The sequence below is a fragment of the Phodopus roborovskii genome, unplaced genomic scaffold, assembly GCF_943737965.1.
Source record: "Phodopus roborovskii unplaced genomic scaffold, PHOROB, whole genome shotgun sequence".
Classification (NCBI taxonomy): domain Eukaryota; kingdom Metazoa; phylum Chordata; class Mammalia; order Rodentia; family Cricetidae; genus Phodopus; species Phodopus roborovskii.
This window is the reverse complement of record NW_026126459.1, coordinates 9,574,319-10,083,105: the sequence shown is the minus strand read 5'-3', so window position 1 is coordinate 10,083,105 and position 508,787 is coordinate 9,574,319. Positions and strand designations below refer to the sequence as shown.

Genomic DNA, 508,787 nt, shown 5'->3' with positions numbered 1-508,787 from the left:
AGACATGATTTCTTTCCTACAGATACATCCTTGTTCAATACATCCAGTACAGTCTACCTGAGGGCAAACAGGGACCACAGAGACAAAGAAATGGGGCCCTCCAGAAGCAAAAAGGAAGTGGGAAGACAGACAGATCTCCAGGATAAGAGTCTCTTGTCTGTTGGAGACGACAAAGGAAATGAACTACAGCAGGGGTGGGGATAGAGGGAGTGGATAGCCATGGCCACCAAAGCCTCCCTTGTCTCTGTGATCCCTGAGAACAGAGGATGTAGAAATGAACTGTAGCTGGGCAGTGATGCACACCTTTAATCCCAGCACTTGGGAAGCAGAGACAGGCAGATCTCTGTGATTTCAACACCAGCCTGGTCTATAGAGAGAGTTCCAGGACAGTCAGTGCTGTTACATAGAGAAACCCTGTTTCAAAAAACAAAGAAAGAAGGCTGGTTGGTGGTGGTGCACACCTTTAATCCCAGCATTTGGGAGACAGAGGCAGGAGGACTACAATGAGTTTGAGGCCAGCCTGGTCTACAGAGTGAGAGTTCCAGGACAGCCAGGATTGTTACACAGAGAACCCCTGTCTCAAAAAACCAAAGCAAGCAAGCAAACAAACAAACAAATGACTTATAGACAGGATGGTAGTCAGACCCCATCTAAAGTCCTTTGTGAGGGAAGTGTTAGGATTCTAGTTCCAGGAAAGGGAACTTGCAATTGTATTTCAGCTTACCAGATTCAGATGCACAACAGTGCGTATGGGTAGTAGAGGGAGCAAGCTGCCTGCCAGCCTGGACGAGGAGCAGAACAGAAACACAGGCCACCCCGCAGTGGAAACTGGGGCCTGGGAAACCTTGAAAGTGATGAGGCTGTGAAAGGACAGCATGATTTGGTGGGAGAAAACAAATGAGCCAGTTAGAGGAAAACTGTACACTGGAAGAACAGAGAAATAATTAGAAATAAAGAGGGAAATAATTCTATAATGAGAAAATGAAAACAGAACTAAAGGGACACAAATGAATAAACACATTACATTGTACCTTGAGATAGATGAAGTCAAAAGGAAGAACTTTCAAAAAAGAGATTTATTTTTTAAAGATTTTATTTATTTATTTATTTTCATGTGTATGAGTGGTCTATATGTATATACTACTTTATTCCAGAAGGGTAACATCAGATCCCACCACGGATGGTTGTGAGTCACCCTGTGGTTGCTGGGAATTGAACTCAGGACCTCTGGAAGAATAGCCTGTGCTTTTAACTGCTGAGACATCTCTTCAAAACTAAAAAGGAGAATTTATTTTATTTTAAAATTATGTGCTTGTAGGTGGGGGGGGGGGGTGTGTGCACGTGAAGGAGTTGCCTGAGGAAGCCAGAAGAGGACATCAGATCCCCTGGAGACAGAGTTCCAGGCAATTGTGAGCCACTGACATAGGTGTCAGGAGCCAAACTTCGGTCCTCTGCAAGAGCAGTAAGTGCTCTTACTGCTGGACCATCGCTCCAGTCCCAAGTTTGGAGGTTCTTTTTTATTTCGTCTTTTGATTTCTTTATTTTTATTTTGTGAGTGCTTTGCCCATGTGTAGGTATGTGCACTGCCCTCACAGGTCAGAAAAAGGCATCTGGTCTCTTGAAGCTAGAGCTAAGCATGGTTGTGAGCCGCCATGTGGGCACTGAGAACCAAACCCAGGTTCTCTGCAAAAGCAACAAGTACTCTTAGCCACTGAGTCATCCCTCCAGTTCCTTATAGCTCTTGAGCCCCAAAGATTCTTAAGATGCTTTTCAGAAGTTGGCTAGAGAACTCATCTGGAATTTCAGGACCAGTGAGATTGTAGAGCATAGCTATTGGTGTGCTCCAGGAGGCTGGCAAAGTATACCTGACGTAGCATCCATGTGCCAGCACACCAGGAGTCACCAGAATGCCTAAAGACATGAAGTCACCTTCCCAGATACACAGAGAGTAGAAATGAAGGTTTTTGTTGTTTGTTTGTTTGTTGTTTATTTTTGTTTCATTTTATATTTAATGAAGGTAGTTTCTAATGGCATTTTGTAATTTGTTCTGTAATGTTCTTTTATTAAATTTGTAATGTTTTCTATAAGAAACTGCTTATAATAGGCTGCCTTGTTCAAGTCATTCTGGATGAGTGGCATGACCACTGGGGCTCAGCAGGAATGAGTAACTGCTATGCAGAAGAGAAGGTGGCATTTCTTCTTTCTGGTGATGCCTGTTTCTCTATGTTAATGACTTGTAGGGGAGCCATTAAAGACTGTAATTGATAAATAAATGTGTACAGGCTGCTTTTCTGTAATTAGTTATGATTTGGTTCTGATGTATAACAATTGGGAGTGTTTAAGTCTGACCATAAAAATGCAAACTTGGAAGCTACAGAATACATCCTGTGCGTTTATAATAGCTACTTTGTATACACATTGGAAACATTTTAAATTAAATGTTTTACATTCCCAAGTGGTGGGGAACCTTGTCACTAGCTGTGTAATTTGGAGTATGGTTGCTTTTTTTCTTAACTGGACTGCACTTGTTTTCACAGTGGTAAGATACTATGTGTAGTGTGTTTTGCATAAATCCTTATTCTACCAGTTACTAGCTGACAGTGCAAACGATAATTGGAGGTTCTATTTATAGGGAGTCTAGAATAAATATGAAGATCTTCAGTCAGCTTACTTCGGGCAGTGTTTCCTTGTGCTATGGTTGTTCTCATATCTAGCTTGTTCCTTCTCCAAGGAGAAACTGGTGCGAGTCAAACTGAATGGCTTCGTGTAGAAGAATGAATCTGGATCTTTATCTCTCACCCTGGGCAAAACTTAACTCCAAATGGATCGAAGACCACAAGACCTGAGGCCCTGCTTCTGAGAGAGGAGAAAGTAGAGAATAGGCTTGAACTCACTGGAACAATAAAAGGATCTTCTGAACAGGACCCCAGGAGTGCAGGGACCAAGACCAACAATTAATAAACAGGACTTCATAAAACTAAAAAAAAAAAATCTGCACAGAAAAGAACACCCTCACTCCAGTAAAGTGGCAGCCTACAGAATGGAAAAACAAATATAAAACTTTATCAGCTAGGTGCCTGATAGAGGGTTATTATCTAGAATTTATGAAGATCTCAAAATCTTAAACAAGAAAACAAGCAAATAATTTGAACAGACATAGAATTAAACAGAGTTCTCAAAAAAAAAAAGAGTTATAAATTGCTAAGAAGCCCTTTTTAAAATGTCCTTAGCCATTGATTCTCAACCTATGGGTCTTGACCCCTTTGCACGAATGCCGGTGGGGGGCAGGGGGGCACAAAGGACCCTTTCACAGGAGTCACATATGACACATTCACATTGTGACTCATAACAGTGGCAATATTACAGTTATGAAGCAGCAACAAAAATAGTTTTATGGTTGGGGGAGGTCACCACAACATGAGAAATTGTCACAGCATTAGGAAGGCTGAGAGCCACTGCTTGAGCCATCAGGGAAAGCCACACAAGGCTTCTTTGAGATTTCATCTCACCCAGGCCAGAAACACTAAGGTTAAAACAATGATGACAAATACTAGCATAGATGTGGGGAAAGGGAAATGACAATGCTAGCATAGATGTGAGAAAGGGAAAACTTACTTGCTGTCGGCGGGAAAGCAAAATGGTGCAGCCTCCATAAAAATCAGTGTGGAAGTTCCTCAAAAAGCTAAAAATAGATTTACCATATGATTCAGCCATCTATTCTTGGGTATATACCCACATCCTACTACAGAGATACCTACTCACACATGCTCACTGCTGTTCTACTTATAATAGCCAGCAAATGGAAACAGCCTAGATATCGGTGGTGATAAATGGATATAGGAAATGTGGTATGTTCATATGGTAGACTATCATTCAGTTATGAAGAAAAATGCAGTTATGAAATTTGCAGTTAAATGGATGGAGCTGGAGACAGCCATTCTGAGTGAGGGAATCCAAACCCAGAAAGACAAGCACCATATGTTTTATCTGTCAGTGTTAGCTTTACATCTTTAGGTGTATGTGTGTGTTTCATTTAGAGTATCCATAGAGGCCAGGAACTTACTAAAAAGTCATGGAGATGGATATGTAAGGGAGGGGCAATGGATAGTATAAAGGGTTAAAAGGGACTAATGGAATGGGAAGTGTTATATTGGGCAGGGGAGTGGAGGGTAGGTTAAAAGAGAGAGTATGGGGAGGGAGAAATAATATTAAAGGCCTTTCAAAAATACACATGGAAACCTACCACTGTGTCAGCTTCCTAAAAATGCAGACACAAACACACTATATATTATGTATATACATATCTAGAGGATAAAATTACCCTACATTTTTTAATTTTAAAAATTTTTAAAGACTTACTTTATGTTTACTTATGTATACGTGTGTTTACACGTTTGCCACATGTGTAGGGATGTCTGTGGAGGCCAGAAGAGGGACGGCATCAGATTGCCTTGTAGCTAGAGTTACTCTGTTCAGCCTCCAGCTCCTGTCATGGCCTGAGGTCACCAGAATCTAATTGCTGCTGAGGGCTGAGCTGGGAGTCTCACACTGCCCAGGCAGAGACTAGTCCTGGAGTCAGGATGTTACAATGGTTCTCTGGAAGTCAACTGGGACCTGTGAAGGATTGCCAGGCATACTCTTACTTCCAGCTCACTGTGACATTAGGCAAGAGCAGCCTTGCTGGTCCCTTCCATGGGGAAGCCTTCCTGACTCCCAGGAGGCCATGATCTTCCTGGGAGCCCCCAGCCCTGGAACCTTCCAGTGCTTCATGGTGGACTAAGAAAGTGTAGATGGGGCTGGAGAGTTGGCTCAGTGGTTAAGAGCACTGACTGATTTTCCAGAGAAACTGGGTTCAATTCCCAACACCCACAGCACAGCTCACAACTGTCTATACCTCCAGTCCCAGGAGATTCCAACACCCTCCTCTGGACTCCATGTACACCTGGTACACACATGGTGCATAGACATGCATGCAGGCAAACACACCCTTACACATAAAAGTAATTTTTAAAAGAGAAGGAAATTATAGATTCAGCAGTTCACACTGACTCCATCTGAAACCAATCCATCTATCTATCATCTATCTATATCTGTTTATTTTGGGGTTATAGTCTTACTATGTTGAAACCCTATCCAGCTCTGGCTGTCCTGGAACTCACTATGTAGACCAGGTTAGCCTTAAATTCAGAGAGATCTGCCTGCCTTTGACTCTCAATTGCTGGGATTAAAGGCATGTGCCACCAACCACCTGGCAACAAAATTACTAATTCATGAAACTGCTAAGCCCAAAGTGTACCTTGGGGACAGTTGGAATCAAGCAAGTCCCAAGGGCCTCAGGCCTCTTTGCTTTGGCTTTGGGTCTATTCAGAATAACCTTCTCCTGCTTACAGAACTAATAAATGCAGAGATTTTTGTCCTCCCAACAATTTAATCAATTTAGTAATGAGCTTCGCTGACTTAAGGTCAATCTCCTGAGGTCATGTGTATTGTGGAATATTATTTTAACAGGACAAAGATGTGTTACATTTGTTTATGCTGCAGAATATTACTTTAATTGTGCAAGGGTGCGCTACATTGATTTCTGATGCCTTTGTTAACAATGTAAAGGTGTGTTACATTTGTTTATGTTGCATTTGTTTAATGACAAGAGGATGTGTGTGCAAAGATGTGTTACATTTGTTTCACCTTGCCTGCCTAAGGCACCTGGTTGGTCTCATAAAGAGTAGAATGGCCAATAATTAGGCAGAGAAAGGATAGGCGGGGCTGGCAGGCAGAGAGAGTAAGTAGTAGCAAAAATCTAGAAAAGAGAGAAAGAAGAGAGAAGAGAACAAGGGAGAAAGAGGGACAGGCCTGGGGCAAGAAGCCAAGTACCCTCCAGCCAAATAGACACAGAAGCAGTGAACGTAAGATATACCGAAAGAAAAAGAAAAAAAGGTCAAACAAACAAAACACCCTGAGTCAAAACGTAAATGAAGAGAAAGAGGTTACCTTCTAAGAGCTAGCAAGAAACAAGCATAAGATAAAGCACAGCATTAAAACCTACTATTAAGTCTCAGTGAGCTGATTGGTGGCTCAAAAGAAAAAGCCTGGTACACATGTGCCTACTGCAAAAGCATGAAGGTTCCTGGACTGGGGTCTGAGAGTCGGGGAGGAGAAGATGTGCATTGAGCAGAATTGACCACACAGCAAACAGCTGCCCACCTTGTGTAGCTGGCTCCTCCCAAGCCCGACTGCTCCTCAGGCAGGGATGGTACATAGAGAATGTGTCCTGCAGATGCCAGCACAAACAAGGACTACAGAACACGGGTTTGGCTGGTGTCTCAGGGTCTTAGCACACTCTGTTCCCTCTGTTTGGAATAGCCTTTGCATTCCTTCCTCACCCCTTAATATTGACTCATTTTGTAAGTCTGTAATCCTACTTAGATACATCCAAGCTCTCTCAAAGGACCCTCCCTCCCTCCTCTCCTCTCCTCACTCTTATCCTCTACCCATGATTTACATTAGGCAAGTTCTCCAAATCCATCTTCCAAGTTACTAACTCTCTTTTTGGCTGTTTCCATGGTTTCAACATGTATATGAATACTCAGTTGTAAAGACTCTATGGTTCTCTTTAAAATGTAGTCTTTCTCAAATACTTTCCTTTTTAAAAATCCATTCCTACTTCATCTTTTATAACTTCATCTATTTCAAGTGTATGAGGATCCCTACTTCCACTGATTTTCTTCTGTGGGTGGTTTGTTTTTGTGTTTGTTGTTGATTTTATTGTATTTTTTTGTTTTTTAAAACATTATTTATTTTTAAATATTTATTTTAATTTCAATTAATTAATTATCTTCAACACGGGATGTTTCTATGTAGCTATGACTGGTCTAGAACTCACTCTGTGGACCAGGCTGCTCTCAGATTCAGAGATCTGCCTGCTTTCACTTTCTGAATACTGGGATTAAAGGTGTACACCATATTTGGAACTATTTTATTTTATTTTATTTTATTTGAATTAGGGTCTTTCTATGTAGTCCTGACTGTCTTGGTACTTACTATATACACCAGGCTGATTTCAAATTTAACAGAGATCCACCTGCCTCTGCCTCCTGAGTACTGAATTTAAAGGTGTGTGCCATTATTGGTCTATTTTATTTTATTTGTATGTGTGTGCTTACATGTATGTATGTGTGTCACATATTTGCAGGTACCTGTAGGGGCCAGAAGAGGATGTTGAATCCCCTGAAACTGGAATTACAGAAAGTTATGCATTACTACAGGGGTGCTGGGAACCAAATCCAGGTCCTCTGTAAGAGCAGCAAGCACCCTTAACTGCCACACCATCTCTCCAGCTGGTTTCCTTGTGTTTGGATTCATATGGACTGAACTTTGTTGGGAGATGTTGAGGCCTCACTGGGATCTTTCCATGAAGTGTTCATGTTTAGTTCTTCCAGTTATAAGGCAGTGTTTTTAATCTGGAACATTTTAGTTTAATTTCTTGAGTTAGGCTTTCCCTGTCTCTGAGCAGTGAATTTTGACTTTAACACTGGAAGAACAGAGAGCTGGCCTATAATCACATATTCCCAAGGGAAATTACTATCATCTTGAAGTACCTTTACCCAGGATTTGGGAGCAGATGCCCACTTTTCCTGGAGGGCTCTCTCTATTGACAGGCAGTTTTGGGAACCACCGGGTCCCTAAGAGATGCCCCCCAGCCACTTTGAAGTTTCCAGTTTGACATAGGGGTTTTGTGTCCTCTCCCTGCCCCCCCCCCAGTTCTCACCACTTTCCTTTGACCAAAGAACTGTTTGTCACTTATCTCTGGCTCCAGCTGTTTCTCTGGTTGGGTCTTTCTAGAAGGCAGACTTTTGTCTGGCAATGCTACCTGAATAGACATTTGTTTGGGGAGAGAGTACTGTCAGGGGGAGAGAGCACTGAGGATTCTTCTCACCACTCACATGCTATCAAGCATCAGTCAACTCAAGGCTCACTCTGGGCGTAGTCAAGGTGTTCTTGGCATCTCTCACCTTCCTTGGAACAGATTTGTTTTATTACATTTATTCATTTGTTTTGTTTATAAGCGAGTACTTGTGTGTGCGCAAGTGCATACAATAATACATGTGTGAACCTCAGAGGCCAGCTTGCTAGAGTCAGCTCTCTCCTTTGCCATGTGTGTCCTGGGAGTTTAACTCAAATTGTCAGGCTTAGTGCCTGACACCTTTACCTGCTGAGCCATCTTGCTAGTCCTGGAGCAGGTATTTAAAGTGAACTCAGGACGAGAGTGTTTGTAGGTGGCCCTAAAGCTTGGCTGCCTGAAAGCTCTGGGTTCCAGGTTGAGCCATGGCAACAGAGAAGTTCACACCAGCTGTGGTGCTTGGCACATCTTGACTCCATCTTGTCCCTGAGCCTCTTACAACTAACTGATCAGGTTACCTTGATACTCTCTGTTTGAATGGCATATGTTCAGAAGATTCCAATGGATGCAGCCTTGCCTACCTTCCAGCCTCTGCCTCACTGCCAGGAGCATAGCTCCTTTACCTTCCACACCTGGCCAGGGCTTTGTTCCATTAACATTGTGGTAGCCTGCGAGTGCCCCCATTACAGAGATAGATCTGTATGTGGCCAGTGTCCCACCTCCTCCCTCCACCCTGTTTAGGGTTTGCACATAACATATACTACCGAGTGCCTCTAGGTGGTGTCCATGCCTCAGTGTCTGAAACCTGAGCTGGAATAAAGCCCTCACAGGGGACTCTTGTTCAGGGTGCATTTGGATTGCTCAACAGCTGACTGTGAGACAGGAGAGTACCCTGTGCTGTCTAGCTGGGCCCAGTGTCCAGAAGGATCTTGCTTGGTGAAGGAGGGAGGCAGGGGCTAACTTTAGAAAGACAAAATATAAAGGAGAGTCAACTGGCCATGGCTGGTTTTGAAAATGAAGGGAGGTGGGCTGGAGAGAGATGGCTCAGTGATTAAGAGCACTGACTGCTCTTCCAGAGGACTGGGGTTCAGTTCCCAGTACCACCATGGCAGCTCACAACTGTCTGTAACTCCAGTTCCAGGGGACTGGACATCCTCACATAGACATATATGCTGGCAAAACACCAATGCACATAAAAATAAAAATAAAAAAAATTTAAAAAAAGAAAAGAAAGTGGAGGGAGTGGCAAAGAGCCAAGGTATGCACGTGGTTTCAGAAAGTTGGACAAGAAAAGGTGTTCTCTCTCAGGCTCCAGAAAGGCACATAGCAGTCCCGACATCTGACTTCTGCATTGGCTAAGACCCACTGCAGAATCCAGGACTGTGCTGTTAAATGCCTGGGAGCATGACATGTGGTGAAGCTGCAAGATGGACATGGAGGCTCAGAGAGAGGAGAGGCTTGCTTGAACCCACCATGAGAACTGTCATACAAATTATAGTCGGGCAGTGGTGGCGCACACCTTTAATCCCAGCACTCGGGAGGCAGAGACAGGCAGATCTCTGTGAGTTTAAGGCCAGTTTGGTCTACAGAGTGAGATCCAGGACAGCTAGGGCTACACAGACAAAAAAAAAAAAAAAAAAAAAAAAAAAAAAACCCAGATCCTTTATAAGAGCAACAAGTGCTTTTAACTGCTAAGTCATCTCTTCAGCCCTACAGCCAGGCCTTTTGATTGATACCAGTGCCACTCTTCCCAGAGGACAGAAACATAGGCTCCACAAACAAGAGGCCAGAGGATGGATTTTGAGTGGTTTTTGTAGACAAAGAAGCCAATCAAAGGTCCGAAGAGATGGCTCAGTGGTTAAGAACACTGACTGCTCTTCTAGAGGACCTGGGTTCAGTTCCTAGCACCCACATGACAGCTCACAACTGTCTAATTCCAGTTCCATGGAACCTGACACCCTTGGCAAAGCATCAATGCACACAAATAAAAATAAGCAATTTTTTAAAAAGCCAATCAGCCAATTGCAGCAGAAGTCAGAATTTGACTGAACCAATCACTCCACCAATAGCTTCTTGGGCTCCCCTCAGCCTCACAATATAGGTGGTAGCTTCCACAGTCATCAGCTTGGATGTGCAGCTCTGGCTCCTCAAGCACTTGGAACATGTACCTTTTGGCCCCCAAAGGCTGGCTGGGGGCCCTAGCCTATTTGTAGTATCCTAATCCATCTTCTTCTCTTTTGATCAGCACCTCTTCCAAGCTGCAGATCGCAGCATGCTCAATGGCATTCCATCTCAGCCTGACTCACTGTTTGTGCCCCGTGGGACCATAGCCTCTGCCAGCAGTGCTGATGGGGCCCCAGGGCTCCCCCACTGCCCAAGTTTGAGCAAACTTTGCAGACTCTGTGAGATAGAGTCTTTGTGATAAGAGGGCCTCCTTCACCTACCTCTTCTCCCTGGGGAGATCTGCATCATGGAGACTCTGAACACTGATGGTCCCTCTAGGCTAGTATTTCTTGCTGGGAAACCATGCATAGCCAACCCACACCCCCAGTTCTTTTCTAACCCGGTGCTCTCTTTTCCAAGAGATTCTATTCTTGCTGACAGCCAAGCAGCCTATTGGACTTGATCACATGTTCTGTCTCAGCATTTGAAGAGGATGGCCTTTGCCTATACTCAGCAAATGTCCTCTACCCTCTTCCTATGATCAAAGCCAGGAGGCCTGTGCTCTGTCTCTAACACATCCCTATAGGGTGACTGGACTCTGGCACTAAGAGCTGTGAAAATGTCAGTGGAGAGATGTGGAGAGGGCATTCCATTGTAACCGAGATACAAACAGCCAGACATTTTCAGTCACTGTTCACTGGAGGTGACCTGTCACAGTACTTGTCCTCCCCCACAGTGCTTTGGTTGGCTGGATATGGCCATAGTATCCCAGGAAGGGGACTCACAGAGAGGCAGCATCAACAGGAGTGGTTCTCAGCTTTGGGACCAGATCACTATGGTTTTCTTTATATATTTTTATTTGTATTTAGCACAACGGCCTCTCACATGCCCCCCCTCTCTCTGTGTGTTTGTGTGTGTGTGTAATTGTGTCAGGGCATCAGGGCAGTGTCTGAGTAGTCTAGAAGAGGGCATGGGATCCCATAGAGCTGGTTTTATAGGCAGGTGTGAGCCACTGGAAGTGAATTTGGTTCTTCTTGGAAGAGCAGCAATTGCTCTTAACTGCTGAGTTATCTCGGCAGCCCTCATTTTTATTATTTACTATTAATTTATTTATTTTTAAAGACATTTAATTTGTTATGTAAAGTGTCTGCATGTTTGCCTTCATGCCAGATCATGGCATCAGACCTTATTATAGATGGTTGTGAGCCATCATGTGGTTGCTGGGAATTGAACTCAGGACCTCTGGAGAGCAGGCAGTGCTCTTAACCTCTGAGCCACCTTTCAAGCTCCTCATTCTATTTGTTTAAGCTTCTGTAATTAGGGGGTTGGGGATATAGCTCAGTCAAGGGAGTGTTTGCCTAGCATGCACGGTTATATGTCCAGTATAAACCAAATGTGGTGGTAAGTGGCTGTAATCCCAGGACTTTTTATAAGCAGGCATATCAGAAGTTCAAGTTCATCCTTAGTTACAAAGTGAGTGTGCAACCAGCCTGGGTTACATGAGTCCTTAATACACACACACACACACACACACACACACACACACACACACACACACACTATAATTCAGATATAATTGTCAACTTTACTTTTTTATACTTTACCTATCCTCTGTAGAACCACTGAGAACATTATTCTTGCCCACATCACCTATACTCCAAAAGTTTTACAAGTTGAACCAAAAAAAATCAACAGGAAAGGACCACCATATTAGCCATGTCTTCCCTCCAGAAGCAAATAGCTGTAGCCGAATTTTCTTTGGACCACCAGCTCCCAAATGACAGAGACTTCTTATTAATTATAAAAGTTTGGCCTTAGCTTAGGCTTGTTTCCAACTAGTTCTCATCACTTAAATTAACCCATTTATATTCTTTTTTTCCATGTGGATCATTACGTCTTCTCAGTACCATACATGCCATTTCCTCTGTGTTTGGCTGATGAATCTCCCTCTCTTTTCCCAGAGTTCCTATCTCTGCCCAGAAGTCCCACTTATCCTCTCCTGCCAAGCTTTTGGCCATTCAGCTCTTTATTAAATCAATCAGAAGGTGCCTTAGCAGAGACACATCTTCACAGTGTACAAGAAAATTTATCCTACAACATATCCCACTTTGGGTCTAAATAAAAAGAAAAGGTTTTAACTCTAACACAGAAAAACTATATACAATAAGAAAAACTATCAGGTAAGAATTATCTTCACAATGTTCAGTTCATTTATATTTGGCAAATTTGGAGAAACTACTTTATTATCTATCTTATTTTGGTGAGTCCAAAGTTTTATACCTAAAACACTTTCTATCATTACTTGTATTACCAGCCTAAAAATATCTTTTTAGACCTTAAAACATATTCTTAGATAAATAACCCAAGTTTTTATATCCCTTAACCTTATACACTCTCCATCTCTTTTGCAAGTTTCTTTTTGTTAAATTTGGTAACAAGGAAAACTGTAACTATAACTATCTAGTCTTAACCCCATTAGAGACCCAAGAAGGATACAATGTTACCTGAGTGAACAGTAAGTGCAGAGCAAGAAAGTTCCAAAACTATAGAGATGACAAAAACATCTTTCTGCCTGGACAGTCACCCAAGTTTCCTCTCCAACTTTGGGACATCTATATTTTGCCTACAGGCCTAGATGGACTTTTCTGTGAAGCAGCAATTTTGAAGGGCTGTCTAACCTTATCTTGGCAAAGTTCAGCAGCTGACTTCCATTGTGTCCTGCTTGTCTAGCATACTGTTAACAGTGGAGGCAAGGGAAATTTCAACCAAGGTTCCTCTGCAACTTTGGAACATTTACCTTTTGCCTACAGGCCTAGACAGACTTTTCTGTGAAGCAGCAATTTTGATGGACTGTCTAAACAAAGTTCAGCAGCTGACTTCTGTTGTGTCCTGCTTGTCTAGCAAACTGCAAACTGTTTGCAATGGAGGCAAGGGAAGTTTCTTGCCTAGTGGCTAACTTTGCCACAGTGAAAGCAAACTCCATATGGAGATAATCTTCTCTGAAGTAGATTGGTGCTTCCAGGAGCAGACATGTCTCATTATCATGAAAAGCCTTATGTTATTAAAACATCTTAAATACAATATTATGTAGATCTCTGAAGTGTTTGAAGACCACCCATCTATCTAAAATACATGAAGCTAAATAAAGCCTCTTTCTGTCTACATCTAAACCCTTACCACAAATTTTATTGTTATCTTAATTATCCTAAACAGTTTACAATAGTAGTTTCAAGGACTAGAATTTTACATTATAATTTTAAAGGAGTTGCATAGGTACAATACCTTGAAATATGTTTAACAAAAATAAGATTAAATTTGTATCAGTATACAAAATTCCATGCCAATGTAAGATGTTTAAGACTAATAGTTGCTTTTTAGTCTAAAAGTAGATTTAATAATCTACCCTTTTATCCTATTGTTCCTATATCTCCCCTTTTTAATTTTAGAAAGAGATCCCTGAATCTAACTTCCTTTGCTTAGTTTCCTCCCTGACCATGACCAATAAAACCTTGCAATAACCTCAATAAACAATGACAAACATCTATAACCCAATGAACAACAACAACAACAAAAACCAAAACAAACAAACAAACAAACAAAAAACACCCACTCCACCTATTGGGAATGTGGGCATTATGTTCTTAAAATTATTTCCTGTTGTCTGTGGGTGACAAGATCTTTAGAGGACCCTGAGAAAATTGGGACAATGCTCAAGTCCTGGGAGAGAAAGCTGTGTCACTTTTTTGTTCAGTCTCTGTGTGATGGGAAAGTGCAGAGCTTATCTGAAGTCCTGGCTAAAGTAGTCTGTGAGGCTGGACCATCTCAGCTATCAACTTTGAAGTTGTTCTAGATGCAGACTTTTGAGGAAATTGCAACAGAGGCAATCTGAGAAGCTGGATCACCTGGGTTACTTGTCTTCATTGATGTCTGGTCCTTTTCTGAAAACCCACAGACTTTTAAAGATAACATATATATCTGCATTAACACAAAAATGAAATGTGCGGTGTGCACAAATCTGCTAAAGATGATTCTCTACTCTATGGTTGAACAGGTAAAAGGAATCTGTCAACTTTACAAGTCTGTTTGGGCTGCATAACCAAACTGTAATATAAATCTCCATCCATGCCATATGAAAGGATGGCATGCAAAATGAGTCATGAGGACTCTGTGCCAACAAGATTTATCATGTTTCCATCTAGTCTCAGAGCTGTTTCCATGTAGAAGGGTCAGCATATACATCACCTGTCTTGTCATTTTTCTTGGTTTTCTTCCTTTATGTGTGCAGCTAAGATCTCAGGAGGTTTACCCCAGTCAAATCTGATCTTTATTAATTTTGAGGAAAGCCATAGCTTTTTGTTTCCTTTGGAAACAAAGGCATAACCTCTCCCCCAACACAACACATGCCTTGGCTTGTATTCTGAAGTTAAGATATCCTTAAAATATATAAGATGATTTAATTTGGTAGTTTTCCCACAATCCAGTGTCTCTCAGTAGCTGTTGTTTTTAGTTCATTAGCATTTAAAAATTTTAAATTAATAAAGCACTATATAGGATCCAGGCATCCTGTGTTATAGTAGCTCCCATTCTTATATGGCTCATTCTTTTCATATTACTTTATTCTCTTTATTTTATTATTTTTAAACTATTTATTGTTTTTCTATGTTTCTGTGTTTACCCATTTTTCTTTTCTTTCTTCAGCATTTAAATACATTTTCAAGCATACTGTAGCTGTTCAGAAATTTTCTTTGTTTGGACCTGGCTTTTTATGTGGCTCTCTGCCTGTGTGAGCCAAGCCTTAAAGGGCCAGGCTACCCTCTGTGGGACTCTGCTTAGTACGTGGTGCTGGTGGCTGGATCTGCCCCCACAGATTGGTTCATCAGGCTACCCCACTGCGTGGCAGCCACCATCTGCTTTTCCATGAGAGCCTAGCCTCATGCCCATGGGTACCTGCTGGGAGCTGTATTTATTCACCTCAGCTCTGGGAAGTTGCTAGGCTGAACTGTGGGAGGAATTTCTACCTAGTCTCCCCTGGAGTATCAAATCAGCTGCTCATAGCTGATTTATGGACCTCTGTGTGGGACACCAAATGTAGACAGATTTTCTTTGGACCACCAGCTTCCAAATAATGACACAGAGACTTTTTATTAATTATGGAAGCTTGGCTTTAGCTTAGGCTTCCAAATTAGCTCCTATAACCTTATTTTCTTTCTTTTTTTATTTGTTTGTTTGTTTGTTTTTGTTTTTTGTAGCTTTGGAGTCTGTCCTGGAACTCTCTCTGTAGACCAGGCTGGCCTTGAACTCACAGAGATTTCCCTGCTTCTGCCTCCCAAGTGCTGGGATTAAAGGCAAGGGCCACCACCACCCAGCCTAGCTCTTATAACTTAAGTTAACCCCTTTATGTTAATCTATATTCTGCCACTTCTGCTCAGTACTGTGCATCCCACTTCCTGCATGTCTGGAGTCCAAATCCCCCTCTCTTCTTCCCAAAGTCCTATCTCTGCACGGAAGTCCCACCTATCCTCTCCTGCCTAGCTATTGGCCATTTAGCTCTTCGTTAAACCAATCAGAAGGTGCCTTGGCAGAGACACAATTATCCACACCAAGTAGGCCATCAGAGAACCCAGGCAGGAGACCCTTGGGGCCACTCCACCATTCTGCATCAGTGGGTAGGGTGCTTGAGTGAATTGTCACCTGACACCTGCAGGGCTTCTGCAGAGACACAGCTTCAGGTTAGGGTTAGGGTTAGGGCTAGCTTCCCCACTGAAGCACCAGTGTGTGCTGGTTACAGGGTTAGAGAGATGGGGGAAGGGCTATAACATCTGACTTAGTTATCTGGACACTCACTGCCCTGTCCCTATCCCAGACGGTGAGGGACCCTTGATGTCTCTTTCATTTCCTCACTTCTACCCCACAAGCAAGACCCACTGAGTCATTCTAAAACTCCTGCCCAAATGTGACCATTTTTATGTTTTCTAGGGTCCCTTAAGTGCACCCGCAAGTATCAAGGACAATTAGTTGATACTGTGGGGCAGGAAGAAGTAAAGCAGATGCAGCTGGCTCACCTCAGACCCCACCAGCCTGCCTTAGGTCAGCTTTAGCATTCTTCTGTGTGCTCATCAGGGACAAAGGAAAGTCCCCAAGGAAAGTCCCTAGTAAAAAAAAAATGGGAAAATAAAGAAGAAATTTAAAGAATTTTTATGAGCAATTTTGCACAGAGAATAGTGTCTATTTTGTTTGTTTGTTTTGTTGTTGTTTCTGTACTCAAAAGCAAGGGAGATTTAGATGTGCCATCCTAGCCCTTCAAATCTGAGGCAGGAGGATTGTGAATGTGAAGCCAGCATGGAAGGAAGAATAGGAAGGGTGGAGGGAGGGAAAAGGGCAAGAGGGAAGGGAGAGAGGAAAGAAGAAGAGGGAAGAAGGAGGGAGGAAGAAAAAAGGAAGGGAAAGATAACTCGAAATGGTTAACATTAATTAATTACTCAATTAGAATAGAATCACACCTTGGTCCATTGATGACTGGCTAATTGGACTGTGAACACCCACACCACAGAGACTACGCCTTCAGGGAAGGACTTAAGAACCCATGGTGCTCCGAGGGACAAAGGCCTGGCACACAGGCAAGCATTGAGAGCCTGTTACAAAGCTTCTAGAACAGACGGATGCAGACAGGAGGTAGGCAGGTCTGAGGCTGGAAGGGGTTTAGGGTGTGGAAGATTGGACTTGATTTGAGCTGGCCTGGGGTGCTGAACATGTGGAGGAACTGATGGTACAAGTGGCTCAAGTTGGTGAATGAGCTCACACTCACCCAGTCATAGACTCCAAGAAAGGTCAAGTTCTGACCACACGAAGGTCTTTTATTTTTAAAGTTTTCAGATAAGAATCATCATGTAATTTGTAGTTGGAGATGTCACCTCACCCATCATAAGCTACCTGGCTACAGCAAGTCTTAAACTTACCTTCACCAAGTGGGAAGTTCATAAGGAAGGAATGCTGTCAAGCAAGATGGTGCTGCCTTTGCCATGTCAACCTCATGAGTGTGTATTTGATGGGGGTCAGGACATAATAACAGCTGTAACACCAGTGACAGGAACATGGGGACATTCGGTTCTGTGACATAAGCAGGGTGGGTGATGCTCTGCTTGCATACCGCCATCTTCCTTCTGCAATCCCCAGTCCATCCCAGGTGACCTCCTCTTTGCCTTTTCCCTCTGGTGCAGCTGCTGTCCCTTCCAGGTGCTCTGGCACATTCCTTCCCTAGACAAGCAGCCAGCTCAGACCCCCTGCAGGACACTCAGAGCCTCAGTTTGCCACAGTTCACAGTAGAGTTGGGCACCCTTGGGCAGCAGACCTTGAGAGTCTCAAGACTCCCCAAAGCAGGGGCTGCATGTTCAAGGGATGCTTGAGGTGCAGATATGTGCCCCTTGGAGTGCACACTCCATCGAGAGTGTGGGTCTCAGTGCAGCAGCCTGGAGCTCAGAGACTATTGTTTTTGCTGTCTCCATGCACTTGTATGGAATATTCTGAGGGGTTGAGACAAGGCTTGACCACTAGGGGCCAGTGCAGCCCAGAGAAGGGTCCTGTGCCCAGGCCTCATGGGTCATATTTATCCATGAGTACTGGGCACCTAAGGAGGCAAATGCAAGGGAAGGTGGGTGCTGTAGAGGTGAGGAACACATTGTCTTCCCTCCCCACTCAGAAGGTTACAAGGAGGTTGTGGACATAGATAAGTTGCCCTGTATTCAGCCCATTTGCCGTCAGTGGGGAGACTGCATTTCTGCTTACGTGCCCAGATGCGATATGATGAATCCTTCCAGACCTTTTATTTTTTTGAGCCTGGGCTTCCCTAAAAGTTAGTTATACAGGTTGATCAGAGGCTGGCATATCAGGGGACACGGGAGTGATTCAGTCCAATCTGCCCTGTTCAGGGGTCCAAGGTAACCAGACCTGTGCTGAGGTAGACATGGTGGTGCTCGTGTTTGGGCTGGCTCTGGTGCGGCACCACAGGAAAATATTGTTCCTTTCTTGTCATGAGTTATCCCAGTCTCTCAGAGAAACCAGACCAGAAGACATTGGTGATTAGGATCTAAATCCCTTCATTCTCCTGCCTCCATTAGAATCCTAATTAATTCAGGGCTCAGTTTTTGTTGCATGTTTCAACTCTGACAATTTTCCATACATCGGATCCCACCAAACTTGAGAGTGCTGGTGTCAGGTGGGTGGGTGGCCCCAACTCTGCTCTCCAGAGGTCTTTTTCTCTGAATTCCAAAAGCAGAGAAGTAGATCACACTGCACCTGGATGCTCTCTGCAGGTTGGTTTCATGGGGGCTGCTTGCTGTTCAAAAGCTGGCAAAGGAAGGCACCATGTAAGGAATTGAGTCCAGAGTTCATGTGGGTCTCAATTCAAGCCCCCCACAGATAGCACTTTGAACACATATTCAGCTCTACAAAATTCATAGCTTCTGCTTACTTTTTTTTTGTTGTTTCTAGTTTTAAAAACACTTGAGTTCATATGAAATACTTTGAAGTGCTTTGCAAAATAGAAACCTTAGTTATAGCCCCCTGTTGCCCTGAGAATAGTAGCAGCAATCCCACACACTTCAACCATCATGAACAGGATGGCCTCATGTAGTCATCTCAAGGGGTCAGCTCAAGAATGACATGAACCGCTCCAAGGCTTCTCTTCAGCCTTGACCCCAATACAAGGAGACCCTGAAAGTCAAAGGTTGGTGGTCCCTGGGTCTCAGAGACCAAGGACTTGCACTGTAAAGGAGAGCACCTTGCTCAGAGCCACCTTGCAGATGAAAGACATTTGAACAAGATGGTGGCCATCTAGAAATCCAAGCTAGGGGACATCCTTCTGGCAGTGTCAGGTGAGGCCACATCCCACTCTATTCCACATCCCTCTACAAGGTCTCAGGTATATGCTTTCTTTTCCAGAAGTACCTGGTGGACCAGATCACTGCCTAGCACAGACTCAGTGGGAAATGGGATGAAAACTGAAAGTCACAAGCCCCCTTCTCTCGGAGACCATGGACACATGGCAAAGTGTGTACTCTAGCATAGAGCTATATACCCAGGCCCTGATAGATGACATTGGTTTTCACAAAGAATCTGCAAATTAGTAGTAGTAGTAATAGTAGTTGTGCTGGAACTAGAAACTAGGGCCTGGAGCATTCAAGCAAGCACTCAGCTCCTCCACTGAACCACACCCCATTTCTGTCCCTTGGATGCTACCGGGCCACCCTGCAACCCCATTACAAGCCACAGCCTGTCTTTATGCTTTACCTTTAAAACTGTGGACCTGAGTGTGCAAAGGGAAAGAATGAACAGCGTGTGCAGTTAGTGGCACCATAACAAATTCTGCCAGGACCTACAGATTCAGTTCTGTCCCACCCGCTGGCCTGGGGTTTGTTCCTGGCCTGTCCATTGGATTTGCCCTTGTGGTCTGGCCTGGTTGCTGGGACCAGGAAATGTTAACTTGCAGCTTGCAGGTGTCTGATTCCAGGAAAAACACCCACACCCAACTTTCTCCATGCATTTGAATTATGTTTATTTAAACCCAGCCCACCCTATTTAAAGCCCTATTGCAACAGGCACTGTGGGGGGGCAGTGGGGAGTAGGTTCTCCAGTTTTCTCCCTCCATTGTCAGGGACCCCCTCTTCCCTAGGCTTCAAAATCTTGGCTTTCTTACTAGGGAAGTGCAAGTGCATACCCAAGAGTAGTCTGGGGTAGAGGGGTCCTGGCCCAGACTTTTTCTCCTTCCCTACTCTCCTCGCATACAGTTCTAGAACAGGGCTCCCAAGCTTTATGAGGGTTCAAAACAACTCTTGTCTTTTTAGATCAGTATTATGTCCTCAATTGTTGCCAGGTGGAAGAAAAGACCATTTTCAGCAACTGGGGAAAACTGGAGGCACATCTATAATACATACATGCTATAGACGCTGAAAGGAGATCCCTTGACTCGTTTCTAAGGCCTCCCTGTCCTCTGTTGCTACCCTGCTGGGCCCTGACTGCATAGAAACACCAACACTGATGCTGACCAAGCAGCCTTCAGAGCCCTACAACTGCTTTCAGGAGAAATCTTTCAAACGCTAGAAGCTCGCCAGGTGCGTCCAGGACTGGGGCTGCCGTGGGCTTGAACCCCATTCAAGGGGGGTGGGGAAAATGTTGCAAAGTTCCGCCTCTCCCCTCCCAGTTCCGAGGCACCACCTCCAAGGTGTGTTTCTTAGGAGTCTGGGCGTTGTCTTGAATATCTAAAGCCACGCCCCCTCTCTCGGAGGGCCTGAGTGAACGTCTCAGCTCCGCAGGTTCTCAGGCTACATCCCCTTATTCTCCCCAAGCCCTTGTAAATATTGTCCCCACAGTGGTTGCCTGTCACCTGATGGGCAGTAACTAGTGGTTTGGTGACAGGTGACGGCCTCCACCAATGTTTAGGCCCCACGGCACGCTCTGGGGAACAAGGTTCCTCCCACGGTCACCTGCAAATTAGATTCCTTTTCTTTCCATTTAAAAGTTGAACTTTAAATAAAGTGGGACCCGAATCCGGTTAGCGGCCCATTAGATTTCAAAATCTAAGGAACTTTGCGTTGGAGTCAAGCATTTTAGCCACCATGCGGCTCGAGTTTAACAGTTCTCAGTTTCCTGCTACTGCAAATACTACCGAAGTTCTCTCGCACCTCTGTGTCCAAAAACCCTGGGTCTATTCCTCAGGACTCCAGGGACGGCTATCTCGTAGATCAATCCTGCATAGTGCAGTGAGAGGCTTTGGACTGCACCGGGCCCCGGGACGAACTGTGCCAGGGTCTCAGTGGCAGCCGCGGCCCGGGACCCTAGGCAGTAGTTGATAGTCGGTCTCCTAGGGCCCCGCCTCCCGCGGAGTTTGGGTGGGGAGGCTGCAGTGGAGGGGGCCGGACTCCAGCCGCCCCCCCCCCGTACGGGCCTCGCCCCCAAGTCTCCATGGAGATCATTCGGGCGCGCACCTCCGGGCTGGCTCCCTCCCCCCCCATCCACGGCCCAGGGCTGAACAATGAGAGACTGGGAGGGGGTGGGGCGGGGCCGGGGGCGGGGAGAGCGCTGGTGGCAGGGGCGCAGGCGAAGCACACTACCCAGCCAGCAATCCACCGCCTGGGTCTGCTGGTCGTGTGGTGATCGCAGCCCCCGCCCCGCCCCGGGCCCGCCCAGCTTCCCACGCCCGCCCCGCAGAGTCGGTGCTGGGGCCACCTGGAGCCGCCTGGAGCCAGCGCTGCTGCAGGTTGATGCGCGGCGCCCTCCCGGGACGCGCGGAGGAGCCATCTTGAAACCAACTTGGCAAACTTTCGCAAAGTGCTCTGGAAGTGGAAGCTGCGCGGGAGGCCGGGCGCGCGGTCCCCCGTGTCCGTGCCAGGGTCCCCGGGGAGGCAGAGCGCGGGCGGCCCCGAGGGCCCGGCGCCGGGCGCGCGGGAGCCGCCCCCCGGCTGTGCCGGGTGGATGCAGAGGTGCGCCGGGTGCATGGATTGTGCGCCGGCGCCCGGCTCGGGCTGCGGCTCCGGGCCATGGCGCCGTCACCGCCGCGCGTGCTGCCCGCGCTGGTATTGCTGGCCGCCGCCGCCCTGCCTGCTCTGGGGCTGGGAGCAGCCGCCTGGGAGCTGCGGGTGCCCGGCGGGGTCCGCGCCTTCGCCCTCGGACCGGGCTGGATCTACAGGTTGGACACCACGCGCACGTCTCGGGAACTGCTGGACGTGAGCAATGAGGGACTGGTAGCAGGGCGGCGGCGTGGGCCAAGTGCGGGAACCCGAGGCTGTGCGCGCTTGACGGGGAGGTTGCTGCCGCTTCAGGTTCGATTGGTCGCCCGCGACTCCCCAACGGTCCCGAGCTTGGTACTGAGGGCGCACGCCTACGGTGCCCGATGTGGGGTCCGGCTGCGGCGCCGCTCGGTCCGCGGTGCAGAGCTGCGCTCTCGGGCCGTCCGCTCTGTACCCGTGCTCGGTGATGCGCTCTGCTTCCCGGCCCCAGGCGGCGGGGCAGCATCGCTGTCTTCGGTGCTCGAGGCCATCACCTCTTTCCCCGTCTGCAGCTGCCCGCCGCTCGCCGGGACCCGCTGCAGGCGAGGACCCATTTGTCTGCCGCCGGGAGGCTCAGCGGGCCTGCGCCTGGTGTGCGCCCTGGGACGCGCGGCCGGCGCCGTCTGGGTAGAACTGGTAATAGAGGCGACCTCTGGGACGCCCTCAGAGTCGCCCTCGATGTCGCCATCGTCGCCTAGCCTGCCCCAGGCCCGGGCGGGGGCGGTGCGACGGTCCAGGCGGGGCGCGGGCAGCAGCACGAGCCCGCAGTTCCCGCTGCCCAGCTACCAGGTGTCAGTGCCTGAGAACGAGCCCGCGGGCACTGCGGTCATAGAACTGCGCGCGCACGACCCAGACGAAGGCGAAGCCGGACGCCTTAGTTACCAGATGGAGGCGCTGTTCGATGAGCGCTCCAATGGCTACTTTCTCATCGACGCGGCCACTGGCGCAGTGACCACAGCCCGCGCACTGGACCGCGAGACCAAGGACACTCATGTACTCAAAGTTAGTGCTGTGGATCACGGCTCCCCACGGCGCTCAGCTGCCACCTACCTCACCGTAACTGTGAGTGACACTAATGACCACAGCCCAGTCTTTGAGCAGTCTGAGTATCGAGAGAGAATTCGAGAGAACCTCGAGGTGGGCTATGAGGTGCTGACCATCCGAGCCACCGACGGGGATGCGCCTTCCAACGCCAATATGCGCTACCGTCTGTTGGAGGGCGCAGGTGGTGTCTTTGAGATAGACGCACGATCAGGTGTGGTGCGCACCCGGGCTGTGGTGGACCGGGAGGAGGCGGCTGAGTACCAGCTGCTGGTGGAGGCCAATGACCAGGGTCGAAATCCAGGCCCACTCAGTGCCTCAGCCACCGTCCACATAGTGGTAGAAGATGAGAATGACAACTACCCCCAGTTCAGTGAGAAGCGATATGTGGTTCAAGTCCCAGAAGATGTAGCTGTCAACACAGCTGTGCTCCGAGTCCAGGCCACTGACCGGGACCAGGGGCAGAATGCAGCCATACATTACAGCATCGTCAGTGGCAACCTGAAGGGCCAGTTCTACCTGCATTCTCTTAGTGGGAGCCTGGATGTCATCAATCCCCTGGACTTTGAGGCCATACGCGAGTATACCCTGCGAATCAAGGCACAGGATGGGGGCCGGCCTCCTCTCATTAATTCCTCAGGGCTAGTCTCAGTGCAGGTGTTAGATGTGAATGACAATGCACCCATCTTTGTGAGTAGCCCTTTCCAGGCTGCAGTGCTGGAGAATGTGCCCCTGGGCCACTCAGTACTGCACATCCAAGCAGTGGATGCAGATGCAGGAGAGAATGCCAGGCTGCAGTATCGCCTGGTGGACACAGCCTCGCCTATCTTGGGGGGCAGCAGTGCTGACCCTGAGAACCCCGCCTCTGCTTCAGACTTCCCCTTCCAGATCCATAACAGCTCTGGTTGGATTACTGTGTGTGCGGAGTTGGACCGTGAGGAAATAGAACACTATAGTTTTGGGGTGGAAGCTGTGGACCATGGCTCACCACCCATGAGCTCCTCTGCCAGTGTGTCCATCACGGTGCTGGATGTAAATGATAATGACCCGATGTTCACACAGCCTGTGTATGAACTGCGTTTGAATGAGGATGCAGCTGTGGGGAGCAGCGTGCTGACCCTTAGAGCCCGAGACCGTGATGCCAACAGTGTGATCACCTACCAGCTGACAGGCGGCAACACCCGGAACCGCTTTGCACTCAGCAGCCAGAGTGGTGGTGGCCTCATCACCTTGGCCCTGCCCCTGGACTATAAACAGGAACGGCAGTATGTGCTGGCTGTGACTGCATCTGATGGCACACGTTCACACACTGCACAGGTCTTTATCAATGTCACTGATGCTAATACCCACAGGCCGGTCTTCCAGAGCTCCCACTACACAGTCAGTGTTAGTGAAGACCGGCCCGTGGGCACGTCCATTGCCACCATCAGTGCCACAGATGAGGATACAGGTGAGAATGCCCGCATCACCTATGTGCTAGAGGATCCAGTACCACAGTTCCGCATTGACCCTGACACTGGCACCATCTATACCATGACAGAGCTTGACTATGAGGACCAGGCTGCCTACACATTGGCCATCACAGCTCAGGACAATGGCATTCCTCAGAAATCAGACACCACCTCTCTGGAGATCCTTATCCTCGATGCCAATGACAATGTGCCCAGGTTCCTGAGGGATTTTTACCAGGGTTCTGTTTTTGAGGATGCTCCCCCATCTACCAGTGTCCTTCAAGTCTCTGCTACTGACAGGGACTCAGGCCCTAATGGCCGCCTCCTATACACATTCCAGGGTGGGGATGATGGTGATGGAGACTTCTATATTGAGCCCACATCTGGTGTGATCCGTACCCAGCGCCGGCTGGACAGAGAGAATGTGGCTGTGTACAACCTTCATGCTCTAGCTGTAGATCGAGGGCACCCCAATCCTCTTAGTGCTTCAGTGGAGATCCAGGTGACTGTCTTGGACATTAATGACAATCCCCCAGTATTTGAGAAGGATGAGCTGGAGCTGTTTGTGGAGGAGAACAGTCCTGTGGGTTCGGTGGTGGCAAGAATAAAGGCCAATGACCCTGACGAAGGTCCGAACGCCCAGATTATGTATCAGATTGTGGAGGGCAATGTGCCTGAGGTCTTCCAGCTGGATCTATTGAGTGGTGATCTCCGTGCTCTGGTTGAGCTGGACTTTGAGGTCCGGAGGGACTATATGTTGGTGGTGCAGGCCACATCTGCTCCTCTAGTAAGCCGGGCTACTGTGCACATCCGTCTCCTGGACCAGAATGATAATCCACCAGAGCTGCCTGACTTCCAGATCCTCTTCAACAACTACGTCACCAATAAATCCAATAGCTTCCCTAGTGGTGTGATCGGCCGCATCCCAGCCCATGACCCTGACCTGTCAGACAGCCTCAACTATACCTTTCTGCAAGGTAATGAGTTGAGCCTGCTGCTGCTGGATCCCACCACAGGAGAGCTGCAGCTAAGCAGAGACCTGGACAACAACCGGCCACTGGAGGCGCTCATGGAGGTGTCTGTGTCAGGTGAGTGGCCTGTGGGGAGGAGCTGCTCCCTTGGGCCTCCTCAGAGAGCAGCAGGGATCCGCCAATGGCTGCTGGGGCATGCCTAGACACATTTGGGCAGGGCCTGGGCAACCATCCTGGCATTTGCTGCTATGATTAGTTGCATGCTGGGGGTATGCTCCCCACCCAAGCCCATGGAGGAGGAGGCCCCTCACTGCTTCCCTCAGCAGTTTTGTGGAGAGCAGGCCTGGGCTGCTTTAAGCTCAAGTGCAGGGCTTTTCTGTGCTTCTCCCAAACCGTGCAGTTAAAACCTGGCCTCGGGGTTATCCAGTGATACTCTTTAGTAAGCCTGCTGCATGCATGGCTGTCTGGAAGGATCAAAGGTCACTCCCTGCTCCATGTGCCAATTAGTTCCCGGGTGGGACCGTAGGAAATTGCTGGATGGTCCCTGAGTCACCCTGTAATATGGCTGGTGTTCCCTTGGTCTAGCTTTTCTGTCTCCTCTAGATAATAACAATCAGCTCATGTATGCTGTCTTTGGGGTGACCTTTGAAAAGCACAGCCCTGTTTGATCTCGGCTCCTGTCCCTGGACCGAGGCTTATAATTTGGGAGTTTGTTCATAGGCTGTTCAACTTAGTGTGAGAACCAGTGAGCCTGCTTTTGGACTGTGGGGGGAGGGGCAGGAGGATGGGCAGAGAAGAGAGGAAATGTCAGCTCAACCATCACAGGCTTGGCAGCAAACCTGCTGTGTAACAGGGCCTGGGTGCTGGGAGATCCAGTGGAGTGACGGTTGAGCAGGAACTAAGGGACAATGGAAGGGCCACAGTGACTCTGGGAGGCATTCAGGCTGCTTGGGGTTCATGGTGTAGATTTGATGAACTGGTTAAGGTAATTGACCACTATACCTGGAAGGATGGCTCAGGTGTGGACTCCTGAATGCATGTTTCATGTGGGCAGTAAGTTATGGGATATGTTGTCTCCATGGGAATGGGGAAGAACTGAAGGTCAGTTTTCTACTTGTACAAGGGGGCTGAAGATGACTAGCTTCCCTTCCAGTGGTCTCTTACTACCATCTGGGACATCAGGGCTTGATTTTGAAGCAGTGTGTTAACCCAGGATGGCTTTGGTCACAATCTATCTGTTGGGGAGAAAGTGTAGATGCCTACAAACACACTTGTAGGTTATTAACCAGGGTTGTGGCTATTCCTGGCAGACTCCATTTCCTATGCAGTTATCCAGGTCTTCTAGATAAAGCAGAGTAGAAAATTTGGAAAAATGGTCAGGATTAGATTTGGGGGGAATACAGAGTGTGAATGGGGAGCAGGTCCATGCTGAGAACAGAGGCAGTGTCCCTGATGTGGGCATCTGTGAGACTCCAGGACAGGCTCCCATGCATCCACTCTCAAGAGGCTGTGGGTTCCTAGTGCATGTGTAGGTACACAGTCTGACCACAGCTGTGGTTCAGGGCTCCTACTTCATGGTGATTGTCAGTGATTCTTTCCTGAGGTTGTGTTCTCCTATATACCTGGAGCCTGTGTGCCTCTCTATACCATGCATGATAAAGATTACATCTGGCTGTGGCTCCCAACAGCTTTCTAAGTCCCTTACTTCTGGCGACTGGAAGTTTTACACACAAAGACACTGAGGCTCAAGTTGTGAAGCCACAGCTGGTAGGGCAGGGGCTCTGTGATCAGCATGAAACCTCCTCATCCTTCCCACTTCCCTTTCTCACCTGAGCTGCTAAACTGACTTTATTCCACTGTCATTTGGGTGCTCTGTTGGGATATGCATACTGCCATGACTGTTTCTTCAAAGAAAAACTCACTGTGACCGCAAGGCCTGCAGGTCTCAACAGCAGGCCTGTGAAGAGACCAAGCCAGGCCTCGGTTCCCGGAGGCGACTCTTACGTTTTATTAAGGAACGGTGTGGGAAAGCTGTTGATTCAGACTCACTCAGCACAGTTTTCAGTGCCTAGTAATTGGCTGCACAGGATTTACAGCCATGCCCTAAAGCCTTTGAAGCCGCTATTACCTATTACCGCCCTGGAGTGCTAAATGTGAGGCCTGGCAGTGATTGGGTCTTGTGGGAGCCCTTCCTGGAAGGGCTGTGAGCCCTCAGCCAGGAGAGGAGACCCATGGTTTGGGGAGGAGTGTCTTGGGGCAGGACCCAGCGGGTGTGCAGGATGTTCAGGGATGTGCAGGGGAAGGAGGTAGTTCAGTCTGGTCTTGGGTCCTGCATGGTCTTTTTGGCTGGAAAAAGATTGTTGATGGTCTGTGGTGCTCCTCAAAGACAAAACAGTTTTTAAAAAATATTTGAGTCTCTATGTGATAATTGAAACAGCTGGCACTTTTGCATGCTGGTCTTTCTAGATGTTTATTTTCTTTGTGGGGTGTCTGGATGCCATTTGCTATTCTGTGATGGGGACTTTTTCTTATTGACACTGGGAAGTCTATGTTGACCTATCTCTAATAACTAGTCGAGAAGCTTGAGTGCTGAGGACTTTGCCCTCATTGGTCTTTTAGTGATGTGACATCCCATCCCATTATTTATATATGTAGTTAGTGGGTGAATGTATATGGGTGTAGTGTGCCATGGTGCACATATAGAAAAACACAGGACCACTCCAGGAAGTTGGTTCTCCTCTTCCACCATGTGAGTTCCAGGAATTGAACTCTGGTTGTCAGGCTTGGTGGCAAGAACCTTCACCTGCTGAGCCTTCCCATAAGCCCCCAAAACTGACATTTTTTTTTAACACACCTGGAACATGTAGGTGCCTGTAGGTTCAGGGACTCAACCTTGCCTTGGAGAACATGGCTGCTGGCAGGAAGGCACAGTTCCTGCTACTGCTATTAATGTATGTCACACATTCGTGGATGTGGGGAAAGTAGCATTTGTAGGGTAAAAATGAGTGGCTGATGAGTCATGCAGACATGTCAGAAAACAGAACTCAGCCAAATAACGAGGTTGGGTAACCTCGCTATTTGCCCTGTTGGGGAGTACACGGGGCAGAACCGTCTAGGCTTGATCAGCTTTCGAGAATGTTTGCCCAGTTAAACACAGGATATCACAGTGACTTTTCAATAGGAGATTACAAACAAGGAAATGAGTAGATGGCTGTACCAGGCATGGTCTGGACGAGCCATGTTGTATTTCCCCTAAAACTCAACGGTTAACAAAGAATCAGAGGAGCTTAAAAAACTACCCCCATGGCAGAGCTGGCCTCATCAGGTAACACAAACCACAGAGAAGAGTAAGGTACTTTGTGCAACCAGTTAACTGTTTGAGGGCTTGTATAACTTGGAACATCTGTCTGTCTATTTATCTATCCATCCAACTATCTATCTATCTGGGACTGGGTCTGTCTATTTATCTATCCATCCAACTATCTATCTATCTGGGATTGGGTTTCTCTATGTAGTCCTGGCAGTCCTGGAACTCATTATATAGACCAGGCTGGCCTTGAACTCACAGGGATCCACCTGCCTCTGCTAGTGTTTATTATTGAATAACTTCTGTGTGCAAAATCTTGATGAATCAGTGTAGCCCCAGGCCTTCTAGAGATGGATGGAGATAGATAGATAGATAGATAGATAGATAGATAGATAGATAGATAGGCACAGAGCTAAGTTCAAGGAGGGCAGGTAAGACTGGAGGAAAAATGGAGGAGAGAGACTGTCCGGTGTGGACTGGTCAGCAGGTGCTTGGCAGGGAAACCTGGAGTGTCAGGCTTCCTTGTATCTGGAGAGGGCAGACCGTAGGCTCCATAAGCTTTGTCAAAGGCATTTGGAGCAATGGCTGTGTCATGTCCCACCTGCTGGTGCTGGAGGTATGAAGGAAAATAGAGGAAGCTCGGGAGGCTGGTCTTGCCCCCTTGAGGGTGTGCCTGAGGAATGTGATTGACAGGGCAGGGATGTGCCAGGCTAGTATATCAGATGCCAGAAGATGAGGATGTCAATGGCAGTTGGCTCCTCTCCCCGGGCCTGTCAGGGCATATTCGATTCTGGAGCTGCTGCTTCATGATACAGGCAATAGTGTCATCATTCCACCCCAGAGATAAGCAAGGGTAAGATGCACAGGGCACTTAGCCTGTGGCAGCACACAGGCTCAGGCCTTCTTAGGGAACCACAGCCTGAGTGACCTGGCAGCTGGAAAGGGCTGTGTGAGTTGAACCAGGAAGGGACACACAGAAGAATGGAGGGGGTAACCAATGGCACATGGGGTCAAGAAGCTGAGGGTAGTGGTATGACTAAGGTGAGTTCAGTGCAGGTCCCTGTATCTCCATAGACCTGATGAATATGTGACTCCATTGCTGGGAGTAAGGTATATAGAGAGAGCTAAGTCTTGGCTGGGGGGCAGGGAGTGGACAATATCAAGATAAGATCAAGAAAGAATGACAGCATGTGCAAGCAGCCATGCAGATGTTTACCTGTTGGGGATCCTGGCAGCACCTTCAGGGGTATTGGGAGTTAGGTGCCTATCACTGCTGGGTAGTAGTGCTGTCTCTTCGGGTTATTGCATGAAAAAGAAGGAACTGGGATGTGGCCCAGCCATCAGCCACAGGGTATCTGCATACATCTGGACACTTAACCTCAGAACCAGGTATAGCTGTAGGCAGATGGAACTCAGTGGTGTATAACCTTATGGCCCTTGACAGCAGTCAGGGAAGGATACTGATGACATGCCTTAAAAGTGGTCCATGTCCCTGGTGACATCAGAATTCATTTGGGACCTGCTGTCACCATTGAGAAGACCACTTGGGTTTGGGCTGATGCACTTCTCTTAGAAGTGGATGGCTGGAAGATGGGGGCTCCTAGTAGCAATGTGTGTGCCTGGGGCATGGTGTGTGGCTCTGTGCCATGGGCCTCTGTCCCTGCCAGCACTGGGATTCAAACAGGTAGATCTTATCGTGTGAGGCAGAGCGTGTGGAAAATACTCGTAAGTTTGGCATGACTCTTAGCTTGTAGCCTTGGGGGAAATAATTTACTAAGGTTTTTTTTTTTTCCCCTGTAACTTGAACACATATTTGCATAAATGTTCAGAATTAAATTTTTGGTTTAGGGGTGTGTGTGTGTGTGTGTGTGTGTGTGTGTGCGTGTGTGTGTGCGCGTGCGCGCCTTCATGCACATGTACAGTGAAAGGCCTTGGCTTCCTGCTGTCTCCCAACATGGAGATCTGTGCTTGAATGGGTAAGAGACCATACCAGCCTCTTTTCTCTGTCCCTGCATTGGGTTTTCCTGGCTTCCTGTCAGCTGTGCGTGCGGTTGCTCTGTTGGGGTGTTTGGATGTTGCTGGTCCCCACCTAACAAAGGAAGCAATGGTTTGGGGATTAGTTGCTGAGGTCTCAGGAGAGGGCAGCTCCCTTGGGTGGGAGTACGACCTTTCTTGGACTCTGTCCCTTTCACGTCCAATGTCCTACCAAACCATTTTACCTCCAGCCTAGATTCTGGAGCCAGGAGGGTGCTGCTGATGGAGGGAAACAGGTAGCAACTGTCATCTCCACCCGGACCTGGGCACAGGGAGCTGCTAGCCTTGGGGAGGTGGGTGGAGTTTAGGAAGCGGCTCAGAGATTGGTATGTGACAGCCTCTGCTTTGGGCCTTTGGGTCCGCTTTGCCCCCTGGGTGACACATGGAGATCAAGGTCTATTTTCCTGAGGTGGCTAGATCTCTGTACCTGTTTCCTCAGTGGAACAGGACCAACAGGCACCATCTGCAGGGGTATGGTGAGGGCTGCTAGATGTGCTGCCTAAGATGTGATGGTATCTGGGACTGCGGGTGGGTGCTACACTAACTGGACTGGATGGGAGGGGCTAAGCACCCCCTTCCTCTGATAGGCTGGTGAGCAGTCTGTGGGGACTGCTCACCCTTGCCACTCCACTCTCCTGTCTTGTGTCTGTCTGTCCTTCTCTCTGCTTCCAGCATGCCAGGACATCAGGGATGTCAGTCAGCAGAGACCTTGGGCAGCTAGAATGTCCCTTGAGCAGAGGTAGTGGCCACAGTACTAGGAAAATCTGCCTGGCCGCACAGTTTTGAAGAAGAGTTGGTTCTGGGACCTCTATGTATCTGCATTAATTTCATCTGAAGAGTGTGGTCCAGCTGAGGACGGCTTTGCATAGCTGTCTGCTATTGCTAGTCCAAAATGCATGGAATAAGACCCCGTGTCCCAGCCCCTGGCCTTACATTGTCTGTCAGCTCTCCCTTCACTGGGCTGACATGGAGAGCGGTGGAGAGAGGGAGAGTCTGTGTCTATGTCTCTGTGTGTGTCGTTTTGCCCCTTTGTGTGTGGTGGATGCCATCCGATCAGTACTGGAATTTAACTTCTCCTTTCACTCTCAGGTATGGCCCCAGGTACTGGAGTGATTGTGTCTTCTGCCCAGGTGCCTCTGCTTTCTCCGCTCTGCACCCCTTTGGCTTGGTCTTGCCCTTGGCACAGTGCCACTCTCCTGCCCCACCCCCAACTTGTGTGGGAACTTTCCCTGCTCCCTGTACTGCCCCCCCTTCCCTGAGGTCTCCTGGTTATGTGGTCAGTGCCTGTCTTTTGTGGAGAGGGTGGTCTTGGAAGGGTCACAATGGGGGAGGCCGCAGAGCTGGGTAGCTGCATAGATGTAACCCCAGGGAATGAATGACAGAGCTGAGGGGCTAACACTGGAGAAGGGGGTCTTAGGGAGCTAACTCTGTGACTCTGTGGGCTCTTGTGTGAGGGACAGTGGTAGGAAGCTGTGGACTTCTGGGAGGAGGCGCCAGGTAGAGGGGTACAAGTTTCTTAGTGTGGGGTGGCATTTAGACCAGTGAGGTTCCCTTTGAGGTTTGGGGAAGCATACATAAGGAGCTCATGCTAAACTGTGCATCCTCCCTCTGAGGCCGTCTACCTCTGGACTGCGAGCCCCTCCTTTTCATATTTATTTATTTATTTATTTACTTATTTATTTATTTATTTCAGAGTGCAGTGCCTGCCATGGCATGTGCAGGTCAGTCAGAGGGTAACTTGTGGGAGTCAGTTCTCTCTTACCATGTGGGTTCCAAGAATTAAACTCAGATTAGATCATCAGATTTGGTGGCAAGTGCCTTTACCTGCTGTCATCCCCCACCTTCTTCCCTTTCCCCCTAAAATCCCCCTCTCCCTCTCCCCCTCCATTCCTTCTTTCCTTGAGTTGTCCAAGCTGGCTCAGAACTGACTATCAACTGTCCAAGCTGGTTCAGACTGACTTCAAACACCCAGCCATTCTGCCTCAGCTGCCCAGTTGCTGGATCAGAGGTGTGAACTATTATACCTAGCTTATCTTTCTTTTTTAATAGTCTTTCCTCTGCTGGTTCTGTGTTTTGATTTAGAAACAGTTTCAGGATGTGATTCATATCTTATCTAAATGATGCTTGGTTAAGGTAAACTAACAGCAGCTAACTCAAATAAACCTATACACGGTGTTAGCATAGGCGATAAGAGTGCAGAGCAGTGACCAAGAGCAGTGATCTGGAGGTGGCCCAAGAGGGAGAGTACTGTGCCAGTCATATTCTGGGCATTCCTCTGTGAAGCCCTGTGTGTGGGGTCAGAAGCAGGACACTGCAGGCTCCTTGAGAAAGTGTCTCCTGTTGGAAGGAGATGTAGGTGGGCCTTCAGGAGGGGATGCCTGGCCTGTACCTTCTCTCTGCCACTTGCTGATACCTCTGGTTTTCATAGGGGCTGATGCGTCTCCTCTCCTTCCCTGCCTCTCTAGGGTAAGAATTAGCAAAAGAGAAGTCTGCAGGTGGCCAGCTGTGATTTGGGGGACTGTCTTATTAGTCATGTATATTACAGGTGTGGAGAACTTGTCTCCTTCCAAAACTGTTACAAGTGCTAGAGAGATAGCTCAATAGTTAGGAATGCTTCTTGCTCTTCCAGAGGAGCCCAGTTCAATTCCTACGACCCTCATTGGGTAGTTCTCTGTGCCTATAACTCCAGTTCCAGGGGTATTCCATGCCTTTGACCCCCAAGAACACCTGTGCTCATGTGCAAATACCCCCTCTCCACACACACACACACACATTTATAATTAAAAATTATAAAGACAAATCTTGAAAACCGCTATGAAACACTTGCAAACTGTTAGATGGTATGGGATTAGCATGCAGAGTGTGTAGGGAATGGCAACTCAACCAGAAAGTAACTTGATTTTTAAAATGGATAGAAAATGAGCCAGGTGTTGGTGGCACTTGACTTTTATCTCAGCACTTGGGAGACAGAGGCAGGTGTATCTCTGTGAGTCAGCCTGGTCTCCAGAGCTAGTTCGAGGACAGGCTCCAAAGCAATACAGAGAAACCCTGCCTTGAAAAAACAAAACACACACACACACACACACACACACACACACACACACACACACACACACACACACATGCGCGCATGCGCGCGCACACACACACACCAAAAGAAAAAAAGATGGAAATTGTAATATACACTTTTCTTAACGGTTCAGAGATCGCCCTGTGCAGCCCTTTGCTGTTACCTGCTTTCCTCCACCTTGAGACCAAATCCTAGGTTCCAAACCCCTGGGAATGCATTCTAATTGGTATTTAAATATTAAAATGTTTAGCAGTTTGGCTCAGTGTTCCTGGAGCCTGAAGACCAAGCAGTATTCCTGGGACACAGAGGGACTTGTAAGCTTGATGCCTGAATCTTCCACCTTTGTGTCCCTGAGTGTCACACAGCATGAGGTCCCCATTGATAGTGTCTCCACAGACTTTCCATTCCCTAAATAACTCAGGAAGTAATGGTGCTCTGTGTTCTGAGGGAATATTGTGCCTCCAGGTGTCCTTTAGGCCAGGGATGATACTGGTCACATGGTAGAGAGCATGGAATGGTGCAGGAACATTTAGGACAATAGTGTGCCCTCCCTCTGTGTCCTGAAGCCAAGCAAGGCTGGAAGAGTCAGTCTTCTCTCCTAAGCATGGAAAATTCTAATGTGTAAGTGAAAGCGCCTCATACCTTCAAAGAAGAGCGAATGGAAAATATGAAGGTTTATTGTTCTGAGAAATTTCCTGTCTCTCTGGCTTACAGTCATCAGAGGTCAGGGGTGCATGCATGTGTACAGGGCAGGAAATCCAGGGGGAGAGTATGGTGTGCTGCATGTACTTCCCAGTGTGAGCGCATGTGCATGGAAAGATGGGACCAGGAGCCAGGCCCGGGCAGTGACCAGTTTTGCCCTCTGGAAACAACCTTGTGCTAAAGGGAAAATGACCAGTGCTGGATGGAGTTGTGGGGGACAGCAAGCCAAGGTGGCCTCTCAGACAGGAAGCTGGTGGCTTTAGGGTTGGCATAGCCATCTGGATCCCGGGTTTGGTCTGGTCTGGTGGTCTGGGAGATCTATGTGTTTGTAGCAGGAATTTTTTTTTTTTTTTTTTTTTTTTTTGCCTTCCTGTTTTTCTTTTTTTCTTTTTTTTTTTCTTCTTCCCTCATGGGCTTGGTCTCTTTGGAGCCAGAAGCACATAGAATAGTGTGAGAATCAGGCTAAACTTTTCCATGGCCAGGCTTGTATCTGGTAGAGCCCTTTCTGTCCTCTGCAGCCAGGGAACTGAGGCACCAAGGCTGGGAAGGGTATCCTTGGGTGGGGACTGCCACTCTGGGATCTGTGGATAGCATGATGAGGGCAGCCCAGTGGCCCATTGTTTGGGTAAGCACAGTCTGGGGGCACTGACATTGAACTTTTGCTTTCTTCTCTCTCTAAGGCATTCTTATTTATGTGTGTGTGTGTACACTTATGTTTGTGTGTACACCATGTATATGCCAGGACCCACGGAGACTAGAAGAGGGCATCAGATCCCCTACAGTTAGAGTTAGAGGTGGTTGTAAAAGACTGATGTGGGTGCCGGGAGTGGAACCTGGGTCCTCTGAAAGAGCAGCAAGTTGTCATAACTGCTGAGCCATCTCTCCAGCACCCTGAATCTCTTGATTGCTGAGGCAATCCAGCTTATCTCTAATTTAAAAAATGTTTACTTGTGTATTGTATATGGATGTTTGGCACATTTTTATGTCTGTGTATCGTGGGAGGTTCAGAAAGAGGCATCAGATCTCCTGGAACTGGAGTTACAGATGGCTTTGACCCTCCAGGTGGGTACTGGGAACAGAAAGTGCTCTTAACTGCTGACACAGCTCTCTGACCCTACCTCTCTGGTTTGGGGTATTTTTTCTCTTATTCTTCCTTCCTTCCTTCCTTCCTTCCTTCCTTCCTTCCTTCCTTCCTTCCTTCCTTCCTTTCTTCTTTTTTTTTTCTTCCTTCCTTTCTTTTTTTTTTTTTTTTTTTTTTTTTTTTTTGCTTGCCTTTTTTTTTGGGGGGGGGTGTTTCAAGACAGGGTTTCTCTGTATAGCCCCAGCTGTCCTGGAACTAGCTCTTGTAGATCAGGCTGGCCTCGAACTCACAAAGATCCATCTGCTTCTGCCTCCTGAGTGCTAGGATTAGAGGTGTACACCACCACCTCTCACTTGTCTTTTTTTTTATTTTAAAAAATTATTTTTCATTTTACATACTAACTCCAATTTCCCCTCCCTCCCTTTCTCCTGCTCCCCTCACCTCTCCCCTTTCCACCTCATCCACTCCTCAGACAGGGTAAGGCCTTCCATGGGGAGTCAACAGTCTGGCATACCAAGTTGAGGCAGGACCAAGTCCCTACCCCCTGTATCAAGGCTGAGCAAGGTATCCCAATATAGGGAGTGGGCTCCAAAAAGCCAGTTCATGCACCTGGGAAAGGTCCTGGTGCCACTTTCAGCACCCCCCCCAACAGATCAAGCCACATAACTGTCACCCACATTCAGAGGGTCTAGTTCAGTTCTATGCAGGTCGAGCTGTCAGTCTGTGAGATTCCACTCTCTTGGGTCAGCTGTCTCTGTGGTTTTCCCCAACACTTGACTCCCCTTGTTCATAAGAACTTGCTCTTGACTCTCCTTGTTCATAAGAACTCAAGAAACTAGACACCAAAATACCAAAATTATTGGTATTTAAAAAAATGGGATACAGATCTAAACAGAATTCCCAGCAGAAGAAATTCAAATGGCCAAAAGACATTTAAGGAATTGCTTAACATCCTTAGCCATGCAAATCAAACGACTCTGAGATAACATATTACACCTATCAGAATGGCTAAAATAAAAAATCACTGATAACAGCTTATGCTGGAGAGGGTGTAGAGTAAGGGGAACATTCTACCAATGCTCGTGGGAGTGCAAACTTCTACAGCCACATTGGAAATCAGTATGACAGTTTCTCAGAAAATTGGGAATCAATCTACCTCAAGACCCAGCAATACCACTTTGGGAAAATATCTAAAGGATGTACAATCATACCAAGGACATTTGCTCAACTATGTTCATAGCAGCATTATTTGTAACTACCTGTTTTTTTATGTGGTGCATGTTTTTAATGGTGTTTTAATGGTGGCTCGGCTCACAGCTCACAGAGCCATCCAAAGTGGACCGTGTGGTAGCATCTAGTACATTCACATGTTGTGGAGCCCCAGCTCTGATGGAATAACTGGGTGTTGTGTTTTCCCACTGCAGATCCCTGAGCTCAGGTCCATTTCTATCATCTGGGCCCCACTTGTCTCTGGGATACATGTTGTCTTGTTATGAAGTAGAATCCTGGGCCAACATAACATCCCTGTTCCCTCTTGTGTGTTTTATGGGCATCCTGCTGAATCACCTCTCCCATCCACCCAAACTTTCCCAGCCATCTATCTAAGGACATGGCATTTCTGGGACTCCTGGAAGCTATCACCTCCCTAGAGTTGGGCACTCGTGTCTGCTACTCACTGTGTCTATGCTCTCTGGAAGTGCTGGGATCGAGTTATACCATGGGAACGTGTGCTTTCAGAGAGCCTCTGGCTGAATGCTAGTCAGAGGAAACCCCCATTCTGCAATGTCTTTCACACTTCTGCCCTGCAGAAGGCAACAGACCCTAGGAGTCTGTTCCAGCCACTGAACTATAGCCACAGCCACAGCAGTATGGCTTCACTGTTCCTGAAGGGTAGCAACATCCAGATGGGGCCTTCAGGCCTACAACCTGGCAGCTTGCAGACCCTTAGATCGCTGCTCTACAGAGAAGCACGAGGCAGGCCTAGCATCCAGGCCCAACTGGCATCAGTAATAGTCCATTAACTTTTCTGCAGCTAGCACAGTAGTGTAGGAAGGAAGAACCACCCAGTAGTGATGATTATGAACATTGTTAACAGATATTTTTCTAGGTACTTATTCATATGGGTGTGCATGTATGTTTTATTTTTTTAAGTCACCTTATGTAAACTGTTTTGTGACTGACTCTTTTCACTACAAGTCTACCGTGAGATTTCAGTGACTAAGTCTCCGCCATTCCCCGCTCCTTCCCTCCTTTTTTTTTTTGGTTTTGCAAGACATGGTTTCTCTATGATATAACTGCCCAGGCTGTCCTGGAACTAGCTCTGTAGATCAGGTTGGTCTCAAACTCACAGAGATCCACCTGCCTCTGCCTCCCGAGTACTGGGATTAAAGGTGTGCACCACCATCTTCTGGCTCTGCCATTCCCTTTCAAATAGTGGGATGGTATCTCTCTGGGCCAGTTTTTAACTATTGGCTAGGACACATGTCCTCTGTGATGGTCTAGGGTTTCTGCCTTTCCCCTCCAATTAACTTCGTAGGAGTGGATCTGGGGGGGGGGGCCTGCTGATCATTTCCATTCCTGTTTTCTTTTCCTGCCCTTCCTTCCTCCTCCCCTCCCTACACCTCTCTCCTTTTTGAATCAGGGTCTCATGTAGCCCAGGCTGGTGTCAAATTCACTAAGTAACTGAAGATGGGTTTGAACTTCTGATACTCCTGCCTCTACCCATGTAGTGCTAGAATTATAGGTATGTGCCATCATGCCTGTTTTATGTGGTGCTGGGGATTGAACCAGGGCTTGGAGCATGCCTGAGCACATTGTCTGTCAACCAAGCCACCCAGCTCTCCAGTCCTGCTATCTTAACCCATTGACTATGCCATGGGAAGTAGTTGATGTTGGGGACCTTTAGAATGGGGTGACTGTTCTAGTCAGTCCTATCACAAGGGCTAGCCAGCCCATACTGGCTAAGAGCTTAGAAATTACATAGTAAATGCCTGCCTCATGGAGGAAGTCCAGTAGGATGTACAAAGCCTGGCCAACATCTGTGCCCTGAGTCCTTACTCTCCTTAAAGACTGTATGTAGATGGAGCCCTTCCCCATTGTCTTGTACTGCTTAGCTTCCACCCTGGGCCCAGGGCTCAGCCCTTCCAGACCCATTGCCATCAGGAACCATAGACTGCCTAGCTTTCCTGTGTTCTGTCTAAAGATGTAACTGAGTAATGAAGTTTGTGCTTGAGATGAACCTGTTTCTTATCTTAATGACCCACCCAGGACCGATCCTATGGTCTGGGAATATCTGCCAGTCAACCATTTAATTTCATAAACTCTGGGACCAGCAACATGTGGGCCTCGCTGCTTAGCCCCATCCTGGGGTCCAGGTGAACCCCAAGAGAGACCTGAGGTTTTACTGTCTGGCCAGAGGACTGACTGACAAATGAAATAGTTCTCTGTCCATCTTGTGTGCCAGGAAATGTCCTTGGATCTGCCCTAGCGTCAGCCAGAGCTACAGCTAAGAGGATGCTGTCTGGAAGGGGCTACCTAAGCTGTTAGAGTAGGGCTTAGGACAGAACCAACACACTGGGCAGATGTGGAATTTGGAGGAGATGCCAGGAGGCTCAGAGTAGGTCTGGGGTGCCCACCCCAGATTCAGAGGGTGGAATTGTTAGGGTACAGGCAACACCCCCTGGATGAGGGGGAGCCTCAGGGTTTTCTTGCTGTAACTTGTGTGGGAATGACTCATCAAGGTGGGTGAGGTGGGAAGTTCTTTCAGAAACATCTCTTGCTGCAATGCTGAGGTATGAGCTGAGCACTGGGGTATAGCTGACCTGGAATAGAGATTCCTCTAGAGGGTTGGCTGATCTTTGACACAGGGAGGATGGACGACCATGGAGCCAGTCTGGCCCGAGGAGCTGGAACCACCATTGTTTCTATGTTCTTGCAGGCACTGTGTGATGATACACAGACACTGTTATATCATCAGGCCATGTCCTTTGTCACTGTGTTCCCCTCCCACCCCCACCATTCTAGGTAAGACTTACTGGCAGCCAGAGAGGCACAGCCTTGGCCTCCCCCGGGCCTCACTGCTTACCCTATGGTAGAGGTGCAGTCTAGAAGCCCAGGCCTCAGGAGCTTTCTGTGCCTTCATCCTGAGCCCTTGGGGGACTCCCACTAGATGCTTGCCTACACTTCCATCTGTCTAGATCTTGGGTGGGCACCTTAGACATTCACTCCCCATAGTCAAGGTTGTGCATGATCCCAGCCTTGACATTTTCCCATAAGAGCCTGGAGTACTAGGAGAGGGATGTGGACAAATGAGGAAAGGAGCTGTGGTAAATTACAAGTTACAAGCGGTAGCTCACAGTTTACAGAGTCACTGTTATCCCAAGTGGGCATTAATGAGCCTTTCCACTGGGTCACAGTGCAGCCAGGGTTCACTGGGAAGTTCTTTGTGCAGGGGAAGCTGGAATGCCCATGTGATGCAGACACCGTGGGTCTGGCCCCTCAGCGGGGTAGAGAATGATGCTGCTTACAACCGCCCATGGGAAATAACAAGTGGGTCTTGCCTCACAGATTCTGTGGCAGAGAGTATTGTTCACATTCTCCAGCTGTAGCTCGAAGGGTGCCGGCTCACTCTGCTTTGCTATATGTTCATGATTTCTGTTGCCATGTTTCACTAGACACCTTGGTGTGGATAAGGACCTGTAAGACTCAGGCCCCTAGGTGGGGTTGGTTTTGAACCTGGGTTTATTGTATTTGTCTGTTTGTTTGTTATTTATTTTTGGCTTTTTCAAGACAGGGTTTCTCTGTGTAGTCCTGGCTGCCCTGGAACTCCCAAGAGATCTTGCCTGTCTCTGCCTCCTGAGTGCTGCAATTAAAGGCATGTGCCACTACCACCAAGCAAGACTTATATTTTAAGTCTCTGTGCAGTCACATATGTTCCTCCTGTTGGATGTCTGCTATCTAAAGGGATAACTGTTATTTCCCTCAAGGGACTCACTCTTATATTCCCTGTCCCTGTTGCAGTGCTGAGTCCCAGGTTACTTCCAGGCTTGTTGGCCTGAGTGGTGTGATTTTTGAGACATCAGTTTGGATGTAGCTCCAGGGGTATTCAGTGCCCCCCCACTTTTGAAGTTTATTTCTTTTTATTTTATGTCTGTATATGTTTGCCTGCATTTATATATATATATATATATATATATATATATATATATATATATATATATGCACCATGTGTGTGCAGTGCCCACAAAAGCCAGATGAGGGCTAGAATAGGGGCTTGTGGCTTTGAGGTCCCTCTAAGAATTGGCAGAACATAAGGAGAAAGTTAGAAGTGATTGTCTTAACATTTATGTGGCCCTGGCAAAGGACACTCCTGTTTGTGCTGGGCTAAACAGTAAACAGAGAAACCAATAATTGTCTGAGAATGGCTCTTAGCGATGGCACATGTATTGGGCATGATACCTCATCCTGGAGCCACCATACCTAGGAGGTTCCCCTGCAGCCTTTGACCCTACCTATCTGCTCTCAGCACCTCTTCCCATAAGGTCATCATACCTGAGGCCTTCTAAGGGGCCCTGTGCAGTCAACCTCACTGCTTACCCTGGGCTTCTTGTGGCCTGACTTCCTGTGGTTCTCCATGCTTTAGAGCCCAAGTTTAAAGTGCAAGAAAAAAAGTAATGGTGTCATCATCACAAGAGGATAGATTTGCTCACATCATGCTATATGATTTTATGCTTTCCATCAGCACCCCCCCCCAACCAGTTTTCTCTCCAACTACTGGGTCCCTGTAGCTGCTTATAAGATAAACACTCAGAGACTTAATATATATTTATAATTGTTTGGCCAATGGCTTAGGGTTATTACTAGCTAGCTCTCTCTCTTATAAATTAATCCATTTCTGCTAATCTGTGTATCACCATGTGGCTATGGCTTACTGTGATGCCCTGGAATCTTACCTCCCAGGCTGCTACATGGCATCTCCTTGACTCGCCTACTCTCTATATATATCTCTGTTTGGATTTCTTACCTGGCTTTACTCTGCTAAGCCATTGGCTGAAACAGCTTTATTCATCAACCAGTAAAAGAAATGCATATTTGCAGCATACAGAAGGACATCCACATCATCATGCTGTTTGGGAGAGCTAGGATACCTGGATAACCCTGATGGTTCCAGCTGTGATTTAAGAGCCTTGGGGATGAGTGAGGTGTGGTCCTGGGCTGCTGGGAAGCTTGCTAGATGGTCTTTGGCACTCTACTGAGTGGACTGCAGGGCTTGTAGGTTCATTGGCCACTGCTTTGTCCCATGACCTTCGGGCTCTTCCTGCCCCTCATCACTCTATCCTACTGCACTGTACACACCTGGGTGGAAACATGACGGGGGCTGCTGCAGGGCAGGAACATGGTGGAAAGGCCAACACTTCTTGTTTGTCTTTTTTTTTTTTTTTTTTTTTTAAGGGATTTATTATGACCCTGAAAGTTGTTCTTTGGAATACAGATAGATTTGTTCTGCCCTGTTCATAAAGATAAGCATGCTCACGTTAGAAACCCCCCACCCCAGCACTGGAAATAGGAAAGCAAGAAGTTCCCCAACCAGGCTCCAGGCCCAGAGACAGATTTTGTAGCTATTGATTTGTCTTAAGCATCAACTCCCCCAACATCTTCATACCAGCTCCCATGATGAAGGAGGCTTTCCTGGCTTCTGCTTCTGGGGTGAATAGTAACCAGGGGTGCATATAATGTTGGCAACTCCTCTGTTGCTCTGGAACTCAGCCTCCTCCAGATCCTGGCAGCAACAGGAGTTGCCATGGTGATGGGCCTCTCTGAGCCCATGGGAGGCACCTGGGCGGGGGGTTCACATTGAAGAGCTGGTCCTTTGTCCAGAAACAGTGGGGCCCTGAAAGGCCATTTGTATGTGGAGCTCACTTTAACTACCTCCAAGGGGCAGCCTGGGAAAGGGGTGTTCTACCTTCAGGAATGAGCCTGGTGGGTGTTTTAGAGTGTTCAAGTTGGAGCCCTGGTCTTAAATCATGACCTCACATTGAAGTCTTTAATATTAGTTTGTAATAGACTCTAGGGTGCTACCTGCAGCTCCTCATCCACTGGGTCCAGAGGACAGAGCCGGCCTTCTGTACCTGTCATCTGTCCCCACCTGCTGTGGAAAGGAACATATCCTCCTACCTCTGTCTCTCTCCTTTGCCTGTACCATGGTCATCAGAGCACTGACTGCCAGATGGGAAGGTGATTTTGCACTGGGAGGTGTGAGCACTCTCAACCTGGGTACCTGAGTGGATGTTGGGCTAAAGGAAGGAGTGTCCTTGGTCCCTTACCAAACAAGTCAGGATGTGTTCAATAGATGACCTACTGACTGCAGGTCACTGGACCAAGTCCTGTCTTGTGGAATATGCGACGCAGCACCTTCCCTTGTTAGGCCTCTCTTGCCAGTTCCCTGAGAACAGTTCCCCATGTGACTACAGGGCCACTTCCCACCCCTCTCTCACTGCTCTGTCTGGTCCCATAGCAGGTGTCTCCCTCAGCACTGTTGATGCCAGCACGGTTGTTCTCTGGGGCAAGTGTTGTGGGCACTGTAGAATGCTGAACGGTGTCCCTAGCTTAGCCTGTGTGTAGTAGATGCCAGTATCACCTGCTATTTAGCCATGATAACTCCATATGTTCCCAAAGGCCCACTTCCTCCCTACCCCTACCCTGAGATGATTATCAGAGAACTGAACTGGCACTCTGAAACAGAGCCCACTCTCATGCTTGGTATAGCCCTCGGCATCTCCAGGGTACCCCAAGACCAACTAAGGTCTGGCACAGATGGCCAGTGGTTTGAGTTGGGGCTGAGAATAGCCTGGAGTGGGTGGAGTTACCAGACAGTGTTGTATGTGGGTCCTGGGCAGAGGGAGGCTGGCTTGGTCTAGCTCCACCTGGCTGTGGAGAAGAATGTGGTAAGTGCCACCTAGCAGGTGCCTAGACACACAGGGTTATTGGAGCCTCCACTGCAGGTCTGCAGCCCTACCCAAAGGGCCAAAGCTGGCCAAAGGGCCAGCTTGGGTCCCCATCTGGAACTTGACTAGGGGGGATAGTGGGGTGTCTTTACTACCCAGGCCTTCCCCCATAACAGTCTTTGCTACCCACACCATTGGACAGACTCATTTCTAAGCAGACATTTCTAAATTCACGAAAACCGAGCATCCCGCAGTCTTAGAGGGAAGCTATGGGAGGCCACAGATAGACCTACCTTTGCTGCTCAGAGGGGTGGCCTCCTAGGAGGCCCGTGCGAGTGAGGGTGAAGATGTGGGAGGTTACCCGGAAAGGCTTATAGGATAGCTGGGGTGTGATGAGAAAGTAAGGTTATCTCCTTGGGGGAGGGGCTGAGCTTGTGAGAAATTCCACACGTGAGAAGACTCCTGCAGGAGGCAGGGCACTGGGCAGATAAAGTGTGAGCAAAGAGAGCACAGCCACCAGTATGGGCTAGTGTCCACTTGCATGCTGACCTGCTCTCCCGGAAGCATTAACTGGTCAATATCCAAGGTCAGTTTGCTGTTATGGCTGTGGGGCAGTTGCAGTTAGGAGCAAAAACAGGGTGATAAAGTTTGATTGTGCTGGTCAAAACTGTCACTTTTTTAAGTGCCCATGGACCTCCTGTGAGTGCCCCCTGTGTGTGCTGCTGTAAGGCAGAGGATAGAGGACTCTGTTCTAAGCCATGCCCTGCACACTGCCTTCCCTGGGGACTAGGAGATGGACCCCTGGTGGAGAGAACATGGGTGACTGAACCCCACTTGTTGATGCTCCTCAGTCTGCTAAGGCAGAAAGGGACCACCCAGACTGGAGCCTCATCATAGACCCTGTACATCCCATACCAGGCAACCACTTTATAGGCCTCATTAACGTCCAGGTCAACTGTGCTGACTAGTATGGTCTCTCTTTGCAGTTGGTAGGTCCTATGTGTGAATTTTTGTTTGTTGTTGGTTTTTTGTTTGTTTTGTTTTGTTTTTGTTTGTCTTTTTTGTTTTGTTTTGTTTTTGAGACAGGGTTTCTCTATGGAGCAGCCCTGACTGTCCTGGGACTCTCTTTGTAGATCAGGCTGGCCTTGAACTCACAGAGATCTACCTGCCTCTGCCTCTGCCTCCCCAGTGCTGGGATTAAAGGTGTGCACCACCACCACCCATCCCCATGTGTGATTTTAAGTGAATTGTGGAAGGACACCAGGGGCATGCCCCAGCAGCCTATGAGAGACCCTGGTGGCAACCAGAACCCCTGCTACTCAGGTGTCTGGTGGGGCTCTGGTTGTAGGATCTCCACTTGGCTCCATTTTGCACACTGATAGGGAGCTGTTAACTGTGGCCTTTTGGGCAGTATTATGGTGCCTAGTTTCCATAAACTTCAGCAGACAATGAAAGAAACTTGCCTATGGCTCTTTCCCAGTGTCCTCTGTGGCTCCCTCTGAGCTCTCAGCCACAGCTTTTGAGTTTGGAAAACATGCTTCCAGTACACAGGTGGTGCATTGGTACATGGCAGTAAGGAGCCCCGATCTTGTAGCCTGCTCTCTGCCAGGCGGTTAATCTTCCCTGGAGAATCGCAGCACCCACTTCTGATCCTCTTAGCTGCTGTGCTTCCCTAGGGAACAGAGCCTGGAGTCAGTTTCAGAAATTAAATGTGAGATGGTCTATAAGCATCCTTCAGATGTGGTATTAGCAGTAAATGGGTAGGAAGGTATGTATGGCAGGTGCTAGGAAAGGAGAGACCTGGGGACCTGGTAGGTGGGACACTAGATGGTGCCTGTTATGCTTCCACCTGGGGCCTGGATCAATGATGAGGCTGAGGGAGTGGGTCTGAAAAATCAAGGGACCTCTCAGTGCATTCGTGGAGGCACCATGTTGGATGCCTGTCAGAGCCGCCCAGATCCCAGAAGTTGTCAATGATAGTTCCTGGGGGGGTGGGGGCGGGTAAGCATGGGTAGAATAGTGGTTTATGTTTAGAAATCCACAAAGTTCTTATTATTGCAAAAAACCAAAGCCACCCTGCAGGCACCCAAAGGAGTATAGGTGCACAGAAGAAAACTCAGCATCTCTCTGGGCATCCTCATACTTCCCATGACATCCTAGGACTCACATGGTGGAGGCAGCAAGCCTACTCTTACAAGCTGTCCTCTGATCCCCACACACATACTGTGGTATACACGCACACCAGTGCATGTGCGCGCACGCACACACACACACACACACACACACACACACACACACACCACACTACTTCAACAGCCGTGGAGTAGATTTTCGGTCTTAGTGCGCTAACACGGCTGGTCTGTGTATCACAGTTCCACTTCCCATCACACACGAGTATGATGCCATCCTCAGCCAGTGCTCACCTACTGTACACTGGCTTCCACATATCATTTAGTGAACATATGTGTGGTGTGGGCACATGTGTAACCTTGGAGGTCATTCTGAATAACAGCTTCCTAGAAGGGAAATGATGGGTGAGGTTTTGAACACTTCAAAATGAGGTAATGTTGGTCGAGTGGCCTTGGGAAGATTTGCATGATTTGTTCAGAGCCAGCAGTTCTTGGAACCCTCCAGATCTCCTTTACAGAGAGAAGAGGCTCCCTTGTCTTTTTCACCCCTCTGGGGTAAGTGTCCTCCCTGTTTGATTTGCATGTCCCTCTTGAGAGACCATAAATAGCTTTTATTGGCTCTCACCCTCTTACACTGCTGTGAATTGCCTGTCTCTTTTCAGCTAGACACTTATCTTTTATTAGTTTACATTTCTCTTTGTAAGGTCTTGCTGTGTAACTCATTACATTTTTTTTTTTTTAAACAACAGTGTTTTCCTTTAAGTAGACATTTTCTTTTGACATGTAGATCTAATACAGGCTTTACTATGGAAGCTCCTGGGGATCCCACACCCTTCATAGGTACCTGCCCTCATGTACATATAACATTCCATACACATACTTAAAATAACAAATCTAAATAAAAAAGAAGGGAGGGAGGGAGGAAAGGAAGGAATGAAGGAAAGAAAAAAAGAGAAGGAAGGAAGGAAGGGAGGGAGGGAGGGAGGGAGGGAGGAAGGGAGGGAGGGAGGGAGGAATACAGGAAGGAAGGCAAGGCAAGGCAAGGAGAAGCAGTGACTCCCATCCTGAAAACTGTGTGTGGCTTCTACTAAAGGGAAAGCTGGAAGCAAGGCACAAAAGGCCAAAGCCAGGAATCCCAGGCACTGGCTCTCAGTACTCAATGGCTGCTCAGACAGTGAAAGTGTCCAGTAACTTGACACCCATGACAGGTTGGATTCCTGAGTGCCTGCTGTTCCCATGGAGGCAGGCTACAAGCCTGCCAGTTCTTAGATCCTATCTCACGGCTATGCTGAGACCTCTCGAGCCAAAGCCACCAGAAAAGAGCCCCCTCCTTGCAGCTGAGGGACAGAGGCTCTGGAGCTGAAGGGGCAGAACTGAGGGCAGGTAGCACATTGGAAGTGAGACTTCTGGGACAGTCTTCAAGATGGTGAGAGAGTGCAATAGGACTCAAGTCCCCAGTGGGGGACAACTCCTCAGGTGTAGCCATTTATCGCCAATGAGTTTGAGGTTCCCTTATTTAAAGTGTTTCTGACTTCAGAATTTTCCAGATTCGGGTGTATTTGTGCCTTTGAACATCTCAGTGTCTGAAATTCAAACTGCTCCACAATCTGGTGGGGTACTGACATTCACAATCTGAAACTTTTGGGGTACTGACACTGCATTCTGATGTTCAGGCTTTGGAACATTCTGGACTTTGGATGTTTTGATTAGGAATGTCCAACTTATACTGCCTCTTTGGGAGCATACATTCTTTAAAAAGTGACTTGTTTGTGACTTAAAGGTAGCTGAACAAAAGTCAGAAAGGCTGGACATGATGAAGCTGGGATCTGTCACTCCCTGGGACCCTCTGGTGATAATGAGGTAGTGTGTTTTGTAAGTGTTTGCAAAACACTGTAAAATTAGGTCACTGTCTTTGACGAGTGGCCTTATCACTTACTCTCTGATTAACTGTTCTATTTTTTGTTTGTTTGTTTGGTTGGTTTTTGAAAAGTTGACAAGAATATAATGGTTGGGGCTGGAGAGATGGCCAAAAGCACTGACTGCTCTTCCAGAGGACCCAGGTTTGATTGTCAGCACCCTCTTGGCAGCTCACAGCTGTCTGTAACTCCAGTTCCAGGAGATCTGGCACCCTCATACCAATGCACAGAAAATAAAATTTAAAAAATTAAAAAAGAGTGTAATGGTCTTCTTCCACTCCTTCAGAGTAAAGGAGCCATGAATTTCCCTGACCACACAGACCCCCCTCTCTTCAAGCCCAGGAAGCTCAGGACTAGGGGTGAGTCAAGACATCTAAACTTCCTTACCCTGGGAGCTGGGAAAGATGTCATCAGTGATTGTTCCTCTGAGATGCTCAGTATTTGGGGCTGGAGAGATGTCTCAGCAGTTAAGAATAGTGATTGCTCTTCCAGATGACCAAGGTTCTGTTTCAATAATCCACATGATGGCACAGACATGCATGTAGGCAAAACACCCATAGACTTAAAAGAAAATACATAAAAAAATATCAAGCCCAAACTAACATTTGTCAGGTGTGGTGGCACACACCTTTAACTCCACTCCTCAAGAGGTAGAGGCAAGTAATCTCTATGAGTTCAGGGCCAGCCTGGTCTACATAGTGAGTTCTAGTCCAGCCAGGGCTACATAAGACCTTTCTCAGAAAAAAAAATCAAAAATAAATAACAAAGAGCTATTATTTTTAGGTCAGCCATTTGTCTCAGCAGGAAAAGGTACTTGCCACCCAGCCTGACAAACTGAGTTTGATTCCCTGCCATAATGGAAGGAGGGGACTGACTCCCATAAGTTGTCTTCTGACCTCCATATATGTGCAGTGATAGACACACACACACACACACACACACACACACACACACACACACACGAGAGAGAGAGAGAGAGAGAGAGAGAGAGAGAGAGAGAGAGAGAAATGATAGGTAGATGGAAGATGGATGGATGGAATGGAAACTAACATATTAGTTCCACCACTAGAACTTGACTGGAGCTGTGTTGCATGTAGACAAACTGGCCAATTCCCAGCAACTGCTGGCCAGCATAGTTTGGGGCCTACGGGGCTGGTCTTCCTCTAGAATGTGAAACTGTGTGTGCAGTAGGTAGATCAGAGAAACCCAGACTGGGGAGACATGGTGACTTGCATTCTGAGCTGCTGCTGAAGGGAGACCAGATAGCTGTTATAAAGGACACTGACACAAAAAATGGCAACTGACAGAGGCCTGCTGAGTCATTGTTGTAAATTCTCTAGAAGATCAAAAAACACAGGTGTGGGCTTCTGCACTGGCCTGTGTTCTTTTGTGACAAGTTATGGGTGTCATTTACGCCCCCTTTGGAAGCTTCCAGAGCCCCTGTCATTTTGCCACTGGCCTTTGTGCTGGCTCCCATTCAGAACTCAGGTCATCTGAATAAGCACAGAGGCACTGTCATTGTCCTGGTGGTTACCCATCAACCATTTATCGCCTGCACAGGCTGCCTGTTTCCATGGTTACCGCCACTGCTGTCAATGGAATCTGAGGCTTGGGGCGGGACAGGGGGTGGGCATCAGCAGCTACATGTGAAAGGTCATTTGAAGCAGGCGGTAGAGCAGCACTAGGCTTTGCTGGGTCCCCGGCCTGTGAGCCCTTCTTCTCAGAGACCACTCAGGTTGTGAAGGCCCTGTGTGGGCTGCTAGGAGAGATGCCCATGCCTTGACTATGAGTGGGTGGGTGTTCAGGGGCAGAGGGAGACCATGGGGTGATTATAATCCCCCAGAGGCTGGTGGGTTTGGAGAAGAAGAGGCATAGTTCAGGAGGGTTTTGCTTGCTTGCTTGTTTGTTTGTTTGTTTTAGGGATGTTGATTTTTGAGAGGTTTTATGTCCTATTTGTCTGAAGGATCCAGAGGGAGCTGGTTGAGCCAGCAGCTGCCAAGATGGTTGCTACCTGGTGCTTGCAATCTTAGAAGTGAAGTCAGGGGATGCTGGGAGTGACCTGGAGTTAGAGGGCGTGGGGGTGAGGGTGGGGATGGGGGCTCCCTTTGTACTCTACATCAGCAATCACTGCCAGGTACCTGGCTCAGGGTTGAGGTCGAAGGAGGTTTAGACTGTGTTCTTTCTATCTTTGTTTCTTTGTGTTACAACAAAGTGACTGTCCTTGGTTCGAAGGCCTCTGTACATATGCCAAGGTTTCTTGATGATGCATGTGAAGACATTCACTCACTGCTCCATGGGTACATCATGTTTAGATTTGGATCAAACCACTGAATTGTCTCCTGAAAAGGCTTCGCTAACTGACGTCCTTGTTGCTGCCAGCTAAGCGAATCCATGCGTACCCTCTCCAATTTGCTCTTCCCTTGTCTGATGGCAAACAGTACTGCTCTTACTACTTTACTTGTCTGTGCTTGCCTCAGGTGGGGCTGCTTTTCAGTCCTGTTTCCTCTGAGGTCAGTTGGCTCCAGCCCGCCTCACTTTTCCTAGGTGGTTTGGGTTTGGGGGGTTAACTACTGAACCCGCGGGTGTCACCTTCTCCCGTGCCCTGTGTTGTTCTTAAGATCTGTTGGCACCTTGCAGACCCCTTCCCTTGTGGAGTTAACTGAGAGTGGTGATGGAAAGTGACACCTCAGTTCTGTAAGTTCTGTGTGAAGCCCCCACCTCCAACTCTTCCTAAAATGCCACCTTTATCACAGACTGCATTCCACAGGCACTGAAGACATCTCATGGAGGTGTTTATTTCTAGCCTGCAGTGCCATGATGCCATAGCTGCTGGTCACATTCCAGCAGGTTTGGGGAGCACTGCGACATTTCCCCAGGCTTGCCGCCATGTTCTGCTGTTTTCTCAGGCTAGTCCTGTGGCTGCTTTCTGATAGCACTTATAAAAGTCTGTTGGATTCAGAAAGCAACCCCTACTCCCACCCCCAGACCTGTGAGAATAGCATTGGATTTAGGAATTACTCTGGGTAGTGTGTTGAAGAGGGAGTGCCCAGCCCGAGCCAGCTCAGAAGTTAAATTAGACATTATTTGGAAAAGGGATCTTGGCAGATATGTTTAAGATGAAGATCTGGGGGGATAGTCATACTTAGGGTGGACCCTAAGTCCAGTGGCCTCTTTGTTTGTTTTTCAAGATGGGGTTTCTCTGTAGCTCTGTTGGGGGTCCGAAACCACTGGTTCTTTGACTGGTGGGTTTGTACTCAGCCTTCGTTCCATCAAGCTCTTATTAATTACAATAATTCCCCAATTGATTTATTCATGGCAGCTGCCAAAACAACTCAAAATGATGTAGGTTTTATTCCTTTCCTTTGGTTATTCTCTTTCATTTTCTTTTCTTACTTTGTGGTCAAATGTTTTATTTTATTTTTTATCTTTTAGATCATGTATGGCCCATACTTATTTGCTTATAAGCAGGGTAGGATTCAATGGTATAAATTCCAAGACTCCAAGCGGCTCCCTCCCCGTGTCCCCCTGTCCTCCCCACTGTTTCTCTGAGATAAGGTTTTACTATGTAGCTCAGATTGGCCTGGAACTCTGGAACCTCTACCATAGCCTTCCTAGTGCTAGGATCATAAGCATGTGCTATTATACAGCCTTGTAAGCAGGCTTTCTTGAACCACGTCCCCAAATCATGACATGGAGACTTATTATTATGAATGCTCAACCTTAGCTTAGGCTTGTTTCTAGCTAGCTTTTTATCCTTAAATTAATCCATTTCTATTAATCTATGTGCTGCCCCAAGGCTTGTTTACCTCATCTAGGTACTGTCCATTCTGCCTTCCTGCCTGTCTCTGTCTGTCTGGCCCCTGGCTGGCTGGCTGGCTGGCTCCCCTTTCCTCTGCCCACCAGCCCCACATACCTATATCCCCTCTGCTTAGCTACTGGCTATTCAGTGTTTTATTAGACCAATCAGGTGCTTTAGGCAAACAAGGTAAAATAGCAACACATCTAGTTAAACAAATGTAGCATAAATAAATGCAATACATCTTTACATAGTTAAACAAATATTCTGTAACACAAACAGCTATAACACATCTTTACATAGTTAAACAAATACTTTATTCCACAACACAGCCTAAGAGCTAACTCCTGACCAGAGACTCTCCTGATAATAATTGTCAGGAATGAGTAAAATGAGCAGTTATTTCCTCAGACAATATTTCTTTAGCTTTTACTGTTTGCCAGACTTCTTATTGAATCTCATGCTCACTGTGGTCATATTGGAAGTTGTAGCTAATGCAGTAAGACAAGAAAAAAAAATAGATGTAACTGTTGGAAAGAGGAATGAACAATACTCTTTTTTTTTTTCTTCCCCAGACAGGGTTTCTTGATGCAGTCCTGACTGTCCTGGAACATATTCTGTAGACTAGGCTAGTTATGAACTAGATCCACCTGCCTCTGCTTCCCAAGTGCTGGAATTAACGTTGTGTACCACTACATCCAGGTGGAATGGACATTACTCTTATTCACAGATGATGAAATGTGTCATTAGTAGTTGGGTCTGAGCTGGGTGTTCCCAGGTTCTTCATGTCTTATTCCAGAATAAAATAAGGGCTCATACAGAGTGCAAAGTTTTGAGCATTCTAGAAGCCCCAAGTGAGTGAAGTCCTGTGTGAATGTGTGTTGTTGACACGGGCACAATCTTGTGAAGGGCCCTAAAGCTTCAGACCCTTGGGAACATGGTAAAGCCTTCTTTTATCCTATAGGTTAAGGCCCAGAGGGATGGCAAAGTCTTGCTTTGGTCCATATGCGGATGTTGACCATGTGTGTAGAATGTGTCCACCACAGGTTTATCCCTCACTAGATGTTTATGGCCTGAAGACTGCTCCCCTAAAGAGATTCCTTAGACTTAGAGTAGCTAAACCTGCCTCCTTGATCCAGTTATATATGCAACTCTTGCCTCCTCATTCATCTGTCTGCACTATCTCCCTGTTCAACTCTATATAGTGAACTCCCTGAGCTTCTTGGGCACTGCTGTTTTTCATCAGAGCCTGTCCACCCAATGTCATCTTCTCTGTGTATGTCTGTCTTTATTCCTATACCTGCTCAGGTCAACTCCCAGGAGTCATGCAAGGACTCAGTAGAGGATCCTTTACAAGGAAAGCAGTGCTACAGGTCAGAAATCCACTGTCAAGATTAACAGTAGGCTACATTATTGATGGCATTCCTGGGTTATTGCCTGGGGCTTTTTCTTATGGGGAGTTAGTCTCCTAGGAATATAGTTCAGGGGGTTATCTATTTGATTGACTAAGTCTCTTGTCTGGTCCTATAGTTCATCTGAGTTTAAACATATGCATACCTAGTCATGAATAGCCATAGATGATAACTAAGAGATCCTCTCCAAAAATTCACTTTGAGGACACAGTTTGCCTGATTGTGCCTCACCCCAAACCAGTGTAGGCCAGATCAACTTTCTAACTCTAATTCCAGAAGTAAGTTGAGTAAGATAGAATAGAATCCAAGTTGGATAGTCATGAAGGGGAGAAGAACTTATTCCATTGTTCAGAGTGGAGTGTTCTGTGCGTGCCTAATGTGTGGAGGTGAGGGCCTGAGCTGCCAAGGGCATTATTACAAGAGCCCTGTGTGGATACCCGGAACAAAGCAGAGTCCATGATTCCCCATGCTTGTCTGCCTCCACTACATACAAAGACAAGCCGAAAGAATAAGCTAATAACCAATGCAAATAGGATAGAAGGATACTTAGCTACTGTCTAAAATGAGTTATGAGGGCTGGAGAGATGGCTCAATGGTTACAAGCATGCACTGTTCTTGCAGACAAACTGGGGTTGTTTCTCAGTCTCTAAGACAGGTGGCTCACAACTGCCTGTAACTCTAGCTCCAGGGGGATCCAACTCCTCTGGCCTCTGAGGGTACCTTACACATACCATATATACTTCACCAAAAATAATAAAAGTAAATCTTAAACACAAAAAATGAAATGTTTCTCTGAATGGGAAATGAAATAATTTATAATCACAATAAGGTCAAACATATAAGAGTAAATCTAGTAAAATATTTGTCAAAAGATAATGAAAACGTTACTGAAAGAATCAAGATGGGCTGAGTAAGTATGCTGGGGGTGGGCAGATCAGGTTCCACATTTCTTCATTAGAAGATGCAGTCATGAAAATATGGTATTTCTCCCCAGATCAGTATATATATATATCCAGTGCAGTGCTAATCAAACCCTATAGCTTTTTAAAGAAGGAATTGAACAAACTGATAAACTGATTCTAAGGTTTATCTACGTTAATAAAATTGTCTGACAATAGGCAGGGCAGCCAAGAACAATGAGTGGGAATGGGAATGCATGGTTGGATGGATGTCACTTTTGTTAAGAAAACATTGCAGGTGTTGGAGCAGTTAAGAGCAATCTCTGCTCTTCCAGAGGACCCAGGTTCTGTTCCCAGCACCCACATAGACTCCCCCCCCCCCCAGCCATCTGTAACTCCAGTTTCAGGAGATCTAATGCCCTCTTTTGGTCTCTGTAGACACTGCATGCATGAGATGCACAGGCATACATACAGACAAAACACCATACATATAAAATAAAAATTAAAGAAAATAAAATTGTCAGGCAGTGGTGAACTAAGCCTTTAATCCCAGCACTCCAGAGGCAGAGGCAGAGGCAGAGGCAGAGGCAGAGGCCGAGGCCGAGGCCGAGGCCAGAGGCCAGAGGCCAGAGGCCAGAGGCCAGAGGCCAGAGGCCAGAGGGCAGAGGGCAGAGGGCAGAGGGCAGAGGGCAGAGGCAGATGGATCTGGATCTCTATGAGTTAGAGGCCAGCCTGGTCTACAGAGCTTAGTTCTAGGACAGCCAGGGCTACATAGAGAAACCCTGTCTCAAAAACAAACAAAAGAAAAGAAAACCATTGTGATCATGAGAGGAGCCAAGGATGGTTAGAGAGATGAGTGGGATGGGAAAAATGCCTAGAGGCAGGCTGAGCATATTTAATGCAACAAAGTAACAAAGTAATGTAATAACTAACAAAGAGAAACTCACTCTATCACTGGGTCACCCCTCACACCAGTAGATTCTGAGTTGGCTTTCTTTTCTTTTTCTTTCTTTTTTCCAGCGAGCTTCATTATGAATATTCTCTTTTGGCATTTTCCTTCCTTTTCAGTTTACTTAATTTCTTGTCACCGAATCTAATCTATTCCTAAATTCTCTTGTTGAGTTCTCAGTTTTGATTGTTGTTTATTCAGTCCTGGGTTTTCCTTTTGGTGGGTTTCTGATCTGTGTTCTTTTCTGTGGTCACCTGAGATGAGAAGTCCCACCTTTTACTTCCTTGCACTTTAGACATAACCATTCTTTTTTTCTTCTTTTGGTTTTTCAAGACAAGGTTTCTGTGTGTGTCTTTGGCTGTCCTAGAACTCACTTTGTAGACCAGGCTGGCCTTGAATTCACAGAGATCTGCCTGCCTCTACCTCCCCAGTTCTGGGACTAAAGGCATGCACCACTGTGCCCAGGTTGGCATAACCATTTTTAGGGTGGCTGTGCTTTGACTCTTCTGTGGTTTGTTTCCTGTTGTTCTGGTGTGCCTGTTGATTATCATTTGTATTGTTTTGTCTGGTTGTGTGTTAGAGCAGTTTTCCCACAAGCCTGGTCCCAGAGCCGCGTAAGCCTCAAGCAACACACAGAGAAGCTGTGTTAGATATAAAGCTGTTGGCCTGTTACTAGTATTTCTTATTGGCTAGCTCTGCCTTAAATATTAACCCATTTCTATTAATCTGTTTCCATGTGGTCTTATCGTACCGGAGAAAGGGTCTGGACCTCTTCTCTCAAGTCTCTACATCTTGACTCTTCTCCACCTCACCTCCCAGACTCCTTGTCTCCTAGTCCCACCTATCTTGTCTTCCTATTTGCCAATAGTGCTTCATTTATTAATCAATAAGAGAAACATGTTTACAGAATGACATCTCTCATCAGTTGTGTTACTTTATTTCTATTTTTTTTTTTTGTGTGTAAGCTCATACCTGTGAAGGCCACATATTGATGTTTGGTGTCTTCTGAAATTGTTCTTCACCCTATTTTTTGAGACAGGGTCTCTAACTAAACCTGGAGCTCATACACTTAGCTAATCCAGCTGGCTAGCAGACTCCAGGGCCCCCTTTGTCTCCACATCCTTAGTGCTGGGATTGTGAATATGCACTGCAACACCAGGCTTTTTAAAAGTGGGTTTAGGAATTTGAATTCAGGTCCTCATGATTACATGGCAATCATTTCCTGACTGAGCATTTCCCCAGCTCCCTGGTTGTTTTCTATGTGTTGTGTTTTTATAATTGTGGAGATCAACGGTGCCCAGGATGCTGTTGTCTTCCATCAGAGAGAGTGCCAGATATTCTAGCTAGTCAGGGTCATTGACATCTGTAGGAATCGACTGCTTGCCGTCATTACATCTTTTTAAAAATAGTTTATTTTCATTTTATGTGCATTGGTGCTTTGCCTGCATGTTTGTCTGTACGAGGGCATCAAATACTCTGGGACAGGAATTACAGATAGTTGTGAGCTGCAATGTGGGTGCTGGGAATTGAACCCAGGTCCTCTGGAAGAGCAGCTAGTGCTCTTAACTGCCAAGCCATCTCTCCAGCCCTACTTTTTGCTACTCAATGAAGACCTAGATACACCTTGAAAGAGGGACTCTCATTTGAGGAATTAACTCCACCAGATTGGTCTGTGCCCCCCCCCCATTTTTTGATTGCTGATTGATTGATGTAGGTAGGCCCAGCCCACTGCAGGCAGTACTATCTCTGGGCAAGTGGTCCTGGGATATATAAGAAAGGTAGCTAGTTTGGCACAGCAACACACACCTTTAATCCCAGCATGTAGGAGGCAAAGATAGGTGGATCTCTGTGAGTTCAGGGTCAGTCTGTTCTACATAGAGAATACCAGGACAGTCAGCTCTGTCTTTTAAAAAAGAAAAGGAGAGAGAGAGAGAGAGAGAGAGAGAGAAGAAAGAAATAAGGAAAGATAAAGAAAGGAAGGAAGGATGAATGAACAAAAGGCAGGTAGGTAGCTGGGATTAAAGACTCTTAACTTCTGAGTCATCTCTTCAGCCCCATGGTGACACATGTCTTTAATCCCAGCACTCAGGAGGCAGAGGCAGGTGGATCTCTGTCAGTTCAAGGCCAGCCTGGGGTAGTGAGATATCCACCCCACCTGTACCTATTGCCTTGACCACACCCATTTGGAGTTGATGAGATAGGGCTGGTCTGGGCTCCCCACCCCAGCTCACCTGGGTGTGGATCCTTGGAGTGGGTCATTGGTTTCTCCTGTAAGTGACTTCTCCCAAGATAAAAAATATAACCCTTATTTTATCCTCGGCCTGTGTATCTTAATCTGTGTATCATTATCTGGTGTCAGAACTGGGATTAAGGATTTCCAGGGGACCTGGGGAATTAGGTTTTAACCAGGCAGCGGGGCATCTGCTTCCCCCTCCCCCCAGCTACAAGGACGAGTTCCAGGACGGCTAGGTCTACCCAAAGAAACCCTGTCTCAAAAAACAAAAGCAAGCAAGCAAGCAAACAAACAAACAAACAAAACAAGTATTAGCATGGTCTCAGATCAGGATGTGTTTTTTTTTTTTTTTTTTGTTTTGTTTTTTTAGTGCATAGCTCTAAGTGTATACCACCATCTAAGTCCCTCTGTCTACCTCTTCCCTTTCCTCACAAGCCATAGTGGACATCAGTGGCAGATGTAACCATCTCCAGTCATGACTTCTACACAAATATGGTCTGATTCCTAGAAATTTCCAACCTGCTTTTGAATAGAGGCTTCCTACAGTCATGTTCTGAGGATTGGAATGCGGTAGCTTTGTTGACTTGCTCTTATGGACAGCCTGAGCCAGTGGAATGGTCAGGGGCCTGAGTGTTTTCCTTCTGCTCCCTTAGGCTTATCTGCTGCTATTACTGCTGCCATAGCTGTTCAGGATTGCTGGGGAGGTCAGAACCCCAGCTCTGTGCAGCCTCAGGAAACCCAGCTAATCACTGGGCTGTGAACAGTCACTCATTTTTAACATGCTCAAATTAAGGGTGCCGAGATCCAAAGAGTCAAAGTTACAGCTCTGGTCTTGCCTGATCTCAGAGAGCTGTGTAGCTGCAACAGATGTCTGCACACTCACCACGGGGCACAAGGCACCAGGAGAGATGCTGTCTCCTCTGCTTTGGGTTGCTATGGCAGCAAGTATGGCATGGCTGCTTTGCCTAGTATTCTCATGACTTGGCTGCTGAGCAGAAATGTCCCGCGTTGAGATTAGTAACTAATTATCCTTCTGCTCGAGAGACCTCATGGCAGATTGGCCTGCCTCAGGCACACTGTGCTGAAGCAGAGCTAGATCTTTCTGCAGCGTCCCCCTAGGTGACATCTTACTGAAAATATGAAAGAACTCTATACCAGGGTATTCTAGAGTGGTTCCCAAGGCTAAGCCCCCCTCCTGGATGGAGCCTGAAGTCTCCCTGAAATGTCAGCAGCAGACTCAGGAACAGGGGCTGTGCCTATTGCCACTCTTCTTCCTCATATCTGAGACAGGCTAGGAAAGAGATGAGTCACTCAAGGAAGACTGTGAGCATGGTCTCCTCAGAGTGCAGCCCCTACCTAGACTGGCAGACCCTGCCCCTGCAATGAAGTATCCAGTGGTAATTACTTTTGGAGTTTCATATACCTGGGTAATCATGCCAGGAGATGATACCTGTTCCCTGTGATCAGTTTGTCATACTGTGTCTGAACAGGTGTCGGTAGCCTGCAGACTGTTTATCTGAAGGAGCCTCTGTATTTCCCACATGTGCATAGTGGGAGGGTGGTGCCTAGTGACCTTGCCTGGTAGGAAAAGAGATTTGTTTTAGACCTGTGGGTTTCAACCTGTGGGTCCAGACCTCTTTGACAAACTTGTCTCCAAAAATATTTATATTATGATTCATAACTAGCAAAATCACAGTTATGGGTAGTGATGAAAATGATTGTATGGTTGGGGTGACCATGACACGAGGAGCTCTATTAAAAGGTCACAGCATTAGGAAGGTTGAAAACCACTATGATGGTCAATTTTTGTCAACTTGGCACAAACGAGGGTCACCTGGGAAGAGGGAGCCTCAGCTGAAGAATTACCTACATTAAATTTGCCTGTGGGCCTGTTTGTGGGGCATATTCTTAATTCTTCATGTGGGAGGGCCCAGCCCACCGTGGGCAGTGCCATCCCTAGGCAGGTGGACCTGGGCTTCAGAAGAAAGCAGGCTGAGCAAGCCAGGGGGATGAAGCCAGTAAGTAGCCGTGCTCCATGGTTTCTGCTTCAGCTTCATGCTCTTAGAACCCTGCTTGCGTTCCTGATCTGACTTGCTTTGATGATGGACTGTGCCTTCATGCCTTCGAAGGGGCATGTAAGCCAGATAATTCTTTTTCTCTCCCATATTGGTTTTGATCAATGTTTTATAGCAACAGCAAAAAGCAAACTAAGACAGATTCTCTCAGTCTGGAGATTGAACCCACAGCCTTGTGCATGCTGGGCAAGCACTGTACCCATGAGCTCCCAGCTCTGGACTTCATTTCCTGCCCAGAGAAAAGGTGAATGTTCCCAGTGTCCATCTCATCTGCTTTTAAATCCTTTGTTCGAGGACCAGGCACCCCTTTCTAATCTGGATAAAGATGTACTCAAGTGGGAACAGCACAGGCTGTTGGTTTAAAACAAAGGGCCAAGTTTCTAAGGAAAATAATGGGTAACTTTTGTCCATGGTGGGAGTGAAGGCAGGCAGACCCGGGAAGGAAATGGAATCTGGCCTCTACTGCTGAGGTAAAACCACACAGGTTTCTCTTTTACTTCTTTGTGTAAATATTGCCCAGGTGCAGCCAAGACCAAGCATGGCTGACCAGTTTCAAAGGCTCATTTTCTAATGAGATTGTAACTTCTGTTTGGAAACAGGGTTGGTAGGTGAACATGGGGAGCTGCTTCGTTCCTGGGACTGCTGGTGTATGGGGGAGTGGGGGGACCTGAGGACTCATCTGTCTGGAGCCAGGGGAGCACCCTGAGATGGAAGCTGGGCTTTGGTTGTCACTGGTCATAGCATCCTCACTGTCCGCTGCATCACTGGTCATATGCATCACTGGTCATAGCATCCTCACTGCCCGCTGCATCACTGGTCATATGCATCACTGGTCATAGCATCCTCACTGCCCGCTGCATCACTGGTCATAACACCCTCACTGTCCGCTGCATCACTGGTCATAGCATCCTCACTGTCCGCTGCATCACTGGTCATATGCATCACTGGTCATAGCACCCTCACTGTCCGCTGCATCACTGGTCATAGCATCCTCACTGCCCGCTGCTGCCATTCTGCCTCCAAAGTATTCAGACTGCTGTCCTGACAGCTTGTCCCCATGTGTATTTTAGTTCAGTCTTGGCACCCATTGTAGGACATCTGGCAGGAAAGGGGAAGCCCAGAGAGCCTCTTTACCTATGAATATTAAAAACAGAAGGACTTTCATTTCTTTTCCATTTTGATAGCTTACAAGAAATTAAAATACACTTTTTTTTTGGGGGGGGGTCTAGGTATCTGTAGCATTGCGGTATTTTTTAATTTTAAATTTATTTTCAGTTAGCATACAAAGTGTGACATACCTACTGTGTGTGTGTGTGTGTGTGTGTGTGTGTGTGTGTGTGTTGGTTGGTTGGTCCTCTTTCCCTGTCCACTGTCCTCTTCCACTTGTACCTTTCCATCCCAGTAATACTCTTTTACATTTTCATGCCTTAGCTTGTCTGCTATCCTCCACCCTCCCACTTCCTTAAAGCTCTGCCCCATGGTTTCCTTTTTATTTTACAGCCTGTATCTGTATCACATAAACACATTAAAAAATTACAAGCTAGGATCCACACATGAACGAGAATGTGCAGTAATGTCATTTATTATAATTCCCAGATCCACCCATATTCCTGAAAAAAAATATTCATAATTTCCTTTTTTCCTTATGGCTGAACAAATTTCTCTTGTGTATATGTACCACATTTTACCACACTTTCATTATCCATTCATCTGTTGATGGGCATTGAGGCTGGTCCCATTTCTTTCTGTAATGGTTTTTAAGTGGGAGTGACTTTTGTTGCCAGGAGATAGTTGCCAGTGGCTAGAGACAGTCTGCTGTTATCATGGGGAGGGTGTATTTCTGGCATTTCATGTGTGAAAGCATGGGACACAGCTTAACGTCCTCTGATGCCCAGGTCAGATGCATGCATGAAGAGATTGGCCAATCTGAAATGTCCCTGGTGCTGAGGCTGGGAAGATGCTGGGATTCCTGTGTTGCTGGCGAGTGTGTCCCCTGTCTGTGGTGCTGGTGAGGAGTGTGTCCCCTGACTGTGGTGCTGGTGAGGAGTGTGTCCCCTGACTGCGGTGCTGGTGAGGAGCGTGTCCCCTGACTGTGGTGTTGGTGATTGAGTGTGTCCCCTGACTGTGGTGTTGGTGATTGAGTGTGTCCCCTGACTGCGGTGCTGGTGAGGAGTGTGTCCCCTGACTGCGGTGCTGAAGCACTTACTGGGGGATAAAAATTCTCTGTGTGCAAGAGTCAGTGGGTTTGGTAACTGCCAGAGTCCTGGCAGGTCATTAGCCAACCAAATGACAATGGACAAGTTATATGACCTCCTGACCCTCTGGGGCCTAGTCTGTGACCAAAGGGAATTGAAGCCTGTGTCTGGAGGGTCATGACAGTTCCTAGAGCAGGTGGCTGGCTGTTCCCTGAAACAGCAGTGACACCAGAAGGTAGTGCTGTGCCTGGCACAGTGGCTGCTGGAGGCAAGTTTGTAGGATCTGAAAAGTGCAATACTCTTAAGTGTAATGCAGTCTCGCAGCTTTTTACTAGAGTGCACAAGTGACTGTCTTTTTCCTACTTTTGTCTTCTGCAACACAGAACATTGTGTACAGCTGTGTTAGGCAGGTGGCCCTAGGTGTGCTCCTTGACCCGTTTCCCGCAATCTGACTCAAGCTCCTCCTGTGACCCTGGAGGACCCTGTGCTCTATCATGTCAGATCTAGATGGGGCACAGGGCCCAGTGAGTCAAAGGCTATGTTAGTTTTGTTGTTGTTGTTTTTGCTACTTGACATAAACTAGAGCCATTAGGGAAGAGAACCTCATTGAGAAAATGCCTCCATCAGACTGGCCTGTAGGCAAGTCTGCAGGGCATTTTCATGACTGGTGATTGATGTGGGAGGGCCCTGCCTCACCCTCTATGGGCCATGCCACCCTGAGCAAGTGCCCTGGGTTGTATAAAATACAAGCTAAGAAAGCCTTGGAGAACAAGCCAGTAGGCAGCATACCTCCATGGCCTCTGCTTCAGGTCCTGTCCTGACTTCCCTCATTCATGGACTGTGACTTGGGATGTGTAAACCACATAGACCCTTTCTTCTCCAAGTTGCTTTTGGTGATGGACTTTATAAAGCAATAGAAAGAAGAAAAAGAATAAGAATGGGGAGGAGAGGGAGAAGGGGAAGAAAACCTAGAATAGCACCTCTGGCTAGAGACTAAGGCCTTGAGCCATTCTCTGAGGGGCCATGCTGAGGGCTTATGTAACTCTTGGCAGGGTCTTGCATGGGGATGCTTACTTGATTTGTAGCCCTGTATGGTGGGTACCATTGCAGAGTGAGGCAGCTCAGACTCTGGGACATGAGCTGGGCTGGGCAGCACTTTGGGCCATGGAGCCCACAGAAAGGAATGAAATGGATTTCCTGGCAGAGTCAAGACCGACCCAGTGTTGGCCCTGTCTCATCTCGGAGTCGAGGACAGTCTTGGGCCCCTGTGCTCTTTAGGGGCCAAGCAATTGGAAGGTGTACCTGTACAAATCTGGGTGCTCAAGTCTTCTCCTCTGATTTTTAGCAAATGCTTGGCAGTGCTGTTAGACTCCCTCCACTTGGAGCAGAGGGTGGGAAAGTCTCGCTTCAGTTAATAGGTAAACATACTGTGGTCAACAGACACGGTGCCCCTCATGCCACTGAGCTGGGAAGAAACAGTCTGAGTAATTACCAGCCAGTTTATTTGGCTGTGAAGACTGGAGGAACTGGAGACAGCAGCCGTTTATTGGTTTAAGATAAAGAGCAATGAAAAAGCACCTACACAGTCCCAAAATGGCACAAACTGAAAGTGAGTACATGTTTTGGAAGAACAAAGGGGCTGATTGACACTGCCCACCCACCCCATCAGTTTATAACCAGCAGTGAAGTGGCTGGTCCGCTGTGGGTACTGGTGCTGTGACCCTGACTAACCTATTCCTTCTTGCCCCTTGGCCCTGGGTGATGTTTACTAAATGGATGTTCTGATGGATGCTCTAGAAGGTTTGCAGAGTGGAGCTGGGATGGGATGTTGTTTCTCCTGTGACCCACGGCCCAGTCCCACCTGGTATTGCCTGGTTTCTCCGGCCTGGGCAGATTACCGATTCCAGTGTGAAGGATCCAAGCACCTTCCATGAAAGTCTCAGGCCTGTAACAGGTACATACACACATTTCATTGGCACCTGGGCCTGTGGGTGCACATGTATGGGGACTACAAGGCAGATTGCACAGGCTTCTGAGTGGTGCCGTCATTCCCATATTGTCCCTGTGTCCCCGGAAGGCTGAGTAGGGAAGGCAGAGGTTTGCTGTGTATCTCTGGGTACTATCTAGAAGACACAGTATGTGTTGTCTGTCACTAGTTCCTGCTGTCCTCATGGACTTCCAGTCCCATCAGGAATTGGCTAAGGTTTGTTTTCATCTTCAAGCAGCTGCTACCCACACCCTGCTGCCCTCTCATGCAACTAAAGGCAAACCAAGAGCAGACATCTTCCACACCTCCCACAGTGCACACTGGGCGTCCTGCCCCACACCCCACCAGCTTCCCTAGCCTCCCCACCTCCCACTAGCACCCAGCTCCTCTCTCTCCCCCACCCCCACCCTCTCCCCCTCCCCCATGGGCACTTCCTACCAGGTAATTGTGGCTCATCCGCCCCCAGCAGGCTAAGGCCATCTTGAGGGCACCACTGTTAGGCCTCCTCTTGGCATCCTGACACCTTACCTGGCCCACATAGTGCTGCAGATATTTGTTGAATTAATGAGTGATGACATTTTTAATTAGAGTTCCTTTGAGTTTAGGTTGCAGATTAGAATCTTTAAACACTTTATGCCAGGTAGTTTTTAATTGTGAATGAGGGTACCTGGAGTCAGCTGCAGTAATTATGGATAAACTTACCCACTGTTTTCAAGACCCTGGGGGCAGGGGGGTGTTCTGAGAGGGGAATCCAATTTGTTTCTGCTAAATCTTCCTTTAACCTCTTAGTAAGAGGATATTGGATATTAATCTCTTCTATCTGTTCAAATTCGGGGGCGGGGGGAGTACTGCTGGAGGGGTTTGCAGCTGGCGATGCCCTTGGGTCCCTTAGATTGGTGTGAGTAGGTGCATGTCTGGGTGTGAAGGCTAGATGCCATGTGCACAAGGTTCACTGAAGGAGCCCATGGTTGGAGGGACCTCCCAGACCTAGACAGGACAGAGGTAGGGACAGTAAGACCTGTCAGACCTCCCAGAGCAGAAGCAGGCAGATAAGGGTGAGGGACATGGGCCTCTCAGAGACCTTCTCCACAGACCACCTTCTGGTATGCGACTGTAGATAGTGTTAGAGCCCTGGAGCAATTAAGAGTTGATTACACAGTGCCACTCAAGCTTATTAATGTCATAGCAAAACAAAACAAGCAAAAAATGCTGCCCAGAGTTGGCTCTCAGAAGCAGCAGATGGCTCCCTCTGTCCCCTCCTGTATGCTCCTCACCTCAAAGGTTGGTGCTGTAGCCATGAGCAGCCCATAGCGGGGATCACAGAGGGACCCTAGGCCAATGCCACCTGTACCAGCACACATGGGTCAGCATAGAAGAGGAGGCTGTATTTGAGCCACATGTGCTCTCTGTAGCAGGAGCAGCGTGGAGGCACTCAGTTAAGGTGAACTGTGGAAGGGGGATGCCCTGGCTGCCAGACTGTGCTTATGCCTTCCTTGCAATGCTCCCTCAGCTTCTCAGTTCCTGCTAATGAGCTGGGTGAAGCTGCTGAGTGGTGTGGGCACTCTGCCCACCCCAGCCGCCAGCCCACACAGGGGGGTCCAAGTCCATGCTTGGATCTTTGAGCTGGCTGACCTCAAAATAGGCCCATCTCATTAGTTTCACGAGGAAGGAGCCGGGTGCAACAAAGACCAGGGAGAGGACCCAGAAACTGCTGTGACATGGAGCTCGTCTACAGGCAGGACCAGTGTGAGGTGGGAAAGGGCCTTTGTTCCCATCTTTGAATACCAGAGACTAATTCCACCATCTGGAGGAGGGAAAAGAGGCCTGGAAGACGTATGTTAAAATACTCAGCCATAGAAAGCTGGTCATGCCTCCCTAAAGACATAGTATGTTAGAACTCACATTTTCCCTTTCGCTTGAAGAGCCCTATTCACCAAGTGGGGGTGGGTGTGAGGCACCAACCTCTTATTTCTCCCACCATCTGCAGTTAACAATTTAAAACTACTTGGGTACCACTCTTCAAATGCCATGCTGAATCAGTCTTTTGAAATTTAGGCCTGGAATTTTGTTAACAAATATTTAACTAGGGGGAGAAAAGAAAAAAGGAAAGAAAAGAAAAACCTGCAGGAGCAGGTTCTAAGTCAGACTCTGAGACCAGCTTTCTATCTGGGCCCCTCCTTCACCAGGTTGAAGGAAGCTGTTTCTGGGAATCATGAAGGTGGCCTCCATGCCCTTAGTGATGGAGGAGGCTGTGTGGGTACTTGATTGTCCCAGCATCTGATGATGTGACTATGGGTGCCCACTCCTGGACCTCTCACAGCCATAATGACTCTGGTGTAGCAGTGAAAACATAGACCGAGAGTTTTGAGGTGTCCTGGGTGCTGGCTTGGGGAGCTGGCCTCAGGGGCTTTAAAAAAAACAAAACAACAACAAACAAACAAAAAACAGCCTCTCAGGGGTACTCGCATTTCAAAACAGAGCTCAGTAAAATTATTCTGGAAGTCACTTGAGGGGTCCCTGAATGGCCAAGAGCTTGGGGCCAGGAGGGATGGTGGCTCCCAGTCCCCTTTCCTGTCCCCATCCCTGCAGGATGATGGGGCCTGCCATGGCTGGGCAGAGCTCTAGAGACAGCCTCTCTCTCCTCTGCAGATCTTACAGACTAGTCTGGGCTGCTGGGCTGTGGGTAAGCTGTGGTTGTTAGCACCTCATCCTTACTTGGAAGCTGGTTCCTGGCAACTTCTTCTTGCCTCTACCTTTTGGTCTCTTGGGTGAGGGGTGTGAACAGTGCCTGTGTAGGTGGGTCTAGGAGCCAGGATGCTGTGTGTTGGTGTTACTGATAGTTGTACTCACCTGGCTGTGGTACCTGATGCTGTGGGTGCTGGTCACCTTTGTCATAGCGCTTTCACTTGTAGATAGGTACAAGGTTGGTAGAGTAAAGCCTGCAGCTCCCTGCACTTGTTATAGTTGTACAATGATGATTTTGTTTTCTCTAGAAAATGTTATGGTAACATAGCTAAAGAGCTACCTGGAGCTGGGTGGTGGTGGCATATGCCTTTAATCCCAGCACTCAGGAGGCAGAGGCAGGTAGATCTCTGAGTTCGAGGACAGCCTGGTCTATAGAGGGGGTTCAAGAACAGCTAGGGCTACACAAAAAAAAAAAAAAAACAAAAAAAACCCTGTTTTGAGAAACAAACAAACGAACAAACTAACAAAAAAACCACCTGAGCCTGACAGGTCTCACTGCACATGGCACGTGTATTCTGAACAACCGCATTTCCTAAGTCCCTGAGCCTCTCTGTGTCCCATGTCCTCATCCTCAAGGTAACAGATCTGCTTTATGCACTTCACTGGACTGTTGGAGGATCAAACACAGCTGCAGAAACATGGCATTCCTCATGGAAGGGCGGAAAGGCCAAGCCTCTAGGTTTGACTGGAGAGGAAACAGACAAGACAGGCTTCCTCCAGGATGTGGGTGGTGCGGTAGCATTGCAAACTGACATCCCTTAAGCAGCTGTTGGACATCTCATGGTTGTCCTGATGGCTATTGGTTATTATCCCTTGACACAGAGTTCTGAAAACCAAAATCAAGTTTTGAAAAAGAATTCATTCGGCAGCAAAACATGAGCCAGACCAGATGAGACCAGATTTCCTGTCTGTATAACATTCACTCTTGTTAAGACTGTGCCATCTGCTGTCGTGGTAGGCAGAGCATGTTTTTGAGGTACTGGTTGCTTTAACAGATACCTGGGAGAAAAAGCATAAGAAGAGATGCATGGTTTCAGAGGTTTCGGCTCAGAGTCATCTGGGTCCATCGTCCTGAGCCTGAGGTGAAGCAGAAATAGGGCAGTGGCAGCATGTAGATGAAGACGTCTCTTACCTCATGGTGGCCAGGAAGTACAAAGATAGAAGTGAAAGCTGGGTCATAACAATACATTCTTCAAAAGCACACCCAGGGATCGCCTTCCTCTGGTCAGGTCCCACCTCCCGTGGCTTCTCCAGCCTCCCGTGGCTCCTCCAGCCTCCCGTGGCTCCTCCTGCCTTCCAGTAGTTCATTCAGAATGAATTAATCCATCAGTGGGTTATTGTATTGATGAGGTCAGACCCCTCATGAACCAGCCGCCTCATCACTGGCTGAGCACCAAGCCTTCAGCACATGAACCGTGGACTTCACAGATGTGGCTATATCCATGATGGCAGGCTCAGGGGTGGCGATGCCAGCTCCATGCCACTGCTGTATACAGCAGCTTGAGGAGTTCTCCTAATTTTGGGGGGCCCTGAACTCAGGCCATACCAGGATATGTGGTTTTGAGGTAGAGAAGAGGATGGTTTCAGGACTAGATTGTAGGAGGCAGAGTTGAGGGTTTAACAAAGATGTTTTAATACAGACTTTACACAGGAGGCTAAGAGAAATGAGTTTAGAAATAAGACACAGGGCTGAAGAGATGGCTCAGTGGTTAAGAGCACTGACTGAGCTTCTAGAACTGTCTGTTACCCTCACACAGACACATATGCAGGAGAACCACCAATATACATTAAATAAGAATAAATAAATTATTTTTTTAAAAAAGAAAGTGAGATATATTCAAGAGTATGGGTGTAGGCTTTTTCAAGAGAGAGCCAGTTTACTAAAAGACATTTTTAATACCGAGAGATACACTCAGGACAAGAGTAAGACATCCCCAGGTGTGGGTATGGACTCCTCAAGAGTTGCAATTAAGTGTCTTAGCATTAGCCATCTCTACCATTTGGGTGACTCTCAAGTTACAGTTCCTTTTACTTTTTGATAAGTGTGATTATAGGGTGGCTCTAGAAGTGCCCTGGAAGGAGTTATAATTCGATGAGATAGAACCAGGAGCCACTAAGGCTGCACAAGGGGTTTCCGTGAGAAAATTGCAGGTTGACAGCTGGGAGGGGGCAGTCATTAATTGTACTGGCTTTCTACCTTGCCATGTCTCCAGGTGTGAAGGGCTCATCTCTCAAGTCTTTCTCTCCTTCATCAATTGGACGAGGAGCCTAGCTGGGTTAGTTAGAAGCCGGGACTGTTCTAAAATCTCTCAAAGCAACAGGTCAGCGCAAGCTGCTTCCCTATAGGAAAGAACCTGGCAAAGCTGTGGAGTGCAGCTTGCATGGGTGGGGTGGGGGGTTTGGCTGAAAGCTCTCCTCCTTGTTGTTCATTGCCCTCTTGGGCTGGTGGCATGTCTGGGGCTGGAGAACATATGGCTGTCCGTTGGCAAGTGCTCAGGGCACCTTGTTATGCTGGATGGCGTCATCTGGCTTAGAACCAGGCACTCACTTAAGCCCTCATTGTTGGTTAATCTTTGCCTGGGGGAGCTTCACCCATTTTACTAGGAGTAGGTAGAAAGGTGGCTTTCTGGCTGTGGCAGGGCAGAGTGAAGCTGGATGGCTCCCCGCTGGCCCAGCCAGTGTCACCTTTGGGGCCCATCTGGCAGAGAGGGAGCCCTAGACAGTGCTGTCAGGAGATGTGGAGGGCTGGCCTGGCGGCATCTGGGGCACTGAGCCAGGAGCCGCCAGCCCAGCTGCTTCCTAGGCTCTGGGTGCTTGAGAGCCTTTAGCTAGAAAAGTCTGGCTTGTGTTGTTTCCCAGAGCAGAGTGGTTGCTGGGTACAGTTCTGCCCCCACAGACATTGGACAATGAGATGGTTTTGGTTGTGACAACGAAGTGGGGAGGCGTGGGTACGCTTTGCAATGTCCCACAGTGAGCCACCACATGCAGTTACCAGGTTCCCAGTGTCAGCCCTGCCCTTTGAAACTGTCATTTGATGCCCCCCAGAAAGGAGGTTAGAGGATTCCTACTTTGGGTCCTGTTCAGCAGAAGCAATTGTACACATTCTTCATGAGCACCAGAGATAAAACAAGCGGGGACAATATAAGGTCACCAACCAACTCAACATGGGATTCTAACTGAGGCTTTGGCAAAGCTTCCTTCCCTGTGGGCTCTGAATGCACCTGCCTATGGGTTTCTTGCACAATGTTTAGTGAACTATATAAACAGACTGTGGTGGCTTTGGCTCTGTGTGAGCAGTAACTCAGCATTCCTACAGCCAGTGTGTTTGGTAACCCCATGGTTAGCAGGCGGCTACCCAGCTCTTGAAAGAGAAGGTAGTTTTGTCATGTACAATAAGTCTCTTTATCTCCCTTGACTTCATTCTCCACCTGGGTTTTAAGGAAGTCATTTAAGGAAACTTTCTGCTTTTGGATAATCTCATGTTAAAATAAAACAATTTGTATTAAGGATCATAATCGTAACTCCTTTTAAAAAGAGCTTTTCAAAAATCGATATGAAGGGGCTGGGGGGGGGTGCAAAAGTTAAGGTTGAGTGCATATGGCTCTTGCAGAAGACTCAAGGCACCTGTTAATTCAGGTCCAGAGGATAGGATCTGACGCCCTCTTCTAGCCTCTGTGCACCTATATTCAGATTACATATGCATTTACATATATATATGTATACATATATATATATACACACACAAACACACACACATATATATGCAATTCTAAAAACATACAAGAAAAAATAGATATGAAGCTGAGCATGGCAGTACATTTTTTTTCCATAATCTTTCTTCTTCCCTTTCTTTTTGAGAAAGGGTTTTTCTGTATATCTCTAGCTGTCCTAGAACTCCCTCTGTAGACTAGGCTGGACTTTAGAACTCAGAGATCCACCTGCCTCTACCTCCCAGTGCAAGGATTTAAGGTGTGGGTCACCATGCCCAGCTGGGTGCTACATTTTTATAATCTAGTACTTATGAGTTGGAAACAGGCGAATCTAAAGTCTACAAAGCAAGTTCAAAACCATGAAAACAAACAGGAACTGGAAAGATGGCCCAGTGGTCAAGGGCACTGGCTGCTCTTGTACAGGACCCAGGTTCTGTTCCCAGCATGCACATAGTGACTTACAGTGATCTATAACTCCAGTTTCAAGGGATCCAGTGCTATTTTCTGGCCTCTATGGGCACTACATGCATGTGATACAAGGTATACATGTAGGCAAAATGCCTATATACATAAAATAAAAATAACCTAAAAAAATCAGTAACATTTTTTTAATTTAAAAAAAAAAACTGAGTTGTATAAATTCACATGAGATTAAACAAAGTATTTAAAGCATATGACACCTCTAGTGTTCACCTCTGTCCAGACCCACAATGTTTTTCTTATCAGAGACCTGTAGGTTTAGTCACCCTGTCTCCCTTGTCTTGCCTCTGTGGCATTGTCTATTTGGGTATTTCATGTGACCGTATGTGTCTGGCACCTTCCATTTAGAAGGTCTTGAGCTACCTGTCCCTTGTCAGAAGACAAGGACTTTGCCCTCTTTCACACTGGAGTCCTGCTTCTCTACCAGACTTCTCCCAGCTTCCTGTGAGGCCGGTGCCATCACAATTAACAGCTGATCTGGTTCTCTGTGGAGTGAACCAGAGGTCAAGGATGGGTGACTGCTTGTCAGCTCCCTAGCCTGGGACCAGATTGTCTGCACATCATTTAATCTCTGGCACTAAAAATCTCTGGCACTAACATTCAGATTGCCCCATAAAGAATGTGCTGGCTTTTATTTTGTGACCTACATGTTCCCAGTAGAGAGGTTCAGGCATGTGAGGCCCATGCTAACTGTGTGGGGTCGCCATGTGCTCAGCCCATGTGCTCAGCCCATGTGCTCAGCCCTTCCAGAACTTTGGGCTTTGGCTGTCCAGGCTGCAGCAAGAGGTGGACCCTCATGGTGAAAGACAGAATGCAGAAGATGTACTGTGAGTTGGCAGGTGGCGGTTTTGCCTCTTGAACTCCGTAGCCAGTACTTTGGGGTACTGTGCCAACAAGCCTAGTATTCTCATGTTTCTGGGTGGCCAAACTCATCACTAACCCTGAATTCTCAGGAATGGGACAGCCTACAGGGGTTCCTGTACTGCCACATCTGGAGAATGTGCATAAGACTAGACAGGCCATCCTGGATGTTCAGGAGTTGCCTCTGTCCCATGCAGGTCATTGTCCTTTCAGAAACTAGGTAGAGTCTATTAATAAAACCAGCAGTAGGAGTAACTTGGGGGCTGCCCTATCCTGTTACTCAGAGTGTGTGTTCTCACAATTAAACAGGACAAAATGTCTCTGTGGGTGTTCTGGAGGTAGGAGTTAGGGTTAGGAAGGAGGGGCAGCAGCCATACTAGTGGGCAAGCAGATGTTTGCTGACCAGCTGCCTGGCAGGTGCTGGGAGGAAGGCTTTCAGGGAGGTCACTCACAGCAGGGAGATGCCAGATGGTCTGAGGGATACTATGTGCTGAGGCCTGGTTGCCTCCTCTCAGGGGCATAGGTCATTGGGGACCCAGGACTAGGGTGGGGGTGGGGCTTGAAGGCATTTTAAGTTAAAAAAGAGTGTGGAGGGACTCCAGTGTTAGAGTGGGGATGCTTATCATGCATGACCAGGGGTCTAAGGCTGGAATGCAAACTTATCGGAAGTGTGATCCAAAACAGGTGTAAAAATCCTAGCCTGATAAGTGTGTGTGGCAATGGGGGGAGGTATCAGGCATTAGTAGGGGTAGATTCGCTTCTGGCTGCCTAGGTTTTGCTGCAAAGATTCAGTGGGACCAGTAGAAGAGAGCCTGAGTGAAGACTCCTTCTCCAGCTCCAGGGGACAGCCATGGAGAAATAGGAAGAGACCCTAAGTGTGAGTGAATGGGAGGGGGCGAGTCAGGAGAGACCAATGAGGACAGGGCCTGGTAGGGGATGGGAGGAAGGGCCACTGGCTCTGTTTTCTGGACTCCTGGCAACAGAGGTCATGCAGTGACAGACCCCTGTGGTACCCTGTGGGTTGGCTGTAAGGTAAACACAGGTCTCTCGAGAGTAGGCACAGGTGGCCTGCTTTGTCATGGCACGAGTATGTGGAACCATTCCTGCTGGCCAGTGTTTCCATCCTGAGGCTGGGGGTGTGGGGCACTGTTGCTCTTCACAAATGAAACAGAAGCAATACTGTCACCACTAGCATTACCATGCCCATCCATACCCCACCACTTCAGCATTGACTCTTCCCTGAGAGCTCCTTGTCCCTTGGCATTCAGCTTGTTTCCCAGGGAGAAGAAAAAAACTAAGATGCCCAAGGGTGGGAGCCAAGTAGCACCTACTATCTAGTCTCAATCTGGACTCAAAAGGCCTCCCCCATCTTGACTCTGAGAGCCTGGTTCCAGGGCCTGGTGCCTGTAGAGTCTAAGAGAATAAGAGTTGGGGACAAGAGCAGAGCATCTGGCTGTCCCCTGCTGATGGCTGCAGTGGAGCATCCTGAATGTCAAGGCCATCACAGTTTAGAGAAAGGAAAAGGGATGGGGTCCACATATAGTGGGGAGATGGTACTGGCTTCCGCTCAAGCTGCCTGTGCTTCTGTGTCATTGTCCCCAAGGCTCTGCTGTCCAGCAGTCCAGAAACTGGCCTTTCCTACTCCTAGTTTTCAGCTGTGCCAGCTAGTAATTGTCTGTCTTTTACTCTTTACTCTTTTCTCTTTTGGGGGCCTGCCACCCAGCTCCCAAATAAATCACACATTGAGTCTTACTATTACTTACAAATACCCAGCTTTAGCTTGACCGATTTCTTGCCAGGTTTTCTTAAATTATCCCAACTACCTTTTGCCTCTGGGCCTTTTCCTTTCCTTGCTCCTGTTTATCTTACTTTCACCCTTGCACCTTGGGTGGCTGCCCCTGAACTCCTCCTCTCCTTGTTCTCTTGTTCCTTCTTCTACTCTGTTCTCCTTCTATTTATACTCTCTGCCCCGCCTATCCTTTCTCCTGCTCCTCTATTGGCCATTCATCTCTTTATTAGACCATCAGGTGTTTTAGACAGGCAAAGAATCACAGCTTCGCCGAGTTAAACAAATGCAGCATAAGCAATAGCAACACATCTTTACATCGTTAAACAACTGTTCCAGAGCATAAATAAATGTAACACATCTTATTATTCTGCAACAGCAGCTCTTCCATCCACCCTATCCACCACTGGTGGGGCCTTTAAGTCTGGCAGGAGGACCCCACTGGGCATACTCCGCTGTTTGTGCTGTACTGTGCTCACCTGTAGAGGCCAGTGAGGAGCCCTTTGTGGTCCTGTCCACACTGGTGAGGACTTGTCCTTATGGTTACTTCCTTCTGCCTTGCATGAAAGTCCCACAAGGTCAGCAGCAGCCAGGGGACTTCCATCTCCTGCCTCAGTGGTCATGTTTCCCTGTGACTCCCTATTTTTTTTAACTTCCTTTTTATTTGTTGTGTCTTGAACTCATTCATCTTAATTCCACTCGTTTCCCTTTCCCTTTGTATCCACCCACTGCCCTTGCAACCTTCTCCCCCAAATAAAATAAAATTTAAGAGAAAAAAAGGAAAAAAAAAATCTCATCATGGAAGCTGTAGTATGACACCTGAGTCATTCAGTAAACCCTTTTGTCCATGTATCTTTACTTGCATGTGTTCATTGCAAAGAGTCATTGGTCTGGTTCGAGGCCTCCGGTTTCTACTTATACTATAGACTGTAGACTATAGCCCTCGCTGGGACTCCTCTTGGATATCCTATTGTTGCCTGTGTCGTGGAGATCCCACAGCTTTGGGACGGAAGGAGCGGCCCCTTCATGTGCTCCCATAGATGATGGAAGGGGTGGATGTTGGGGTGGGGCAACTCATAACCCTGGTTTGGAGCCTGGGTACTTGCAAGGTTGATAGCCCATCAGAACCCCCATCCCACACCTGTCCTCACCACCAGGGTGAGCTCTCCAGCATTGCCCCTGCTAGTTCACCCCTTGCAGTGACGAGCAAGGGGCGGGGCCAGTTCTCCTGCTTTCACACCATCAGGGGCAGCTCTACAGTGTTGCCCAAGAGACGTGCAGGGGCCACAGTGCTAAGTGCTGAGTGCTACAGCTGGTAAGGAGCAGGGACAGCTCTCTTATTCTTATGCTCTTATGACCTTAGGGTCATCTCTCCCACCTGCCACAGGCAGTGTGTGTGTGGGGGGGGGGTGGCCCCATGATCTTATGTGTTCTATGCTAAATAATGCTTCCCTAACTCGTGTCAGTCTGAGCCCCAGATTGGGGTGTTAGCTGAAAACAACCTGCCTTATGTGGGACTCAGAGTGACTGGTATCCCTGAATGAGGTCTTATGCTGTATCCTGAGATGGTACCTTGTACCTTCAAACATGATAATCTCACTGCCTCAGTCTCCCAAGTAATTGTGCTGTTGTAAGCCGCTTGGTCACAGTTGTGTCATGGCACTTTGAGGGCAGGGACGCCGTCCTCCCTCTCACGTGCCAGGTTTGCCTGTCACCTTTTCTCCTTTGCATGTACACTTCTGTGAAGCAAGATTCGTCCCTCCAGGGGGTGGTGGTGATGGCAACACACTCTGCCTCTCACCCTCATTGGAGTCACCTGCAGTGGGTTTCAAAGTAATAGCTCTGACCCTTGCTCCCATCCCACACTGGGAGGGCTTTAGCTTCCAAAGAGGTAGCCCTGCCATCCTCTTTGCCTTCCATCCTCTTGCCACTGCCCCTCACCCATGTCGGAGGATCAGGCAACAGGCTCTACCCATAACTATGGAGACCTAGAAAGTTCTTCCAAGCATGAGAACCCCTGCTGGTGGACATACCACAGCCTAGCGTTCTGCCTGCCGCCTGCTCTGCCTCCTTCCTGTTGTCTGGGGAGTGTAGTGGCTTCTGAAGTTATATTGGGCTGCTTGAGGGTGCTGCAAAGCCAGTGGCAGCTGTCATTGGTCTCTGCACCATTCTCACAGCTGTGGAAGAAACTTCTCAGCCCTGGTCTGGGGAGTTGTATACGCCCAAAGCTTTCCAAAGCTGAGCATCCTGACCCTGCACACCCAAACTGGCCACAGAAAAGCAAACAGGAGAAAATTAGCTCTCTGTACCCATGCATTCAAAGGCTTGAGCAATGTCAGTCACTCAAAACCGCCAGGGCCTGGGGCACAGAGCCTGAGGCACTGCCACAGCCCAGAGGTTCTGTGTCATCTGGTGTTCTTGGTGGGAACCTGGATAGGAAAAGAACAGCTGGTAAAAATGAAGGGAACCTACGGCCAGTGTATGTGTGGTTGGTAGGCACTGATACAGCCTGTAAATGATGACAGTTGTCCCACACTATTGTAGTGATGTGGTGAGTGTTGTTGACAACCTCTCTCTCTAGACATTTTAAGCTGCTCTAGAATAGAGTTTATTTAAAGTCAGTGGCATAGACAGAACCAGTGACAGATTGAGTTTTCTGGGCTCATAAGCAATGGGATCTTGTTTTATTTACATTGTGTAAAAGTGGTTGTTTCCTCCCTTCTAACATCATGTTATCTAGATCTTCCCTGTTGACTGGTATTTGTCCCAGTCTTGTTTTTCACTGTGTGGTTGGCTTGCCCTTCATTTCAGTGATGCCTTGGTGATAAGTGTTTGGGTTTGTGTCACAAAGGGTTGCAGGTTGGCTCAGAAACCGAACCCAGACCACTGAAGCTACACACACCTCTGGGCTCAACCTTGGAAGAAACCAGGGGTAGTGGTTTGGCACACCAGCTATGCTTCTAACACATCAGTACCAAAAGCTGTTTCTCTGGTTGTGTGTTTGCTTTGTTCCTGTATGAAGATAGGTGTCCCCTAGGCTGTGGCTCCTTGTTCTGGAGTGTTTCTCTGTGCTGTGCCTTTTTGGACTGCTCCTTTAAGGGCTGAGGCTTGAGTTCCCACTCCACCCTGGATCCAAATAACACAATGCACTATGAGAAAGAGGGTCTGGGCTTTTAGCTTAAAATCATAATGATCTTTAACATCCTAGGCCAGGACAAACAAATCTCTGTGTGGTTAAGAAATGTTTTGTAACAGCTGCCATCAGGAAGCACTGTCCTACTCAAAATACTATGACAAAACCAAATCAAACAGCTATGAAAATATGGCTGGGTGTTGTTTGTGCATTTGTCAGTGCTGGAGTGGAGGAACCTGCAGGTTCCCACTCTCTGCCCTTCCCCTTCTTCCACACCAGTTTATCCAGAAGCATCAGAGTACAGGGAATGTTCTAGAAGTACCAGTGCTCACAGCACTTATAGAAGACAACCTGAAAGTTCTTGGTCTAAGGACTCTGAGAGACAAACAGTAGGAATAAGTGAGACTGGGCCACTCCTGAACAAGAGCAAGAGTGGGGATGTGGGGATTCAGAGGGGTGTCCGGCATGGAGACCCTGGGAGGATGCCTAGCAGGGGGACAGGTGTGGCAGGAGTCTGCTCAGAGTGGAGGTTCCTCAGTGGGGTGCAGGTAGCTGAGACCTAGGCGGCGAGGAGGCAGCCAGTGGGTGATGAGGAATGCAGCATGCCAGGTAAAAAGTCAGGACATACACCAAGTCCCTGAGGCAGATTGAGAGATCACACACAAGATGACTGGAGGTGTCACTGTGGTGATGAAAGGCCATGGGCACAGATTGTGAAGTACCATGGGTGGGGTTTTGGGCATGGATTTTATTCCAGGTGTCACTAGCAGTCTCGGAGAAATGGGGTGATGTGGCTGCATTTGAAGACACCCACTGTGACGGGTGAAGATGATGGTGGAGAGAAACTGAGGCAGGCAGACCTGGAGATGTGTGAACCCTACAGGTAGCCTAGTGATATGCCTGGGTTATGAGCAGGCTTTAAAAGTTTTAAAATTCTGTTAAATACATGTAAATCATAATCTTAACCATTTAAAGAACACATCTTAGTGTCATTTTTATTTTCCGTGTATGGATATTTTACCTGCATGTACATATGTGCACCACATATGTGCCTGGTGTTCACAGGGCCAGATAGAGGTGTAGATTCCCCAAAAAGTGCAGTTATAGATGATTGTGAGCTACTATGTGGGTGCTGAGAACCGAGTTCAGGTCCTCTGCAAGAGCAGCCAGTGCTTTTAAACATTTTAAAAACAGATGTCTTAGCATAATTGTCAGCATAGAACCTCCATCCAGTGACTGATGGAAGCAGATGCAGAGATCCACAGCTAAGTTTCCCCAAGTCCAGTGGAAGAGAGGGAGGAGCTATAATATGAACAAGGGATCAAGACCATGATGGGGAAACCCCCAGAAACAGCTCACTGACTCTGGACTGATAACTGGGGAACCTGCCTAGGACTAAACTAGGGCCCCTAAATGCAGGTGACAATGGATGGTTTGGGCATGGGCAGTTTGTGGAGCCACTGGCAGTGTGTCCTAGTGCATGAACTGGCTTTTTGGAGCCCATTTCCTATGGAGAGATACCTTGCTCAGCCTAGACACAGTGGGAAGGGCCTTGGACCTGCCTCAACATGGTGATGGGACAGACTTTATTGACTCCCTAAGGGAGGCCTTACCCTCTCTGAAGAGCAGATTGGGGGGGGGGGAGTTGAAGGAGGGGAAACTGGGATTGATACGTAAAATTAAAAAACAAAAACAGATGCCTCACATCTGTCTAGCCCATCACAATTTTTCTTTTATTAAAAATGTTTTGAGAGAGAATATAAATGGTAATATGCGAGTATACGGGTTTACTACAGCTTGCATGTGGAGGTCAGGTCAACTTCAGTCCATGCTCTGTATGCTGTATGGACCCTGGGGATCAAAGTCAGGACACCAGGCTTCATGTCTTCCAGTCTTGTGGGGTGTCCCAAATCTCCATCTTCAGAAAGTCTGTCTTCCCTAAAGGAAACCCTGCTCCTGTCAAATGGCACTCTCCACTGCAGCCTCCCCCAGCCTGGTGAAGCACCTGTCCTGTGGTCTATCTGCAGATTTCACTCATCTGCGACCTCCTGAGGGGCTCACTCTGCAGATGTTAGTGTGGAAGGTGGCATGCCCTCCTTGGGTTGAGAGACACCCGTGCAACTTCCACATTCCAGGTTTAGCTTCAGGTTCTCCTGAGGACCAAATGGAGCCTTGAGCCTGGCTGTGGCCCACTAAGTTTGTGACTTGGGGTATTGCTTGGGGAAGCTGGCCTCCCTCCATCACAGCTGTGCTCTTGAAACATAGACTTGATATCTCTCTATTTCATTTTCCTCATCTGGGTAATGGGGACAAGGCCAGTGCTGTTGAACCCCAGGCTCCCTGTGGTAACCAAAGTACCTAGATTCAGTTGTGACTTGAGAATAGTGATGTTTCTTCCCTATGAGAACAAGTCATATGACTAAAGGTCCCTGTCAGAAATAGGTGGCTCCTGGTGCCAAGAGAAGCAGCTGTGGGTGTTCCCTTCTACCACAATGGCTCCCTGTTGTTGTTGTGCCTTGTCAGGACAAGGTGGCTTCTGGGATTTGTCACTTGATGGCTTCCTCTCAATGACCTCCAGGCTATCTCACCACTTTCCAGAACCAAGTGGGAAGAGGGTCCAGTTCCATGCCTGGCTTCTGCCTTCTGGATGGGGCTCCTGTCAATGCTGAGTACTCTTAGGGAGAAAAAAGGGTCTTTCACAGAAAGGGGCCTATGCCCAGGAGAACCAATGCAGGTCTTACGGTGGGGCTACAGGGAGCCATGTGGGAGGATGGGTGGGGGTCCCTATGCTTCAGGCAGCTAAGAGTCTAAGGTGTGCCAGGAAATATTGCACTTTGCAGGTGTTTCTCAGGTTTGAGGTATACCTAGGAGGCAAGGAGGAACCCACTAGGATAGAGTACTTTATTGTTGTTCTGTGTCTGGAGCCACCAGTTTCCACGGGTGTCCTGGGGACCCCAGTGGCCAGTCCCTTGTATACTTGACTCCTGATTCTTTTTCATTTTTCCAGACAGGGTTTCTCTGTGTAACAGTCCTGGCTGTCTTGGAACTCACTTCGTAGACCAGGCTGGCCTTTAATTCACTGAGATCAGCCTGCCTCTGCTTCCCAAGTGCTGGCATTAAAGGCTCATGCTACCACCCAGCTTTGTCCCCTGATTCTTGGCTAGAAGCTGATGTGCTTAAGTGTCACACCTGGCATCATCTTTTCATTTGGTTTCAGAATCCCAAGTACCTGTCACCATTGTGTATTTCCCATGCTGGCTGAGATTCAGTGTCTGTCATCTTTTGATCTTCTGTTTCCTAAGGGAGGAGGAGTTCACTGTGGCTCACAGTTAGAGGGAGCATGAGTCCATTACAGTGGGAAAGGCATGTTGGCAGGATGCACCAGTGTTGGCCAGTGAGCAGGAGGTGGCTAGTCACCCAGTCACATAGCATCTGTACTCAGCAAGTAGAGATGAAAGCTGGTGTTCAGCTTGCTCCTCCCTTTTCATGCCTCCTGTTTTAGGGTGACCCTTCCCTCCTGAGTTAATCTAATCTAGGTAATTCTTCACACACATACATGACTCTCATGATTTTAGATACTGTCAAGTTGATGACATTAACTATCACACCCAAAAACATATCACTTTAAAGCCATAACCTTCCACTTCTGTCCCCCACAGACTCATGACCATCCCATCATGTAAAGATGCATTCAGCCCAGCTTCAAAAGTCCCCATAGTCTTGGACAACCCCAGCACAGTTCAAAAGTGGAAGTGAGGACTCTCTTGAGACTCACATAATCCCTTAACTCTGACCTCCTGAACAAGTTAATTACTTCTAATATACAATGGCACAGCATAACATTTCATTTCAAAAGGGAGGAATGAGGTAGAGGCAGGCCTGGTCTACAGAGTTCCAGGACAACATCCAAAGCAATATAGAAAAACCCTGTCCCCAGGGAGGGAGGGAGGGAGGGAAATAGGGAGAGAGGGAGGGAGGGAGGAGGAGTGGAGGCACAGCAGGGAATGATCTGACCAAAGCAACACAGATTCCAGCAGGGAAAACACCAACTCCTGCAACTCCATGTCAAGTTTACAGGGCTTATGATAGAATGATCTGGGCTCCAAAGGGCTAAGGTAGAGGAGTTTCCAACTCATCATCTCCATAGCACATATGACCTCTCTCTTGGGCCGGCTCCACTCCATGCCTATAACTCTTCCCAGTGGACATCCTGTGGTTCTGTCATTTCTTACATCTTAGGGTCTCCATTGCAACTTAGGCTTCATCCTCATAATTCCCTGCATGGCATCCTGGAACCCCCTTGTGGGGATTCCAGCTCTGCCACATGTTCCACTTTCTGCAGCCTTGGCTCAAGTCTTGTGACCACACTTATCTTGCCCGTCATACCTGCAAAACCAGTACTTGCAGACGATGCTGCAGAGTTCTACTTCCAGTGTGGGATTGACTTTGGCTCCCTTGATCATAGTTGCATTGGCCTTTGTATGCTGACCAGTTCAAAGGGATATAGTCCATCAGTGAGGATGGGGGAAGATATAGCAGTGGTTGGTGAATGTGGTGGGGCACAGATGGTCCTATTGTGTTTGAAGTTATGAAGTGGACACTTATGAAGCTCTTAGTGCTCTTGAAAGGCAGTATTTACCCAGCATTCCTGCATGCTGGCCCTGTAAAGATACAAGTGAATAAAGCTAAGCTAAAATAAGCCATGATATGGCACATTGGGTAGAGCTATTCCCTGGTGGCACCACTGTTGACCTACTGATGTGATTTGAGCTGAAATGGGGGATAACAGGAAGAATTGTAGTGGGTAGAGGGTGGGTCAGGGTGAGATGTTCAGGTTGTTTGGGGTGGAATTGAGTGGATACAGTCAGGATCCCAGGTCTCATGTGGCTGGAGTGAATATGGGGAGTCCTGGGTGTGAAGGGGCTGAATCATGGTCTCTGAAGTATCCTGTTCTGTGGTTTGAGAGTTTCTACAAAAAAAGAGCTGTGATTTGAGATGGTGGGTGTGGGCAGTAGTGTCAACAAGAGAATGGGGCTGACCAAGGAGAGGGTCAAGGTGGGGAACTAGAATGGAGGTACTCAGGCTGGCTTCTCGTTTGCTGAGTACATCCAGTGCTGTTCTTGGGGTGGGGTTGTAGGAGCTTTTGGGTATCCTAATGATTCCAGGTCTCCTTGTGTCCCATAGATGGCATCCACAGTGTCACGGCTCTCTGCACTTTGCGTGTAACCATCATTACAGATGACATGTTGACCAACAGCATCACTGTCCGTCTGGAGAACATGTCACAGGAGAAGTTCCTGTCCCCACTGCTATCTCTCTTTGTAGAAGGGGTGGCCACAGTACTGTCCACTACCAAGGATGACATCTTCGTCTTCAACATCCAGAATGACACAGATGTCAGCTCCAATATCCTGAACGTGACCTTCTCGGCACTGCTCCCTGGTGGTGCCCGTGGCCGCTTCTTCCCATCAGAGGACCTGCAGGAACAGATCTACTTGAACCGGACCCTGTTGACCACTATCTCTGCCCAGCGTGTGCTGCCCTTTGATGACAACATCTGCTTGAGGGAGCCCTGTGAGAACTATATGAAGTGCGTGTCCGTGCTCAGGTTTGACAGCTCGGCACCCTTTATCAGCTCCACCACTGTGCTCTTCCGACCCATCCATCCCATCACTGGCCTGCGCTGCCGCTGCCCACCAGGCTTCACTGGGGACTACTGTGAGACTGAAATTGACCTTTGCTACTCCAGCCCGTGTGGAGCCAATGGCCGGTGCCGGAGCCGTGAGGGTGGCTACACTTGTGAGTGCTTTGAAGACTTCACTGGTAAGTGTCTATAGTGCATGGGGATGGGCTGGCTGGGGCTGACCTCTACCTCGTACAGAGGCTCACAGTGCACAGAGGCTCACAGTGCACATGTAAGGTGTGAGGGTTTCCTATTGTTCCAAGAGGCATGATGTTAGAAGCCAGGTCCTGGTCACAAGTGGCAGCTCTACACATTTTAAGGTGGCCTCAGGTGGCAGTTTCCTTAGCTAGCAAGGGAAACTGTGTGCTGCAAGCCTCATCTTCCCTGGGGAGTTGTGTCACCCTCTTTATGAGGACTTTAGGAAGGAGGTTCTAGGTGAGACTTTTGATTTCCAGATGCATCAGACACTATGTATGCATCTAAGTGGGTTCTGTTGTTTTGAGACATGATCTGGCTCCAAAGCCTAGCCTGACTTGAAATTATGGCAATCCACCTGCCTCAGCTAGTTGTGAGTGGATTTAAAGTTAAAGCCCTTTTTATCCCAGGTTTCCAGTTTAACCGATTAGTGCCAAACCATGCAGTGAGGATAGAACTTTTAACCCCCTGGGTCCTGAAAGAAGTTGTCAGTGTTAGTCCTGCCTTGTTGCAGTGAAGACTAATTCAGCTTCCTCTACCTCTGAAGATACTCTGAGCTCAGCTTGTCCTGACCAGTCTTGCAGACCAGCTTTCTGAATGTAGCCAATGGTTGCTTTCAAATGAAAACTCAGCTGCTGAGAGTGGTATAAAATGCCACTGTGCACCCACAGGTCTCATTCTGGTAGTTGGTTCTGCTATGTACAGTTACAGCCCATTTGGAAAGCCAGTTCCCAGTAGGTTTAGTGGTGAACAGATCATCTTTCTGGAAGGTTCTCTGGGGATTAGATGGGACTTGATTTGTACTGGGGGTGACCTGGAGATCCTCCTATCTGTGATTAAGGACTTTAGTATGAACACCCTAGGGCTCTCTGTCCTCTAGTGTGGAAATCTTATCTGTATATAGGGCATATTTGTTGCACTTGTCTTGAGGCCTGTAGGTGTTACAGGTGTGTGTGGAGCAGGAAGAGAGAGAAGATCTAGGCAGTGAGCACAGAGCGAGGAAAAGTGTGTGTCTGTGGCTCTATGTACCCACAAAGGCAGGGGATGCCACTTGAAGAGCTTCACAACCCATGAGTTGAGCTGCCAGGTTGACCCATCAGCATCTCAAGTTGGTTATTGTCTGGAAACGTGGAGGAGGGAGAAGGACATTTGGCTGCTCACCCCTGTTCTGTTCCCCTCCCTGTCTGTGGCTGACTGCCAACAGGATGTGGGCAGTTCTTCCTGCTGTCTGGCATGTGTTGATCCCAAATTCCTGCCTCTCAGGTACCTGGTGGTGAACAGGAAGGAAGGCAGAGGCCTAGGAGGAGTCTCTAATTGTTGGTGTGCACCTGAAGTGCTGGGTAAAGCATGTGAGCATGGTGTGTGCGTGTGCATGTGTGCCCCCCCCCTTCTCCCTGCTCTGAATTTAGCCAAGCCTATTTATTCTATGCTGCCATCAGGACATGGGGTGGTCATACGTTCCCTTCCCTTCCTATCCCTGACCCCAGGCTTCAGCGGACATCTCTTTGGAGGTGTCTTATGAGACGAGCTAGCTGCATTGTTGGCTCCCTCCTGACAGAGAAGCGCTAGGATGAGCTGGCCCATTCCCCAATCCCTACCTGTCATGTGGCCCTAGGTGGAATGATTTGTAGACTCTCCCTGCATACAGAGAAGCTGAGGCCACCGTTGTAGGGAGGATTGGTGCCCTCCAGGGAGTGAACAACGCCCTTCTTCCTCATGCCGATTCATGCCACAGACATTTACTGCACTGAGCACCTGCTGCAGACATTTATAGGGTGCTTGCTGTATGCCAGACCAGTGTTCAGCCAAACTTCACCCTGCCTGTGGGTGAGTGCTCTGTCGCTTGATGCATTCTTTTTCATTGGCCCTTCCCGCCTGTCCTCATCTGCAGGGTGGCATGTAGCAGCTTCGGCACCAGGCTCATCCCTGGGGCTGCCATAGTTGACTTGCTAGAGATACTTAGGGAATGATGTGACCATGCAGGGGCAGGTAAATAAGGCCACTGTGGAACTATGAACCCTCGGCTCTCCTGCAATGAAGGTTAGGACATTGGATGCAGCCAACTGACTTCAGAAGCTCTCATATTTCCACTTCATCAGCAAAGTCATTTCTAGAAGGATGATAAAGGGACAGTAGCCACATCTATCATCTAATGAGATGTGGTGATTGGCATGAGGCTAATTTGATTCTCTTTGGGTCCTGGAAAGAATCTTGCTATTTCCCTTGAGATAAAACTAATTAAGAGCGATTACTTCTTCTCGATTCTCTTCCTTCCCTCTCCTCCATTTTGCCTTTGAAGCACTCTCTTTTCTGCGTGGAGGTAATTGTGTTCATTTATTCACGATGAAAGCAAGGCTGTCGTCACACGACTTTAATTTCTTGCTTCCCGGTAAGCTGAGCTGGAGCTCTAGGCCTCCTCATGGCGAGTTTGGAATTGACCCAATTCTGCTGGGAGCCCTTGGCTTCCTGTGTTGCAGGGCAGGAGCCTGCAGAAGGAAGGCATCAATTAATTTCAGGAAAAGCTCACTGAATTTACCAGGGAACATATTCCAGATAGCTATTCTGAATTTCTGAATCCATCCTGGCTTTAGAGGTGTGCCCAGCTCAGGACACCTGCATGCCATGGTGTTTGTAAGGGGAAGGGAGCTGCTGGCCCTTATGGTGTGTCCTTGCAGATACCTCTCTGCATTGGGACCATGGACCATGGTTGGGTCCAGGAACTATCACATAGTTGGAAAGGAATGAGACAAGAAGACTTCAGATGTGGGCACTGGATGCATACTGGGAAATGTCATAATTTCTCAGCCACAACTGGTGAGATGGCCCAGTGGGTAAAGGTACTTTTCCCTCTGACCTCCACAATGTCCCCCAGTAAATAAAGAAAAATAATTTCTCAAGCCCATAAACAAAAACAATCTGTTTCCCTCCATGCTTGGCCTCTCAATCCTTATTTGGAGGACATTGTGTTTTGGTTTTTGCTAAATAGTTTTGTATATGGCCATGAACTCCCATGTTGCCCCTCTTGATTCGGTTTGTTGGCCCCCACATCCCAGCTTCCTCATCCACAGTCTTCTGTCTGATTGTACTCCCCCCTGTCCATCTATATGCACTTTTCCTGAATCCTCTGTCCCTGATCTACGAAGGTTCTGGAAGGATTTTTTGCACTTCCCATGTACCCTCTTTATTCACTGCTCCATTCTCCCACAGTGTGGACTCCCTCATCATCATGGCTGCCCTCAGCCAGCAGTGACTTGGAGCTCATTCATAGCGAACACTTCAGGTTCTTTGGTACACAGTTGTTTCCCACCAGAGGGCTGCCACCCTACATCTCCTTTTCCTTGCTTTGCACTCAGGTTGTGCTGGCCTTCCACTGCATACTGGCCCCTCTCACCACAGACTCTTGTATCTCAAGTGGAAGTCCCCGCTTCCCTAAATCTCCCTTCCCACCCTGTGTCTCTCTGCCTAACCCCCCAATCCCCGCTGTGTATGGTCTGTGGGAGTGGAGACTCATGCGGATGGGATCCTGTAGAGAGCTAGCTCTCCTCCACATGGCTGTAGACACCATGTCCTTACACCTGCTATTTGCCATATGCTGTGGTCAGAGTGACATCTTTGTTGATTTGGTCCTTAGTGGGAAGAGACAGGATCCTGTCTGTCCAGTGTCCCTTCCTGGTCACTAAGGCTCTTCCATCTTTGGGTTTCAGGCCTATGACCAAACTCAATTGTGTTGGGACCCACCACTGCAGGCTCCCGGGTATTTCTAGGATAGCTCCTCCTCTCATCCCTCCCCTCCTCTCTCTCCCTCCACCCCCCTCTGTCTCTCTGTCTCCCCCCCCCCCTTTAGGGAGACCTGAGAAGAGCTACCTAATCATCACAGATCAACATCTCCCCTGGGGTACATTCCTGAATGACAGCTTTGATGTCAGCAGAAGGGGGTAGTTCAACTGCATCCAGCTCTGGGAGGGGCAGGGTGGTCACTATCACAGCCAAAGCTAGCCTTGGGTCCTTCCTAGAGGTGTTCGTGGGTGGACGTCTTTGTTAGTATCAAGTTCATCCTTGACCCCTAATTTGATCCCTGCTCTCAGGGTGTCCCCCACCCCCACCCCTTGCTGCTTGTCCTCATTCAGCATGTTTCAGCAAATCCAAGCAAATGGTGCTTGCACAGCCACAGCTGCAGCCTCACCCCCTGGGCCATGAGCTCTCCTCTGCCCCATTTCTTGGAGTACTGATCTGTGCTCTCTAGGAGGTGGAGGGGCTTGGGAAACCTTCAGTGGTATTCACTTTGAACTTTGTAACAACTCCCCCAGCACCCTCCTACTTGCTTTAAGAGCACCCCCATATTCCCCAAGGCCTCCTGAAGCTGTGTAGTTTCAGGGCCAGAGAAAGACTTGATGCAAGAATCCAGTCACCTGTCTGCTTGTGGGAGCGACTTTAAAGAAAGTGCTGGCCCTCCTCTGCCCCTGTTGTAAATATAGACATTATCCAGCTCCATTACTGTTTGAGATAGGGGACTGGTGTCCCTGTCACCATGGAGGACACTAACATGCCAGGTGCCACCATCGAAAAATTCCTTGCTGTGTATTGCATTGCTTCCAAGCTGTACCTGGGTCCTGCAGGGCCACCTCCCCGAGTGCAGGGAAGAGTGCACAGTGTGCTGAAGTCTGCCGGGTACAGCTCATCTGTACTGGGAGTGGTTCCTAGCACTCTGACATTAGGCCTTAATGTGGGGAATAATTGTCAGTTACAGTGAGAATCATTTCATTGCCTGTAATTAAAATCTCAGCTAGAGCAGTGAACTCTTCCAGACTTTGGGGAGAAGACATTATGTTTTCTTGTTTCCTTCTCATCATTGTGCACTTAACCTGCTACTCTGGCTCTTTCCACAGAGTGGGTTGCAACACACAAAGTTTTCCCTGTGCTGTCCTGAAGCTGGCTGTTACTGTACTGTACTTCTGGATGATCTTGTTTTTCACTAAGTCTTATCCTTAGGGACCCAGGTACAGATAGATCCAGCCTGGAAACTCCTGAGAATTTTAACTCTCAAAGTCAGGGCCACAACGGAAGGACAACATAAGATCTTCCCTGAAGTCTGAAAGTGTTCACTGCTCTAGTTGAGATTTTAATTACAGACAGTGTAATGATTCCCACTTTAACTGATAATTACCCCCCCCCCCCATCATGGACCAGTCTCAGTACAGCTGACTGGCCACTGGGATGATCTCTCCCCATATCCTCTTGTGGATGGTATTAACAAAACTCAGGTTGAGCATCCCTAACCCAAAGTTTGAAGTTCAGAATGTTCCCAAATCCAAAACTTTGCATGTACCAACATGATGTCTAAGTAGAAAATTCCACATTGGACCTCACGTGATGGGTTGCAGTCAGAATGCAGGTGTGTTTAAAAATTTGTATAAAATGACCTGGAGGCTACATGTAAAAGGCATATGTGAACCATAAATGAGTTTTGTGTTTTGACTTGGTACACACCCCCAAGATCTCGTTAAGTATATGCAGATGTTCCAATATTAAAAAAAAAGGATCTGAAATCTAAACGTGGATCCCAGGCATGCTTTCTTCCCTTTTTTGAGTCAAGACTCTGGGGAGTAGGGGTTGATGCTTGAACTCATAATCCTCCTGCCTAGGTCTCCTGAGTTCTGGGATTTCAGGCTTATGCTACCGTATTTGGCCTCCCAGGTATTTTGGATGATGGTGAGTTAAGACAGTTGAGCCATATTGCTTTATTGTTCTGAGGTCATTGTCAAGGTATGCCCAAAGAAATGCACCATCTGAAGACTTCAGGGGGCTGTGCTTTTGCCTCTTCTCAGCTTCTTAGATACTTGGCTTACAGCTGCATCCTGCAGTGTCTGCCTCTTCATAGTCCATACTTCCCTGCCTTGGTCTAAATTTTTCTCTTGCACAGACATCAGCCACTGGAATAATGCATCCCCAGTCCAACTTGACTACCTCTGAACCTGGCTATACCTGCAAGAGCCTATATTTAAATAAGGTCCTACACACTGGTGCCAGACTTAGGCAGCACTAGGCTGTGATTTGGGGGAATATTAACTCCCCTTGCCCCAGAATTCCCCAATACTTCTTTCTCACCTGCTTGTCAAGGATCTGTCTGGGTCAGGGGTACTCATGCTAGGAGGCAGTTTCCTGAGCATGGCTTTCCTCTGGGGTAGGGAGTGGGGGGCCCTAACCAGAAGCAAGAGTGAACTGAGGGCTGGCAAGTAGCTTGCAGATGGTCAAGGCAAGAGTGAGTGAGTAAGGAGAGTTAATAGAGAAGTGACTGGCCAGTCAGTACTGAGACTTTAGTGGGTCCTGTCCACTACCATTGATGAGATGGGGCCTAGCTTCCCTCACCTTGGTTATGGGTATCTCTTTGCCACTCAGTATTTGTAACAGAGGGCTGCAGGTCATCACAGATGGCCTCACTTGAGAATGGGGAGGGCACCAGGCTCAAACACTGAAGGTTTGGGCCAGTCTGCCTACTCTTGGAGGCTCCGGTGGAGAGCCTGCTTTTCTTCCAACGCCTGTGGTCACCTGTGTTGCCCCTGTCCTTACATCCCACACTCTGACCTCCTAACCTGCCTCCCCTGGGATCCTATGATGGCTCTGTTAATCCAGATGACCTCCCTCTCATGGCCTTCAATGTGTTCAATCTGCAGAGTGTCTTTGCAGTGTAGAACCTGGTTCTCAGATGTTGGGTGCAAGTTTTAGGTCTATAATTTTGTGATTACTACTTCTGCCTCCACTAGCACCTGGCACCCACTAGGCTGTTAGTAAAAGCTTGCTAAGGGGGCTGGAGAGATGGCTCAAAGGTTAAGAGCACTGGTTGCTCTTCCAGAGGTCACAGCTATCTGGAATGCAGATAGAACACTGTATACATAATAAATACATCTTAAGACAAAAACAAAAACTTGCTAAGGGCATAAGAGAACTAGCAGAACTGTGACTTCAGCTTGGTTGCCGTGCCCTCCCCTCCCCATTTTAATGCCGCTGTGGAGCTCTGACCATCAAGCTTCACTGGAGAAATTGAGCCTCTGACCTGGGTGGTGACCCCAAAGGACTTTAGGGAATGCATCCCTCTGCCAGTCTCCGCCCCATCCATTTTCCCCATAGCACCAGACAAAGCTCCTCTGTCTTGCCTGGGACCACAGGGCCAGAGCAAGAGCTATGAAGGCATTGACTCCATGCAAGAAGTTTGTATAAAACCTGTTCAAGGGGGAGTCTCCTGGGCACACCACTGTGTGAGGAGGCATGCCATGCTAATGGAAGTCTTCAGCATCCCTGCTGAGGACTGACACACCAGGGTGGGTGTCCTCCTCAGGCTGAGAGAGAGAGAGAGAGAGAGAGAGAGAGAGAGAGAGAGAGAGAGAGAGAGAGAGAGAGAATCTTCGTATCCATATGCCTCTGTGTCCTGGGTAGTTCTGTAGAGGCCTTAGTTTCCAGTTGGCTTCTGTGCCTACCCTGTATAATTCAGACTTCCAGCCAGACCCCCCCCCCACAACTACAGCACAAAGCCTTCCCACCCCCACCCCTCCCCTTCTCAAGGTCTTCCATCCCTGCCCGTCCTTTCCTCCTATCTCTATTTCTGGCTGTCCCTCCTTTTCTGTCTGTCTCCTTCTCTCTCCTTCCCTCCCATCCCCCTTCCTTCTGTTCCCATATCTCCATAGCACCCTAACTGGTAACAACGTTAAAGATTGTGTTAAAGGGCCAGCCAGATGGCTCAGTTGGGTAAAGGTGTTTATTCTGGATTTCCAGCTCCAGAACTATGTAAAGGTGGAAGACTAGAACCAACTCCATAGAGTTTCCTGTGACACCTAACAGATAGAAGCATGCTCTCATGCTCTCTCTCACTCTCTCTCTCTCCCTCTCTCCCTCCCTCTCTCACAAACACACACACACACATACACACACACTATTTTTTTTTTTTAAATTAATGATTGTTCTTAACCTTCCTAATGCTGAGACCCTTTAATGCAGTTCCTCAGGTTGTGGTGACCAACAACTATAAGATTATTTTATCATAGTTACTTCATAACTATAATTTTGCTACTGTTATGAGTCATATTGTAAATATCTGATCATCAACTCCAAAAAGGGTGGTGCCCCACTGGTTGAAAACTGCTGTGTTAAAAAGTTTATTTAGCCAGGCAGTGGTGGCACATGCCTTTAGTCCTAGCACTTAGGAGGCAGAGGCAGGTGGATATCTGTGAGTTCAAGGCCAGCCTGGTCTACAAAGCAAGTTCCAGGACAATCAGAACTATTACACAAAGAAACCCTGTCTCAAACAAACCAAAAAGTTCATTTAAGAGGCAGAAGCAGGCAGATTAACAGGTTCAAGGCCAGCCTGGTGTACATAGTGAGCTGAGTTCCAGAACAGACAGCCAGGGCTACACAGAGAAAATCTGTTTATTCAAAATTCATCTAAATCTACAAAAAGCCCATTGCTTGTGGTCATTTGGGTCATTCCCCTCTGGGTCACAACGTTTTCTGATCTCAGTGTCTTTACTCTGAGCTCCTCTTGCTAGCTGAGGACAGTCCCAGTTCTAGGGATCAGGCTGTGGGCATGTCCTCTGGCAGCCATCCTGAGTACCACATAGGGTAGATTATCTTCTGGCCTCCCCAGCCCACAGTGGCTTCAAGGCCATTGAGGTGGCTTTGTTCTAAGAGGCGTGTTCCAAATGTCACTGCAGTACAGGACCCCTTTGGAGCTGCTCTGAACACAGAGGCTTGGTGTGGCACCCCATCCCCCTCAGGTTCTGCAGGCTTCAACCCTTAGCCAGGCAGGTGGCTTCTTGGGGCAGGGAATAGTGTGGGTGGGTGGAGATCTGGTTCTTTGCCACCGGAATGCACTTTTTATTTATATTTTTTAAAAAATGGGTGTGACTGGAGTTCTGAGAATTTGCTTCAAAGACAATGAAGTCATCAGAAAGAGACAGACCCTGGACAAGCCCCAGCATTGTGGCTTCCCCTGCCCTCAGGGCTTCCTGCTCTCCTCACCCCCCCCCCAACAGGAGCCATGGGGAGGGGCAGCAGGTGTCAGGGCCCTCTGCTGAGACCTTCTGGGTCGGTACCTGGCCAGCAGGGAGGGGCTGAGCCACCTGAGCTTGTAGCTCCTAGAGACTGGGCTTCAATCCCCAAGAGGTGAGAAAGTCAAACAAAGCTGGAAACTCCCTGGGGGGGAGGGGAGGAGGGACTAGAACCTGGCAGTCTGCCTGGAGTTGGGAAGAAGAGAGGGCCTGGGGCAGGGCGGGTGAGGAGTGGGGGCCTGGAATGACAGTTGCCTGAAGGAGGAGTCAGGGCCTGGAGTGACAGGGGCAGTCCAGGACCTTTGCCAAATGAGTTCTGTTCCCTCACCCAACCTCTCAAGTGCTAGAGATGGCTCCCTGACACGGGTGACCAGACTCCCTATTCCCAGGATGGACATACAGCCTAGCAAAGTAAGAGTCATTTGACTGGCTTTTGGTCAGGGAACCTCTCTGTTGTTGGCAGTGCTGCTTTGGATTTGATGGAAGACCTGCGGGTCATCTCCAACACCCTCCCACAGTGCATTTTGAATGTGGTCATAGCATTTTTCAGCCCTCGATGTGCCTCTGGTACCAGCCAAAGAGGAAACATTAGGCTAGCCCTGTCTATCTGCTGGTCTCTGTGGTCTCCCTTGCAAAGCAGACCTGCAGGATGCCCTCTCTCACCTCTGCTGCTGGGCTGAGGACTTCTGTGCTGGAGCCTCATGTCACAGGCATGAGTTGTTCTGTGTGAGCACCGTGTGACCCAAGTGTGGACTGGGGCTTTGCTGGTGTGACCTTCTTTTCCACTTCATCTCTCCAGAAGTATGAGAAGGGACACTGCTGGGTGGCACCAGGAAAGGGCCTCAACTGGTCTGTGCATATGTGTGGGTACCCTGTGTGCCTCCAGGTGGGGTATTCTGGGGGCTGGAGGTTCTTCCTCGGGTCTACTTAGACTCTGTGGGCTTGGCATGGATCCAAGGTCCAAATGCAGCCTCATGACCCACCTTCTGTGGTGCTGAGGGTTTGCTCTGCCTGAGCCCTATAGTCTGATCACACACACTCTCTCTACCTCACCCCTCATCATTCCTATTTTGTATCTGCTTTAAAACTCTTAGCACAACGTTTCTGTTTCCCTAAGCATTTGGTCTGTTTAACTAAGAGACTCCACCGCTGCAGATGGTGGTTGTGTTCATTTTTGTAACCCCGGAGCCTCAAAGCATCCTGTGCCGGACAATTCATTGCATGAACTCATGGATGACAGGTGTGTGGATGGTTAGAAGTTTGTATAGAGGGATGCATAGATAGATGGCAGATGAATAGATGGCCAAAGGGAGAGATAGATCAATGGATAGAGGAAGGACAGGTAGATGATAGGTAGATGGAAGGATATAGGTTGATGGATGGAGAAAAGATGGGTAGATGGAGATAGATGTGTGGTGATTGGGTAGAAAAAAGGTGAGTGAGTGGAAAGATGGATGGTGTATGATGAATGACTGAGTAGAAACATGGAAGGGTGGGCCATTGTGCTTAGTCCTCAATGACTTCTGATGGACCCCTGCCTTTCAGTGACCCGGATGCCACCACTGGTCACAGCACTTCTGTGGTAGAGGAGCTTCTGAACCAAGCTGCACCGTGGCTTGCATCTTCTTTGCTAGGACACAAGGTTCCTTTCTGGGCCTGAGTTCTGGTGGAACTTCAGGCTACTCTGGGACTCTGTGTGTTTAAGACCTGACTTTGAATGATCCTAGCTCAGATTCCAGCATCCTCCCCATCCAGCCCCCTTTCCTTCCTTGCTGTGTTTTCCACTTGTCCTGCTGATCCTCAGTTCTGCAAGGACCTCCAGCTTCCAAGTGTGCCTTTTGTGCATTAGGTCTGAGCTTTACTCTTGGTGCCTCTGGAAATTCTAGTTTTTCAAGTTTCAAGCCCTTGAGTCTTTATTGAGGGAGAAAGGATTGTCTTTTTATTTAGTTAAAAACTTAAGTTGGCAAACCTTTACCTGCCCTTCCCTTCCAGGGGGTACATCCCTGCCCTCTTCAAAGTCTTGAGGGTCTGAGCACTGTGTTTCTCTGAAGCTGACCCAGGCCTTCTGCATTGCTAGTCCCTGTTCCCGTTCATGGTACACTGGAGTGGGTTTCTTGGCCAGGAGCTCCCTGGCTCAGACCCCCATCCCTTCCCCTAAACTGAGCATGGCTGCCCTTTGTGCTGTGATTTCTCTAAGCCTGCATCCTTTCATTTCCTAGAGCCTCTATTCTGAGCCAAAGCCTTCTGACTTTTCCACCTATCACCTGACTCCTACCTGTGACAGGCAGCCCATTTCCTGAAGTCTTAAGACACTGGGGCTTTTGCTTAGGCTGAGGGTCAGTGTCTCTGGCAGTACCAACTTGAATCTCTGGCAGACAGGACATTACTCACCCACATCTGGGTAGAGCATTAGTTCAGTGATGGGGCATGCATGAGATTCAGGGCTAGTTCTCTGCAGAACTCTCTCCAGTCTTTTCCATGTGAGTTTGTGCCTTCAGCCATAACCAGGCTGAGGCCAGTGTCCTTCATGGGCAGAGACCTTGTGGTAAGCTTCATGAATTATGGAGCTCAGCAATCAGGTTGCCCAAGCTAACCTTACCCTACTGTGGATGGGGGGGCTGACTATGAAATGGGGATGCGGAGCACAGGTGGGGAGGTGTGTGCTCCAGGGTTGAGAATGACTCAGCAGCATTTGACTCCAAGCAGAACACGTGGGATATCCAGAGAATGCCAGATCTGAACCCTGAAATCTTAGAAAGGGACAAAGCTAAATCATGACAGTAAGCCCTGAGAAGATTTATTTCATTGAAATGGCATTCCTTGGTAGGTGTGGTGGAAAGTTAAGGATGGACTGCTCTCGGCCATAGAGTGACTCTGTTTCAGAAAGCAAAACTGATAGATCAGGGAGGGCTCACCTGCAGCCAACCAAGCCAAGTGACCTAGAAAAATAGAGGAAGGAAAGAAGGGTGGGCTGGAGATGACTTGGTGATTACTGCTCTTCCAGTTTCATTCCTAACACCAGGGTCAGTGGCTCACAAGCTCCACACAAGCTAACACCCTCTTCTGGCCTCTGCAGGTGCGTGTACACACACACACACACACACACACACACACACACACACACACACACACCACACACACACACACACACCATGCACGAACTCACTCACATATACAGTCTCTCCCTCTCTCCCTCTTTCCTTTTCTCCCTTTCTTCCTCTCTCCCTCTCCTCTTCTCCCACCCTCAGAAATCTAAGACCAAAGGAAGCAAGTCTCTTACAGTGGCTCTATGAGATAATTAAAGATGCAAGACTCACAAACTTCGACCTGCATCCTTCTCCTGGGCTAAGATGACTTGCAGAATTAGAAACTATCACAGCACAGGTCTCAAGAGTGCACACTGCGTGGTAAAGTTGGCTGCTCCAGGTTAGCAGTGCTAGGATCATGCATACACTGTAAACTGAACATCCCCATCCCCCCACAGGGCAGAACACTAACCACATGCAGAGAAGCCATGTGGAAGGTGGTAAGTGCAAGGTAATGCCTTCATGGGCCAAGATGCCACTTTGATACATTGGTTGGAGTAGCAGCTGTGACAAGTGTTCTCAAAGGTACATCAAAGCAGACCCTGTGTTGGCTCCCAGGTACCTAGAGTTGATTAAAAGGAAAGTACTGGAACCCAGAGATGAGGCTCCATCCTCCCAGGCTGGTGTAGTTCACCTGAAGCCCAGTAGCCACAGCTCACAATGCCTTATATAAAAGTGGTATGTTTAACCCTACAGTTAATTCTTCTTTGTACAGATATCCACCCACACTGCTTGGATGAGTGGATGAATGATGTTGGCTTTGTAACCTCATGGATTAAACTCAAATGTGAATCATTGCCTTGGATCTGGGAGCCCTGGTGTTGTATGATTTCATCCCACAAGCACTCACCAGTACCTGTTGTATACCCAGCTCTCCTCAGACACCCCCTCACTGTGGGCACCAGTCCAGCACCCTAATATGCAAGGCATGCACTGGGTACCAGATGTTTCAGATTTGGACCTAAAACAGCCTGTGGCTGCACCCCCACCCCATCCTCCCATATACGGATGCCGTAAGTGGGAGCTGGGAGAGACTCTGGGTCCTGGACCTGTTTAGAAAACAGTGAAACTTCCTATGGGGTGAGCCACAGTCAGGGGCAAGCTTGGGGAGGGGACACAGTGTGGCTTCTAGAAACCGAGGGAGAGAAACCTCAGATCAGCCATCACTGGGCTTCATCAACAGTGATAGGACCCCTGTAGTAGTGCTCTGGGACCCTGGCGGAGGAGTGGTGTGGCAGTGTTAGCCCTAAGAATGTGGGGCAGATGAGCTAGGTCTGTGCTTAAGGGCCAAGGGCATGGTGGGTGACCTCTTTGTGGAGTAGTGGGGTACTAAACCACTGGGACCAGTGTGATCAGAGACCAGCACTGTGGAAAACTATCTTTGGTGTCACAGACAGAGTAAGTGGCTTTGCGAGTCAATGGAACTGGTAAAAGTTACAGTTGGGGGTGCTTGGTTGAAGATAAAGGTGCAGTTGGATGAGGCACCCAGAACGGTAAGAGAACGGTAAGAGGGGTGTTGAGGGAGGTGAGGACCAATGGAGTGTTGGTGGCTTCAAGACTCAAAATCTACCTCCCTGGGCAGATGGTGGAACTCCTATCCTAGATGGATAGACCCAGAGAGAAACAGGCTGGAGTGGGAAGATCTGAGCTGCAGGTGCCAGGAGAGGTGGGAGGAAGTTAGTGCTGGGTGGGGTGTGCTTGATGGGCAGGCCAAAATTGGGTGGGCTGTTGCCTGAGTGCTGAGATGTAGTACCTTCTGCTTGGGAGGGGAAAGGTCAGGAGGACCATCCCTTGAGCCTTGAAACACAGCCTGGGAATCCCCCCCCCCCCCCCCCGCCACAGTCTCAGGGCCCTGCTCTTATGGAGGTCACGCTGGACAGACAGCAGTTTTTGGAGAAACAGAACCAATGTGTAGACTGACAGCTCCCCACATCCTATCTTCACAGAGCCCAGAATGTGGTCTCACTGGGAAAGCAGGTCTTTCTAGATGGAGCCAGATACTTGATGTGATGACACACAGGACTTAGGGTGGACCCTCTTCCATTTCAAGGGTCTTAAGAAGATAAAGGGGGCACTAGATACCCCTGGGGCCTCTTCTGGGTCCTGGGCTCAAGTGACAGGACTGGCTGTCACGTTGCAATCCCATGGCAGGTGGGACTGGAGATCAGAGGGTCTTACAGGGCAAATCTGGCTTTCTTTTCTGCTGGGAAAATGTAGATACTTCCTGGAGCCTGGAACCTCCGAGGTCTGCTACTCCCAGGCCCTGACTGTGGGCAGGGTGACAGCAGGGCCCTTTGTCTTCACGGTTTAGTGAGCACAATGTCAGAATGTCTCTTGGGTAGCTTTGTTCACAGAAAGTGCTGGGCTTGACTGCTCAGGAGCTAACCTGGAATATAGTAAGGCAACATTCCTGAGGGAGAGAATTTCAAGTGTCTGAAGGAAGAGAGAGATATCTTAAGCTGAAAGTGCACATCAACGATGGGCACTCACAAGGGCTGCATAGAAGGCTATGAGTACTGACTGACGTGTGTGTGTGTGTGTGTGTGTGTGTGTGTGTGTGTGTGTGTGATACATATGTATATGATCTGTGAGGAGAATGTGCAGCTACAGGTGTGAGCATGTGCCTGTGAGGTTGAGACTGAGTCTGAGACCATGGGTGTAAGGATGTATGTAATTGTATGTTTACAAACGTGCACATGAACATAGTTGTGAAGATATAATGGTTTGAGTGTACCACGCAGAGTATATGATGGTGTGAATGTGCAGATATGCATATAAACACATGACCTCAAAGCTTTCTGCAGAGAAGCCAAGCCCAGAGCCATGAGAGACAGGGCCCCAGGATCCAGAAGTCACCGGAGAAAAAGTGTCGCTGTGATGGACCTGAGATGAACAAACACCAAATTGGCTGTCACTTACTTCTGTACTGGCATCCTCTTTCTGTCCCTGTTTCCCTGGGCCCATCTCAGCCAGTGTAGAACCGGTGGGTGGATGCGAACACACCCTCCTGGCCTAAACCTGGCCTGGCACCAGAAGCACTTCGGATCTTTCCATGGCCTGCGTGGTTGTGAAGGTGTATAGTGAATTAGTGATTCTAGCCACCTTCTTTCTTGGCAGATTTGTTCTCTGGGCTACAGAGGAAGCAGCTTGGGACTCAGTGAGACTCAGCCACAACACATTCAGTAGAGAACTCCCAGGGGAATATTTTAGCCCTATCACCCACCATCCTTGGGTCACCTATAGAGCAGGGTGTTTCTGGTATTTTGAGAGCAGTACATGGGGATCTGCAAGGTGACAGCAAGCTATGCCAACAGTCCAGGTGTCACTATGGCATCTAAGCCTCTGAGCCTGAGCCCTCTCTCATCAGCGGTCAGCTGTGTGTCTCAGGGGATATCCACAGTCCACTGGCTCTCCCTTAACCTCTGGGTTGGCTAGGTTTTGTCAACTTGAGACAAACTAGAGTCATCTGGAAATTGAGGACTTCAACTGAGGAACTACCTCCATTAGGTTGGCCTGGCAGGGGCATTTTCATGGTTAATGATTGATGTGGGAGGCCCAGCTCACTGTGGGTAGAGCTGCCCCTAGGTTGTATAAGAAATCAAACTGAGAGAGCCCTGGAGAGCAAGCCAGTAAGTGCCACTCTTCCGTGGCCTCTGCTGCAGCTACTGTGTCTGAGTTCCTGCTCTGACTTCTCTCCTTGGTAGACAATAGCTGAAATAAACCATTTCCTCCCCAAGTTGCTTTTGGTCAGTGATCCCAGCACAAAAAGCAAACCAGGACAGACTTTGTGTGACCTCTGCTCTTTTCTTCAGGGGAACATTGCCAGGTGAATGTTCGCTCAGGCCGCTGTGCCAGCGGAGTATGCAAAAACGGGGGCACCTGCGTGAACCTGCTCATTGGAGGCTTCCACTGTGTGTGCCCGCCCGGCGAGTACGAGCATCCCTACTGTGAAGTCAGCACCAGGAGCTTCCCACCCCAGTCCTTTGTCACCTTTCGAGGCTTGCGGCAGCGGTTCCACTTCACTGTCTCCCTTTCGTAAGTGTGTGCCTGTCCTTTGGGAAGGTGTCATGGGATCAACTTTCCAGGCTCTGGATGCTTGAGGAGGCTTGTTTGGTGCTAGCTGCTGGGCCAGCTGCTCAAGGGTAGGACCATTGCTGTGTTGATGACAGATGATGTGTTATTTCTGCACAGTGACAGCAGAGCATCAGTACCAGTGCTTTTGAGAGGGAACAGACCAAATCCCAGGCCTGGAAACTAACCTGGCTACTCAGGTCCTGCCCACAGCCAACATATGGGCATTGCTGGCATCTCAGTAGCCAGCAGGGCAGGGCCTGGAATTAGATCTCCCAAGTGTGTCACAAGGCAGGCAGTTTAGACCCCAACTCCTCACCCTGGTCCTGATCTGTGACGGGCTGATTGCTATTTATACCTTCTCCCCCAGAAGAATTTAGATGTAACCTAAAAATATTTAAATCTATTATTTGGAGAGATAGTTTATTTGTTAAAGTGCTTGCCATGTAAGCATGAGAACCCAGGTTCAAATCCCTGCAAAAGGCTGGGCACAGTGGTACATACATGTGCTCCCACAGCTGGGGAAGCAGCGACAGGAGGGCTCCAGGGACTCCGTGAGTCTAGCTGAATCAGTGAGCTCTAGGTTCAGTAAGAGACCTTTTCTCAAAATATTATGTATGGAGGGCGATCAAAGACACCCAGTTTCAGCCTCTGGCCTCCACACACATGCGCACATGCTCCTACATACACATGTACAAACATACACAGAGAATACCAAATGAACTCACGGGATTCTATGCAGCATGAGCCCGTGGCCATTCCTCAGTTAAAAGAAAATCTAGAATTTCCATTTGAGATTTCTACTAAGTTAGTTGAATAGGGTGAGGTTTCTGCTGGGTGCTTTTGTGGGTGTCTGCTGTGGCTGTCTGCAGCCAAGCTTTCCAGATAGCAGTGTGGTATTCTTTGTCCTCTCTGTGTGGGTCACTCCTGCTGAGGACCAGACCTCTCAGAGGAACAGATCAGGGGCCTGTCTCTAGGTTCTCACCACAGACAAGTGACTTCTCCTTGTGCCACATCTCCTGCACAACGTCCCTCACATTGGTGTGTGGCAGGGAGGCCTGAGGATGTGAGGTGGTGCTGGCAATTTGAACTTGCTTTTGTCCCCGCTCCATTCTCCACTTGCCTAATAAAATGCACAGTGTCTGCCCATTGGCACAGCACATACTGAACCCTGTTCAGCCAAGCTGGGGTAATTGTTCTGTTTGCCCCTTTGTGCCTAGACTCTGCTCTGCATCTAGAAGGCCCGTTATGGCACAAGCCTGCAAAGCAAGGGCCCTGCTGTGGGATTCCTTGTGGCATGGTATCTGCAACAGAGGACTCCTAGGAATAGCCACCGTCCTCATCAGAGGAGTCTTGTGTCTCCTGGTGAATATCACAGTGTGTGATAACTCTGGGGTTATCCCGTATGCCCAGCAGCTCACAGTCACATGCATTGTATCGCAAGAAAGATAATACAAAGTCCCCCCAGAGTGCTCACAGGAGCTGGTGAACCTCCAGTCACATAGTTTCCTGAGCACAAATCCTGGAAACTGCTGAGACTGAGGCCCCTCTTACCACAGAGAGCTGCCCAGCCCGGCTGAGTTGCCTTTGTCTCAGGTGGCTTCTGTCATGGCCTGTCTCCTCTTTCTAGTTTCTATTTGCCAAGTGCTGGGGCTCCCAAGTGGGCCCCACTCCCAGCCGCCTTTCATGCCCCTTTGTTCTTAGCTCCTTCTCCTCTGGCCTTGGTTTCTATTTCTGTCTTTCCTCATTTTACTTGCATTGTCCCACCCTCCCCTCAGCCCTGAGCCCTGTCGTCTCTATTTCTCTGTGTTTAGCAATGGATGGTGCTTGCCAGGAGGACACCATGTCAGAGGGATTAACCCGGACATAGAGAGTTCAGGATCAGATGGTCCCATAGGTACAAGAGACTTGGGACATGGCACCTGCTCATGCAGTGACATTGATGCAGAGACCTTGGGGGGGGGTCTCATCTGATCCACAGCAGAAGATAAACTACGTGTGTTCTGCCTCCAGACACACTTCTAGTTGGTAAATGAAGGGTTGTGTGTCATCCTTTTGAACATGTAGTGTCTCCCCCCTACCCTCCCCCTTTCTCTCTCCCTCTCTCTCTCCCTCTCTCTCTCTGTTTACATGCATGTGTGCATTTGGAGGTCCAAACTTGATGTTGTGTGACTTCTTCGGTCACTCTGCACTGTATTTATTGAAGCAGGGTCTCTCACTAAACCCAGTGCTCCTCAACTCTAGATATCGCTGATCCTGAGGGTTCTCCATCTCTGCCTCCTCTGAGTGCTGGGATTACAGGTGGCTACCATACCTGTCTGGCATTTGTACGTGGGTATGGGGCACTCTAAACTCTGATCTTCACATGTGCACTGCCAGCCTTGATCCACTCCGTCCTTTTTCCCAGGCCATATGGAGTCTTTTCACACTCTTCAGGCCATCACCACCGTGTTCTCCAAGGCTCCAGTTCATGAATCAGACTTAGTAGACCATCAGCATCTCATGTGATAAGAGTGTGTGTGGGGGGATGCAGATCCTTTCCTGAACCATGGTGCTCAGTGCCTTGACTGGCATGTCACCCCTGTGTATCTTCATGGCCCTGGGGTCCTTCACTTGTATGACATGCTGCTCACCCACAGGTTTGCCACCCAAGACAGGAACGCCCTGCTGCTTTACAATGGCCGCTTCAATGAGAAGCATGACTTCATCGCCCTGGAGATTGTGGATGAGCAGCTACAACTCACGTTCTCGGCAGGTGGGGGCCTCCTGCAGTCACGGAGTATCTCCTAGGCATTTTATGGATTAAGTTTATCATTGTCCTCACAGCAGCTCCCAGCTGCTCACCCTTCCGACCCTAATTCTGTGTCTGGGAATCTGACCTCTGGAAGAAATCAGTGCAGAAAGATGACATCATTGCAGTGTTACTTGTAAGGCTAACACCAGACAAAGCCTATTTCCTAATTGGAATCAGTAAATGAAGCACAGTGATGAGGTTGGAGAGATAGATAGCTCAGAAGTTAAGGGTACTTGCTGTTCCTGCAGTAGACCTAGGTTCAGTTTCCAGCACCCATGTGGCAGCTCACAACTGTTCTAACTCCAGTTCCAAGGAATCCAGTGCCCTCTTCTGTCTTCTGCATGTACCTGGCACACATAATATAAATGGAAGGAAAACTCATATGCATAAAAATCAAATAATCTAAAAATAAAGTTCAATGCACCCCAGCACGTGAGGGCCAGGCAGGCACAGATATGAGGAATAGGGAGTGGGGGTTGAGAGGGGCAGATTTTTTTGACTCCGGGCTCCTCTCTTTTACTTTTCTTTTGGGGATCTTGCCAACTTTCAGGTTGAAGCCCTCGATGTAAGGGTTAGGATGGGGGTTGGCTTCCAGGGTAGCTGTGCCAAAGAAAAGGCCCACAGCCAGTCTCTCTGAGCAGCATGTCTTCCTTGCAGCCTGGAAGACTGATTGGAGACCCCCTAACCTGTTTCTCTCTGGTTCTTCCTCTCGCTGTGCAGGTGAGACCACAACCACAGTAACACCGCAAGTTCCTGGAGGTGTGAGTGACGGGCGGTGGCATTCGGTGCTGGTGCAGTACTACAACAAGGTAGGAAGGTACCTCGGGGCCACCGCACCTCCCACTCTGGCCAGCCAGTGGTGGACAGTGGCTTTTCCTCTTAAGATGATGTTTGTACTCTGTAGGGTAAAAGCATGCACTGTTGGAAGAGAATGGGGGATGATGTCAGTGGAGGGCTCTGTGCCTTGAGCTGGAGCTGTGGGGACAGGCAGTCTTGGATACAGTAAGGCAGGCCACAGAGAATTGCTTAGTCTGTGGCTTCCTTTGGTTCTAGGCTGGTCAGACATAGCCCATATGCAGCGCTGCCCTGGGCTATGACAGGAAGGTACCTTCCAGGATCTGAAGGCAGGTGTCTTGGGTATGTTTTGCCATTTATTGGCTGTAAGGAAACAATCACTTCTGTGTTACAAGGTCATATGCTTTCCTGGGCTGTGATTTTGTGTATGTGCGCTCACACACACACACACACACACACACACACACAGCCTAGGTCTCACCATGAGTCCACCATGTTGGTCTTTCCTGCCCCTCACTGAGCTTGGCCACAGCCCTTCCCAGAGTTTCTAAGATTCAAGTCTAGGTTAGGCTAGCAGATGAGAGATGAGGTGCATCCCTTCTGTACAACTTGTATGGTAGCAAAAGTATTTTCTGAATTTCCTGTCCATGGCACTTTGGTACCTATGATGGCATCTGCCCACTCTTGGGGCCTTAGAGCACGGGGCTATTCTTGCCTCTCATTCTTCCCTCGATGTAGTGAGATAGTCCTTCTGTGGCACTGACCACGCCCATTGGGGGGTGGAGCCATGGGCGGAAGTGACCTGTGGAAGGAGGTCAGAGGAAGAGCTGGGAAAAGCTCTCTTGCTGGCAGGACTCGAACAGGAGAGCATCCGATGGAAATTGCTGGTGTTCATCTGTCTAGGCTGTAAGTTATTTCTCCCTGAATAAACATCTATTTGGCCTATTTGTTTATCCTGATCCTTATTTAACCGCAATATCTGGTGTCCTTCTTTCTCTAAAATCACTCCTTAAATTTGCCCTGGGGCATCTTTTCATTTCTAAAGCCCCCCTACCCATGAACTCCAAGAGTAGTCTTTGGTCCTCATTCTGGGTAGGAGCTGTCTCTCATGGGGTAAGTGTTGGCCCAGTGGAGCCTCTGCAGCCTTAATGGTGATGAAGATAGAGGGAAGAGTTGCCAGGGCCTGGGGCCAAAGTCTCCCTGGGGACCTTGAGGGATGCTGTATCTAGTCAGCAGTACTTGGATTAGGGTTTGGACTTCCCCAGGCCTATCCCCAGTGGGGTTTATGGTGTTGCACAGGGCATGATTGCCAGAGAGAAAAACGAGTCTCCGCTCACCACACTGTCCTATTTCAGAGACTTTGATTTGATCCTGAAGTGCTTGCACAGCCCTGATTGGCCCCCAGTAGCCCCATGAGAAGCAGTAGGATGTCCCCTCCACTCTCTCCTCCCAGAGCTCACAGTTGGACTGGGTTTGTTTTCCTTTTTGTGATGTCTAATCCCTCATTGTTCTCAGCTATTTCTTTGGGGGTGTCACCTCCATGTTCTCCCATGCCCCCCTCACCACATTCTGCATTATAAATCAGTGATTCGCACCCTAGAGAAAGGGTATCCTGCAGCCATCCACCCATATTGTTGCTAAAGGATAGTTGTGACCTCTGGGCACACAGGTGAGGGCTGAACTCCCATGACTAGGGCACTAGAAGCCTCTGGAGTGTGTGTCTGCTTTTTCATGTCCCTGTGGAAAAGGGGGTGATCCCCGAGATGCTCAGGCACTTTGATTGTGGTCCATGCTCTCTGGATAGCTGGCCAGGTGATGACTGATATAGGCACAGCTTGCAGGAAGTGGAACACATTTAGCTCAAAGACAGTGTCTATGGCTTTTGTGCTTTTCGTTGGGTCCTGATAGTTCATATACTTTTTTGTTGTTGTTTTATTGTTTTTTCTTTCTTTTTCTTTCTTCCTTCCTTCTTTCCATCTTGTTCACCTGTCCTTTTTCTTTTCCCTTTCTTCCTTTCTTCTTCCTCTTTCTCTCCTTCCTTCTTGTTTGTTTCTTGTGTTTTGTTTTTTGAGACAGGGTTTCTCTGTGTAACCTTCCCACATTCAGTAGACCAGGCTGTCCTCAAACTCAAAGAAATCTACCTGTCTCTGTCTCCAAAGTGCTGGGATTAAAGGTGTGAGTTTTGAGTGAAAAAAGAAAAGAAAAAAAAAAAGATAATCCCTCAGAGGGATGCCCTTGTAATCCTGCAAAGGGATGATGGCCTTGCTGGTCTCTGCTCCCAGAATGAACATCCAGGAACATTTGCCCTTTGACCTTGCTGCACTTTCTTGATCCTGTAGCTTCTGTTTTGTGTTCTTCCTGCCTCCTAGACCTTCATACCCTAGGTGGACACTTCCAGTGGCTTGTGCTTCCAGAATGTACAGGCCTGTCGGAATGAACCATAGGAATCCCTGAGATATCAGAGAAGCATGGTGTATATTTCCTTTCTTGCTTTAGTCAGAGACATACCTCTAGACTGCAAGCTTGCTGCTGGAGGGTGGGTGGGTGTAGGTGGGTATAGGAGGCTGCACCAGCCTTGGTTTCCCCATTAGAAACCTGTATATCTGTCTGCTGTGGTTGATTGGGACCCAGGTCAGCATTTAGTATTGACCTCTCAGCTCCATCATGAATTCTCTGTTAGTATTCAGGCATGTGTACTGGCCTGTCCTTGGGGTTCGACAGGATACACCCTCAGCTGCAGTCACTAAGAGCATCACCTGGGCCCATTCACTATTCTCTCTCTCTCTCTCTCTCTCTCTCTCTCTCTCTCTCTCTCTCTCTCTCTTTCTCTTTCTCTCTCTCTTTCTCTTTCTCTCTCTCTGCTTCTTTCTTCTCTCTTCTCTCCCACTGTTTCCCAGAGGCCAGTCTCCCCTCCCCCCTCCCCACTTTTTCCATTCATTTTCCCCCAATTAAAAAAAAACCTTCCACTCAAGCTCTGTTGCATGGCATCTTTCTCTTGAGTACCGCTTTTTTTTTTTTTTTCCAATTACAACACTCTGCCCCATGAGCCAGCTCAGAGAAGCACATCTTTACAGAAGGCTACCACAAATGACCGAGAAGAAAGAGGGCCCCCATGCCAGAGGATCAGCAGATAGAGGTGGATTACTGGAATCTATGCTTCCCTTTCCAGGGCTGGGCCCTTTCAACAGTTCCCTCCACCTCCCAGTGAACAAACAGAGCCCTGAGCACAGGATTAGGCCTTTGCTGGGCTGTTTCCTTCTCTTGCCAGAGGGTATTTTAGGGAGGAAACCAACCAGTCTCCATATCCTTAAGCCTCTGTGTGTGTGGGTTGAGTGGGCCACACAACAGGGAATATTAGCAGAGATTACAGCATCTGTCTGTGATGGCCGTGATGTTTCTATGTGGTTCTGCCTCCAAGGTGCAGGGACAGACATGCTTTGAATCTGTGGGGGCCTAAGAAGACCCGTCAGGCTGGGAATAATTTACAGACTGATCGGAGGCAGCAGCCTGAGATCACAGTACTTCAGTCTATAAGGAACAAAGGGGACTCTGAAAGTGACCTGTCAAGGCAAGTCACTCTCTCTGTATCATCTTTGTAGTCATGGTCGCCATCAGTGGCCTCTCTATTCCTAGCCTCTGGCAATAGAATTGGAGTGACCTCAGGATACTGACGATGGCTGTGAGAAGGTGGCCTGAGGAGAGGTGTATGATGATGAGGGAGGATGTGCCACACTGTGAGAGACTCAAGCGGTACCCTGATAGTGACCTTAAGTTCAGTGAGTCCACCTAGGTTTGGTCATGTTTTGGTTATGAAGAAAATGTGCTTGGAGACCTGAGCATCTATCTGACTCTGTGATGGGGGCATGGAATTGACTTCTGGCTGTGACTGTCATATCTTTCCTGTGTTCCCTGAGTGACCCCTTCCTTCAGGCACATCTTTGCTTTGCTTTGTTTCTATCTTGGAAGTGTCAGATCAGCCTGACAAAGAATCTCTGCACAGAAACCACAGCACTGACAACCTTGTGGGACCTGTCTCAGGTCTGCTGGCCTGTGGGGGGACTTCAGAGCTGCCAGGCTGGCTTCTTGTCAGGGGCTCCAGAGGAAACAGTTGGAACACACAAACAGGCTGATCAAGGAGGGACAAAGGGCAAGCCAGGGTGGGCAGCAGGGAGGCAGACAGGCCTCGGGAAGGTGGTAATGGAGCTGTGTGGCCTTCAACCTGGAGGAACAAGCGCTGTTGAGAAGCTTGAGGAGGACAGTATCTGTCTGTGGCCCCAGGGAACCCTCTGCAGACATTCACGGCGAGGGCCAGGCAAAGGCCATTTGCTCGTTCTTTCTGGTTAGTGACATTCTCAGTGAGAAGGTCTGTAGCATGAATAATAAAACCCAGAGACAAATATTGGGGTTCAAGCTGAAGATCAGAAAAGCAAAGCAGCCAGCCACTAGCTCTTACTTCTACCAAGGCCAAAATGGAGATTCTGTCTTCCCTGTGACTGGAAACTGAATCTTGCAGGAGACCCTTTTCTTCTTCCTTATATAGTGTATATAGTTTTCTTATGTTAGTTGTAGTCTTCCTTTTTTTATTAGACAAAAAAGGGTAATTGTAGTGATATGATTTATTAAAGCTTGTCTGGGCATCAGAATGCAAAGCCAGCCACACTACTTAGCCATAGACCACAGGTAGTGGTGGCACACACCTTTAATCCCAGTACTCAGGAGACAAAGGCAGATGGATCTCTGTGAGTTCAAGGACACCCAGGGCTACACCCAGGGCTACACAAGAGTAATCAGTCTAAAAGAGAAGCAGAGCTCATGCTTTTAATCCCAGCACTAGAGAGGAATATAAGACAGCTCAGTGTTTCATACTAGATTCACTCAGCAGTTAGTCTCCAGGCACATCAAGGTCAGGATCTTCCCAGCCTTGGTAGAGGTAAGAGCTCTCTGGCAGTTTGGGTGCTTTGCTTCTCTGATCTTCAGTGGCTTTATTAGTTAAATAAACAATATGTCACTACAACAGTCTTGTTGGTTAAGTTCATCTTCAGGGGAACAGAGGGGCATGTTGGAGTTCATGGTGATTGTTGTAAGGAGGTCTTTTCAGAGGCAGCATTACTTGGTCCCTTGAGCTTTACCCAGCCCTTCTCCAGAAACACCAGGGAGGTTTGATTGGGTGGGGTTTGTGGTCGTGGTTCTGCTGTAGAGTTTTTTTACCTGAGGCTTTTGTAAAAAGAAGTTAAGTATTTCTACTTCCAGCACATGATGGCTGGCTTCAGCACAGAGCACTTGAAAACATTTCTTTGCACTTGAAACTCAGGTTTCAATGCTGGGTTTCTTTTAAGTCACCCTTCAGCTCCCAGGGGTGTTTGCGGGATTGAGAGAGGCAAGCTACCCATATCCCAGCTCACAGCAGCATGTGGCTGCTTCTAAAAGAGGGTGTTGTTTGGAGGAGAAGGAACCTGTGTGTAGCCACTGGGTACTTGGTCCTCTTGTGCACCTCTTTGTATCATGAAGGATTCTGGCAATACCTTCTTTTGATCAGGGAGCCCCAGGGGGGACTGGGGCACAGCCATACCACGAGTCCCACCCTCTTGCATTTTTCGGGGATTTACCTGATTGGGGTAGACACAGACAAGTATACAGAAAAGCTGAGAGCAGGCAAGCTGTGCTTGCTCTGATGGAGGGCACCAGCTGTGACCTAGAACCAGTGTGTGTGTGTGTGTGTGTGTGTGTGTGTGTGTGTGTGTGTGTGTGGTGTGTGCACATGTGTGTTGCTTTTGGTTTTTTGAGAGGGGTCTCTATTAACGTAGCTCTGGCTGTCCTGGTTCTTGTTATGTAGACCAGAATGGCCTAGAATTCAGCTGCCTCTACCTCCCAAGTGCTGAGATAAAAGATGTGAACCAACACCCAGCCCAGCATGTGTGTCTCATCCGTCTGAATCAAGGCAGGTTTATGGTGTACAGCTGCACAAGGAAGCAGGTTTAGCTAATAGAAAAGCTGTCTCAGGCTGCAGTCATCCCTGAGGAGGAAGCCATGGTTGAGGGGCTGTTCTGTGTGTTGCTACCCCATCACTAATCATGAGATGCCACAGGATCTGTGCCCTAGTGAAGACTCACATGTCTCTAGTTAATGCTAAATGTCCTCAAAGAATTGTCTTTCTGGGCACTCGGCCCAGAATATAGGGGTTAGCTGGGAGGGACTTGCAGTGATTAAGGTGGGGACAGGAGCAGCTGAAGCCAGCACAGGAGACAGGTGGGTGGCAGCAGCAGGCAGCTTGTCTTCAAGGACACTCAGCCTTCAGCATCTTGCACAGAGGCATCACTATGGTGACTGTCTTTGTCACACTGGCCTCCTGCAGATGACAGGGCTTGTGAAGTTCCTTCTGGTCAGGCTGGCTATTGGGTGCTTGGGCCCTTCTTGTTCAAGGGGTGACTGGAATGGTGTTTCTCCTCCTCTTCTTCCTCTTCATCCTCTTTCTCCTCTTCCTCCTGCTCCTCATCATCCATGGAAGTACTTTTTCATTTTTTTCCATCAATTCCATAGTAACCCAGTAAGTCCTCAGTGGCAAGTTATGGCATCTAGTCAGGTTTCCTTGCATCTTCCTTTTGAAACGTGGACTAAATCACTATCTCTTTCCCAACTTGCCATGCATAGGGTCTGCTTCCGAACACCCCATAATTAGGGAGCAAATGTGTGATCAGGCAGACTGTTAGCGTGAGAGGGGTGGTGCTGTGTAGATGTTCTGTGATGTCAGGAAAAAAAGAAAACACGACAGTGCACATGAACTGAGAAGTACTGGGGCTGGAGAGGCGGCTTAGGGTGGATAGCACTGGCTGCCATGGTTTGCTTCCCAGCGTGCACGTGGCAGCCCACAAGCATCGGTAATTCCAGTTCCAGGGGATTCGTCATCTGCTTGTTCTTCCAGATGCTACATGTCCAGTGGTGCACCTACACGTGCAGGCAAAACACCCATACACATAACAAAAAACTAACACTATTGCAAAATAGTGTTTTCAAATGATAAATAATAAATCAGATTGACATGATTAATGTCAGTTAGGGTTTCTGTGTTTTCCTTGTCTGCATTTATCTGCTGAGAAGTGGGGTGAGAGAAAGGGTTGCTATGTGTGTTCCGGCTGACTATTGCTGGTACAAGACTAAAGTCACTATTGTGAGAAAAGGGCGTTCTGTTAGAAATGCACCACCCTTCTCAGAACTGACACCTCTCTCTCTCTAACTGGGGTGGGGCCGACCTTTGGATATGGATTTTCTTAGGAATTGCCTGGCCCTGGCTGGGTTCACTCTGGCTAGTTTGCATGGTTCAAAACTTCTTGTCTATGTTGCATGTGAAACCCCAAGATCCAGAAGAGATGGGTTGTGACCCCCCCCCACTTCCACTCCCTCAAGATAGGGGAGTGTTTCTAGAACTCCAGAAAACCCAAGGGCCCTTGCTCAGACACTTGGGCAAGTCTCCTCCCAGGACAATCCTTTTCCTGCTACTGCTGCTTCTCCTCCTCCTCCTTCCCTTTTCCTCCCTCCCTTCTCCTTTCTCTCTCTTTCTCTCTCTCTCTCTCTCTCTCTCTCTCTCTCTCTCTCTCTTCTTCTTCTTCTTTATTTATTTATTTATTTATTTATTTATTTATTTATTTATTTTTGTGAGTCAGTGTCTTCTTGGCTATCCTGGAACTCACTATGTAGAGCAGGCTGTTCTCAAACTCACAGCCTGCCTCTGCTTCCCAAGTGTTTGGATTAAAGGTGTGCACCACCACACCCAGCAAGGGACCTCCAGTTCCTTAGAGGCGGCATTGAGGACATGTGTTGCCAGGGGCACTGTAGTGGCTCTTTTTGCAAACAGGAAGCACAGTAGATATGTTTGTGAACAAGGATGTGAGTTCAGGTAGATCTGTGATCCTTTGAAGTCCTTCTGTGTGTCTTTTTGCACATACCTGAGTTACAGGTCAGTGGCAAATTAACCAGCTTTGCTCTTTTTCGTTTATATATTTTTTCTCAACAACTCTGCAGATCTGAAGACTATGCAAGATGAAGAAGCCACATTTTTATGAAGTTAATTGAGTTTTGCAAAAACTTAAAACTGTTCTGACCAAGGGCATAGCAAAGTGAACTCACTTTATTTTCCCACTGTACAAGGTCCTCTTGCCAACAAAGGGGAGAGTGTGGGGTTTCATATGAGCCTATAGGAGTGCACCTCAGGGGTTCGGTTACCATGAAAGCTCTCATTGTCTGCAAGCCTGAGCCTGGAGTGTGAATCGGTTGTTTCTTTCCGGCTGTGTTTCCTGCCAGTGCAGTGAGCTCCTGTCTGGCCTACATGGATATTCCACAAATATCGAGTAGCAACACTTCCATATAGGCACATTCCACCAGCACTTGGTGGGTCACTGGGTGATGTCTGAGACCCTGGTTATCTGTCCTCCATCTCTGCCTTTGGAATGTTAAATGCTTCCCTTGAAGCCAAGCTTAGTAGGTAACAGAAGCCAGCCCAAGGGGTCTGGAGTGGCCAATGAGCCCTGTGGGAGAGGTGGCTAGGGTGCCCCTCTCTAGAGCTGCAGTGGTAGTAATGGGACATGCATCGGGTACAGGGACACACCCTGTCTTATGACAGATGGCAGAGCTGGGAGATAAGGTACCTGGCTTCCTTTCCTAAACACAGGCTGGTCAGATGGTGGAGAGCCGCCTGCATGGAAACTCCACAGCTCCCAGTCTCACCCTGGGGCTTTGTGTTCTATTATTACTCTGTTATGGAAAGTCCTCTTGAAGTGAGGCAGCTTGTCATAGGGTGTGTCCTGTCCTGTCCTGTCCAGTGGCTTGGCTGCCTTTTCCTGTACCCCCCATCTGTCTCATCCTCTTCCAGTCTACTCTTATGCTCACTCCATGCAACTTGAGGTGTAATTTGCTGGGGCAAGCCTGCTCCCCTCTTCTCCGCCCTAGCACTGGGACCATGTACATATTGCCTGGTGCTAGAGTGTATACATCTACAATGGTCCTCATGGTTCTGGGAGGAGATGGGGAAACTGAGGTACACAGCTACAAGGGGGCGGGGCTGAGCCGTATCCTGTGTCTTTCATTTATTGATGTATCAGTATCTCTCAAATGTGTCATCCTCAGCCTACTACCTGCCTTCCTGCTGTGACTGCCCCTTTCCTCCACAGTCTCTCTGTTTTTCCTAGCAAGCTCATGCTTCCTCCCACCAGTCCAGCACCAGTCTTCATCATGAAGGTTTGAGCTCATTGTCTTCAGGATCTGTCAGTGAGGAAGATGGTGGTACCCTGAGGGGAGGTCAAAGATAAGGAGCTGGAATGTAGGGTCTCTGTTGTGTCCCAGATTGGGGGTGGGTGAGGGTCAGGCCCTTGCTAGGCTTTGTAACAATGACTTGTAAGAATGTGTAAGATTCTGTTCGTGGTAACCAGAGTTGTAAGATCTGCTCATGATTGTGTGCATGTGGGCATGTATGCGTTAATACTGCTCACCTGTGTGAGCATGCATGTATCCATCCATGAATATGAGTGACTGTGAGTGTGCTGGGCAGATGAGCCTGGTTGAGGGTGAGTTCAGAATGCTGTGTGTGCTCAGCTGTGCGTGTGCAAGTACACATATCCTGTAAGCACTGGCCTGTGCTTGCTCTCCTCTCCAGAGCACTTCCTGGTCACCCAGGCTCCCGCATTGTGTAGTCTCAGCCTAGTGGGTCTTGACATGCGCTGGTAAAGGAGACCCAGGGGATTCTTCCCAGGTGCACACTTGCCCTACCTCCCAGGTCTCTATGACCAGGACAACTAGACTTACGCCTTTGTTTTTAATGTGAAACACAAGAGAAGCAAACACAACTTTGTTCCTGGGAGATCCTAACACATGCTAAGGACCTCTATGGCTGGAGATGGCAGGCTGAAGTGTTCAGTAAGTGAGTGTGCAAAGCCCGTGCATGGCAGACACATTAGGGTGGACTCAGGGCTGCTGGTGGAGAAATGACGGCACAACACTTCAGCTCCTGTGTACATTCCCAGGCTCCAGTCATCTGTGAATTCTTTTATATGAATGTTGGTTGGTCATTTCTGACACCGAGTGTGAATCCATTCACTCCAGAGCCTTACCCTGCTGCATCTGGTTTCATAGGCACCCCACTCTGCCCGCCCCCACATTGAAACCAAACCCCCATCAGCCTCCCAAAGAGGAATTGTCTGTAGCAGGTTAAAAGACTGCAGAAACGTGAGCGCTTTGGAGGACCAAAGGCTTTTGTGTGTGTACAATAGCTCCCTGCAGATACTTTAGGCATCTAAGTGGAAGCCATCAGGGAGGGGCCATACACTGGGAAGAAAATACGATGGGGGGAAATGACAAGGGGCAGGCCCAGTGATGCTCTGGCATCAGCAATCCCGATTTGCACGGATTGGTAGAGCTGGCCTTTTGGGGCCTCACTTTGAAGTTCGCTGTGTAGCCCTTGGGTTTCTTGAGTGGAACAGGGATTACTGTGGGCTCCACCCACTATACATTACCACCTGCACTGGGAGTGGGGGCATGGGGGTGGAGTTTCCTACTCAGAGTAGCATGTGTGGCCGAGGTGGGCCACTGAAGCTGTAGATTCCAAAGGGTGTAGATATGTGTAGATACTAATGATGATAGAGACATGGCTACAGGCATCATGCATTGCTCTGCAATGTGGGTGTCGGGTGTCACCTCTGGCCAATGTGCACTGCATCACTTTGCCCAAGTGTCCTAACCTGGCCACTGCTAAGCTTTCCATCCCGAAGACGATACCTAAAGTTCAGGGGGCCTGAAGGAGATACCTCAGACATGGGAGTCTTCCTGTATTGACTGTTCCCCAAGACACAGTTAGCCCTGGGAAGGCTAATTATCACATGCCATAGCATCCCACACAAGAACAGAGGAAAACTCAGAACTTGCCACTTTCCCCTTTAATCACATGCTTCTTTTTTGTGTAAATGTGTAGCAAATTTTTAAAAGTTCACTTTAACATGTTGGAAGGTGACTCATTTTGTCCTGTTCTTTGTCCCTCCTCACCTGAGCTGAGGCCCAGGAAACCCAGTTTCAAAGCAAGCTGCTAAAGATGACCTTGGCTTCCCAAAGCCTGGAATTACAGATGTGCATCACCATGCCTGGATGGATGGTGTGCTAGGGATTGTACCCAGGCTTTATGTACACTGGATAAGCACTGTATCAACTGAGCTACACCCCCAGCCTCCAAATTACATTTTTATTTGTGTATATATATGGAGCAAGCCATGGTGTGTGTGTGGTTAGAGGACAACGGTGAAAAATTCATTCTCTCTTTCCTCCATGTGGGCTCAGGGATCAAACTCATGTCCTTGATTGATGGCAGATGCCTTTACCCACTGAGTATAGCCAAATTCCCCTTTTCAAAAGAATATTTCTTTTTGCTGTGTCAAGGCTTGGGAGGGAACCTAGATGCTCTTTCATGCTAGGTAGGGCTCTGCCACGGAGACTAACCCCCATGTCTCTCTTTGACCAGAGCAGCCAGCCAACCAACATCTCCATCATGTACCTGCTGCTGTCCCCATGTGCCTTCCCCATCCTGATTCAAGCCATCTGTGTAGCTCCTAAGCCCTTACTAACAGCTGCCATCTTCCTTGCTGTGTTTTGCCACCCACCACAGCAGCCCTGCCTGGCTCTAGTGATGAAAGCAGGCAGACCCCTTCCAGGTGGACCTGAGAGAGCACAGTGGACAGCAGTGAGCACAGGGTGAAATTTACATGGCCCAAAGAAATAACTTTCAGGACATATACAGTGTAGTACAGCAACATGCTGTCTAGCCTAGAATGTTCTAATCTGGCAATGATACTCTGTTGCTCTCAGCACTCACTCCCAGCCTCCACAGCCACCAGTCAGCATCTTTGTGGTGTGTGTGCTGGTATCTGGACTGCATGGTATCATATAGTATAAATTCCCAGTCCCTCATATCATGTAATGGGCCAGCGTTTACCCGGTCCCTTGAGGGACATTTGGGTTGCTCCTGTTGTCATTTGGGAATTGTGAGGAGTACTATCATGGACATGTAGGAACCTGCTGTTTTTTTGTTTTCTTTTTGGTCTTGAGTCTCTGTATTCCCTTAGGCATGTCCCTGGGCATGGCATGTCAACTCCTGTAGTGGCTAGTATTTGGCTCTGATAAAATCCCTGCATGTGTCCTGGTCACTTCTTATATTATTTTTCTCCCCACCCCCTTTATGTGAGACAGGGTCTCTACAGAGTCCCGGCAGTCCTGGAACTCATTGTGTAGACCGGGTCATCCTTTAACTCACAGAGATCTGCTTCCTGAGTGCTAGGACTAAAGGTGTGTGCTACCATGCCTGGTTTTTCTCAATTTCTTTAACCTTGTCCTTGAGCTCCCCTCCTGCAGTAGGTGGTGAGCTCATCGCTGAGCAGCTAGGAACCAAGCCTGCACATTGAGGTGGCTGGCTTCTGGGGGCTCCAGCCCCAACCCCTGCAGGCGCTCCCTGCCCCTGCCTCCTGTCTCTCCTCCTGATCCCACAAGTGCTTGGCCCTCTGTCTGCAAACTCCTTTGATTTCATCTGCAAGGCCAGGGCACCTATTTGGGAATGATGACTAGCAGCAGTCACCCCAGGGTCTTGCTACCAGTTCTGATCCCTCAGAATGAAGCCAGGTGTCAGCCTGTCCGCAGCCTTGTTCCTTATCACCAGGAGCCACTCTGGATGTACACCTGGGCATTTCCTCCCCAGTTTTCCACACAGTGCTCTCTTCCTCCCTGTCTGTGCTTGAATCCCATGGTGCTGAGTTGTCTGTTACAAACCGTAGTGTGTACAGCAATCACAATTTTGTAAATAGCAGCTTAGTTTCATTAAAGCCTCCGAGTGTAAAGGCTGTTTACATCCACCCTCTGAAAGCCTCACACCCATTCCCAAAAATGTAAATTACACACTATGGAGATGATATGGGGTTCGAACAGCCTGGGGATGGTCCTTCTTTCTCAGCATGGTACCTAATACTTAAGCACCCCTAATGGGCACCTCACCAATCTCCCAAAGCAGACTGCTGCTCCCGAGTGAGAAAACAGATGATTTTCCATAACTGTCTAACTACTACTTAACACAGAGGTGGACTTCCTAAGAAAATAGATAACCAGAGATTGACCTCAGATAATTGACTCCCCTCAAAGTTCCCAAAGAAAGGTTTGTGGGTGACTCATGTATAGTTGACATTACAATTCCTCTAATACCAACAGGATAGATGGGAATGCATTCGTGTGTGCGTGTTCATGCCCTTGTGTTTTGAGGGCTCATGTATGTATTCAGGCACACTAGCATTTCGTAGAGGTCGGAGGTCATCAATGGATATCTTCTTCAGTTGCTCCTCACCTTATTTATTTACTTGCACTTGGAACCTACAGATCTGCTAGGCTGAATTATAGGCACACACCACCCACAGGTGCTGAGTTCTGAAGCCAGGTCCTCATGCTTGCAAACACAATACCCAGGAGGTATTTTAATCTTATATTCTACCTTATATTATAATTCAGAAAAGTGGTGTTTGAGACAAAGACACCATGTGACAGAGCTTGAGTGGAGGTGTTTTTATTGGGGGGAAGTGAATAAGAAAAAGGGGAAGGGGAGGGGAGAGACTGGCCTCTTGGGACAAGAGTGGCAGAAGAGGGGAGGGAAGGAAGGAGGGAGGGAGGGAGGGGGGGAGAGAGAGAGAGAGAGAGAGAGAGAGAGAGAGAGAGAGAGAGAGAGAGAGAGAGAGAAGAGGATGGGAAGAGGGCAGGGCCCTTTAAAAAGGGGAGGTAGTGAATGTGCACAGGTGATGCTCTTAGTGGCTGCAGCTGAGGGCATATCCTGTCAGAACCCCAAGGATAGACCAGTACAGATGCCTGAATACTAACACCTTATACCCAGAGAAACTACTGCCAATAACTTGTTCAGAGCAGCTGGTTGGAAGCGGTAGAGTGGAGGGCTCACATCAGGTGGCTGTGGCAAGTCATCTGCTGTATGAATCCAGGGTATGTGGCCTAAGCGGATGGACCCTGGGTCACACACCTCAGACACTTGGTTAAGGGCCTGTGGCCAGCAGTTCCATGTCCCACCATCCAGCCTGTGGACCCATGAATCAGGTGCCTGCTTCCTGTGAGAATATGAGGTTTCCTTTTGAATGTACAATCATTCTCTGTTAAAAGGCATTAAAGATGACTTAATTATAGTCTTGGTGTTTACAGCTATTTCCAGTAATATAAAGTAACATAAGGTTGCCATGTTAATGCAACCAGGGGCAGCACTTTTACAGTAAGAGGCAGCCCTGGGCCCATGGATTTTTCTTTCTTCCTCCCTCCCTTTCTTCCTTCCTCCCTTTCTTCCTTCCTTCCTTCCTTCCTTCCTCCCTCCCTCCCTCCCTCCCTCCCTCCCTCCCTCCCTCCCTCCCTCCCTTCCTTCCTTTCTTTGAGATATGGTCTTGCTATGTTGTCCAGGCTAGCCTTGAATTCCCAAACTTAAGTGATTTTCCTGTCTCATCCTCTTGAGTTATGAGACTGTAGGTATGCCAACATACCTGTCTGGGCCTATCGTTTCAGGGGATTGAGAAGGGCTGTTGGCCAGGCTGTCTGTGGGGGGGAAGGAGGAGGAGTCTTGTGTATGTGCCAACTGGAAGATCTGGTGACATCACCCTGGGGTTATTCTCACAGCACCTTAGGACACAGGCTTTGGTACCCAATGTGCAGTTCAGAAAGGAAATCCAGTTGCCCATCAGCCTGCTAGCCCTCTGGCTGTTTGCCTGTGTCTAAAACTCTGAGGCCTTCATACCTTTTGTCTAGCATGGACAGTGCAATTGGCTCCTCTTCTACTCCTGGAGGGATTTCAGAGGTTATATAGTGGACACTTGGTGTCCTGAAAGGGCCCATCAAGAGCCCAAGACTATGAAGGCTTCCAGGAAAAGAAGCCATCCCTGGGTGGCAGCTGCAGCCTCTCCAACAGGGAGAGACTTTACAGTAATCCCTGGGCAGGAACCATAGCTTGAGGGTGGAAATCCAGGCTGTTACATGAAGTCAGTAGAGGAGCTAAGGCCAAGAGGCTCCAGATATGACCTGGAAGCTTAGAAGAGGCAACTTCAGGCTAGTGAAGGGTTGAAGATAATTAGAGGGTGAGGCCAGCTGGGAAACAGGTCTACATATTTGGGCCAGGAAGCTGTAACCTGAACACAGGGTCATGGTGGCCAGGAGCTAGTAAGGAACAAAATGAGGGTCATATATACATACATACATACATATATATATGTATGTATGTATGTATATATATATGCACATAGACACACATGTGCATGCACACACATATAATATATATATATTATGGATATATATATATATATATATATATATATATATATATATATCCATCCTAGGGAAGGTCCTGCATGCCCCTTTCTGGGTACTGGCACCACTGTGGACCCAGTCATCTGGTCTCAGGCCCCATATTCTACTTTGGATTTGCCTTAACTCATGCTATAGTGCTATTTTCAACCAGTTCTCGTTCTGAGGTCTCGAGAAGGACCTCTGTATTCTAGGAAGATTCCTCACCCTTCATGCACATTCCACCCCTGCAGGTTGTGTGCAGAGCTGCCCAGGACATGCTGACAGACAGAGCTGACAAATTGTATTCTTTCTGCCCCTACAGCCCAACATCGGCCACCTGGGCCTGCCCCATGGGCCATCTGGAGAGAAGGTAGCTGTGGTAACTGTGGATGACTGTGATGCAGCTGTGGCTGTGCATTTTGGAAGTTACGTTGGGAACTACAGCTGTGCTGCCCAGGGCACTCAGAGCGGTTCCAAGAAGTGAGACACTTGGAGGGGAAACACGGGGCATCCACAAGGACCCAGGACCTCCTCTAAACACAAGTCACCCTTGTCAGGCCAATCCCAACTACCTTGGTATCCTCTGTTTACACTGGTGTCAGACTGTCTTCCCCGTGGATAGCATCTTATCTCTCAGACCATAGACCTTGCAAGATTAAGTCCCTAGATGCACCTGTCAAGCCAGGTTGGCAGGGCATACCAATAATCCTAGCACTTGGGAGGCTGAGCCACATGAATAGCCTGGTCTGCTTATGAATTCAAGGCCAGCCTAGGCTAAGCAGTGAGCATCATTCAGAAGGGAAGTCAGTCGAAACCACTTGCCATCCTTGCCTTGTCTCCTTGGGTTGCTGGTCCCTGAACTCAGGAATTACGTGAGGTGGAAGGGCCTGGATGTCCTTGCTGGTTTGGGGTCTTTCGGGGGTTCTTTAAACTCAAGACAAAGAAATTCTAACACCCATATGCAGAGCCAACCTTGCTTTATTTTCTTTTGATAATACCAACCTTCAAAAGGTGAGAATCTGCTCCTGCTGGTTCCAGCTGATAGTTTGTGGGTTGAATATAGAACATTGGATTTTAGGGCTGGAGAGATGGCTCAGCAGTTAAGAGCATTAGCTGCTCTTTCAGTGGTCCTGAGTTCAGTTCCCAGCACACAACTGTCTATAACTCACAACTGTCTGTAACTGTAGTCCCCAAGGATCTTGGACCCTCTTTTGGTGTGCAAATGTACAAGCAAACAAAATACATAAATGAATTAAAAAAAAAAAGAACATTAGGGTTTGATTTTTGTTTTGAGACAGTGCCTCCCTATAGCCCAGGCTGGCCTCTAACTTCCAATTGCCCAGCCTCTGTATCCTTAAGACCCGAAGTACAGGCTTCTACCAGTATCCTTGGCCCTGAGACTTTTTTCCCTTTGAAGGTAATGTTCAGGTGGACACAGTGAGAGTCACCCATCCTGTCCTCACTTAGCTTTCTTTTCTGTCTTGGTGAAGTGTGCCTTGGGTTAGAGCCCTGCCTGGGACTTCAGCTGCCCCCTGCTGGAACCAGAGTTCTGCTCTAAATATACTTTCTCCCTAGAGAGCCCAAGAACTATGGGGTGCTTCTCTCTACTGCAGAGTGGAACTCAGTAGGTGGTCCTTAGTTACCCCCCAAACACCCATTTATCAGGAGGTGATGCAAATGTAAGGAAGCTGAGGCCCAGAGAAGCTGTGAGGAGCCATTAGTGACCCTGAAGCAGGGTCACTTCTGTCCTGACCCCCACTCATCTGCCTTGGACTTGCACCTGCTCTGTGATGGAAGTCTAAGCAGTAGAGTCTCAGCAATGTTACAGCAACACCAGGCCCAACGTCACAGAAGATGGCTTTGCCTTCCCAGGTCACTGGATCTGACTGGACCTCTGCTCCTGGGTGGTGTCCCAAACCTGCCAGAAGACTTCCCTGTGCATAGCCGGCAGTTTGTTGGATGCATGCGAAACCTGTCTGTTGATGGCAGGATTGTGGACATGGCTGCATTCATTGCCAACAATGGTACCAGGGCAGGTATGCACAGCCCCCTGGATATGTAGGACTAGCATGGTGCACACTGGGCATTTGTGACCATACCAGGGACAGAAGGGCAACTTCTACCTCCCAGAGCGTTCTTGAGTGTTCTTGAAACATACCTACCTGTGAAAATAAGTGTTGTGCTCGGCTTGGTAGGCATTACCAGAGCCTGCAGTTTGCTGTGTTCCTAATGTGGGGATGCTGTTCGCTCATCTGGACACACAATCCTAAAATTGTCACCAGGTTGTCGGATCAGACTCTGGGATGGCATGGAAACTCCAGGTCTCAGATGTGGGTGGAGCAGAGAATTCTACATACCCCAGTCTAGGGTTCTCATCATGGCCAGTAGATTCCAGGCTGGTTGCATTCATGCGTGGGACAGTACAGGGAATGACACAGCTCCTTAAGAGAAACCACTTTGTGGTCTTCAACTCAAGACCAGACTATATGCTCTGCCCTACAGGCTGTGCGTCTCAGAGGAACTTCTGTGATGGAACCTCATGCCAGAATGGGGGTACCTGTGTGAACAAGTGGAACACGTATCTGTGTGAATGCCCACTCCGCTTCGGTGGAAAGAACTGTGAACAAGGTAAGAATATGTCCCTTCCCCCAAACCACAGTGGTTTATCTGGGAAGGGGACACAGGCAATAAATAGTCTGAGGAAGGCTAGGATAGAAGTCTAGGGCCAGGAGCCAGCTCTATAGGATGTAAAGGCAGGTGACCATGAGGGTTGGAAGAGCAAGGTAGCTGTGGGGACACACCTGAGCCTCATGGAGTTCTTGAATACCTCTCCTGACAACTGCTGTTGATTGGTCCTGGTGATTGGTCCTGATGATGAACGTGAAAGACAACCTCCCACACATCTTCCAGAGAGGCTGCAGGGCTCAAGGGGTGTCTTAGTGTCTTTCTTGTTGCTGTCATAAAACACCCTGACAAGAGCAACTTAAGGGGTAAAGGTTTTATTTGGCTCACAGTTCCAGACCATAATAAGCCTATCATGATGGGGATGTCACAGCAGCAGAGATTGGGAAAGAACTAGTGACATCACACAGTCACCATAGTCAAGAACAGAGAGCAATGCATGTATGCAAGCCATGATCTTCTGCCCAGGGATTGGTGCTACCTACCCAACCAAAACCTGAACCTGCTCCATGTCCCAAGCACCACAGGATCACCCCTTGACTGTCATATATCCATCTGGGGGCTCCTTGCCTCACTTTGGATGTGTCTGGCAACCCTCAGGGCTTCTTTGCCCAGTGAGCAGTATAGAAGCTATGGTGGACAGTACTGAGCACAGATACAAGTCCCCTTCCTCACCTGGCTGGCAGCTGAGAAGGTGCTCTCTGCCTGATTTCGGGAGGTGCCTGAGGTCCTGGTCTGTATCTGCAGTTATGCCACACCCACAGCGCTTCAGTGGTGAGAGCGTTGTGTCATGGAGTGACCTAGACATCACCATCTCTGTGCCTTGGTACCTGGGGCTCATGTTCCGGACCCGGAAGGAGGATGGCATGCTGATGGAGGCCACAGCTGGCACATCTTCCAGGCTCCACCTGCAGGTGAGTGTGTCTGTGAGCCACATAGGCTCCCACTCACAGAGCAGACAGGTGCCTCACAGAAAACCAGGATGCCTGTAAAGGGTACCTGCCGCTCACCTATCTCCTCCTATGCCTGTCCTATGGTGGACAGAGAGAACACAGAAGGGAAATGTGGTGACTCGGGCAGCAGTGCCATTGTGCCATTCAGGATGGTGACTATGCAGAAGTTGTGTTCAGCTAATGGCTCTGGTGGGGTTACTTTCCAGCACCCACTTCCCTTCACTGTAGCCAGAGTGGAGTATAAAACCATGAAACTGCTGGCTCTGTGTAACTTGCCCTAGACGGTAGCTCTGGTCTGGTCTACCCTGCCTGGAATTTGGCCTTTTTTTTTTTTTTTTTTTTTTTTTTTTTCTGGCTAGACTCACAGCTTTTCAGAGCTGAGGGCAAAGGGCTGCATCTGATGCGGTGAGCGAGCCCCCATCAGTTCAAACTGCAGCCCCTTACCTCCATATGAAACCTGAATGCTACCATATGCCAGGTCCCTGCCCAGAGGGCTCTCGAGGTTCCATCACATCATGCCATGTGTATGTTTTCTTCCGTTTTCCTCTTTACTATTTGGATTGTTTAAAATCTTAGATCAGAGGACTTGAATGCTTTTGGAAGTGATCTTAATGCAGTCCATTCACACATTTGCACACCTCTTGCATCACAGATGGTTTCTGATAGGTTATTGGAGCCAGAGATACCAAGGAGTGATGAGTTACTGCCTTTGTGGGGATCACCCAATGCTTCACTGGGCCACCCTCACCTCTCCACCGGCAGTGCTCTTATCCTATGCATCCTGAGGTTCCGAGGTGTTTAGGATGAGCCCACAGTCTGGGGATCAAGCTTGGCCAGGGGATCTCACCAAGCCCTTGTATCTCTGACAGTTCCCATTCACACTGATGGGACATTCTCTTGTATGAACAATGACCCATGATTCCTGGGCAGGGTCAGAATTCTCCACCTTTGGCTCTCCTTGAACTTCATGATGTGTAAAATCCCAGGGGGTCAGTCATGTAGGGGAATCATGCCCAAGCAGGGACTTGGTCTCAAATGTGAAGAAATTAATACCTGGGTGTTTTTCTTTCTTTCTTCCAGGCTTTTCCAAAGTGTGTATATGTAAGCACATGCATGTGTGCCTATGTCTCTTTGTGTGCTTGTGACTGCCTAGGTATGTGAATGTATCTGAGCATGTATGTATGTGTGCATCTATGTGTACATGTGTGCATGTCATTATGCACATGTCTGTGCTGGCATGTATTCATGACTGTGTATATGTTTGTATGCACATTTGTATACATGTCTATGAGTGAGTGCATTGTGGTCATATGTGTATATATGTTTGTGCATATGTGCCCATATGTGTATGCTTATTTATGCATGAGTGCATGCCTGTCTCTGTATGTATTCATATGTGAGTGCATTTAATGGGCCATAGTGCCTGTGGACTTCCTTCCTGTAGGCCATCCTCTGTTTCCTTCTCCCTCCTTCCCTTCAGCACAGTCTCTGCTACATATCAGTTTCTTCTCTTCCGGAGGAGTCTGGCCACACCAACATGTGAAACACATAGCACTTCTGTCCCAAGATTACATCCTGGAACTGGTGTTCATGGCCCCTGCTGCCCCCATGCCCTCATAGAGCCATGGCTTGTTTCTTCCACTTCCTGGGCTCTGGATCCTTGTGCTTCATTCCCAGTCAGGCAGTTGGGGTAGGTTGGAGATGGTCAGGGAGAGGTGGACTTTAGGAGTGTCTGCATCAAGCTCCCTTTCTGCATGAGGAAAACTGAGGCTAGAGGCTGTGTATTCAAGGCCCTATGGGTCCTGGATCAGCCAGAGAACCCCTCCGCCTCCCTGGAGCAGGGCTCAGCTCAGAGAGTGGGAAGACAGAGACACCCAGAGCCGTCCCTCTCCCAGATCTCTGCCAGAGGTCACAGGGCCATTTGGTAGATTCCCTTGCACTGGTAGGAGAGTGGGACTGGGGTTATGGATCCAGTGCCCTGCTTGGGTCGGCGGCGTTGGCAGGCGTGTCAAGGGTGATTGTAACTGTCATTATTCTTCTCTCATTAGCTGTAATTCCTTTCACAAGTTTACCAGCCGCCCCAGAAGCTCACTTTGGGCTGAACTTGGAAGCACCATTCTGCCTGGGGATGGCATTTCTCTGTGGGCGTTTCTCTGTCGGAACACATTAAATTGGCTGTTTCGATCCAGGGTGATGATGGGCACTCATAGGCTGTTGTTAGGATCCCTGTAGGAAAAAAGGCTGTGTTCAGCAGGGTTAGTCCTGACTGAGTCATTAACTTTGGTAGCTCATCCACAAACTCAGGGACTGCAGCCAGGAAGACTGGGTGCACCAAAGATGGCCTTGAGGGCCACCCGAGACCACCTCAGTGTGACTCCCAGAAGCTGGTCTACCAGACATCACAGGAATTTTCTGGTTGTGTTTTGTGTGACATGTTCAGCCTGTGGCCTCCTCACCACCAGTGGAGCATTGTAGTGCAGCTGTTTGAGTGTCCAAAGCCCAGACAATGTGGATAATTGCTGTCAGGTACCCCCAATCCAGCTGCATTGTCAAGTGGAATACTCACGCCTTTGTTGGCACCTGTCTTACATTAGGTAACAGTCCAAGATGGGTGACAGCTCCTGCCTCTGTTCTGGGGTTTATTCACAGCCTTCCCTTTTGCTGTAGATACATGACATTTTCATTTTCATTGTTGATTTATCACTTCAGGGTTTAGGCAGTAAGGCCAGTGAGAGAGAGAACAGCTCAGGAGACCTGAGCCAAAAGAAGAGATATATAAAAAGATGAAAATTACCTTCTCAAATCAACTATTGGTGTAGAGTAAAGTCAAAAGGCATCAGTCCTGACCTTAGTCCTTCCCATCAGGGCTTCCTCCAGAGCCTGTGGAGTAGGCTGAGTTAGCCAGCATGAGGCACTGTATACTAAAACCTTTTGATATTGTTTCTAACATGGTTGGAGGCCACACAAACTTGGGCCCAGTGAGTTCAGTCCTTGGAAACATGCTGAGACTTGCTTTCAAGCCTGGATGCAGCCAGGCTTTGTCAACATTCTGTGTGTACTTGAAAAGAATGTGTACTCTGCGGTTGTCAAGAAAGGAGATGCAAGGAGGAGATCCACAAATGTTAAGACAGTGGCATTAATTGTGGTTAAACAGACTATGTCAGGGACTGGCAGTGTATCTCACTGGGTAGATTACCTGCCTGGTGTATACAAGGCCCTTGGTTAGATTCCTAGCTCTGTGTAAACAAGGTGTAGGGTCACACACCTATAATCCCAGCACTTAGGAAGTGGAGGCCAAAGGATCAGAAACTAAAGGCCATCTTGGGCTACCATAGGAAGTTGGAGGCCAATATGGACTGTGTGAGACCCTGTCTCAGAAAACCAAATACAAACCTCTAAAGATACTATGCCATTTCCAAGTGTTTGTTATTGTGGCAATCTGTGTCTGGACTTGAGTGCTCGGCTGTTTTCATTCCTGGCAGACTGGCTCTGGTGTCATTATGAACGTCTTTTTCTCTCTAGTGATGATGCTTGCCTTAAAGTGCTCTGTCTACTAATACAGCCACACCAGCCCTCCTGTCGATAGTGTCTCTGTCCATCCTTTTGTTTTTGTTTTTCGAGACAGGGTTTCTTTGTGAGGCCCTGGCTGTCCTGGAACCTGTTTCTGCCTCCCAAGTGCTGGAATTAAAGGTGTGCACCACCGTCCTGCTGTGTCCATCCTTTTACTTTCTACATTTTCAACATCTTTCAGATGTGTCATGGTCAGTGGATTTTAAATCTAAGCCTCATTTTGGTGGGCATTATCTGTAACTGTGAACATCTTATGTAAGCCACAGCCTTGCTTTCTGTTTTTTTTTTTTGTTTGTTTGTTTGTTTTTGTTTTTGTTTTTTCTCTCATGTATTGAAATATGATGGCTTGGTCCTTCTGGAATATTACAGAACCAACAGAAACAAGAGTCTGTTTGTCCTCAGGTCTATCTGTGGCTCTCATGACTGCTCACAAGCCTGGTTCTGACTATTCTGCCATCCCTATGGGTCTGTTCTATTCTTCTCTGAGATTTTAAACACACTACTATGTCCTGATACTTTGGGATATTTTTATTGAGTGCTAGGCATAGTACTGAAAATCTAGATAGGACAGGTGTCATTGTCATCTTGTTTGTTGTTGGCAGCAGCCAGGGGAATTGGTTGACCAGAACATGTTAGTGCCATCACAGAGAGGCAAAGCCAGGTTTCTGTTCCTGCAAGATCTGCTCTGTTTCTTGCTTACTCGGAGTGTCTGGCCCTTCAGCATCCCAGCACTAAGCCTTGAAGATGCCTGCCTATCCAGCTTTGTTGGGGTTGGAATCCTTGTCATTTTCCCATGGGCCTTCACACCCTCTTCAGCTCTGCTGCAAATGAGTCTTTAGAACCAGCTGGAAGCCTTGGGGAAAACAGCCCCAAACAGAGCTGCATCTTCCTTCTCCCTGGCCTCAGCCTTGCAGCTCAGCTATGTTGCTCAGAGCTTCATACATGTGTCCTAACTCACAAAAGAAGGCTGTTCCAACTCACCTAGTTCTTTGTCAAGTCAAAACAAACAAACAAAAACAAAACAAAACAAAACAAAAAAACTCTGGGCATTGCCCCAGCTGCATTAATTAAAAATTTTTACATTTATTTACTTCTTTATTTAATTATATGTGTGCATGTATGTGCCATAGTGTGCATATGGGGCCCAGAGGACAACTCTCTTTCTACCTTGTGGGTCTCAGGAATCTAACTCAGGTCATTAGGCTTGGCAGCAAGCACCTTTATCCCCTGAGCCATCTTGTCAGCCCCCCAGCTGCCTGCCTGCCTGCCTTCCTTTCTTTCTTCTTTCCTTCTTCCCTCCCTCCCTCCTTCCTTCCTTTTAATTCTTCCCTGCCTCTCTCTTTCCTTCCTTCCATTTTCTCTTTTGGGGGATTGTTTGTGTCTTGGCTGGCCTAGAACTCACTGTGTTGACCGGGCTGGCCTCAAATACATGAAGATCCACTGGCCTCTGAGTCCCTACCTTTGTTTCTGCCTCCAAAGTGCTGGGATTAAAAGCATGCTCCACTGCATATGGCCTTTAGTGCATTAATTTAAAACACTGCTCTAGGCTAGGTGCAGTACTCTTGATTTTCATACGTGTCTTTAAACACGATTAGATCTTGACAAACTAAAATTGTGTGTGTGTGTGTGTGTGTGTGTGTGTGTGTGTGTGTGTGTGTGTGTGTGTGTGTGTTCGAGGTGTTAGGTAGCAAAGCCTGGGCCTTACATGACCAGGTAAGTGCTCTACCACTGAGCTACATCCCCAGCCAAATTTGTGTCTTTGTTTTCTTTTTCCTTTCTCTTTTGAAATAGTCTTACTATGTAGCCCAGGCTGGCCTGAAATTTGCTCTTTAGAATAAGCTGTCTCAAAACTCAGGATCTTTCTTGCTGTTCTGCCAAGTCCTGGGATTACAGGTGGGCACCATCATACCTGGTTCCTAATTTTTAAACCCATTTTTTTTATCCATTCTGGTGCCATGTCTAAGTCTATCTACATGACTACTATGTTATTAGATGTCTGCAGAATGCTTTCCACGTAACTGCACCAGTCAGTTGGTGTGGCTCTCTGCCCTACAGATTCTCAACAGCTACATCCAATTTGAGGTCTCCCATGGCCCCTCTGACATAGCATCCATGAAGCTGTCCAAGTCTCGAATAACTGATGGAGAATGGCATCACGTGCTAATAGAACTGAGGAGTGCCAAGGAGGGCAAAGACATCAAATACCTGGCAGTCATGACCTTGGACTATGGGATGGACCAGGTGAGTACGCATCTGTATTCTCCTGGAAACAGTTCCTTCATCAGCCAATGAGAAAGCACAATGATGTTCAGTATGCCGGCACCTGCAGGGACCTTGCAGGTTTGGAGAAGTACTGGTTGGCATTCCTGACTGTCTTCCATTCCATGTATGCTGAGGATACTTCTGTAGTCTGGAGTTGGGCTCTGCCCACCTGGGTCTACCATCATGGTGCTTCTGGTGCCTTTGCAGAGCTACGTCTTGGTGAAGTTGCTTTGAGTAGCATCTCATTGTAGCATCTCATTGTCCAGCCCTAACCTTCTGCCCAATCACAGATACCAGTGCACCTTTCCCAGAAAGGGGAATAGTGAATGAAACTAGAAAAGACCAGGGCCCTCGAGGGGCTGGAATATACAGATGTACATCTGTCCCAGCTGCTGGCAGCTGTCTCCAGACAATACCCCCAGAGTGCTTACTGAGCCAGACTGGTTCCTTCAGTCCCCAGAGAACACAGCACATGTCAGAAGATACCCACATACTGAGAGAATGCCTAGTGATTCATGAAGGCCTCAGAGTCTCAGCTTGCCTTGCATCACATTCTAAGAGGGCATCACTGTTGAGTTTAGGCCTAGCTGGGGCTGGGAGACAGCTGAGACCCAGATTCCCATGGGATACATGGTCCCCACTTCCTGCCTGCCTCCTGTTTACCTAATTCATTCTCTGAGCATGGCTTTTTTGCTTCTGTGCCCATATCTTCCCCACTGATCACCTGGATCCCATGCCCTGTTTGCCACATGCAGTCAGCCTGCTTTCCTCCAGATGGCCAAGAGTTCCTTTGGAGGCTCAAGGGAGGTGGTTCATACCCCTCTGCCTTAGTCTTCAGCGCATTCCTCCTGTTGGGAAAGTGTGCCCAGAGACCCCTGTTCTTTCCATGTAGAGCACGGTGCAGATTGGGAACCAGCTACCTGGGTTGAAGATGCGGACTATTGTCATCGGAGGTGTGTCTGAGGACAAGTTGTCTGTGCGCCATGGTTTCCGAGGCTGTATGCAGGTATGGCAGGCAAGGCCCTGCATCTTTGCTGGCTGGCTCAGGCCTCCATCACTGCAGCTGGTAGGGCTCTTCAGTTAGTTTTTAATCCATCTAATAAGTGCCCTAAACTTTAAGTCATGTTTCCTGCTCACTCCCTCCTTCTCCCATAGCTCCCCTTATGCCAGGGATCCAGTCCTCACATCCCCAGCCTTCATCTTTTCGCTTCTGCCATGGCTACGTGATTCAGCTTCACATCCACATCTGTGTCCCACAACTGCCTAGGGAGCAGCTAAGCCATGTCCCACTCACAGCCCCCTACAATGGACACAGACCACACATTCTTTTGCTGCGGTGTGACCCAGCCCTGCCCATGTCTCTGGGCTCCAGGCTGTGGGGATAAGAACTGACTGTTCAGACTGGGAGAGAATTTGAGGCTCTCTTAACTTCTCTTTACCCTCTGGGGTTCCTCCAGTTTTACCACTCTGGGACTGAGTCCAGCTGCCCTACTTTTTAAATGCAGGGCGTGAGGATGGGGGAGACATCCACCAACATTGCCACCCTGAACATGAATGATGCCCTCAAGGTCAGGGTAAAGGACGGCTGTGATGTGGAGGACCCATGTGCCTCAAGCCCCTGCCCTCCGCACAGCCACTGCCGTGACACCTGGGATAGCTACACCTGCGTCTGTGACAGAGGTGGGGCCCTCACTTTATATTATAGAGCATCAGGGGAAACTGATTTTGAATGTGAGCTTCCCTGGTCAAATCAGTGAGAACATCGGGCCCTGAGCTGTTGTATGGGAAGCAGCCTCTATGCCCCGTATGGTAACTCACACCTATACTATCAGCACTTGGGAGGAAACATCAGCCATGGCAGGAGAAATTGTTGTAAGTTTGAGGCTGCATAGTGAGTCCTGGGCCAGCCTGGGCTGCATGGTGCGTTCCTGGGGGCTAGCCTGGGTTACAGAGGTAGCCCTTCTTTCAGCCTCCCTACTCCCCTCCGAAAGCAGAGGACTTTTTTTTTTTTTTTTTTTTTTCCATTTGGGACTTTAATGTCAAAAAGTGCAGTTAGCCAGCAGTGTAAAGTGACACATTTTAAAAGGCACACATTCACTGGTCACCTTTGGATTTGGTGAATGGAGAAGCACTGAAGGTATTCATTGGTCGCTCTCATTCCCCATGCATCTGGGATAGCCAAGACCTACACCCCTGCATTCTGCCCTCCCCTGGCCTGGGCTGGTTGCCTTCCAGTCTTGTCTCCTGTGACCTGGAGGGGAGGCTGCTGTTCCTTTCTGCTGAGTGGCAGGAACTGTCAGCTTTGGGAAGCATGAGTGCAGGAGAAGCCTTGATGTAGAGCTTATGCTGGCCTTGTCCCCACAGGGTACTATGGAAGAAAGTGTGTGGACGCATGTCTCCTGAACCCCTGCAAGCATGTATCAGCCTGTGTGCGCTCCCCCAACAGTCCTCGAGGCTACTCATGTGAATGCGGGCCCGGCCACTACGGGCAGTACTGCGAGAACAAGTAAGGGAGTCTGGGGCACTGCCTTGTGGCCCTCTAGGCTTCCGTCCCCATCTTCCCTGCCTCCTCTCTGATGGAGAGACACAAACAGTTGCTATCCACCCCCATCCCCCACTCCCACCCCCACCCCCATCTGTGCCACAGTAGCCTGCGGCTCTCACTGGGCTTCTCATGTGTGTTTTAAGATATATGAAAGCATGGAGAAAAACATCATTTTAACAGTATTTTTGTAGGCAGAGCCTGTCTGGGTATGTGACCCCTGAAGGTTGGAATAAGGGCACAAAACTCTTAAGTGTCCTTCATCTGTCACCTTATTTTTTTCCATCAGAGTCGACCTTCCATGCCCCAAAGGCTGGTGGGGGAACCCAGTGTGTGGCCCCTGTCACTGTGCCGTCAGTCAAGGCTTTGATCCAGACTGCAACAAGACCAATGGCCAATGCCAGTGCAAGGTGAGGAGCCACCAGCCTGTCCCCACCTCCCTTAGACTTGAGCCCAGCAAGCTGGCCATGCATGAACAGTATGGCCTACGTACAAACGTGAGTTTGCACACATGAACAGATGCATGCATGCATGCATTACACACACACACATATGTATAAAATATACTTTTCATATATACACATTCACCTGTATTCACATGCAGCCTCATATAAGCACAAATATCTGCAATCTATTTGTACCTGTACCTGTATATTGAACCATGCATGCATATACTTGATGGGTTGCGCCAGGCAGTGGTGGTGCACACTTTTAATCCTGGTACTCATGAGGCAGAGGCAAGTGGATCTCTGAGCTCAAGGCCATCCTGGTCTACAAAGTGAGTTCCAAGACAGCCAGGGCTACACAGAAAAACCAGATCTTGAAAACCAAACAAGCAAACATATATTGGGTTGCTCACCTGTGCTCTGGGAACACTCCAGGGCTCTTACATTTAAAGTGGTTCAGACTGTTCCACTATGGGACCTAGAAGCCATTGTAGTCTTTCTTCAGCCTCACATCCTGTGAGTAACCACAGATCAAGGCATTTCTGTGCAGATTGCTGCATCTTTGGCATCAGCCTCGGTTTTTCTAGCCTGCTGCTATCCTGCCCTTTTACCAAGCTGGCATTTAGTGATGACAACTTTTAAAATCTGGAGGACAAGGGGCTATTTCTCAGGAGGTAGGGCTCATACACTCAGCCTTGCACAGACCCTGGATTTGATCCCCAGCACCTCCTCAGGCACATACATACACAATCCATACCCTGTCTTGGTATCCAGACCTAATGTGTGTGCAGCTTGTTACACCTGATCTCACAGCTGCTGAATATGCTCTGTGTGCTTAGCCACAGTTGGAGGAAACCCTGTTCCCTACTACAGGAGCCTTCAGAGTTGCCACCAGAAGATTACCATTGGGTTTGAGGGTAGCAGTGGTCACTCAGTAAGGGACAAGCTGTCAAGGAGGTAGGGTGAGAACCAGGGAAGTAAACTGTCACCATGGGCTCCTTGTGATGCTTCTCCAGTGTCAACCTTGCCCTGGATGCTCCACAGTGATCCCAATAGTGGTACAGGCCTTGTGCCTGGAAACACTCTAAGTGCCAAGTTGAAATGAATGTGGATGAGTGTGGCTCAGGTCTGGCTTTGCATGCTTAGATGGGTGGGCAGTTGCATCTGTGGGGGCAGGAGGAAGGAAGAGGCATGTGTACAGCATTATGGAGGGAAAATGCCTACAGCTTTTTCTCATTAGAACTTAAGAAGACAGACAAGATGGCTCGGCTTTAGAGTTCCTTGCACACTAGTCTGGCTTCAGTCCCTAGATTCCACAAGACAGCAAGCATGAACAGCCCTAGAGTGGTCCTCTGACCTCCCAACATGCCACTGTACTCACACATACACATGCATGCACAAAATAAACATTTTTTAAGTTGGAGAAAGTGTTTAGTTAAGTGTGGTACTAGATACCTATAATTCCAGCTCACAGGAGTCTAGAGCAGAAGGGTCATAAGTTCAAAGCCAGGCTGGGCTATGAAGGGAGTCCCTGTCTCGGGGGTAGAAAAAAAAAATTGTCTTTGGAATAGTTTTGAGTAGAGAACTTGTCAAATATACACAAAGCCCTGAGCTATATCCTAGTACTTACAAGAAGTGTAAGAAAAGAGTTTTATTACATTTATTTAGTGTACATGTGTCGTGGCACACATGGGGAGGTCAGAGGACAACTTTGTGGAGATAGTTTTCTCCCTCTACTTTTATGTAGGTTCTGGGAATCGAACTCAGTTGGCCAGACTTGTGCAGCAAGCACCTTTACCCACTGAGCCGTCTCACTGGCCCCACCTTTGGTTTTTACAGGAGAATTACTACAAGCCCCCAGCCCAGGATGCCTGCCTTCCCTGTGACTGCTTCCCCCATGGTTCCCACAGCCGTGCCTGTGACATGGACACTGGGCAGTGTGCCTGCAAGCCTGGTGTTATCGGCCGCCAATGCAACCGCTGTGATAACCCCTTTGCTGAGGTCACCTCACTCGGCTGTGAAGGTCTATCATTGTCCCTTGATACCCTTTCTGGCTGCACTGAAGAACAGACTGCCATGTTTAACATGTATACACTAGCATGTACATGCCTGCATATCCCTTGGGCTCAGAGAATCCAGGAAGCCTTTATACTGAGTTCTCTTGGTCTTCTAGAAACTTGGGCTTTGTGAGGCCCTAGGCCAGCACCTGCTGTAATGTGCACGGTGACTGGAAGGAAGGTGCTGGGGTCACTCGTGTTGGGAGCCTTTTGTGGGTGGAACGTAAGACTGGTTGGTGCCTTTTGTGTAAACAGCTGAGTGGGCTGAATGACTTTTCCCCCTGTCCTCAGTGATCTACAATGGGTGTCCCAGAGCATTTGAAGCTGGCATCTGGTGGCCACAGACGAAATTTGGCCAGCCAGCAGCGGTGCCATGTCCCAAAGGATCAGTGGGTGAGTCCAGTGCCTGGGTTGTCCTCAGGACAGGAAGCCAGTCTGAGGCAGGCTTCTCTCTGGGCAGGTGGCCTGGGCATCTGAGCTTTTGAATGTCCACGTTGAAAGAATGCCATGGGCTAGAGTGATAGCTCCTTGGTTAAGAACACTGACTTGTCTTTTAGAGGACTTGGGTTCAATTCCCAGAACCCACATGGTGGTTCATAACCACCTGTCACTCCAGCTCCAGGGGATCCAAAGCTCTCATCTGGCCTCCCTGACACTGGGCATGCATGTGGTGGTAATGTGCAGACATACATGCAGACCAAACACCCAATGATTTTAAACTATGTCATTAAGGAGTGTGTTGGGAGAAGAGACATAGGTTTTCCCTCAGTAGCAAGATGCAGAACATGAAAGGGGCATAATGGATGAAAATGGCCTGTGACTTACCTCCTTCCACCTGGGGGCTAGGCTTTGCCACTCTCTGCCTAGGGCCTTGACAAGTCACCTTGTTGTTTATGGCATTTGTTCTCTGTAAAATGACGAGTAATGGTGTCTGTGGTGTTTCCAATACAACCTGTGTAGGGATCTTCAGCACTGGCTCGTTGTCTCACAGACTTTCCCATACCCACATGATGGCTTTGATTGCTTGTATTGCTGGGAACCCAGAGGGTCTGGCTTTGGCTGCCAGGACAGCTTAGAGGTTTTGGCATGAAAGATGAGAGCATGTGTGGGCCCTGTCCTGTGGCTGTGAACTTAACTGGCATAGCCCCCAACCTAGATCCCCATGAGTTTAAGGGTTGGCCAAGTACATCAGTTTAGGTGTCACTAGTTGTCCACCCACAGTATGACCATGCTTCTATTCCCAAGGCAACGCAATCCGCCACTGCAGCGGGGAGAAGGGCTGGCTTCCCCCAGAGCTCTTCAACTGCACCTCGGGCTCCTTTGTGGACCTCAAGGCCATGGTAAGTCGCAGCCTTGGGGAGGTGCGTCTTGGGTGTGTGGTGTAGGGCTTGCATTTGTGTCAGATATGACTCCCAAGAGGCCATGCATCTGGAAGCAAATGGAGAACGGGCAACCCTGGGGCGTCAGAGGCCAGAGAACAGGGGCCAGGGACCAGACACACTTCCTTTATTCCGGTGAGTCAGGCTAGCATCAAGTGGGTCTTCTGTCCTCTGGTTCAAGGTCTGTAGACACAGAGTCCTCACTGTCACCAAACTCAGGCATTGCTTCCACACACTCTTGCCCAGGAGACCTGCCCTTGTCTTGCTATCATTGCCAACTCAGGATCTGTGTTTGGGATCTTTGGAGGACCATCAAGGAGTCTAAACAGTAGAGAATTTCTGAATGGTGGGAAGGGCCAAAACAAATGAAATCTAGTTGCAAAACATTGCCATTTCCTTTTTGTTCCAGAATGAGAAGCTGAGCCGCAATGAGACAAGGATGGATGGAGACAGATCCCTGAGGCTGGCAAAGGCGCTGAGGAATGTCACACAGCACAATGGCACACTCTTTGGCAATGATGTGCGCACAGCCTATCAGCTGTTGGCCCGCATCCTGCAGCATGAGAGCCACCAACAGGGCTTTGACTTGGCAGCCACTCGGGAAGCTAATTTCCATGAGGTAAGAGGAGAGTGAACCATGTGCAGCAGGAGTTTTGGGGGTCAGGAGCTAGCCTCAGCTGGGGAAGCGTAGTATGGGGTCCTGTCAAGGCATCCCTTCATTCCAGGTGAGAGAAAGTCTCGTCAGTGCTAGGCAAGGGCAGACCACAACCTCGATGACAGCAGCAATGCTAACAGTTAGGGGCTACTCTGTAGGCCTAGTGTTCTAAGCAGTGTGTTTTTTAGCTATGCATATTTTCCTACCGTTTGACAGAAAAGGAAACTGAGGCACATGGAGCTTAGGGTTTGCCTAAGGGCACAGTTTGAGAATGGCAGAGCCTAGGGATACGCTCTTCAGCTACCTACTGATGCCTCCTGCAAAAGCTCTCTGTTCAATGTCATTTGAGCCCCATATCCCATACTATGCTGAATTCTGTCTCATATAAACATGAGATGTAGTGTGTGGATGTAGACGTGTGGTATGGTGGACGTAGATGTGGGGCATCACCCCATAATTATGTCCGCAGCTCCGCAGCTGGCCTCACCACACTTCCATCCTTAGCACAGTACACTGTGGTTCTCTTCCCTGGTATACCTGTGTGGTCCAGGGTCTAAAATGAAGGGGCATCCCTGCCTGTCTTCCTCCTCAGTGTGTGGGGATGTCTAGGTGAGACCCCAGCAGGTGTGCCCCTGGCAGTCTCTGGCCTCTGGTGTTGACTTGCAGCCCTGCTCTCCTAGCCCAGCTCAGTCCTGGTCAGCTCATGGCTGCCTGGAAGATTGTTTGCTCCATCTCAGGACCAGGCGTCTGAGGATAGAAGACTGAATACCATCTGTCTGTCTATCTAGGATGTTGTCCACACGGGAAGTGCCCTCCTGGCCCCAGCTACACAGGCAGCATGGGAGCAGATCCAGCGAAGTGAGGGCGGTGCCGCCCAGCTGCTGAGACGCTTCGAGGCATACTTCAGCAACGTGGCACGGAATGTGAAAAGGACCTATCTGAGGCCCTTCGTCATCATCACCGCCAACATGAGTATGGACTGATCGCTGACACGGAACTGGGTGGGGGCACAGCCTCAGCCCGGGCACTCTGTAGAACAGTGAACCCGCAGTTCTAGCCTCTAGCTTCTTGCCTGTAAAATGGGAGAAGTTGCCCAACTCAAGACATCGACAACTGCCTGTGTCATTCCTGGGGCCAGATACTTCTGTGGAGGTGACACCCTGATGTCTTTAGAGTCCAGCTGGCCTTTCAGATGCCCAGGTTTGGGATTCCCTACAGTGCAGCCTACCTGGGGACAGTATGCTCCTCTCCTCATTCACTGCAAATGAAAGTCCATGCTGGAGGGACATGTGGGTGGGGAATGGAGGTGGGGTCTCTCCCACCCTGGGCCAGTCCCTTAGCAATCTGCTAGCAGCACACCAAGGCCCATGTTACCTCAAATGCTAGTACACACTGCCCTGGGGTTGGGAGTGTGGCAGTCCTGATTCCTTCAGGCAGAGAAAGCCCACGGTTGGTAAAATGAGTTCCAAACCTGTCCAGACAGAGCTGGCAAGAAGTGCTCAAGTCCCTGGGGATCTCCATTCTACACATAGAGTTCCTCTAACTAGGTGTGGGGCTGGCCACATTGCTGATATTGACCCTCAGAGATCTCCTACCCCGCACTGTTAGGATTTTCTTCCTGCCTGTCTAGCAGGTGGCTAAGGGGCACTGTCCTAGCAGTGAGTCTTTTCTTGAAGTGTTCTTTTGTTCTTTTGAGACAGGGTCTCACTACACATCTCAGGCCATCCCAGAACTCACTCTGAAGGCCAGGCTATCCTGGAACTCACAAATCTACCTGCCTTTGCCTCCTGTGTGTTGGGATTAAAAGCATACACCACTATGCTCAGCTTTTAGCAGGAAGTCTTAAACAGAGCAGGCCATGACTCTACATCTTTGTCAGGGTGGTGGTGGCCAGCACCCACTGTGGGATTGCTTAACTGTGTTCCACTGGGACCTGTAAGTGTTTCTACAAGGCAGAGAGCAGACAGTGTACGTCCACGCTGCAGAGCTTGTTCAGTCACGGTGTCTATTTCACCGACTCTGCCTCTGTCTCCACCACCTGGAAAGGCTGTGGGGATGGCACGGCCTGCGGAACAAAGTGGGGCAGCCCTCTCGCAGCCGTGTCGTGGCTGGCCTTGCCCCTCCTATTCCATCCCATCAGAGTCATGTGAGACAGTGCCAGATGCCACCGTGAAGAGCCAGATTGCCACATCTGCCTTGTGTCGCCCTCAGGTGTCCTGTTGAGACTTTCAGTAGGTTCCCTAGAGGCAATGGCTGCGGTTGAAACAACAGTTGTCATTTCAAAACTGGGAGTTCAAGAACGCTTGAACATTTGGGAGTGAGTAAAGGAATTGTCTCAGTTCTTGCAGTTGACATCTTCGACAAGTTTAACTTCACCGGTGCCCAGGTGCCAAGGTTCGAAGACATTCAGGAAGAGTTCCCAAGGGAGTTGGAGTCTTCAGTGTCCTTCCCAGCTGACACCTTCAAACCACCAGAGAAAAAAGGTATAGAAGTCCCTTGTTGCCTTGGGTGTCTCCATCCCTCTAGAGTGACCCTCTAAGAGTACTCGGTGCACCCCGACCAAGTCTGGAGCAAGCAGGCCTGAGTGATGTTCAAGTATCTAAAGTAAATACTGTGAGAGGTTACCCTGGTTGTAGGTCCGAGCTCAGAACAGGCTCCAACTTCCAAGCTGTTCAGCTGAAGCTTCCACAAGCGTGTGGTTACATGTTTGTTCACAGCTGACCACAAAAGTGATTGTGTTGTGTGTGTGTGAGCTTAAGAGCATTAGCTACAAGTGTTCCTTGCATGCAAGTGTACATATATTCTATCTATGCATGTGTGTGTGTTTCTGATGTGCATATGTGTGGTATTCTGTGTGTATACATGTGTATGTTGTTTATATATTCAGTGTGTATATGTGTATGATAATGCACATGTGTGTATATCCACCTATATATGTTCCTATATGTGTATGTTCAAATTGTTTATATTTGTATATACTAATGTGTGGGTATATATTCAGTGTATACATGTTAGCATGTGTATATATATGCATATATATGTGTGCATGTTTATATTCCATGTATGCATGCATGCATGTGTATATTCTGTGTTATGTGTTTATAGACTGTTTGTACACATATTCCATGTGCATGCACACTTACATACATGTTTTGCCTACACTGTGCACAGGTATACTATTCTTATGTGTGTGTGGATGTGTCTTTCCCTTAGCACTGTTACCTGGAAGAGGACTCTGCCTCTGTGACACCATCACTTATCTGCTTCTGAGGCATGGCTCAGGGAAACCCAGTTTGCCATGTAACACTCCCATGGAAGGAATCCCATACTGTCCAATCCCTAGTTCCCCATAGCCCTGCAGGTAGCATTGTATTCATTGTGCCAAATCTGAAAGCTGCTAAAACTCTAGGGTTGGCTAGCATAGTACCACCCTTCCTGGTTGTCAGGCAGCATAGTGTCTGATAGGTTGGCTGTTAGGAAGAAGCCCCACTCATGCAGGAAGTAGTACATCACTTCCACATCCTGATCCAGGGAACATGACAACATCTCTCTCGGGGTCTTCCTCCCCCTCTGAGCCCAGGCACTGGGACAGCCAGACCCACACCAAAGTCTCCCCCCATCATGGCTGCTTCAAAGAGTTGCAAGACACTGTAGGTGTGGGCACCCCACATATGTACTTACGTGTGGGATATATACATGACATCTCTCATGCATAGTTGAAAACATGGCCACATTTAGCATGAAGTTCAAAAGCACAGGGCACAGAACCCATGTGTGCAGAAGGCCCCTGTCTCCTCTTGCAGTTCGCAGCACTGCTCTGAGTAGATCCAAAGAGTATGGGAGGGATGCTAATAAAACCCCAGCCACCCACCACATGACATCATTTCCACTTTAAAACCCCATCCCGAAGAATCTACTGCATTCCCAGTGTCTCTCATCCTCCTCAGCCCTCCCTCTGTTGCTATGAAACTAGCCACTGGTCACTAACAACTCTAACCCCAGTGGCCACTGTGCTATTTTCTCTCTGTGAATTTGAGCTGTCTGTGGACACATCTTCAAATCTGTTTACAGTTCTTCTAACTCATACACAAAGGTTGAACTGCTGGGCCACAAGCTGTTAATGCTTGAGGGGAATCCATGTTAGTTTCTAGCTGCCAATTTTAAGAGTGTGGAAACCGTTTGGTGGCACAGGTGCCTGCCCTGAGTCCTCACACCCTGTTCTCACATTGCAGAAGGTCTCATGGTGAGGCTGGCCAACCGGAGGGCTGTACCACAGACACCACAAGCAGAATCCAGGGCCGAGAGAGAAAACTCATTCAGCAGACAGAGGAGACACCCTGATGAACCCGGCCAGTTTGCTGTTGCCCTGGTCATCATTTACCGGACCCTGGGTCAGCTGCTGCCTGAACACTATGACCCCGACCACCGCAGCCTCCGGTGAGACCTGGTGCAGCGACCTTGAGGGGACCCATTCCCCCAGCACCCTGAGTCCTCTATGAATCTAAGTTCTAATCACCCATTGTCACCCACAGTAACATAATGTCATGGCCCACCAAGGAGAGGTTCTGTGTCTGCCATGGTGCTCTGTCCTGAGATGGTACATGCCCTTTGCCTTGGTTTATCCTCACACTTATGCCCACTTATTCCTTTGTTTGCACCAACATGTGCCTCTGGGGGCTCTATCCTGTCCCCCACACCATACCCAGAGACTGTCATAGGTGATACCCATAGGTGGCCAGTACCAGGGCCACTCAGCCAGTATGCTGCACAGTACACAGTCCATGCCTCTCAGCTACTGTGTCTTGTGGGTGCTTCTTTGTCCCTCAGCCCTTGTTTTTAAAGGACTCAGAGATGGGTGACTGGGTTCCAGCTTTGGCTACTTAACCAGATCTCCTGTGTGGGCTGTGCTACTACTCCAATGTTACCGCCATATGCCATGGCCTCTGACACCTTGCAGAGACACACCTGCTCCTTAAAGTTCATAAGGTCCCTTTCTCTGGAGGTAACAAGTCTCCCTGTACCCTTTTTGTTGTCGTTGTTTGATTTTGTTTTTTTGGGACAGGGTTTCTCTGTGTAACCATTCTATCTTTCCTGGAATTTGCTTTGTAGACCAGGCTGGCTTTGTACTCACAGAGATCCACCTGATCTGTCTCCTAAGTGCAGCCCAGACCCTCCTGAGGGCAATGCTGCAATCTGTGTCCGTGGCCTGTGTTTTAGTTGCTCAATTAACCATTTCTGCATAGTGTCTGCACTCAGGTTCTCCCAAAACATGAATTAACATGCTTATACCTATAAATCGTCCCTCTCTGCCACAGATTGCCTAACCGGCCCATCATCAATACCCCAGTTGTGAGCACTATGGTGTACAGTGAGGGGACCCCACTCCCCAGCTCTCTGCAGAGGCCTGTCCTGGTGGAGTTTGCCCTGTTGGAGACCGAGGAGCGAAGCAAGCCTGTCTGTGTATTCTGGAACCATTCCCTTGAGTAAGTGGGTTCTCAAGAGCCTACAAGCAAACTCTTCTGTGGGAGCCCTGTGTTTGTACAGGAGGGTCTTGCTGAAGTTAGAATGAAGGCTGGGTTTTCCTCTTCCAGGACTTAACAACATAGGAAGCATCCCTCATTTTGCCTCTAGGAGTGTCAGTGTGGGCCCACATGTACATACACACTCGCGCACATGCGTGCGTGCATAAACTCATGCTCACCATGAGGAATTATTCATATTCTCATGGGAAATTGTAGACCTACACACCCCCACAAAAATATACACAAAGATGTGCACACATAATATAGACATAATCCATGTGCAATAATGCATAGATCCATGCATGCATTCACATGCAGGAATACTTAGGGCATGTACACAGGTGCACACAAAATAACTCATACAGAAACAAGAAGCCGTGGCAAAGATGGGCTCTGATATGGCAGTCAACACAAGCACCTATTTCTCTGCCAGGCAAGGGTATTTGCAGGGTATGGGAACACATGCAGAGAAGTGACAGGGTTGGTCCCAGGCAATCCTCCACAGCAAGGTATGTTTGACCTATTTCTAGAGATAACTCCAAGAATGACCAGATACATGATGTATTGCACAGGTGTACGCCTGCAATCAAGGAAGGGAGGAGGTTGATTTTAAAAGATGTAAGATGCTATTTCCCTGTACCTGTGTGACACTGGATACCAAGGCCAGTAGCCTACCTATGGCTAATGCCAATGGGGTTTTTACATTTGTCTTTTCAGCTGCAGGAGTCATGGGAAATGCGAGGCCTTTACCTCCTTGCCTTGCTCTTTGGTCTCAGTTTGGTTGCCCTTACATAGAGGGACACAGGGTGGGATGAAGACATTCTAGTCACCAGGTTTGGCACATGGTCTAAGAGGAAAAGCATCAGTGCTTTTCCTCATCATGAGGAGCCTGGGATCCATGAGATCAGAACCCAAACCCTCTCTGCATGCTTAAAGCTGGGTCTGGGTGGTGCACATCTGTAAGCTCCTACCACAGGGACATTTCCCATGTCATGGTCCCCCAGGATCGAAAGGAAAACTACCACAGGAGTCTGTGCTGGGTGCCCAGGCACATGCTCAGGCAGGCACATTCATCTTCTCCTGTCTCTGTACTCCAAATGCCAGTTTACAAGTGAGCTCATTGAGTCGGGGGCATAATAGATCTTTAGCTCACAAAGGGGTGTGAAGGGAGGCGTTGGTGTCTGATGTGTGGGCCCCATGGCTGCCAGGCATGGCTGTCTGTCCCTGGCTATTTGTTTGAATAATGGCAATTAGCAGTGGCTCTACTGATCTGCCCCCTGCTTTGTGTTGCTGCCATTATCCCCTGAACTGAGCGCTCCTGGCAAAGCGAGTCAACCGTCACACCCCATTTTACAGCTGAGTAAACTGAGGATCAGAGGGATTATAGGACTTTCCCAGAGCCACAGAGGGCAGGGCCCTCGTAACAGCTTGTTATTTGGGGCTTTCCGTCAGTGAAAGACAGCACTAATTGGACCCTGGCTTCCAGGCGGCTGCTGCAAAACATTGTGCAACGTGAACATGAAAGTGGACAATGGAGAGATGCTTATTGCTGAGGCCACTGAGGCTCCCAGTATGGCTGCTGAACAAAGTGGCTGCCTCAGCCTTGGTTGCTGCCTCCAGCCATAGGCTCTGCTCTCTTTGGAGTTTTCTGTATCTGGCACATAACCTTTGAACTTGAGAAGCGCTCATGAGAGCCTAGGCCAGCTATGAAAGGGAAAGGAAAGCTTTTACCCAGTCCCAAAAGCCTGTGAGGGTTGTGTCCTTGGTGACAGTGGCCATGGCTCTCATCTTTAGTGTGGTGAGGAAGGTGAAAGGTGCAGGCTAGGAGATGACAGCAAGACTGTGATACTCGGCACCCATGGCTGGCTGTTCTCTGAACTTGGCCATTCTTTCCCAACCAGATCCATTGATGTCAGGATGGCCTCAGAGACCCTGGGCCTGGGTGAAGGCAGTTCCTGGGCTATCTCAGTGGTAGACAGAACAGGCTCACCCCTTTCTTTCTCCTCCACAGCATCGGTGGGACTGGAGGGTGGTCAGCCAAAGGCTGTGAGCTACTGTCAAGGAACCGGACCCACGTCATATGCCAGTGTAGCCACTTGGCTAGCTGCGCGGTGCTCATGGACATTTCCAGACGTGAGGTAGGCATTTTACCACTACCCATCCCCTTGGTGAGCCTGGGGACTATTCCCTGTGGCAACTGGAAATCTAGTCCCCAACCCATCTTCCCAAGGCCCCCATATTCCTTGTGTGTTGAACAAACCAAATTTGCCCATTGAAAGCTGTATCCTACCAATGTTGGAAGAGGTCTATGAGAAAAGCTTGAAGAGGTTTTAGGGGCCAGTGATGGCTCATAGGGGCCTGATGCCCTGAGTTCCACCCCTAGGGCTCACATTGTGGAAAGAGAGAATCAACTCCTGCAAATTGTCCTCTGACCTCCACACATGTACTGTGGCCTGCATTTGTGCACATGCACACAAACACAAACTAACATAAATAAATGCAATTTTTTAAAAGGGAAGGTTGGAACTGGATATGGCTCCTGTAAACCCAACACCTAGGAGGCTAGGCAGAGGATCACTACAAGTTCAAGGTCAACCAGCTACAGAGTGAGACCCTGTCTAAACAAATAATTAAAAAAAGTTTTCAAAGAGCCCAGGTTATAGAGGTACTAGCCCTAAAGGTGTTAGATGGTGTCTTAGGGTTTCTGTGATGAAACAGCACAATCAAATGCACTTGGGGAGGTAAGGATTTATTTGGCCTATACTCCCATATCATAGTCTTATCATCAAATGAAGTCAGGACAGTTATTCAAGGCAGGAACCTGGAGGCAGGAACTAAAGCTGACATAGAGGAGTGCTACTTACCGGCCTGCTCAGCCTGATTTCTTATAGAGCTCAGGACCACCAGCCCAGGGGTGGCACCACCCACAGTGAGCTGGGCCATTTCACATAAATCATTAATCAAGAAAATGCCCCCACAGACTTTCCTTCAGGCCAATCTCCTGGAGGCATTTATTGAATTAAGAGTTTTGCTTCTAAGATTTGTCTAGGTTTTTGTCAGCTTGATAAAAAATCAACTAGCATAGTGGTAAAACCTAGCTTCAGGCTCAGAAGTTTCTAGAACATTACCTCCTCTCAGGGCAGGGTCCCCTAGCCATGCTGGACCGTGTTACATCTACTTTGAATGTCTCCCAGGCCACACACTGCCCCCAAGGACAAAGGTGTGAGGAGAGGAAGCCAGTAACAGGGAAATGATACTTCAGTCTCATTGAGAATGTGACCTGGACATTGCGGTGTGATTGATGCCTGCCGGAGTAGGCTCTGAGCAGCCATGGCACACAACTCTGTTGCTGCCTTTTGGAAGGTACTGGATAACCTGTACCCAAAATGCCCAAACTGCCCAGAACTTTATAGTCACACTAAGCATTTGCCTGGAGACTCACAACGGCCAATCACATATATATTTTACCTGGAGTTTTAAAGCTAATTAGTCACCCTCGTTTGCAAGAGGCTGTATGCAGAGGATTCTGCTGCCAAAGAAGACTCTATGTGGCTCTATGTGACCAGAGCTGAAATTCCAACCTGTCTAGTCAGGACACTAAGGGGAGCTTAGACTCTCACAGTTTCATTCATCTGTACCTACCTTGTACCCACTCTCCTCGTGGGCTCTGTCTGATGGACCGCATGAAATAACACAGTCATGGATAGGTGAAGAGCCCCTCACATGTACTAAACAGCAGCAAGTGGTGCTGTGTCATAAGTTACTCTGTTTCCTTGTAGAGTGTCTGCTGTGACTGCTGGCTGAGTAGGGAGGCAGCGCTACTGGAGACATGGGGTTTGTGTGAACTGAGTCCCCTTGGCAGGTCTTCAGCTTAGGATTTGGAATGACTGTCTCAGTCACTCCTGACAGCAGGTTTTATGTAGGAGGTTTGTTTTTGTTTTTGTTTGTTTTTTTTTTTTTTTAATGTTTTTGAGGAAGGGTCTTGTTATGTAGACTAGATTAGCCTCTCCAGGACTGAGATTAAATGTGTATGTCACACTGGCTAAAATACAGCACATAGGCTGTTAGCATCACTACCTGTTGGGCAGCTTTTGCTTACTATCCCAAACTGGTCCCCTGGTCCCCAGCCAGCCTTTGCTGTCTAATGCCCATCACAGTGTTTTGTCTGTGTTGTTCGAACATCCATCAGAGCCCACTTCTCGCTTCTCTTTTACCAACCCACCTGCAGCATGGAGAGGTTCTGCCCCTGAAGATCATCACCTATGCTGCCCTGTCCTTGTCCCTGGTGGCCCTCCTGGTGGCCTTCGTCCTGCTCTCCCTTGTCCGCACACTGCGCTCCAATCTGCACAGCATCCACAAGAACCTTATCGTGGCGCTCTTCTTCTCCCAGCTCATCTTCATGGTTGGGATCAACCAGACTGAGAACCCGGTGAGACCACTCCCCTGAGCCTGCCACAGGCTTCCCTAAGTGATGTCACGTGGGCATGCTCTCAGTCATCCTGGAGCAGTGGAAGAGTCTTGCCTGCCTTGTAAGGGCTGGGTCAGGGAGTCTCTGAGGAAGCCTGGGCTTTATGACCCATGGAGACCTCCTTCCCAGGGCACCTGTAGGGTCCTCCAAAGGCGACATATACAGTGAGTCTCACCCTCTTGACATAGGCATTAGTGATTTCATAGGTGCTGTTCTGGTTCTGTTTCTTGCTTTAAGAAAACACCCTGACCAAAAGCAACTTAAGGGAGATGAGGTTTATTTGGTTCATGATTCCAGGCCATAGTCAGTCATTATGAGGAAGCCAAGGGAGGAACTCAAAGCTGCTAGACACTTCATATGCAAGCATATCTAGTGCTCAGCTATCTTTCTCCACTCTTCTACAATCCAAGGCCCCCTGCCTAGAGAAAGATGCCACCCACTGTGGGCTAGGTTTCCTCCCATCTATTAACAGTCAAGATAATTCCTTCCCGAGACATACCCAGGGTTCTACCTGACCTTAACAGTCCCTCGTTGAGACTGTTTTCCTAGGTGAGTCTAGCTTGTGTTAAGTTGACAGTTAGAATTAACCATCAAGGCTTTGTAGTCATGTGCTCAATTCCAGAGTCCGGTAGCTTTAGTGCATAGTGGTGCACAGGTTTCCCCCACCCCTGTTTTCTCCATGCCCATGACAGCCCTGGACTTTGCTCAAGGAGCAACAATTGCATACAGCAAGGAAGTGGTTTCTAGGGGATGTATAGGATCAAGGAAGAGAAAGGAACCAGCTGAGAGAGCAGTAGGGGAAGAGGAGAGGAGAGGAAAGTTGGGGAACCTCCAGTGATAGAATTAAATGCATGGATATTGAGTGTCGGGGTAGGTTTGTTGAATGTTGCATTGGTTCCTGGTGAATTGTATGAGCCTGAGAGATGTTGCAGAACCTCACAGGGGTCCTAGCTGCTCCTGGAGATCATGCACTTTGTTCTAGAGGTCAGCAGGGTAGAGTAGTGTCCAGACAGGAGAGCCTCCTGGTGTTCGCGTGCAGAAGCTAAGTGTTATAGAAGAATGATGTGGGAAGCAATGAGAATCTGTCCCTGCACCTACATAGCTGGATCTGTGACCAGCAAGCTCCCAGGGTTCATCAGCAAGGCCTGTCCAGGCACAACTACCTGACACATATTCATCTCTGACATAAGTGAGTGGTGGAATTTGCCATTGATGTAAAGAGAGCCCACAGGAGGGACACAAAGGGGCACAAAGATCGAGTCATGAGATGTGACAGACAGTGCCAGCCTAGACAAATCCAAGGATCTCTGATTATAAGGCTGAAGACAAATGTTTGTATCAGAGACAGAGGGCAACTATGCAGTGATCACAGGGTCCACACACCAGGACAGTAGATGCCTTAGCTTGAGAAAGATTTCTAGGAATCTTAATGAAGGAAAAATGTTAGTGGAAATATCATGTCTGACCTTGCAAACTAGGCAAGGTGGTGTAGTGGGTGCCAAGCCTGATGACCTGAGTTCAGTCCTCAGGATCCACATGGTAGAAGGAGAGAGCATACTCCCATCAGTTGTCCTTTGACTTCAACACATGTACCAGTGGCACACATGTTCTACACATATATACACACCCAAAATAAATAACTGTAATTAAGAATAATAATGCACAGGGTATAGTAAAATCAAAATAAAGAGTTGAAATCACATTGATGATGGTAGAAAAAAGGTTGTGGGGGCTGGAGAGATGGCTCAGAGGTTAAGAGCTCTTCCAGAGGACCTGGGTTCCATTCTCACCATCCACTGGCGCCTCACAACCATCTGTACCTCTAGGGATCCAGCACCCTCTTCTGGCCTTCATTGGCACTGCACACATGGTGCACATACATGCAGACAAAACACCCACATACATAAAAATAAACTTTTTTTTTTTTTTTTTAAAGGAAGCCAGTGAGCTAAGGGGCTTTAGCAAAAGAACACTGGGACCTTGGGGATTTTTGTAAAGGGAAGAACAAGGCAGAAACCAAGTGGAAAGGAAGGGGGTAAGAAGATAAATAGCCAGAAGATGTTATTTGAAAAGAAAAATCTCTAATGTGAAAAAAAAAAGCACAAGTAACAAACGCTGGCACCGAGAAAGGAAGCAAGATGGCAGCTTGAACAGTCTGGGGCAACACTGTTCAATTCAACCATGGCGAGCGGTGGCACTGGGAAGGCGTCAGTACCTGTATATACATAATAGAACCCAGCTGTCGTTCATGAAGGTGAGGTTTGTCTTAGGTCAGTCATGAAGGTGACTTAGCACGTAAACCTATAAATGCCATTCTCATCACCACATATGAGGAATGATCCAAGTTTCCTTTCACTGTTCGGACACAGGGGCTAGCCCCTGTGGGCCTGAGTCAGCCGAGGCCTAGTGTGAACTTGAAGTCCAGACTCTCTGGATTCCACCTCTGGAGTGTTTGGAATCATAGACCCACATACCTGCACTACCTGATTTTGGCAGTGTTAGGGGGTTGAACAAACCTAGGACCTCTGGTATGAGGTTTTCTAATCACTACATTTAAGTATAAAATATTTTTCTTAATGCAGAAAAAAATTGATAATTTTTATACTCTTTCATGATTAGAAAGAAGGGGGCAGAACAAACTAGAAAAGGGAACTAACTCCTTAACCCAGGACAAGGACCAGCACACAAACACACTAGCATAGCAGGGGAGGGAAGAGTAGACAATCTGGGCTGTGGTCCCTAATGGCGGGAACCTCGGTGGGGCCACATGTAGAAAGAACATGCATGATTGGCATGTTGGAGTCAATAGAAAATTCTTAAACAACATATAGATAAAACCTGCGCACAGTTCATGAAGTTCAGCAGCCTGGGTGTAAAGACAGCTGCACTCTGTGCACATCCCATAGCATCCTCTGTAAGGAGCAGAGGAGAGGACTGGTGAGGGCATCCCATTGAGAGCATATTAAATCTAGCTGCGAACCAATGGAGAGTCAGCTATGACTGGGCTACATGAAGTAGGGCTGGGAAGCCTTTATAGTCCATTGGTGATTGTGGCATTTGTCCTCCAGGTGATAGGGGTTCTAGGAGGTGGTGTCTAAAGACGATGTCTCAAGAAAAAAAGGAGCAGCCCTGAGGAGGCAGCACAGGTCCATACTGCTGCTGACAGTGTCAAAGTCTTTGATAGCTTGATGGAAGCCAAAATTGTGGGACACGATGGGGTTGTGACTTTGGGTGGTCCCAGCTAGTCAGCTGCGGTTTCCCATATTTCCACAAGAAAATTTCAAAACAAAACAAACAAAAAAAAAAAAAAAAAAAAAAAAAAAAAGTGAGGTCCAGCCCATTTGTTGGGAATTTGGGAGGGAAGGTGATTACAGGTCAGCTCTGCTCCTATGAGGGCTATGATGGAAGCTCACTTACAGGGTTAACCCATTAACCTCCTGGAGCCAAGGAAAGACTGTCTTGACAAATGGAGTCAGCCACAGGACCACTCAGGTGGAGGTGGTAGAATTGGAACAGGTACTTAGCTCTTGGTGCCATCTTTCTGTAGACCAGAAGGAGGCCTTTACTATGTAGACTTTTAACTACCAGAGGTGAGGGATGCCATTCTCCCATTCCTTCTAAGTTTGTTGCCAGCCCTGAACTTGCTATAGGGCACACTGTGTGTGTGTGTGCTGTTTCACACCTGTGACTGAACAGTGGCTGACCGCCTAGAGTGTTACAAGGTTAGTGGACCTTCACTTGTTGTGCGTGCAGGGACCCAGATGTTCAGGGGCTACCCTGACCTAGACATGATCAGGCTTGCAACAGCTTCTGTCTGGTGCAGGATGGTGCCCTATGCAACACTGTTGCTATGGTCAACTCTTCCTTCTGCCTCGTCCTGGTCTCCCAGGGGTGGGTATTATAGCTGTATCCCATTTCCACATGGACTTATCTCAAGTCCCATGGATACCAACCCAAAAGATGTGTCAGATGAGGTCGAGTCTGCACATGGCACCTCCTCCTGCATATGTTGCAGCATCCCTGGGTTGTGTGATAGCAACCTGAGGCAACTGCTGTTGGGCTGTATTGTTTAGAGAAGGGGGAACAATGCACACTTAGTACAGGTGTGATTCTTTTTACTTTACCCTAAATGTTTGCCATCCTAACATGCAGAGTCCTTGGGTATAAAAATGCAACTATAATTCAACCTTCCATGATTCAGAAATACCTCCCACCCCCTACCTGTTGGCTGGTGGGGGACTGGATCAGGGAGTTGTATCATGCCCTGAAGTGCCATGGCAGCCAGCCAGAGCGCTGTGCTCCAGCACAGGCCTGGTAGTTGGGGCCCAGGACAGAGGCTAGGGCAGGAAGGAGGAAGGGCTGGTAGTTTTAAGGGCTCTGGGGTAGAGGAGGGTATTTGAAGCTGCTGGAAATGGGACAATGTCAGCTGGACACAGCTACCCAGGTCGCAAAGCACAGAGCCCAGGAATGGAGACTTGATCTCCAAGTCAGGCTCTGGGATAGTAGGGGGAAGATGGCTGCCAAGCTGGAGTCCCTCAGCAAACATACAGAGACCCTTCCTGTGGCCAGACCCCCTCAGGAAAGAAAGCAGAGCCTGCTGCCTCTAGGTACAGTTTTCAGGGTCCTTGACCCAGTCCCATGGATGAACTTGATGGTTTTTGTGCAGTTGCAGAAGCACAGGGTTGGATCATGGATGCGTTCCAAACCTTCCCGCCACTTCCTGAGCCAGGCTTTGTTCCTCCCAGGCATGGACACAGGAGGCCTAAACTCTTCCACAGGCATAGCCTGGGTAAAGGCTCAGTAAGCTGGGATTCATTTGGGTCCTGTAGGTGTGCTTCTCCAAGGTCTAGATAGACAAATGCAGTCTACAGTGTCAGGCCACCTCCCTGAAACTAAGTATGGCCTTCGGAGCACTGAGAGACCACCACTCATGTCCGACTCGGCACCTGCCTGGGATAAAAGCTTCCTGAGCACCAGTGAGCACAGACCAGGCAAATGCATTCTGGGAGGAAGGTGTGCAGTGGCAGGGGTTTGGCAGTGTGCCTGGATTTTATCTAAATTCACAGTCCTATCTCTGGGCGAGGCTGTTTATCTCCCAGAAGCCTGACAAGCTGAAGTGATTTAGTGTGTGTTTGCTCTGTTCTGGAAAATCGAGTATGGTTAGTGTAGATGTGTGAACACACAACCCCGCCAGATCCTACTGTCAATTTCTAGCCCTTCTTTCAAACAGTGATTTGTTTTGTTTTGAGGGTTTACTTTTACACCATTTAAAGGAAAAGCAGCCAACCTTCTCACCCCCACCCTCCAACTGAACCCACTGCAATTCCCACTCGGGAAATGGCATATGGTGTGGGTTAACCCAGCTCAGGCTTGCCCCTTGAGGCTGGCACTCTGATGCCAGCAGCAGGCATGGCCCAGCTGTAGCACTGTTTTGTCTTCAGCAGTGTAGATGACAAGTGTTCATGTTCGCATAATTCCATCGTACTGTCTCAATGTCATTTCTGGAGAGCACCTGGCCTTTGGAGGTTGATCTGGCAGCAGATGATCCAGTTTGTGTTCTGTTGACCTCCCTCAGAGTGCAGTGGCCTGGTATTGGAATATAGCCACATCTAGAAGGTTGAGTGGTAACTCTCCTCCTCCTCTTCCCAGAGAAGACACTGAAGCCGGCTGATAGTCAGGACAGAGTATAGGACTGTACCTGCCCTTGTGGGACCCCTCTGTGGGTGTGGTCAGCAGTGGGCTTTAATGAGGGTGTGGCTGGCTGTGGGGCTACATGGTATTTGTTGAGTTTGGCCCAGCTGGGGGAAGGTGAGTTGTGGCTGTGGTTAGGGGTGTGGCTCCAGGTAGGGCTAGCTTGTCTAAGTGGCCAACTTGAATAGAGCCGGATTCTTCCCCTTCCCCCTCATTTTCACCCTGTCTGCCTTAACTTCCTGTTGGGAACCTGCTGTCACCTTCCAGCCACCTGGCCTGGAAGCCCATTCTAGGGCAGGTCCTCCAGAAAGGCCTGGAGCAGCTGGCTGCCCGGACTGCATCTTCAGGTCCCATTGTGGACCACCTGAATCTGGGTGTATACTGAAGCCTCCTACACTGAACTCTGGGAGCCCAGAATCCCTGGCCCCTCCTCCCACTGTCTTTTCCCGGCACTACTGGGTCTTCTGTACCCAGGTGGGAAGAGCTGGCTTCCACATCAGACTCACTACTGAAGGCATGCCATCCTTCAGCCAGCCAATATGTTGAATTTTCATTTGTAGCACTTGGCCTTTGGCCTGACACACAGCCCTATCCAGGTAAAAGCACACAGGCAGGACAGTCCCCTTCTTCCCTGGTTTTAGATCTGCAGGGAAAAAAAAAAAAAAACAAAACAAGACATCAAGATATTGTCCCTATTGGACAGAGAGGGCCCTGGAGGAAATGGCCCCCAGCCCCTGGCTATACCCATTGGCTGTAGAAACCACATGGTGACAGTTCTGGGAGCACAGGCCGAGGTCCCAGCCTGGGAGTTTTCAGCCTGAGTGAATACAACTCCATAGTGTTTTCATAAAGCCTGGAGTCAGAATTTACAGTTTAGGATTAGCTGGCAAAAATACATTATTTCCAGACTCTCAGAAAGACTAGTGCTTGTGTCTTGTTCCTGAATTACACCCACTCTTGATAGTGACTGAGGAGGGGTCCTTGGGTGGATCCCCCATGCCTTCTTCTGCCATCTACATCAGGAGAGATGCAGTGGCCATTATGCTTAGCCACTCCTGATGAATCACACAGGACAGGAGCTCCACTGCCCTTCGCAGACTCTAGTGACCCCGCCATTGCAGAATAGCCTGCTTCGGTCACTCCTGAAAAATTTGGCTTCTGCCTCAGGAGGGGATCACCCCTAGGTTTGGCCCTTGTCTGCAGTTTCCTAGGGTGCTTGCCAGCCTGTTCCTTAGCAGTCCCAGGGCCTTGGAACTGCCTGCTGAGCTTACTCTTCTCCACCCAGTTTCTCTGCACAGTGGTTGCCATCCTCCTGCACTATGTCTCCATGAGCACCTTTGCCTGGACCCTGGTGGAGAACTTGCATGTCTACCGCATGCTGACAGAAGTACGCAACATCGACACGGGGCCCATGAGGTTCTACCATGTGGTAGGCTGGGGCATCCCTGCCATTGTCACAGGTAAGGACACAGGGCAGCTCTACCAGGGTGACCTGTGTTAAAATACAGATTTCCCCTGAGCCATCTGTCCTCTGTTTTTCCTGGCCCACAAGGAGATGGGTCTCTCTGGCCAGGTGTGAGCTGCCAGGCCAGGGGACTTGGGGTTCTTTGTGCAGTGCTCAGTTGGTCACAGGATAAGTAGGCGTGAGTGAAGAGGTGGGAGATGAATAGATTAGTAAGGGTGGGCCAGTGGGGACACAGATGGATGGGGGGACATGACTGTGTGATCAATTAATCAGTGTAACAACCGAGTGACTTCCAGCTGAAGGCTGTTTTACACACACCTTCTCAGCAGACCTTTTCTCTCCCTTCCTCTCTCCGTCCCTCCCTCCCTCCATCCCTCCCTCCCTTCCTTCCTTCCTTCCTTTGGTTTTTTGAGACAGGGGTTCTCTGTGTAGCCCTGGCTATCCAAGAACTTGCTCTGTAGACCAGGCTAACCTTGAACTCAGATACCTGCCTGTCCTTACCTTTCCAGTCGTGAGATTGAAGGCATGTGCCATCATGCCTGGCCTTCACTTTTCAATAACTGTAGAAAGCAAACATTTGCCTCCTGTTGAAGATCCACACTTCCATTCTCAACAGAATGCATGAACCCTCTTCCTGGCAGACCCTGGAGGACATTCCAGGGATCTTGACACAGTCTTCCAAGGCCCCTAGGGTTCTAATGTAACTCATCCCTACTCCAAAGGACTCTGAGTGACTTTAGTACTTTCAGACATGTATGTGGTAGAAGGAGGGTGGCAGATGCCTCTCGTTGCTTGGCCAACATGTTCTATCTTTCAAGGTCAGATGTCATTATGAGAATGCTGACATGGGGAATGCCTAGAAAATGATGTTTGTGCCTCAGTTACAAGCCATCTTGAGGTGTCAGTGGGAGGCCTTCCCAGGGGCCTGTAGAGTTCTGAATGGGAAATGCCACCGCTTCCTGAGGGCTTTGCTATCTAGATCCAGGCAGTTCACAGTTCCAACTTTTCAAAGTTTATTTTTTTAAAAACTTACATCTTTTAAAAGATCCTAAGATCGTGCTCAAGGGCCTTCAGGCACATGAAATTATTAGGTACAGGCAGTGGCGCCCTCCTGCAGAGCCCCAGACTGTGTTTCCCTCTGGCTCCTTCATCTCTGATGAGGTGGTCTGGGGTCTCTGGGTGGTTCCGCCTGTCTGGTTTCAGCTCTCCTCTCGGGCAGGTGGGTGACCAGTCAGGTCTGTGACCCCCACTCTTCTCTGTGTCTCCAATATGCACAGGACTGGCTGTTGGCTTGGACCCTCAGGGCTATGGGAACCCTGACTTCTGCTGGCTGTCCCTTCAGGACAGCCTGATCTGGAGCTTCGCTGGGCCTGTAGGAATGGTTATAATCGTGAGTGTTAAGAGTTCCCAGGCATGCCACTCAGGACACAAGAGCCCATGTGCTCCAGGGTGGGCTGGCTATGGTCAGTAGTTCCTTAGGGTGGCCGGGATTGGCAGGAAGAATGTACCTCAGAGTAACAGTCAGCAGAGTTCCCAGGCTACTCTGGGATCCCATTGTAAGACCCAAGTTCCGGGGCCCATTTCATGCCCATTGGAAGACCTTCATGTGCAGGCAGCCTAGAGTGGCAGTCTGAAGCCTAGCCATAGCATGGCCCGTCTTAACTTGCCTGGGGTCAAGGCCTCTAGTCCCACCATACCTCCAGGTAGAGATGACAACATGCATAAGTGTTTGGCTGGTGAGGCTTATGCTAGAGGCATCAGAAGAGCCCACTACCTGAAGCTGCTAATCTTCTTTCCTAGATCAACACGGTCATCTTTGTCCTGTCTGCAAAGGTTGCCTGCCAAAGAAAGCGCCATTATTATGAGAGAAAGGGGGTCGTGTAAGTTGCAGCTGGATCCGGCTTGTGGGTGGGATGTAACACTGGGCCAACCCCACCAGGCCTTTCAGCTGGGCTCTGAGAACCCCCAAAGATAGAGAGTACATGTTGGGGCAAGTTCCATATGAAAGTGCCCATCGCCCAGCTGCCTGGGCTGTTAGTCACATACCTACCCCAGGGAGTCAGCCTGAGGATGAGGGTAAGCACTGAACCTCCAGGGGTATGGCTAGCATGGATATAGGAGACACATGGTGATTAGCCCAGCAGGGAGGCCCAGATAGTGGATTCAGGCCCTGAGAGAGTCTAGGCCATAGGAACTGGAGGAAGAGGAGGGATGTGGGTAAAAGAGGATCCTGAATTCAGAATTAGACTCCTGTTCAGTGCTGGATGGCATCCGGCAGGTGGGCTGGGGATGGAGCTTTATGTTTGGTTGTGGTGGTGATGCTGGGGACTCAGGAGTGTAGGAAACCCCCTGATGTGTAGCCTAGGAGGGGACATGCTGAGTTTTTGTCGGGGGTATGTTGGGGAGTAGGGGTAGGGATGACCAACATACTATGTAGAATTAGCATAGTATTCAAGAAGCAGGGTGAGAAGAGAGTGACCATAAGGGACACGGGAGGGTACCAGCCCCCCCCCCCCAGCCTGAAGAGGGAGTTGAGTCTGCCATGGAGAGGGAGTGAACAGAGTCCTGGCCCAGAGACTGCAGCTTATCCTGAGTCACTGCATCTCTAGGTCTCACTCTGACCCTAAGTCACAGGGCCGCAACACTCTCCCACAACTCTCCGAAGGGGATGTGCAGTGGTCATCTGCTTTGACTAATGGGGTGACAGAGTGGGGAAGGTGCCGGCCTGAGTCACATGGTAGTAGAGGCCGGCATATGACTCCTGTCTCTGGCCTTAGCCACTTGGCACTGCACCACTTTTGGGTACTCACATTTCACAGAAGCTAGCATGGCCTTGCGCAGCAGCCATGGGACCTGAGTCACCTTAAGCGATGATGCAGGCAATGGCTCGTTTTGGTGGTTGAGGCTCATCCTTTCTGTTTAACTGTGTTATCTTCTTACACCAACAACTGTACCAACATAACCTCTGTCTGCCTTGTCCCTGGTGGAAACTAGGATGGGGTTGTGGGTGGACAGACAGACAGACACACACGTGGTGATGGTCCGAATGAACCCGAGGGAGGTTGGGAAGGACCTGTTCTCACCCTGCCCTCCCACAGCTCCCTGCTGAGGACAGCCTTCCTCTTGCTGCTGCTCGTCAGCGCCACCTGGCTGCTGGGCCTGCTGGCTGTAAACAGTGACACTCTGAGTTTCCACTACCTCTTTGCTGCCTTCAGCTGCTTGCAGGTAGGTGTGAGCAGTTACCCGCTGGGGCCACTCTGTGACCTCTGTTCTGGGTCAGCTGCAGTGAGGAGAAGACTGGAAAGCCCTTAGTACTTGCACTTTCAGAGAGGAGGGAGCCTGTGTTCTCTACTTGCCCCAGCCTTTCCCTGCCCTGCCTCTGGGCCCTCAGTCTATCAGGACATTGCCATGGCTTGGCCAGGACAAAGTTTGTTCCCACCTCACTGCTGCAGGCTGGCCCAAAGCCTCTTGTGTCCTCAGGAAATAGGGGTAACCCTTTGTTTCACACCAAGTACTGCCTGGTAAGTTTGCAGCATAATGTCGGGGGCCCCTGATGTCTCATAAGGCTGTGGACTGTGTCGTCCCGTCCAGGTATCTTAGCTGCTGAGGCTCCCCTGTGAAGAAAGTGGTAGCTCCACCTGGAGGGGAGGCCTTAGTTGGCCTTGGGGCATCTTCTGGGTCGTGTTGGCCAAGCTGCTGTGAACTAGGCTTTCCTCCGTGCCAGATGCCTGATGCAGCAGCATCAGGACCCTGAGAGTCACACTGACATGATGTCCATCTTCCTCCAGGGCATCTTTGTCCTCCTGTTCCACTGTGTGACACACAGGGAGGTGCGGAAGCACCTAAGGGCAGGGCTTGCTGGAAAGAAGCTGCACCTGGATGACTCCGCCACCACAAGGGCCACCCTGCTAACGGTAGGAGGTGCCAGAGACCTCTCCAGGCCTGGGAGCTGGTGGCACTGTTTATGGAGGGTTGGGAACTGTGAAGACCAAACAGACTGTGCTCTGGTCTATAGGCTTCATATACTGGAGCTGTCCACACCCCACAGGGCAGAACTGTCCTGGCAGTTTCTCTGTCCAACTGTAGCCCTACTTGCAAAGTCTTTGGAAGATATGGCCAGGACAGATATCGATAAGACAACCAGAAGCAATGAACAATGTCCATAGGACGTGAGATGTTCCCACTGTGTGGGCCAGGGAATATTCTCCCCTTTACCAGGAGGTTCCAGTTTCCTCTCCACCCCCCCCCCCCATGCTGGCAGGGACAGTCAGAGTGCTGTCATGGGGGCTGCTTGAGGGAAGTACCAATCTCTGTGGCCTCTGCTCACCAATGGCCTCCCTCCCACCCTTCCCCTTAGCGATCCCTCAACTGCAACAACACATACAGTGAAGGACCAGACATGCTCCGTACGGCCCTGGGCGAGTCCACAGCCTCTCTGGACAGTACCACCAGGTCAGCACTCTTTTCTCAGAGTAAACAACAACCTGGCTGCGAGCCCTGTTGTTCTAGATGCCCTGTCTGCCTGCCACCCACCCCCACCCCCAATACTAGCAAGGCTGTTGTATCAGTTACTGCTGTTGATAGAGCACAAATGGGATGGTTTTAGAGAAACTTTAGAGCCTCCTGTGGCCTTCCATAGTACTGCTGTGACATTGATTGACCGCCCATTGCTATCACTCAGTGCTGAGCCTACCTCACTTCTACCCTGTCTAGGGACGAAGGGGTCCAGAAGCTCAGTGTGTCCTCTGGCCCAGCACGTGGTAACCATGGAGAACCAGATACAACTTTCATCCCTAGGAACTCCAAGAAACCTCATGGTATGGCGTCCCCTGCAGGCCACAGAGCCCCTGCTGCTTTCTTTCCTCCTTCTCCTTTCTTGACCCATCGCCGAGGTACTGGACTGCCTTAGATTCCAGGGCTTTGTAAGGGTGGGGGCCACCAGCTTTCCCCATCCCAAAAGCACATTGGTGGCCTGATGCTAGGCTGGAGTCAGGGCCTGAGCTCCATACTGTACACTGTACCTGCAGGCCCTGACTCTGACTCTGACAGTGAACTGTCCCTGGATGAGCACAGTAGTTCCTACGCCTCTTCACACTCGTCAGACAGTGAGGATGATGGTGGAGATGATGAGGACAAGTGGAATCCAGCTGGGGGCCCCGTGCACAGCACCCCAAAAGGTGAGCAGTGGAGTCAGAGCAGGCCAAAGTGAACTGTCAACAGTGGATGATGGGCATGCCTCAAGCTCAGACTGGAACAGAAACCCCAGAAGTTGCCCACACCATGTGCTGGGCAGAGGCAGGAATTTGGAGGGCTGGACAAGGCATGCAAAGAGCAGCCAGCACGTGGCTCCCAGTGTTGGGTGCAGCGGTGGGGATCACATACCAGGGTCTGAAACATCAAGATGTGGTATCAGGGTCTCTCCATTGTTAGCATATGACCCTGCTAGCCCAGCAAGCCAGAATGAGGTCAATGCATCTCTCAGGGTCTCCCAGGTGTGGCTGTAAGTCTAACCTAGTGTCTTTATCTCAGCAGAGGCTCTACCTAACCATGTCCCAGCTGGCTGGCCTGATGAAAGCCTGGCTGGGAGTGACAGTGAGGAGCTGGACACTGAGCCCCAGCTGAAGGTGGAGACCAAGGTCAGCGTGGAGCTACACCGACAGACACAGGGCAATCACTGTGGCGACCGGCCCCCTGACCTGGAAAGTGGGGTCCTTGCCAAGCCAGTGGCTGTGCTTAGCAGCCAGCCCCAGGAGCAACGGAAAGGTACCTCAGGAAGGCCCTGCTGTGTCCCTGGAGCAAACCCTCTTGCAGCACATAGGACAGGGGCAGGAGTTCACTAGGTTGAGGAGGGTCCTGTGGAAAATCTGGGGTGGGCCTGGGTAAGTTGGTAAGAACCAGGCTAGGTGCATTCACTTGCTCAACACCATCCATCCCCAACTGAGTTGCTGCATCTGTGTCTGATGGGACTGACTTAGTTATATCCTTCCTCCCAGGAATCCTGAAAAATAAAGTCACCTACCCGCCACCACTGCCAGAGCAGCCATTGAAGAGCCGGCTTCGAGAGAAGCTGGCCGACTGTGAGCAAAGCCCCTCGTCCTCCCGCACATCCTCCCTTGGTTCTGGTGATGGTGTCCGTGCCACTGACTGTGTTATCACCATCAAAACTCCGAGGAGGGAGCCAGGCCGTGAACATCTCAATGGGGTGGCCATGAATGTATGCACAGGGAGTGCTCAGGCCAACGGCTCTGACTCCGAGTAAGTAGCGTCCTCGGAATCTAGGGCTTTGAAAGGGTGGGGGCCATCAGCTTTCCCCATCCAGAACCCCTAAAGCCCCTAGGCTTCCCCTCACACCTGACTGGGAGTGTCTGCCCCTAAATGACTGTGGATTCCATCACTGCCACCGTCACTGACCCTCCACACGCCTGGCAATTCTTCCCACACACAGAGGCAGTAACGAAACTTCAATTTGAATCATCAGGAAACCATGAGGCCCGGTCAATCCTACAGACTGCCAGTCAAGTCTCCGACCTTGAAGCCTGGGACTTTGCTGCCTATGGGGCAGACGGGCCCTTGGTGTGAGGGTTCCTGCAACAGCAGCTGGCTCTACAACGAATGTCCAGATAGGAAGTCCTTGGCCCTCTCAGGAGCTCAGGGCCCGTTAGACTCTGTAACAAGTGCCAAAGCCACAGGCAAGTCTCAAGAGGGAGATAAGGACTTCAGGCTAGCATGGCTCCATCCTCAGACTGCAGTCAGAACCCAAACTATGCTGCTGACCTGGCTACAAGAGGCCTAGGCAGAAGCCATAGAGCTTGAGCTGGACTTGGTGAATTACTATGCTAGGCCCTTTGGCTTGAGAGGGTTCAGATACCAGATACAGGCCAAGACCCGGTTGTCCCTGCAGACATCTCCTTGCAGAACAAGCCCATAGTCACCAGTCTCAGTCTCTGCAAAGTACTGTGTCTTAAATTGCTGTTTAAAATTGTAAATACGGATAAATCTGTCCTGGACTTGGAGAAGATAAAAACCTGTGTATATTTTACAATGTCCTGACTTTGCTGACGCTGGAGAGCCATGAAATGGCCCAAGGAAGCTTGTACAGCTGTACTTGCACCAGTAATCAATCAACACAGCTGGTCCCACAGTGCCCAGGTAGGGAAGACATGAGCTCTGAAGTTAATACAGCCATCACAAACTCCGGCAGCTGCTTCCAGTCAGCAAGCTAGGGAGTATGGGTGTTCTGCTGGTCTTCGGAGCACACAGTTGTGCACACTCAGCTCTAGATACGGGATGGGGCTGGCCTGTGAAGTGTGACTGCCACAGCTGACTTCACACGGGGTGAAATCCTGACCGCTTGGTCACTCCCACAGCCTTGTGCCAGGTTCTCCCCTGATCCTGTGGGGCTTCTTTGGAGCTTTCCAGTCAGCTCAGTGCTGCAGGGGGAGAATTTCTTTGTTCCTGCTCCTGTTTCCCGTAGGATCTCATGTTCCTGATTCAGAGGGACCCCTGAGGCCTTCCAGGATGTCACACTCCTTCCTGCCAATCAATGGTCTACTCTTTCAAACTCGAGCTCTCTGGGCAGGCAGGGGCTCCAACCCTGAGATCTGACCAATTACATCATTTTGCTTTAAGTGGGCCACTGTGCAGAGAAACAAAGCCACAGTCCCACTTTTCAATGGTTACCAAATTCTTTTTGGAAACTCACACCAAGGACTGCTGTGACCAGCCCACCACAAGCCACCATTCGGCCAAGCCCAAGGGACTGGGGCCCAGAGTTACTGAGACATGCTTCCTTCAGCCTTTACTGTTGCTTGACTCAGGTGTACATGGGGTGTGCAGCTGCTCTCAAATGGGAGAAACTAAACAAGGACATCAAATGCAAGAACTCTCGCATTGCACTGCACTCTGAGAGTGCACAGGACTGCTAATGTGTGAGAGGGAAGTCTACCTGACATGGTTTGAGGTCGCTCACTGCCGTGAGGCTGAAGGGAGGTGCCCCAAGTGACCTCTGAGGTGGCAATGATACAAAAAATGACCTAACACAAGGGAGCTTCAGTCTCCAGGACTTGGAGCACTGTGTTCGCTCACAATGCCACAACCCCATGCTTTGATCATGATTGTTAACCAAAACAAAACAAGCCGTCAGTTTTAAACTGTTTTTATGACCTAAGACATTAGAGGTTCAACACTGGAGGTTTTTTAACAGATGTATTTATTACTGTTCAGCACTGGATGACAACACAGGTGAGACACATCTATAATAAATTAAAATTTTTGGATTTGTACCCATGCGTGCTGGGTGTTTCCTGTCCCCACTGACCCTGCTCCCTAAGGTGGCATGGGAGGAACTACTGAAGACAGCCTCTAGTGCCATTTAGACGCAGACAGGCCCACAGAGCATTGTCATTTCCTATTCATGTGCAGGCCTGCCATGACATGGATGGACTTGCCCAAATTTTCTAATTCTTCAGTCTGTCTCTAACAAATTTGAGAATTTAAGATTTATCCTGTGTGTATGGATGTCTCTGCCAGTACTCTTAATCACTGAGCTGTTGTCTTCCCAACCAGAGACCAGAAAAGGACATCAAGTGTCTGCTGTCACTTGCCACCCATGAGGCAGGGTCTCTTCTGAACCTGACGTTTGTGGGGTTTTTTTGTTTTGTTTCATTTTTTCAGCTAAACTGGAAGCCAGCAAGCCCCACTAGCCCTGTCTCCTTTCAGAGATGGGGCAGGCCACACTGCTTATGTGGGTGCCGGGTCCTAGCGCTGGTCCTCATGACTGCCCAGCAAGCACTCGTAACCACTGAGCCATCTTGTTGCGTCTCCAAATCTGGGAACTTCGTCACTATGCTTTCAGTTGTTTCCTGACACTGTAGTGACACATTAGACCCTTTGGTGCTGCTCTGATGTCCCACTGGTCCCCAACCTCTTGTTCTGCAGATCTGACACTCATGATAGTCATGATGCTCACTCATTCTGTACTGTGACCTATACTGCTACTGGACTCATCTGGTGAGCTTCTTACATTTCCACTATGCTTTTCAGTTTTACAATCTGGTCCCTCACCATACCTACTGCTATGTACTCACCTGCATCTCCTAGGCATAGCAGATTGGTGTTCTACCCTCTCTGGTGTTGCACACATCTAATGACCTTAGGGTTCCACCTGTCATCTTTCTCTTGGCTTTGAGAACTCCGGTGGCATCTTGAATTCTTTTGAGCCTGGCCTGGTTTGAACCCTCATCCTAACTTAGCAACTTGGTGAGGCTCCAGGCATTACTTCCTGGCACTGCTGTATCCAGCCCTCATCTCTCGGGACCTTATCTTGATTCCTGTCAAAAATGGTGAATTCCCCAGACTTTTGGCCCCTCTATTGTCTCACACATCTGCCCAATGGTGGTACCTGTCGGGAAAATTGGGAGCAGAGAAGTAGTGGGCACCCTTCCCTTTGGCCCATGGGTCCCCTGCCCCAGGGTCTGCACCTGGTGTTGCCGCCACCTCCCCACTAAAGGTCATCTCCCAATGTGTTTTTTCCTCACACGTGCTTGGGTACGTCTAGCGTGACATATGTGTCCACTTCAAACCAATGCCAAGCTGACAGGAAAATACTGACTCCCTTTACTTGGCAGTGCACACACCAAGTAGGTTATCTCACACTCATCAGATTACCAGACAAGGAGAGGCCTAATTCAGAAAACTCTCCCTTCCTTTTGGAGGGAGCTCAGGCCCTAGAGAGCGGGGACAGGGCTGCTGCTGTCCCCATGCCTGCCATGCCACATGGAGGCTCAGTGGAAGGAGCACAGCCACAGTGGTCAGACTATTGGACAGTTTTATTTAATGCTGTTCCTGCGCAGCCTCCGTGCACTGCACTGTGGAAGAGCAGCTCCATCAGGGCCCTTGAGGCAGACCCACCGGCCAGCTTCTGGTGTACTGGCGCACCAGCGCAGATGCGCTCCTTCCTCAGGCTGCCCTGGCTCTGCAGCCAGCCAGCCCACTGACTCTGGCAGCACCAAGCCCATCACTGACTAACGTTCCCCAGACTGCTCTAATGCTTCCTCCCATTGGCTTGGCCTTTGTCAGGGTGTGGGTTGCAGGCCTGGACTGTCACTGGAGACCTCGGGAGCCACTCTGGTTCTTTTCTTGCCCTTCTGGAGTGTGTAGGCAGATGGCCCTAACCGTAGGATTTTCCCACTGCCAAGACACTCATCACTCTTGTAAAAGACAGCAAACTGGAAAGAAAGAAGGGTAGGGGGAGGCTCACTGTGTATGTGTCTCAGACTCCAGGGCAGACCAGGCACCTGGCCTATCGAGGACAGCAATGTTCTACCTCCCACTGCCCCACTCACCTGTCCCAGGGCAAGGCCCCGCACAGCCTTCACAGCTGTCACCCATACAGTGCCATCCTGGTTGAGTGTCAGCACACAGGGCACTGTGGGGAGAGTTATGAGTGTGAGTCTGCTTTCACTGCCAACCACAGCCCTAGGGAGAAACAGCAGCTTGTGAGTGTAGGGTTGCCCAACATCCTTCCTGCTGGAAGGACAGGACAGGAAAGTGCCCAAAAGGGCTCAAAGCTGCCCTCGCTATGGACATGACACCTCAGAATGATATATACTATAACTCAGTTCCTCATACTAGGACCCAACTTCCAGCAATTCTGGCAAAATGACATTCCTGTTCCTTAGACCCCTTTCTGTGGCAGGCAGAGGATAAGGTGTTTTGAAATACAGTATCAATGACGGGAACTTCCTGGTGTGCTCAAGGGTGTACTGCCCAAGCAGTCTCTCTGATTTAGATTAATCTGAGACAGGTAACTTAGCAACAAGGGCCCCTTCCATCCAGTCACCTAGTGCCATCTGGTGGCGGAATCGGAAATGGCACTCCATCATCTTGTCTCTGACCAAGGCAGCAGGTGGTTCCTCGGCAATCCAGTGTACACGGTTGGTCCTCAGCAGGTCTCTATACAGAGCTGGGTGGTCTACCTGGGGAGCCTGCAGAGCAGAATGCAGACATTGTGATCTTTGAAGGGAGCAGCCCTTACCCATAAGCCCTCAGCAGGTATCATAAGAACAACCCTAACAGCACATCCACAGCTAATAATAAGCCAACCCCGCTCAGCTGCATGTGTCAGTCCACATGTAGCATCCCTTTCATCAGCCTAAAGGCTTGTTCACCCTGGTTCTCAGATGAGCAAGGAACAAGAGAGTACAGTCAGCCATGGGGCGGAAGTAGAGGGCATGAGTGAGATTCCTCCACATCTCGTCACCCCCAGCCTGTTATACTCTGACAGCTGTTTTCTCTTCCTAGAGATATAGGTCAGCCACAAAATTGGCCTCCTGGAAGGGCCACGGATCCCACCAGCAACAGCTGGCTGTGAGAAGCAGGGTCTGAAGGATGCAGGCCCCCAACCACCTGGGTGGTTGCAGGATCGTGAGGCTGGCCCTGGCCTGAGTAGTTCTCACTCAAAGGACTAGTACTGCAGTACCTCTTCCCATCACCACTAGTTTACACATACACAGAAGAACCCTGGTGCTGTCTAGGGTGGCCAAGGCTCCTCTGGGGAAGAAGCAGGAACACTAACTCCTGAGACTCTGGGTGCTAAGACACTGAGATGGCCTGGGCCCCTGACCCATGATTGATCTGTCTTTTCTCAGTAGGTCCATCTGAGAGCTTAAGCTAAAGATGCCTTAATTTAAGCCTGAGTAGGCATTTCCCATGCTGCTCTACTAGAAGACATCTGTGAAGTTTGCAGCCTGGGGCCCTGTGGGTCCTCCAGCAACTCTGACCACACCAGCTGGCAGATTAGCCTGCCCCAAGCAGGGTTCCCACCCTTGCCCTGCCGAGAGCAGGATTCATTGAAGATTGGGGGCTGCCATGTATGCACAGGCAGTCTGCCAAGCAACACCTACTCCTACATCCCCATCCAATTCTTGATACTGTCAATCTCCTCAAAGCTTGCCCTCTTGGAGAATTTCTGTTCCAGAGTTTAGGACAGACAAGAATGGTTCAGGGTCCCATTGGTTTCAGTTAACTACCTCTGTCCTCCCACAGAGGGTGGGTTTACTAGCCGCTATGATGGCCAACCTCTATGAGAGGCCTTTGCAGGTTATCCGAGTTTCATCCTCCTTTGCAAAACAGGACAGTTTTTCTACAAATAGTTGTAATGAGTGGCACATGGCCAGCACACAACAGAGCCTGGCGATACTTTATATGAAGACCTTCTGTTACTTTACACCTGTCCCAGGAGCTATGGAGGGCAGGTCTGCAGCTCCAGGCTCTGGGACACTCCAGTACTGCCTGTTTTACTGGCATACTAGATAGTGAAGGCTAGTCTCACTCACCACAAGCACGTCCCCCTTGATGCCATCTTTGTCCACCACGTACCAGGGCTCTCTCAAGCCACTGATCTTAGCTCTCTGTCCCAAAGTATACAGGAACCAACCTATGAAACAGTGTTCAGAGGGCACATCTCATTCCTCATAAATGGGAGGTTATGGATTGCTATGAGGCATCCTGAATTTAAAATGTGGTTCTATGGGCTTGAAGGGCTCTTAGCCCTAATCACACACCTGGGTACATCCCACCTAAGGTCAGGACTTGAGGGATAGCTAGGATAGTACTGAGCATGGTACAAAAGCCAGCTCCTTCATTGGTGGCTATGACCTCTGTGGGGATACTGCTCTCAAAGTAGGTCTCATGCCTGCTGAGCATGTTCCTTGCATCTGCACTCTACACCCACCTCATGCATGGGGCAGGACCACCTAGTCACCAGCTTTACCTCTTCGTGGATGCATGTACCCGGCAGAGGCAATCTGGCAGGACAGCAACACTGTCTCCTGCAAAGCCGCTGTCTTCTCCAGTATGACAACCAGGTCAGCTGGGTCTCGCCCTCCTCTCAGGGAGCGCTGCTCTCTCCACAGGGGCCATACATGGCAAAGAAGTACACCCTGACTGTCTAGCCAGTCTCACAGATTGGGTCCAGACATCAAGTCTCAGGAGGCATGTCCCTTCTAGCCCAAACTGCCTGTCCTCACACACAGCACAGCACTGGTCATGGTGGTCCTCATCTGGATTATGTGAATAGCACCCATATGGTCCTCACTCGCCTGGCTATGAGGTCAGCTACATTCTTTCTCCAATGGGATTTCTGCAGTCTTCCCTGTACTCCCATAGCAATCAACAACATACTTTTAGGAATGTGAAACACACACACAGAGTCCAGCTCTGAATCTAGGGACTAAATACAAGACAAAGCACCACAGCACACACTAAGTTCCTGTCAGAGTGACTGTTCATGCCACATGTACCCACCCCAGCCTGCCCCTCAAGTCCTCCCTGAGCCCTTCATGGGATGGACAGGAGCTAGTGCTGGCCTTTAGTTCCCAAAGCTGGCAGGACTCACCTTTATGTGTTCCCAGAACTTTATTATCCTCGATAGAAATAAACTTTCCAGGCCGAGGTTGCAAATACTGGAAGACAAGTTTCATTACTACTGGAGATCCAGGCCCAGCACAGACAGCCACTCATGTCAGAGGACAGACACTCACCTGAAGAATGAAATGCTCAAAGTTTCTTTTACCAATGAAGCAGATGCCCATGCTCTGGAATGAGAAGAAGGCCAACAGGATGTGAGCAGAAGGCAAAGCCAGAAGGCAAATAGAGAGCCAGGCTGGGCTAGGAGGACAGCACTAATGCCAGGCAGAGAGCAGGCTGTGCTGCAGGAAGCCCCAGAATTCAGCACAAACACAAACAGAACTTGGGGGCCTAGAGAATGTTGGATTTCCGAGTTTGACTCTAACGTGGATGCTATCATGTAAACACACTGCATCATTTGCAACTAGACTGTGCTGAGAAACCCATACAAGCAAACAAGGAGAGCAAACTAGACTGCTCACTGCTGGAGAGCCAGAGCCCAAGGCAGGGGCAGGGAGCAGGGGGTCAGGAAGGAGAAGGCTGCAGCTCTGTCATTACTCCTCAGTTTGTGTCTGTCTCTAACACAGGGCATTAGACAAGGGGTCTATCCCATTTATTACAGTGACTGCTAGTTCCTACCATGGAGAAATGCTGTCAAATGAACAATAGAGAAGACAATAGAACAGGCAAGGGACATTCACTTGGCAATGTGGACTTGCTGATAAAAGGAACAGCCATGCGAGGCTATAGGTAAAGCTATACTAACCTCTAACCAAACCTGGACTACTGGGGCTTCTCCCAGGATTCCAGCTCTCCCCCACAGGGGTTAGTCTGGTTTCCAAGATGCAGTGTATGAGTGTCCCTCCCTTCTACAGGGAGCTCCGAGACGGTGGAGAGGAACTGTCTGCTTGTTACTGTCTCCTTGGATAGGTAGCACTGTGTACAGATGACTGCAATCTCCTGTCTCATGGAATGGGCCAGCATGGCTGCTCCTCGATCACACTCAACTGGCTGGCTAAGCCAGTTACCATGTATGCTGAGAAAGCAGTTGGCCACAACAGGCACAAGAAGGGGGAGGAGGAGGCCGGCCTCAGCTGCTCCTCACCTGCAACCGTGCTCTGTGGCTTGGCCCGATGGGGTCCTAGCAAAGGCCCCACAGAGCCCAGCCCTGTCTGTGCCATGACAACATGAGTGGAAACATTCATGAATTAATGGCAAGCTGCTCACTCCTACCTCTTTCTTCTGAAGCACATGATGGAGTCTATTCTCTGCAGCTATTTTCTTTACAAAATCTTTTGTTAATTCCCCCAGGGGGAAGATGGTTCTTCTCAGGGCATCCTGGGAAACCTGGCTGAGAAAGAAGGTCTGGTCTTTAAAGCTGTCAGCTGCTTGGAGAAGTTTTACGGCTGCCAAGAGTAAAGAACAAAAGTCATTGCAGGAACACAGATAATAACTCTTTGCTTTCCATGCCCTTCTGTGTGAGCAGTTACCCCACCCCCACCCCCAGACTGCCAGAAGCAAACCCATCTCAAAAGACTGGGAAAAAAATACCAGCATGGCTAATGTACATGGCCCCTTGTTGAGCTATCTATAAGGAACAACACGGGGAAGGTAGATTTTGCATACAGAAACTTATCCCTGCTTGTAATTTTGATTGTAAGATTTTCAAACATGAGACACTGTATGAAAAAAAAAGAGTGAGAAGCTTCGGTCCTAAAATAAATCTAGTCACATATGGGAGACTGGGCAAGACAGCTCATCCAGAATTATGCTGAAATAGGGTCAGCAGTGAATTTGCCTATCAACTGCAGGCATGTAAAGTGTGCAAAGAAACACACAGGGCTCTGGCCTTCAGCCCAGCCATGGCGTGAAAACAGCTTTGCTACAGAGTCCAAACTGACATCTGTTGCCCACCCTGCTTGTTCTCCATGTAATTATAAGGAACACTTATTGGATGTATACAGCTGTGAGTGACGATGGCCCTGGTGACTTTAGACTGAGAAGGTGCCAGGCAAATTTCCCCAAGAAGACAGTTCTTACTCAGGTCTGTGGGCTGGTGAGGCTGATGGGTGGATTTGCTTCTTCCACCCTTTCTCACACACAGTGCTAGGAGATAACCCAGAGGGAAATGTGGAGCACCCCCCACACACAGCTCAGTGTTATGTGTACATGCATTTGAGGGCTTGTCTATGTCAGTACACGAGTGTAGAAATCAGGTGACAACCTCAACTGCTGCTCCTCAGGAGTCACCACTTTCTTTTCTGAGATGGTCTCTCAATGACCCAGAACTCACCAATCTCTGCATCCCCAGTGCTGGGATTATACGGATATATCATCATGCCTGCTGTTTTTACATAGGTTCTGGGAATTGAACTGAGGTCATTGCCTTTACTGATGAAGCCATTTCTCCAGGTCTACAGTTTAAATACCAATGCACACTTCACACACCAGGCAGCAGTAAGCATCATATTACTTGTAGGTTTCCACCTGACTCTCACATCTCCTTATAAAGGAACATTTCCCCCATCTTTACAGCCAGGACTAAGGTCTGGCCTGTGATGATGCAGGTGCTAAAAGGCTGTTCTACAGACTTAGCTGCCTCCCATTTCTGACCTGTTACTTGTCAAAAACAATGCAACTGGCTGAAAATAAGGCTAGAATTCAATCTCTGTCCAAACCAAATTCTCCCAAATAGTGTTTGTGAGTTATTTTGTCCTGGATTCTTTTTGACTGATTGTTTTGAGTATCCCAAGTGCTGGGATTACAGGTGTGTTCCCACATCTACCTTCTGAGTTATTGTAAAACACATGAAAACCAATGGCTTTCAAATAGGAAGCTGTAATACTAACAAAAATGCCACAGAGCAGGACAGAGCTAACATTTGATGAAGCCTACTAGAGTTCAGAGCTTATGTTTCCAGGATCCTGCCCTCCTATTTGTCCTGCCAGGCATGGCACCATGTTCAGAAGAAAACCAGCTGGTTACAATGTCAGGTCCACAACTACAGCCATCCCCTGGGCCCAAGACCTCTTCGGCCTCCACTTGGATGATCCCCTAGGACTCAGACCAAAGCCACAGAACAGCTTTGGTTTGTCTAAAATACACCCTGGAAACCAAGGCATCATTAAACTATCACAGGGTATCACTCAACACAGTGCTTAACTATCTTAGGAGGGTCAGAACAAGTATGAACTAGACAAAGGAGAACATGTCCTTGACATGAGCAGGTTTATCTACTCAAGATGGGAAGTGACTCTACATCTGCTTGGAACCTTGTTAAAACTGTTCCAATTATTACTGTCAAATATTTCTGGAAGTTCAACTTATGAATATGTAATAACCTAGATAAGTTTCTGACCACCTTCCTCAGCTCGCACCCTGGCTCCTGGCCAAGGCATCACAATGCTCACCCATGGGCCTGGGGAAGGTGACCCTGCTGCTACCTGTGCCTTTGCAACTCTGAACCTAAATGAAGCAGCTAATCAGCCAGGAGCACACAGGATTGGGGGAGGGGCTGCATGCTCAGCCCCTGCTCCTGCCATCCTTCTAAGTGCTCCTGTGCTCAGAGAGATTAGTGCTCGGGCCACACACATGTACTTACGATTTCTGACTTCAAATCGATTTCTGAACAGCCCATCTGGTCTCTTAGTGTGCTTCTGCTCAAAGACTTCCTCATCCTCCAGGGAGGTCCTTGCATAGTGGCCAGTGGCAACAGCATCTGCTCCTGGAGGGTTTTCAAAACACAAGACTCCAATGTGAGGCTGAATTTGCTGTATAGTTTTTGTCAACTACACATAAACTACAGTCACTTGGGAAGAGAAACCCTTAATGAAGAAAATGTCTCCATCAGACTGGACTTTCTCCATCAGACATCAGACTTTGCTTTCTTTCAAGTCAAGATCTTTCTACATAGTGCAGGCTGTCCTGGAACTCACTATATAGACTAGCTAGTCCTGAATGCCAGGACCAATGGTGTGTGCCACCATACCTGGCTTGTGGGCATTTTCTCTATAAATGACTGATTTGGGCAGAACTACTCGAGGCAGGAAGGTGGTCCTGTGTTGTAGAAGAAAGCAGGTTGAGCAGGAGCAGCAGCCAGTAGACAGCATTCTTCCATGGTCCCTGCTTGACTTCCTGCTTTGGCTTCCTGATGATGGACTGGGACATGAAAGCCAAATGAACCTTCCCTTCTCTAGGTTGCTTTGGGTCATATTTTTTATCACTGCAATAGAAAGTAAACTAGGGTATCAGCCTAGATAAAGCAGCACACAGAACCAGCCTTACCCTGAAATCTGCACAGCCAATGACCCACCCCGCCTAGAGAGGGCATGGAGGCCTATGTAATAGCTGGATAAGCAGGCTCCCTTCAACTCCTAATGTGAGCTACGAACCTCACACCTTTAAAGATTCTTTCAAAAGTTAGAATTGATCTGCTCACTCACTCTAGCTTACACACACAATTTGAAAGCTTACCGTTTTTTTCCAACACTAAGAAAAAACTGAAAGCCAAAACATTCAACAGCACAAGGCATGAATTCTGATGCTGTAGTCTGATGGGAATGGCACCTACAAAGCACTGGCTGATGAATTCACACCTCAGCAGTGCTAAGCAGAGGAAAGTGATGTTATATTGTACACACAACTTTTAATGTACAGGAAAAAGTGAACAACCTTAGTCTAATTCCTCTGATTCTAGTATAAAATCGTAGATAAGCTACCCCTGTTTTTTCACTGCCAGTAATTTTTGGTAAGTGTATACACATACATACTCTACCTTTCCACTGACACAAGTTCAGGGGTCTACTGTGGGAGACTGGCCTGGATGGCACAGCAAAGCATTAAGACCTGAGCAGCTCAATGCTGGACTAACACAGGAAGCCTCAAGAGAATTAGCACTGCATGCAAACCAGCCAACTAGGACCTTCCAGGACACAGCATAACATCTTATTTTCTCACAGGTCACTTCCTGAAGGACAGTAACCTACACAGTAAGAAGTGTGGAGCTCTTCTAAGAGAAGCCCCACTTCCTCAGAAGCCTAGATTTCAGGTGTGTGGGCTTCAAACAGAGAGGCAGGGAGACAATGCAAAAGAGAACCAAGTAAGATGCAGCACAGATTTCATGGAGGGCCAACACACTAGGTCATAGATTGAATCTCAACGCAAACTCATCAAAAGGCTGGGTGTCTTCTAGGCTCCTGTGGGCCACATTCTGGGCAGCAATGACTCCCAGTTTAAACACACAAGGCCTTAAGTGCTGGCCTGCTGCTCTGTGAGTGGTCTGCTTACTCCCATTTTGTGCAATTCTGGCTACAGCCAGGTTGGCCTCCTGGCCTGTACATGTGCCCTCCCTTCCTCCCTCCCTCCCTCCCTCCTTCCCCCCTTCCTTCCTTCTCCCATCGCTCCCTCCCTCCCTCATCCCTTCCTTCCCTCCCTCTCTCATCTCCTCCTCTCCCTCCCTCCCTCCCTCCCTCCCTCCCTCCCTCCCTTCCTTCCCTGAAACAGGGTTTCACTATATAGGTCAGGAGGGCTTAGAATTTGCTATGAAGCTTGGCTGACCTCCCCAGTATTAAGATTACATTCGTGTGCTATCACTTTCTGCTTGGCAGACACTTGTGAGTTCTGATGTCTCAGGCATTCCCACATTCCAGCTGATCCGGATGGCCTGCAGGTTCCCACGCCTGCTGTTTCTGTTCTTGTCACTGATACATTTTCCTGACTCACTACTGATTCAGATCTGAATCCTACTTTCTGAGTCCTCTATTTAAGAGTACTGCCACTTTTTAGTCTTTAGGTCAACGGCCAAGCACACCTGCTCTCAGATATGAGAAGCCAGCTGCCAGCCCTAGATGGAGGGCACCCCCTCCTACGGGCCATACTGAACTAGAAAGTTCTTTCTTATTCAGTGAGCACATTCTTCTGCAAGCCAAAACTGTCTACACAGTTCTGGCTTCTGACTATATCTGGAAAGCTATGATTTTAACAAGCAGATGAAGCGATTCCAATTCCTTACCAAGATTGTCCACGGCGTAATGATAAAAGCAACTGAACTTGATGTGCTTATTGCACATGATGTCAGGGTTGGGAGTCCTTCCTTTCTCATACTCATTCAAAAAGTCACTGGAATAAAGGAAAACACCCTCAGATCTAAGTGATACATTCTTTAAAAAAAAATTAGTTAAGTTGCTTGTTTAATGTGGAACTTCTATTTATTGTCCCAAAACTGTACTTTCTTCCCTCATGAGAGCTTTATTATCAAATCATTTTCCTACTATGTCAAGCGGCTCCTCAGAACTCACAGGTGTGAGTGAGAATGACTCCCATTGGCTCAGATGTTTGAAAATTGACCCCCAGTGGGTGGTGCTACTTGGGCAGGCTTAGGAGGTGTCCCTGATGAAGGAAATGCCACTGGGGGAGAGTTTTGATGTTTTAAAAGCCATGTGCCATTCCCAGTTCACCCTCTCTGCTGCTGTTCCTGCTGCCATGGTAGACTTTCATCCATCTGAAACTGTCAGCACAAATAAACTCTTGTATTAGTTGGCTTGGCCATAGTGTTTTGTCACAGCAACAGAAAATACCCAAAACATGTGTAAATGGACCAGGCACTGTTCTAAAACTTTGTATGACTTAAGCTCATTCCTACAATGTTCCTGGTGGGTATGAACATTATCCTTGATTTAAATATAAGAAAACTGAGACTTAATCTGGGCATTGGTGACACATGGCTTTAATCACAGCACTGGGTAGGCAGAGTCAGGCAGATCTCTGTGAGTTCTAGGCCAGCCTGGTCTTCAGAGCTAGTTCCAAGACAGGGTCCAAAGCAATACAGAGAAATCCTGTCTCGAAAAACAAAACAAAACAAAACAAAAAAAAAAAAAAAAAAAAAAAAAAAAAAAGAAAGAAAGAAAGAAAGAAAGAAAAGTAAAGAAAACTGAGACTTAGAAAAATCAAATAAATTGTCAAAGGTCCTCTAAGTGGCAAAGTTGAGATAGGCCTATTTAGGCAAGGGCAACCCACAGTGAACATGGCCTGTTATCTGTGACAAGCAAGAGCTTCCAGGCATTGAACATTGTGACGGTTCACCAGAGACTAGCCTGGGTGTCTTTCTCTGCAGGAGTAAGTGGCTAGCCAAACCTCACACATTCCTGAGATAGATGAGGGACATGATCCTCCCCCTCCTTACTGCTGCTCTTGTAACCCATGTAACAGCCTCTATTTAAGCCTTCCTTGAAGTGGCTGAAGCCCTTCCTCTTTCATGAGGCTGCTAGACCATACTCTATGCCATACCATTCTCCCTCCTCTCAAACCAGGGAATTTCCTACAGGATGCTCACCACCATCAGCACCTCTGGTAAAGATACTAACGTCCAAGTAGATAGACAATTCCTACAAAATAGGGCCATGATGTATATACTTTGTGTTCTTAGATGTAGCATAGTGCTGAGCATATAGTAAACAGTAATAATTACTGTGTGTTGTGCTGGGCTGTGTTGGCACACACCTTTAATCCCAGCACTCTGGAGGCAGAGGCAAGTGGATCTCTGTGAGTTCAAGGTCAGTCTAGTGACAGAGTAAGTTCCAGGACAGCAAAGGCTACATACAGAAACACTGTTTTGAAATACCAATAAATAAACAAACAAACAAATAAATATTACTATGTTTGATTTGATTAAAGTTTTGCTTGCTGTTTGTTTTCAATAGGCCAGGGCAATACTTCACAAAGCTCCCTCCACCCAACCTCTTGTCTTACTTTGCTTCCTATTACTATGATAAAGACCATGGCCAAAAGCAATTTGGGAAGGGAATTTGGCTTAGACGTCCTGATCACAGTCTACCTTTCAGGAAAGTCATGGCAAGAATCTGGAGGCAGGAACTGATGCAGAGGCCAGGGAGGGATGCTGCTTATTGGCTTGCTCCCCATGGTTTTCTCAGCCTGCTTTCTTCTACAGCCCAGAGCCACCAGCCCTTTAATGGGCTGTATCCACCCACATCTATCATTAATCAAGGAAATGCCCCACAGACTTACCTATATTTTCTCAGTTGAAGTGCCCTCTTCTTATGTGACCCTGGCTTTTGTCATGTTGATTAAAACAAACAAACAAACCTAACCAAAACACTCCCATAACCACTTATGCACAGTACATAGGTATTGACACTTATCTCCCAGCATCTTCTGGGGAGATTTCAGCCTTCACTCCTCATGCCATGGTTCAGAAATGCATTAAAGAAACCACTGGCAGGTGGGAAATACCCCGAGTGTGAGGGTGCTGTGGGTCAGACCTCAGGTGCTCCAACTTCAGCAGTCTTGGCCACCTCTGTGGAGAAGCATCGGCTGTTTTCACCCTGCCTTGGAAAAGGTCCACAGTACAATAAACCCCACGTGTGAAGCAGCCTGCACTCACCTGAACACGTCGTTCCAGTATTCCTTCACATAGGACACCTGATGGAAAGGGATGTCTAAAAGCTGACAAACTTTATAAGCATCTTCACAGTCCTTGTCAGCAGCACAAACACCTTGCTCATCCAGTGAGTCCCAGTTCTTCATAAACACCCCTGTTACCTGGTAACCTAGAGAGAGATGATAGGGTGGGAATGGGGGCCTTCCACACTTTGAGCAGTTTGGATACACCCTACCCCTCCAGCACTGATGCCCTGTATATTCTGAATGACAGCCCAAGCCTGTCCATGTGGCCTAGGGCCTGGCTTACACTGTAGCATAATCCCTGTAGGCTCTTCTTTCCTCTAGAGCTCATTGCACTGTAGTACACTGTGCATTGAAATGCCATGCTCATTAGGTCATACACATCCAAAAATGGCATAGGCCATCTTTTGCATCTGGAAGCACCTGACTCTGCTTTACCACAGAGACTAACCATGCTGAGCTCAGCTCTTGAACTAGTCTTGCACTTAACTTATTAAAGCAGAGGACTCCTCAAGGGCAGAGATAGCATAATCCAACCTTAGCTCCCCAGAGCTAGTAAAATGCCCAGCAAGTGCATAAGGAGAGCTAAAAACCAACAAATTTGTAGAATGAGCAAATTCTACACAGAGCTTTAGAACCTCACTATTCCCATGCCACATCTGCTTGATCAACTATCTCATAGAGAGACATGACCCACATACGGGGGACAGGCACTCTAGGGTGGGTCAGCCTAGGGAGTGCCTGATAGGACATCAACTCCAAGAGCCCTCGATGCCAGAATGAGAGGATAATGCTTTCCCCTGATATGTCCATCAGTTTCTCCCATGGGAAAAAAAAAAAAAAATCCAAGGAAAGATAGAAATAAGAGATGGTGCAGCTTGGTGGAGGCAGAGAGCCTATGTTTTGGCTAGATTTCTATTGTTGTAATAAATAGCATGATCAAAAGCAACTTGGAGGAATAAAAGGGAAGGTTTATTTTGCCCTAAAGGTCACAGTCCATTATCAAGGGAAACCAAGGCTGGAACTCAGGTTGGGAAACTGGAGGCAGAAACAGGCCATGAAAGAACACTACTTATTGGTTAGTTCCCCATGGCTTACCCAGCCTGCTTTCTTACATAAGCCAGGACCACTTGCCCAGGGGTAGCATTATTCATAATGGAATGAACCCTCCTACATCAATCATTAGTCAAGAAAATGCCTCACAGACTAGCCTACAGACCAATGCAATGGAGACATTTTCTGAGTTCCCTCTTCCCTTAGGACCCCAGCATGTGACAAGTTGACATAAAAACTAGCCAGCAGGGCTTGTCTTTCATAAGTAATAAAATGATAATTCTGGGAGAACAGTCAACCTACTGCATCCTCCAAAGCATCTAGTCACAGTCCTCATTGGAAACCTTCACAGGCTCACAGCTGCCTACTCAACATTATCCCAAACTCCCTAATACTATGTCAGCTTCAATACCTAGAGATTAACCCTCTACATACTACCCTGGTCAGACTGTGTCAGCACTCTCTCCTCTGACTCCTGCCTGTGTTGCTGACTCTGCCTCCACAGCCAGCCCTTTGTAGAGAACTCCTACAGAGCTTCTGCCTCTGGGCTTAGCTTTTGTCCCTTCCTCACACAGTACACATGTGTATGCTTTGCCTACCTTCCTTGGCACTTCTTATATATCGAATGTCAGCTATGATTATAATACGAAAGAATTGCTCCTGCTTTCCGAACTATATCTAATATTGCATGGCTAACCCTTTCGACACATACTATGTCATTTCCAGCCACGCCAAATTTGGGGTCATCACACTTGACGGAGGGGTGCTTAACTAACTTATTCAAATTCAGGCTCTTTGCCCGCGCCTCGGGAAAGGTGATCTAGGGCTGAGGCTCCATAAACACTACCACGTGAATTCGGACGAAATGAGATGGGACCACCACACAGGGGGAGGAATTTAGAAGGGTAGTTGGTATCAGATCCTGACACGAAGGTCCTGTGGGGATATTAGAAATCAGGAAGATATGGTAGCCGTAGGAGGAAAGTTGTCATCCAACGAAGGGGAAACACATGAGTGATTCAATCAGCAGCAGCTGGCCGTCCTCAAGGGGAGGTCCGCGGAGTGTGCAGAGGCCAAGCCTGGATGAGCCCAGTTCCTGTCCCCAGTGAGGAACCCTGGCCTCACCTCTCCGCCGCAACAGCAGCGCAGCCACCGCGCTGTCCACGCCGCCAGACAGGGCGCACACGACGTGCCGCAGTGCCGACATCTGCCTACACCGCAACTCCTACCATCAGCCTTCTGGCCGCGACTACGCTACGCCGGAAGTCCCGACCTCCGGGGCGTCCTTACTCTTCCTCCGACTGGAAACGTGCTCCACCAACCAAGCGTTCTGCCGGCCTTCTGGTTCCGGACAGCAGGTTGGCTGAGGTGCTTGGCTGGTCGTGTTCCGGAGAGGTCAATGACGAACTGAGCGAGTCGGGCTTCCCAACTCCTACCCTTTGCTCTTATTCCACCTTTTCTTAAGTGCCCAACTATGCTCCCGGGTCAGCTGCACCAGGAACAGCCTCTGCTCTGGCTTGAGTTCCCAAAGGCGTCCTGGGTGCACAAGGGCGAGGCATCGTGTTGTGTCTGCAGCTGGCTCCTCACCGTTACTGGCTAGAGGGCCTGGACTGTCACCAAGTTTCCACTGACTTCTAGACAGACTAGCGGGTCCCCTGATGCAAATGCCTGGAGCTGCTGCAGGCACCGAGGATGTGGAGGACAGAGCGAAGTGGATGGTTACTTAGTAAGGCTTTCCTAGCTGCTCGGTCAGTGTGTTGGAGTAGGAGATGGGACCATAGTCAGGAGGCTCAGTGAGCTGGGAAGGATGGGCCCCAGCGGATAGGGGGCGTTTGGAATTGAACCTGGTGCTATGGCATGGAGATACCACGACTTAAGAGTGCACTCGGGAGGCAGAGACAGGCGGATCTCTTAGTTCGAGGCCAGCCTAGTTTACAGCGCTAGTTCCAGGACAACCAAGGCTACGCAGAAAAAAACCTGTCTCTAAAAGCTTCAAAAAAAAAAAAAAAAAAAAAAAAAAAAAAAGAAAGAAAGAAAGAAAGAAAGAAAGAAAAAAAGAAACAAATGTGTGCTTCATAGGCCATTCTTGGAGAATGAACACTCTGATGACCTCAGGCTGGAACTGTGGCTCTTTCTGAATTCATTGTGGGGAGCCTGGCACCTGACAGGTGGTGGGTGGCTGCTGGAAGAAGCTAGTAGATGTGCTGGGCCTAAAAATTAAAGAGGGGGGACGGCATGAGCAAAGAAAGCCAAGTAGGAGACTTGGGTGGGTAAGAGGGCAAGGGAGTGTCCCAGCCAAGGATAACATGTCAGCCTAGGGGACCAGGACCACCCTTCTTCGGGTGGTCTCACTTTCTCTGCCAGAGCCTGTGATAGGGCCAACTACAAAGTAGCAGAAACTTATGTTGTCCTAGTTAGAATTTTCTGTCAACTTGACCCAAACTAGGAGGGAACAATTGATAAAATGTTTCCATTAGATTGGCCCTTAGGCAAGTCTGTGGGATTTTCTTATAATTTTGGTTGTGAATCTAGCCTTTAACAGCTGAGCCATCTCTGTTCTTAATTTTATGTACATGAATGCTATCTGCATGTATGCCTTTATACCAGAAAGAAGAGGACATCAGATCCCACTATAGATGGCTGCAAGCCACCACATAGTTGCTGGGATTTTAACTCAAGATCTCTCTGGATGAGCAGCCAGTGCTCATAGCTGCTAAACCATCTCTCCTACCCCCTCTCCCTCCCCCCCCCCCGGGGGGGGCAGGTGGTGGTGGTGTATTTCTTGATTAATGACTGGTGTGTAGGGGTAGACTACTGTGAGTAGGGCCACCCCTGTGCAGGTGATCTTGGGTTGTAAAAGAATGACATTTAAGCAAGCTATGGGGAACAATCCAGTAAGCAGCATTCCTCTGTGGCCCTTGCTTCAGCTCCTGTTTTGAGTTCCTACTCTAACTTTCCTTCCCGTTGGACTGTGTTAAAATTTGCAAACCAAATTAAAAAAAAAAAAAAAAAAAAAAAAAACCTTCCCTCCCAAAACTGCTTTTGGTCAATTTTACAGAAAACAAACTAGCATGTCTTTTTTTTTTTTTTTTTTTTTTAATTAAACATGTGATATTTAACTAACCTATACCTCTAAAAGTCTGCAGTGTGACACACCACAGACCAGTTGTGGCAAAGGTGACATGGTAAAGTACTATGTGGCAACAACACAAAAGGCATGTGGATCTCAGAAACACTTTCATAAAAAATGGTAAAAGATTCTCAGTGAGGCTTCTGCCATCTGGGATGGTGAAGGTTTAAGTTATCAGCCTGTATACCTCATGCCAGCCCCTCAGCCAAAGTCTCTAACTAGTGTCACAAAGCTGACCCTTTGGACAGCCAGCTTAGGACACTGAAGAGCAAGGACTTAGGGGAAAGCTGCCTCTGAGCATCATCAGAGGGGAAAGCAGAGGGATTGTAACACAGGCTGCCAAACATCAGCTGCCCTGGAGAGCAGAGCTCTATGACATAAGGGAAGGACACACATGGGCTGAGCCAGAGCTAAGGGCTAAGGACAGACACTGAGTGCACACCACCAAGGTAGCCTGGTTATTATCATGGGTTAATGTCTTTTCCCCACCAAACAACCCACTGCAGCCTAAGGGAAATGCAGCTTAGCCCCAACTGCAAACCCAATACTTGCTTAATGTGTTCAATACCACATCTCCTCTTCCCATGTGGAAGGAAGATTAGATCTGGGAAGGTGAGGGCACTTTAAAGTGCTAATGCTCAGGATTCCAGAACTTACTGCCCACTGGGGAAGAATCTGCCATCCCTCAGGGAATGCAGCATGCCAGACCTATGTTAGATGGACAGACAGAAGCCTTAAGTATAGACACAGCAGTGCTATGTGATACCTTCATTTTGCCACTGTTGATGCCATAACCATATTCCAGCTAGCAGCTTTGAGTTCACCACATAGCCAAAATTGAGAAACCCATCCAGACTTTTCTCACAACTGTGGATGAGAGGCCCCAGCCTGAAGCAGAGATGTGAGTGGCATTCACATAGTGCTTTCTGCTGTCATGTATAGGTCAGTGGCTTCCAGGCAGCTAGTCTTTCTTTAGCAAGTAAGGCTTCAAGCATGGAACTGGCTTCCCAGTGAGTTTCTCACATAATCTAGTTGGTGAGTCCTCAGAACCCCTATCACACTGAAGCAGATCCTCCCCATCCCTTTATTCTCTGTACTCTTTATCCCCAGAGCTGCCTGTGAAAGGTGTGGTCCTTAGACCACTGCATCAGAATTAACAATGCAGGTTATTAGGTCAGCCCAGATGACAGGCGGTGTACATGGGGTGGGCCAGAGACCGATATTTATACTAGTTTTATCAGCTTACATTTTACAAAATTAAAGTTGTATAATGAGACTCTCCTATAATGTCTGGAAAAATGGAAACTGCGCTCCATGTCCAAACAAAACCAGCACACTTTAATATACTGCACTTTATAATTTAATTTAACTCTAGAATATTTAACTTTTCAAACAAATTTAAGTTTACAAACAATCATTTGCTATTTTACATACAAAAGAACAAAAACAAAGTTTTTAGAGAGGTGTGTTGAGGTCTAAAGAAAAGACAGGGAGCAGGGCAACTATAAAGGTGGATTGCTTAGATCCACAGTGGAGAACTCAACCTGGGCACCGCTCCAGGCACAAATACAATTCCTTCCAAAACGTGCTTCTCGGGCCTAAAGCCACACCAGAAATAAACAGAGTAAAGGGCAGAGAGCTGTGCTTTGCTCAGAACTTGAGAAGTGGTGAGTCCACATTTTCTTTGTCAGCCTCAGGGCTCAGGTGGATCAGCGGGGAGCCCAGGTCCATCAGCTGGAAGAGAACAGATATCCAGGTAAACACAGTTGCCTGGACAGCCATCACAGACAGGCAGGTGCATTGGCTGAGCCAGTCCCACCTGGAGCCCAGGGACAGAAAAGCAACTCAGCACAGTAGTGACGCCAAGGAAACTGTGTCTAGACTCTTAGAGAACCCTCAAACCCATAAACAAACGGTGTCTAGACTCTTAGAGAACCCTCAAACCCATAAACACTGTGGGTAGGAACCTGTGGTGTTGGGGACATAACTGTTGCCCTGAGAGCTCCTCCAGGTCCAGCAAGATGCCTGATGGCAATGGGTGACTATAGAGAAGCCAAACCTGCCCAACATGAGTTCAAGACACAAATGCTGTGAGCCGCAGGGCACCACGCAGGGCCCAGGTCTGATAGCACCTGGCTGGTCAGCTTGAATCCCCTGCCGCTTCTCACCTGCCCAAGCTCAGCCTTTGGAGGTTTCCCCACATTGTTTCTACCCATGTCTGGGGTGTTCATTACAAGGTCGATCAGAGGCCAGCTGCTGGGTCCCAAAGCCATGTTTGACTCAGGGGTGTTGCTGAAGTCGATGAGAGGGCAGTCAGCTAGGTCTCTGCCTCCTGCTTCAGGAGTGATGGTGAGCTGGTCCAGATTGATGTCTAGGAGAAGACCCTAGGCAGGACATGGAGAGAGGGAAAGTCTAGTACCATGTTGGTTCCCAGCCACCACCCTGACTTGGGACTCACAGCCTGGGGCCCAAGGGCAAGGCTGGAGTGGGCCCTGAGTGGGAGTAAGTTCCCCTCTGGGCAGTGCAACCCTCCCCACAGCTAGTAGGAGCTTCACCCTTCTCCTGTTCCTGCCCTCTGATCCCCCACCAACTCCTTTGTCAAACATTTCTTTAATCCCTAGTCCTGAGCCCCACTGAGACTGCTGGAACCATAGGCCCAGCCACAGGGTGAAGGAGGAAGGGAACTGTGAGTCCCTGTCTGTGACTCTCCAAGCACCTCAGATGGCATGTAACTGCAGCCAGCTCCATGTACCTCACTGGGGCTGGTGTTGTCTTCATGAGGCTCTGCTTCACCCTGAGCTGCCCCTGTGGTGGAGCCATGAGAAGGAGGAATGTCAGTCTTCTCGGGAGAAAAGGCAAGCGCTTGAGGCACGGAGGATGGAGGGGAAGAGCTCTCATCTGAGGCCAGGCCTTGGCCCTGCCCACCATTGGCATTGCTGCTGCTCTCCTGTGACGGCTCCACTCTGGGGGTGGCGGGGGGGGGGGGAGTGGAGGGGGAATGCGGGGAGAGCTGTAAGATCTTTCTAACACACCTTTCTCATCAGCTATGGCGTGAAAGCAATCTCTGAAGCAGCACCTGACCAGGGCCAGAGGCCTGTGCCAGTGACCTGACTCTGAGGACAACATCAATGATCAGACCCTGATCTCTGTGCAAGAGGCTCAGAGATTTCTAATTCAGTCTAGCTTCACCTTGTGCCGTCAGTCCTTTTCTTTAGAGACACTAAAATTACATAGGAGGGTCTCCACCTCTGCCCACAGGCTGTGGCTAGTCTAGGTGAGCCAAGTGCCTGCTGCCAGAGTGCTCTCCCCAATGCTCCCTCAGGAGGACTGGTCCTGCACTCTGGTCTACCCATGCCCTGCACTAACAGGACAGCTTGTTTACTGAGCTGCCCTCTAACCCAGACCTAGCATGGCCCTGAGCACCTGATGAGGCAAAGCTGAATGAACTGTGGAAACTGAACAGCAGCAATATCCACAAGCTAGAAAAGAGTACCTTATTTGTCATAGTTAATGCAATTCACAACACATGTGCATACGTGCACATGCACACATGTGCGCACAGGACCCCTACCTACCCCCTCACACACACACCTCGGCCTATTTGCAAGCCTAGCCTTGTGCTTCACAGAGCTTCTTTTCCTATTTCTTCTATTTGCTGCCTGCACCTTACCAGCACAGGGACCCCTGAGATCTGGGGAACTAGAAACAAAAGCTCACTCAACCCTTGTTTTTACCTGACTGTGGATCTTCTCCTGGGCTCAGAAGAAAGTCGCCGGGCAGGCACACAGAGTGGAGATGCCAGAGCCCTGGGCATGGACTGAGGTGCCATTAATGGAAGGCCAGAGAGGCGCCGACTGGCAGGTGTGGGCAATGCTGACATCCGCCTTGTGCTCACAGGAGTCCTCATACTGCTGGGCAGCCCTTGTGGAGTGGGCCCCGATGAGCGTCTCACAGGGGTGCTGCTGAGGACCCTGGTAAGGACATGGAAATCTTAGACACTGAAGTTGAATGGGCAGTCGGTAGCCTGAGTGGGCTGTTATTGGGAAGGGATTCCAGCATGGGCAGGACTCAAGGCACTGGCAGCCCCCATGAGACCTTGGTTGAGTTTCAGGTTCCTCTGCAAGCAATGCCTCCACCCTGTCCCGACAGGTAACTATAATATCTGAACATGGCTGCATTCATGGTGCCATCCATGAAAGAGTCAGAAGGGACTTAAGGAGATATTCCTGCCAGGAGACTTTCTCTATAAAGACATCTGGGCTCCCATTGGACTCTGGCTAAGAGATGAATTAATTGATGGTCGTTTTCATCACTTGCTCAGTCATACCCAGGTTTAAGATCCCCGTCAAAGGTGAGAACTGAGTGCCTTAAGCTTCATCTGTCCCAAATGTTACCTTGTTCTTAAACCAGAGGCTGAGTCAGGTCAATTGTTACCAGCTATGGACTAAATGAATGTATTCCCCAAATTCATATGTTGAAAGCCTGGCCCCAGGATGATGACATAGGAGACAGGTCCTCTGGGAGGTGATTAGGTCAGAAGGCAGAGCCCCAATCAACAGGATTAGTGCCATCATAAAGAAGGCTCCTGACACCATGTGAAGCAATGGACCCACAGACAACATCTGTAGATGCCCTGAAATGGATGACCAGGCTTCAGAATTGCCACATACCTGTTTAAAGCCCCAGTTGTCCAGCATGGTGGCACAAGCCAATAACAGCAGGGAAGGAGGCAGGAAAATTGAGTCTGAGGTAAGCCCAGTCTACACAGAGAGCTCCTACCTGACTCACAACTAAACAAAAGCCAGGTGTTGGTATGCTTGTTACAATAGCCCCAGAGTTTAAGATGTTGTGATAAAGCAGCTCTAGGACCTACTTTCTACTACTAACATAGAGCCCTGGCAGGCACAGTAAGTCACCTACCAACTCTACCGTCCATCGGAAATACGTGGATGCTGGACTCTGCCCCTTTGTCCCTACCATCCCTGACCCGCTCAGTCAGAAGCCTTGTGGGTTCTGGGCATAGCACCTAAAGCAGTACTGAAGAAGTTTCTGTGATTTGGCCTGGCCTGCCCTGAGCTGGGATTTTCAGCATCATATACATAGTGAGTATGACAGAAAGCCTTCACCTCAGAAGCTTGACCTGCAGCTAGGTGGCACTCCACAGAGCCTGCAGACACATCAGCAGTAAGAAAGGAGGCAAACGTCTGTCAGCTACCTGCTAGCTGGTGTCCAGGGCTGCAGCCGATGTGTCCGCAAGAGCTTTGGGGTCACACCACCAGCTGACTCACCTAAGAACAAAGGAGAAAGCTGGTCAGAAGAGAGCCATGTGGAAAGCCTGGCATGTGCCCTTACCACCTGGGCACTCACCTTTAAATGCCTCCACTTTCCCAACCAGTCATGTAAAGTACATACATAAGGAAGACACACAAGGAGCCCCACTGAGGCCCAGGCTGGGTCTAATGCTGAGAGCCCTCTGTACCATTATGTCAGCTGACCCAGGCTTGAGTTAGGTGGCAGGCTTATCCCAAGTCTCCTTGAGAGTGTCAGACTGCTCCCTGCACTCCCATGCACATGGGTATCAGGTGGATTGAGTCCCAGGCAAGCCAGCAAAGCACACTGTACATCCACATCCCTGAGCTGTGTCATCCCTAGCTCACAGACACATCACATACACCTTCTCCACAAGTGACAAGTGTCTCCAAGCTACTATTTGACAGGTATCAAGCAGAGTCAGAATTCAGTATGGCCTCACTGGCCACTAAGTAAAGTCTAGCACAACCCGGATGGCCTGTCACACCACGGTCTGTCTACCAATGATTCCAGATGAAACACAAACTTGCCTCTTATAATCCTTACAGTCAATCTGGAGCCCCAAAGCATCAGGAGCCAGGACCTCTATGTATTACCTGGCTGTCTCAGAAGCCATAGACAAAGTGGTCATAACCAGAATACTCGCCCCTAGCCACAAAAGGGACCCTTTGACAGAATGTCATAGCTAAAGTGAAAACAGCACTAGCCAAAATTTTAGACCACCCAACATATCTAGCACTTACCAACTGAAAATTGGGGGACTTTAAATGGGTCTGTAGTGGTAGGCACAGCCTCTGTCTTGCAGTTTAAATAGGAGTCCCGCCGTTTTATGCTGCCAGTTTTATTCAACTGAGAAGATGTCAGGGTGTCAGGGTCCAGCCTCGGTCTTCTTTGTTCTGGAGTCTGGGGTTGTTGGCTAAGAGGAGTCAGGATAGAGGCCTTGGGCTGCTCTGCCATTGTCTGGGCAGCACCAGCCCTTCTGGTTTGTCTGCAAGATGCCCTGGCAGTGGCTGTTGGCAAAGCCTGATGCAAAGTGGCAGGGCCTATTTTGCCCAGTTTGCTGGTGTTTGACAGAGGCCGAGAGCCGCTAGTGGGAATATTTGAAAGATCACTGGACTTTGCTGAAAAAGAAAATAATAACGGCTGGTCATTCAAGCACCATACTGTTTCCAAACACTTTACACACCAACACACACACAGAATGATGCCTCTAAACTATCTACCTAACATCAGACAAAGACAACATGTGGATGCCCATTAGGTGATCATCAAAGTCAGGGCCAGCAGGACACCTAAACCTGAGCTGAGTGCCAGCTGATACTCAGCAGTTACTAAAAATGTGTGTGTGCATTTGCAAGGTTAAGCTCTCCTTTCTTCACTTCCTTGTTGAGCATAGGAAGTGGACAGTCTAGTCACATGTCCTGCCCCACCCTCACAGTTGTCAGGAACTCCAGGAGGGAAACTTATGACAGAGCAGTGGATAGCAAGGGTGACATCGGCTTAACTAGGAATGGACCCACACTGTTAACACAGTGAAGGCTCAAAATGAACCTTTAGGGAACTATGATGTAGCCATGTCCATACCATGTGTTAGCCCTACCAGGTCCCCTCCCACAATCTCATCTGACCCTATTACTCTACATATACAGCACATGGTGTCAAAGGCCTAAGTCAGTGGCACAAGACCTGGGCAGCAGCAGGTGCTTTCCTGACCATAGACTTGTGGGCCCATGAATACTTCCAGACTCATAGGAACCTTGCAAGGACTTGATTTAAAGGCAAGGACACAGACTTCTGGTAACCATCAAGTAGCAGTCAGGACTCTATATCAGACTGATTCTAGAGCTCAGATTTCTCACATTGGTGACTCTCACCACACTGGCAACAATGGACAACGCCAGAATCTACAGGCAAATTCCAGAGACAGATGCATTCCCTGGCCCCTTCACCACTTCATCACTAGATGGCAGCCTTGTCTAGGCAGGTTGAACCCTATGGCACATGCCCCAGATGGCCCAGGTTGGGCTGGCCTGACTATGCTAACACCTGTCCTCTGGATACAAGGCTAGTTAAGAATCCATCTCTTCTTGGCACTTCATGAGTTTGTGTGCCTCCAAATGAAACCAACATCTCCTTACTGAAGGACATATTCAGGAGCAGAGGGATAACTAATCTCTCTTCCTGCCCAGTCTTCAGCCCTGAACTATATAATTCCACAGCATCCTGGGGGGCCAAAACATATGGTACTCCAGTGTTCACCTGACTTATTGATCTTCTCACCTTTGCCTGTTGCTGGAGACACACATGTACCAGACATGAAGTTTGAAGCAGACCCTGAGGCAGAGGCTTTCCTTGTGAGACTGCCAGTATAGCCAGGTGGCTTCAACAGGGTCTTCTTCCGCCCCAACTGAGAGAAAAGTTAAAAAAAAAAAAAAAAAAATTAGCAAGGATTTTGTTACCTACATACATATTCTTCACTCTGCATAAATAATCTTTAGTGAGACTAGAGCGACAATGGCTCAGCGGGTGAGCGAACTTGTTGCTGATGCATGCAGAGGACCTGGATTTATTCTCAGCACCCACATGGTGGCTCACAACCATCCATTACTCCAGTTTCAGGGGATTTGAGAACCTCTTCTGATCTCTTTGGGAACACACGTGATACATAGACATACATTAAAGTAAAACACTCATGCACATAAAATAAAATTTTAAAATCTTACAAAGTAGTAATCTTCAGTAATAATTACCTCTAAAGAAAAAAGTTAAATAACAGTTATCCCTCAGTCTCCATCGAGCATTGCTTTGTGGACCCTGTGGATAGTAAGCTACATGGGTCCTCCAATCCTAATAGTGTGACAGTTACATGAAACCTACACACACCAACCATCTAAAGGACTGATTTTAATGCAAGACTGTGGAAGCCATCACACTCAAACACTAACAAGGAAAAGCAATAAGTGCTCAGGACAAAGGCAACTTCTCTTTTGAATAGTTTCATTCTGACTGGATGAATCCACAGATAAGGAGCCCATGGACCTGGAAAGCTGACTGTGTCTAGAACGTAATGTCCAAGCCTCTGTTAGAGGAATGAGCAGGAGAGCTAGCAGCAGTCAAGATTGTGGGGCTCAACCTAGACCCCAAATTAGCAGCTGTAGGAGCAGCTTTTGGCAACTTTAATAAATGACTTCTAGTAAGTAGCTCAGAGTGCCAGAAAGGTGACAACCTCTATGTGAGCCCAGACTACAAAACACAACAACTCATGTCTCCCACAAAAGCTATGAGGGATCAGCGAGATCCAGTTGCTGGTAACCAATCACTAGGCTCTTATCAACCCATACAGCCCAGTGACAAGGCAAGTTCAGAGCACATTGCCAAGCCTCTCTTCTTTGCAACCAAGCTACCTCCTGTGGGCTGTTTCCAACTTTAACTGGTGTGTGTGTGTGTGTGTGTGTGTGTATGTGCACGCGCGCGCGCGCATATGCACATGTAGACTAGATGACAACTCCACTCTTATTTATTTTGGATTCAGGGTCTCTCTGAGTAGCCCTAGTTGGCCTAGACCCCACTCTGCAGATCAGCTACAGAAATCCACTTGCCTCTGCCTCCAAGTGCTAGGATTAAAGGCATGCAGCACTGCTAGGCCCAGGCACTATTTTCTTTTAAAGCCAGGACCTCTCGCTAGCCTGGCACTCACCAAGTAGGCTAAGCTGGCTGACCAGCAAGTGAGCCCCAGGTCTCCATCTGTCTCTGCCTCCCCGGTGCTGAGATTACAAGAGCACATCATTACACAAGGCTTTTTAAATGTGAGTCCTAGGGTTCTAACTTCTGTCCGAACAAGCAAACCTCAAATAAATTATCACCCCACCAACTTAATTCTAATCAAAATATACAAAATTTGCACCTTGTTCCTATAAAGGACAAGTGGCAGCCCTGTGACCCCAGCCCACTCACCTTGTTGGGAACAGGGAGGGATCGCTTGCCTGGACAGCTCCCTCTACCGTCAGCATCTGGAACAGTGCTGGATTTGTCCAGGGGCACATCACTCTGTGAAACCTTTTCATTCACTGGTTTCGTCCTCTGAAGACTAGCTGGTGCCTCTTTTTTGAGCTGAAAATGTTAATTTGAAAGGTGAGGCTCAGAGCTGGTGCCTCTTCTCCCAATCCCTGCCACTCAACTCTTCCACTAGCGTGAGGTAAACAGCACAGAATGACAGACGGCTTCCCCATTAAAGCCATGTCAGATGGGGACAGGAGGCTAAGACTTCTCTGTCAGGCCCTTAAAGAGTGTCAGTAAGGGAGCCCAGTACGGTGGCACATGCCTTTAATCCCAGCACTCAGAGGCTGAGACAAGTGGATCTCTGAGTTCAACAAGGCCACCCACAGTTACATAGTGAGACACCGTGTCCAAAACATACAAGAGCCCCAGTGAGGAAGATGGCTCAGTCACACACATTCTACATGCTATGTAAAAAGGTTTTTCACTGTATGGTCACCCTCCACAGTAATGGCTCGGTCACAGTGGAGCTTTCTGGCTAAGTGCTGAAAGCCAGACTCTGACCTGCAAGTCACAGAGCAAATTCCTGACAGATCAGGGACAAGGGCATCAGGGAGCTGTTCTAAATGCACATAAGCAGCCAGGGTATCAGGAAGGCACAAGCAGCAGCTTCACTGTGACAGTAATGCCTTCCCTTTAGCACTTCATGAGCATAAAACTCACTTATGCCTTGAAGACATACTATGATTCCCCTCTTTTTACTAAAAAACTATCTCATTATTTGGATTGCCACCATTTTATTTATCTGTTCATCAGTTAGTAGGCATCTGGTTGGCTCAATCAGATGGCAATCATGAATCCTGCTGCTGTGAATATCTGTGTTGAGCTGATGTGGGCCATATCCACAACCCTGCCTGGTGTCCTGCCCACTGCCCTGCCCCACTGCCATGTATCGACCACACACAAATCCTGTTTCATGTCCATGTGTGCTGCTAGTAGATCCCGCCCACCCAGAGTATCCTGATCTCCAGGGAGGGGAGCAGATATGGTCAGGGGAGGACTTTTATTGCATCCCTACATACAATGGAGCTGGCACAGGGCATCATGACAAATGCCACCCTAGCACACCTTGGCCTCGCCCATGTCTCTTCTCTGGGGCCTCCTCTCCTGGGAAAGAGCAGAGCAGACAAACCTGGAAACACACTGTCTGCCATCTGCCCTTCTGCCTGCCCCCACCCACCAAGCCTCCAGGACCCTGAATTTGCCACAGCTGGTCAGCTGCAAACCTGTCAAGTGCCACTTCCCTGAAAGCTCACTCACTCAATGCCTGGAGAAAAAAGAGGCACAAAATCGCAGCCCCAGAGAACAGCTAGAGCCCAACTTGGCAGAGAGTGCTCAGCAAAGGGGCCCACACTGGACAGCCGCCCCCTTCATTCTTCCTTCACTGTCCACATCCAAGCTGTCCAATCCTTAGAGCAGTAGGCTCTCTCATGAGGCTTCCATGGCAGGGCATGAGCTGAGGAGAGGCAGGAGGACTGTGTTTTATTTACCTTCTCTGTGGCCAGGTGAAGATGTCTTCCTCTCACTGGCAAAGCTCGGGGTGGTTGTAGCTTGCTGGTGATCCTCTTCTGTGGCCCAGCCTGACTTGGAGGTTGGAAGGTCCTGGACTCCCCTGGCATTGTCTGAGAGGAGCAGGGCAGAGCCTGGTTGCTCTGGGTCTGAATGGGGCCAGTTGGGACAGGGGAACTGAGCATGGCTGGAGAAGCCAGCAGCTGGGACTCCCCCAAGAAAGGCTGTACCCCTGAAGATGGCAGGCAGAATGTATCTCTTTTAAGTGACATGGGGCTTTTCCCCCTCTTCTGTTCTTTTTCAAAGAGGCTGACTTTTAACTGTGAGTCCTGCACAAATCTTTCCATGTCCTGGTTCATAGGATTTTGGGGTTTGGCAGCCTGGGCCACCTCTCTTCGGCTGTGGCTTTCTATCTGTAAGGCCAATAAGTGGGCTTCTTTGTACACCTCTACAAACTTCTCCCCAGTGAGAGGACTCCAGGCACAAGGGCTGCCAGAGGCTGCTGTAAGAGTCTGCCCGGGAACCGGACCGCTTAAGTCCAAGCTGGCAGCAATGCATCTTTCTTTATGTCCAACAGGCCCAAAAAAGACTTCATCATCTTCATTTGCACTATGATTAAAGAAAAAGATTATCAGTTATGAGTCACACTGGCACCCAGATGAATGGCTTTAATGAATGTGTCTGTCTGAAGAAGGGAAGAAAATGCATTTGTTTACCTTGAAAAAGACAAGGAGAGATCGAAGTCAAATTTTTCATCTTCCAAAAGAAGAATGTCTAAGGGTGGGAGGGAAAAGTCCACTGTTATTTTAGGGCTATGACACAACAGGGAAGCATTACCAGTGTCTGTTGGTTTCATAGCTGCTATAGTTTCACTCTGAGAAAAGAAATAAATTATTGCTTTAACTCAATCAATTTTCATGGGGGAACTCAAGTTCATCTTAGTTTCCATTTTCTCTCTTAAGCTCCAGGAGCCATTCTGAGTACTGACCCAACCCAAAAGCACAGAACCTTACTTTTGTGATAGAATCTATACATATCCACAGGTATAAGGGTTTCCAAGAGGCCTACAAGGGTAAGTCAAATTCACAGTAGAGACTCAGTAAACAGCTGCCCCTTGGGTCCCTTCCCAGGTCACACTACTTTCCATCTAGTCTATATTCCTAGCATAGCCTTGGTTGGCCCAGCTATTTATTTGTATGGCTCCCTCCAATTGACCAGCAACTTCCCAAGGTCTGCTCCTCTACAGGGAACCTATGTGTGGTATTGTAACTCAAAACAAAAACTTATGGCTGAGAGCCATCATAGGCTCCAGTGGGGACTCAGCTATTGTTTTGCTAAATGGACATGATGGGCCAGGTAAATTGTTGCCTAAACATTTATGTTTATGGCCATAGATTACTGTGCTGCCAGTCTTGGTCAGGGAAGTTTCTTGTAGTGGGTGTCAGTTATTCTATGAAGCAGTCTCATAAGGGGTCACAGGGAAGAGAGTATAAAACCTGACAGGATACAGAGGCTCAGTGCTCAGCCCTAAAAAGAACACAAATGTAAACCTGCATCAGCCCTACAAGATTCAGGGAGCAAAATTACTGTCCACCAAGTCTGAGGGCTTGAGTTCAAAGCCCTGGGACCCACAAGACAAAAGGAGAATTCTTTCCTGCAAGTTGTTTTTTGAACCTCCACAGGGGCATATGCACTATATGGTAATACGGTACCCTCCTCCAAAATTAATAAATGGGAAGAATTTTTCTCGTTTCTCTTCTCTTTTTTTTCTTTTCTTTTTCTTCTTTCTTTCTTTCTGTTTTCTTTTTCTTTTTCTTTTCTTTTTTTTTTTTTTGAGATAGTGTTTCTCTGTGTAGCCCTGGCTGTCCTGGAATTCAAACTCAAAGATCCACCTGCCTCCGCACCTCCCGAGTGCTGGGATTAAAGGCGTGCACCACCACCACCACCACCACCACCACCACCACCACCACCACCACCACCACCACCACCCAGCAAGAATTCCTTTTCAAAGAAAGAATCTGCCAGCACTCGTGCAGCAGAAGAGGGTGGATCTTTGTGCTTTCAAAACCAGCTGGTCTACATAGTGAGTTCCAGGCAACCAAGTGAGATCCTGTCTCCAAAAAAAAAAAAAAAAAAAAAGAAAAGAAAAGAAAAAAAAAAAAAAAAAAAGAAATGAAGGTGGAAGGGGTGGAGTCTTCTGTGCATAAGGAAGCTGTTGCTATTTTGATATCGTAACAACTGTGATTACCCACAGAAGACTCTCACAAGATTGAGCCCAGGAATGCCCTTCTGGAAGTGAGGGGAGGGCCCACGGACTAAAGAGGCACAGGAGAGCCCTCTGGAGATATGTAAATGGTAGTGAGCCTCTTTTTTGGTGGTGTAGCTGCAAGTTGCTAATGTCCTTGTTAAATTTATTAGCTTACCCAGCCAGACTTGTGTACTCTATTCTATTTGGGGGAACTAGGAATACACTCCTGGAGCAGTCGCACGAACAGAAAGCACCTACCTTCCTTCTTACTACCAATATCCATCTTCACCTCTCTCGCCTGGCTGGATGAAGGCACGTCGCCGCCGTCTCCTCCTTCCATAAAGTTCGCTGCAGGAAGCAGGGGAACGAGAGGGTGAGGACATGTCAGAGGCAAGCCCCAGCTTGCTCCCTGTCTCCCAGAGATAGTGCGCCCCGAGGCGGGGTAACGGATTCCTGGCTCTGAGCTGCAGAGCAGGCCCGGGAGCCCATCCCCCTCGGTCTCTGGGGCACGAGGCCGGATTCCCCACTCTGTCCCACCACAGGAGCGCTCCTTACCCCTCGGAGTAAGAACCCTTTCACTCGGAGGGCCGAAAACCCAGCTGGTACTCAGCCACAGATTTAAATACGGCGCCGGCCTTCGCCGGCCGCCGATTGGCCGGTTTGAACAGGAGATACTTTCGATGCACCTTGGGAATTGTAGTCAGAGTGTTGATGTTCAAGACTAATGCGCACGCACATGGACTCCACGCCACGGATTGGCTCTGCTCAGCGCCCGAAACTCCCACCGGAAGTGCCCGTGAGTCTCCTCCCCAGCACACACCGGAAGGATACTTGCGCCTGTGGCTATGCTAGCCGCAGGCCTGGCGGGGAAGATCGGGTGTGGAGGTTGGTCAGGCAGGTAGGAAGGTGTTCGTCCTGACTGCTACTCTCTTCGGCTTGTCTTGGTATCCCTGATAGTTCCCTTGCATTCCTGTCTTGGTATCCCTGATAGTTCCCTTGCATTCCGGAACTCTGCAGCCTGAGGCCTCGCTGCTGTGCTCTGATAGTGCTGGCCCTTCCCTTCCCCCCAATCGTCTGATCTTGGGCTCTGGGTTTCTTTAAACTGGAGAAGAGGAACGCTGTCAGAGCCAGCCACAGCACTTCTTAGCGGCCAGTTCCTTTGGATAGCTACTAACAGAAAGCTGGTTGCAAGTCTATTGGCTAAAGGAAGTCTAGGGGTGGCCAGGATAGAGGCTCAAGGAGCCCATCAAGTTTAGTTGTCTTCTCTGCAGGTTTTGCTCACCAATTGGCAAGCTGGTTTTGTTGGGCCCAAGCATTCCCACCTGCCAGGGATGGTGACCAGTTCAATGTGTCCTGCACTATATCTGCAATTGTAAGAGACAGGCTTTCCTGACTCACACCCAAGAGGAGGGACTGACCACCGTGACAATTGCATCTTTGGCCTAAGCCTCAAGAGCTCTTGGCCTCACTCCTTCCGTGCCTGCTAATGTGCATCTGCAATTTCACAACACTTCTCTTTGTATCACATCAGTTCATAGTAGATGTCCAGTAAAGCATACCCCTAAATTAATAATTCACTATTTACATTTTTCTCTTGGCTTTTAAAATATATTTTTCCCTTTTTTTTTTTTTTTTTTTTTTTTTTTTTGTCAGTGTGTGAATATGTACATGTATGCAGGTGCCTACAGAGGTCAGATCCCCTGAGGCTAGAGTTACAAGCAGTTGTGAGCTGCCACTTGGGTGCTGGGAACTGAACTCTGGTCCCCTAGAAGAGCAGCAAGTGCTCTCAGCCATAAAGCCACCTCTGAAAGACCCCCACTATGCATATTGCCTGTTTGAACTGCTCTTGCCAATTTGCCAAGGTCAAGTTATAGGAAAAGTACAAGAGGGTGCTGCTCTCATCCAGTGCCAACCAGATATCTGTGGTCTGCAGCTTGGACCAAAGCAAGGTCAGCAGGATGGTATCTGGGATGCTGAGATAGTCATAACTGAAATCTTTGTATTCTTTGTGCCCAACGCGAATAACCAACTATCCTTGGTTAACTACAATCACTACATTTAGATGAAACAATGAAATCCCTGTAACCATGCTTCTGCTTCTATAAGACTGCTTCTTGCCACCCCGTCCCTATATAAACTGCATATGCTTTAACCATGCACACTCTCTCAGTCTCCCGAAAGCGCCCACAGGTAGCTGTGTGTAAACATTAAACAGCCTCTTGCACTTGTATCCAGTGGTCTGGTCTCGTCTCTTGGGGCAAGGGCCTTCCCCTGACAGGCTCCGAACTCTTGGGGTCTTTCACTCTACACACACACACACACACACACACACACACACACACACACACTTTCTCTTTAAATCAGTGGTCTGTCCCTGGTAGATTCGTCGTGCCCTCCTTCATTAAAGCCTAGACACCAGCTTTTACAGGCAGGTATTCAGTGAAAGCCACTGAGTGGCTTACATTTCTGACCAGAAAGAACTCTTAGCAGAAAGTGGTGTAATAGCAAAGGCAGGTGTCGAGGGCTGTGGGGCAAAGAGAAGGTGCTGTCACCAGCCCACAGGGAGGGTAGAAAGCTTCCTGAAAGAGGGAGCAAGGCTCCTGCTTCCTGGGTAAATCATGTATCGTTTGGAATAAGGTTTAAAAAAAAAATCAAGAGGAGGCAACCCCCTTGGCACCTGTCCCAGGCTCCTGGGTAGAGAGACAGTACTTAAAAGCCTACGGCAATTATACAGTTTCTTGACTTGCTGCGCCATCCACTGAAAATTAAAGGAGAAACCCACCTCCCTAGGACCCAACCCAAATCTGGGACCTAGGAGATGCTCAGAGGAGCCTACAGGAGTGAATGGTCAAAGGAACTGATTAAATTATTTTAATGCCAAGAATCTGTCCAGGCTTGAACCGACTGAGCAAAGCTGGGGAGACTTGCAGACCTCTGTGCCCCCCCCCCCCCCCCGGGAGACCTGCCCATTAGTCCACACTTAAGTGGGAACTGAAAGAGCCTGAGGGACACCTTTGCATTTGCACCTCCCCTTCTAGAGGACAGCAAAAAGACTGCACCTGCACTCCCAGGAGGGATGTCCTGTCATGGAAGTAGGAGAGTCATTTAAATCTTGTGGCAGCCATGTCAGCGTTGTGGTTATTTTCCACAGCAGAGCAGCTCTGGGCTCAGGTCTCAGACCCACTCAGAAGAGCAGAATCAGAGCCCCATCCCTCAAGCTTCACTCCCATAAGCAGCTTCCAGAGAAGCTCCAGTTGGCACTACCAAATTCCCCACAAACCATCCTTCCCCATATCTTTGGAGATGGTGACAGGTACTGCAGTCTAGGGCTGATAGCCAAAGCCAATGAAGCAGAATCCCCTCCTTTAAAAGGAAAAGCCTCTGCTGGCTGGGACCCCAGGCAGCTCACTGGAATCCTTCCTAGGGAGACCCGTGTAGAATATAAGAAGAACTAAATGAAAAGGTTTCACTAATGCCAGGGGTGTACATGAGGCACTTGTACACCTTCCAGCTGAGCTAGCCACACCTGTACCCTGCCTGCTAGCAGTGGAACAAGAAAATACAATGTTCAAGGCATCTGCAAATAATAGCACTGCTTTGGTTCTGGAGGCTTGAAAATGCAAGTTGGCCCTGAGAAGAATTCTGAATATCACTCAAAATTAACTTGTGTCCCCTATTTCTACCAAACTACTGATTTGGAGAATTCCACTTTATACTCTGACAAGCAGGCCCAGCTGTTTCCTAACCCTAACCCAACCAGACAGTCAACCTAATCCCAGGAGGTCAGTGCTGAGCTGTAGGCCAACAACCTGGCCTGGGTCACTGCATAACATGGACAGCAGCTGCCTTGCGGATGAGCCGCTCAGTCAGGGGTGAGTTGGGTTTCAAGGCATCACGCTCCATCAGAAGGCTCCTGTGGAAACACACGAAGTTTTTGTTATAGAACCTTCTAGAAGGACGTGGGAGCATGACTGGCAGGAACAAATGGATACAGCCAGCTAGACAGTACTTTGATTCTTCCTTAGAGACAAATGCTAGAGATAAGGATTCCAGTATAGAGCTGTCACTGTGGCTTTGCCTGTCTCAGGAAAAGCCATGGCTCAAGACCTCATAGCTCATGCTATTGTCACAGTCTAATGCTGAAGACCAGAAGAACAAGAGACATGGTGTGTGGCAGGAAGCCACATGTGAGATGGGTCCAGGGAAAGTAAGTGAACGAATAGGTAAGTATAGGGAAGCCTTCGTTTAAAGAAATCAAGTACAGACTCCTTCAGCGGTAGAGCCCCTGCTGTAGCTAACTCTTGACACCCTTTGTGCCCTTGTCATCAGCATGACTTAGGAGGTAGGGCCTTTGGGTAGGACCCTTACAGTGGGATTTGTGTCCCTATAACAAACACAAGGTTTTCCGAAGCCAGGACCCTTACTGGGTCCCAATGCAGGGCATTTCAGAGAACTACAAGACAAGATGAGTCTGGTGTGTGAGAATGAACCACCATGTTTGTGTTTGGTTTGCTTTGGTAACACCCTGAGGGCATAAATATAGAGTTAGATTAACAATGATGGGTCTATGGGGAGTGAGTGAGGTTAAGGGGATAGGCTTGGTACACAGGTAAGGGACAATACCACAGCTAGGGTAGAAATTTATCAGCCTACTTTCTGCTGCTTTAACAAAATATCCAAGGCTGGGTACTTTGTAAAATTAAAGGTTTGTTTTGTTTTGTTTTGAGACAGGGTTTCTCTATATTGCTTTGGAGCCAGTCCTGGAACTTGCTTTTTAGAACAGGCTAGCCTTGAACTCACAGGGATCTGCCTGCCTGCCTCTGCTTCCTGAGTGCTGGGATTAAAGATGTGCACCACCAACACCCCAGCAAAATTAAGTTTTATTTTTAGTTTTCAGACTGGAAGTCCAAGACAGAGGCCCTATCTGGCTCCAGATGAGGCTGCTTGGCTGGGTGAACAAGGAAGAGAGACAGGAAGGCAAATGGCTGCATGCACAAGAAGTCTAGCAAACTGAGTGACTTCGCTCTATAACATTCTCCTTGGAGATTACTAACTAGGGTCCCTTGAGGGGTGAGGCCCCAGGACTCCATTCCAAGAGTTCTCTTAACTCTCTTCCCCTTCTCAACAATTCCAAACTGGGGAACGCACCCGAGGGGGCCATACGCAAAAAAGGAAAAGGGTTTCCCAGGCAGAGGGCATAGCACATACAAGACCTGAGAGCAGGTGTACTAGCTATCTATGTAATTCAGCATGGCTAAAATGGGAAGTAGGCTGGGGAGGCAGGAGGCTAGGCAAAAAACTGTCCCCCTTTGTCAAGTTGAGCCTGCTAATGAAAGAGAACCAAGTGCCCTGTTTGCCTCCTGCTTTCTAAACCCCAAAAGCAGAAGCACACATGTCAAGGCAGGTGCATGCATAGGGAGATCATGTATAGGGGACTAGCCCATGCCTGGCTGTAGGAAGGGCCAAGTGCTCACCGGGCCACATTCTTATGGACACTGGAGGTGCAGTTGATGGCCGCATGAATCAGCAGCTGGTTGAAGATGTCTCTCTGTGAAGTCAACTAGGCAAGTTAGGCACCTGCAATGCGGATCAGGGATGGACTCCCAACCCAAAGCAACCACTGAGACAAACCCCCTCATTGCATCCCCTCGTGTCAGCGTGAACCCAGAGTATTCATACCCCGTGAGTGCTCTCCAGCTCCCTGGATCCCTGTGTGTAGCTGGCTCACCTGGGCATTGCTGCCTCCAATCTGGACAATTCGGTAGCGGATTGGCAAGAGAAGTTCCAGGACTCGGTCAGGATTCCCATTCTCAGCCTCCACAAGAGCCTGGCACAGGGGCAGCCCCACATCTTGTGCCAACTGGTGCTGGCAGTTCTCCCCTGGGGACCTGTCACCAAGACCAAAGCTCAGCACTCACTTCTACAAAGTTCTACCCTGGCAAGGGACACAAAGTTAGGGCTTTCACAGCTGTCTGATGGCACTCTGATGGGAACAGGAGCCATAAACATCTGTCCACTGCAGGGAGAGGACATGGCTCCCTGTCCTCATCCTCAGTTTGCCTATCTGGAAAGCAGCATAACAGCACAGCAGAGAAATCAGGACTGCAGACATTGCAGGCAAATCCTGGGTACCAACAGTGAGCACTACCATGGTTACCAAAGAATGTGTCCCCAGTAACCTGTCTTCCCAGGGCACCCTTGTCAGCCCAGAAGGCACCATTCCCAACAGATAAAGAAACTGAGGCTCAGAGCAAGGAAGACAGCAACTGGACCCTTGGAAGTCAGATGCTTATGAAACATATGCCTGCATGGGCACCCACCTGGGGGACACCCACTTAGAAGCTGTGTTCACCAGCAGGACCTTACTCTAAGGTTTCCCCAAGAAGACAGGGTGACCCCTAGCAGGCCTTGGTTCGGCCCTTGTACTCCTTCACCCTCTCAGTGGGCAGGCTTCATGGTCTGGGATCTCACATACTCGCTGGCCTCCTGCAGAGTAGTCAGCAGCTCCTGTGTGGTCTGGAGGTCCCTTGCACCCAGGGAGGCCATCAGGAAGTGAGCATCATTGAACAAAAGGATGTGGTCTCGGGTATGCTTCTTAGTCACAGGTAGGACAGCCTGCCACCGCTGGCCAAGGGACACTCCTAGGGACAAAAAGAATGCCAAGGGCTTGGTGTGAGACAGCAGTGTGTCTTACACACGGCTATGCACCCACATCCCTCAGAAGCCCATCTGATCTTGTCCTGATGAGAGGCAGGGAGGTGAGTGGGGCCTCCAAGGCCTGTGCTCTCCTTGTTATCCTAGAAAAGCAACAAACCCATGAGGCAAAAGCAAATCTGAAAAATTGTCACAGGTTATCAAACTTTTCCTAACCTCCTTAGAGACCCCCCAAAAAAACATGTTTTAAATTTTCCCTATGTAATCACAAGTCTAGTACCTGTGGAGAGATGGCTCAGCAGTTAAGAGCTCTAGCTGCCCTTCCAGAGAACATGGGTTCGGTTCCCAGCACCTGCATGGTGGCTCACAGCCTTTTCTAACTCCATTTCTAGGGATCCTGATGCCCCCTTCTGACCCCCATAAGCACCATGTACACAGATACATGCAGACAAAATACAAACACACACACACAATGTTTAAGTCTAGTACCTGATACACAACGGGCGTTCAATAAAAGTCAGTGGTATAAATAATTAACACTCTTCTTAAGTTTGAATTTTCTGGCTGTGGATAATCCCCACCTCTGCCCCAGACTCCAGCCTCCCACCTCCTTTTCTTCCTTCTTAGTCCTGGAAGGACTCCATTCACCCAGAAGGCCCTGGTCATCTATTTCTCTGCCTATCAAACTGAACAGTGAGTGCCAGGCAGTAGTGGTGCTTCCCTTTAATCCCAGCACTCAGGGACAGACGTAGATGGATCTCTGTGAGTTTGAGGTCAGCCTGGTCTACAGTGTGAGTTCCTGGACAGCCAGGGCTACACAGAGAAACCCTGTCTCAAACCCCTCCCCTTTTCAAATAAACAAACAAACAAACAAACAAACAGTGATCCTTGCCTCACAACAGTGAGGAAATGAGAGGCCTTTCCCAGCCTGCCAGACACTCAGTACTGCACATCACTGAGATTCTGGAGCTCCAGCCTTCTTTAGCATCTCTCTCTCTCTGTGGGGCATCATCTGGCCCTCCAGCCCATAGGCAGGAAGCCAGCCCTGTCAGAACAACTGTGAAGCCTAAGGTGACAAGCTGAGAAGCCTCTGCAATGTCAGAGTTGGGAAATTATCACCTCCAGTGATCTGGGAAAAGAGGCATCAGCCAGTAGCCAGGTGCCACCTGTGCCCTGGAAGGCCTGCCAGGCAGGATACTGGAATGGTAAGGTTCAGAGCCTAAGGGTATTGCACCAAGGAGAGGTGGAGAATGGGATAAAGAGCAGCTGAGGCTAGGTCAGTTGCTTTGGACTGGCACAGAGAGAGCAGCATAAGCTCAAATGCAAAGCTATAGTCAGGCCCATTCATCCCGAGGCCTGTGGTTCTGGCACCTACCCTGAAGACCACCAATCACATTTTCTCTCATTGTATAGGAAGAAAGAAGAGATGCAGCTACCTTCCATCTGAAGACGATAGAGCATCGAGCAGCTGTCCACCACATCCAGCATTGCACCACTGGCCTGCAGGCTGGGGAGGATCTGGAAGACAAGGGCCATGGGAAGCCAGGCTCAGAGGGCCAGATAATGACAGGGACATGGGTAAGCCAGAGTCCCCAGAGTCCCCATCTGAGCCACAAGTGTGACCTGCTCTCAGCAAACAAAAGCTATAAGCGTCCCAACCACCAGGAATAACATCCTCATCACTTCTCATCCTTCATGCTAAGATCAAGTGCAGAAGCACAGTCTCCACTAGGGGATTATGCAGCTGTGGATGCCAGAATGTGTTTGGCCTATAAAGGCCCAGATGCAAGGCCTAGTGGAACTTCCTGCACCTGGCTAGAGTTTGGCGACCTGTCTTTGGCCTATCACTTCCACACAGGAGTGACTCAGCAAAACTGCCTCTGCCCAGTTACTGCTAACATGGTGAAATATTATTGGCCTTTACATCTCACCCCATCCAGAGGTCCCCACCCTCTTTCTCAACGCTATATAAGTGCATGCCTGATGCAATGAAATGAACTCTCTATAGGGACAAGGCTCCCTATTCAGTGTGGTTCTCTCTGGTGACTAGGAGGGGAGGTCTGGGTCGTTATCCTGCTCAGCCCCAGGAAGAGACAGGCAGGATCAGAGACAGGCTGGACCAGCCCTTCCACAGCCCTACTTGCCAGAGGATCCAGCAAGAATGTATGAGGGACGCACGTGCGCACAAGTATATCTGTGCATCGAATATGTGTATGATGCCCACAGAGGCCAGAAGTGGGCATCTTGTTTCCTGCAACAGGAGTTACAGACAGTTGTGAGCTACCATGTGGTTGCTGGGAATTGAACCTGTGTCCTCTAGAACAGCAGTTGATACTCTTAAACTTTGTCCCAATTCTCAAGGCCTACAACATCTCTTTTCTTCTTTTTTTTTTTTTAATGTAACACTGGGGTTGAACCTAGGATCCCAAGCATGCTCTGCAATGCTCTAACACTGATATCCCCAGGCCTTTTTTTTTTTTTTTTTTAACTTTTGATTCTGAGACAGTCTCACTAAGTTATCCAGGCTAGCCCAGATATACCTGAGCTTTCAATCCTCCTGCCCCAGCCTCTTAAGTAGCTAGGATTTCAGATCTGTGGCACCATGGCTTGATTAATGTTTGTAGCACCGATTATTTAAAACAGTAAAAACAGGAGTCTGGAGAGATGACTGAATGGTTAAGAGTACTGGCTGCTCTTCCAAATGATCAAGGTTCAATTCCCAGTGTGGTGTTTTGAATAGGTAGCTTCCAAACTTATCTATAACTCCAGTTTTAGGGGATCTGGCTCCCTCTTCTGACCTTTGCAGACATCAGGAATGTATGCGGTGCACATACATGCATGTAGGCAAAACACTTGTGAGGCCAAGCTTGATTCAATGCCTGGAATTCACATCGTAGAAGGAAAGAACTGACTCCTGCAAGTTGTTCTCTGATTTTCATATTATGTCATGGTATACATACACATACAAAATAAATATGATTTTTTTTTTGAGACAGGGCCTTACTATGTAGCTCTGACTAGCCTAGAACTCACTATATAGACCAGGCTGGCCTCAAACTCAGAGAGATCCGTCTGCCTCTGCCTCCTGGGTGCTGGGATCAAGGAGTATACTACTAGGCCTGGCTCTGATTTTTTTTTTTTAAGTTAAAAATAAGTGAACAATCCTGGCAGTAGTGAGTGGCATACACCTTTACTTCTAGTACTCAGGAGGCAGAGGCAGAGATCTCTGTGAGCTCAAGGCCAGCCTGGTCTACAGAGAGAGTTCTAAGACAGCCAGGGCTATGCAAAGAAATTCTGTCTTGAAAAAATGAACAACAACAACAACAACAAAAAAGAAACAAAGGAAAAAAGAAAATGAACAAAACCAAACTTCCTATGAACAGATGAATTACCTCACTAAGAATACCCATCTGAAAAGACAGTGACAGTCAGAGTCTGCCTTAGCCATGTCCACCTCCAAACACCATGAGTGAACAGTAAGCAGACTCCATGGTACACAGAGTCAGAACATGGCTTTTGACAACAGCCAATTCCATGAAGTCTGAAGGCCTCCTCCCACCATTTGCTCTGGCTGGGACAATGCCAACAGGCCCAGAGGCTGTGAGAGACAAAAGCTGACTGCAGCAACAAACCATAAACGATGTGAGTTGCACTTACATGGCTGTCATAGATGGTTAGCGCAGCCTCATAGTCTCCCTGCAAAGATGAAATTGCTATGGTTAATATCTGGAGAAGTCAAAAGGAAATATACTAGGAATAGATGACCAAGGCCCCCACTAAGGGAGATGAGCAGGGCCCAGTGTGGAGAAAGGAGGTGAGCCCAACCTTTGTGCCATGGGGGGTCTCACCTTGAATATATTTTTATCTTTGAACTTCTTAGAGGCCTCCATGTCTTTCTCTATTGGTCACAGTGCTGCAAGAAGCACCCTGACAAATGGGTCCTGCCCATCCCCGCCACCTGTACCCACTCCCTCTTGTCCTAGGATTATTTCTGGTGCTGAAGACCCAATCTAGGACCCTCCTTGTATCCCAAGCAGTAAAGAGGCACTTGGTTCCAAAACCACCTGTAGTAGTGTGACAGTATCCACTATGAGCTCAGATGTTTGAATATTTGGTCCCCGGTTGGTAGCACTGTTTGTACAGGCTTAGGAGGTGTGGCCTTGCTGGAGGAAGCCTGTCACTGAGAGCATAATGCCTCACTTCACTCTCAGTCCATGTTGCTTTGTGCCTGGAAGATACTGAGCTCTCAGTGTTCAGCTCCTGCAGCCATATTTGCAGCTAGCTGCCAGGCTTCCCTACCGTGATGGAGGCTCTTGGAATGTAAATGCTATATTGCTTCAGACACCATCTGTGCTGGACAGTTGTATGTCACCTTGACACAAACTAGAGTCATCTGAGAGGAGGGAGCCTCAATGAAGAAAACGCCTTAAATGTAAGCAAGCCTGTAGGGCATTTTCTTAATCAGTGATTGGTGGGGGAGGGCCCAGCTCTCTGTGGGTGGGGCCACCCCTGGGGTGGTGGTCCTAGGTTCTATAAGAAAGCAGACTGAGCAAGCCATGATGAGCAAGCCATTAAGCAACACCCCTCCATGGCTTCTGCATCAGCTCCTGTCTCCAGGTTCCTTCCTGCCCTGGCTTCCTTCAATGTTTGACTACAATGTGGAAATGTAAGCCAAATAAATCTGTTCCCTCCCCAACTTGCTTTTGGTCATGGTGTTTCATCACAGCAATAGAAATCCTAAGACACCATCTTTTGTACCAACACACAAAGGTGCTGCATAGAATTCAGACACAGGGTGGGTTAGGCCTGTTTTCTGGACATCTGCCCTGAGTGAGACAAGCCAAAGAGACAAACATCCTACCTTCTCAATCAAGTATAGGGCCCAGTGCCAATAATTATGACAAGCAAGCATATCAGAGTCCTGCAGGAAGAATGAGAGAAAACTGGCATCATGCACGAACCCTGGGGTTCAATCTCCAACACTGAATAAAGTGGGTATGGTGGGCCACACCTATGATCCCAGTACACACTGTGATCGCAGTGGGGTAGAAATAGAGGATCAGAAGTTCAAGTTAGGGCTGGGGAGATGCTCAGTTGGTACAATGCTTGCTGTGTAAGCATTGAAGAGTTGAGTCTGACTCCCACACCTACATAAAAGCTGGAAATGATGACGTATGCCTGTAATCCAGGGGAGTCTAGAGGTTTTCTAGCCAGTCAGTCTTGCCTAATCCATAAACTCCAGGTGCTAGGAAAGTGACTCTGCTCAAAAAACAAGGTAGATGGCAACTGAGAAATGACAATGTGGCTTCTACAAGCACACATATACATTTGTACTTACACCAACATACATGTTGGAACACATAGGTATACACACACACACACACACACACACACACACACACACACACACACACGGGTCTGGGAGAGTGTGTGTGTCCTGAGGGAGGAATATGGAGGAAGGGAGCCAGGCCAACTGGTGGACAGGGCTAACTAGTGCTTACCACCCTACCTACAAAACTTTGCAGTATCTGCCTGGGGAACCCCAGGAAAAAGTAGCCCCTCTGGCTTTAAGTTCCTGGTGGATCCTAGAATTTTCCAGACCTTGAGCATCTTTAAAATGGGCTGCATGTTCATAAACTTCCCAGTAAGCCAGCTGCACCTAGAACCACACCTGGGAATGCTGGAAATCGGCTTGGCTGTCAGTCGCAGTACTAGCCCAGGGAATTTGCTCAAGAGGGATGTTAGTAGTTACTGATCCTGCCTGGTCTCTGAAGCACTGAGCATCTATTACTCAGTGGCAGGCTCTGGGAAGGACTTGCTTCCCTAGCCAGTGGTGAGCTTAGAGCCTGCTGTGGCACAGAAGGACAAGGCAGCAAGGACACCTGGATGGGTGGCCAGGTCATGTGCCAGGGACAAGTCCAGCTAAAACAGGCACATATGGAGAAAGAAGGACCACCACAGTTAGTGGGCAAGGAGGAAATGGCCCGAGAGGGGGCACCAGCCAGTCAGGAGCAAGGAAGAGGAAAGTTGGGAATAGGGAATAGAGACAATGAGGCCACAGAGTGTTCAGACCTTGGAAAGGGTCAGGCTAAACAGGAGAAGGGTCTGAATCACCCTAATCCCCATATGCTACCCCTACATCAGTGGACAATCACCCCATTGGCCTGCCTCTCTTCCACCTACTGCATCATGTGGACCAGAAGGATATTCCATCATCCCATGTAGAGCCTGCTGGCAGCAGCAGAAGCAAATGCAACTTAGGGCCCTAAGCATGCCCACACTTGCAGGGCTCTTATTTCCCCATTACTCTTTGGATCCATTCTTTCACAGCAAAATACCCCAAGCAGACCCCAATTGTACACTTATAAAATGCTGGCAGATGTTGAAGTGCTGAAGAGCTCCAAGAAGACACTTGGCTGTCAAGGATGCCTCTAAGCTGTTCCTAAGTTCCCAGGGAACTAAGCCACATCTATAAGACCCACCCAGCAAGCCTTGGTGGAATTCCATGGATCATCCAGCAGATGACCACCACCAAGACTCAACTCATACCTTCCAGTGGCCTTCGGTGTGCTGCATGAATTCCAGCCCATCTTTGACCTCTGCTCTCATCTCGTGTATATGGGCAATAGTGTGTACTGACCATGCATCTGTTGGCTCAATAGATAAGGCCTGCATGAGGTAGGAGATGGGAGGACAAAGAAAATGGGGGTTAGCTTGGCTGCCTGGCCCAATAAAAGCAAGCGTGGGAGTGCGCTCTAACTCAGAATAATTACAATCCCAACACCAGCCCCATTTCCTATGTGCCTGGGGGTACCAATATATGCCTTACCCACCTCATCTGGCTACAGCTACTGGCTTGACAGATGAGGAAACTGGAGCTCAAGGAGGCTAGGACTTCCTCCTGGGTACACCCCAGTCATCTGCAATATGCTACCCAGGAGCTCTGTGCCTTAGTTTCCCATCATGGCTTCTAGGGCTGCCTTCCTTTTAGGGCTATGATAACAGTGTTGACTTTGACATCCTTTTGTGGTAAATGACAAGAGGCCACCCCTCCCACTTATACTCAGGATATGGACACAGGTGGCTTCCTGAGTTAGAAGCAACTGGTTCTAGCAATACTGTTGTTAATGACAAAATCTACATGAACCCTGAGTTCTAGGGTGAGGCAGAGGGACATGTGAACTGACTCTTACTTCCTTGTCCATCTATTAAGTAGGTCAGTTCATGTTTATGAAGCATCTCCTAGTGCTGGACATGAAGTAGTGAACTGGGGTTTGCCGCAACCCATCACCGGCTTGTATTCAGAGTCCCACACCAAATCATGGGTCCCTCAGGCCTGCTTTCTGCAGTGTCTAGAACTGCACGTGCTTCCACACTGGCTTGGCACCTGCAGCAAGGGTTTTGGCAACATGTCCCCATCAGTCTCTGGCCCCTGCTCCTGCCCCTCAGCTTTCACAGTCTTGTCTACTCCATGTGGGAAGACAGGGGTCACACAGTATGTTTAGAATACTTGGGGCAGAGAGTCTGAGTACCAGGATAGCTGGGGATATGGTAGGATGCATGGCTGAACATCCCTCTAAGCAACACCTCTAAGCATTTGCTTTCACACAGGATGGTTGAGAAATATGATTCAGCCCTGTTCTTTTTCACTCAGCTGGAGACCTTGCATGGTTCCCTGGGATTCTCCAACTCTCTGCCTGCTCTCATGTCTGAGGTTGACCTGCTGGGCTTGCTGTCATCTTGTGAGGTCATTGTAGTTCAGTGGAGCCTAGTGCTGTCTACATGGGGGACACGGCTATAGCCTTATCTTCATATCTAGCAACTGTCTGTGGGCGCTGGGGCTAAGGTCAGTGTGAGCTGGAACAAAGGGCAGGAAAGCAATGGGTGGGGCGCTATTCTGCCAATCTTGTTTCTTAGAAGACTTGAGTATGCATCCTTGGCCATCTCTCTTTGGAATCGGCATGTCACAGTGACACTCAGAGATCTTTCAAGTGCTCTGCTGTCCTCCTGATGCCTAGGTGGGCCCTCCAAACAGAGGGGCCTTCCTGTGGCTTAGCTACAGATAGGGTATCTGGCTATTCTGATCATAGAGCTTAGATGGCCAAAAAGCTACCTGGAGCCCTCAGGGCTGACTCAGAGCTAAAGAAAACAAAACCAAAATCAAATGAAAACCCTTTACTGGATCCCTGAATCTGGATTGCGTTTGATTCAGGTAACCATCAGACACCCTGAGGATGCTATCCTGAGGGGACACTTCAGGCCAAATGAAGCAATGCCTGGGTTGGGAGCCACAGCAGGGATGTAGGGAAAGCTAAGGTCTAGTCCAGGCTGTTTAAAAGACAGTCATCTTGTCAGATGGCCTAGGTGATAATCTGACCCCCGAGCTTTATCACCATGGGAGGGCTCTGCCTAGCCTCTCTCTGAGCTGCAGCTCTCTTCTCTGGGCACCAAGATGTTTAACAGTATGGGCAGAGACCATTGGTAGGAGCAGAAGTGCACAATTGCTAGTTGTGAACCTGGACCAAGAGAATATGTCATCTTATATGCATGGCAATGCCCCCTTGCACCTTAGTTTCTACTCTTGCAAGGACAAGAGTGGCAGAGAAGGACTCCCAGAGCCTGAGCTATATCGCACCCAGAGCTGTCACTTGACCCTGGTTTCAGGTCCACAGGGGAGTCCTCAAAACTCCAGATCAGCCAGCACAGAATACAGAACACAGGACCTGAGGCTGAAGCATCTAGCAGGATCCATGCTGGCTCCATCCCTCCCACTGATAAGCACCAAGAGTGATAAGTGATAGTTAAGAGACAAGCTTGTGGGCAGGACAAAGACATCCCTACACACACACACACACACACACACACACACACACACACACACACGAAGGAAGGAAGAACATAACAAGATCAGACCCTGACCTTTGAAATCTCTACCCACCTGAAGCTGCATGCCGCACAGCTAGATCAGGTGGAAAGGTAAAACTCAAGGAGGGAGAACTGTGGGAGCCCACAAGTGACTCAGTTTCCATCTGGAGTCTATGCTGACTAATAAGACATTAGAGGTCAAGCTTGCTTGTTTCAGTCTCCTTGAGAGCCGTGAGAAGGGTCTGATGAAGCCCATGGAAAAGAGCATATTATCTCACTAACAAGCTTCTGATGCCAGCCAAAAGGCACATAGAGATAGGGAATGAAGCTGCTTGCTGCTAGCAGGACTCATGTGATAGTGAACCTGGCTGCTCCTTGATTCAAGGACAGTGTGGGGAGTTGGTTAATTGGCTATACTGCTCTTTGTTCTGCTTTGCCTCTAGTCTAAATATAAGCAAGATCTAAATTAAACTTGGGGCTGTCCAATGTGCTGAAAGGCATGGACTGGGCAGTTCTCCCGAATCTATCCTGTGTTTCTGTTTCTTTTCAATCCTCACACCTCTACGCAGGTAACCCAAGTGACTCATTGGAGCAGGCTCTGACAAAGAACCAAAGGTTTGCATGGCTCTCCTATAGTATTCCAGTTCCAACTGGCTCTAGAGCCAACTGGGATTCACAGAAGCACAGAGCCACCACTCTGGTAACCTCTGAGTTAAGAGCCACCATCTCCTGAGTCTCACAGCCTCATCTGTTCCAGGGACCTTGGGAGGCTTAGAGGAGTGATGGACAGGTAACAACAGCCCCTCCCAAGAGGACACTGCAAGGTGGAGAGGTGGTTGCTTGACCCTCACATGAGGCGCCATACCCTTAAGGGCTTCACAGCTTGAGAAGGACCCACTCACCTCTTTGGCAAGCTTTTGTGCCTGTTCATAGAAGTTGGTTTCCATCAGTCCAAAAGAATAGATGCCTTTCACATAGCTGAAAACACAGAAAAGGCTTCAGTACCCAGAGACCTCAGGGGCAAGTGGAATGGATTCCCCCAGCAAGATCTGCTGGAGTCCACACACCCAGGGCTTGTATGTGACTGTGTCTGGACACAGGGACTTCACAGATGGAACCAAGCTAAGATGCAGTGAGTGGCAATTGGATCACTGTTGTAAGAAGGCAGAGCAGAGCTGGTATCAAAGAAAAAGGATTTGCTGACACCCTGATTCTACTCAGGTCTTAGGCAAGAGTCAGCAATGAAAGTCTGACTCATGTCCCCAACCCAGAGGAGCTGAGCTCAGCAGAATTCCTTTTGAATTTCCTTTAGTTCAAAGATCTGCTTTCTCAGACATCAATGCAGGGTCTCTCCATGGAGGATGACACAATCTAGACACATCTTCCTGGGAATCCTGGCACTATGGATAGCTCCTCTCAGGCTTCTGTTCATACAGGATATAGCCCCTGGGTCACCTGTGAGCAACTGTCTTAGGACGTATTGCCTGGGTGACTGATGAGAAATGCAAGTATGTGGTCATCCAGAGTATGTGGGCCAGAATGGAGGGTGAGCTGGACAAACAGGGTCGTGGAATCAGTTCTGTGGAGTGACAGGCTGGCTAGTGGGTGCTCCCAGGTTAGGTGAAAAATAGTGCACAGAAGCCTTGGCCTTGTACAGATGAACAAGGAACAGTCAGGCATGGTGGCTCATTACCTGTAATCCCAATACCCAAGATGATGAGGCATAAGACTGCCATGAATTTAAGGCCAACCTGGGTTACAGAATCAGATCCTATCATAAAAAAGTAAAACTAATGACAGACATGAAGTATGGGTATTAAGCTTTGCAGAATATAATCTTGGGAATGTTTGTTACTACAACAACAAAAATCTGTTTTTGTTACACAATGGTACCATCTCATTCACACAATGAGATGAAGATCAAATGAAAAAAAAGAAGCCTTTTAGATTAGCAGCAGGAGTCTCTGTTATCTTTAGGCTGGGGCCAACAGCATTCCCATGCCTTTAGGGTATAGGAGAGAAACTGAAGAATGCGATGATGTGGCTTCTTGCTGGCATGTACCTGTTAAGGGGGATGTCAGGTGTCCAAAATGGGTAAATTCGAGCCACAGAATCCCGCATCTGCTCCTGGGAGCCCAGGTAGAAGTAGGCATCGTGGGAAAACTTCAGGGCCAACATGTCTGTTGGGTGGTCCTGGAGGATTTGTTCCCAGAGATCACAGGCTTTTGGGAAGTTTCTGCAAGTCAAGAACACACTGAGTATGAAGTCCACATCTACCTGGGGTGGAAATATGTCACTGCCTGCCTGAGTTTCTTTAAGCAATTATATCTGGGATTAGGGAGATGGCACAGTGGGTAAGAGTACTTGCTGCACAGCAGGACAGAATCCCCAGCATGGCCATGCACCTGTAACCCCAGTGGTGGAGAAAGAGTTTCTGGAGCTTGCTGGCCACCAGTCTGTCTGAAAGGCTCTAGGTTCAGTAAGAGACCCTGTATTAAGGGACTAAGATGGAGAGCGATAGCATGGGACACTTGATGATATCCTCCTCTGGCCTCTGAGCACAAGGGCACATGCATATCTCACCCACACACATACTACAACACACTCCTGCATATGTATATATAATTTATTTTTGTATATGTAGCTGTGATTATATACATACATATATATACACACAAATTATAGTTATGTGTCGTGCATGTGTCACGAAACTCATAAGGAGTGCAATCTGAAGGGAGGAGGAAATAGGAAAGGTAATGGAGTATGTGTGACATGAAAGTAGAGGGACATTCTTGGGGAAGGAAGAAAATAAGTCAGTGTGGGGCTGGGGCTTGAGGACAGACAGTAGGGGTGGTGGTGAGGGAGAACAAGGTCTGATAACACCCACTGCCTTGTGTACTAATAGTTCATAAACAGAGAAACTGCTTCCATCTGAAAAAAAGAAATCTCATCAAGAGCTAGGAATGTAGTTGGAATGTGCATAGCAGGCAGGGCTCTGGAGTCCATACCCAACACTGCACAGTTAAAAAATGTTATAGACATATATAGGTACACATTTCCTACTCTAGGTTATACCTCATAAAATTCAAAATCCGGTGGGAAATTTTACCTTCTCACTCAGCTTCAAGAAGAAAACAGGGAGCTGAACAGTGGTTAACAGCACTTGCTCCTTTTACAGAGGTCCCAGACTCAGTTCCCAGCACCCCTAGTAAAACTTGAACCCATCTATAATGCCAATGGCGGGAGTTCTGGTGCCTTCTCCAGGTTTCCTTGGGCACCAGGCACACATGTGATACACAGACATACTTATAAGGAAAACTTAAGACACATAATATAAACAAATCTTTAAGAGGAGAAGAAAAACAGGGTGTGTATGTGTGTGTGTATGTGTGTGTGTGTGTGTGCGCCCGCGCACGCACACACATGTGGAGGTCAGAGGTCAACATCAGGTGTCCCCATCAATTGATCTCCCCCTTATTTCCATAGTCACTCATTGAACCTGGGCCTTACCAATGTGTGCCAGGGATCTGCCTGTCTCTGCCTACCTCTGGCTTTTTGCCTGGGTGCTGGGCATCTGGACTCAGATCCCTAACCCTGTGTAGCATGCATCCTATCAATCCTATCAGCTAAGTCTCTTCAGGACAGCTCGCCTATTCAAGCAGACAGAGGGACTGCCCTGGAGGACTGTGGGAATGGAGGCAGAGAACCATCTGGAAGGTAGAGAGCTGATGCACATAGTGTTGGAATCCTGAACATACCCTAAAGACCTGTATGTTGAAGGTTGGGTGTCTCAGCCTGTGGTACTGTTGACAAGTGGTGTAACCTTCCAGACTTTGGGCCTGGTGATATTCTATTAGGTTACTGGAAGCATGCAAGTGAGGGGAACATTAGGACCTTGGTCCTATCTTGACTTTCCTGGCTGCTATGAGGTGAGCAGCCTCCTCTACTACTTATTACGGCCATGAAGCACAAGCAATAGAATTTAAGTGCCTAAGGACTGAAGCCTTTGAAAGCATATTCCAAAATAAACCTTTCTTCCTTATAAAATGCATTGTCTTGGGTATTTCCTTACAACAGCAGAAAGCTGATAAATACAGACTTCAGGGCAAGAAGCAAAAAGGTCAATTGTTTCCTTCTCTCTCCTAGATGCTGTGATTAAAATGGTAACCATGTGAACGAACCATAGCTATTCTGAACCCCAAACCAGAAACCCTTGCTAAATACTTCTTCATTCAGCATTCAATTTGGGGCATAGCAGGCTCGTGAGATTCTTAACCTCTGAGGCATCACCTTGTGCAAGCTCAGAGTCCCAACCCCCAGCCCAGGGAGGCCCCTCACCCCTTGGCAAACATCTCCACCGCAGATATATGCAGCTGCTCCCGAGGTGTCAGAGTCTGGGTTTGGGAAACCTCCATCATCGTCTTCACAGCCAGGTCTAGGTCTTTGTCCAGCTTCACGGAGCTTCCCGTGCCAATGAGCACAAGGCCGTTAGAGATGGCATGACCCATGGCTGACAGAAGATTGGAAAACAGCTGGTCACTCAGCCTAGCCCAGCCCCACATTCCTGAGGTCTGAGCCATGCTTGGTACAGGTTCACTGTGTGTGAGGCCCTTATCAAAAACCTGGATCTCAGCCGGGTGGTGGTGGAGCATGCCTTTACTCCCAGCATTCCAGAGGCAGAGGCAGAGGCAGAGGCAGAGGCAGGCAGATCTCTGTGAGTGCCAGACCAGCCACCCAAGGCTACAGAGAAATCCTGTTCCACAAAAACAAAACAAAACCTTGGATCTCAGCTCTGGTTTTCAGCAAGCAATGGATGAAACAGCACCTTCTAAGTAATTGAGGTTATTTTTTTTTTTCTTTTTTGGATTTTCTGTTGAACTCCAAGGTCTGAAGTGTTACCCTCTGCATTGGCTGGTATTAATGCTATAACCAGCATAGACCTCCTGGGATGCTCAGGGGATGCCATTCAGGGCATCTTGGATTAACAAGGCCAGGCCTGGAGCACAGACAATGTTTCCATTTCACTGCCCTCACACATGATGGGGAAGATGTTGGTCCTTAGTGAAGGTGAGTCCCAGGTCCTACCCATGTTTCCCAGCCCCATCTCCAGAAAAGAAGGACGTCCCCTCATATGCAGAACTTAGTCACTGCCACTGGCCTAGAAAAAAAGAACCACAATACTAGGATACTCCCTAGTCCAGCTAGTGGACCCTACTTACAGAGTGAGTCCACTCTGACCACTAGCTGTCCCTGTGGCTACATTTGGCTTGTCCTGCTTTTCTCTTGTATCTCCTCATCATATCCTTGTCAGGTTAATAAAGCCCTTGGCTTTAGCTAGGCTAGGCTGCTGCATGTGTTAAGAATGTCCCTAATATCCATCACCATTTTAGAGGTCTTCTCAAATGCCAGGAACCTTACCCCAGCCTTGGGCCACCCATCTTGGATCCTGAAATGTACTGGACTGACCTCCCCCAGCCTGTTGCACACAAGGCTTGCCCATGAGCCACACTCAGTCCTCCATCTCCATCCAGTTCTGGAGATGTCCCAAGTACTGAGACCCTTGACAAAGGTTTCAGAAGCCATCCCTTGTGAGCTAGGATTCTGGGCTTTAGAGCCAGCTAGACTCAGGTATGTGTCTCACTTTCACTGAGCCCCAGTTTCCTTATCTAAGAAGTAGATTTGATGCCTTTATGAAATTGATGATAGAAGAAAAAATCTAGAACCTTCTAAAGGAATGGCATCCTCATGGGAGCAGCCATTGTTCCTAACACAAAAATAGCTGTCATCATCTTCCCTCTGTGCAAATGTCAGCTCAGTCACTGTCCCCAATGTGTCCCATACCCCCACCACTACCACCAAGTGAGTCCCTAGTATCAGGCCATGTGAACGGTGCTCCTTTACCTAGGGAGAGCTTTACTCACCAAAGGCTGGATCTGCTGCCTTGAGCTTTGACAGGCAGCCCTCGATCCCACCAAGACTCTTGTCATTGGTCCACTTGACATACTGGAATGGGAAATGGAAAACTACTCTGTTCCCGTGGATCCTTTAGACTGTATCAATGCAAGCATATATCTAAACTTGGATTTTTAAATTTTTTTGGTCAGGGCGGTGCTGGAGTTCAAACTCGGGGTCTCACACATGTCCCACTGCGGAGGGAGTCCCAGATCTTTTTCTTTCGAGAACACTGACTCTAGTTCACTGGACTCTAGAACAAATGGACTCTATCTAATTCAAAGAAGGTATAACTCAATTGGTCTTCTAGGACGAGATTAAATGAACATGGTTGGGTGACAACTCCTAGGGCTAGGGATGCCCACTGCCAGAAAAGAACTGTGGAAAAGCAGGTCTTTCCCAAGAGATGAGATGCAGCATGTCCCCTTCTTCAACACCAAGAGGAGCTCTGGAATCACACAATTCCTGTTTCATTTCTTTTGAAAATAACCATAGTGAGCCAGGTAGGGAGGTTCACATCCATAATCCCATCAATTGGGGGATGGAGTCAGGAAGCTTACTGTAGGTTCCAGGCCAATCTAGACTACAGTGTGAGACCCAAACAAACAAGAAGACCATGGCCTGTGTTCATTGCCATTAGAGACACAAAGGCTGGAAGATGGAAAGACCAGCTTTTGCTTTCTATCTGTATTTTCAGACTCAGGGGCACCTTGGCTTGGCCTCTGATGTATTGGATGACACTTGACCCAAGTCATTTCAATACTCTGAGCTCCCCATTATCCCACCTGGCAAAAAAGCTACTTGGACCTTCCTTCTGAGACCCTGTCCCCTCTCCTGTAAGCCCCCAAGTCCCTGAACTATAGGATCCTTCACTGGTATGGAAATGCCTGGGAATGGATAAAGGTTTTGGTCCTGCTAACATGAGCTGAGCCTCAGGACAGGACCCCATGTCTACATGGCAGACCTCAGCAAGCCACAGTGGGGGACACTGTGATGGCTCAGCATAATCTATTTTGTCCACTCTTGAACTGGGGACCTTGGGAATAGGGCTAGTGGGGCTGGCAGAGACACTTCCCATGTTGTTGGACCTCTGTGGCCAAGTGCATATTTTTACTGCAATGGGATTGATAGACCATCAACCAATCTAAAGCCCTCCTCAGAACCCTTCAAGAAAGACAAGAGTCTCTTGGCAGGCATACCTGGGTCAAGGTGGCATCAAACAGCTTGCAGGCTTCATTGCTTGTGGTTGAGAGTGGGAGCCCAGCATCCTTCCACGCCTACATAACAGGGAAGGAATACCACGGGTTTACTGAGCTGAACCTCCAAACCCTTGGTTCCCCTTCCCCACCCCTGTAAAATATCTACGAGGGCCCAGTGAGGTGAGTTCAAGTGTCAGCCAGTAAATGGGAGACAGTAAATGGGAGTCCCATTAGCAGGAGTGATGGGAAGCCTGGCCCTGGGTGTATATCTTGAAGGATATCTGGTTTGTCACCTGCCTAGCAAGGTGTATACTCCCTGCCAACACTGTGTGGGAGGAGTTGGACCAGTTGGAAATCCTTCAGATTATAATAGTTGCCCTCAGTGACCTGACCCTCCGGGTGCACAATACCAGTGTCTCTCTAGGTCGTGAGACATGACCTTTAGTCCCAGACAGCAAAGGTCTACACTTCTCAATATTTGGAAATTAGGCAGCAGTGCTGCTCCTACCTTCATCTTCCTTCTCTGAAAGTTTGGCTCAAGGTCCTGTCCCGGGATAGCTTCATATGAAAGGCTTCCTGGAGCCAAGCCCAGTGCACGAGCTTTTTTGGAGCCAAGCCCAGTGCATGAGCTTTCGCCGGTGGTGCCCCCTGACTGGGAACCACTAGGTAGTCCCCTCCACCCTCAGCTGCAAAGTCACAAAGCGCTCAGGACAAGGTCCCCTGCCTGACTGGGTGAACTGCATGTTTGCTCCTGACTGCTCAGTGTTGGGCCAACTCCCGGACTCAGGAGGACCAGCCGAGCGGGTGTGCATACCTGGCAGTCTCGCAGTGACATGATTGTGGTTTTGGTCTGCAGAGTGAGGGCCAGCAGGTTAAGGCTCTTGGAAGTCCCCCCGAAGCCTTCCAGGGAAGTGAGGGTGTTGTTGATTGCGGAAGGGGGCGGGGCGAGGGCGGAAGAGCTCCCTGATCGCTCACTGGTGGCTTTGGACACACGTGTCTAGCTCAGGGCCCAAGCCTGCCCGCCCCTGAAACCAGGGGTGGGTGTGGGAGGTGTGGGTGTGGGCGTGGGTAGGGAAGGGGAAAGAGATGGGGGGATGGGAGGGCACACCTGGGCACCCTGGCCATGTTCCCCAGCGAGGATGCTCAGAACTAGCTGGTCGCTCCAGACCGTGCTACCAAGCTCCACCTAGCTAGAGTGCCCAGGTCAGATTAGAGCTTCAGAGTCCTCCTTGTCCTCTGAAGAATGACATGGGTCCAGCCTCTCTCTCCCAGCCCGCCTCCTTCATGAGACCAGAAGCTGTCGGGAGGCTTGGGAGCCCTGGGCCAGTGCCTGGAGCCTCGTATACCTTAGTCAAGAGCTGTACTACTGATCTACATTCCCCCCATCTCCCCCCCCCCACCCCGCCTTGTTTTGAGTTAGGATCTCACTAAATTGCCCAAGCTGGTCTTAGATTAGCTTTGTAGGTGGGCTTTGAACTTGGGATCCTCTTCCCTAGAATTGTTTCATTACTTGTCTATAATGCCTGACAGCATTACAGATCAGTCCCACCAGGCCTGGCTGTCACATGCAAGTTCTAGGTAGCCCACCTGTACCTGTCAGCTTCCAGCACTTACAACTCAGTGTTTGGACACTTCTTCACTCACAAGCTTCACCTATGGGACAGTACCCCTCCTTTCCTTGGGGCTTGGAGAATAACACAGTTCTCCTTGCTTCCTACAGAAAGTTTCTAGACAGTGTGTGGGAGTCAGGCAAGCAGGGAGGATGCAGAGACAGATCCTGTCTTTGTTTAAAATGTTAGTATTTTGTCATAGATTTTCTGTATTACTGTTCAATTTCAGAAATAAATTAAAGTACTGTTTTATATAAGTGTTGAAGAGACACTTCTTAAAGGCAATAGCCTCACCGTGTAGATCAGCCCGGTCTTGAACTCATAGAGATCTACTTGCCTCTGCATTCAGAGTGCTGGGATTAAAGTTATAAGTCTCCCCAGTTGGCATAAATAGCATTTTAACAGCAAACATGGTTGGAGGTAACTCTAATGTCTTTGGATTAGACAGTGGACTAGTAGACACAGCACACTGAAACATCCACCACTAACAAAATGGATCAGTTGAACTTCACTAAATTAGCATATTTTCTGATCCAAAGGACACTTGCCAGAGCCAAAGTTACATTTTAAATTTTAATTAATATGCCTTAGACACCCATGAAACAAACATGTCTCTTATCTGCAAGCCACTTGCTCAAGAACAGATGGATAGTTCCTGAAATGCTGGAGGCTATTGTTTATGGGAGATAACAAATCACATGTTTTCACTCCCCTCAACAAGTTTGTTTGACCCATCAGCTAGGGTTGTACTTGAACACATGTGGGCGGGAGGTTCACAGGCAGAAAATATGTCAGGTTGTATGCTTGTCCCTGATTGGATATAGGCTCCAGGTACATCAGGATGATGCTTGCCTCTGATTGGACCTGATGGGAAATGCAATGAATTATGGGTTTTCCTTCTTAAGCTGCTGCAAATCATAACTCAGGGCCATTTCCCAGGAATTTGGGTATGGACCTGGCCAGTATTTCATTAAAGTTTGCTTCAAATTTGGCTTTAAACTGTGGTAGTGGTCTTACTCTCAATTGGTGAGATTAATACACTATCAGAAAAAGAAAGGGAATATGGAATAGGAGAAAATACTTGCAAATCATATATTAGATAAGGGCCTAATATCCAGAATCTATAAGAAATCTTGGGACCGATGAGATGGCTCAACAGTTAGCAGCACTTGCTGTTCTTGCAAAGGACCCAGTTTTGGTTCCCAGCACCTGCACCAAGTGCTCAAATCTATTTGTAACTTTAACCTAGAGATCAGATGTTGTTTGGCCTCTGTGGGCACCTGCACGCATATGGTGCCCATAAACTCATTCAGTACATACTTCAGGTACATACACATATACACAAATAATAATAAATATATTTTTAAAAACTCTTACAACTCAACAGGAAAATGTTAAACAGTCAAGTTAGGAGTTGGCAAAGGAAGGAAAAAGAAGAAGAAGAAGAAGAAGAAGAAGAAGAAGAAGAAGAAGAAGAAGAAGAAGAAGACAAGAAGAAACCAGAGGATATCTCCCCAAAGAAGACACACACTTGGCTACTGGAGAGGTTGGAAGGTTCACAGTGCTGTAGCTAAGTGAAAGAAGTCAAGCACACATCATCATCATCACCATCATCATCCCCGTCATTATCATCAGGTATATGTTAAATGTCCATAATAGCATATTGGTAGAAACAGAAGGCAGATTGCTGGAGGTCAGGGCAAGGGATGGTATGAGACCACTGCCAGTGGTAGTGGGATTTTATTTGGGGGTGGCAAACTGTTTGGCTGAAAAACCTTAATATGTACTCAATACCACCTAGCTTTACCCTTCTGAATAGGTGACATCATGTGATTATATCTTCAATAACGTCTTGATGAATGAGGTTTTGTGCCACATTCCTTTTGAATCTTGCACCTGAGTTGGGTTCCCTGTTTCCTCCTCATTCTCCACAGACCGGTGTCAACTGGATCATCACTTTAGAGAAGAATCTGGAGACTTCTGGCCTCCAGAGAAGTTGTAGTGTCCCAGAATCCAAATCACCAACATCCCATTCCTGCACAACCAAAAGGCCCCCAAATACCATGAACGAACCAATGGGGTGAAGGAGGGGGCCCAGTGGGTAGGGTGCTTGCTGTCAAGCCACATAAACTTAATTTAATTCTTAGAATTCAACTCTGGCAAGCTATCCTCTGATCTCCATATAGGTATGTATTACCTGTTCCCCACCAAACAAACAAAGAAGCACATATATGTAAAAATAAATAAATAAAGGTGTTTTAAACTACATCTTAATCATTCAATTTTACCAATAAAGACTTGGGAGCCAGATGCTGGGGTGAAAGCCTGCTAGCTCAGAAAGGCAGAGAAAGCACCCAGCTGACCCTCCTCCTCAGCCAATGTTCCCACTCCCCACAAAAACTCCTTCTGACATCTCAAACAAAAAACCTCAAACTGAATGCCCCTCCCTTCTACTACCTGTATGTCTCTCTGTCCTCCTGTCTCCCTCTTACTCTCTATTTTTTTTTTTTTCTTGTTCACTTCCTGTCAACTGGTTTCTTGCTGCACTCTGGACCTATGGTTGACTTTACTTAATGCTGTTTATACCAAGCAGAAAGCTCTTGGGTTAAAGGTGTGTGCTATCATTGAGCCATACCACAACTAGAAACAGGTTTTTCTAGTAAATAATGCAATCTCGGGTTTACGGTGTAATCAAATATCCTGCATATAAGAGTACATGAAGAAGGCCTATACAGAGGTCAGTGAGGCCTGGGTCTCCTTGCTTGCTTCAGGCACAGAGGCTGAAGAGGCAGCAGAGGGTGTCTTTGAGGCCACTGGAGATGCCGGCATGGCGTGGTTTCCCCCACTGAATAGCAGGAGCTTCCTGAAGCCCTCTGGCCTGTGGATGCAGCAGCAGCTCTAAGGCATGAGCAGGAGCAGGGCTGTGGTGGGAAGGGCACACTTTCCAAGTAGGGCAGAGTATAAAGGGTGTTCATGTTTACTCTGGCTTTGATATAGCCTTGACCAAGGAGCAGGGCTGTGGTGGGAAAGGCACTCTCCAAGTAGGGCAGAATATAAAGGGTGTTCATGTTTATCCTAGCCTTGATATAGCCTTGTGCATGAGAGTAGGGTAGACAAAACTGTGCAAACCCAGGGCTAAAGAATATCAAGGGAAGCCCTGATTAATTGAGGGACCCCAGGTGATGAGACTCTTGGAAAGACCAAAATCCAAGTCATCAGGGAAGAACCAGGTTCAACAGAAAGACACAATGGAATCCTGAAAATCACAGGGAAATGGATGGAACTAGAAGAAACCATCTGATTGAGGTAACCCAGTCACAAAAAGACAAACACAGTATGTACTCACTCATATATGGATTTTAGACACAGAGCAAAGTATTACCAGCCTACAATTCACACTGCCAGAAAAGCTAGGAAACAAGGAGGACCCTAAGAGAGACTTACATGGTCCCCCAGAGAAGGGGAAAGGGACAAGACCTGAGAAAATTGGGAGCATGGGGGGAGGGGAAAAGGAGTTAGGAGGGGAGAAGAGGACATGAGGGAGTAGAAAGATTAATGGGAAGAATAGAGGAAAGTAAGAAAAGAAATACTATAATAGAGAGAGCCATTATAGAGTTGAGAAAGCTGGCACTAGGAAATGTCCAGAGAACTACAAGGATGAATCCAATTAACTAACTAAGCAATAGTGGAGAGACTACCTTTAATGCCCTTCCATAGTAATGAGATTAGAGCCTTCATCTAGTAGCTGGTGGAAGCAGAAGCGGACACCCACAGCTAAACACTGAGCCGAACTCCTGGAATCCAGTTACAGAGAGGGAGGAGTGATGAGCAAAGGCTGGAGAAATCCACAGAATCAGCTGACCTGAACAAGGGGGAGCTCATGCACCTCAGTCTGATAGCTGGGAAACCAGCATAGGACTGACTCAGACCTCCTGAATGTGGGTGTTAGTTAGGAGGACTGGGTAGTCTATGGGGCCTCTAGTAATGGATCACTATTTATCCCTAATATAGGAATGGACTTTGGGAGCCCATCCCACATAGAGAAATACTTTCTCAGCCTAGAGACATGGGGGAGGGCCTAGGCCCTGCCCCAAATGATATATATGACAGACTTTGAAGACTCCCCATGGAAGGCTTCACCCTCCCTGGGGAGCAAAAAGGGGATGGGCTGGGGTTTGGTGGGGGTGATAGGGGAGGATGGGAGGGTGAGAGAACTGGGATTGAAACTTTGTTTCAAATTTAAGAAAAAAAATATTCCCCAATGGTGGAGGGTCTGGGGAGCATGAATGAGGTTCTAGATTCAATGCTAACAACAACATAGACATTCATGCTTAAGTTCACATGGAACATATACCAACTGGGACACCAGAGCCAGGTGGTGATGGCACGTGTCTTTAATCCCAGCACTCGGGAGGCAGAGGCAGGTGGATCTCTGTGAGTTTGAGGCCAGCCTGGTCTACAAAGCTACACAGAGAAACCCTGTCTCAACAAAACAAAACAAACAAAACACCCACACAAAACAAAAACCAAGTGTGACCCCAGAGTGGCCATTAAGGCAAGTCCTAAATTTAAAAGACAAAAAAAAAAAAAAAATCATTCTGAATCTATTTTCTAATTAAAGCAGAGTTAATTAGAAATTAATAAGCACACATTTTCTGCAGAAATCCCCAATGTTTGCAACTAACAACACCATTTGGAATAATTCATGGGTACAAAAACACTAGGGAAATTAGAAATATTTTAACAGAAAGGTGACAAATATACAGTAAGTAGGATGTACTTATATTGTATAGTAGGGAATTTGTAGTTTTAAACGCCTTTGAAGAATAGGAGAAGAGGGAGTGGGAGGAGGAGAAAGAAAAGAAAGGAGGAGGAAGAGGGAGAAGAGAAGGAATAATAATATAATGATAATGATAATAATGAGAAGGAGGAGAAAGAAGAAGGAGGAGGAGGAGGAAGAGAAGGAGGAGGAGGAGGAGAAGAAATGTGCCAAATTAGTGGCCTATGGTTTCATGTAAGGACTCAGGGGTATAGCCTTGATTACCATTCCCGGGGACCCTAGGTTTTAACTGCAGTACCCTTCTCCCTCCTAAAACATATAGTTACATTTAGGTAGGTTTGATTACACTCCTATGATCCTAGCAATGAGGAGGCTAAGCCAGGAGGATCTTCAGTTGGTTCCTGGGAAGACACTAAAACAAACGAGCAAATAAGTAAATAGATAAATAAAATGCATTTAAAAGTGGAGGGAAGAAAAACAAAAACAAGTGTCAAATGTCCCCAGACTGAGCTGAGGCACTAGCAAGGCCCTCCTGATTATATTATTTTGGAGCTGGTTTTCCCGTGGGAGCGGAATTTCTGCTAAGAAGCTTTTTTGGCACGTCCAGTTTTAAAAAGAAGAAAAGAGCCAGGGGCGGGGAGTGGGATTAACCTCATTTAGCAAACCCTGATCCTAGCTAGAGTCTACACACCAGTGTGAGAAGAGGCAGCAGGAAGCAGTCTTGAGTCAGGCTGCTGCCCCGCCCATGATGACCTATCTTGCCTCTTCCTTTCTAGAGATACCACTGTCCTTAATGCCCCAGTGCCCTGTGGTCGCCCTGGTCCCAGCTGCTCTATGATCCTCCTTGGTCCTGAGACTCCCGGAGACCCACTTCCCCTGGAAACCGGCTGCCTGTACTTCCCATGCCACTGCAGTGTTCTGTGGTTCTCCTTGGTCCTGAGACCTTTGATGACCTTGTGACCCCACTGTTCCTGGGAACCCACTGCCCTTTGGGACTCACCGACCCTGGGAACACACTCTCTCTGGAACTCACTAAGTCCTGGAAATCCGCAGTTCCTGAAAACCCACTCCCCCCCTGGTAACTCATTGCCCTGTGGCGTTTGAGCCCCAGATGCTCCCTGGACCGCTGCCCCGCGGCCAGCTGCGCGCCCAGCCCCTCCCGGTGCGCTCGTGGCCCAGCCCAGCGTCACGGCCGTTGTGCCCCGCGGTCCCGCAGCTCCTGGGGGGGGAGCCATGTGGCCCGGCCCCGCGCTGCTGCTCTTGGGTCTGGGCCTGGGCCTGGGTCGCCTGCCGCCATCCCCCGGCCCTCGCGGGCTGCCGGGCGTGCTCAGGGGCGCCCCGGGGCTGGGGCAGGGCGAGGAGAGCAGCGTCCGGGGCGGTGGCACCGGTGGCCTGTCCCCGCGCACAGCCCCGCGCCGTGCTGGCCTTATGGTGCCCCATAGGTGTCCCTCGGGCGCAGCTGCGCGCGTCCTCCTGAAAGTCAACTCGTCGAACCCTGCAGCCGCCAAGGCTACTGTGTCCTGCCAGACGACCACCTGTACCGTGCAGTCGGTGAAGATCAACGGGAAAAACCAGCATGCTCCCCTTATCCTGAGCAGGAAAGAGGAAGTCACCCTAAATGTCACCATGCTCTGGGACTGCCCTGAGGCCATGGTCATTCGCAAGAGCTGGCTGTACTATTTGGTGGCCTCTGTAAACGACACGCCTGACTGGAACCGACCTGTGAAACTGCCACAGGTGCAGGTGATGAAGTTTTCCTCCGTCCACATCCCCAAATCAGCCTTGCCTTATGGGGTGTATGTTTTTAACTTCACACTGTCCATCATTAGGTGGGACCCCACCTTGTCCCCTCTGACAGACTCGGATAATATCTACATTTGGGTTAAAAAACGTCCCCTAAATGCTGTTCTTCCTGGAGCCACCAACATGGCTATGAATTTCTCTGATGGACTGATTCTGAATGGAAACGCTTCCTCTGACCCAGAGGCGGACATCCCCACAGAGGGGCTCCGTTTCTTTTGGTACTGTACCACAAATCCTACATACTATGGTGGCAACTATGTACCAGTGACCCACCGGCATGTATGTCACCCAGAACAGGATACGTTGAACTGGCCTTGGGCAGTGGGCCCTATACTAACAATTCCACCAGAAACTCTTAGGGGCAACAGTGTATATTACTTCAGAATGGTAGTACGGAAACAAAACAGAACTGCATTTGCTGATAAAACTGTACAGGTACTCAAAGGACTGCCACCTAAGGCACGCATTTCATGCATTGAAAATTGTGGCCCCACTTTAGTCGTATCAGATAGGTTCTCTCTGTTTCTAAATTGCACAGGTTGTTTGAGCCAGGATTTCTATAGCTGGTCCATTTTGTCTAGATTGGGTCATGAAGTGATGTTTGATTGGGCAGGGCAAGCTGCCACCAGGAGAAATGGGGCTTACTTATCTATAAAAGCGTTTGCCTTTAGGAATTTTTTGGAAAAGGGGTTTTGGGTTTCTCTGCATCTAATATCTTGGAGTGGTACAACCTTGAATTTGAGATATCCTTTTGTTGTTAACCATGGCCCCCAAGATGGCAAGTGCAAGATCAATCCAGCTAAAGGGATTTCGATGGTTACTAAATTTGTTGTTGAATGTAGTGACTTTAAGGACAAGCACCTCCCCCTTAAGTATAAAATAATAGTAGCTGAGATGGACAGCATTGGTGAAATCAGTTCAGTAGAAGAGAATACACTAGGTATCATAGCGTATTCAGGGACACAGTCCACGACGCCTGCCTTCTTTCTCCCTGTCGGTGTGATGGCAAACCACTACAGTTTGAAGCTGTATGCTCAGATCTATGACTCACTAGGGACATTTTCTCAGGTGACTTTGCAAGCCACTGTACAGGTGCCTACTGTCAGGGACTCCTCAAAGACTGTTTTAAAACAGCTGCTCGATTTCACCACGGAAACAACATCACCACTGGCTACTTCACTTCAAAAGCAGGACTGGCTACCTGCAGGCTACTTAATATATGTGGTGGCTTCTGTCTTGAACAACATAAAAAAGGAGTTGGCACTTCAAAATGATAGAGCCCATCTCCTGGAACACCTTGTCAATCAGTCCTTTGTGCCTGACATGGGCACCCTGGACCAGATCTGCCAGGTGGTGATGGTGATCACCAAATTAACCCAGGAAGCCTCTGACTCCAGTCAAGTGGTTTCAGTGGGCGCCACATTACGGCTGTGGCAAGCGAACCAAGCCCTGCAAGCATACCAACGCAAGAACAAACACCTTCACTCGCGGCACATTGAAATTGTGGGCACTGGCATCCTAACCAGTCTGTCTAATATTCTTAAGTGGATCAACCCCCACTACGAGTTTCAAGACCCTTTCTTCGTAGTTGAATCACTATCAGACACAATATTGGCTAACAAGGTACCAGGGAGTGAAACCACTGTAATGAGGACTAGCAGCTTTAACATGTATGTGGAGAAAGCTGAAAATTCGAATGTTTCTAAGGTCTTCAGAAATGAGACACTCTGTCCGAATTGCCTCCATGCGACACTGAATGCAAGCAGGGTTCCTGTTCTACCTTCGAAGGCTCCAGTTTCGGTGATGTTTTGTGAGTTCACCAATGACCCCTTTCCTTGGATAACTTACCCAGAAAACATTTCTGCAGGTGTGGTAGGGTTCAGAATGACAGAAGCCACAGATAACACTAGTGTCATAGGGATCACACCCGATGTAGCCGAAGTGTATATAGTCAGAAAAGACTTGACCTTTGCGAGTTTTAACCTCATGGTGGGACCAGGTATTGAGGGTTCTGGGTTCTCAAAGATGACAACAGGTGGAATTAGCTTTGAGGTGGACAGCAGAGGAACTGGGCAGGTACTGATCCACATTGTCACAAAAGTGACAGTGTTGTTCAAGGCCTTGGTATATGCAGGCAGTCAGGTCGCCCCCACCAATCTGGTTGCCACTTTCCTTGTACCTCATGACATCCCTCCTACTGCCAAGTGGAGTGGCCTGTTTGACCAAACCTGTCCAGTCAAGGAGGCCCGTGTGATTTGTCTACCATCATCCTTGCTTCGAATCATAGCTCAACATAGCCATTCATTCAAATATAACATATCCATGCTCCTGCAGGCACCTCGTTTTGTCTTTAAGCCCACTAACAAGCTAGTGAGAATTGCTCTCTTCATGGTTCACTGTTTGGACATGTATGGGATACAGAGTGATTGGCAGGAAGGTACCTGTGTGTTGGGTGAGAAGACCACATGGAAAAAAGTACACTGTATCTGCAGGAATGTGGGGCGGAGGCGGCGCCAGCTGGCCTCTATGAAGTTTACCTACCTTCGTCTACAAACCCACTTTGTGACTGCTAAGGTAATCGTGGTCCCTAACCCTGTGGACCTGCAGCTAAAGGTCATTAGGAACCTTAACCAAAACCCTGTGACCTTCCTGGCTGTGCTTTTCATTATGATCTTGTATGTTATTCTGGCTTTCTGGGCCTTGCACAGGGATGTAATGGATCAGTATCTTCGGGACCACGTGGTAGTACTGCCTGACAATGATCCTTTTGATAACATATGCTACCTGGTTACCATCTTCACTGGGAGTCGCTTGGGGTCTGGAACCAGAGCCAATGTCTTTATCCAGCTTATGGGAACAGAGAGTACCAGTGATGTGCATTGTTTAAGCCATCCATATTTTAGAACTCTCTACCGAGGAAGCATCAACACTTTCCTCCTAACGACAAAAAATGATTTGGGGGACATCCATTCTATCCGAGTGTGGCACGACAATGAAGGTAAGGCACCTAGCTGGTACCTGAGTCGAATCAAAGTTGAAAACCTCTTCAGCAGACACATTTGGCTGTTTGTGTGCCGAACATGGCTCTCTGTGGACACCACTTTGGATGCAACATTTTCTGTCACTAACCTGGATGAGCCTCTGAGAAGGACAGACTTCTTCCTGATTGATCTGAACCATAAGCTCAGTAAAAACCACACGTGGTTCTCCATTTTCACTGATGTTGTGCCCAAACCGTACAACAGGCTCCAGAGGCTGTCCTGCTGCTTGGCTATGTTGCTAAGCTCTCTTGTTTGTAATATCATGTTTTTTAATCTGAACAGAAAAGAACAAACTGAATCCAAAGAGAGGCGTATCATCAGGTCAATGATGATAGGGATCGAAAGTGTCTTAATCACAATCCCTGTGCAATTATTGATAACTTTTTTCTTCACCTATTCCCAGAAGAAACCTCCAGTGAATCTAGACAAGGTGGTACCTCAGAAGCACCCACTGATGTCAGAGGAAGGTCTGTTCTGGAAAGAGCGACTGGACAAATGGCATGAGTATGAAATGAAGGCTCTCTCCAAAAAAGCTGCCAAGTCCACTTCTGCTCCCAAGGGAAAGCCTTTAAAGCGGGCCTTTAACACTTCCCAGAAGAGTAAGAAAGAAGACAGCAAGGCTCCAGATATCCAAAAGTCCAATAAGAACTTCAGTAACAATAATGTAGAAGGCAGTGAAAATGACTCTTCAAAGGCCTCTTCTACCCGGCTGGATAAAACTCAGCCTGTTAAAACTAAGACCCAGATTATTCTGCCTAGGTGGTGTGTTTATATAGCCTGGTTTTTGGTGTTTGCCACTTCTGGCATATCATCATTCCTTATTGTATTTTATGGCCTGACTTATGGCTATGACAAGTCACTAGAGTGGCTTTTTGCATCTTTATGCTCTTTCTGTCAGTCTGTGTTCCTTGTACAACCATGCAAGATTCTATTGTGGTCAGGAACCAGGATAAGAAACCCGAAGTACTGTAAAAATCTCTCATGGTCCAGCAAGTACCATTATACAGAAATCAGGCTGCAGGAGGCGAGGATGTCGACAGAGGAGATGCAGCAGCTCCATGAGGACATGGACTACCTCCGAGGCTCTAGCATATACCAGCCCATCACTGAGGACAAAATCCAAATACTCAGGAGGAAGAAGAGGATCAGAAGGAGGTCCCTCTTATTCCTGAGCTACCTTGTGACCCACTTCATATTCCTAACCCTTCTCCTACTGCTTATTGTCTCACTGCGCCATAATGATAGCTTCTACTATAACCAGTTCATTCGACATCAGTTCTCCATAGATCTTGCCACTGTGATGAAGCTGGGAGATATCTATACATGGCTCAACAGTGTGCTCCTGCCATTGTTACACAATGACCTGAACCCAACATTCCTTCCAGACAGCTCATCCAAAATCCTTGGCCTTCCACTCATGAGGCAAGTGAGGGCCAAACCTAGCAACAAAACATGTCTGTTGGCCAAGAAGTTTGTGCAGAGTAGCATTGCAGGAGAAATCCGTTGTCACCCACAGTATGGCATTGACCCAGAAGACAGAAAAAACTATATCAGTGTTTGGAATAAGGCTGCCAAGCAATCTGCAGACAAACCCAGTGATGGGTTTACTTATAAGTTTCCCAGGAAGAAATGGGTGTATCATTCCTATGGAGTGTTAAACACCTATGGATCTGGAGGGTATGCATTCTATTTCTTTCCAAAACAGCAGATCTTTAATTCCACACTAAGGCTCAAGGAACTTGAGGGAAAGAATTGGCTTGATGACATGACATGGGCTGTGATTGTAGAATTAACCACCCTGAATCCAGACACCAGTCTCATGTGTAGCATTTCAGTTGTATTTGAAGTCTCTCCCTTAGGGATTGTCAACTCCAGCCTCTCTGTATACTCATTCTCACTTGCTGATTTCAACAGAGAAACATGGGCAGAAATCTACCTCTATGCAGCTATTCTCATTTTCTTTTGTGCCTATGTTGTGGATGAGGGCTATATCATCATGCAAGAAAGAGCTTCCTACTTGAGAAGTGTGTACAACCTGCTCAACTTGTCTCTGAAGTGCATGTTTACACTGCTGATAGTGCTGTTCTTCCAGAAGTACCTCCTGGCCACCAGCATGGTTCAGCTTTACCTGACTGACCCAGAAGCCTTCATCCCCTTCCACGCCATTTCTCGGGTTGATCACTTCATGAGGATCACTTTGGCTTTCTTGTTATTTTTGACTATACTGAAGACACTCAGGTATTCCAGATTCTTCTATGATGTGCGCCTGGCTCAGAAGGCCATCCAGGCTGCCCTTCCCGGCATCTGCCACATGGCCTTGGTGGTATCTATGTATTCCTTCATGTATGTAGCTTTTGGGTACCTGGTGTTTGGTCAGCATGAATGGAATTACAGCAACATGATTCATGCCACCCAAACCATCTTCTCCTACTGTGTGTCAGCCTTTCAGAACACAGAATTCTCCAGCAACAAGGTTCTTGGGGTCCTGTTTCTCTCATCGTTTATGCTGGTGATGATTTGTATCTTCATCAACTTGTTCCAGGCAGTGATTCTGTCTGCCTACGATGAGATGAAGCAGCCTGTGTATGAGGAGCCATCAGATGAGGCAGAGGCAATAACCTATCTATGTGATAATCTACGGTCTGGCTTTGACTTTCTCACCTCCCGATCTAGGGACAAAGACCAATCTGAATTCTTTGTTGACATGATGTATGGGCAGCCAGAGAAAAACAATCGCCGGTTCCTGGGGCTGAAGACCAGAAACATCAATGGGAAGAAAATGGTTTACCTTGTTGTCTGACAGGTTGGAAGGGCCACAAGCAAGAATGTCCCCAAACATTAAGTATGTTTGTCAAGGGGACTAAAGAATGTTTGATGGCTTAGTCATGCACATCTCCACATGTGAAGTATCCCCACTCTGGGTCCTGCTCTTGGAAATAAGAACACATGAACAGAGGGGAATATTGAGGGAGAGAAGAGGATGGCAAGGTAAGATTCCCTCCGGATGGGATTCATTGACTCCTTTCGTGGGAGCCTGCAGCAGTGTGGAGGAGTGACAACTATGGATTTTGAGACCCAGCTTCAAAGGAAAGAGCTGGCCAGGTCCCATTGTGGATTCAGCTTCAGGCCAGCAGCCTCTAAGCAGAAGCAAACTGGCCAGCCTCCCTGGGAGTCTCCTTTGCAGACCATGCCTGGGAAGCCTCTCTCCTCCAGCCTTTCTGCAGGCCAGGGCTAGAGTGGTCCTATGGGAGAGTTCCAGGACTGGCTTTAGAGTTTGAGAATGCAGAGGTGAGAGCAGGGGACAGGGATCTGAGGTTTCCCACTTAATTCCCTCAGCATTTCAACTGCATTTCAACTGCACCTGGTAACATTCTCTGACCAAGAGACATAGCTCTTGCCAACAAAGATGCACAAAGGTTCTTGTGGAAATATGGTACATGTTTTATGTACTGAATATAGCAATATGTGTCTGATGACTTGGGTGATTGGTTATATTTATGACTTGGTGGATGATTTAGGAGTAAGGAAATGAGGTTTACTGTTCAAGAAGAACAAGGGCTAACAGCTGTTACATTGTTACTCAGAAGCATGTGACTTTGTTGACACCACTTTAAGTTTTACATGAATTAAACTTGAGATTTCTTCCATGACCTGTGCAGTGATTTCTGTGTAAGGGATCCAGACATATCTGTGGCTACCTTCAGAAGTGAGGGCCAGAAAAGGTAAACACACAAATGAGGCTATGGCCACACTACACTCACATCAGCATCCTGTGACTCTGAAGATTTTTCCTGTATGGCACTCTACTTTTTTTGGAGACAGGACATAGCATTGGCTGTCCTGGAACTCATTAAATAGTGAACTCACAGAGATCTGCCTGCCTCTGCTCCCCCAGTGCTGGGATTAAAGGCATATATCACCATATTCAGCTTTATTTTAAAATTCATTCTTGAACATTGTAATACCTTCAATCTATCCACTCCTACCACTATTTTTGTATTCATCCAACAGGTCCTCTTCCCACTTCATGCTAATGCCATCACCATCATCATTATCCAGAATCCTCCCTATCAGTGCACACCCCCCAAAGAAACATGACACCTCTGTCCCCAATAGCCATCAGTTGCCAATTACTCCCCAGACAGGGTGGAGCCACATGAGTCCCACCCCTATCCACACTGTAATGTTAACTGGCTGGGTTATCACAGCTGCTGTGAACTCATTAGGCTGACAGCCATGTTATGCCCAAAAGATAGCATTTCACAATGTCCTTCCCTATCCTCCCTCTGCTCTTATGCTCTTTTTGGTCTCTTGTTGGGGTTGGGGGTTGGGAATGACATAGACATCCTGTTTAGGGCTGAATACTCAATAGTCCAGTTGTTTTGGTTGTTACTGTACTGGAGGCACAGGATGTACATGAATCAGAAAGCTCACCAGACTTTTAATTTAAGAATATCCATGCCAATTATGATGGCAACACCCTTAATCCCAGCACTCGAGAAGCAGAGATAGGCGGATCTCTGTGAGTTTAAGGCCAGTCGGTCTACAAGGAGGGTTCTAGGAGAGTCAGGACTGTTATTCAGAGAAATCATCTCTCTCTCTCCATCCCCCCCCCCCGCCTCTAAAAAAAGAATATCCACAACAATCCACAACAAAGCTCCTTCCCAAAGTTAGAGAAGCACTTAGCAATTGCTGATTTCTGCGAGAGACAGGTGAACTACTTCTAAGTCTTGCAGTCTTACAGGCAAGTCATCACCCCCAATGGGTAGGGTTTTCAATGTTTCCCTTAGCCCTGTAAATAATCCCAATAAATTCACTGGTTTACCAAGCAAAATTTAGAGAGAACTGGCTTTTTTTTTTTTTTTTTTTTTTTTTTTTTTTTTTTTTTTTTGTCTGTCATCAGTAAGCTTCGTCCTGAAAGAAGCCCAGACAACCTTCAAGCAAAAATCCATAACTTCTAGACATCAGCAGCGGAAACGGAAGCGGCCGGTGAAGCTCAACCCTGACAAGGACACTCCTTAGATTAATCTTGCCTTCGGAGGCGGGACCGGGTGGGGTCCGGTAGACGCCGTGAGGCGAGCCCCCGGCCTAGGGTAGTGCGGGGGTGGGGCCTCAGCAGGCTCAACCCGCTCCGTGGGGCGGGATTGCGCAGACGCTATGTACAGAAGGCGGGACCTAGGCGGACTTAGGGCGGGGCCGCACAGGCGCAATGGGGGCGGAGCTTTGTTGTGGGCCGGCCACGCAGGCGCCGTGGAACTTTCAGCCGGGATGTGGTGAGTGCTCTCGGCAGTTTGTTGCCGGGACCCGCGTGTTAAGCGGAACCGTTCCTTCTTCACGGCCAGGCTTGCTGGGTCTAGCCTCGGCGCTTCTGGAAGCCGAGAGGGAGGCGTTAGACTTAACACCCGGCTCAGGTCGCGGGCAGAGTTGCGCGTCGGTGGCTTGTTGGGTGATCCGAGCCTTAGGTGTCTTTGGTCGCCAGGTGGAGCCCTGCTGACCGGGGGAACGGGAGGCGGAGGATCTGGCGGAGTCGCGCAATCCTGGGACTGTCTCCTGACTGTCACCTGCTACAAGGGCAGCATGCCCAGCAGCCTCGGCGAGGGCCTGGGACGTGCGAGTTAAGATACCAAGCAGAACTAGTTAGACTCGCGCACACTCAAAATAGGATTTTCATTTATAGACATCGTCCGGAACCCCTGCAGTTTCCAACGCTTGTTCCTTCTGGCTACAGATCTCGTTCTGCAGGACACAAAGGGTTAGAGGAGGGCACAACTGGGGCCCGGGCTGCGCTGCTGAATTGTGTGGAAACTTTGAAAGACAAGGCAAGAATTCCAATATAGCGCTGTAAAATCTCTGCGGTTGCCGGCAGACCGTTTAGCCAGCAATCTACAGAGAGGCAGGGCCTCCAAAACCTTAGTTAGATACACTTGAGTGTAGGAGTGCCATCCAAACAGATAAGAATGCAGCCACACCAAGTAGACCAGGATTCGACCCCTGGGGAACCACGGAAACAAGGGACTTCGCACTCACCCTGGGCTTTTCACTAGCATACACCGGGTGCTGGTGGGAAATACTGAAGGCAGAGCAAACAATCTTGAAGAGCTCTCCTGTAAGCTGACCTGGGGAAGGCTCTGGTCGCTGCAAATTTATCTGCCTGGATCTTCCAAGGGAACAAAACTTTCAGGCTACTTGGGTAAGGCAGGAAGGTATGCTCTAGGGCAAGTGAAGATTCTTGTATCCAGTGCAAGAGGCACAGGTGCAGGAAGCACAGAAATCTGCTCATAAATAATCTCACACCTAAGCACAAGTAATGCTAGAGAAATTGAAAGCCAGTACAGAAGAACAACCAGGAAAGACAAACCCACCTCAGTTACCCACTGGATTAATTCAGCATCAAACACACAGGCCTGGCATACATGGCCACTCTGGGTCCTAAATACTGTTTTACCTCTACCACCTTACAGACAAGTCTTCTGGCTTTAACCCAGATTGAGACAGAAGAAAGAGCAAGGAAACAGCCTTGCTGCCAAGGAGCAAAATAATAGGTGCAGAACCAGACATGGCTCAGATGTTGAGGTGAACTATCAGATGAGAGGTTTAAAACAAGCATGGTTAACATATCACAGGTGCCAGGGGGAAAGATATATAACATGCACACACAGATGGGGATTTCAGCAGAGGAGTTGGTAGTGAAAAAAAACCACAAAGAGGAAGAATGCCTTCCAGGGGCCTATTGGTGGATGTGAATAAAGCCAGAGGACTTGAAAGGAGTCTAGAAGTTATCCAGAGTGGGGCTGGTGAGATAGCTCGGCAGATTAAGGTGCCTTACTGCCAAGATTGACCTGAAATTGATCTCCAGATGGCACATGGTGAAAGGTGAGAACTGACTCCCCATTGGTTCTGTGGCACATTGTGGTAGCCATTCTCGGTTGTCCGCTTGACTGTGTCTGGAATGAACTACAGTCCAGAAACAGAGGGTACACTTTCGATCCAGATCTTAAGTCAAGAAGACACACATCTTTAATCCAGATCTGGAGGCTGGAAGGCACACCTTTAATCTGGGCCACCCCTTCTGCCGGAAGCCTGTATAAGGACACAGAAGAAGGAAGTGCTCATTCCTTCTTCACCCGCTTGCCTTGTCCATCCCTTCACTGGCATTGGAACCTGCTTCATGATTCTAGAAAATACAGAAGACTGCCTGAGACACCCAGCCTTGTGGGACTGAGCAACTACTAGATTCTTGGACTTTCTATTCACAGCTAGCCATTGTTGCACTACAGCCTGTAAGTCATTCCAATAATTAATGCACACACACACTTACTTAGAGAGAGGGAGAGAAATTCATTCCATAAATTTTGTGACTCTAGAGAACCCTGACTAATACACACATGCATACATATACAAAATCAGTCAATAAAAATATAATTAAAAATTATGGCTGGTGAGATAGCTCAGGGGTTAAAGACATTTGCTGCCAAGGCTGGAGAGATGGCTCAGCAGTTAAAAGCACTGTCTCTGCTCTTCCAGAGGACCTGGGTTGAATTCCAAGCACCCACATGGCAGCTCACAACTGTCTGTAACTCCAGTTTGTAACTCAAATGTCTATAACATTTGCTGCCAAGGCTGATGACCTGAAATCAATCCCCAGGACCTATACTGTAGAAGGAGAGAATTTCTGCAAGTTGTCCTCTGACCTCTTCATGAAATCCATGGATGCATAACCACCTCCCCAAATAAGCAAATGTAAATTAAATAAGTAAATTATTCAGTGTAAGGATGTGGGGATGGAAACAGTGCTCTTGATGTCACTTCGTTTTGTAGCCCAGGCTAGGCACAGTCAATATTGCACACTTGATAATCCTGGGTGCCATTGAACAGGTGTTGCTTGCTCTGAGTTTGAGCTTATCAAGGAGACTTGCATTTTGTGGATATGATATGGACAGCAGGCAGAGCAGATTTGAAGTGTGGTGGTTCTCAGTTCCAATGCCCCTATCTCTTGGTCTTACAGATGGCATCTGAGGCAGAGCCCAGCCCCCTGGGCATGTTTGAGTGCCAGCTCTGTGCCTTGACAGCTCCTTACAGTTACGTGGGACAGAAGCCCCCAGACACCCAGGCTGTTGTGTGAGTATGCACTCTGGGCCAGTGCTCAAGAGGCTCTGTCCAGTATTGCTTGGCAGGCGCTGTGTGGAGTGTGACACCTGGGTTGGGCATTGTACTTAGGTCAGTCCTTGCCCTTGTTCTGAATGTTCTAGGCATAGCCTAAGGAAACTCCAGGAAGACTGGAAAGTTTTTGTTTTTGTTTTTTTAAAACTCGTCCAGGACTCTCTGCCCTTCCTGTAGGTGCAGCTGACAGATAGGCACTTGTTCTGTCTATAAGGCAGATGCCTTGTGGCCCAGGGCAAACAGCAATGGAGGAGTATGGTGGCTTTTTCACGAGGTGCTGTGCCCTATGCCATCCTAGTGGTTCCTAAGGACCAGCTTCCTGAAGGTTTGCTTCATGCCAGTTGGGAGCAGAGGTGGTTCTAGGCTTATTTGTTGGGTTGTGTGGCTCATCCTTCATCAAACGTCATGTGAGAAAGCTGGCTAGTGCTGGACTCACATGACAAAGTGTCAGGGAACCAGGCTCAATTCTTTTGCTTCCCTGGATTACCATGCCACTAAGTTGCTCTCATTCTGATGTATGTGGGACAGAGAAGAGTGTGCCCCACCCTGACCTCATGAACCCACCTAGTGAATCATGCTTGCTCATGCTTGCTCTGGTGTGCATTGAGAGGCTTCCTACTTCACCTTGCAGAGCTGGGGCTGGGTCCCATTTCATTTCCTACCTGTCCTCCAGCTGCCAGCCTTTCTGTCCAACTTGACAAGTTCCTGCCTGCTGAGGCTCCTGCTGCTGCTGTGCAGCTCTGCCATGGCTCACAGCTGAGTGTCCCTTCTCCCTGCAGCCTCCTGGAGGAGAGCTACATCATGAAGGATCCCTTTTCTTCAGACAAGGCCAGGTTTCTGGTCCTGGGCGCACGGTGCAGTGTGTGCGGCAAGCTGGTGTGTGTGGGCCCGGTAAGTATACCTGGGGACCTCCTGATCACCAGGTGGAGAGAGGGTGGGGGTCCTTAGATGACAGCCGACATCCTTTGGGACACAAGGGCACAGGGAAGGGGCCAGTGTGGGCAGACAGAATCTCAGCCTGGGGTTGGGCCTTACAGTAGTCCTGGGTCTGAGTCCTGGTTACCTGCCACAGGTTCAGTGCACACAAGGAGCCTTGCCACAGGTCATAGCCAACAACTGTCTCCTGTCTTTGCTGTCTGGTTGGTGTATGGGATGGTGGCAGGAGCCTCAGGTCCCACCACCTGGAGGGAAGACTGTAGAGGGAGTGTTTGAGGTCACCTAGAAACTAGAAACATGGGCTGGGGGCAGCCTCTAAGGAGCCTCAAGTGTCACTCCTTGGAATCGGGCTGTACTTGCAAGCAAAAAAGGGAGGCTGCCCCCAAGAATGTCAGGCATCATCCCCTCTCTTGGAGTAAACAATACATTATTAGTAAGGTGATCTCCATTGCAAGGGATTGTTCCTCAGCACTTCAGACCGGATGGCCACCCTGCCAGCCCTTGGTGCTTCTTTTTGTTGCTCAGGTTGCTGCCTTTCCCTGTGCCTCTTGGAGTGGGGGTTGCCTGGGAGAGGTAGCGCTGTATCCCCAGTGTTCTAGCCCTGTTCCCTCTCATAGGACTGCAGCCTATTCTACTCCAAGAGGATCTGCCTCCCCTGTGTTCAGGAGAATATCAGTGCTTTCCCTCAAGAAATACAGCAGGATGTGGAGAAGAGAAAAGGGGCCTCCAAGAGGCCCTCCAGCCATCCCTGACTGACAGGCACACAGCCTCCTGTGCAGCATGGGCTGACTCGGCCAGGGTTCCAGCTGGGAGATGTGTATCTGGCCTCCTCTGAACTGTGGAGTACCTGCAGCCCAAGGAGCTGGCCAAGCCTGAGGACAGACAGCAGGAGTGAATCCAGCTGCAGCTCTGGTGGAGGCCAGGAGTGAGGGACAGGGAACCTTCTTCAGTGGACAGTTGGTAGAACTTCCTGTACATGTACCTGTGGGAGACACCTGGCTTCTCTCCAGGACTTCCAAGTAACATGATGTCATCTGCCTATAGGGAAATCAGCCTCTGAGGGCCAGTGGCAAGACCAGAGGGCATGCAAGGGTTATGTCACATCCTGTGCAATGCCTAGGAAGTGATTTAAACCCTGACTTTGTGTCATGTTTATAATTAAAAACCTGAAAAATAAGCTAATGGTTTAAGTAACCCTTCACTGGCCTACTTGGATGCTCAGTGCATCCTGTGGGGGCCAGTCTGTGCAAACCAGCCATGTTCCAGCATCATTCAAAATGAACCAACTAATTTTTAAAAATAGTTTATTTTAAACCATTAAGGCAAAACTGTACCCTGAAATTAACTCTTTACATTCATCAGTCTTACAGTAGGACATTCCAAACATACAGGTTCCCATAAATTCAGGATATAAATCAATGTATACAGTCAGTTCAATCTCCTATGGAGAAAAAGAAGAAGACTCAATTTTTTTTTTAATTAAGGTTAAATTGTAGCCATTTTCTAATTGCCTGGAACCATTCAGTTCATGTGACTAGAAAATTTTATTTGCCCTCTGTGTTCACCCTGGATTCCTGATGTCCTGGGTAGCCCTCTATCCACAAAGAGCTGGGAGGTGGGCGAGGATGCTGACACTGGCTCAACAATCCCTATTCATCCCTATTCAGGACTGTTCTTATCACAGGTGAAGGGCTGAAAGCCCCCAGGTCTGAGAGAATGGCACCAAGGACAGTAGTGAGCAGGTGGCAGAAAGCCAGGCTCAGACCTTGCTTTGGAAAAGAGCATGCCCTCTTGTGTCCATCAGACCCCTCCCCAAGGGCTCTAGTGTTATGACATTGTGGATCTTAGAGGGCGTTACAAAGACTCACCAAAAAGAAATGTGGCCAGGACACTGGAAGTGACATGGAGATGCAGTGGGACAGCTCAGATTGCCACAGTTCTTTGGTAATTTATAGGTAACAATTCCCTGAATAGTGGACAGCTGTTACCCCAACAAGCCTACTCAGTGGTCCTGATAGAAACACTGGTGTAAGGCTGTTGACTTCCAGCCAGGGTTCAGGAAGGCCCAGCTGGCAGAAATGGATACAAACAAATTGGCTTGCATTTGTTTCAAGGGAGGAAAAAAAAAAAAAAAAAAAAAAAAAAAAAAAAAAGGAACATTGGGAAGAGATGGTGCACAGCTCAGGTGTGGGGTATGCACTCATGGGCAGTGGTGCTATTGTTTTTTCTTGGGCTTCCTGTGTCCAGTAGGTTCAAGAGCCAGGCTTTAAGCATAAACCACACTGAACCTTGACTCAGAAGATTCCAGGTGTTGGCGATTAGACACTCGATCACAAGCTAGTCATCTACTTGTGTCAGAGTGTTTAAAAAACAAAAATAGAAATCACAGTATTTAAGACATAGCTATAAAGAGAATTCTTTTTCATTCAGTGCAGAAAATATAGTGACACTTAGCATGGATAATACTGACATCTTCCTAGAAAGGTGCCAAGTGGCATTCATCTGTTGTGAGGTACACTTAATTTCAGACCTAACAATAGAGTCGGCTATGCCTTTTCTCTAAGTGAATTTTCCCACAGATATAACTTCACCACTCGCAGGTCTTCAGGTCCTGAATCAGGCTCTATGTGACTTGACACTACTGAGTCCCAGGGGCCTAGGAAAGATGTCCAAGTGTCCCTTGCAGGCCAGGGAGCCCAGAGATCCACGTGCCTCTGCTCTGGCCTCACCGCTGTCCAACCTGTGCCCCAGGGATGAGGCATGTTTCACTGAATAAATGAATTTGAGGCTGAGCAAGGGGGAAAGAGATGTGAAGAGGAGACCATTATTTCCCCTCTCTACCGACAACTCCAGGGTTTTCATATTTGCCCCCAACTGGTGAACTTTTAAATAAAAAGAAAATGAAACTGAGCCTCGTCACTGTCTATGATATAAAACTGATGTTTCTCATTTCCTTTTGCCACTAAGGTGCTGCCAGCTGCTTGGTCAGGCATGACACTAACCATGGATGCAGGTTGGTCTGTTCTGGCTGGCACAGGACTCCCCGAAAGGTGAACCTCACTATGCAACCACTCTCCCTGACGAGCAAAGCAACAGGCTCTATTTCTCATGTCTCAGATTGAGATTCTGAGAAGTGGATGCGACAGTTGTTGGCTGGGGACTGATGCTGAAAAAATGTTCTCAGGGTCCCAGGCTGGTGACAGCAGCCTCTCTGTTCTGATAAGGGGGCCACATATCTTTTCCTGATGAGCCTGAAGCCCACTCCATTGAGGTAAAACCAGAGACTCCAACACATTCCTCAGAGGAGGCTCAGTGAGGAACGTGGTCCACTTATTTAAACCCAAATCTGTCTTGATACAGATGTTAGTGTGTGCTGTGTTTTTAGAGAAAGGCAATAGTCATCTCTGTTCTGAGTCAGGCTGTTGCTCCAATAGTCTTATCCTACTCTGTTCACAGGTATCTGCCATACATATGTGGACTAGGGACAGAGTAGTGCCTGGTGGGCTACTAGGAAACCAGGCTGGCCCTCCAGTGTCTACTTTAAAATGGATTTAGATTCCTGCTCTCACCCCTCCAGTGGGGAACTGCGCCCTACTCTGCATGCAGGGTGAGCAGTTGTAGGAAGTTGCTGCATCTTCCTAGTGGAATCTTCATCTCGAAAGACCACACAGGTTAAAGAGATTCTGTGAAGGTGGTAGGCTTTCTGGCTGTAGGAGGTCCTGGGCCAAAGGATAGTCTGTCTCAAGCGACACCAGAAAAACTAAAAGGAAGTTCAGCAAAATCCTTTACTACCATGCATCAAGCTGCTGTGTGTCAAACATGCCCCGTGTGGTGTGCTGGTTAAAGGTTCTAGTGAGATTTGTTTGGAATTAGACAGATGCAAACTGAGTGTAGAGGAGCCCAAGGACCATGTTTTCCTGAAGGTCTACTTTAAGGAATCTTTTCTGGGGAAGGGCCTATAAGACTATTGGAAAGAGGCGGTATGGAGGGAGGGGCTGGTGGACTGGCCCCTGCTGACAGGCTCATAGAGGAAGTCACACTAGGCTCTAGAGAATCAAACCTTCATGAACACTGCTGAGCATCAGCTCAGATGCAAACTGACACAGAACTTGTCAGTCAGTTCTGTGGGCCATGCTGAAGGCATAACAGCAAGAGGCTACTTTTCATAAGTTTTATGAAAGTTCAAATAGAATGCATGGCCACTCTAAAAACCCATGACTCAAAACTCACTTTCCAAGGTCACCAACACTGGAGTGGCATTTGTTTAAGGCCTATCAGAACAGGAGACCACCCTGGTATGGTCTGCACTAAAGATACTTGGAACTGGAATCCAACCTTTGACCTAGGACCAGTTCTAGCCCTGCAGGAAGGATCAAGGATTGGATATGACATGTGCCACAAAGGCTAACTTCTCCTGAATGAGTTCAATTCTCACTGGGATCATATATGGGAATGATTTGCTCTGTCTCTGGTTCTTAAGAGCCTGGGTAGACTGCCTGCAACAACAGAGCCATTGACTGAAAGCAAGCAAGGAAGGAAGGAAGGGAGGGAGGGAAAGTGGGAATGAGGATGGAAGAGAGGCAAGAAGACAGGGAGGAAGGGGAGAAAGAGAGGGGAATGTGGGATATTTGTACTCTGTGTAAAGGTGTATTGCTGTGATTGGTGTAATAAAAAGCTGAATAGCCAATAGCTAGGCAGGAGGTATAAATGAGATTTCTGGGGAGAGAAAGAAAGATGGGGAGGAATCTAAGCAAGCAGGAGATTCCAAGATGGAAGAGAGGTAATGTCAAGTGATAGAACATAAATTAATATAAATGGGCTAATTTATGTTATAAAAGCTAGTTAGGAACAAGCCTAATTAATAAGTCTCTGTGTCATTATTTGGGAGCTGGCTAATGGGACAGAAGAAAATTTGTTACAGGGGGAGGAAGGGAAGAAGCTGGTAAGTGTGTAAATCTTAGTGGTTTAGCTTGTTTTTTAAGACAAGCTGTTGCCTTGGCTGTCCTAGAACTAGCTCTATAAACCAGGCTGGACCTAAACCCACAGAGGTCCACCTGCCTCTGCCTCCTGAGTGCTGGGATTAAAGGTGTACATGACAACCACCAGGCCATAAGTGTGCAAATCTTAAAGCATGCCTTGATCCTAATTTTCCATTTTTCCTACTTGAAATGTCATGGCCATATTATTTCTATGATTTTCAGTGCTGATCATGAACATTTTTAACCATATCAGTGTTCCATTTTTGTGTTGCAGTACAGACTGGCATCAGACTTAATTATGTATCTGAAGGCCACCTTAAATATCTGCTGAGGTTACAGACACATACCACCATGCCCAACATAAAGTGGCCCTCTATATGAGCTATATCCTCAACTCCTTGGCAGTATCCATCTTGATCTTTCTTTAATAACAAATAACGATGACTAGAGAAGAGCCAAAATTTTCTAACACTAGGGCAGGGGCATAAAAGATACAAGCTGCTCTAAAACATGCAGTCACCCTCTTGGAGGGCAGGTTCTAGCAGGTCAGTGAGGTCTGAGAATTTTCTGTGCAGAGTGTTTCTCTTAAAGGTAGTCAGTACTGTTTTCCCAGTGGGACGGAGGAAAAGGGACTTCACCATCTTATTCTTTGAAAGCAACAACAAAACCAACCAAGTGTTGTGAGATCTTCAACTGGGTAAAATTAGAAGGGGGAAGGACATCACAACCTTGCCACTTGCTCTCCAGAGTGACCAGATACTCCCAGCCTGGGTAGTAAAGTCACTTTTGCCTTCTCCACTACAGGGAGCATCTCCCCACCAAAATTAAAAAAAAAAAAAGTCATAAAGTGTCATATTACAGGAGCTGCCAGAGGGGGGCTGGAGGAGCATTTACAAGTCTTCTGTGACTCCATCTCTGGAATTGCTGCAGGCTTAACAGGATTGCAGAATTAGTTGCTCGGGGCTCATCCTGTCTGTATCAGACATTAGTGCAAGTCTCCTGAGGTTTCTTGAGATTGTAGCTTTTGGGGATTTTCTACACAAACCCGGAAAAATTTTCCATGTATTAGTTATGCCCTCCAAAGCAGTGAATCAACAAAGAAAATGACGAGGCTGCATTCTAAACATTCTTGAATGTTCTCAGAAGCCAGCTCTCTTTCTTAGAACCAGGAAACAGAAGTGACATCTTCCCAATAAACATTGTTGCCATGTTTAAATGGCTCACCTTGGGCCACATGGTGACTTGTAGGTTTTAAAGGTTAAAAAGTGCAGATTAGTGTTTGGGATTTACATGGGCGCACACAGCCATAAGAATGGTAAGCAGAGAAGAGAAACTTGGACTTTGAGGTTACATGTTAATTAAGGGAAAATTATAAATGTGATGTAGAGAAATGTACATTGATTAACATTGGACCAGTTAAGATCAGACTGAGGACTGCCATTCTCTGTGATTGTCTGAATCCTATTAGCCTCTGATCACCTGCATTTGAATAGCAGGCATTCTTAGAAGTGCACATCCAGAAAGGAAAGAAGTGGAAAGAGCCTGCATTACCTAGGCTCAGCCCTCTTCACCTCCAAGGGTAAGGTGGTGGTCTGTGCAAATCCCCGCTCTCATGTGTGGGGCTGCAGACCTCAGAGGTCCCTGGATAGTGGCAATGGCCGTCATCTCAGGATTAATCAGTACATGTCCCTGTAGATCTCCTGCAGTAACGGGTGCAGCGCTGCATCAGACTCTGTCTTCTTGATGACCTGCACCAGCTGTGCATGCTCCGTGACCAGCTGCCGAAGGTCCACCATTTTTTGAAGAAGTTTCGGGAAGAGAAAGGTATCATCCGGATGGTTGCTCTGCAGGTGGAGTTTGAGCACATGCACGATACCCTCCTGCATCTTCTCAATGTATCCTATGTTTAGAAGGCCAGGCCGATCTATGCTCAAAAGAAGAAAGAGACGTCTGAGTGTGACCAGTGAGTCACTGGTCAGTTGGAGGAGCCAAGTGTCGCTGCTTCATGTGGCCCTGTGGAGAAGGCGCTGGGTGACCTTCACATGGCAGCTGACCAGAGGTCAGATGGACTTTTCCAGTCACTGGCTCTGATGGGGACAGACACAACTGACACGTCTAGCTGTGTACAGGGCTAGCACATAGTGCTACCCCTATTCCCCTTCTGGTGCAGCCCCTACTTTTGGATTTGCCTGGCAAGCCCCAAACCATGCTGTGTCTTTGTGTAATGTGGGAGATGAAGTACTTCTTCCTAGAGAAAAGCAGGAGCGTGGCAGGGCCAAGCTCTGCCTTAAAGTGACATTACTGATACCTCTGCTGAGGTGGGGGTGGGGGCGCAGACTGAGAAGTGACCAGGGCTGGGGAAGATTGTGACTGGGCAGTATGCCAAGGAACCCTGGAGTTAGGTAGGGGACAAGCAGGAAGTGCCACTGCTCACACCAGGTGGCCTTCCTGGTACAGTCTCAGGTCCTAGCCCAGCCAGACAGCAGCGCCTCTTAAGCCTCATCCATCCATGACTAGGGCTTAAAAGCTGCTAATGACGAAGTGTTTATTTATGGGTTTGTTTTTGGCATAAATATATGGGAACAGAAGACAACATTTTATTTACAATATAGAATTATTTATTTCATAATTCATATTTGCTGTTGGGAGCTGGTTTTCTTTCTACCATTATGTGGTTCCAGAGATCAAACACAAGCAGTCAGGCTTTTAAGGGCTTTACCCACTGGCCTTATTTATGTTTGGAACACCTTCCTGATAACATGTGCTTATTTTACCTATTTTGTTTCCTGTTTCCAGAGTGTAGTGACATCTCTAAGTCATATTATCAAATATTATGTCATTTGTATCTGCTTTTCATTTGCAGAAAGTTCAGAAATTTAATCTTAATATTTAAAAGTGAAGCAGACACCACAGTTACCAAACTGTGGCATATATACAATTATGATATTTTAGTTCGATAATCTAATTGAAACTTAAAATGTATCTTTTAATAAATTTATATTGTTTTTTAAAATGGTTTTATTTTTATTTATTTATTATTTTAATTATGTATCTGTGTGTGTTTGGAGGGTCGGGATACCTGTGAGTACAGCTCTCCAGAAGGACAGAAGTGAGCATTAGATCACCTGGAGCTGCAGTTATAGGGAATTGTGAGCTGTCTGACATGGATTCTGGGACGTGAACTCAGGTTTCCTGCAAGAGTAGCACATACTCTTAACTGATGAGCCATTTCTCCAGTATTTGATGCCAGTTTTAATCTTCATTGTTTTAGTAGTAAAATAAATATAATAACTAAGGTGTTTGTGTATGTATGTATTTGAGGGAGGCATGTGTGTGGAGATCAGAAGTCAACCTTAGATGGCATTCCTCAGGTGCCACCCACCTTATTTTTTGAGACAGGGTCTCTCACTGGCTTGAAACTCTTCATCAAGCACACTAGTCTGGCTGTCCAGCCAGCCCCAAGGATCTGTGCATCTCTGCCTTCATAGCACCGGGATTACAAGAGCAGGCCTGCACACCCAGCAGCTTTTAAAAAACAATGTGGGTTCTGAGTTCAAACATAGGTCCTCATGCTTGTGTCATAAGCACTTTACTGACTGAGCCATTTTCCCAACTCCATGACTAAGTTTTACAATGGTAGAAGGATCCACTCTTTATATTTATAACTTCACATGGCAAGTTTACGATTTTCCACATGGAGCAGTTTTCATATCCACAGGATTGGTGCAGGGCTGCAGCCACGAAAGGCTGGGTATGTGTTCCTCTGCATTGACTTGCTACCCACCCTGCCACACTGAATCACACAAAGGTCCCTGGTAAACTCTACAGATCTGTGATGTTTTTATGCTTTGCATGCATAACGGCGCTTCTTCCATCCAACTAGACACCAGCCAGACAGTGACTGTGAAGGGCAGTATGGCTTCTGGCAGTTGGGAAGAATTGTCACCCATAGGGCTATGCCAAGGCCAGGCAAGGTTAGCTGGGCTTACAGTAGGTGAATGACCTTCCTAGACTAGAGACAAGGCTATTTAAAGAAGTGCAATGCTGAGCCAAATATCAGGGACCACAGGGCCAACTTCCCCAGAGAGGCCCAGATCTCCCTTCACTGGATCATTCCTTCTGGGAAAGCAGTCTTTGCAGCTGCTTCTGGTTAGCATGATAGTTTTTGTCATGGATGGATTAACATCAATTAACAGTAACAGCACGGTACCTCCACCTGCACTGTACTTTCTGACTATTATCTACTACAATAATTATAATATCAATAGTACAAATTACCACCATATATTATGTGTATCTAAGACACTTGATTTGATATAATTGTATTATCAGTAGGGTCATATATTTAATTTAGGCATAGAAGATGCCAATATGCAGTAATGGATACTATAATAAGAATGCAATCACAACACATAATAGGTATATTCTCAATTCTACTCGGCAGTAACACCGGCTCAGACACCATCCCACCCTCCCACTGCCCACTTCACTGTGTCAGAGCCCATGCTGGCACTGTATCGACAGTCATTGAGCTCCTCCAAAGGGGAAGCCTATCAGAACTCAACGGTGGCATATCAACTTACCTCCACAGCAAATTATAGCAGCCACAAAAAGGGAAATGTCACTGTCATCCAGTTCTAGGGCATTGAACTTCATAGCAAAATCAAATTTTGGTTCCAGGATGTCACAGAATGGCTTCCTCAGGTTCTTTAGGAACTCTCTAGTTATGAAGCCATTGCCATACGCTATCAGCATCCCGTCTTTGTTCATCAAGGAGGACAGCATTGTGAATATGGCTTCATACACACCGTACTTTAGCAAGGTAACTTGGTCATTCAAGTCCAAGTTTGCGAAGCCTGGGATGGCCTTGGCAAATTCTGTGAGCTCGGTGACAGTCTCCACAGACATGCACTGGCAGCAGTGGAAGATTCGGACTTCTGCCTCCTTGTTTTGGATGCCATTGGCCACCATCTTGGCCACAAGTGTCTTCTCAGCCATACACAAGGTCTCCATGTCATGTATAACGAAAGGCTACAAAGGAAGATGCTAAAGTCAATCAAGTGGCTAGTCTGTGACAAACTGTGCAGTCCCCTTAAACATCAGTGAATGCATGGGAAGCTACTGTGTCTAAATCTCCAAGTTTGGTGCTGGGTTGAATCCAAATAGATGTGCAGTGCAGTCCTGTAATTGGGCACCTTCAAAACCAGACAATAGAAGACTTTTCAGAAAACTAACAAAATAAGTCAGTAAGATAACAGTTGTCAGGGCTGGAAAGGTGACTCAGTGGTTAAGAGCACTCGCTGTTCTTGCAGAAGACATCGGTTTGATTTCCAGTTCACAACTGTTCCTAACTCCAGTCTCAGAGAATTGAACGCCTTCTTCTGACCTCTGCAGCACCAGGCAGGAAGGAGATGCACAGAGATAAATGCAACCATGTAAATATATGCTAAATATGACTTGATTTGTGTAGAAATAAAGAAACAGGCCTTGTTCAGCTTGGTAGAGTGGAAGTGGGACCGCCTCCCAGTGTGCCTTGCAATGCAAAAGACACAGGCCTCATGTCAGTGGCCTGTCCTGGAACAAGGGCCGGGTCCCAGCCTCGCCCGCTCTATGCTGCAGCACCATGGTATCCGCAATTACAGGTCCTGCCGCTTTATAAAGTGTGTGAACAGTCCATCTTTGTCACTACTGTGTGAGCACGTGATGGTCATTCTGGACTGTCACATTGGTGAGATTCAGAATCACCTATGAGACAAACTGTAAGGACATTATTTCTAGAGGTTTATCTGAGGCGGGTGATACACCCTGAATGTGGGCAACACCATTCCCTTGGCTGGAGTACCAGATTGAATTTAAGGTAGTCAGCACCATTCATCTCTGCTTCCTGACTGCGGCCATAATGTGGCCAGCTGCTTCATGCTCCATCATGACTTCCCTATCACAATGAACTAGAGCTAAAATAAACCCAACATTAATTTATGTTTGCCAGGTGTTTTGTCACAGCAACTGGACAAATAACAAATAAAATGACCAAAGGAGACTAGCTGAATCTTTACAGCTACTGCCACACCATTCCCAAGAGACAAATGTGGAATCAACAAGGATGCTCACTGACAGACGGATATGCCAATAGATATTATTCAGCCATAAAAAGACATCCCGGTATATCATGTATTGTTGCTCATGTGGGTGCTGAAAACATCAGCCTCACAGGAACAGAGTAAGGAAGAGATTCTGGCGAGAAGAGAGAGGGGATAGGGAGGAGTCTGGTAATGCCATTGGCCCCAGAATATTACATATTTCACAAGGAATTTAAAAGGAGTTTGAACTTTCTGGACACATGATGATAATAAATATTTAAGGAGGCAGACATACTGCTCTGGTTTTATCAGCACACATTTTGTACTTGCATCTAATTTTCAAAATATAGTTCACAAATGTGCACAATTTAAAAACAAACTGTTTAAAAATCACTTGTTGCTGGAACAAACAATTGTTTGCTAGATGATGAGAAGAGCCATCATTTACCCACTGCTAGCCAGAATTCTTAATTTGCCAAGCAGAAGTGACAGCATTGAGGGATCTGAATTTCGGGACCATCTGTAACACACACCAAACACTCGATATAATTCTATACCGAGTAAGCTCAGGTCTCTAATGAGGTCACTAGGCATTGCTATCTAATCGTAAAGCAGAAACATTCCAGCTACCAAGGAGGTGCCTGACACCCCCAACCCCATGCTAGGCTGTCAAGAGCATCTTCAGGAACCACAGAGTAGATGCACAATTAAGGTACCTGGGATGCACCCTGATACAGAGACAGGAGGATGTGTGGAGAAGAAGTAATTGTCTGTGAGGTGTTTAAGCAGATTCTGAACTTGCAGTATAGTGCTGGACCAAAACAATGTGATTCTATGCTGATGAAAGGAAGTGTATTAAAAATGACTCACTGTGGGGCTGGAGAGATGGCTCAGAGATTAAGTGCACTGTTTGCTTTCCAGAGTATCCAGTTCTGGCAAGCATCCACATAGTGACTTATGACAATCTTTAACTCTAGTCCCAGGGGACCTGAACCCCTCTTCTACCTCCAAGGGCACTGCATACATGTGGTGCAAAGAGGTAGATGCAGGCAAAAATATTCATACACATAAAATAATTTAAAAAATGACTCACGGACATTCTATGGGCAAAACTTAGAGCCAAATCACTGAGTATCTCAAGTCAGAACAAGACCCCCCCCAAAAAAAAGTTTCTCTAAAAGTCTTAACAACTGGCCTGATAACCACTTTTGGAGTTATGCTTCAGAAAAAGAAAAAAAAAAAAAAACAACAACAACAACATAAAAAGTCAGCTTTAGCCAGGCAGTGATGGTGTATGTCTTTAATCCCAGTAATCAGGAAGGAGAGGCAGGCAAATCTCTGTGAGTTTAAGGCTAGCCAGGTCTACAGATCAAGTTCCAGGAGAAATCCTGTCTCAAAATACAAACAAAATAAAAATCTGATTTAAAGGGACTACAAAAATACAGTTGGTCCACATTTTTAGGGCAGGTGTGATAGCTTGGCAGGTGAAAGTGTTGTTTGTTTCCAAGCCTGAAAACCTGAGTTTGATCCCTGGGTCCCACATCATAGATGAAGCCTGATTCTGTGGGTTGTCCTCTGACATCCACACACATCACACATGCCTACACATACACAGACTAAATTTAATATAATTTTTTCATAATTAGAAGTAAATGTCCATGTTGACTGAGTTCTGATTTTAAAGAGTATTTATAGTTCTAGAGATTGCATATGCTGGGAACACTTCTCTACCACAGAGCCAGACTCTTGGCCCTGGGACTTTTTTCTCTTGTCATTATTGCTCAAACCCTCCAGCACAATGACCATTTCCATAGCATTCACATTACATCAGGAGTCACAAGGCATCAGAGTGAGCTAAGAGTTTAGAGGATGTGTGTGTGATTCTCTGTGATTGCTGTGGTATCTTAAAAAAGGGTCTCGAGGGCTGGAGAGATGGCTCAGTGATTAAGAATACTCACTGCTCTTTCAGAAGTCCTGAGATAAATTCCCAGCAACCACATGGTGGCTCACAACCATGTATAGTGGGATCTGGTACCCTCTTCTGAAATGAAGGAATGGAGGGGGAGCATTCATTTACATAAAATAAATACATAAAATATTTTTTAAAGGGTCTTGAGCATGAATCTGTAAGCAAGATACTTGGCAGCTTGGCTCTGAGTTTTGCCCATAGAATGTCCATGAGTCATTTTTTAAAATTATGGGATGTGTATGGGTATTTTCACCTGTGAGTACATCTTTGCACCATGTGTGTACAGTGCCCTTGAAGGTAGAAGAGGGATTTGGGTTCCCTGGGACTAGAGTCAAGTGTTTTCCTTCATAAGAGTTGCCATGGTCACAGAGTCTCTCCACCGCCACAGAACACCAACTGAGACAGTATAATGAACACTGTCCTTTCCTAACATGCACTCAGCAGAAATTAAAGTGGAAAGCAACCAAATACATAGTCAAGATTTAGATAAATACAGTCAGTAGAGCTGGGACCTCCCAGAGTCTTTGACATGACAAACATACACTGAGACTCTTCCAGAAAGGGGCTGTGGGGAGTGCTAGGTTCCAGGGGACTTGATGATTATCATAGAGGGCATCTCCAAGGACTAGGGCAGCCTCAGCTACACAGCTCACAGGGTGAAGCAAAACAAACAGGTGGCCCCTTGCTAAAAGACAATGAAGAATTCTGTGTGTGTGTGTGTTGTGTGTGTGTGTGTGTGTGTTGTGTGTGTGTGTATGTGTGTGTGTGTGTGTGTGTGTGTGTGTGAGAGAGAGAGAGAGAGAGAGAGAGAGAGAGAGAGAGAGAGAGAGAGAGATGGAGGGAGGGAAGGAGGGAGAGAGAGTTTATGTGAACCGTTTGCATGCAGGTACCCAAGTAGGCTGGAGGAGGCTAGCACACACTCTGTAACTGGGGTTATAGGCAGTTATGAGCTACTGAGCCATCTCTCTGGCCATAATGTCTAGACATCTAAGAAGCTGTTGAAAGGCCTCTTTGGAAGCCAGGTTCAAGGAGAACAACAGGTTCCAATTCTGTCACTTTAAAATCAAGCAGGTACACATCCCAAGGAGTGTTTAGCCCCACCACTGGGGTTCCTGGCCATGTTTTGGCTCATGCTTCTGAAATCCTAGGAGCTCAAATCAGACCCAGAGTCCAGAAGGAAACCAATGGTCTCATCTGTCTCCTCAGTCCTTCCCTCAACTAAACTCACCTTCCCCCACAGTTGCCTTCAGATCTTAGCACAGTCCTGCCTCCTGGTCCCCAGGCCTGACCAGTTCTAGGATGGCTCTGGGCCTCCACTTCTTCTGATTTGTCTTTTATAAGGAGGGATCTGATCACTCCTTTTAGAAAACTAGAGACTGTGTGACCATACCATCAGACAAGCTGTCCTGTCCCCCAGTGGGTGTGTGGAGTCTGGGACCACTCCTGCCCTAGTCAGCCTACACAACAACAAAACTGCTGTGCACTGTTGGCATGAATGTCCAGGCTCCCCACATGACAAGTCCATGTTCTCAACATCAATGCACTTTAAACTGTTTACCAGCTGAAACACAGTGTTTGTGCCTCACTGATGTTCTGCTGGGGCTGTCATCCCAGCCTAGGACCTGACTGTCACTGAGTATTGTGCCATGGGACACAAGTCAAGTTGAGTGCACCAGGACTACAACCTGGTACCCTAAAGGGACTCCAAACTTTAAAGGTGACTGCCTTCTAAATGTCATAAAAACCTGGGGCTAGGAAGATGGCTCAGAGTTTTACTCACTGCTCTTGAAGACTGGGGTTCAGTTCCCAGCACCCACACAGTGTTTCACAACCAATCTGTAACTCCTGTTCCAGGAGATCCAATGACTTCCATAGGCCTCTGTATATATGTATGTGGTTCAGACATACAATGAAGCATGCACACACACACTTACATGTGAACACACACACACACAATAAATATTTAAAATCTTGTAAAACACACATCCTATAGTCTCTTGACTATGCCACTGTAGCAACAAGACCAGAGTTCTGCAGAAGTGCCAGGACAGGGAAGCTGGTGGCAGGCACACTCTGCCACCTGGACACTTCCCAGGCTGGACACAGATGGAAGAGGAAAGATGGGGTCTCACACTGGACCAGCAAGTTCTGGGAAGCTGGCCAGCAGGTTGGGCAGGAAGAGAAGGCCCAGCCTCTGAAATTATGTGAGATCTGGAGGTGGTCAACAGTGTGGTCAAAAGCAGCAAGACATTGTAGCTAAAGTTGGTCCCTGCATAGAGGTTTGTGGCTAAAGCAGGCAGTTAGCTGCCACAGGCCATTGATTTGGGTGTGTGTGTAATGTGCGATGTATGTGTGTGTCCATGTTTGTATGGTGCATGAGGGTACAGGCGAGGGCCAAAGGTGGATGCTGGCTATCTTTCTGAGCCAGTCTCTAAGTTTTTGAAAGAAGGTCTCTCACTGAACCTGGAGCTCACTGATGTAGCTCAGTCCATTGTCCAGAAAGCTCCAGGATACTCGTTTGCCTCTACAGTGCTGGAATTACAGATATGCATGACCACATCTGCCTTTTATGTATGAGCTAGGGATCCAAAATCAGGTCCAAGGCAATGAACTCTCTGAGCTAGCTCCCAACCCCTCCTCCCATTCTGTCTTTCTAATGTAGCAGCCCCCAGCCCTGACCCTTCATCTATCATTTGTTTCCACACAAGTCTTGATTTTCTCAAGACAGGATAATGGGACCCTCCCAGGAACCTTATAGATCCTGGTGAAGAAAAAACAGGAACTCAGTAGGGATCAAATCAGCATTCAAGCAGAGTATTTGGATATGAATAAAGTTGACTCTTAAGTTTGCTCTAAATACCAAAGTTTGAGGGAGAAATAGAAGGTCTGAAATGGAAATTCTGATTTCCCTCATTTGGGGTCATCTTCACAGAAATGTAACCTTTACCCTGTGATCCAGAAAGGCTGTGACCCCCTTCAGGGTCATGTATCAGATTTCCTGCATCAGATACTCACATTACAATTCATAACAGTAGCAAAATTACAGTTATGAAGTAGTAGCAAAATAATGTTATGGTTGGGGTCACAACAACAAGAATTGTATTAAAGGGTCGCAGCATTAGGAAGGGTGACAACCACTGCTCTAGTTGGAAAGGGCCTCTGGGGCCACCTGGTATGGAGTTTGCTGGAGCCTTCTAAAATGTCTCAGCTCATTTCTTCCTTGGAGAATTCACCGTGGAATTAAAAGACTCAGTAAAAAGAGGTTGGGCTTGTTCATTGAAGTATGTAGCTTGTGAAATCCTTCATTTTCCTGTGACTAAAAATTCTAGCTTGTAATTCCCAATGAGGAAGGCGCCAAGCTATTCATTAGCACAAATTAAACCTGCTGTACCAGGCACACAGGGAAAGGCAAGAGCCCTTATGTGCCCAGTGAGGGCTGTTCCCTCTGTAGAAATGGCTCTTGACACCCTTCTTCAACGCACACAGGCTTATCCATCTGTGGGAACAGTGGGTCACGAGCCAGGAAAGTGATAGAGGAGTTGCAGACACAGGGGCAAGCTGAAATATACGAGGTGAGTCCTGTGCAACCCTTCCCAAACCCTGAGCCATCACAGTGAAGGAAAAGCAAGAAGGTGACAAGGAGGTGACAAGGAAGGCAGTTGCAGCTTCAGCAGAAAGAATGAGAATGCTCTGAGTGGGGGAAGGAATAGGTTTCATTTCTGGCCTTAAAATCGGGATTAAATCACAGCTAAGAAACACCCCGATACTAGGTAAAGTATTAACTACAGTATTTTTCGTGTATCAATTACACAGCCTGTATAATGCCTCGGTTGCTAGGAGCTGAGGCGAGCCCAGGCAGGAAGGCAGCTGTTGGTGTCAAACTACATCTTAAAGCCTCAGAGTGACCTGGAGTATTTCCATGACCCTTCCGTGGACTTTGGGATAAATTCTGTTTTCTACATTGACAATGCTCTCAGTCATTCCCTGTGACTCCTACCGGGAGCACCTACCGGGTTATTGCTGGTCTTTCCTGCGAGGATGACCCGGGCCTTGACCTTGTTCATGTTGAAGTTCTTCAGGTAGGCCTCATGGATTCTCTTGGCCAGAGATTTGAGGTCTGCAGTCTCTGAATCTTCCAGATCGTGTTCACACGTAAGAATTTCTGCTTTCAGTTTTGCTTTCTCAGATCTTGGCATGCGTCCAAAACGAATTGCTGGAGTTGGGGTGGGGATGAGACAAGGGGAGATGTAGAACTGATCAAGGCACTTAATGACCAAGGCAGAGGTGAACAGTAGAATGGAAAGCTCACACCAAGAATGGTGAGTTAAACCCATCCCTTGTTATGACTGAACTTTCTACCAGGCATGCTGAAAGACAACCACACAGCTTAACTGTGGGGTGTCTTACTGTTCTCAGGTAGACCATTGGCCAAGGTGAAGGGGATGAAAGTGAACTATCACCTATCTACCATACCATCTGTCATCTATCACCTGCCTATTAATAACCTATATAGCTATCTATGTACTTATCTATCATCTATCTACCTATCACCTATCTATCCATCATCCATATCTATTTATCTATCTATCATCTTCTCTCTCTCTCATCTATCTATCTATATCTATGTTCTTTCTGAGATAGGGTCTCATACAGTGCCTCATACTGGTCTCCAATTAACTATATAACTGAGAGTGATCTTGAGCTCCTAAGATTCTTGCCTCTGCCTCTCAAGCCCATGCTGGCCATGAAGTTACAAAACTCTTCTTGCAACAGCCTTCTGAGTGCTGGAATTATAGGCTAATACCACTATGTTTGTGATCCTAGTACTTCTTGGAGGCAGAAGCAGGTGGATCTCTGTGAGTTCAACACCAGCCTGGCTTACACAGAATTCATACCAGCCAAGGCTGTGTAGTGAGACCTCCCCACCTCAAAAACAAACAAACAAACAGATTGATTGATTTACATTCATTGGGAACCATGTTCTAAATTAGATTATGGCTAAGAAAATGAAACCCATATTGTGGTACAATGTTTGAACCAAAACACATTTAACAGAAGCAATGTGACATCTTGCCACTCCAGTGACCCCCAAGTCGACAGCAAAGTCTTACCGCAATACTTTCAAGTGCTCTGCTAAATACCAGCTGTTGGGGATATTTACATGTTACTGCACACCCATTCAAAATATAGCCATTCTTATTAGGAGGATAAATGGAGGCATGAGCTGACACAGTGTGCCCAGCAGCCTTACCTACCGTTGTGTGACATCCCAACGGACAGGCACTTGTGGAAGCGGCAGTACTGGCACTTATTCCTGTTCTTTTTCTGAATCTTACAGCTTCGATCACATTTGTCATACACCAGCTTTAGCCGAATAGTTCGCCGAAAGAAGCCCTATTACATCAATATAAAATTTACTTAAAGAACGTGGGCTCTATGTAAGGCACCCGACTGGTGCCTCTCAACTTTCTTGTGTATTTGTTTGAGTCATTTGTTTTGAGACAGGATCTCATGTAGCCCAGCCTGGTGCAGATCTTGCTCTGTGGCCAAGGGTAACCTTGAACTGTTGATCTTTCTGCTTCCACCCAAGTGCTGGAACCACATGGCTGAGCACCGTCTTGCCTGGCTTTATGGGATGCCGGGGGATCCAACCTGGTGTTCCATGCATGCTAGGCAAGTGTACTACCGGCTAAGCTACACCCCAGCCTCACTGTCTCTTTCCAAAGAAACTACATGTTGAAATTTTAGAAAGTCTCTCATCACTGGGGTAACTAAAAAATGGGCATCTCACTGCATTAAAAATGGAAAATAATGCATTAAGTTCAAAGTGATCTTAGAAAGAACCTACCTCACAGGGGAAGAGGGAATAGTAGTTTCTTGGGTCACAAAACCAACTTCTGAAGAGCAGACATTATATAGCAAGAGAGGACCAGTTGTATGAAGGCAACACTCTTACTTTACAGAAACACTGAGGCTTCTCCCATGAAGAAAACAACTTGAACCCATAAAAGCCAAGACTAAACAAATGCAATTGTACATAACCTTGACAGAAAGCACCGGCACAAGTCCAACTTTTAAAGGGATGTGGAGGGAGGCTCTGGAAGGGATTTATTTTGGCTTTTGGTCCTTTGCTTTTGTGCACCCCCTCCATTTTTTGCCTGACACAGTGGATTTTCATGCCCAAGCAGAAGGGACCAGGCCTTCACTGGAGACTGAGGGATTGGAAGGGGTCAGTTCCTCATCTGGGCCTGTGAGGCAGAAGGATGTGTGGGATGGAGAGAAAGGGTGAGAAGCAAGGACTGTGACTGCCAGGGACCACCAGGCCCTGGATCTGGGTTCACTGTTCCCATACACCAGGCCTATAAGACCAGGCCAACCTGAAGAGACAGATGTCAGTGCTTCAAGAATAATGATATATGAAGGTCTGTGATATTCCCTCAGGGCCTGGATTCTTCCAGAAGGTATTAGGAATGGAGCCTTTGGATTTTAAGCAAACATGTGCATCTCTCAATTTTCCATGTATGGTGTCTATTAAGTGGCAAACTTGAGAATGTATATGCAGCAGGAGGGGACTCACTTCAGGTATGTGGGGCCTGGGTCATTCCTGTCTAGAGGTCAAATTGACTCTCAAGAAGACAGAGTTCCTCAGGAGGGTGCAGTGGCTAGGAGGATAGGAGCATGTGCCAGAAGTGACCAGTGGGAGTAAGTTACAATAGCAGGGGAGCCAGAGACTGTGGACTCTGAGCAAGGGGCAGAACACATCTGATAGGCAGCCCCTTGCTCAATGCATGGTAACCTCTGCCCTAGCTGTCCCCTGGAGAGGTACTGAGGTAGCAGGTAAACACACTCCTCTGCATGGTCACCTCTGCTCTAGCTGGCTTCTGGGGTGGTCCCAAGGTGAAGTACATAGTCTACACTTTGTGTCATGGGGAGAGTTATTTATATAGCAACTGTGTTTTGTTTCCTTATTTGTTTTGTTTTAAAGGATGTGCTCCTCTAGAGTATTTACAAAGTACAGCAAATCAACCTGCCCTCGATTCTCAAAAGAGGTCTCAGAGTGGTGGACATCTTGTACAGGAGAAAAGTAATCAAGCCATGTGACCACCTCACCCTCCACCCAGTACCCCTGTACCTTGCAGCCTTCACATGCATGGACTCCGTAGTGGTAGCCTGAGGCCTTGTCCCCACATATTCGACACTCAATGTTCAGTGCACTGCCAGGGGGCTCATCTGCACTGGCAGGGATCACAGGGCAGCTGACTGAAGAGGGGCTGGACGCTGGAGAGAGGGTGTCTACAAAGAAGAGCAAAGTGTGTGAAACTTGAGGTGCTACCGCCTGTATCAAAACCAGAGCCGTGCAAAGATGACTTGGCATAGTAGGGGGATCTGGGCTGTGAGCAGGTGCTCCTCTTGAGTCAGCCCTGTCCCTGGTCATACTCTGCCCATAGTCAGTTACCATGGTGCCCCCACTCTTGAAGCTCATGTGCACTAGCCTGCCTCCTGACTTGCAGCCTACCTCTAGCTGCTCTTCACAACCCACCTCCATGTGGGCTCTAGCCTCCCTTCTCTCATGCCCAACATAGAGCCAGCTGCCTTCCAGTTTTGTTGTCACTGTTATTTGGTGGCATCAGAATATGGCCTGATTATTCATAAAGGTCAGGTAGTGAAACACAGTTCTAACCCTAAAATTCAGAAGCAAAGGCAAGAGGATTTTGAGTTCAACACCTGCTTGGGCCACATAGTGAAATGGAGACAAAAGAGGGGAGAGAAAATGTAGAAAGGCAGAGGAGGGGAAGTGAAAGAGACCTGAGTGGGAGAAGAGAAAAGAGTGTGTTGAGAATAAGGCAGAGACAGAGAACTGAGAGAGAAGAGAGGGGACAACAGAGAGAAAGAACAGGAATGAAAAGGCAAATCAGAACCCGGGAAAAATACTCCTAAAGACCCACTCAGTAAACGTCTTGCATCCAAAAGATTCAAAGAAGTCTTAAAACTAAACAACAGAAAACAACACATATAAAAAGCATTAATACACCCGAATGAACACTTCACCCAAAAAGACAGACAGAAGGGGGTCTGAGCTTATGGAAACACGCTCAGTGTCACTGTCATTAGTAGACTGTGAGTTAAAACCACAGCGACTATCACTGAACACCTATTAAACTAACTTCTTCAAAACCAGCAACAGAAGTGCTGGGAGGGTTGTGGAGTGGCCACTGTCACCCATGGCCAGTGCACATGTAGAAAGGACAGTCACTTTTTAAAGCAAAACAGTTGTAGGTGAGAAAAATCGCATCTCTGGTTCCTTAGCCAACCAACTTGGGAACAGGTCCACACAAAAACCATGTATGTATGATGTGTATTCATGTGTGTATTGTTATATGTGTAAGTGCTGTCATGTGCACGCTATAGCATGCATGTGGAGGTCACAGGACAACTTGAGTGTCAGCCATCACCTTCTACCTTGTTTGAGACAGGGCCTCTTTTCTGTTGTTCGCCTCTTTGTACACCAGTGTAGCCTCTGGGGGAGGTTCTAGTTTCTGTCCAGCTTTTCTCCATGCAGTACTAAAATTGTGGACCCAAACTACTGCATTGGGCTTCTTTTGTTTCAAACATATGTTTTTAGGTTTTGAACTCAGGTCCTCATGCTTATCTAGCAAACACTTTTACCTATAGAACCATCTCCCAGCTCCAGTAGCTTCAGATTTAATTGCTAAGAACTGGAAGTAGCTAAGATTAATGTGTGAGAGGTTGAGGTTAGCCTGAACTATACAGTGAGTTCCAGGCCAGCCTGAGCTACAGCTAAGACCTGAGATCACGAAACAAACTGAAAACAGGGTTGGTGATGTGGCTCAGTGCCATGAAAGCCTGACATCCTGCATTCCATCTCAGGAGCCTACAGTGGAAGGTGAGAACTAACACATGAAGGTTGTCCTCTGTCCTTCCACACATATCACACACATACATATATGCTCCTACACATACACATGCATACACAAATAAATCAAATTAAAACAAAACAAAAAACCCACAACAAAACAACTATAAAAAGACACCCTGGCAGCAGCTAGTCACAGACAGGGCCAGGCACATACATTTCTGTTGTTACCCTTCATAGTGGATGCTCCCGACTGTGTGGGGCATTAAGTGCAGCACTAGGAGGGTACTTACTGCTTTGACAGGGAAATCACTTGTCAGAGTAAAAGCTATATGGTTCCATCTAACAAAGCTAGAAGTAAGACCCAAAAGGATCAAACATTTTACAGCCACTTAACTGCATCTCTGAACAAAGCCTGGGCATGCTTAGCGGAAAACAAACTCTACCACACAACAGAGTTTGCAGTGTGTGCCACTCAATTAAAAAATTACAAGGCATACAAGCAGAAATCTTGGCTCATGATGAGAAGAGAAATGAAGGAAAGAAACCCAGAAGTGACACAGATGATAGCATTTGCAGCCAAGACATGAACAAGTTATTTTGACCATACCCTAAAAAAGCAATATAGAGAGGCAAGATCCTTGACCCCCAAATCCGGGCCCCTGCCAAAGAACGAGGTCTCAGCTTGGAGAGCGCCAGTTTCCAGTGAGATCCCACTACCCTGCAAAACCTTCTCAAGTTCCAGCCCAGCCCTCGTCCTCTTCTGCCGGCTATTGGCCAGAGGTGAGTCTGGGCCCAATTGGGGCTGCCTGTCCCCTTCAACCTCTTTTCCCCCCCCCCCGCCTGAACTCCCTGGATTGGCCCCTGATCCTGCTGCTCCTGTCTCCGGTCCCCTTTGAGAGCACCCTTGGAGCTCTGATACACCCCCACCCATCCCAACCTCCAGCCTACCCCCCCCCCCCACCCTGTGCCCTACCCCACCTACGGTCCTGCCGCTCTGGTTGAGCACTGGGACAGAGGGTGGAGCCAACAGTCCACCCTACTTCAGAGACCTCTCGGAGCAACTCCGAACAAAGGAGACCTGACTATCCACGTGGGACCACCTGTAATTTCCACCGGCTTGGTCCCTGACCCCGCCTCCAGTCCTCTGCTGGAGTCCCAGGCCCCTCCCAGAGATCCGCCTATCTCTGCGGGTCCACTTGGAGTTCCTGCAGGCAAGATCCTTGACCCACAAATCCGGGCCCCTGCCAAAGAACGAGGTCTCAGCTGGAGAGCGCCAGTTTCCAGTGAGATCCCACTACCCTGCAAAACCTTCTCAAGTTCCAGTCCAGCCCTCGTCCTCTTCTGCCGGCTATTGGCCAGAGAGAAGCCTCCTAGAGAGCTTGGACCACACAGAGATACAGACATTGAATCTTTGATCCACATAAGCCCATCTAGGAAGGACCATAGAGAGAGGGAAGAGACACCACCAACACCTACAGGAAGAAACTATGGGAAGAAGGCAATACAAGAGAACACCTAACAACAGAAAGACAAACATGACACCACCAGAATCTAGGGAATCTACACCAACTAGAATGGAACACAACAACAAAGCAGAGGAAGCAGAAGGGTACGACTTAAAAATCACCATCATAAAAATGATAGAGGCCCTCAAAGAAGATATGAGAAAATCCCTTAAAGAAATAGAGGAAAAAACAAACAAAAAAGTGGAAGAAATGAACAAATTCCTTAAGGAAAGTACAGAAAGCCAAGAAAAAACAATTAACCAGGTGAAGGAAACGGTTCAAGATTTGAAAACCGAAATTGAGAAAATAAAGGCAACACAAATGGAAGGAAAGCTGGAAATTGAAAAGCTGGGCAAAAAATCGGAAACCACGGACACAAGCATAACCAATAGAATTCAAGAGATGGAAGAGAGAATCTCAGGCGCAGAAGATAAACTAGAAGAAATAGATTCATCGACCAAAGAAAACCATAAATCCAACAAATCCTTAACACACAATATCCAGGAAACGTGGGACACCATGAAAAGGCCAAACCTAAGAATAATAGGCATAGAGGAAGGTGAGGAAGCCCAGCTCAAAGGGGCTGAAAACATATTCAACAAAATCATCGAGGAAAACTTTCCAAATCTGAAGAAGGACATGCCCATGAAAGTACAAGAAGCATACCGAACCCCAAATAGGCTGGACCAAAGAAAAAAGACCCCTCGACATATAATAATCAAAACACCTAGCATACAGAATAAAGAAAGAATATTAAGAGCAGCGAAGGAAAAAGGACAGGTAACATATAAAGGCAGACCTATCAAAATTACACCTGACTTCTCCATGGAAACCCTCAAGGCCAGAAGGTCCTGGATAGATGTTCTAAAAGTATTAAGAGAACACGGATGCCAGCCTAGGCTACTATATCCAGCAAAACTCTCAGTCAATATAGATGGAGAGAACAAGATATTCAATGACAAAACCAGATTTTCCCAATATGTATCTACAAATCCAGCCCTACAGAAAGTATTGGAAGGAAAATTCCAACCCAAGGAAGGTAACTACGCCCACAAAAATGTAGGCAACAGATAATCCAACTACACCAGAAACTTAGGGTGAAGCAGAACAAATATATTCACAATACCACTGCCAACAACAAACCTAAATCAAACAACCATCAACAATCAATGGTCCTTACTCACCCTCAACATTAATGGTCTTAACTCACCTATAAAAAGACACAGATTAACAGAATGGATACGAAGACAGAATCCATCCTTCTGCTGCATACAAGAAACACATCTTAGCTCCAAAGATAGACATTACCTCAGGGTAAAGGGTTGGGAAAAGATTTTCCAATCAAATGGAAATAAGAAGCAAGCAGGCGTAGCTATCCTAATATCTAACAAGCTAGACTTCAAACCAAAACTAGTCAAAAGAGATGAAGACGGTCATTTCATATTCATCTCAGGAGAAATCCATCAACACAAAGTCTCAATTCTGAACATCTATGCCCCTAATACAAAGCCACCCACATTCGTAAAAGAAACACTACTAAAACTCAAAGCTCATATAAAACCTCACACACTTATAGTGGGAGACTTCAATACACCACTCTCAACACTAGACAGGACCACAAATCAGAAACTCAACAAAGAAACAAAAGAATTAACAGAAGTTATGTCTCAACTGGGGCTAACAGACATCTATAGAACATTCCATCCAAAGACAAAAGAATATACCTTCTTCTCTGCTCCACATGGAACCTTCTCTAAAATCGACCACATACTAGGAGACATAACAAACCTCAACAGATACAAGAGAATAGAAATAGTCCCCTGTATCTTATCGGACCACCATGCTTTAAAATTGGAATTCAACAACAATACAAATAGCAGAAAACCTGCAAACTCATGGAAACTTAACAATGTGCAATTGCACCACTCCTGGGTCAAAGAAGAAATAAAGAAAGAAATTAAAGACTTTCTAATATTCAACGAGAATGAGGATACAACATACCCGAACTTATGGGACACCTTGAAAGCAGTGCTACGAGGGAAGTTCATTGCACTAAGTGCCCATATGAAGAAAACAGAGGATAGTCACATAAATGAATTAACAGCGCAACTGAAAACCTTAGAACAGAGAGAAGCGAATTCACCCCGCAGGAGCAGACGCCAGGAAATAATCAACTTGAGGGCTGAAATCAACAAAATAGAAACCAGGAAAACAATACAAAAAATCAATGCAACAAAGAGTTGGTTTTTTGAGAAAATCAACAAGATTGATAAACCTTTATCCAAATTAACGAAAAAGCAGAGACAGAACATGCAAATTAACAAAATCAGAAACGAAATGGGGAACATAACAACAGACACAGAGGAAATCCAGACAATTTTCAGGTCATACTTCGAAAATCTGTATTCCACAAAAATTGAAAATTCAAAGGAAATGGACAAGTTTCTGGATAACTATCACTTACCAAAATTAAATCAAGAACAGACAAACAACTTAAATAGACCTATAACCCTAAATGAAATAGAAGCAGTCATCGAAAGCCTTCCAACGAAAAAAAGTCCAGGGCCAGATGGATTCAGTGCAGAATTCTACCAGACATTCAAGGAAGAACTAATACCACTACTCCTCAAACTGTTCCACAAGATAGAAACAGAAGGTTTATTGCCAATCTCTTTTTATGAGGCCACAATAACTTTGGTACCCAAACCTCACAAAGACACAACTAAGAAAGAAAACTACAGACCAATATCCCTGATGAACATCGATGCAAAAATACTCAATAAAATAATGGCAAACCGAATTCAAAAATACATCAGAGAAATCATCCACCATGATCAAGTAGGCTTCATACCTGGATTGCAGGGATGGTTTAACATACGAAAATCTATCAACGTGATCCACCATATAAACAAACGGAAAAAGAAAAACCATATGATTATCTCCCTAGATGCAGAAAAAGCCTTCGATAAAATTCAACACCCTTTCATGATAAAGGTATTAGAGAGGTCAGGGATAACAGGAACATGCCTAAACATAATAAGAGCAATATACAGCAAACCAACTGCCAACATCAAACTGAATGGAGAGAAACTTAAGCCAATTCCTCTAAAATCAGGAACAAGACAAGGCTGTCCTCTCTCTCCATATCTCTTCAATATCGTACTAGAAGTTCTAGCTAATGCTATAAGACAACAAAAGGAGATCAAGGGCATCCAAATTGGAAAGGAAGAAGTCAAACTGTCTCTATTTGCAGATGATATGATAGTTTACATAAGCGACCCAATAAACTCTACCAGGGAACTCCTACAGCTGATAAACACCTTCAACAAACTAGCAGGATACAAGATAAACTCAAAAAAATCAGTAGCCCTATTTTTTTCAGACGACAAAGAGGCAGAGAAAGAAATCAGAGAAACAACACCCTTTACAATAGCCACAAGCAACATAAAGTATCTTGGTGTAACGCTTACCAAACAAGTAAAAGATCTATATAATAAGAACTTTGTGACTCTAAAGAAAGAAATTAAAGAAGATACCAGAAAATGGAAAGACCTCCCATGCTCTTGGATAGGTAGGATAAACATAGTAAAAATGGCAATCTTACCAAAAGCAATCTACAGATTCAATGCAATCCCCATTAAAATCCCACCACAATTCTTCACCGACCTTGAAAGGATAATAATCAACTTTATATGGAAAAACAAAAGACCCAGGATAGCCAAAACAACCCTATACAATAAAAGAACATCAGGAGGCATCACCATTCCTGACTTTAAGCTCTACTACAGAGCTATAGTTCTGAAAACAGCCTGGTATTGGCATAAAAATAGACAGGTAGACCAATGGAATCGAATTGAAAATCCTGATATTAATCCACGCACCTATGAACACCTGATTTTTGACAAAACAGCTAAAATTATACAATGGGGCAAAGACAGCATCTTCAACAAATGGTGCTGGCACAATTGGATGAGGGTGTGTAGAAGACTGCAGATAGACCCATGTCTGTCGCCATGCACAAAACTCAAGTCCAAATGGATCAAAGACCTCAACATCAATCCAGCCACATTGAACCTCTTAGAAGAGAAAGTAGGAGGTACCCTTGAACAAATTGGTATAGGAGACCGCTTCTTGAACATAACTCCAGGGGCACAGACACTGAAAGAAACAATTAATAAATGGGACCTCTTCAAACGTAGAAGCTTCTGTAAGGCAAAGGACACAGTTGACAAGACCAAACGGCAGCCCACTGACTGGGAAAAGATTTTCACTAATCCTATATCCGACAAAGGGCTGATCTCCAAAATATACAAAGAACTCAAGAAACTAGTCAACAAAACACCAAATAACCCTATTAAAAAATGGGGTACAGAACTGAAGAAAGAATTCTCAATGGAGGAAATCAAAAAGGCTGAAAGACACTTAAGAAAATGCTCCACATCCTTAGCTATCAGGGAAATGCAAATCAAAACAACTTTGAGATACCATCTTACCCCTGCCAGAATGGCTAAAATTAGAAACACCAGTGATGACTTATGTTGGAGAGGATGTGGAGAAAGTGGAACACTCCTCCACTGCTGGTGGGAGTGCAAACTCATACAGCCACTTTGGAGATCAGTATGGCGGTTCCTCAGGAAAATGGGAATTAGTTTACCACAGTACCCGGCAATCCCCCTCTTAGGCATATACCCAAAGGATTCACATCCATGCAACAAAGACATCTGTTCAACTATGTTCATAGCAGCACTATTTGTAATAGCAAGAACCTGGAAGCAACCTAGATGCCCTTCAATTGAAGAATGGTTAATGAAGATGTGGCACATCTACACAATGGAATACTACTCTGCAGAAAAAAATAATGGTATCTTGAAATTCGCAGGCAAGTGGATGGCACTTGAAGAAACCATCCTGAATGAGGTAACCCAGTCACAAAAAGAGGAACACAGTATGTACTCACTCATATATGGATTTTAGACCTAGATCAAATGATCACCAGCCTATAATTCACATCACCAGAGGAACCAGGATACAAGTTGTATTCTAAGAGATTCATATAAAGTCCCTCACAGAACTGGGAAGGGACAAGTCCCCCAGACCTCAGGTATAGTGGGGGAGGACAGCTAATGGAGAGAGAAGTAGGAGAAAATGAGAGGGAGGAGAGGAAGGCATGTGCGACCAGGAGGATTGAGCCTGGTTAGGAATGGAAAATAGGAAAGAGAGAGAGAGACAGAGACAGAGAGAGAGAACATAAAAGAGGGAGCCAATATTGGTTTGAAGATAAAGTTGAACACAAAGAAAGGTCGTGGGAACTACAAGACTGCTCCCAACTAACAATCTCAGCTTCCGTGGAAAGGCTATCATAAATGCCCTTCCCGGAGAGTGAGATCAACAACTAACTTCTCCATGGAGTCCTCAACTAATGCCTGTTGAAAACAGGAGCAAACACCCATACATAAACACTGAGTCAAACTAGAACCCAGAAGCAGATGGAGAGGACAAGACTAAGTTTAAATACAAAGCCACCCTCAACCAGAAGGAGGGGGGGGCCACGGCCCACAAAACCAGGAGCCGGGCAGCCCACCGGCGCCCCCCCCCCCCCCCCGATTTCCGGCCCACCCCCCAGAGCGCAGCCCACCCAACCCCCCCCGAGGCGGGCGCCGGGTCTCCCCCCGCCACCAAAAAAACTTCCTTATCCCAACCCCCCCCACGAGGGACGTCCCCCTCCTTTTAGAGAGGGGAGGGCGCCCCCCCCCACCCCCACCCCCCGCACCCTCTCACCCCCCCCCCCCCCCAGCCCGCCCCCCCCCCCATATTTTTGGGTGGGGGGGGGGGGGGGGGGGTGTGTGTTGGGGGGGCGGGGGGGGGGGGGGGGGGAAAAAGGGGGGGGGGGGGGGGGGGAACGGGCTTGGGGGGAGGGAGGGGAGGGAGGGAGAGGGAACTGGGATCGACATGTAAAATAATTAAAAAAAAAAAAAAAAAAAAAAAAAAACTTTGACTCCAAAATTTAAGTTGAAGAACAAGTTACTGGGGAAAAGTATTTCTATTTTTGTTTCCACAGAAAATGAAAAGATGTGGATTCCTTCCAGACTAATGTGGTTTGATCACACCAGACCGCCTGAAACAGAGTACAAGCTGATCCTACATTCCAAACAGCTGGACAAAACAGCCCTACAGACTACAGCTAGGATATCTGAATCTTCTTCGAATCCCCCAAGACAGCGCCCCTTACCAGCAGGAAGTAGTTTGGAAAGAACGACGCCCAAATTCCCAAATATTGTGTATAAATGTTTGTTTTCATTTAATTGGACTTTGTTATATAAAATTAAATAAAAAATACTCTATATGCAAAAAAAAAAAAAGCAATATAGAAGACTGGATGTGTTGGATAGAAATGACGGTGCAACAAATGGATCCTGGTGCTGCTTATGAAAACTACAATATCTGATGTGCACAATAAATCAGGCAGATTAGGCACTGCCAAAGGGGGGGGGGAAGATTGGCAGATGGGAAAACACAGCAATAGAAATTTATCCACAGTGAAACACACACATGCGCGCGCGCACACACACACACACACACACACACGCATGAAAGAGACACACACACACACACAGAGAAACAGACACAGAGAGAATACATAACAACTTCACACGAACTAAAGAGCAAAGCTGTTAGTTAAGAAGACTCCAGGCCCAGATGATCTCATCTATGAAATCTACCAAGCATTCAAAGAGAACTCAATTATCAATTCTCCAGGAAATCCAAGAAGAGAGAACATTTCCTCATTTTACAAGGTAAGAATCAATCTAAGATCAAAGCCAGATAGGGATATTAAAAAAGAAACACCCCCTTAATAAGATTTTAGACAATTAAACTATATACCAAGAGGATAGACATTAGCACAAACTAACATTTTTCAATGGGATGCAAAATAGCATAACCTTCGACATGTGCAATTCACCGTATTAATAAACTAAAATGGGCTGGGTGGTAGTGGTGCACACCTTTAGTCCCAGCACTTGAAAGGCAGAAGCAGGCAGATCTCTGTGAGTTCAAGGCCAGTCTGGTCTACAGAGTGAGTTCTAGTACATCCAGGGCTACACAGAGAAATCCTGTCTCAAAATAAATAGATAGACAGATAGATAGATAGATAACTCAAAAAGTAATAAACAAACTAAAAGGAAGCTTTTTGATCATCATCCTAGTGCATACAAATAATTTTCCCACACCTAACATCAATGCCTAATAAAAATTCACAGCAAACTAGGTCAAGAAGGTCACTTCTCAGCCCCATAGGAATGAAGTTAGAAAGCATCTAAGAGAACCTGTATCCAGTACACTCTGTGGCAAAAAAAAAAAAAAAAAAAAAAAAAAAAAAAAACAAAAAACTAGGTGATTTTTCCAGGGGATCAGTAATAAGAGGAGACATCACTATTCCTATCTAGCATTGTACTAAGAATTAATAGGGCCCCATCTTGAAAAGAAAGAAGTGAAACTATCTTTGTGGTGGAGGACATCTTAGAGAATCTATTTTAAAAAAGTCACCAGAAGTAATCAAGTTTAGCAATTAGCATTCAAAAACTGATTATACCTTTATATAGGTAGCACTGAGTAGCCAGAAATTTAAATACAAAATAATCAATACCATTTATAATCATGCCGAAAGTACAAAATGCTTCCATATAAATCTGACACAAAATGTGAAAAGCCTGCACACAAGACAGAATAACACATGCTTGAAGAACCTGAAGTGGACCCAGATTTGGAAGTAACATGATTGTCAGGGATCGACTGGGAAACTCAGATCAGGAAGATGTCAATTTTGCCCCAAACTGACTATATATATAAAACTCCAATCAAAATCTCAACTGCATTTTTTCTTTTTTTGAAATTAACCAACTAGAATAATTAGGGCTAGAGAGATGGCTCAGTGAGTAAGAGCACTTGCTGTTCTTCCAGGGGACCTGAGTTTGGTTCCCAGAATATATTTCAGATAGCTCACATCTATCTCTAATTCCAGCTCCAAGGGAATACAATGCCTCTGGCTTCCACAAGCACCTGCACTCACATGTACATCACACATACAAAGTGAATAAAGTAGGAAAGACCTAGGCTATCCAAAAGAATATAACCAGAGAACTTATCTAGGGGACACCAGGGCTATTGCACATAGACCTACTGTGAACAGTTGCACATAAGGCCATGTCCAGACATCTGCATTCTTCTCTTGGAGTGGATACAGAGGAGTGGAAGGGCTGGAGCATGAAGCAGATGTTTGTGTGAGTTTTCAGGAAATGCCAATGCCATGGGATTGGTATTCAATGAAAGAAACAGATGGAGCTGAGCAGAAGCCTAGATAGAGACCTTCAATGTCCACTGATTTCAGAGACACAAAGACAACGGAGTGGTCTCACCACTGAGCTGTGCCGAAACAACCACAAATCAACAGAAAGAAACTTTGATTTGTATGCAAAAGTTAAGTCAGGGAATGCTGGACTCCACTGTAAAATGTACAACTTCTCAAAGATATTCAAACAAGGTCTCTTAAATATGACACAAAAAATGGTCTACCAAAGAAAGGACACTGGTAAGCTGGACTTTGCTGATGAGGAATTGGTTTTTATTGAATGACACAGCTAAGACAAACCACATATGGGAGGAAGCATTTTTAGATCATTTATCTGATGAAGTCCTTGTATCCACAATGCACAGAGAAGTTTCTATCATCAGTGGTAAGAAAACACACTAACCAAGTAAAAAGTGGCTAGATGATTTCAACAGAAGCTTAACTGAAACAAGTTACAGGGCAAATTATCACACAAGAAGATTCAGCATCAGAGATGTGCAAACTAAAATTGCTCTACAGAGCACCATGGTTCACCCACAAGAATGACTAAGGTATCAAATAGCCATACCTTCTGTGGATGAGATTTTGAGGAGCTGAGTTCCCTCACTGAAGGTGGAGACAGCACTTTGGAAAAGGATTTGGCATTTCCTGAAAACTCACACAAGCCCAGCCCTTCCTCTGAATTTACCCAAGAGAAGAACATAGATGTCTGGTATGAATAGTACTACTATTCATAGTAGTTCTATAAGCAATTGCTGGGAACTGTCCACAGCTCCAGTATTTACCAGCATGGGGACAGAAACAGCAGTATGCCAGGCAGTGCACAGTAGAGCAGAAATACAGACATACACCGCCAAGCAGAGGCCTCATAAACGATCCCAAGGAATGTGGACATCTGTCTAGAAAGAACCAGATCATTTAGAGAAAGTTCCAGGAAACACAAACAAGCCTACAATGCTGGAAAGCACAGAAGTCATGTGGTAAAGGATGGAAGGCATTGCAGGGGCACACCAAGCTGACTTTGATGGGTGTGATCATTATTTTGATTGTAATGATGATAACTTCAGACAGAAAGAGAGAGACACAAAGATAGAGACAGCGATATTCTTTTTTTAAAGTCTTATATCCTCTGAGGAAAATACACATCTGGGAAGATTTTTCTAGAAAACAGCACTTACCTGTGATGACTGAGCTCTCAGAGCCTGGACAGCTTCCTAAGTACTGGTAGTCCGTGAAACTAAAGCTTCCGGAACTCTCCTCCTCAAGGGACTGAGAAATCTCTTGAATGTTTCCCATTTCTTGTAAGAATTCTTCTGACAAGGGACTCTCCAGGTCATCTGCCTCAAGTGGGGAGAGAGGACAGATGGGGCTCTCTGTGTCCACCATGTTTTCTGGAAGTGGCCAGGCAGGCCACAGAGTGCCAATCTGTGGGATGAAAACAAGCCAGAAGAGTGTTCACTTTCTCCTCTGAAATGAAAACACCACTTATCCTTGAAGAGCGATCTAAGTTCAAATCTCAACAGTGGCAGCACTGACTCTCCACTCTTGACTCTTGAAAACACAGTAATCAAATTCTCTAAACAGGGTCTGAGCAGATGGCTTAGCAGTTGTTGCTTTTGCAGGGGATCTGGGTTCAATTCCCAGCACCCACGTGGCAGCTCACAACCATCTGTAAACTCTGGTTCTAGGGAACTCTGACGTCTATGGGCATCAGGCACGTGTTTGCTGCACATATATCTATATATCTATCTATATTTAAGATGTAGATATAGATAGATCCAGGCTAAATTCTCAAACACATAAAATAAAGATGTATGTTAAAATCTATAAATAATAGACTCAGAAGGAGCCAAACTGTGTGCAGTGGGCAACCTTTCATTGCTTCCCAAATGTTCACTACACATGAGCTCAGCTTTCTAGCTATGGACAAAAACACAGTCTACGTCCCTAGAACATGCCTTCCAATGGGGGCACAAGTGGGGGCTAACTGAATGGGATGTTTGGTGGGGGTGAGAGACACAGCAAGAGCAGATGGAGAACAGATGCCTTGCATGGGGAAGCCCCAGAAGGATGGGCTGTTTTGGAGAAGAATGTTCCAGCCAAAAGAACAGCAAGTGCTGGTGCATGCCAGCACATTCTAAGACCAGCAGGGAGGCCACCAGGCTTGGTTAAGGGGCCCCAGGAGGGAAGGCGGGAGCAGTCAGCAAGAGTGTTGTGTGGTATTCATTCTTGTGTTTTCTTCTGTATACACCAAGGCCAGTCTATTGCAGACAGTATTAGAAAAGTTACATAGTAACAAGTGCTTTGTGGAGTTTTAAAAATATCTAAAGTAGGTAAGTCCCAGCAACGCCAAACTCCACTTTCCTGCAAGCAAAAACCAGTGTCCACATAGGAAAGTACATTCTCCATAATCTTAAATGACTTCCTATGATCTCCAGGCCAAAGTCCAATCCCCTTAGTGCATCAGTGCAGCCCATGGGAATATATCACACTAGGCCTCTTTGCTACTTCACCTGGGCAGCTTTCCCTGGACTGTCCCACTGTGGCCTTCAGGAGGCCCTGCTCCCAGCCCACCTCCTGGAGCCCGACAGACAGGGTCACCAACCACCCGGCCAGACTGATTAGATGACATTTAACTTCCTGAATTGTTTTCCCATCTTTCTCCCACAGAGAAAGCCACAGCTCACATCACAGAGAAGGCCAGAGGTGCTATGTACTAGCTGGGCTGTGGGTTCCAAACAGAGGCGCCCATGTCACATGGTGGCCATGCCAGTGCTGTGGGTTCCAAACAGAGCAGCCCCTGTCATGTGGTGACCAGCCAGTGTCTTCTAAAGAACATTTTCCAGAGCACCAAATGAACACAGGTACACTGACATTGTCACATTTTCCCATTTTCAAGTGCAATGAGGAAGGGGTGTTTTGGCTTCCTGGAGAAACGAACAATGGGTGCAACTACATGTTTTTGTGAACAATTCACATCTCAGGCTTGTAATCCTGACAGGTTATCAAAGGTGATCATTACAGACAGGGAGAAACAGCAAAGAATGATCACCATCCATCTGGGAGATGACATGGCTGGTAAAGTGCTTGCTATGAGGGAGTGAGGACCTGGGCTCATTCCCCATCACTGACATACAAAGCCTGGCAGTGTGCACCTACAATCCCAGCACTTAATAGGCCAGCTAATCCTAGCTGAATCCAAGTTCTGTGAGACTCCCTCTCAAAAGATAAGATGGAGAACCATGTCAGGAAGACAACTGATGTTGGCTTACACACACACACACACACACACACATACACACACACACACACACACACCATACACACACACATACCACACACATGCTATACACACACACATTCCCCCCACAACACCTTTATAGGATAAAGACAACCTTCTATTTTGTTTGTGTATGCTATACCACAAATCTGTGCCTACTTTTTATTTAGAGGGGCAGTGCTGGGAATGGAATCTAGGGTCTCACGCATGCTCAGCATACTCTACCACTGAGCTACCAACCCAACCCATCAATACACTTTATTCTGCATTGTATTGAAAGGACTACATAGTGGAATAAGCATAACACAAGTTATTTTTCACCATGAAGAAAGTTCAAAAGCCGCAATCATGAGATCAGACATAAAGTTCATCCCCATAAAAAGGCCAGAGCAGGGCAAAGTCTGTGCTAAGGAAGAGCTGTGTCTTCTCCTTTTTCTGTCCCTGCCATCAACAGCAGCCTTTATTCCCACAAACCAGGAGCACTGGGCTAAGGCCATGAGCTGGTTTCCTTGTCATGACCTTAGGGAGCTCCAGTGTCTTTAGAATCATGTCATCTGACTCTTTGGTTGCTTTTAAAGAATAACTGGATTTACCTAGAGAAACATTGCTCTTGCCATTCACGAGATAGATGGGATAATACCTCTTCATGAGTGGAGCAATCCTGAAATCCTGATGTGAACTCTGACCGCTGGGCCTGGCACCACAGAGAACACATCAGTCCTTCTTGATTCCAACCAGGGCAGATAAGAGCCTTTCCCTTTCAATGAGTCCCCCAGATAGATAACAGAGGTCACATGGGCATACCCCAACATGCTTGCCCTGAGGTTCCTGGCATGCCCTGGCATCACTGTAGACTGTTAGCAGCAAAAACATCCGGGCAGTCCTACCACAGTGTCCCACACCCACAGCTTACTGCCATTGATGGTTTACTAAGAAGAGCAGCCAGGCCAGCTAGTGACTGTGCCCTGTGTCCCAGATGTCCCAGAAGGATAGAAGAACGAGAAACAACCCCCCATCTAAACAGTGCCCACATGGCTCAGGGAATTATCTATCTTGCTTTCTTTGGACTAGTAATTGAATTACATAACAAAAATATTTCACTGGAAATTAGGAGGTTGACTATTTGAAAACTAGAGAACATTCAATAAAAAGGAAACAAAAGAAAGAGATACACAGTTTCATGCTGAAAGAGGACAAAGCACATGAGAATTTGGGTATTTTCCATTGACAACCTTTGATGCCAAAACATCCACTCTAGAATACTGGATGTTTAGGCTAACATGACTTGCCAATCACACAGTTAGCACTTACTGTGTGATGCCTCCAAGGTCCTAATTCTAGCATGCCCTGTTTACATATGGTTGTGTAACTTCTCATGTCTGTCTTTCCTACTAGATTGTATGTCTTGATAAAGCAAGGGGTATATTTGCCTGAGTTTTGCATGCTTCCATCCAAAACAATCTCTCACATGGAGCAGGTGTTCAGAAGCCATTTCTTCCACTTGGCACAGAACAATGTCATTACCTATGCCAGGTAGGCTCTGTGAGGTGAACAGCTACTACAGGTGTCACTCAGAAAGTGATGCAGCATTCAAAGACATCATCTGTGCAGTGAATATGGAGAACAGAAGCCAAGGGGAATTCTGCACTGGATATGTGACCAGCAGTTTCCAGAGGGAAGTATAATTTCAGGGACTGAAAAAGTTTATGAGAAGGGAAAAAGAAAATAAAAATCTCAGCAGAGTAATGAACAGAGAGGTTCCCAGTCTTAAAGCAAGAGCTGTGGGGAATAGGGATGCTGAGCATCAACCCCTCAGATGAAAGCAAAGGACTTGGCCAGGATGCTTCAGCAATCTGGTTTTGGGGTGAGAACCACCAGGAGCAGACAATGAACATGAAGAGGCATTCTGACTTTCCCCTTAGAACCACAAATGGCGAACTCTGGTTATGTTCTGTGACAAAGTGTGCCAAGGGAGAGTCCAGAAGTTCATTCCCCAGCAAAGGAGCCCGGTGTGGTGAAGCACACCTTTAATTTCAAAACTTGGAAGGTAGAGGCAGGTGGATCTCTATGGATTTGAAACCAGCCTGGTCTACACAGTGAGCTCCAGGACAGCCAGAGTTGCATGGTAAGACCCTGTCTCAAAAAAAAAAAAAAAAAAAAAAAAAAAAAAAAAAACCCTTAAACCAACAAAGTGACATTCACATGAAATCCTGACATGAAATCCTGGCTACTTGGAAGGCTGAGGCAGGAGGATTGTGACTTCTAGGCTAGTCTGAGCCACATAGAAATACCTTGTTAAGGAAGGAAGGGGGAAAGGAGAAGAGGAAGGGCTGGAGGGAGGGATGGAGGAGGGAGAGAATGGAGTAATTTTATCCTTTGGATGGAATAAAAGACTGGAGTTAGGATGTGGTTCAGTGTGGCCTAGCTTGGTTTAACACTGTCAGAGCTACTGAAACAGTTGAAGCCCTCTAAGAACAAAAGAACCTGGATCGTAACATTTGTCACAAAAAGCACCCAGATAGCCACAGGCTCTGACTTCCCCACTATGCCTTCTCTATTTGTTCCCTAGTTTACTGTATCATAGGATACCCTCAGCTCAGTGCCTCCCAGTGCTCAACACCAAAACCTAGAGAACCCGGTTTAACCCTTCCACTCCTAGAGGAAGCATGGTTAGGCTGAAGGGAGTGGTTGAAAGACCAAAGAGGAAGTCTTATCAGAGGACCATTGGTGCTGCAGGCAGCTCCCAGGTGGAGTTTTTTTCCCTCACCAAATCTAGATCACAAGCTAGTCATAGTTTGTGGATTCCTTTTGCATAATATAGTCATATTTACAAATCTTTGGGTTCAGTTTGTTGAGCAAAGGCCTTTAAATAACATTTCAGAATAAACAAACAAAAAGCTGCAGAAGCCCTCTGTGTACCTTCACCTATGACCCAGGTGCTCAACAAAATCGGTTAATCATTACCAACCATCCAGAGATCAACTCACCAATGGTCAGCGTAGACAATGCCCACAAAACATACGGGAAACCCGAGGCCAAGGTTAGCACGTAGCAATGGTAAAGAAACATGGGGCGTGTTTTAACAAATCAAATCCAACACAGTCCCAGTCATTTCCTCATCACCTAGATCTTGCCAAATGATGCTGAAGGCATAACATGAAACCCTGTGATCTCAAGTAACGGTTGGCACCAGTAACAGGACAGCAAGTCCAATGTAGCACAAGACAGTAACTTTGAGCCTTCACAGCCTTTCTTTGACAACATAAGATGAATGTTCCCAGCAGATTCTAAGGTCCACACTACATGATGGGGGTTATTACTTTCAATTGAAATCCAATGTGCCTTTTTAATTTTTTAAAGGAAAAAAAAATGGATGCAATCCTACCTTTGTGAATAATGATGTCAAAATAACGAAAGAAAAGCTACAAGCTTGAACACATTCTGTCTCTGATGCAATCAAGGGTGGGCAAGCCCAGAAGTTTGTCCTAAGAACCAAAAGTCAACTAACATGGCATTTGTATTTGTCACTCAGAAGCTTCAATCCTGTACAGACAGAATGGACAGCTATGGGGACAATGTTGTGATGTTCTATAGCCAGGTGACAGAAGTCAGGGATCGATAACCCTGCCACGTGTAAAGAGGACTTTGCAGCAGAGCAATGCCAGCACTCCAGAATGAGGAAAGGCCATAGGCAGCTGGCACAAAGCCCTGATCAGTGAAGACTCTGAAGGAGGACCCTGCTTCTAGACTTAACCTGATGGTCCCTTTGGGAAGAGAGAGCATATTTTATGAATTCCATAAGGTACAAACAAGTATCCCCTGAAGTTAATGCTTGTGTTCAACACTAGAAACCAGAGCCTTGAAGGAACCCACCAGCCAGGGCTCTGGAATGAGGAGTGGGGATTAGGGTCCCCACTAGGAGGGACAAGGGAAAATTATTACTTTTGTGTCAAGCCCTCAATAAAAATGACTTTAGTTTTCCCAGTACACAGACAGGGTAGGAGTTATGGGTCCCACTCACAGAACAGAAAAGGGTCATTTGCCCAACAAGTCCATAAGAGGCACATATCAGCAAATGGTTGGAGATGCAAGTTGCTGTGTGGGAATCATGGCAGATAGGGAACACCAGACATGAAGCCTAAAAGATGACCAGAAGTTCAACAGAAAGGGACAAAGGGCATCTCACAAAGAAGGGATCAGTGCACCTACAAGAATGACCCGAGGCATTACTGAAAATATAACCAACGAAGGCCAGATAAGCTATGCCAAGAGTTGTATCAGCTACATGAGACAAATGGCTCTAAACATAATGGATTCTAAGCACCACTACTTTGTTCCCGATTCTGAGTTAGCAAATAGAGCTGTACTCAGCAAGGCAGGTTTTCTGCTGGTCAGAAAGACTGTCCTTGAGCCATAGCTCTTGGAAGTCTCACAGCTGGTAGGTTCAACATAGCTTCAATCACTTGCCCAGCAATTGGTTCTAGCTTCTGATTGGTCCCTTCCCATCAGTTCTTCCATCTCCACCAGGGTTTGGCTCTGCTGGGCTTCCTCAGAGAGCCACATCATCTTAAGAGGGTGAGGCCTCTTGAGTTAGACCAGCTCTCCCTTCTAAACTGTGAGGCATCTCTCCAGTTATGTTCCGTGTCCAGATGAAATTGCAAGGCCAACCACAATTCAAGGTGGAGAAATAGGCCCTACCTTTGGAGGGAAGAAGCCATTTCTCCCACCTACTCATCTCCACGCCCCAGCTTTTAGCTATGATTTCCTCCCTGCCTAGAGGGTCTTCCCCAAGCACACCATCTGCCAAGGTAGGACCCAACCTTATTGAAACCACAACACAATATGTTCTTGAATGAAACATGTCTATGCATACTGAGCTGATGGAGGGAAAGGAGGTGTACATTGGAATCTACAGGAGACCAAGGTCAACCATGAGAGACATAGAAGCACTTCAGGAGGCTGGCAGTATGTAGCCCATGGAGGTGAGTTGCACAGAGTAGGGTGCAATGCATACCATGGAGGAAAATTAAAAACCTTTTGTTTGTGTCCAGGGACCAATGCAGTGGAAGACCAACTTTTCTCAAGACCAAACTAACTGACTGTATAGACCAGTGGTTCTCAGCCTTTCTAATGCTGGGGCACTTTAATATGTTGTGGTGTTGCTACTTCATAACTGTAATTTTGCTACTATTATGAATTGTAATGTAAATATTTAACATGCAGGATTATCTGATATGTGACCCCATGAAAGTTTTTTTGGATACCTGGTATCTCAGATGTTGAGTATTTAAGACTCAATGCGTGGCTCATGATAAGAACTCAGGAGTGTTAGTGCTACCGCCATGGCCATCACCACCAATTTACAGCAACGTTGTGTCACAACCCACAGGTTGGAAACTACTGGTATAGAAAGACAATTACTTTGGGGAACAGTCCTAGATTCTAAATGGTTACTTTAATTCTGTGGTTTATGGAAGTGGACAAAAAGATAGGTCTACTTGTAACACATCTCTCTGAACTTTACCTTCAGTTTTTTGTTTGTTTTTGACACCAAGCCAGTGGAATTGACATTTTCTAGGACAGATGTGCTCTGAAGGTACAGGAGGAGAGGCCCACAGTTGAGTCCTAAGGTGAAACTCGCAGGTCTATGAGGACACCAGAAGGCTCTGAAAGTGGCAGCCCAGAGATAACCATTCAGGACAAAAAGGCTTCTGGACAATAAAATCATTCTTGAAAACTTAACACCAGGCTTGGAAGACAAAGGCTGCGAGCTGCTCACTGAGAACACAGGGGACACATGTGAAGAATGAGAGAAGCACTGGGAAACACAGCAGGTCAAGTGTTTGATTCGCAAGCATGAGGACCTGTGTTTGAGTCCCCAGAACCCATATGAAAACCAACATGGTGACAGGTGTCTGTAGCTTCAGTGCTGGGAGCAGAGATGAGAGGATCCCAGAGGCTGGCTAACCATCCAGTCTAGCTGCTCCTCGGTGAGTGCTAGGTTCAGTGAGAGATGGACCAGCAGCTAAAACCCGCCAACAGCCACAGAAGGATGCTGGAAACAGAGCAGAGGAAAATCCTCCCCATGCATTCAAGAAAATCCTCAGAAAGGAAAGTCATGAATGGCATCCAGATAGAATGAGGACAGATACACAGTAAGTCCAGTTGCTGGAAAGTTCCAGAGCATAATGGTGACCAAGTGACATTCTCCAGAAGGCAGAAGAGGCAGATGACATCACTTGCATGACATCATCACTTGCATGACATCATCACTTGCAAGGAGTCAAGTGTGAGTAAGCCTTTGAGTTTCTCAACAGCAACCATGGGAAGGGAAAAAAGCAGTTAGTTGATACCATCAAAATGCTGAAGGGAAATAATTTCTGGCCAGTAACCACAAGTTCAGAAAGCCATCCACAGGGTGCGAGGGGTGCAGAGCTCCTGCTCACTCTGGTCACTATCTCTCCAAGGTTCCAGAATGCCTTCTTCACCAATCCTTGCTACCCACCTCTTCTTGGTGAATAGGGTTTTCATGGACGGGACATAACAGCACCCTTTTCTAGATCTCCAACTTGCAGTGGAATGCTAAGTTCCTATAGCTCCTCTGCTTGATGCATTTTTTATAGCCTTATGGACTTTTATGCCCATCATTGAGGAAGTAGTCATCATTAAGTGTCTCTCAGTCAGACACAACACTGCTATAAATGGGTGGTGATGAGGATGGTGGCAGCACTAACACTCCTGAGCTCTTATCATGAGCCATGCATTAAGTCCTAAGTACCTAACATCTAAGACACCAGTTCCTGTCATCCTTGCCCAGCCCTGTGAGATAGGTGCTGTTATCACATTCACTTTATAGATAAGGAAACTAAAGTACAGAGAGTCTCAGTAACATGCCCAGAGTCACAACCCATGTGATTCCCAGTCAGTGCTTACATTTTCCTTCCTGGATTGTATACCCCAAGGATACAGAGTCTGGGGAGACAGTTCAGTAAGTAAATATTGGCCTTGCAAACACAAGAAACTGAGTTTGATCCCCAGAAAGTACTTAAAGAGCTGTGTGTGGTGGCGTGTGCTTGCAGTCCCAGCACTGGAAATGTAGACAGATCCCTGGAGCTTGCTGGCTGGCTAGCTTAGCCAAGTTGAAGAACTCCAAGGCCGGTGAGAGAACATGTCTCAAAAACGAGGTGAAGAGCAGCTGAGGAATGATACCTGAGGGTGACCCCTGGCATCCACATCCACTCCTGTTCATGAAGATATGTGTGCATGCACACATATAAAGCACATACAACAGTGCATGCTCCATTGAGTAGTATAGCTCTCTCTCTCTCTCTCTCTCTCTCTCTCTGTGTGTGTGTATATGTGTGTGTGTGTGTGTGTGTGTGTGTGTGTGTGTGTGTTGGGGAAACAGGGTATCACTATGAAGCCAGGGCTAGCCTGGAACTTGCTATGTAGACCCCACTGGCCTCAAACTCATAGAGATCCACTTGCCCTGCCTCCTGAGTGCTGGGATTGAAGGCGTTGAAGGATTATACCACTCAGGGTATAATTCTGTGTTGGTGTCCTTGATAGACTTTGGTGAAGACTGTGGGGTCACTTGACTCTCGAAGGCTCATGCTGTTGAATGCTGTGTGGTTACACACATCTATTCGTCTAATCACTTAGCAAATGGAGCCATTGTAGGCATCACTACCTAGGGCAACTTGAGTCTGGGTCTCAGATGAGCCTTCAGCCAAGGCCTCAGTTCTAGCCTATATTGAAGTCCCAACCATTTTTCCTTTTCACTTAAAAAGCAGCTTCAGGGACTGGAGAGATGGGTCAGCTTAAGAGCATGTACTGCTCTTCTAGAGGACCCGGGTTTTGTTCCCAGCATCCTTGTCAGACGTATCAGAACTTCCTATGACTCCAGCAGCTCCAGGGGAGCTGACACCTCTGGCTTCCTTAGACAACTGCATCCACGAGCCCACACATATACACAGACATACACATATACACACACTCAGAAATAAAAAATAAATCTTATGGAAAAGGAACTTTCACTGACATGTAGCAGTCTACACATACATAGTGTGCAAAGGTATCAGGCTATGGTGCCACACATACCTATGACATCTAGTCACCTAGCTGACAGCATGCCCATCATCTCTGAGAGGTCCCTCACGCCCTCATGCCAAGCAAGCTGCCATCTCTACCTATCAGCATTTGTTGCTACAGAACTGTGCACAAAAAAATCATGCTAGATATGATTTGGCCTCTTTCATTCAGCATCATTTAGAGATTCATCCCTGTCATGGGCTGTATTATTCATCCAGTTCACCCCTGCTTCAAAGTCACAGCTATGGTGTGGGTAACCAACCTGCCTACAGATGTTGACTAGTTTCCATTCTCTTCCTACTACAAATAAAGCAGTGAGAGGCATTTGGGAGCCAGGGCATACATGAACACATGTGAATTTCTTTTCTCTTGGCTGAAAATCCCAGGGCTGGGAATGCTGGATGGTGGTATGTATTTGTTCAATATTTTTTTTAAAAAAAAATTTACTTAGGTATGTATTTACATGTATGCATGAGTACCTGCATACGTGTATGTACACTGTGTACATGCTTGGTGTCTATGGAGGCTAGAGGATGGTATTTAATCCCCTAGACCTGGACTTACAGGCAGCTGTGATCTGCACTGTAGGTGCTGGGAACTGAACCCAGGTCCTCTGCGAGAGCAGCCAGTGCTTTGCTGAGCCATCTCTCCAGATCCTTGTTGAGCTTCTAAAGAAACCACTAACTTGTTTTCCAAAGTGCTTGCCTTGTTTTCCCTTCCCACCAGCAATGCATGTGAGGCCTGGTTCGGTGTTTGGTGTGGTTGGCTCTCTGAATCTGGACACTCTACAGGCATGCAGTGTCACATTGAGACTGCAGACGCCCTAGCATGCGAGCACCCACCCCCGCCACACACACACAGGTCATTTACTACACATATATCTTCTTTGGTGTACTGTGGTTCAAATTCTTTGCCAGTTTTAAAGCTTAGCTCTTCATTCTCCAGGTGATTTTGAGAGTTCTTTTTGTAGAATGGATATACTCCTCTACCAAGCTTTGTCTAAGATCCGCCTACCCCACAACTTGTGTCTATATTCTCCTAGGATTCTCTTTTGAAGAGTGAGTGATTCTTGGTTTTGGCAAACTCCATTTTTTTTTTATTTTATGAATAAGGTAGCGGCTTTCCTCCCATTATTTCTTCTAAAGTTCGACTGTTTTGGACTTTGCATTTGAACCTACAATCTATTTTGGGTTACTTTTGGTTATCTGGTGTGAGGTACAGACTGATGGTCATCTATATAGAAATGAGGAACACAAACATGGGACCATGTGTTGAAAGGAGTTCTCTTTCTTCATCTTTGTCAAGAAACGGTTATTTTTTTAATGCTTTTTCTGTGGCTGTTGATATGACCACACGGCATCCTGCATCCTGTTGATATGGTGATCATATTTTGGTTTTTTTTGTTTGTTTGTTTTCAAGTTGTCAAGCCATCCCTGCATCCCTGAGACAAACTCCACTAGTTATCATGTTCTTTTTTTTTTTTTTGTAGACTCTTGAATTCTACATTAAAATTTTTAGTAGAATTTTTGCTTCCATGTTCACCAGGGACATTGTTTTTAGTTTTATTTGCTTGTAATTTTTTGTCTGATTTTATTATTAGACTAAAGTTGAATTGACAGAATGAACGGGGAACTGTTTCTACCTCTGATTTTCAGAAAGGATATATAAAGCCAGTATTATTTCTTCCTGGATACTTGGTCAAATCTTCTGGTGGGATCACTTGATCTTGAAATTCTCCGAGAGAAAGCTTTTAGCAAAAATCTTTATTTAATACACTTGGGGCTAGTTGGTTGATTTCTTCTGGAAATGGGTTTTGAAAGGTCATATAGTTCAAGTAATTTGTCCTTTTCATCTGTGCTTTCAAATTTATTGCTGTAAATGTGCTCCCAATACTCCTTTACTGACTGTTTATGTCTGTAGAACTCGTGACATCTCCACTCATGCCAGATGTTAGTACCTTGTTCCCCCAACCCCCAACCAGTCAGGCTAGAGGTTGCTCAGTTTTACTTACCTTCTCCAAGAATAAACTTAATCATTCTTTGATTTTTCTCTTTCTCTACACCTGCTATTCTAACAATTCTCTTTCCACTGATTCCTCTTTTCCATTGCTTTACATTAGAATGAATTTGCTGTATCCTTTTCTAGTTTCTTTATTATAATTTTGTGTGTTTGTACACTGTGTATGTGCAAATGAGTGTGCACACGGAGGCCAGAGGTTGATGTCAGGTGGTGTCCTCGTTTTTTTTAAACAAATATTTTTAACTAGTTGAGAATTTCATATGCTGTATTTTGATCATATGCACCCTAACTTCTCCATTTAACTATTCCCAAATCTACTCCATCTCATTACCCCTGTAACTTTATCTCCCCCCCCACCCCATTCAACAATCCATTAACTCCAATTTGTGTTGCCCATATACTCCTGGGTGTGTGGCCATTAGACAGAGCATGATCAACCTACCAGCGGCCACTTAAAGAAAATTAACTCCCCTTCTCCTAGAAGCCATTGACTGTCTTTAGCTCATCTTTGCTGGAATGTTGACCCACTTGATCTGCACAGGCAACCACAGTCTCTGTGAGTTCATGACAGTGGCCCTGTCATGTCCAAACACACTGGCTCCAGCCCTCCTCAACCGCTGGCCTTACAAACTTTCCAACCACCACCTCCTCCTTCACTGTGGTCCTGGAGCCAGCTTATACTTTGAGACTGGGTCTCTCACTGGATCTAGAACTCACTGATTAGCTAGACCAAGTGGCTAACATGTACTTTACCAACTGAGCATTCTTCCAAGACCTTTATTCTAGTTTAAGGTCACTTATTTGAGTTCTCTTTCTTTCCCCCTAATCTAAGGTTTTAGTGCTACAAATGTCCACATAAGCTGTGGCAGCATCCCACAAGCTTTTAACATGTGGTTTTAAGTTTTCATGTGAGCCTAACACATCATACTTTCCTTTGGCATTTCCTTATTGGTTTAGTTTGTCATTTAGTTTCCAAATGTTTGATGATTTTTCAGTCATGTTTTATGTGACTGATTTCTAAATTTAATTCCATGATGACCAGAGAACTTACTTTATATGACTTTAATCTCTTCAAATTTATTGAGAATTGTTGTACAACCAAGACATGGATTGTTTTAGTGAATTAGGCAATTTAACAAGTACTGTATGTCCTGCTGCTGGTAGGGAAGTATTTTACATAAATGTCAGTTAGATCAAGTTGGGCTTTGCTGGTGTCTGTATTTGTCTTATGCATCTGATTATTATTGTGTTCTAGATATTTCGCCTTACAGTGATATCATTCTTTGCTTTGTGTGATTTGTTTTGTCTGTTTGTTTTGGTTTTGGTTTTCTGAGACAGTGATTCTCTGTGTAGTCCTGACTGTCCTGGAACTCACTCTGTAGACTAGGCTGGCTTCGAATTTGTAGAGATCTGCCTGCCTCTGACTCTCAAAGGCTGGGATTAAAGGCATGAGCCACCACCTCCTGAAGCTTTGCTATTAGATGAAAAAAACAAAAATAAAAACGAAAAAAACTTTTAGGATAATTACCTCTTCCCAATAAATCAACTCTATCATTTCCTTAAAACCCCCTTTTTTTTTCCCTGTCTGACCTAGTTGCTTTACTTGTCTACCTGACACAGCACAGAGCTACCTGAGAAGGGAGTCTTAGTTGAAGAATTGCCTGGATCAGATTGGCCTGTGGGCATGTCTGGGGTGTCTTGATTGCTAATTGATACAGGAGGGCTCAGACCACTGTGGGCAATATCATTTCCTGGGCAGGTGGTCCTAGGTTGTAGAAGAAAGCTGCCTGAGCATGAGCCTGCAAGGCAGCCAGAGAGGAACATTCCCTCATGGCCTTTGCTCCAGTCTCCTGGAGTTCCTGCCCTGAGTTCCCACAGTGATGGATTGTGACCTGGAAGTGAAAGCCAGATAAATCTTCTCTTCCCCTAAGCTGTGTTTGGTCATAGTGTTGATCACAGCAAGTAGAAAGGGAATTAGAATCCTGTTCCTCTTTTATTCCCTGGGTTTCCAATTATTCACACATTAGATCACTGATGCCATTTTCATTTTTTTAAAAATGGCATCTTTTCCCATGTATTTCATTTTAAATGGCTCTTTCAACTAGGCTCAACATCACCAGTTTTTCTTCTGCAGTGTCTAATCTGCCACCAACCCCACTCAGTGGGTTTTATATGTCGGCTCTTGTGATCTCTACTGAAGAACTTCCCCCCCCTTTTTTTTTCTATAATATCATCCATGTCTCCACTTGGCTCTCTGAACGTCTGAAATTCAGTCATAATGACTTTAGTGTACTTGGCTGCTAAATATATCCATGGCCATTGCTGCTACATTTCAAAGCATTGAATTTTTATCTTCATTATAGGCCCTCTCTTCCTGTGTCTTCCCATGTGTACCAACATTTAGTTAGATGCCTGACTTATGATCTTTGCTTGCTGTGGGACAGCTTTGTATTCCTAGGAATATTTTTGACCTTTTTTTTTTTTTTCGGGAATGCAGCTAAACTCCCGGGACAGTTCTGGTCCTTCACATGTGGTCCTTGCAGTTTGCTAGGCAGGAGCACAGCAATGCCCTGTGCCAGATAATTGGTCCTTCCTACTGAAAGGGATCACCTGTCAGGTTCCCCCTGAAGCACAAAGGTTTCCAGGTTGGTAGTGGGAGTTCTTGGTCCTGTGTGAATGCTGGCCCAGTGTGAGTGCTGAGCCCTGTGCTCTCTAAACTTCTCCAGTGATTTTTTTCAAGCAGTTCTGCTCACAGACATGTACCTCAAAGTTCATTGGCACATGTCTGGGAACCAGAGATATTTCTTCTCTCATCACCTGCCTAGGGGCTGTGAACACTACCCCTTTCCTCTACCAGTTCCTCAATGTAAGGAGTTTGCAAGCTCTGCCTCAGTCTCCTCCCTGTGTGGCGGCCTGGCCACTCTCAGGGCAGTATGTCTCACGTACTTGCTATTGTCTCAGAACCACTTGCACTGCACTACCTGACCCCCAGCATCTCTGAAAACAGAGTTCAGTTTGTTTGTCTGTTTTCCATTTTTTAAAATAAGCTGGCTATTATCTAGACAAGGGGCCAATCATTTTCACACATATAAAATAAGCAAGCTATAATAAGGCCATTTGGTTGGGATTTCTCAATACTTTAAAAATGTTTTTTTAAAAACTGTGTGTGTGTTTATGTGTATGTATGAGTGAGTGTCCATGTTCATGTGTTCATATTTGGACGACACTGGTGTCTTCCTCTATCACTTCCCACCTTATTTTTTTTTTGAGACAATCTCTCAATGAGCCAGAAGCTCACTGTTTGAGCTAAGCTGGCTGACCAGCAAGCGTCCAGAATCCTCCTGTCTACCCACCAATGCTGGTGTTCCCAACCCTGGTCTACCGCTAGAGACACAAGTGCTCTTAACCATGGAACAATCTCTCTGGCTCCTGCACCTAAGTTTTTATATAGCTCTTTAGGATGAACTTGGTATCCCAAGAATTGAATAATTGCTTTCTTCATACTTAATCAAAATGTTGCTTAAACTCAACAACTGATCCATCCCCAAATATGCACTTAGATTTCATTTTGAGTCTTAGAAAATATGATACTATAAAATCATCAGATAACATATCATTGTTCGTTCCTGACACATTAGGAATTCTCAATAAAATGGGAGAAAAAGATTGCTAGGCTATCACGGGGCTTCTTTTTAAACGTGTGAAACTGCAGGGATGAATCTGTAAAGAAATTCACCTACCAGGAAGAAGTGATAAGTAAATAGAAGGCATCCAAACACATGAAGCCAAACTGTCAAAGCCAAAGGGAGAACAGGACAAGTCCACAGTCATGGCTGAAGACTTCAGCATCATTCTCTTAGGGCCCAATACAGTTAGCAGGGCAGAAGAGAGTCATCTTGGTTATGGAAGACCTGGGGAACATAATTAATCAAGTGGTTCTAATCAAAACAAGCAGAACACTCCACCTGTGGTAGTTCAGTAGCTCAATGGATTGTGTTCCTCCAACAGCTCACATGTGGAAATGCTTACTCTCTAGGCAATGGTATAAGGAAATGGGTCCTTTGTGAGGTGTTTAGCTCAAAAGGGTGGATGGGAAGCACTTAGGGCGAGCCCAGTGAGCTACCTCTTCTCTCTTCCAGGTAAAGACTAAGCAAAGAGATGTCTCTGCAACAGGAAACAGCTCATCGGCCACAGAGCTTAAGCCTGGGATCCCAGAATTCCAGCATATGAGAAATAAACTCACACTGTTTATATATGACTCAGCTGGTGATAACATTTTTCTTTTTGCATTTTGTATGTGTGTGTGTACAGGTGCATACTGTGAAGGTGTGCAAGTATACAAGCATGTATAGGTGCATATATATAGGTGTGCATATATATAGGTGTGTACATGCCTGTATAGGTACATATGTATGTGTAAATGCATGTACATGTGCATATATATGTGGGCGTGTGTGTACAGGCACATATGTGTGAGGGCATGTGTGTGTACAAGTGTGCACATGTGCATGTGTGTATATACATGTGTGTACAAGTGCATATGTATGAGAGTGTTGTGTACATGTGTGTAGAGGTGCTTATGTGTGAGATTATGTGCATATACAAGCATTTACAGGTACATGTATGTACGTGTTTGCATAGGTACATATGTGTACATGTGTATACATGTGTATGTACATGCATGTGCATGTGCATATGTGTGAGGGTATTTGTGTACTTGTGTGTACAGGTTTATATGTGTGAGGGTGTGTGTGCGATTCTGTGTGTGCATGGGTGTACAGATACATATATGTGCTTGTGTGTACAAGGGCATATGTGTGAGGGTGTGCATGCAGGCTGGAGGCTGACATGAGGAATCAACCTCAATTCCTTTTCTGTCTTATTCATTGAGGAAGGCTCTCTCAAAGAGTTTGCTGATATGTGTATTCATTCTTGCCAGCCATTAAACTCTAGGAATTCCCTGTTTCCATAGAGTCTGGAATTACAGGAAGATTGCAGGACCCACCCAACATATAACTGGGTTCTGCAGATTCAAATGCTGGTCCCCAGGCTCACACAGCATATGCTTTAGCGCTGAACTCTCTTGCTGGCCACAGTTTACTATAACTTTGCCACAGAAGGTCAACAGGACCAAGACATCATCCAGTAGTTTTCATCTACCCTGAGAACCTGCAGAAAATTTACCAAGACATGTATCCTGGGCCATTAAGAAAATGTCAATAATTTAAAAATAACCAAAACCATGATAACTGTGTTTTCTGATAGCAATAGAATCATATCAGAAACTAATAAGAGAAAGATAACATAAATATTTCTAAATGTTTGAAAATTAACCTGCCTTACACCTTAAAAACAATCCACAAATCAAGAGGAAGTCTCAAAACGAATGTGGAATATACAGAACTAAATGAAATCACAATAGAAACGGAATCATGAGAAGCTGCAGGAATAAGGCTGAAAGAAATTCCTAGCCCTAAAATACCAATGGCAGGGGAAAGAGGAGAGGAGAGGGCTCAAAACAATAGTCTAAGAGTCTTCCTCAGGAAACCAACAAAATAGTAACAAAGAACATGCAAGGCAAGTGGAGGATGAAAATACAAAAACAGAAACAACCATCAATGAAATTGAAAGAAAAAAAGCAATAACGAAAATTAATGAAACACAAAGTTGGATCTTCAAGGGAAATAATCAAATTGACAAACCTCAGTTAGACTGATAAATATAAGACACAGGCTCCAGTTCTAGGAAATGAAACAGATGAGAAGAAATGGGCAAATTCCCCAAAAGTTACTGTCAGAGTGCCATCAATAGCTTGGTGGCTACAAAATTTAATTTATGACTTAAAATATCCCAACAAAGAAACTCCTGCTTCAGCTGGCTTTATTGGAGGATTCCACCAAATATATAAAGAAGAATCCATAAAAATCTTATATAATCTCTTTTTTTTTTTAAAAAATGAAGTATTCCTGTCTCATTTCTGTTGCTATGATAATACAATATGGCCAAAGGCAACATGGGGAGGAAAAACTTAATCACTTCCAGGTCATAATCCATCACTGAGGGAAGTCAGGGCAAGAACTCAAGCAGGAACTCAAAGCAGAAAGTGCAGAAGAACACTACTTGCTGCTCACAGACCCATGCACAGATAGCTTTCTTACACAGCCCAGGACCACCTGGGCTGCCCACAGTCAAGACAGACTCACACAGATATGGCCATGATTCTAAGCTACGTCAAGTCCTCAGTTAAGTCTAACTAGGACAAGAAGGGAAGGCTTCACAATGCATTTTCCTACAGCTATTACCACTCAAAAACCAGCAAAGCCAGTCAAAGGAAGGGAAGCTACAGAGGCAGTTCACTCATGAGTTTCAACATAAAGGCCTTCGGCAAAATATTAGCAAATCAAATCCTGAACTACATAAACAGGAAAAAAAAAAAAAAAAAAAAAAAAGCGACCAATATGCCACAGCCATGTGAGATTGATTCCAGGCATGCAGTTTAACACTGGGAAATGTTATATCAATGTCATATCAACAGCTAAAAAGAGACAGTGGGCAAAATATGACAAGACCTTAATGAGTTCAGATTAGGGAAGATCAAACCAACTCCATAATGAACATCTATCAAATGAACACTACAGTTAATGATGAGATTAAGGGTCTCTGCCATGGCCGGCAGCAAGGCCAAGGATGCCCTCAATTACTGCCTACTTAACAGTGCTGGGGTTCCAGTTATTCTCATAAGTGATAAAGGGATAGAGGAAAGGGGAGGGGTAAATGTCATCCAAATGCATTGTATATGCATATGAAATTCCAAATGAATAAATAAAAATTATACTTTAAAAAAAGAAATGTTAAAAAAGCAATGGAAGGCCATGTATTAAAAAAAATTAAGAAATAAATGAAAAAATGCAATGTAAGTGACAAGTTTAGGATTAATTCAAATGAAGGAATTCATGTATTTGTTGAATAAAGTTGAAGCATTAATGAATAGGAATTTATGATTGTACATTCTTTTTTTTTTTTTTTCATTTTTTGAAACAGGGTCTCAACTACATAACCTTGGTTGCCCTGAAACTTGTTGTGAAGACCAGGCTGGCCTTGATTCATAGAGATCTGCCTGCCTCTGCCTCCTTAATGCTGAGTCTAAAGACGTGAGCTCTTTATTCCTGCCTTCCAGCTACTTCTTTATAAAAGAATTAAAATAACTAAACATTTAAAAGGCATACAGATAAAAGAAAGAAAGCTATTTGCAGTCTGGACATGGTGGCACATGTGTATAATCCCAGCATTAGGAAAACAGAGGCAGGCAGATCTCTGAGTTTGAGGCCAGCCTGGTCAACAGAGTGAGTTCCAGGACAGCCAGGGCTACACAGAGAGACCCTGTCTTGAACAATCAGAAAAAATAAGTTACCATGAAAACACTAGGACCTGAGTTTGATCCCTAGCAGATCTGTAACCCTAGCACAGGGGCAAGACCTGAGACATGTGGATTCCTGGAGTCCTTAGGCCAGGAATCAAGCTGAATTAATGAGCTCCTGATTAAGTGAGAGCCTGTCTCAACAAATAAGGTAGAAAGAGACCTGATAGTGTCTTCTGGCCTCCACATGCATGTGCTTACTCAAACACCATATGCACAAAAAAGAAAAAAAGAAAAAGAAAAAAGAAAGTGCGCAAAACACATCCATGCCATTTTCCCAAAGAAGACAGCCACATGGCCTGCAGGCACATGGCAAGGTAGAAGAGGAATGCAAATCAAAACCAAGGGGAGATGCTACTTCACATCCACTAGGCTATGATAGCAAAGAGGCCAGTGAGACAGCTCAGTAGTAGGTAAGAGCATATGCTATGCAAGCCTGATGGCCTGAATTCAATCCCTAGGATTCAGTGAATGAGAGAACAGATCGCCAAATGTTGTCTTCTGACCTCCATATTTGAGTTGTGGCATATGCATGGCCACACATACATCATATGCAAAGACATGCATAATCTTTTTAAAAAGACACATAGATAGTCATAGAAACCCTACTCACAGTAGCAAAAACTCATAAACCAAATGTCTGCTAAACCACAAATAGTTAAATAAAATTCAGTCTATCCACACAACAGGATATTTTGGCAATAAGACAAATGGGCATATGTTCCAGCAGACTTCCTATGGAGGAAAAGTTATCACAGAGACCAGATTGTGTCTGATTCCAGAAGAGGTCAATATAGGATGCAGATTAGTAGCTGTCAAGGGAGGAGCTGGGATGCCTGGAGACGATGGATATTGACTGCTAATTGTACTGAGTGAGTCAAATCAGCATCTTGGAATGGACACACTGTGATCCAGTACAAACAGCATCTAAATAAAAAAGAGCCTTTAAATAAAAAAGAAAAGGAGGAGCTGGAGAGATAGCTCAGCAGTTAACAGCATGACTGCTCCCAACATCCACACTGGGCAGCTCACAATGCCTGTAACTCTAGTTTTAGGGGATCTGATAACCTCTGTTGGCCTTTATAGGCACCGCACACATGTAGCACACATAAACGCATGCAGGCACACATATAACACACAAAAATAAATACATCTTTAAAAAGGGGGTGGGGAGTGGCACACAAATGTACAAAGCATCTCTACCAATAGCAATCCAAAGCTAGAAGCAGCCTAGATGTGTTTTTGTGGGTGAATAGCTTTGCATGCTGTGATTTACCCACAATGCAATGCAGACTGGGACTCAGCAACAAACAGTAGGGATCTACTAAGGAACTCAACAATGCAGATGCCCCTCAACGAATCACACTGAGTAAAAAAAAAAAAAAAAAAAAAAAAAAAAAAAAAAAGCCATGCCTAAGAGGACACACAGTTATCAGGTCCACAGTAAATCCTTTCCCAGTGTAATTATCATTTGTTCCTGTGGGCATGCATGTGAACACAGGTGGTGTGTGTGTGTGTGTGTGTGTGTGTGTGTGTGCATATGATTGGAGGGTGAGTCATGGCCCCAAGTACTAAACTGAATGTTTGCTATGAACAATGGTGTTCTCCACACACCAGGACATACTTACTGCTTTCAGCAAATTTTAACAGAGACACAAGATTCACATTCACCTCTTGTGAGGTAATCTATCTCTCTCTAGTACAGGACTCCATTTAGGGTAAGGCATTGCATTTAGTTGCCATGTCTCCCTGCATCTGAAACCCGCCTGCGGCTTTTCTTTGCCGACTGTGTTGATGACACTTTCAAGGAGTACTGCTGGCAGCTCTCCTCTTTTTAAACAGAATGTAGGAACTGTTTTAGTACCTCTGCTTCTGGGAGCTGTCTGCACAGCTGGGCCTGCACAGACTGAGAATTTCTAGCCCAAGTGATCTTGTGTCTCATTCTCAAGCTCCAGGCCTCTCTCCACTTGTGTGCCCTCAGTCCTGTCCCTCTGCCAGCTGGAAGTGTGGACAAGGCTGTCCTGTTTGGAACTAGAGGTCCCCAGAGCTACATAGCTACCATTCTTGTTCAGCACAACCAATAAAAGAAACCTGGAAGCATAATTATTCTGTCCACCTCGTAGTAAGAGTGTAGAAGGCCCCAGTGTCCACCCCATGACACCAATTTCAGTCTATTTCAGGGATTTACATGCTTAATACTCATGAAGACTCATGAAGGGAAATAAGGACAAATATGATTTAAAGTGGCACAAACACTAAGGGATCAGAAGGCAATCCATTCCAGAGTGGAATGGAATTTTCTGCCTTAAAATTCTGAATAAAATTGTGTGTGGTGGCATGCACCTATAATTCCCAACACTTGGGAGACAGAGCTAGGAGGATCCTGGGCTTGCAGGCCTAACAGAATTAGTGAGGCCCAAGCTCTGAGAGACCCTGTCTCAAAACAAAAGAGTAATAAAGGAAGACAACAGACAGTGACCTCTAGCCTTTGCACGCATGTGCACACATGTCCATGCACACCCACATATATGCATACACAAACATGTATAACATACATATGAACACACAACAACAAGAAACCCACTATGGGTTATTCATGAGACCTCAAGGGGACAGAGGTGTGTCTGGGATAGGTAACCATGGGATTGTCCAGGGCCCAAGTCATAATGCTCCTACAGAATTCTGTGCAACTACCTACCAGCAAGAGGGCATACCTGAGGCTGGGCACAGCTGCCCACAAGCCTTGAACCCAGCATACCCCTATGTGACCTTGTTTATTTGTGCACAAAATTACAGCCAGTGCCCTTTGAACTGTCTGCTTTCCTTTCATGCTGGTTGTTTGGAAAGACTGTTCCCTGTCAATTGGTTTTCATCCAACCCCTCATCCCCATCCTGCTTGGTAACATCCTCTCCCCCTCCAAACTCTGGCCATCGTGCTCTGTCAACTCAACACCACAAGGGTCACATGCAGTGGGGCCGGGTTCATGGTCCTGGGGATGACTCCTGATCATTGTACTCCTGCTGAGGACATCATGGCTCCTAAGTACCTGGGTTCATAGCTGGTGAGCCAGGCCCTCTGTAATCACTCTTAGCCACCTTCAGCTCTTCCCTCAGCCTGATACCAGCTGAATCAGAGCATATCCCAGCCTCACTCAGAAGCCCCATGCCACTCACACAGAGCTTCAGACAGGCCTCATGATGGCCACTATGGTGACCTGCTGCCACCTCTCTCCTGGGATATCACCTCCTCCTCTCTGGGACATTCCAATTACACTGCCTTGCTGTTCCTTGCATGAGCCTAACTGGCTGCCTAAACAGCCAGGACAAACCCTGATCCAGTCTGCTTAACAGGTTATCACCTGCGTTCAGTCTCCCCCATTGTTCTTCTTTCTCCCCAGGCCAAACATGGTTATCTTACAATGTTCCCGACCCAGCTGACCCAAGCTAAGCTTGTATTTGTTCTCTTTTCACCTTCCAAGGTTCAAAACTCAGTCACTGTGCCCACGATCCCACTCCCATTGTGCTAGAGATGGGATTTATTGATGTACCCATGGGGCACAGAATAATGCCTGACACAGAGGAACTCAATATATATTTGAATGCAGTTTTTTTCTTGTCATTTTCCTTTGCAAACTCAATCCTTTAGCCAACATAAGACACTCAGAGCTTGCCAGATCCATTGCTTGCTTTCACCTTCCACTCTGTCCCCAATTCCTTTGACCTGGAACATCACTCATCCTTAAACATCTGAGGACATTCAAATACCTCTCCTCTCAAAATCATCCTGAAGATGCCCAGGGTGGAAAAGCCAATTCCTGACTCACCAGAGCCCCATTCTCAGGTCCTGATGGATGATCTACCTATGACCTGCCCACGTGAGCAGTAGTAGCTCATCAAGCAGAATTCTCATTTGCCATCCTCCTCTCACTCCTACACAGCAACATTTCATCAATAGATATGAATTTCATACTGGTGCCAATGTCTGAACAATGTTCCCTGATGTGCTAAGTAGTAAGCCTATGGGAGGGGCCTGCCCAAAGATAACACCAGTTTTGAAGGGACAGAGATGATTTCAAGAGAAAGCCTAAAGAAATAGGAAGACGGTCACCTAAAGTGGGGAGGGCACTACAGGAACAGAAGCAACAGCTAAAGAAAAGCATGAGACAAGCGTGGTGGTGTGCACCTTTCACATCAGAACTGGGGAGGCAGAGGCAAGTGAATCTCTTGAGTTTGAGGCCAGCCTGATCTACATAGCAAGTTCCAGGCTAGTCATGGATACATAGGGAGACCCTGTCTACACAAGGGAAGAAAAGCACGATGAATCTTTCTGCTATAAGATTCTTGATAGGTGCTGTGTTAGTCAGGGTTCTCTAGAAAACACAATTGATAGACTGAATCTATCTATCTATCTTCTATCAATCAATCATCTATAAATCATCCATCCATCCATCTATCTATTTATCCATCCTCTATCATCTACCTGTCTATCATCTATCTATCATCTATAAACGTATCCATCTATCATCTATCAATCATCTATAAATCATCCATCCATCTATGTATGTATCTATCATCTACCTGTCTGTCACCTATTTATCATCTAATGTCTATCAATCTATCTACCCATATATCTATCATCTGTCTATCATCTATATACTTATCTATCATCTATATACCTATATATCTATCATCTATTTATCGCCTGTCTAGCTATCATCTACGTATCTATCTACCTATCTATCATCTACTTACCTATCTATCTATCTATCTATCTACCTACCTACTTACATATCTATCTATCATCTATCTACCTGCATACCTACCTACCTACATTAAAGGGAACTTAAGAGAGTAGCTTATAGGCATGGTCCAAGTAGTTGTTCAACAAGGCTATCTCCAGACAGAAAGGGAATCTGGTTGTCTCAGTAGCACCAATATATATGGTGCTGGAGTCCCAGGGGTTTCCTAGAGCTTAGTCTTCTCTCTGGCTGTCAAGTCCATTTATCCCATTACTGAGGCATTCCTTCGCAGTTATTAGAACCTCTTTCTCCAGGATCCCAATGTAGACTGAAGACTAAGCAGGCAAAAATCAAAGGCTTCTTTCTTCCCTGTTTCTAGAGGGCATGGCCCAGATTTAGGGTGGGTCTTCCTGCTTCAGTTAGTCCAATCAAGAAAATCCCTCACATCTGGTGTTCCCTGACGCTTGGGTTTTAGTTGATTGCAGAGGCAGTCAGTTAACAATCAAGAATAGCCATCACAGGCATCCTGGAACCTCCTGAGAAGGGACATGCTTAGGGTGTCCCAGACCATTGGAAGCATCAACAACCAGCTGTGTAGGATCCACATTACTCAACTAAACATGCATGTGGTTGGTGTTCAATGTCAGTATCCCGGTATATCACAAAGGGCTTTTCTTAAGGAAAATGATACCTTTCCAAAACTAAGTGGTCCCTCCATGAATATGGTACACTCATCTATTTACTTTGTTTATGATATAGTTCGTTTTTCTGTTTTTCTGATAGACATCACAGGCAAATGCAACTTGGGTTTATTTTATCACTTTCAAGTCACACTGTCCATCATAAGGGAAGTTAGGGCAGGCCTGAAGCAGAAACCATGGAGGAATGCTGCTTGCTGGTTCACTCTCTGGCTTGATATCGTAGACCCACCTGCCTAGGGATGGTGCCACCCACAGTGGGCTGGACCCTTCCACATCAATCATTAACCAAGACAATCTCTCAGACAAGGCCACAGTCCAACAAGGCAAATTGTTCAATTAACTTCCCCTCTTCCCAAGTGACTTTGGGTTGTGTCAAGTTGAGAATCAAAACTAACCAGAGCAAACCATAATTAATTTCTTCCAATAATAACATCAAGTTTCTTAGTAGAGGCCTCAGGTATCTTTCTCAAACTTATTCATAGGTATATGATAGATGCATTTAGTTTTTAATCCATTATTACAATGTGTCTTAATATTTATAGAAAACAAGTTTTCCATACAATGCTCCGGTCCTCACCAATTCCCCTGTTACTGAGGTCTTGCAATGAGGAGATAGATTTGTTACCTCACTGATGAGTCAATATTGGCATACTATTAACTGAAGTCCCTAGTTGTCATTGGCTATCACTCTCTGTAGGACTGAACTTGTTTTGCGGCTTTCGACAGCCGTTGGAGTGGCATCAGCATTACTGTATGACACAGAGCAGTCTCACTGCCCCCAAAATGTCCCATCTGAGTTCACTGACTCTCTCTTAGGCTGCTGATCTTTTTATACTGGCTCCATAATCTTGACTTTTCCATCATGTCATGCCATTGTAATTATACAGTACACCACCGGTTCAGTTCACACATGCTGTCTAACATTGTGTCTAATGGATGCCACTGGCCACAGTGCTGTCTGAAGGGACTGTCCTCATTCATTACCACCAGCAATATATGAGATTCCCTTCCACAGTGCCACACACATTAGGCCAGTCTGCCTGAGCCACCTGACCCAGGAGAGAGTCACGGTCCCTCTCTACTTGGTGAGAGCTGGTACCACTCACTGTTGCTTTTCCCAACAGGCTAAGGATGCTAGACATCGCTCATGTGCTTTCTTCCCATCCATTTACAACCATGCCCTTTGTTCATGAGTTACTCAACTCTTTCCCCACTTAAAATTGGACTCTCCTCTTACTGGATTATAAGAGCTCTTTGTATATTTCAGGTAACTTTTTTTCTCATAGATGCTTTATAATTTTTTCTCCAAGTTTATGACTTTACTTTTCATTTTCTTAAGTGTCTTTTGATAAGCACAAGTTGACATTATCCCAGCATGTATGACTTTCATTTTTCTTGTCCTATTATATTGTCTAAGGCTTACATCACAATGCTGAAGACAACTACATAATAAACCTATGGTTAACTTTAAAGAGCTTTGAGTATCCACTGTGAGGTGGCAGGTACTTCACAGACCCTTTCTTAGATTAAGGAGATTCTCTTCACATTTTTCTCTTTGGAATTTTGTTCAATGCTTAAACTGTATCACAACTTTTTCCTTATCCGATCAATACAATGAATCACACTGATCTTTCCCCTTCATTCCACCAATTCTGTGAAATTCATAGATCAAAATTGTTACTTGATTTTTTTCAGATATTTTCCAAATATTTATAATCTGTCAACTTGCATTCTTATTTGCTCCCTGACCATGTGGTTAAAACATGTTGTACTTCTGCACACTGCTACATTTAATTTGTTAATATTTATGTTAATATTTAAATATTACTTTCACCTCCTTACTCTCTTTCATTCTAAAAAATATATATTCATTTATTTTTATTTTATGTGTATGGGCACTTTGCCTGCATGTATGTCTGTGCACCATGTGCATGGAGTACCTACACAGGCCAGAAGAGGGCATCAGATTATCTGGAACTGGCATTAAAGACAGTTGTGAGCCACCATGTGGGGTTTTTGGACCAGACCCTGAATCCTCTGGAAGAACAGCCAATGCTTGTAACCACTGATTCACCTCTCCAGTCCCATGCTTCTTCTTTTTCCTCCTCCTTCTTTAAAAAAAACTGGTAACTGGAAGGGTGAAGTGGCTGCCTTCTCACTGAGTGAGCTTTTTTTTTCCTTTCCTGTGCCACACAAGCCATCAGACTCACTTTGAAGTTTGGACTTGCTACTAATATATTATCCTTTGCACATCCCCACTTTCCACTTTCATGTGAGTGTGTTGTGCATGAGCATACATGTGTGTGGGTCCATGTATGCACATGCATGTGTGCATGTATGTTTTTACATATACGTGGGTCCGTGTGTGTGTGTGTGTGTGTGTGTGTGTGTGTGTGTGTACATGGAAGCCCAGTGTTGCTGTTGAGATCAATCCTCAATTGCTCCTCCACCTTATTCATTGAAGCAGGGTCTCTCAATCGAACCAAGAGCTCACCGATCAGCTGGCTTACTCTCCATCTTCCGAGGCTAGAATGACAGGTCGGCTGCCACACACACATGTAGGTTCAGGGGCTAGTCCTCATGTTTGCAGGGCAAGTGTAGCTTTGTGATCCCTGTAACATGTGGACATTGTTTCCTCAGCCTTTGAATTGCAGTCCTGTTGGCAGACTGTGTGAGCAGGGGACCTCAGCACATCTTCCAGTGTTCCTCACGCCACCCACTCTGGCATCACCACTGGTGTCCTTGCTTCCTTACTTGTGGCCCATGCGTCTCCCGGGGGCGGGTCCTCTATTGTTTATCACTATACTTTAGTTAGTGTACAAAGTACTTTTCTCCCGTGTGTGCCTATACTTTGCTTTCCTTCTTCTCACTACACTTCCCCCACTTACTTGCCTCCCACCCCAAGTGCCCCTTCCTGTTTCATGTCACGTATGTGTTTAAATCCCGAAGGGAAACCTGGGCTACTTTGTCTTTTTAGCCCTCCCATTAGTTTCCCCTGCTTTTCCTCACTCCTTTCAACCTCACCCTCTCCCTCAGAGACCCTTCTAACTTCCATGTCACGTATGTATCTATGTATGTTAAGTCCAGACCCTAAGGGACACACGCGTATCTGCCTTCCTGAGTCTCATGTCGCCTACATGACGACTTTTAGTTCCATACATTATCTTTGTGACTAGATAAAACTCTCTTGCCTTGCCTGAGTGAAGGTCTGCTGTCAACACACTGTGGGCTTGAAGGCAGGAGCTGTGAGTGAGCACAGAATGATGGCTCCATCGCTGTCTGCATCCTGAGGCCAGGCTTCGAAGCTTGTTCTTTCACATGGCAAAGGGCTCTGCAGTGAGCTCAGGAGGTCTTGTGATCAGTTTATCTGTGCTCCTCATAGAATGTCCTATTTCCACTCATCATACCTCAAGATAGAGGTTATTTGCAAATGAGTCACCAATAATAAAGTCAAAATGAGTTCACAGTGGTATAGGTTAGACCTGTGGCAAAGTGATAGGCATCTTCATCAAAAAGGGGAAATGTGTCTGAGGAGACAACTCAGCAGGTAGACAGACAGGCTAGCTGTAAATGCCTGATGACCCAAAATGCAATTCTAGAATCCACAGAAAAATCCGGATGCAGTGTGGCATGTCATTAATGCTAGCATTCCTATGATGAAGGAGGTAGAGACTAGAGACCTTGGGTAGCATTCAAGCCAGATAGTTTGGGGTATAGGGCATAGAGGCCCTGACAAGGGAAATCCTGTCTCCATGAAGTGAAAGGCCAGATTTGATTTCCAGAAAGTTGTTCTCTGACCTCCACACATGTATCCTCACACATGATTGTGCACACGCGTGAACATACTCAACAGCATCAAAGCAGAAATGTGACCACAGACAGATATGAGAAATATGTGAAGCAAAAGCAAATACAGCAGGGTCACACTAAAGGGCTATGGAGCACAAGGGCTGTGGCCAGCATAGACACTAGAAAGACAAGGATGGGCTCTGCCCAGAACCTTCAACAGCCATGCAGCTCTGCCAGCTGATACAGACTTCTGCCTCTAAAACCAGGAGAAATACCCATCCTTCGAGTCTGCAGATTTTGGCTCTTAGTTCTAGCTTTGTAGCAGAGTACTACAGAGACTTTGATGGTAGGCCATCTTGATACCTAGGGTGGGACCAAGGCGCCCACCTGAGCTCTCAAGGTGGGAAACTCAGACTTCTGCTGGCTGCAATAAAAAAATGCTATAGAAGAGGCGGGTGAGGTGAAGGCAGAGGGGTGCCAGGCAGAGAGAGAGCGAGAGAGAGCGAGAGAGAGAGAGCGAGAGAGAGAGCGAGACAGAGAGAGCGAGAGAGAGGAGAGAGAGAGCGAGAGAGAGCGAGCAAGAGAGAGAGTGAGAGAGAGCGAGAGAGAGGAGAGAGAGAGAGCGAGAGAGAGGAGAGAGAGAGAGCGAGAGAGAGCGAGAGAGAGCGAGAGAGAGCGAGAGAGAGAGAGCGAGAGAGAGCGAGAGAGAGAGCGAGAGAGAGAGCGAGAGAGAGCGAGAGAGAGCGAGAGAGAGCGAGAGAGAAAGCAGAGAGAGAGAGCGAGAGAGAGCGAGAGAGAGAGCGAGAGAGAGCGAGAGAGAGAGCGAGAGAGAGCGAGAGAGAGCGAGAGAGAGCGAGAGTGAGAGAGAGCGAGAGAGAGAGCGAGAGAGAGTGAGAGAGAGAGCGAGAGAGAGCGAGAGAGAGCGAGAGTGAGAGAGAGCGAGAGAGAGCGAGAGAGAGAGAGCGAGAGAGAGCGAGAGAGAGAGCGAGAGAGAGAGCAAGAGAGCGCGAGAGAGCGAGAGAGAGCGAGAGAGAGTGAGAGAGAGAGCGAGAGAGAGCAAGAGAGAGAGAGCGAGAGAGAGCAAGAGAGAGAGAGAGAGCAAGAGAGAGAGAGAGAGCAAGAGAGAGAGAGAGCAAGAGAGAGAGAGCGAGCGAGAGAGAGAGCGGGAGAGAGAGCGAGAGAGAGCAAGAGAGAGAGAGAGAGCGAGAGAGAGAGCGAGAGAGAGTGAGAGAGAGCGCGAGAGAGAGCAAGAGAGCGAGAGAGAGCGAGAGAGAGAGAGCACGCACAAAGTGAGAGGGGTTGGTGTAGTGACAACAGAGGGACACTGAGAACAGATAACTAGGAACAACTAACAAACCTTAGGTGACGTCTAGCAAGAAAACAGGGATCTGATAGTTTTCTCAAACCTTGAAGAACTATAGACTGAGGACAGACAGACTTCACTGTATGTAAATGATATACAGGTTTTTTGGTTTGTGTGTGTGTGTGTGTGTGTTCAGTTTGTTTGTTTTTTGTTTGAGACAGGGTTTCTCTGTGTAACAATCCTTGCTGTTCCTGAACTCATTCTGTAACTAGGCTGGCCTCGAACTCAGAGATCTGCCTGCCAGTGCCTCCCAAGGACATACAGTAATGTAAACAACCTGATTTTAAAAGAAAAACTAAAACCCTCAAAGCCATCTCACTACCTGGGTTCCCGCGCACAAGCAAGGTCAGCCGGGGTGCCCAGTCCAGAAACATCAGGGACCAACTCTGCTCCCATCTGACCTAATGATCTCATGACCTTCAGGTGTCTTCCTCACCCCTCAAACCCACCAAGCAAATCAAAGAGTGGACTGGGCTCACACTCATTTTAGATCCTTCTAGCAAACAGGCCTGGATGAGAGACATTTATCTAGAGAACAATTTATCTCATGCAGACCAACCCAGCTGAATGGCATGGTGCCCGCTGCACCCAGAAGCCTGCTCTTACCCTCCCAGGCTCCATCTCACGAAACCATTGACCGGCTGGCTAGATGAAGAAGGTCACTGCTCCGATGCTGCTGGACCCATTTGCGACAGGAAGGGGACAGGCAGGTGTGGTGATTAAATGGGCAATGCTTCCTGAATATCGGTCATTAGATTCCTGATTAGAGTTAATAATCACCTAAGATTAGATCCCGCTGGCCGATGTGGGTCAAGAGGAGTTTAACTCAGCACTTAAAGCCGCAAGATCACAATGAAAAGAACTGGAAGGGTTCTTCAGATTCATGAATTTTAGTGAGTCTTAGTTTTCCTTCAGCTTCTTTCCTTTAGCAAAAGGAAATTTCAAATTCTTAGAACAAACATGCTCCTGGGATGCAAGTTTCAGTCCCTGTGAAGCCCTGTGCATGCACCATTGGAGAACCACTGGACCTCTATGTAGGGTCCTTCCACACCACAGGCCATGCTTCATTACCCATCTGCCCCTCCTTGAAGCCTGGAAGAGGGACTACAAAAATGAGTCTATGAAAAGGAAGGGCGGTCCCTGGGTTTCTCACTGCTTGCACCGCACTCAGGACGGAGTCTGGTACTCACAGGGATGCAATAAATATCTGTTGAATAAATAAATGAGCCTAGGAAAAAGTAGCTAGCAGACTCCAAGAGAAGGCAAGATGAGTAGAAGCAGAGATTCAAATTGTCTCTGGGTATGTGATGGGCAAAAGCTGGGGAGAAGGCTCTGGCAATAAAGTGCCTGCCACACAGGAATGAGGACTGGAATCTGGAGCCTAGCTCTGGACACACATAGAATTTAGGCACAGAGGCATGTGTCTGCAGCACAGCACTGGAGGGGCAGAGGCAGGTGGATTCCTAAAGCTCATTGGTCAGTCACCCTCACCAAATCAATAAGCTCTGGGTTCAAAGAGAAACCTGGCCTCAAAAGTAAGGTAAACAGAGCTAGAGAGATGACTGGGTAGTTTAGAGTTTCCCAACACCCATGTCAGCTTGAAACTGCCCATAACTCCAGCTCCAGAGAATTCAGTGCCTCTGGACATACCTACACAAAGATGGCTCGTGTGTGCGTGAACACACACACACACACACACACACACCTACACACACCACAATTAAAAGCGAAATACATCCTTCGAAAGAAAAGATGTAAGATGGTAAGCAATAGAAGACAGTAGGAACTGAACTCTGGCTTCCATATGCACATGTATGTGCATTCATACAAACATACACCATACACACACTTGCACCCTATTTTGGGGAGAATCATGAAGACTTCAGGAAGGAAGTGGCATTGGATGCAACCTTGAAGAAATCTCAGACAGAGAGTGCACCTACTGCTACCAAGCTGTGAGTGGAGTGTGAGTGAGTACAAGGCTTCATGTGTCTAAATACAAAGCTCTCAAAATAAGTGGAGTGTTGATGTGTTCATTTTATGCTACAATGTACATTGCCATCTCTTGAAGTCTAGTTTTCAATTACTTCCTTATCTGAGGCCTAATTCTTAGAGTCTCCACTAAACTTCCTTTCAAACATGGCCAGGTAGCATATTTAAAATAGCTACTAGAAGCTGGGAGTTGGTGACTCACGCCTCTAGTCCCAGCACTTGGGAGGCAGGCAGAGGCAGGCAGATCTCTGTGAGTTCAAGGTCAGCCTGGTCTACAGGGCTAGTTCCAGGACAGTCTCCAAAGCAATACAGAGAAATCCTATCTCAAAAAAACAAAAAACAAATCAAACACACACACACACACACACACACAAAAAACACACACACACACACACAAACAACCTACTAGAATACTAAAAATACTTTCTCTCACCACAAAAGCCCCTTCTATATTTGTTCATTTCTCTAAAGGGTTACAGTTCATTGTAGGGCTGTGCTTTCTTAGTCAAGGAAGTCCTGGCTGAAGTCTTCATTCAGGCTCCTGTTTCTCTAAGCCTTGCCTCTATTGCTTTTGAGATTATCAGCTGCCCTTGAATGTAGTTAAACATTCACCTTCATTAGACTTCTGCCCTAGACACTAAAAGCCACCTTTATTAGATTCATCCAAGTAGAGAACAGGGCAAGGGAAAAGCCAATAATGTTTTGTCTCTAGAGTAAAAGGAAGCCGCTCACACATCTCTCTTCCTTCTGAATCTTGCTAAGTTCCCAGCCTGCTCTCTAGCTCTCTACATACAATCCTGGGACCCTGCAGGGCGCACTTACTGCTCCTAGTTGGGAGTGTCCACCTGAGATGTCCTCCCTCAACACTGATGGCCTCTCTGCTGAGAACTGCAACTTTCCTGTTGGCCTCCGCATACCAGCCTAGATGCACACTCCCCATTCCTCTCTCATGGTTCCATCAGGGTTCCAGGTTCAGTGGCAAGGGTGGGTGCCCTCTGCCCATCCCATGCTGCTTTTGAATGTTCACACTTTTGTCATTAATGCCTTCATGCATCTCAAATCCTCTCTGCTTCAGATAAAGGCACCAGGCATGATGTAGCCCAAGCTATTCTAGAACTTGTGGCTACTTTCTGCCTTAGATTCCCAAGTACAAATTATAGGCATGTGCCACCATACATGGCTTCATTCCACATTGATGACCAGCACTTGTCACATGAGCCCTCCCAACTCTGTATTTCAAAGAGCTTTGGCTCAGGGCACGTTTAGACACTAAGACCTCTTTCCTTGCCGCATGCTTACTTTTCAAGCCTCCTTCCTCACACATCACTTTCTGTGTTGTGCACACCTGAACTTTTTTTTTTTTAAGTGACTTTTCTATGTCAATACTACATACTGAGTACAGCAGGTCAGGCTTGTTTTTATGATTTCAAAAACAACAGCAATGGAATGTCTTTCCTAATGGAAAACACATTGGACAAAGTGCCTTTTTTGAAGGCGAGATCATGGAAGTCACACTCTGAAGTTTCAAGTACTTTAGGCTCCTGCTTACAAAGCAGCAGGCAGGAAAGCTGAGCCCAGCTTCCCCTGCCTGCCTCTGGTGACATCTGAAGTATTTTTCAAAGTGAAAAACGAGACAATTATAAAACCTGAGCAAAATGCAAGGACACTGCAACCACATACTGCCCAGCTGATTTCCATCGCCATAACTTTCACCTACTCTGACATGACCCTACTGAAGCCAAAGTTCAAAGTTCAAACCCAGAGCAGGTTTTTCTTTATAGCATCCTTCTTGATGCACAGGAATAGGAAGTGAGTGGATGGTGAATAAACGCCTTCTCTGGCTACCAAACTACGCCATAAAGCAGGCTGATTTGTGAGTGGAGACTGGAATGCAGCAGAATGGTTAGGCTCATGATTCTAAACAGAGGAGAATGGCTCTGGTGTTGGCAAACCATTAGATATCACTTGACTGATCAGAAAAGCTACAACTTCTTCCAGTGAAAACCATCTGCCTTTACAGAAACACCTGCTTTTGAGCCATCAAGATTTGTCTCCTGCTGCATAACTTAATCTTGCATTTTACAAGCCGTCTTGTTTCACTGCAAATGCGAATGCTCACAGACAGCTGGCAGCTAATGTCTCCGGTACATCCACCCATCTACCTCTAATTGCTGGTTTTCACCCCCTCATACGTGTTTCTTGTCACCTCAGAGTAGTTATCACATAACAGCAGACTTGTTCAGTTACAAATGGCTGTGGAGAGCCTGGGGGCCCCTCACTCTTGACCTTACCCTAATCTCAAATTGTTCACAAGTTTCATGACCTTTGGGACAATCAGCCACTCTGTGTTCTACTCCTGACGCTTAAGATTCAGAGTCACGTTTTTCAAGGCTTTCTCATGTCCCCCAAACAGAAAGTGTCAATTAGAAATTCTCATTCCATTTTGTATTTCCAAAGCTCTTAAAATCCAGCAGAATAAAAGCAGCCTGAAGGGTGCTACCCACAGAGACATTTGATTTCTTCAAATTCTCCTAAGACCATGCATCCCATGCAAGACCCTTAGTCCACTGAAGACATACACTTCAAGGCTTGGGAGATGGCTTGGTGGTTAAAGCACTGGCTGCTCTTCCAGAGGACTTAGGTTTGATTCCCAGCACCCACATGCAGTTCAAAACCATCTGTAACCCTAGTTCCAGAAGATCCAATGCTCTTTTCTGGCCTCCATGGGTACCAGGCATGCATGTGGTGCAAAGACATACATGCACAGAAAACACTCATATATTAAAAAATTTTAAATTAATGCTACATGTCCCAACTCACAATACTTTAACCACATTTCTTTCTCAGTCAGGTATTTGGCATTTGAGTCCATGGTCTTATAGGGGAGAAAAAGCATTTGATTTAAACAGATCTTCAGGCTTCATAGTGTTTAAAAAAAAAAAGTCTATTTCACACACATTGTCTTCTAAATCCTGTGACAATTACAAGCACACTGTTTTTACTGCAACCGCCATATCTTAATCCCACTGTTACAGGAACAGCATCCTGGGCATAAGGGGAGCTGTCAACTGCCAAGAAGTACCCTACTGTGGAGATGAGGGTGTAGCACTTGCCAGCTCAAAGATTCCTGCCCTTCCAAATAAGTGCTCCTATGCACAAGGGTATATGGTGGTGAGTTCTTCCTGATTTCAATTCTGCCAATTTACATATTCAATGAGATTCTATAAGTTCCTACAAAATATATGATGCTAGAGGGTCAACAGTGAACAGACCCAACACCATACCCCCAGATATGATCCAGACTCAGTGGGAGTGGCAGACTCTCCAGAACCATGTTGCCAGGCAACACCTAGACATGAGTACCAGTAAGATGCAGGAGGCTGTCTTTTAGTAGGTCCCCCAGTATGGTACAGTCTAACAGGCATCATCTAACCTCTTGACATTGCACTGATACATACAAACTCAATGGACCACACTCAGCTATCCTGGGACACACACAGCCTACTGGAGATGTACTGGAGTGAGGACACATGCTGGACTTGTTTGTCACATTCTAAACTAACAGGAACTACTTATGATACTGGTGTTTACTGGTAGAGCCCTCTGCCCTCTCCTTTATCTGTTTCAAACTGAAACCTGATGAGACAGTTTGGGAGAGCTGTGAGAAAGCTTCTTTCCCAAAAGCTCTGAGAGGTCAACAGGCTATGACAGCAACGAATTGGCTTGGGATAGGTGAGCAACACAGGTGGCTCAGAGCCTGAGCTGCCCTGACAGCTACTTGAATGGGCACATTTGTTTTTGTCTGCTGTTTCTCAATGTCACACCCTTCAAAGTGATCTAGAGAAGAAATGCATTTTCTGTTGAGAAACTGCAGCCTAGGGAGGTGGACAGAGGAGTCTGTGGCCTAGCAGGTGGCAGCTGAGAGAGAGGTGGGGACCCAAATATCATAATGAATGACATCACATCTTTCCCGCAAAATCCAGGTGCCTCTCCAATGCCAACTCTCCAGTGCCCCTCTCTTTCCACTGGGCAGGCCCCAAACCAGCTAGCTCAACTAGGAAGACTTCACCCAAGATCAAGGACTTCACCATGTGACATGCATACACTTCCAGGACATAACAGTCAGCACCCTTTGATGCTCAGCCACTGAAGGCTACACAGATGAAACACGTGCATTTGCACATGTGTACACATACACACACACACACACACACACACACACACACACACCTTCGAAGAACAAGTAAGTCCATAGTCTGGAATAGTCTAGAAAGCCACAGGCACGGTATTGACTTCCACTAAAAGCCTGATGCACACACAAAACAGAAATGCTCTCAAGGGAGAAGCAAGCTCTATTAAACAGGATGGGATTCTCTCAGGAAGCTCCTACTGAAAACCCAGCATAGATGTGCTGTAAACTTGCACCCCTGGACTTGATGACCAACAACCAAAACAAAAACAGAAACCTCACAAAACCCCAAAACAATAACAAAAACCCTCTTATCACCAAGTTGGTGATTTAAATTCTGTGCCTAATTTTCTCTAAGCCCCTGGCCCTAGATGATCTGGCTTATTCTGTACATTAAAAATGTTAAAGCCACAGACAGCAAATGTTTGTCCCATACACAGATACTATAGCTTATTTATTTGTTTGCTTATTTACTTTTGAGTCAGAGTCTCTCTGTGTAGCCCTGGTTAGTCTGAAACTCACCATGTAGACCAGGCCCTGGAGCTTACAGAGGTCTGTCTGCCAATGCCTCCCATGTGCTGGAATTACAGGTGTGTACCACTACTCCCAGTGAAACTATATCTTTTAAAACAGTGCCCATCATGCTGCCAAAACCAAAAAAAAAAAGAGACCCTCTCCCTTTTGCCACCAAAAGTAGAAATTCAACAGGCCACAGCTTTAGCAGCAATGTCACAAAGTTAGGACAAACATCAGTCACCAAGGACATCACCATCCAACACAGAGGCTACATGAGCAAACAGGGGGAAGGTGATTCATCATAGTTAAAATGCATTTATGTCAAAAGAAACATTTCAATCGATGTCTAATAAAATATTTTCAAACAATATTGTTAAACCACAAATAATCATAACATTTTTTTTAAAAAAATGCACAGGGGTCTCTATGCACATTCCAGTTTCTTTATCTTTTAACCTTTACAATGATAGTTACACGTTTCTTTTTTTGTTTATCTGCTTGTTAACGTTGTTGTTATTGTTGGCTCATTTTATTTTTTAAAGAGAGGGTCTTACTGTGCAGCACTGGTTGGTCTGAAAGTCTGTGTGTAGCTCAAGCTGGTCTTGATCTTACAGAAATCCTCCTGCCTTTACCTCTTGAGTACAGGGATTAAAGAAATGTGTCACCATGTCTGACTTTGTTTTTGAGACAAGGTTCCGTGTAGCCCAGGCTAGCCTTGAACTTACCATAAACTTTTAATTCTCCTGCCTCTAGCTCCTCAATGCTGGGGTTGCAAGCATGTACCACCACATCTGCTTATGTGATACTAAGGATCAGAACAAGAGTCTTGTGCATGCTAGGCAAGCACTACATCAACTGAGCTACAGCTACAGAGGCCATGTTCCTTATATTCCAAATGAAAATCAGTTTCATTAGCAAGTCCATGGCCATCTTGTTCATGAACAACACAGTAGCCCCCATCAGCTACACAGGAAGCATGAATCAAATGAATGAATTATACACACACACACACACACACACACACACACACACTGGCTAAATACTGTATCTAAATCTAGTGAGACATTATACAGACACTTTAAATGAAACAAAAATACATTTTATTCACATGAAAGTATTTTTTCCTCAACCCAACAGTTAATAAAGCAAATTATAAAAAGGCTATGTATAAGAAAGATGTTTTCTCTCATTCTCTTTCCACCCTTTAAACACACACACACACACACACACACACACACACACACACACACACTTACTTTTTAGGTCTCTGTTTATAGGCTTGACAAACATTAAGTTAAAAAGAATGACTTTAGCTTTCAGTATATAGGAGACCAAGGCAGGAATATAAAGAATTCAAGGGTAGCCTCTGCTACATAGCTAGACCCAGGCACACATAGACTACATAGCAGGATCCTGCCCTTACTAACAAAACTGTGACTCTGGAGTGTTTCCATAGGTGTTTAAGATGTGGGAAAAGAAACACTTTGCTTTCTACTGTCATTTCATTTATCACCTAGCCCATTGTCTCTGGATTTTTATATGCCTGATAAGAAATGCTCATCTACTGTTTCTTGGGGCCATCCCTGCCATGCCTGATGATGAGAGACTTACCTACCACGTAGTCAAATTTATCTCAAAACAGCTAGAAGACAGCAGGCCAGTCTTACTAGTCAGTTTATAACCAGTCAGTAAGACATTCCTAAAGCAATACCCCCTCCTTTTAAATAGCACCAAAACAGCCTTCCATAAAGAAATGACATTGCCAGGAAACAGAGCCACTCAGAAACGAAACATGGTTTTATCCAGTTGCCTGGCTTTCCAAGCTCCGAAAATGCATTACTATTATACCACAAAACAACCTACCCGAACCCCTGCTAGTCTGAAGTACAACCAAAAGCAGCATTTACAACATTCCAGTCTGGAAGCTCCATGAACCCTCTTTACCTGTGATGACAACGTCTTGTTCCTGAGCTTGACTTGATGCAAAAGTCAGTTCCACAGAGAAGATGGGGCCTTGAACTCCAGCCTTGGCTGTAGAACGTTAAGGAAGGAATCAGTTACGATATGTTCTCTGGATGCCCCCCAACTCTCCACCACCTTGGGAAAGTCACTGTGACCCTGCCGCCTGCAAGCACTACAGTGTTCCAGGGTCGCCAAGAAAGTTCTGAGTTCCTCCCACAAGAAGTGCCTGGAGAGGAGGGGCTGTGCTGTTCTGGTTTCCTTAGGAGAAGGGAGTGGGCTGGGGTTGTGGTAGGCAGTAGGCGAGCAACCCCAATAGTGCCCCTCAAAGACTAAGTAAAACATTATCACCCCATAGGTTTCTTAGAAAGGATCTTAACTTCAGAGAAACACCTGCTTTCCTAAAAAAAAAAAAAAAAAAAAAAAAAAAAAGGTTCAGAAAAAGGAAGGAGGGGTGCAGTTGTTCCAGGCTCCTTGGAGTGGGCACTGGGGCAGAGTCACGCTTCCAATTAGCACATTGGCACTCCCTGCTCCCCTCACCCCAAGCAGGCTGGCCACACAGCCAAGAGGTGCAAAGGAGATTTAAGTTGTCCCACCCAGGACCGCTGTGGTACTGGACTCTGAAGAGGCAGAGACAGGGTGGCTTTGGCAGTCTCTAACCTACTGTTCGGGCCTGCCCCACATCTCCCTACTACAGTCAGGCAAAATGTGGGAACTGGTGCTCAAAGAGGGTCGGCTGCTGGTGACACGAACCCACAGACGTTTTCTCCAGATCCACAGGAGTGGCCGGGCTCAGTGATCCCAGTATCAGTCTGTCCGGTCCTCAGGTTACCTCGCCTCTGAGATCCCTGAGGGTCTCAGGAAACACCCCCCCGGTGGGTGACGCCCAAAAGAACCGCGTCGTGGGAAGGGCGCGCCCCGATGTCCCCGCCCGTGGGCCCTCCCCTCCAGGGGACAACCAGAGGACCCAGCGTCGCTCCAATTCAAGGACTCCGCAAAGCCCCCAGCCCCACTGCCAGCTGCGAACACCAAAGTTCACAGCCGGCGCTCGGCGCTTGCGAGGATTCGAAGTAGCGGACAGTCCCGCGGGCCCTTAGAGTCACACGCTTTCCCAGCCTGTGCCCTCTGCGGTGCCTATGGGTCTCCAGACCCGCGCCCCTGGTTCGCGCGCATGCGCCTCCGAGCCCCTCCTCTCTCTGTCCACCCACTTCACTGTCCCGGGACAGGGGACGCCTGGCTCCCGCCCCCGCGCGTGCCCTCCCGCCCCCGGGCACCTGAGGCTGCGCTCCGCCTGCGGGTCCGCAGGGCCAGCGCTCCCGGGGAGGCGGCGCCAGACGGGGCGCAAGAGACTGCCTCCGCCCCCGTCACCCCTGTCGTGGGGCCGCCGTGTCCCGGGCCCGGTTGGGCACCGCCTCTGTGCACCCGTGCCAGCCGCACCCCCACGACACGCGCCGCCCCTCGGACGTCCCCTGCGGGGTCCCACGGCGAGGTGACCGCCCCGGAAACTCCGCCCCCTAGGCCTGAGCTGCAGCTCAGGACGACACACCCCCCAGACGAAAGCGCCTGATTGGCTTTTGCGGGGCGGGGCGGGGCCGAAGAGGCCCGGGGCAGCTCTCCCTGGCTCCCATTTAGTGCCTGGGGGCCCAGGCATCCATTGGTAAACTGAGGCTGGCTAGGTGTATAGCCTGCCCAATGTCACCCGACGGGCGAAAAAGCCCTGAGGAAAGGGTACACCCCGACGCGCGCACGCTCCAGCTCCCAGCCCCGCGCACCAGCGGGGATTGAAGTTCAAGGCTGCGGGTTGGGTACAGCTCCCCACCGAGTGTTCTGGGTGACCTGGCCTAGATCGCTGAGCGCACCCCGAGAGTCCCAGGGGTTCGTGGGGGTGGCGGGCAGGAGGGATCTGATCTTCAGGGCACCAGGATGCGCAATGGGGAGAAAGGAAAAGCGAGCAGGGGCACGCGGCAACAGGTGGCGGAGGTGCCAGTGTGGGTGTGGAGGGCAGGGAACTAGGAGGGTGAAGGGCATTGGGGACGGTCGCGGGGAGGTGCCGCCACTCCGACCCTCCGCTCCCGCCCAGCCCCGGGCTGTGGCCCCTCTGCATACGCTAGAGGATTGAGAGTTTGATTCTACCCAGATGAGGCACTGGGGTTCTGCCAACTGCCCGCACCGGGGGAGGGGGGGCGGGCGGTCCAGTGCAGCCGCTTTGTGTCGCCCCTGGATCTCTGCTCACGAATGCACACTGCCCCCGGGGTGCCAACGTATCAAGATGCCACTCCTTTGGGAACGAAATGTGTGCTATGCCAGCCCTTCTCTGTGTCCTCACGCTCTGCCTGCCACTATGCTATTTGTGGCAATGAGCGCCAGGGAGAACCTACTGACAAAGGAAATTTAAGCGCACATCTTTGGGAATTGGGGGCCTGACCAAAGTGGCACATTCAGGAACTTCTTTTAAACCCACCCTTTCTGATTAGCCTCATACCTGTGGTGAACTTTGCTCCACCCTCCAGACACCCACAGAACATTCTCTACTTGTCTATTGGCAAGCCCTCCTTTTCTTGCTCACACTGGCCAGGAAATAGCTACTATTTGTATAATGCTTCAAAGCTTTCAAAATTGGGCCCCTGGAGATGGCTGAGTGGATAAGGGTGTTTGCCACCAACCCTGTTGGCTTGAATTTGAACCTGGGTACCCACATGGTGGAAAGAAACCAACTCCTGAAAGTTTTCCTCTAACCTCCACATGTGTGGGCACGTGTTCTCTCTCTCCCTCCACTCCTCTCTCTCTCTTTCTCTCTCCTTCTCTCTCTCTCTCTCTCTCTCTCTCTCTCTCTCTCTCTCACACACACACACACACACACACACCCCAACCTGCCACATACAATAAATAAATGGAAAATATTTTTTTTAAAAAAAACTTGCAAAGTGACCTGTCTATATTATGATTATGGTTTCCTGAATGACCCAGGGGGCAGGCAGGGACAGCATTAAGCCATTGTCCTACCAGTGGCAGCATTATGCTAGGCAGCATGTTTATAACAGTAGGCAAAGATGGTGGGAGGCTGCTCACAGGGCTGCCTCTCTGAAGGGCATCCTTCCTAGTAGTGTACCAGGTGGCTGGGTGGCCACTGGAAAGATCTTAGTTACCTGGTGTATAGCAGGTCCCAAGCTTCAAGGACCAGAGTCCACATGCAAGGGGGCATTGCCTCTTTTTCTTTTTTCTTTCAGAATGGTTAGGAATGAGAACTAAGGAAGTGTGAGGAACCAGCAGAGTTGCTGTGAACACAAACAATAGTTGGGGTTCTTGGAACTTCCAAGGTTTTAAAGGGAAATAAAACGCCTTTTGTTTGTTTGTTTGTTTTGTTGGGTTTTTTTCCCTACATGTCCAGAGGAATCACCTTTAGACAATGGCTTCTATCCAGCCTCCCTTAGACATCTTGAAAATCTCTTCTTCAAATGGCCCTCTGTCACTTACCCCAGAGGACAATGAATTTTGTTTGGGAGACTGCTTTCAGAGGAGAGAGATGCAAGGGCTTGTCCTACACCCACCATGAGAGAAGCTGTCTCAGAGGGTGCATATCTGGCTCCGGATGCATCTGCATTTTTTTCTCCTTGCTTCATAAGGTGTTCATGGGTGTGGATACACATAGAGCAGAGGTACTGCCTATGCAAGGCTCAGTAGATCACTGTAGTTCTGGAGACTAATCAATGCTCTTGTGTCCCCTAGTTGTCAGGTTGGTAACCCTGCTGGGAGTTTCTGGGCATGCATCTTAGTTCACTCTGGGGTGTCCTTTGAGATCGTACAATGATGTGATCTGCAAATGTGTTGGGCCACATTTATAGCTATCCTGGGACATATGTGGCCCACAGGCTGCAGATTAGACACACTTGTCTCTTGCACGTTCACATTTCCTGACCAGCTGCAGGCCCAGGAGAGAAAGCCAGTCTGTGACATTCCTGCTGCATACACTCACCTAAAGATGGATGGAAGCTTACCTGTGGGGAGTTTCCTGCAGTGAACATACAGACAGTAGGTTAGAGCCCAGTGCAGGGAGCATAGGAGTCCCACTACCTGCCCTGCCCCAGCAATTGGAGATTCTCCCATGGGTCTGGGGTCTAGGCCCATCTGTGTTTACCTTAAAGCTTATGTAAGTTCTTTCCAGAAACCACCCAAGGCCTCTGAGGGTCACTGGCTTGCCCTCTGCTGATTTGCAAAGCCCTCCTATCATATGTCATCTGCCAGGACAGTGGCCTCTGATCTCCTGGAAGCCTGCCTTCAATCAGGTGGTGGAAGTCCACCAGGGCAGGAGAAATGGGCATTTGCTGATGGAAAATAGAAAGCTGCTGGTAGCCAGAGGTGGACTTCAGTGAAGACCAACCCTGGTATGTCCTTGGATGCCACCCTAGGACTAGCACTCACCATCCAGGAAACAAAGTATGTTCACCTTAGACACAAGACTCGCAGTAGCCCTGGAAGGCAGTTCTGCCTACTTGCACTTCACAGATGAGGAAATCAAGGGCAGAAGCCATCTAGAGAGAATGGAGATGCTCTCAGACCTCATATCCATTCTGCAATCTGTACTTATCTGGTACAGAGGCCACCTGCTGGCTTTGACTCATCAGGCTCTGACAGCCATTTGGTCCTCACCCCAAAACTCTTGGGGTTGCCATCAGACAATTCCAAAGCCATGGCAAGAAGGGGAGACAGGCTTAAGGAGGGAAAATGTAGAAGCGATCTAAGGTGGATAGAGGTGATAGGGTCCTATCTAGGAAGGGCCTGGTAGCTGGGAACGGGGAGGGTGGTATGGAGGTCTAGTATCTGTCCTAAGGTCTGTGGGAAGCCTGCCGTAGATAGTTTTAAGCAGGGATGCAATCCCATCAGAACAGATGAGAAGAGAGCCATGTCAACTACTGGTGGTTACCCAGGCAGTGGGGGTGGGTACAGCTATAAACTCACTAGAGGTCTTCAGGATCTGGAACCTTCTGCCCAGAGACTGCTGCACCATGGACACTCTACCCTTTTTGATAATTAACCCGTCTCCAGTCTAAGTTTACAGATTGTCTTTGCTCATCATGGGTCAGATGTCTGTCTTTGTAAGTCTTGGAAGGTCAAAGCAGCCTGCCCACAGCAACTCTGCTCTTTGCCCCTCTCTCCTCCCAGTGCACATAGACACTCTCCTTGTGGACACATGTGACTACATCCCCAGTGGGCTATGTCTTGGGACACTGGGTCATAGGTGCCTTTTATTCAGTGCAGAGCACAGACTTGCAGGCTGGCCCACTGTGTACTGGGAGAGTCTCGGTGAAGAATCAGGTAGACAGATTCAATTCCCAAAGGGTATTTGTTCTGACCTGGACAGAAGGTAGGACCATGAGCTACATTGCTGTGAGTGAGCAAGGGTCAGGAGAGCAGAGATGAGGCATAGTGTGTTAGTCACAAATGCATTCCAGGTATGGTAGCCCATGTCATTGACCCCAGGACTTGGCAGGCAAAGGAAGGTGGATTTCTGTAAATTTGAGGCTAGCCTGGTCCACAAGCAAGTTTCAGGACAGCCAGGGCTGCATAATAGAAGAGACCCAGGTTCAAACAAACAAACAAACAAACAAGCAAATAAAATGTATTTTCTTTGTTTCCAAGAACCTGTACTCAAATTCAGTCTGAAAATTCTAAATGGAAATAAACATTTCACATATTTTAATAACATTTATTACTGTGTATTATTAGTTATTCTATTTGGTAGCTAATCTCTTACTGTGACTGCTGTATAAATTAAACTTATCCTGGGCCTAAATGATTAGGAAAATCAAAGGGGTTTCTTTCTTTTTCTTTTTTTTTTTTTAGATTTTTCTCTCTAAGTTTTGTTACTGAGTTTCAACATCTAGTGCTTGGGAATACATATACTTCCTCTGCTGATGCTCTCCCCTCAGTCCCCCTTCATGCAAAGTCTCTCCACCCCTTAGTCACTCTGTAACTTTGGCATTGGACTTGACTCCCACAGGAACCTCCCTCCTAGCAAGCAGGGCCGTTGCATCTTCCCCAGGGTCTTGGTGTGAGAATGAGGAAGATATTTATATGATCCCTCTGAAAGGCAAGTCACAGTCTGAGTGTGGTGACCACTAGCCTGAGCATCGTTCCTCCTCTTAGGAGGCTTCTTGGCATCCATCTCAGGCAGAGCCACCCTCTGTCCCAGCCCCTCCTTCCACACTCCATGCAGCTAGCTCGGTTCCCCAGTATCTGGCAGTTCCTGGTTGCCCTGTTGTGGCTCCCATTCCGCAAGGACAACAGGACAACCGGAAGCCCTCACTCCTGCTGACACTATGGCTGCATGCCTCCTCCTGCGGCCCTCCCCTCCACTCTGTTATTTTCTACAGAAGAATCTCCCCTGTCCAGAGCAGCCTGCAGGCCCTGGGCTCCAGAGTATTCTGTAGAAGGGACTGCAGTGCCCTGCAGCATGTCCTCAGAGCTCAGAGTCAGGAAGACTACCCTTGTAGATAAGACCATCTGGGTGGCCCTGGGGTTTACTGAAATGTGGAGTTTACACTGTGCCCCTGCACCTGGTTCCCTAGTAGGGGACAGGTCATTTTTTTTTTCAGACAGGGTTTCTAAGCTTAGCTTTTGGAGTCTGTCCTGAACTCATATCTGTAGGCCAGGCTGGCCTCAAACTCACAGAGATCTAACTGTCTCTGCCTTCTGAGTGCTGGGATTAAAAGCCTGTACCACCACCACCACCACCACTGCCTGGCCTCTATCTTTTTTTTTTTTTTTTTTTTTAAACTCTTAGCAAAGTGGAGGGAAAACATATGTTGCAGTTTCAGCCTTTTTTTAAAAAAATGTACTTTTCCTCCCTGAGTGTCCTCCATAATCTATTATGGTTGAAAATACTCTTTCTTAGTGAAAATTCCCTAAGTAATATGTGTTATCAGGAAAGGGTGATTTGTTCTGACTTGGCCTCACTAAGTGCTGGCAACCCCATGAGGAGTCTCCAAGTGGGTTAAAACCCAGGCCCCTGCTGCAGCTTCCAACCTCTGGCCTGAATGGCTCTGTTTACAGATCCACACAAGGTGAGTGGCAAAGGCTTCTTGACGTGGTTTTGGACTTTCCATGCCCAGCCCTTTCCCCCGGCTTTATTTGGGATTTTTATTTTTCAAGTCAACACACTGGCTTATGTTGAGACTTGCAGCGTGAAATACAAGACGCTATGCGAGGGCTTGACTCTGATCTTCAAGGAGGCCAAGGAGCAGGGTGTGGGCGGCACAGCCTGCAGGAGTTTTGCACATGGGGCTCTGGCACAAGGCACTGGGCACCCTCCCAGGGTTCAGATTGGAGAGGCATGTTCCCTCTGTCTGGGAGCCTCAGAGGGTCTCTAGGAGGGGCAGCTAGAGGCAGGGAAGGGAGCTTCAAGCCTCATGGTATGAGGCAGTCCATTTCTCTGGAAAAGGCCTGGGGGCAGTGAAGGACATGGGGCCAGGCCCCATGGGAAGGACATTTTTGCTCATGTAAAACGTGATTAGCTGGCAGTAAGATAGTCTGGGAACTGAAGCCCCACCCTCACATCCCCCCTGGGGGGCACTGGAATGAATTGAGGTCTCTTGTCAAGTATTAGTGCTGAGTTACCTTTTAAAACATCCATAAACCTATGTGGCAGTGCTAAGTGAGAACCAAAGGCTGAGGTGGTGATTTCCAAGCATGAGCCCAGCAACCACAGCACTGACAGGAAGCAAGATGGGTTCTGGGATCTTACCCAGATGCTGAACCACAGCTAGGCACTCCCTCATTATCTTGGGCTACATTGTCCTAGGCTGGCCACGCACTGTCTAGCCCAATTACTGTCCCTGGCACCTGCCTTCACAGTCAGTGTCCTGGTGTTTTGGGAAAACCTCAGTCTACTGCTTACTGGATCACTTGCTGGCTTGCATCCCTTTTCAGATGTCTTTTCAGAGTCTGCCTTTTCTAACTGTGTGGCCTTGGCACCCAGAGGGCTTCCACAGAAGGCTGCAGGCTGACTCGTCGTCTTTCTTGCTGTTTGATGGAGATGGTACCAGCCACATGCTGGCCACCTGGAAACAAGAGCCAGCTCCATAGCCCTGCAGTCCAGAGATATGGTTGCAAACTCATCCTGCCAAGACACAGACACAGAGAGTCTTGGAATGTAGGCAAAGGGGGGCTTGGTCTTTGCAGGCAATGGCCAGCCAAGTGGGCTACCAAGCAGCCATAGACTCAAGCACAGAACTTCCCTGCCTACTTGTTCTAACCTGCCCCAGGCCAGGAGGAGTTGAGGTCAGTATGCAGAGATGGCATATACAAGGGACAATGGAAACTCTGCTGTTGAGCTGGCCAGAGCTGAGAGTGGGCTTACTTACCCCCAAAACAGAGGTGTTAGGAGACGCAGATGGCCATGACACAGAAAAGCAGCTGTCTGAGTGCAGAAGTTGTGTGTTGTTGGGGGTGGTGGTGCTGAAATTAACAGAAGCAGGCAGGTCCAAATGATGGATGCTAAAATTCAACAGTAAGCATGCAGCTCACAGGGGTGAGTTAAATAACTGTAGATTTGAGTTACAAGGTAAGTCTAGGAAATTGCAAGCAAAATTAGAAAGAAAATGATCCTGAAAACAGCCAGTTGTTCAGAGTAGGGACTTTGATTCACCCTACACACAGAAGTGGCCCTTGAACAGATCTGTCTCCTGTGTGTGTGTGTGTGTGTGTGTGTGTGTGTGTGTGTTTTCCTGTGGGCATGGGTGCAAATGTATTTGTGCAGACGGACAGCCCCAGTATTGTTCCTCAGGCATCATGGACTCTTTCCTATTGAGGCAGAGTCTCTCGCTGGCCTGGAACTTGTCAAGTAGGCTAGGCTGGCTAGCCAGTTAGCTCCAGGGACCTGCCTGTCTCTACCTCCCCAGCTCTGGGATTATAAGTGTGTACTACACGGCCTTATTTATTTATTTAATGTGGGTTCTGGGGCTTGAACTCAGTCCTCATGTGTTACTGACTAACTATCCCCAATACTTGCTTACACTTGAAAAAAATTCCATTTTGCAGTTTTAAAATTTTATTTCGGGGAGTTGCACACCATGGCCCACATATGGAGAACAGAGGAAAACTTGTGGGAATTGGTTCTCTCCTTCTACCACGTGGGTTCCAAGGATCAAAGTCGGGTCACCCGCTTGCCAGCAAGTGCCTTTGTCCTCTGAGCCATCTCTCCAGCCCCTTGTTTATACTTAATTTATTAAGAGGAAATCTGTTCCTCCCTGTCTGACACAGAGCCACAACACATGTAAGAAGGTCAGGGCATACTATCACCCCACCTGCCTGTAGCCACCTGCGCACCGTGACTCCCTGGACATGAGAGTCCTCAGCAGGATTCTTGAGGGAAGCTGAGGTTTACCATGGACTGGGCCTGAATGTGGTCATGTACTATGGTTAAACTGTGATTTCTGGTAGAGCCTGGAAAGCAGAGCACTCAAAGCTCATGCAGGTGCCTGTTGCTCTTGGGTTGTGGCTGAGTCTTGCTCTATGGCCCAGGCTGGCCTAGAACTCTTGATAATCCTCCTTGACCTCAGCCCCCAAGTGCTGGAATTACAGGCATACATCACTATGCCCAGCTTCTCTCTGGTGGCATCTTGGTTACTTTTTTTAGTGTGTGCCTCCCAGTGGTCTCTGGGTCTTTGAACCAGTGCTTGCTGGGTTTTCATGAGACTGAATGTGGAGGTTCCTTCAAACGATTTCTGTTCACTTACACATCTACCACCCCAGATCCTTTGCAACCAAATTTGAAACCAAAACTGAAGTTGTCTGGGTCACCTAGTGATAAGACTCAGGATGCTAAGCCTGAAGGCCTCTGACTTCATGATTGTCTATTATTGTTCCTTTCTATTTTCATCCTTTAAATGCTAAGAAAGTCTTCCTTCAGGATTGCTAGAGGAAGCTGAGGTGAGAGCCCAGTTACCCCTTCTTCACTCTTACCTTCCAATGAGGCATTGCTGACTGGGGGGTCCTTGGCATCTGTCTATGCACCCACTTCCCACTCCAAGGTGAAAGCCTGGCTTCTCCACACTGGTGATACCCTGGAGCAGAGGGCTGTGACATCCTCATCTGGGTCTTTCTTTCCTGTACAGGGCCTAGGTTGCCCTTGGTCCCGGCATCTTTTCTAAGCTTTCAACATAATTTTGAAGATTATTTTACTCACAGCTTATATATTCCCAATTCCAAGAGCAGATCTGAACATCTAGCATGCTGTTACTGCACACACAGCTGGGGCTATTATTTTATTGTGTGATATGTGTGTATGTTATATTATGCACACATATGCATGCATACATGTGTTCATGTGGCAGCCAGAAGTTGAAGCTAGAAGACACTCTATTGTTCTCCATCTTATTTTTTGAGACAAGGTCTTTCACTGAAGCTAGAGCTCACAGATTCAGGTAGTCTGGCTGGCAAGCACTGGGAACCGTTTTTTTCTCCATTTCTCCCGGCAGGGCTGAGGTCACAGCCTTATGTAGCCCTACTAACTTTTGTGTGGGTGTTGGAGTTCCAAATTCAGGTCCTTATGCTTGTGCAGTAGGTACCTTACTGACTGAGCCATCCCCCAGTCTCTGGGGCCCTTATTGAAGTCATGGGTACCACTGACTCCATGTGCCATATGTTAAGTAAACTGGAGATGATTAAGTAACCTGCCCTCGTACATGTGATCCATGACTTTCCTAGTACAGGAAGGTAGCCACCAGGCAAAGATTTAACCACAGCTCTGAAGGATGTCACTGATCCAGAGGAAAGAAGGTCAAACAGTCCAGAGCTAACCCCCAGCTTCACTGCTCACAGAGGGAACTGATGATACCTCCAGGTACTGAACATCCTGAAGGGGCCTCCAGAGGCTGCTCCTTTGCCTACTCCCAGGGGTGGAAACTGAGGCAGGGAGGCTTAAAGGAATGCAGGCCTGACCCAGATGCATGGAGGCCCTGCTCACACATCCTCATTTTTTAACTGTTCCCCATGCTCCCTCCTGGCTCTGTGACCTTGGTCTCCTGGCAGCCTGTTCCTAGTTGTAAGATGAGAGGCTAAGTTAACAGATCAGGACCGCCCTGCCAGCCTGGAATCCTGTGTAGTATCTGGGGGTGTGACTGTGACAGGCCCCAGAAGGAGAGTGCCAAGGAGGTGTGTCCTGACTTGGGGGGTGGGGGTAGGAGGCAACCACATGACCTTCCAGACTATGTCTCCTGTTCTGCCCTTTGGAAATGCACTCAGGGCTAGTCCAGGCCTATAACCAGCCCATGACTCTGGGGATTTGATTCCTTTCAGTGAATCCAGCAAGGCCAGAGCAGGCCAGCTGAAGGTCATCACCCAACTCCACCCTGGGTCTGGGACCACCTCTCTGTGTTTCTACCCTCCTGAACAGCTGGCTGTGGCAGTTCCTCTCTGAGCCCTGCCACTATCCCATGCTGAGGCTTTGGTCTGTAAATGTACAGAAACATACCCTTGCTGGGAGCAGGAAGAAAGAAATGCCAGGGAAGCTTGCTCTGGCAAATTCTCAAAACAGCAGACGGAAAGCCTTGTAGGCCTTGCTTTTCAATTCCGGGTGAGGATGCTCAGTCCTCAAGGGGAGAGCCGCACCTCTTAGCCTGGTCACCCTTGCCTCCTTGGGAGGAAGCCCAACAAGTTGGCTATGACAGAGGGAAAAAACAGAAAGAAAACAGACCTGGCTGGACCCAAGGTCACCAAGAACTCTCTAAACAGGGTGGGTGGGCCCCATGGGGTATGTGCTAGGTCTGGTGAGGTGCTGGCTCCAGGAAGAAGGCCCATTTGATCTGAGTCTGAATGCTAATCCACACTTACTCCTCAGGGAGACTCAGGTCTCACCTCTCTGGGACTTGGTTTTCTGTTTCTTTGTTGTTTCGGTTTGGTTTGGTTTTCTTATTGTTAACCAACAACAGGGGTTCTCTGTGTAATCCCAACTGTCCTGGAATTTACTCCATAGACCAAGCTAGCCTCAAACTCACAGAGCTCCACCTGCCTCTGCCTCCTGAGTGCTGGGACTAAAGGCAGGCACCTCCACTGTCCAGCAGAACTTGGTTTTGGGGGACCCTTAGAGAAGCTTCAGAGGGCAAGCTTGGACTTTCCCTCCACCTTGTGACCCTATCTGCTCATGTCCCACCTGACTGATTCTATAGGCTGTCTCTGGCTACCTGCATAGCCCCATCTCTGACCACACCCCTAGACTATGGCAGCCAGCAGTCCTGGGCAGGGACCTGTGACCCAACATCAGGGATCAGCACCAGCCACGTCACATCTCTCCAGTCACTGACTTAAGTCGTGCTGCTCTCTGCTCATTTTTCCCTCTATAGGGCATCTCTGCCGCTCATGTCTGCTTTTCCTTTAAAGTCTCACTTTAGGTACCAGCTCTCCTAGGAACGCCTCCCTGATTGTGCCCCCCTATGTCCTGTTATATGCCAGCTCCATTCCTGTGTCTCCCACTGTCATTATTGTACTGAATTGTCCACATCATAGCTATCTTTCTCACCAGACTAGAAACTCCTTGGGAATTAGACTCTCTTCTGAGATTAATGGTAAAACAATAAAATGGGATATAAAAATCATTTAACCATTGTGACAATGGAATCAGGCAAAAAATCACCCATGGGTACCATGGGTGAAGTTTTAACCCAGGATTTATGGTCTCAAATATCTCCTCAGGAGGATACAAGGACATGGAGTAATGAAATGTAGCAAGGTTTCAAGCACTAAAGGAAAACAGTGACTTTTGAGAGCATTCTGCTGACTCCACACTTCTCCAGGGATTTCTGGCTTGGGACACATGGATAATGACATAAGTTCCTGTGGCTCTCCTGCTAGGGAGTGGGTAGATTGGGTCTATATCATGACAGACATCCTATAAAATCAGTGAGTTGTGTCCTTGAACTTCACCAGTGAATAACCACACACATGGGCAGAGGTGCCATTCCAAATGAAAGAAAAAAAATGTATGTGTGTATATGTATGTGTGAGCATGCAGTCATGCTTTTATGGACACAAACAGGTTTGTTGGCGTGCTCCTGTCCTGGTGGATGCATCTGTGTGAGCTTATGCTTGGATGTGTGCACACACTTAAGCTTTTTGTTTGCTCTCTCTAGTAATTAGTACAGGAGGCAGCTGAGAACAGTGACTGTCCTGAACTTAGTCCCTTGACCCACATCCTCCTCACAGCCAGGAAGGCCTTGAGACCTTGAACTCCACAGAACCAAGGTTGGTAGGTCCAGGCAGGCTGCTTCTTTGGACAATGTTGACAACAGTTTTGACGTTGGCCTTCTGCATTGCTTGCTTTGTCAATTTCTCCCACTCCACAGCAAGTAGCATCTTCCAATTGAAGGTCATTCAGCTGAGATGTCCTTGTAGTTGCTCCCTCTCCCAGCTGGTGCCCCCATAATGGTGGGGTGCAGCCACTTCTTCAGCATTTGCTTCATTAAAGGAACAAAGATAGAATTGTAATATCTTACAGGAAAGGGCTACAAAGAATTTATTTCTTCCTTCCTGATTTGAGCGTGGGAATTCAGACAGCTTCTGGAAGTGGGGCAGGCAGTATGGGTGGCTGTTTGGACAGAGGACCCCAGGGTGTCTAGTTTACACTGCATTGTTCACACTTGGCCCATGTGTGTGCTTGGAACAATCTTTTTGTTTGTTTTTGTTTTCCAAGACAGAGTTTCTTGGAACTTGCTCTGTAAACCAAGCTGGCCTCGAACTCAGTGATCTGCCCACCTCTGCCTCCCCAATACTGGGATTAAAGGTGTACACCACCATCCCTGGGCTGCTTAGAACAATTTTAACCTCCCCCACACCAGGATCTCCAGCCCTCCTGCTCCAGGCTCCACACTGGTGTTCCTGGTCTCTGCTCTCCCCGGCCCCTATTCTCCTTGTGTTCTTCCCAGGGTCTTCCAGATGAGAAGGGGGTAGAGAGAGCCCTATGTTCAGGATTGGTAAGAACATCTCCAGTCTCCATGCTGGTCCTCTGGCGAAGGTACAATAATCTCTGTTCTGAAGACTAAACTCTGAGACCCAGAAGCCAATAAGCCAGGATAGGGACTCTTCCTGTGACCAGGGGAGGGGTAGACAGGGCACAGGTAAACAGGGGGACAGAGATGCCCAGGTTGGGCCAGGGTCTTGGTCTTGAGACCTGAAATGACCTTTAGGATCTTTGCCCTGGAAGAAGAGTGAGAACAGAGATAGGGGCTCAATAAACTAATAATAGAGGTCCAACCATAGGGAGAGACAAGGAGACAGAAGCCAAGCTGGTGCTCACAAAGCCCCGGGGTTGCAAAGGACCCTCTGTGGCATGTGATCTGGACTCTTGTGGCCATTCTACCTTTGGGGCAGGAAGCCTGAATTGATTGCTTAGTGATCCCCATACTCACCTGAAGGCCAAGCAATATGAGTCCTTGGCCAGCTCCCCACTGGTCCTGTATTGCCAGCTACACTAGAAAGAACAAAGACAGGGGTGCCCACAACATGCTGGCCACTTATCCCCTGAGTCATGGCCACTTTAGGGAGCTGACAATGATGGCAGGCTTGCCAGAATCCCCAGGTTACCTCTCTCTGATTCTACTAGATCCCCAGCCCAGGGGCTGATGTATCTTGGGACTGGCACATTCAAGCATGGGAGGGAATCATCTCTATCCTGAGCACAGCCTTAGAGCTGAAGACCTGACTGCCATCTTGGATGCCTGGCCATGATATCACTTTTGCCCAGTCTTTGGATGGTTTTAATTGCTGTGATGAAACACCATGACCAAAAAGAAACTTGGGGATGAAGAGGCTTATTTGGCTTACACTGCCTTCTTATAGAACCCAGGACCAGCAGCCCAGGGATGGCATCACTATTATGCCACAACCCTTCCTTTCTTACTTATATCCATGATCTTAAATCACTTTAAAAGTCCCAGTCTTTACAAATTAAAATTTGTACATTATAAAATTTCAGTTCCTTTAAAACAGTCAGTTTCTTTGAAAATCCAAAGTCTTAAAATTCTAGTCTCAACTGTGGGCTTCAGTAAAATACATTCTTACTTCAAAAAGGAAGAATCGGGGCAAGTCAGGATCAAATCGAAGCAACACAGAATCCAGTTGCCCGGTGCCCGGGGTCCACTCACCATCCTCTGGGCTCCCCCACAGGGCTTGGGTCACTTCTCCAGCTCCACCCTCAGCAGCACACACAGCTCATCTAGGCTCCGGCTCCTCCACTCCACTGCCGCTGCTGTTCTCGGTGCTCATCCCATGGTCCTGGCTCCTCCAAAACATGGGTCTTCAGCTGCAACTGCACACACTTTCTCCAATGGTCTCTCACATGCCCTCCTCGTGGTGCCAAGCCTCCGCTTCTATGCATGACCCCTTCAGTCCTGGGCCTTCAACTGCCACTGAGACAGTACCTTCACCAATGGCCTCTCCTGGCCTCTCACAGTGCCAAGCCTCAGCTGCTCACCATGACCCCTTCATGCCTTCAAACCGGTGCCATCGGGAGACTCTTACACATCACCAAGACCAGCTTCCAGCACGAGGCACAAGCTTGGCCACCTCTGGAACACAACTTCCCTGTGCTGTCAGGAAACATTTCCCAGAAGGTTTCACCTCCGGGATGCTGGTCTCTTCTTAATCACCGCTAATTTCTTAGCTCCAGCTGACCAGCATCAATTGTCCCATTAACATAAAGGTTTCCCTTCAGTAGTTCTGGTACCTTGTTAATCACAGCTGATCCTTCAGACCCAGCTAATCAGAACCACGGGATCTTAAATCAAAATAGCAAATGGTTCCAATAGAGTCTTTCATTTTCCCTCTGAAATTCCACAAATCAGGCCTCCATCATCTGCACTGCTCTCAACATTATCTTCCAAGCTCCCACAGAGCATCCCACTGAGCTCTCAATACTCAATATCCTTCTAGTCCAAAGTTGCAAGTCCTTCCACAATCTCCCCAAAACACAGTCAGGTCGGTCCCAGCAACACCCACTACACTGGTACCAATTTGTCTTAGTTAGGATTCCTATTGCTGTGACAAAAATACCATGACCAAAAAGTTGGGGAAGAAAGTGTTCAGCTTACACTTCAGCATTGCTGTTCATCACTGAAGGAACTCAGGACAGGAACTCAGATAGGGCAGGGACCTGAAGGCAGAAACTGATGCAGAGGCCATGGAGGGGAGCTGCTAAATGGCTTGCTCAACCTACTTTCTTATAGAACTCAGGGCCACCAGCTCAGGAATGGAACCACTCACCATGGGCTGGGCTCTACCCCATTGATCACTAAATGAGGAAATGCCTTACAACTGTATCTCAAGGAGGTATTTCCTCAACTGAGGCTCCTTCTTCTGATAACTCTAGCTTGTATCAAATTGACATACAAAACCACCCAGTACACACACACACACACACACACACACACACACACACTGTGAAGAGACACCATGACCACAGCAACCCTTACAAAGGAAAACATTTAATAGAATGGCTTACAGTTTCAGAGGTTTAGTCCATTATCATGTCTGGACTTGGCAGCATGCAGGCAGACATGGTGCTGGAGAAGGAGCTGAGAGTCCTACATCTTGATCCACAGGCAACAGGAAGTAGACTGTGACACTGGGCTAAGCTTGAGCATAGGAGATCTCAACACCACCACCACCACCACCCCTCGCCCAGTGGCATGCTTCCTCTAACAAGGCAATACTTAAACAAGGCCACATCTCCTAATAGTGCAACTCCCTTTGGGGTTCATTTTTTTCAAACCGCCACACTCCCTGACCCCCCCAAGGTTTGTAGGCATATCTTATGCAAAAAAAAAAAATCATTCAGTTCAACTTCCAAAGCCCCAATTGTCTCAAACTTATTTAAAAGTCTGAAGTTCAAAATCTCTTCTGAGACTCATGGCAATCTCTTAACTGTAATCTCCTGTCAAATCAAAATAAAAAAGCAGATCACATACTTCCAACATATAATGGCACAGGATATACATTACCATTTCAATATGTAGGGAAGGGAACATAGTTAGAAAATACTGGACCAAAGCAAGACAGAAAACTAGCTGGGGAAACTCCAAACCCTGAATCTCCACATCTGATGGCGAAGTGCTCTTCAGGTCTCCGACTCCTCTCTGCTTTGTTGTCTGCACCACACTTCTCTCTCCGGGGCTGCTTCCACTCCACGTTAGCAACTCTCCTGTTGAAAGCTGTCTTTGTGGGGCTGCAGACAGAGCCAGCCGAGCAGCCCAAGATTTGTACCTGGGAGGGGGAGTATGGACTAAAGAAAGACTAGCTAAAGACGCTAAAGGGAGAGAGGGAGACACGGGATAGATGTCAGGGGGGCAGACTCGGTCGAGATTGAAGTGCCACACGTTTACTTTTTACCACTCTTATATACCTTTACCAAAAAGGGGAACATGGTATCAAGTATACATAACAAACAGACTTCTCTTCCTCTTTTCTCCAAGGATTCTGTAACCACACCTTAGATTCAACTTGTTACCCAGCCTTGAGGGTCAGGAGTAACCCCATCTCAAACCAAAGCTAAGACCAAGACTAAATATCCTACTGTAGCCACACATTTGACCTTTAGGTCTTATGACTTACTGAGGACAGTTTTGAACTCTCTGTCCTTGAGCCAAGAAAGAGTGAAGCCGTCTTATGGGCACCAACACTCTCCTCAGCAGGCAACCATGGTTCTGGCATCTCCAACATCTTGGGGTCATTTTCTTTCAAACCATCACAAGGCCCTTCCCCCTACTGGCTCCTAGAACATCCATGCTTATCACTCCCATTCCCTGCCATTGCTTACTTCCAGTATCCCCAGACCACCAAAGGGAAGAGCTACTCAGTGCTGCAAGGCAGAGGGCCAGCATCCAACACTGGGGTGACTGTATGCATGGCTGAGCCAGGACAGTTCTGTATAGCCCAGAGTGGCTTTCCAGTCCTAGGGCTTCCTTATACCAAGAGCTCCCTGTCCCTGTCCTCAGATCCTGACCTTTACCCCTGACTCCAGCAGAGGACCCTGCCAAATGCTCCCAAGAACTCTTGGCCACGGCTTGTAAATGAAGGATTACTGGGAGGAAAGGACCCTGTACAGCCCACTCAGCACCTGCCTGCCTACATCAGGCATTTCACTCCCTGGGTCTGTTCCCCCGCCCTCTCCACAGTCAGCATTGTGTCCACCAAACCACTCTCAGGTCCAGCACTACACTGGGCCCTGGCCTCAGCCATATTCTAAGGACCCCCACCAGGTGCCACAGAAGACCATCTCCTGCTAGGGTTACAAAGTTCTAGATGTGCTCTGGAGACTGGAAACGAGAGTCAGTTCCAAAGAAGGGGACTTGGGGCCAAGGTGACAAGGTCTATTGAGCTTTGATATCTCTGCAGTATTTGGCTGCTCACTGCAGCCTGTGCTTCTGAGGGCAGGGGTTGTGAAAACTCAGGCCAGCTTGAGTGGCCCACTGGCCTCACAGCAGCAAGAGCTGTTCGCACCTATCACGCAGCCTGCTCTGGGCACAGGGGCTCTCAGTAAGTGTGACAGCTGTGTGTAGATTTGTGGCATGACATGTCTACAATAGCCTGGCACTGGCCATCGTCAGAAAGGAGGGGAAGGTACCTCTTTTTAGTTTGTAGCCCTGACTACACACAGCATGAAGCTGGCTCTAAGAACCTGTCCCATCCACCAACTTAAGCTTGCCACCAGGGAAGCCAGTGGGAGCTTCAAGGCAGGATGCTCATGGAGCACAGATACCCATGGTCAGTATCTCTGCCTAACCAGAGGGGTAGGGATGGGTCAGGGCACTCCTGAGTGGTCCCCAGTGGCCACGTAAAATAGCAGATCATTACTAGAAGGTTGGGCAGTTGGGTGTCCCACTACCAATGCCTGTCTTGAGCAGAGTCCCATCCACACAAAAAGTTCCAACAGAGGCCAGCCTGACCGAGGGGCCTGATCTCAAAACACCAACCAGGTATGTTAGGCAGGAGGATGGAGGATGGAAAGAAAGGACTGCATCCTAGCAGGGCAGGTGAGGGTGGGGAAATGGCAAGGTGCACAAGCTCCCAACCAGAAGAGGAAAAAGTGGAGGGAGGGGTCAGTTAGAAGAAGGCACAGGAAGTGGGGGGAGGGAAGCTTGGTCCAGAGCACCCTGAGGAAAGATGACAGGGCTAGGTCGGAAAGGCAAGAGATGCTCTGGGGTATGTAGTCAGAGTTTCCTTTGGGCCATCAGCTCATAAATAATGACACAGAGACTTATGAAAGCTCAGCCTTAGCTTGGGTTTGTCCCACTAACTCTTATAACTTAAATTAACCAATTTCTATTAATCTGTGTGTTGTCTCGTGACTTGTTACCTCATCTCTCCATACTGCCCATGCAGGTTCCTTCATGTCTAGCTTTTGTCTCCCCCTTCTTCGTCCCAGAATTCTCTCTGTGCCCAGAAGCCCCATTTATACCTCCTGAATGGCCACTGGCCATTCTTTTTATCACACCAATCACAGCAACACATTTTCACAACAGGGTTACTGGACAATGCCAGTAGCCAGATGTGGCCGAGGCCTGGAGAAGACAGGGGGATAGTAACTCAGCATTGTCCCTCACAGAAGCGGCGACAGAGACAGTAGCATTAGTGCAGCCATGGGAATAAGTGGTCATTTTTCTTGACAGTGGACCCTGTCAAGTCCTGAGGGGAAGAAAAAGTTAGGAGATGAGCTGGGCTGCTGGACTGGTGGTGGGTGGGATGGACCTTACCCCTGATCTCCATCCCAAAGCTGCTCTCAGGGCAGAGATGGGGATTCCCACCTGACCCATTCCAGGTTTGCTCAGGGTGTGGGGAGGTGGTTCCATCACTTTGGCATCTTTCTGGGCCACACTATTCTTTGCTATCTAATAAACATTGTCTGTCTGGCTGTGGGGAGGAGAAGTGGGAACGGGGTGGGAAGTGCTACAATGCTCAGGATGGTGGAGGCTGAGGAAGACAGGGGACAGACTATTGAAGTTAGAGCAGGGACAGGGTATAGACTAAGTGGCTCTGGACCCATTCTCCTTTCCTGGTAGAGCAGCCTCCACCCCTCTACCCATCCCGTGTGTCCTTGTTACCCACTCATATAGTAGTTCCTGTCCTCACTCAGGCCTTTGCTTCTTCTGTGCCCTCAACACAAGACATGCCTCTCTTCCTCTCCATGAACTCCACTCATCCGGTAGAGCCCAGACGGAGATATACCTCCATGTCAAATCTATGCTAAGTCGGGGGTTGGGGTACAGGAGCAAGGGCCATGAAAGAAAAGTTCCAGCCAGTCCCTACTGCAGGCACCTCCCCCTCAGCATGGGTCTCTCCTTAGCTCTTGCTACCTACGTCCTTGTGGGTCTCACTATCCAAACAGGCCTCCTCTGAGACTGCAGGACACGTGACTTGTGACAACACTGGATCAACTTAGGTGGGGGAGGGGATATCTGGAGCAGATAGGGGCTCTCAGTGGCAGGGCCTGACCTCCCTGACTAGGTGGTACCCATCACCTTTCTCCTGGAGTGGTGGTGAGGGCATATGGCAGCACCCTCACCCTGTGGGTGACAGACATATCTCCTGTCTGTGAGAGGCTCCCCTCTGTCCCAGTAACCTACAAGCATCCTAGGTGCCAGGGCTTTGTGGACATTTGGGTATAAGAGCTGGATCACAGAGGAGAGATGGAGTCCAGGAAAGCTCCCTGGAGATGAGAAGTTGCCCAGGGCAGATGGTGACTAAGCTGAGGTTTATGTAACATGAAACCACAAGGGCTTTTGGCAGGCATCTTCCAAGCTGTAGACCTTGGGGAGGTCTTGTCTGCCCCAGTACCCCAGGGTTCTCACCCTTAAGCTGGAAGAAACAAGAGGCAATACCCAAGAGCTCCCCGATAGGCAGGTGGCTAGTGCTCCCAGAGTCTGGAGGTGGAGGCCAGGGAAACCTGGCCAGAGAAGGGCCTGATGTGAGCGGCAGCAGCTGTACATTCATGCTCTAGAGGGACAAGTGGCAGGGAAGACTGGAGGGAGAGGGTTATGCTGGTCCCAGGAGTGAGCACTTTAAAGGGACACAGGCACAAACCGAGGCACAAACCAACAGCTAGGAAGTGGGTGGGACACACGATGCTGTTACTCTCTCCAGCCTTAGCTGTCTCCCTGGGCATCAGAGCCTGTCTTCTTCAGAATAGTAAATGGCACTGCCCATCACCCCCAGATAAGGCACCCTGGCTGAAATTTGCCCCAGCTACCAGGGTCTGGGACCTGGTCCTGTACCTGCCAAGTTTCTTCTGTGTTGGGCCAGCAGCACCTTTGTCCACACCCATGGGGACAATCCACCTGCTGACCACCTCAGTGAGACATGGGCCAGCCAGGTTGCACAAGCTGTGGGAAATCCTGTCTGTGTCACATGGCTGTCCCTGAATTGCCTCCATCCCTGTGGGCCCAGCTCTTTGGAGCCTGCCTTGGGGCCTTGTGACTCTCTTGGAGACCAGTACCCCTGAGGCTCCTATGATCACATATCTAGGGTTACCCAGTGATGATCAGTCATGTTGACAGCCACAACTCCCATGATCAGGCTCAAGATCAGAGATCATAGAAGGGACACCTCTATGTGACCCTGGAAGTGACATTGGCTTCTCTGTCTTGATGGCCTCATCTGGGCAAAGCAGATGAGAACCAGCCTCTCCTTCTGTTTTGGGGCCACCTCCGGGCCACCACTGCAGTGCTTCTCACCCTTCCTAATGTTGTGACCCCTGAGTGCAGTTCTTCATGCTGTGGGGACCTCAAGCATAAAATGATTTCTGCTGCTACTTCATAACTGTAACTTTGTTACAGTCCTGAATCATAATGTAAATACCTGTGTTCTCTGATGGTCATAGGCAACCCCCGTGACCAATGGTCAACAGGGCTGCCCATTTTCTTACTGTTTCATCTCCTGCTGGGTGTGACCTTGGGCCACATGACCTGTAGACAGCCTAACCCAAGCAGCACCCTTCACTTTGCAGGACACCCCTATATGTAGGGGAGTGCACACAGGAGAGGAGATGGTGTGGGAGGGGAGGCAGGCTTTTGGTGTTGGGGCATTAGCCAGTCTTATTTAACCAGGGAGGGGTGAGGATATTTATTTACAGATGGGGAAGCTGAAATTCAAAGAGGCAGAGCACTATAGCGAACTCGGGTGGGAGTCCTGTGTCCCTACAAGAGAGATTGGGAGTCAGGGGTCCATGTGGGTTGGAGACTGGGGTTTTCCTTTAGGCCAGGCAGGCACTGAGGCTTTCCAGCCCAAGTCTCCATCTCCATACTCTTTTCAGAGGCTACCACACCTGGAGACCTTACAAGAAACATTAGGTCTCTCTAAAGGGGAGTGAGGCAGCCAACGACAGCACTCACACTATTGGCCTTTTTACTATGGGCATATTTGCCAGTGCAGGGTGCCACCTGGTGGAAAGTGTAGAAACTGCTTAAATGGGAGCCACGGATCCTATTCACCCGCCAGGACGGAACCTGGATTGAGAAAATGCTTCCTTCAGAGTGGTCTGTAGACAAGTCTGTAGGGCATTTTCTTGATTAATGGTTAGTGAAGGAGGGTCCAGCCCACTATGAATGATGCCACCCCTGGAAGGTGTTCTGGGTTGTATAAGAAAGCAGGCTGAGCAAGCCATAGAGAACAAGCCAGTAAGGAGAGTTCCTCCGTGGCCTCTGTTTCAGTTCTTGCCTCCAGGCTCCTGCCTTGGCCTCCCTATGTGATGGACTATTACCTGGAAGCATAAGACAAAAGATACCCTTTCTCCCACACGTTGTTTCGGTTGGTCATGGTGTTGATCTCAGCAATAGGAAGCAACGGCATGACTCCTTGCTGTGTATGTGGACAGGCTGAAGCTGTTAGAGGGGCTGGGAGCTTTCCAGACTCCTTAAGCTCATGATGTCCCTCCAGCTCATGCTTGGCTGGGTGACCAGGCTAAAGTGGCTTGAAGATAAAGGGGCCACTGGTCAGCCACATAAGGGCTGCAGACCCCCACCTCTGGCCAGCATAGTCTTGTCTTGTTGCACAAATCCTAATAGGTCATAATAATAAAAACTCAGAGTCAGCTATCGGGGTGAAAGCTGAGAGATCAGAGAAGCAAAGCAGCCAGCCCCTAGAGAGTTCTTACCTCTACCAATGCTCAAACCAAAGGGGAGATGCTGTATCAGACTGCATCCTCAGATTGCATCTGTCTCCACCAAACCTCACACTGCACTGCTCCTCAGCTGCCTGCTTCAGACTGCCCTGAGCTCCTGTCTCCTCCTGTCTTATATTCCTCTCTCCGCCCAGCCATATCACTCCTGTCTCCACCTCCCCAGTGCAGAGATTAAAGGCATGTAATCCCAAATATTGAGATTACCTTTGTGTAAGCTCTGTTTTTCTTTTAAACAGATTCAATCTCATGTAGCCTAGGGTAGCCTTGAACTCACAGAGATATGTCTGTCTGTCTTCTATGTGCCAGGATTAAAAGTGTGTGCCACCACTGTCTGGCCTCCTATGGATAACTAGTGTGGCTAACTTTGCACTCTGATCTTCAGGCAAGCTTTATTTGTTAGATCATAAACAAAATATCACCACATTGTCTCCCAGTTCTGACCAAATTAGCTTAGAAACCCACTATTCTCAGCACCCTTCCCAAAGCCAGCCAGGACCAGGGGCAGATGGGCCACACCTGGACCTCACACTCTGCATCCCCAAAACCCCATGTACAGGAAAACAGGGCAGCAATGATGGTCAAGAGCCTTGCCTGAAACTGGAAGTGTCTAGGACCAGACCTTACCTCTGTCTCTGGAGTCCCTGCCTTGTTCCAGCCTTGGGGCCTAACTTAGGACACTTAGCACCCCCTGGCTCTGAGCCCATCCCAGTGTTCTGTTGGCCCAGGTATGCATATGTCCAGTTGCCCTACCCTCTGCTACTCCTGAGCTAGTCTTTCTGAGGCTGGACTTCTACAGGATAGGTTACCCCCAAGAGCCGGGCAGCCTGGGACTCTCCCTGAATGGCCAAGTAGAGTGGGATGGTGAGGGCTGTAGCCCCACTGATCACAAATAGCTTCTCACTGGTGACCACTCTGCCATGCTTTGTGTGGGTGGGTCCACTTTGGTCTGAGGCCCAGTGACTGCCATTTCCCAAGACTTTCTGCTCACTTGAAACTTCTGTTGACTAAAGCCTTGGCATGGCTCCTGCTTTGTAGGAGAGCCACTACCATGGGGGAACCTATCATGTTGACCTGCTTCTTCCTTCACAGACCTTGTCAGGGCCTCTAGTGGGTCACTACCACATGAGTCCAAGTGAGGGTATGGGAGCTGGGCTGCAGATCTTAGGAACGGCTTCCCACTTCCCTACGCTACCAAGAACCCTCACAATACAAGAGGGAATCACAAGCCATTACAAGACATAGAAGTCACCTCCTCGACCTGTCCCAGGTTCCCACCAACCTGCAGCAGCCTCTCTCGAATTCTCCACTGGCTCTGAGTTCATCCAATTCCTGGAACACACATTCACTTTAACACACACACACACACACACACACACACACACACACACACACACACACACACACTTTCTTGTTTGGTGTCTTGCTGCAATAAAAACACGGAACAGGTAACTTGGGGAGGATAAAACTTATTTTTTATCTTAACAAGCTAGAGTCCATCATTGGGAGAAGCCAGGCAGGAGCTCAAGGTAGGGATCTGGGAGCAGGAACTGAAGCAGAAACCATGAGGAATACTAGCTTTATTTCCATGGCTTGTTCAGACTGTCTTCTCACACAGTCTAGGCCCAACTGCCTACAGGTGGCACTACCCTCAGTAGGTGGGGTCTTCTCCCATCAGTCATTCATCAAGGAGATGCCTTACAGTTTGCCCACAGGCATTTTCTCAGTTGAGGTTCCCTCTTCCCAGATGACTGTTTTCTATCAAAACTATCGCTTATTCACTTCACAATACACCCTGAATGTCAAGCAGTGGGACAAGTGAGAAAGACCAGACCACAGTCCCTCGAGCTCCAGGGGCTACTGGAAGCAGACCACACACTAGGGCCACAGGACAAATCAGAGTGGGCATAGGAGGACGGAGAAAGAGGAGGCATTGCGGCATCTGGGTGTGGCTGGACAATAGGCTAGCCTGTGTGTCCACTTAAAACCCTAGCAACCTCAGGCAAGGCTTCCCTGAGACCTCAGTGGGTCAGGACAAGACCATACCTACAAGTTCGACATGAACAGACAACAGCATGAACAATGTCCATGCCTTGCAATGCTCCCCCACTCCTGAGCAGCTAGTAGGATGGCTACAGCTGCTTCACCAGTCACATCCCTGGTCTCACCCTAGGCACCTGGCCCCTCATAGCCCACCTCCCAAGGGTCTGCTCTGAGCAGAACCGTCCTTCCTCAGAGCCTTCCCATGCCTGCCTTTCTGATACCCCCGTGGGACCACATGGGTTTCTAAGCTAGAGGACTTTTCCAGTACCATCTGGAGAGTGAGCTCAGGGGCTGTTGGTCTGGAGAACTAGGACATTTGTGGGGACCTCCTGTTGAGCAGAATGTGTTTGCCCCTCTTTGGTCCAGTCAGTACCTATGAGGCTACTGTGCAGGGATGAGTGGTCATCATGGAGAAACAGACCATCTTTCCTAAACAGAAACAGTAGGGAGAGGGCGAGAGACCTGCCCTGTGTGGAATTCTGATGCCATTATTTCTGCCGTACCCCAGGGGCCCAATGTGGATGGCGGGGCACTGGGGTAGAATGCCTGTTGGGAGGCCTCCTGTGGCTGAGGCGCATGGGCTTTGAGCACAGGGCATCTGTCAGTGTTAGCTACAGCTTACCTTGGTTCCCCCAGAGAACTGTCAAGTACCCACTTACTTGCCAGGGTGGTGGACATTGACTGGGCCTTCAGGGCTACTGGGCTCTACCCAGAACACTTTAGTCCCAGCATTGATCTTGTTCATTCCTACCCCCTGTGCAGCACCCCATATGCTCAAGAGTATATCCAGCCACAGGACAGGGGCTCTGTCAACTCCACCTGACCCTTCAAAGGTTCCTCCACATTCACTAGACACCTCCCTTGGGGCCTCCTCTGCACACCATCCTGATCTCCATCTGGTACTGTCTTCTCTCTTCCCGGGGCCTCTGTGGCTGTTCCTGCCTTCATACCCATATGACCTCATTCCTTCCTCCTGTGAGGGCCCTTCCCAGGCTTCAGGGCCTCACACATTCCCCAATCTCCCCCTCTCTACCCTCCAACATCTTCATAACCCACAGCCCCGCTCAGCTGCAGGCCAACCAACTGCGGTTTAACAAACACAGAAAGCAATGTCTTCTGAGAAGGCCCAGTTCTTGCCATGACCCTGAACTCAGGCCAAGCTGACCCAGGCAATGAGCAGAGGGTAGAACCAAGAGAGAAGATGTCCAGGGTAAGGGTAGATGTGGTAAGTGAGACCCAGTAGGGGAAGGAGAGGAGAGGGGAAGAGAGGGGACAAGGAGAATTCCAGACACACTTCACTTTGCTTTCCAGAGACCACAAGAAGGCAGTGCCTCCTGCCCCAGCTAACAGGTTATCACACACCACCAGTGTGGCCATGGCTCCTGGCATGTCTGATGCCTAGAGCCAGAGAGCTGGGGTGCAGAACCTCTAAGGCAGGCCACCTTCTCTTCCTAGTTCAAACGCAGGGCAGTGGCTTCTTTCTTAGGAAGCCAGGCTGGTGAGCACTGGCCACTTTCCTCTTGCCAAGGAGGGCAGCTATGGGAAGAACGGAAAGAACCCTGTGCAGATTCCCTAGTCCCTCCTCCTGCCAACCCCTTTCACAGCCTCCAGTGGCTGCGAAAGCAAGACAGCTATAGACTCAGGTGGATAGACATGGCCCCCTCTTCCCACTCTGCTGAGCCTGCTGTGCAGCCTTGAGAAAGTTGCTCCATCTCTCTGTTCCATGTCCATAAAGCTGGCTCAGGAAGAAAGCCTCTAAGCCTTGTATTGAAGACTGGAATCAGACATCCTGAAGATGTGTCACCAGCACTCCTGTGTCTAAAACAAGCCTGTGTCCCTCCATTTCCACTCCCAGAGCAGCCTGGCTTCCCATTCTGGACCACAGACAGTTGGGGTTATAGGCTGGATCCTGGCTGGACAGGAAGAGGCTGGGGCCTGCAAGGGTGTGCATTATGAACTTGGGGACCCAGATGCAACAAGTGGGGAGGAAGCATGGGGTGAGTGGCAGTCCCATCAGTCCCATCTGCTTCTGTACTGAGGTTTGGACCCATGAGCAAGCCAGACCCAAAGGCTTCCTGGCCTAACTCAGTTCTCCAGACACCCCAGGGACAACTTGCATAGTTTAGCTGTTTCCATCTTATCCCATTCCTGAGAAAGACCTGGGTCACAGTGGAGTGTTGATCAGCCACACTCACTCAGCAGGCACAGGGACTTCTCCAGTGCCATAGTCCATCTCAGCAGGTGACACCAGAGAGACACACCCAAACCGTCATGGGCATGCATGCATGTGCAAACACCCAAGGCTCAGCCTAACAGCTACCTCCCATTACCTAGGTCACCTCCATCATCAGGTCTCCAAAAGACTCAGGCATCTCCTCCCCATATCATCTTAGGATGGTCCCCTTCCCTTTTAGGTTGTCTACATGATGCCCATGGGAGGGGTGTTTGAATAGTGCAACTGACTCACAGAGGGCAAACCAGACCTGATCAGGGTGCTATCAAGCTGTGCCCTGGGCTCACTGCTCTCCGCTGTGATTCCAAAGGACTCACGGGCAGCCTATTACGTAGCTTTATCATATGAAGAGCCAAGCAGTAGCATGTGTAACAAGGTAGACACCAGGTAAAACATGCTCAGGGGCATCAGGAACTCCTCCAGCTCCATGCAGACCTTCCCTGGATTATCTTTGAACCAAATGCTGGCAGAGATCCCAACAGTACCCCACCCCCAACCCCCACCCCTATATAACAAACCTCAGTGGAGTTCAGTTCACAGTTGCCATATTCCCTTGCTGCCACATGGTGTCGCTGCTAGGAAGCATAGCACCCAGCAGAGGAAGTGGATTGGCACCGTGGGCACCTCTCACTGGCTGGTCAGAACGTGGCTGGCTTCATGGGATGAATAGGCTAAGATGGCACAGACGGAAAACAGGGCTTCCTTCCTAGGGCAAACCCCAGAAATATACTCCTGAGTCTAAGCACCTGATTTTCCCATAATCTTCTGCGGGCATGCATGTATGCACGCGTGCGTGCGCACACCCACCCACCCACCCACCCACATCCACCCACCCACCCACCCACACACACACACACACACACACACACACACACACACAGAGAGAGAGAGAGAGAGAGAGAGAGAGAGAGAGAGAGAGAGAGAGAGAGAGAGAGAACATGTCTGACAGGAGTGGTGTAGACAGATGTATACAACCCCAAATGGACCCATGCCAGGTCACGCTGCATAGTATTGTGTATCTTCCTTTTGTAAAATGGTGAATGTGTGCTTGTATTCATTCTTCTATGTAATATCTTCTTAACCAATATTGACCATTATACTATATGCAGAATTCATTATATATCTGATATTTTTGTTCAATTTTGTTTTTTAATTCTTAAAGGAAGTAAAACTACTTGGGGAGCATTACAGCTTTGTGGGTCTCAGTTCCAAGCCCCTGGCTGTGGCTCTGACTCCAAAGCCCTCCCCCCCCAGTACTGCTGGGTTCCTGTCATTGCTGCACCTGTCACACCCAGAAGACCCCCTTATCTCTGGTGAGTCATGTCAGAAGGATCAAGGACGTGTAGACGTCTTGCTTCTCCGTGACTGAGCTACTTCTTCATGCTGCCCGAGCTTTGAGCACTTATGTAGAGTCTGGCTTCCTTGCATGGAGGCCACCTGAGGTCTAATCTGCTCTCCTCCCTGATTTTGAACTAGTTTGTTCTCAAGGTCACTTATATACATCCTGACTATAGTCCCAGCCTGCCTGGATGGCCGTTTCCTAGACCCTCCAGCCTGTTGAATTCCCTTGGCCCCTGAACAGCACCCTACCCCTTCAGTCCCCCCTCATACCCAGGGCCAAGGGCCAGCCCAGGATCCACTTCTTAGACTGGCCAGCAGGTGGCATCAGGTATCTGACCAAGGACCAGGATCTTCCTGTGTACTACCCCCCCCCCCCAATCCCACTGCAAGCGAGATCATCTGGGATGTCCTGGAATCTTGACTCCACCCTCTCAAGTGGGACTGCTTTGTGCCCTCAATAGGATGTGGAAGTGGGGGAGTGAATATAGGTCTCCCTAGGTTGAAGCCCCTAGAACTTTCACTCTGCAGAGTGCTGGGTAGCTCCTACCCTGACCCCCATATGCAGCCCTATCTCTAGTGACAGACACAGGACAGGGCAGATGCCATCTCTCAGGGAGCTACCCTGACTGCAGGGCTCCTCAGGGCTCTCAGATGCCCCCTGGTGCTGCCTCTACAGATGGCCACTATGTGTCCTTGTCTATGTCTGGAGTACTTGAGCTCCATATGGCCCAGGCCATCTCCCAGTGTAGTGTAGGAGTCAGGAGGTGGGTGTTGACTTGCAGGCATGTCAGCCTGCTTACACAGACACAGCTGGCTGTGGTAGTCTGAGGCTGGGCCTGTGTGAGGATGAAGGGGTGGGGAGCTGGGTTGAGTAGGAGGGTGGGCAAGGGATAGTGAAGACAGTGGACAGAGCTCCACTCAGGGAAGGGCGGAAAGGTCTCCACACTAGGCCATGAGGCTTAGCAAGGATGGATGGACAGAAATGAGATTCAGAGGAGAAGAGTTGACAGACTTGACCAACGAACCAACCACAGGACAAACAGAGGCAGAAAGGTGTATCATCCATCATGGCCCCAAAAGATGGCAGGGAGGAGACACAGTACATTTCATTGAGTGTCTGAGTACCTATTTCTCTGAGTGTCTAGCTGCCAATTCCTACATAGCCATCAAGACCCAGTTCAGATTGCCCCTACTTTAGGAAGTCCTCTCTGTTGCTTAATTCCTTTGGGTACTCTCAGCCCTGGATGTAGCATAATATTTGATCTTTGGGAGTGGCAGGCTAGGTTTAAGAAGCCTGGTAACTGAGGATGGACACAGACAGGTATTAAGGTTGCTGGTCTGCCCAGCAGGTGTGTGGGTACCCAGAGCCGAGGCAGGTCAGGCAGGACTCAGGATGGAAGCTGGGACAAATGGTCTTTACCATGGGAGAAGGCCAGAACACCAGGGCCAAGGTATTGACCCAGCCATGCCAACACCCACAAAGGAGGGTCCTTGGCATCTGGTCAGGTAAGAAAAGACTCTACATTCCTAGCTGAGGACTGACCCCTACCACTACAGCTGCCTGAACACAAGGCTTAGGGCCCCTGGTAGAAAGGTAAATGACCATTTGGTCTAAGGATGGAAAGTTGCATTCAGGGCCACCCCAACACTGTCTGGAGGGAGGCAGGCATGAAAGTATGGGAATTCCTTGGATGTGGTCAGGACCATGGGCTGAGATCTGCCTGGACTGTGCCTGAGTACTGACTTGGGGGTCACAGGGATTGTTGCTCCACTGGTGTTGAGGTCAAGTGTCCTGTGCAGGGCCTGGGTGGCAGAGGGGCACATGCAATATGAGAGAGGTAATAATCACTACCTGAGCAGCTCTTGCTGGCAATGCTTTGTCCACACAAACATGACAATGGTGAGGTCAGTGCTCTCATGCCTCAACCACCAGTCCCCATATTTCTAGAATGACCAAGGACCAATTGTAAATTCATGTCAGAACAGTCTTTATTTTTATCCAGGCCCCACAACAAGCCCCCTCCCAATCTGTGGCACAGGCTCTCCATGTGGCTTGCTGAGCAGGGGCCTCCAAGTGGATGTGTCCCTGGGCTCCTCAGGGAAGGCAGTAGGTTGTATAGTTATCTTCTAAGGGGCAACATCACTGCCCTGAAACCACACAACCTACTACCTCACCCTGCGGTGTCCATGTTTTGGAGGAGGCCCTGCCACTCCCCACCCATCCTGGCCACAGGACACCAAAGCCATAGGGCACAGGGCACAGGGCACAGGGCAGGTGGGGAGGCAGAGACAGTGGCTCAGCAAGAAAGGCCTATACCCACCAGATGGACCAGGGAAGTCTCCAGTGTTTGAACCCATCACCCCAGGGACGGTGGCCTACTCAGTCCAGCTGCAGGCTATAACCATGGGATACCCAGGCATGTGAAGAGCCTTCCTCTCACTTCCTTCGTGGAAAGGGTGCCCTGTCTCTATGTAGATGGAGATGCTACCGGAGGCCTGACCTTAAGTTGGAAAGTCCAGATATGTGCAGCTCTGAAACAGCTGAAGGTCCAGTCTGGACCCTTTCCTTAGGGAGGCCTGTGAGCCCAGGACTAACTTGATGGGGTCAGGGGAAGGAAAGCCCTTCCTTCATGTGTCAAGGGAGAACAGGAGCCCTGGAAATGTCACATATCTGCTTTCACCCTCATGCCCCAGAGAGGTCAAGGGACTGTCCAAGGTCCCCGTCAAACGTTCTTTGCGAATGGCAGCTACCACTTCTTGTACCTCCCTTGGCCCTCCCCAACCAGGGCTGGTGTGGTGTCCACTGCAGATATTGCGGCCACTTCAGGAAAGACAGTAGATTGTATAGTTACCGCAGAGCGGGGCAGAGCCCAAAACCATACAACCTACTACCTCACCCCAAAGGCCGTCAGTCAGTCTTGGTGTAGAGCTGGACGTTATGGCTTCTTGAGATGGCTCCTAGAGGAAGAAGGAGAGCTGGGGAAAAGGGGAGGAGCCCGATGTGGCCAGCTTGGTGCTAAGGGTATCAACAGCGGACTGGGATTCCTCCAAAGTGGGCCAGACACTTAGACATAATCACCAAGCAGAAAGAATAAGGGAAGTGGGTGGGGGTGGGAGAAGAGAGGAAAAGCTGACCATTCACTAGGCAGGAATGGCCACAATGGGGGAAAGGAGTCACTTGTCAAAGGCCAGCCAGGTCCAGGAGGGAGCTCCCAGTGTCCACCTGGCTGAGACCCAGGCTCTGTGCACTCAGCTCTAGCATAAGCAGAGTTGGAGGCACCAGGATTCCAGCTAGGCAGTGGCCTTGGGTATGCACCCTCCTCTTCTTATACAGGAAGAGCCCTCCTTGAGGGCTCTGGCTTTGTCCCTGCCCCCTGCCCCCTCCCCCAAGTGGCCTGAGCTGACCTTGCTGGGGGAGGCTCAAAACCATTTTTTTCCTTGTGGGAGGCAGCCTAGCTCCCCATGGTGGCCAGCTGGGCGGAAGTGCAGACCCTGGCTGGACACTGATGGCCAGTCTGTCCTTGGCGACTAGCACTTCCTGAAGCCAGCAGGGACTCCGTGCTTGGCTCTGAGCTTGGGGCTTCCAGAGCCTTGGACAGAGCCCAGCAGGGAGGATGCCCTGGTAAGGACAGACAGCCTGGTGAGCATCATGATACTCACTGTGTAGTGGGACACGTAAGGCCCACTCTGGGGCAACAGTTAGCCTGTACATACTGTTTACAGCCACTAGCTGGGGAATCTTTGACAAGTAAGCCCATCTTATAAGCAGGGCCTACAGCCTCCCCAGTTGAGCAGTAGCAATGTACAGGAGGATTCTTCCCCCACTTGTAAAAAGCTTTCATAGCTCTCTGCTCTCTGGTACCAACATAGACGTGGAGGCTCTACTGCAGGCCTCCCTCTAGTTCTCTTAGCCAGGCACCAGGCTGGATGGAGTCGTCTAACCTTCCAGTTGTGAGGCAGGATCACTGTGAAGAAACTGAGGTTCAGAAGGCTCAGAGTCTCTAGCCCCAGGTGGCTCTGCTCTTAGAAGGGAAGGGACTTTGTCTTTCAGGCCTCAGACAGGTTTGCCCAGCAATGCAGAGGGAAGCTCTGTACCTAGTCCCAGGAAGCCAGGCAGCTTTTGCTCTGCATGAACCCCAGGACCTGATGCCATGCCTCCCTCTCCCTCCCTCCCTTCCCCTCCGTCCCAGCCAAGGATCACAGGAGCAAGTCTGAGGACCCTGGAGTCATTAGACTTAAGTCCACATTGTGTATCCAGATCTAGAATCTATGAGGTAGAGTGGCATGGGAACACTCCAGGCACAAGTCTCCTTGGCAGGTCCTCCATCAATCCCAGGTGGCACAGGGGTACTAGGATCACACTGGAGGGCTGAGTGATGGCACTGGGGGACAGAGAGATGACAGCTGCCTCTGAGGTCTTCAGAGAGCTCTCAAGGCTGGATGACCTGAAGGGTGCATGCCTGCAGACAGTGTAGACTCAGGGGAGAGAGGCTGTGCCTATTCCACTCAGAGCCAATAACAAACAGAACTGCAGCCCTGTTAAACCATGTCCAGCCTGGGTAAGCCGATAGGGGGTCAAGGATCATCATATCATGGTGCATCATGGGTAGATGAGATGAATCATCTGAGGGCAATCTGCTGGTGGGAGTCAAAGGCTTGGGGGAGTTCAGGCTCCCAGATAAAGGCATCTTAGCTGGGGTCCTGGAGCAGTGGCAGAGATGTGGTTTGAACCCTAACCTTTCTCACTCTGAGGTCTCCCTTGGCTCTCAACTTTCCCAAGGAAGGCTAGTGGGGCCCCACTCACCACAGGGGTGTCAGCTGCAAGCAGAAGCTCCTATTTGGCATCTCTTCCTGACCTGCTTGGGTTTAGAAACAAAAGCAATGATTAACAGCTTCCGAAGGGAGAAAGCCTGGCCCCCGGATGCCTCCCCTGGCTGCACCCTGCTAGCTCTCAGCACGGGACATTCTCCTCTGTCTGTCTTCTGCCTGGTGGCACTCTGCATGCAAAGCCTTGGAGGGAATGGCCTCTAAAACCAACCCTGTGCTGGACAGGCTGGACAGAAGCTATGACTCAAACTTCATCCATAGTGGCTGGGCAAGTCTATGTGGGTGGCCAACAGCCCGCCTGGCCACTGGCTGTGGGTCCTGAGGGAAGGAGGAAACACCGTGAGGGGACAGGCACACTGGCCCTCATGAACACTGTGGTACTTAACTGGATGGTTAATCCTCTCTCAGATGCAGTTTCCCTAGGACATAGGGCAAGAGGTGCCTGAACTCTCTCAAGAGCAGAGACCGAGGGATGGGGCTTGCTAGACCACAGGCTTGCTCCATGAATCAGGCACTATCTTACCTCCTTTGAGTCCATTCTGGCCACGGTATCATAGCAGAGTCAGCAGAAAGATGGAGGGCCAAGCAGGGACATGGTGGCAGCGAGGGAGCAGCCTGGCCAGCTGAAGGGCTCTAGAGCAGAGCCTGGGGTGTGGAACACAGAGATAAGCTCTGCTCGGGATCTACCTAGTTCTGTCCATCAAGCCAGAATGGTTTGTTACAAGCCTTGTTATTCCCACACAGCTCAAGAAAGAGGAAGATGAGGCCATTGGTTATTGAGGGTCTGGTGAGAACACAGGGTGGGAAAGCCCCCTCCCTCCCTGACTGCCAGCCTTGCCTGTACCCCAAGATGGCCAAGCTATCCATCACACTGACACCCTTTCTCTGATCCTTTCCATTGTGCCTATCAGCCCTGCCCCCAACCCATAAAGCAGCAAAAATGCACTGGGCAAGCCTCCTCTGCCCTCCTTGGCCATCTCCCAGGCCCTCCCCGCCTCCTGGCTTTTGCCCTGGACTGCCCCTCTGCCAGGAATCACTGACCCGTTTTTCCTGTTTCTTTCCACAAGCTCTTGCTCTCCAGGGGGCCTCGCTCTGCCCAAGGCTTGAGTGTGGTGAGGCACAACCAGAGCATGGAGAGACACCTGAGGGAAATGGGTCTGTGGCAGGCACCTGTCTCTCCGTGTTCTGGTTGTGGGCATGGCTGCCACAGTCTTCTCAGTTCTTAGGCAGCTCTGCCCTTCCCTGAGGACTTATGCTGCTTCCACAAGACTTCAGGAAGGGTCACCCTTTCTTGGTCTGTGGCCATCTCCAGAGCCATTTGTGAATGAGTGAGGAAAAGACCATGTTCCATACTTGGGGAGTTCCAGGCCTACCTGTACAATAGCATGGCCTCAGTCCTGGGGGTTGGAATTCACATAAATGCTTCCTTTCCCAAGGGATAACAGGAAAGGGGTCCTGAAACAAACCAAAGGGACCCAGTGGGGCAAGGCTGGAGGAGGGCCAGTGGAAGGGCAGGCAGTGTACATGAATTGGCGATCCTCAACAGGTCACCAGGCAATGAGCAGTCAGCAGACACCCTGCCATCTGCCAGCTGCCACCTCCCAACCTTGCCCTAGTCCTGCAGTGTCTACCCGTGGGCAGGGTGCCTGGGGGAGGAGCCAGGCTGGCCAGGACAGGTGCGTTGAAGGCCTAGGCAGGCAGGTGGCCCTTTCAGGCTTAGGCGGATGTCTGGAGGGAGAAAGGCAGACAGACGGTGTCACCCTGAAGTCACCTCAGGCTTGGCTTGGGGCCACCAAGAGCCAGACCCCCCCCATGGAAGCCCCCCTCTCCTAGCCTCCCTGATTAGGTTTCTCCCATAAAGCGACCAGTGTCTCTGCTCAGTAAGCCGTGCCAACAGCGAGTCTGGGAACGATGGGAGGGGTGGCATCCGGCTGGGCAAAAGGCGGGTCTCCTTGTGAACACGGCCCATAAAGTTAACAAGATGCATGCTCGCTGACTAGGTCTGGGTTGGTGTGCCCAGAGACAGGCCATGCCCACTGAGGACCATCATGAGTCTGGCTAACACAGGCATGCTAGGGGTGACCAAGAAGTTTAGAGAAATGACCAATGGAAACATCCCTGAGATATCATACGATCATATGTGAACGAAGATGACCCAGGTTTGCTCAGTGTTCCCTGGCTTCAGACTGGGCTCTGGCAGGTCTGTGTGGAAGTGTGTCACAGGCTAGAATACCCTCTTCCAAAAGTGTACCACAGATATGCAAGGTCAAACCTGGAGCTAGCATCTAAATGCCTTGGGCCTAGCTCTCTCTAGCCTTATCACCTCATGCTGATCTATGCTGGGCTTTGGGTAAGACTTGAGACCTGCAGTACCCTGGTAGCATACCCACCCCTAGAACAGAGGTAATTAACACTGTGACCCATGGCAAAACTCATGAGTGAAATAGAGATTCAGGGTCTGGAGCTAGCTGGGGAGGCCCAGACCTGAGCCTTGCTCTCTCCATCTGGAAATAGAGTCTAAGACAAAGTCAGTTGGCTCTGCCTTCTCTGGAGGGCTAGGGAGATAGCTGACTGGTATGGATGGTAGTAGGAGTCATGAGGAAGCTGCTGGCTTATGACTAGGGCAAGCACGGATGATGCTGTACACCATGCAGGGCCCTTGTGCTTCCTGAACTTATCTTGGGGCTGGACATTTAGGCTACAGGTTACCTGCTTTGACCAGCAAGGTATATACTTGTCTGCAGATATTCTCCACTCAAGCATCACCTGGGTCATAGGAAGGTGCATGGGAAATGACTACAGATGCCACATTGTGGGTGCATGTACTCTGCCTGCTCTTTGACAGCCCCCTCTATGAACTCCCTCTAGGCCTGGCTCTTCCTTGGGAGAATTTTCCTGTTCTAGGTCCTCTCCTCCAGGACCCCTGGCCCGGCACATTGAGAAGCCATTGGTCTGGGCAGGTGGGCTTTGACTATTTTGCTGGGTCTCCCTGAAAGTGGGGCATGGCCTAAGCAAGCCTCACTTCAGGGTGGCAGAATGTTTTTCCTGGGAGCTGTGGAAAAGAAGTTTGGGGCCGGCATCCAGCTAGCTTTCTAGATGGGACACCTTGGCCCTTTTGTTTACACACGGTTTCTTGCTATCCTAGCAGAGAGCATGGGGCCAAACAGGGCCACAGAGCAACCCCCCACCATGCTACCCAGGAAGATTCAAAGACATCGTACCCTTCCATACTTCACTGGGAACAACCTCCTAGCTTCTTTTAAAGACCACCAATGATAGGCGTGGCAGGGCTGTCCGGCCACTCCCAGAGCGTGCCCTGTTTGTCCTACCTTGGGAAGCTGGAATGCTCTGTCAGTATGATGATGACCCAAGGCTGCTGGGGGTTCTGTGCGCCTGTATGGCATCATATGGCATCGCTCTGGGATGTGCTGTTTCTGATCTCTGGGAAGGCAGAGGAACAGTGTGATCGAGGGGGTAGGGATGAGCTTCATGTACCTCAGAGCCTCAGTGGCCTGGTGGGTGGCCTTGCTCTTGGAGCAAAGCAAACTCCTCTAGCAAGCACTTGGACTACTTGACATCATAGGCTACCCAGGCCAGGAGATAGACTGCCACTGTGAAACCCTGGCATTCTATATCACACTCAGCCAGGGAGCCCCCAAGGTCCCTGGGCAGGTCAGGGGTACAAGGGGCATTTGGAGGCCAGAGGCTTTCCTCTCTGGGGGACCTAACTTAAATCTATGCTTGTTGATGGCTCCACTCAGGAACCCAGTACCACAGTGCAGACATTATTCGTAGAACCATCCATGCTGGCCCCACCTCTGCCAAGGACTCCCTTTAAAAGTATGATGTTAGGGATAGGCTTTCCAGATTCTGATGTGCAGCCTCTTTCTCTATTTGCTTGGTGGGCAGCAAGGAGTAAGTGGAGCTAGATAAAGGGCCAGGACTCCCAGGCTGCTTTGCCAAGCATCTGGCTGTGCCAAGCCTGGGGCAGCCATGGCCAAAGCCAAGCAGGATGGGGGCTGGTCCTGGGCTCCATCCAGGCCACCCAGGGCAGGTGGGAAGCAGGGGTCTCCTCCTCTCCAAGGCTACTGTTTGTTTCATCTACAAAATGGTGGAGGGCTGTGTCGGCCATTTTGTGGCATCCTTAGAAGACAAAGGCTATGAAAGCCAGAGGGTGGGACCAGTGGATGTCTGGCAGGGAAGAGAAAGAATAACCTAATGAAACAAGGCTCTGCCCTGTGCTGAGGCCCAAGATGGTCTGGTCAGAGAAAGTGGGTCAGAGCCTTCCTCTCACCTAAGCTATAAGCATGCTCGGGACTTCTAACGACTACCATGCTTCCCTTCAAGGGGTTCCAGGTGGTCATCATGAGGCTTCCAGGGCCTGAGCTCCTTTGGGTTACAATTCTCTGTTCTAGAATCTCTGCAGTACATGTCTTCATCTGCCCCCGCTGGGGAGGCCTCAAGGCAGGGGGCTCAAGTGCCACCTCGTACTCCAGGAACTAGTGGGCTAGACAGCTCCTTCCTGTCTGGGGCCAACAGGTCAAGGGATCAGTTGCCACCATCATGGGACTTCTTCAGGACCGTAAGCTATATCCCATCCCCACTTTCTATGGACCTAGCTAGGATGGTTCATGCTTTCACATCTTGTTCCAGTTGCTTCTTAAACAAGTGACCATCATCTATTCACAAACCCCTTCCTGGCCTCTGGCCAGGGTTCCCACTGCCCCTTACCACGGGGGCTTCCAAGCCTCTCTAGGCAGAGGGTGGTAGACACTCAGTGACTGGCTACAGAGCTCTACAGAGGGGTGGACCAAGGTGTTATAGGGTTCCTTTGTGCCCCTCCCCACACTATTCTCTGTCTTATTCAGGATCCAATTACAAACTAGAGGCAAAAAGGACAGATCTGGTTGTTTGTCTTTTGCTTTTTGAGACAGAGTTTCTCTCTGTAGGCCTGGTGGTCCTGGAACTCGCTTTGTAGACCAGGCTGGCCTCCAACTCACAGAGATCCACCTGCTTCTGCCTCCCGAGTACTGGGGTTAAAATGTATACCACCAATGCCTGGCTAAAAATCCTTTAAAACTTTTTCAAGAGATTTGGAGCTGGAGCTCAGACTGGCCTAGCAAGCAACAAACCCTGGGTTCCAGCCCCAGCACTATATAAACCGGGTGGGGTGGCTCAACCTATAATCCAAGCACACAAAAGGTGTAGGCAGGAGGATCAAGAGTTCAAGGTCAGCCAAGGCTAGAGGCCTTATCTACAAAAACACAACAGTATCTGGCTATTAGATAAATCTTGGTCCTTCCTCACCTTCCATAGGACCCTGGGGCAGCTGGTCTCTAGGCTGGGATTGCCAGACCTTGGGAATCTGGAAGCCCCATATATAACTTCCAGTGTGCTTCTACCTGGGCAGTCCAGCCAACTGTCCACAAGCCTCAGTCTCCCGCAGAGACTGAGCAAGGCCATGCAGCCACCATTTGCTGAGCTGGTGGTTGGCTGTGGTTGGCTTTTTGCTGGGGCTAACACATGGTGGGTGGGGGTCGTGGCTGGCTAATGGGTAGGGGACAAGGCCAGGGGCTTGCCTGTGCTCAGACCTCCCAGGCCCACATCTAGTAGAGCAAATTTCATGGGATGCAATTCTGACCTTGCCAACTGAGCCGTGGATCACCAAACTTTCCATGGCCCCCCACTCTAAGATGGTATCTCAAAGACCTCATGGCCCAGTGTCCCCAGGCCACAGCTGAGATGGGACTAACTCTCTCTACACAGAGGTCCCTGAAAAGGAGAATAGGGTGGTAAGACCCAAATTGTGTATGGGGGAAGGGGAGTCTCTGAAACTAACCCTCACTAACACTAGCACTGAGTAAGCACCTACTGTATATATCCAGTGCATCTTGTGTGCATGGTGCTAAGTAGGGGCTAGGTCATGGACCAGGACTGGCCACTCTTCCCAACCCATCCTGTCCTTTTCTGTTCCTCATATGTCTTGGCTCAGGACCCCTCCGGGACTCCTGGAGCCCTATACTTACAGTCTCCCACATACACTCAGGACTCAGGGACACATTCCCAGCCTGAGCCCTTGTAAGGTGCACTGCTGGACTCTAGATGTCCATCTGTGCCCATGGGACACTGAGAGGATTGCGTGTACTGGAGGCTGCCTATGGCTGGGATGGTGTACCACACATAGGCCTGGCTTAGGGTAGGTACCCAGGAAAGCCCAGGATCTATCAATCAGAGCCCCTTGGCCAAGAGCTACTAGGTGCCCAGGGATACTTGGACCAGCTGCACTCTTGAGGTGTGTCCAGGTATTCTGCTCAGTCTCTCTTCTATCTCTGCCTGTGCTCTCCTACTCTGTCCTGCCCCATCTACCAAATCCTGGAGTGCACCTCCCACCCCACCATCTATTTGCCCTACTCTCAGGCACTGGCTAACATCCCTGACTCTAGGTGCAGACATGGAGACCAGCGTAGTGTGTGTGGCAGCCCATACACAGATTGCAGAAGGACTCCAGGCCCAAATACAGTTTTCTCTGGCTTATACAACATGGTGTGGGGCTCTGCCTGCAGCCTGAGAGATGAGACTGCCCTTACCATGCCCATACCAATTCCCTGGATCTAGATTCATCTGGGTGAGTCCAAAGCTGTACTTGGCTTCTGGCTCCTCATGGCCAAGGACAAGAGTGAACACAGCTCCCAAACTGGACACCACCTCAGAATACAAGAAACCCCAAGTGCACAGGCTTCAGTTATAACTGCAAGTTATCCATGGCAATGGAAGCAAGGTCCTTTACCAATGAGCACTGAGTATTATTATAGGTAGTACAAATGTCCCGGGGTCATCTCGTTGTTCTCTTATCTCACTCTTGATGGCTGGGGCAGAAAGATGGCTCAGTCTAGTGTTCTGGGTACCTGGGTATGCCCAGACATCCTAGAGTCCCAGAAAGAAGCTGGCAGGGGTTGGGACTGCCAAGCCAAGACCCAGCATATGCAAACTTCCAGTTCTAAATGGTTGCATGAATCCACAGCAGTACCCAGGGAGAGCTGGAGAGCTGGGGTAGGTCCTCAGTTCTGTAAACAACCAAAATGCTGAACTGACCTGGCTTGGACATGGTCCTTGAGCTTCAGAAGTCACCTGGGAGAACTGTCAAGAAGAGGCTGAAACCTAGGAGGAAAGAGACACTAGTTAGGTGCTGGAGTATATCCACGAGTATTCTTTTCACATTTATATTGTTTTCTACAAACACCAACCTGCAAGGGCCCCCCAAAGGCCTTGGCACAGCTTAGGAATCACCTGGTACTCAGGATAGCTCATGGCCAGGAGACTATCCATGTGGCCTCATGGCCAAATGTTGGTGCTCAAATTTCATAAAATCCTGTGCCTACTCCTTCTACAAGGACCTAAAGGATGCAAGGGTGGGCCACACACAGAAGCCGTTCCTGTAGGTGATGACATTGCCAGAGAGTCTCAGAGTTCTGACCCAACTGCGGCCACTGGACCTCTGGTGGATGGCATGCAGAGCCTGGCGAGGGCAGAGTGGGTTCCCTGCCCTAACTAAGTGATGTATAGCAGGTCCAGGCCTCCAACTGGCCATCCAAACTGACAAGGCCTCTTGCATACCCTTCTCAAAACTAACTTGAAGCCATGGAGTCCGACAGGTCTAGCCTCCTAGATACAGGGCCTTCCTCAGCCATGCCATAAGAGAAGCCGGCACAGCTTCACCCACTGGACAGAGGCAGACACACTGCCTCAACCTACCCCCCCCCCCCCCGAGCAGCACCAGCCTGCAGACTCCAACTGGATGGCTCTGAGTAATGGAGAGCTGAATCTGTGCCTGCTGAGGCTGGCTGAGGGGAGGCTAGAGAGAGCTGGGACTACACTCTGGTTCCAGTGTATTATACAGCCTACCACCTAAGGGCACTTACAGTTCCCAAAGACTGTCTAGGTCCCTGGGTCTTTCCCCTCAGCTACAAGTATTCAGGGGTCACTGTACAGCCCCTGGTCCCCGCCAGCAGGTACCTCTGCCCATTTTGTGGACCAGTACACTGAAGCTGATGGAGCCTGTCCAGATGAACGACAGGTAGCAAGGGGGCTGGAGGATTGGGCCAGGTGTGCCTACTGCATGACTGGGCTGCAAGGGGCTGTCTCAGAGCTAATTCTGCCCTCCGCCACAGGCAATCTGTCCCTGCCGGATTCCATCTGCTTCAAGAGGACAAGTCAGGCCACCATAGCCTGCAGGGCAGAAGGCAGGGCTGAAGCAGGGACCCAGAATCCTTGGCACTGTCTCCTGTCCTGGCCTGGGCAAGGATCTCTCCCGCTGGTTGGAGGCCAGGCCGAGCCCGAGGGGGTGGGGGCAGGGCAGGCCTGGCACCAGGTAAAGCCTCTGAGGAGAGGACTGGACTCCTGTCTGCCAGCACACTACCATCTCCAGGACTATTTCTGATGGAGTAAGGCCCTCTCTGGCCAAGTGGGGCAGACGGCTACCTGTGTATGAGGTCCTACGGGGTCTTCTGGTACATATGACAGGCTTTCACTTTCCTGGGAGGCTCCAGAGCAGCCATGTACTGAAAGACATAAGGAAATTAAAACAGAGGTGTCAGCTTGGCAGGTCACATGGCTTGGACACAGAGAAGGGTCCCAGGAAGTGTGGCCTTCCCTTCCTTGGTTATTCCCACAACCACTTCTAGATAAGAAGACTCCCCACACACTGTTCATTGTGGCCTTGACAGCAGAGGCCTGGAGTTTCAGGTCAGAAAAGACAGAGAACAGCCCAGAGAGCCATGTCTGGCTTTAACTAGTTCCAGCCGGCCAGGAACAACATTCCAAACCAACTCCCTGTCCTGGCTCCTAGGCAGCCAAATCAAGAGAAAACCTAACCCCTACCCTAGGGTCCTCTGTGACTACAGAGGAAGGGCCCATGGGGCTTAGCTGCCGGTACCTGGCTAAGATCTCCCTTCGCTCCAGTCCCACTGTGGTACCCATTATTTCCTGTGGCAGAATGTTCTACCACCATAGGTGACCTACCATATATCAGCCACCACGGAGCAGCCACCATAGATCAGCCCTGCCCGCATTGTCAGACAGCACTAGCACTGGGAATCCTCTCTACCTCACCTCACAATGCCTGTATTGCTCCTGCAGACTTTGAGACAAGGATGTCCTTCAACTAGCATATATCCCTGGGCCTAGCAGTACCTGGCATCCACAAGTGTCCCACTACTTGCCTTACTCTGGGAATGGCACTGATATGTGGGGATTATGACTTCAGTAGTCACTATGAGCCATGAAAGGGGACAGGCCAGGACTGACAACAGAACACCAAGACTATGAGTCAGCCCTGACCAGGATGACTCCCAGGCTCTCCCCTTTTCCCTATATATCTTGGGTATTGTGGTGGTGGACAGAGAATTGCCTAATTCTTTCCTACCCTCCTGAGCCCACCATGATTCAGGCACCCACACTTCCATGAGCTCTGGGTTGCAAGGTTTGGGGTATCCTCTTTAGGACTGTGGCCTTTTTCAGGATTTGTCAACATAGGACCAGCCAAGGGCACTCTCCCCAGAAAGTTACTTTTCATTGAATTCTCGAGACCTAGAGACTAGAGCGACTCGCTGAGGGCTCCTTACTGATGTGCCGGGCTCTGAAACCCACTAAGGATGGCTTGCCTCCCTCCATCTCCAGACGCTGCTGGTATTCTCAGCTGGAACACGGAGCCCACAAGAGCCTCGTGCTGTTCTTGAAGGTCACAGGGAAGCTAGTAGGCAAGAGGGAAGAGGAGAGCCCAGGGCCAGGGCTGCTATCTCTTGAGAAGGGACTGTCCTGTGGCCACTGCAATCCTTTTCTGACAGATAGACCCTACCTATCTCTTCTTTTAGCTTGGACAGAAATTAAAACCCCCTCCACTTTTTGGCCCGTGTTGTAGATTGCCCAACTTAATGATCCCGAGACAGCTGCCTGCTGCTCACAGATACTGCAGCCTGGACAGGCAAGTAAAGCTTGCACCTCCTTGGATTCAAAGGGGAACTTCCACAAGCAGGATGTTGGGGTGTCCACAGAGCCAGCAGAAGAGCCCCTGCTTTCTAAATAGCACAACTTCATGTCTCTAAACAAAGTCACAGGTACGGAGCCAGGTGACACAGGATAAAGAAGTTCAGCCATGGGAAACAGAGATGTTGACCAGAACCCTGGTGGTGCTGAGCATGGCCTACAGTTCCCATGCTGACAGTATAGAGCTCCTGCCTGCAGTGGTTCTGAGGGCCCTTACCTGTGTTACCCTTAGTAACATAGGAATGCACCTGGATGTACGTGGCTGGCAAGCTCTGATGGATGCTCAAGGGGGACCCTGGCTGTAGAGGGCTTTGCCAAACTCCCTCTAAATTCAGACATTGGCCCTGTGGTGGTGGTTGTTGTTTTTGTTTTGTTTTGGTTTTGGTTTTTTCACCCACTCCTCCCATGGCAGTAATGAAACAGCAAAGCCAAGTGATCTCCAGGGACCTGGACAGGGGGACCCCACTGGGATCTAAGGGTAGACAGATACTACATTATCTGTCCTAAGCACCTCTGAATAAACCACAGAGATGCACTGCTCCCTCTCAGACTGATGAACCTCCCAAAGCTGTCCCTCTGCCCCTTAGAGCTTATGCTCCTTGGTATAGTTACTGGTGTGACAGGGCCACTTTAGGCCGTTTTCATGGTTCATGGCCCATTAAGGTAGAACTGAATTTGTCAGACCAACCACCAGGCAGAAGGTCCTAGAGGCCTGGCCCAGCCCTACCTCAGCCTCATTCCCACCAGGACTCATAACCATATAACCATACAATTAGGTGTATCTGCAGGATCCAGTGGGGCCACATCCATCTAGGTTGGCAGAATGGCTGTCCCTGGGAGAAGTTTGGCTTAATCCAAAGCCAAATAGTCAAGTAGAATCTCCCAGGCTGCATTGCCTTCAGGAAGCTGTTTTCTTTGAGTCACACCTATATATCTAAGAGCAGCTACTTATACCTACTATATATACATGGATTTCATAGGAGAGTGAGAAAGCAACCAGGTGTAAGCACTACCCATCCACCATGCACTCTCAGTTGAGTTTCCCACTGGCAACCACCAGCTCCCACTAATGTCCAGGTGATTCTGAAAAATCAAGCCAGCACCAGACTCAAGGCCATCTGCACTCCCACCTAGACTGTTCAGGGAAGTTTCACAAATGATGCCACCATAACAGGGAAATTGAGTCCTGGTTTCTTTTCAGATAAAATGTTTTTTCAGAACATTCTAGAACACCAGAGTCCTACCCTAAAGTGGCACCACTGCTGTGGTCACCAGCTATCAGGACAAGGGGAATACTGGCCTCGTAGAGCTCCTATGGTATCTGTTCCTGTTAGGAGTACCGTGCACACTGGCGGGTGATGCTAACTGCTTCCACATCACACACCTTTTGGGAATGCCTCTGTTTGAGGGGGACAAATGCATAGTGGTAACTTACGCAGGGTCAGTTTCTCTCTGGACAGATGGTTAACTTGGTTACCTCAATATTTTTTTTTCTACTGCAAAAGGAACGGCATTCATGAACCAAAGCCTAGGACACAGGAAAAGAGGGCAGAGAGCATATCTGGCCTGGCATACAACCCAGCTTCCTGTGTGTGTGTGTGTGTGTGTGTGTGTGTGTGTGTCTGTCTGTCTGTCTGTCTGTGTGTGTATGTGTGTGTGTGCGTGCGCGTGCGTGCATGCGTGTGTGTGTGTGTGTGAATCTGTCTGTGTGTGTGCGCGCGCTTCTGTCTGTATGTGTGTGTGTGTGCGTGCGTGCATGCGGGTGTGTGTGTGTGTATGTATATGTGTGTGTGTGAATCTGTCTGTGTGTGTGTGTGTGTGCCTCTGTCTGTATGTGTGTGTGTGCGCGTGCGTGCGTGTGTGTGTGTGGGTGTATGTGTGTGTATGTATATGTGTGTGTGGGTGTGAATCTGTGTGTGTGTGCCTCTGTCTGTATGTGTGTGTGCGTGCATGTGTGTGTGTCTCTGTCTGTATGTGTGTGTGTGCGTGTGCGCATGCGTGTGTGTGTGTGTGTGTATGTATGTGTGTGTGCGCCTCTATCTGTGTGTGTGTGTGTGTGTGTGGTCCCCATGTGCCAGGAACCTGATGGGTGGGTTGGGCACTGCATGAGTGCCCTCCAGGTGGCAGTGTCATAGCATCTGGGCGGGAAGTCGGTTGTTGCTCCTAGTGTCTTATCTATACCACAGATGCACGCAGCTTTGTAGGTCAATCCTCCTGGTGTCTAGGGAGACCTCAGACGGAGGGTCTCAGGTTGAAGCCCAGGAATGCTTTCAATACAGCTGCTCCCAATATGGACTCTAGAAGTCTCCAGTCACCACCAACATCAGAGCTAAAGTTAGACGGACGGAGACACTAAGGCCCAGAACTGGTGAGCAATGAGCCCAGCAATAGGTCCCACCAGCCAGTCGACACTTGTTATACAGCCATAACCAGGCTACAGTGCACCCTCTTCGCTAGATGAAGACACACTGTACGTGTTGATCACAGAACCCAGACGGTGGGTGGCAAACAGGAAGATGAGAGACAAAGTAGCTGTAGTGGGACCCCTCTGCAGGGACACTCAGGCCTATCCCAGTGTTAGGACACTACCTTCACTGAACTGTGGTTCCACACAGGTAGATCAGTCCTAGAGGGCACTGTGTTTCATGGCACTGGAGAAAATCCTTGGAACAGGCCCCAGTCAAGTGTCGGACACAGAGGCATAGGGAACCTTCCTTCCAGTTCCTTCGCTCTTGGAATGTTCCCCCCAAACACACCTGAGCTATGAGTGGTGATAGCCGTCCTGCCCAAGGAGCTCCCAGTATAGACAGAGGTGAGAGGACAATCGGAGTTGTAGATCCACAGTATAGGTGGTGAGTACAAGGCTTGGAGGGCTTCTAGGTGGTGACAGGGGGTCCTATAAAATATAAAAGGGTTGTGGAGACACAAGGCTTGTCAAGAGTTCCACCAAGACTTGGGCATGGTAGCACACACCTTTAGTCCCAGTACTCCAGAAGCAGAAGCAAGTGGGTCTCTGTGAGTTCAAGGCCCAACTGGTCTACACAGCAAGTTCCAGACTAGCTAGGGCTACACTGTGAGACCTTGTTTCAAAACAAATCACAACAATGAATGTTACACTAAGGAGACTGGCCCTCAACTGCCAATGGTTAGGATTGCTCTTTCAGGTGGGAGGGACAGGCAGTGGTCTGCTTTTTAGCTGTTCACTAAGGTCCTGGCAACAGTGAACGGAGGTACAGGCTAGTGTTTTGTCTGTGATGGCCTGAACTCACAGCCCCTTTTCATTGGTCTACAGAAAGGGGCTAGGTCAGGTCCGAGTTCTCTGAAGCCACACAGATACCAGATGTCTGAGCCCAACACAGAGCATAGGTCCCCTTCATAGTGCCTCCTGCAAGAGCTGACATTGAGCCCAACTCCAGGAGACAATGTGGAGGTTGGGTGTGGGGCAATGCCCACTGCCTCTCTGCCTTCCCCATGGCTGGTCTCTAGGGCATGGGGGGCCCAGAAGGACGGGTAGTGGAGGCAGTCAGAGGAGCCAGGCTGCCTGGCGGTAAACCATCAGGCCCTGCTTTGTAATTATCTGGGCACTTAAGCTCCTCTATCTTGTCTCTCCCTTCCCTGGGGAAATTTCCTTCATTTCCTATGCTTTCTTAGTCTCCTGGATGTCTAAATCAGTCCAGGCCAGGTCCAACATGCTGCTTTCTCCAGCTCTTTTGGCCTACAGCTATCAGGTTGTATGTTTGCACGCTGGACTGTAGCCACCAGAGGCCACTGTCCCTATCTAAGTTTCCTCCCTGCCCAGGGCAGAAGACTGAAAACGCCATCACCCCTGTTCTTGGAGGTGTAAAGTCAGCATCCTCACGGGCTACTTTCCCTGACACAGGGATGAGTCAGTAGCCCCAGGTGACCTAGGGATTCGAGGCTGGGGAGGCACCTGAATGGGAATGAAACAGAGACAATATCAAGAGAGGGTGTCTGAGAACATGGGGAGTAGCAACTGGAACGTGTGGCCTGTTTTGCTCATCTTAAGGACCCAGCACTGATACCATTTAGATACTTCCTACTGCCATTTATCCAGCCCTGACACCACCTCTCATCTAGCTCTCACAGAGTCGGAGTCACTGTCTCTATTTTCAGATGAAAACACTAAGGCACAGAAGGCAATGCAAGGGACTGAGATGGCCAGATGTCAGCAGCTCTGGTCACTGGGGTGGGACCAACATGGGTGGAGCTCAGTAGCCTCGGTAGTACCAGCACCCGCTATAATCCCTAACAAGCACCAGGAGCCAATCTTCCCATGTGGAGACTGCCCCCAAAGTTCCCCAGAGCCAGTGTCACAAGCCAGTGCCCATAACGCAGGCAGTTTCCCGATTCCATGAAGGAGGGTAGCATGCTACCATGGCACGGGTATAAAGGCCGGCCAGGCTGAGCTATCACAGACATGTAGAGCCCTTGGGTGAACTTTACAAAGCCACAGTTTGTATCCCTTTCGCAGGCCTCCCCACCTTCCTAGGGATGAACCCACTGAGGTTTTAAAAGCTGGATCTCATTTTTGGCCTGCGTTTCTGATCTCCAGAAACCTCTCCAGCCATTTGCAGAACCTGCTGGCAGAACTGAAGCCTCCTGTTGCTGTATTCATAGCCAGGTCACTGGGTGCCAAACAGATGCTGAGGGCTCTGGCTGGCCTGGGGCCTCTCCAACCACCATCTCACCATCTCTGGTAAATTCCATGTCCAAGTTTCCTTAAAAACATTTTCTGAAAGCAAACAAAACCCCAGGCCTGAGAACCTGGAGGAACCAGAACTGGTGTGGCTCCGTTTGCTTTCTCTTTTCTTCCTCCCCTCCCACCCTCTTTTCCTTCTTTTTAAAGTGCAACTACAAGGGATTCAGGTAAAGCTCCAGACCCTCTCATGTTGTGGATGGATTAATCAAGGCCCAGAGATAGAAGAGGGGTCCAAGGACCCCTAGGTCCTATGCCTGGGTGGGAGCTCTGGAATCCAGGCACGACTCACTCAGGCACACAGGTTCTCTGGGCCATAAAAATCTCTGTAGCGATAATCCTGATACTATAACTTGCCAAGACTCAAAGCATCCCCAGGGTTTGGCAGGGCCCTGGACCCACCTGATACTCCCCTGAGGGAAGCCAGCCAGTGTGGGCAATGCTGGGACCCTTGGGCTCCCTGGCACAGACTGAGTAGTGCTCAGCAGATGCAGGAAGAAGTCTCTGGGGAGGCCTTGAAGCTCAGGGGCAGGACTCCAGAAAAGCAGGCTGCTCTAATGGAAACCAGTCAGTGGCTAACCCCCCCACCCCCTCCCCTGGTTTCCATGGGGACAGGATAGGAGGTGGAGCTCTGGCGTGGCTGCTGCAGCAGATGTGGCCTGTACAAGGCTGGGGTGGGGTGGCGCCTGGCAGGGAGCCCTGGGACGTGGCAGGAGTAGGGCTGGGCGCGGGGCCCTGCAGCCATGGCCCTGGTGGTCAGCTTTAGGGAAGAGACTGAGTCTGTGGGTCCACCACCTCCAGGAAGTCTCTTGGATTTCTTAGATGCTCCAAGCCCATAACCTGAGCCTCCTCAGAAGGGACTGGGCCTGTGGCATCTTAATGGGAGCTTGGCTCTCCTGAGGATTTCTGCATTTGCCACACCAGCCATGTTGGTGCTCTGTATGCCTCAGGCCTACCAGTATGTGTAGAATGGGGGCAGACCCCTAGAGCACTATATGGCCCTCTCCATTGTGCTCTGGATGGTGCTATTGCATCTCCTCCCACAAGCACACTTGGCCTGGTGTGCTATGGGGCCTAAAACCTGTGTGATGTGGCCCTGAATGATGGAGGAAGCTTGGCACTACTCTGATATGCAAGAGACTCTGCAGGCTTGTCAACTCAAGCCCCCAGGATGGGCCATACCAACTGATATGAATCCTGCTGGGATTCATAGGAGGCTCCCTTGCTCTCTACATTGATGCATTCCCTATTCACCATTAATAAATGGCCTTTTATGAGCCTACCACGACCTGGGACACAGCATCTAGGCTCACAGTCCGAGTAGCTTCCTGCCTCAGGGCCATGGGGGAACAACAGTGACACCATGTTCCCTCTGAGTGTGGTTCACGGCACATTACACCACGAAGGTATGGGGACCATGAGCCAGGGCAATGTCCTAGACCCTTCAGACCTACAGGCTCCAGCATAAGAGTGATGGTAGTTCTGTCAGGGAGAGGTCTTCAGCACCCTCAAACCTACAAGGCCTGGTGCTCCAGGACAACTCCTTTCTGTATCAGAAACTCTAGGCCAAAGGTAAGATTCTTACTGGTGTTGGGTATCTGAGGAGAACCAGCCAAGGCCAGCCTCCAACAAAATAACCCAATGCCAGGTTGTTCGTTCAGAACGGCCATGGGGAAGACTGGGGTTAGGGTTCTGGTACCCAAGCTGTGTGACTATGGGAAAGTTCCTCGGCCTCTCTGCACCTCTATTTTCTTGTAGAGAAAAGTTGACATCCACCCTCACTAGACTGGGACTTCATTTTCACTAAGGCAGAGACTGTGTTCTGTTTATTCTACATTCTGACTAGTTCAGCATGGGCCCTGGTCAGATGTTGAGATGAAATGGATTCAGATAGATTCAAGTTAAAAATGGACACTGTTTTTAAAAAATGGACACTTTTTTTTAAACATGCATGAAAAGTCCTAGCATGTAGTGGGTACTCTGCAAAATCAGTTATCTCAGTCACACAGAGTAAGACATGTCTGTGATAGACAACCTGCACAACAATGCTCTCTGGGAAAAGCCTACAGTGGCAGAGCTCTCACCTGGCCCAAGGCAGGGGCTTTCAGCTGTGGAGGTCTCCAACCAGGCCTGCCCACCTGACCTGGTCTTGTCTCCTCTCTTGGCAGTTGGACACTGACTAAAGTGGCCATGCCTTTGCACCTGGCTGAGGTCTCAGTTGCATGCTTGGCCTTGGGAGTACCCACTTTCAGGTGCCTGGCATTGGACCCTGAGCTGGATGGGCCAGAGGGTTACCCGTTCAAGAGTGACCACATCTCAGGGGCAGAGCTTTCCAACGGTGTCAGAGTACTCTGGATGCAGGCCTGCAATCCCCATGCCCCAGCCCTCAGGTGCTGGCATTGGGTGAGTCACTCTGCAATCACAGAAAAGGCCTGGGCTGGATGGAGCAAGCCTCCCTGACACCAAGACCTCTGATAGCAGTCATGTTGGACTCTGAAGGGGGTCTATCAGAAGGTCAAATGTGCTAGTGCTTGGCAGAAAGACTAGGCTGCTAACAGGGACTTGGAAAGCCCAGGTCCAGGTAAGGTTCATCCCATGAGCCCTGGCAGGACGAGAGCAGGCAGAATCCCAGGATCCCTCCACCCACGCCTAAGCTAGAAGCACAGGCACACCCACCCCAGGAATCCTGCACAGGGCTGGGTGCCCAGGAAACTGGGCCAGAGGTTCCTGTACATACTAGTGAGGCTAGGCTACCTCCTGAGCACCCCAGCTCCAGCCTGTATCCCCTACCCAAACTCAAAGCCTAGAGAATCACAAGGCCCAATGCCAAGGACTCTTTCCCATGGTCCACCCACAACTGCTACTGATCAACAACCCTGCATCAGGCCAAATGTCCCATCATATCAGATATTTAATTTCATAAGAAGCCCCTGTGCCTGATGTCCTCACATTTTGAGAGGGGGGCACTTAGGCTGAGGTGAACAAGTATCCCACTTCCTAGATCTTCCTACAAGGACACAATGAGGTTAATACAGACAACAACTCATGGGCTTCCTCAGTCTGAGGTGCTGTAACCTCTTTTTAAAAATCAAGCTCTAAGACCTGTCAGAAGGTGTGTCGGGCTTCTGTCCCATCTCATCTAACCCTTCTGTTGTACAGTGTTCCTGATGAGCAAGCCCTGTCCTGGGCCCAGCATGCATGTAGGCATACACAGACCTGCCTGGGAAGTCCCAGCCCTGTGGGTGGCTCCTTGGAAGAAGGCCCCTAGCAGCTGACCATCAGCAATAGCAGGACTTCTGGGCAGCTCCCCGCCCTCGGCCCGCCTTCCTAGATTCCCTGCTCTGAGCCGCCATTTCCTCTGCTGGGCCCAGAGGCTCACTCTCATTCCTCCAGGTCTGCAAATGGCCGGCGCCTAACTGTCCATCCACATAGGGAGAAAGGGGTCTGGGCCTTGACTGGGCCTGATGACAGCGACTGACTATCTTTGCTCTGGGACTGACTGTACCCTACCCAACCCCCACCTCCACTTCCCCCAGCCTGGGGGGGGGGGCTCATCTCAGGCCCCTAGGGATAATGATGGGCTGTCTACTACAGTTATTGTAAGGGTGTACAAAGGGCTCCGTGGTCCACTCAAAGAAGAAGAGAGATGATATCTAAAAGGCACTGCCCACCTTGGTGGAAAATGCTCATCTATTATGGGTACCTGGGCCAGGTCTGAATGCTAGACACCCATATATGTGTCTATGCCTCACATGCCTCTATGCAGGTTTCCCTGAAAAGACCTCATTGCACATCCATGTTCTAACCCGTGCACATATGGGGCACATACCAGTGAAAAACTATAGCTGACCTATAGGGACTTTGGAGGAAGGGTCAGAGGGGCCTGATTCTTGACCTAACTGCTCAGCTGGCTGAATCTCTCTGGTTTCCCCACCTCTCCAGGTACTTTGGGAATGTTCTGAGGCTCCAAAGTACAGCAAGGAAGCAATGATTGGGCAAGGACATGCTCTATTAACTGAGCTTTCTGGTGTTGGGTAGGGAAACTGAGGCTCAGAAAGAGAACTGACTTATAGTCAGAATACAAAGCCAGGCCAGCTGTGTGTCTCACCCCCCTAAATATGTGGTCATTCAAAAGTGAAAAGCCACTGTACCCCTGACCCAAACAGTACTGAAGCCATGCCCGCAACTGACACAACACTGTCGCCACCCTCTCACCTTGTCTTCGTCGCCTTCACAGTGCCCAATCCAGGGACACACATTCCCCTGAGTGTGAGGCGGCGGCCGGCAGACCAGCAGATCCACGGGGAAAGTATGAAGATGTTAGACATTCAGACTCACCACTCCTAGCCAGCTGTGGAGAGATTCACCTGCCCTGCCCGCTAACATCTCCACCAACAGGTACCAGCCTTCAAATACACAAGCCACAACCAAGTATCTCTATTAACAAATAGATGCGGGGGCTGGAGCTGGGGGGGGGGGGAGAGGCGGGGGACGGAAGCTTCAAATGCTCTGTACAGCCCGGGAACACAGCTTAGGACTCCAGAAGTACAGAGGTCAGTGTTGAACACATGGGAAAGGGGCGAAAGTGCAGCTTAGGGCTGATTACATCACCACATGTACACAATTCCCAAAATAAGCAATTATCATCATCTGTAAATTGTTGTGGCTGTAAAAGTGCTCTGGCCTCTAGTGTGTTGATACAGCTCAATACATTCTGCATTTTCTTATCTTACTGAGACTTTTTTTAAAAATTTATATCTATTTTATGTAACTGACTCACTGATTTTTTTTCAAGTTTGGACTTAAATGTACTTTTCAACCATTTGAAATATTTATTATTTGTTTTTTTCATGCAGGTCTCAAAATAATTACATGCGTGCCAACCCAGAATATCCAGAGGCTGAACCTCCTTAGAGTTAAGAACATACATTAATAATTCCATGTCCCACAAGTTGCAATGTAAGGGTAGTTAGTACTACAGTATTCACAAAGTAAAATGAGATAAAAATTGGTAATTAATTAAAATAAGGAAGGACCCCTGACACGGGACATTTGGAGACTTACAAGATGGGGACAGGATTGGTGAGCCAGCTCTCAGGTAATATAGTACTTGTCTGCGAAGTCTGATAATCTGAGCTCAATTCTCGGAAGCCACACGGTGGAGGGAGAGAACTGACTTCTGCAAGTTGTGCCCTGACCTCCATATGCGTGCCATGCTGTGCAAATGCTTACACACACACACACACACACACACACACACACACACACACACACACACAGCATCCAGAGACCACAGTATCCAGAGACCAAAAGTCTGACAAAGCAGTGGTACTCCGTCAGCCCTTCCAGAAGATCATGAACAAGTTTGCTTCTCGACACAAATGCGGCTTGTTTATTTTGACCTCAGTTCTTCAAAATTGTTGACTCCACAATTAAAATATGCCGTGTGTTCCAACAAGTACCAGGCAGTGGTAATGACAGACCAGCCCATCTGTGCCTCGAGAATGTATAATTTCTGTCTATAGTGGAATTTATATAGAAGCAGTGATGTGGAAAGTGCTTTCCGTGGTTCGTTCATTCTTTTTTAATACTGTCAAAAAGCACAGAGTGCTGTGGAAAGAGCTGAGATTGTGCCCATTTTTTAAACGGAGTATGACATTTTACATTTGGGGGCAGGGGACATGATGCTAAAGGAATTCAAAATTCAAAACTTAGGGTGGCAAGTGGATACTTAAAAGCTTCCCACACGCGTATGGACAGTGCAACAGACATACACTAATTTACTCGGAGTGGAAGGTACTAATTTAACAGTGATGATATTTACACGGATTATTTTTCTGCTACTTTCCCCTGTCTTTCCAAAAGGAAGATGAATTGACGCCCAAGAAATTCTACCACACATGTATCCAGAACTTAAAATTGGAGCTATATTCACCTACACTATTAAAAACAACAGGTGAAGGGTGGGCAGCTATTAAAATGCAGGTTCTTTCATGCTGTTAACCTCCTTTTCCTTCCTTGCCTAATTCTCTCTTTACCATGCTTTTGCCTTTGAAATATATTGCAGTGTTTTTCCCCCTATTACTTTTATTTTGCCACTAGTGTTTTATCCGATGCTTGCTAAATATTTGGGTGGAATGAATCCTCCAGCTTGCAGCAGCAGAATGTGGCTGTCATAATCGTGAAAATGTTTTAATTATCTCAGCTATATATGCCTGTCTCCGCAGCTCCAAACCCTTCCGTATCGACTGCTGCCTAGCATAAGAACAAAAGCAGCCAGGCTGGGCTCCGTTTTCATATTTGGTGAAGTCTGCTCCAGGCGGCTGTTGTAGCCGAGCCCCGGGACACATAGCGCCCATGTGCCTCTGGAACAAAGATGTCTGTACTTGGGAATTTTCCTCTTCCTGTGCAGTGGAACTTTCTGTGTAGGATTTTCCAGTTCCCATAAATCAAGACCCTAGCTACCCTCAAACATAGGGAACTAGGCTGTGGTCGAGGACACTTCCGCCAGCATACCAGAGGGGTGGAGATGAGCAGGCAGCTGGGCTCTGCAAATGTCCCCTTTTTATAAAGGATGGGGCCTGGGACTAAACTCAGATAGTCACTAACTCAGCTCATGGCAGCACTGGCATGGCAGTTTACACAAAGGTCTGCAGGAACTCCTCAGCCCCATCAGCCACAGGTTAGGCTGTGTGGCCTGGCACAACTCTGCTGTGAGGAACCAGGATGGGACAGGTCTAGACAGGCCTGGGAACCACTTGGCGCTCTCTCCAAAGGTCTGCCTGATGGCTGATACCCATGGGCATATCTCACCCAGCCTGGCAAGGTGGTTACAAGCTGGGCACGTTACTATGATGTTAGATTCTTTCCTCAAAATGAAAATAACAAAAAACCACCTTTAAAAACAAGTGTTTTAAAAGCAGAGTGTAGAACCCTAGCTTTTCCCCACACTGAGCTGTCAGACAAGAAAAGCTTTCCTCTTTTTAATAAATAAATAAATAAAACAAAATGAAACGAAAGGCAGAAAGAACTAAATCCCTAAACTGTGGAAATGGTGGCATTAGGGATTCGGGGCAGAATAAAACAACCTCTGTTTCTGAACACGAGAGTCCTCCCTCTTGTGTGCGGCTGGCCTTGCCTGTGCCCTTTGCTGGAGGACCATACGATGGTTCTGCGTTTTTCCCCTCTGCTATTCCTTCTGCTATTCCCGGTACTGCCAAAGTTTAAAAAAAATTGGTAATGAAATAATAAGACCCCCTTCAACAACAAAGCAACACAGGCAAGGAAGGGTAGCTTGCCGACTGATGCCTCCTCCAGCCCTCACTCAGCTCCTCACCGAACACACAGCCACTGTGAAATACCGAACGTGTGTTTTCATTATCATTTCGAAAGCCATGCTTTGGATCTTAAAAATAAGTGGCTCGGTTTCTCTTTCTCTCCCTGCAGTTTTTGGCAGTGCCTGCTTCACTCAAGACTGGGAGGGGGCTCTGAAATAAGAATTTGGGGTTTGGGTTAAGCCAATTAGAGGGAAGGAGATGTAACAGGCACAGAGCACAAGATGGCAGGGCCCTCTGCTCGTCCCCAGCAGGAGAAGGGGAGAAGGTCACTTACCAAGGAACTGAAGGACAGGGTCACTTTCTCAAAAGCCAGGAAGTATAAACGATGTCCCCTGCCCTGGCTGCGTTAAGAGGGCTCCCACCAGCCAAAAGGCTGTCCCCAGGTGCCAGTCTCTGCCGGACAGGCCCTTTGCTTCCTAGGCTCTGGCATCCATCAGTCCATATGTCCTGGCCTGGGCTTTGGCTACTCTGGCACCCGGGGTTAGGACTGCCAGGAGCAAGTGGCGCTGGGGGAAGGCCCTGCTGCCAGCCTAGGAGGACGAGGAAAATGCTACTTTTGTCTCCTGCTCTCTCTGGCACAGGCTCCCAGGGAAGGGGGGGGGGCAGAGGCGGCCGCTACAGCTCGGCCCCGCCCACCAGGAATTTTCGAAAGATGCTCGTGGGTGCCTGGAGGATGGCAGACGTGGCAGAGGCGGGTGGGCCCGGCCCCCAAACCCACTACCAAAAAAAGGCGGGGACTGGACGACAGGGAGAGGAGGGAGGATACCACAGTGCCTGACCACTCAGCAGCTAGCCTGAGAACGCCTGGAACACCAGCTCAGCCCCAGCCCAGGCGACAGGCAGCCCTGTAGATGGGCAGGGTGGCCCTGGCGCCATGTTGCGACTGCCTGGCTAGCCAAGGCGTTCTGAGGGGCCTGGAATCCAGGCTGCCCAAACTGCTCCAGATAGAGGACGCATTGTTCCAATGCTGGGTTCTACAAAGTAGTAGGAGGTAGCCGGCACTCGGCTGTTCTCCTTTGGGAGAGCCAGGGCTCCCGTTCCAGCTACCCTCTGACGAGGGCTCTTAGAATGACCCATCCTACTCATGGAGGCTAGAGCTGCCTCAGCCAGGAGTCTGGACTATGTGTTTGAATTTGGCCAAGTGTCCACAAAGCTGTTCTCAGCCTCCGTTTTTTCACCTAAATTAACAAGGGGGATTATGTCCCCGACTTGTAGTTGATGGGATGTAGACAATATGCCTGGTGCTGGGCACTGTGCTCAGTACCCAAAACCTGGGAGAGCCAAGAGGATCCCAGAGCAAACAAGCAGCCAAGAACGAGGAGTGCCAGCGTAGAGCTGAAATATACCGCCTCTGTTCCCTCTGATCCTTCAGGGTAACGAAAGCCACTCCTCGTCACTGCCTAGGGGACATGATCCTATGCTGTAGCCCTCTGAAACAGAGGGGTGAAAGGCCTGACAGGGGAGACCTTGCTGAAAATATCAGATTTGGCCACCTTCTCCTACAGGTGCCTGCCCCTGCTAGATCCGCTTGGCTGTCCTCTCAGCTCCATGTCACTTTGGGCCCTTTATATGACATCAGAGGTACTCATGGAGAAACAATGAGTAGGGAAGAGTGGGGTATGCCACCTTTCCTCAGACACCTAGGTTATACAGGGCCAGCTCGGGCACCAGGGATGGAGAGACCAGTGACCATGGCCATCTAACACCTCACCATGTGGGACATGGTGAGGGCCTTTCTGTCCATGATGACTCAGGTAAAGAGTGGCCAGGCAAACCACATAGATCTGGCCTTCCCTGGGCAGCCTATTAGTTTTATTCTGTTTTGTTGTTGTTGTTTGTTTTTGTTTTTGTTTTTTGTTTTGTTTTTGCCTGCTCAGACAGTCAAGCTGAAGACCAAGAAAAGGACAGGCAGAATGAGCTTAGAAGAAACCGCCCAGGAGGCATCTCTGGTCTCTAGCTCTGGCCTCACGCATACGGCCACGTGACTGCTTGCCAGCTGACGCCAGAGACAAAGCAGGTAGCATTCCGATGCCATGCGCTCGACCAAGAACGCCGTGAATACATGCCAGCAATGGCTTGGCATGGCTGCCAAGAGCCTGGCCCTGGGAGGAGAAGGGTCCCTATGCTGTGTGAAATGGGACCTGTTCTGTCAGTCTACAATGCAGAGAAGCCATGGAAGCCCTACCGGTAGCTATTTGGGGGTCCTTCTGAGACAAGGGAACCTGGATCACATACATGGCCATAAGAGGAGGTACCCCCTGTACACCCAGTGTTGCCACAATCAGAAGTAACTACCACTTGCTATCCAGGAAACAGAAGCCTCACTACAGCTTTAGCAGGCCATTGAGGCCCTGGGCATGGAAGCGCCACAGAAGGCAGTGGTTCTTATCTGACGAAACTGCATGCCATAGACCTGGCTAGAATCCCCATCGACAAGCGCTTTTCTAGGTGGGAAGGCTCAGCAGTTGGCATGCATGGACTATGATATGCTCATGAGTCCCTCCAGGTCAGAACCAGCCCTGTCAGGTCTGAGTGCTGTGCAATCCAGGGTAGGACTGGCCACATTTTTCTTACTGCCCAGAGGTATGGAGAAAGGAGGCTGCTGTGCTGGTATGGTTCATAATAATTTAAGATATAATTACAAAAGCTCGAATTGGATGTAAATACCTTTCTTAAATATATCAAAGGAAATTCTAAATTTAAGATATTTCTGCTGAGTGCTACTCTGGCCAGAAATCCCAGTAGTACAAAAAAGAAGGTTCACAGAAAAACCCAGCCCAGCATCAGAAAGCTAGAGCACCTGGAGAGCATTCTTCTTCAATCTGAAGGAATCAAAAAATATACAATGAGGCTGTCTGCCTCATGTGCACATGATACAATCACAACAACAACTAACCCAGCCTGATGGCCATCACTGCTCACAAACCTCCCTACTGTTGCCTGGACAGTGAATTCCAGATACCTGTGTACACACCTCTGCATCATTAAGGAGAAACCTCCAGATACCAAACTCCAACTAGAAGATGCCAAAAACTGATGGCAAGACTACACTGCATTTTGTGCCCACTTCCTTCAGCAAGTGAATATCTCATGTTTTTAGGGTTTTGTTTTTGTTTTCTGTCCAGGACACACAATTTCATTCTTTCCCATGATTTCAGTTTTTCCACACCTGCACTCACAGGCTTAGAGGATATCTGGGCACCCCTAAAAGTTTCTTGGCTTGGCATTTTAGAGCTACAAATTAATAGGAACAAAACCAATTTTTAAAAATAAAGCCTTATTCTGAACACAAATATTATTTACCAAAAAAAAGTCTTTTTCATAATGAGTAGGTATTCCCTGCCAGGATCTTTCTTGTCTGTCTTCCTCCACTAACCCTTCCTCTTGTCTTTATTGACTAAGGGTCACTTGAAGTAACAGGTATCCTCTGACTAAGGGTTCCCCTTGGAACTCCCAGAATTGCATAATGCTGACCCTCTCCAGCACTCTATACAACTCCTGGATCTCCAAGGTGAGATTCAGGCACTGACCTCATTTTTAATAAGGCCACCACCAAGCAGAGCTTGGACCAGATCAGTTCTTAGAGGGCAAGCCGGGAACGCTCTCCTTGGTATCGAGGACTCAAGGCGAAATCCAGTGCATTCAACTAATTCAGAAGACCTCCTTCATGGTTCCACACACTGGGTTTGTTTATCACAAGTCACAGAATACTTTCAATAGACAGGAATATAAAGGAGGGCTACTGTGGGCTTCTCCATTCCAGTTATCCCACAACCTACAGGCCACTCCTAAGTTCATCTGAGAACAGGATGTGAGGAGGAGGAGCAGATGACATTGGAAAACCACAAATGTGGGCCCACACTGTCTGATGGAGCCCCTGGGAAGTGATTCTGCCTCTTCAAGTCCATTTTATTCACTTCCATTCTGAAACACAGATAGACTAACCAGATTTGGCCTAAGGGAAACTTCAGCAGTCCCATAACCCAAAACCTGGCGGCCACCTTTCCAAGGACTGCAGACATACCTATCCCTGGCGGCCTTTAGAAAGAAATCACAGGAGAAAAATAAATTAGTGAAGTTTAAACTGCACTCTACAAAGAAAGATGGGTATAACCATTGAAATTTCCCAAGAACCACAACTCAGCGGACTTACATGTCGCCCTCCCCGCCCCCCCCCCAACCTCTGTCCTTGACTATGAGGCCAGGGCCCACAATACAAGCGAATGTTTGAACTCTAATGACTGTCCCAGCCAATGGAATACTGGTCAGTCCTCAAAATAAATATCCCATATAAAGATCCATTGTCTTTGCCTGGAGACAATTGTTGCTTTTTCTCACACATCATTCCCATAAGATCAGAAAGTGTGGCTAGTACCCTTACAGTTTTTTTTTTTTTTTTTCCCAACAAGGTGCTTTGAGAAAAAAGATAATCTTGCTGGGTCTTTCTGAACAAACAGCCAGGAGAAATTTTCTCTACAACAAGCTATTTGATAAATGTACCCTTCATTTGCCAGAATGGCAAAACTCTATCATATCTCTATCTGCCTTTCTAGCAAGGATGCTAGAAGTTGCCACTGCCACTCTGGACCATTATTGGGAACATAGTTCAGAAATGGACCAGCATCCTGAAGTCATTTTTTTCCAGTAAGACCCCACACTGCCCTGTGAATGGATAGCACATTCTGAGTCCCCAAGAGTCACATCTCCAGTACCCCAGTCAAGATCCACAATGCATATAGTAGTTATATTCAGACAAAGTCCCCTGGGATATGAAAGGGTCTGGATTTGCAAGCCTACCCTAAGGTGCTGGGGAGTCAACTTCATGGTGTTCTTTCTGGATAAACCAGAAGTGGGATCCGTTATCTAGAATATAACATATCATATACTATAATCACAAGGTATTAAATGATAAATATATAATTAATTATAACAATTTCATTTATGATAATGACTATAGTACAGCCATTGGATGTTCCCAGACAACAGGCCAGCAATAGCACCTTGTAAAAATAATGTTGTCTTCATCCTCCGAGATTGGCATCTGTATTCCTCTTTGGAATGTTCAGGGTATAGGCTTGGGAGGCAACAGGACTTTGCCTGGGTCACATGGTGTGCCACAGACAAGGACAAATAAGAATCTGGAATGCTCCAACTCCATGCCTCAGTGTAGCTTGGACACTCCAGAGTCCTGAGTTCTATATCAGTATTCTTTCTTCACTCCACACATGCAAACACAACCCAGAAAATCCAACCATAGCAATAAAAAATGAGGCATAGAAGTTACAAGATGTCTCTTGCCTAGCCTGGAAAGCCTGGCTCTTCCCTGAACACTGTTCCTCTTTTAAAACCCATATGAGGTTCTCCTGGACAGAAAGTAATACCTGCCCAGCAGGGTGTCCATCTGGATAGGCAAAGTCCTCCACACTCCTCTCCTCCTGCCTTCCAGGAGGACCTTATCTATGATAAGCTGCGGCAGGCTATATGTCCTTCTGGTGACTACAGAGAGACAGAAAGACAAGTATCCACAAAGGTCACCAGCTAGATGCAAGCCATACTGCTACAAAGCCTGGAGCATGCTACCACATATGCCTGGTGCATAACCCAGCCTGCATGCCCAAGTGATCTGCCCTGGAGATCACTTGCCTAGGACAATATGTAGTATAGTGAGGCTGTACTGTGGCCACCCTCAGCTTTGCCCTAATTTAATAGCAGAAACAGAGCCTCATGTCCCCAGGGTGTCCACACAGCTGACTGCTCCACAGGGCCGGATTACCTGTTCCTTATCTTAAAACCAACAAGGAGAAAAATAGATCAAGTGTGTGTTTCCTCTTTTGTGTATGTGTCCCCCCCCCAAAAAAAAATGTGCCCAAATAAGCTATTTGAGCATGGGAAGATGTCCTGGATGGCTTCCCTGGAAACAAACACTCTTAATCCTGTTGTTTCCCAAGTATCAGGGTACATTCTAGCAATATATAGGTCCCTGATGCTTGTCCAAATAGTGCCCCTGGTTCAAGGCCCTGGAATCACCTCCTCTGAAGCTCTGGTCTTTCCTGCTTGCCTTGAGTTCCACACAATGGCCTGGTGAGTAGTAGAGATGTCCACTCATTTGGCTGTCTGCTGTAGTTCTAAGCATGATGAAGAACCTCGATTAATCACCACACAAACTCCACCCTTCCAACCCTGAACCACAGGTCTTCTGTGGACAAGGGAAAACACTGCCAGCATTTTTCCAACAAGAAGAGCAAGCTTCTGCTAAGTGCCCTATCATGGCCAATTCTAAACCAAGCAGCTCTGGGCGGCATACCTTCCACAAATGAACATCTACAGTTGAGATGGCTCCCAAATGCCTCACCCAGGGTTTTCTGTCTGCTAAATACCTCTGATTAAGTAATAAACAAAAGCTTAAAACAGGGGCAGTGAGCAACATAAAGCATATTAGTGAAAAAAAACAAAACAAAAAAATACATAAATGAAAAATGGTCAAGAGGTTAGCATTTGGTTAAAGAGACTCTGTCCTCTTTGAGGCTCTTGCCCTGGACCAACTAGAGCACACAGCCCAGGAAGGTAGGCATAAAGCAGGCCTAGGCTCCTCTGGTCTCATCCACATTCCCGGAAACAAGGCCTCAAGTGCCAGCTCATGGCTCTGGGATATAATGGAAAAAGGTGTCCTCCCACTGTGTGTGATTTGAGGTGAATGGCCCCAACAAGGCTATCCAAACTACATCTAAAACATGGAGAGAGGGTCGGCATATTCACACCTGCGGCACAACTATATGAAAGCAGGCTTAACCCCCACAGCAGTAGTTTAGTTTTAACCCAGACTAAATACACACATACAGGGACACAGTGTTATTTCCCAGATAGCCAGAACCTATGTGTTCAAATAAAATGAAGCTATCGCTGTCCTAGAGAGAACATCTAAGCTTCTGAAATCCAACTTTGAAGAAATTAATTTAGTGTTACCTAAAAACCCTGTGATTATGTCAAAGACAAATTCTTTCACTCCTTTTCCCATCCCCATAAGCCTCCTCAGGCCTGCTAGCTGGGCTAGGTAAGCCACCTATAAATGCACTTATTACAAGAGGTTATGAACTGGGGTTTTTGGTTTTATTTTGTTTTTGCTTTATTTAACTGCCCCATAAGCAAAATCTTGGCTGCTACACTTAGAGCAGCTGTCTAAAAACATACACTCAGCATTAAATACTATTTTTAAAGAAATAAATGTTTAATAATAAAACAGTTCAAAATTTCAAGAAAGGACTGTAGCTTCCAAATAACATTTCCTAACAACCCCCACAGATATTTTCTCTTTTCTATTGTTTAAGATGCCCGCTATAATATTTTATATGCTCGATAAAAATTCTACATGGCTTGCTGCCCCCACACCTGAGGTCAGAAGCTGTGTTTCATAAATCCCAAGTTCTGGATAGAGGACAGCTTGGCGTTCTTTGCAAGCTGGCTGGCTTCAGGTTCAAGAGCAACCTACCTTGGACACATCCCTGGCTGTGAAAGGCAGCCCCTGCAGAAGGACCCCACTTAGAAATCTGTCCATTAAATATTTAAATGCCAAGAAGCTAAAGTGAAAAAAACTCTTACCTCTCCAAGCTTGATCATCACCGCGGCACACAGGTCCACCGCCCTGCCAGACCACCCTTTGGCCTCCACTATCACTGTGTTGGCGTGCCCGCGGCCGGCCGCTGGGCTGGCTGGAGTCCGGGGTGACTTGCGCTGGGCTCCTGGGAGCTCAGGAACAGCCCAGGGCAGCGCGCAGAGCAGCTCCCGCAACTCTTCTCAGGGTGGAACGGCCGCCAACGAGCGCACAGCGAGAATCGTGCCCTGGGACCCACCACCGCTCCTGCTCTCCCGGCTTCTGCAGTCCTTCATCCAACGACCCACCACGAACAGTGGCCAGAAGGACGGAGTCACTCACTCGTCCACGACTGGCGCCACTGGAGACCTTTGTCCGAGACGCAAACGAAAGCTTGCCGGCCTCGTGTGCCCACGCCCTGCCGCGGAGGACCCGGCCGGTGTGCCCCGTGACTTTCTCCAAGTTCACGTGCATCCCGAACGGCCAGGCGGGCGCAGCGGGCCCGGACGCTCAGAGAGAGCCTAGCCGTCGGGCGGGCTCGGGACCCAGTGGCCAAGGGTGCGCTCGGGGCTACAGTACGGGCCATTCGGGAAGACCGGAGGGCATCGGGACAGTGCGGGCCACTGATCTGGCGCTGCCCCGGCTCCGAATGTAGCGGCGGCTTGGCACAGACGCACCGCGCGCCCGGTGCATGCTAATGGCCGGCGGGCGCGCTATGAATTATTCAGCAGCGGCGCGGAGAGGACGAGCGCGGCACGGAGGGCGGCCTGGGCCGCGCGTCCCCCGCCGCTGCAGAGCGGCCGCACCGACTTCCCAAACTTTCCCTGGCCCGCACCGAGGATGCGGCCCCCGCGGCGCCGCGGTCCCCGCCCGAGCGCGCTGGCCGCGCTTCCCCCGTTGCCGCCTATTTTATGTCTTTTGTCTCGGAGTTGGCACCTGTCCCAGAGAGCGCGTTTCCCTGCCCACCCCTTCGCCGCCAGATCGGGGCGGGGGAGGGGGCACAGGGGACCGGGGAGGAGGGGACGCGGGGGGGGGGGGAAGCGAAGCGCCCGCGCGCCCTCTGCATCCTGGGGAGACCGCCCGGGGGCGGCGGCGGCCGTGCCCGAGCACCCGGGCACCCCTGCTAAGCGCGAGGTCAGAGCTGCGAACGCGCCCAGAATACCAACGAGGCTGCCGTGCCCGCTGCGGGCCGGTGCGTCCCGGCGCCGCCCCTCCCGGGCAGCCCCCACCCGAACGGAGCGCTCGGGCTGAGCGGGTGGCGGGAGCTGCGGATCCGCCGCCCCGGCCCTGGTCCTGGCCCCGCAGCTCCGCGTGCGCGCCCCCGCGGGCACGCCGCCCCGGGCGATCCCCGCCTGCGCGCGCCCGCCCCGCGGCCCCGCCCGTCGTCCTCGCGCACCCACCACACAGGGCACCGCACGGTGGAGACCCACCCGTAGAGCCCCAAAGCCAATGCAGCGGGAAGGGCTGAACAGGAGCGCGTCCCCTGACCGCGCCGCCCGCGCCGCCTTGGCACGGAGGAGACTGCCGGGGCGCGCTCCGCGGCTGCGCTCCAAGGCGCCGGCTGCCATGATTGCGGGCAGCACCGGGACGCGCGCGCACGCTCGGGGCCGATTGGGACCCTCCGCGAACAGCAGTTGCCTCTGCCCTCCCGCAGTCCAGTGCCCGCTAAGGACAGCTGCTAGGGTTGCTGAGATCTAGATTGGATACTGAGACAGCATGGTGGACCAGACAGTGGCAGTGTCTTCCTGAAGGAAGGGGCGCGCGCGCACGGGCGACCCCGCCAGTCCAACGGAGCAAGGGGCGCGGTGCCAAGCGGGGAGCAGCAGAGAGGGCACGCTGAACCTCGCGAGTGGGTGTGGGGAGTAATGCACAGAACTGAGCATGCAAAGGGGGCGCGCAAGGTGTCTGGGGAGGCATGGGATTCGCGCAGGCATGGTGCCCAGGGCCAGTGCCCAGCTCTAGGCTCGCCCCCTTCCCGCAGGAAACTACCTCCTGCTACTAGGACCAGAGCATAGGAGCTGCGGGTGTAGTTCAAGGCCATGGCTTTGCTCACAGCCCGACGGCGGCGACACTGCTGGCTTTAGGCCACACCGGGCCCCTAAAAGGGGGAATGGGACGGCTGGGCTCCAAGGCCTGGTTACTGGTTAGAATGCCAAGGAGGCCGCAGCCTCTTCCAGATCGCTTCACTGGCGCGCCCAAGCGTTTTCCAAACAGGCCGGCCTGGGCCTCAGGCTCTCAGAGACACATGTGAACACAGGGTCCCTAGACTTGGATTCCCTCCTCCTGTTCAGACACGCTCTGGATCACAGCCACTTGGACATGCCTGGTTCTGGAGGTGCATGATAGCCAGTTGACGACCAGGGCCAGGGAGAACAAGGCCTCCAGGGCCCATCCCTCAGTCTCTGTGCCTGTTTCCCTCCTCCCCCTCCCCACTGGCCTTGGCACTCTAACCAGTGTCCTTTGACGTCATATCTCGCCATTTCTGTCAACCAATTGAAACTTGCCCGTTGTAATAAAAAATATAATTTTTTATGCCATTGGTAAATTCAAAAGTTCCTTGTGTGTCCCGCTTCCCAGGAAACTTCATTCCACGTTGTACTGGACTACCACGAGGGAGGTCCTGGACACACTGGGTAAAGCTAGCCTGAGTTGTCCAGCTCTGCCAGGGTCTTTAACTACCAGTGACTTGATTTATAAGTTCTGTAGACCACCATGAGCCTGGCCTAGGCTAGTGGTAGGGCTACGACATTATCAGTGCAGGAAACCCCATAAGAGGCAGTTTAGGGGAAAGGAAAAAAATCCAGGACATGTCCTGTTCTAATCAACTTTCATTTTCTACAACTGCCAGTAACTGAAGATAGACAACCACAAACAGTGAGTTTCCCTCTTCCTGGGGAAAAAGCATTGTGGTCCCAGCTCCCAGGACCAGAATGGCAGAGACCCTACTGCTTTTTACCCTTGTGGCTATACGGAGTCCCAGACACAGGGCAGGTGAAACCTATCTTTTCTGGCACTGTGTGGTCCTTTTTAATTCTCTTACTATCAAAGTTCCCAGTCTTGATCGGGGAATGTGGGGCAGGGTGACCCTATGCTGGGCAGTCCCTAGGAAGCCCCTTTACTGCAGCCACAGTAGGACAAGGAGGACAACCTCAACCACAAGGTATTCCTCCATCACCCCTTCTTGATGTATGGTTCAGAAAACACTAAGGACATTTTGTGGTCTAGCAAGTTTCAAGGCACGAGAAGACCAGAAACTCTAGGATTGTGCTGGCTAGAGAAATCCTGGCATTCTATACACCAGGCCCTTCTAAATGCTGAATCTGGTTTTTCCAAAATAACAAGCAAGCTCAGGAACGACCAAACAGGGATTTTGAACACGAATATCTGGTGCTTATTTTCACATAAAACTGCTCTCAAGTGCAAATTCTAAAATGGCTGCATACCTTTGAGATATGATTATCAGAGAGAAAAAAATGCATCCAACTACAACACTTTAATCTAAGTCTAATCATGCTCCTAAACACTATAAATATTATAAGTAATGTGATATATGTTTTGTGATTAAATGGGTGAATTAAAACATTGAATTTTTAAAAAGCCACAAAGAGAAAGAGATTATCTTCCATTATTACACTTACAAGTTTTGTCCCACTGGCACAAATACAAATTTGACAAGTGTATCATTACGGAGCACGACGATTAAATGCCAGGATATTAGCTTTGTAATTTTCACCTGAAATCATTGTGTAATCATGCTGGGTTGCTAACCTTTTTATTAGCTGACTTTTTTCCTTACCTTCACATTGTAATAAATTAATTTAATGTCTTCTCCCCATTCCCAATTTTTATTTGGTAATATAAGAAATTGGGTGAGTCAAACCTTTATTCAAGAGGACATACTTTTTAAAATTCTCCCTGTACTTGGCACAAATTTATATGTAATTTAGTTGCAAATTCAGAAATCAATTCTGCCTAATTTAGGGGAAATAATGGCCTTTAGGTAATGTTGTCGGGCATTATTCAGTTTGGCTAGCTTTGGTTTTGTGTTGTTGTTGTTTTTGTTATGTGTATGTGTTTTGTATTTATTTTTTATCCACTTATTATCAAATTATATTATTCAAATTTTTAAATATTAAAATATATTCAAATGATCAAAAAGGGAACCTGAAATTTTTTAAATTGTTGCTAAGCATTTGCTAGACAAGTTTGTGGTAAACCCAAGGCTGTCCCTCTGGGCCACAGCCATGCCTGGGGTCAGCTGTTTGAAAATAAGTCCTAGGAAGCCTGTTCCTGGACCAGGATGTTTATAATATTGGCCTTTTATAGTTATTTTTTCCTGATTTCTCCCAAGATCTGTTTGATGGGAATTCAGCCAGGAACTTCCTGCCATGCCCTTTCTTGAGCCCTGGATTTCTCTGCTCGATCTCTGGCCCACAGTCCAGCCTCAGAAAGCCGCCGGCTCCACTTTCGATTCGCCGCTCTCCACAAAGACATGTTTAATGGTGTTAAATTTTCAGTATCCAGGGCATTATGAGGATTTAGTAAACAGATGCACTTAATCTAGTTAAAGCAAGATGAGTGTGAGGAGGAAATCAGATTTTCACTTGGGTTCTGATCGTTCAACTCGCATGTCTAAGAATAATGGTGTTTAGAAAGCCAGCCCGGGAGCCCTGGCAGTGTGAGTCTGCAGCCCCTCCTGGGTAAGATGCCACTTCAATCATTGCTGACAATGTGCCCTTCAGAGGAGCTGTGAGCCAGCTTTGAGTATTCTGTGAAAAGGCAAACCAGGCTTAGGATTTCTTTCTTTCTTTTTTTCTTTCGTCTTTGTCTTGAAGTAGAGTGCAGGTTTGAGAGCCCATTTTACTAAGCCTGTATCATACGAACTTGTGCTTCTATCTTGGGAAGGCGACCTTCTTACTAGATTATTTATACACAAAAACCTATCAGCACCCATGTCCCTTGAGTGTATAGTGTGTGTGTGTGTGTGTGTGTGTGTGTGTGTGTGTGTGTGTGTGTGTGATCATGAAGGAAATTGAGAAAGGAAAAAAGCCCACTGGTTCACATACAGATAAAACAGTGAAAGAAAATTCCGAGCTGTTAAACCAAATGCAAGCAAGCAACCATAGAAAGGATTCTTCCTTCTAGACATAATGAAGCCATTTTCAGAATCTTTTGCTTTGGTTCCCTCCGTTTTATGTCAAACTTGGCATTCGTTTGTTACCAACAGTAATGACATACTGGCTGTAGCAAGAGCCTTTCTGAGGACAAAAGCAGATGCAGAACATTGCAGGACAACCACCGCCACCTCCACCAAGGCAGCATGCTGATCTCCTCATCATGTCCTCTTTCCAGCCCTCTCTATTTTTAATATAAAGACCACACTGAAGTATGCCCGCAGCTGACAGTGATGAGGTGGGCTCTCCACTCCCATAGCTGGTAGGTGCTTAACTCTATATCCATGCAATCAGTTGTGCTTAGAGAGCCTCTCCGACCCACTATGTATCATCTTTAATGCACTTTGGAAGCTCACCTACTCTCTTTTTCAGTTACACCATGTGCTGTCAGCAAAGAGTGTAACCACCCCAAAACCATCCTTCAGTGGTAATTATCTCTCAAATAAAAGGGGAGCATACCAACTGGGAACCTGTGATAAATGTGTTTGACCATAAATATATGTATTTCAATATGTAATATATGCATACGAGGATGAAGATTTTGTCTTGATTCAGATGATGAATTATAATTGATATTTTTCAACCCAAAGTAGTAACAACAAAAATTAAAAAGTATGAATTAGGATAAAGAGTCATTGCCCCTGATGATCAGTGCCATGGCTAGATTTTTGGTTTTATATGTGGAATAAGAAAAGGCATGGATCAAGTTAAGAAAAAAATTTAAATAAAAATTACCTTTCAAAGGGAAGTGGGTTCCAAGTTCATTTTAGTTGCTCAATTCTACAATTTCTAAAATGAAACCATCATAAACTGGGAAGCTAACATTCTTCTAAAGAATTACTGTGCTCCTCATAGCATTTTATCAGCAATTCAGGATGTATTAGAATTGGTAATTTTACAGATTCTGGTAGGTGGCACAAATTTCCAAGAAAATGAAAATGGATTCAAAAGTTTGCAAAGTATTTCCCTCTCACAAAGGCGGAAGAGCTGCCTTCCTTCTTCACCCAGACATCTCAATTTCTCGGGAGCACTCTTGCACTATGTTCATCCTTTACGGAGGTCTTAAAAAGCCGCCACTCTACTGGCCACACATTCTCTTTGCAGCACATGTAGGCAAAACTCAGTTGTGTGAGTCTAAAATTCAGAAACTGCCAAGCATTTATGTTTGTGCTCCAGATTTCAAAATAATGCTGACGCAATAATAAAGTCAGTTGAAAATTTGTCTCCCCCACAGCTGAAAAGAACCCCAGGAGCACTTCTATGATGTACAGTGGAGGCAAGTTAGAAGCTCTCTGGAGTAAAGACTTTAAAGTAAAAGGGGGTTAAAGCTGATGTAGAACTTGAATGGCTTAGATTGCAGGAACTTCTAAAACTCAAGACTTCACAGATTTTTTTAAAGGGTGGGACAGGAGTTAGCTGTCTGCAGATCATGCACACACTGAACATGGAAATTCTGGGGGAGGGAGTTAATTACAAGGTACTTGGATTTTGACCACTGGTCTCATTTATTGAAATATTCTTATTTTCAAAGTCAAATGTGATTTCACAAAGTGAAGTTTACTCTATGGCTTCGTTTCCCTAATTATATCCAATGTTAACTTCAGACTTAAAAATCCAGTTCTTCACACATGTCCTTCATGCAGAAGTGAGACCCTGCCTCAAGGAAAGAGAATATTGAACTGCTTCGAAAGAAAGATTCCAAAGGAGGAAATTCACCAATGTTTTCCATTTGCTTCTGGATATTTACAGAGCAACTTTGGACAAGATTCCTGATTTCAAAAGAATATGAAGTTTGTTTTCTTTAACCAGAAGAAAGTCATGTAGGCCACTGGGCAAGAAAAGGTACTGACCTTGCAGAGGGGAGGTCTCACACACACACACACACACACACACACACACACACACACACACACACACACACACACACACATGCAGACTTTGAAAATGTAATTTTAAATAAGCAGAAATGCAAGCAGGCTATACTTGTACGGAGGGAAGGACTTAAGTTCGTATTAAAAGAATTTTCACCTTTGTGAATGCCTAACCCATGAACCAGTTTTTCAACTCAGTATTCTAAATTCGGCAACAAGGTTCTGCCTCCCAAGTGTAACCCTGTCCCGAGTTTTTTCTGTCTCAGATAGGCAATGGACACAGGTACTGCCAGCTCCTTCTCCCCCTCTCAAAAATTCAAACTTGGAAATCTGTCCTGTGTCGAGCACTGAATTTACAGCAGACCCCAAGGTTCAGAAGGGAACTTCATGAGCTGGGAAAAGCCTGTCAGTATATGCCTGGGGCCACAGATTCAGAGAAATTAACCGGCTGTAGCCAAAAACTAAAACACTCAGCCCTGAAAAAACAGTCTGCAAGAAACATAGAGTTCTTTGATGTGACAAGAAGAATTATAAATAAAATTGCTCCAAGGCAGACAGGCTGAGAGAGATTTTTAAGACAGCCTGTTGGTGCCTCAAACTTTAATACTGAGAACACGAAGTGTTAGATTTATAAAGGTAACGTCTTGGTGTGTGTGTGTGTGTGTGTGTGTGTGTGTGTGTGTGTGTGCACGTGCACATGCAAGTACACGTGCCTGTACATGTGCAGCAGTAATAGTTCTGTTTCCCTGTGACCTACAGGCCGATCTGAAGTCCCTCTGGAGGGCCCTCAGCCAGGTGCAGGGTAGGCTCCTGAGCTATACCCTTTCTCATTACACCTGTGCCAACACCCAAAAAAGCCAGAAAAATGCAACAGATCTCTGATACATTAGAGCTATCTTCGCAATAAAAGCCATGCTTTGTGAATGGGAGAAGGGTTCCTGGCCCAGCTACTCTGAAAGCTTCAAGGGCCCCAAGGCCACGTTGGTAGAGCCAAAGAGTATAAACCAGACTGAGGCTCCGTCGAAGACAACACTCTCTGCCCGGCTAGACAAATGGGCTAGCTGGTATCTAGAGGACCACCAACTCCAGTCTTCCAAATTGGGGCCATCTTGTTACCATGTTTAAAGGAAAAGGTTAAGATTCTATCTATCCCACATTCAGTCCACAACTTTATTGCAGCCAGTGCAGAGGGGTGTGATATGGTTCAAGTCAACAACAATACTGGTATCTCTTAAGCATCAAGCATATATCAGCTGCTTAAGCATTTTAATCATAAATGACTGCCTCATTGTAGAGGGGGCTTTGGAAGGCAGAGGAGAGAGCATCACGCACGTATACAGCAAGTGCTTCACAACTTACTCATCATGCTTCCACCTCATCTCATATGACCCTCCCAATCTGAGAGGAACAACAAAAATGATCGTACCTCTTGAAAGCCTAAGGCCCAGCAGGCAGAGAATAGCAACTTGGCTCGATATTACACAGATCCAGGCCCCCAACCCCTGTACACACACAGGCACTTTTTCCTCTTCCTTCCTTCCCTCCTTCCTTCCTTCCCTCCTTCCTTTCTTCCTTCCTTCCCTCCTTCCTTCCTTCCCTCCTTCCTTCCTTCCCTCCTTCCTTCCTTCCCTCCTTCCTTCCTTTCTTTTTTTCTTTTGGGCACTTTCCCCCCTTTCTTCCTTTCTCTTTTTAAAGGAAAATATCACCATTCAATTCTTCCCAGAGAAGAAAAAGCAATTCCAGAAAAACAAACAAACAAACAAACAAAAAACAAAAACAGAGCTCCTTTGAAATCTCAGGCCAGAACTGCCTTACACTGTTCAGCTCAGGCAGCAACCTCACCATCCCAGCCCTGAAACCAGCTTTGGTCATCTGAGGTTTGCATTCTTCCCTGAAGCATGCACCCTGGCCACCTCTTCAAATGTGAGGCCTAAAAACCACAGACACATGCTCCCCACTGTGCCGGTGAGAATCCTCACAAGGAAGCCACCTAGCCTGAACTGAAGGGTCGTATCTCCATGGCTCTGCTCTCACTTTCCAGGGCCAGCACCCTGAAACTGGAACCTTCTTAGCCAGGCAACCAGAGTGGTTCCCAAGCCCATGCCTGCTGGAACCATGCCCCATGATCTCAGTATTAAAATTGGAGCAGCTGATAAAAATGGCTGGGAAAATCTGACCAGCAAGGACACACATTACACATTCCTGAGATGCCCTCCTAAGGGAAGTTATTCAGGATCCTCAGTATCCCACCGAGGCAATGGGTAGTGCCGATCACTATCTCAGAAAACAGGAAGGGTAGAACTAAAACTTGGGGAAGGCCGGAAAAAAGAATAGTTTGGTTAGTCAACTAACTGATGGGAGACCCAAATACAAGAGCTATCTCCATTCAATGATGCGTCCAAGCCACAGTGCACTACACACAAAATTATGTTGCAGCTGCCTCCTCCATTCCTGGTTGTGGCCGGACCCTGTCCCAGAGCCATCCTTACAATGCTGACGCATGCCCTGGCAACTCCAGAGTGCCAGGCCTTCCTGGAGGCAGTTTCTACCCTGCAAACAACACGCTCAGAAACGAACCCCACATCTTGAAAGTCTTCCTGGCAAAGCCTGGCAATAGTTAAAGCTAGGAACAAAATGAAATAGCTGAGAATCAGGCCAGAGGACCTTGCCCAGAAGGGCCAGGGGCTGAAGGCCTCTCTGCCATCTTCAAAGGCAAAGGCTTCTAAGAGTCCTTTGCTTGTTCCCTTTCTGCACCTAATTACAAGAAAGTGCCTTTTATAAAAATAGATAAAGCCCATTTTCAAAACGGGAGGAGTTAAGTTTTAAAAGCTTCTTGGGATTAAAAATTATAGCCTTGTCCAATATGGGCGGAAGAACAAAGACGACAGGGCACCAAGTGATCGGGCCTAAACTCAGTGCCTGTTGTGTGCATGGCGTCCAATGCTGGTGTACCGCCGCTACCTTCCACTGGAGATGTCATTTGGAGGGAAAAGAAGGGTTGTGCAGGGAAGGGTCTGAGGAGTCCAGCTTTTTGGATAGAGGATTCTGTCTTTTCCTACTACATGAACAGACTTCCAAGCAGCGGTGAAGAACAGGAAAGGGCCAACAAAAGACTCTTAAGATCCTTAATGACTCCTGGCAAGTGACAAACCTAAGAGGATCAATATCCCACCTGGTCACAGGCCTGCTTGGGACCCTTATGCTGAACACAGGAGCACCCTCCCATTGAGTGGAGAGGATTTGGCCTGGCGCCTCCTACAGGCAGTCCCATTCACAGCGCAGGGAAGAGAGCTTCTTCCCTGCAGAGATAGCCATGAGCCAAGCAGGCCAGGCACCAGGTCCCTGGGCCTGGGCTCAAGGCGTGACACTGAATTCCGAGGCTGCCCAGTGTACAACCTACGGTCAGGCTGGGCACTGCTTGGATGCTGGGACTGAGTATCAGACGAGAGGCCAGCCATATGTGTGTTTGTCTAGCAGGAACCAGGTCTAAGTCTGTGGCCCTGGTCTGGGTCTGAGTCTGAATTCTGTGTCTGTGTGGATGTAGAGGATGGAGTCTGTGGTCCTGACCGGGTGGGTCTGTCTCTGATATTCGCCCTGGACACGGTCCAGGGTCCAGATCGGAATCCACATCCAGGAGTGTCCAGAGCTGGGTCCCCACCAGAGGCCAGGGTCAGAGTTTAGAGTCCTGGTCTGATCTTCGCTCTGCAAAGGCTCTAGGGTCCGCGTGGGTGCTTGTTTGTGCCCAGTGTGGGTGCCCAGTTTGGGGTCTCTGGCGATGTCCTGGTCCAGACCAGTCGTGCACAGACACGCCGCGAAAGCTGCACGCGCCCCAATTAGCCGCGGGCCAGGCGGCGGGAGGCCCCATTGAGGGTGAACAAAGGGCGCGACCCTGGGGTCAGGAGTCGCGGGCCGCCGGCCGAGGCTTTGTTACCCTGTTTGCTCCGCCAAGCAGAGAGCACACTATATTGACTAAAGCGGATTAGAGGGTCGCGCCCTGGCGGTGGCAGAGACCCGTGGCCCGGACCTCCCAGGGGCACTGGCCCTTCCCAGGCTACAGCTCTCTCGCTATGCGCAGCTGGGGAAACTGAGGCTGGGGCTGCAGCCCCAGAGCTCAGAGTAACGAGCCTAGGCAGGGGTCACTTCCAAGAGCTTCACCAAACCTTTCATGCAAAAGGAACACTGACACTTCCCTGGCTCAGCATGTGACAGAATTTTTGCCGTTCTTCCATCCTGCAGGACCTGGGCTTTTTTTTTTTTTTTTTTTTTTTTTTTTTTTTTAAGGAAGACCCTGCCTGAAGGCTAAGAAATTCTTTAGTTAGAAATATTAGCAGATTTCCTCCATATCACAAAATCAGCTCTGCAACATTACTGACAAGGCCTCTTGTCTTGAAACCAGCCGTGTGTTTCAGTTGTGACTCGAACGGACGTACATGTGAAAGAAAAATTTTGAGATATAGAAGTTCTTGAAAACATAAGCTGAAAATATGTTTTCAAAGAAGAAGATGATTATAAATGACCCAAAGACCACCATTTCTCATTTGACATAATGAATCCAGGATTTATTTACTTCTCCACTACCCAGAAATTTCTGCACCTTTAAATTGACTTTAAACACAAAGCAGAGCCACAGTGGAGCACTATCCAGAAATCAGCAGCCCAAGAAGGGGTGCCTCTTTGCTCTACATGCTAAACTTGAGGGGACACCAATCACTTCTCCTTAAGTCCACATAAAACTTTAATTGAGAATTTTACACTCTGGTTATGTAAACACCTGTGTTTGACTAGGGACCCCATGAAGTATCTGATTGATAACCTATCAATGCAAGCCTCTTCTATGGGAGAACAGATAATATTTACTCACCGTAGGGTACATGTTGGCCTAATGAATATTTCTGCTGCCTGCCATCTATTCCCAACAACTAAAGGAAAACATGTCAATTGTCCATATTTCTATTCCTAAGCCTTTAAAAATAGTCATCCTGATTATGAAAATATCACATGTTTAAGGAATGCAGGAAAAAGTTTAAAGTCTAAACAACTTGAGAACAAAGTATAAACATGTTAAGATATAGGTAATTTAAGTAGAAAGTAAAAAAAATATGTATGTGCAGAGCTAAATACAAAATATACAGAAAAGGAAAATCTGGGTATAGGTCCTAATATTCGGGTACTTCCTCCTCCACTAGTGTTCAGTGAACATATACACATAATTACATAATTTACATATGTCCTTACTATTAGGGAACTATCACATTTTGTACTTCCCCAAGCTACCACAAACTCTCTGTCGACACCATTTTAAGGTGACACACTATGTCACTATTTTGTTCTGCAATGATTCACCAACGTGTCCTTAAATTTGCAAATTTTATGTTTTTGCTATTTTCCCCCTGTTATAAATACTGCAACCCATGATCCTTACTGTAAAGTCTATGGGCAGTGTGAGCTACTAAGAAATCTCTATAGGGATGGAGAAGTGGTTCTGAGGTTCAGAGCATGAGTTGCTCTTGCAGAAGATCCAGGTTTGATTCCCACAACCCACCTGGTGGCTCACAAACAACTCCAACTATAGGGGATCTGATGCCTTCCTACCTCCAAGAACACTAGGAACACAGGTGGTATACACTCATACACATAAAACAAAAAAAAGAATTTTTTAAGTTAAAAAAGAAAAAAGAAATCTCTACTTCTCGACAAGGAATTTAGCAATTAGCAATTCTAAAATTCTTTTGAATCCAGTGACTCCAGTCTGTTGGTTCCCCTCCTAGAGGTCTGGTTCTGTAGAATTATTTTCTCATTTGTAGGACCAGTTGAGGTACATGCCAGATTATGACATGGAGACTGTATCCTTACACTAAACGTTCTGGTGTATCCCTGCCTTGCAAGCCCCTGACACCCTTAGCCATCTCTCACTTGGTGAATTTAAATCAAGACCATAAAGTAGACACTTTGGAAATAACTATCTCAACAGCTCTGATGAACACTACATATCTAACAAGAGGCCTGTTTCATTTGGCCCAAGTGTCTTACTTTGCCCAGGATCCAAATACCAATATCGATATCTACTGTATCATTACAGGGTAGGTCCCTATGCTGACAGACATGTTCCCTGCCCACCCCCACTGACACCCCAGGGAAAAAGCCTCACCTGCCCTTCTCCACCTTGATGACAGGGTTCTGGGCCCCTCGACACACATGCACCCAGAGCTTGCCTAAATCATTGGCTTTGTAGTATGGCTGTATGCGGTAGTACTGACTGTGGTCCAGCTGCCAGAGCTGGGCTCTCAAAACCACGGGAGAGAAAGCTGGTGCCAGGGAGCCTGTGACCTTGTCTCTGAACACCTGGGGCCTGAACAGGCCACTTGGAGGAGACAGCTCAGGTTCACCTTGGAGGAAGAAGCCTCTGGAAAAGAAGCGCAAAGAAACCAGGACAACAGAGCAGCAAGGCAGCGTGGCATGATCTGAAGACAGATACTGCAAGAGTCAACAAGAAGGAAGCCTAGGGAAACGTGAACAGAGCTTGTCTCCTAAGGAAAGCACAAATCATCTTCCCTCACATTCATTTCTATGCCTTCTAAATTGTCTACAATGTGCCTATGATGCATCTGGGACCACAGGGGTCTATCATCTATTGTTATATCAAAAAGATATAATTCATATGAAGAATGAAATGTACAATTGCTACTAATTATGAGTTTAACATGAACATTGATTATCACACATTGCCTGAAAAAAAAGTGTTAGTTTTCTGATGGCGATTCACATATCTCCCTGTAGACAAACCTTCTCAAATAGAAACTGAAACCAAGGGAACTGCCAATGCTGGCCACTAGTGTCACTGTCCTGCAGCAGCCTTGACAGTGAGCAGGCTCCAGTTTATACCAGAAGTGAAGAGCCTTAAGGCTTCAGGAAGTCTTTCCCACATTTCTGTAGCAGCTTCTAGACCATTTTCCTTGGAGATCCAATGTATTTCCTACTGTTCCCAGTCCTTTTTGTTTGTCTGCCTGCTGTTTCCCATTGTCAGAAATAGTGCCTGAAGCTAGGGCAGAACTTCAATGAACAAAGACCATCTAGCTTCGCCTTAAAGTAATGGTATTTGCACGGGTCCCTTCATCATTTGAGGGGCATGTTCCAGCTTGTGGGTCACACTGGCTAGTGGCCCTGTGGAGCATGACAGTGTCTCAGCTGGCTGGGTGGGGATTCTCTCACGTGATAACATTGCAGCTTTAGTAAGAAGAACTGTGCACAGTACATGTCTGAGGATGCTCCCACCCTGGAACCCCTGGCTCCTGTGTGAGTCTGCTTTGTTTTTGTACTTGTTATTAACAGTGAGCCGTTTCTAGACTCCAGCTGAAGGGATGGGTCTCCAGATCCAATGAGTATGGTTTAAATATCTTTCTTTAAAAGTGGGTTAAAAGGCGTGCCTGGGTGCTGTGGGTGCTGTTTTCTACTCTAAAAGGCAATTCCTAAATTTGGATTGAAAAAAAAAATGTACTTGAGCTTGAAAAACCCAATGGTTCTCAGAATGTGAGTGAGATCCGCCACTCTTCGTGCTAAAAACATCTTAACTGGCCTAAAATAAATCAGAACAAAATGCTGTGTGCTGAGCATATGCCTCCCATCACTGGCTTTCTGAAGGCAAGTTGGAGCTGCCACACACGGATATGTGCTGACCCAGGAGCTGAGGGCCCAGACTCTGGCCAGGTCCTGTGAGGCACCAACCTCTCACAGACCATACAGTCCCGGCCTTGCTATATGTCAAAGACAGTCTTGGTGCTCGGTAACGATTAGACTATAAACTAAGTAACTACAAAAATCCAATCAATGGGTGAGTTGCACAAACTACATACATATATTTCCTTTGAGTGGGGGGGGGGGCAGATTCGTCTGGTACTTGGAATTTTTAAGCCGTGAATGGATGGGCATAAAAAAAAATAATCTCTGCTTTCTAAAACAAAAACACATGCCATTTTCATTTACCAAACAAAAGCCAGGATGCAAAATTCTCTGCCGAGATGATTTTTAAGTTAAAAGATAAGACAGGGCTATTAATGTGTTTTATACATTTTGGGGAGGATTTTACCTTCCGCATTCATTAATAATTTAACTATCAAATCACAGCAAAATGCCAATTCCATCTGAGGCTCTGGGACCAAGGCCTAGGGGAAATTTCACTTTGCCAACTAACCAATGCCAAGGCTAGCAGCAAAAGTGCTTTTGGGAGTCTCCAGACAGGGTGGGGTCATAATTAATTTATTTTATCTTATCCATCTATCTACACACAGGATTAAAATATTCACATCAGTCTGCTCTCTTTGAAACATACTCCCACCCTAGGGTGACTCCCTCATCTTTCACAGTCCTGGTATGCCTCCTTTCTTATCCTTGGATGATACCTACTTTCCAATTCGGCTGGGATCATTTAAGTTGGGTGTCCTGCACACTGTGTTCTCTAACATGAAAATCCAGTGACAGTAAATGGTTTTCTCCAGAGAGACCAGTGAAATCTTACAGGTCTGAACCCAGCCTCTAGACAGAGTGTTATTTGGCCAAAGTAGATGATGGCAACCAAAGTCTGGCAAGGATGTGCCCACCAGAGGCTGCCAGGTAGGCAATGGGTAGCAAAGGGTTAACTTGGGGAGCAGGGTGGGGTGCAAAGAAAGCATATAGGCAGAGATAGGATGGAACACAGTCAGGGGATCAGGAGCTATAGGGCCCAGCCTGACAGGCACAGACACAGGGGGCTCTGTCTGCCTGCCTGCTACTCTGGCACAGTGACTAACCGCCCTACCATTGTAAGCCTGAAGCCGGTCTTTTGTGTGGTTCCCTGGTGTCTGGGAGCATAGTGGAAAAGCCCTTTCCAGCAGTTCCCCTTTGCCCTGGAAACCTGCAGCCCAAGTCCCCCTTTATCCATTCTCAGGGTTGCTGGGGCCCTGACAATCCAATAGAGGAGTCCCCTGCCCTACCCAGGAAGGGACAGTGGCAAGGTTCCAGCTCTGAGGTTGGACTCACAAACCAGTTCAACCTGCCTTGCCTACCACAGCAGGCTGCTGACCCTCTTGACCTTCATGGCCTTGAGAAATGGAGAATCCAAATTTGGACCTTTGCATAAAATATGTTTAGAATGTTGAGGACTTTGTGTCGGGGCAGAGGAAGGTGTCTCTCAATACTAATTCTGTGTGCCTTGTTGAGATTACTATTTTGGATCTGTTAGAACACATGGATTTTTATCTTGGTCAAAGTTGCTTCTCTTGCCTCTGCTCTTGCTTTTTCAAAGTGTGGCTGTGAGGACCTGCAAGGATTGATCATAGGCCTGTAACTGGGGACTGGGCCAGAAGAAGGCCTGGGGTCCAGAAGGAGGCCTTGAAGGCCTCTTTATTATTATTATTATTATTAGGAAGATAGGCAAGGGCTCCACAAACCCAGAATGACTCCTCACTTAGATCCAGAAAAACCAGGAGCAGATGGCCACACTGTCCCTTGCCTCAGCTTGGTATTTCCCTGTATTGAGGGCTGGAATTATTACCTTCAGGTGTTGGGGAACTCTTTGTGAAACACATAACAGGATCATGCCTACACACAGACAGACAGACACACACACACACACACACACACACACACACACAGAGAGAGAGAGAGAGAGAGGCACAGCCACCAGCCATGGCTCTTCTCTATGTTCTCTATGACAAACAGAGTCACCCTGTCTTGCCAACCATCAGAGAAACCAGATTTACAGAGGCCCAGATGGCTGCCAAAGAACCCCCAGAGCCACACATCAGACCCTCAGACCCGGGAAAAACAAGACCAGCCCAGAACCAGGTGGGATTTTCTAATCCCTGTTGCCTTTCCGTGTCTCTCCTCCATAAATACTGAAAATTCTATTTTATGGACGTACTGGAGATGGACATAGCACAGGCTGGGTTCAATATTACATGTTCACTATTTCATCCTCAGTTTTTCTTTTCATTATAGAATGAGTAGAAATGAAAATATGTTGCTGTCACAGGGAACGAAGCCATTCTGGGAGTTTCCACACTTATAGCTGGAGTCCTTTCAGCTTGCTAGCCAGGCATAGCCCTCCTCTGACCACTGTCCTCTAAAATTCATTCCCTTCCTCCCTAGACAGACAGTGGGAGAGGCCCCCACCAGTCATCAGAAGGCATTCCAAAAGATTTTTAAAACACAAAAATCAGCCAGGAGAAAAACTCAGGATCCCACTGACAGCTCAAGTCAGTAGGAACTGAGACCCCCGATTCCAATGAGGTGGCCATCCAGTTGCCAAGATGGCCTGGTCAACAGCTTCAACATCAAGAGCAAAGCCCAGGCATGGCGATAACAGGGCCAATAACTGGCACCCTGCCACCACCCATGATGCACCAGGCCTATGCAAGATGCAAGAACCAGACACTATGCCCCCAAGCTGGCAGCCCAGCGGCTGCTTCAGGCCGGGTCTGGAAGGGGTGCTGAGGAAGCCTGGATTTCCCAGTATCTCACAGAAGAGGCAAGTGGGCTCTTGACATCCCCTTTCCCATGGTGCCACTTCCTAGCTCAGGCAAACTTTGCAGGCAAAGGCCTGATTGATGCAAGAGATGGTTAAAATTCTGCATCCGTTTGCATCTGCCTCCAGAGGAAGCACTGCTTTTTTTTTTTTTTTTTTCCACCCCCAGCAGGAGGAGGGGGGAAAAGCTGAGAGCAGCAATTTGCAGGCCTTGGGATGTTTTTCTCCTTGACAGCCCTGGGCCCCGCCTGCCTAGTTTGGCCTTCCTCTGCTGGGCTGTAGGGCTGGCCCTGCAGTGGAGGCTCAGCTCTGTGGCTACTGCTCCTGAGGAGGCCTCAGGCACATGCTTCGCTCCTCAAAACCCCCACCGGACCCTGGATCCCAGGCTGCAGCCTCTCGGCTTGGGCGACCAAACCATGCTTCATGCTGGCGGCCTGGTACTGCCATGCTTTGTGCCTGGTTCTTCCGTCAGCCAGCCGCTTCCCACGAGGCCTGTTGCCGGCCGGGCTGCACTGCCTGCCCACCCCCAAGGCTCACCCTACTTCCATCCGGAGTGCCCTCACCTTCTGGGCCTCTGGCCCCCAGCCTCGGGTCCTGCTCGTGCCCAGGGCGCCCAGCCACGTCCTCCGCGCCTCTGCCGCTCGCCCCACCCTGCTGCCCGCGCTCTGCGGCGAGCCTGGCACTGTGCCAGGCTGCCTGGGAGCCCAGCCCGGGCAGGGCGAACTTTCCAGCCGAGTGTGTGTAGGGGGTTGCTGGAGTGAAGCTGGTGCCAGGGGAGGGAGCGAGCCCCAGGTGCCCGGCCACCACCCCCCCTCCAGCCCTGGCCACCCCCCATCCCACTCCCTGTCTCCTGAGTCCCATAAAGGCGCAGACAACACGAGTGGTTTAGTCAAAACAGTCATGTGCAGGAGCCCGCAAACAAACAAAAGCCCTTATTTATTTATTTAGTTCACACACCCAGATAAGAAGCCGCCTTTGTGCACATAATTTCACAGAAAGAAGGCGAAGCCACGATGCTCCCCGCAGCCCAAGAGCCTGGACAGCAGGCCTGGCTTCATGAATAATTGCAGAGTCTCAGCCTGGGTATTTCCATATTTAAATTGGGCAGCAGTGTATGATTAATTAAGAAGGAAAAAGGCAAAAAAGAAGAAAAGCTGTGGGGGTGGGGAGCTGGACATTCTGGCCAGTATGACGTGCCAAGGTGCCCACTGTGGCTTAACTCCTCCCATGCCAGGCCCATGGGGGGCACTGCTGCAGATGGTTTACTGGCCACCTTCCTGTGTCCAGGGCCACCTGACTCCAGATGCTGCCCAGGGAGTTTCTTTTATGTTCCAACATGGCTCACACATAAATATGCTATTCTCAAAGCACCCAGTGGGACACTTCAGGCTGAGAAAGTCTTCTCCATATGTATCTGTACCTTCACATGCAAGCTGCAAAGGGACTCTGAGGTACATACCCCCTGACACACACAAGTCCCTTCCCAACGCAGAAGCTGCTCCAAGCCTGGCCATAAGAGTAGACAGCCTGTTCTGTCAATGAGACAGGAGGACTGTGGCCCTTCTGTAAAAGTCTAGGGTTGCCGGCTAAATGAGAGAGGGAAGGACTATATTTCTGAGGCCCACAGTCCTGGGTTTGGGACCCAGGCATAATTGAGTCAGCTCTGACCTTGCCAGCAGTTTGGCTTGAAGCAAATTATCTGGCCTTCCTTGACCTCAGTCTGCCCACCTGTAAAATGGGAAGGGTACTATCATCCATATCTGCCCCCATGGGGTTGAGATGAGATAGTACAGCTCCTGCTTGAGCTGGTAGCCTGCTTGAGGTCTAGGGCCATTTGTTTTAGTGATGAGTAACAGTCAGGCCAGGGAGGCCTCAAGTAGGAACAAGTGTAGTAGACCCAACACAGTAGTCAGTTTGCTGAGAAGTCAATCTGAATCTGTGGCCATGAGCATCCACTGCCCTTGAGTATGTACAGATGTTTGGACAAGGGCTTCCTGGGGTCCCTTTGGGGTCTATCACATTATTACCACTCTCAATTTACAAATAGGTCAATTAAGTATAGAAAGATAAATCACCCCAAAATATGGACACTAGATTTGAATTCTGAGCAGCCCCACCCCACACCCTGGCTCATAATCACCAGCCCATAGAGTGGGCTGGCGCCTTTCCTGAAGGTATTCATGTTAGAGAAGCATCCTTCCAAGAAAGACAGAAAAACATCCTCAAAGAGGGACCACCCAGCCCCCATTAGACTACCTACCCCTCAGAGCCTAGAGTGGGAGACTGCACATGTGCAGTGTGTCTGTAAGGAGGGAAGGAAAAGAGGGCAAAGTGGATGAAGGTCTGGGCAGAAGAGCAATCTAGGTGATTGTGTCTTTGGGAGAATCAATACACCTCTCTGAGCCTGTTTCTCAGGTGTCACCATGAGGGGTGATTCTGGGTTCTTTTCAGCCATCAGGGAGAAGATAGGCTCAGCTGGGAGTCAGTGACCCTCATCCTTCTGCTCATGGGACAGTTCCAGCCACACATCGGGGTCCTCTACAGGAGATGAGGCTCCTCTTCAGACAAGCTCCTGTATTCCTTGTCTGCAAGTTGAGGGGGGCCTCTCCATCCCGCAGGGGCTGGGGAGATGAAGGAGGACCTGATACACATTAGTCACTCCATACACATTCCCCTGCCCTAGATCCCTTTGGATGGTATGGGGAAAGTCTTGAAGCTGGTGTCCATGCAGGTAGGGCATCAAGACTAGTGGGGAAGGAGGGTGTCTGCACTGGGACAGGTTTTAGTGTCCCTGGCTTCCTTGATCATATATAAGTTCACACTCAAAGCAGGGAAGAAGAGGAAGAAGGGGAGGGAGAGGAGGGGAGGAGAGGGGTGGGAGGGGGGCTCCAGGGAACCTCAGATTATTCCTGGCACTACTCTTGCTGGGCAGGATAACGGCCCTGAGACACTCAGAGCCCAGTCCCTAGAAACTATAGACGTGCTGTCACCTTTCAGACAATGTAGACTGAAGGTATGATGAAGTTAAGAACCTGGAGTAGAAAATTGGCCTGGACTACCCACAAGTCCTTTAGTCAGAGAGAATCACTGGCATTGAAGACAGAGGAGAGGATAAGGAGCAAAGAAATGTAGGCAGCCATCAGAGGCTGAAAAAAGAAAAAAACAAACATGGAGAACTCTGGCTTCACTGAGGGGCCACTGTTTCCATCCCACAGGGGTTGGGGTTGTGAAAGACCTGACACACAGTCATCACCCCATAAATATTCCTCCAACCCCTCAAAGTAGAGAAATGTCTCTGCCCCTGACACCTTGCTTTTGGCTCAGCAAGATCTCCACTGTATTTCTAACCTTCTGTATAGAAAGAAAATTAATCTGCCTTGTTCTGGTGATGACATCAGTGGACCTGAGGTGGAGAATAATGCAAGGACCCAGATAGACTGGGTGGCCACTCCACAGGCAGAGCTCATTTGCAGGGGTGCTGTGGGGCTGTGCTGTGCTGAGCTGTACCTAGCAGTCAGTGTAGCTCAGGTTCTTAGGGGCCCTTGGTCAGGTGGGCTGATGCCTGGCTAAGCCTTCTCTCCCTGGTGGTCTCATCTGCCAGAGATGAGACTGCTGTCTTTCTCCTTCCCCATCCTCCCTTCCTCTCCCCTACCTTCTCGTCCCTCCTCTTCCTCTTGACCATTTACTGAGAGTTGTCCTGAGTGGCCATCATGTTATTTCATCTCACCTCTATCCAACAAGCTGTGGGGAGGGTCCAGGCAATCTACTTTTCTGCTTCATTGATCTCTCATGTCCCCTCCATAGTTTAGGGATATGAGGGACACTGTCAGCTCTGTAATTATTCTCATGTCCTACCATAAGAGCAACAGGATATTCTGTGGCCAGCATGGGATTCCCATGACACTCAGCTAAAAGGACTGGTGTAGAGCCAGGGCTATGGCATCAATATGTCACTCACTATGTCACCCACACAAGTCTGGTGGCTGAGACACTTGGGCCAGGTGAAATTTCAGGTAGCCTCAAGAAGCTCCCTAAACCAAACTTACTGAGGCTATTGAATAGGCTCATGGCCTGGGGCAGCAGGGTATACATAAAGGAGCTTGGGAAGAATCTTCACATCTAGTGATGAGGGACTGTCTGAGAAAGTCTACCCAGAGATCTCCCCTTAGCTAGTCATGACAATCACTTTGCAGTCTTGTGTTATTTGACAAAGGCAAAGAGCAGTAATCAGTTACTTAGTGAGATATACATGAAGTACAGTGTGACACACAAACACATTAATGTGTTTTGTTCCCACTCAGTGTGAATTCACAGGTAATTAAAAGATAGTTTTCTTGTTTTGAGGGGATCCAAAAAAAATCTAAGCTTACCACAGAATACCCACAACACACACACACACACACACACACACACACACACACACACACACACACGGTGGGGGGGGATGATGAGCCTTTAGTGTGGCTGCCTATGGTTTTTCCAAGCCTCAGCACGAACAGGTACAAGGGACAGCCCTGGCTCAGTGGCTTGGGACCTGTTGTCAAATGGGTCTAGTGTTTAGCAAGCACCTGAGTTCAGAAGGGCCCTATATTCTGTTAAGTCCTCCATTGTCACCATCTTGAAGTTCTTTTTTTTTTTTTTTTTTTTTTTTTTTTTGAGGGGGGAGTTTCAAGATGGGTTTCTCTGTGTAGCCACTCCATAGACCAGGCAGGCCTCAAACTCATAGAGGTTTACCTGCCTCCTGAGTGCTGGGATTGAAGGCATGTGCCATCTCCATTCGGCCCATCTTGAAATTCTTAGTCCATTTTTGAACTAGGAAGGCCACACATTTCTACCTTCCAGCAAGTCCAGCACAGTCTACAGAGGCTGAGACAAAGTGCACAGGGCTCCACAGAGCTGGACCTCGATGTCCCATCTCTACACACAGCTACCAGATTTGCTGCTCTGCCACTTAGTGACTCCCTTTCTTATGTTTCATCCAGATATTCTAAAACTGGGAATCTAACCTCATAAAACTAAAGTATATAAATGCTGTCCCCAGGGAAAGAGACATACTTGTTAGCAGTAGGTGGAGGTCACCAACACAGACCTGGTGTTAATAAATAGAATGCTAATGCTGGCAACAAAACAGAGAATGGGGCTCATATTTGTAAATAATTACAACAAAAACCATTCCCTGATGATTTGTAGGTTGTTGTTTTTTGATTTTTGTTTTTGTTTGTTTGTTTGTTTGTTTGACCTCCCAGAGATGGAAAGGAGTCTATGTTCTCTGGACCTTCTTAGGAGTGCTTTCCCTGGTAAAACCAGATGCCTCAGCTCAGGCACAGAGCTATTACCTGCCCCGTTGGTCCCTCCCCTCAATAATTCAGCAACTGCAGCAGAGAAGTAGACAGCTGTCTTCTCTACAGGTATTCAGCAGATGATATAGGGCAAGTGGCCTGGGCACTGGGCAGGGCACAGAGTCTCTGGTTGGGATGTGGGTTAAGGGAACCTCATCTCTACACTGGCACTGCCCAGGGAAGCTTCTCCTTGTGCCTCAGTCCCCATGGAGAGGGGCTCAGTGAGTTTAAAAGCGATTCAGGAGAGCACTTTCTGAGCTACTTCACAGATAGATGACCCCTGTGAGAGGGAGCAGGGGGCCTGGCCTCTTGACCACGTGCTGTGAGCTAGCCAGCTGGGAAGTTAGCAAGGAGAAGATGAGGCAATGCAAACATCGTCTTGACCCTCCCTGAGTCAGAACTCTTGTTATGCTCTGTAACCAGTGAGGACACTGAGGCTTAGGCAAGTGACATCATTCCACTAGGATGGGGTAGTGTCAGGATGCAAAGGACTCTGTGAGTCCAGAGTTGACCCTGCTTGATTGGGACACAAGTGTCCAGGCATTCACATCCTGCCTATGACTACCTGGGATGTAGCTCGAGTTCAAGTTCAGACCTGCTTCCTGCATCCTGGGTTGGTAGCATCTGGCCAGCATGGGAACTGACTGAGCAGAGCTCTGGGGCCAAGACAGATCTGGAATCTTTACTAAAAAGAAAAAAAAGTTATTTTTAATTTTAATAATGTGCATTTGCGTGTATGGTGTGTAACCATATGTATGTACAAGTGGGTATGTGCCTGTAGAGGCCAGAAGAGGTCATCAGATCCCCTTGGAGCTGGAATTATAAGTGGTTATGACCCACCAAAAGTGGATGCTAGGGACCAAAAGCTGGCATTCTTCCTCTGGAAGAGCACCAAGCCCTCTTTTTGTTTGTTTGTTTTGATGTTTTAAAACAGTCTCTCTACATAGCCCTGGCTGTCCTGGAACTCACTCTGTAGACCAGGCTGGTCTTGAACTCATAGAGATCTGCCTGTCTCTGCCTCCCTAGTGCTGGGATTAAAGGTGTGTGCCACCATGCCCAGCCTTCAAGCATTCTAAACTGCTGACCCATCCCTCCAGTGCTGGGAATCTTGATTTGGGGGAGATTTTAAACTTTGGAGTCATTTCACACAGTCAAATATGGCTTTAAAGGGCTACTCACCCTCTCCATGAGGTATAGTGAATGAACAGAAATCTACCTTCCAATTTAGGTGGCTTCCTCCTCAAGGCTTTGGCTGAGTCCCCAAGGCACTGGGAAGCCTACCTTTTAACATGAGCCTATTTACTTCATGTATATAAGAGGCTGGCAGACTTGGGAGTTACAAGAGCCTGGGCCTGTTTCCTTGTCCCATAATAGTTTCAATTTTATGAAAGTCTGGCATTCTCATCAGACCCTTGTTTGAGAACTTGCTGGGGAGGGTTGTATTGGGGACATGTAGCCTGCTGGGACCCAGGAAGCCAGACCTCTAACTCATACCTGGGTTACCCTCTCCCCAGTCTCTACAGTTTCTGGGGTCCCAGGTGTCCAAGGGACAGAGACGTAAGTTAGGGCCGACCTCTAGACATCTGGGGACCTGGCCAACATTGGCAGTAGGAGCTAGCCAGTGATCCCTACAATGGCTGGGGTATATAGTCTTGTTGGCTCAAGGCAGAATTCTGGGAGGTTGCCACTGCCTGTGGATTGGGAAGGACACACACACACACACACACACACACACACACACACACACACACACCAGACCCTCTGTCCACAGCTGCCTTGTGTCTCCAGCACTAGCCATGCCTGACCTCAAGTAGCAGAGTCAGTCCATCTCCACTTACTTCAGCAGCAGGGTGCAGCCCTGGTTGAGTGTGCTCCCTCTGGGCAGCCCAGTCTAGGAAAGCTAACACCTCCTTTCCACCCTGCATCCTCAAAGGAGCCAGCCATGTTACACACACACACACACACACACACAACACCTCCTTTCCACCCTGCATCCTCAAAGGAGCCAGCCATGTTACACACACACACACACACACACACACACACACACACACACACACACACACACTCCTTTTTCCCCTTTAAGAGCCCCCTGCTGCAGCTCTGACTGAGGAAGGAAACTGTCTCAGCTGAGCATTCCTGGCCTAACTCTGCAGCCTCCCTTTGTGTGAGACTGGGCTACATGAGCTGGGGCCCAGACTGCACCCCAGGGAGGCCCTCCTTGTGTGCCCTGGGCTACTTCCTCCAGCTTCAGTAGCTACCACCACCCCAGACCCGGCCTGGGCCAGGGCGAGCAGAGGGCGGAGCGCTTACCAGGTCAACCGGAGCTCTGAGCGCTGCAGGCAGGAGAAACACAGAGTCAAGTTCACAGCCACTGGCCACCGCCTGGACTGTCCGAGGGCCCTAGAAACAGGTTCTGCAATAGTAGCCCGGGTCACAACCTCCAGCAGCTCCGGGTGCTAATGCCCTTCTCTCTGGCCTCACCAACCCAACTTCGTGCACAGCCGCAGAACTGGAAGTTTCCGGGCTTCTCGGAGGTTGGGCTGGGTTTCAGGAGCAACGCCTGAGCTTGGCAACAAAGACAGAAAGCAGGCCGCCGCCAGGAGACAGGAGGAAAAAAAGACAGCAACAAGGAGAGGGGCAGCTTAGAAAGTGATGCCCTGAGAGCTTTGTGTTTTGACTTTTTCCCAAGAGGGGAACAAGAAGGGCCCAGACTCCAGTCTGGAAGTAGGTGAGGGTGGGGTAGGAAGGACATGTTCTTTGCCTCCACAAAAGTGGATGGTGGGCCAGACAGTGGTGGCAAACGCCTTTAATCCCAGCACTCGGAAGGCAGAGGCAGGCGGATTTCTTTGAGTTCGAAGCCAGCCTGGTCTACAGAGCTAGTTCCAGGACAGGCTCCAAAGCCACAGAGAAACCCTGTCTCGAAAAAAAAAAAAAAGTGGGTGGTGGTGGCGTATCAGCTGAGTGTCTTCATTTCAGTTCTTCCTAGACTCAGGTCACACAGGGCTCAGAGACGAGCTCAGCCGTTGGAGCATGTGATGACACTGTCCACCTTCCTGGAAACTTCTCTGACACGGCCAGCAAAGGACACAGAGGGGTGGAGCCAGGAGCGAGCTAAGAAAGCCATTCTGAGAGCCAGAGACACTTGGTCTCCACAGGTTGACAGTGTGTTCCCAACATCCCATGGGCTTCATGTGGTGGTGGGGAGGCAGGAGAATTTGCCTACCAGGGAAGCTGGGAATACTGTCTTAAGAATGTGGGATGATACTTCCCACGGCAGTTTCAAAGTAACCAGCAAATCCACAAGCCCTGGGACAGTCAACCTCAACCATTCCATGGCAGGGCAGTGGGAATTCCACCAAGGCAGGGTGGCCCTTTCAAGAGAATTCAGTCTAAATCACACTCCTTTTCAAGGGGAAAGCTTGTCTGCTTTTCTTGTTTAGTTTTTATTCATAATCATAAACTTAACATCTCAATTCAGCTAGACTTGGAGGCAATGAGGAAAATATGGAACCCAAAGAAATTCAATGAGAGCAGAGGTTAGAGGGTCCTGCTGGCAGGTAGGGTAGAGGCACTCTCCTGAGCTACAGAAGGAATGGTCTGGTGGGTAAGATGCCCTCAAGTCAGAAGAATTAGAATTGTCCACAGTTGGCAATGGTGATCTTCATGCAGATCTTGCTGTTCCTAGAACCAAAACACTTCACGGCTTCTGTCATGATTATGCCTTCCTTCACCTTCCCAAAGCCCATGTTTGCCATCCAGCTGCTCAGTCATTGCAGTGCAAAACGAAGAGCTGGGAACTATTTCTGTCTGGCCCAGTGGATAAGTTGCCATGGATAAGTTACCAGGACCAGAATGCTTCAGGATGAAGTTCTCATCCTCAAATTTCTCCTTGTAGATGGTGTATTATGGAGTGTGAAGTAGCCACCTTGCCACATGAATCCTGAGATAATTCTATGAAAGAAGGAACTCATATTCAAATCCTTTGTCGTCAGTCTCAGATCATGAAAGCTTTCTACTGTCTTTGGAACACTGTCAGTGAATAGCTTGCAGGAGATCAGCCCAAGGCTCACCATCAGCTGCCATGTAGGATTGGCCATGGCTTAAGCAAGCAGCAATAGGGACTTTGTATTTTTAATGCTTCCAAAACTTTGTCTTCCTGGAGCATGGCCTCCTTTACCTCTGCACCCTTATCTCTAGAGCTCAGTTTGTCCCAAAGGAGCTGGGTATTGGGTTCAAAAATAGAAAAATTGTGAAGTTGAGGCTGACTGGCCTTGAGAAATTATGTCAAAACCAAAGGGGGCTAGAGAAGTAAATGGGTAAAAAGCCTGTACTAATTTTGCAGAGGACCCATTCTTGGCCCCAGCATTCCCATCAGGCTGCTCATATCTGCCTCTAACTCCAGTTCCAGGGACACTGACATTCTCTTCTAGCCTCATCAGGAACCTATGCTCACACACACAAGTGTTGAGAGTTGAGCATGTCACATTTCTTTAATCCCAGCACTCAGGAAACAGAAACAGGTGTCTCTCACCTGGCCTACACAGCAAATTTCAGGTCAGCCGTGGCTACTGTCTTTTAAAAAGATAAAAATTCTTGAGGCTGAAGTGATGGCTATGCTCTTCCAGAGGAACTGGGTTTGAGTACCAGCATACACAGCGACTCACAAACATCTTTAAATTCAGTTCCATGGGATCTAACACCCTGTTCTGACCTCCATGGGCATTGTACATTCATGGTACACAGACATCCAGGCAGGCAAAACACTTATACACATTTAAAAAAAAAAAAAAAAAAAAAAAACTTCTTTAAGAAACAAACAAGTGAGGAACATGGAAGGGGGAGAAAAATTTATTTAATCAAGAGGGCTGTGAGTATGCTCAGTTCCTAGAGTGCTCAGCTGGGTTTGATCCCCAGCACTGCAGAAACCAGGAGTAGTGGTCCACACCGATAATCCACAGGGAGGTGGAAGCAGGGCAAACAGGAGTCATTCCTGGTTACATAATCAGTTCAAGGCCAACCTGGGCTATATAAGAGCAGGAGGGAGGTGGGGTGTAGGGTCAGGGAGAGGCCATAAAGATAGAAAATAAAATCACAGTATTTACCCAGGGCTGGCTTCGTAGATGTGTGGTGCAAGTTCAGTTCCACAGAGCCATGTGCACAAAAGGACCCCATACTTGTCAGCCATTATCTGGTTGGGTATCTGAGTCATTTTTAAGCCTGGGGCTGTGTTTTCATCTTGTTCTGGGCTCTGAGTACTAAGTAGCCAATCCTGACTATGGCCAAAGGTTAACAATGCCACAAGGCAAGTGTCTTATCATTGGTGATTGTTACTGAATTCTGCCTACAGAAATAATTTCAAATCCTGGGTAGATGAGAAAAAAAATTAGTGGCAATTTATTATGTGTGTCTTACAGAGGGAGAATCTGTGGTGACAATGGCAAGACTTTAAGCACTAAAGCCATCCAGTTCACTCCTGGCTTTCCTGTGTAGATGCTGTGCTCATCTCAGAGTCTCTGTTTCCCTCAGGACTGGGGGGGGGGGCTCCCACCTTCGGCTATTCCTAGAAACCAGCATGTAGGAGGATTTGCCAGTAGATCAGTATACAATAGGCATTCAGTATATAAGCAGCACCCTTGACTCTAATGGTTATGATTTTACACCAGAACCCAGGGACAGTTTCATTATTTTTTATTTTTATATTTATAATTAACATATGGTCTCACTATATAACCCAAGCTCACCTAGATCTTGTGGCCCTCCTGACTCAGCCAGAGTGCTGGGATTATAGACACATGTTCCTATGCCCTGCTTCAGTTTTTCTTTTTTTTTTTTTTTTAATTTAATGTATTTTTATTTCAAGACAGAGTTTCTCTGAGTAGCCCTGGCTGTCTTGGAACTTACTCTATACACCAGACTGGCCTCAAACTTGGGAGATCCATTGCCTCCTAAGTGCTGGGATTAAAGGCCTGTGCTACTACCACTTGACATGTTTCATTATTTTCAATGAAAGTATTCACCTCCCCTCTCTATCATCCCCATCCCATTGCCATCCAGTCAGTCATATTATATAGCCCTGGCTAACTTACAACTGTCTGTGTAAACTAGACTAGCCTTAGATGCAGCAATCTTCCAGTCTTGGCCTCCCATGTACTGAGATTTCAAGCGTAAGCCAACATGCCCAGTTATCTCTTGTTCTTACATGAGAGCATCAGTATGGGGCTTCCAGATGGCTGAGCTGGTGAAGGTGCTTGGTGCTACTGCAAGCCTGAGGCTCCGAGTTTGAACCCTGGAGCCCACATGGTCTGTCAAGAAAACAGACTCGAAAGATTGTCGTCCGACTTCCACACACATGGTGTGACATGAATATGCCTATATGCATACATATAATAATTAATTGAGTTGATTAATAAACACACACCAGTGAGAGACTAACTCAGTGGGTTTGCTTGCCATATGAGTGTGAGGACCTGAATTCAGTCTAATGCTCTCCCAGCTGAGCTATTTCAGCTACAAGGACCTGAATTCAAATCTCCAGAAGCAACATAAAAGCTGATCAAGATAAAAAAGTGTTTGTAATCCCATTGCTCCTATGGGGAGACAGGAGGCAAGGAATCCTGGGAAGTTTGTGGGCCAGCTCATGCACACAGAAAAGGGGTAGGGATAGGGAGGAAGGGAGGGAGGGAGGGAGGGAGGGAGGGAGGGAGGGGAGGAGGGAGGGAGGGAGGGAGGGAGGGAGGGAGAGAAGGAGAGAGAGACAGTGGTACCTCACTGAAGACTCTGAGCATGGTCAGTGACCTCCCTCCTCCCTGCAGGGACACCCAGCTGACCACAGCAGGGCTGCCTTCACACCAGGCATAAACCTGGCCTCTGTAGCAGGCTCTTCTCCAGGACTAGACACTGTGACATTTGCTGCTGATTACAAGCTCTGCACCACACTGTGTCCTTAGCCTTCTGTGCCTCAGCTTTCCCATTTGAGAGCTGGTTAAAAACATTATTTTTTAACAGTTTCAGGCTCTTATTTATACCCACAGGCTGCTGCAGAATCTGCTCCATCAACCAGGGAGGGGGAAGGAACCAGAGTCATTGGGTGCCTCCCTTAATGCCCTTGTGAAATCAGCAGGCAGGAGAGAGTGGTGATGAACACCGGGGCCCTGGCAGCTATGATAAAGGCAGAATCCTGTTCCCAGGGAAGATCACAGCCAACTTCAAAGCCTAGCCACAGAACTTACAAACATCCAGGCCCTAAACCCTCACCACTGTAATCTGCTATGGGTCCAGAGACTCATGGGAACTGAAATTATAAGAACTGGAAGTCCAGGCAAGGGGTTAAGTTCAACCAACTGCTGGCCAAGGTTCTCGGGCAAGTTATTCTTCATCTAAAGTTTTGGTTGCACCAAACAATAGACCTAAGCTTTCAGGATGAGTTATGTTCAGTGACTGACACAGGCTCTGCTCACCTATGTTAGGGTTACACAAACTAGGCCTTGAGGCAGCGAGGTGACCAACAAGATGCCTATGCTGGGCAGGGAAACATAGAATGCAGCTGTACCCAGAGAGGTGCACATGTCCCCAGGCCAGCCCTGTAATCAGAAAGGTCTGCCAGGGCCAGGGCTCTCCCGGCTCCCCTTGCCCACAGAGCATGGCAGCTCAGCAGTGCCAAGTGGGCACATGGCCCTCAGAGTGACCAGCAAGAAACAGAGCCAAGAATGGAAGGTGGGGTCTTCCAAACCAGTCATTTTCCCTGTAGCCACCTCACTGGGCAGCACCCTTTGTCAGGATTGGGGTGTTCTCTGAGTCTCATCTAGGAGTCCAGTTCCACCTCTCTGACCTGCTGTAGTTGGGGAGAAAAAAAGATAGGAGATATGCTTAGTTTTATTTGTTACGAATATAAAAGTGTTCAATAAGGAACATCTAGAAATATAGAAAAGCATAAAAGAGAAAACAGAAATTACTCTCAAGGTAATTATTGGGTACATTTTGTTCAAAGTCCTAGAATATTTCAAACAGTACATGTGTGCTTGCAAGCATACATATGTATGTGTGCATAAAACTAGATTACATGGTAAGTTACACGTCTACATATAGTTAGATCAAAAGTATAGGTTATTTTAAAATTTTGTTCAATATGTTGTAGAATTTCACGACACTCAATATTATTCTCTATGGTATTTGAAAAAATAGAAAGATACACATAATTAAAATTAAATCTTTAACAAGAAAGGGAGAAATAAAGGGAGAAAGAGAGGGAGAGAGGGAAAGAGAGAGGGAGGGAGAAAGAAAGGAAAGGAGGGAAGGAGGGAGGGAAGGAGGAAGGGGGGCTTTCCTGAGGCCTCAAAGTAGTTTGAACTTCCAGGGAACCTGTTCCTTACAGATTTGCAGCCAGAGGTTCTTCTGAATCACAGAGGTGTCTCTGCATGTGTGGCTAGCAGGCTGGGAGGGACACCTACTCACCTGAAATTAGCTCAGGTGGGATCCAGAACATTTCCCTAAGCATAGAAGTGGTCTAGACTCTCTACCAAGTCTTGATCAGCTCCAGAAGGCTTTCTTTCTTGGCCCATACTCTAAACACCCAAGTTTATCCTCTTCATAAAAAGGGGGTTGTTGTTCTCTGAGCTGAGACAATCCCCAGTCCTAGATGCCCTATACTGGGCCTCTGTCCACAGATGTTGGAACAAAGAAACTAAGAGGTCATTCTCTTGGAAAACATGTGTTTTCTGTTTATAGAGGTGCCTATCCAGTTCTCAAGCTTTGTTTTTAAATATGGAGTCTAAAAAATTCCCATTGTCCAGCTGCCTCTCTGAGGTACACTTTAGTCTAAGAAATCTAAACTATTGCAGACAAGCTAGGCAGAGCCTCAAGCCCAGGGCCTGGCTTCCTGTGTACCTGTTGCCACCAACACTCAGTACATAAGGCCTGGAAAGACACCATGGAAACCATAAGATAGCTCAGGACATCCCAGGGAGAGCAGTAGCTACAGATGGGAGAGGCAGCCTCGGTGCACTATAAGGCTGGTTTCTTTAATACTAATGAGAACACAGGAGTTATCTCTCTCATGCACGTTTTTGTTCATGAGAGTGCCTTGGCAAGCTCGGTCCAACAAACTGGATGCTTGGAAATCATCTACTTTTCCATATCCTCACTTCAAAGGCTTCATAGAGACCATCTTCCCCAACCCATCTTCTCCGACTCCTGTAGAGAGATAGTGCACAACCTACACTGGTTCGTTTCGGGATGGTCTTACAGTAGTGTGGACGTGACAGGAGTCAGCGGAAACAGTACTTGGGATTTTGAGTTTGATCTTTCCCATGCTGGTGGTGATAATGGTAATGATAAACACCCTTTTTTCAACGCTGGCCAGCACCAGGGGAAACCACAGGCTCCTGTGTGCTGCATTGATAAGCCAGTCCATTTAGTAGATTAGGCGCACCCCCACGATGTCTTCAAGTCACAATGGATTGTTGGTATGAGCCATCGTTAAAGAGCATCTATATTTGATGATCTTGGTGAATAGATGGGTGGGGACATCAGGCACCTCCAGGGCGCTTCAGGAACGAGGGCCTTCCAGCTAGGGATGAAACAGCAATGAACAGAGCAGAGCTGACGACCAGCTGGTGACCTCGGAAGGGAACTACATTTACAGGTTCCACTTGAACAAAATGGGTTAAAGCAGAGATTCAAAATTAGGGCGTGGCTCACAACCAAGCAGGACTGCAGCTCTCTGTGGAGGGGCAGCTGCTAGGAGCACTGTTACAGCACATCGTGGGTACACGCGCTTCGTGGGCCTCCCTGGGAAGTGACGGTTAACAAACAGCTGCGCTCATCCTGAGCCTTTGGACCTCCGAAAGGGGCCACCTCGCACCTAGTAAAAGGCGGCTACAGCGCAAAGCGCGGGCGGGGAGTGGGTGTGTGTGTGCTCAGGCTCCGGGTGCCACAACTCCGCTGCCATCACAATGTCATGGCCTGCCTTCCCTAGGGGTCTACAAGGCTCACAAGGGGTGGGGGGCACAGCGGGAGCAGGAAAGGATGAAGAGCGCCCACAGAGGGGACGGCCGGTGAACTTAACGAGCAAGCCTCACGCCTTACCCCGGAAGCAGACTAGCGGCCGACGTAGGGCGGGGCCTCTCGCGCCTGGGGGCGTGACTTCTAAGAGGCCTGAGCCGGAAATGAAGTCCCGGGTACAGCAGGCCCCGCAGCTGCGTCTCTCAACTGAGGGGCGGTGCCCTGTCTGGAGGCGGGGCCGTTGCACAGCTGGAGGTGGAGTCACTGGGCCACGGTCTCCGATTTCCGGGATTGCGGGTGTTGCGTGCGGAATGGGACGTAGAGTGGGCGGTCCCTGGGTCGACCTCCTCAAAGGGCAAAACACTGGCTAGGCCAGGCAGCGGCTGCGGGGAGAGGCCCGCTTAGATGGGGCGGGGCCTAGGAGCGTGGGCGGGACCTGGTGGAACGTACTCTGGTGAACCTAAGTGAGGACGGGGCGGGACGGGGCGGGGCTCCGGGCCTCTCTCTCCTTCCTCTCTTGCAGAAGGCAGGAGCTCGGTGGGTCACACTTGGTGCTGTGCACTGTTGACCCTAGGACAGTATTTCACTTGAGTCCGATTTTCATTTAAGTTAGACTTTTCTGAAAGCTTTTCTACCCTTCTCTGAAACCAGACCAAACCACCAGTTAGTTGGAAATTTGTAAAGCTTAACGAGGATTAAGTAAAGGGAAAACTCTGAGGTCCCTATGCCAGCACCTAGGGAGATTTTTCGAGGCTGCCTACACGGTATAGAGATTCTTGCGTGATGGGGATAACACTTGTGGATACCTTAAAAATGCTCAGTTCTTGGTCTGGGGATGTAGTGCAATTGGCAGAGTGCTTTCCTGGCACATACCAGACACAAATTTAAAAACAAACAAACAAAACACCTTGGTAGTTTTTCCAAATTAAAAACAACAACAACAACAACAACAAAAACACGTTACTGGAGAAAATTTAGGAGCTTGAAGAGAACATTAAAAACAACAACAAAACCACATGATCAGCAGGGCATGGTGACACACGCCTTTGATCCCATTACTCAGGAGGCAGAGGCAGGTGGATCTCTATGAATTTGAGGCCAGCCTGGTCTACAGAGAGTTCTAGGACAGAGAAACCCTGTCTGGAAAAAAAACAAACATCGAAAGTCTTCTCATTTAAAATCACCAGTGTTAGCATTTTGACATGTTTCTGTTTTTATAATTCTATGTGTATTTGAAACAAAAAATGGGGTTGCATTTTAAGTACTGCCTTGCCTTTTGTCTTTTGTGGCTGATGTTGCTATGAAGGTCTGATAACAACCATATTTGTGGCTACACACAGCCCTAAATGGAGACCTCCTTTGTTTTGTAACCCATGTCTCATTATTGGGCCATGGCTTTTGCCAGTTTCATCTCTTCCTTTCCTCAGGTCTGTGACATGCCTAGAAGTGGAATGGCACTTGTCAAAGACACAAGTACTAGGCCTTCTTGTTTCCATCCTTTTAAGATGAATTTTCTAAATTTAAAAGGTAACAAATGTTTCAACAAGGGATAAATCAGTTGTATCCCCAAATAGATACCTGGTGCCCACCGTTATATAAAGGACTAAAGCAATGAAATGCCTAATTTAATTATGGACAAAGGACTTGAATTTACCCAAAGACTACATAGCCATCTAAGACCCACACAGTCAACAAGATGCTCATGGAAGCTAATTAACAGGGAAAAAAAAAAAACAAGTTCACAAAGTAATGCTTCACACTAAGGTACCAGGTAGAGAAATTAAAAATAAATGTTGAGGCGAAAAATGACTAAAAAAATCATTATATAAATGTATGGAACACAATTGAAAAAGCTAAAAAAAAAAAAAAAAAAAAAAAAAAAAAAACCGTAAAAAGTGTTGGCAAGAATGTAGAGAACTGTTAGAAGTAGTTTTTCCTGCTGGCCTGGTCCCACCATCATACCAGCCCCAAATAACACACCGAGACTCTGTATTTGATATAACTCTGTTGGCCAGTTACTTGTTTCTTATGGGCTAGCTCTGTCTTAAGTATTAACCCATTTCTATTAATCTAAGTATTTCCACGTGGTCTCATCTTACCGGAGAGTGAGGCCGGCGTCTGCTCTCCCCAGTCTCTACATGTTGGACACTGTTGTTGCTCCTGCTGGAGTCCATTCTCCTTCAGCTAATGGCCTCTTGGGCAAAGAACTGCCCCCACCTTGACCACTGATTTGGACATGCAGTCCTATGTGCTTGCAGGAGACAAATATAGAAGACTGCTGAACCTTGCCAAGTCAGGGTAAGGCAGCCTTTCTACCTCCCTGCTGTTGTTGTGGTCTGTCAAGTTCTCTTGGCCTTAGCCAAAACTGGTTGTACCAATGTTGCTGTGGGACCTTGGGTGATTGTCCAGGTAGCTTGCTATTTCTGTCCTCACTGCACCTATTGGAAGTTGCCCATCCGTACTTCTTGTCTACCCTAGTATTGTTATTTTCCTTCTCGGGCCTTGATGAGGTTGAAGATTAAACTATCACAACTATTATTCTCTCTTCCTAGTTAGATATATTAGGTACTAGACTTAAGTTTTCCTGCTTAGAACAACTCTATTGCAAACTCTGTTATGCCTTTATGCTAGGACTAGATATGTAGATCGTTTTGTTCTCAATTTTCCTTTTCTTAGAGCACATTTGTTATTCACTGTTTTGTATATAGTTTTCTATCAAGCCTAAATCTTCTCTTTAGACTAAAAGGGGAATTGTAGTGGGATATTCACTTTGTCTCCTTCTGTGGCACTGACCACGCTTGTTGGGGGGGGGGGGGGTGGAGCCAGGGGCGGAAGTGACCTGTGGATCTAGGTCTGAGGAGGAGGCAGGAATGCTCTCTTGCTGGTGGGACCGAGAGGAGAGCATCCTGTGGAACTTATTGGTGTTCATCTGTCCAGGTTGTAAGTTATTTCTCCCTGAATAAACTTCTATTCAGCCTATTTGTTTATCCTAATCCTTATTAAACTGCAATAGAGAACCTGGAACCTTTTCATGTTGCCAATAGGAGTTCAAAATTACACAGGTGCTATGGAAAATCTATGACAGTACCTCAAAAGTTAGAGCTACCACGTAACTCTGCCATTTTTCTTGTCAGTATATATCCAAAGACTGGACAGCAGGAATATTGACAAAGTAACTTCTGTTCACTCCTGTTCAGAGAAGATAAAAGGGAGAACTAGAAACATCCCCCCAAAGTCAAGGATGGGTGAATGGATAAAGCCATTGCTGTAAGTGCACTCAAAGGGACATTATCAGGCTTAGAAAGGAGTGAAGTTCTCAAATCAGCTACAACAGTATTGAATCCTGAAAACTTGCTGGGTGAAGAACACCAAACACAAAGTATCCAGCCATAGGATGGATACTGCAATAGGCAAGTTCACAGACAAGAGAATGGGGTCCTAGGCTCTGGGGGCTGGAGGAGGTGTGGAGTTCTTATTGAACAGGTCAGAATTTCGGCTTGGGATAATGAGAAGGTGTGGGAATGGATAGTGATGGCTGCGTGGCAAGGTAAGTGTGCCTAATGCTGTGGAAACAGTATATTTTTAAAAGCCTAGTAATATTCATGAGAAGTCAGACAACAACTTTCAGGAGCTACTCCTTCCACAGTGTTGAGGTAGGGCCTGTATTTCTGCAGCACATGATACTCCAGACAAGCTGGCCATGTACTTTGGCTGCATCTCCTGTTTCTGACCTGCAGCTCACAGCAGGGTGCTGAGATTAGACACACACCACCACACCAGGTTTTTTATGTGGGTTCAGGGGAGGAAACTCAGGTGGTCACGCTTGCATGGCAAGCACCTTTACCTGTTGAGCCATTTAGCCAGCCTCTGTAATAATATTGTTACAAATATTTTAACATCCCCTAAAGACATTGTGTGTGTGTACACGTTTATGTATATGTGGAGGCCAGAGGTAGACTTCAGGTGCCTTCCTAAATTATTCTCTGCCTCATTTTTCCCAGCTTAGTTTTTGAGACAGGGCCTCTCATTAAACCTGGAGCTCAACTTTTGGACTCCTAGGAATCCTCCTGTCTCTGCCTCCACAGTACTGAGATTACATGCTAAACCATCTCCCCAAACCTGGGGAAGGGATAGGGTCTCTTTCTAGGATGCAAATCCCTGTACATGAATCACCCATTGGGGTGCCCCTGCAGATGGCTGGATTCAGCCTTCTCTGTAATAATCTCCAAGCAGAAAAGAAAAGCCTGCCTTGGAAAAGCAATAAATCATTGGTGATCTTTATCTGAACTTGATCTTTTCTGTCTAACCCTCCAACACACACACACACACACACACATACACACACACACACACACACACACAAACACACACACCCCAACACACCAACACACTAACACATATCCCAACACACATACCAACACACACACACCAAGACACACATGCCAACACACACAGACACACCAACACACACAGACACACCAATATACACATGCCAACACACACACCAACAAACACATCCCAACACACACACCAACACACATACCAACATACACACACACCTACCAACACATACATGCCAGCATACACAATACACTAACACATGCACACCAACACACACCTGCCAAAACATACAATACACGTAAAACACACATGCCAGCACACACACATACACCAACACACACTTGCCAATATACACATACACTTTTTCTTCTCTAAACACTATACATGTTCATTGTTGACAATTTTTGCAAACATGAGGAAATGACAAACAGAACCCCCAAGTTGGAGGAGCCACCATTGTCAAGGCCTCCTTCTCATTCATGATACATGCTTGACCACTGTGACCATATGTCATGTATTATTTTTATCCCTAACAGGCAATGAACATTCTCATGTTTTGGTGTTTCTGCAGCACATTTTAACCACTCTCTGCCATCCATTGTTCCAATGTCCCTTATGTACCTTCTGTACCTTATTCTTTGTAGTTGGCTGTGTAGGTGATTAACACTCAGACTGCAGTGAGCATCCTTACTGCTTCCCGTAAAGAACACCTACTACAGTAGTTGTAACTTCATAGAGATCAGTTCTTTCAAAACTCTCCAGTGCATCACTAGCTGGTGCCCAGGAAGGGCAAACATTATTTTTGTAGCATAGCATGTGACAGTAGATTTTTGTTTTGTTTTGTTTTAAAATTAAATTAAATTTTCTGTGTATGGGTGTTTTCCCTGTATGTATGTCCATGCACCACATGTTGCTTGGTGCCCTCATGGAGGTCAGAATAGAGTTTGGATCCCCAGAACTGGAGTTACATATAGTTATGAGCTGCCATGTGGGTGCTGGGAATTGAACCCACGTTTTCTAGAACAACCAGTGCTCTGAACCACTGAGCTATCTCTCTAGCCCATTTTGTTTTTGAGACAGTTTTTATATAGCCTTGGTTGACCTGGAAATCTCTGTATGGACAGGTCTGGCCTCAAACATGCAGGGACTCTGCTTCCTCTGCCTCCCCGGTACTAGGCTTCCATGTCAGCTGAGAATGTGTGAAGCATCTCACTATAGGGAGAGCTTTGGGGACAGGGACAGCACGTTGGAGACTGGTCCTGCATGAGGCTGTGGTCCACTACAGACCCTGAAGTTTTACCTTTGCCAAGCAATCCTGAAGGCTGGTGGCCAGGGAGCACTGGGGCTCCAAGCTTCAAAGCACTCGCTCCCACTCCTTGGTTCCACTTGGTTCCCCCAAGGCTACCGAGCCTGTCACTGCTTGTCCCTGTTTCTGTCAGTCAGGGCTGGGCTGGTTCTCAGGTCTGTCTTATGCAATGCTCTCCTACATCTCCAGGCCCACCTCGTTCTTACTCTCACTTGGAGGGTGGCAGAGGCAAGTCTTGGCTGGTAGGCAAGACCCCTAAAAGAGTGTGTGTGTGTGTGGCCAGAAGGCATCTTTCTTCATAAGGACAGCACCAAGGAGTCCTGTTAAGCAGTTCATACACTCTCTGACTTGTGATATCTGTCCAACCTGACCATGAGCAAGGCCATGGGCACCCTTAAGAATAAAGTGTAGCCAGCCTTCTTCCACCCCTGCTGGGGCACCTTCCACTCTCCCTGTACAGCCTCCTCTGAGCATCTGACTGAAGGACTCCCCCCCCCAAAAAAAAACCAGTGGCTCCTGCCTGTTCTAAGACCCTCTGGTTTAGGATTTTGAAGTAGGCTGGTCTCTGCCCCTCCCTCTGGCCTCTTCACCACCACTATATCACACACCCAGCAACAAGTCCTCTCAGTATGGAGTCACTGCTAGAGAACCAGGGACCTTTCCTCCCTGCCCCTTTTGGGGATGCTTTTCCTTCCTGGAGATCATCTCAGCTCCCTCTGAGAATGACAATAGCAACTCAGGAACTTGCTATGTAGACCAGGCTGTTTTCAAATTCAGAGATATCCACCTGCCTCTGCCTGAATGCTTGGAAGGTGGAAGGCATGTGCTAACACTTGGCTGACACACCCTTTTCACAAAAAGACATTGCCTTGCCCTGTTACTTTTTCTTTATGTGTTTCCTGGAGAATACTTGTTTCCAACAGTCAGAGCCCACCAGCTTATGACAGTAGAGCTTCATGTTCAAGGTGAGCATGCGGAATACAGATATACACACATACAAACACAAATATGCATGTGCATCCAACACACGCACACACACACACACACACACACACACACACACACACATGCATATGCCTTTCAACATCTGGTACAGACAACCAGTTCATGGGGATTCAGACTATGACCCTCTTGTTTTCACACACCTTCCTTCTTACAGGCCAGCATCCTCTGCTGCCTTGTTCAATCAAAATGCCCAGCCATGTTCCTATCTGGGTCATTCTCTGAGAACAGTCATGTTGGAGGGCATAGTGGATCCAGGGAACAGTTGGAAGGTTCACTTGCTCTCCTTGGGATCTGAAAGCCACTGTACCAGGTAAGAAGAGATCCCAGAAGGACCCACCCTTCACTTGTTACAAACACACCATGGAGTCACTGCTTCCTGTCTTGAGCCTGTGGTGGCTCCCTGTTGTCCTTGGGTTTAGAGCTAAATTCCTTAGTATGACTGCAAAGCCATAGGTTAGATGGAGAAAGAACATAAACAAAGCCTAGGCTGGGAGGAGGGAGGACAGGATGGGAGCTACTACCTTCAAAGAGCTGGCATCTGAGCCCTTGGCAAGGGGTGGGTAGATATGAGGGACCCTGTCTAGAGGGCAGTGGTGGTTTGAATAGGAAAGTCCCCTCCTCCACAGTGTCAGGCATTAGAACACTTGGTCCCTGGTTTGTGGTGGTGTTTAGAGGAGATTTAAGCCATACAACCTAGCTGACAGATCCATGTCACTGGGAGAGTGCTTTGAAATGAAAAGCCTATAAGTACTTCCAGCACTCTCTCTCTATTCTCCTTTCTCTCTCTCCCTCCCCCTCTCCCTCTCTCTCCCTCTGTGTGTGTGTGTGTGTGTGTGTGTGTGTGTGCTTCCTGTTTACCAATGAGATGTGACCTGTCTGCTTCCTGCTCTTGCTATCATTCCATGCTTCCCCGCCATGACAGACTCTTACGCTTCTAGAACCTTAAGCCCAAATAAATTCTTCTTCTTACATGTTGCTTTTGGCTGTGGTGCTTTATCACAGAAAAGTAGGTAATGCAAGGGCACTCCATTTGCAGGGACCAGGAACTAGATAGGGACATTTTTAAAAATGAACTGAGTACAATGTCCAGGCTCCAGAGTGTGCATTTTATGGACAAGGCTCCAGGAAGGGGAGACTCCATACACAAGTCACATGGGGAGGGAGGAGGTGGAGAGATCCTAGATCTGACTCTAGGCCAGACTTTCTAACACCTGAATGTCTGGGGCTAGGTGGCATCTCTGTGATGCCATTTCTCACCAGCCTACCTTGACCCTTCTTCCAGAGCGTGGACCTGGACCTGGCCCTAGACCTGACCCTGGCTGTAACAGCAAGTCCATGGACATCATCCCAAAGCATGTGTTGTGGTGCCCCAGGGAACCACTGGCTTCATATGGATGCACAGACAGGTGCTGAAGACACCTGGGATCACTAGCATCAAGTGGGTACCATCCACCCAGAACTTCTGCTTCCTGACACCTCCAGAGGCTCAGAGGTGGTAGGCATCTTCCTCAGGGCAAAAGGGAACCCAAAGGCCCACTCCAGGAACAGGCCCACTATCACCCTCATTTCCTGCCCTCAGAAAGTCTCAGTCTCTTTCCAAGTATTAGAAACACCTAATGTCATGGCCTGTACCCATCTGCTACCACCCAGCATGACCAGCCCCTGCTGGCATCCACCCATCCAATTATGAAATCAGTACTTCTGTCCGGAGTTCTGCTGAGCTGCAGGGTATCTAAGTTCCTGCCCCAGGGTGGGTATGGGGAGGACTCCCAGAACAGTGATGGTCACAATACCTTGGGACCAGAGCAGGAGCAGGAAGAATGATGATGGTGGCGACCTAAATGATTTGGGGCAGCACCCATAATAAACACTTGCTCAGCATAGTAGGTCCTCAACACAGCTCCACCTACTGCAAGCCTAGATTTTGGTGTCCCTGTCCCTGGGCCTCCAGGCTTGAGGTGAGTGTTGGGATGCAGACTAGATCCAGAGTGCCTCAGAGACTGGAGGGCAAGCTACCTCGAGGTTTAACAAACTTAGGCTTCGTCCCAAGTTCTATGGGAGTGATGTCAGGCCCTCTCTGCTCCCTGGCCAGCCGCTCCCACATCGTGGGCCTGCTTTTCCCACGGGGCCGGGGCACTCCTGGCAGCCCAGAGGTCTCCTGGCACAAGGCGTGGAGGAGGAGTGCGGTGGAGGGCATCTGGCAGCTAGGGGTGCGGGGCTCCTGGCAGCAGGGGGAGACTGGGGGAAGGGGCCTGGCAGGAGACGCAAGGGGCTCCCGGCGGCGGGCCGCCCGCCCAGACGCACTGCCAGGCTGATTAGCATGGGCGAGGGGCGCTGGCGCGGGGGCGCCGCCGGCCGAGCTGGCACGTCCCGTGCGGGCCCAGCTGGCCAGGCCGAGACACAAAGCGCCTCAGACAGCGGCGGCGCTCGGCCATTCACGCGCTGGGGCGGCCGGGCGAGGGGTTCCCGCCGCCGGGGCGAAGAATAGCGCCTGGGCCAGGCGGGGCTTGGGCGCCCCGCTCTCCTGACCTTGAACCTTTGTGACTGGAGCGCATGCAAATCGCGGCGGGGCGAGCCAAACCCCGAGGGCGCTGCACCTCCCGGGGTGTCCCAGGAACAATGCTCCGCTGTCCCCGCGCAGCGCCGCAGGCTGGGAACGTCTAGGGCAGTGCCGCCGGGCATGCCGATGCAGATTCGCGCTGAGTCCTCGCATGCGTGACCCGCTGCGTGGGTACAGGGCGGGGACTCAAGTCCACTCTCCGTCCAGCTGGTCACTCAACCCTGCGCGCCTTGTTCCCTTGCGCGCATTGCGCTGTTTGAGACCAGGTACCACTCTTGCCCTGCCCACTTTTCTTTAATAAGAATGGTGTTTTAAATCTTCCAATGATCAATAAGGCATTGGCCACCAAGCCTGTGAACATGAGTTCGATCCCCAGGACCCACAGGGTGAACTCATGGAAGTTGTTCTCTGACTTCTACACACAATGAACACATGCGCGCGTACACTTAATACATGTGAAAAATAAAGACTGCTACCCACTTCACGCACAGAGGTCTTGCCTGAGTTCTGCCCATATTTTCTCCTTTAGGGCCTCCTCTCTCTTTGCACTCACAATCTTGGTTTTGAGGCCCAGGTTAAAGTTCTTTTGGGTTGTGCCCTACATGGAGTGGTGGAGGAGGACCCGATCACAAAAGGAACGCTTGTTAACAGGCTCTTCCCAGTCCTTAAAGTGGCTGCACAGAGAACAGACTTCACCAGAGCTGCAGAGCACAGCCCAGGAAGCTGTAACAGGGTCCCCTGCAAGCACTACAGCAGTTTCCGGGCAGACTGTTGCAGTCATGTGACTAATTGGAGGATGCCTTGCCAATGTTCATGCACACATTCCTGGCCAAGAGATTCCAGCATATTCCACTGATTGGAGACCCAGCTCAGTCCAACTCATCCTACAACTGACTGGTGACCTGTCACTTGTCCTTCAGAAACTCAGTGTCCTTGTCAAGTGGAGGCTGCTCTTGGAGTAAGGAGGTCTTGGTGTGCCTTTACGTGTGGATGGGAGGAAGTATGTGCTGGGGAGCCCTGCTTTACTCTGCCATAGCCAAAGCCCAGGATAGAAGCAAGAGATTAGCAGCTGTCCTTGAGCAGGCCTCAGTTTCCCCCAGTATTGAGTGAGGGATTGCATAAAGTTTGAGAATCCTATTAGCTTTCTTTTTACTCTCTCTCTCTCTCTCTCTCTCTCTCTCTCTTCCTCTCTCTCTCTCTCTCAGGTATATATGGTTACTTTTCTATGGCTGTGGTGACAAAACAGCATGACCATACCAACTTAGAAGAGTTTATTTGGGGCTCCTGGCCCCCATGATGATGGGTCAGGATGTGATGGCAGGCACAGCTGAAACCTCACATCTCAAAACCACGATCATCAGACATAGAGCCCACAGGGAATGACAAGAAGCTTTTGAAACCTTAAGCCCACCCCCAGTCACACACCTCCTCCAACAAGGCCACACCTCCTAACCTTTCCCAAATAGTTACACCAACTTGGGACCAAGTAATCAAACATATGAGCCCATTGGGACCACCCCCATTCAAACTGCCACCCAGGACCCCATTATTTGGCTCTAGCCGGCGTGAGAATCTCTATGTAGATCAGACAGGCCTTAAACTCAGAGATCTGCCTGCTTCTGCCACACAAATGCTGGGATTAAAGGCATGCGCCACCACATATGGCCCTACTCACGTCCTTAGGGACAGGATTGCACATGTCAAGTCACCTTGCTGAGGGCATTGTGTCCTTAGCTCCCTGTAGATGTGCTGGGGTATCCTTGGGGCCAAGAATTATGAAAAAGTCCCTAAGCCATGTGTGGGCATGGCCCTTGGCGAGTTCAGACTTTGCGAAGAAGCAGAAGAGGTGGAGAGGAATGGATGAGGACAGTTAGTGACCTGATACGGAGGAGGCATGGTGCAGTGGGGGAGCATGGCCAGCAATGGAAAAATGGCCCAGGAAGGTTTCCTGCAAGGGTGAGAAGATTCCACCATGACAGGAGAGCTGAGAACACTCCATCGGAGGGGAAACTGCAAGGGAGCACAGAGAACATGCCAGAGGAAGGAGGAACACTTGTGAAAGAGGGTCTGTAGGAAAGAGCACTGCACGACCCCAATCCCAAGCCTAAACTCAGTTCTAATCCTAACACTACAATGGCCTAATCAGACCCTACCCAAAAACATAGCCCTAATCCTACACACTAAAACTAGGACTAAAACTAACCATAAACCAAATTCTAAGTTTAGACCCAAAGCTAATCATTAGCCTACCTCTAACCTTACCTTAAACCTACAAACTAACCATACTACAATCCTAGCCATAACTTTAGCCCAGGAACCAATCATAACCCTAATCCTAGGGCTAACCATAACCATTACATAAACCTAGCCCTAACCCTATCCATGACCTTAACCCTAGCACAAAACAAAGCTCTGTACATGATCCAAACATTGGCTTAACTCTAAATGTAGCCTTAACTCTAAAGTCAGCCCTAACCTTACCTCTAGCCCCAGCACAGGGATCAAGTGCTCGGATGCCTAGAGATCTCACATGGAGGAGGAGCTAGGTTCTGTGACTTGGGGTAGTACTGACATCATGGAGGGAGCCTGTGTGGAGTCAGCACTGGGCCGAGGCAAGGCCCTGGCTTCCATCCCTAGCAATGCTAACAAGGGTCTGTGAGGTTCAGCGATGGGACAAGTTTGGGATAGGAGATAGAAAGCAAAAGGGACAGGTGAGTGACTTGCTTCTCTGAAGACACGGGTTCAATCTCAAGAGTCTCAGTTTTGAGGAGCAGTTGGCTTCTTGGGAGACAAGCAATGTGATTCTGATTCCCAAAGCTAGAGGCTGGTGAGCAGCAAATCACTTGCGATCAGGACTCTGTGTCCTTGTGACAACCAGGATAGCTGGTGTGTAGGCATTGCTGTGTGCCTAATTGGTTCAGGTGCCAGGCTGAGTGCTCACAGTAGGCACAACTGCAAGGCATCAGGAAGCCCCAGTGTGGCTGGACACATAGTGTGGCCTGTCTAGCACTGAAAAGCATCCCCCAAGCCTGGTTAGGGGCTGTTTCTAAGCCCTCACTCAGTGTGTTGACAGGCTGGTTCATCTGGAAGGTAGCTGGGGAGTGGAGTTGAGTTTTGGATTCCAAAGTCCTTTGTCATTTTAATAGAAGTGAAAGTTGTAACCCCCTCCCCAACACATTCACTATAAGCCACCCACTAAAGGGCCAAGACCACACTGTCATGACAGCTACCCCAATGTTCCTTAGTCTAGTGACATTTAAGTTTTCACAAGGTAGAACTGGATGGGCCCTCGGTGTTGCAACCTCCAGTTTTTAGAGGATAAAAGTGGCAGTCACAGCCCTGCTGGGTTGGTCTGAAGCCAGGACAGGCTAGCAGGAGAACCAAGCCTCCGCCTCCTAGGTCTTTCCACTACTTCACCAGATTCCAAAGAAATTAGCAATGGAAAAGCCATCCCACACTCCTGCTCAGGGAGACTCACTCTTTCCATCCTGGCTCTGTGTGAACACCTGGGGTGAGGGGGGAACGCTGCATATCTCATGCAAAGGCGCTGTGTTATGTCACCTGGACCAATTCACAGAACACTTTGGGCCATGGTAATGTTGACATCATGGGTGGAGCCTTGTGGAACCAATGGCATGACATCTCCCTTAGCTGCCACACCATAGGCCTGGGTCTCTGGCTCAGTTACCCCAGGGGCAACAGCAGCAAGGCTTTGGAGCCTCTCCTACACAGGAGAGAGGGCAGGAAGCATGGACACATGGCTGTGTCCAAGGCAATGTTCTACCCTTGTAAGGAAACACTAAGAAACCAGTGCTCCAGCTAGCGGGCTGTGCTTAGCCTTAGGCAAGCTGGCTCACCTCGCCAGCTTTGGCTTACTCCTCTGTAGACTCAGATAACAGCCATAACATGGTGAGGAACTAGTAGGCAACACAGGGCGAGGGTCTGGGAAGGACCAGGCATGCAGTAAGTGCTCTGCAAATGCTACTAGCCACTTAACACTTAGCCAGATGTCAGTCTCCCCTTTCCTTTCCTTCTTCCTATTATCTGTACTTCCTGTCTGGCATCTGTGCCCCTTTTCAGGGGACAGAGAGTCAAACTGGACAGATAGTGACTCGTTTATTTGCAATGTAGCATAAAGTACTGGTTCAAACAGTCCAGAGCAACTTGTCCAAAAAAGTGTTTCGTGGTGAACCAAATGCTCTTTTTGCTGCCCCCAAAGTAGCCACTATCAGCTCATATGACTACTGAGCCCATGCAATGTATGGCCAGGGAGATACTTTTTTTATCTTATTCCATTTCATGTTTAACCAAAGTTTATTTGTGTGTGTGTGTGTGAGAGAGATGGGGAAGGGACTGGGAATGGTGTATGTGTGTACTTGTGGGCCACAGCTCACATGTAGTCATCGGATGACAACTTTACAGAGTTGACCGAGGCAGGGTCTCTCTTATCTTTCTGCTTCTGTGCTATACTCCAGGCTGGCTGGTTTGGGAGCTTCCCAGTTATGCTCCATCTCTGCTTCCCAGCTTACAGGGGTGTCAGGATTATAGATGTCTGCCATGACATCCAGCTTTGTGCATGGGTTCCAGAGATCAATCTCAGGTCATTAGGCTTGTGTGATAAATGCTTTCCTGCTGAGCCATCCCCTCCACCCTTCTTTCACCTTAATGTAAATCGCCATCACATGTAAGTCCACCTATGTGGCTGGCTAATTAGCCACCCTTACTAAACAGCACAGATACAAAGCCAAGACAGTCCCTTCCCAACACTGTTGACAGCTTTCTACATTCACCTGTTATTTACTGTCATTTCTTTCTAGGATGCCACATACCTTAGACATCTTTCTTTGGAAGCAGAGTTTGAGACAGACTGACCTTTGGGCTTTTGGTTAGGGATGATAGTCCAAGGAAAACCAAATCAAGGACATTTTACTAGGTAGGTTCTGAGGCAGAAGGAGTACCCCTTATACTGGTTATTTTTCTCATCTCTATCCAAATACCCAGCAAAAAGCAACTCAAGGAGTTGCAGAAATGACTTAGTCAGCAAGATATTTGCCACACAAACATGAGGGCCTGAATTCAGGTCCCCAGAACCCTTGTTAAAAAGCTGGGGATAGAGAGACAGCTCAGAGGTTAGAAGTTCTCCCAAGGGACCCAAGTCTGCTTCCCAACACCTATGTCTGTCTGGCAAATTATGGCTGACTCTAACTCTAGCTTCAGGGGATCTGATTCCTTCTGAACTCTGCACACACCCATATACACATATTCACATATGAAGCAAACAAGCAAACATCAAAGGGGCATGGTAGTTCATGCCTGTAATCCTACCCCTAAAGAGGCAGACATAGGAGGATACTGGTGATTTTCTAGCTGGTTAATTTAGCTAAACTAGTAAGCTGCAGGTTCATTAGGAGATATTGTCTCAAAAAAGTAGGTGGAGAGCGATTGAAGAATATGCTGATGTTGACATCTGGCTTCCCCAAGTACACACACACACACACACACACACACACACACACACATACCTGTACACATGCACACACATATTGGCATCCCTACAGTTCCAGGCTGGGTGAATCTAAGTGCAGTGTAGATTCTACAAGCGTTTCAGTCTTGTCTTTGGAGAGGCACTGGGATGGGAGACCAGAGATGGCCACCATAGGCCCAAGGGAAGAAACAATCTATCTAAAGTCACTGTGGAACTGGCTGCGGAGGCTGTAGCTGGGTTAGGATCGAAAAGGCCTAAGTGAACATAAGCTGTCCACCACAGACCGCTTCCTTCATCAATCTTATGTGCTTGTGCCTTTGAGAAGGTCCTGTGCCACTTTGGAGGTGGTGAGCAGCAGCTACAGTTTCCATGATGGACACCAATCACTTCCTTTTCCACACATATTCCAGGCAAGCAGCTCAGTTGGTCTGGGGCAGTGGTTGTGGGTGCCTGTCCCTTTATCCCAGGAGGATCCAATCTGATGATTGAGCTGCAGGACCCTGCCCCTTTATCACATAGGGATCTTGTCTGTTGACTGGGCTATGGGGCCCCAGTCCTCTGTCTCAGGGATTCTGAGCTCTCTGTCCCATTACTTTGGATGGCCATGGCCGCTCATATCCATCACTATCCTGATAACACCAAGAGGCACTGGTGTGAGTTCGTAATTCTGAGCCTGACTCGTCCCTGCCCATAATCCCAGCTCTTCTTGATAATCAGGCTCAATATCCTATGTGTTGACTTGCTTTTCAGCCTCTTGCTTTACAAGAACAAGGAGGTCAGGATGATCAAGAGACAGTGTGGACTAGACACCCCATCACATCAGAGTGTGTGCTTTCTTTTTGACACATTCAAAGCTCATCTTCTGTCATCTCTAGTGGAATTGAGCACATGAGACATATCTGTGTGGCTGTAGTTGAGACCTCAGATGCGTGGACGGACTGTAACCTACCTCCTGGTAGATGAATTTCCCTACTAGAACTGGGACCTCACATTCAGCAAAGCCTAAGGATGTAGAGGCGGCTAGAGGAGCCAGTCAATAGCAGTTCCAGGACCTAAGTAACCCTCTTGGTCCTTGCAGTGGTTTGGATGTGAATGGCCCCCATAGGCTCAAATTTGAATACTTGATTCTCAGTTGGTGGAACTGTTTGGGAAGGATTAGGGGGTGTGGCCTTGTTGGAGGTTTGTTACACTGGGGGTGAGTTTTGAGGTTTCAAAAGAATCATGCCAGTCCCAGTGTGCTCTCTGCTTTCTGCTTGTGGTTTCCATCATGCCTTCGTCATGAACTTTAACACTCTGAAACTGTAAACCCAATTAATTGCTTTCTTTTGTAAGTGACTTGGTCATAGCATTTCATCACTGCAATAGAAAGTTAGCTAATATAGTTCTTTCACATGAGGACACAGTTGCTCAGGTCAAGGCTTACTTCCCCCCCCCCCTTTGTCATCCACAATATTGGCTGATGCTCACTGTTCACTGAAATTTAAAGGGATGAGCCAGTGAGGTCCGAACACACTGTAAGTTCCACAGAGGCCAAGCTGGTTTCTACCTCGTCCATTGCTAGTCCTCCAGCCTCAGAAAGGTGAGCCTGCTAACTACTGGACTAAGAAAGAAGGTCATGTCACAGAGGATGTGTCACCAAGTAATAAGTGCATTTTAAAGCAAGGCTAAAAAAAGATCATTGGGCTGTCACTGGAAGAAGGTGGTTTCATAGAGAAGTAGGGAGAGGTGAAGCTGTAGCATAAAACCCCAGAAAACCATAAGTATATGAGGGAAATATGTAGACAATATTAACAAAAGATTGGGATTGACAAATACCTGGCTAAGTAATAAGGCTTATTCAGGGTCTATAGAAGAAACAGTGAGGAATATATATATATATATGTGTGTGTGTGTGTGTGTGTGTGTGTGTGTGTGTGTAGGACCACTTTCCCTTGGGGAGGTGAATAAGCAGAATCAAAAAAATGGGGGTGGACTATGTGATTGAACATGCAAGAATGCCTCTGCTGACCAGTAAGATGTTTTCAAAGGACTCAGGAAGGAAACTGATGAGAGACAAACTCCAATTATGATAAGGTCTAATTTCAAGGGATACAAATTAAAGCCAGGATAAAGATTGACACCAAAACCTCTTCAAGATGAAAGACAATATAAAAGTCTGGAGGAAGAGATATCACAGACTTGAAAATAGTCTTTCTGGTTGTCCTGTTGGGGGCACTGACATCTATCCAGCAGACCCTCTGGTCTGGTCCTGTTTCATGGATGTATTTTTACTTTACACCGTTGGCAAGGCAGCTTAATAGCTCTGCAGAAAATGGAGCTCTGGAAGATGGAGGCATTAGCCATCTTGGCCAGAGCAGCAAGTGAGTTTTTCCCATCAAGTCTGAACCCTATTCTATTCTCTGGCAGAGACTGTCATCCCTGACAGCAAGCCTCCTCTCCCTCCAGGAAAGTAGTAGGTTCTATATGTGCATCAGGGTGTCCTGTACACTACTCTTCCAGTGTCCCTATGAACCAATTTCATCCTCTCCTTGGTTCCCTTATTGATTAATGAATTAAATCAAATCTTAGGTGAATTTATTTCCTATTTGCATGAGAATCACGATTTGACCTCTAGAAATCACTCTGCATCTGTAAGAATTTGCATTCACAGCATGTGGTATAGAAGTGCAAAAAGAAAAGACAAAAAACCCCAATTAACCACAAGCCCAGTGTCTAAACAAAAGAAATGGCCTGCTCACCAAGGAGAGAAGGGGAGATCAATACTAGGACTGGTCCACTCTCAGCAGGTCCTGCCTGGCTCAGACTCTGGTCTCTGCTCTCAAGGGGCTGGACAGGGGAAGATTTATCCCCTTCCCCAAGCTGGCTCTGTCTTCAGAAGGACCTTCTGGGCTGGTTTGGGGACTGGAGGAGGATATAGAGGATATTAGCAGTAGCCAGGAGAGGGTGATGGGGGCTGAGGTCTAGGTTTTGGACTGATTCTTGAGCAGAGTGGGTGATGACTTGAGTATATGGAAGTGGCATCCCTGGGTGCCATTGTCTACACCTCCCCTTAGGCCTGTAACTCAGTCTCCTGTGTCACCAAGTGAGTCAAAGACCAGGAATCAGCAAGTAACCCTTAGTCTAGAGTATCTGTTGCTCACAACTCCAAGAAGCCTTTATGACAGGGAGTGGGACCCTGGGGTGGGGTTCGAGTGGGCCACATTCTCACCTAGATGTGTGACAGCTGCAACCCCAGGATGCTGGAGAATGAGTGGACCCAGGTCTGATGGAGATGTTCTTGGTATTTCACAATATCAGGGTTCTGGGAACTCAGGCCTCCTGTGACTCTCCATGTCCTCTCTCCACATTACAGGGGACTTGGGGCTCAGGCTGTTCATAATGCAATCTCTCCAAGGGCTATTCGATCCATGAAGTAGGGAACTGAATTGCTCAACAAGGACAGAAGCAGGGACACACAGAAGGAGGGAGATTTGTAGCAGGTTGGAGCTCACCACTGACCTTGACCAGAGCCATCATGTAGAGAGAACAGCACCTATCCCAAATCCAATTGGTCTGGAATACAGGTTAAGGGTGGCCAGGGTCCTGGGCTGTTGGGTGGTGGCAGGATGAGGATGTGGCTAGGTCTGCAGGGGGGCACGGCCTCAGAGTTGTGTCCCTTACTAGGCTGCAGAGGAAAGGGGGATGCTGGGGAAGGAAGGTAGAGGAGGAAAGGCTGTAGGCCCCGGGAGCAGGTTTGACTGTGCAGGGGAGGGCCTGGGCTAGCAGGCTTGTGGCAAAAGTGGAGAAGCTGTGTTGAGGCTGGCAGGCCACACAGCAACTTGCCTGAGGCATGGGGGACACAGCCACTCCCCCCCCCTGTGACTCATCTGTGTGACAATCTGATGGGCTGTGGCAGCCGTGGGAAGGCGTCTGGAAGGACACCTGAGTTCCCCACATGACAAGTTCCAACAAGGCTCAGTGGAGCCACTTCCTGACTGAGGGCGCAGTGGCTGCTGGTCTCTGCGGGGACAGTAGCATGCCAGGTCTAACTCAGGCATGCCCTCCTGGAGACAGGCAGAGTCCTGCAGAGTGCTCCCAGAGTCCTGCTCAGGTCCTCCTTAATGGTTACTTTTGCTAGGGTTGCTCTGGAGTAGCTCTTATCACTGTGGGGGTTCGGCTGTCTCCAGAGCTCAAAGGCATTTGGACCTGACTCTGTGTCCTCAGAGTTCAAGGTTCACCACTTGTGGAATGTAAGGGCAGGCTACCTAAAGGCATAGGTGGAGTCCCTCCTGCCATCTCCACTGCCACCAGTGTGATTCGTGTTAGCTCACTTATTCCTGCATCCACAAGCTCATTCAGCAAGTGCTGGGACCCCATGTACCCTCTGCCCTGTAACAGCAAATGCAAGCTGACAAATCTACTGCTGGCCAAAGCCTGAGAGGTAACAGAGGTGAAGAGGTGAGTTCTAAACCACCAGTCCTAACCTGGTGAAACCCTAGACTGACCTTGGCGGTACCCTGTGACAACTGGATGGGGCTGTGGGGTGGGTGGGGTCACAGCCAGACGGGGCCTTGAGCTGGGCAGAACCTAGGGCTCAACTGAGCATATAGGACTCCAAGCCAGGTAAGCAGAGGCCTAAGATGGCTGAAGTGGGTGGGACCCTGGCTAGGTGCAGTGGGGCGAGCTGGGAGGAGTCTTGGGAGAGCTGGGCAGGACCTGGTGAGGCTCTGTTGAGGGCTTAGAGGAGGCCCAGGTGTGGAAGTGGAGCAGAAGGGACATGTGGTCAAGGGTACAGGTAATGCAGAGGCGTGAGGGGAAGGGACCAAGGTGACCACAAAGACTCAAAGTCAGGGTGAGGGTGTAAAAACAGGGAAGCTTCTAGCAAGCCAGGGTGAAGGTAGGTGGCTGTAGCTCTCTGCATTCCAGTTTGAGTAAGTGGGGACATCGGGCAGTGAGAAGAGCCTCAGCAGAGGGCCATGAGCCTCCAACCTTGCCACATGCCTTCCTCCAGCATACAGCCCTGGCTGACTGTGAACACTGCGGGTGACCCTCCAGCTACAGAAGCTGACCTGGGCACAAGGTCATGGATCAGGGCTGTCCAGTGTCTGATGTAAGAGGAATAAAGCCAGGACATACTCTGTCAGGCTGAGGACAGCTCTGGGGCCATTTTGGAGGGTCAGTTCCACGGTGTTGATGCAGCATCCATCCTGCTTTCTATCCCTGGTACTGCCCGAAGGTATTACTAATCATCTCCCTGCCATCATTGGCTTTCTCAGTCACCCTAGGCCACACTGTGGCTGTGTCAGCTACAGCACCAGCTACCTTGCTGGAAGGTAATCTAACCCTGAGTGGGGAAGGTACCAGAAGCCATTGAGTCTTGGAATCTGTGGGGGCATAGGCAAGGGGTGGATAGAGCCCCCTATGGGGCCCAGGAGCTCTGAGGGCTGCTGTCTGATAGTAACCCTGATAAGTACTGGACCCCTGGTTGAGTGTCTTCCATCAATGCATAAGCCAAATCAAACCAAATTAATAAGACCATATTTTGATAAACAGAACAAAGCAGAGTGAAGCAATTCCTCAGCGACTCTCGGGAAGACAGGAGGGATGTGACAGGTCTGGCGACCAGGTCTTAAATACTCTGTAGGTGTGGTCTCGATCCGTTCTGGGGAAGAGTAGACCCTTGATGGGCTTTCTGAGGGGTGGAGTCTGGAATTGGAGGAGTGAGACTGGAGAGGAGATTCTCCTTGTTCTGGTCATCTTTACTCCTCAAATATAGGCCCCCTTTCCTAAAGGCCCAGCCCAGTCCTATGTATATCTTTCAGATCCAAACTGGCCTCATTGTCATTCTGCCACAGGTTCTGTGTTGAGATGAGATGGCATAGGAAGGCCTGGGGTTACCCATAGACCAGCCTGCTGTGGAGACCCTTCTGTGAATGAGTTCCTTCCTGCTTCCATCTTCCCACAAGCTGGCCCTGAGGCACAGGTGCCTCATGTAAGTGGGGCTCTCTCATGGGAAGGTATTCCAGCAGGCAGGATAAGGGAGGCTCAAGCCAGTGCAGAGTGTCTATCCAAGGGCAGCTGGGTACAGTGCCACAGGATGCTGGGAGTACTGTCTCGGCTAAGGGTGCTTTCTTCCAGCTCAGTTGGCTTGGGGCCAAGGATGCATCTGTCCCAGTGGCAGTGAAAAGTGTACTTCCCACACTCTGTGAGATGACCCTGGGGTGGGGGGAACTCATGTGTTGTTACAGGGCTGTCAGCTCCTCGCTCAGGGACATAGCGCTACTGTTTTTAGTGCCCTGAAAGACCAGATGAATGACAGTACCCCCAGAGTGCAGATCTAGGGTCCTGTCTGCCCCCTTCCTTCTCCCCTCCTCTGGCCCACAGCTCCAGCTTGCACCCTAGAGGTTAAGAGACAGGCCATTACAGGGTGTGGCAGCTCAGCCCTGACTGGCCTAGTCTAAACTGATGTTCCGCCAAGGAGGCCCTTTGGCTGCCATGAGCACCTAAACAGCCCTGCCTTTGTCCTAGCAGCCACAGGCACTGTTTGCTCAGTGCCCAGCTTGTTTTTCCCAGGCTGAGCTGGGCAGGCAGAGGCCTGGGAGCCATGGAAACAGCACAGGCCACCTGTCCTGCCCAGCCCCACTTTCTGCCCAGTTGCTTTCAGACCTCCTGCTGCACTGGCCCTGTCCCAGCTGCCCTTGTCCCACTCCACCCTCACCCCCTCACTAGCTGAGCTGGCTGTAGAGACAGCCAAGAGTTTCAGGTGCCCTGTGGTCACACAGCTCCTGGGGTCAGCTCGGGCATCTTCAGCACCCACGACTTCTGCCTGCACAGCAACTTGGGACTCTGGCACAGAAAAGCATGCATGCATCCTGCACCATCACCTGACAGCTCTGTCCTGTTCTGGGGCTCAAAATTCACTAGGCTTCATCTACTCAGGAGGAGGGCTGTGGGGCTCCACATCAAGGGTTCCACGGCTGCATTAAAACTGCTACACCAGGGGCTGGAGAGATGGCTCAACAGTAAGAGCACTGGTTGCTGCTTCAGAGGACCCAAGTTCAATTACCAGCCCCTACATGGTAGCTCACAATGGTCTGTAACTCAGTCCCAGGGGATCTGATGCCCTCTTCTGGCCTCCACAGGCACTGCACACACATAGTGTACAGATAGACATGCAGACAAAATCATTCAAACAAACAAAACCCTTGCACCCAGGCCTCTAATTTTCTCCTGTCCTCTTGGAATCCTCAACCATTCAGTAAAGTCAGTCTGAAGCCCCAGGCACAAAACATAATTCTTGTCCCCAACAATACCTCCTGCCCACTAGTATATCCTAAGTTATTCTCTATTAAGTAACCAGGACAGCCACCAGGGTGGTGGACCTGACCTTGGACCTGTGTTCACATCTTCCCCCTACCTGCATCTCATTGGTTCTCAGTGCAGCCTGACAGGATCAACCTCTTTCCGAGTTTTTGCAGGGTACACAGGTGTTCTCAAGGCAGGGTTTGAGGAAAGTTGGTATGTGCAAGAAGCACTGTGATTGGGTGGGGTTAGAGGACAGAGTTTCACTCCCCTTGAGGCAAGGAGAGAAGTTCGAGTTCATCATAGGAGGGGGGCCCGAGCCCAGGCAGGGGAGGGGCCTACCCTTACGCCCCCTTAAGCACCAGACTGCCAGTGCCTGTACTCTCAGGCCTTTCAGTCATTAGGGCAGGATGCTTGCTTGCTCCATTCTCCAGATGAGAACAATCAAGGCTCCAAAGGTTTTATCTGATACTGCCCCTGAGCCAAAGGCTAGAGAGCTCTCCTGGTCACCTTTACCCCACCCCTCACTTCCAGCTGTCTCTGCAGTTCCCTCCCAGCCCCCATCCTGTGGGCTTTGGATTTATAACAGTAGGCAGCAGGATACAGACATATACTCACTGTGCCTAATGCTTCTTCACTTTGCAGGAGGGGACATAGGTTGGAGAGGGTTAGGGCTTGGCAACTCTGCCACTTATTTGTTCCTGGCTCCTCTCACGTCTGGCCATTTGGTTCCAGCTCTTGAAATATCTGCTCTGTCTACCTGGAAGCTTCTGGCTTCAGGCAGGGCAGTCCCTCCTGCCTGGGTACCTCCCTGCAGTGGTCACTAGGCAAACACCAGGACTATGCTGTCTGCCCTGGTATGGCTCCTGGGTGGCCAGGAGGCTCTTGGAAAGCCCTCTTCACTCCCACTCTTGGGGCTCTGCAGCTCCTTTCCGGAATGGCTTCCTGATGAGGTAATGCTGCTTGCAGATGGGAGGAGCTGCTGGAGAATGGCAGTCAGTGGCCTCCTTGCCTGGGCGACCTGCCCAAAGCACAAAATAAGCCCTATTTTGTTGCTGAAAGGAAAACCAGACCCAAGATCCCAGACCTTCATTTACTTCTCATCCTTGAGCTGGGACTATCCCAGTCCTGGGTTGAGCCTGCAGCCTCACAGTTCTCCTCAGAGCCTCTGGTCTGCACACACAGCAGCTGCTGAACACATGGGGGAAACAGAGGCCTGAAGTTGGGAGGGTACCACACTCAAAGCCCCAGCAACAGTCCACAGCTGCTCCCACTTGACTCTTTGTGGGCCAAGGAACACCTCCTGACCCACCCTCTTGGGTCCGGGAGTAGTAGGGGACTTGCTTCTATCTGCCGGACTTTATTCTCCCTGCATTCAGGCCGAACTTAAAGCTGACCATTATCCTCTGTGTGGGAGCTGAGGGATGCTAGACCATAGGACAACTGCTTGGCTCTCCACCCTTCATCCTGGGAGAGAGAAGCTGTAGAGACAGACTATGCGGGAAAGTCCCGAGGAGGCTTGCTCCCTCACCCACTCTTTACCCCATGACTGTGTTGGGGATGAGGTTCCAGATACCCACACAGCCCAAAAGCACCCACACCTCAGGCCTGGAAAACAATATGAGACCTCTGCCTTCTGAGACTGGTGGCCATGGTGCCTGGCACCTGGGGCTGGCACAGGAAGGCTAGATCACAGCTTTCTTCTGGGCCCTGCAGGACCCGTGTTCTACAGGACGGCAGCCCTAGGATTAGGACCCAGGCTGGGAGATGATTTGGTGAAGCATGCAGGCAGGCCCAGCGTCTGCAGGCCCAGCTGGTCCTGTCCTTGACTTAAATTTATTGTGCAATGTCATCCAAACCCCCCTGCCCTGGCTGCGGCTCAATTTCCCATCTGCAGACAGGAGGAGGGCAGGGGAGGCCCCAACTGGACTCCAGAGCTCCCCAAGTCTGGCGGCCCAGACCTGCAGCTGTGTGGGCGCAGCCTCTCTGGGCAGGAAGTTAATTTCCGCGTTGGAGGCAATGCTTTAAGCAGGCCCTGTGCTCTCTGCATGTTCGGATGAGGGCTGGGCTGGTGAAGTCATGTGGGAGGTAGCAGCAGAGCCAGGATCCAAGCCAAGATTTCTCTGCTGGCCTGGAGTGACCTTGCTCACTCCCACCCCCAACCCCCCTTGCCTGCACAAAGCCCTGGCTCTACAAGGGAAGGCAGGTCGCCTTGGAAGGTGGGCCTGCTCCCTCTTCTGCCCCCTAGTGGCTTTGAGGACATATGGCAGTTCAATCAGGGCTTTGGACACTACAGGGCCATCATCCACCCAGTGACACCCATGTGACCACCATGTGACACACAGGGCCAGACACCTATGGGGTCACAAGAATATACAGAACTACAGACATGCACAGAGCCACAAGAACTCAGAACTGGGAACCTACAGGGTCACTGACACAGAACCACAACCGTCCATGGGACCTTAGGCATCCACAAGATGGGCACCCATAGTGCTAGGGTGGCGTCTCCAGGAGCTCTGGATGTGAGTGACACCCCCACACAGGAGAAAGTCACCTATGTCTGAGGAGTGTGCAGTACAGGTCAGGAGTGGGTATGACCTGCAAGAAATGACACAATGTTGAGCAATTTGAGAGAAATGTGCTCCCCTACCAGTCAGCAGCCTTCTGGCGCTTTAGGTTGAAGCACTGGGGGTTGGACAGAGAAGCCCAAGGCTCATGTCTTTTAATTCCTAACAGTGACAATGAAGTGAAGGGCTCAGTTTACTAGATCTTCCCATTGTCTGGGGACAGATATGATGCTGGGGTGGTGCTGCACTTTGTGTACCCTGAGCCATCAGCAGCATTGTGGAACAGTTAGCCACACACCAGCCTTGACCTGATCATTCAGCAGCAGGCTTTCAGGATGGAAGACAAGTTTCCCAAGGCCCAGCAAGGGCTGAAGACTACATTGCTACAGGGCTACAAGCCAAGTCAGCCCGCCCAGCATGGCCCCTAGGGACCCAGCAAGATGCCTCCAATGTCATCATCAGGGTTAGGGGTGGACTAGTCAGTCTTTAGGATGAGCCGGAGGGCTGGAGAGATAGATAGCTCAGTGGCTAAGAGCTTCTCTTTCAGAAGGTCTGGGTTCAATTCCAAGTATCCCCATGGCAGCTCACAACTACCTGTAACTCTAATCCCAGGAGATCTGACACCCTCTTCTGGCCTCTGCGGGTACTGAACACACATGGTGCAAAGATACACATGCAAACAAAACACTCACACACATAAAAAGTTTCCTAGGACGCCAGGTGCTTATCCAGAATGCCCCAGGCTCTAGGGGCCTTCTCCTTCCACTCCCCACAGGATCCACAGAGTGTCATCACATTAGAACTAGAAAGTCATCCATCATCCATAGGGACCAAGCATCAATTACACTGGAAGGTAAACTGAGGCTGCAACAGAGGACCTGGCAAGGCCCAGAACTAGCCTGACACAGAATCTGTGGCACTGAATCCTCAGAGGGAGGTTTGAGATCCCCAACAGCCTGGGGCATCACTATGCCCACAACCTTGGTGGCCGGGGAGGAAAAGTCCTATCATGCTGGTCTGACTGATGAGACAGGACCAGGCTGGTAGAAGGAGAGGACAGGAGTGGAGATCCAGAACTCCCCCTACACAGGTCCAGAGAACCTGTATTATCTGAGGGCCCAGAGAACACTGAATCTTTATGTCACTCCCTTGTCTGATGTCCCCTCTTCTCAACCTTCTGAAGGAAGAGATACTTGAGTGGTATGTCATGAGGTGGGTCTATAGGAAAAGCCATGACCCCAAGATGCTCTGGCATAGAAAGACTCCATGGTATGACCAGCAGAAGGAATAGGCCTACATGGCCTTGCAGGTTATCCAATGTGTACCGGGGCAAGGTGCACAGTGATGAGGATAATTGTCCAACTCCCTCCAGGCCTTTGCCCATCTCAGCTGTGTACCAATGAGCAGCAGTCCCAACTTATCTGTCCTTCATTAAGACAGTCATTTCCTAGATGACAATGGATTAACACATATAGGGAATGGGCAGGGGATAGTGTAGCAATCCTAGAAGTTATTGTCATTGATGTTGACATTACATGTGAGGATAGGGAGTCAAGGTGAACAAGATGTGGTCCAAGCTCTTGGAGGTGACTGAGCTGAGGGGTAGACTTGTCACCTTCTGGGAAGCTGGTATAGGAAGTGACTAACACCAGGAGCTTTGGTGATAGAGTTCCTAGACCTCCATGATATTACCAATGAGGATAGAAGATGGAGGGAAACTTTCCCGTGGAGCACCCCAGGGTGCTGGCATGGGCTGTATCGGGCAAGAGAGGCACTTAGTAGTCTGAGGGTTGGTGGCTGAGAGAGACCATATCTCTCTGAGCTTTGGTCCATGAGCCTGGTGCAGATATATTTCTGAGTTCTGAGCAGCCAGTGGAATATGTATTACTGTGCCCTGGCCTGTATGCTCTAATCAAGCCAGGGCACCCAACAGAACCTAGCCTAGCTGTCAGAGATCCTGAGATGCTAGATGCAATTTTGAAAGCCCAGAAGTCATTGTTTGGGGGTTAAATTAAATCACATAATTCTAAGATGATGACTGGAACCCCTTAAGTGGGAGCGTGTCTTTGTGGTGCAGATCCTTGAGCACAAAGAATTGGCATCCTTGTTCTAGAAACTGAAGGGAGTGAATAGTGAGGACTTAACCTGTCTTAGAGAGCTGGTTCATTCATAATGTCTACTGCTGGGTAGCCCACATCCTGCCTGCCCCTACCCTAGGCTCCTTCCCCAGGCTCCACATTTCCACTGGGCCATCAGTGGAGAGATAGTTGTTTGTTTGTTTTGCGACAGGTTCTGTCCTAGTTTAGTTTTCTGTTGTTGTGATAAAACAGTGACAAAAAATGACTCCAGGATTATTGAGGGAAGTCAGGAGCTTAGGGCAGAAACTGAAACACAAACCATGGAGGAACACTGCTTACTGGCTTACTCCCCATGACTTGTTTAACCTGCTTTCTTATATAGACCAGGACCACCTGCCTAAAGACGGCACCGTCCATAGTGGGCTGGGCCTTCCCACATCAATCATTAATCAAGAAAATGCCTCAGACTTCTCTACAGTCCAGTCCAATGGAGGCAGTTCCTCAACTGAGATTCCTTCTTTCAAGATGATTCCAACTTGTATCAACACGACAAAAGCTAACCAGCACAGGGTCTCAGGATGTACCCTAAGCCACCCTTGAACTCGAAATTCTCTTTCTGTGTCCTCCACACTTGGGGAGGAATATTCTTTTTTATTTTTCTGGTCTTTAAATTGTATTCTGTGTGCATGAGAGTTTTGCCTAAACATGTGTACCATGTTCATGCCCTGTGCCTGCAGAAGTCAGAAGAGGCCATCAGATCCCCTGGAACTGGAATTACAGAAAATTGTGAAGCAAACTTGGATCCTCTGCCACAGTAACAAGTGCTTTAAACCAGTGAGCCATTTCTCCAACCCCATTTATTATTACTAGTTTTTTGTTTGTTTGTTTGTTTTTCAAGACAGGGTTTCTCTTTGCAACCCTGGCTGTCCCAGAACTAACTCTGTAGACCAGGCTGGCCTTGAACTCACAGAGATCTGCCTGCCTCTGTCTGCTGAGTGCTGGTATTAAAGGCATACACCATAGCTACCTGCCTTCCATTTATTATTTTTTATATAAAGAATTTGAGTGTTGTCCTTTTTATTTTCATTTTTTATGTGTGTGAGTGTTTTGCTGGCATGTATGTCTGTGCACCACATGCAGGCCTGGTGCCTAGGGAGACCAGAAGAGGGTATTGGAACTTCTGGAATTGGAGTACAGGCATTTGTGAGCCACCATTTAGGTGCTGGGAGCTGAACCTGGCTCCTCTGGAACAGCAGAAAATGTTCTTAACTGCTGAGCCATCCTCCAGCCCAAGTGTTCTTAAATATAAGGGGTCCATTCTTGGGCATGGGAGTGGCCAGGCCTTCATGGATCTTCTGGGACTCCATCAGCCTGCTCCCTCACTGCTGGCAACTGCCCTGTTTGTTCTTAGGACAAAGATGGGTGTTCTCATCTCATTCTACAATTGGAAATACTGAGGGACAGAGGGAATGTCCCAAGGTAACACTATTGGAGCAGGTTCTGAAAGGGCCATAAGGGCAGTTAGCCCCTCAGCGGTGTGCCAAGTAGAGACTCTGGCTGTGGAACCTAGGAGCAGAACTGGGAAGTCAAGGGGGAGGGGACTGCCATCTTCACAGAGGGACATGGCTGCCCTTGGCCTTAAGTGGCCTCCAGTCCAGTGGGGCAGCCAGACTGCAGGGTGCTGGGAAACAAGGCTGACACTGTTTGTTCAGCTGTTGGGTTGGCGCCATCGCCCTAACCAGGACCTGGTCTCTCTGGAGTTAACACACACACTCCTGTCCTCACAGAGCCTGTTCAGCAGTGACTGCTCCTGAGCAGATAGCATTTTCTACAGAAGTCATCATGGGCAAGCCAGCGCACAGCCGTAGGTGAGACTGTACTGGAGACCTGGGTTGTGGGGGATGGAGAGGCTGGGGTGCTAACAGAGAGTTAGGCATTGGCCAAGCACAGCAGCCTTTAATAGAGGAACCTTGAACAGCTACCCCATCCTACTGGCTAGGACTAAGCAAAATTCCATATACAGAGGCCTGGGGACTGCCAAGGTCAGTCTTTGGGAGCCTCTTGGGTGGGTGAAATGGAAATCCCAGCCTGGTCACTAGGATGCCCTCACCAGGAAGAACAGGCATTAAGGTTATTCTTTATGGAACCCAGAGGGCACAGTACCACTAGAGCCACACCAGGGGATCTACTCCACCATTCACTCTTCTTCTTCTAAGCCTCTCCCCCAGATAGCGGCTAAGGCAGCTCCACGGTGCCACAGAGGTGCCATGTGGGTCAGGGCTGGGCTGGGGGAACTTCAGGCTTCAGTTTGGTACTGTGGGAATCCAGTTCATATGTAGTCACCGCTTTGGGGTCACTACCTCACCAATCCTGAGTAAGATTGCTCCCAGACTCCAGCCCTGGACACCTGAAGCTGAAGCCCCCAGCCAGGAAGACCAGAGGCTGGGGAATTCCACTGCAACCCATAGGGGTTGTTAGTGTTGAAAGTGTGACTGTTGTGTTAGAGTAGAGCGCTGGCACTGCTACAACCTATGTAAAAAGCCAGACACAATTTCCAGAGCCTGTAATCCCACCAGAGGAGAGGTGAAGGCAGAAGGATCCTTGGAGCTTGCTGGCCAGCCAACCTTGTCTACTTGGAGAGCTCAAGGCTAATGAGAACTCTTGCTCAAGGGATGTAAATTGTTTCTGAAGAATGATGCACACAGATACATATGCACTTGGACATATATGAACTTGCTTGTATTCACACACACACACACACACACACACACACACACACACACACACAGAGCCTGTTATAGAGGTCTGTTTAGGGGGTTCCCTCTTACATGGCAGGCACAGTACCTGGAGCAGACCCTAGGGTAGAGACTGGTACCAGATATCTTGGCCACTATTGAGAGATGGGGTTGCTGTGAGCTCTGAGCTTCAGTGAGTACAGTGGGTAGGCTGGATGCCTAACTTGTGTCATGCTCCAGGCAGAGCCCAGAGCCTTGGCTTTAATGCTGCTAGTGTCCTGGTCCCAGCCTGCATGGGGCTATCTCCTGCTAAGGGAAAGGAGCAAGGGCCTCAAGAGGAAGGATGGGGTGGAATGACATCTTTTATCAGTAGCAGTGAGAGAGGCCTGAGCCCTTGGCTCTTCCAGAAATGTTAGAGCCACTACATAGGTGGGTACAGCCACACTGAGTGAAGCCTCATGTGTCAGCTGCCTGGACCACAGCAAGGCTTGGAGCAGGGGTTGCTGTGGTGGGGGCTGGGGGAGAGAGAGGTGATGATACCTGGACAGTGGGTTAAGTTTCCTAGCATAAGCTCAAGAGATACATGGTTGAAGTTGTGGAGGAGACAAAGGTATGTTGGAGGGCCCCACATTCCTGTCACAGGCTCATAGAAACGTGGGAGCAGGTGACACAGCCATTCTCTACAGAGTTTGTGGCATCCCCATCACTTCATCAGTCGGCTAGAAGAGCAGCAATGGAAGCCACAGCCCTCAAGCAGGTGCTGGGCAGTTGTGGGAATGAAATAAGGCCCGTGGCAAGCATGGGCTGAGGGCCTGGCAAGTCTGATTTGGAGTTGTACCTGGAGTACCCCAGGCTGACCCCATCAGCCAAGGTGTACCAGCATGAAAGGGCTCGCTGGACCAGTGGGTCTCAACCTTCCTAATGCTTCTACCCTTTAAAACAGTTCCTCATGCTGTGGTGACCCCAACCATACAATTATTCTTACTGATATTTTATAACTGTAATCTTGCTACTTTGATGAATCATAATGTAAATATTTTTAGAGCTAGAGATTTGCCAAAGGGGTAGAGACCCACAGGTTGAGAAATGTTGTGCTAGTGGAACAGAAAGTGTAGAGAGACAGACAGAACATAGATAGATGATAGAGATAAACAGACAGCAGATGATAGATTATAGATAGATGATAGGTAGATACATAGATAGATAAAGGGTCTCTATGGGTCTACATACAGTTAATGGTTGCTGTGAGAGAGAGAGAGACATTTTCTTCAGTGTTGTAGCCACTACTGAGATGTTTATGTGTCTGTAAACAACCCCAGTGAAACTCACTGATTTTCATTAAAGAAAGAAAGTAAAAGTAGAGGGAGGTTAGCAGAGAAGAGAAAGAGGCCCAATAGGCATGGAAGCAGAGAGAATATCAGGAGATGAGTATCACCAAAATATATACATTATGAAGATGTAAAAACAAACCCATTATTATTGTAATTAGTATATGCTAATAAACGTTTTTAGAAAGAGACTTATTGGACTGGCTCACACTAGTCAGGCTGGTACTCCAATAGTGGCCTCCTGCTCTCTGGAGAAGCAGAGAACTCAGTCCCAGCAGCAGAACACCTGAGCAGACCTGACCCAAGGCTGACAGCTTGGGCCCTCCCAGAAGAACTGCTGGTGTGGAGAATACCGTGAAGGGCCAAGGGAGCAGGAGTCGGGGGGCAGCAGGTGGCAGCAATGATTCATGAACTCCTCAGGACATAAAGACTCCACCAACTCATACCACCTTCCTCACCTGTACCCTTTTGCAGCTTGAAGGTCCCATCCCTGTTCAAGGCAGGGCATTCCCCCACTCCTTGTCAGTCCTCTCTGAAAAGGCCCCACAGATACTCAGGTGTAATCCACAAGTCTTAGGTCAGTCTTTGTGTGTGTGTGTGTGTGTGTGTGTGCTTGCCTACATGTGTGTACATGTAACACATGCATCCTGTGCCCTAAGTGGCCAGAAGAGGGTGTTGCATCCTCTGGCACTGGCAGAGCTGGTTGTGAGCTGCTCTGTGGGTGCTGGGAACCAAACCCTGGTCCTCAGCAAGTGCTTTTAACCCTGAGGCATTGCTCCAGATCCCTAGGGATTTCTTATCCCAGACTGGTTGACAACCAGAGAAACAAAGGAATCCATGTCACCCTTGTGATGTCCCAACCTTGCCCCAGATGGAGGATTCAGAATCAAAATCTCATGAATAGGAACCCATAGGCCATCACCTCCCCCTTTGCCTTGGCTACTAAGGTTCTTTGAGTCAACCTGTGAGCTCTTTGGCCAGTATCTTTGCCTCATTACCCCTGGCTTATGTTTTTGTTTGTTTGTTTGTTTGTTTCATTTTGTTCTGTTAACTTGTTTTTCTCTGTATCTTTTGGAGCCTGTTCCGGAATTCGCCCTGTAGACCAGGCTGGCCTTGAACTCACAGAGATCTGCCTGTTTTGCCTCTTGAGTGCCGGGATTAAAGGTGTGCACCACCACCAACAGGCCTGACTTGTTCTAAATAACTCATCCTGTGGCATCTTTCCTTTGTTACATCCAAACCCTTCTTGGGCCAAGTAACCCTGTACTCTTCCATTGGGATTGTCTGTCCTTCCAGCTTTTCTATGCCTCCTTCCTGTAACGCTGTAGAGTTTCACCACCTTCCAAAAGCTGATTGCATGTGACCGGGGAACACTAAGCTCCAAGCTCAGAGCTCCTACTCATCTTGGAGTCTGGGTCTTCTGCAGTCAAATTGTCTTGTGAGGCTGAGAGAATGGAGGAAGCTCACATGGCAAAGACCTGTTCCTGTAGGCCTTGCACGGCAGGGACAGCATTTCTACAATCTCTCTGTATGTGCCTTTCTCTCTAGTGTGAGTGGGTGTGCACATGCATGAGTGGGTACATGTATGTAGAGGCTTAGGTTGATGTCAGTGTAGGGGTCTTCCTCTGTCACTTTTCACTGTCTTTTCTGAGACAAATTCTCTCACTGGACTCACAGCCCATGAATTTGGCTAGCCTAACTTTTGTTTTGTTTAGATGGAGTCTCATGGAGCATGGGCTGACCTCAAACTTGCTGCATAGTTGTGGATGTGTAGTGATATAGTATTTATGATTTTTAACGCTTGACTGGGGAGTCAGAAAAGCAAAGTCAGCCACAAGCCATAGAAGCCAGGCACACACCTTTAATCCCAGCAGCCAGAAGCTGAGAGATAGAGGTACACACCTTTAATCCTAGGACTCAAGATTAAGAGGTAGACAGATCTCTGTGAGTCCAAGGTCACCCAGATCTATACAAGAGTGAATCAGTCTAAAAGATAATTATGGCTCATACTTTAATCCCAACATTAGGGAAGTACATAAGACAGAAGCAAGGTCTCAAAGAGGCATTCGTTCTCCAGCCACACTGAGGAGAGGTTACAATCCGAGGCTTGGTGAGAGCTCATGGAGACAGTATCAGCCCATTCAGCCTAAGCTAGAGGTAAGAAGCTAGTGGCAGCTGCTTTGCTTTTCTGATATTCAGCTTGAAGCATGAACCCCAATATCAGTCTCTGGGTCATTTATTTTTCATGTTACAAGGATGACCTTGTACTCAGGGATATCCAGCCTCCATTGCTCTAGTGAAGAGACTACAGATGCACACCACCATGCTGGGCTTAGCCTGTTCATTGATGGTTATCTCATCTTCCTAGCAGCCTGGATCCTTATGTTCAGTGGCCATGACCATAAGTATGTGACCCAGAGCATTCTGGTCCCTTAACAGGCAGAGTGACTAAATCGAGACCCACCATTTTTCTTTAAGGTTGTCCACACAGGAAGTATTCTTTGAAGCTTCGGTCCATGGGATGGGAAGGGAGGGAAGGATGAGAGGTGGGGGCATAAAAAAGCTGACTCAGGCAGAGTCATGAAATAAGGAGACCTGTGAGTTCCCAGGCTGGACATCTACATCCTACCATCCTCACCCCAAGGCAGAGCATCCAAATTCCCATGGGGCCAGTGGCTGGACATGTTCCTCTTGGTTAAGGAGCTGGACAGGACTGGAGTCATTTCTCCTTAGATCAGGGCTTGGCGTCTCTCCTTGGTCTTCTCTATTATGTCTGGCTGAGAAGTGACCAAAATCCTCTGATTGGTTACTGTCAGGTTGGGTGATGAAATGGTACTCAGGGGACTGAGCAAATGAGTAGATGCAAGGACAGGACAGCAACCAGCCCCCCTTTCCCCACATCCAGCTTCCACATCCCAGACCCAGTGCATGGCTGACTGACTAGGGAGGGCTCAGGGCTCAGGCTACTTCTGCAACCCTGCTGCTTCCCAGTCCATGGTCCCCACAGGCCCCACCCGCCCTGGGCAGCAGCTGCTTCCGGCCAGACAAGCAGACAATGTGCTGGCCGGTGGCCCAAGGCCAGGGCCATCCATCCCTCAGCAACACAGGAAGACGGAACACAGAGAGGAGCCACTGTGTCCCTGAGTGAACCCACTGCCCAGGCACTGTGATTTAGAACTACAGATTCCAGTAGAAGGGAGCCTCAAGGGTGAATCAAACTGATTCCTCCAGCCTTGAACCCATCAGGATGCTGGAACAGTGCCTGGGAAATGGAAGGGAGTAGAGGGGGTTCAGAAATCCCAGCTTTGTCTTTCCTCCCTTTTGGTAGCTACAGCCTCAGACTGTGCAAGCCTTCCCTACCACAGGGCCCTTGCATGGCCGTGCCTTCTGTACTTTACCTAAGTCTGTTGAGATTGTCCCATCCAGGTCTACTCCAGTGGCCTCCTATGGTCCACATTGTTCTCCTCTCTGCTTGAGTCTCTTCTGTCCAGGAATTCTTGTTCAAGTGCTGTCTGTGCCTTCTATTGGGCCCTCCCCTCCCCTATCCCTGCCTACCTGCCTGGTACAGGCACCTCCTGAGCCCACATAGCACATCTCACAGTACTTGATTGCTGGTCACCTCATCCTTCAGAAACATGGATGGACAGAACCTGCCCAGGCATGTCTTAGCATAAAACCCATATACTTAGTAGGTCCTTACAGAGGGCTGGTAGACAGCTGAATAAGTACACTTAGTAGGTCCTTGCAGAGGGCTGATAGACTGCTGAATAAGTTGATTCTAGCAGCTTCCAGGATATCCTGGGTTCTTCCTGCCAGGCCTGCCCTGTCTAGTGGGATCCATATATGCCATAGTTATCCTGGCCTCTTAGGTGTGAGGATGGCTCTAAGGTCTTCCCTCAAACCCCAGCTATGAACTCTCAAGGAAAGAATGCACGCCACTTGACTAGTCTTACAAAGGAGAGAAGCACAGTGAGATACCACTTGCCACACACTTGGATGTTACAATAACAATAGTGATGATACAGCAATAATAAAACACAACAGAAAGAAAACAAGCTAGCAGGGGAGGGGGCAGAGAACAACACTCATACATGGCTACAAGACTGTGACATGGTCACACCGTTAAGCCCCTCAGAAAGGTCAGCATGGAACACAACTATGTGGCCAGCAAGTCCACTTCCAGCCCTGAGACTGGAGAAGTGACAGTAGGGACTGGGTCAGACTCCTAAGTACCAGGCTCACAGCAGCCAAAATGGCTTGGGTGAGCCGAATGTCCACAGACAAATGTGTGGGTGACCATTTTACGTAGTCCCTAGGTAATCACCTGGGGGCTGGGTTAGCCGCTCTAGCACCCTGAACCTTAGGGGTGGTGCCATAGCTTTGACACCCTCTCTGCCCCCCAGGACTGTAGCTTCAAATATTCACCCTAACCCGGGGATCCAGCCCTATTCCTAAAATCACATTTCTGCTTGGGTCTTTGCAGACTGGCACCAACCTGGTCCCTATGAGCCCTCAGATAGACAACATGACAAAGAGGCAAAGGCCTTAATGGTCACACAGCCAGGTCCTTAAGAGCCTGGAATCTGCACTCTTTCCTGTCTCAGGAGTGTGGGCTCCCGCTTCACAGCCTGCCTGCTCCATGGCCAGGACCCAGTGTGCCTGTTCCCTGCTGCAGAGTGCCCTCTGGTGGAGCTATTGGGAGTTGTCAGGTCATAGACAAGGAATAGAGAACTCAGCAGGTTTACAAAGTTCAAGGACATTTGTAGGATCACAGAATAGAGACTGGCCAGGAGCTAGAACTGCCTGAATCACCCAACTCTCTCCATGATTTTCATGGAAAATGGGTCCAAGTTGTGGGTCTTTCCCAGGGACTGTGGTGTGGTGAGGACAGAACCAGCTTACAAACTGGACTCGACAGAAGACACTGCCATCTATCTATCTTATGCTCAAGAGCACTACCACTGCCAACAATATCTTCCCATCACTATCACCACATCATCATTGCCACCATCACCATCACCACACCATCACCACCACCACATCACCACCACCACATCATCACCACCATCATCACCACATCATCACCATCACCACATCATCACCACCTCATCATCATCATCACATCAGCACCATCACATCAGCACCATCACCACATCATCACCATCACATCAGCACCATCATCACACCATCACCATCACATCAACACCATCACCACACCATAACCATCACATCAGCACCATCACCACACCATAACCATCACATCAGCACCATCACCACATCATTATTATCACCACACCATCACCATCATCACATCATCACCATCACACATCCTCACCATCACACATCATCACCATCACCACATCATCACTGCCATCATCACCATCACCACATCATCACCACTCTTACCTTTATCACCACCATCACCTTAACACTTGACAATATTTAGACCCACACATTTAAAAGGCACATATGGAAAGGTTTATTGAGTGGAAGACCCACCCTGCATGTGGGTAACTGTCCATGGGCTGCAGACCTGGACTGAATGTGCCCAGCTGCCTCATGTTCTTGCCTTCCTTGCCATGATGGACAATAGCCCTTCTTAAACTACAAGCCTGTAGTTAATTAGGATATGAATGGCCCCCATAGGCTCATATATTTGAATGCTTAACACCAGGGAGTAGGACTCTTCAAAAGGGTTAGAAGGTGTGGTCTTCTGGGAGGAAGTGTGTCATTGGGGTGGGCTTTGAAGCTCCAAATCCCATGGCAGATCTAGGCGCTCTCTCTCTCTCTCTCTCTCTCTCTCTCTCTCTCTCTCTCTCTCTCTCTCTCTCTCTCTCTCTCTCTCTCTCTCCAGATCAGGATGTAGCTCTCAGCAAGCTACTGCTCCAGTACCTGCCTGCATGCTGCCATGCTCCCCAAAAATAGACTAAACATCTGAAACTGTAAGCAAATTCCTAATTAAATGTCTTCTCTTCTAAGAGTTGCCTTGGTCATGGCATCTCTGAATAGTAATATAAGATAGAGCCAAAAGAGACCCTTCAAGTTTACCCCCTCCACTACATGCTTCCACTGCCAAAATGTTTTGCCCAAGTATATGGAGACAAGCAAGGACTAAACCCTCTGAATCTGTGGGCAAAAATATTTTCTCCTCTTTTAAGTTGTTCTTTTTTTTATCAAGTATTTTGTCACACAGATAAGAATAGTGACTGATAAAACTGTCATTACTATCACCACCACACATTGTCAACATCACACATCATCATCACACATCATCACCATCATACATCATCACCATCGCACATCATCATCACACATCATCACCATCACACCATCACCACATCATCACCATCACATCAGTACCCTCAAATCATCACCATCACATCATCACCATCACATCAGCACCATCATCACACCATCACCATCACATCAGCACCATCACCACACCATCACCATCATCACATCATCACCATCACACATCCTCATCATTACACATCATCACCATCACACATCATCACTGCCATCATCACACATCACCATCACACATCATCGTCACCATCACATATCATCACCATCATACATCGTAACCATTACACACCCTCACTGCCATCATCACACATCACCATCATACATCATTGCACATCATCACTATCATCATTATCATACATCATCACACATTACCATCAGCATTGTCACTACCACCCATCATCTCTATCACTGTAACCACCTCTACCATCACCTCAACCATAACCATCACTATGATTAGTCAAGCTTCTCTCAAAGAGCAGAACCAATAATAAGACATGTATTGAATATAAAGGAGATGTATTGGATTGACTTTCAACAGTAAGCCTGGATGATGGCTCAACAATGGCCATCGGCATTCAGGAGAACCAGAAAACTCAGTAGCCACTCAGCCAGAGAAGCTGGGAGCTTCGGAACAAGAGGAGCCAATAATATAGTCCCAGACCAAGACTGAAGATCTGGAAGTTCCCTGGAGTTGATGGTATGAGTCTGTATTGAAAATCTGAAGAAGCTGGAGTCGTCTGATGTCATGGGCAATGGCAGCTACAAGAAACACCCTCGTCTGAGACATATGCACTGGTTGGCTTTCTCATTCCCTGCTTTTCTTGCATCCAGGTCCCTAGCCTATAGGATGGTGCTGCCCACATTCAGAGCAGGTATCCCCACCCCCATTGCTGCTCCACACTTCTGGAAACACCCAGGATTGTGCTTTGCTCTTCTCTTAGTATTCCAGTTTCATCTCTGATGCTGTGATAAATTATCCTGACAAAAAGCAACTTATAGGAAAAAATGCATTACAATTCCAGGTCACAGTCCATCATTGCAAGGAAGTCAAGGGAGAAGGACCTTGAAGCAGCTGATCACATCACATTCACAAATAACAGCAGAGAGGAGTGTGTGCATGACTCCTTGTGCTCAGGTTCCTCTCTACACTTACATGTGCCAGATCCTTTGCCTAGGGGATGGTGCTGCCCACAGTGGGCTGGATCTCCCACTGCAGTTAATAATCAAGACAGTCCTCCATAGGCTATGATCTAAATGATCCCACATTGAGACTCTCTTCCAAGTGATCCTAGGTTGTGTCAAATTGACATCACCACCCCTAGTTACCTCTCAGTCAAGTTACTCATCAATATTAACCATCATAGTCACTGTCACCTTTACAATCCCCCTCACCTCCACCATCAGTCACCATCACTAATGCCATCCTCACTAAAATCACCACAGTCAGAGGCCAGCAGTAGGTAGTGCACAGCACCCTAGCCAGGAAGCCATGCTGTGTCTCCCACATACACCGGAGGCAGGTATCTCTCTGACTCAACATGAGAGTCACGCAAGGTATTGTATAGGTGGCCACCATCCCTATGGCTTCCTAGGGACTTCAAAAGGCCTAAGACAGGAGGGCAGTGGGGTGCAGAGATAAGGGCAGACCATCAAAGGCTGCTTTGGTAGAGTTCTCAGGGAGATGCTTCTACTTCTGTGGAGGGTACTCTGGACAATGTTCCAAAAAACAAAGAATAAAAGATGCTGGGGGATGTCTTCATGGTTTGAGGGGACAGCACTGGGCCTAAGTAAGAAGTTTTGTGCTGCTAGGTGTCCCAGGGAGGTATGCAGGAGCCCTGTGTGGCAGGGCAGGCTTTGCTACCAATTTGCAAGTCATAAAACCAAAGTTGCTCAGTGGAAGTCATTCACTAACACCAGAGTGAGGCTGAGGCCTATGTCCTCTGTATTGGCCAAGGTCACCTTTATCCCATTCCTCCCAGGAAGACTTCTGCCTGTCAGCTTGCCTGACTCAGTCTCCAGAGTCTGGGCAGAAGTTCAGGTGAAGGAGAGTTAACTACCCTGTCCCTAGCCATGTGCACCTCCTTGGGGCTGGCAGTGCCTGGCTTTTGTCAGTTTCCATGGCATCTCCAGCAACTTCTGATTCTGTGGCCAGCATGGCCCACAAGACAAACTCAGGGCTTTTGTTCCTTCCTCCCTCCCTCCTCCCATCCCTTCCTCCTTCCTCATATGGTCCTCACAGGCTGAAGACCAGGCCCCAACCTATATGAGTAAGAACTCTCCCCCGAAAAGCCGGAAGCTTGTCCATACTTGTCCACTGAAGAGGAGGGTAGCACTTCTGAGAGCATTTTCCCTAGCCTCCTCCAGCCAGGGGCATGATGGACAGTATGGGCTTTGAGGAGTCTGCATCCATTTCCCCTGCTTAGAAAACATCCATCAGGAAAGGCCTGTAAGATACCTGTTGTGTCAAATGGATCTGGACAGTAGAAGATGTATTACTTTAATGGCTAGAGAGATGGCTTTGCGGTTAAAAACACTGGCGGCTCTTCCAGAGGACCTGAGTTCAAATCCCATTCCATTTGGCTACTCACAAGTGTCTGTAGCTCCAGTCTCTGGAGATGGATGCTTTCTTCTATCCTCCACTGACACTGTACACACATTGTATACAGATACACGTGCAGGCAAGACACACACACTCCACACACACATATACTCTACACACTCACCACATACACCTACCACATACATATACACACACCACACACATACACACACATACACTCCACACACACACACACACACACTCATATACACACTCCACATACTCACACATACACTCCACACACACATGCACACTCCACACACACACACTCATAACATACGCCACATACACAATCACACATACATTACTCTCTCTCTCTCTCTCTCTCTCTCTCTCTCTCTCTCTCTCGTTCTCTCCCTGGAAGAGGCATGAAACACACATGAGAGTCAACGGGGTCACAGAAGAAGGAAAGTGCTGGGCCATGAGCTGTACCCCTACCCCACAAGGTCCATGTTGACAGCATTGGCCTCAGTAGTCAGAGATGACAGAGGAGGTTGGGGTCATTCTACTCCTTCTTGCTTCAGCAGGGTCCCCAGCAGGGAGGTCTAAGAACAGTCATTCACAGGCTGCCTGGGATCCAGGACTTCAAGGAAAGTTACTGGGTACAGAGATGTGAACACAGCAGGCATTTTCCATGTATGGACCCATGTCTGCCTCCCATCCTCCTTTGCCACAGCTCCAGTTTCTGCTGGGTTTATCATGCTCAGCTAGAAGGGGGCATATTCCAAACAGGTTTAGAGCTTGATGTGGCCAAAGTGTCTGAGAGGCTGTCTGTCTGTCCTGATGCCACTCAGGGCTCTCTCAGAGAACAAAATGAACACCTCACTAAAGGGAGTGTATTATTAAAGTGGCTTACACTGCAGGGCCTGGGTAGGACATCAGAGGCCATCTTCAACCTGAGAGGCTGGGAACCCATGAGGTTGAATGTCTCAGCCACAGCCTTGTGGTCCATGCCATAGGCTGGAGAACTTTCTAGGGGAGCTTCTGGCCTTCTGTTAACAATGGAAGGCCAAAGAAGCAGGGTTCTGATAGCAGCAGCAGCAGCAGCAGCGTAGATGCAGCCACCAGTAGGAAGCAGAGGCAGACAGGCAGCACTACATTTCTCTCAAACCTCTCCAAAGTTGGGCCACCACCAAAGGTGCTGCCCACTCTCATGGGAGGCTCTTCTACCTTCAGTTAATAGTCCCTAGAAACATCCTCCCAGATCTACCTCAAAGCATGTCTCTTAGTTAATTCCATATACAGCCAGGTTGACAACAAAGATTAACCATATACCTTCCTTGGCCCTTACTTCATCCAAGATCCTGGAAGGCAGATGTGATGGAGGAACTCTTGTGGCCATCTTGAACTCTGAGGTGATTAGCTCCATGTTCAGGATGGCAATTGAGTCCTTGATGATACGTGTGGCCTGCTTTCTGTTTAAACTCTTCTGTTGTGAGCTGGGACCTACTGAGAAGTGGTATGTAGTGCAGAACAAAAGAGCTTTGAGAGAGCCACAGGTGAGTCAGCCAAGTCACAGGAAACAATGGCTGCCAGGCAATCAATACAGAAGATGACAGGGCTTCAGAGCATCTTGTACTACACACAGGAGCTGGGACTATCTATCTACTCTAGACTGGGAACTAAGAAGAGCCCTTGGGAACATGATAAAGAGTAGGGTGGATTGTCAGCTGTGGGAGTGAACAGGGCCATGGTGGGGACCGCCTCTAAGAAAGATGGCAGGCTGCCAGATTATCATGGAATATTAGTTAAAGGTGTGTTACATTCTTCTATGCTGTGCAATATTTGTTTAATGATACAAAGATGTGATGTAGTCTTTATGTTGCATTTGTTTAACTCTGTAAAGCTGTGTTGCTTTGCCTGTCTAAAACACCTGAATGATCTTATAAACAGCTGGACGTCTAATAGCTAGTTAGTAGAAAGAAATAGGTGGAGCTGGTAGGCAGAGAGAATAAATAGGAGAGGAAGAAAGAAGAGGGGTAGTTCAGAAAGAAGGAGAGGAAGACACCAGGGGCCAGTCGCCCAGCCACACAACCAGCCATGGAGTAAGGAAGGAAGGAAGGAAGGAAGGAAGGAAGGAAGGAAGGAAGGAAGGAAGGAAGGAAGGGAAGAAAGAAAGATATATAAAATAGAGAAAGGTAAAAGCCCAGAGACAAAACATAGAAGAAGAGAAAAAAGATGATTTAAGAAAAGCTGGCTAGAAATAAGCCAAGCTAAAGCCAGGCATTCAAAAGAAAGAGTAAGTCTCCATGTATTTATTTGGGAACTGGGTGGTAGGCCTCCAAAGGGTAAACAAACAAACAAACAAAACAAATAAAACAAAAATGAAAACAAAAAAATTACCAGATAACTTCCAGACTCTTGTTATTTCCTCCCTGGGTTACCTAGTGTAAGTGATCCTAGCCAACAGCTAAACTTAGGCTCTAGCTCTCAGCCTCCCTTATAGCTAGGTGTGGCCTAAAGCAAGCTGGTAACTTTGGGATGCCAGAGGTGCAAAAGGGGTGCCACTTGCTTTCTTGGATGTCTGTGCTTCATGCAACTGGAAAGTTGACTCTGTCTAAGCCCTGGCATGAGCCTGGTTACCAGGCTATGTACTAGGCATATGTGGTTGACCTGGGTCCCCAACCCTCATAACATTGTGCTTTATATCTTAGATCAGTGACTCTCAACAATCTAGTTTTGTCACCCAGAAATACATTTGGCAGTGTACACAGACATTTTGGTTGTCATCCCTCACAGGAGGGGCTACAAGTGTGTGTAGTAAGAGGGGGTTAGGGACCCTGATGAATAACACAATACATAAAACTGCAATGAGACATTTCCTCTCATGACTGCCTGCTCCCAAATAACTGACACAGAGGCTTACTATTAATTATAAGTGCTTGGCCAATCATCCAGGCTTCTTACTAACTAGCTCTCACATTTTAAGTTAACCCATATTCCTTGTTTATGCTCTGCCACAGGGCAGTACCTTTATTATCATGACACATTCATCTCCTGCTCCCTCTGCATCACACTGGTAACTCCTGGCTCTCTACTCCTTCCCATCATCCTTAGTTTGGTCATCCTGCCTATACTTCCTGTTTGGCTACTGGCCAATGAACATTTTACTAAACCAACCTGAGTGACAAATCTTTACCGTTTACAAGAGGATTAGTCCACAGCACAAAACAACCTCCTTCTACAAAGAACCATCCAGCAAAAACATTCTCAGTGCTATGAACAATCCATCTGGAATAGGCAGCCAAGTCCTCTGTAGGTGCCCTCAGGCCTGGATCCTACCTTCTTTCCAGGCACTTGGCACTGCGGTCTTGATCACTCAACCAGTCACTGGATTATAGCATTTCTAGGTGGTAGGCACTTGACGGGAAGGGGTGCTTCCAGTTCTAGGAGGTGGACACCTGTTAGGGAGGACGTCTCCAGAATGTTTGGGTCTAGCCTTTCATAACCATTTCTTTTCTCTGAGAAGCCATCTTAATCTGATTTCTATTACTGTGATAACAACCATGACCAAAAGCAACCTGGTGAGGAGAGAGTTTGTTTGGCTTCTGGGTTGTGACCCGTCGCTGGGGGCAAGTCCTGGCAGGAACTCAAGCAGGACAGGAACTGAAACACAGGCCATGAGGAGTACTGCTTACTGGTTTTCTCAACCCAGGGTCCCATGACCCTACTCCAGAAGAAGCATAGTCAGGAAAGGACTGGGCCCTCCCATAGCCATCATTAATCAAAAAATGCCCCAGGGGCTTACCCACAGTCCAATGTGCTAGAGGCATTTTCTCAGGGGAGTGTCCCTCTCCCCAGAAGACTCTAGCTTGTGCTAAGTTGACAAACAAACAACATGGGAGACCAGTAGGAGATTAAAAGCCAGGCCTGGACTGAGCTGGGCCAGGAGGGGCTTTTGTTCTTTGCAACACACACACACTGTGTCTCCATGGCAGCCATCACCAGCAAGGGGAGGGGATGTAATGGTGGGACCTAGTCACCTTTGCCAAGGAGGAGGAAGTTGAGGATTTTGGGGTTTGACTGAGCATCGCTGACTTTAGGAGCAAGGATCCATGGCACACATACTCCCCTACCATGATAGCCATGCCTGGATGGCCCTCTGTCCTCCCACTCAGAGAGAACACCCCAGTGCCCTGGTCTGCATTGCACTAGAAGAGAGAGGCCTCTAAATTCATTCCAGATCAGACTGGACAGGGTTCAGGATCCGGGTACAATAGAGAATGGCCTGCCCTCTGTTCTCGGCCCTGTAGGCCCGAGAAGGAACTTCTGTTGGAAACAGAAACCATGTTTTAAAGAGGCAGCGGGTCTGTGTCCAGGGAATCCCCTGGTGGCCATCCCCACACAATGCAAGAGTGCAGGCCCCTGGAGATTACAATCTGGACTAGGGGGCTGCCTCCCTCTCCTGCTTTTGGCCTGTCAAACTCCTGGGCTTGCTCCATGGGAGAGTCATCCCTCAAGAACCAGTCCCTCTGCTTGTGCATCCCAATGAAGGCTCCCCACTTTTACTCCCTGTCTCTCCCTACAGAGTCTGCCCTTTGCCTTATAGGGGTTGGAACAGGATACATGCACAACACACACACACATGCACACACACACACACACACACATACACACACACACACACACACACACACACACACACACACACACACACGAGTGCAGCCATACAAGTTGCTAGGAGCTAGAAGGTGACTTGTAACCACCAGTCACTGATATCATGGTCCAGGTTCCTTCCTAATCAGGTTTTGTCTCCAGATCTCCCCATGCCAATTTCTGAGGCATGATTCCCGAACCCAATTGGTCAGGTAAGCAAGGGGGGCACTTCATCCAGGCTCCCCCACCTCCAGAAATCTTCAGTTGCTTCCCTGTGCCAGAAAAAGGAAGTCCCCACTCCTCAGCCTGCCACACAGGGCATGTCTGGGGCCCAGCCTCTTTTCTAAGTTGTATTTTACTCTGTCAATGCCGGGAGCTATTGCTTATATCATCTTGGGTTTGGGTTTCTGTTTCCTTCTCCATGTGTCCAAACCCTGCCATATTGGTTTTATGTTTACCATGAAGTGTGTGGCTTCTAACTACCGCCCCATCGGAAGTCCAGCCGCACATGGAGGTCTGCAGGGGTAGGCCTCTGGGATAGTCCTGGAGGAAGGCACGGAACTCTGTTCATTGCTGCAGGAGGGCAGAGGTTCCCACTTTCCCTACTGGTTTCTAATAGCTTTCAATCCCCAGAGGCCATGCCTCCTCCAGGCTGCTGTCAAACTCTCCTGTCTCTAGAGTCTCTCCTACAGCCCCAAGCTATCGATGCTGAAAACCTAGCTTATATGAAGCTTGGGTGTAGCTCAAATTCTAATTGGTCTTAATAATAAAAACCTGGAACCAGACATTGGGGTAAATGTTGAAAGATCAGAGAAACAAAAGAGCCAGCCATGGCCACCTCTTACCTCGCCAACCCTAGCCTTTCTCCACCCAGCCATATCACTTCCCCCACCTTGCTAGTGCAGGGAATAAAGGTGTGTGCCACCTCTGCCTGTGCTCTGTGGTTAACCAGTGGCTAGCTTGGCCCTCTGATCTTCAGGCAAGCTTTATTTGTTAGAGCACAAACAAATACCACCATACTTGGGAACTCAGACCCAGCATGTGAGGGTAAGCTCTGATGGAATCAAGATTGTGACTTTACGCATGCACACCTGTCTCACAGTCTTGGGCACTACTGGAACAAGGGTAGGGCATCTTGAAGAACCCACCACAGCACCTCTGTTTTCTCCTGCCCCTATCTAAGGATCCCTCTGAGGATTACCTAGTCCCCCCGCCCTATGCCTTACTATGGACATCTGGCCATTTTTAGTGTCCCTCCCTCTTTTCACTGGTCTGGGGTTCCCAGCAGGGGCTGTGGGGACTTCCCCTCTGCTTTTGCCCCATGAAGGGATGATGCAGTTGCAAGAGCCTAGATCTGCTTGACAGGTGTGGGTGAGAATCCTACATCCCTGTCTTACTTATGGTTTCTACGTCTGTGATAACACACCATGACCAAAAGCAACTTGGGGGAGGAAAGGATTTATTTGGCTACACATCCCAATAATGTCCCTCTTTGACGGAAGTCATGTCAGGAACTCAAGGCAGGATCTGAAGCAGAATCCATGCACAACTCTGTTTATTGGTTTGCTTCCCATGGTTTCCTTAGCCTGCTTCTTATGCCATCAGAGACCACATGCCCAGGGGTAGCACTGTTCGCAGAGAACAGGGATCTCCCACATCAATACTAAACCAAGAAAATGCACCACACACAGATGTACCCACTGGCCACTCGGATAAGGACATTTTCAGTTGAGATTCCATCTTCCAAAATGACTCCAGCTTGGGTCAAGTTGGCATTAAACCAGCCAATATATTACCCCAGCAATATGAGCTTGGCCCCATCCACCATTCTGCCTCTGTTCTTTCATCTGCCTGAGCTTAGTGGTATCCAGCTGCTCATCTAGGGTCAGTGCGTACTTAGAGCACTTGGGGCTGGAAACACTGAACTTCAGGAAATGTCAGTGACCACATCACTCTGTGGTGTCACATGTGCCTGCTGCTTCCTGCAAAACTATTCATTCACTCCTTCATTCATTCAAATAATTACTTAATGGAACACTTACTCTATGCCTCCAGGATAGAGCAGTAAATGAGGCATCAAAATGGTCCCTGTGAAGCTTATATGCAAATAGAATCAGACAGATAAAACAATGACATCTTTTTTCAAGAGGAGTATTGAGTGTCATACTAAAGAATGACAACAAGTATATTTGGGAGGAAGAATGAGGGGGGAGGGCTTCTGATTGGAATGCTTAGCCAAGGCCAGATAGAATTGGAGGAAGAACACTGCTAAAAGGGACAGCATGTACAAAGGTCCTGGGGCAGAAACTAGTTTGGAGTGTCAAAGTGACACAAAGGACAGAGATATCAGGAAAGAAGGATGTGGGATTTTGTTCATTTACTTCATGCATCCATAAGCTTCTCCATATTCCACATCTGTGCCTGAAATAGACTGGACTCAGCTATGGAGGACAAATGACTGCAGAGTGTGGGCATAAGGGAAAACTTGTTTGGTGGTGTCTTGTGAGGATTCAGAGGAGCTGTGCAGACACAGAGCCCAACATAGTGTCTATCAGTTAAATGTGAGCTGGATAGTCTTTATATGCCCAGACATGTGAGACAATTCCCAGGCACTTCTTGCTAGAGTCTCAGAGAAATCAGTTACTTGAGGAGAATTCTGGTTTCTTCCCTTTTAGTTTAGATCTGGGGTATTCTGATGAGTCCCTGCACTGGAGAACTTTCAGTGCTTAAAATTATCTACGAGTCATGGTGGCATACGCCTGTAATCCCAGTACTCAAGAGGCAGAGGCAGAGGCAGAGGCAGACAGATCTCTGTGAATTCAAGGCCATTTTATACATAGCAAGTTCCAGGACAGCCAGGGCTTTGTAGAAAGACACTATCTAAAAAACAAAAAAGAAAACCAACCAGACAAAACAAACAATTTAGGAATGTCCCCGGAAAAGTAGCTAGACTTAATTCGCCTTCATAACCCACACTGGTCCACGTGGGGATGGCTTGCTGCATGCTCCTACAACAAATCCATCCATGAACTCATCTATCTAAACATCTATCCATCCACCCATGTCTATCCATCCACATACCCATTCATCCACCAATCCATCCATCCAATCCCCCACCAGCTCATTACTCAGTCAACACATTCATGTATCCATCCACCCACATACCTGCCCATTCATTCATCCTTGAGTGCACACATCCATCCATGTCTCACCTACCTATTCATCCATGTATTGTGTCATACATCTATGAATGTACCCATACGTGCATCCATCTATCTATCCACCCATCCATCTATCTATCCATCCATCCACCCATCCATCCTCTCATCTGTGCTAGCTAGTTTTATGTCAGCTTGACACAAACTAGAGACTTTTGAGAAAAGAGAAATTTAATTAAGAAATACCCCCACCAGACTGGTCTGTAGAGTGTTTTCTTGGCTGATTATTAATGTTGAAGAACTCAGCTCACTGTAAGTTGTGCCATTCTGGGATGGTGGCCCTGGTTTCTATAAGAAGACAGGATGAGCAAGTCATGGGGAGCAAGCCAGTGAGCACCATTTTTTCATGGCTTCTGCTTCTACTTCAGTTCCTGAATTCAAGCTCCTGCCCTGACTTACTTTGATGATAAACTGTGGTGTGGAACTATAAGCTGAAATAAATTCTTTGCTCCCCAAGTTGCTTTGGTTATGGTATTTTATTACAACAACAGAAACTCTAAGACAGAAATTAGTACCGGGAGTGGGGTATTGCTCTCATAGACCTGACCATGTTTTGGGAAGGATTGGGGAGGTGTTTGGAACTTTAGGCTGTAAAAGCCATTGAGTGCTCTGAGCTCAGTTGTAGGAACTTGGAACACAATGCTGAGAGCAGTGCAGACAATGGAAGACTGGCTTGTGAAGTTTCAGAGGGAAACGAAGACTCTATCAAGGCCATTCATGTGATTTTTTTTCTTAAGAACCACTAAAGCAAAACATTTGGTTTGCTAGGACAATTGAGGCTGGTCCATTAGAGCTGAAGAATCAGTTATGATTAAGAGACCAGCATCACTGAGGACGAATTTTCTGGAAAATGTTTCCACAAGGTCAGTACACAGAAGCTATAGTCCAGAGGGAGCTACAGCAGTACTTTGTGCTGGTAGCTGAACTTGATAATGTGTAAGAGTCTCCCAAATGGTACTAGTTTTGAAATCATAAAGAGGGTTGGCACCATGAGAGACCAGAAATTCATGCATCTATGTATTCATCCATACATGCATCCATCAACCCACCCATCCACACCGGTTTGAAGCCCCGGGATTGAAGGGGTCATGGAGAGTTGAGGCTTAACATCATGTGGTAGGGTCACAGTCTCTGAAGAGAACCAGGAAAGGAGGTTATTGGCAAATGTGAAGGCCAGTTGCAGAGGAGAGCCCAGCATTTTGGAGATGCCAGGATCATGGGATGACCACCAAGGACAGCAACAGCTGTGGAGTGGAGCTGCTCTGAGTTTAAGAGACAGGCTGGATGTGCTGTGGATGGCAGAGCCAGACAAGTGTCATGGGTCAGCTGGCCTTTGGAGGCCAGAGGATCATGAGTAAGTTCCTGATGTCAAGCACTGAGCTCTTTACACTGTTGGATGTTTTATACTGTTGGACCTTGGTTTTGCTTTAATTTAATTGTGACTGTGCCCTAGTTTAGTCTTTTTTTTTTTCAGGAGCCTGCAGTCATGAGAGCCTGAATATTTTAGAGAAATGTTGGAATTTTAGAGATACTTTGGATATTTTAGAAAGACTTTGAACTTTTAAAGAAACCTTGAATATTTTAAAGAGACTGCACTTGTATTTGAATTTTTAAGGACTGTGTAACTTTTCAAAACTAGAGTGTTTACCAGGCACAATGATGTACTCCTTTAATCCCAAACTCAAAATGCAGGGGCAAGCAGATCTTTGTGAATTCAAGGCCAGCCAGGGCTACATAAAGAGACCCTGTTGCAAAAAAAAAATCCCACAAAGCTGGAGTGTTTTATATTGTGGTATTAATATTATACTATCTTAGGGACAAATGAGAAAGGGAACATTCCAGTCCAACAGTGATGTGTTTTTATGTCAAACTGACAAGAGACCAACTGTGCTGACTCATTTTACATCAGCTAAACACAAGTTAGAGTCATTTTGGAAGAGGGAATGTCAATTGAGAAAATGCCCCCCACCACAAACACACACACCAGACTGATCTGTGGGCAAGCCGATGGAGCTTTTTCTTGGTTGATGACTGCTGCTGGAGAACCCAGCTCACTGATGGCACTGCCTTTACACTCTGGACAGGTAGTCTTAGGTTCTATAAGGAAGCAAGCTGAACAAGCCAAGGGGAGCAAGCCAGTAAGCAGTGTTCCTTCTGCTTCAGTTCCTACCTCTTTCAAGCCTTGAACCTCTGCCCTAATTTCCATGGGTGATTGACTGTGATGTGCTACCCTACGCTGAAATAAACATCACCAGGTTGGTTTTGGTTGTGGTGTTTTGTCACAATAGAAACCCCACCTAAGATACTTACTGGTCTATAAATGTATGCATCCACCCCTCCTAGCCACCTACCCATGTGTCCATGTACCCATCCATCCACATCCAAGTGTTCATGTATGCATATATCCATCACTCATCTACTTGTGCATCATCTACCCAAATACCCACTGATCCAGACATGCATCCACCCATCACTGTTTACTCATTTGGAAGTGGACACATCAGAGTAACACCGTGGAGAATAGGAATGATGATGAGGATGATAAAGAAGAGGAGGAGCATTTTCAGATTGAAGACGTTGAAAATTGTGCCCGAAGTCACACAGGCAAGGATAGCTGGGTCTGTCAGAACCCACAGATAACCAGGCCCTCAAGCGGTCCTGGGTCTGGAGATTTCTACCTTCTCCATACCAATCCCAACCCAGCTCTATGGAAAAACGCTCTCCCAGCAGAAGTAAGTCTCCACCTTGTCCCACAAATAGTTGTGGAGGGATCTTGGAGCCAAACCTTAACTATATCTTCTTCAAACCGCGAGGTCAAATGGTGGGTAGGAGGCTATGTGGTTACAAGCCCCCTAGGATGCCTGGGCGACGTCGTCTCCCACCTGCTGCCGGCAGGGGGCAGCACGACGCTATGCTGTAGACCCTGTGCTTTGGTTAGCAACCCTGCTTAAAAGCAGGACGGGTCCCACCTACCAAAAGAAGCACCTGCTTTTCTCGATCACATCCCTCCTGGAGAATCCCAGAGCCAATCCTATCTTGGGCCTCTGGATCTGACTGGCCTGGAGGTCAGATGGGAATCCCAAAGACCCTGGTGAAGGACGCGCGGGGATGCCTCTCACTGTTCCAGCCCCCTCCACTACAGCCACACAAATCTTTTGTATCGCTAACCGACCCGAAGACTGAGACTGTTGACGTGGAATGGGCCCCAGATTCCGGGGCGGGGCATGGTGAGGAACCCCTAAGCATCCGAAGTCCAGCTCCGGCTGGAAGCGTCGCTCCCGGTCGCCACCAGGTGGCAGTATCTGCCTGCCAAGCTCATTGGCTTTCTGCCTTTCTGCTCGCTCCCGCCATCGGGCCCAGCTCAGCTCCCTGACCACAAAGTTGTGGGGCATCCAGAGCTCTCGGTTTCAGGAGACCGTAGTGTGGAACTGCTACTGCTGTTTGATATCCGTGCCTCAGTTTGCCTGTGAGATCCAAAGTCTCCTTTCTACAGAGTTCTCCAACCCAAAACGTTCTGCACAGCTGCACCTGCCGGCCTCTGAACCTTGGGCCCAGGAGTGACTCTCTCCCGGGTCATGGCAAAAGTTCAGAGGATTTGGAGAGATTAAAAGGGGATTGGGGACAGGGGAGATAGCTTCTGAGCTCGAGGTTTCTGGCAGAGCTGAACTAGGTAAACCTGAGGACAGAACCTTATTTCCACACTAGGTACTGGCTAGACCTTAAAGACTCCGAGTCTATTCCGTTGTCATAATGGCTCCATTTGATGCTGTCTAAGGCTGGAGACACTTGAACAAGGCTTGGGCCTCCAGCAGGTATCTGGTTACTAGCTGGTCTGCTGAGCTAGCACAGATCTAGCTTTGGCAGGCGGGGTCCCTGGCACCCATTTGTCCAGGACAGAATCAAGCCAGACCCAAGCAGGATGTGCCAGGCACCGAGGCTAGCCTAACTTCCCACTTTGGTTGATCAACATGAATCAGATCTGAGGCCTGTAACAGATAACCCAGCAGAGTGGGACAGGGAATCCTGAGGCTGGGATTCTCCAGGGACGCCTTCTGAGTCTCTGTCATGGTGCCATTCTTAATGGTGGGTACCCTAGTGTGCCTGCCAGTCTTTAAGTCCCATGCTTTGTTTGAACCGTGCAGTGCCCAGCGTTGGAACTGGAGTTGGCCGGGCAGGCAGCGATGCCTGATCAGGGGGTGTGGCCCTGGAAGCCCCCATGTGGGTAATGTCTAGGGAGAGGATGTCTGCACTTAGAAAGGAGATGGTGGTGGGTGGTCTCTCCCTCTTCGACTAGAAACTGGAAACCAAGTGACCACCAGGCCCTGCACGAGTTGTTTCTTAGCCCCCGCCCCTACTCCCACCCTCACTGGTTCAGAGGAGCGCAGGTGTCTCTTCAGAGCCGCACCCTCCCCCTCCCTCCCCCTTCCCATGCAGTCCTGAGAGGGCGATCGGAAGGGAGCTGGCCTGGGGAGGGGGGGCGCGGGGTTAGATGCGTTCGTGTGTCACGGGGGAGGGAGGAGAAAAGGGAGGGGAGAGTAAGGGAGCGCGCGCGAGAGAGCGCGCTGTGAGCGAGAAGGGCGGGCGGGAGGCGGATCCTCCTACCTGGGGCGCTCTCGCCTGCTCGCAGCTCGCTTGCCGCGGCCGCGAGTCACCTGGGGAGGCGGACAAGTGCGGACACATTGGCCGCCGCGGTACACCGCGAGGCGCGCACGGCCCCAGGCGGCTGAGCCCAGTTGAGGCAGCGTCCGCCCACCCACCCGCCCGCTGCGCCGGGTACCGGCCTGCGCTCGCAGAGCCCCACGGTCACTCCGCTGGGCTCCGAGGTCGAGGTTCCCCGCCCGGGTCACTTCCCCGGGCGCACGGGGCGGCTGCGGCGCCCTGGGCTCACCATGGTGGCAACGCGTGCCGGGTGCCCGCGCGTCGCCCGCCGCCCGAGCCGCAGCGCCGGCTGAGCGTGGTCCTCCCACAGCCCCCTGGCCCCTGCCTGGCCCCTGCCCGCCCGCGCGTCCCCTTCGGCCGCAGCTGTCTATGGCGCAGCCCCCCTCCCTGGATCATGCACAGAAACTTTCGAAAGTGGATCTTTTACGTGTTTCTCTGCTTTGGCGTCCTCTACGTGAAGCTCGGGTGAGTATTTCTGTGGGCGGGGGCGGCAGAAAGGAGCCGGCAGCCTGGAGAGCCTCCTTCAGCGGACCTGGGGACCTGAGTTGGGGGGAAGGGCGTTTCTCCGAGTGGCCGGTGTGTCCGGTCCTCGCCCCAGCCTCGCAGACTCATCCGAGCCCCTGGAGCCAGGAGTGCTCCCAAGGGGCGCGGAGCCCAGGACGCAGCAGGAACGGCGCGGCCCGCGGACGGCCGCAGCGGGACTCGCGGGTAGCGGCGAGCGTGCCGGGCGCGTACTTTCACCTGTTTGGGCTCCAGGCCCCGGGGGTGGGACGCGCCTTCCCTCCCCCGGGCTGCGCTGGGCGCCGAGCCCGGGCTGAGCGCTCGCCGCCCGGAGGGCGCGCCGGGCCGGGGGGCGGGGGGCATCCCGGCGGGGGAGATCGGAGTGTGCACCACCGCGAGCGCGCAGGCCCCGCACCCGCCGTGGCCCTGCGTCTCTATCCATCACCCGGACATGTTGAAATTACCTTGACAACTCGTCCGGCTGGCTCAGGATGGGCCGCGGGGCTGGCGCACCAGTCTCGGGCTCCGTCCGGGGCCCGCACCCCCGCCCGCCTGGGGCCCTGCGCCCGGCCCCCTCTCGCCGCGCTCCCCCTGGCGCGGCCGGGCGGGCGGGCTCCAGGCGGGCCGCGCTCGCTGCTCGCCGCTGTAGCTGCTCCGAGTCGTATTTCCACATTCCTGAACCTAGCCGAGTCCTTACCTGTTGAGCCGCGATCTCCTTTAGACGGAATCTGTCTCGGCCTCCCGGGATTGGGGGTGGAGGGGCAGTGTGACCGAACCGAGCGCAGTGCACCTCGCGGGCATTAGTCACTCTTGGCGGTCTGGCCCAGACCCCCACCCTTACTCCGAGTACCTGCGGGCATCTGCGCCCCGCCGCGCCCAGTGCTCCTACTATGCGCCACCCGGCCTCGAAGGCCAGCCTCATCTTGGCCCTGGGAAGGCCAGTGACCAGACCTGTGGGAGGGGCGGGTTCCGGTACCTGGGAGACTGGCTTTCCAGGCGACAGGTAGAAACAGTAGCTGAAGATCAGCACTTCTCCCAGTCCTTTGCACCTCCGCCATCTTACAGGTGAAGAAATTGAGGCCCAGAGAGGGGCAGGGACCAAGGTCGGTGGCCTCAGAGACAGGGTTGCTAGTCCCTTTCTAGCCTTATTCCTGCACTCCTGGGCGGGAGCGTCCGCGGCTCTTGGTGGTTGTGTTTATTGTAGGTTTGTGTGGGTAGGCTGTGTCCCTGAATGTTTGTTTATGAAGGTGAGGGGTGCCGGCTTTGAGCCTGCTGGGGGTGGGGGCGGGGTGGGCAGGCTAAAGGTTCCCGTACTTTCAGCAGCCTGCAATGATCCTGCTGGGCCCTGTGAAGGGATCCACAGACCTCCAGGCTGGTCCCAGCTACCGGCTCTGGAACTGAGGCCTTTGAGTTGGGTGCTTGACTCCATCAGCTCTGGTTTCAACCGCTGGCCAGTCTTCCTTAGCACCAGATTTTCAACAAGAGGCCTCTGAAAAAGCCTCCTATCCAGTGGATGCCAGAAGAAGGACCTGGGTTCACAAGGGGGGGGGGGGTTCCTCCTGGAGTGGTTCCTGGGTTTCATCTCTGTACCTCTTCAGTTTCTGGAAGTAGGATTTTGGCTCTGGTTGTTCTGAACCGCATGGCTGTCAGTGTTGAGTAAAGAATGGGTAAGTGAGACCCTGAAGGTCTGTCTCTTCCAGTTCAGCCTGGCCTCCTAGTGTTTGTGACCACTACCTTACGGGACTGAGCAAGCTTTCCTTTGCATGGTTCCAACTCTGCCCATGAGCCCAGGAGGGAAACTCTTTTCCCTCCAGAAACTGCTCCTCAAGCTTGGGCATCTTTGTAATCTCTCTCTCTCTCTCTCTCTCTCTCTCTCTCTCTCTCTCTCTCTCTCTGTGTGTGTGTGTGTGTGTGTGTGTGTGTGTGTTTTGTGTGCCCTCCATTAGGTGGGCAGGAAAGGTGGTGTGGAAGCCAAGTGGGTTGAGATATCTTTGGAGCAGGCTTCTCACAGAACTTCCAGAAGGTGCCTCGATGAATTCTTACCCCAGACAACCTCTCATCCTCATCTGAAAATAGTGGAGTGATGGTAGAACCTCCTTTGAGGCTGCTGAGGCATTAGTTCTGTTGGCTTTTGTCCTGACTTTAAGTAATGATGGTAGAATGTTGTGGCACCCACCAGAGAACTCCTTTAGATAGTTTATCCCAGGGAGAGGGTCTTTTGTGATCTCAGCCCCCCCACACACACACAGCCTGTCTCTGCTGCACCTTTCTGTATGTGTGATGGGGCCTCCAAAAATCCTGCCCAGTGAATTCATCCCACATATCCACCTCCCATACTAGCAGGAGCAGAATCTAGCCCTCAAATCCCAGAACAGACGAGCCTTGGATTCTCAGCTAGTTGCAAGCATAATGGCATTAGGAAATCACAGTGCCTAACTAACATAAGGTCCCTATGGATAGAGCTGCTGTTTTGGAGGAGACCAAGGTGGGATAGGGAGCAGCCAAGGTCACTGAGATGCCAGGAGCAGCCCTGCCCTAGGCTTGTTCATACTGTTCTGGTCGGGAGAAGCAAAGTGGTAAAGGACAGGAGGTCTGAAGGTAAGGGAGGTTCCTGCTTCCTGGGTGACCAAGAATCTCCTTGCCAAGTCCAGGAGCCAATGATCCACTCTTTAGGACCACGACTGTACCACATTACCCCCCCTCCCCTTTCTCTGAGACTTCCCCCAGCTGACATACACCTCTATATAAGCACATTCCAATACAGCCAGGCTTAGCAGAAGTAGGGGAATGGGACCCAAAATCTGTTTGTAGGCTGTGAAAATATTTACTAGAAAAGGAGGGTTCTTTAGAAGGGTCTCTTCTCATCCACCCCAACCAACTCCTCAAAGAGCAAAATATAAGAGATGAAGGTGCTAGACATGAGGGACCTGTATGATGGGAGCAGGAACTGGGAGCCTTCCTATCGAAAGAAGTGTGTGAAGGGGGTGGTTTAGGCACCAAACCGGAGCCCCAGAGCAGGGCTGGCCCAGGTGCAATGCGAGGGACCTACACCCAGCCAGCCTGAGCCAGGCTGCATGCAGGCAGAGGGGCAACACACACTGGGCATCCATGCACACTCACCTGCGGGCTCCTAACCGCCCATGCTCCAGCAGGAACATGCAAGCACATGCATGCACACATGAGCACACATTGTTGAGCACAGCCCATAAGAGGAGCACACGCCTCCGAGCAGTGCCTCCCCGAGATGCGCTCTCAGTAGCGGTGTTTCTAGCCAAAGGTTGTGGCAAGGGTATCCCGGCCAAGGCAACTTGGGCAAACCCTGGGGGCGGCTCCCGCTGCACTCTCTGGTCAACCTCCCCTTAAGAAAAAAAAAAAAAAAAAAAAAAACCCGCCCGCGGAGGAGGCGGATGTAGGGGCGGCCTGTCCAATGGCAGCTGCGCGCTTCGGAAGACTTGGAGACTTGAGCCAGAGTGAGCGACAGAGCCTGTTCGCACCGACAGACGGACAGAGGACCAGAGAGCTCTAAGGCGCGTCCACTGTCCCCCGCCGGGCCCCCGCCCTGAACTTCGGCCCCAGCGTCAGCTGCTCCCCCAGATACAGCACGATGCACGGTCCTGGCGTCGAGACACGGGAGACCACTGTCCCCTGGCTCCCGAGCCCTGGCCCCTAGCGTCCAGCGCTGCTGCCCTGCATCAGGGAGGGCCGCAGAGACCCCAGCCTCGGTTGGCGCAGGAGCCCTGCGGGTAGGGCCTGTCCAGCCCAGCCAGGCGCCCCGGCCCATCATGCTCCTCCTGTCGCCGCGCAGCGCACTGGTCTCCGTCTATTGCCCGCAGATCTTTCTCCTTCTGTCCAGCGGCAGCTACCTGTGAGTGCCGCCGGTGGCCGGTGGAGTGGGCGGGAGGGGAGCCCCTAGCCACTACTGCTGTAGGAGGGAGGACGGAGGATGTGGCAAGAGGGTCATGGGGTGGGGTCCTGGGTGTCCTGGGTGCACAGAAGCTGGGGGCCTTTGAATCACTTTGCTGGCCTAAGCCGCCCATATAGAACACCTGGGGGCAGCTGCGGCAATGAAAAATTTTAGCTTAGGGGTCGGAGAAAAGGTGGCCTGAGAACGGTCTGACTGCCCTTGCAGATTAGGTTACGTGCACTGAACGTAGGGACCGGAGCTAGCCATTTAAGTCGAAGATTTCCTATAGCAGGATCCTGAATCAGCGGGAGATCTCCCTAGGCCATATTAACCCCACGCGGCGCGCACCGCCGGGCCACGCTAAGGAGATCGACACACAAACTGGCAAGCACGTGCATGCTGCGCCTCACCAGATAGCCAGGTTGCCGCCCCCCCCCCCCCAGTCTCCGGTCATTCGCGCCATCCTGCCGCGCCTGGAGGACTTGAACCTTGATGTGCTTGACGCCTCTCCTGGAGGCAAGGAGGGCGCTCACTATGTGCCCTTAGGTCTCAGAGCGCCCAGGTATCAAGGCCTAGGGTGTGCGCAGAGCAGGGCGCACCAGAGAAGGGTAGGGCAGCGCCCACCAGGCTACGGGAAGCTCGGGGCAGGGCCCAAGGCGGCCCTGTGAGCCGAGGGGGCGCGTCCGCACAGCGGTGGCTTCGCCCGATGCCTAATGGGACGCATATGCTCTGGCCTCCGATTTAAAAAGAAGTTTGATTTATGGAACCGCCGTTTGGGGGAATTGAAGCTGGATGCTACTGATTAAACCTCAGAGCCAGCGCTCCCTCTCCCTCTCCTCCCCTCCCCCGCCCCCTCCTTAACACGCGGGCCACGTCCGGGGTCGCCTAACGCGGCCAGAGGCGGCAGCCGCTTTCCCGCTCTCTGCACTACCCCCTCCCCGCCCCGCGGCCACAGTCCTGATAAATTGCCCCGCCCCCACCCCTTTTAATAAAGACGCGGCCAATTTCTTCTCCAGCTCCTAGGAAATTACTATCCTACCAGTTTTCCTTCTATAAATAGTCGCGCATCTTGAAACAAAAGTTCGCAACCGCAGCCAGATGCTGCGAGGCCGGCGGTTTCCCCGGCTGTGGAACATAATTACAAGGTCCGGGCAGAGGGAGCGCTCCAAGCCCGGCGGGCAGCCCTGGCTGCAGAGGCATCGCCTGGGGTGGGGAGTAGCAGGCCTCCCGGGGCAGGGCGCAGGGCCCGTGGGCACCGCCTGATCAGTGGGGACCTGGCCAAGAGAATCCTGCTTCTGTTGTCCTTCCTTGAAATGGACCAGGCAAGGACTCCAAGGGCTCCTGGTTCTGGGGATCCTGAGGCCTCCCCTTCCCTAGATTCTGGCCACCCCAGTCTTAAGCTTGAAGAGCCTGCAGTTACTTTGTGTGAGATATCATTTGGGGACACTAGCAGCTGAGGTTTGGAGGAGGTGTCCAGGTTGGAGGGCCAGAGGAGAGGATGGTAAGGGTGATTTGCCCCACAGCAACTGCAGGGCTCTCTGGCAGATGGTAGCCAGTTTTCTCCTGGAGGGACCATTCCAACTTTGAGATAACCTGCAGAGTCTACCTACATAGGTATGTCCCTGACTACACAGCCAGTTCTGGGGGCTGAAATTCTTTAAAGGGAGAAGTTCCAGTATGTTCAGACCAAGGCTGGGGCCAATATGAGTGGTGTAGCTGAGGTGGGTGGGTGGGAGGTGGTAAGGCACACCAGGTCCCTTCTTCATCACTAGTCTTGCTTGGTGTTTAGCCCTGAGGGGTGAGGAAAAAGAGCCTGTGAGGGCTAATGATTCTAGTGCTGGGCCTTCCTCATCTTACTGAGTATCTCAGGGTTGGCTGCATAAGATGCCTGGGAGGGATGACAGCATGGTGTGCTAGCCCACCCTGGTCCAGGCACCCATGAGGCAGGACTTGGTTAGATGGCCAGTGTAGAAGAACTCTGCCAACAGTGGGAGGTGGTAGGGGTCAGTGTGAGACACCCCCTCCTAGCACTGCAGGAATGTCCCAGAGGATGCCACAGCGAGGAGGGGCCCTGAGTGGAGGCTGTGTTCTGTTCCAGAGAACTTTCCAGAAGGCATCCCATTGCTGGGATCACAGAAACTAGCCAACAGTTGATCCTGCCCCTTTCAGCAGGGCTGTTCTCCCAGCTCCGCATGCTGGGCTGTCATCTGAACACAGTGAATCCTAGACACATGCCTGGGCCCCTGTTGTTGATCATGTTGGACGGGTGTGCTGGCCTGGAAGGGCCCTGAGCTCCCATCAGACTCCAAGTGTGACCCAGCTAGGAAAGCAGCTCTGGTCACCTCTACCCATGATGTAGGTGAGGGCCAAGTGGGGAAGCAGCAAGGGACCAAGGGAAGGCAAATGGGAGCTGAGGCCACAAACAGGATTTGGAGTGTTGGGTCAGCTGATGCAAGGGCCTGACCCAAGCCTGGAGCCAGAACCAGCCAGGGCTACTGTAAGGGCAGGTCCCTTCCGTTCTTGTCCTGGATGTGGTAGTTGGCTGTGATGACCCCCTCCCCATGTCTTCCGGTATAGCCTGTCATGGTAACCGCCTGCTCTGGAGAGCTGAGTGAGTCATGGGTGACAGGATGGTTACTCACCGACCACCTGGCTTGGGGGTGCAGAGGGTGCTCACCACTGTCCTCCCCAGGCCCGGTCAGGCCTCTTCCTGGCTGCTGTTGTGGCTTTGCCGGTGGTGCTGACCGCAGTCCTAAAAGCCCTGTGGGCATGACCCTTGGCGAGATGGGTGCTGAATCAGGCTGCTCCTATGGCATCATAGTCCAGGGGGAGCAGTGTGGGTCACAAGACTTCAACATGGACAGGTCACCTGGGGGATGGCGTCTGTCCAGGCCAGGCCTAGGTCTCCTCAGCAGTGCCAGGGGAAAGAAGTCTCAGGTCAGGCCCAGTTATCTCAGGGTTTGAAAGCATGCGACAGCCCTTAGACTATTGGCACAACAGGATTAGAGCTGGAACACCCGAGGACAGCTTAACTCCCAGGAAACCTTCCAGATGGAGCCCCCTTAACCACAGAAAACTACCCCAAACCCACTGTGGTATTGTACGACTCATCAGCTGAGAGGGGAGCAGGGTACAGGCTGGGATGGACTGCTTCCAGCCCCTTTGTGTGCAAAGGGCTTTGCCTCTTGGGGCTTTGGCTGTGGAGGAAGCTGGAGGGCGGAGCCCTTTCTAACCTGGTTTCCTTGGAGTCCTGGAGACCAAGAGGCATGCCAAATCTGGCTTCTCATCCTTGCTCCACCTCTTCCTGCCTGGCTGTGTCCTGACCCTAGCTAATACCTCTGCTCAGAGAGACCCTGTGGGGGGTCACCAAACCTCACCTGGAGTGCTCAAAAGATTCAGGGCCAGTGCTCTCAGTTCAGACCCTGATGTTAGGGATAGTCCAGGAGACAGGTGGCTCTTGGGTAGCAGGAGCGTGGGCATGTGGTTGGCCACTAGTAACACAGAGGAGGTGTAGAGGGAGCAGTCACTCAGGAGGGAATAGTGTATTCTCCGGGTGTCTCAGGGACTTCCTTTAGGTGGATCTAAACAGGATTTTTAAAGGATGGAAAGGAATTTGGGCCAAACTAGATAAGATCACAGTAGAGACTCCTGAATGAGAGAAATAGGCTGTCAGACACACCCACCCAGGGGTCCCCATGGAGATGGAGAGGTAGACAGAGTACTGGAGTCCTGAGAGATAAGGTCACCCAGACCCCAAGTCATCTTATGCCCTGCTGACTCTAGTCCCCACATGGTTCTTCCTGCCATGATCCATTCCAGAGGGGAGAGGTAGCACAGGCAGCTATCACTAGTACAATGAGGCAGGTGATCAGCAAGAAAGAACAGGTCTAGAGATGATGCTTCCTGCCTCTGCCTCTTGGTCCTTGAGCTCTCCTGCAGAGCCTTCACGTCTCAGGCTGGTCTAGATGGGCACATGGACCACGGTTCTATTGCTGTAGGTGTCCTGGTGGACATGGATGCCCTGCTGAGGTCTGAGCCAGTGCTCTGATCATGGTAGTGGCAGGAAGGCTGTGACGGAAACTAGTATTTTGGACCCAGGCTGCGTGTCAGCACAGGGTCAGGGGGAAGTGTCCAGCATCAGATCCCTCTGCAGAGCCCATAGCCAGCCCACTAACCTCTCTATGTCCCAGGCAGGTGAAACAGCTTCAGCAAGATCCCTGGAGGCCTCCATTTTGCACAGTCCTGACTCCAGCTGGGATAGGGCTCAGCTCCCCTCCCAAGGGGACAAGAGACTGGCGCCCTCCCTTGTCAGATGAAACCCCTGCCCAGGGCTCCCTCAGCCTGATGAAAGGGTCATTGTGTAGTACAGGCCGCCCGCTGGCCAAGGACAAAACGGCTGTTTGTCCTCTCTCCTTGGTGTGGGGCTGGGGGCCTCCCCTCAGGCTGGCCGATGGGTGGGGGGTGGGTACAGGTGCACTCCAGGCTCCCTCTCTTTCCTTGTCTCCTAGTTCAGTCTGCCCCTCCCCCCCAACCCCTTACCCACCCAGGGTCACCTTGCCCTTGTATAGGGATCCCCAGGCTTGGGCCAGCTTTGCTGCTATCTGGGAGACAGTGAGCTTTCCGGCCCTGGAGGCATCCAAGTAGATGTAGGCATGACATCAGGGATTCTGAAGAAGGACACTGCTGGACCAGGGGATCTAGTACTCTGGGAATGCAGTGTAAGCAAATTAGGTATGTGGCTGAAGCCACTGTATCAGTGCAGAGATGCTGAAATCATGGTTGAGACTGGGAGTAGAAGATGCTGAAGTGCTGTGGCAGCTATCTTAGGTTTTATATTGCTGTGACAAACACCATAACCAAAAACAGCTTGGGGAGGAAAGGGTTTATTTGGTTTGCATATCGCAGATCAGCCTATTGAGGGAAACCAAGCCAAGCACTGTACTCAGGACCTGAAGCAGAAGCCATGGAATAGTGCTGCTTACCAGCTTTCTCCTCATGACTTGCTCAGCTTCCTTTCTTACAGTACCTAAGAGCACTCCCTGTGGGATAGGCCCACCCTTATAATCTTTAGCCAGTCTTATGGAGGCAGTTCTCAATAAAGATTCCCTTTTCTTGGATGACCCTAGCCTGTATCAAGTTGATATAAAAACTAGCCAGTACTATAGCTATAGGTTGCGAAGCCTTCCAAGGGCTGGAGCTGGGCTGGGGAGAACAGCGATCACCCCCAGTCGGCCCAGTCAATGCACATAGCACATAGGTGGGGGAAAGCCAGAATCCCCAGGAGTCCCATCAGTTGATACTTAAGGGCCTCCATCACCTTCCAGAGCCCTCTGATATTGTGCTGCCTGATCTCTCTTTGTGCTCAGAAGTCTGCCACCAAACCCAGGTGAAGCTGCTACACGCAGCCAGGTCCCTGGAAAGAAGGGGACGAGTGGGATTCCAGATTGCTCCCAGCAGCATAGCAAGCCACCGGTGTAAAACAGATTTCAAAAGCCCTTTTGGGTTTACATACTTGTTATCCTAGCACTCAAGGCTGAGGCAGGAGGATCATAAGTTTGAAGCCAGCCTCAAATGAAAGCCTGTAGACTGAGAATGGACCAGCTGGTCATGTTTCCAGAAGGACCTGTCCTGTGGGCATGGCATGACCAGCCTGTCTGAAGTCTGCTTTTGAGTCTCTTTCCTCCCTGACTGCTGGCACAGGGGCTAAACCAAGCCACCTCTGGCATAGGAATGTGGGGGTGGGGTGATCACGGCCAGGTGTGTCTCAGGTCAGGGCGTCTGAGGCTAGATTTGAACCCAGGTTTATATGACTCTGAGGTACATGCTGCCTGTAGCCTCTAGCCAGCAATGCTGCCTCTCTCACATTCATTGCATTTTATGAGGGAAGAGAACCCAACTAGATCAGTTTGTTGCAATTATCTGTGGACCAGGAGTTCCTGGGCCCTCAGCAAAGGCTTCCTCAACAACTTGGAGGCTAGCTTTTGCTTTAGCCCTGGGGGCAGAGATGCGATGCTCCCAGGGGATGTGGAGATGCCCCTGCTTGCCTTGGCTCTGCTCCAGCAGCTCTGAGACCAGCATTAAACAGGAAGAAAGCAGGCCCAGCAAGCCATCTTGGGCCCTGTGTGTATGTTTGATGATATGTTCACAGGTGTGCTGGACCTGGATTTGTGGTACTCTTGGCTTCTCTAGATCTTGGTTTCCCATCTGAGAGAGGCTCTAGAGCTGCCCTCTAGCCAGCCCCACCGCATTGGGTTGACTCTCACACTGCCTTCATTCATCTTAGCCCTCCTGCCACCGTTCTCCAAGTCCACACAGAGTGAGCCTTGCAGCTCCCACAGCAGGGAGCCCTGACCACCAGCAGGGGTGACCCAGGAAAGACTTCCAGAATAAGTTGACCAGAGAAGCCCCAGAAGTCATCTCTACTAGCCTGAGGAGTACAGGTTGAAGCAGGGGCTGGGGACTGGACTGAGGCTGACCACCTTCCGGGAGGGGACTCAGGTTTTCCAGGGGTGACTTCACCTCTGGCAGGTAGTGCTGGGACTTTCCAAGTGCTGCTGACCTCCACCCCACCCCGGAGCCACCAGACTTGCTACCCTGCTATCTCCATCATCTGTTTTCCCAGGACATGCTGTGTCCCTATAGATCAGGTTGGCCCATGGGGAGGGATGAATTTCAGCCACCATATGCTCCTGTGGACAAGAGTGTGACCTCTCTGAGGACCTAGCAGGCCTGGCATTCCCTGTGGTGGCACTGCCACAGGGTGGAACACCGGGTTAAACATGCCAGCCTCCCAGAGTGACCTTCTAAACTTTGGACCACAGCATGGGCTGAGATGCACCTAAGACTGATGTAAGAGAATCTGGGGTTGGTTGGGCAGATGGGTGATGTGAAGAGAGCATTAGCCAGGGCCTGACAAGTCTAGATCTCTTTATCTTTCCAGAGCTCTAAGACAGAGATGTATGGCTTGAGGGAGTCCAGGGACACAGTCCCCAAGATGGCCAGGAAGAGAATGCTTAAACTTCCATCCTGTCCTCCTGCAGTGGGAGATTCTAGGGCTGGACAGCTTCCCTTGGGATTGTGGTATGGGGGTGGAGGGTGGTGCCCCTGGCCCTGCCTAAGGCTCTGTGTAGTCTTCCTGGCGTTTTTACAGTAGAGTCCACCTGAGGAACCTCCTTTTGTGCACTAGCCCCGTCTGAGAAGCAGGATAGGCTGAGAGGCCAGTGATACCCTCTGGCAGCATGCAGGTCAGCATTTCCTTCTGGACCCCTCACAGAGCAGGGCGGGGTGTACAGGCAGGTCTATAGGCCCGGAACCGAGCCTGGTCTTCCTCTGTGCCTTCCAAGGTGAGGATTCCTGTAATGGGAAGGAACAGGGTAGCCATAGCTGGGGTGGGGGTGAGGGGAGTCAAAGAGGCAGAGGCCAAGCATTTGGCTTTACCTGTGTCAAGCTGCTGTTCAGCCTTGGACAAAACACTGCCCTTCTTTGAGCCTCATCTGGGAAATGGGAATAATAAACTCCTAGCCAGGCTGGACACTAGGACTGAGTGACTCCTTCCCCAGAGCATTTCATCCAAGGCAGTGGGCCAGAGAGGCCATTAAGGTCATGGAGAAAGCTATAAGGTGAGGGACTCGAGAGCAGTGCCCAGGGGGGCTTCTATCTCAGATAGGTCCCCAACAGTGATGATAGCAGACGGCAGGGATGAGTCTGGTCCCTGGCTAAGGCTAACACTGCCCTGGGTGCTGTGTGGCCAGCAGACCCCATCCTCTCTAGGCTTTGTCTCTCATCTTATACTGGTAAGAGCTCAGTTCTCTGAGGTCTGTAGAGAGATGGTGCCTCGCTAGCCTCTGTGTGTGGCAGACTTGGTCCCCAAACTTACAGCTCAGAATATGCTCAGAGTGTCCCAGGAAGTGCCAGCTCAGCCATCCAGTGTTTAGACTCCCCAACTGGCTGGCAGTAGGCCATTGGGGCCTGCAACTCCATCCCACCTTTTATACTCACCTGCCCATCTATCGCTAGGTCTCAGGTTGGGATCTTGGCCAGCCATGCCTTCAAGGCACCCCATATCACATAGGTTGTATAGTAAGTGTCACCCAGGGCTGATGGGGGTCTCAGCCCCAGTTGGGTTTCAGCAGCCTCGGGGGCCTTGGCGTCTCTGGATGTGGTGATCTCCATCTGTACTGTGGGAAGCAAAGAGAAAAGCCAGGGGTAAGGCTGGAGAGAAGCCACCTCACACCCTGTGCTGGGCTTGCAGTGAGAATGAAGCAGGGTCAGACAGGCTTCCTGGAGGTGGAGGCAGTGAGCTGGATATAGAGTCCTGTTTGGCTGCTGAAGGGACAGGGCAAAGACTTGGGCCATTAGGGCTAGGACCTGGCATGTTATGGTGGGCCTTGTGTACCAAGAGAAGTTCTGAACTTTCTGAAGTTGGAGGTCAGTGGAATTACAATGACTGCTGTAGGGCTCAGTGAATCAATCCATCTCCCCGGCTTGGCCCCTTTGCCCACACCTCTATGTGCCACTCTTTGGCTGTGGCTTTCTATCTCTAGCAGCCCCAGCCTATCCAGGCCTCCTGCTCACTGCTGGTTTCTCCCAGACTGCCTTCTTTCTCTCCAGGGTGGGGTCCCAGGATGCCTGGATGGAATGCCAGCTATGTGGAAGGGTGGGAAAGCCTTTAGCAGAATCTCTTCTCTCTTGCCTGGGAACACCAGGAGCAGCTGAGGGGAGCAGTGGTCCGGAAAGATGGGAGCATGTGGGATCCATGCTGGAGGGGAGGGGCTGCCTACAGGAGACCTGTCCATGGGCAGACTGTTCTTTCTCCTGACAGATGGGTAGACTGAGGCCTGGGTTGGTCAGAAAAGGTCAGAGACTGAGCAGAACTGGAACCAAGTCCCCACGGCCATAGAGGCCCTCTTTAGGAACTAGCTTCAGGCACCCTGACTTTCACCTCAACCCCTGGATATTCATATGGCAAACAGAGACCCATGCAGGTCAGGAAGGGACTTTGGGGTGGCTGGATTCCCAAGAAGAGCCCTAAATGTATCTGCCCTCAGCCCTTTCCAGTTGCTGGCTACCTCCAGGCCTTTCTAGGTTTCTTTCAGTCCACTGTGAGGAGTTCCACGGGGATGGGTAGAACAGGTCGGGAACTAAACTGAGTGGGTTTGGCTCTGTGCCTATGGGTGCAGACTCTATGTCAGCACATGCTAAAGGGCAAGTTGGATGGCCAGGCTGGACCTGCCCCCTGACACTGTTCTGGGCCTCACCTGGATCCAGGCACTACCTTTTGAGATGGTACACACCTGCAGCCTCAGGACTCCGAGGTCTAAGCAATAAGATCAGAAGTTTATTGTTGTCCTTAGCTACTTAGTGGTTTTGAGATTAGCCTGGGCTACATGAGACCCTGAAACAGAGCGGTGGTGGGGTGCGGTACAGAATACAACTCTAGAGCCGCATGCTCTCCCCATGTTTCTGAGCTAGGGTTAGCAGCAAAGGAAAAAAATACAAAAAATAAAAAACAAAGGAGGAACAGAGGGAGGACAGGTAGCTTGAAGGCAGGGACCTTGGCACCTGCTGTGTTCCACACTATCCAGTTCTGTCCTAAAGACCTGCTGCCAAGGGGACCTGCTGTGCTCAGTTCTGACCTGGGTGAACTCTCTCTGTTCAGTCTTATCTAATTCAGAGTATAGAGTGTGTGTGTGTGTGTGTGTGTGTGTGTGAGAGAGAGAGAGAGAGAGAGAGAGACAGAGAGACAGAGAGAGAGACAGAGAGAGAGAGGGACTCTGATCTGGGGTCTCAGGCCAGTCTACACTGGGAAGACATTCATATCCCCACTTACCTGGCAAGAGCATTGAGGTTCTTCTAGCCCTGTCTCCCAACCAACCCCCCTGAGTACCCTCTGTGCTCCAAAGCCCAGGAAGAACCTTTGGGCCCCTCAGCTGAAAAAGCCCTGGACACACCTGCCCACCCGAGGGAGAGCTCAGTGCCACCCTCCAGGGGATTTGCTGAGTTACTTCCTGGATGAGTGGACCCAGGCCCGCCTTCCTGGCCGATCATAGATAATTAGAACATTCTTCAAATATTTTGCCGGAGGATGCCCAAGAAGGAAGAATTACAAAGCGCCCTGGGCCAGGAGCGTGGGCTGGAGTTGCTGAGCAGCTGGGCAGCTGGGCAGATGGCCCGGCCAAGTCTGGGGGGGCCCCGAGGGAAGCTAGACCAGCCTGCCCCTACCTTCCAGAGTTGGGACTGGGGCTGAAGAACATGAGGAATAGGTGTTTCAAACCCAGTGCCATTTTAGGACTAATCAGTTACCTGGCAGTGATGGGGAATCCATGTCATGGGGAGTCAGCAGCGAGCAAAAGGCAGAGCGTGCTGCAGATGACCTTCAGACAGGACTTAGGGTCACACACTGAGTTCAGGGACTCCAAGGGGGCTGGGCAATGCGATGCCTGTGAGGAGGTATATCTGCAGTGGGACAGCAGATCCAAAAGCAGAGCAAGTGGGGGGGGGGGAGGGGGGGAAGAGGCCAAATGCTCCTGTCCCAGTGTGGGTAGGATGGAGCAGAGAAGGCTGTTCAAGAGACTGCCTCTGAGGCTGGAAGATCAGGCCAGGTCCTGAGATGGGGCAGGCTAAGTGCAGTACAGACAGGGCCCGGGCTAAGCCAGGAGTTGAAGCAGGTAAGAGTGGTGGGACAAGAGGGCTAAAGGCCTGTCCTGGGGGAGTTTCTCAAGAGGCACCTGCTCCTCGGAGAGGAGTGCCCAGGTCCCTGCGAGTCTCCAGGCCAGGATGCGCTGAGTGCCAGTTCTAAAGTCCTTGCATCCTGTGCTAGTCTTCACATTCCATGACTTCCCTCCTGTGTGTTTGTCCCAGCCCAGCAGCCTGGGGGCAGCCTGGTCCCGTGTTGAAAGGGCTCAGGCCAGAGAGAAGAGCCCTGCAGAAGTCGCTGCTATTTTTTGCTCTTGTGGTGGGCAGAGATTTAAAGGGAATACTGGGGTGGAGATGTCTGGTTCTGTAGCCACCTTAGGACACATCTGTAGATTTTGAAGGTGGCTAGAAGCTTCTTCTAGGTGACAGAGACTGCTCCATTGGTCACCTCTGCAGCTAGCAATGACACCATTTCTCTCTGGCCATTTAAGTGGTAAGGGACGAGACAAATGACATGGTTGCCACTGACTTGTCACCCAGGATGAAGAGAGGGGGCCCCATGACTTCCCTGTAGCCATTACCTGCCCTGCTACACTGAGGGTGCTCTGCATTTCACACAGCTGGGCATGTGAGCCACAAGTCAGGTCACTGACACACTGACTGTGTGTCAGGACATCTGAGATGCCTGACTGGAGGCCTTCATCCCCTCACAGATCCTTCATTTGTTCACCCATTGAGGCATGGGGCAGTGGGCCACATTCCTGCTCGTTGCCTGCCCACCAGCCCAGAAAGCCGAGCCTCTCTGAGTCTCTGAGGGAAAAGAATAGCAATTTATATCACACTTGGCCCCCGGTGTTTTCATATAGGGTCATTAAGTGGACCTTGAGCTCAATCTAGCACACAGTAGGTCTTCTCTGACTCAAGCACTTTAAAACTCTAACAGCATAAAGGATGTAGATTAGATTCCTATGCCCCACCAAGGGCAGGCTTTGGGGGCTCTCTTTCCTGAAGGAAGCAGGAATATTCTCCATACTAAGTAAGGAAAAGAGGGCTCTGCCTGGGCCTAGGGAACACCCTTTCCACAGCCTTTAATGTGAGCTGGTGCTCTCCAAGGATGTTGGAGTTAGGGGCTAGTTGGAGGAGACTCCAGAGTGAGGCCTGGCCTGAAGAAGGGATCTGCCCCCTACATATGACTGGTGACATGGCTGGTGGCTGGTCACTACTGGCTGTGGTCACTGATAACTATTTTCCCTTGGTTCTTAGACCACGAGTGAGCTGGCTAGGTTGGAGGGAAAAGCCTGAGGTCGGCCCCTTGGGTGGGCATGGAGACCACAGTGGGCACTCACTATAGGCATGGTGCCCTGCTGATCCCAAAGGGCCTGGTGGAGCCAGGAGTGCATCAACCATGCGTGTCCAGCAAAGGACCGGAGTGACCTCCGCCTCAGGCCTGGAAGATGAAGGTGCCCCCCGGCACATGTCACCATTAGCTGTGGTGTGAGTGCGTGCGTGCATACCTCAGTGAACCTTCTCGTCATCAACTCTGCCCTGTCCAGGATGCTCTCACATCCCTTTTACTGATGAGGAAACTGAAGCACAAGGAAGTTATGGAGTGTGTCTGCACCTTCCCTGCACAGCCGTGAAGAGGCATGCTCAGGGTTCTCACAGAGCTTGTCAGTACCCGAATTTGTGGCCTTAGCCATTGCATTAGAGGGCTGGGTGTAGCTAGCTTGCCCTCTGCCACTGGGCAGGGCTAGCAAGGTTGAGCTGTTCTCTTGTGTCCTTTACTCCCTCTTCAAGCCCCTTGTCATGAAGGCAGTCCTGTCCCCGTAAGCATCTGGTAGGTTGAAAGGTCTTCTTGTCCAGGACAGTCCATCTTGTCACAGTGCCCAGCCTAAACTCAGAGCTGGGCATCCCAAAACTCAAATCCCTTGGCCTCTGCTGGCCTTTATCTTGCTAGGAGCCTGATCCAGGCCAGAGGTGAGGAAGGTTTGGAGGCACACAGTGTGGCCCACTGTTCCTGGCACTTTGCCCATGTCCTAAGGCCCCTGAGCAAAATTTTTCCATGGAAAAAGTCAACAACAAAGGCACACCCCTGTCAGCCAGGCTTCTCAGCACACAGGCCTCCCTGGTCTGGCCACTTGGACACCTGAGCAGGCAGCTGCTGGCTGGGAAGAGGGTTTTCCCGACGTGGGATGAGAGCCGGGACCCACCTGCAGGGTAGCCTGCTGAGGGAGCCAGGCATGCTCTCATCTCACAGCAACCTTGGCAAGGCCCCACATGCCACTAGCCTCCCGAAGGCAATGATCACTTAGTTTTTAGAATTTTAAGCATGTTTCCCACTCATGGGCTCTGCCTGCAGTCCACTTCCCTGTCCCAAAGGTTTGGATTGGCCAGGGTCTAGCCTGTTCTAGGAGCTTGGGATCTGATCAGACAGTGCCGGGAATTAGGGTATGGAGAACTGCAACCAGATCTCTACACCATAAGCCGAAATGAATGAATGAATGAAATGAATGAGCGAATAAAGGCTTTTTAGCAAGGAGGTGGCTCAGATTGAGTTTTGAGAACAAACTCCAAACAGGCCTAGCCTGATAGGATAGCATTCTCCTAACCCCAACTACAAGGGCTGAGGTGGGAATATAGAGTGTTCAAGGTTGGCTTGGGTTACAAGTTGAGACCCTGTCCCCACCCCCCACCCCAAAAAGGATGGACAGCATGCATGAGTTTAATCTTGAGGACCCATATGGTGGAAGAAGAGAAATGACTCTCATAAGCTGTCCCTCTGATTTCCACACATGTTCTGTGTGCGCACACACACACAATAAATAAATAAATAAATCCTTTGAAAAAAGAAAGGAAGGAGGCCTGCTCTGCACCCCTACTCCCAAGTCTCTCTCTGGACTTACCAAGTCTTCATGGCTTCCCAATGTATAGTTCCTCCTTCACACTTGAGCTCTGGAAGATGGGCGCTGGCTCTGAGTGGGACTGGAGGCCTCCCAAGCTCCCCAGCCTCTCTGAGCAGTGGCCCCCATCCCTGCCAGGCAGAGTCCCTGCATGGTTGGCATGTAGGGAGACCGCCACAGAGGTTGGCCTCAGAGGGCAGTGTCGAGTACTGTCAGTGGGATTCCTGCTTAGTGCAAAGGAGACAAGTTCGATGTCATCTTCAGATTGTGACGGTACCTGATCACCGAGGCTATGTTCCTGGTAGTTTGTGAGAGTGTGCGGGCACAAACTGGGCCGAGGGGCTGGAATCCCTGTCCTGGCAGCACCAACCCTCATTTGGTAAAAGTCGACTTCCAGGAGGTCCTTTACTTTGCAATGTGTAGGATCCTGTGAATTGCAGTTGTTTTTTTAAAATTTTTTATTTTACATGTCGATTCCAGTTCCCCCTCCCTCCCTTCCTCCCTCTTACCCTCTCTCCCCCCTCACATGTACCCTGACCACCCTCCCCTCCTATCCCCCACCCCAATTCCACCTGTAGGGCAATGCCATCCAGGTGGGGTCATGTAGATCTGACAGGTCATGTGAAGTAGGGACTAGGGCTTCTCTCCTGTCTCTAGATTGAGGCAGTTATCCCTCCATGGGTGATGTGTTCGCAAAGTCCTTTTGTGCTCCAGGGATACATCCTAATTCCACTGTCTGAGGTCCCTTAGACTGCTCAGTCCTTCTGGCTGAGACCCATATTCAGGGGGGCCTGAGTCAGTCCCATGCTGGCTTCCCAGCTATCAGTCTGGGGGCCCATTAGCTCCTCCTTGTTCAGGTCAGCTGTCTCTGTGTGTTTCTGCCGCATGGTCTTGTCCTCTCCATCTGCATCTGGGTTCTAGTTCGACTCAGTGTTTATGTATGGGTGTTTGCTTCTGTTTCCAACAGGCATTAGTTGAGGGCTCCATGGATAAGTTAGTTGTTGATCTCACTATCCGGGAGGGCATTTATGGTAGCCTTTCCATGGATGCTCACATTGTTAGTTGGCGGCAGTCTTGTAGGTCTCTAGACCTTTCTTTGGGTTCAGTTTTCTCTTCAAATCAATATTGGCTCCCTCTTTTATGTTCTCTCTCTCTCTCTCTCTCTCTCTCTCTCTCTCTCTCTCTCCTGTCTTCTATTCCTACCCTATTCAATCTTCCTAGTCACACGTGTTTTCCTCTCCTCCCCTCTCTTTCTCCTAATTCTCTCTCCATTCACTGCCCCCCACTTCCCCTGTGCTCTGGGGGACTTGTCCCTTCCCACTTCTGTGAGGGACTTTATATGAATCTCTTAGAATACACCTTGTATCCTAGTTCCTCTGGCAGTGTGAATTATAGGCTGGTGATTTGCTCTAGGTCTAAAATCCATATATGAGTGGGTACATACTATGTTCCTGTTTTTGTGACTGGGTTGCCTCATTCAGGATGGTTTCTTCAAGTGCCATCCACTTGCCTGCGAATTTCAAGATACCATTATTTTTTTTCTGCAGAGTAGTATTCCATTGTGTAGATGTGCCACATCTTCTTTATCCATTCTTCAGTTGAGGGGCATCTAGGTTGCTTCCAGGTTCTTGCTATTACAAATAATGCTGCTATGAATATAGTTGAACAGATGTCTTTGTTGCATGGATGTGAATCCTTTGGGTATATGCCTAAGAGGGGGATTGCCGGGTCCTGTGGTAAACTAATTCCCATTTTCCTGAGGAACTGCCATACTGATCTCCAAAATGGCTGTATGAGTTTGCACTCCCACCAGCAGTGGAGGAGTGTTCCCCTTTCTCCACATCCTCTCCAGCATGAGTTGTCATTGGTGTTTCTAATTTTAGCCATTCTGGCAGGAATAAGATGGTATCTCAAAGTTGTTTTGATTTGCATTTCCCTGATAGCTAAGGATGTTGAGCACTTTCTTAAGTGTCTTTCAGCCTTTTTGACTTCCTCTATTGAGAATTCTCTCTTCAGTTCTGTACCCCATTTTTAATAGGGTTATTTGGTGTTTTGTTGACTAGTTTCTTGAGTTCTTTGTATATTTTGGAGATCAGCCCTTTGTTGGATATAGGATTGCAGTTGTTGTTTTTGTTTTTGTTTTTTTTTTTTTTAAGTTGTGGTTGGGAGGTACACCAAATGAAACTTACAGCTCTATCCATCTTAAAGCACAGAATGGTGGCACATCGTGTTTTCATAACACCACAGTGCCACAGCCTACATAGTTTCATCTCCCAGATGAGAATCCAATGGTTACACAGCAGGCAGTCTCCATCCCCTCCTCCTCACATGTCTTTAGTCTCTGTGGCTTTGCCCATTCTAAACATTACTTTTAAATGGACTCAGGTGACGTCTGGGATTCCGTGTCTGCCTTCTTTCTCATGGCATAATGTTTTTGAACTTTTCCCATATTGAGGCATGAGTGCATGCTTCATTCCTTTTTATGGCCGAATAATATTCCATGGCATGGACATACCACATTTTGTTTTCAGCCACTCATCCGTCGATGGAGAATTGGGTTATTTCCATCCTCTGGCTACTGTGAATAGTGTTGCTGGGAACTTTGTACAGAAGGTTTTGTTTCGACACCTGTCTTCAATTCTTTTGGATCTATGCCAAGAAATGGAATTTCCGGGCAGCTTTGTGTGTGACTTTTAACTCTCTGCTAAACTGTTGCCCACAGTAACTGTGGTGTGGGAGGACCCTGCTCCTCTGCCTCCTTGCCCACGCTTGGTGTTTTACAGCTTCTCAGTTGTGCTCACAGGGATGCTGGTGGGTGTGCATCTCATTGGACATGCTGCTTGCTTCTTCCATGTCTCTGGGGAAATGTGTCAAATCCTTTACAGAACGGGGTTGTTGTCTGGTTGCTGAATTCCAACAGTGGTTTCCTGTGTGCTTCTTGGGCATCCTTTACTCGTTCCTCTATTCACACATTCTATGGGAGCTGAAGAGGGTCCTTCCTCTGCAGGCCACTCTGGGGCCCCAAGTTCACCTAGGACTTGGCATTGGTGGTAGATGGTAACAGCAGGGCGCTGGTGGGGAGATTTAGACTCTCAGGACAAATGCTCACTGTTCCTTTCCTCTATGCCAGGGCTTGTGGAAGGGATGTACCTGGAAGGAGGAATAGATTTCCAGATGGAGCTGGAGAGGAGAGATAGCATGCTAACAGAGGGATGTATGGACAGTCAAGGTGGACAGTGGAGGTAGAAAGGAAGGATCATCAGAGTCCCTCCCCCAGCCTTATATTTCTTGGCAGAGGTCAGTGGGGAGCTGTGGATGACCTTTGAGCAAGGGAAGTGATGTGGTCAGATCTGGGTAGTAGAAGGAGCTGCCTGTAGGTTGGAGAGTAGGCCTGGGGCCACGGCAATGATCTCTTGCTGCCCCTGGTTCCTGAGCTCTCTTCTGGATAGGCAGTTGAGGCTTTTTGGTCCAGGCCTATTGGAGGAATTTGGGAGCAAGGTACGTAGCACCCTTGAGGTCTGGTACCAAAGTGTCTGCTTTACCGTGGTAGTGCCTGGTGGAGTTCCCATCCAGCTCATTTCCCCAGCTCAGTTTCCGAGGATTCTACAGTTTCTTTGGTCTAGATTCCCCAGATTCCAGCCCGCTCCCAGCCCCACCCGCCTAGATGCCCTTCCTCAACGCCAGCCTGGGGCGTGTTCACCCCATTGTGTCACAGGAGACCCAGGGGGGCTCTTGGCCAGATTAGCAGGTAGAGCAAGCAGGCGGGTCACAGAGATTGAGTGTCATTGAGGACGCAGCACATGCTGGGGGCGCAGGCCCCCCGGGGACTGTCCAGCTGCCTGGGGAGTATGGTAGCCTGGAAAAACACAGAGTTCTCAAAGAACTGCCACAGGCAGAGAAGGGCCCCCATCTTGCCAAAGGCCCAGGGCCTCATTGTCAGCTTTGGGGTTCCTGGAAGCCCCTATTCACCACTGCTCCTTGCTAAGTAACTCAACTCTGCTTAGTCATTATCATCATCATTATTATTGTTATTGTTTGTTTTTTCAAGAAAGGGTTTCTGCAAGTAACCATGGCTATCTTGGAGCTCACTGCATAGACCAGGCTGGCCTTGAACTCACAGAGATCCACCCTCTGCCTCCAGAGTGCTGAGATTAAAGGTGTGAGCCATCACCACCTGGCTCAGTCTGTCGTTTTAAAGTCACAGGGTCTCCTGTAGCCCAGACTGACTTCAAACTTGAAGTAGCAAAGAATGACCTTGAACTCCTGATTCTCCTGCCTCCACTTCCAGTGTGGGGCACGAGCCCCACACCTAGCTTATGTGTTACTTTGAGCTTTGTGTATGGAAGGCCAGATCTCCACCAGCTGAGCCCGAGCCTGCCATTAACCTGAAGACTAGTGCTCTCCTCTCTCTTGATATTCCTTCTCCAAGCACCTAGCACCAAAGATCAGTAAAACGGCCGAGGAAAGCCTCTTAGCAATTCCTTAGGAGATGAAAGGATCTCCAGATGACCCAGGAAGTCCATCCCCAGTGGTAGGTGCTCAGACAGTGACAGACATGTGCACCCTCATGTCCATAGCTGAGAGATGAGGCCAGGTGTCTATCCATGGGGAATAGATCAACAGGTGATGGCCCATTGTGCAAATGGAATATTATTCAGCCTTTAAAAGGAATGAGGCACTGATGAATGCTGGAACTTGGATAAACTTTGAAAGCATTTCACTGAGTAGAAGGAATCTGGCTCTAAAGACCACATGTATTGTAAGATTCCACAGACTGTCCGAGCAAGCAGCAGCCCCGTGGGAACAGAGACAGATTAGTGGCTGCCGGGGGCTGAGGGAGGAGGGGCTGGGAGTGCCTGCTCCTGGGTACAGAGTTTCCTTTTGGGATGTTTAGAAAAGCTTGGAACTTGATAGAGGCGGAGGTTGTACAATACTGTGTGTGTGCTAAAGGCCATGGGGCTGTACATTTTTAAATGGTTAATGTTATGTTATGTGAATTTCCCCTCATTACAAAAACAAACAACTGTGTTGATAATACTCCAGGCTCAGAGTAAACTTGGCAAGAGGCCTCCTTCTTGGGAGTTGCCAGGAGTCATTACAAAGGCAGCCACGTCTCTGAGCCCAGCCCACCACACAGTAGGTGCTCACCTTGTGTTAGGTGCTGTCTCTTCCTAGCACACCCACTCATCTGGAAGTGGGAGTGGGAAATCTATTTCAGGTGTGTCTGGGGGGGGGCAGCAGGTGTCTATACCCATTCCCTGAATGTGAACTTTAGGCTCAGGGTGTCGTCTCAAGGTCATACACAGGTAGGAGCTGGAGGCTGTGTCCTTTGGGCTCAGAAGGAGAAGATAGGAAAGCCCAGTGATCTGGGAATTGGGAGTGCCTCCAAAACAACTGGGGACTGTGCCAAGGCTGCCAGATCCCAGGTGGGACATTGTCTGCTCTGGAGAATGTGTGTGTGACTCAGGCCCCAGCACCAGGTGTCTGCAGGTGTGAACTGGTCTGTGGTTCTAACACTTCCAGGGCTGGTGGGGCTCAGTGGAGGGAGGTGTCCAGTGCCAGTGGGGGACAGCAGACTGTCTGAGGGGTTCTCAACACCTGTCTTCTCTCTGTCTCCACAGAGCACTGTCGTCCGTGGTGGCCCTAGGAGCCAACATCATCTGCAACAAGATTCCTGGCCTGGCCCCACGGCAGCGCGCCATCTGCCAGAGCCGACCCGATGCCATCATTGTGATCGGGGAGGGGGCGCAGATGGGCATCAATGAGTGCCAGCACCAGTTCCGATTCGGCCGCTGGAACTGCTCCGCCCTGGGCGAGAAGACCGTCTTCGGGCAAGAGCTCCGAGTAGGTAAGGGTGTCTCTGGGCCTGTGGGTTGGGGGCCAGGTCATCCACCACCCAACCCAAGTCCAGGCCAGGCAGCCCACATAGCTGTTGTGTCTAGATGAGCATCCTAGCTCTGGGCTGTGGGGTGGGGGAACAGTGACCCAGGTAGACAGAAGCAGAGACTGGGGAGTCAGTGCAGCAGGTAGTACTGTTCTGTAGCTTCAAGTACACAGGCCCTTGCTCTACTTTCTGTGGCTGCCATCTGGAAAGCAGGGAGAAATGTGAGGCTTTGATATAGGCTGAGCACTGCAGCTCACCCAGGGAGGACCACGAGGTGTCACCTGCTCCTTGCTGAGGGATTCCAGCAGACGGAGCCTGTAGGATGTTTAGGTGTGACGACTCTGCCCCTGAAGGAAGGATGCTGTGTGCAGGGGTAGATCTGGGTGGAGCAGGGGTGGTCCTCCATTTGAAGACAGTGATCATGTCAGGTGGGGTGGGTGCTGATAGCACAGCCCTTGGGGGCTGCCTGCCTATGAAGCACTGCATTGGCTACATGGTGCCCATTTCATAGATAAGGAAAATGAAGGGAGGATCCCATTCAGGGCTAGAAAGAGGCTTAAAGGAAATTTCCAGCAAGTATCTAGACCTGAATCCAGTTGTGTGACCTGGTCTGGGTCTCCCAGGGTTACCTCAAGCCTCAGGCTCTCATTTGTAGTATGAACAATGAGCCAATAGGCTCTTGTCTGTTTCTCAGTGCCCAAACTCTGGAGGTGCTCAATAAATGCTGCTGGCTGCATGTGGGCAGGGACAGTGACTCTAACCTAGACTGTCTCTAGGTTAGATGGGAGAACAATCCAAGGCTTGCTGGCTGCCTAACCTCCAGGCTCACGGTGTCCCCCGTATCCCAGAGGACTGCAGCTGACACAGGACCCAAGCAGGAGCTGGCTCTATATGGCTGCAAATGCCAGCATGGGCTGGGGGGTGGTGTAGAGGAAAACTCCCGAGGGCCCCTTTGCGGTGAGCAGCCTGTGGGTGGCACCTAGTGCAGCCAGGAGCATGGCACCGCCCCCTCCCTGGGGCTTCTGCCACCCAAGTGCAGATCACTCCCTCCAGGTGCCAGCTGGGGGGATGGTGGGGAGGGCAGTAGTGGGCAGAGGTACCCGCCTTGTGTGGCTTCCCACCCACTTCCCCAGGTGCCCTGTGGGGCATCTGCTAGCACCCAGCCCACAGGGAAGGAATTGATGTTGTAAGGTCATCTGCTGTCACTCAGCCTGCCCAGGGTGTAGATCCAGAGTCTTTCACTTCATCTGGCAATCAAGGCGAGCCTTGGGAACATGTGACACAGGGAGAGAGACATGTGACAGACCGGAGCCTTCCCCGGTATCCCAGAGACTCCCCAGGCTCAGGAGCAATGCTGGCCACACTGTTGCCCCCTTACCCCACAATGTTACCTTTGGAAGCACATCATAGGTGCCCTTGGAAAGTGGACTCGGGCCCACCAGCAGCAGGAGGGTCACAGCTCTGCCCACAGAAAGGAGGCCACTGAGGCAGGAGGGATGACCCTTCATGCCTCTCCTGCTCCTTGCTCCTTTGGGGACCAGGCTAATATGGCTGTTGCTCAACAGTTTGTACTTCCCTGCTTGTATCCTCTGCTCTTGAGAGGACTGTTCTGCCTCAGGTGCTTCTTCTAGGGAGAACCTGGCACTTTATCCTGCCTTCAAGAACATCTCCAAATCTTCGGCAGATTCTCTCATACCCCAGCCCACCTCTGCCCACTTCCACATAGCTACTTGTCCAGGTCATTAGTGGCCTGTGTTGCTGACTGTTCCCATTCCTTGGCTTCTATCTTGACTCATCAACTTGGGATCTCTTCCATCTCTAGCTTTTCCTTGCCTTGACCTCTATAAGGTATGTCAGTACCTCGGCACACATGGATAACTCTCTTCACAGTATCCCAACCACCTGATGTCCTGAGTCTCACTGACCCACAACACTTTGGTTCTTCTGCATGGCGTTGGGCTCCTCATGTGCTGGCCCCAGCTCCCAGGTCCACTTGACCACTTGGTGTCTGTCATTTCCACTTTCCATCCTCTCCCTTTTCTTCCCTACCGAGACCTCTTCTCCAGCCCTCCCCTAGAACCTGTGTATGTCCCCTGGCCTCCACAGCCCCAGTTACCAGCCAGACAGAAGCTACCCTGTGTCCTTTTCTTTCTTTTCTGTGGGTATACAGCGAGACTAGTATGCCAGAGGTTTGATTCCCCAGCACCTCTTGATCAGGGTGCTGCAGTAGTGCTCTGTCACCCCTACCTTCACCAGTCTGTATGAGATTTTTCACATCCATTGCCAACAACAAAAAACCTACAATGTTTAGTCTTTGCAGTAGCTCTCTACTGCCCTAGCTCTCTACTGCCCTGAGCTAAGCTTAACTTCCTAGCCCAGAGCCCCTCATCTAACTTTTTTCCCACCAGAGCCACAGCCACATTTGACTTTTCTGTCTGCCCAAGTAGGCCAGACCCCTTCCTGTCTCATTTCTCAACCCAAGAGGCTTCTCCCTCTGCTATATCTCTTTATAGCTCATCTCCCTCCCTCCTGGGGGGCTTTTCCACACCCTCAAGCTGGGTCAGCCTGTGCCTGTCCCTAGCCCTTCCTGCCCTGGGATGGGCAGGCTTTCTGGAGCCCAGCCTGGGTCTTGCTGCCCTGCCTTAGCCTCCTGTAGCTTCCTGCTGCACTCAAGCAGGGCAGCTCTGGCCACAGGCCGAGCTGGTGGAACAGGGGCCAGAACCGCAGGGGCTTTGCCTGTATGAGAAGACTCCTTCTCCCTTCTCAGTGGCTGAGAGTCAGGAGCAGCAAGCAGGCAGTACTGTGAGCTGGCCACTTTGAGAGGCTTGCTGGGTGCCTGGACACGCCCGGAAGCCTGGCTGGGAGCTGGCAGGCAGCCGGGGCGCTCTCGTGGGAGCAACCTCTCAAGCAGGGCCAATTAATGATTGTCCCTGAGAGGAGCAATGGTCTGGATGGTGGGACAGCCCCCTTTAGGCCTTGCCTGTGACCTTGGGCTGGTCCTAAAACTTAAATGTTGAAGGGAAACCCCTTTAAGACAGCAAAGCCTCTCTGCAAAGTTGCACTCCCTCACCAGCACCTTTGCCGTGGCTTGATTACCTCCACGGATGGCCACTGCACTAGCTTTCTCTGGCACACTGAGAGTGATAGTGGCTTTGTTCTTTTGAGAAGATCAAGACAGTCTTTAGATTCCACACTGCTAACATGGTATTCCATGTTTGGATGCTTGGCACCCTCTACCTGTCCAGTACTGTTCCCACAAGGCACCAGGGAAGGCGGTAGACCAGGGCTCTTCCAACTAGTCTCTCCCATTGACTGAGAATGAACTTGGGGGCTATGCATTTTAAGTACAGCCCAGCTCTGCCATGAGATGCAGGGAGGGACAGAGGTGAAGCGTGGGAGTATATGTTGGGATATCTGTATCCCAGGGAAGCCTGCTAGAAATTTGGGTTCCCTTGCAAGTGTGGGAGCTGCAACAGTCACCGTAACCAAGTCAGGAGTTTCAGCAAAGTCTTCCCCAGAGGATAGCCTAGGGAAGCAGATTGAGAGAACAGAGTGTGCCAAGGCCCTGAGGCCAGGAAGTGGAAAGTGTGTTTTTGAAGGGCAGGTACTTTGTGGGGTGAGCTGGGGAGCAGTGTGGGAGAGCTGAGGCTAAAGGGTACAGAAAGACAGATGGAATGTTATGAGCCCCCCAAAGAGCCCAGAGCATCTAGAAGATTCTGAGCTTTTGTGATCCCCAGTTCCTCCTGAGCCCAACGCCTCTGACCCACTAACCTGGCCTGGACCGTGCTTTCCAGAGTCCCCAGCTCCAGTATGCAGCGCCCTGCCCATCATGTGCTGGTCTCAGACATGACCAGGCATAAGGACCGCCCCTAATCTGAGCTCATGTGAGCAGACCAAGGCTGACTCCTGCTGGCTTCATGAGTGAGTTTGTTATGAGGACAGTGTCCCTCTAGCCTGGCCCACCAGTGTTACAGCAGGACCTCCTTGGGGAGGGGGTAGATTGACCTATTTTATGTCATCTGAGAATGGAGGGCCCTTGGGGAGGGAGGGTGGCTCCTCAGCACATGGACTTGTTGCCCTTCCAGGGTGTTGCAAGCAGGCCCCTGTGAGATGGAGAGGGTCCTGACCTCCTGATAGGCTGTGGGTCTCTGCTAGTAGATGAGCTTCCCCTGAGTGCACAGTGGTGTAAGACACAACAGGGCTCAGACCCCAGAAGTAAGCAGCACCTTTATCCTACAGTATATTAGAATGATGCTGTTTGGAAATATTGGCTAAATCAATTGTCAACCACATTGACAACCCACATTATTTATACTTTTCTTAATGTGACCATTGGGAAACCTCAGAAGATACCCATGGCATGGCTTGCTTGAGGTTTTTGTTTGGCGATACTGTTCTCAGAAGATGTAGAAGTGACCTGGCTCACATGGCCAAGGCAAAGGGAGCATTTGAACTTAGATCTGATGGCCTTTTCCCAGGGCATTATGGGTCAAGAGAGTGTGAGAGACAGTGGTTGGTTGCCATTATCAGCCCCTGTGGTGGCTCCACACGCTAGCATTGAATACCTGTGGTATGCTAGGCCAGGGCCATACCTAGGGAGTCTCCAGTGAACTGAGTGGGGGTGGAGGGTGGCAGGGCTAGAGGGACCTTAGCCTTGAGGGTTTCAGAAACTTAGCCTGAGAATCTCATATTACTCTCCCATTGAGCTAATGCAGCAGAACAGACATTTCTTTCGCTCAGGACCCTGGTTGCCAGGACCCTAGGGACAGTCGGGAACTTGAAAGTCCATTGCTGGCTTGGGATGTGACAGAGCCCCAGACCACAACTCTGTCTCTCCTTGGAAGGCAGCTCACAGATGGGAGGGCTGCTCCCAGAAGACCACTGTCACTGAGCTCTATAGCCGTAAGCAGCTGGCTGTGGTGACCCGGGCCATCCTTCAGCCCCTCAGAGGCCACCTGGAACTTGTCCAGGACTAGAATTTTCACCTCATTGGCAGGCTCTGTTAGGAGTATCGTCAGGCAGGTCTGTGAAGGGAGATCTTTCCTGGGCCAGGGGCCTAGCTTACCCAGGTGACCTTGAGTTTAGCCTCATTTCCTTGGGGCCTCCGTTTTCCCTCCTGTATCAGGAGGGGCTGAAGCTCAAACCCCATGTCCCCCAGAGCAATGAGTGATTTTGTCAGCAGCCCTGAGGAGGGAGAAAAGGAGGGTGGCTAGCACTGTTCCAAAGCAGCATGGGAGAGACCAGAAGCAGTACAGGACGCAAAAGAGACACAGACCCTTAGACTCGAACCTTATGCTCCCTTGTCATATAGCCAGGTCCTATCCTCTGGGCCCAGCGCCCCCAATTGGGGCACTATCTACAGGGCTGCACAGCAGCATGTGCGGGCCACCCTGGGTCGGAACAAAAGCCTGGGGCGCAGGCAGGCCTGCATGTTCGGACCTGGCAGGCCTTTCCCTGCTGCTGTTTATGACAACGGCAGTGAGGAGCTTAGAGTGGAGTGGAGATACTGACTCAGCCAAGCCGGGTGTGGTCGGGTGCGGTGGGAGCCAGAGGGGACAGAGGGACAGAGAGAGAGAGAGAGAGAGGACAGGCACATGGAAACACACACACACACACACACACACACACACACACACACGGGTCTATACAAATACATCTGTACATGCTCATAGATGTATACATGCACAAACATGCATTCACAGACTTGCACACAGGTATACACCTACTTACACATGTATGCATGCACACAAACTTAATATACATCTGTGTATAATACACATGTGCACATACACATATATACATACATACATTCATACTCCTCACTCATACATGGGATACATAACACAACACCTATGTAGGCCCAGGGTCAGACCCTCGCTGAGAGGGGTGGTATCTGTAGTATATTATATACAGTATGTCACCCATCACCTCCATGGTACTCAGACCCTGACACATGTAATGCCTCTTCATCTATCTCTATCAGAAGCCTCTTCAACGGGCATTTGATACCATCTCATTTTACTGGGGCAGAAGTAGGCAGGAGTGCAAAGCAGCCTACTTAACCTGCACCAGGCAGAGCCTGGAGAGCCCCATGGGGTCAGAGGTATCTGTGTTGGACCACCTCACTGTCTCTGTCTCAACTCCATCCCCTGCTTCGCACCGATGCCCCTAGCCCAAGGTTCTGAGTGCTAGGGTGCAGGCCTGAGACCCACTTAGGCAGAGTTTACATCTAGACCCTGATGACTGAGTCCACACCAGAGCTGAGGGGCCAGGCTGGGGCATGGGTAGCCATAAGGGACATATAGGCACTTCTCTAGCTCCCAAGGTTTCCCCTTCCCAACTCCTATGCCTAGTAGTCATTTGGAGCCCTGTCCAGACAAAGGTCCCCCTAAATGTTGGTACTACGTCCTTGACTAGTGGAGCTACCCACAGGTCCAGGGACTTCCTTATTTCTGTGGGTACCAATTTCTCAATGTATAGATGGATCTTGTTCGAGACGGTATACTCCCTGAAATTCTGGCCTTATGAGGATACTGGGGACCTGGCAGTCTGGGTGAGGGGAGGGATCTTGGGTGGGAGATCACCAGCCATGTCTCACTTCCCAGGCTCACCACCTTTATATCCCTGCCCATTGCAGCCTAGGCATTCTTCTGGAAGGTTCAGAGGAGTACAGCTACCTTGTGATGCCTAACAGTGAAGGGCCTGGTCAGTGTCATATGGCACAGATCCAGTGCTCCCCGGGGCTGGCTTTGGTGGTGAGGGCTGGGCACAAGTCTGTGTGCCCATTGTCCCTCCTACCTGCCTGTCCTCAGTCCACAGCTAAGGATTCCTTCTACTCCCCTAGGCTTGATCTCTCCTCCCAAACTACATATGAGGCCTTTGGGACTCTTCTATCCCCTCCCCCATTTCCGTGGTCATCCTATTGGCTCACCCATAGGCATCCTTGCACCTGCCTCTCTTTGCTGCCTCCAAATCCCTACAGTTGTTCAGAGAACTCCCTTCAGCTTAGATCAGAGCGACACCTCCAAGCATGTCCTATCTTCTTAGAAGAAAACCCTACACCTTCCTTTTCTCTCCCAAGAGCAAATGGTGTGGGGCCCCTGAGAATCATCCCTGCTCTCTTGGGATAAACTCCTCCGGACTTCTGCACCTGCCTGGGGCACTGTCCCCTGGACCTACCTTCAGCATCACTTCCTGTCTGGCTCTCCTAGTCCCTCCACTGCCTTCCAGCTGACCCCTCCCTGCACAGTCTGACTGCTGCCCTCTGCCTCAGCAGCTACGAGCCTTGCCTAACCTGTCTGCCCTGGGTCAGCATTCCCCGCCACCATGCTGTCCTGTGTTGTGCTTGGCTTTCTGAAAAGCTTTGCCAGATTGGGGAGGGTATAGATGTCTCTCCAGGGCTCTGGGTGGTCTGGCCAGGAGCAGGGATATATTTGGTGGTATAGGACAACAGACCGTTAGCATAGTACATGATGGAGAGAGTGAGATGTTGAGTTGACATAGGTGTATGGAGTCCCAGTGTGAGGCAGGAGGCAGAGGGTGCAGGTTTTCCAGGCTGGCACTTAGACCTCAGGGGCATCGAGAACTCAGGGTTCCCAGGTCAGACTCCAGCTCAGTGACTCATCTGCTGTGTGCCCTCAGGCTAGTCACTAGCTGCTTCTTTGTTCCATGTCTTACTGGACGGCTGAGGACCTAGCTGAGGCTGATGGAAGCACCATGAGGACTTAGACTGAGTAGGACCAGGTGTGTGGGACACTTCAGACCATCAGATGCTACACCTCTGTAACAGGCTGCACCCATATAGCTCTGTGGGTGGCACTACAGGTCTGGAGTCTCCACAGTGCCCTCACCATGACATTTTCTTAGCCCCAGAAGGAAGTCTGTGCCTTGAGTTACTATTCCTCAGTCCACTTCCTTTCTATGGATTGACTAGCTGTAGACATTCCTGCTAATGGGCTCCTACAATGTGGGGTCTTTGTGTCTGGCTTCATTTACTGCATGTTTTCAAGGCCCAAGATTTTGCATTAGCATTGCTTCTCTTTGAAGACTAAATAATAGTCTGTTATATAGATATACTTTATTTTCCTTTTTTTTAGTGTGTGTGTGTGTGTGTGTGTGTGTGTGTGCATTCGCGTGCGTGCACATGAGCATGTTCTTTCAGGTGCTCAGGAAGGCCAGAGGTATCAGTCTGGTGCTGGAGTTATAGGAAGTTGTACTGCCCAGCATCAGTGCTAGGAACTGAACGTGGGTCCTTTGCAAGAGCAGTAAGGGCTCTTAACCTCTGAACCATCTCTCCAGCCCCAGGATACTGCATTTTCTTCACCCATTATTGATGCATGCTTGGACTGTTTCTACTTCATGCCTCTGTGAACATTTGTGTGTGGGATTCTGTGGGTGTAACTTCATTGCTTAGCACATACCTAGTTGTGTGGTTGCTGTATCAGGTAGCTCTCCGGTTACATTTCCAAGGACCTGCCAGACTTCCATGGTGGCTTCCCGTTCACATCCCCAGTGGCAGTGTCCAGGGCTCTGAGGCTTCAGGCCCTCACCAGTGTGTGATACTAGTGGTCTTTGATTTCAGCCATCCTGATGGGTATGAGCTGCATCTCACTGTGATTTGGATTTGCTAAGGACACTGGGCATTGAGAATCTTTTCATGTGTTTATTGGCCATTTTCATACTCTTTTTAAGAAATGTCTTTTCAGAGTCTTTGCACACACACGCTCCCATCTGCTGCCGCCCCTTCTTTTTGGCAATCCTGGGAATGAAACCGGGTACCTACTCCATGCTAAGCAAGTGCTGGCCACTGGGCCATGCCCAAATCCCCTCCTTTGCCCATTTTTTAATTGGTTTGTTGCTTTATTTTTTTATTAGTGACTTGAAGACAATGTTTTTTGTTTGTTTGTTTTATGAGGGTTGGTAGAAGAAGTGTCCTGAGTGTAGGCCACATAGGCACCCACTTCGTGTGCGTTCCCAGGTACTGAGTTTAAACAAAGGTTTATGCATACCCACATGCATATGTGTGGACACATGAATCACACATACCACATGGGGTTGCTCAAGCATGTGCATATCACAAAGAACCTGTATGTGTAATATGTGGGTACAAAGCTTAGGCCAGTCTGTCTGGGACACTATGTATGGCCATAGGGATACGGGAAGGCCTTTTGTCTGGGTCAGCATCACCCAAGTAGCCAGTTTTAGGATCTGGACTTCTAGAGGACTCTAGGCCCTGGGTAACTCCAGACCTCTGGCCTCTGACTTGAGTGACTTTGGCCTGTAAGTCCCAGGTCTGCCACATCCTGAGCTGCTGTATGATATCGGGAAGTATGTTATCCTTCTCTAGGCCTCCCTCGGTCTCCTTGAAAAGGTATGTAACTAGAAAGTCTTCCAGGGCCTTTTCAGAACTGAGTTCCTGGTCCCCAACCCCTCTTCTGAGAGACAGCCAATGGCTTTTGTAGTTCAGCCTCCCCAGTGTAGCTCATGGGGTCATTATGAGCTCAATTCTGTCTTTTATAGCATTCTAAAAATAGTGTGTAGCCCATGTAGATGCCAGGAAGTGGCAGGTAGCTTGATTGATAGGTCAGGGGGTAGGCTTAGCCCCGGTTCTGCACTGAGTCCGGGGGCCCTATCCTGCCTCTGCTTTGGGCAGCAAAGCATTATATCTGCCTAATGGTGTTCTCTTGGAGTCAGTATGAGAGGACAATAAGCAGTTGAGACTCAGCTCCAGTATGACACTGTAGGCACATGAGAGGCAGGGGTCATATGCGTTGTCCTATGAACCCAGCTTGTGTCAGCTGGGTGGGGAGCCCAGGTGCTCGGAGAGGGCAAGAGTTTGAATAACCTAAGAGCACTGAACTGGACAGTCCTCCCCCACCCCACCCCCACCTCCAGGGCTTGGTTAGCCTCTGCTCTACAGCTGAGGTTCACCCACCTGGTGGTGGTCTCAGAATCTGCTGCCTTCATACGCCTGGGTTTACTTAGGATAAAGATGGTAGAGACTGCTGGGCAGTGCTGAAAGTATCAGCCCTGGAGAAGGGTGTTCCCACCCAGCCTCACTGAACCCTGAGAAGTGCCCAGCCATCCTACGGTTCCTCTACTGGCCTCAACCTTCTCCCTCGTAGTGATGGGGGTAGTGTCACTGGTTCTGTTTGCTTCCAGAGCTGGCTGCAGGCAGAGAGGTAAATTCTAGTCCTGCAAGGCCACAGGCTTCTAGAAGGGTTGTGGTTTGCCTACTCCCCACCTCCTGCAGTGTTCCTCTGTCTTCCCTATTCCAAGTCTCTCTGCATGCCCCTCTCTGCTTTCCCCTTCATTGGCCAGGGCCCCTCAGCTAATGGTGCTTGTTTTGATGTATCCAAAATGTGGACATGGGGTCCTATATCAGCTCAGTCCCCCGAGGATCATCAAAACTCAGAAATCCACCCAGGGACCCTACTTACCCATCTCTGGTGTTTTTCGGGAGACTGGGGCTTACGGTACTTATGGGTGCAGACCCGTGTAGGATTAGTTTTGGATTCCAAAGGACTCCTAGGTCTCTCGGGACAGATGGTGACCATACAACAGGTCGTGTGTGCTGTCATCATTCACTCCATCCTTTTCCCTGCCATAACTATCACCTGAAATAGCCGGAGCCAAGACATCAGTCACTGTCTAGAGCAAATAGTTTACCACTAGGAGGCTCAGTTTTCCTATCTGCGAAATGTGTCCAATAAAATGACCACTTTGGGGAGTTATTGGAAGGATAAGATAAAATGAAGCGGCCCGATCCACACACGTCTGAGGATTAGGGAGAGGGTCTTGGTTGTGGGATGCATGAGAACACTGACCCCACTGTTGCCTCCAGGATACACTCTGGAACAGGGAGGACCCCAGCTGCATCCAGAGCCTGTGACATGGGGACACTGAGAATCACTAAAGGCAAAGTTGCCACTGCCTGTCAGGCAGGAGGCAGGGAGCTGGGGGTTTCTTTCTTCACCCTTACCCACAGATGGGCCACCATTCACCCTGGCCATGTTGGGCTACAGCTCATGGTGGGGGAGAGTATGCTATTAGGCCTTGGAGACTTTGGGGACTAGGCCAGGATACTGGAATTCATCTCAGACATCTTGGGAGCTATAGTGGTTGTTGAACAAAGTCCTTGAGCTCAGACTGTCTGCATCTGTAAAGGTCGGGCTCTTCTGAGTCAGTATTCCCTGTTCTCTCCTGGAGGAAGCAGGCTAGGGCCCTGGGCAACCCTGGCCAAGGCTCCAAGGGTGATGGGGAAGTTAGAGTCACTCCTCCCTGGGCGTGTCACAGCCTGGGGCAAGTTACCAAGCCCACTGAGCCAGCATCCAGGGCTCGTTCAAGACTCAAAAGTGAACACATTGCAGCATGCCAGTTGCAGGGACCCCTTTTGCTTGAGCTCATATGGGTTGTTCTTCTCTACAAACTACCACTTGCCTCTTGTTCCCCCTCTCCCTGTCTCTATGGCAACAGACGAAGGGCTTGGCTCATTAAAACCAAATAAAAGCGTCCCTAGCAGGAGTGGCAGCCTGATGAGTAACTGCTGAGTAACTGAATCAGAGCAAGTGTGGGCATAAGCAGGTGAGAGCTGGGGCCTGAAGCAGGACCCATGCAGGACGCCTTGGGTCATCCCGAAACACACCTGCGAGCCAGGGCACCTGCCTGCTTGCCTCAGGCTTCAAGATAGGTTTCGTGGTTGTACTGGAAAATGTTGAACATCTCTGGTGGCTGCCTTGGCCTGGGGGTGGGGGTGGGTGACACCCACCTCTATCTGCCCCAGTTGCAGAATTGCACAATGGTTTGAATTTCTAGACCCCAGCATTGGAAACTTGCAACCTGTGCATACTAGGAAGGCAACTCCGCCTCTACCAAGCCCCCATCCGGGTCAGTGGCTGTCTAGTCCCCCTGCACCCTGAGAACCACCTGGGTTGTGCATCTCCATCATCCCTCAACAGTTGGTCAGCTGACTTTGCCAGGCCTGATCAGAGGGGAAAGGGAACTTGTCAGCTTCCCTTAGGGTCTTGGTGACCCAATTTAGACCCTGGGAACACAGATTCCTATACCTTTCCAGTTTTTCTGCTCTGTCTGGGGTTCCTGGCCAGCCTTCACCAGTGCAGGATAAGACAGCTCTGGGGAGTCTGAGAACAACACTAGCCACACAGGACTATACAGAGTCCAATGGGCTTAGGGGTTATCTCTCATCTCTTTTATCTCTTGTCATAATTGGATCCCAGAGCCCACAGACTCTGGCAAGAGAGGGGATGGGTGGGGGAGGGGGAGTGCAGCCAAACAGGGTAGCAGGGCAAAGTGGAGATTGCTGTAGGCCTGAGACAGTGGCCTCCACCCTGTCTTCACCTTGAGGTAAGAGAGTCCCCCAATGAGCTCCTCCTAGGAAGGAAGATGCCCTCATGTACACCCCAGCCTGTTGGTGGGTAGGCTGGTAGCCTTAGGCCAGCCATAGAGTTGTTTCTTGATGTGTTTTATAGACCTGACTTGACTCAAAACCATTATTCTGTAGTGGTAGTCACACACAGCTTCGGAGCAGGGCCTGCAGCCCGGTACCAGGGACAGGCAAGTGCTGGCATGGGGCCTTGCTAAGGCTGGGCTTGGATTTTCCACCACCCTAGCCATATTTGACCCCTGGCTCTGCTGTCTGTAGATGAGATGATAGGGGGCATTCCTCACTGGAGGTTGCCCTAGGTTTCTGGGGTGCCCTTCATAAGTCTGTTGGGTACCCCACAGCACCATGAAGCTGGAGTTCTGAAGGAAATAGAGAGTGGGTGAACAGGGAGAGACCTGAGAAAAAAGAATCCAAGATGGAAGGCTTGCATGGCCCAGCCTGGGGCTGTGGTAGATCAAGAAGAAAACAGGGCAGGTCTTTGCCCACTTGAGGAGCCTTTGGACCACAAGAATCCAGGAAGCCCTCTGTAGGGCTAACCTGATGGAAAGGGTCTTCATCTGAGCAGTGAGGATTTCATTCTGAGAAGGCTGCCCAGAGGAGGAGGCATTAGAGCTAGGTCTCAAAGGGGGAAGGGAATTTTACCCCCAAAGACCAGTAGATCTACAGGAGGTGTGAACCACACCCAGAAGACTTGAGTCATCATCCCTGACAGAGAATGGGGAGAGGGCCAAGGAAGCCAAGCAGGTGTTAGCAGGGGTGGGGTTGAGGGGGTGCCCTGCCTAGACTACACTCAGTGATGAGTAGCTGCTGCCCAGAGGCTGGAAGGAGAGGGCGATCTGGGAGGACATGGCTTGAAACGAACTAACGATGAGCAGAGAGAAAGAGGTAGGCTCTGAGCTCTGTGGGTCCTGACTGGAGTACAGAGACTATGAACTTCCTCACGGCCCAGAATAGCACCTTCTGCCCAGAACACAAATGGCCTGTCCTTTGGGAACAGGGAGACAGAAAATGACAGTGGTGTGTGTTGGTGGGTCACTTTAGTCACAAATGCCACTCAAATGTTATTATCCCCCCTCTCAGGGTGGGGTTCATCAGCCCCAGTTTAGTGAGTTGCAAGTTCAGAGAAGGCAGGTACGGAGCCTAGAGTCACACAGCAGATGAACTACATCCCCCCTGTGACCACCTGGCTCGGAACTTGAAGGCCCCATCACCCATACTTGGTGTCTCTCTCCACAGGGAGTCGTGAAGCTGCCTTCACATATGCCATCACTGCAGCAGGCGTGGCACATGCTGTCACCGCTGCCTGCAGCCAGGGCAACCTGAGCAACTGTGGCTGTGACCGTGAGAAGCAAGGTTACTACAACCAGGCAGAAGGCTGGAAGTGGGGAGGCTGCTCAGCTGATGTGCGCTACGGCATTGACTTTTCCCGGCGATTTGTGGATGCCCGTGAGATCAAAAAGAACGCCAGGCGCCTCATGAACCTGCACAACAATGAGGCAGGCAGAAAGGTAGCATGCTGGTGTGGCGGGCATGGCAGGCACAGGGGCATGATACCTGCCTACGGAAGTACTTGGACAGAGTCCTCTTAGTGTCTCTTCTGCGTCTCTCTGCAGTCTCCTTGCCCCATCTACAGATGGCATATCAGGTTTTGGATATGTGAAACCATTTCTATGTAAAACATGAGCTGGGCCTGGCTAGGGACCTGCAGGTGGGTCAAGGCCGCAGGCTATAATAGCAGGAATGCCTGGGTCCAGAGGCTAATCAACTAACCAACCAACCAACCAAGCAAACAAACAAAAAACCCCAAGCCCCCCAAAACAAACAAACAAAAAACACAGACAGCTGAGGACAGAGGAAGAAAGGAGATTACTGTCTCACGATGGGTGGGTGCTGTGAGCTGTGGACCCTTGGGGAACAGGCAGGTTTGCATAGGGGTGGGATAGCGTGAGGGTGAGAACGAAGGACAATCAGGTCAGGACGCACTAGGGAAGAAGTCAGAGTGAGCCCAGCCGCCACAGGGAGATGAGGGCCCCAGATACTGTGCTAGGAGGAGCGGCTGCCACGGCGGCAAGATGGCCCGAGATAGGGCAGCCAGCCGAGCAGAACATGGACTGGATCTGGCTCTTCGACTCTAGGGGCTGCACCCATGCCTGCAGGGCCTGGGGGCTTCTTGGGCCTGGGGTGAACTGGCTTTTCCAGGCAAAGAAGAATTGATGAGTCTCCAGCTCAGGGGATATGGTAGAAACCAGTATCTCATTCATTCATACTCAAGACTCTGCCCTTTTCCTGTGCCAGGCAATAAAAAGAAACCCAGCTGGCTAGGGGTCTGGGATCACCTAAGGATATAAAAGACCTAGGAGTCCAGGGGAAGGCACAGGAACTTCCTGGAGGAGCTGGCATAGGAGTGGGGTCTTGAAGGACATTCAGGGGAAAGGCCGAGAAGGCTGATCCTGGGGAATGACTGCAAGCAGTTCCAGCCAATGAGAGCAGGATGAGTGGATGAGTCAGACCCAAAGAAACAGGAGCTGGCATAGAACAAGATGAGGGTTGACTTTGATGTGGGGTGTCCCCCAGAGGGGGCTGTTACATTATGGTGACAAATGAGGAAAGAGTGGCCCTGTGGCCTCCAGTGCATTCACAGAGGCAAACATCTCCAGACAAAGGCTGGCTCAAAGCAGATAATTAAAGCCCCACCACCACCACCAGGAGGCTGGAAAAAGGGGCCTTTAACATGGAAGATAAGCAAGGCTGGACCCTCATAGGAGCCCCTGAGTCTCTTCAGTGGCTTGTTTTTGAGCAGATTTTTTTTTTTCTCTTGGAAACTCAAGTCACTCAAGGACAGTGAGCCCCAGGGCAGGTTGTTGCAGAGCTGGCCAAGTGGCTCCTCAGGCCTGAGTTCTGGCCTGTTTGTGGGGACAAGAATTCCAGGCAAAGGGCCATCTGAGAACCAGCTAGCATTATCTCCAGTTTAGGTCTGAGATCGGTATGGTAAAGAGGTATAAGGGGTTAAGGCAGGAATGGCTCCTGGAGATATGGGAAGATGGAGGCTGATAGTGGGACTAGGGACCAAAATGGCAGCTGTTGGCTGGGGATGAGGGCATATGAAGAGCCCAGACACCATACTAGGGCTTTGAAGGGAAGTGGTGCCATGAACTGAGATGGAGGAACAGACCACGGGAGAGCAGGATAGGTGGGGGCTGGTTAGGAACAGGCTGTAAAGGGTCAGTGGTACCCTTTACATCACTGAGGATGAGAGGGATTGTGAGTTTTAGACTAGCCTGAGCTACACAACAAGACCCTGTCTCAAAAAGAGAAAGAGCCAGATGTGATAGTACATGCCTTTAATCCCAGCACTCAAAAGGCAGAAGCAGGCAGATCTCTGGGAGTTTGAGGCCAGCCTGGTCTACACAGTGAGTTCTAGGCTAGCTAGGACTACATAGTAAGACACTGCCTCCCCCACCCACTAAAAGAAATAGTGATTAAAGGCCATGGTCCTCATGCCAGCTTTATCCTCAGTCATGTGGGAATTAGCCCTGTCCCTCTACTGAGCCTTAGTCTCCCCATGGGCACAATGGATCCTGGATACTTTGCCAGACTCCTCTGCTGCCCCTCTAGTAGCCTCACCCCTTGAAGCTGTGAGCACACTTTGGCCTGAACCGCTGAAAGCCAGCTGGTGGTCACATGTGAGCCTTTTCTTCCAAGCAGCTGGGTGCTAGCACTAGCTGTGGTGGGAGGGGGTGCTGAGGGCCTAAGGCTGTCACACTGCTCCAGTGCAGGGTCTGAACCTATCCTAGGGCATCAGACCGAAGTCTCAGAGCACCTCAGACTCACAGTGTAAACTTGACAGATGTGTGTTCTCCCACTTCCTGGCACTGGAAGCTAGGTGTGGTGGGCCATGCTCTCTCCAAAGGTAGAGTGTGGGAGTGGAACGGGGTCCTGTTTGCCTTGACCAGTTTCTAGAGGTCCCAGCATGTGTTGGCTTGTGTCGTGTTGGTCCAGCCTCTGCTGCTGACTCTGTGGCCTCTACTGGACTGTTGTCTCATGTGTCTTATAGGAGGACACTCACTGTTTTGTGGGCCACCCTATTCCAGATGGACAGGGTTCCATTTTACCTTTATCTCATCCCAGTGAGGTTCCTTCTGAGATTTCCTGCGGTGCATCATGAGCAGCAGCCTCCAACCATCTCACTCCCTATTCTCCTCAGACTGCAGGAACTCAGACAGGGATCCTGGATGGACAGGGGTGAGATGGGATGAGCTCAGAGCCCAGCTCACCCTGGCCACCAACCCTGCCCTGTGTCTCTTCCCCAGACACCTCATGGGCTATACTGGTCATCACAGAGATGTGCCCTTGGTGTCTGGGCAGAAAGAGACTGTTTCCAAAGAGTACTTAGATTGAGGAAGCCAGTTTTGTCCCTTTGTGGTCCCCACCATAGTGTGGAGCAAGGGCATTAGGCAGATGGAATGAATGCCTGAGGTGATACCTATGGTTTCTTACCCTTTTAAGAGATGGTGATGGCCAGGGCTATTCCTGTTGGAGGTTCAGGTGTGGTGCTCTGGACAGCACTGGGGTCCTTCCATTAATACCCACCCAGGCTGGAAGCTGTTGCTGAGAGCTGGGGGATAGCACCCTATCAGCTGGCCACAGACCATGTCCTGACCAAGGGTCCTTGACAGTGGCTCTGAGTAGGCTTCTTATCCCACTGTCCAGATATGGGAGGGAAACCCACACCAAGCCCAGAGTGTGGTTACTGCTCTGAGGCCAACAAGATGCCCAGCCATTCCTGGGCCCAGAGTCAGAAAGGGGAACAGGCAAAGCCATGTCCCTGCAGTTCCCAGAGCCTTTGAGAGGCCAGGCCACCCACAAGATCCAAGGGCTCAAGAGCTCCACTGATAGTCTGTCTCTGAGACTTCAATTACCCCCAGGCTGAATGTGAGGCACCATTCCCACCCAGACCTGCCCTGCTGGGATAGAGGGATGCTAGAGTCCCCTGAGCTATCTAGACTTATCCTAAAGGACTTTGGCTTCAGCCTAATGACTCCCCTAGCCTGGTCGAAAGAGGTGCTACTCTGAGGCCCTGGCTCCACCATGGGTGCAGTTGGCACCCCACTTCCCCGTGTTGGAGGGAACCAGGCCTGCAAAAGCAGTCAGCCTCAGGCCTCCTTCTGCAATCTCCCAGTGTCTCCTGAGTGCCTGGGCTGGTCTCAGTGTCCCAAGCTCCTGGCTGTCCCTGGCGCCACAGCTGTTGTCGCTCTGATGGCAAGGGCTCTGGAGAAGGAAACGGCACATTCTTGAATCCTGTGATCACTTCCCGGCGAGGCTCCAGCTCAGGGGACCCAGCCAAGCGAGGATTCGGCCCCTCACTCTGCAAACACCTGCCCAATCAACTTCATCTGCCCTTGTCACCAGCAGGGCTGTGCAGGATCTGATGTCCTCAGGCAGGCAGGGGTAGAGGAGAGCAACAGACTACAGATCTCCAATGAGTCTCCAGAGCTATGGCCTGGGCAAGAGGTGACCAGCAGGCTGCAGCAACACTGATAACTGACTGCTAGCCTGCATGGCCCCAACCTGGATCCTGACTGATCTCAGCTATTGGAGAAGAATTGTCAGCCAGACCCTGAGTGACCTGCTACTCCTGCCTGGGACCTGAGAGGGCCAGTCTAGCTAGCTGGTGGGCAGGTGGCCAGGGCAGGAGACTTACTATGACTGCAGAAGACTAGTAGAAGAGGGCAGAGCCAGACAAAGCAGGAGAGTCACGGGATGGACAAGGGATGGGAGATGTAGGGAACAAGTATGCATGATACCACTCTGGCCTCACTCTCAGACCTTTCTGGCCCACCCAGTCTGGAGGCCACAGTGTTTCCCTTTCCCTCTACATGAAACCTGGGCCAGTCCTACCTCAGTCTCCTCTTTCCTCCTGGCCTGCTTCCCTGGTCCTCACTGCAGGCCATCATTCACTTAGCTGAAGAACAGTCATGGGGGATAACTGCCCAGGGTCCATCCAGCAATGAGAAGCATAGAACCCCATGATGCCCTGGATTTTCAGTGGCATTGTTGTGTCTTTTGGTAGGCTCTCTTGGAATGCCCCTTCTAGCCCCCTGCCTATCTCATGAGCTACTACATACCATAAGCATCACCTTCTCCAGGAAACCTCCACAGCTACCACTAGGTAACTGCACACCCTGGCTTGCTTTGCACAGATGTGGTGTGAATGAGAATGGCTCCCATGTTTGAATAATTGATTCCCAGTTGGTGGAGCTGTTTGGGAAGGGTTGGAAAGAGTGGCTTTATTGGAGGAGATGTGTCACTAGGAGACAGGCTTTGAGGTCTCAGAAGACTCGCATCATTCCCAATGTTCACTGTGTCTCATGGTTATGGATTAAGATGTGAGCCCTGCAAAATTGTGAGCTCCCACAGGCCCTTGGAGTCATGAGTGTTTCCTCTTGTTTCTTTACTGGATCATGTATGCCAGAGGTCCCCTGTGAGATTCAGGGAAGGTGCTGAGGTGAAGGCAGTCTCTGTGGGATTCTTACTTTCACTCATCGACACACACACACACACACACACACACACACACACACTTGCAGAGGTTTCTTGTCTGGGGCAGAGCTGGGTCTGGCAACAGGTGCCCTTGACAGTGAGTTCTGTCCTGGGGGTGGGGCTAGGGACTGAATGCTGGAAGGTCCAGTCTGTGGAGGGGAGGCCAGTGAAGGAGGGACAGCTGACAAATGGCCCCTCTGCAGCCACAGGGCTGCAGCTAACCGCAATTCTCCATCTTTTATCAGGCTGGCTGGCAGGGCCCTTTCGATCTGGGTAAATGAGTACCTGGGGTCAGGGCTGGCTCTGGGAACTGGCGAGAGGGAGGCCCAACAAAAACACAGGGTTGCACCCATCCCGGGCCCTCATGCATCCGGGAGAAAGAACAACAACCGGCTAGGCCTGGCTGTTGGCTTCCCAGAGGATGGCACGACTGGGCCTCGCTGACCCGTGCCCTCACCCTCCCAGTTCCCTCCATCACTGGCACGCCAGGCTGTCATTAAGCAACTGGCTGCTAAGCCCTGACTGCATGCCAGGCCCTGCACCAGGCATAAGGCGTTCGCCGGGAGTGGAGACACGAAGGGCCTGTGCTTATTAATCACCTGGTGTTGCTGGGCCTCTCCCAGCCAGCGTCCCTACCTGCTGCCCTGCAAGTGGCCCCGGTTCCATTTCCTCATTGGGGCTGGATTTAACCAAATAACTCTGATCAAACAGACCACACTCTACTGAGTGTGCACATGGGAGCCCATTTTTAGTAGCTTAAACGAATGAGCTCATGGAGAAGACACAAGGAACTCTGGAGTGCACCCAGCCTCTTCCATTCCCTGCTGAGTCTCTACTCTGTGGCTTGTAGGTTCTGGAGGACCGCATGAAGCTTGAATGTAAGTGTCACGGTGTGTCGGGCTCATGTACCACTAAGACCTGCTGGACCACGCTGCCCAAGTTCCGTGAGGTGGGCCATCTGCTCAAGGAGAAATACAACGCAGCTGTACAGGTAGAGGTGGTGCGTGCCAGCCGTCTGCGCCAGCCCACCTTCCTGCGCATCAAGCAGCTGCGCAGCTACCAGAAGCCCATGGAGACGGACCTGGTGTACATTGAGAAGTCGCCCAACTACTGCGAAGAGGACGCAGCCACGGGCAGCGTGGGTACGCAGGGCCGCCTGTGCAACCGCACCTCTCCCGGCGCCGATGGCTGCGACACTATGTGCTGTGGCCGTGGCTACAACACGCACCAGTACACCAAGGTGTGGCAGTGCAACTGCAAATTCCACTGGTGTTGCTTCGTCAAGTGCAACACATGCAGCGAGCGCACCGAGGTCTTCACATGCAAGTGAGGCTGCGGTGCAGGCGCACACGGCGCCGGCCCACCCCGTGGCCCTCGACATTTTGCACATCCTTTTCTTCCGGAGCTGCCAGCTGTGGGCACAGGAGGGTAGAGTTGGGGATAGGGAGCTCGGGGTACTCCAGGCTCCGCCCTACCTGCTGTGTCACCTCCAGAGGCACACAGTGCCCTGACCTGCTCAGTATCCAAAGCCAACACAATGGTCTGGTACCCAATGGGGACAAATTCCTTTACTTCTCTTTGGGAAATTGAACTTCAAAGTGACCGTGAGACTCTGAAGGTCACCTCCCTGCCTGGTGGTTGGACACAGAAAGGCCACACCCACCAGTCACACTCAAAACTGTTTCCTGGGATGTGTCACTAGGCCCGGGGCAGTGTGGACGGATGTTGACAAAATTATTTATGTTTTCTTAGCATCAGAGGAAGACTCAGTACTAACAACCAGGTAGCCAGACCTAACTCTATTGGAGGTTGTCCCACCACCGTCTCCTTTCACTCATTTCTGGCCCCTCCCTCAAGGGTCCTCTGCTCCTTGCAGGACCCAGGGGTGTCAGGGTTGGCAAGGAGGCTGGCTGGTTGGGGGACCCCTCAGCAGCACTCTGGGTGGGGGTAGATGGGCCTGCAAGGCTTGCTTGCGATGGCCTCAGAGGACAGCCCATCTTCCATTCCATTTGGAAACTGTCATGTAATCAAATGTGGCTTGTGTCAGGTTCCAGGCACGCCTCTTCCTTTTCCTAACCCTTCACCCTCCCAGCCCGCTGCAGCCTCCACCTCCAGTTTACAAATACCATCTATTCTAGAGCCAACCTGATCCCCAAGACTGCCCACAGGGTCAGGAGAGGTCGGGGACAGTTGCCCCATATGACAGATAGACACAAAGCAATCTGAATATTTACTCTGTGTACTGTACCCCTACAGCCCCATGCAGCCCAAACTCTGGAAGTAGCCAAGGAGATGGGAGGCTGCACCTTCTCCCAGTGCCTTGGGGTTTGCCCTTCTACTCTGACCCTGATGCCAGAGACCTGGCACCCAGACCTAGCACTCTATCTGCTAGGACCCCTGCCTACTGTCCACAGACACCTGCTCGAGAGTCCTCACATTGTGAGGACATGGGACCCTCGAGCAGGGGTCTGTGAGAGGCTGACACCCTCTTTCCTCAGGATCTTCCAGAGGGGGACATAAGAGCTCAGACCTGGGCATGTCCTCCTTCTCCTTCACAGCACATGGCAGAGGTAAGGACTTGCCAGGTCTGACAGCACAACTGCCCACAGCCTTCCCTACACTAAGGTATTTTCATAGCAGAAGTCCATGAGAATGTGGGGTTTGGTGGCTACTAAGTCAGGTGGCCTAGACATTGACCTGGGGAAAGTAATCCCTGTTTGCCCTTGCCTTGCATCCAGCTGTGTGTCCCTATCATGTCAGGATGTTCCAAGCCTCCGGGCTGCTGGAGATGTCCCACCCCGATCCTGGCCCCATCTCCTCACCCTAAGTCCTGGGATGCCCAAGTCCATAGCCCAGTATCCCCTGTGAGGAGCCTGGTTAACTTATATTGTTATATAGCGTCCCCCGTCTGTCATGTCTCTTAAGTTATTGTGACCTACACTGGGTACTGGAGGGGATGGGGGATGGCTTTGGCTGCTGTCCCCCAAGCCAGGCTCCTCCTTCTGCTTGAATTAGACCCTCGGGGGCCCCTGATGCCACCGAGGCGATTCGCACTGTCCCTGGGCTGCCAGGCACCTGCGCCTGCATTCGGTCAGCTGCAGACCTTGCCTAGGGGAGAGAGGTGGTCAGTGGACCCAGGCAGGGCACTGGCTGTCCCAATGCTGTGTGCTGGGGTGGAGGTAGTCGGGCACCACATGTCCTTGAAGTGCCCTACTTCTGATGGGCTGTGTTGCTGCCTCCTCTGGAGGGGAGCACTTGGCCCCAATAAAAGCTGGAATCAGAAACGTGACTGTGTGGAGTCTTCATGGAGTGGGGACACACACTGCCCACCATGGCTGAACCCTTAAGTCTTGCCCACTTCCTTCACCTCCTCTGCTGGCTAAGAGGCCTGCTTCCTTCCATTCTGGACTTGAGGCCCTTGGTCAGGCTCAGCCAGGCCCATCAGGCTTGCCCTGCCTCCACCAGCCAGCAAGAATCCCCAGATATATGCTTATGCATAGACCTTGGAGCTTTTCTAAAAGGCTTCAGACTGCAAGGATACAAGACCTAATGGTCTGATATCCAGTAATTAACCACAGAGCTGGGCCCAATATGCCCCCAGATGGAGGGGGCAGGTAGAAGGTCCTGTCTCTACCTCCATTCCCTTCTGACTTCAGACTCCCAGGCCTGAGGACCTGGGATCTTCCCAGCTGTTTGAGTGAACTTCTAGGGCCTTATGTTTTCACAGAGGCCTGAGCCCAGAGTCCTTAGGGGTTTGCAGCCCTAACTGATTGCTTGGCCACAGCCTGTGGTGACCATGCACTGCCTACGGTGAATGGCATTCCTACCCAGGGTCAGAAGGCATGTGGCAGGGCTGGTTTGGCCACTGCCCGCTGTCCCGGGAAGCCTGGCATTGTGTGGAACTGCTGATCTAACAGCCAGCCATGTGTCCTTTGAGCACCCACAGAACATACGCTATATCCAAGTCTCCTGGAGGAGGCTCCAACCGTGCTTTCCAAAAGGGGGCTTGCAGGACCTTGCATCTGACCCTTGTTCTTTCCTGATGCATGGAAAGCCTTGGGATGACCCTCCCTGAGTCACAGCCTTAGCCTCTCCATCAGAGAGAGAGCAAGAGGTGGCCCAAGGCTGGGGCCTAATGATCTGTAGGCTGAAGCATGCCTGGGGCCCAGGCTGGCAGGAAGCCCTGGGTCCCCATGAGGCAGTCATCAAATCCCCAGTGGCGGCTGCAATGGAGCGCAGGGTCCGGCTACTCCCACAGGGCCAGGAATGAGGAAGGAGCCCTGAGAATGCCCTGGCCCGGGTGCCCAGACTGTACTTATTTCTTGGCCGCGATTCAATCCCAACCCGGCCTCCCAGGGCCCGGGCACGCATCCTTGGGGGCCCTGCCTGAGGCGTGGAGTCCGCACTGCCCGGTCTGGCCCCAGGCTCTACCTTGAGGCACTGAGAACATTCGCCTGGGCCAGCCCAGGTGTCCCTGGTAGTTTTTTTGTCATCCTTCAAGTGGCACCCCTTTCCCCTTGGTTCTAGTCAAACCTGTACCTTGCTGGGTACTGCCCACCCCAGGGACTTTTCTTTTATCATGCCTAGCACGTCCCTTCCTAGAACGGCCTGCCTTCTGTGCCCCAAGAACACAGAGGCCCCTAAGCAACAAGAATCAACATAGAGTTCAGAAAGGACTTGGGGACACTGTCACTGGGGAGTTTGGAGTTGGAGTAAAAGCCAGCCCACTGCCCCCATCATCCCTGCTCCTTCACGCCTGTAGTCCTGCCCTAGCTAGACTGAGTTCTGACCTCCTAGGGTTCGAGCCATGTGCCTCTTCCCCGACTCCAGGTGGTACCCACAGTTCCAGGGCAGGAGGAAGCCCAGGAAGAAGTGCTCACAGATAGTGGAGGCAGCTAACATCTTCCCTACTCAGATATCAGAAGATGGTCCATAGTACCAACTCCCAGGCTCCTTCTTTCTCTGAGGACACTCTGAGGACCATGAGCATGATGGTCCAGCCAGCTCAGGGCTACCTGCATGCTTCCTTTTCCCTGCTGTGTTCCATTGGGACATTCTTTCTCCTACTACCTCCCATCTCACACCCGCGGCCTCCTCAGGTCACCTGAGTGATCTTATCCCCTTGTCTTCACTCTCACCTCATAGGTGGATAAGGGGGTACCGTGACCCCCACCCCACCCATAATGAATCCTCATTAGCCAAGGTGCCCACTGAATATGGAACAAACACCACCCAAGCCAGGCCTTTCTTAGAGAGTCTATTGCTACCCATGACTTCACAACACCCCTTCCCATGCAAGTCCTCACTCATAAATGGGTGAACCGAGACCCAGGAATTATAGGTAAACATCTAGGTGAGAGACAGAGCCGAGATTTAAAGCCAGTTCTTCTGGGGTCTTCTTTCTCTCCAATTCATACTCTACCCGGGGAAATGCAAGCTCAAGGACTTTGTCTAAGACCACACAACGGGAAAGGAATGGCTGAGGCAGGTCTCAGAGTAGAAATACTAAGAATGCCATCTCTAAGAACAGAGCAGGAAAGACCAGGTTAAGAATCAGCAGGCAAGATCTGAGTTAGATCTCTCAGTGAACTGGAGAGAGCTCAAGAGGGAGTAGCCGCGGGTCACCCTCTCTAATGAAGGGAAGAAGAGGTGTTCTGGGTGGATGGGAGTTGTGGTCTAGGGCCTGGAGTGCCAAGGAGACAGTGGGTAAGGGAGTGAGAAGTGAATGGACATGGGTCTCTGGTCTCTGGCTGTTCTAACAAGAAATCAGGAGTCCCTCCCGAGCAAAGTGGCAGGCCCTAACTCAGGTTCCTGTGTTGCTACCATAGAAACAGGTGCAGAGCTGACACCAGTGGGAACATCCAGGCCAACACCGCTGTCACTGTCCTTGGCTCCTTGAACTTGAAGGACTCTGTAACTGAGGACCACTCAACTGTGTGTCCCAGGTCAGAACTGGAGTCCTGGGTCCCAGCGGGCCATAAGCTTGATGTCAAAGCAAAGGGCAGGAAGAGCCTGGAGGCAGGTGGTCTGAAGAAGGCACTGGTGAGGGGCTAATTTGGAGGCCGCCCTACTCCACCTCTGGACACAAGGAGTCCATGTTAGGGAGGCTGCCTGGGGTCCTCTTCCATTGGCCCATTTTTACCCTTGTGAGCTTTCTGGAAGCTATGGGTAGGAGATTGAGAGTTCTCTCACTCCACCTACAGGCAGTGGCTCAACTGCTGGGCTGGCTCATCTCCAGGGGCCAGAAACTTGTCTTTTCTAGTCAGCTGGTCCCTCCTGGATGAGCAGCCTGTTCACTAAAGGCCCAAGGGGGACCTAAGGACCCTGATCTTTTTATGAGATCTGTAAAGGGCCATGGCTGAACCACTGGAAGCCCTTGGCATGAGCTGTCTGAGGCCCAACCCCCAGCTCCCTACAGAAGTACATTTAGATGGATGCTCTGCTGGCTCCACCCTGGGTACCACAAACCAGGCTAGGAGCCTTGCCCATGGCCCTTCCCTGGTTTCTGGATCCTGAGCTCCAGATGTGTCCGTGACGCATGGGACACAGCATCCATGATGTCTCAAGTCTTTCATCTCTTCATTGACAAGGCTTTGGTGCCTGGACCACTGTGAGTGCTCAGAGCTGAGTCTGAGATGTGCATCTTCCCTCAGAGAGTGTCAGGCTGGAGGAAGGGAGGCAGAGTATTCCCATGGCCCTGAGAGTGGGTGGGGAGCCTCCCACAGCAGCAGGGGGCTGTGGAAGCTCTGTGATGGCCTGAGACTGATACCAGAAATGAAGGTGGAAAGAGGGACGGATCGGGGAGGGGAGAAGGTAGTCATAAGGAGCTGAGGGGAACTGAGAGTCAGTGGGGTGGGGAGTGAAGTTTGGATAGTTAGAGAGCTACATTGAGCTTGTGAAATTCCAGAAAGTTCCACAAGTATAGAAGGGAACCTAGCTTTCTGAACTCCATAGGCTAGGATTTTCCAGAAAGGCTTGCCCCATCCCTGGCAGCTTGCAATTTGGTGACTCTCTGGGCAAGAGCTTATTTTCACTGCCTTATAATCCCAGGCTGCCCATGATGCCTGCCTCTAAGAGCCACCAGACTTAGAGGGTGAGGGCCTGGGACTGTGGGTCAGGCTGGGGTCTTCTGAGGGTTTTAGAGGGTACCTAGGACCTCAAAGATATTCTGTAAGTAGCCTTCATGTTGCTCCCTGGGCCTCAGTTTCCCTGCCAAGGGAATCTTTGCTTTTCCTGGGCATCTCATTAATCCCCAGGACTATCTGAACCTGGTGTAGTACTGAGCAGCCTGCCCAAGCTGGTCCTATCTGCCTTACATTAACAAGGCCACTGTCAAAGGCTGTGAGCTCTTGTCAACCAAACTGAAAGATGGGATGGTACCTGCCAGCCTATTAATGGCCGTGACATGTGGGAGGGTGACCCATTTCCACATCCCCTCCCTAGTTCCCCAGGCAAGAAGGGTTGATTCTATCTCAATGACAAATGCTATGGAGTGGATGACAGCCGCAGGGACAGCGGAGTCACTGGCACGTCATGGGAACAAGGCAGGGAGCGGCACTCCTCCATATTAAGGTCCCATTCTATTGGAAAGGGTCGTGACATCAGGGTCTGTAGGTGTCTCTCATCTTGGAGACTTAGGGATGGACCAGGAGGTCTAGTAGGAAACTGGAGATGACCACAGGCCACAATTCCCAGGTCTGCTGAGTCTGCAGTAGACTCCCTGACACTGGACGAACAAGCGTAGTTTACTCACAGGAAGGAGAGGTGTTCTGATTGTATGACTCTGAGGGCCTATGAGGCTATGTGCTCAAGCACAAGGCATCAGCAGTTTTACTCCTGTGGCAGAAAGGGACTTGATGCTAGCTGCATCAGAGGCAGTGCTGACTTCCCTCTGGGGAGGTCAGTCTGACCATGACCCCTGACCCTGACCTTGCAAGGTGTTGCCTTCTTCTCCTTACCCATGATTCCACGGGGAATAGGATAAAGTCCGGACAGTGTTCTAGAGACCCAGAAAGCACAGGTTGCATGAGGAGGGGCAGTCAGTGTGTCCACATGGCCAGGTGCCTAGGGGTAGATGGATTAAGTAGGGCTGGGAGGGTTGGAGACAGGCTGCAAGGCTGGGGTTGAGCACGTGCTTGGAGGAGATAAGAAGGCAGGGGGTAGATGGCATACCAGGCAGAGGGACCAGGCAGACCCGAGGTCTGAGGGAGGGAATCTATGCAGTTGGATGGCAGGAAGTTCCCGCTCAAAGTTTGGCCCTTTTCTCCCAGGGGCTGAACTGTAAGGGCAAAAAAATAACCCATGGGGCCGTTTAGCTGTTCTGCAGGTAAAGGGGGCAGTGAGTCAGCAGCCAGAGTAGACTTTACTGAAACAGCTCAGGTGTGGTACGGCCACAGGGGATACAGTGGGATTCCGTGCATGTTCTGCAGGCAAAGCGATTTCCAAGAGCGTTGTGGGCGGGCTCTGGAAGGATCCCAGAGAGGACAAAGTCAAGGGAGGTTGATGACCCCCCAGCTATCCCTCAGACATGTGTCTAAGCCAGGGTGAGGGCCTGCCTCTTGCTCAGAGAGAGGCCTGGACTGTAGGCCCACGACGTCCTCAACCTCTGTGATCTTTAGGCAGAAGGCTGTGATTGGCCTTGGAGACAGGTTGAGATCAGGGACCCTGGATTGGGTGGAGCTCTGAGTCAGGCTTCATCACAGCTATGTGACACTAGCCCCACTTTGCCTCAGTTTCCCCCTCTGTCAGCACTTCTCTAGGCTGAGGTCATGGTGGAGCCCCAGAGAGGGACCTGGGAGGGGGTGTCAGAGTGCCTTGTGTCCCCAGTGTACCCACAGTGCCTCGCGGGAACAGGAAGGGGACAGTACTTCCCCTCAGGGGACTTCCTGGGACTACTTCCCAAGACACCCTACCCTCACAGGCCCTCTGAAGTCTCTGGATTAGGCACCAAGTTGCAGCCGGAAGAGCTCCTGGGTCCTACCTGAGGCGGTAGCCCCTTCTAGGCAACTGGACATAGCTTCCTGACTTCTCAGGCTTTGTGTCCTCCAGACGCCAGCCCAACATGCCCGCTGGCTTTTGCTGCTCTCCTTTACCAGGTTGTCCTTTTGGTCTTGCTAGATCATCACTTGTTGGGAGATGGTGTCCAAACCCTTCCCTGAGTCCCTCTGCCTCTTACACGTCTGGGTGTGTGCAGTCCCTTGCAAACCACCCAGATGGGCAACCTCAGCCTGTCACCATTTTCCAAAACCGCCCTCCCCCAACCGACAGTGAAGTCAAAGCTTGGAATGCTACAGAGGCCAAACCAGACCTAGCACCAGGCAGTGGGTTGGGAGGGTTCCCCACAGGGATGGGACCCAAGATGCTTCTATTTTTAACCTGGGGGGGGGGGAGAAACTCAACCCAGCACATAGAAAACGCCTAACAAATATTTGTTTTTATTCTTAAAAGGACTTGGGATGGCAGATGGCTGCTTTGGGGACTGAATACAGGGGCTTAAAGAAGCCTGACTTGTCCTCAAGGCTGCCTGCCTGGCACAGCCTCATTCCAGGAGACCACAAGGGACCACTGGAGGGTCACCTTTCCCTGAAGCAGTCAGGAAGCTTGCCCCTGTCCCAGCCCCCCACCCTGCCCCTGCTGCCCCAGAGCCTCTTCTTCCTCTGGTTGTGCCTTGGTCATTCCATGCCCTGAGGTTAACCAGATATCTTCCTCTACAGGACCTTGCTGCTGGGAGCGTCCTGCCATGTGTGGTTATTGTCCCTTACAGGAATGCAGACATCCTCAATCAGGGTGCTGTCCCACTACTCATCTGAGCTCTAGTCAAGGAAGATGAGGGTCAGGTGAGCTTTGATAACAAGGACCACCCTGTATCTTTCCCAGGAGCCAACCAAGACTGGGAGGCCAAGGATCTCTGGCTTCAGGGAGGGCGTGGCAAGTTTATACGAACCTGGAGACCTGGGATAAATCTCCACAATCCAGAATCTCAAAGAAGCAGGTGTTCCTCTAGGGCAGATGTCTGAGGTGCAGAAATCTGTCCACTCTAACAGTGTGTCTGCCCTGTTCAGCTCAGGAACTAAGGTGTCCCTGTTTGTGGCTGCATTGGTGCAATCTTCAAGGACATCCTCACATACCCCTTTATCCCTCTACATCGCTGCTTCCACCACTGCCTATCCTTAGCCTGTCTCTGGCCTTCCACATATGAATCATCAAGATCATGTCAGGAACCACCAAGGATGCTGGATAACTCTCGGCATCCTGAACAGGATTGCATGTACCATCCAGGGGAACATTCCCGAGTCTGGGGATCAGGCCCAGTGTTTCTCTGACGGCTGTGCCTCCCAGCCTCCTAGAGACCCCGGAGGGCTCTCCCTTAGTGAAGGACTGAAAGTGTTTGTCAGATACCAGTGGTTGCTACCGCCACAATTTGGGTTTGGGGAGGGAAGAAAGGCTCATGGCTGAACCACACAGCCTGGCAGGTGGGATGGTGGGTGCATGAGGGTAAGTGAGCCAGGTCACAGGGAGGGTAGAATGGGGGGGGGGGGGAAGAGCATCCCTGGGCCTATAGGCTAGCAAAGCGTGCAGCCCTGGGCCAGGCCAGGGTTACCATGGTTGTGCAGTGTTGTGCCTAGGCTATGAGCAGCAGCTAGTGGCTCAGCCCTACCTTCCTGCATGAGGGTTGTCTAACCTCCATCAAGGACTGCAACAAGTCCCCCCATCCTAGATCCCCTCACCCATCCATGGAGCAGGAAGGTTGTGATAACCTCTCATACTGTTCTCTGGAAAGAATTGAGGCTTGTCTCAATCGCTTCCATCTCCCCCATCCAAATGTGATATGTCCCTTGTCTCTGCACCCCCCATTCTGTCCTTGCTGCCACTCAGGGAGACCTCAAGAACGTGGAATCTCTCTGACACCTTCAGGCCTGTACTTGCCCTCTGCCCCTTTAGGTTGTCACGAGAGAAGACCCTTCTCTGGCCTGTCTACCCTCATTCTCTGCCTGGGCGCTCCCTCGAAGCTGCCCTCTTTTTCCACAGGATGCTCATGAAGTCATTGTCTCTGCTGGACCGGGAATGGGGAATGGTGGCTGTTTTATCATCACTGCTACTCAGGACAGAGCCTAAGGCACAGTAGGAATGTGGGATGCTGAGCCAATGCATGGTGCTTTCCACACATTGGTTCAACAGTGAGAGGATCCAGGAAAGTAAACGTATCTAAGGACAAACCAAACCTCAAGAAGAACTGCTAGTGGCTTCCTTTGCGGAACAGTCTCTCCTAGGGGGGGTCACAGCAGCAAATGCCCCAGACCTCCCAATGAGTGAGAGAAGGAACTAGACACAGTGGCACCCACCTGTAATCCCAACACTCAGGAGGCTGAGACAGGAATACCCAGAGTTCAAGGCCCACCTGGCTTATGTAGCTACAGCCTGTCTCAAAAAAAACAGCCACCAACGGTCTAAAGTTGTAGGGCTAGAGGGGACCTAAGGGGCCTGACAGTATTGGGGGTGGGGTAGGCAAGAGAGTCCTGGGGGGTAGAGGCTCAGAGAAGATGCCCAGACCATCAGCAAAGGCTGGAGGCAGGCAGTTCCTCCCTGGGAGCCATTGAGAAACTGGCTTTTTTAAATTTTTAATTAAAGTTCTGCAGAGGGCTTGAGCTCCCAGGAAAGGGAAAGTGTTGGTGCAGAATAATTAGCCGGACAAAAGGCAAATCCTCTTAGCTTCTCCCTGGGCGATTACAGGTTAATTGGTTGACGCTCTTGCCCGCCAGGCCAGACACGGGCTTTCCCGTACCTCCTGCAGTTCGCTGACCCCGAGGCCACACCTGCCCTGCTGTCCAGCGTGGGAACCCAGCAGGGCTTCAGTTGCCCTCTGCTCAGGCCCCTGCCCCACCAGGCTCTCTGCTGAGCCGCCAGCTCCTCCATCAGCTGGCAAGCCCTGGGGCTCCCCACGCCCCCCTCAGGGCAGTCCCCCCCACCAAGCATTCTTTCCTGTGCTGCCACTCTGTCCTCTCTACCAAGGCTGCCCACCTCTCCAGTGATGCCAGTGGCAGGGCACCTCTGGCAGAGTGGAAGCCTCTCTTTCTCTTTCTCCCACATAAGTTGGCTGGCTTGAGGGATAAGAGCTGCCCCACATGGTGACAGGATGGCACAAGCTGCCATCGTATCTTGCTTGCTGGTGAGGTTGAAAGTTATAGTGGAGAAGAGGAAGGCAGGCAGGAGGAAGGAGGGATGGAGAGGGACTGATAACTAGAGCCATGGTGGTATAAAGAGCGTACCTGATGGTGGATGTCAAGGGCTCATAGGCTCCTTTCCCACCCCTGCTGACCGTCACTGTGCTTTATGTGTTTTCCTGCCCCGTGTGAGGCCCGGCTGTGGCCTTCAGAAGACCCTGAACCACATCGCTCCTCTTCTTCCAGCCTTCCTTCCTGACCACTCTATAGACAGTCAGAGGTGCAGCACTGGCCTCTGGATTGAGCCCACAATGCCAGTGGGGAGAGAAGAGGTCAGGGCCTGGCTAGAGGGAATGCAAGACATCCTGGAACAGACGCTTCCTCTTGCCTGCCAGGCACAGGCAAGATTGTGGCACTCACAGAGGCATGGGCCTGCCTGTCCCAGGGGCTCTGAGGGGCTCTTGGGGCAGCCCTGGGCCCTCGTGTTGCTGCCCCCATCCAGGCAGGCTATGAGTCAGCCCACAGCTGGGCTCAGCGGAGGCCACACTGTGGCAGGGCTTCCAGTCTCAGAGGCAGGACAGCTGTTTATTTTTCTTGCAGTGAAGGAGAGGGCAGGAGTGGGATGGAGGAGCTGACCCTGCTGGTTCTCACACTGGCCCAGGATCCCTGGAAGGCCCTGGAATGGAAGAGACCGAAGAAGCAGACACTTGAGAGGGGGGCCTCCGGGCCTCCCTGCCACACTTCTGGGGCAGCCAGCCAAAGCCAGTGCCGCAGGCCAGTTCCTGGAGCGGGATGCTGGGGTTTCCGAGGTCGGGAAAGTACTGGCAAAGCTCTTTTCATGATGTCACCAGCTCTGCCCTGGCCTGGCCCAGCCCTAGCCCTGTCACCACCAGGGAGGGATATAGCATGCCCCAGGGAGCTCAAACCTGTCTGGAAGAGGTACTCAGGGAGAATGCAGGTGCCTACCCTTGTCCCTCCTAGCAGCTGAGGCCATTAACTTTGGAGACCCCAGTGTACAGCAGGACTACTTCTCCCTGGCTTCTGGGCCGAGCTGAGGCTGTGTAGAGGGGGTGTTTCCTGAATCAGAAGGCAACCTTCCAAGACACTGTGATTCATCCCTGGAGGGCTGCTGACCCCAAACTCAGCTCTCTTTGTGAATACAGAGATCCTCTCCCCAGAGCCAGACTCAGGACCCGAGTTATGAATGAGACCACATATCATCTGCAGTTGGCTCTCAGCCGTGAGGGACAACGTCCTCTTTAGTGAGGAACACACGTCTTGTCCTGTCTGGAATCTCCACTTCCTTTCCACCAACCCTAATTTTTTTCTGGAAATTTCTAATGACATGGAACCCACAGGAAAATGGGCACAGCAGAAATGGACAGCCCAGAGAGATAGAAACCAAATCTTCTGTGTAACCATCCACCCAGAAGGTGGATGGCACCCAAAAGCCTGTACATCCTCTAGCCACTGACCCCTTGAG

At 48.8% G+C, this 508,787-nt stretch overlaps 8 protein-coding genes and 1 long non-coding RNA gene across 12 annotated transcripts; 4 read left to right on the top strand and 5 right to left on the bottom strand.

Moving 5' to 3' along the window:
- Nucleotides 1-21,591: 21,591 nt before the first annotated feature.
- Nucleotides 21,592-158,478, top strand: Celsr1 (cadherin EGF LAG seven-pass G-type receptor 1). Of its 2 annotated transcripts, none has more exons than XM_051189563.1 (35): nucleotides 21,592-25,180; nucleotides 80,691-81,329; nucleotides 97,321-97,543; nucleotides 100,219-100,334; nucleotides 101,094-101,182; nucleotides 116,827-116,984; nucleotides 118,377-118,540; nucleotides 119,007-119,132; nucleotides 119,934-120,100; nucleotides 125,765-125,950; nucleotides 126,864-126,977; nucleotides 127,477-127,651; nucleotides 128,336-128,477; nucleotides 128,803-128,923; nucleotides 130,799-130,982; nucleotides 131,308-131,409; nucleotides 132,262-132,356; nucleotides 132,805-133,014; nucleotides 133,839-134,022; nucleotides 135,390-135,533; nucleotides 137,283-137,487; nucleotides 138,366-138,533; nucleotides 140,584-140,710; nucleotides 142,801-143,001; nucleotides 150,017-150,191; nucleotides 151,474-151,586; nucleotides 151,997-152,076; nucleotides 153,295-153,421; nucleotides 153,985-154,110; nucleotides 154,554-154,648; nucleotides 154,910-155,013; nucleotides 155,224-155,373; nucleotides 155,726-155,959; nucleotides 156,190-156,451; nucleotides 156,675-158,478. In XM_051189563.1, the coding sequence occupies exons 1-35, from the start codon at nucleotides 21,592-21,594 to the stop codon at nucleotides 156,682-156,684; spliced, it is 9,105 nt and encodes a 3,034-aa protein (XP_051045520.1). In that variant the 3' UTR covers nucleotides 156,685-158,478. The 2 variants fall into 2 exon arrangements, with proteins under 2 accessions (XP_051045520.1, XP_051045519.1); XM_051189562.1 differs by having other exon boundaries at nucleotides 156,642-158,478.
- On the bottom strand, nucleotides 158,336-174,347 carry Trmu (tRNA mitochondrial 2-thiouridylase). Its single transcript, XM_051189567.1, has 11 exons — nucleotides 174,200-174,347; nucleotides 172,002-172,167; nucleotides 169,614-169,720; nucleotides 167,205-167,327; nucleotides 164,837-165,009; nucleotides 163,738-163,791; nucleotides 163,593-163,659; nucleotides 162,532-162,632; nucleotides 161,037-161,181; nucleotides 160,540-160,622; nucleotides 158,336-160,422 (listed from the first exon to the last, which is right to left on the bottom strand). The coding sequence occupies exons 1-11, from the start codon at nucleotides 174,279-174,281 to the stop codon at nucleotides 160,270-160,272; spliced, it is 1,254 nt and encodes a 417-aa protein (XP_051045524.1). The 5' UTR covers nucleotides 174,282-174,347; the 3' UTR covers nucleotides 158,336-160,269.
- Nucleotides 174,348-177,521: 3,174 nt separating this feature from the next.
- Nucleotides 177,522-190,035, bottom strand: Gtse1 (G2 and S-phase expressed 1). The gene is made up of 12 exons (XM_051189565.1): nucleotides 189,883-190,035; nucleotides 189,586-189,675; nucleotides 187,796-187,853; nucleotides 187,061-187,688; nucleotides 185,469-185,624; nucleotides 183,795-183,921; nucleotides 182,258-182,635; nucleotides 181,420-181,492; nucleotides 179,939-180,175; nucleotides 178,957-179,167; nucleotides 178,373-178,588; nucleotides 177,522-177,938 (listed from the first exon to the last, which is right to left on the bottom strand). The coding sequence occupies exons 2-12, from the start codon at nucleotides 189,665-189,667 to the stop codon at nucleotides 177,855-177,857; spliced, it is 2,250 nt and encodes a 749-aa protein (XP_051045522.1). The 5' UTR covers nucleotides 189,668-189,675; nucleotides 189,883-190,035; the 3' UTR covers nucleotides 177,522-177,854.
- Nucleotides 190,036-192,287: 2,252 nt separating this feature from the next.
- On the bottom strand, nucleotides 192,288-212,948 carry Ttc38 (tetratricopeptide repeat domain 38). Its single transcript, XM_051189568.1, has 14 exons — nucleotides 212,812-212,948; nucleotides 211,998-212,075; nucleotides 210,768-210,849; nucleotides 209,185-209,356; nucleotides 206,909-207,082; nucleotides 205,749-205,824; nucleotides 202,531-202,650; nucleotides 200,843-200,902; nucleotides 199,639-199,677; nucleotides 197,418-197,499; nucleotides 195,803-195,968; nucleotides 195,056-195,215; nucleotides 194,802-194,875; nucleotides 192,288-193,240 (listed from the first exon to the last, which is right to left on the bottom strand). Exons 1-14 carry the CDS (start codon nucleotides 212,830-212,832, stop codon nucleotides 193,147-193,149), a joined length of 1,398 nt encoding a protein of 465 aa, XP_051045525.1. The 5' UTR covers nucleotides 212,833-212,948; the 3' UTR covers nucleotides 192,288-193,146.
- Nucleotides 212,949-219,583: 6,635 nt separating this feature from the next.
- On the top strand, nucleotides 219,584-226,561 carry Pkdrej (polycystin family receptor for egg jelly). Its single transcript, XM_051189564.1, has one exon. The coding sequence runs from the start codon at nucleotides 219,621-219,623 to the stop codon at nucleotides 226,029-226,031; it is 6,411 nt and encodes a 2,136-aa protein (XP_051045521.1). The 5' UTR covers nucleotides 219,584-219,620; the 3' UTR covers nucleotides 226,032-226,561.
- A 3,786-nt stretch (nucleotides 226,562-230,347) lies between these two features.
- Cdpf1 (cysteine rich DPF motif domain containing 1) lies at nucleotides 230,348-233,504 on the top strand. Its single transcript, XM_051189569.1, has 4 exons — nucleotides 230,348-230,511; nucleotides 231,237-231,349; nucleotides 232,171-232,282; nucleotides 232,945-233,504. The coding sequence occupies exons 2-4, from the start codon at nucleotides 231,237-231,239 to the stop codon at nucleotides 233,077-233,079; spliced, it is 360 nt and encodes a 119-aa protein (XP_051045526.1). The 5' UTR covers nucleotides 230,348-230,511; the 3' UTR covers nucleotides 233,080-233,504.
- A 4,661-nt stretch (nucleotides 233,505-238,165) lies between these two features.
- Nucleotides 238,166-305,577, bottom strand: Ppara (peroxisome proliferator activated receptor alpha). 2 transcript variants are annotated; one of them, XM_051189561.1, is made up of 8 exons: nucleotides 305,415-305,577; nucleotides 304,126-304,212; nucleotides 265,264-265,510; nucleotides 252,488-252,648; nucleotides 250,611-250,749; nucleotides 249,366-249,568; nucleotides 241,890-242,337; nucleotides 238,166-239,230 (listed from the first exon to the last, which is right to left on the bottom strand). In XM_051189561.1, exons 3-8 carry the CDS (start codon nucleotides 265,469-265,471, stop codon nucleotides 238,983-238,985), a joined length of 1,407 nt encoding a protein of 468 aa, XP_051045518.1. In that variant the 5' UTR covers nucleotides 265,472-265,510; nucleotides 304,126-304,212; nucleotides 305,415-305,577; the 3' UTR covers nucleotides 238,166-238,982. The 2 variants fall into 2 exon arrangements, with proteins under 2 accessions (XP_051045518.1, XP_051045516.1); XM_051189559.1 differs by lacking the exon at nucleotides 305,415-305,577 and having other exon boundaries at nucleotides 304,126-304,350.
- Nucleotides 305,578-337,103: 31,526 nt separating this feature from the next.
- LOC127225912 (uncharacterized) lies at nucleotides 337,104-339,238 on the bottom strand. The gene is made up of 3 exons (XR_007834840.1): nucleotides 338,266-339,238; nucleotides 337,720-337,774; nucleotides 337,104-337,297 (listed from the first exon to the last, which is right to left on the bottom strand). It is a non-coding gene; the product is annotated as an uncharacterized LOC127225912 (long non-coding RNA).
- Nucleotides 339,239-452,196: 112,958 nt separating this feature from the next.
- Wnt7b (Wnt family member 7B) lies at nucleotides 452,197-496,652 on the top strand. Of its 2 annotated transcripts, none has more exons than XM_051189555.1 (4): nucleotides 452,197-452,841; nucleotides 475,938-476,164; nucleotides 489,840-490,111; nucleotides 495,994-496,652. In XM_051189555.1, exons 1-4 carry the CDS (start codon nucleotides 452,207-452,209, stop codon nucleotides 496,471-496,473), a joined length of 1,614 nt encoding a protein of 537 aa, XP_051045512.1. In that variant the 5' UTR covers nucleotides 452,197-452,206; the 3' UTR covers nucleotides 496,474-496,652. The 2 variants fall into 2 exon arrangements, with proteins under 2 accessions (XP_051045512.1, XP_051045513.1); XM_051189556.1 differs by lacking the exon at nucleotides 452,197-452,841 and adding an exon at nucleotides 456,275-456,742.
- Nucleotides 496,653-508,787: the final 12,135 nt, after the last annotated feature.

What these genes read in the sequence shown, in the direction of transcription:
- Ttc38 (XM_051189568.1), bottom strand. Translation starts at nt 212,832, where the DNA reads ATGTCACTGCGAGACTGCCAG. An exon ending in CCCTATACTTGATTGAGAAG is followed by an intron (nt 199,678 to 200,842) that starts GTAGGATGTTTG and finishes TCATCTTTGCAG; the next exon opens with GGAGACTATGAGGCTGCGCT. An exon ending in TTGGAGGCAGCAATGCCCAG is followed by an intron (nt 194,876 to 195,055) that starts GTGAGCCAGCTA and finishes TTGACTTCACAG; the next exon opens with AGAGACATCTTCAACCAGCT.
- Gtse1 (XM_051189565.1), bottom strand. Translation starts at nt 189,667, where the DNA reads ATGGAAGGAGGAGACGGCGGCGACGTGCCTTCATCCAGCCAGGCGAGA. An exon ending in CCCTGGACACCAGCTAGCAG is followed by an intron (nt 180,176 to 181,419) that starts GTAGCTGACAGA and finishes TGTCCTTACCAG; the next exon opens with GGTCCTCAGCAGCACCCCTG. An exon ending in CAAAGGCTGAGCTTGGGCAG is followed by an intron (nt 177,939 to 178,372) that starts GTGAGAAGCGGC and finishes GTTCTCTTCCAG; the next exon opens with CTGATGGACCTGGGCTCCCC.
- Ppara (XM_051189561.1), bottom strand. Translation starts at nt 265,471, where the DNA reads ATGGTGGACACAGAGAGCCCCATCTGTCCTCTCTCCCCACTTGAGGCA. An exon ending in TGAGAGCTCAGTCATCACAG is followed by an intron (nt 252,649 to 265,263) that starts GTAAGTGCTGTT and finishes TCTTCTTTGTAG; the next exon opens with ACACCCTCTCTCCAGCGTCC. An exon ending in ATGCATGTGAAGGCTGCAAG is followed by an intron (nt 250,750 to 252,487) that starts GTACAGGGGTAC and finishes TTGATGTAATAG; the next exon opens with GGCTTCTTTCGGCGAACTAT.
- Pkdrej (XM_051189564.1), top strand. Translation starts at nt 219,621, where the DNA reads ATGTGGCCCGGCCCCGCGCTGCTGCTCTTGGGTCTGGGCCTGGGCCTG.
- Cdpf1 (XM_051189569.1), top strand. Translation starts at nt 231,237, where the DNA reads ATGGCATCTGAGGCAGAGCCCAGCCCCCTGGGCATGTTTGAGTGCCAG. An exon ending in CCAGACACCCAGGCTGTTGT is followed by an intron (nt 231,350 to 232,170) that starts GTGAGTATGCAC and finishes TTCTCCCTGCAG; the next exon opens with CCTCCTGGAGGAGAGCTACA. An exon ending in AGCTGGTGTGTGTGGGCCCG is followed by an intron (nt 232,283 to 232,944) that starts GTAAGTATACCT and finishes TCCCTCTCATAG; the next exon opens with GACTGCAGCCTATTCTACTC.
- Wnt7b (XM_051189555.1), top strand. Translation starts at nt 452,207, where the DNA reads ATGCGTTCGTGTGTCACGGGGGAGGGAGGAGAAAAGGGAGGGGAGAGT. An exon ending in GTCCTCTACGTGAAGCTCGG is followed by an intron (nt 452,842 to 475,937) that starts GTGAGTATTTCT and finishes CTGTCTCCACAG; the next exon opens with AGCACTGTCGTCCGTGGTGG. An exon ending in ACAATGAGGCAGGCAGAAAG is followed by an intron (nt 490,112 to 495,993) that starts GTAGCATGCTGG and finishes TGTGGCTTGTAG; the next exon opens with GTTCTGGAGGACCGCATGAA.
- Celsr1 (XM_051189562.1), top strand. Translation starts at nt 21,592, where the DNA reads ATGGCGCCGTCACCGCCGCGCGTGCTGCCCGCGCTGGTATTGCTGGCC. An exon ending in CACCTGCGTCTGTGACAGAG is followed by an intron (nt 127,652 to 128,335) that starts GTGGGGCCCTCA and finishes TTGTCCCCACAG; the next exon opens with GGTACTATGGAAGAAAGTGT. An exon ending in TCAACCAGACTGAGAACCCG is followed by an intron (nt 143,002 to 150,016) that starts GTGAGACCACTC and finishes TTCTCCACCCAG; the next exon opens with TTTCTCTGCACAGTGGTTGC.
- Trmu (XM_051189567.1), bottom strand. Translation starts at nt 174,281, where the DNA reads ATGTCGGCACTGCGGCACGTCGTGTGCGCCCTGTCTGGCGGCGTGGAC. An exon ending in GCTGCTGTTGCGGCGGAGAG is followed by an intron (nt 172,168 to 174,199) that starts GTGAGGCCAGGG and finishes ATCTCTCTCTAG; the next exon opens with GTTACCAGGTAACAGGGGTG. An exon ending in TCGATTTGAAGTCAGAAATC is followed by an intron (nt 165,010 to 167,204) that starts GTAAGTACATGT and finishes TACTCTTGGCAG; the next exon opens with CCGTAAAACTTCTCCAAGCA.